The sequence below is a fragment of the Somniosus microcephalus genome, chromosome 6 (assembly GCF_052327205.1).
Source record: "Somniosus microcephalus isolate GS21.2 chromosome 6, FLI_Smic_1.0, whole genome shotgun sequence".
NCBI lineage: Eukaryota > Metazoa > Chordata > Chondrichthyes > Squaliformes > Somniosidae > Somniosus > Somniosus microcephalus.
The window spans coordinates 80,639,738-81,216,453 of record NC_140992.1 but is presented as its reverse complement, the minus strand read 5'-3'; the positions used below and the strand labels follow the sequence as shown (position 1 = coordinate 81,216,453).

Genomic DNA, 576,716 nt, shown 5'->3' with positions numbered 1-576,716 from the left:
CCTTAGAGAGGGTGCAGAAAAGATTTACGAGAATGATTCCAGAGATGAGGGACTTCAGTTACGTGGATAGACTAGAGGAGCTGGGGTTGTTTTCCTTTAGAGCAGAGAAGGTTGAGAGGAGATTTGATAGAGGTGTTCAAAATCATGAGGTGTCTAGACAGAGTAGATAGAGAGAAACTGTTCCTATTGGCGGAAGGGTTGAGAACCAGAGGACACAGATTTAAGGTGAGTGGCAGAAGATCCAAAGGCGACATGAGGAAAAACTACTTTATGCAGCGAGTGGTTATGATCTGGAATGCACTGCCTGAAAGGGTGGTGGAGGCAGACTCAATCATGGCTTTTAAAAGGGAATTGGATAAGTACCTGAAGGAAAAAAATTTGCAGGGCTACTGGGAAAGGGCAGGGAAGTGGGACTAGCTGAAGTGCTCTTGCAGAGAGCCGGCACGGGCTTGACTGGCTGAATGGCCTCCTTCTGTGCTGTAACCATTCTATGATTCTACCTCACAGTAATAGTTTAATTGATGGATTTATGAGATTTATTTCTCACAGAATATCTTAATACATTTTGAATCATTTCAAATTTACTGATCTGAGGTTTGTGAAGTTGTAGTTCTTTGAAGGGTAGCTCTAGTGGCAATTTGTATAAATTCATATTGCACTTTTAAGGTAACATTTAATAAAATATCACTTTTTTTGTAGATTAAGATGAAACACACCTGTACATTGTATATTTCTAATTCCAACATAAGCTTTTACTAATGGAGTTGATCTGCACATTTTTTGTTAGTGTCTCTGGCTTTGATCAGGGAGCACGTTTTGTTCACTAATTTGGAAATCCTGAAGCAGATCTCAGGCTTGTGATTCTATTCAAGTTGTAAAAGTAAAGGGGGAGAAATTGAGTCGCGCCCTCTTTGGGGCGCTAACTTCGCCAGGGCACTACTATTAGCGCCCCGGAAAAATTAGCGCCCCCATGGCCGAAATTGAGTGGTAGCACCCCAAGAGGGAAAGCGAGGTGCTACTGGAAGCAGCCCACCTCCCTCTTGGAGTGCTGCGGCACGTCGCGCCGCGATATTGCAGGCCTTCCTCCCCTTCTTAAAGGGGAGGGGCCTTGCGCAGCGCGACCCGGGGCCCAGCTGGGCCACAGGGGATCAGAGTGCCGGCAAAAGAGCCTGGCACTCAAGAGAAGTGCCGGGCTCATGGAGCGCAGCCGGCACTCCGTGGGAGGTGGGTCAGGAGGCCGGGGACAGGAGCAGAGGCAGGCGCTGGCAGGCGGCCAGCAACAAAAATGGCTGCCCAGCACCTCGCCTTTAAATAGCGCCACCCCGGCCGCAGGTAGGCCCTCCCTGACCCCATTGCACATAGCGTCTGGCAGTAAGTCAGGGGGCGCTACCGAAGATCGTGGGCGGGGCGCTGCGTACGGCGATGACGTCATCGACGGTGTCGCAGCGCCGCGGGGTGCCAACGGTTAGCGCCGCCGCTAACTTTCACAGGAGGTGTTGGTGGCGCCGCACCCAGGTGCTAGTTGCTTTGCGCCCCGTTAGCGGCAAGCAACCGAATTTTCCCCCCAAGTAGTCTGCAGATCACATGAGAAGTCTTTGTCCCAATATTGCTTTCTGGAAAATTGCACAGGTGTCTAGACTAATGTTTCAGCCAATCGCATTTATTTTGAGTAAAAATGCAATGAGGTGGAGCTTAAAATTTCCAATCCCAAAAGGAAGGTTACGGGACAAGTTAATGGTATACTAAGGTAAGAGCTACCTTTTATATAGCGCTTATTTTCTCTCCGATGACTCTTAGCGCCTCACAGACCATGAAGTACTTTGAAGTGCATTGACTGTTACGTGGGCAGACTCGGTTTTTCCAAAGGGAAAAAAAGGGTTAGACCCGAAACGTCGATTCTAATTTCTCTCCATGGATGTTGCCTGGCCTGCTGAGTTTTTCCAGCATTTTCTGTTGTTATTTTGGTTGTATTTAGGTAGTTCATGTATTGGAAAAAAAAGTTTCAAACTGTAATACTGACTGACAGTATAGTGTAGAATTTCCTGGGTCCTGATCTCCTACCATAACTTCGATGGAAGATTGTCGGAAACTGTAGACTGATTGTACAAACAGCTGTTTTTAACCATTTCCCTTATTTCCCTGGGGTTCAACTGATCTTCCATCGACGTTGTGGCAGGGTATCGGGAGAAGCCCCACAGAAATTCCAGGCATACCTGTTTATTTTTCTATGGATATATGTGAATACAATGCCTTGCTGAATCATGGATTATGGACATATTCTTTGTACTGTTCTGGCAGTTTTCATAATGTCAGTGTGTCATTTCATCTGTTTTGAAAATACCTGCTACCAAACAATATGGTAAATAAGACCCTTAGGATAAAATTATCTAATACTGCACTCCATTACAAATCAACACATGGTCGGGGACTAAAACTATCTTTGCTGGTGGATCAGTGAATTTGCGATAGCAGGAGCACATGTCCCTGTTTTATGAAGAATGGCTGGAGCTAGCTGTGAATGGTTTAATGTAGACTGTAATTATGTCTGAGATGTTCTATACTGCTCTGCATCATTACATTTTACACGTGATGTTAGGAAGGATAGGCACCAGTTTTATTCACAGCTTTAATTTACTAGTTTCCAAAATTACTCATTTTTTCCCAATTTTGAAGTAAGGTAACCTTCCATCAAGTTGTGTCTCTTTCCCCAATGGTTCCCCTTGTAGATTGAGGGGGAATTCTCTCAGCTTCCTCTTTTTCCTGAGGTGAGTATTACAGATGCCACTTTGAGTTAAAGGGACTGATGGGAGGTGGGTGGGGCATAAAGTGATGTTTTGTGTAGGTCATATTTGATAAGTCGGTTTTCAGGCCTCTTAATTGTTTGTGGATAATCTCCTGATCAATGTGGTCTTGTTATTTATTGGCTATCAGAACAAACTTGTAGGGTCCAGATTTGCCCAGCATACACGCTTTTAATTGTTCTTTCGCAATCCTTGAGCTGCAGTGTCACTGCTGCAGCAAGTTTACTTGGAAAATAAATTGCTGGCAGACTGTCCATGTTCGTAACTGGATATATGCATGTCTCTGCATGCCAGTGTAAAAGACTGTCATTTTGATACCAAAATTATTATGGTAAGTAATCTAGCTCTGTAGCAGCTTTGAAGTGCTGTTGACATTTTCATTACATTTTCACTTGCACAGTTTGCTTGGCTCATCAAAATCTGTCCTGCTTCAGATAAACTCCATTAAATAAGCCTGTCTTATCTGTTCTTTGCACATAGTATGCACTCATAGTCATCCTTTCATAGTATGCTGTTGGTTTTGATATTTTAGAGCATTAATAATTTTGTATAAATATGCATTTAACGTTTAGTCTTGTATATATGTCGAAAGATTGGTTAACACAAATGTGGTGTTCTTGTCAAATATTACTGTAAGTTAAGTTTAGAATGAAATTGTGGAAACTTATTTATATAAATAGGTTTTAAATTTGTGAAATGTTTAGTACAAGGTATGCATCTATTCAGTCGTGTGATGTTTTACTTACTAGTTAGAAAGGCAAATGTGAGGAATCTAAAAATGTTGAACCTGCCATTTCTCACCACTTGACATCCAGATCAGGCTGTGCTGAGACAGCTGCAATGTTAAAATCAAAATAAACTTTTTACCATTCAATAACATGTAAATGGGCCCACAATGGGAAAATAGCCGTTGGAGAGAGAAGTAAATCCTTCCAAGGTGAGATTTAGCCAAAGGGAACTGAAGTATTCAGAGGAGCATCCTTGACCTCAGCTGGGCTACCTGTCTTCCTGTCACAGCCTTTCAGCTGAAAGTGAGGATGTTTCTTAAGTGAGCTGGCCTTCTGGCTCTGGTAGACAATATGAAAGCAGGATATTCAGCTAATGTAAACTATGTTGAGAAAGGATACAAGGTAATTAATTCGGGAATGCAGAACACAAAGACCAGTTATTCATGTGCTGTGAAAAAACAAGAATTAAATATCTGCAAGGTACCTGGGCCAGATTAAACCCTGGATCACCAAGGAAGTGATAGCGGAAACAAATTATATTTTTATATTTTTAGGAGCTCCATCACCAGAGGAGCTGTACCTTAAACTGGAGGATGGAGGCCACAAGGAATTGCCGGCATGGATTCAGAAGCAATAAATTGTGCTTTACTAATGTGCTGGAATTTTCTGAGGATGAAACTAAATGACTGAACAAAAATGGTTAGGTTGATTATAAATCAGTTAGTTTTGCAGGATGGTCTTAATAAAATTTCATTTGTGATGACTCATGAAAAAAAATGGATTCAAAACTGACTTGGGAATAAGAAATGGAAATAAGTGAAAAAATGTTCTGTTGGAAAGCAGTGACTGATGAATTCAAAAGATTCTATTCTGCATCTCCTGTTGTTCACTTGTCAGAAATATTTTTTTTGCTGATGATATGAAGCTATATGGCCAGATGATAGCATAAAAGAGATTGCCAACATTCAAAGTGAATTGGAGCAATTAAGCAGTTGGGCTAAGGATTAGTAGATGGATTCTATGACTGATATAAATATAAGGTAATGCATATTAGAATACAAAATATATATGAAGTAAGGGCATCTTTTAGTAAACTTTGAGAAGGAAAAGGATTTTGATGGTGATTATTGATCATTTAGTGAAAATATTCAGTCAATATCCATTCAATAAGATCAGCCATGACCTTATTGAATGGCGGAGCAGGCTTGAGGGGCCAATGACCTACTCCTGCTCCTACGTCTTATGTTCTTACGAAAAAGGTTACAATTGCAGAAAGATCTTTACCCAACTTAAGAAAAATTCACGATACAAAAAACTAAAACCTTGCACCTTTACATACATACCATATAAAATAAATATTCCTAAATATTATGAATTGGAACTTTTCTACATTTCCAGGTGCTTCTCATTTATTCTAGACTCTAAAGTTGTAGGTCAAAGTTGACTTGGACACTTTGTACAGAATCTCGCATCTTCCCCAAAACTGACATTGTGAAGCTCTTTGTTCGCTTAATTGAAACACTTAATTTTCAGCTCAGTAATCCGGTTCTTCTGCAATTTATTGAAAGCCCTCTTCCATTCTGCATTGCTTCACTTCTAATACAATAGAATTCAGTGGTAAGCACGGGAAAGCATTGAGCTGCTTCTTATATCCAAGTTCACTGGAAATTTTGCAGTAAAATGGAAATGAGTTAAATTGTATTTTTGCTGGTCCAGTTTGGACTTGACTCTGATCAGCTATTGTGACAGGTTTATTTGCTGAACCAAAATGTAATGTGTTTCTTGACTCTGATCAGCTATTGTGGCAGGTTTGTTTGGTTCAGCAAGCTGTAATGTGTATGTCTCATCTTGGTAATGAATAGAGCAGCCTCTGCGAGATGAATCTTGGTGGAGTAAACACAATGCTACAGATCTCAATGAAACCATGTGCAAGCAGATACCCTTTAGAAGGTATTCTGCTTTTGTACAGCAACTTTCAGGGGTTAAAAAAACCCTCTGCTGCTGCCAGTTTTTATGGTGCTTTTCCTGATTAAATCCTATTTTAGTGCTGTCCCCAAACCACCATGATCTGGTGAAATTCCAGAGAGAATAATGGTCCGGTCAGATCCAATTTACTTGACTGCGTTCAGGAGTGGTGTTTGCCTTGTGGGGGCCCGTGCAAAAGTTTGGTTTGAGGCCTCTAAATTTTTTCAGATAACAGGGAAAGAGCGGGGAAGTGGGACTAATTGGATAGATTAATTGGATAGCTCTTCGAAAGAGCTGGCACAGACACAATTGGCCAAATGGCCTCCTTCAGGGCTGTAAGATTCTACGAATGATACTAAAAACTACCTACTTAATCAGGTGTCAAATCCAGACATGTATAATCGTGAAAAGGCAGATTTGCAATAGATAATTAAAAAAAAGTTGACAAAATGATAAACGATAAATAAAATGAGCAAATTGTATTAATTATAAAGGTCTTGAAACATCGATGTTATTTCAGTATATGAACCATATGACATCTTAGAAATTAGTTTTCATGCTTTAGCTGCAATGAAATCTTGTATAATAACTGAGTAGTCGAGTGGTACTGACAGTTCATAAGAACTGAATTACATCTTCTGCTTCACCCAACTTGGCTGTGACTGCGGGAGGGTGAGACGACGAATGCTGAGGTCCAATCCCGCTGTAGGCTGCTGTGTCCCCTGGCTTATGACTCTTATTATCACGGACTTGCACTCATTCTCCCATGCGAACTCGCACTCGTGCTCCCGTGGGATAGATTCAGAACAGATCTATCAGCTCAAAATTGGGCATCCATGAGGCGCTTTGGGCCATCAGCAGCAGCAGAATTGTATTCCACCACAATCTGTAACCTCATGATGCGGCAGATCACTCACTCTACCATTACCACCAAGCCAGGGGACCAACCCTGGTTCAATGAGGAGTGTAGATGCCAGGAGCAGCACCAGGTGTACCTAAAAATGAGGTGCCAATCTGGGGAAGCTGCAACACAGGACTACACGCGTGCTAAACAATGGAAGCAGCATGCTATAGACAGAGCTCAGCGATCCCACAACCAACGGATCAGATCAAAGCTCTGCAGTCCTGCCACATCCAGTCATGAATGGTGGTGGACCACTAAACAACTGATGGGGGGAGGAGGAGGCTTCATGAACTTCACTATCCTCAATGACGGTGGAGCCCAGCATGCGATTGCAAAAGACAAGACTGAAGCATTTGCAACCATCTGCAGCCAGAAGTGCCGAGTGGATGATCCATATCGGCCTAGTCCTGAGGTCCCCACCATCACAGAAGCCAGTCTTCTGCTAATTCGATTCACTCCACATGAGATCAAACGGCTGAGCGCACTGGATACAGCAAAGGCTATGGGCCCCGACAATATCCCGGCTATCGTGTTGAAGACTTGTGCTCCAGAACCAGCCTCACCTCTGGCCAAGCTGTTCCAATACAGCAACAACACTGGCATCTACCCGGCAATGTGGAAAACTGCCCAGGTATGTCCTGTCCACAAAAAAAAGGATAAATCCAATCCGACCAATTACTGCTCCATCAATCTACTCTCAATCGTCAGCAAAGTGATGGATGGTGTTGTCGACAGTGCTATCAAGCGGCACTTACTCACCGATAACCTGCTCACCGATGCTCAGCTTGGGTTCCGCCAGGACCACTCTGCTCCAGACCTCATTACAGCCTTAGTCCAAACATGGACAAATGAGCTGAATTCCGGAGGTGAGGTGAAGTGAAAGTGACTGCCCTTGATATGAAGGCAGCATTTGACTGAGTGTGGCATCAGGGAGCCCTAGTAAGATGGAGGTCAATGGGAATCTGGGTAAAGACCCTCCACTGGCTGGAATCATACCTAGCACAAAGGAAGATGGTTGTGGTTGTTGGAGGCCAATCATCTCAGCCCCAGGACATCGTTGCAGGTGTTCCACAGGGCAGTGTCCTAGGCCCAACCATCTTCAGCTGCTTCAACAATGACCTTCCCTCCATCATAAGGTCAGAAGTGGGGCTGTTCGCTGATGACTGCACAGTGTTCAATCCCATTTGCAACTCCTCAGATAATGAAGCAGTCTATGCCTGCATGCAGCAAGACCTGGACAACATTCAGGCTTGGGCTGATAAATGGCAGGTAACATTCATGCCACACAAGTGCCAAGCAATTACTATCTCCAACAAGAGAGCGTCTAACCACTGCCCCTTGACATTCAACGACATTACCATCGCCGAATCCCCCAACATCAACATCCTGGGGGTCACCATTGACCAGAAACTTAACTGGATCAGCCACATAAATACTATGGCTACAAGAGCAGGTCAGAGGCTGGGTATTCTGCAGCGAATGTCTCACCTCCTGACTCCCCAAAGTCTTGCCACCATTTGGGAGTGTGATGGAATACTCTCCACTTGCCTGGATGAGTGCAGCTCTAACAACACTCAAGAAGTTCGACACCATCCAAGACAAAGCAGCCCGCTTGATTGGCACCCCATCCACCACCTTAAACATTCACTCCATCCACCACCGACGTTCCGTAGCTGCAGTGTGTACCATCTACAAGATGCACTGCAGCAACTCGTCGAGGTTTCTTTGACAGCACCTTCCAAACCCATGACCTCTACCACCTAGAAGGAAAAGGGCAGTAGGCGCATGGGAACACCATCACCTCCAAGTTCCACTCCAAGTCACACACCATCCTGACTTGGAAATAAATCGCCGTTACTTCATCGTCGCTGGGTCAAAATCATGGAACTCCCTCCCTAACAGCGCTATGGGAGTACCATCACCACACGGACTGCAGCGGTTCAAGAAGGCAGCTCACCACCACTTTCTGAAGGGCAATTAGGGATGGGCAATAAATGCTGACCTTGCCAGTGACTCCCACATCCCAGGAACGAATAAAAAAAACTCTCCGACTCATTCTCCCGTGCACATGCACTGACTCGCACTCATTCTCCCGTGCTCACTCCCTCGTTCGCTCTCATTCTCCTGTGCTCACTCGCGTGCTCATTCTCCTGCCCTCACTCACTCAATCACACTTTCCCCCAGTTTTTCTCCCACCTAGTGTCTCTAACTCTCACTCAATGGTGCTCTCACTCACTCTCACTAATGCATTTGCTCTCACCATCTCTCTCAATAGGTCACCCCTTTTCCTCTCACATGCAATTACACTCTCACACTCATTTACTCATTCTCTTTGACTCACTCACGTTCTCTCACTCAGCAGCTCACCCCCTTTAGGTGAGGGGAGAGAGAACTATAGACTGATCCCAGGGTGAGAGGATTGTTTCTGAACCTCAAGGTGCAGCGGCATTTTACTCTTTTCCATTTTTTTCTCTCACTCTCTCGTGACACGTCCCCCCCTCTCTCAATCTATTTCCATAAGTATCTTGAATATCTCTGAGCATTTTCTCTCTCTCTCTCTCTCTCTCTCTCTCTGTGTAAGAATTCGCAATAATTTACAGTTCTGAAGATTCATTTTTTTGATTAAAGAATCCCTGGGCGATGTGCTTTTAAATTTCCAGGGATAAAAATGGCTGTCACCACATGGCCGAAGACAAAGGACAATGCTTTGTTTACAAAGCAATTGAATGCTATTAGCATTTGTTTGTATATCGAGTGGATACATCTAAACTGCAGAAGAGACTTTTGCACCTTGAATGGGAATCGTTCAAGATTTGAATGGGTTTTAAATCACCCAGCACTGGACAATAGAGCAGTTGTATCTCCCGTTTGTTTCAGCCCAGGAAGCTCCGGAAGACACATTAACCCAGTCTAACCACTTTGAGTTAGCCAATCACAGCTTTCTCTTGTGTATTGGACCCTTTTGGGTGGGGAATTTTGCACACAGCCCTTGCAAGGCAGAATGGCAGGACCTCACCAGGTATAAAATAGCAGCTGAGAAGCTAGCTCTCTCTCTTACTTCGCTGGACCAAAGGTGAGCAGGGTGTCCTGACTCCTCAACAAGGCAACTTAGCAGGAGTTAAGGGGTGGTGATTTAAGGGTATTGCTAAGATTGTTTAAATAACATTGTAGCCATTATATCCCTCGTTTTTGCCGTCTGCAACCCCCTGTTATATAGTTTTACTGTGTTTGTGTGGTATAGTTTCTTCTTTTGATTGTAGTTTATTTAGGTAATAAAACTTGATTTTTTTCTCTCATCCAAACCACTTGTTCCGTTTTAATATCATTAATTATAAGTTCCTCCACTCAGAACTAAAGGAGGGGTAGCGATTCGAAACCGCTGTTTGTAAATTGGTTTAGAGTGCAGCAGCAAAAAGACTGCTGGCCAGGTAGATTACCTTAAACCAGTTTAAAGAAGCCCCAAACCCTTACATCTGTGTTGTGTCTCCTTGTGTTCTTTTATTATAAATAATACAGACACTTTTAGCTCATTTTAGTTACTGCTTTTACGAGCTGTATTTCTGCTTTGTTTCTGTGCTGCCGCATGGTGCGGAGTGATACAAGATGTCCGACGCTGCACTGTGCACTGCCCGTGCACAGTGTGCCACATAACAATATAACTACACCATACCAAAGCAGTTCCATACCAAAGTAGTTCCATTTAACGATGTGATACTATAACAATGTAACATCCCTCTTTCTCAAAAAACTAAAACATGAAATTTAACAATTTAAATTAACAAATATTATATCTAAACTATTATTACAAAGAATCGTGAGTTTTTTTTTTATTCGCGATATCGCTCAGGTGGTTGGATGTTGTCCCTCCATCTTGTGGATTTGGTGGTGACCATTCCTCTCTGCAGTGTTTTGGTGTGTTCTGCTCTCGTTGTTGTTGTTGCTGTTGCCTTTGGAGTTGGAGTGTGCATGCTCGTGGTTGTTTGATTTGTAGCGCTTGTTTCTGGTGTTGTACTGCTTGTGGTAGCTGGTGTTGTCAATGTTGCTGATGTTGTCTGCTGCTTATGCAGTTCAGGTGAAGGTCTGATGTGGAGTCTGTTCCATCTGTATTGGTTACCAGGTTCAGTCTCTACGAAGTAGGATCTTGGAGTATCAGCTTTTCCAATGACCTTGGCTGGATTCCAGGTTTTCAACACCGGGTCTTGCACATGCACTGATTGTCCATTCAGCAATTCTGGTAGCGTCTTTGCATGTTTATCGTAATGTTTGCTTCCTACGATTTGTGCTTCTGCCAGCTTTTGTCTGAAGTCCTCCTGGTCCTGGGGAGGATGTATTTTTGCTGGTAGTGTAGTCTTAAACTTCCTCCCATTCAGCAATTCCGCAGGTGATTTCATGTCTGCTTTCAGTGGTGTTGATCTGAGTGATAGGAGGGCAAGGTCTTGGTCTTCCCCCAGCTCACTACTTTTGATGAGAGTTCTCTTGACAGTCTGGATCTGTCTTTCGATGAACCCGTGTCCCCTTGGGAAATGTGGGGATGAGGTTACTACTTTGAACCCATACTTTTCTGCCAGAGCTCTGAATTCACTCGATGTGAACTGGGTTCCGTTGTCACAGATTACCTTTTCCGGGATTCCTTGTTCAGCAAACAAGCTCTTTGCAATCCTGGTGGTAGTTGTGGCTCTCAAATCTTTCATCCTTCTCACAAAAGGAAACTTGGAATAGTAATCTGCCGCTATGAGATACCATTCTTGATTGCACATGAAGAGATCTGCCCCAACAGTGTGCCATGGTCTTGACGGTATTTCACTAGATATCATCTCCTCTTTCTGTTGTGCATTTCTGTATTTCTGGCATATGCCACATGCAGAGACCATCTGTTTGATATTTTTGTACATGCCTATCCAGTATACAGCTGATCTGGCTCTCAGCTTGCATTTCTCCATTCCCATGTGGCCGTCATGTATGAGATGGAGAAGGTGTGTCTGCATCGTCTTTGGCACGATGATCCTCGATCCAGCAAGGAGAATACCGTTTTCTACTGCAATATCGTCTTTAATCGTCCAGTATTGACGAATTGTCGCCTGTACCTGCTGGATTCTCTCCGGCCACCCCTGTATTACTTGTTGTGTGAGTAGTTGCAACTCCTCATCTTTGCTAGTCTCATCTCTGATTTGACTGAGCTTTGTAGGGGTAACATTCACTAGGTGGTGGATTTTTACTGTTAGGCTCTCCACCTCGTGTTTCTCATATGGTGACAATCGAGACAACGCATCTGCTAGCACCATTTCCTTTCCTGGCTTATATTTAAGCATGAAGTCATAGCTTTGGATCCTTAGAAGTAGTCTTTGCAGTCTTGCAGGTGCTTTGCACAGAGTCTTCTTATAGATCTGTTCTAGTGGACGATGGTCACTCTCTATTGTAAATCGCCTGCCATATAGGTATGTATGGAATTTCTCACATCCGTACACTACTGCTAATAGTTCTCTTTCTATGTTGGCGTATCTCGTCTCGGCTGACGTCAAGGCCTTTGATGCGAAAGCTATCGGCTTTCCTTCCTGCACCAGAGCTGCCCCTAGTCCTCTGGTAGAAGCGTCTACTTGCAGAGTGACTGGTTTTCTTCTGTCATAATATGACAGACTTGTTTCTTTGCACAACAGTTCTTTAAGTTGTTTGAAATTCCTTTCGTGTGATTCAGACCACTGGTATTCGGCATCTTCTTTCAATAGATCTCTGAGATTTGTTGTATGTTCCGACATGTGTGGGATGAAAGAACTCATGTATTGGACCAAGCCGAGGTAACTCCTCAGCTCTTTCTTGTCTTTGGGTGGTTTCATTTCAGCAATCGCCGCAATCTTCTCTGGATTTGGCTTGACTCCCTCTGGTGTATAAATCATACCGAAGAATTGGCATTCCTTGACTTTAACTATGCACTTATCTGCATTTAACTTGATGCCAGCCTTCCTGGTACTCTCCATGGCCTCATGTAGGTGCATGTCATGGTCTTTTTCATCTGCTCCATAAATCTGAATATCATCAGCTATTCCTATAGCTCCTTCACAGCCTCTGTATGTCTCGTCTATTTTCTGTTGAAAGATATCTTGACTGACCTTTAGCCTGAATGGTAGCCGTAGGAATTTGTAACGCCCAAATGGTGTGTTGAATGTTGTCAGTGTTGTTGATTCCTCATCCAACTTTACGTTCCAATATCCATTTCTGGCATCTAGTTTTGAGAAAACCTTGGCTCCTGCCAGTGATGGCGTAATCTCCTCTAGCGTTGGGGTGGGATAGTGGTCCCTCTTTATCACCTGGTTTAGATCTTTGGGGTCCAAACATATACTGAGACACCCGTTTGGCTTTTCTCGTACCACAATTGAGTTTACCCAGTCTGTGGGTTCAGTGACCTTTACGATCACTCCCTTTTCTTCCATCTCCTTTAGCTCTCTTTCAAGCTTTGTCTTCAGCTCGATGGGTACTTTTCGTGGAGCATGGATAACGGGCTTTACCTCTGGATCGATGGTGATGTGGTATTGGAAATCTCCGAAACATCCCACTGTATCATCGAAACATTCCGGATACATGTCTATCAAGTCTTTTTTTACTCTTGATTTGTGGGCGGTTCTCCAGTGGGGTGTTGCTGTCTATCTTCAGTGGCGTTTCCGTCAGCTCGTGATGCACTGAGATCAATCTCAACTTCTCGCAGCTGTTTAATCCCAGGATCGCTGGCCCCTCATTGTCGGTGACATAGAACATGCAGTTGATGTTCTTTCTTTTATGTGTCCCTTTGATAAAGGTTATTCCGAGTTGTTTAATCTCACTCCCCCCGTATGCTGTCAGCGTGACATTACTTGCCTTTAAACAACCATTTTTCGGGTAGCCATCTTCTCTCAGGTTTTCGGGAAAGATCTGCTGGTACAGTCTCAATGGGAGAATGTTGCTCTGAGCCCCTGTGTCCAGCTTCAACTTTAAGTTGATGGTTTTGGGCTGACCTTTGATCTTTTTTTTGATTTGGATGATGGTGTGCAATTCTCTCCTCGGAGTATTTTCCGTTCTGGACATCTCATGAAGCTGTATCTTTATGGTTTCGATGTTTAGTGCATTGTCATGATCATGATCATCATCCTGCTCATCCATGGCATGGATATTGTGTTTCTTTCACTGGTTCTGCTGTCCGCCTTTGTTTTTGATGTATGTTCCTTCTTTCTTCGTTCTACACCTCTTTTCCCAGTGGTTTAGTTTGCCACATGCATTGTAGCTTGTTCCATATGCTGGACATTTCCTCTTGTCTGTGTAATTGTGCGGTCTTCCACAATTTCTGCACATGTTTCCCCCATTGTCATGTGCATGTCTTTGTGTGTTGTACTTTTCTCTCACTGCATCCACTCTGTTGTCCGTCTCAGAAGCCGTTTGAGAAATCAACGTTTTGATTTGCTGCTTCATGAGCTCTCGCAGTATCTACAGTCTCTGTTATTCCGAGCTTTTCTTTTCCTATCAGGGCTTTTTGTACCTCTACATGCACTGACTCCCATATTAGCTGGTCCACAAGCTTTTCTTCCATTTCCTTAAATTTACACTTGCTGGCTTCATTTCTCAACCTTGTTAGGAAATTGTCAGCTGTTTCACTGGGTTCGTGTCTTAGACTCTGGAATTTGTATCTGTGTACACGGTGATTGGATTTAGGCTCTAGGTGGTTGCTGAATTTATCAAAAATTGTCGCAGGGTTTTCCTTTTCGCCTTCAGTCAAACTCCAGCTATTATACAAATCTAGACCTTTTTCTCCTGTCCACAACAGAATGTAACTAACCTTTTCCTCATTGGTAGTACCCTTCAGGAAGCTTTTGAATGTAAGCTCACATTTCTGTTTGAACTTGTGGAATGCTTCTACTATATCGTCGGCTTCCCAGTTCATGAGGGGTTGCATTTGCACAGTCGTCATTTTAGTTTCCCGTACGATTCACTCTCAAATCACCGCAGACATCGGCACTCACAATCACCTCATAAAATCACTTTTCGTCTTATTCGTAGTTCATATAGCACAATTTTTTACTCACTTATACCGCTGCCACCATGTTGTGTCTCCTTGTGTTCTTTTGCTATAAATAATAGACACTTTTAGCTCATTTTAGTTACTGCTTTTACTAGCTGTATTTCTGCTTTGTTTCTGTGCTGCCGCATGGTGCAGAGTGATACAAGATGTCCGACGCTGCACTGTGCACTGCCCGTGCACAGTGTGCCACATAGCAATATAACTACACCATACCAAAGTAGTTCCATACCAAAGTAGTTCCATTTAACGATGTGATGCTATAACAATGTAACACTGTGTCTGTCTGTCTGTCTATCCTGACCCTTCTCTCTGTCCTGACCCCTCTCACCAACTTGATTCCACTCCCTCTTGCCCTTTAGTTTAAGGGACCCCAGAGACAGATCCTTCACTAACTTGCACCTAAAGTGAAAGTCTGTTCCCAGAACCAGCTCCTAAAGTTCAGCAAGGACCCGAAGACCGGGACAGACTCCCACTGACTTCTGCCGCTGGGACTGAGTGCCTGTGATTTCCTTTCCTTTACCAGAGGCAAATAGTTTTTTTTTAACACTATAAAAGCAGGTTGCCTATGTCATATAATATGTTGAGGCACCAGCAGAAAATGGAATAACCCTCCTGATTGTGTTTGGTGCTATGTTGCATGTCAGCATGTGCCATGGAGCGCAGGTGTCCATTTACTGATCCGCGCAGGGCCGTGTGCAATTGCACAGGTTGCACGGCTCTACCCCGCCCGTGACTGCGTTATTACTGCACATTGTGTTGGTATTTTTTCTTTTGGTAATGGTGATGGACAAGTGGAGACCCTGGGGCTTTGTCCAAATGCATCTTTGGTGAGCTTTGGTGCCCCTTGTTGCAATTTGAGGTTTTTTTTTAAATTTCAAGGCTAAGATCCACTTTACCTACACAATTAACCTGAATTGCAGCATTTTATTGTGGGAAGGTGGAGTATTGTTTGACTGTTTGGTAGCTGTTATCATAGTTTTGTTTTTTTGTTGAACTGCAGGTTTGGGTATTTGTCAAAATGTAATTTTAATGATCATCTCATGAAAGATCTAAAGTTCATGTTTTCTTAATAGATGCATCAGTCTTTTGCCACTAATCTAGTAACTGCCTCTTTAGATTTCTCATGCGAGACAGCTATTACTTATGCCTGTGAATGGATTATATTGAGTCTTGCCATAGGGAATTGCTTTTTTCTAGTTGTCAGCTAAAACTAAGAGGCAGTTCTTGTAAATTAGATCAGTCACATTAATTCAAATTCATGCCATTCTTGAACTGGTTAAAGGAAATGTTTCAGGTTTATACATTTAGAATTCCAGGGTGCAACAAGCATTTCTGTGCTAATTGTAAAAAAAAAGTCAAAGAACAGAATGAAATGGTCACTTTTTGCTAAACTCTTAACATAAACTCTCTAACACTCTTTATTCTAGTTATTCTTTCACACACTAACATAGTATACTGTTACTTTAGAGAGTTGTTTTAATTCTTTATACTGTTCACTATTGGGAATTTGCAGAAAAACAAATTTGTTTTAGTTATGAGGTGTAAAGCATGTACAATGAGAGCAGCAAAGGGCACTCAATGAGTTGATTTGCAAGTGCTTGCTTTGTTAAGGATGAGACAGCTTCGGGCCTGTAATCCCATGCCGATTGAAATGTAGTCCCTCTTCTTCAATTAATTTTTGCTTTGCTGGCACCTTCTGTGTTGGGTATGCACAGACAGTTAATGGGGAATATCTAAAGGACTCCGTCACTAATCTCATTTTCTGTAACACTTGATTCACTGGGATTCAAGCACTGGCTTTATCCCTGTCTATCCTTTGTCACTGACATTGTCAATGCCTGTTGGCTACACTGGGGAAAATCTTATTTTCATAACTCAGATTAGATACTTCGCTACAGCGGTTAATCACAGCTCATCCGTCACAAGCTAATCTAAAGGCCCAATTCTGAAAATTGTCCTCTGAATCAGAAGTAGTTGCCTGTTATACACCTCCCAAGCAATTACAATGGCATGAGGGCAGAACTGGCTAAAGCGGACTGGAAAAATAAATTAAAGGGTAAGACAGTTGAAATGCAGTGGCAGATATTTAAGGAGATATTTCATAACTCTCAACAAAAATATATTCCAGTGAGAAAGAAAGATTTTAAGAGAAGGGAGCACCATCTGTGGCTAACTAAAGAAATAAAGGATAGTATCAAATTGAAAACAAAGGCATACAATGTTGCCAAGATTGGTGGGAGGCCAGAGGATTAGCAAATTTTTAAAAACCAGCAAAAGATGACTAAAAAAATAATAAAGAGAGAGAAGATGAATTTTGAAGAAATATTAAAACAGATAGTAAGAACTTCTACAGGTATATAAAAATGGTGTGGAGATGCCGGAGTTGGACTGGGGTGGACAAATGTAAGAAATCACACAACACCAGGTTATCGTCCAACAGCTTTATTTGAAATCACAAGCTTTCGGAGCGCTGCTCCTTCTTCAGGTGAAGTGGAGAAATGCATAAAGACACAGCTTATATAGTCAGAGAATCATGTCAGATGTTTACAGGTAACCTTTCCAACTGCCATTTATCACACCTCGGCAGAGAGATAATCACAGCAATCAAAGGTGTGAATGGTGTCCAAACAGGTCAGTCAGGGAAACATTACATTAAAGAACAATGAGGTGGGGTCACAAGGGGTCAAATATTGCAGATGCTGGGGTCTGTATGAAAAACAAAAAAACAGACAAAAAACATTTTTTTTGGCTGGAAATCACAGCAGGTCCAGCCGCATCTGTGTAGAGAGAACAAGCCAATGTCGACTCGAGTCTGGATGACCCTGCATCAGGTGGGGTTACATGTAGCGTGACATGAACCCAAGATCTCGGTTAAGGCCGTCCTCATGGGTGCGGAACTTGGCTATCAGTTTCTGCTCGACGATTTTGCGTTGTCGTGTGTCTCGAAGGCCACCTTGGAGAATGCTTACCCGAAGATCGGAGGCTGAATGTCCTTGACTGCTGAAGTGTTCCCCGACTGGGAGGGAACACTCCTGCTCCTCACCCGAGCACAACGCAACGCCATCCACGCTCTCAAGACCAACCGCAACATCGTCATCAAACCAGCAGACAAAGGAGGTGCCATCGTCATACAGAACAGAACGGACTATTGCAAAGAAGTATACCGACAACTGGACAACCAGGAACACTACAGACAGTTACCCGCAGATCCGACCAAAGAACACACCCGCCAACTCAACAGACTGATCAAAACCTTCGATCCAGACCTTCAAAGCATCCTACATGCTCTCATCCCACGTACTCCCCGCGTGGGTGACTTCTACTGCCTCCCAAAGATACACAAAGCCAACACACCTGGACGTCCTATCGCATCAGGCAACGGAACCCTGTGTGAGAACCTCTCTGGATATGTCGAGGGCATCCTGAAACCCATCGTACAGGGAACCCCCAGCTTCTGTCGCGACACTACAGACTTCTTACAGAAGCTCAGCACCCACGGACCAGTTGAACCAGGAACACTCCTCGCCACGATGGACGTCTCGGCACTCTACACCAGTATCCCCCACGATGACGGCATCGCTGCGACAGCCTCAGTACTCAACACCAACAACAGCCAATCTCCAGATGCCATCCTACAACTCATCCGCTTCATCCTTGACCACAATGTCTTCACCTTCGACAACCAGTTCTTTAACCAAACACACGGAACAGCCATGGGGACCAAATTCGCACCCCAATACGCAAACATCTTCATGCACAAGTTCGAGCAAGACTTCTTCGCTGCACAGGATCTCCAACCAACGCTATGCACCAGATACATCGACGACATTTTCTTCCTATGGACCCACGGCGAAGAATCACTGAAAAGACTACACGATAACATCAACAAGTTCCATCCCACCATCAAACTCACCATGGACTACTCCTCAGAATCAGTCTCATTCCTGGACACACGAATCTCCATCAAAGACGGACACCTCAGCACTTCACTCTACCGCAAGCCCACGGACAACCTCACGATGCTTCACTTCTCCAGCTTCCACCCTAACCACGTTAAAGAAGCCACCCCCTATGGACAAGCCCTGCGAATACACAGGATCTGCTCAGACGAGGAGGAATGCGATGGACACCTACAGACACTGAAAGACGCCCTTGTAAGAACGGGATATGACGCTCGACTCGTCGATCGACAGTTCCGACGGGCCACAGCGAAAAATCGCATAGACCTCCTCAGAAGACAAACACGGGACACAACCAACAGAGTACCCTTCGTCGTCCAGTACTTCCCCGGAGCGGAGAAACTACGCCATGTTCTTTGCAGCCTTCAACATGTCATCGATGACGACGAACACCTCGCTAAGGCCATCCCCATGCCTCCACTACTCGCTTTCAAACAGCCGCCTAACCTCAAACAGACCATCGTTCGCAGCAAATTACCCAGCTTCCAGGAGAACAGCGACCACGACACCACACAACCCTGCCACAGCAACCTCTGCAAGACATGCCAGATCATCAACACAGATACCATCATCACACGTGAGGACACCACCCACCAGGTACATGGTACATACTCATGTGACTCGGCCAACGTTGTCTACCTCATACGTTGCAGGAAAGGATGCCCCGGAGCATGGTACATCGGCGAGACCATGCAGACACTGCGACAACGGATGAACGGACACCGCGCAACAATCACCAGGCAGGAGTGTTCCCTCCCAGTCGGGGAACACTTCAGCAGTCAAGGACATTCAGCCTCCGATCTTCGGGTAAGCATTCTCCAAGGTGGCCTTCGAGACACACGACAACGCAAAATCGTCGAGCAGAAACTGATAGCCAAGTTCCGCACCCATGAGGACGGCCTTAACCGAGATCTTGGGTTCATGTCACGCTACATGTAACCCCACCTGATGCAGGGTCATCCAGACTCGAGTCGACATTGGCTTGTTCTCTCTACACAGATGCGGCTGGACCTGCTGTGATTTCCAGCCAAAAAGAATGTTTTTTGTCTGTTTTTTTGTTTTTCATACAGACCCCAGCATCTGCAATATTTGACCCCTTGTGACCCCACCTCATTGTTCTTTGATGTAATGTTTCCCTGACTGACCTGTTTGGACACCATTCACACCTTTGACTGCTGTGATTATCTCTCTGCCGAGGTGTGATAAATGGCAGTTGGAAAGGCTACCTGTAAACATCTGACATGATTCTCTGACTATATAAGCTGTGTCTTTATGCATTTCTCCACTTCACCTGAAGAAGGAGCAGCGCTCCGAAAGCTTGTGATTTCAAATAAAGCTGTTGGACTATAACCTGGTGTTGTGTGATTTCTTACATTGGTATATAAAAAGGAAGAGAATAGCTAAAGTAAACGTTGGTCCCTTAGAGGATGAGACTGGGGAATTAATAATGGGGAACGGGGAAATAGCAGAGACTCTGAACAAATATTTTGTATCTGTCTTCACGGTAGACGACACTAACAACATCCCAATAATGGATAATCAAGGGGCCACAGGGAGGGGGGAACTAAAGACAATCACTATCACTAAGGAAAAGTACTTGGTAAAATAATGGGACTAAAAAACGACAAGTCCCCTAACATCTGTCGTTGGGAAAATGCTGGAGTCCTTCATTAAGGAAGCAATAGCAGGGCATTTGGAAAATCATCATGCAGTCAAGCAGAGTCAGCATGGTTTTATGAAAGGGAAATCATGTTTAACAAATTTGCTGGAGTTCTTTGAGGATGTAACGAGCAGGGTGGACAAAGGTGAGCCAATGGATGTGGTGTATTTGGATTTCCAGAAGGCATTCGATAAGGTGCCACATAAAAGGTTACTGCATAAGATAAGAGCTCACAGAGCTGGGGGTAATATATTAGCATGGATAGAGAATTGGCTAACTAACAGAAAGCAGAGAGTTGGGATAAATGGGCCATTTTCTGGTTGGCAAATGGTAACTAATGGGGTGCCACAGGGATTGGTGCTAGGGCCTCAATTATTTACAATCTACATTAATGACTTGGATGAAGGGACCGAGTGTAATCTAGCCAAGTTTGTGGATGATACAAAGATGGGTGGGAAAGCAAGTTGTGGTGAGGATTCAAAGAATCTGCAAAGGGATATAGACAGGCTAAGTGAGTGGGCAAACATTTGGCAGATGGAGTATAATGTGGGAAGGTGCGAGGTTATCCACTTTGGCAGAAAAAATAAAAAAGCAAATTATTACTTAAATGGAGAGAGATTACAAAATGCTACAGTTCAGAGGGACCTGGGGGTCCTTGTGCATGAAACACATTGGCCCAGAAATTCGGGTTGGGGGCTTGCCGTGCGTGCACGCCCCCGATATGCACTTACCCGACGCGCCGGCCGTTGAGCTTCAGGGACGCCTGGAATTCCTTTTTGAAACAGAAGAATCCCGGGCAGCGTCTGACGTCACGCCGCCCAGGAGTGCAGCCAGCGCGAAGCCTGTAGCGTGCTGTGCAACTGAGACACGCCCCTTGAGGTCTCAGTTTAATAAGACACGCCCCCAATGTTTCTCACAAGCAGCTAAGCATTTTTACATGCAAAGCAGCATTTTAAATAGGTTTTTGGTATTTTTATGAAGCTTTTGGTAACTTTTATAAACTTTTAAAAACGTTTACATTATTTTGAAGAATCTGAAGTAGTTTTAAACAGAATTAAAGCAATTTAAAGACTTTTAAAAGCCCTAAAAGAATTTTTTTTATTCCATTTATTTATTTAGCAATGTCATCGTCATACGTGTCTTCAGACTGTTCCCTTTGGGGAGCTGTATGAAGTGGTGGAAGGATTTATGGCCATGATTAATGCTCATTCCGTGACCGTAACCATCTTTGAACCAGCCATTAGGGTGGTTAGTCCTATGGCGGGAGGGATTTACAGGCTCCCACAAGCTATACAAGGAGGGGGGCCACCCACACCCACGGACGCAAATATCCCACTGGATGTCAACCCAGAATTTAGAGCCGGAGCTCCGACTCCACTTGCCGGGACTGTCTGGAGCGGGGTTCGAAACCCTACCCCGTCTGGCCCAGCGGCGGGGATGCTACCGCTACGCCAAAGGCCCAATCCGATTAGCAACGTGAAATGGCTGGAATGAGCACAATTCACGGCATTAAAAGAACTCACAATTGAACTGATGATGACCTCAGCAATCTCCTCAACGAGGTGGAGGCGCAGCGCCTGCTCATCATTGGTAATGAGAAGTCAAAGGCGCCGCAAAAAGGACAGATGATAGCTTGGTCTTTCAAGTGGCAGCATAGGGCTCCAGTCACGGGGAGGGAAAAGGCGCAGGAAACGTATGGGTGTCACCTTTTGCGCGGAATGGGCCTTTTGCGTAGCGGTAAGCATCCCCGCCGCTGGGCCAGAAGGAGTAGGGTTTCGAACCCCGCTCCAGACAGTCCCGGCAAGTGGAGTCGGAGCTCCAACTATAAATTCTGGGTGGACATCCAGCGGGATACTTGCGTCCGCGGGTGTGGGTGGCCCCCCCCCCTCAGATGGGTTGTGGGAGCCCGTAAAACCCTCACGCCATAGGACTAACCACCCTAATGGCTGGTATGAAGATGGTTATGGTCACGGAAGGAGTGTTAACGTGGCCAGAAATCCTTCCACCACTTCATACAGTTCCCGAAAGGGAACAGTGTGAGGATACGTACGACGATGACCTCTTGCGCAATGCACCTCCTTGGACCCTCAGTCGCAGATGCGAGGGGGCAAATCGTGCAATTGTTAAATTTTTCATTTTATTGACATGTAAAATGTTGGCCCAGTAATTCCCTTCCAAACACGCGAGTACGGTCGGGGTACCTACGCATCTGGCTGGAGGAAATGCCGGTTTTCAGCATGCACAGCGCATGCGGGGAAAACCGGCATTTCCTGTCCTCTGAACGAGGGGGTTCAGAGGCAGAACGCGTGCGACTGTACAGGCAGCGCGTGCGCAGTATAAGTCGCCGCTTTCATTAATGCTTTCAGTGAGGTCAAGTCCTTACAACTTACACATGAAAAAAGCATGAGTACAGTTGCTCCAGAGGCTGCGGAGGAAGATATTTCTTATCGTGGAGCTTCTGAAAGGCAATATTTTTGTTTGGGAAAGGGAGGAAAGTTATTTTAAGAAATGCTGAGGTAAGTTTTAAAGTTTATTTTTGTTTTTTAAAACGGGTTTTTAGTACTGTAGGTAGAAGGATCAATTGTGGCTATGTGAATTGAATTTGCTGTGTTTATTAAATGTGAAAATGACTCCAACATTTTTAAGAAAGAAACTTTTCATCAGTAATATATTCTTTTAAGTAATTATGTATGTATGCCTGTATATATTCCTTTGCGTGTATGTATATATTCCTTTACTTATGTGTATGAATGTATGTATTTAATTATGACTTTCAGAGAAAGTAACTTATTGGAAAATCATAATTAAAAACATACATTCATACACATAAGTAAAGGAATATAAAACATACATACATATACATAAAGGAATATATGCGGACACACATACATAATTACTTATTACTGATGAAAAGTTTCTTTCTTAAAAGTGTTGGAAATGTTACATTACTCATTTTAGAACACTCATTCTCACATTCAATTCACACAGCTACAATTGCTCCTTCTACCTACCGTACTGAAAACCCGTTTAAAAAAAAAAATTTAAACTTTAAAACTTACCTCAGCATTTCTTAAAATAACTTTCCTCCCTTTCCCAAACAAAAATATTGCCTTTCAGAAGCTCCACGATAAAATATATCTTCCTCCGCAGCCTTGGACCAACTTTACACATGCTTTTTTCAAGTGTAACTTGTAAGGACTTACCCTCACTGAATCCATGAATGAAATCGACGAAGTTCACTGCGCACGCGCTGCCTGTGCAGTCGCACGCGCTGTGCCTCTGAACCCCTTCGTTCAGAGGACTGGAAATGACGGTTTTCCCCGCATGCGCTGTGCATGCTGAACACGGGCATTTCCTCCGGCCAGACGCGTGAGTACCCCGACCGTACTCACGCGTTCAGAGAGGAATTACTGGGCCAAAATGTTAGCATGCAGGTACAACAAGTAATCAAAAAGGTAAATGGAATGTTGGCCTTTATTTCAAGGGGGTTGGAGTATAAAAGCAGGGAAGTCCTGCTGCAACTGTACAGGGTATTGGTGAGACCACACCTCGAGTACTGAGTACAGTTTTGGTCTCCTTATTTAAGGAAGGATATACTTGCATTGGAGGCAGTTCAGAGACGATTCCCTAGGTTAATTCCAGAGATGAGGGGGTTGGCTTATAAAGAAAGGTTGAGCAGGTTGGGCCTATACTCATTGGAATTTAGAAGAATGAGAGGTGATCTTATTGAAGCATATAAGATACTGAGGGGGCTTGACAAGGTAGATGCAGAGAGGATGTTTCCCCTCGTGGGGGAATCTAGAACTCAGGGGCATAGTTTTAGAATAAAGGGTCGCCCTTTTAGAACTGAGATGAGGAGGAATTTCTTCTCTGAGGGTCGTAAATCTGTGGAATTCTCTGCCCCAGAGAGCCGTGGAGGCTGGGTCATTAAATACATTTAAGGTGGAGATAGACAGATTTTTGCAAGATACGGGAGTGAAGGGTTATGGGGAGTAGGCAGGGAAGTGGCTTTGAGCCCAATATCAGCCTTCTTCCTTCTTAGGCAGTCCCTCGGAACCGAGGATGACTTGCTTCCACATTAAAAATGAGTTTGCAGGTGACTGATGAGTCCAATGTGGAACCTACAGACTCTGTCACAGGTGGGGCAGACGGTGGTTGAAGGGGTGGGTGGGTGGGGTGCTTGGGTTGACGTGCACTCCTTGCGCTGCCTGCGCTTGGCTTCCGCTTGCTCCCGGCGAAGAGACTCGAGGTGTTCGGCGCCTTACCGGATGCTTTTCCTCCACTTTGTGCGGTCTTGGGCCAGGGATTCCCAGGTGTCGGTGGGGATGTTACACTTTTTCAAGGAGGCTTTGAGGGTGTCCTTGAAACGTTTCCTCTGCCCACCTGGGGCTCTCTTGCCGTGTCGGAGCTCCGAGTAGAGCGCTTGTTTTGGGAGCCTCATCAGCCATGATCTTATTGAATGGCGGAGCAGGCTCGAGGGGCCAAGTGGCCTATTCCTGCTCCTATTTCTTATCTTATCTTATCAAGCAAATACCACAAGAACATTGTAGTTTCAGCCTGGTACCTAACTTATCATACATGTCTTGAAATTATCCTCTTGGAATACTAGCATATGAATGCTTAACATATTTGTGTGAAATTTCGCTGTCTGCTATTTTTTAGCAGAGACATTAACCGATTTATTTGAAAGTTCAGGCATTAATTGTCAAAGTGCTTAGTCCAGCCAATTCAGTTCACTTTACGTGATATTAAGAAGTGGCTGAGGGCACTAGGTGCAGCAAAGGCTATTGGTTCTGACGACATCCTGGCTGCAGTGCTGAAGACCTGTGCACCAGAGCTAGCTGTTCCCCTAGCCAAGCTATTCCAGTACAGCATCTACACTAACAGCTATGTGATAATATGGAAGAATGCTCCGGTATGTCATATCCACAAAAAAACAGGTTAAATCTAACTTGGCCAATTACTGCCCTATCTGCCTCCTCTCAGTCAGTAACAAAGGGATGGAAGGAATCATGAATAATGCTATCAAGCGACACCTATTTACCAATAATCTGCTCAGAGATGCTTGGGTTAGTCTGCCATCAGTTACCTGACCCCTCTTCCTTGGGTTCCATTGACAGTGTCTGATGATGTCTGAAATCCCCATATAGGAAATCACATCAGTGTGGGGCGGAAGGAATTTGTTAGGCTGTATACAGATCTATATTTCCTCTGGCGGGGGAATTCCAGAACAAGGGGCCATAATCTAAATGGCCTAGCTTTAATTTTAAGAAGTGAAATCAGGAAGCACTTTTTCACACAAAGGATAGTAAAAATCTGGAACTCCTCATCCCCTCCCCCCAACCCATAAAAAGTTGTGGATGCTGAGTCAGTTAAAACTTTCAAGGCATTGATAGATTTTTGTTCGGTAAAAGTATGAAGGGATTTGGAGCACAGGTGGCTGAATGGAGTTGAGGTACAGATCAACCATGATCAAATTGAATGACGGAACTGAATTGCCTACTCCTGTTTCGATGTTCCAGTTATATATTCTGACAAAAACTGGAGGAGAAACCACCACTTGCTGACCTCCAGGAAACGCCTGCCAGTTTAAGTTGATGCAAGCTTTTAAATCCTCAAGTTGCCCTCCCCATCCCAGTGCTTTATTCCCATTTTACACACAGTTCCTGCCTACTATATGATAATTAACTGAGCTGATCTTGCTAATTATGACCAAGTTAATGGTGCAATTCACCAGCAGGCAGAAGTCCTGCCCTTCTGGTGTTAATGCAGCCTAAATGGCCCATTGGATTTTTGGGGCGCTTATCTTATGACACATAGAACAGTTGTTGTAGCTGCATCTTGCCACTCTCTCCGAGAAATTCTTAAGGGGTTCTCCCGATTGGCCGACGTAACTTTTGTGGAAGATTTACGGAAATCTATTTACATGTCTATCCGGGGCTTTTGCGAACTTGCGCCTAAATTACGTTGACCAAATCAAGAAAATCCCCAAGGAAATTCCTAATGTCTGTATTTAATTCCAAAATGTTGATATGGTATTTCAATAGTGAACCTATACATATTCGGCTTGTGCAGTTCGCTTCCAGACATAGCCATCACCTGATGCTCTACTGTATGCAGAAGTTTAAAGCAGAATTTCCATTGTGTTTTAACTAGGCTGCTGGTGGATGTATTGAGCCATTTGTGAAGCTATGGTTAATGTTTAATACCCTATTACAAATTCTTCAGGTCTTCTAGTTCCTTGTAACCACTAGGGTCAAGCTCATGAAAAATGTATTCTTGTTACAGTAATTGCCTCCAGCTACACTCTATGCTACTACATTTATTTATTTAAAATCAAAAACAAAATCCTTGGAAGTCAGTCATACTCACTGATGTGCTCTTTTTAAGATATGAAATTGATCAATATTCAGTAAACTGGATTGTCTGTTTATGACGTCTGACTAGAAATGAAATCTATTCCTGGTTTCAGTACTATTTCCTGTACCAATTATAAAAATTCTGATGACACAGACTGGGTATGAAGATTCAATAATATTCAGGCATTTTCATGGGCGTATGGGTATTCTGTTAGGACCTCCAGAGGCTAATTAGCGAGGCCAGGAACAATGTTTTTCCCAACCCCCAACTGTTGGGTCAAAAGGGCAGTTTTTTGTGTTTAAACTTCTCCTTGCTGAATTTTACAGTTTGTTAGCAGAAACCACAGCCAACCAAGTCAGGAATCGATTTTGAAAACTAAGCAATATTTCTGATTAGTTTATACAAAATAACTAGGCTGAAACTTGATGCTAGCCTGGGAAGGCATGTCACGAGGATTCCCCTGTCTGATGACAATGGATCAGCTTCACTTGACATTTATTTCAATCAGATGTCTGCTTTCTGGGTTGTGATTCCTTTTCACATTTTTTTTCATTTGCAGACGTTTATACTTCCAAGATAAAAACAGAAAATGCTGGAATTACTCAGCTGGTCAGGCAGCATCTGTAGAGAGAGAAACAGAGATAACGTTTCAGGTCGATGACCCTTCGTCAGAACGGGTCATCGACCTGAAACGTTAACTCTGTTTCTCTCTCTCCACAGATGCTGCCCGACCTGCTGAATATTTCCAGCATTTTCTGTTTTTATTTCAGATTTCCAGCATCCGCAGTATTTTGCTTTTGTATTTATACTTCCAAGGTTGGACAATGAGGGAGTAAATATTTTCCATTTAATGTATGCTATGTTAAGAATGTCATTTACACTGACATGGCCTTTAACAGTTAAAGTTTGGTTTACAGTAGGGTGACCATATTTTCTAAACCGAATCCAGGGGGACACAGATTGGGAGCACAGCAAAGTAGCCAGGACGGAAAATGTAGGTTGCGCAATGTAGTGAGGCAATTTTTTTTTGTTATTTTGATGCAAACTGAATCTGCAAAAAGCAGTGGCAAACCTTTCCACCTGAATAACGCGGCCGCTGTTCACAGCATCTGCCGACCACAATCACCAGCTCCTTTCCCTCCTCACAGCCCGACACTGATGCACAGCAACCAAGGCCACGGAGCGCACCCTGATCCGGCTCCCAGGGCATCCACATGTCCCGGCTCCAACTGCTGCTCAATAGTCCGGCTACCAGCGGCCTTTGTTACTCGGACATTTTGGCTCCGGGGCCGATTTCTCTTCAACTGAATTTCACAGGGCTATCGGGGGATTTGGTGGCTGTGGGGCAGGGCGGAGGATGCCCCACCCACTTTATTGACCAGCCGTAGGGCAGCTCGGGGTCACTTGGCTCCTGATTTAAACCCATGTGTATTCGGGGACGAGTTTCCTGAACTGGGGACTCTTCCGGGGATATTGTTTGCCCGGGGACATAATCCCTCATCCGGAGATTGTTCCCAGAAAACGGGGATGTATGGTTACCCTAGTCTACAGAATCAATTCAGTGAGAAGACATAGGCCTAGAAATTCAGTATAGCCACGTTTGGGGTGCTAAAGTCGGGCGGCCGCTAAAGTTTGCGCTCGGCGCAAAGTCGCGCCACCTTCGCCGATATTCAGTCGCATCGCCCCAAGAGGTTGCTGCTGCGCTAAAACAGGCGATGCACGACTATCTTTAGGCGCTAAGCCGGCGGTGCTGAGCGATACCCCGAGGCCGGGCGCAGCGCAGGTGCAGCGAGTTCTTGATTGACGGCAGACACTCTGGCGCCGGTCAGCTCTTAAAGGGGGAGGGTGGATTTGTTTGCCTGCCACGCCCTGCACACTGCAGCCCTCAACCTAGGCCTGACCACTTCTGCTTCATCTGCACAACGCCCAGGGCTATGGAGAAGGCCAGGGAGAGAGCGCAGCGCTTCAGCGACGGTGACCTGAGGGTGCTGGTTGGCGGAGTGGAGCGCAGGCGCCATGTTCTGTTCCCAGAAGGTGGCAGGAGGCCGCTGCCCAGCGCCTACCGGAAAGCCTGGAGGGAGGTCTCAAACAGGGTGACTTCCAACAGCGTGGTTGCCAGGACTCCTGTGCAATGCCGGAAAAAGTTCAACGACCTCACTCGGGTTGTCAGGGTGAGTACCCTTTCCAGTGTCCTCCTCATCCCTGCATGTGCACCTCAGTTTATGGGCAAAGGGACCTTAAAGCCCTAATGGCCAGCCCTCATCCAGCAGCTATGGGACTGTCATGAAAATCACTTGCACATTCAGCACTTTACATACTGTACAAGCTATTCCACCATGGGAGGCATTGCAGACAAGATCAGGGCTTCACACTGTACTTAGAGGCCGTCCTTTCTCTTGCAGGCCAAGGTGGCGCACAACCGGCGGAAACTAAGTGAGACCGGGGGAGGCCGTCCTGACGTCAAAGAGCTCTCCGACCTCAACCAGCGTGTGGAGCGCATTATGGCAGGCCGGCTGATTGGCCCCGTCGCCAGTGGAGATGCCGACCCTGTTCTGGGCACCAATGGTAAGGGCATCACCTTTTTGACCTCTCTCTTTCCACTTGCGCCTCAGATCAGCATCCTTTGCCACTGTCCGACCAATGCAGTGCATGGCAGCACTCATGCCTCCCTCGCTGCCGCCCTGTCCTCACTCTAAAGCTACTCTTGTGCCTTCCTGCTTTCAGATGGTGAATCGCCAGGTGAGGAGGCGGGCCCTCAAGCTGCCACTGTCAGCGATTCCGAATTCGAGGAGGAGGAAGAGGAAGCCGGCCCATCAGTGCCACCCTCAGCCGCGCCAGCCCATGGCGATGAAGGGGACACGTCTTCCCTGGAGGGGAGCCGGGGGGAAGGGTCGGAGGAGAGTGAAGGTCCGGGGCCCAGCGGGCTGCAGCAACGCGGGAGGGGTGGGGAAGCTCGGCGGACTTCTCCCCAGAGGGTGAGTGCGGCCTCCAGTCCTGCGACGGTGAGCGCAGAGGAGGTGCGGCTCCTGGAGGAAATGGCCATCCAGGCTGAGCGCAGGCACACTGAGCTCATGGCTGCAGTGGCAAGGATGCCTGACTCCATTGAGTCTTTGTCAAGGAGTGTGCAGCAATTTGGAGCAGCACAGGCCAGGAGTCTACAGGACTTCGCGGCAGCACAGGCGGCTTCGAGCCAAGTGCTCAGTCGTGCCGTCCATTCACTGGCTGTTGTCATGCGGACACAGACCAGGGCCACACGGGCACTAACTGCTGCCACCCTCACTGCATCAGCCAGGCATCGCCAGGGCACTCGCCGCGCAGCAGCAGCCCAGCAGTCTGTTCTTCAGCTGTTTGCTGCGCATGCTGCAGTGCTGGCCCGTGCGAGTGCCAATGTATCAGGTGACCAGGGAGCACCTGCGATCTGTCAGGTTGGCACCATTCCTGCAGCCGACACTGCCACTCCGCCATTGCAGCTGCCATGAGCCGCTGGACAGACTGCTGCCGCCCAAGCAGAGTTGGAGCAGTCAGCAGCCGGCCCCTCCAGGGCCAGAGCTGGTGCAGGCCGACCCCCAAGGGCATCTGCCGTCTCGCCATCTGACCCTCAGCAGCCTTCCCCCAGCCTTGCTGCAGCCACTGGGCTCCCATTGAGGAGGAGCTGCAGGGCGGGCAGGGTCAGGCAAGGATGCAAAAGGCATCGCCCTCGCAGGACAAAAAGTAGAAGGTCTGCACAAATGCTTTGTGGTTGTTGAAAGGCCGAGACTGGTGTAGTTGTGTTTTTGTAAGGCCGAGACTGGTGTCTTTGTTTGTTTTTGTAAGGCCGAGACTGTTAGTTTTGTGTTTTTGGAGGGGGCTTCTCAACATGAGGTTGTAATGTGGGAAGGGCAGAGGTTTGCAATAAATTAATGTTCTTAAATCGCACTGTGCATGGTTTTTTTGGCAAGTCCTGGTTGCCCTGCTCGGCTGAGGGCTTGTGGAGCGGCTACATTCATCTGCTGACATTGGCACAAGCCATTCCCTGAGAGGGGGCCTAGAACCGACGTTCAATAAGCCGCCGACGGGCGGCCCTTGCACTTTCTGCCTCCCTCCTGTGCTGGTCCTCCTCCTCCTCCTCCTCCTCCTCCTCCTCCTCAGGTGGTCCTCCAATCTCTGGTGGCAGTGGCTGAGTCCTGCGGATAGCCAGGTTGTGCAGCATGCAGCACACGACCACGAAATGGGAGACTCGCTCTGGCGAATATTGTAGGGCTCCACTGGAACGATCCAGACAGCAGAACCATTGCTTCAGGACGCCGATTGTTTGCTCAATGATGTTCCTGGTCGCTTGATGGCTGTCGTTGTATCCCTCTTCAGCAGGGGTGCTGGGCGCACGGAGCGGGGTCATCAGCCAGGTACACAAAGGATAGCCTTTGTCCCCGAGAAGCCATCCTCGTGGGTGAGGCTGGGCCTGGAACATGTCTGCCACAGAAGTCTGGCGCAGGATGAAGGCATCGTGGCTGCTGCCTGGAAAGCGGGCATTGACAGCTAGGATGAGCTGCCTGTGGTCACACACCAGCTGGACGTTGACCGAATGGTAGCCATTCCGGTTGCGGTAATCCTCGGAATTCTCCAGAGGTGCCCGCAAAGCCACATGCGTGCAGTCAATGGCGCCCTGCACCATGGGGAAGCCCGCGAATGCTGCAAAGCCCATTGCACGCTGTTGCTGCTTGGCAAGGGCCATGGAGAAGGAGATGAACTGACGTCTCCTTTTGAAAAGGGCATTGGTCACTTGGCAGATGCAGCAATGCACGGTGAACTGGGAGATGTTGGAAATGTCCCCAGTAGCGGATTGGAAGGAGCCGGTGGCATAGAAGTTGAGAGCCACCGTCACCTTCACTGCCACTGACAGAGACGTCCTGCTCCTCAGATGTGGCTGCAGATCACCGCCAAGCAGGTGGCAGATCTCTGTGACCACCTCCCTTCGGAATCGCAGCCTCCGAACACACTGCTCGTCAGACATGTTCAGATAGGAGAACTGCTGGCGGTATACCCTGGGTGGGTAAGGCCTCCGTTCCTGACGCCTGTTGCCCCCTCTCCGTCTAGCCAGGACTGCCACTCTCTCACGGCATCACAGAATCACAGACTCACAGAAACCCCACAGTGCAGATAGAGGCCATTTCAGCCCATCGAGCCTACACCGACACATATCCCACCCGATCCCCGTAACCCCTACACCAACACATATCCCACCCTATCCCTGTAACCCCACGTATTTAATCCCCCTAACACTAAGGGCCAATTTATCATAGCCAATCAACCTAACCTGCACATCTTTGGACTGTGGGAGGAAACCGGAGCATCCGGAGAAAACCCACGCAAACACGGGGAGAATGTGCAAACTCCACACAGACAGTCGCCCGAGGCATCTGTGAGCCCTTTGGATGCAATGGAGAAGGCCAGCGTTTGCACCCATTGCAGCCCCCATTATATGTTAGCAAACAATGATATGTCAATGAAGGCAAAGACAAGTGGAAAGCTGTGGCCTGAAGCCACAAGTACCTGTCCGAGTGTTGAGCCAAAGCAGAAAGCTCTCTACCTTGGTCTCTCTGCAAAGATCCGTCTCTCAAGAAGGAGTGCTGCGAAATGGCAGCCTTTTCTAGTGCAGGAGGAGTGCCCTTTAATTTGCGCCCCCCGCGCCCCGCATCGACTGAGCACCGTTCCACTCTACCAGTCACTAGGGGTGCCAGGCGCACAAGAGGGCGTCGCGACTGAATTTCCGGTTTGGGGCGCACAAAGGGCGTTGCACGAGGAAATGACGTCAGGATCTGCGCGCGCAGCTGAGCGCGCGCAAAGACTTTGCGCCGCCGCTAAATCGTGAGTGAAGTTGGGGAGAGGTGCAGATCGCGCTGCGCCCGGCTGCTAGCCGCCTAGCGCCCGACATCTACTCCTCCTAAGGCGCTACCGGCTGGCGCAACCAACTGAATTTCTAGGCCATAAGCTTCTATTCCTAACACTTTGTGATCACAATAATGGAGACCTTTGACCCACTGTGGGCTTAAGTAGGAGAAGGATGTTCTCTACAGAACAAATTTGTGAAGGTTTTACTATGTTTTTTTTCCCATTAATTGAATATAGGCCCACTACTCTTTGGGCAGTCTACATGCATGCAGTACTTCGAGCTCACTGTGATAAAAATGCAACATTTATGTCTTGAGATGAGTGCTTCCTGTGATGGCTTCTCTTTGCTAAGAGTGCCTGATCAGAGAATCAGCCCCTGTTATGTACATTCATAGTTTAGTACAGCAACCATGACTACCTGATATGTACTACTTACTCAAGAAATTACCTCATTTTAATAACTAATGTAAACTCTACAATAACAACAGAAAATGCTGGAAAAACTCAGCAGGCCAGGCAACATCCGTGGAGAGAAATTAGAGTCGATGTTTCGGGTCAAAACCCTTTTTCAAAACTGGAAAGGAAATAAAATAGATCGAAGGCAGGGCTGCCTTTGATCTATTTTATTTCCTTTCCAGTTTTGAAAAAGGGTTTTGACCCGAAACGTCACTCTAATTTCTCTCCACGGATGTTGCCTGGCCTGCTGAGTTTTTCCAGCATTTTCTGTTGTTATTTCAGATTTCCAGCATCTGCAGTATTTTGCTATTAAACTCTACAATGTTTTATTCACTTATTATTTTATTGTGTAATAAATGTGTTTGACAGTTAAAGCCTAAGTCACAGTCTAGTAGAGTTCTATTGTACTGCCTTCCAAAGTCAAGGAAGATCACCTGAAGGTATGTCATAAAATCAGTAAACTAGAATAAATGGAACAAAGTGGATGTGCTACAAATTTACCTAGATATCTGGGCAAATTAATTCACTCTTGGGTATAGGGAGTAAGGGCAGACCTACAGAAATAGTGTGATGCTGAACATTAAAAGAATAAAAGATCCCAAAGAAGATGCACTATAATGCAAGATCATCTGATTTGTTTGAAATCGCTGTGCTCCTGGTGTATAGTGCAAGACATGCTTGGGCCACATGGGGAAAAGGTATGGGTTACCTGGTGCCAGCAGCTCAGAAAGGGGTGCTTGTGGCTCTTGAATCTGTCCTGCTACTAAGAAGAGCTGCAGCAAAGCAATGAAGCAGAATTGCTGCATTCAGTGAATCAGCTTTGGGGGTCTTGTTTTAAGAAGAAAGTCTGTTTTGGAGTTGAGAAACATCCTCCAGTCAAGAGCAGGACTAAGGCAGGCTGGATGGGGGTGGCTGAAAGATTGAATGCTGCCGCACCTGTGAGCTGAACCTGACAACAGGTGAAGAGGAAATCAGCTGGTCTTCAAGGTTGGCAATGAAAGTACTGTTCAGATTTTGCCTCAGTTTACAAAGTTGCCTTAAATTGCATCTCAACAGCACTTCGCTGCAAGCTTGGTGAAGTATCACAGAGGGAGACTGCACAGCATTCTGGCAACTGTTCATGTATTTTCCAAATGCACAGCCAAATCCATGTTTTTTTACAGGGTAGTCTATATTGCTGCTATATTAATATATTTGCACCGTGGACAATTACATGTGCCAAGCAGCAAGCATCAAATATGATGTTAATACAAGGTACCTGCTTACTCATAGGCTGACAGACCCGGCTACCAAGAGAGGACAGGATATGCTCTCACTGCAGTCAGGGAGTGGTGGAGGCAGAGATGCACTTCCTCACAGCTTGTAGAAAATATCAGGGCATAAGGGAGAATTTCTACCCAAAATTCACAAAAATATGCCCGGAATTCAGAAATTTGAATGACGACCAAAAACTCCCATACCTACTAGGGGAAGAGAGAAATTGCGTAACACTAGCGGCACACTATGTTACAGCTTGCCATAAACAGAGGGACAACCACTAAATATAAGAAAAGAGTATATATAAATTATATGAAAGTATATTTATACACTCAGGGATATATCTGTTTATACACTGTATGGATAAATCTATATTTTTGTGAACAAACATGAATGTTTTCCGATGCTTTGGCAACATAAGATGTAACTTGTCATGCCAATAAAGCGATTTGAATTGAATTGAATTGAATTGATATAAGGTAACTGTTGGGCTGGGCATTTGGGTGACCTACATCTTCTTGTATAGTTCTCATACCAACATATGTCTCCTTTCTATCTGCTTGCAGGAGAAGAGCACACATAACAGGTGACAACTCATGCAGGCCAGAGTGGGTTCACCTCATCTTGGACTTTTAACTCCTTACAAAGGGAGTTTCTGGGCCTGAGGCAATAGAGGGAGTGGAGCAAGCTAGAGCCAGCCTGAACCAAACACCTTACAGCATCTTGCATTATCCACCTCCACAGTGGCAGGCACTCAGTACTGAAAAATACGCTCCTTAAGGTTAGTTAGAGTTTCAGGAGAAGACACTTGAAACACAGAGCACGAGTGAGGAGGCGCAAGCGCAGGTGGAAATGAAGTAGTGAGAACCTGCTGACTGGAGGCCTAGCTTGAGGGCTGCTTCAGCTGCTCTGCTGAGTGCAGAGGATCCTGTTTTTTTCCACAGTTTTGTGTGTGCAATGATTGTTCTGCATTGGATGGTTCAGGTACTTAAGTAAAAGTGTATTTTATTGCAGCCTGCCTTAAGACTCCTTCTGGTTGATTCAGCTGATATCTCTTGGCTCTTGGCTGAGGTCCTTTTCCGTTATGGGACGAAACTGTTTTTTTCTTTAACAACCCATAGCAGTAGCGCTTCATGCAATGAAATTGCATGTGGCGTATATAAACCACTGTAATCTGAGATCCCCTGATTGGATTGTACACACGACCCCCCCATGGGTTTAGGCAGCTGAACCTATGTTTAAGCACCATGACGGTTTGCTTCATCAACATCTTGATAGTTGTATGTGCTTAATTGTGTCTCTGTTCAAACCTAGGCCATGGGTGTTTCAAAGGAGTCATGAGCTAGGGCTCCAGTTGGTAGCCTTGGACTCCTACCAGCCATCATGGTAAAGGTAAGGCGATCCATAGCCTGGTCAAGAAATTAATTTGTCATCTGCATGATGCAGCTGTGCACTGCAGGTTTGGAAATTCATCACGTATTACATGACATTGCTAGGATTGACATACAGATTTCTGAAAGTGCTGGAGCTTATCCTCAAAGTAATTTCTACATCTGGTTGCTGGAGACTGAAAAATTCTGTCATGGCCTCGCTAGGAAATTGTAACCTTAACTTGCAAACCTGGCGGACAGGTGAAGGTACAAATGCCTTGGCCTGTATTCTTGGGCGGTGATGTATTGTGAGCTCTTCTCATATGTGACTATGGTTTAAACGCACCAGGTTTGAATGCCTGCAATGATCCTTCTCCGCAAATATAGAGGCATGTCCAGTGAGATATCCACATTTCAGTTTCTTTGGTAAACATCTGCAGATGGGAGAGGGGTCTCCAGCTTTAAGAAGGTGTGCATAGTTGCAATAGTGATTGGAAAATAGTGTGAATAAAGAGAAAAGTACAGCTGCTTGGTGCATCTACTAAGTAGACTCCCCTTTAAGAGAAAGATGGTTGACTTCAGCACCCACCACCCAGCACTTGTTTCATATGAATGCACAGCAAATGCATTATGGGCAATGATCATGATCAAAGAAACTATTATAGCACCGGAGAGGGATGATGTAGTTGAGAGGCCAAAGACAGAGGGGGAGAAATTGGGTGAGTAGCGCCACCTGTTAGCGCCTAAAGAGGCAGGCAGTGGCTGTAGCGCCACTGGCTGCGCCTCCCGCGATATTCAGGAGGGGTGCTAATGATGGCGTTAGCCTGTTGTGCTGCGCCACCACCGATGACGTCATCGGTGTGCGCAGCGCCCCATTCATGCCCCGTTCGCGATAATTGGTAGCGAACGGCGCAGTTGCGCCGTTCGCTACCCGCGCCCGGTTCACGGGGCCTTACTGTGCCGGCAGCGGCGCAAGTTAAGGTGGAGGTGCGGGGCGGCCGCTTTTTCGGTGGCTGCCTGCCAGCACCTCCGTCCCCGGCCTCCTAACGCCCCCCCCCCGGCGGCATTGCCGGCTGTTTCCCGAGAGCCCGGCACGTCTCCTTGGTGCCGGGCTCATTTGCCGGCACTTGCGAACGGGGATCGCTCTGTTGCAGGCACCTCTCCCTTAACAGTGGGAGGAAGGCCTGCAGTACCGCAGCGTGCCGTGCCGCAGCATGTGGCGCTGCGGCACGTTGCGCTGCGATAATCAGTTTCAGCGCCCTAAGAGGGACGCGGAGCGCCTCGAGCCTCACCCCGTGTCCCTCGAGCGGCACTGAAACTGAATTTCTGGCGATCGGTATTACTCCGATCGCTGCGCTAAATCCTGCGCTCAGGCGACTTTTGCGCCACTTTGGCGCCCCAACCCAATTTCTAGGCCAGAGTCTATTTGGTTAGAATTAAGGAACATAGAGAAGCTATTACGCTACTGGGTGTATACTATTGGCCACCAAATAGTGGGAAGGAGATAGAGGAGCAAATTTGCAGACAAATCACAGAAAGATGCAAGAACTACAGAGTAGTGATAATGGGGGACTTCAATATCCTAATATAGATTGGGATAGTTACAGTGCAAAGAAAAAAGAGGGGGAGAAATTCCTGAAATGTGTACAAGAGATCTTACTTGATCAGTGTAACAACAGAAAATGCTGGAAAAACTCAGCAGGCCAGGCAACATCCATGGAGAGAGAAATAGAGTCAACGTTTCAGGTCGAAACCCTTCGACAGGACTGAAAAAACACAGGAAATGAAACAGATTAAAAGGCCAGTTTGGGGGCTGGGAAATGGGGATGAAAGAACAAAAGAGAAGTGAAGAGACACTGGCCCAGAAATTCAGGTCGGGGGCTTCCCGCGGGTACAAGCCCCCGATCTGCACTTACCTTGCGCGCCGGCCGTTGAGCTGTGGGCCCCCGTGGAATTCCGATCCGGGGCCTGGTCCAGCTGCCGGCGTGCAGTGCTTGTGTATCCCAGGGGCGCAGTTAGTTCGATGCATCCCCTGGGATCACGTGGGCCATGGGGAGCCAATCGGAGCAGGGAATGTTCCATTCATAAGTCTGACAGGAAGTGCTGTCAAGACTTATAAATACTACGGCCCCAAAACAGCACTAAATCTTCAAATACATTTTTAAAAAGCATCACATTTTTTAAATAAACTATAAATTACATGAAATAACTATTTTAAACAATAATTTAAATTTTTGAAAAAAATAATTTTATTTTCCAATGGGGCTAAAAATAAACTTACCTTGCTTTAAAGTATTTAAAAATAATAAACCTGTGGAAAAAATGTTTTAATTTTAATTAATTCACCACTTACCTTGTAAAAAGCAGGTCTTATGCCTGTTTTTTTACATTTCTAACTTCTGGAGACTTACCCTCCCAGGAAAACCTGTAAAAAAAAATGAAGTTCGATGCGCACGCGAAGCCCCTCCTGCGCACGCATTCGACTTCTAAACCCCTTCGTTCAGAGGAACGGAAGTGCCGGTTTCCCGCGCATGCGCATTGCATGCAGGAAACCGGCACTTCCATTGGGCCTACGGGTGAGTACCCCGTGCGTACTCACCCGTGGAGACCCGAATTTCTGGGCCATTAAGAGGTATTCAAAACGAGACGAGATGGTGATAGGACTAGTAAAGAGGCAAAAGACAGCTGTAGATTAGGTCTGAAACGTGCTGGCAGAACGAGAGACAGCTGCCATGTGGGAGAGGAAAAAAAAGGGGGGAAGGGCACAAAACAAAGGTGTGGATAAAAAATATATATAAAAATGTAATAGGGGCCGAGGTTATGATTTGAAATTGCTGAACTTGATATTGAGTCCAGAAGGCTGTAAAGTGCCTAATCGGAAGATGAGGTGCTGTTCCTCGAGCTTACGCTGGGTTTCCGTGGAACAATGCAAGAGCTCGAGTACGGTGAGGTCTGAGTGGGAATGGGGCATTGAATTAAAATGACAGGCGACCGGAAGCTTGGGGTCACCCTTACGGACTGAATGGATTGTTTTGTGCTGTATTCTATGACCTTGTAAAAGTTTTTTTGAAGTCTCCATGAGCCTAGCACATGCCTGGTATGCAGGCCAAAAGCACCCCAATTGCAGCCCCACCACATTATCTGCACAATGTACAACAGGTACACTGCACGCTTCAGCACCCAGCAGCAGAGGCCACCTGGGCTTGATGCGTATTGCCACTATGGATGCTGAACATTGCACATTGGCTGACGTCCCTGGGATTTAATTTGCATTATAGACAACCAAAAAAGAATATCAGCATTGTGTTATAGGTCTGCAGATGACAGCTAGTTAAGAATAGATGGCTATTTCAGTCGCATTAGTTGGCTCATATGCACATTTCCTCTAGTTATCTTCAATCCATTGAGAAAAATTTGTGAGATTGCTCAAGAATACTGATCAAATCTAATTGTTACTTTGTCATCCTTAGGTGCAGACCTGCTGCTGTTATTTATGACTTTGCAGACAAAAAATCCTATTATCTAAACGTGGTAGGAAAATGCTTATTGATCCATTTAGTTTCCACTTGATGGTGTGGTGATTGAAGTCACGTAGTCTGAACAACAATAATGGGATAATAGGTATCTTTTAGCTTTTCATAAACCGTCCACAAATAACTCTGAATTCACCAATAATTGCAAATGCATTGCTTTGTTTCCCGGTGTGGGCGATGGCTAATTCTTCTAATAGTACTTATGGATTATTTTGATACATTTAAAAATATTTGTTCGGCTCTGATGAGCAAGATATTAGCACACAGACGATTGGCTATTTCAGTTTTCTGTGATATAACTGGAACGCTTTCTGTGAGCTTATTCCCAGTAGATTAAGGTTTCTCGTAGATGTTTTTAAAAATTCATTCTTGGGATTTAGGCGTCGCTGGCAAAGGCAGCATTTATTGCCCATCCCTAATTGCCCTTTAGAAGGTGGTGGTGAGCCGTCTTCTTGAATCGCTGCAGTCCTTGTGGTGAAGGTACTCCCACAGTGCTGTTCAGGAGTGAGTTCCAGGATTTGACCCAGCGACGATGAAGGAATGACAATATATTTCCAAGACAAGATGGTGTGTGACTTGGAGGGAAGCTTGGAGGTGGTGGTTTTCCCATGCAGCTGCTGCCCTTGTTCTTCTAGGTGGTAGAGGTCGCAGGTTTGGGAGTTGCTGTCAATGAAGCCTTGGCGTGTTGCTGCAGTGCATCTTGAAGATAGTACACACTGCAGCCAGGGTGCGCCAGTAGTGGAGGGAGTGAAAGTTTAAAGTGGCAGATGGGGTGCCAATCAAGCAGGCTGCTTTGTCCTGGATGGTGTCAAGCTTCTTGAGTGTTGTTGGACCAGCACTCATCCAAGCAAGTGGAGAGTATTCCATCACATTCCTGACTTGCGCCTCGTAGATGGTGGAAAAGCTTTGGGTAGTCAGGAGGTGAGACACTCATCGCAGAATACCCAGCCTCTGACCTGCTCTTGCAGCCGCAGTATTTATGTGGCTGGTCCAGTTAAGTTTCTCGAATTCCGCTCTTTTATCCATGTTCGGACCAAAGCTGTAATGAAGGCTGGAGCTGAGTGATCCTGGTGGAACCCAAACTGCACATTGGTGAGCAGGTTATTGTTGAGTAAGTGCCGCTTGATAGCACTGGCGATGACACCTTCCATCATTTTGATGATGATTAAGAATAGATTGATGGGGCAGTAGTTGGCCGGATTGGATTTGTCCTGCTTTTTGTAAACAGGACATACCTGGGCAATTTTCCACGTTGTTGGTTAGATGCCAATGTTGTAGCTCTACTGGAACAGCTTGGCTAGAGGCACGGCTAGTTCTAGAGTGCAAGTCTTGAACCCTACAGCTGGGATATTGTCAGGGCCCATAGCCTTTGTTGTATCCAGTGCACTCAGCTGTTTCTTGATATCACGTGGAGTGAATCAAAGTAGCTGAAGACTGGCTCTATGATGGTGGGGACCTCAGGAGGAGGCCAAAATGGATCGTCCACTCATCACTTCAGGCTCAAGATGGTTGCAAATGTTTTAGCCTTGTCTTTTGCACACACGTGCTGGGCTCTGCCGTCATGAGGATGGGGATATTCATGGAGCCTCCTCCTCCTGTTAGTTGTTTAATTGTCCACCACCATTCACAACTGGATATGGCAGGACTGCAGAGCTTTGATCTGATCTGCTGATTGTGGGATCACTTGGCTCTGTCTATAGCATGCTGCTTCCGCTAGTTAGCATGCATGTAGTCCTGTGTTGCAGCTTCACCAGGTTGGCACCTCATTTTTAGGTACGCCTGGAGCTGTTCATGGCATGCTCTTCTACACTCTTCATTGAACCAGGGTTGATCCCATGACTGAATGGTAATGGTAGAGTGAGGAATATGCTGGGCCTTGAGGTTACAGATTTTGGTGGAATACAATTCTGCTGCTGCTGATGGCCTACAATATCTCATCTGTTCTGAATCTATCCCATTTAGCACAGTGATAGTGCCACATAACACAATGGAGGGTATCATGGGGTTGAGGGTAATATATTAGCATGGATAGAGGATTGGTTAATGGACAGAAAACAGAGAGTAGGGATAAATGGGTCATTTTCTGATTGGCAGGCTGTAACTAGTGGGGTGCTGCAAGGATCAGTGCTTGGGCCTCAGCTATTTACAATCTATATTAATGACTTAGATGAAGGGACCGAATGCAATGTATCCAAGTTTGCTGATGATACAAAGCTAGGTAGGAAAGTAAGCTGTGAGGAGGACACAAAGAGCCTGCAAAGGGATATAGACAGGTTAAGTGAGTGGGCACTAAGGTGGCAGATCGAATATAATGTGGAAAAATTTGAGGTTATTCACTTTGGTAGGAAGAATAGAAAAACAGAACATTTTTTAAATGGTGAGAAACTATTAAATGTTAGTGTTCAGAGAGATTTAGAGTCCTAGTACAAGAAACACAGAGAGTTAGCAGGCAGGTACAGTAAGCAATTAGGAAGGCAAATGGCATGTTGGCCTTTATTACAAAGGGGTTGGAGTGCAATAGTAAGGAAGTCTTACTACAATTGTACAGGGCTTTGGTGAGACCACACTGGGAGTATTGTGCACAGTTTTGGTCTCCTTATCTGAGGAAGGACATACTTGCCTCGGAGGCGATGCAACAAAAGTTCACTAGATTGATCCCTGGGATGAGAGGGTTGTTCTATGAGGAGAGATTGAGTAGATTGGGCTTATACTCTCTGGAGTTTAGAGGAATGAGAGGTGACCTCATTGAAACATATAAGGTTCTGAAGGGGATTGACAGGGTAGATGCTGAGAGATTGTTTCCCCTGGCTGGAGAGTCTAGAACTAAGGGACATAGTCTCAGACGGTTGTAAATTCTCTACCCCAAAGGGCTGTGGATGCTGAGTCATTGAGTATATTCAAGGCTGAGATAGATAGATTTTTGGACTCTGGGGGAATCAAGGGATTGGGCGGGAAAGTGGAATTGAGGTCGAAGATCGGCCATGATCTTATTGAATGGTGGAGCAGGCTCGAAGGGACATATGGCTTACTCCTGATCCTAATTCTTATGTTCTTATATGTCCTCAGTGTGAAGACGGGACTTCATCTCCACAAGGACTGTACGGTAGTCACTCCTACCAATACTGTCATGGACAGATGCATTTGGGATATATGCGACAGGTATATTGGTGAGGGCGCGGTCAAGTAATTATTTTTCCTCATGTTGGTTCTGTCCCCACCTGCTGCAGGCCCAGTCTGGCAGCTATGTCCTTAAGGATTCGGCCAGCTCGGTCTGTTGTGGTGATGGACATTGAAGTCCATTCGGAGCCCTTGCTGCCCTCAGTGCTTCTTCCAAGTGGTGTTCCACATGGAGGAGGACTGGTTCATCAGCTGAGGGAGGTGGTCGGTGGTAATCAGCAGCAGGTTTCCTTGCCCATGTTTGACCTGGATTTCATGGCATCGAGCATCAACGTTGAGGACTTCCAGGGCTAATCATTGCCGACTGTATATCACTGTGCCGCCACCTCTGGTGGGTGTGTCCAGGAATGGAGGAGTCTGGGACGTTACCTGATAGGTATGATTCTGTGAGTATGACTATGTCAGGCTGTTGCTTGACTAGTCTGTGGGACAGCTCTCCCAATTCTGGCACAAATCCCCAGATGTTAGTGAGGAGGACTTTGCAGGGTCGACTGGGCCGGGTGTGCCTTTAGTGCCTAGGTCGTGCTGGGTGGTCCGTCCGGTTTTATTCTTATTGTCGTCTTTCATAGCAGTTTGATACAACTGAGTAGGCCATTTCAGAGGGGCAGTTAAGAGTCAACCACAGTCACATATAGGCCAGACCAGGTAAGGATGACAGATTTCCTTCCCTAAAGGACATTAGTGAACCAGATGGGTTTTTACGACAATCTGGTAATTTCATGGTCACCATTACTGATACAGGTACAAGCTTTTTATTCCAGGTTTATTTAATTAACTGAATTTAAATTCCACAGCTGCCATGGTGGGATTATGAACTCATGTCTCTGGATCATTAGTCTGGGCCTCTGGATTACTAGTCCAGTAACATAACCACTGCACCCTAAACTTTCTTGACACCTTAGGTTCCCCTATTAGAATTTAACTCAAACTTACATAAACTCCTATAACTGCACCACAAGTACAGTCCTTTTATAACCCTCCCTCTAAATCTGTGTATGAATGTGAGTTGGAAGGCTTCAACCCAGAAAACATCACTTTTACCAGTTATCGTGCCTGTATGTGGAACTAGTAAAATTAGAAGGAAAATTGTATTCCAGTTGGAATCTAGCCTGCTCTGCTTGAAGGCATTTTATTGAAATCTATGTATCGGCACACCCTCAGAAATGACAAAACATACATGCACAGATTTCCACCTCAAGACGTTCAATAGCCACACAGCATTTGTTAGTCAGATGAATGCTTTATAGTGAATGATGCTTCTGACCTTTTGTCTCTGGTAATGATGAACAAATATTTAATAGACAAAGTGCTGTGACTTATGCCACTAGCTGTTTTTGGATTTGTTCCTCAATTGATTTTCTATTTAATGCAATATCCTTCCAGCACCAGTCACTGAAAATGAGTATCATTCAAAGTCATTTCTCTTGCAGAGGAGAAATGATAGAAATTGATTTTTTTCCCCTTTGTTTGACTTAGCCACAGAACCTCTGATATCAGCTTTTTAGCATAGCATTGAATTTCCAAAACCAAGTACTTGTGTCATTACCATGCAAAAACACTACTGTGTCTGTTAATAACTATTTTCTATTTTTAACTTGGATGCACTGCTCGTAATGGAAGAATTTCTTGGCTGTCCTATCTATATTTGTGATTATTGAAGTTACCATAGTAGCAAAAACAAAATACTTTGTAAGTGGCTTCCTCGTATCAGATAGTGACTTAATTATTTTACAATTGGAATGTTATGTGCACTTCCATGCCCCCTGCATGTTGCGCCTTTTATTACTTAAAATCTCTTGTGTATATGATGAGTATGGCTATACAAGCCGTGCGACACCATGTTTAAAATCTCTTGTGTATATGATGAGTATGGCTATACAAGCCGTGAGACACCATGTTTTTTCCCACACATTCATTGCAAGGTGGACCAAATTGCTGCTACTGTGCATCACCTTTGGAAATTTGTAAAGGCAAAAAGAGACTAAAGCGCTAAAAATAAACACATGAAATTGTAATTAAAATTCTCTACTGCTCTTAGGCCTAGAAATTCAGTATAGCCACGTTCGGGGCACTAAAGTCGGGCGGCCGCTAAAGTTTGCGCCCAGCGCAAGTTCGCGCCACCTTCGCCGATATTCAGTCGCATCACCCCAAGAGGTTGCTGCTGCGCTAAAACAGGCGATGCACGACTATCATTAGGCGCTAAGCCGGTGGTCCTGAGCGATACCCCCGAGGCCGGGCGCAGCGCAGGTGCGGAGAGTTGTTGATTGACGGCAGACACTCTGGCGCTGGTCAGCTCTTAAAGGGGGAGGGTGGGTTTGTTTGCCTGCAATGCCCTTCACACTGCAGCCCTCAAGCTAGGCCTGACCACTTCTGCTTCATCTGCGCAACGCCCAGGGCTATGGAGAAGGCCAGGGAGAGAGCGCAGCGCTTCAGCGAGGGTGACCTGAGGGTGCTGGTTGGCGGAGTGGAGCGCCGGCGCCATGTTCTGTTCCCAGAAGGTGGCAGGAGGCCGCTGCCCAGCGCCTACCAGAAAGCCTGGAGGGAGGTCTCAAACAGGGTGACTTCCAACAGCGTGGTTGCCAGGACTCCTGTGCAATGCCGGAAAAAGTTCAACGACCTCACTCGGGTTGTCAGGGTGAGTACCCTTTCCAGTGTCCTCCTCATCCCTGCATGTGCACCTCAGTTTATGGGCAGAGGGACATGAAAGCCCTAAGGGCTAGCCCTCATCCAGCAGCTATGGGACCAGGCTGCCAAGAGAAGACAGGATATGCTCTCACTGCAGTCAGGGAGTAGTGGAGACAGAGATGCACTTCCTCACAGCCTGTGGAAAATATCAGAGCATCAGGGAGAATTTCTATCAAAAATTCTCACAAATATGCCCTGAATTCAGAAATCTGAATGACAACCAAAAACTCCCATTCCTACTGGGGGAGGAGAAAAGCTGTGCAACACTGGCGGCACACTATGTTACAGCTTGCCATGAACAGAGGGACAACCAGTAAACTAAGAAAAGAGTATATATAAACAAGGCGAATGTATATTTATACACTCAGGGATATACCTGTTTATACACTGTATGAATAGAACTGCGTTTATGTGTTCAACCATAAATGTATTTGCTGCTTTGGCAACATAAGATGTACCTTATCATGCCAATAAAGCGATTTGAATTTGAATTTGAATTTGACTGTCATGAAAACCACTTGCACATTCAGCACTTTACACACTGTACAAGCTATTCGACCATGGGAGGCAGTACAGCCAAGATCAGGGCTTCACACTGTCAGGGCCAGTCCACCATGGGAGGCAGTGCAGCCAAGATCAGGGCTTCACACTGTCAGGGCCAGTCCACCATGGGAGGCAGTGCAGCCAAGATCAGGGCTTCACACTGTCAGGGCCAGTCCACCATGGGAGGCAGTGCAGCCAAGATCAGGGCTTCACACTGTACTTAGAGGCCGTCCTTTCTCTTGCAGGCCAAGGTGGCGCACAACCGGAGGAAGCAACGTGAGACCGGGGGAGGCCGTCCTGACGTCAAAGAGCTCTCCGACCTCGACTAGTGTGTGGAGCGCATTATGGCAGGACGGCTGATTGGCCCTGTCGCCAGTGGAGATGCCGACCCTGTTCTGGGCACCAATGGTAAGGGCATCACCTTTTTGACCTCTCTCTTTCCACTTGCGCCTCAGATCAGCATCCTTTGCCACTGACCGACCAATGCAGTGCATGGCAGCACTCATGCCTCCCTCGCTGCCGCCCTGTCCTCACTCTAAAGCAACTCTTGTGCCTCCCTGCTTTCAGATGGTGAATCGCCAGGTGAGGAGGCGGGCCCTCAAGCTGCCACTGTCAGCGATTCCGAATTCGAGGAGGAGGAAGAGGAAGCCGGCCCATCAGTGCCACCCTCAGCCGCGCCAGCCCATGGCGATGAAGGGGACACGTCTTCCCTGGAGGGTAGCCAGGGGGAAGGGTCGGAGGAGAGTGAAGCTCCGGGGCCCAGCGGCCTGCAGCAACGTGGGAGGGGTGGGGAAGCTCGGTGGACTTCTCCCCAGAGGGTGAGTGCGGCCTCCAGTCCTGCGACGGTAAGCGCAGAGGAGGTGCGGCTCCTGGAGGAAATGGCCGTCCAGGCTGAGCGCAGGCACACTGAGCTCATGGCTGCAGTGGCAAGGATGCCTGACTCCATTGAGTCTCTGTCAAGGAGTGTGCAGGAATTCGGAGCAGCACAGGCCAGGAGTCTGGAACAATTCAGTGCAGCACAGGCCAGGAGTCTGCAGGACTTCGCGGCAGCACAGGCGGCTTCGAGCCAAGTGCTCAGTCGTGCCGTTCATTCACTGGCTGGTGTCATGCGGACACAGAACAGGGCCACACGGGCACTAACTGCTGCCACCCTCGCTGGATCGGCCAGGCATCGCCAGGGCACTCGCCACGCAGCAGCAGCCCAGCAGTCTGTTCTTCAGCTGTTTACTGTGCATGCTGCAGTGCTGGCCTGTTCGAGTGCCAATGTCTCAGGCGACCAGGGAGCACCTGCGATCTGTCAGGTTGGCACCATTCCTGCAGCCGACACTGCCACTCCGCCATTGCAGCTGCCACGAGCTGCTGAACAGACTGCTGCCGCCCAAGCAGAGTTGGAGCAGTCAGCAGCCGGAACCTCCAGGGCCAGAGCTGGTGCAGGCCGACCCCCAAGGGCATCTGGCGTCTCGCCATCTGCCCCTCAGCAGCCTTCCCCCAGCCTTGCTGCAGCCACTGGGGTCCCATTGAGGAGGAGCTGCAGGGCGGGCAGGGGCCAGTCACGGATGCGAAAGGCATCGCCCTCGCAGGGCAAAAAGTAGAAGGTCTGGGCAAATGCTTTGTGTTTGTTGAAAGGCCGAGACTGGTGTAGTTGTGGTTTTGTAAGGCCGAGACTGGTGTCTTTCTTTGTTTTGTAAGGCCGAGACTGGTGTCTTTCTTTGTTTTGTAAGGCCGAGACTGGTGTCTTTCTTTGTTTTGTAAGGCCGAGACTGTTCGTTTTGTGTTTTTGGAGGGGGCTTCTCTCCATGAGGTTGTAATGTGGGAAGGGCAGAGGTTTCCAAAAAATAAATGTTCTTAAATCACACTGTGCATGCTTTTTTTTGCAAGTCCTGGTTGCCCTGCTCGGCTGAGGGCTTGTGGAGCGGCTACATTTATCTGGTGACATTGGCACAAGCCATTCCCTGAGAGGGGGCCTAGAACCGACGTTCAATAAGCCGCCGACGGGCGGCCCTTGCACTTTCTGCCTCCCTCCTGTGCTGGTCCTCCTCCTCCTCCTCCTCCTCCTCCTCCTCCTCAGGTGGTCCTCCAATCTCTGGTGGCAGTGGCTGAGTCCTGCGGATAGCCAGGTTGTGCAGCATGCAGCACACGACCACGAAATGGGAGACTCGCTCCGGCGAATATTGTAGGGCTCCACCGGAACGATCCAGACAGCGGAACCGTTGCTTCAGGACGCCGATTGTTTGCTCAATGATGTTCCTGGTCGCTTGATGGCTGTCGTTGTATCCCTCTTCAGCAGGGGTGCTGGGCGCACGGAGCGGGGTCATCAGCCAGGTACACAAAGGAAAGCCTTTGTCCCCGAGAAGCCATCCTCGTGGGTGAGGCTGGGCCTGGAACATGTCTGCCACAGAAGTCTGGCGCAGGATGAAGGCATCGTGGCTGCTGCCTGGAAAGCGGGCATTGACAGCTAGGATGAGCTGCCTGTGGTCACACACCAGCTGGATGTTGAGTGAATGGTAGCCCTTCCGGTTGCGGTAATCCTCGGCATTCTCCAGAGGTACCCGCAAAGCCACATGCGTGCAGTCAATGGCGCCCTGCACCATGGGGAAGCCCGCGAATGCTGCAAAGCCCATTGCACGCTGTTGCTGCTTGACAAGGGCCATGGAGAAGGAGATGAACTGACGTCTCCTTTTGAAAAGGGCATTGGTCACCTGGCGGATGCAGCAATGCACGGTGAACTGGGAGATGTTGGAAATGTCCCCAGTAGCGGATTGGAAGCAGCCGGTGGCATAGAAGTTGAGAGCCACCGTCACCTTCACTGCCACCGACAGAGACGTCCTGCTCCTCAGATGTGGCTGCAGATCACCGCCAAGCAGGTTGCAGATCTCAGTGACCACCGCCCTTTGGAACCGCAGCCTCCGAACACACTGCTCGTCAGACATGTTCAGATTGGAGAACTGCTGGCGGTATACCCTGGGTGGGTAAGGCCTCCTTTCCCGACGCCTGTTGCCGCCTCTCCGTCTAGCCAGGACTGCCACTCTCTCACGGCATCTGTGATCCCTTTGGATGCAATGGAGAAGGCCAGCGTTTGCACCCATTGCAGCCCCCATTATATGTTTGCAAACAATGATATGACACTGAAGGCAAAGACAAGTGGAAAGCTGTGGCCTGAAGCCACAAGTACCTGTCCGAGTGTTGAGCCAAAGCAGAAAGCTCTCTACCTTTGTCTCTCTGCAAAGATCCATCTCTCAAAAAGAAGGAGTGTTGCGAAATGGCAGCCTTTTATAGTGCAGGAGGTGTGCCCTTTAATTTGCGCGCCCCGCATCGACTGAGAACCGTTCCCCTCTACCAGTCGCTAGGGGCGCCAGGCGCACAATAGGGCGTCGCGACTGAATTTCCGGTTTGGGGCGCACAAAGGGCGTTGCACGAGGAAATGACGTCAGGATCTGCGCGCGCAGCTGAGCGCGCGCAAAGACTTTGCGCCGCCGCTAAATCGTGAGTGAAGTTGGGGAGAGGCGCAGATCGCGCTGCGCCCGGCCGCTAGCCGCCTCGCGCCCAACATCTCCTCCTCCTAAGGCGCTACCGGCTGGCGCAAGCAATTGAATTTCTAGGCCTTAATGTTTTAATTATACCATTAGATCTGACTTTGTCGGTGTGAACAATTTGTCTGGGTCAACTTTCAGTTGTATTCATAATTTTAAAAACTTTGATTAGGCCACTTTTACATACATCTTCTCCACTTGCACAGCCACAGGAGAGAACTGGCTAACATTTAGGAGGAGCCATTTTCCCAGCTCCTTTTTAAGCCCTGCTCCCCATTATTTTTGAAAGTTCTGTTTCTTGTAAAAATTCTTTTCCTCATTTTCTTTGAAAATCCTGCTACCAGTTCTGTGTTGAAAGTCACTCTCCCAATTCTGTGCTGAAAGTACTGCTCCCCTACTTTTTAAAGCCCCAATCCCTAGATCCAGCTGTCCGTCTCCCTCAAGTTTCGCATGTTGCTCTCCGTGTGACAACGCCTATGCTGTAAGAAGTCGAGTGAAAAGAAAACTGTCGAAGAGTGAAAGATAAAAAGAGAGAAGCGAAAAATGAGGCAAAGGAGAACAATTCTGAGAGAGGAAAGAAACGAAAGTTGAGAAGAGCGAGGAAATCAGTGAAGGAAGAGATTGAGCCAGAGAAGAGGAGCAGTAAAGACACATTTTGTAGACTTACCACTACCAATATCCATAGCTAGAAGGATGTAAAAACTCTATTGGTGGGGTCCAGCCTGAAAACGTTTGTTCAATTTATTATTCCAAGAATGTTTATTGGCTTCAGCAAGACTTCAATAAAGGCATATGGGCAGTGTTAATGTTTTAGGTAGAGATCCTTCATCAGAAATGCTAAATGGTTTCCACCCAAAATATTAATCTGTCATTCAAACATGACCAACCTCTGTTTTCAGCATCTTTTGTTTTTAATCTGGATTTGTGGTTTTTCTTGCCTGTTTTCTGAGCATGAGGATTTCACTCAGCAGTACCTTCAGGACTCTGGCTATAAATGGAGCCATCCTCCCTCCTATCTGAACCATCACTGCATATAACAGTGTAGAAAGTGCAGAAGTTCCTTTTGAGGCACACCGGCAGCTATTTGTGCTGCTGTATCAGATATCCTAACACCCACACCCACCCTCCACATGCCAAGTGCTTATCTCAATCCGTGCCATTATTATTTATTTTTTAAATTAATTTTTATGGGATGTGGGTGTCACTGGCAAGGCCAGCATTTATTGCCCATCCCAAGGTGGTGGTGAGCCACCTTCTTGAACCACTGCAGTCTGTGTGGTGAAGGTACTCCCACAGTGCTATTAGGTGGGGAACTTCAGGATTTGACCCAGCACCGATGAATGATCAGCGATATACTTCTAATTCAGGATGGTGAGTGACTTGGAGGGAAACTTGGAGGTGGTGGTGTTCCCATGCGCCTGCTGCCCTTGTCCTTCTAGGTGGAAGAGGTCTCGAGTTTGGGAGGTGCTGCCGAGGAAGCCTTGGTGAGTTGCTGGGACATTGACTGAAAGCAGTGCATCTTGTAGGTGGTACACACTACAGACACGGTACGCCGGTGGTGGAGGGAGTGAATGATTAAGGTGGTGGATGGGATGCCAATCAAGCGGGCTGCTTTGTCCTGGATGGTGTCGAGCTTCTTGAGTGTTGTTGGAGCTGCACTCATCCAGGCAAGTGGAGAGTATTCCATCACACTCCTTACTTGTACCTTGTAGATGGTGGAAAGACTTTGGGGAGTCAGGAGGTGAGACACTCGCCACAGAATACCTAGCCTCCGACCTGCTCTTGTTGCCACAGTATTTATGTGGCTGGTCCAGTTAAGTTTCTGATCAATTGTGACCCCCAGGATGTTGATGGTGGAGGATTTGGCGATGTTAATGCCATTGAATGTCATGGGGAGGTGGTTAGATTCTTGCTTATTGGAGACAGTCATTGCCTGGCACTTGTGTGGCATGAATGTTACCTGCCACTTAGAAACCCAAGCCTGAATGTCATCCAGGTTTTGTTGCATGTGGGCATGGACTTCTTCATTATCTGAGGAGTTGTGAATGGAACTGAACACTGTGCAGTCATCAGCAAACATCCCCATTTCTGACCTTATGTTGGAAGGAAGGTCATTGATGAAGCAGCTGAAGCTGGTTGGGCCTAGCACACTGTCCTGAGGAACTCCTGCAACAATGTCCTGGAGCTGTGATGCTTAACTTTCAACCACCACAACGATCTTCCTTTGTGCTAGGTATGACTCCAGCCAGTGGAGCGATTTCCCCCTGATTCCCATTGACTTCAGTTTTACTAGGGCTCCTTGAAGCCACACTCAGTCAAATGCTGCCTTGATGTCAAGGGCAGTCACTCTCACCTCACCTCTGGAATTCAGCTCCTTTGTCCATGTTTGGACCAAAGCTGTAATGAGGTCGGGAGCCAAGTTGTTTTGGTGGAACCCAAACTGGGCATCAGTGAGCAGGTTAGTGGTGAGGAAGTGCCGCTTGATAGCACTGTCGATGACACATTCCATCATTTTGCTGATGATTGAGAGTAGATTGATGGGCCCGTACCCGATTCCCCCACCATACCCCACTCCCCCACCATACCCCCCTCCCCTCCCCCACCATCTCCCACTCCCATCCCCCACACCCCTCTCCCACCGTCCCCCACTCCCACTATACCCTTCCCCCACCATACCCCTCCCCCACCATCCCCCCCACCATACCCCTCCCCCACTTCTCCCACCATACCCCTCCCCCACTCCTCCCACCATACCCCTCCCCCACTCCTCCCACCATACCCCTCCCCCACTCCTCCCACCATACCCCTCCCCCACTCCTCCCACCATACCCCTCCCCCACTCCTCCCACCATACCCCTCCCCCACTCCTCCCACCATACCCCTCCCCCACTCCTCCCACCATACCCCTCCCCCACTTCTCCCACCATACCCCTCCCCCACCATCCCCCCACCATACCCCTCCCCCACTTCTCCCACCATACCCCTCCCCCACGATGATAATCCTCAAGCCGAGATTAATCCGTAAGTAGTTACAAGCAATACGATATTGAGTCCAGCCTTGAAAATTCACCAGTAGTGGTATTTTATAACCCATAACCACCTGCTTCACTATTATAAATGATTAAATACTACATCAATGTGGTCTGCCCTTTATAATGCGCTTGATCACTTCGTATTGTGTTATGCGTAGCAGTAATAATAGTTAATTATGCGAGCAGTGAAGATTGCCTTAATCATACTTCAATCCTTAGTTACAATAAAACAGAGTAAAACATCCCAAGGCACTTCACATGAGCAGTTTCAGGCGAAATTTGATACCAACTCACATAAGGAGATATTCGGACAGGTGACCAAATGCTTGGTCAAAGAAGTAGGTTTTAAGGAATGTCTTAAAGGAGGAGAGAGAGGTAGAGAGGTGGAGCTGTTTATGGAGGGAATTCCAGAGCTTCAGAACTAGACAGCCTGAAGGCAAATTCGCCAATGGTGGGGCAAAGGAAATTGGGACTACACAAGAGGCCAGAATTGGAGAAATGCAGAGTTCTCGGAGGGTTGTAGGTTTGAAGGAGGTTATGGAGGTAGGGAGTGATGTGGCCTTGGAGGGATTTGAACGTATAGATGAGAATTTTAAATTTGTGGCGTTGCTGGACCAGGAGCGAATGTAGGTCAGCGAGCACTGGGGTGATGGGTGAATGGGACTTGGTACGACTTAGGACACGGGCAACACAGTTTTGGATGACCTCAAGTTTGCGGAGGGTAGAATATGGGAGTTCAGCCAGGATTGCATTGAAATAGTCAAGTCTAGAGATAACAAAGGCATGGATGAAGGTTTCAGCAGCGGATGAGCTGAGGCAGGGTGGAGCGGGGCCTGTCCCTCCGGGCGGAGCAGGGAGTGGGGCCTGTCCCACTGGGCGGAGCAGGGAGTGGGGCCTGGCCCTCCGGGGGAGCAGGGTGTGGCGCCTGTCCCTCCGGGGGAGCAGGGAGTGCGGCCTGTCCCTCCGGGGGAGCAGGGATTGTGGCCTGTACCTCCGGGCGGAGCAGTCAGTGGGGCCTGTCCCTCTGGGGGAGCAGGGAGTGGGGTCTGTCCCTCCGGGGGAGCAGGGAGTGGGGCCTGTCCCTCTAGGGTAGCAGGGAGCGAGGCCGATCCCTTTGGGGGAGCAGGGAGTGGAGCCTGTCCCCCCGGGGGAGCAGGGAGTGGGGCCTGTCCCTCCGGGGGAGTAAGGAGTGGGGCCTGTCCCTCCGGGGGAAGCAGGGAGTGGGTTCCAGCTCTCCGGGGGAGCAGGGAGTGGGGCCTGTCCCTCCGGGGGAGCAGGGAGTGGGGCCTGTCCCTCCGGGGGAGCAGGGAGTGGGGCCTGTCCCTCCGGGGGAGCAGGGAATGGGGCCTGTCCCTCCGGGGGAGCAGGGAGTGGGGCCTGTCCCTCCGGGGGAGCAGGGAATGGGGCCTGTCCCTCCGGGGGAGCAGGGAGTGGGGCCTGTCCCTCCGGGGGAGCAGGGAATGGGGCCTGTCCCTCCGGGGGAGCAGGGAGTGGGGCCTGTCCCTCCGGGGGAGCAGGGAGTCGGGCCTGTCCCTCCAGGGGAGCAGGGACTGGGGCCTGTCCCTCTGGGCGAAGCGGGGATTGGGGCCTATGAATCTGGGCGGAGCAGGGAGCGGGGCCTCTCCCCTCGGGGGAGCAGGGAGCGGGGCCTATCCATTCGGGGGAGCAGGGAGCGGGGCCTGTCCCTCCTGGGGGAGCAGGGAGTGGAGCCTGTACCTCCGGGGGTGCAGGGAGTGGGGCCTGTCCCTCCGGGGGAGCGGGGTGCGGGGCCTGTCCCTCCGGGGGAGCAGGGTGCGGGGTCTGTCCCTCCGGGGGAGCAGGGAGTGGGGCCTGTCCCTCCGGGGGAAGCAGGGAGTGGGGCCTGTCCCTCCGGGGGAGCAGGGAGTGGGGCGTCTCCCTCCGGGGGAGCAGGGAGTGGGGCCTGTCCCTCCGGGGGAGCAGGGAGTGGGGCCTGTCCCTCCAGGGGAGCAGGGAATGGGGCCTGTCCCTCCGGGGGAGCAGGGAGTGGGGCCTCTCCCTCCGGGGGAGCAGGGAGTGGGGCCTGTCCCTCCAGGGGAGCAGGGAGTGGGGCCTGTCCCTCTGGGCGAAGGGGGGATTGGGGCCTATGAATCTGGGCGGAGCAGGGAGCGGGGCCTCTCCCCTCGGGGGAGCAGGGAGCGGGGCCTATCCATTCGGGGGAGCAGGGAGCGGGGCCTGTCCCTCCTGGGGGAGCAGGGAGTGGAGCCTGTACCTCCGGGGGTGCAGGGAGTGGGGCCTGTCCCTCCGGGGGAGCAGGGTGCGGGGTCTGTCCCTCCGGGGGAGCAGGGAGTGGGGCCTGTCCCTCCGGGGGAAGCAGGGAGTGGGGCCTGTCCCTCCGGGGGAGCAGGGAGTGGGGCGTCTCCCTCCGGGGGAGCAGGGAGTGGGGCCTGTCCCTCCGGGGGAGCAGGGAGTGGGGCCTGTCCCTCCAGGGGAGCAGGGAATGGGGCCTGTCCCTCCGGGGGAGCAGGGAGTGGGGCCTCTCCCTCCGGGGGAGCAGGGAGTGGGGCCTGTCCCTCCAGGGGAGCAGGGAGTGGGGCCTGTCCCTCTGGGCGAAGGGGGGATTGGGGCCTATGAATCTGGGCGGAGCAGGGAGCGGGGCCTGTCCCTTCGGGGGAGCAGGGAGCGGGGCCTGTCACTTCGGGGGAGCAGGGAGCGGGGCCTGTCCCTTCAGGGGAGCAGGGAGTGGGGCCTGTCCCTCCGGGGGAGCAGGGTGATGTGCCATCAATAACTCAAAGACAAGGAGTTTAAAGGATTCAACTGAAGGCTTTTAATCACTAAGAACATTGCAGGTCTTTCCACATCGGGTTCGTCTGATAGAATGACTCATACAGCTCTTGAGACCTTTATATGACAAAAGACAGGGGCGTAGCCAATACACACAATAGGAAAAAGGGGGCGGTACACACAATACAAAGCAGGTAAAACACATGGGCTGATGAAGGCATATACTTCATCACATTCACCCCTTCTACAGATTTAGTCTGTCCGGGGGTGTGATAGTCCTTCCTGAACGTCGCAACAGTACCTCGGGTTCCGACCGGGAGTCCGTGGTGCCCTCCTGGGCATACCCATGTGTTGGGGGTGTTGCAGGTACTTCTGGGGGTGGTGAGCCTGGAGATGGTGGAGGTTCTTCTGGGGGTGGTGGTGATGGGTCGTCGTCGCTTCCTGCCGAGGCGAGGTCCTTTATGGACACGGTGTCCTCACGCCCGTCGGCGTGCTTGACGTACGCGTACTGTGGGTTTGCGAGGAGTAGGTGTACTGCCTCCACGAGGGGATCCGTTTTGTGGCCCCTCACATGCTTCCGTAATAGGACCGCCCCTGGGGTGGAGAGCCACGAGGGTAGGGACACTTCTGAGGTTGATTTGCGGGGAAAAACAAACATCTTCTCGTGAGGAGTGGCGTTAGTAGCAGTACACAGTAGCGACCTTATCGAGTGGAGTACGTCTGGGAGGACCTCTTGCCAGCGGGAGGTGGGGAGGCCTTTAGACCTTAGTGCTAAGGTGACCGCCTTCCACACTGTCGCGTTCTCCCTCTCCACTTGCCCATTACCCCGGGGGTTATAACTAGTGGTCCGACTCGTGGCTATCCCCTTCGACAGCAGGTATTGGCGCAGTTCGTCGCTCATGAACGACGCCCACCTGTCAGTGTGGATGTAGTTAGGCATGCCGAACGTGCAAAACAGGTTGCCGAGGCACTTGATGACTGTGGCACTGGTCATGTCTGGGCAGGGGTAGGCGAATGGGAAGCGGGAGCACTCGTCCACAATGTTGAGAAAGTACACATTGCGGTCGGTGGAGGGGAGTGGTCCCTTGAAATCTAAGCTCAGGTGCTCGAATGGCCGTGTAGCTTTGATCAGGTGGGCTCGGTCGGGCCTGAAAAAACGGGGCTTGCTTTCCGCACAGGTGCGGCAGTCCCTGGTCATCGACCGGACCTCCTCGATGGAATAGGGGAGGTTACGGGATTTTATAAAGTGAAATAGCCGGGTGACCCCCGGGTGGCAGAGGCCATTGTGGAGGCCCTGTAGCCTGTCCCCCTGGATGCTGGCACACATCCCTCGTGATAGGGCGTCGGGGGATTCGTTGAGGGCCCCTGGCCTATATATTATGTCATACTCAAACGTGGAGAGTTCGATCCGCCACCTGAGAATTTTGTCGTTCTTGATCTTCCCCCTCTGTTTGTTGTTAAACATGAAGGCTACGGACCGCTGGTCGGTAAGCAGGGTGAAGCGTTTGCCGGTTAGGTAGTGCCTCCAGTGCCGCACTGCCTCCACTATGGCCTGGGCCTCCTTCTCTACCGAGGAGTGCCTGATCTCGGGCCCTTGGAGGGTTCTTGAGAAAAAGGCTACGGGCCGCCCATCCTGGTTGAGGGTGGCTGCTAAAGCGAAGTCGGACGCATCGCTTTCGACCTGGAAAGGGATGTTTTCGTCCACTGCCTGCAGCGCGGCCTTCTCAATGTCGTGTTTAATGCTGTTGAAGGCGGCGTGGGCCTCGGCCGTGAGCGGGAAGGACGTTGATTTCAGGAGGGGACGGGCCTTGTCGGAATAATTGGGGACCCATTGGGCGTAATAGGAGAAGAACCCCAGGCACCTTTTCAGGGCCTTGGGAGTGTTTGGTAGGGGTAGCTCCCATAGGGGGCGCAATCGGTCGGGGTCCGGACCGATTTCCCCGTTTTCCACCACGCAGCCCAGGATACAGAGGCGCGTGGTGCTAAAGCCACACTTATCCTCGTTGTAGGTGAGATTGAGTCTGAGGGCGGTTTTCAGGAATCTCGCGAGGTTCGAGTCATGGTCTTGCTGGTCGTGGCCGCAGATGCTTACGTTGTCTAGGTATGGGTAGGTGGCTGTTAACTGGTTCTCATCGACCATGCGGTCCATCTCCCGCTGGAAGACCGAGACCCCATTCGTTACCCCAAAGGGGACTCTGAGGAAGTGGTAGAGGCGTCCGTTCGCCTCGAAGGCGGTGTATGGACGGTCCTCCGGCCTAATGGGGAGCTGGTGGTATGCCGATTTTAGGTCGATGGTGGAAAACACCCGGTATTGCGCAATTTGGTTAACCATATCCGCTATGCGGGGCAGAGGGTAGGCGTCTAGCTGGGTGTATAGATTAACCGTCTGGCTATAATCTATCACCATCCGCTTCTTTTCGCTACCCTTAACTACTACTACCTGGGCGCGCCACGGGCTGGTACTGCATTCGATGATACCCTCCCGCTTGAGTCTTTCTACTTCCGACGCAATGAACCGTCTATCCTCCCAGCTGTACCGCCTACTCTTGGTCGCTATGGGTCGACAGTTGGGTGCGAGGTTGGCGAACAGAGAGGGCGGCTTGACCTTCAGGGTAGCCAGACCGCACACTGTGAGGGGCGGCTGGGACCCACCTTAGGTAAGCGTGATACTTTGGTGGTGGCACTGGAAGTCCAGACCCAAGATCACGCTCACACAGAGATCTGGCATTATCAATAGTTTAAAATCTCTGTAATCAGTGCCTTTTACCGACAACATAACCGTGTAGAAACCTGTAATTTTTGAGGTATGAGTCTTATCAGCCATAGCGATTTTGCCCTGTGTGGGGACTATCGTTAGTGAAAGTCGTTTTACCAGGCTAGGATGAATAAAGCTTTCGGTGCTTCCGCAGTCAATCAAGCATTTAACCTTGTTCCCGTTTACCTCTATGTCCATCATCGATTTAGACAACGGATGCGGCCTGGATTGATCCACTGTGATCGAGGCCACCAGTGGGTCCTGGAGGTCCGTGTAGTCGGGGCAAGATGGTGGACTCCATGAGGGTGGACAAGATGGCACCCAAGATGGCCACCCCAACGGCGCGCACGCGGCGGTGGTGGAGTTGGAGGCGGGGTTCCCTCTGCAGACTTTGCTGAAATGTCCTTTCTTCCCGCATTTAAATCAGGTGGTGCCCTTCACTGGGCACAGATGCCTGGAGTGTTTGTCCTGGCCGCAGAAGTAGCATTTCGGGCCCCGATGCATTGCGGCAGTAGTAGGGCTCCTGGGTGGGGGCTGGGGCTCCGATGGTGCTGGGCTGGCCTGAGACCTGGGAGGTGAAGATGGCTTCCAAGATGGCAGCCCCCACGGCGCGCACGAGGCAGAGTGGGCCGCGTGGCCTGAGGAACAGGATTCAGAGTTCCTCTGGGCCATATTCAGCGATCGCGCTATACCCATAGCCTGTTTTAAGTCCAGTCCCTCCTTTTCAAACAGTTTCTGCCGAATGTAATTTGAACTGAGGCCCGCAATAAAGGAGTCTCGGATCAGCTCCTCCGTGTACACGATGGCAGACACGGCCTTACAGTTACAGTCTCTGCCCAGTACTTTTAGGCTTAGCATGAAGTTCTCTAGTGACTCACCATGCCGCTGCGTGCGAATAGTCAGAAGATGCCTGGCGTACACTTCGTTTATTGGCCACACGTAGTGGGCCTTCAGAATGGTGCAGGCATCCCCGTAGCTGGTGGCATCTTGGATGAGAGGGGAGACCCGATGGCTCACCCAGTTTCGCAGGATTCCCAGTTTTACGTCTCCGGTGGCGGTTGCGGCTGCTATGGCGGTGGATGAGTTTGCGATGAAAAATTTGAAGCATTGGAACCAGTGTCCAAACTGTGTGGCTGCGTCTGAGGCATGGGGGTCCAGATCCAAGCGCTCTGGTTTCAGGAGTCGATCCATCTTGGTGTTTTAGTGATTAAAATTGATGTGCCATCAATAACTCAAAGACAAGGAGTTTAAAGGATTCAACTGAAGGCTTTTAATCACTAAGAACATTGCAGGTCTTTCCACATCGGGTTCGTCTGATAGAATGACTCATACAGCTCTTGAGACCTTTATATGACAAAAGACAGGGGCGAAGCCAATACACACAATAGGAAAAAGGGGGCGGTACACACAATACAAAGCAGCTAAAACACAGGGGCTGATGAAGGCATATATTTCATCACACAGGGAGTGGGGCCTGTCCCTCCGGGGGAAGCAGGGAGTGGGGCCTGTCCCTCCGGGGGAGAAGGGAGTGGGGCCTGTCCATTTGGGGGAGCAGGGAGTGGAGCCTGTCCCTCCGGGGGAGCAGGGAGTGGGCCTGTCCCTCCGGGGGAGACGGGAGTGCGGCCTGTCCCTCCGGGGGAGCACGGCGTGGGCCCTGTCCCTCCAGGGGAGCAGGGAGTGGTGCCTGTCCCTCCGAGGGAGCAGGGAGTGGAGCCTGACCCTCCGGGGGAGCAGGGAGTGGGGCCTGTCCCTCCTGGGGAGCAGGTAGTGGGGCCTGTCCCTCCAGGGGTTCAGGGAGTGGGGCCTGTCCCTCCGGGGGAGCAGTGAGTGGGGCCTGACCCTCTGGGCGGAGCGGGGATTGGGGCCTACGACTCTGGGCGGAGCAGGGAGCGGGGCCTCTCCCTTCAGGGGAGCAGGGAATGGGGCCTATCCATCCGGGGGAGCGGGGAGTGGGGCCTGTACCTCCGGGGGAAGCAGGGAGTGAGGCCTGTACCTCCGGGGAAGCAGGGAGTGGGGCCTTTCCCTTCAGGGGAGCACGGAGTGGAGCCTGTCCCTCCGGGGGAGCAGGGAGTGGGGCCTGTACCTCCGGGGGAGCAGGGTGCGGGGCTGGTCCCTCCGGGGGAGCAGGGATTGGGGCCTGTCCCTCCGGGGGAGCAGGGAGTGAGGCCTGTCCCTCCGGGGGAGCAGGGAGTGGGACCTGTCCCTCCGGGGGAGCGGGGATTGGGGCCTGTCCCTCCGGGGGAGCAGGGAGTGGGGCCTGTCCCTCCGGGGGAGCAGGGAGTGGGACCTGTCCCTCCGGGGGAGCGGGGATTGGGGCCTGTCCCTCCGGGGGAGCAGGGAGTGGGGCCTGTCCCTCCGGGGGAAGCAGGGAGTGAGGCCTGTACCTCCGGGGGAGCAGGGAGCGGGGCCTGTCCCTTCAGGGGAGCACGGAGTGGGGCCTGTCCCTCCGGGGGAGCGGGGAGTGGGGCCTGACCCTCCGGGGGAGCAGGGAGTGGGGCCTGTACCACCGGGGGAGCAGGGAGTGGGGCCTGTACATCCAAGGGGAGCAGGGAGTGGGGCCTGTGCCTCCGGGGGAGCAGGGTGTGAGGCCAGTACCTCCGGGGGAGCAGGGAGCGGGGCCTGGCCCTCCGGGGGAGCAGGGAGTGGGGCCTGTACATCCGAGGGAGCAGGGAGTGGGGCCTGTCCCTCCAGGGGAGCAGGGAGTGGGGCCTGTCCCTCTAGGGGAGCAGGGTGCGCGGCCTGTCCCTCCGGGGGAGCAGGGAGCGGGGCCTGTACCTCCGGGGGAGCAGGGTGCGGGGCCTGTCCCTCCGGGGGAGCGGGGAGTGGGGCCTGTACCTCCGGGGGAGCAGGGAATGGGGCCTGTCCCTCCGGGGGAGCAGGGAGTGGGGCCTGTCCCTCCGGGGGAGCAGGGAGTGGGGCCTGTCCCGCTGCGGGAGCAGGGTGCGGGGCCTCTCCCTCTGGGGGAGCGCGGAGTGGGGCCTGTCCCTCCGGGGGAGTAGGGTGCGGGGCCCGGCCCTCCGGGGGAGCAGGGAGTGAGGCCTGTCCCACTGGGCGGAGCGGGGATTGGGGCCCGTCCCTCCGGGGGAGCGGGGAGTGGGGCCTGTCCCTCCAGGGGAGCAGGGAGTGGGGCCTTTCCCTCCGGGGGAAGCAGGGAGTGAGGCCTGTACCTCCGGGGGAGCAGGGAGTGGGGCCTGTCCCTCCGGGGGAGCAGGGAGTAGGGCCTTTCCCTCCGGGGGAAGCAGGGAGTGAGGCCTGTACCTCCGGGGGAGCAGGGAGTGGGGCCTTTCCCTTCAGGGGAGCACAGAGTGGAGCCTGTCCCTCCGGGGGAGCAGGGAGTGGGGCCTGTACCTCCGGGGGAGCAGGGTGCGGGGCTGGTCCCTCCGAGGGAGCAGGGATTGGGGCCTGTCCCTCCGGGGGAGCAGGGATTGGGGCCTGTCCCTCCGGGGGAGCAGGGAGTGGGACCTGTCCCTCCGGGGGGGCGGGGATTGGGGCCTGTCCCTCCGGGGGAGCAGGGAGTGGGGTCTGTTCCTCCGGGGGAGCGGGGAGGGGGGCCCGGCCCTCCAGGGGAGCAGGGAGTGGGGCCTTTCCCTCCGGGGGAAGCAGGGAGCGAGGCCTGTACCTCCGGGGGAGCAGGGAGCGGGGCCTGTCCCTTCAGGGGAGCACGGAGTGGGGCCTGTCCCTCCGGGGGAGCGGGGAGTGGGGCCTGTCCCTCCGGGGGAGCAGGGAGCGGGGCCTGTCCCTCCGGGGGAGCGGGGTGTGGGGCCTGACCCTCCGGGGGAGCAGGGAATGGTGCCTGTCCCTCCGGGGGAGCAGAGAGTGGGGTCTGTACCTCCGCGGGAGCAGGGAATGGTGCCTGTCCCTCCGGGGCAGCTGGGAGTGGGGCCTGTCCCTCCGGGAGAGCAGGGTGCGGGGCCTGTCCCTCCGGGGGAGCAGGGAGTGGGGTCTGTACCTCCGGGGGAGCAGGGAATGGTGCCTGTCCCTCCGGGGCAGCAGGGAGTGGGGCCTGTCCCTCTGGGGGAGCGGGGAGTGGGGCCTGTCCCTCCGGGGGAGCAGGGAGCGGGGCCTGTCCCTCCGGGGGAGCGGGGTGTGGGGCCTGACCCTCCGGGGGAGCAGGGAATGGTGCCTGTCCCTCCGGGGCAGCAGGGAGTGGGGCCTGTCCCTCCTGGGGAGCAGTGAGTGGGGCCTGTCGCTCCGGGGGAAGCAGCGAGTGGGGCCTGTCCCTCCGGGGGGGGGGAAGCAGCGAGTGGGGCCTGTCCCTCCGGGGGAGCAGGGAGTGGGGCCTGTCCCTCCGGGGGAGCAGGGAGCGGGGCCTGTCCCTCCGGGGGAGCAGGATGCGGGGCCTGTCCCTCCGGGGGAGCAGGGAGTGGGGCCTGTCCCTCCGGGGGAAGCAGGGTGCGGGGCCTGTCCATCCGGGGGAAGCAGGGAGTGGGGCCTGTCCCTTCAGGGGAGCAGGGAGTGGGGCCTGCCCTCCTGGGGAGCAGTGAGTGGGGCCTGTCGCTCCGGGGGAAGCAGCGAGTGGGGCCTGTCCCTCCGGCGGGGGGGAAGCAGCGAGAGGGGCCTGTCCCTCCGGGGGAGCAGGGAGTGGGGCCTGTCCCTCCGGGGGAGCAGTGAGCGGGGCCTGTCCCTCCGGGGGAGCAGGATGCGGGGCCTGTCCCTCCGGGGGAGCAGGGAGTGGGGCCTGTCCCTCCGGGGGAAGCAGGGTGCGGGGCCTGACCCTCCGGGGGGGCGTGGAGTGGGGCTGGTCCCTCCGGGGGAGTGGGGTGCGGGGCCTGTTCCTCCGGGGGAGCAGGGAGCGGGGCCTGTCCCTTCGGGGGAGCGGGGCGTGTGGCTGGTCCCTCCGGAGGAGCGGGGTGCGGGGCCTGTCCCTCCGGGGAAGCAGGGTGTGATGAAATATTCCATTCATCACTGCCTGTGACTGTGGTTGGTTTCAGGTTCCCCCTTACCATTGCATTGCCTGTGACTGTGGTTGGTTTCAGGTTTCTCCTCACCATTGTATTGTGTATTGGAATGTATGGAATGTGTTGTGTGTAGGGCTTCGCCCATACCTGGCCTCCATGTAAGCCAGCTCAGTCTGGCCTCACAGCCAGTACTGCAGACCTCCAGGGAAGATATCTCTCTCCACTGCGTGTTATCTTCTAAGTTAATAAAAGCCTTGTTTTGTTTCGCTAACATCGAGTCTCGGGATTATTGAGGCACATCAATTTTATTAACTTATTTTCCAACACAATGGATCAACTCCTGAAACCCGAACGTTTGGATTTGGATCAGCATGCTCCGGACGCATCAGCACGCTTCGGACACTGGTTTATGTGTATGGAATTCTTCCTGGACAATTCCGCAGCCGTCAAAGACGCTACGGACGCTGCGAGTATGAAACTCGGAATTCTGCGGAATTGGGTAAGCCACCGGGTTTACCCCCTCATCCAAGACGCCGACACGTACCTGGCCGCCTGCGACATCTTAAAGGTGCATTACCAGCAGCCTACGAATGAGGTGTATGCTAGGCAGCACGGTGGCATAGTGGTTAGCACTGTTGCCTCACAGCGCCAGGGACCCGGGTTCGAATCTGGCCTCGGGCGACTGTCTGTGTGGAGTTTGCACATTCTCCCCGTGTTTGCGTGGGTTTACTCCGGGTGCTCCGGTTTCCTCCCACAGTCCAAAGATGTGCGGGTTAGGTTGATTGGCTATGATAAATTGACCCTTAGTGTTAGGGGGATTAAATACGTGGGGTTACGGGGATAGGGTGGGATATGTGTTGGTGTAGGGGTTACGGGGATCGGGTGGGATATGTGTCGGTGCAGGCTCGATGGGCCAAAATGGCCTCTATCTGCACTGTGTGGTTTCTGTGATTTCTGTGATCTGCTCGCCACTCGCGCACAGCGACCTGGGGAATCGGTGGAGGAGTTCCTAGGCACCCTGAAAATGCTTGGCAAAGACTGCAAGTGCCGAGATGTAAAAGCCGCAGTGCACACCGACGAGCTTGTTCGCGATGCCTTTATCACAGGCCTCAGCTCCACTTACATCCGGCAAAGACTGCTGGAAAAAACGGGATTGGACCTGAAACAGGCTGCGGACACCGCGCGATCCCTGGATGTGGCCCAGAGAAACTCGGATGCCTACTCTTCAGCCCGCGCCGTCCACGCCGCCACGTGTGCACCAAGGGCGCCGCCATCTTGGAAGGCATCTTCCCCGCCCGGCAGCCCGACACCGTCGGGGCCCCACTCTCCCCCCAGAAGCCCTACGACAGCCGCGACGCGTCGGGGACCCAACTGCTACTTCTGCGGGCAGCCAAAGCACACCAGAAACCTGTGCCCGGCGAAAGGCACCACCTGCTTTAAGTGCGGTAAGAAGGGGCACTTTGGGAAGGTGTGCAGAGGGAACCCCGCTGGAAAACCAAAACCCGCCACCGCCGCGTGTGCGCCGTGGGAGCGGCCATCTTGGACGCCATCTTGCCCGACCTCGTGGGGTCCGCCATCTTGTGAGCAGACAGCGCGGACGCCATCTTGTCTCGATCAGGGCCCTACAGTGGCATCGGTCACAGTGGACCAGACCAGGCCCCACCCGCTATCCAAATCAATGGTGGACATCGAGGTAAACGGGTGCGGGGTTAAATGTTTAATTGACAGTGGAAGCACGGAGAGTTTTATCCACCCGGAACTGGCACGACAACTCTCCCTAAAGGTGGTCCCTACTCGGGGTACCATCTCTATGGCTGTTAAAACCCAGACATCGACCATTCTGGGTTACTGCACAGTACAATTGTCCGTTAACGGGACTGTATACGATAATTTTAAAGTATTAATCATGAAGAATCTATGCGCGAGCATGATCTTGGGCCTGGATTTCCAGTGCAATCACCAAAGCATCACGCTCAAGCACGGTGGGTCCCAGCCGCCCCGCACAGTGTGCGGCCTGGCTTCCCTGAAGGTAAAGCCGCCTTCGCTATTCGCGAACCTTACCCCTAACTGCCGGCCAATAGCGACCAAAAGCAGGAGGTACAGCTGGGAGGACAGGCGGTTTATCGCAACCGAGGTAGACAGGCTCCTGAAAGAGCGCATTATTGAATGCAGCAATAGCCCGTGGCGCACCCAAGTGGTGGTGGTAAGGGGTAGCGAGAAGAAACGGATGGTGATCGACTATAGCCAAACGATCAACAGGTACACCCAACTAGACGCCTACCCGCTACCCCGCATATCAGAAATGGTGAACCAAATCGCCCAATACCGGGTGTTCTCCACCATCGACCTCAAGTCAGCGTACCACCAGCTCCCTATCAGACCAGAGGACCGCCCGTACACCACCTTCGAGGCGAACGGACGCCTCTACCAATTCCTCAGAGTCCCCTTTGGGGTGACGAATGGGGTCTCGGTCTTCCAGAGGGAGATGGATCGCATGGTCGATGACCACCACTTGCAGGCAACCTTCCCCTACCTCGACAACGTCACCATCTGCGGTCACAACCAGCAGGATCACGACTCGAACCTCGAGAGGTTCCTGAAAACCGCACAAAAACTCAACCTCACCTACAACGAGGACAAGTGCGTTTTCAACACCACGCGCCTCTGCATACTAGGCAGCGTGGTGGAGAATGGGGAAATCGGACCAGACCCCGACCGATTGCGCCCCCTACGGGAGCTGCCCCTGCCCAACACTCCCAAAGCCCTGAAAAGGTGCCTGGGGTTATTTTCTTATTATTCCCAATGGGTCCCCAACTACTCCGACAAAGCCCGCCCCCTCTTGAAAGCATCCTCTTTTCCGCTCTCTGCTGAGGCCCACGCCGCCTTCAAAAGCATTAAGCAGGATATTGAGCGGGCCACGCTACAGGCAGTGGACGAGAACACTCCATTTCAAGTGGAAAGTGATGCGTCTGACTTTGCCTTGGCGGCCACCCTCAACCAGGCGGGGCGGCCCGTAGCTTTCTTCTCGAGGACCCTCCAAGGGCCCGAGATCAGACACTCCTCCGTGGCAAAGGAGGCCCAAGCCATCGTGGAGGCAGTGCGCCACTGGCGCCACTACCTAGCCGGCAAACGCTTCACCCTACTTACCGACCAGCGGTCGGTAGCGTTTATGTTCAATAATAAACAGAGGGGGAAGATCAAAAATGATAAGATTCTTAGGTGGCGGATCGAGCTCTCCACCTTCGAGTATGACATCATTTACCGACCAGGGGCCCTTAACGAATCCCCAGATGCCCTCTCACGAGGGATGTGTGCCAGCGCCACCGGGGATCGGCTACAGACCCTCCACAACGACCTCTGCCACCCAGGGGTCAAGCGGCTGTTCCACTTCATAAAGTCCCGCAACTTACCCTACTCGATTGAGGAAGTTCGGTCTCTGACCAGGAACTGCCGCACTTGCGCTGAGTGCAAGCCTCGGTTCTACCACCCTGATAGAGCCCACTTAATCAAAGCTACACGGCCCTTTGAGCGGCTCAGCTTAGATTTCAAGGGCCCCCTCCCGTCCGTCGACTGCAATGTTTACTTCCTGAACATTGTGGACGAATACTCCCGGTTCCCATTCGCCTTCCCCTGCCCAGACATGACCAGCGCCACGGTCATTAAATGCCTCAACAGCCTGTTCTGCCTGTTCGGTATGCCGAGCTACATCCACACGGATAGGGGGGCGTCCTTCATGAGTGAAGAGCTACGCCAGTACATGCTGTCCAGGGGTATCGCCACAAGCCGTACCACCAGCTACAACCCCCGGGGTAACGGTCAAGTGGAGCGAGAGAACGGGACAGTATGGAAAGCAGTCACTCTAGCTCTAAGGACCAAGGACCTCCCTATCTCCCGCTGGCAGGAAGTCCTCTCAGATGTGCTCCATTCGATACGGTCGCTATTGTGTACTGCCACTAATGCCACGCCTCATGAACGAATGTTTAGCTTCCCCCGGAAATCCACCTCAGGAGTATCCATGCCATCATGGCTCTCCACCCCGGGTCCGGTATTCGTGCGAAGGCATGTGAGGGGCCATAAGACGGACCCTCTCGTGGAGCCAGTGCACCTACTCCACGCCAACCCCCAATACGCGTATGTCCGGAACGCCGACGGAATGGAGGACACCGTGTCAATAAAAGACGTCGCCCCAGCCGGTAACGACAACAACCACGGCAATAGCAGCAACAACGACCACAGCAACTCTTACCCACCCACTACTCTTTCATCACCCCCGGAAGAACATCGACCAATGGCACCCCCACCAACTACCCCTTCAACAACCCTGGCGGCACCCCCGGCAGAGACCCAGGAGGCCACCGGGGACACCCAGCCGACACCCGCGACACCACAACAGCCACGTCGGTCGCAGAGGACTACCAAACCCCCGAACAGACTAAATCTATAGAAGGGGTGAATGTGATGAAATATTCCATTCATCACTGCCTGTGACTGTGGTTGGTTTCAGGTTCCCCCTTACCATTGTATTGCCTGTGACTGTGGTTGGTTTCAGGTTTCTCCTCACCATTGTATTGTGTATTGGAATGTATGGAATGTGTTGTGTGTAGGGCTCCGCCCATACCTGGCCTCTATGTAAGCCAGCTCAGTCTGGCCTCACAGCCAGTACTGCAGACCTCCAGGGAAGATACCTCTCTCCACTGCGTGTTATCTTCTAAGGTAATAAAAGCCTTGTTTTGTTTCGCTAACATCGAGTCTCGGGATTATTGAGGCACATCACAGAGACTGGGGCCTGTCCCTCTGGGGAAGCAGGGACTGGGGCCTGTCCCTCCAGGGGAGCAGGGAGTGGGGCCTGTCCATCCGGGGGAGCAGGGTGCGGGGCCCAGCCCTCCGGGGGAGCAGGGAGTGGGGCCTGTCCCTCTGGGCGGGGCGAGGATTCGGGCCCGGCCCTCCGGGGGAGCGGGGAGTGGGGCCCGTCCCTCCGGGGGAGCAGGGAGTGGGGCCTGTCCCTCCGGGAGAGCAGGGAGAGGGTCTGTCCCACTGGGGGAAGCAGGGAGTGGGGCCTGTACCTCCGGGGGAGCGGGGTGCGGGGCCTGTCCCTCCGGGGAGCAGGGAGTTGGGCGTGTCCCTCCGGAGGAGCAGGGAGTGGGGCTTCTCAATCTGGGGGAGCAGGGAGTGGGGCCTGTCCCTCCAGGGGAGCAGGGTGCGGGGCCTGTACATCCAAGGGGAGCAGGAAGTGGGGCCTGTGCCTCCGGGGGAGCAGGGTGTGAGGCCAGTACCTCCGGGGGAGCAGGGAGCGGGGCCTGGCCCTCCGGGGGAGCAGGGAGTGGGGCCTGTACATCCGAGGGAGCAGGGAGTGGGGCCTGTCCCTCCGGGGGAGCAGGGAGTGGGGCCTGTCCCTCTAGGGGAGCAGGGTGCGCGGCCTGTCCCTCCGGGGGAGCAGGGAGCGGGGCCTGTACCTCCGGGGGAGCAGGGTGCGGGGCCTGTCCCTCCGGGGGAGCGGGGAGTGGGGCCTGTACCTCCGGGGGAGCAGGGAGTGGGGCCTGTCCCTCCGGGGGAGCAGGGAGTGGGGCCTGTCCCTCCGGGGGAGCAGGGAGTGGGGCCTGTCCCGCTGGGGGAGCAGGGTGCGGGGCCTCTCCCTCTGGGGGAGCGCGGAGTGGGGCCTGTCCCTCCGGGGGAGCAGGGTGCGGGGCCCGGCCCTCCGGGGGAGCAGGGAGTGAGGCCTGTCCCACTGGGCGGAGCGGGGATTGGGGCCCGTCCCTCCGGGGGAGCGGGGAGTGGGGCCTGTCCCTCCGGGGGAGCGGGCAGTAGGTCCTGTCCCTCCGGGGGAGCGGGGCGTAGGGCCTGTCCCTCCGGGGGAGCAGGGAGTGGGGCCTGACCCTCCGGGGGAGCAGGGAGTGGGGCCTGTACCTCCGGGGGAGCAGGGAGTGGGGCCTGTACCTCCGGGGGAGCAGGGAGCGGGGCCTGTCCCTCCGGGGGAGCGGGGTGTGGGGCCAGTCCCTCCGGGGGAAGCAGGGAGCGGGGCCTGTCCCTTCAGGGGAGCAGGGAGTGGGGCCTGTCCCTCCGGGGCAGCAGGGTGTGGGGCCTGGACCTCCGGGGGAGCAGGGTGCGGGGCCTGTCCCTCCGGGGGAGCGCGGAGTGGGGCCTGTCCCTCCGGGGGAGCAGGGTGCGGGGCCCGGCCCTCCGGGGGAGCAGGGAGTGAGGCCTGTCCCACTGGGCGGAGCGGGGATTGGGGACCGTCCCTCCGGGGGAGCGGGGAGTGGGGCCTGTCCCTCCGGTAGAGCGGGAAGTAGGGCCTGTCCCTCCGGGGGAGCGGGGAGTAGGGCCTGTCCCTCCGAGGGAGCAGGGAGTGGGGCCTGACCCTCCGGGGGAGCAGGGAGTGGGGCCTGTACCTCCGGGGGAGCAGGTAGTGGGGCCTGTACCTCCGGGGGAGCAGGGAGCGGGGCCTGTCCCTCCGGGGGTGCGGGGTGTGGGGCCTGTCCCTCCGGGGGAGCACGGAGTGGGGCCTGTCCCTCCGGGGGAGCAGGGAGTGGGGCTGGTCCCTCCGGGGAGCAGGGAGTGGGGCCTGTTGCTCCGGGGGTAGCAGGGTGTGGGGCCTGTCCCTCCGGGGGAGCACGGAGTGGGGCCTGTCCCTCCGGGGGAGCAGGGAGTGGGGCTGGTCCCTCCGGGGAGCAGGGAGTGGGTCCTGTTGCTCCGGGGGTAGCAGGGAGTGGGGCCTGTCCCTCCGGGGGAGCAGGGAGTGGGGCCTGTCCCTCCGGGGGAGCAGGGAGCGGGGCCTGTCCCTCCGGGGGAGCAGGATGTGGGGCCTGTCCCTCCGGGGGAGCAGGGAGTGGGGCCTGTTCCTCCGGGGGAAGCAGGGTGCGGGGCCTGACCCTCCGGGGGAGCGGGGAGTGGGGCTGGTACCTCTGGGGGAGCGGGGTGCGGGGCCTGACCCTCCGGGGAAGCAGGGACTGGGGCCTGTCCCTCCAGGGGAGCAGGGAGTGGGGCCTGTCCATCCGGGGGAGCAGGGTGCGGGGCCCGTCCCTCTGGGGGAGCAGGGAGTGGGGCCTGTCCCTCTGGGCGGAGCGAGGATTCGGGCCCGGCCCTCCGGGGGAGCGGGGAGTGGGGCCCGTCCCTCCGGGGGAGCAGGGAGTGGGGCCTGTCCCTCCGGGATAGCAGGGAGTGGGGCCTGTCCCTCCGGGGGAAGCAGGGAGTGGGGCCTGTACCTCCGGGGGAGCGGGGTGCGGGGCCTGACCCTCCGGGGAGCAGAGAGTGGGGCGTGTCCCTCCGGAGGGGCAGGGAGTGGGGCTTGTCCCTCCGGGGGAGCAGGGAGTGGGGCCTGTCCCTTCGGGGGAGCAGGGTGCGGGGCCTGTACATCCAGGGGGAGCAGGGAGTGGGGCCTGTGCCTCCGGGGGAGCAGGGAGTGGGGCCAGTACCTCCGGGGGAGCAGGGAGCGGGGCCTGTCCCTCCGGGGGAGCAGGGAGTGGGGCCTGTACATCCGAGGGAGCAGGGAGTGGGGCCTGTCCCTCCGGGGGAGCAGGGAGTGGGGCCCGGCCCTCCGGGGGAACAGGGTGCAGGGCCCGGCACTCCGGGGGAGCAGGGAGTGGGGCCTGTCCCTCCGGGGGAGCAGGGTGTGGGGCCTGTCCCTCTGGGGGAGCAGGGTGCGGGGCCCGACCCTTCGGGGGAGCAGGGAGTGGGGCCTGTCCCTCCGGGGGAGCAGGGTGCGGGGCTCGGCCCTCAGCAGGAGTCTCAGAACGGGCACCATGACTTTGAATTCATTGTCCTCCAGCTTTGTTGCTGAGGTGTCCCACAGCCACAGTTTCCAACATGGCGTAGCCTGTGCTCCTCCTCTGTACTCCATGCGATGAGGTCCATACGATTCCTGGAATTCGTTAGATTTTGTAAAATATGGTTGGAATGTAGGATGTGAATGAATCAGAAAATTGTTTTCTCCTTTCTCATTGAATCTGAGAGTAGAAAACCGCGGATACTTAGCCAATAAAGAATGAGAAAATTATAAACGCAAACACATTGGAGCTGAAATTCTGCAGGGGTCCCATCTGGTCTCCTGCCATAAACTCTGGCAGATCCCCCAGAGAAAAACTATTTATGCTGTTTCTTTGGGATTTTCACCCATCTCCTGCTGGACAGAGATTCAGTGAGATGGGTGTAAATCCTGCAGAATTTCAGCCTCCTTGTTTTAATTATATAAGATTAAATTTGGCAGGATTAAAGTAACCTAGTCCCAGAAATTGGGTTACTTACTGCCACCCGTTTGCACACAATCCTGGTGAAAAAATGGCGACTGTTGCTCTAACACCCACCACTGGCACGGGACTCGACGGCTGCCTTTTTGGTGAGGGCCTTCATGCTACTAGCCCTGGACATGCAAATATGGAGAGCATGACATCAGTTGGCGTGCTGCGAACTTGGACCTTAGCGCTGGCTACTTAGCTCGCTCTGAATGTGCAAACTCCACTGTGTGGAGTTTGCACATTCTCCCCGTGTTTGCGTGGGTTTCCTCCGGGTGCTCCGGTTTCCTCCCACAGTCCAAAGATGTGTGGGTTAGGTTGATTGGCTATGATAAATTGACCCTTAGTGTTTGGGGGATTAAATACGTGGGGTTACGGGGATAGGGTGGGATATGTGTTGGTGTAGGGGTTACAGGGATCGGGTGGGATATGTGTCGGTGCAGGCTCGATGGGCCGAAATGGCCTCTATCTGCACTGTGGGGTTTCTGTGATTCTGTTCTGTGATTCTGTGAAAAGCGAGCGTGCAGCATACTGACCAACGATGTCAGCACTTCTTAAAGGGACACATACATCTTTCAGGTAAGTTTGCATTTAAGGTTTTGGACTGGAATTTTCATAGTTTATTGAAGTAGTGGCTTGGTGCAATACATGTTTAAAAAAACTTTTAAGTATGCAGGGAGTGCTGCTGGACACTTGCAAGGCCTCAGATGGTAAAGGAAGGCCTCTGAGAAGACAGAAAATGCTGGAAATACTCAACAGGTCAGGCAGCATCCATGGAGAGAGAAACAGCATTCACGTCTCAGGACGAGATGCTGCCTGACCTGCTGAGTATTTCCAGCATTTTCTGCTTTTCTTTCAGATTTACAGCATCTGCTCACAGATGGAAGAGGGGGATGCAGAAGGAAAAATGCAACACAAACAGTCCCTTTCTGGCTGGGATATCCGGGATGGAATCATCCGCCTGCGGTACCAGTGACCACAACCCCAATTCCCCTTTCATACTTTGCCCAAACCTTACCTTCCTCTGTTACTGACCATCACAGCGTCCTCTTGGCCAAAATGCTGAAATAAAAGCCACCACAAAGCAAACTTTTCAATCCAACTTTATATATCTATTCATCCAATACGACAACAAGAAATCAATTCATCACCCTACAGTGGCTGCAGCATGGTTAGTGGAGAGCTGCTGACTTTCAGTGGGGGACACTGCAAATGGCCTTGCTGGTCGACCTTGAGGAGCTGGTGGCTGGGAGTGTGAAATTGAGTGATTCTTCTTCTTCTTCTTCCTCCACTTCTTCTTCTTCCTCCACTTCTTCTTCTTCTACGTGCGAGAAGGAGTATAACATATGAGGATACCAGCATGTTGCATCCTTTCAGCCCAGCCGCTGGCCAAGGGCTCAGCCATGCCCTTGCCAAGAATGGCCTGCACTGTCTCCTCCAAGAGGGTGAGGTGAGGCTAGGAATGGGAGACGTGCCTCGTGTTTGGTACAGATTGTTGGTAGGTGAGTGATTGGGGGGCGGCGTCATGCATTGAGAAGTGTATGAGGCCAGTGGTGCAGTTATAGGTGATGGATTTTGAAGATGCATTCACTGACCTTGACCACTGATCTGAGGTCATGAAGCTTCTTTGGGCACTGGAGTCAGGTCATGGGGGTGACACTGCTGGCAGTGATGGCCCACATCCTTCTTTCTGGGGGACCTTGTGGCCCCTGTGGGTAGAGGACCTCTCTTGCAGTGTTGACCCTCTGTACAAAGCTGGAGTGCTGTGTGCGAGACCCTGAGTGTCCCTTCCCTGGCTTGCTGAGCCATTTGTGTTGGTGCTGAAGCACTTTTCCTATTTTTTTTAGGGGCAGAAGGCAATTCAGCCTTAAGAGCTGAGGCCTGCCATTTGGGAATTCTTTTTGATGTTAATTTTTTTTCAGAAGGCAGTTGAGCTCTAAGGGCTAAAAACTGCCTATTTTTATTTTTATTTTTCTCATTTTAGAAGCAGTTCCCCTTTAAGCCCTTAAAGGGAAATGGCCTTCTAAAATGAAAAAAAGCACTGCTTTCTAAAATGACAACCTTGCTTTAAGAGAAGGCTGTTCTTGTTGCAATGACGCTGCGGCCGCACTACATTGGGCCTCTTGCCGGGACTACTGCCACGAAAACGACCTTGCACGGTAAGTTTCGTGCTGGCTAATGTTAATTAGCAACCAGCATCAATATCCCGGTCCTGCCAGCGCCATTAACTCCGTCCCACGTTGGCACCGGTAGGATTTTAGCGATGTCTAATTTTTAGCCCCTAGTCTTTTGGTTTTAAAATATTAAATACTTTACCAATATGATTGCATTAACTTTATAGGCTAATGTTCTTATTTTTTGAGAGTTGAATATTTTATAATCCAGTCATACCAGTTGTGCAATATTCTTACCTTGCCATGTATATTGTAACAACATTTAGAGCAGATCTTCACAGTTCACTGGGAGAGGCCACTTCCACTAATCAACAACTGATTTGCATTGACCGTTTAGTCTATTCAGCAGCTTTGAGATTCAATTAATTTTCAATGAACAGTTGTAAAAGTCTTAAATTAATAAACAGATCAATAATTCTTGTGTGCATACACACGCATAGATCTCTGTACAATTATATTCTTCTCTGGAGTTTACCATAATTGTTGTCTTTGATTCCAAAACTAATTTTCCTTTATGTATCTTTTTATTCCTGATTAAAGACAATATCCCGAAGGAAAAAAATCCTCTGGTATCATGCAGGAACATCATAAATGAATTAAAGAAAAGTCCTAGATTTTGTTGCACATAGCAATCCGTTCTCTCGCCCCCCCGCCCCCACCCGGTTACTTCACACTGCTTTGATTCAATAATCGGCCTTAGCCTTAAAATCCCTGGGGCTGGAAAGGGTGTAATATTGGCTGGAATTTGGCTCTACTAGGATTCTACCCCGATTAGACCAGTTCTTTAAATTGCAGTTGCAGGAACTGTGGGCAGATCTTCCCCCACTTCAAGGGAGCTTGTTGTGGAGGGGGGCAGTGGTTCCTGGGCTTCACTGAAAAATTCCTGCCTTTACACCCTTGAATGGCCTTAACAGAACTGCCTCTAGTTGAGAGCTGGGGGCTGAATTTCCTCAGTTCTCCCATTCCACTGCCGTAACGTTGGCAGAAGTTTGGCGAAAACACTACTTACGTGCTTACATACAACAGGTCTAGGTTGCTATCTGCTATCTCACCTAAGTAGTTATCCTTTGTGTGAGTCTAATCAATGTGAGTGTGAGAGGGAATCATGTGGGCTATCACAGCCTGGCCAGATCTTGCCATCAGTTTGTTATCTATGCATGTATAATTCCAGTAGGGATAGCTGGATAGTAATAAGGAGTGGAAATATTTTGCTGCTGGGCACTCCTTCAGTATTTACAGAGATCTGTGTGGGAGCAAACAGCTAGCTAGCAATGAAATAGCTGAAGCCCTGCATTATAACTTTCTCAGTCTGATTCTCCACTATGCTAATCCAGACTAGACAGTCTGCTCAAGATTAGAGTCTAAAGTTCATAGAGGCCCCACAAAAGCATTCACTGTGGAAGCAATGCCAGAGCTTAGGACTTCAGTCAGGCTCTTCTGCAGAGTTGGTGATGCTAGCTCTCAATATTTATGTCAGTAACACAGTGAGCCCGACAGAAACATAGACATGCCTGTGTATTTGGAAAGTAGGGGAATATTGCCAGAGTGCTGGACCTGTTTCTTCTGTAATGCCACACCAAGCTAACATTGAAGTGCTGTCAGCATGCATTGTAAGGAAATACTGTAAAAATCAGCAAAGTTGTGCCATATTTATCTTGGCAACCTTTTGAAATCCAACAAATTTCTTCCTCATCTGCTCCCAGGATCGGTTCGTATGTGATACTTTATTTAGCCTTTCAGGAACCTTTATCAAAGTTCCTCTGATGCTGCTCTTCTCCACTCCAAATAAGAACAGCTTTCTATGGAGGACCTCATGTAACAGCATAACCTCAAGACAGTTGCCTTCGAGTGACTGCAGCCATTTATTGGGTTAAAGAATAAGATATCTGACCCTGGTAGCCCTTTTAAAAGATGATTGTGCTGGATGTCCTACACTTGTACATTAGTGCACTCCCAGCACATCATCCAATATGTACTGAGTGCTGCAACATGAGTTAAATTAGCTACCCTCACTTTATAGTGAAACATCAGCTTCCAGTGTCATAGGCTCAAAATAGCAGTAACCTTGCTGCCATTGTGGCTGGACTGCATAATTCGCCCCATACGCAAATGTCCTTGAGACACATACCAATATTTGATTGGCCTTGTGTTAGAAATAGCCAAGTTATGGCTATCTCTGGTCGCTTTAAATAATCAGGTTTGAGTGCAAACCAATATGGTTGGTATATTGTGTTTAATCAGAGTTTAAAATGGAATATAACACATTAGTTATACAGCAAAAACATATGACCGTGACAAGAAGCTGACACTGATCCGATCGGACAGATGGTTGACACACATGAACAATTCTCTTCTTCCTTTCATCTAGAGCCTCCTCTCTCTCTCTCTCTCTTTTCCGTCTGTGAGTACAAGCTCTCTCTCTCTCTCTTTTCCGTCTGTGAGTACAAGCTCTCTCTCTCTCTCTCTCTCTCTTTCTCTTCCATCTGTGAGTACAAGCTTTTGGGAGGTCACTTTTATTCTACTTTTAGGGGTGGATCTGAACCGGGATATTGACGAGACCTTTTGACCTATAGAAGTTCCCCATAAACTTTCATATCCAATGCGACTTCTAGTTCTTTGTCTCAATTCTTGTGTCAAAGCCCGCCCTAAAGATGTCTTATGATTTTGGCCACATGTCTTTCTCTGTTATATTTTCCCAGGGTTTCCTTCCTGTGGAATTCGTGTCTTATCTCTTTTGTCCATATCGTTCTTTGATCTCATGAGGCCCAACCAGAAACCTGTTCGCTTCAGAGTGTTACCTCCTTTATGATGTAGCAAATGTTTACATTAACTTCCCCAAACTTCCTTCCGTTATCTTCAAAAGCAGTTCTGTTGAGCTAACTTCAAATCCTACCTTAGCATTATACATAAAATACATAAACAAGGCTCAATCTTAACTTAAAAACAACAGATAATCGCTTGGCAACAGGGAGATTGTATATTGTATATAGTACGATACCCTCTGTAGGAAACCAAAACATTAGCATTTCTAAGCATCTATCTGGTCAGAGGAGACTTTCTGTCTGCAATTCAAACATAACCATTTAAATACAGCATTTTTCACGTCACAGTTTTAATTGCATAACCATATACATTTTTAGGCATCGTTAGTTTCTAACACTTGTTGATAAAAACATCCCAATGATCAAAACTTTTAGTGAGTGATAACACCCAAATCCTTTCCACCGTTGCTCATGGATGCAAACCTCTGTAGCTAGAAGCACTCCTTGATGATTCAGACACTGTTGGCACTTTAACAGCATCCAATCCTCTTGCAGCAGCTCCCTTCTAATTTTTTTTTTCCAGTCTGCTTTTCAGTTCTAAGCTGATCTGTTAACTGACATGGTTGTCGGCTTCTGTTTTCAGCTTGTCCCTTGTGTTCTTCTGTTTAATTGACGGACCTACTCCTAAAAGTATTTGAAATTATCACATATATGAACTATATATGCTTACTAAAAATGGTTGATGAGTATTTAGTTGGGTTGGATTTTAATCTGGATGATGCAGTGCTTTCATCCTCCTTTAGTGATGAAAGCTATTCAGATTTTTATGTCAGTACAAGGTTGAATTGTTCAAATGTGTAGCTTTTTGCAGTGCTGTGTTTAATATTAATGAGTATTTATATCATCTTTTGATTTTGCTTGCAGTATTCAAAGAATGTGGTGCATCCTGCTACATAATAGACACACTCTGCAGATTAATTACAGGACAACACAACTGGTTTCATCCATCTTCATTTAGCAAACATCAAATCCCCACAGGCATCAATCAACCTTACAGCAATATGTCTTCTGTAAGTATTTTTCTTTTTCATTGATACTGAACGTAATTAAACTTGCTGATACAATGATACTTTTCCAACCAAAATAGACTGCAATTTAATTAACTTGCTATTTGAGACACTATTTGGATTCATTACCACCACAGTTTGAGGCACTGAGAAGATGCCAGGTAGTATTTGTGCTGTAGCCAGTGCTAGAGATGATTGTACAGTGGGCAATGAATGATTTTTGATGGGTCAGTGTACAAGATGAGATCAGTTTGTGAAGGAATAAGCCATATTCAGAAAAATACACCATTCTATGAAAGAAAAAGCCTTATTAAAACATGACAAACTGGGCTTGAATCTGGAAGCCTCAACAATGGAAAAGCTGTAAACAGCATACAGGATATTGAGATAAGATAAGTTGTTGACACTGAATCAATAGCCTTATTGAAGCAGAAGGTTAACATAGAAACATAGAAACATAGAAGATAGGAGCAGGAGTAGGCCATTCAGCACCTCGAGCCTGCTCTGCCATTCAGTGAGATCATGGCTGATCATCCAAACTCAGTACCCTGTCCCTGCCTTCTCCCCATATCCCTTGATCCCTTTAGCATTAAGAAATATATCTAAATCCTTCTTGAATATATTTAATGAATTGGCCTCAACTGCCTTCTGTGGTAGAGAATTCCACAGGTTCACCATTCTCTGGGTGAAGAAATTCCTCCTCATCTCTGTCCTAAATGGCTTACCCCTTATCTTTAGACTGTGACCCCTGGTTCTGGACTCCCCTGCCATCGGGAACATCCTTCCTGCATCTAGTCTGTCTAGTCCTGTTAGAATTTTATAAGTTTCAATGAGATCCCCTCTCATTCTTCTAAACTCCAGCGAGTATAAGCCCGATCGACCCAATCTCTCCTGATACGTCATTCCTGCCATCCCAGGTATCAGTCTGGTGAATCTTCGCTGCACTCCCTCCATGGCAAGAACATCCTTCCTCAGATAAGGCGACCAAAACTGTACACAATACTCAAGGTGTGGTCTCACCAAGGCTCTGTACAACTGCAGCAAGACATCCTTGTTCCTGTACTCGAACCCTCGCGCTACGAAGGCCAACATACCATTTGCCTTCTTAACTGATTGCTGCACCTGCATGCTTACCTTCAGCGACTGGTGCACAAGGACACCCAGGTCTCGTTGCACTTCCCCTTCTCCCAATCTATTGCCGTTCAGATAATAATCTGCCATCCTGTTTTTGCCACCAAAGTGGATAACCTCGCATTTATTCACATTATACTGTATCTGCCATGCATCTGCCCAATCACCCAACCTGTCCAAATCATACTGGAGTTTCCCAGCATCCTCCTCACAGCACACACGCCCACCCAGCTTTGTGTCATCTGCAAACTTAGAGATATTGGCCTAGAAATTCAGTATAGCCACGTTTGGGGCGCTACAGCCGGGCGGCCGCTAAAGTTTGCGCCCGGCGCAACTTCGCGCCACCTTCGCCGATATTCAGTGGCATCGCCCCAAGAGGTTGCTGCTGCGCTAAAACAGGCGATGCACGACTATCATTAGGCGCTAAGCCGGCGGCCCGGGACGATACCCCGGAGGGCGGGCGCAGCGCAGGTGCGACGAGTTGCTGATTGACGCAGACACTCTGGCGCCGGTGAGCTCTTAAAGGGGGAGGGTGGATTTGTTTGCCTGCCACGCCCTGCACACTGCAGCCCTGAAGCAAGGCCTGACCACTGCTGCTTGATCTGTACAACGCCCAGGACTATGGAGAAGGCCAACGTTTGTACCCATTGCGGCCCCCATTATATGTTTCCAATCAATGCTATGGCTCTGAAGTTAAAGACAAGTGCAAAGCTGTGGCCTGAAGCCACAAGTACCTGTGCGAGTGTTGAGCCAAACCAGAAAGCTCTCTACCTTTGTCTCTCTGCAAAGATCCGTCTCTCACAAAGAAGGAGTGTTGCAAAATGGCTGCCATTTCTACTGCAGGAGGAGTGCCCTTTAATTTGCGCCCCCCGCGCCCCGCAGCGACTGGGAACCGTTCCCCTCTACCAGTCGCTAGGGGCGCCAGGCGCACAATAGGCCGGCGCCACTGAATTTCCGGTTTGTGGCGCACAAAGGGCGTTGCACGATGAAATGACGTCAGGATCTGCGCGTGCAGCTGAGCGCGCGCAAAGGCTTTGCGCCGCCGCTAAATCTTTACTGAAGTTGGGGAGAGGCGCAGATCGCGCTGCGCCCGGCCGCTAGCCGCCTAGCGCCCCACATCTCCTCCTCCTAAGGCGCTAGCGGCTGGCGCAAACAGCTGAATTTCTAGGCCATTACATCTAGTTCCCTCGTCTAGATCATTTATATATATTGTGAATAGCTGGGACCGAGGACCGATCCCTGCGGTACCCCACTAGTCACTGCCTGCCACTCGGAAAAAGACCAGTTTATTCCAACTCTTTACTTCCTGTCTGCCAACCAGTTCTCTATCCAAGTCAGTGCCTTACCCCCAATCCCATGTGCCTTAACTTTACACGCTAATCTCTTATGCGGGACCTTATCGAAAGCCTTCTGAAAGTCCAAATACACCACATCCACTGGTTCTCCCTTATCTATTTTACCAGTTACATCCTCAAAAAATTCCAGTAGATTAGTCAAGCACGATTTACCTTTTGTAAATCCATGTTGACTTTGTCTGATCCTGTCACTGTTTTCCAAGTGCTCTGCTATTACATCCTTTATAATGGACTCTAGCATTTTCCCCACTACCGATGTCAGGCTTACCGGTCTATAATTCCCCGTTTTCTCTCTACCACCTTTTTTGAATAGTGGGGTAACATTAGCTACCCTCCAATCCATGGGAACTGTTCCAGAGTCTATAGAATTTTGGAAGATGACCAGCAATGCATCTACTATTTCTAGGGCCACTTCCTTAAGTACCCTAGGATGTAGATTATCAGGCCCGCGGGATTTATCGGCCTTCAATCCCGTCAATTTCTCTAACACCATTTCCCTACAAATACTGATTTCATTCATTTAGAGGTTCCAGAAAGTCTGAAGCCTTGGAAATAACACAAAGGTACACCCAGTTAAAGTGTCTTAAACCAACACTTCAGAAAGAAACACAGAAAGATTAAAGAAACATACGCCTTCTTAAAAATAACATCAAATGAAACATGGAGACACGAGTCAGTATTACAACCAGTTGAGGTAATTAAGACAATGGTGCAACCGGTTGAGGTGTTTTTAATTTACATGTTGTAAAATGATACAAACAGAAGACTTTGGTAAGAATGTCATCAAATAGATGCAACAGCCATCACATTGTTTTTGTGTTAAGCTTGAGACACCTACACAGGAGACATAGGGCTAGATTTTCAGTATAGACAGTTTTGGGGCGCTAACCTTAGCGCCCGCCCGAAGTTAGCGCCCGCCCCAAAGTAGCGCCCCGTTGCCGGAAATTCAGTGGCTTCGCCCTAAGAGATCGGTGGAGCGCTAAAAGAGGCGTTCCACTCCTATCTTTAGGCGCTAAGCCGGCGGTCCAGAGGGATAGCGCCCAGGCGGGGCGCAGCGCGGGTGCGGTCATTTTTGGACTGACAGCAGACCCCGTGGCGCCGACCAGCTCTTAAAGGGGGAAGGGACGAATTGGTCTGCTGCCACGCCCTGCACACTGCAGCTTTGCAAAGAGGCCTCAACACTGCTGCTCAGCCCCAGGGAGTCATGGCAACGCCAGAGAAGGCCCGTCAGCGTGCCCTGCGCTTCTCAGAGGGTGATCTGGACATAATGGTCACAGCTCTGGAGGTGAGGCGCAAGATCTTGTTCCCAGAGAGTGGGAGGAATCCAACCCACCACGACTACACCAAAGCCTGGAAGCAGATCGCCCAGAGGGTGACGTTCACCAGCGATGCCCCCAGGACCCACAAAGAATGTCGTAAAAAATACAACGATCTGACCAGGATTGTGAAGGTGAGTAGCCTTTCCAGTCTCCTCCTCATTCTTGCATGTACACCTGACATGATGGGCAAAGGGAGCTGAAAGTCCTATTGGCCAGCCCTCAGCCAGCAGCATTGGGACAGTCATGAGCATCACATGGCCATTCGGCACTCTACACTTTGTCCAAGCTATTCCACCATGGGAGGCAGTGCACACTACATCAGGGCTTCACTCTGTCCACGCTATTCCACCATGGGAGGCAGTGCACACTACATCAGGGCTTCACTCTGTCCACGCTATTCCACCATGGGAGGCAGTGCACACTACATCAGGGCTTCACTCTGTCCACGCTATTCCACCATGGGAGGCAGTGCACACTACATCAGGGCTTCACTCTGTCCACGCTATTCCACCATGGGAGGCAGTGCACACTACATCAGGGCTTCACTCTGTCCAAGCTATTCCACCATGGGAGGCAGTGCACACTACATCAGGGCTTCACTCTGTCCACGCTATTCCACCATGGGAGGCAGTGCACACTACATCAGGGCTTCACTCTGTCCAAGCTATTCCACCATGGGAGGCAGTGCACACTACATCAGGGCTTCACAGCGCACTTACAGCCCGTCCTTTCTCTTGCAGGCTAAAGTAGCGTTTAATCGCCAGGCGCGTGCCAGGGGTGGCCGCGCCAAGCTGCAGAAGCTCACTCGGCTGGAGGAGCGCGTGTGTGTGCTCATGGGAGCTCGTGTGATTGTCCCCACAGCGTGCGGAGTATCCGACCCTCCACTGCCCGGCAATGGTAAGGACCTCGCCTTTTGGCCCTCTCGCGTCGCACTGGCCCATCCGAGCTACCTCCTTTGCCACTGTCCCACCAATGCGCTGAATGCCACCAGTCCTAACTCCCTCGCTGACGCCGTCTCCTCACTCTGAAGCTACTCTTGTGCATTCCTGCTTTCAGCTGGTGACGACCAGGACCCTGAAGCTGCCAGTGACAGCACCTCCGACCAGGAGGAGGAGGAGGAGCAAGCCGGACCTTCGGGGGGACAGTCACGTCCTGCAGGAGAGGAGGAAATGCTTGACACCTCCTCACTGGACGAGTGCCTGGAGGAACTGTCGCAGGGCAATGCAGCTTCTGGGACCAGTGGCGTCCAGCCACCCAGGAGCCGTGCGCGTGGCCCGCGGCCTTCCCCCCAAAGGGGGGAAGGATCAGAGGGGAGTGCTGCTGATCGGCACACTCGCCGCCACCAACGCGGCAAGGGTCCCCTAGTTCGGCCCCCTCCTCCCCAGCGGGAGAGTCGCGACTCCAGTCCGGACACCTTCACCTCGGAGGAGGTGCGGAAGCTGGATAAGATGGCCGAGGATTCGGACCGGCGCCACACGGAGCTCATGAGCGTGGTGGGGCGCATGCCTGAGGCCATCGAGTCGCTGGCGACCAGTGTGCGCGAGTTCGGGGCAGCAACTGCCGCGAGTGGCCGCATGCTGACTGATGCCGTCAAGACCCTGGCGGCTGTGATGCGCGCGCACACCAGGACCACAGGGGCACTCACTGCTGCCACACGCGCTGTCTCAGGCAGGCATCGCCAGGGCAGCCGCCGCGCTGGACCATCCCAGCAAGCCGCCCCTCGGCTGATTGTTGCGGATCCTGCAGTGCGGGCCCAGCTGAGTGCCACCGCGCCACAGCACCAGCCAGCGCATCCCAGACGCCAGCTGGCCCACATTGCGCCATCCGTCGCCGCCATTCCCCCACTGGGGCGTCAAGGGCAAGCGGCTGCAGCTGATGGTGGCCAGGCTCAGGTGCGCCACTCAGCAGACGGCCCCTCGAGGCCCAAACGCCGTGTAGGCCGCCCCCCAGCGGCATCTGGCGGAAGGGCATCTGAGCCTCAGGCGCCTTCCCCCAGCCTCGCAGCAGCCACTGGGCAGAGCTTGCGAAGGAGCAGCAGGCCGGGCAGGGGAGGCAAAAGGCTGGGCAAGGTCTCGCCCTCGCGGGCCACTCAGTAGAGGGTGTGGGCAGCTTTCCTTTTATATGGCGGTGGCCATCTTTATTTTGCCCATGGTTGTGTTGTTGGAGGGCTTATTTTTTGCATTAGGCCGACGTTGAGGCCCGGTTTGAAGAAAGGTGGAGTGACTCCTCCCCAGTTTGTGGGAGTGAGTCGTTTGTTGGGCTTTTTGTGGGGCCCGTTTATTGTTTTTGGGGATTCATGTGGGAAGGGCTTTTCATTTTTGTGTAATAAAAAATTATCTTTATTCATGCAGTCTCCATGGTTGTTCTTCTTAGTGTTTGTTGGCTTCGCCGGCTGAGGGCTTGCGGAGCGGCTGCATTCATCTTCCCTCATGGCCCCTGGCCATTCCCTGACAGGGGGCTTAGAAGTACCGTGTAATAAGGTGGCGTCGTGCGGCCCTTGGCCCTGGTCGCTCCCTCCTGGGAACGTACTCCTGCTCCTCCTCCTCCTCCTCCTCATGCTCCTCCTGCTCCTCCTCCTGAGGTGCTGGTCCAACGTCAGGTGGCAGTGCCTGAGTCCTGCGGATAGCCAGGTTGTGTAGTATGCAGCAAACCACCACAAATTGGGAGACCCGGTCCGGCGAATACTGGAGAGCTCCTCCGGAGCGATCAAGGCAGCGGAACTGCTGCTTGAGGACCCCAATAGTTAGCTCGATGATGTTGCGGGTGGTTTGATGGCTCTCATTGTAGGCCTCTTCAGCAGCGGTCCTGGGCGCGCGGAGCGGGGTCATGAGCCAGGTGCACAAAGGATAGCCTTTGTCCCCGAGTAGCCATCCTCTTGGGGGAGGCTGTGCCTGGAACATGTCATGCACAGTACTCTGCCGCAGGATAAAGGCATCGTGGCTGCTGCCTGGGAAGCTGGCATTGACTGCCATGATGCGCTGCTTGTGGTCACAGACCAGCTGCACATTCAGAGAATGGTAGCCCTTCCTGTTGCGATACTGCTCACCATGCTCCAGAGGGGCCCGCAAAGCCACATGCGTACAGTCAATGGCGCCCTGCACCAAGGGGAATTCCCCGAGTCTGGAAAATCCCAATGCGCGCTGATGCTGGCTCTCCAGGGCCATGGGGAAGGAGATGAATTGGCTTCTCCTTCTGAACAGTGCTTCGGTCACCTGGCAGATGCAGCGATGTGCGCCGTACTGGGAGATGTTTGCTATGTCCCCAGCAGCGTATTGGAAGGAGCCGGTGGCATAGAAGTTCAATGCCACCGTCACCTTCACTTCCACTGACAGAGACGTCCTGCACCTGAGCTTTGGCCGCAGATCTCGGCGAAGCAGGTGGCAGATCTCTGCAATCACCTCCTTTCGGAATCGGAGCCTTTTAACACATCGCGCGGCACTCATGTTTAGGTAGGAGCGCTGCTGGCGGTATAGCCTGACTGGGTAAGGCCTACGTGGCCGACGCCTGTAGCCCCCTCTGCCTCTAGCCAGGGCTGCCCCTCTCACAATGCGTCTGCGAGCCCTACGGACATGGAGCTGCAGCTCCGCGTTGGCACCCCATGCAACCCCCATCAAATCCTGGCAAACACTCTAATTTCCAAAAGGCCACTTGCAGCGCTCTGGCCTGAGTCCAAAAATACCTGGCTCTTGCTGCTTGAAACCAGTTAGCTATCCTCCTTGTTGTGTCTCCAGAAATGCGTTGCACAAAAGTGTTTTCTGAAAAAAGGCTGGCCTTTATACTGGAGAGTACGTCCCCTTTAATTTGCGCCCCCCGGGGCCCGCGCTGGTTGTGTTGCGTTCCTTTTTCCAAACGCTCCAGCCGCCAGCCGCACAATGGGGCGGTCCGACTGAAGTTTGGAATCGGGGCGCACAAAGGGCGTTGCACGAGGATGTGACGTCATTTTCTGCGCGCGCATCTGTGCGGGCGCTAAACTTTGCGCCGGCGCTAACGGGCAACTTAATTTGGGGCGGGGCGCAAACTGCGCTGCGCCCGGGCGCTACACGCATAGCGCCCGAAAATCACTTCTCTTAAGGCGCTAACTGCTGGCGCAAGCGACTGAAAATCTAGCCCATAATTCTTAATGCTACAAGCTGATCTGACTGTAAAGATTGCAGAAGTCAACAGAAAAATGACTAGACATAGTTAGCTTACATCAGCAGAAAACATCAAAGGAAATACCACTGAGAAAGGGTATAAAAATTGGACTTTCAAATAGGAAGACAGATTCGCTGTGAAGGGGCAAAGCGATTCTTGGCTTCAGAGGCAAGCTCTATAAGTCTACAAATCTTTGAGTCTCGGGGATCAAAATGGTATTGTATTTGATTTTGGTGGATATCCTGGAATAAGACTAAGAAATGTAAAAATGTAATGAACTTAAGATTTGAGAATAAGGATCTCTGATAATAAGATTGTAAAAGCTTTTTGTATTTGGAACTGTTAATGTCGCGATTGAAACACCTACTGTAATTACATGTCGGTTCTTTAATAAATCTATACATTTTTAGAATTGTCTTCCATAGTACTTCTGTATCAAACTCGCAAACTCAATCTCTGTTCACTCTTTGGTGAGGTTTTGCAGAATTCTGGGGGAGTTTTCCGGACCCTCATAATATCCAGAAGGTTACAGTCTAGCTAAATTTATTAAAAGTGCTATCTGGAGGACGGTAACATCTTCAGGCTGCTCCTTTCCTTTAGGGAGAGATAGTCTGGACCTTCAGACCCAATTAAGCATCTTTAGGATTCGGCTACCTCTAACTTTAGTTGAAAGTGAATGGCTGGAGAATACACTTGATCTGGGGTAGCCCGAAAGGGGCTAGGACTAGTAATAATCCCTTCAAGTTAACAAGTCAAAATTGGTCTTGCACCTGTATCATTGAAGATTTATATAGTACTGAAATGTCAGAAAAGTTCTTTGGAAGTGTTTTGTGCTTGATGTAAGTATAGGTAATGATCACAATCTTATATTAGTACACAATGTATATTATCAAATGACTCTATTATCAAAAACTTTTCCAGTAAATGTGTCTCTGTGTTCACGAAGAATAATAATGAGACATAGCATTCCTTATAACCCAGCTCTGTGAAATGAGCAGGCAGATCCATTTGCTATATCTGTATTGTCCTATTTGTCTAGATCTGGTTATTGCTAGTTGGTCAATCACACGGCATTGAGTTGGCATTCGTGTGTAAAAAAAAAATTAATACCGTGCTTCAGAACAAAACTAATGACTAAGGGCTAGATTTTCATGGAGCCATCAGGCGGGGTTTCAGGCGTGTGGGGGGGGGGGAAATCCTGAATTTGGGGGTCCCGACACCATCCCGCCCAAAACTCCGCCCCACGTAAGTTTCAGGGGCAGCGGGTACCCGCCCCGCACTGAGACCCGCCGAAACCAGGCAGGAAGGGATTAGTGCCAATTAACTGCCTGTTAACAGGTAGATAACAGGCAGTTTTTAGTCTAATCCCTATTTTGAGGGGTTTCGTGTGGGTTTCCCAACGGCTCCAAACCACGCCAGGTTAGAGCAGGCGGGCTGTCGGGTTGAAGGAGTTGGAGGGGTCGCGATGTTGGCGCTCAGGTGAGTGATGGGTGCATGAGTGTAAAGGTAAGTGTGTTTGGTGTGTCTAAAGTGTGTAAAGAACTTTTACTTACCTGTACTTACCTTCACAGCCTTTCTTCCTGTAGCCGTCGGGAGCGCATCACTCAGCCGGAACTGAAAGCTGAACGGCTGCGATCTGTGAAACGTGACAGCCTTCAGCTTTGAGTGCCGCTAAGAGTTCTAACTGAGCCTGTGCAGAATGACTCATGGTAGAACTCAGACTGTCAGTGTTTCACAGCTTCAAACAGCTGTCAAATGCTGATATTTCATCTGTCAAGAACTCTTGACAGATGAAATTTCAGTCTGTGACGTCACCTGTTGCCGAGTGGCCCTTAATTGGCCTGCTGAGCCCGCTGGAAAATCGTGCGGATTGGCCGGACGTCGAAGTAGGTGGGTCAAAAACCCAAAAGGGGAAGTCCCGCCTTCTTCCCGACAGGTTCGGGAAAATCTACCCCTAAGTATTTGCTTTTTATTGAACTAAAATTACACAGGAGAAGATTCTAAAATCAAGAGTGGAATATTTCCTTGTTTAAAAGATCTGTGGCAAAATATAATGGGAGACTAATTGGATTAGGCTCGAAAACAGGCCCAGGGATCACGATGCACGATCTGCCTCTGCCCATTGAAGGTGGTGCAGGCAGCACACAAAATTCATTCTGCCTGCTCATTATAATGATTGGAGAGCTGAGCTCAGCATGCTGGTTGGCTCGGCACATACGGGACCCAATATCTGGTGCAGTCTGCTGTCCAATAAAACTTTGACTAGGCTCTCTGCACTTCTTAAAGAAAGAAAAGCAAGAAAGACTTGCATTTATATAACGTCTTTCACGACCACCGGAAGTCCCAAAGCATTTACAGCCAATTAATTACTTTTTTGAAGTTTAGTCACTGTTGTAATGTAAGAAACACGGCAGCCAATTTGCGCCAAGCTCCCACAAACAGCAATGTGATGATGACCAGATAATCTGTTTTAGTGATGTTGATTGAGGGATAAATATTGGTCAGGACACCAGAGATAACTCCTTTGCTCTTCTTCGAATGAGTGCCATAGGATCTTTTACCTGAGAGGGCAGATGAGGCCTCGGTTTAACGTCTCCTCCAAAAGATGGCACCTCCAACAATGCAGCACTCCCTCAGCACTGCACTGGAGTGTCAGCCTAGATTTTTGAACCCGCAACCTTCTGACTCAGAGGCGAGGGTGCTACCCACTGAGCCACAGCTGACACAGCCAAGGGGGAGGTGCTTTGTTGCAGAAGCACCTCATTGTCACAGTACAACAACAACAACAACTTGTATTTATATAGCACCTTTAACATAGTGAAACGTCCCAAGGCGCTTCACAGGAGTGTTATAAGAAAAAAATTGACAAAAAACTGTAGAAGCAGTAATGTCACAACAGGGTAGAGAAGGGTAACTTTGCTTCTCAGATGCAGCATTGGAGGCCTTGGTCCAGTGGGTATACAGAAGAAGACAGGTCCTCTACCTGCAGGGGGACAGGAGGCCTTCGAGACAGAACATCAGAAGGCAGTGGGAGGAGATGGGGCAAGCCGTCAGTGCCACCAGTATTGCCGCAAGAAGTTTTAGGAGTGGTCAAGGTGAGTGGATGCATCTTCAAATGCCATATCACACCAACTGCCCCAGTAGCCTTACACACTGCTCAGTGCATCACACCCCCATCACTCACCAACAATGTCTAGTGTCACGACTCGTACCTCACAATCATAGCTTCACCTAATCCTCACACTAAACACTGCTGCAAGCCTCACACCCACATCTCATACATTGCCCACAATGTCAGCTATTCAACCATGATGAGCACATCACCCAAACACATTGCACCACACTTCCCTTTCTCTTGCAGGCCAAGGTGGCTCACAACCAGCGTGAGCAGCAGTAGACAAGTGGGGGTGAAGCACGTCTGCACAACCTTTTAATTGGATAATTGGAGGAGCCGTCACTGAGGCCATGGCGAGCAGCGAGGTTGAAAGTATTGATGACGATATGCTCATACTTACTCCTCCTCACATCCCACTTTCCCCTCATCGTATAATCTGTTTCTCACTTACAAGCTGCTGATGGTTTAAGCATGCACATCGTGCTTTTGTCCCTCCCCTCACCACAACCCGACCCTTGTGCCTATCTCCTTTCAGATACCCAAGAACTGCCAACAGCCTAGCCAGCCCACGAACAACTAGAGGAGGAGAGTGATAGAGAAGAAGAGGCACCGCCATTCGATCTGACACTCCCAGGCACCAGCTCAGAAAATGGCACTGCACGAACTTTAGAGGGTAGTATAGAGGTGGGATCTGCACGTGGTGAGTCACCGGGCATGAGTGGGCTGCAGCCAGGCCAGGGGGAAATGGTAGTGCAGGTGCCACCTCCCCAGAGGGCGAGTTCACACACGAGTTCTGCTGCACAAGACTCAGATGAGGACTTTGATGGGGCGGCCTTCAGAAATGCTTGGGGGCAATGGCATGCCTGCCAGATAGCTTCTGTCAGTGTCAAGGAGCATGGAAGAGTCAGGCTCCAACAATGATTTCCAGGATGGAAGTGATGGGCAACTCCATTACAGTACTTGTGGACCCAACCATGATGCAGGGTGTGAGGGACGATGTCGCAGCTTCCATTGCAGCATAAGAGGAAGCAATCCAACGTCTAAGTGCTGCAGTGGAAGCTCAGGCTGCTGCCATCATGGCTGAGTATACAAGTGTGGCAAGAGGCTTGCAGGGTCTCACAGCAGTCCAGCAATCTGCCCTCTAACAGATGGCTAGGAATGCTGAGGCGTCACCCTGGGGGAGTGGCAGTGGTTCCATGGAGCAAGAACCTGCTGTCCTCTCTCAGGGTGACAGCATTTGTATTCCCACCACTGCCACTCTTCCAGTGCCTTTGCTGCTGACTGTCAGCTAGCCAGCCCAGACTGCTGCCGCCCATGCCAAGGTGGTGCAGTCTACATCTGTGCCTTCTAGGCCCAGAGCTGCTCAAGGTCATCCTGCAAGGCCATCTGCAGTGTCCCCCATGGAAAGTCAGCAGCCTTTCACCAGCCATGCTGCAGCCACTAGGGTAGCACTGCGTAGGAGCAAAGGAACTTGAAAGAATGCACAAGGGATATTCAAGTTTCAAATTAATCATTTATAAATTTTGTTTGGAATATTTGTTTTGGGGTGGCTTTCAATTCATGTTTGTGCCCAAGAGGATGCTGTGATGTTCCATGACAGAGGGATGGTAATTTGAGCACCAGGAACCTGGGATTTCATTCATTGGAGCCCGAGTCTGATGAGGCACTCAAGGACAGGCTGCCTGGAATGGAGATTTGCTGCCTGCCTCTTCTTCCTCCCTCTTCCTCCTCTTCCTTCTCTTCCTCCTCCTGAGATGGTTGTGGAATCCATGGTGAAGGGCTGTGCCCTCATGATGGCCATGTTGTAGAGGATGCAGCAGAGCACCACGAAATGGGACACCCGCTTCGGCGTGTACTGGAGGGCTCCTCCTGAGCGGTCAAGGCAATGGAACCGTTGTTTCAGCACCCTGATGGTCTGCTCTAATAAGAAGTAGGAGCAGGAGTAGGCCATACGGCCCCTTGGGCCTGCTCCGCCATTCAATAGGATCATGGCTGATCCGAACTTAGACTCACGTCCACTTCCCTGCCCTCTCCCCGTAACTCTATGAGGTTCCTCGTGACAGCATGACTGTCATTATATGACTGTTGGCCACAAGTAGTAGGGTTGCGTATGGGAGTCATCAGCCAGGTGTAGAGTAGATAGCTCTTGTCACCGAGCAGCCAGCCTCGGGTTTGACATGGTGGCTGGAAGATTGCTGGCACAGCGGACTTGCGCAGGATGAAGGCATCGTGACTGCTGCCAGGATACCGTGCATTCACCATCATGAGGTGCTGAGCGTGGTCGCACACGAACTGCAGATTAGGTGAGTGGTAGCCTTTGCGGTTGCGGCACATCTCAGGATTGATATATGGCACCTGCAAAGCCACATGTCTGCAGTCGATGGTGCCCTGCACCATGGGGAAGCCCGATATCCTGGCAAAGCCACATGCTTCTCTATGTTCAGAGAAAAGACAATGAAGTCCCTTCTGGAGTACAGAGCCTCTGTGACATCCCAGATGCAATGATGGATGGCGAACTGGGAGATGTCAGCTATGTCACCTGCTCCAGCCTGGAAGGATCCAGTGGTGAAAAATTCAGGGCCACAGTCACCTTGAGGGCCACTGGCAGCACTGTCATTGCCCTGCTCTGAGGCTGCAGATCTGGTTGCAGGAGATGGCAGAGTTCTGTGACCACCTCCTTGGTAAAGCGAAGCCTCCGAATACACTGCTCCTTGCTTAAGTGCAGGTAGGAGGAGTGCTCTCGGAAGACCCGAGGTGGGTATGGCCTTCTGTTAAGTGCCCTCCTGCCCCTCCTCCTCCATTTGCAAGCATTTTGTTTTCTTATAGCTGCCTCTGCTCCATCTCCCTGTCATGCTGCAGCACGAGGGGGACTGCAAGTCGAGCCCCCATGACTGGGAGCAAGTGATCTGACCAAAACTCTTGAATTCAGAAGCAAGACCTTCTCCACCACTTGCAGCACCACTCCATCACCTCATCAACTTTAAGTAACTTTAGAAAGCTCCAAACAGTTGCATAAATTTATGCAGAACCAGTTCAGCTGTGCTTGCATTGGAGAGGGCGTGCAGTCGAGTGGCGTCGTCCAAAATAGCAGCTCATGCATCAAATCAGCGATTCACGCTGATTGACGTCACGATCTGCCTGATGTGCCTTCAATAACTCAAAGACAAGGAGTTTAAAGGATTCAATAAAAGGCTTTTAATCACTAAGAACATTGCAGCATTGCAGGTCTTCCCACATCGGGTTCGTCTGGTAGGAATGACTCATACAGCTCTTGAGACCTTTATATGGCAAAAGACAGGGGCGTAGCCAATACACAATACAATACAATACAATACAAATCGCTTTATTGGCATGATAAGGTACATCTTATGTTGCCAAAGCATCAAAATACATTTATGGTTGAACACATAAACGCGGTTCCATTCATACAGTGTATAAACAGGTATATCCCTGAGTTTATAAATATATTTTCGCCTTGTTTATATATACTCTTGTCTTAGTTTACTGGTTGTCCCTCTGTTCATGGCAAGCTGTAACATAGTGTGCCGCCAGTGTTACACAGCTTCTCTCCTCCCCCAGTAGGAATGGGAGTTTTTGGTTGTCAGTCAGATTTCTGAATTCAGGGCATATTTGTGAGAATTTTTGATAGAAATTCTCTCTGATGCCCTGATATTTTCCACAGGCTGTGAGGAAGTGCATCTCTGTCTCAACTACTCCCTGACTGCAGTGAGAGCATATCCTGTCTTCTCTTGGCAGCCTGGTCTGCCTGTGTCTGCCTTTTTCGATCGCTAGGCTATGTTCGCTAAGTCTGTACCTTGTCAAGGTTCTTCTCAGTTTGTTATCCTTTACCATGGTCAGGTAATCAGCTATGTTGTATTGTCTGTTTAGGGCCAAGTAGCAATTGAGTTTGCTTTGGGTTTTTGTTGTTTCTGCCCAATATGACAGATATTTTTCCTTTTGCTTAGCGACGATTGTGTTGGGTCGAATTCTTTGTGTTACCCTGTCACTGTCCTGGGACTGGTTATTGTTAGTATTGTTATTAGTTACTTTATTGAGTCCCAGGACTAGTTGACTGAGGGTATTCTTCTTTATGGTCAGCTCTTGGCATTTCAGGGCGTCGTAGTGATCGCATTGGGGGTTGCTCATTTGTAGGTGATTCCAAAATTTGGTGGCTCTTTTTTGGATAGTGATTATTAATGGGTATTGGCCTAGTTCCGCCCTGCATGCGTTGTTTACTGTTTTCCTTTGAGTCCGGAGGATACTTTTACAGAATTCCGCATGTAGGATCTCAATTGGGTGTTTGTCCCATTTTGCAAAATCTTGTTGTGTTAGTGGTCCCCAGACCTCACTGCCATAGAGTGCAATTGGTTCAATTACTGATTTGAAAATTTTGAGCCAAATGCTAATTGGGATTTCTATTTGGATTGATTTTTTGATGGCATAGAAAGCCCTTCTTGCTTTCTCTTTCAGTTCATTCACAGCCAGTTTGAAGTTTCCCGTAGAACTGATTTTTAAGCCCAAGTATGTGTAGTGAGTGGTTTGTTCAATTTTGGTTGTTCCTACTGTGAAATTTATTGTGGGTCCATGTTGTTTGGATCTTTGCTGGAACACAAGGACTTTGGTTTTTTGGGGATTTATTGTCAGGGCCCAAGTCTGGCAGTACGACTCCAGCAGGTCCAGGTTCTGCTGTAGACCCTCCTTAGTTGGTGACAGCAGAACCAGGTCGTCGGCATAGAGGAGGAATTTAACCTTGGATTCATATAGGGTGAGGCCGGGTGCTGTAGATTGTTCAAGTAGTTTTGCCAATCCATTAATGTAAATATTAAAGAGTGTCGGTGAGATTGGCGAGCCCTGCGTCACCCCCTGCCCCTGTGGGAAGTATTTTGTTTGTTTGTCTCCAATTTTAACTGCACATTTATTGTTTGTATACATTGATTTAATTACATCATATGTTTTACCTCCTACCCCGCTTTCGATAAGTTTCAGGAATAAACCGTCATGCCAGATGGAGTCGAAGGCCTTCTGGAAATCTACAAAGCATGCGTAGATTTTGCTTTTGTTATGGTGAACGTGTTTGTCAATTAGGGTCTGTAGGGTGAAGATATGATCGGATGTTCTATAGTTTGGCAGGAATCCAATTTGGTTTTTACTCAAGACATTGTGCTCTTCAAGGAAGTTTATAAGTCTTTTGTTTATGATGCTGCAGAATACCTTCCCCAGGTTACTGTTTACACAGATGCCTCGATAGTTGTTTGGGTCGATTTTGTCCCCACTTTTGTATATGGGTGTTATGAGTCCTTTGTTCCAGATGTCAGGGAAATAACCGACACTCAGAACCAAGTTGAAGAGTTTTAGGATAGCCAGTTTCAGTTTGTCATCTGCGTGTTTAATCATCTCGTTTAGTATGCCGTCTGTCCCGCAAGCTTTTCCTGGTCGCAGGTCCTTGAGTTTTTCAAGAAGTTCTTTTTCTGTTATTATGGCGTCTAGCGGGTTTTGGTTATCTTTTATGGCCATTTCAAGCTTTTCCAGTTTTTTGCGTATTTGGTGTTGCTCTGGTCTTAGTGTGTTTTTCTGGTATAATTTTTCAAAGTGGTTTACCCATGTGTCCCCATTTTGAATGGACAAATCGTCGTGTTGTTTTTTGTGTAGTGTTTTCAAGTTGTCCCAGAAACAATTCGACTCAATGGATTCCTCCATGGAGCTGAGTGTATTCTTAATAAATTGCTCTTTTTTGGTCCTGAGTGTGTTTCTGTATTGTGTTAGCGTCTGACAATAAGTAAGGCGTAATTCCTCGTTTTCTGGATGTCTGTGTTTTTGGTTTGATAGTTTTCTAAGTTTTTTCCTCATGTTATGGCAATCATGGTCAAACCATTTTTCATAGTTTTTTGTTTTGGGTTTGTTCTTGCGAGCTTTCAAGTTTGCATTTGTTGCCAAATTATCAAAAATATTGTTTAGTTTACTAACTGCCCGGTTTACGCCTTCTTTATTGTGAGTGTATATGTTATCCAGAAAGGTGTCTAAGAGAGCTTGAGTTGATGCATTGCTAATTGTTTTCTGGTATTTTTCCGTGTCGTTTTTGGCCCATCTGTACGATTTTTTGGTGTTGTACAGTTTACTGGGTTGTGTTTCTATGTTGTTTGTTTCTGTCTTTTTGAGAAACATAGTAATTTGGCTGTGATCTGACAGTGTTGTTTGTGGTTTGACTGTGAATGCTCTGAAAGAGGATGGGTCCAAGTCTGTAATCATATAGTCTACTGTGCTGCAGCCAAGAGGTGAGCAGTAGGTCGATCTTCCTAGGAGGTCTCCTATGAACCTACCATTGACAATGTACAGACCCAGGTTTCGACAGAGCTGTAGTAGCTGTTTACCGTTGGTATTTGACTGCTTGTCGCAGTTATGCCTGTATGGAAGGGAAGGGATGTCAAAGTGGTTATTCCCGAATACGTAATTGTTTCCCTGATTATTGGTGAAGTCTGGTTCTTCGCCCGTTCTTGAATTGAGGTCCCCACAGATCAACACGTTCCCCTGGGCCTGGTATTGGATAATTTCCCCCTCCATGTTGGAGAAGGTGTCCTCTTTGTAGTACGGGGAATCGATTGGAGGGATATAAAGTGCGCAAATGTAAACATCTTGGGTGTTTGAGATAATCTCCCTCTCAAGTTTGAGCCACATATGGTTTTCGCCCTTTTTTATAAATTTGATGTAATTCTTAAGTTCTGTTTTAAACCAGATCAGTATGCCTCCGGAGTCTCTGCCTTGGGTTACACTTGGTAATTTATTGGAGGGGACCACCAGCTCAGTGTACCCTTGGGGACAGCCGGTGTGTCCTTTTCCTTTATACCAAGTTTCCTGTAAAATGATAATATCTAGATCTTTAGTTTCCTCTATGAACTCTGGGGTCCTACTCTTCACTTCTCGCACTGAAGAGCGTAGACCTTGGATATTCCAGGTCGAAATATATAAGGATTTCATGTTAAGTTTTATCTTTTTCTATGATAGGTTAAAGAGTGGTACGTGTTTGTCGTGTCTAAGTGTGGGGAAAAAAAAGATCACCCCAGTTGTCTACAAAAGTTAATACAATTTGGTTACAGTTCTTTCTATTAATTAGTCCTTGATCCATAAGGCGGAAGTAGATGCTGCTGCACATCTGCTTATTGTCACAATAGGAACAAAAGGGGGCGGTTCAATCATACAAGCAGGTAAAACACATGGGCTGATGAAGGCATATATTTCATCACATTCACCCCTTCTACAGATTTAGTCTGTCCGGGGGTGTGATAGTCCTTCCTGAACATCGCAACAGTACCTCGGGTTCCGACCGGGAGTCCGTGGTGCCCTCCTGGGCATACCCATGTGCTGGGGGTGTTGCAGGTACTTCTGGGGGTGGTGAGGATACCTCTGGGGATGGTGGAGGTTCTTCTGGGGGTGGTGGTAATGGGTCGTCGTCGTCGCTTCCTGCCGAGGCGAGGTCCTTTATGGACACGGTGTTTTCACGCCCGTCGGCGTGCTTGACGTACGCGTACTGTGGGTTTGCGTGGAGTAGGTGTACTGCCTCCACGAGGGGATCCGTTTTGTGGCCCCTCACATGCTTCCGTAACAGGACTGTCCCTGGGGTGGAGAGCCACGAGGGTAGGGATACTCCTGAGGTTGATTTGCGGGGAAAAACAAACATCTTCTCGTGAGGAGTGGCGTTAGTAGCAGTACACGGTAGCGACCTTATCGAGTGGAGTACGTCTGGGAGGACCTCCTGCCAGCGGGAGGTGGGGAGGCCTTTAGACCTTAGTGCTAAGGTGACCGCCTTCCACACTGTCGCGTTCTCCCTCTCCACTTGCCCATTACCCCGGGGGTTATAACTAGTGGTCCGACTCATGGCTATCCCCTTCGACAGCAGGTATTGGCGCAGTTCATCGCTCATGAATGACGCCCCCTTGTCAGTGTGGATGTAGTTAGGCATGCCGAACATGCAAAACAGGTTGCCGAGGCACTTGATGACCGTGGCACTGGTCATATCTGGGCAGGGGTAGGCGAATGGGAAGCGGGAGTACTCGTCCACAATGTTGAGAAAGTACACATTGCGGTCGGTGGAGGGGAGTGGTCCCTTGAAATCTAAGCTCAGGCGCTCGAATGGCCGTGTAGCTTTGATCAGGTGGGCTCGGTCGGGCCTGAAAAAACGGGGCTTGCATTCCGCACAGGTGCGGCAGTCCCTGGTCATAGGCCGGACCTCCTCGATGGAATAGGGCAGGTTATGGGATTTTATAAAGTGGAATAGCCGGGTGACCCCCGGGTGGCAGAGGCCATTGTGGAGGCCCTGTAACCTGTCCCCCTGGATGCTGGCACACATCCCTCGTGATAGGGCGTCGGGGGATTCGTTGAGGGCCCCCGGCCTATATATTATATCGTACTCAAACATGGAGAGTTCGATCCGCCACCTGAGAATTTTGTCGCTCTTGATCTTCCCCCTCTGTTTGTTGTTAAACATGAAGGCTACGGACCACTGGTCGGTAAGCAGGGTGAAGCGTTTGCCGGTTAGGTAGTGCCTCCAGTGCTGCACTGCCTCCACTATGGCCTGGGCCTCCTTCTCTACCGAGGAGTGCCTGATCTCGGGCCCTTGGAGGGTTCTTGAGAAAAAGGCTACGGGCCGCCCATCCTGGTTGAGGGTGGCTGCTAAAGCGAAGTCGGACACGTCGCTTTCGACCTGGAAAGGGATGTTTTCGTCCACTGCCTGCAGCGCGGCCTTCTCAATGTCGTGTTTAATGCTGTTGAAGGCGGCGTGAGCCTCGGCCGTGAGCGGGAAGGACGTTGATTTCAGGAGGGGACGGGCCTTGTCGGAATAATTGGGACCCATTGGGTGTAATAGGAGAAGAACCCCAGGCACCTTTTCAGGGCCTTGGGAGTGTTTGGTAGGGGTAGCTCCCGTAGGGGGCGCAATCGGTCGGGGTCCGGACCGATTTCCCCGTTTTCCACCACGCAGCCCAGGATACAGAGGCGCGTGGTGCTAAAGGCACACTTATCCTCGTTGTAGGTGAGATTGAGTCTGAGGGCGGTTTTCAGAAATCTCGCGAGGTTCGAGTCGTGGTCTTGCTGGTCGTGGCCGCAGATGGTGACGTTGTCTAGGTATGGGTAGGTGGCTGTTAACTGGTTCTCATCGACCATGCGGTCCATCTCCCGTTGGAAGACCGAGGCCCCGTTCGTTACCCCAAAGGGGACTCTGAGGAAGTGGTGGAGACGTCCGTTCGCCTCGAAGGCGGTGTATGGACGGTCCTCCGGCCTAATGGGGAGCTGGTGGTATGCCGATTTTAGGTCGATGGTGGAAAACACCCGGTATTGCGCAATTTGGTTAACCATATCCGCTATGCGGGGCAGAGGGTAGGCGTCTAGCTGGGTGTATAGATTAACCGTCTGGCTATAATCTATCACCATCCGCTTCTTTTCGCTACCCTTAACTACTACTACCTGGGCGCGCCACGGGCTGGTACTGCATTCGATGATACCCTCCCGCTTGAGTCTTTCTACTTCCGACTCAATGAACCGTCTATCCTCCCAGCTGTACCGCCTACTCTTGGTCGCTATGGGTCGACAGTTGGGTGCGAGGTTGGCGAACAGAGAGGGCGGCTTGACCTTCAGGGTAGCCAGACCACACACTGTGAGGGGCGGCTGGGACCCACCGTAGGTAAGCGTGATACTTTGGTGGTGGCACTGGAAGTCCAGACCCAAGATCACGCTCACACAGAGATCTGGCATTATCAATAGTTTAAAATTTCTGTAATCATTGCCTTTTACCAACAACATAACCGCGCAGAAACCTGTAATTTTTGAGGTATGAGTCTTATCGGCCATGGCGATTTTGCCCTGTGTGGGGACTATCGTTAGTGAAAGTCGTTTTACCAGGCTAGGATGAATAAAGCTTTCGGTGCTCCCGCAGTCAATCAAGCATTTAACCTTGTTCCCGTTTACCTCTATGTCCATCATCGATTTGGACAACGGATGTGGCCTGGATTGATCCACTGTGATCGAGGCCACCAGTGGGTCCTGGAGGTCCGTGTAGTCGGGGCAAGATGGTGGACTCCATGAGGGTGGACAAGATGGCGTCCAAGATGGCCGCCCCCACGGCGCGCACGCGGCGGTGGTGGAGTTGGAGGCGGGGTTCCCTCTGCAGACTTTGCTGAAATGTCCTTTCTTCCCGCATTTAAAACAGGTGGTGCCCTTCGCTGGGCACAGATGCCTGGAGTGTTTGTCCTGGCCGCAGAAGTAACATTTCGGGCCCCGATGCATCGCGGCAGTAGTGGGGCTCCTGGGTGGAGGCTGGGGCTCCGATGGTGCTGGGCTGGCCTGAGACCTGGGAGGTGAAGATGGCTTCCAAGATGGCGGCCCCCACGGCGCGCACGAGGCAGAGTGGGCCGCGTGGCCTGGGGAACAGGATTCAGAGTCCTTCTGGGCCATATCCAGCGATCGCGCTATATCAATAGCCTGTTTTAAGTCCAGTCCCTCCTTTTCAAACAGTTTCTGCCGAATGTAATTTGAACTGAGGCCCGCAATAATGGAGTCTCGAATCAGCTCCTCCGTGTACACGATGGCAGACACGACCTTACAGTTACAGTCTCTGCCCAGTACTTTTAGGCTTAGTATAAAGTCCTCTAGTGACTCACCATGCCGCTGCGTGCGAGTAATCAGAAGATGCCTGGCGTACACCTCGTTTATTGGCCGCATGTAGTGCGCCTTCAGGATGGAGCAGGCATCCCCGTAGCTGGTGGCATCTTGGATGAGAGGGGAGACCCGATGGCTCACCCAGTTTCGCAGGATTCCCAGTTTCATGTCTCCGGTAGCGGTTGCGGCTGCTATGGCGGTGGATGAGTTTGCAATGAAAAATTCGAAGCATCGGAACCAGTGTCCGAACTGTGTGGCTGCGTCTGAGGCATGGGGGTCCAGATCCAAGCGCTCTGGTTTCAGGAGTCGATCCATCTTGGTGTTTTAGTGATTAAAATTGATGTGCCTTCAATAACTCAAAGACAAGGGCCTAGAAATTCAGTTGCCTTAGCGCCGCTTTTGAGGCGATAGAGGGACTAGCGCCAGAGTTATGGCCAGTTTAAAAATTCCCTGGGGCCCTAAATCGGCGTTGCACCGGTAGCGCTGCGCCGGCACCGATGACGTCATCGGTGTGCGCAGCGTCCCGGTTGCCGTGGTAACCCGTCCGAACTCCGAAATTGAGTTGCGGCCGCCTCGCCCGTGGCAGCCGCAAGCAACGTTCTGTCAGAGGTGCCTTACTCCAGTTTGCGCCGGCGCATTAAAGGCCCCGCGGCGGCCGGCCACTTTCCTGCCGGCCACTTTCCTGCCGGCCGCCTGCCCGCAGCTCCCTCCCCGGACTTCTCCCCCCCCCCCCCCCCGGAACAGATGCAAGCCCGGCACTTGTCCGAGGTGCCGGGCTCCTTTTTCAGCTGATTTGCGCGGGCCGCGGCCGGGTGCAGGCAGCTCCTCCTTAACGGGAGGAGGAGGCCTGCACGTCCCCAGCCTGCCGCACCGCATCGGGTGCCGCAGCGCCGGAATTGCGGCGCGAAACGGCAGTTAGCGCCGATGTACCGCCGCAAAGACCCTTCAGCAGCGCCGGCAGCCGTTTGGGCGCGGCACTACTGAATTTTTGGCGCGCGCAGGGGGACTTAGCGCCGGCACTAACTTCCGGCGCTAAAGCCCTGCCTACGCCAGAACCCAATTTCTAGGCCAAGGAGTTTAAAGGATTCAACTGAAGGCTTTTAATCACTAAGAACATTGCAGCATTGCAGGTCTTCCCACATTGGGTTCGCCTGGTAGGAATGACTCATACAGCTCTTGAGACCTTTATATGGCAAAAGACAGGGGCGTAGCCAATACACACAATAGGAACAAAAGGGGGCGGTTCACACAATACAAGCAGGTAAAACACATGGGCTGATGAAGGCATATATTTCATCACACTGCCTCATTTGCATTCTTCTACCGAACGCAGGCAACGGCCGTGCTACTGACCTGCCCAAAATGGCAAGTGACGGGAAGCGAGGCGGCCGCCATTTTTCTGCCGAAACTGGCCTTAAATGCCAGCTCTAAGAAGGGGAATTTCGCAGTCAGTGTGTGTTATTTATGGCCACAGTGCAAAAACTATAGATACAATTTCTAAATTACGTATTTGAATAAAGGATACCATGTTGGAGTATGCACTGATAAATATTGTATCCCATTTTCTCAAGAGAAATCCAATGATTGGTTTAAGAAGTCTGCAGATTTGCCTTTAACTGAAAGAAGGGAACCATCATAGAATGGATTATAAATAATAGATTTAATTAACAAAAGACAACTTATACTATAATTTAGAAGCCTTCAATCAAATTCTGAAAAGCGAACTACGGCAGATGCCTGAAATCTGAAAACAATAACAGAAAAAGCTGGAAATACTCAGCAGGTCAGGCAGCATCTTTGGAGAACCAGGAGCCAGTCAGTCAATGTTTCAGATCTAAATACTCATCTTCAGGACTGTAAAGTACTTAACATTGCAATGTTGAACTGTTTCTTATGTGAGTCTTTGGGATCTGGATTCATGAGACATCTGTGCAGAATAAGAAAAATGAAAACCAAGAAGAAATCTTTCTTCTCAGTATCTTCCTTCTATCCAGTCATTTTTGCATGTAAAAGGATGAGCTGGCCCAAGCCATTTGTGTTTGGCATTGATTTAATCTTCCAGATAAAATAGACCGTGCATCAATTGTGTTCCTTTCCAATAAACAATATTATCCAGAGTCTTGTATTGGCTTCTGCACAATGCCCTCCCTTACCTTCTTATGTTTGATGGGTTGTAATGGATGAGCTGTCAGGTTTATTTCTTGGCCAGCCTTGGAGAGGCTGCCATGGCACAGGCTGGATCCATGAGGGGAATGGGGCTCCTGAGCTAGAAATGCAAATGTTATGCAGAGGTGCCAGAGATGTTAAAAATCTGCAATCCCTCAGTCCCTGTCAGCTGGTGTTGCAAAACTGAACCTCCAATATGCGAAGAGGCACAACTCACAAAATAAATCCAAACGTAAGCTCCAATATAATGCAACATTTTGTTTGTACTCTATAGCTTAAGCGCTGATATCATCTTACCCAGAATGCACTACAAAGAAGCAGTACTCTTCCATTATGGTTGAACAATTGCAGATTTCCAAGCTATTGTTTCACAGAACAAGGTAGTGTATTGGGGCAAATATTGCAATCGGCGGCGTACCTCCAGGGTACGCCGCCGACCTGTGAAAAGAATACGCACTTGCCTGATGGGGGCCCTCCTGTGTAAACTTGCGCTCTGACGCTGCGAGTAGGGGGGCAGTGTAATGGCCCACGGATCTCAGGGGTGCAGCCTGTGTGGAAGCGTACCTGGGATCATGTGGGCCTGGTCCTCCAATCAGAAACCAAGTTGTCTTTCATTCATTTAAATTACTACATTACTTCATTACTACAGCCTTTAAAATACATACAGATTTAGCTTTTATCGTGGGAATCCAATTCATTAATCATAAATTCCCACAAAGACTGTGCACTGTGCAGGAAGTTATGAAATGTAAACGTTATTTAAAAAAAATCTGTAACTTTAACATACGCTAGGATTGCTTCTCATTAAAGCTTTTAAGCCATTTAATTTTTTAAAAAGCATTTTCTTCATTTCGTGTATCCCCTCACGCTGTGGAAACAGGCCCTGTGCCTGCTTCCACCAGCCGTAACATTTCCGTATGTAATTGCTGGACAGTTGGTGGTCAAATAGCTCACCTCTGCGCCAGCAATTAGGTTTTCAGTGGCTGAGTGGATGATCTGTCAACACTTATGTTGACCGACCGCAAGTTTTGGATTTAGTGCAAATCTGAGAGTACACCGTCATACCCACGTCAAAAGCCGGATCATTATATTTTGAAGATATTTAACCATGAAAGTCCAATGTGATTACCTGTCTCAATTTGAATAGCTCTGGTGAAGTAAGGTGTTAGAAATTTTGTGCCTTGGGATTAGTTATGGTGTGACATGTTGAGAAAAGGTATTATAAAAACAAAACAGTTACTGAAATACAATACAAAATATTAATTATATTTGATCAGCTGCAGTAGCCAGGGTTTCTGTTTGTGTGCTAACCAGACCACCATTTTCCTCCTATTCAGTTTAATGGCTAAAAATGTCAGGTACAGAAATAGAAAATTACAGCCTATAACTGATTAATGTATTTTCATTGAATTTCAAACGATTTGTGGAGGGAATTTAATGCAAAAAAATCTACAGTTGGTATCTATAAACTATAGCTAATGTTTTAGATGTTTCTACATCTTGACAAGTAGGAGTTATGTAATTCTCTATAAATCTAATCATTTTCTTGAGGAAGACATTCTCATGTATATTAACAAAGAAAGAAATTAATTTCTTGCTGAATCAGTGGCTGTCTGGTTTGTTGAAAACATGTTAACTTTTTAATACAGTGTCAAAATTATTAATTTAAAAATAAAATACTAGGACCAAAATGTTTCTAGCCCAGATTTAACTATAAGCCGAAGTGAATTGGGGATGAGCAAAAAAAATCACAATAAAAGACTTGACTTTTAATTGTATATACAAATTGCATCACCCAGGGTGATGCATCATTACTGACTTATTAAAAGGGTGAAATTTGTGTGTTTTGATCATTCGTTGTTGAAACTCTTGCTGGCATGTGGTAGCTGTCAGGGTTCTCCAATCGATGGCGGCACAAGGCCATGAATACATTTCAAATGTCGACAGCTTCTCAAGCAAGAAGAGGTAAGCAGAGCATGTCAATAAATCCACTAAGTGAGAATGGGAATGTGAAACTCTCTGCAGCTCCCTCCCCCGCCCCCCACCCCCACATATCTTGCCTTTCATAGACTCCAGCACGATGCTACCTGCAATGCAGAAGACCACAATGGATTCACTTTGAAAACAGAAGAAGGCAAGATCAAACAGTTTTATGAACAAAACTGAAATGCAAGAAAAGCTGAAGATTCCAGAAAGAACAATGGCAGAACATGGGAAGAAAAACCAGGACCATTTGAACTTGGAACAAGTCAAGAAGCTCTAAACTGAAGGGACAGGATGTTGACAAACTTACAACAGAAGTGATCATGAATGGACTGAAGATTGGGTAGGCTGTCTGATGGACATGCATTCCTCCCCACTCAATTTTCCTGTATTTGCTGTGCCCTGGTGATCCAATAGTCCCCCAGTCTCAGGACCAGGAAAGTCTACCCCATTATGTCAAGAGACAATGCAGCTATCATATACATTTTAAATGAAAGAAAAGTGGACCCGGAGAAAATCTCATAGCAAAGCTACCAAAAAAGGGGGTGACCTATTGGACTGCAGCTGTTGTGGGGTAACTTTACTATTAACCCCAGAAAAAGTATTAAATATTATTATTATGCTGCTAAACCTTGTATAAATCCACAAAGAACAGACTGGGCTTGGAACTGGAAGATCACACAATGGTCATATCTATATACTCCCCAATATTGTAGAAAACCTATAAATAAACAATAGAGTCACGTTCACTGATTCCAGGTTCTCCGTGGGGAGCCAAGCTCGAAGGGCGCGCGGTTCAGAGAGCCAGTACTATCGTGTGATAGCTCTATTTCTGACGCATGCTCCCTCTGAACATGGCTCCCTTCTGGGGGCACAAGAACAGTTGAATTCATCTTAATATGTCGGTTACGATTTTGTGGATTCCTGATGTAGATCCTGAGTGATGGGGAGCAACAGCCCTGCTGGGAGAAGAAGCCTTGTGTCAGTACTTCACAATCCTGCTGGGAACCCCAGCTGTGCTCTCAATGCTTTTTTTTTGTAAAGATGGAAAAGTAAGAATACAAAAAGAAAATCAAATGGAAAAAGAAATGAAAGAGCAGAGATAGAATGGGGCAAAGGTGCAAGCAAGAGGCAGAAGGGAAAAATTATTTGACACCTCTACTTAGCTTTGAATAAATCAAGCTGATCACTTTTCTCACTTAATACAGACAATTAACATGGCAGATTGTGATGGATGACACTCAAGCAGGGCAGAGGCTCATTATGGTGCATCAATCAGCCTTTCAATATTTATAATTTCATGGGCTGTATTTTATAGGTTCTTCAACTTTTAATAGCAACTTGTTTCAGGGCAGTTTCTTTTTAACACCAGTGCATGGATAGCAGCATATATATCTGTAGCAAAATGTATCAAAATGTTGATGATGATTAAAATTTGACAATAAGCAGGTGACCCCAGATAAAAATGGAAATGAATTAGGAGCCAGGCAGTCCTCCAGAAAAGTGCACCACAAGTACCTCTCAAGTTCAACTGTGAAATTGAACTTCTGGTACTTGTGATGTGTTTTAGCCTGAAAATTCTCAAGTGTGCTGTTTTCAGTGTATTTGCAAGTGTGTTACATATCTCTTGTGGTTATTACTTATAGACAGATTATGCAAATTACATAGTGATGCTGTGATGTTGTCTGTGAAGTGAGCATTTGCAACTGTACAATTGGGTGACCACAGGAAACAGAGGGGATAGAGAGCGCGATGAAACAATGGGGTGATTTTAGCTCAGGTGCGGGCTGTTGTCGTGTTATCCAAATTTCGTGTTTCCCACACGAATCTAAATGGATGTGGGAGATTGATGCAATTTTAACTCAATTGGCCAATTGATTTCCAACGTGTGGGAAGCCTTTGCAAGGGGGTTTTTCATGACTGAAAGTCCCCTCCGATGACGCCATCATTGCTGCTGCATTTAAGGTCCACAGCAAGCCTTGCTTCTTCTGCAGGCTTCCAAGCTTCCTCCATTTGGTGTCAGAGGGACCTGCAGGAGAGATGACAAGCGGGAGGGCAAGAGCAGCTCCTCGCTTTGACAAGGCAGCACTTCAGGCATTGGTGGATGGGGCTAGGGCCAACAGGGAGGTCCTGTTCCCTTCATCAGGGAGGAAGAGGCCTTCTACTCAGACCAAGGCAGTGTGGATGCAGGTGGCTGAGGAGGTCAATTCCTCGGGAGTCACCCGCAGAACCTGGACACAGTGCAGGAAAAGATTTCATGACTTTCAGTGCACTGGAAAAGTGAGTATGAATTTCCCATCACCCTCAAGCTGATCCCCATTGCCTTTCCTCACCAGCACTCAACTTCAGCAATCTCTTTCTCCACATCTCACTTGACACTGACATCCATGCACCCTTACCCATTCCCTCTCTCTCTATGCTCACATTCATATAACTATTCCACCATGCAGCCCTCACACTCCCTCTCACTCTGATGCTTTGAACACAACTGACAACACACAGGGAGGGCCCTTGGTCTTGCAACCTCACTTCATCTTTGTCTCTTTCTAAGTATCTATGCTATGCAATCTCTACATTCACTCCTTCATTCTCACTCAAGCTCCACTTGTCTCCCTCATTGCAGGAAAAGAGATCTCACAACAAAAGAGAGCGAGCCAGGACAGGAGGAGGGCCACCCTCAATAGCCCACCTGACCCCCTGGGAGGAGGCCGTCCTGGAAATCATTGGTTTTGAGGATGATTCGCGCATAGGGGATGGACAGACGGGTGCAACACAGCAAGCTGGTGACAGAAAAGTTTCCCATCTCTCTGACATTGCATGAATCACTGATAATGATTGTCAAGCTGTGACAGATGGACTGCAAAAAGCTATGTGCATGTAGCCTTGGCATCACATAGTCATAGAGTCATAGAGTCATAGAGTTTTACAGCACAGAAAGAGGCCCTTCGGCCCATCGTGTCTGCGCCGCCCATCCCTCCCTGTCCAGTCTAATCCCATTTTCCAGCATTTGGTCCATAGCCTTGTATGCAATGGCATTTCAAGTGCTCATCCAAATGCTTCTTGAATGTTGTGAGGGTTCCTGCCTCTACCACCCTTTCAGGCAGTGAGTTCCAGCTTCCAACCACCCTCTGGGTGAAAAAGTTCCTCCTCAAATCCCCCCTAAATCTCCTGCCCCTTACCCTGAATCTGTGCCCCCTTGTTATTGACCCCCCTACTAAGGGGAAAAGTTCCTCTTTATCTACCCTATCTATGCCCCTCATCATTTTGTACACCTCAATCAGGTCCCCCCTCAGCCTCCTTTGCTCCAAGGAAAACAACCCCAGCCTGTTGAGTCTTTCTTCATAGCTGAGGCGCTCCATCCCAGGTAACATCCTGGTGAATCTTCTCTGCATCCTCTCCAAAGCAATCACATCCTTCCTATAGTGAGGCGACCAGAACTGCACACAGTACTCCAGCTGTGGCCTCACCAGCGTTTTGTACAGCTCCATCATAACCTCCCTGCTCTTATATTCTATGCCTCTGCTAATGAAGGCAAGTATCCCATAAGCCTTTTTAACCACCTTATCTACCTGTTCCGCTGCCTTCAGGGATCTATGTACATGTACACCAAGATCCCTCTGACCCTCTGTACTTCCTAGGGTCCTACCACTCATTGTGTATTCCCTTGCCTTATTTGTCCGTCCAAAATGCATCACCTCGCACTTTTCCGGGTTAAATTCCATTTGCCACTTTTCCGCCCATCTGACCAACCCGTTAATATCGTCCTGTAGCCTGAGGCTTTCCTCCTCGCAATTTACCACCCCACCAATTTTCGTGTCATCCGCGAACTTACTGATCATACCCTTTACATTCTCATCCAAATCATTAATGTAGATCACAAACAGCAAGGGACCCAGCACCGATCCCTGAGGTACCCCACTGGACACAGGCTTCCAGTCACAAAAGCAACCTTCGACCATCACCCTCTGCCTCCTGCCACTCAGCCAGTTTAGGATCCAACGCGCCAAGGCCCCCTGGATCCCATGGGCTCTTACCTTCTTGACCAGTCTCCTATGCGGGACCTTGTCAAAAGCTTTACTGAAGTCCATGTAAACCACATCCACAGCATTTCCCTCATCCACACACCTAGTCACCCCCTCGAAAAATTCAATCAGATTGGTCAGACATGATTTACCCTTGACAAAGCCATGCTGACTATTCCCGATTAATCCTTGCCTCTCCAAGTGGAGACTAATTTTGTCCCTCAGAATTTTTTCCAATAATTTCCCTACCACAGGTGTTAGGCTCACTGGCCTGTAATTCCCTGGTTTATCCCTGCTACCCTTCTTGAATAATGGTACTACGTTAGCTGTTCTCCAGTCCTCTGGTACATCCCCTGTGGCCAGAGAGGTTCTGAAAATTTGTGTCAGAGCCCCTGCAATCTCCTCCTTTGCCTCACACAACAGCCTGGGATACATCTCGTCCGGGCCTGGGGATTTATCCACTTTTTGGCCTGCTAAAACCGCTAGTACCTCCTCCCTCTCGATGCTAATATGTTCAAGTATGTCACAGTCCCCTTGCCCGACTTCTATGTCTACATCGTCTTTCTCCATAGTGAACACTGAGGCAAAAAATTCATTTAAAACCCCACCTACTTCATCTGGCTCTACACACAGCTTGCCACTTTGGTCCCTAATGGGCCCTACCCTTTCCCTGGTTATCCTCTTGCCCTTAATATACTTATAAAACATCTTAGGATTTTCCTTTATTTTGCTCGCCAGTGTTATTTCATGGCCCCTCCTCGCCCTCCTAATTTCCTTTTTAAGTATGCCCCTGCACCTCTTATACTCCTCTAGGGCTTCCACCGTCTTTTGTCTTTTGTAACTGCCAAAAGCCCCCCTTTTTTCCCTAATGCATTTTTGTATATCCTTTGTCATCCAAGGTTCCCTTTGCTTGTTGGTCCCACCCTTGACCTTTACAGGAACATGTTGGTGTTGTACTCTCTCTATTTCCCTTCTGAAAGCCTCCCACTGTTTTGATGTGGATTTTCCTATAAGTAGCTGCTCCCAGTCCACTTTTGCCAGATCCTGTCTTATCTTATTAAAATCGGCCTTCCCCCAATTTAGAACCCTGATTTCCGGGCCGTCTTTGTCTTTTTCCATGACCACCTTAAATCTCACCGAATTGTGGTCACTATCGCCAAAATGCTCTCCTACAGACACTTCCACCACCTGCCCGGCTACATTCCCTAGAATTAGGTCCAGTACCACCCCCTCTCTTGTAGGACTTTCTACATCTTTAATCTTTCCTGTACTCCCCCACAGGACCATCACAAGCATCCGTCCCCCCTAGCCAGGAAGAAGAGGCTGAGCAGCCAGACTCCTCAGAGGAAGCTGCAACCTCTGAGGGTGCAGTGTCAGCAGAATTTTGCGCACCCAGCACCAGCGCAGACACTCGCACCTCGGTGGGACCTTCGGGACATAGAGTAGTGTTGTCACCTGGTATATCACAGCTCACGAGTGAGCATCAGCAGATTGTGGAGACAGGGACAGCAGTGGAGAGTCCTAGTCGGAGGGCGCAGGACTCTGCCAGCTCGGCTCAGCAGCATGTCGACCCTCTGCCTCTGGGTTCATCCATGAGATCAGTGGTGATGGAACTCCAGACACAGATGCAGGAGTCTCTGGCAGATTTTGTCTCTAGGGTCCCTGCGAGTGTGGAGCGAATGGAGGAGTCCATAGCGAACATGAGCAGAGCCTTTGTGGAGTCATTGGCGCATGAAAGCATCACCAAGGAAAGGATGGCTACCTCCGTGTTAAGGCTGGCTACCGTGCAGGAGAGGATGGCTACGGTAGAGGAGAGGAGGGCTATGGTCATGGAGGAGCTTAGTCGCCAGGGTATTGAAAATATGTCATTGTTCAGAATAGAATGACATCTCTTGAGGAGCGATGGGCATCTATTGAACAGAGAAACCAGACCTTCATGGAAGTCCTTCTGAGTAGGACTGCCATTGCAGATACGGGTCCCCATGGCCCTCCTGATGTGCAGCAAGGTGCTCTCCAGCCACTTGCAGGCGCTGAGGGGGACCTGACCCATGATAGGGAGGTTGGTGGCAGACCTCCAGGAAGTGGGGGCTCCTCTCCAAGCGCTCACACTTCAATGCCACTGAAGAGCCCCACCAGAGTCCACACCCAAGTGAGATAGGCGTCTCAACCCCTGCACAGCTGCAGGAGTAGCAGACTGTTGACGAGCCCTCACAGGCTCGCAACCCCAGAGGACGCCCGCCAAAGGTGTCGAGACAGGAGCAGCAGGAAGGTGAGCAAGGGGCCTCCACATCTGCTGAAGCCACAGGGAAAGCACTACGTAGGAGCACGCGTAAGAGGAAAATTCTGCACAGGTAGTCACAAGAGTAGTCACTTGGGTGAAATGTGTTTATTGTAAAAATGCCATCAGTTGGTTCTTGTACATAAAAATTCTGATGGCAACTGTTGCAGTTGTGGCGTGTGTCATTTCGTGAATGGGACTTTCACATTGAGGGCTTAGGATTACTTGCAATTGTCAGTATGCTGGTCAAATAGCTAGGAATCCGCAGGGTCTTGGCCATTGTCGATGCTCAGGTAAGAAGCTGCGAAGCAAAAGTGTTTGATTGACTAGGCTAAGCAAATCTAGCCAGGATGAGTGCTTTCCTTGCATCCTGGGCAGCAATGTTCTCGCGTAATGCTACCGCTGGTTGATGGACCTCTGAAGGATCTTCGTTTTCACCCTCCTCCTCCTCCTCTGAGGGTATGTGAGGAGCCACTTGGTCCTCAGGAATCTGCAAGCCACGACACTGTGCCATGTTGTGAAGTACACAGCAAACCACGATGATTCTGGAGACCCTGGCTGCTGAGTACTGTAGGGCTCCACCTGATCTATCCAGGCATCTGAAGGGCATCTTCAGCAAACCGATGGTTGGCTCAATAATGGATCTGGTGGAAATGTGGCTGGAGTTGTAGCGCTCCTCAGCTTCATTGGCTGGCCTCCTCAACGGTGTCATTAGCCACGTCCTCAGGGGATAGCCCTTGTCTCCAAGTAGCCATACGTTAAGTTGGTCTGGCAGACTGAATAGTGGAGGCACACTAGACTGGTGCAGTATGAAGGAGTCATGGCAACTGCCAGGGTACATGGCACAAACATGCAAAATTTCCTTCTTGTGGTCGCACACCAGTTGAACGTTGAGGGAGTGGAAGCCCTTGCGGTTGACAAAAATACCTGGATTGCGATGGGGTGCCCTAAGGGCCACATGTATGCAGTCAACGACGCCCTGCACCCTTGGAAAGCCTGCCAGATGAGCTAATCCAACCGCTCGCACCGTGACACTTGCTCGATCCTTGGTGAAATGGATGTGATTGTGCACGAGGGCAAAGAGGGCATCGGTTACCTGCGTGATGCAAGTGTGTGCGGCAGCCTGGGAGATGCCGCTGATGTCTGCTGCTGATCCCTGGAATGAGCCTGAGGCAAAAAAGTTGAGTGCGGTGGTGACTTTGATGGCCACTGGTAATGCTTGTCCACCTGGTCCTCTGGGCAGCAGGTCTTGCTGTAGCATTGCGCAGATGTCAGTCACTACCTGTCGCGAAAGTCGGAGCTGCCTTTGGCACTGCTGCTCAGACATGTTGAGGTAGCTGACCCTGCGTCTGTAGACCCTGTTTGGGGGGTATCTCCTGCGCTGATGGGCTTCCAGGCGCTGGCCCCTTCTGGCCTGTGCAGCTTCAGGTGGGTGAGCAGCAGCCTGCTGCTGCTGCTGTTGCTGGTGCTGCTGTTGTTCCTGGTTCTGCTGCTGCCACGGCTGGTGCTCGAGCTCCTCTAATGCCCAGATGGGAAGAAAATAGATGGCTCCCATGCTTCTGGTATATGCCTCCGTTGAGGAAGCGCTGAGTGAAGGTGGCGAGAGGGATTTCCCAGGAGGTCACAATGGAGATGGGTGTGAGGCACCAACCTTCCACAGGATTGCCGGGAAAATGGCAGAATTTGGGGGTGGGTGCCAAACCCGCCCCTAACCCACCTCCATGCCATCTTCCCAGGAGGCAGGTAGACGTCCCACGCCGGGTCCCATCTCCTTGGAGGCAGGAAGGGATTAAAGCCTATTAACTGCCTGTTAACAGATAGTTAACAGGCAGAAAATAGGATTATCCCCTTTTTTGCCTTCACAAGTGCGGGCTTCCCGAAGGCTCCAAAACCCGCCAGCTCCGCTCAGCGAGTACTGGGTCTTGTATGCATGACCTCATCAAACTGTAGAGATTGTCAGTGTTTGACAGCTTCACAGAGCTGTCAAATGATGACAATTCATCTGTCAAAATTTTTTGACAGATGAAACGTCATATGTTGACGTGCTCTGCAACCGGCTTTCCCTTAATTGGCGGGCTAAGCCTGCTGGGCAGGCTTAACAAGGTCAAACAAGGGAAAATAGCATGGGTTGGCCACAAATCGATGAAGGCGGGACATCGACCCGACAAGCAGCAGTCCCACCTCCAACGCGCCCCCATTCACAAAATTGCCCCCAACATAGTAAGAACCAGAAAGCAACTGGAGGTCAGATTACATAGGCTTAGTGGGCATGCTTTGAGAGCCACTGGTACACTATGTAGAAAAGGACTGAAGCACTTGCTCCATTGGAGGGCCTCGCTACCATTTGCTTGGATAAAATGGAATGTATTTTGTTCTTTGTAATTTTGGGTGAAAGAGTAGAGGTGTGTAAAATCACAGTATAATTTTTTCCCAAAATAACGAGAGGAAACTATACCTGAATATTCCTATTGGTCTGCACCAGTTCTGTGGATTAATTATTACAAATTCTGTTTGACTCAATCATTGAAAGTAATGGCCATACTTCCATTGTGTTAATGTTTTAGGAAAGCTCTGTAATTGGGCAAGGGCTAGCAGAAAGCAGTAATGGCCAATTTGTCTAATTTACTACTACTCTCGAGTTGTGCTCCTATCCTGAAACGGATTCGCAGAAATCAGTTAAGCAAAAAAACCCCAACATTTTGCTCATTAATTCATGCACAATTATAGAGGTGGGGGAAGAAAATATATAAAGGTGAACATTAATCAGATCTGCCATTGGCCAGCTGAATGAATGAGAAGATATCAAAGTATTACTACAGACTAAGCAAGCAGTACATTGCTTGTAAATTTGAAACAGTTTCAACAGTGCCCTCTGCTCTACGCCTTTAGTCCATGAACTGTGCAGTTATATATCTATTGTGTTCTAACCTCAAAAAGTGAACTTTTGCAAATGAGCTATGCAATCTTACAGGGAGGGTTCCTGTAGGATCCTCGCTTCTATGGGCTATAACTTGTGTATGTATTGTGGTCTGTGTGGCAAGAGCAGCTACTTGCTCTGAAGGACTAATGCAGATTAAAACATTTGTGTTTTCACAAAGTCAAGTCTTGTAAAATTGTGAAACTGTCCAACATTGTTGATTTTAACTTTTCTAACCATTTGAATGCAGCAAGTATTAGACTATGCAGTGCCAATATATTCACGATAGCATGAAATGTGAAGCATAAAAACAATGATTTGCCTTCGAGGATCCCATTGTATGCAAATATGTATGTTCCCTTAATTTCAGATCAAGCTTTTCTATCCAGAAATTAACCAGTCATCTCTTATATGTCGACGAGAATTTGTACTACACGAAGGGTCTTTTAGGTAAATTGGGATTTTCTCCCTTTTCATTGAACCATCAGACATAGCAATTGTGCACTTGACAGCTGGATTACTAAACTTTTCATCATTTATACCAGGTTATTGGCTATTGAGCCACTTCAAATGCTAAAGGATGATTATTACAGGTGCATCACGTTTGGTTGCTTTGCTCTTCTCGCTGATTTCAGTGTTTCATGAAATCACCTACAGCAAAACCATGCACACCTAAAGTTTTGATTGTAGTTTTTAAAAATCTATGAATAGGCATTAGGGACGATTTCAACTCCGTCCACCCAGCAGAAACGGAGTGGAACAGTAGTGGAGTTAAAATGGCTGTGCACCACTTAGCTCCCTGTTACCACTCCGCTGCAATATGTACTGGGACCTCCCACTGGGCGGCCCATGCGGCCTCCTGAATCGTATGGGAACCTCATTACCATATGTAAATAAGGTCATGTGACATACATGGGACCCCGATGCAATTTAGAGTGACAACTGGGTGGAATGTGTGCCATGGGCACTCCACCCAGTTAAACTGGGTGGTGAAGAGGAAGAGGCCACAAAAAGTAAGTATTTATTTTTTGGAGTCAGGAGAATCGGGCGTGCAGCATTTTGGAATGAGGTCCAGCCCTTGTGCTGGGCTGGGCCTCTCGTCGGTAGCAACAGACGGGCATTGCACCCGCTGCCCACCTCTTCCATACCCGGAGTTAAAAACGACCTCATTAAATTCCATTTTATGGGGAAAAAAGAAAGGAAAATATGGCCCTGATAAATGTTTCTGGCTGCAGCAATTGCTTCCATTGCATCTGCTGTACTTATTCTGTTTCAAGAGCTTAAATAAGCTGAGCCTTGAAACCTGATTGAAAACTGTAGCAGGCTGACAAATCCAAACACTTATCACCTCTGGCCTTCAAATAGAGGTGCACCAACGTATTTTCTCCATGTACTTACTATTAAATGAAAATTATGAATAGTTCTGCAAAATTCAATGATGAATGTGTTTTTCTCATGTTTCGTGCAGTTGCTTTATCACGGCATTGGAAATGAAAGTATTAGGCTGCAGGGCACCTCAGTGCCTCTGTTTTTGATAAACGGGTTATGTGACAGCAACAGCAGAGAGCAACACTCTGAGCCTGGTGATGGCTACATTTCTCGCAAGCATTCCTGCACTAATGAGCTCCCTTGAGATGAAGATTTCTTTTTATTCTGGATGTAAGCAGGAACGGAGAGAACAGACTGTGCATATTTTCCCCAAAATGATACACTATTGAAGCGGAAGGTTTAGAGACTTCAAATGAAATGTCATCAACCATTACATTTTAATTCACTGTTTATTGGACTAAATTTTCTGCAGTACAGTGTCATTTTTATTTAAACTTGCGTAAAAGAGCAGTTAGACTAGCGAGCTCGTATCACACAATTGTAAATAGAATATTATACATCTTGAAAATGACTCTGCAGTTTATTATTCTGAGAATATGTATAAAGTGCTCATGATTTTTGAAAAATTGCACTGACTTCATAAGTGAAACTTGATATTGAATTGGGCTTTTAACCTTGAGCATGACTGAAATAGATTTCTGATAGTGGACTCTTTTTATACTAAATACAGAATAACTCAATTAATTTGTAAAATGTAAGTACTGACAATAATGAAGAGCAGCTGATGCTAGCTAGCCCAGACTCTGCTATCTTCTGACACATTGCCAAGCCCTCTGAGGGAGGAGGGAAACTTGCAAAGGGGGATTTTAACTTCCTCTGCCCGATGGGAGTCGAGCAGAGTGGGAGTTAAAATAGAACAGCTCTTTTTGTCGCTCCAATTCCGCCCCGCGGCGGTTTTATCGGCAGGCAATTGAGGCTTCCTCCTGAGTCAGGCAGCTGCCTCATTAATATGTGCTAATCCGGGTCCTATCACTTGAATAGGGCCCCCCAAGACAAACTTAATGGCCTACTGGACGAACCCATTTCCCTGTTGACCCCATCCAGTGAAATTGGCTGGACACCCAGTGATGCCCCAAAAAGTAAGTAAAAAAACTTTTCTTTCTGGGGGCAGGAGGAGCCAGAGTGCTCCTGTTGGCCCCACATGGAAAGTCTGGGCCTCTGCCGCCCTGGGCCCCTTCCCACCCATGGAATCCTGCTGCTCACCCCCCTCCACCCCTCCCAATCACACAAGTTACTTGAGTGCCAGTGGGTGGTGTCTGGGCCACCCAATCTTCACCTGCCAGCAGCCAGCCAGCTGGCTCTATGCGCCTGTTCCAACTGGCTGATGGGATGTTAATTTCTGCAACTTCGGAAGTCACTCTCATTACTTTGGAGGATTGTGCCTTTGATCTCCACTTTACCTGGCATCTATCAGATCAGCATAGGAGCCGCTTACGCTCTTTCACCTTGGACCTCAGATTCAGATCAAGATGAGCCACAGCACCAACAACACCAGCAGCAGCAGCCTTCTCCTCACCTACCTGCCACTCCACAGGAGAGAGGGGATGAGCACAGGGTGCACCTGGCAGGAGGCGATACCACCAACACAGGGTATACAGGCAGAGGATCAGCTTCCTGGACATGACTGAACAGCAATGACTTAGGCTATCGTGCAGGTCATCACAGGCATTTGTAGCTTGCTGGAAGAAGACCTGCTGCCAAGTAGATCTGGTAGACATGCCTTACCAGTGGCTGTCAAAGCCACCACTGCTCTCAACTTCTTCGCCTCAGGCTCCTTCCAGGGATCTGCAGGAGACATTTGCAGGATCTCGCAGTCGAATGCCCACAAATGCATTACTCAGGTGATCGATGCCATGTTTGACGAGTCAGGCACTTATGTACACTTTGCCACTGATGAAGCCAGTCAGACTGAGTGGGCGCTTGGCTTTGTGGCTCTGGCTGGCTTTCCACAGGTGCTGGGCGTCATCGACTGCACACATGTGCCCATCAAGACACTCCAGATCACCCAGGAGTGTTTGTAAACCTTGAGGGCTTCCACTCCCTCAATGTGCAGCTCGTCTGCAACCACAAAAAGATCATCATGCAGGTGTGTGCCAGATTCCCAGGGAGCAGTCATGGCTCATTCATCCTGCGCCAGTCCACCCTCCCTCAACTCTTTGCATCTCCGACCAGAGTTACTGGCTGACTGCTTGGAGACAAGGGTTATCCACTGAAGACGTGGCTGATGACATCCTTGAGGAGGCCAATCAATGAGGCCAAAGAATGCTACAATCATAGCCAGATGACGGCGAGATGTGTCATCAAGCAAGCAATCGGGATGCTGAAGATGTGCTTCAGATGCCTGGACAGATCTGGAGGAGCCATTCAATACGCACCAGCCAGGGTCTCCAGAATGATCATCGTCTGCTGCGCTCTGCACAACAGAGCGCAGCAGAGAGGATTGGAACTGTAGGAGGAGCAAGGCACAGAGCCTCTTCGGCGGAGGACGAAGAGGAGGAGGAGGAACATGATGAGGAGGAACCTGAAGTGGACATAGCATCAGCAATGGTGCATATTGTAGTCCAGGATGGCCTCATAATAGCAACATTTAGTTAAGTTGCACCAGGATATCCAGATGCTGAACCAACTCCCCACCACCCGCCCCCACCCCACCACCACTACAAAGCTGTCCTAAAATGACCACACCATTCCTGTCACAGACACCTATTGCTCAAAATAAGTAATGTCTTACCATTCACTCCAACTGACAAGGCCACTTCCCAGGTAGCAGGCAAAAATGGACAAGATGGGAAAGTGGTGCAAAGAAATACGTTTATGTGGCTCATAACTTCAACAGAAACTTAACCCTCTAACATTTTATAACTACCCACGTGCATCTCCTGTGGTTTCAGCAGAGGCAGAGGCAGGCTGCTTACTTCACTGCTCTGACTGCTTAGATACTTTTGGCAGATGTCCTCTGGGTTTTGGAGCCTGTGAGGGCCCTGCCAAAGACTGCTCCTCCTGAACTGTGCAGGGGCAGACTCAGCCACCAGGATCCGAGGCAGCATGTGAGGCTCTGACTGGGGGTGGGGGGAGGGCAATGGGGGAGCAGTGGGAGCGCTCTGTGCAGATCCCCCTCTCACCATCCTCTATCTCATGGCCCACCTGCAATTCCCTGCTAGTAAGGAGCTGGAGAGAACTTTGCTGCACATCAGTGGGGTGATGAATGGCCAACTCTAGGTTTCTATCTATCCTGGATATGGCTGCAATCAGAGTCTGCAAGCTGTTGTTCACAGCAGGCATGCACTCGTTTGACAGGCGCTGCTCCATGCAGGTGGCCATCCTTTCCATGGTAGAGCACATCGTCGCCATCGCCTGCGACATCATGCTGTTCGTTGGAGATGGACTCCTCCATTCTCCCTACAATTGAGCACATCGCGGCTGGAAAAGCTGCCAGAGCCTCCCGCATTTTTCACTGCTCCTCAAGAATTATCCTCATTGTTGACGGCCCCCGTGGTTCAGTATCCGCACCCAGCTGAGCAGAGCTTGGAGCATCCTGCGCCCTCCAACATGGACTCTCCACTGCTGTCCCTGACTCCACCATCTGCTCTTGCTCACGTGTGATGAGTGAGACACCAGGTGACAACTCGCTCGCTGGACCCACCGAGGTGTGCGTATCTGTGCTGGTGCTGGGTGTGCATGGGTCTGCTGACGTTTCACCCTCAGACCGCGGCCTCCTCTGAGGAGTCGTCTTCCTCCTCCTCCTGGACAGTGGGTGGTTGGGGGGGGGGGCACTTGATGGCCCTGTGGGAGAGTAAAGAGATGAATTCGAGCTGTTATGCTAAGAACATTTTAAGTTACTATTATGCACATGATAATATTTCACTGGCTGCTGACAGGAAGTCAACATGGGCGATTGTTGTATGCACACATAATCCTGACTTGGAAGTATATCGCCATTCCGTCATCATCACTGGGTCAAAAACCTTGAACTCCCTCCCTAACAGCACTGTGGGAGGATCTTCACCACACGGACAGCAGCGGTCCAAGAAAGCAGCTCACCACCACCTTCTCGAGAGCAACTAGGGATGGGCAATAAATGCTGGTCTTGCCAGTGACGCCCACATCCCATGAACGAATAAAAAAAAAAATCACCACTCACCTATAATTACCTGAATTTTGCCCCCATGGGTGGTAACCACTTGTTCTTTAGTGCCCTGTAGTCACTCCTGGTTACCCTCCTCTGTGTCACCATTTTTGTCCTCATCACTGGTAGCTAAATAGTTATACCTGGTAGCTCCACAGATGATCCCCTTTCTACCTTCGCCTGTTGCTTCCTGCCCTGTCTGCCGATAGTCACCCAGTCTCCCTTACCAGCTTCCCTACTCCCAGCAATGACCACCCTCTAGAACATCTGTTTCAGAAAACTTTCTCCCTCCCAAATATTGTGGTGTGTGTCCAGTCTGTCAAGCTGTGCAATTTTCTGCTCGAAGGGTGTAACCTTAGTACACTTTGTGCATGAGTATTCATCCTACATGGCACGTGAGTCCAGGCAGGTCCACATCATGCATGTTGCACACATCACTCCAGACTCTGATCCTGCCATACCTATTTATATATTTAGCCCAATAGAAATGCTTTTTAAATTGTTTATTGAATTATTTCTATTTACCTGCTCCAATTTAGATGGACTGCAACTAGTCCTGTGTTATCCGATGTTGCTAAGTTTCTCATGTCAGTTGAACAGCTCCTTTCTGGCTTTGAACCCTTCCACATGCTGCCAGTAAGGGGAGTGACATGAAGATTTATCTAACATGTAAGAAAAGTGGTTTGTTATTCCACCCCCCCTTCCCCCAAACCAAAAAAATCTTTTTGTGGAAGTATTTTTAAGAGTTTTCCCTTTAGCAGTGTCTCCCCAAGCAATTAGTTATGTAGCTGGTTAAAACTTTGACTTATTCTCAATGAAAAACTTTCTGACCACCTGAGTGTACAGAGTTGCCTTACGGAGTAGAGAGTGTTCCCCATTAGGGCATAATACCATGGTGTTTAACTGCATTCCATTTAAAGTATTTTTCTGCTGGGAATGTGCAATACATTTAAACTAGCTGTGTGACAACCTATCTAAATATTGTTACCATTTTGAAGAAAATGACATTGGTATTATCTTCCTATTATTCAGTGTCATAGAGTGACATTTAAACTAGCTCTGACAAATATTTCCAATATATTTTGGGTCACAAACTCTTTAGTTAATCATTTTCACTGGGTATTGTGGGAGTCTGTAATACATCATTACAGCTGCTGTGTTGTTGACACTTATTGTTCCTCCTGCAGTCTGTTTTCAAACCGCCGACTATTTTCTCCATTTACCAGCCCTCCACTGAAGGCAGGGAGTCATGATGTAGTAGAGTTCCACAGCTGTTGTACACCCTCTGACACCTTGTTCAAGTACCCTTTCTTCACGTTGACCTTGATAGTGGGTGATGGTTGCATATTTGATTGTGGGAGGCATCATATCCAAGCCCAATCCTGAGCTCACAAATGCATTTCAGCAAGGTCACTAGATAATGATGGGACCAGGAATGGTAGGTGATATTTTCTCCCCTCCCCAGACCAATTGTAATGCTCCAGCTGAGTTTATCTGTCAGTATAGACAAGTGGGCATTGATCATGAGACTTTCCTGGTCTGTGTGACTTAGCGCCACACTGGATAACACTGCATAGTGCAGTTACCCACTAGGCCATCTGGGAATCAGCTGCAAGTGGGTGTAGTAACAGAAAATAATACTTCTTTTACATTTACCCCAATCTGCATTTTGCATCAAAGATTCAATCGCAGTTCTTGATTACTGCTCCTGAATAAGTAACACCACTAAAACTACATTTAGGAGTGGAGTTGACCAGACAGTCTGCTATCTATTTTTGTAAACCTTATACTTAACCTGCACTGTAAGTCCAAGTGAACTAAACGTTATCAATAGGGTGCAGTCAGAGATCATTATAGGAAAGAAATAACTTGCATTTATATACCACCTTTCATGTTTGTAGACTGAGAGATTGAGGTTAAGGTGGTCCCAAATATCAAGGGCCTCTTGACCACAATAAATTCAATTATGTGCTTCCATAAGCCTTGTTTTGCCAGTGCTTTTTGGTGCAGAAGCCATTTTCAGGTTCATAACAGCTTTCGGTAACTGATGGGGGACCAAAGCCTCAATTCAGTCTTGTTCAATCCATGCTTAATTATTGGAATTAATTTACGATTAATTTTATCAGTAAGTTAACGTGCATTAGATTGTAAGATGAAATTTTTCAGTACAATGGGCTTATCACTCATGTACAGCCAAAAGTACCGAGCACCCATTTATTCAAAAATAGGCCTTAAAAGTACTGAAACCCAGCAGATATGTATTTGTGAGACAAATCAATCAAAAATGCGTAACAGAATTGTATGCAACTGTAGTTTTAGAAATTAAAAGCCATCTTATTTAATCATGATTTTAAAAACCCACTGCATATGCTTTAACCATTGGGTAGTTCTAATCATTTTTTGCTTTGCTGTTATTGGAATTCAACTCAGCAAAACCATTTGGGAGCTAGTTTCAGAATCCAGCATAATTGTAAAGCATCAGCTCATAGGCAATTTAACACATCAAAAATTTTAATAATTTATGACCGCCTCCAACTCATCACATTGACTTGCTTACAGATTGAATCAAGGTTCCTGAGAATGTGGATCATAACCGCGGAACTGGTTTGTTTCTTTGTTTCTTTGTAAACATTATGCACCTGATAGCAAATGTTCATATTTTGAAAGTTTGCCAGCATTGTAACACTCAAGGGGATTAATTCTCATTTCTTCCTTAATTACAAATCCTAGAACGGCTGTACCTGCTTGAAATTTTACTAGATTGTGCTTCTCCAGTAAAACCTGTTCATCAGAAAATATGATTACATTTTCAGAAGGAAATTACATTTCTGGTGTGAGAGAGGGCAACAGTGCGTGTGGGGCGGGAACCTTTAGAAATTACATTTTTATTAGGTTGAACCGCATATCGATCCAGTCAATTGTTAGGAAACATTGTTCATAGCACCTTGAACGCTGATGCTGTTTAAAAAAAAAATCTTTGCAGGGAAACTTAGGTGAAGAGCTAACACACATAACCAAGGACACCACCAAGGTTGAAAATTAAGAGGAGAGAGAGGCTGAGATAAATCAAGAAGTTGTGATTCCCAGGTTAGGGTATAAAACATTATAGGAGGATGGGTCAATTGTTACAAATAGAGGCAAAATATAATTAGATGTACATGGCCTCTTCTCCTAATTCTCAAAACTTCCATATTTTTAAATTAAGTTTACCACAATACAGCATTGAAAAATCTAAAATCCACAATACTTGAATAGGTGAATGAGCAAATGGGAACACCACCACCAGCAAGCTCCCCTCCATGTCACACATCATCCTGACTTGGAAGTATATCGCCGATCCTTCATCGTCGCTGGGTCAAAATTCTGGATCTCCCTCCCTAACTGCACTGTGGGAGTGCCTTCACCACACGGACTGCAGCGATTCAAGAAGGCGGTTCACCACCACCTTCTCAAGGGCAATTAGGGATGGACAATAAATGCTGGCCTTGCCAGCGACGCTCACATCCCATGAATGAATAAAAAATAGTGGGGAAAGCACTCTCTTGAAGATAGTTTTCATATAAGTAATATTTACTCTGGATTTCTCATTCTTGTACAAATTTCTCCAGCTGGATGGTTAATGCCTCTGACTATTCCTCACCTTCTGTCAATGGCATTCCATATTTGGTTCAAAGAAGGTGGATTTGTAATAGAGGGAGTAACCTGTGCCAGTTTTCCTTTTCCTGACAGGAAATATGCAACCATTAGTAACTGGGAACTAAAAGCATGTTCCCAAGCAATAGCAATTGATCTTGGCTGACTGGAGCTCAAATAATTACCTGATGAGAGAAAGATGCTCTACTCTATGTATTAATAGATGGCTACAGGTTCATATAGGATTACATAGGATATACAGCACAGAAACAGGCCATTTGGCCCAACCAGTTCATGTCGGCGTTTATGCTCCACTCGAGCCTCCTCCCGTCTTTCCTCATCTAACTCTATTAGCATAACCCTCTATTCCCTTCTCCCTCATATGCTTATCTAGCCTCCCCTTAAGTGCATCTATACTATTCACTTCAACCACTCCCTGTGGTAATGAGTTCCACATTCTCACCACTCTCTGGGTAAAGAAGTTTCTTCTGAATTGCCGATTTTGTTTTTTGGTGACTATCTTATATTGATGGTCTCTAGTTTTGCTCTTCCCCACAAGTGGAAACACTCTCTCTGTGTCTACTCTATCAAACCCTTTCATAATTTTAAAGACCTCTATTAGGTCACCCCTCAGCCTTCTCTTTTCAAAAGAAGAGACCCAGCCTGTTCATCCTTTCCTGATAACTATAACTTTGCATTTCTGGTATCATCTCTACTCATTGGAGTTCAGAAGAATGAGAGGCGATCTTATCAAAACATATAAGATTGTGAGGGGGCTTGATCGGGTGGATGCGGGGAGGATGTTTCCACTGATGGGGGAGACTAGAACTAGGGGGCATAATCTTAGAATAAGGGGCTGCCCTTTCAAAACTGAGATGAGGAGAAACTTCTTCACTCAGAGGGTAGTAAATCTATGCAATTTGCTACCCCAGAGAGCTGTGGAAGCTGCAACATTAAATAAATTTAAAACGGAGATAGACAGTTTCCTAGCAGATAAGGGAATTAGGGGTTACGGGGAGAGGGCAGGGAAGTGGACGTGAGTCTAGATTCAGATCAGCCATGATCCTATTGAATGGCGGAGCAGGCCCGAGGGGCCGTATGGCCTACTCCTGCTCCTACTTCTTATGTTCTTATCCTTGTAAATCTTTTTTTCACCTTCACCAGTGCCTCTAAATCCTTCTTATAATATGGCGACCAGAATTATACACAGTACTCCAAGTGTGGTCTAACCAAGGTTTGATACAAGTTTAGCATAACTTCTCTACTTTTCAATTCTATCCCTCTAGAAATAAACCCTAGTACTTGGTTTGGTTTCTTTATGGCCTTATTGACCTGTGTCGCTACTTTTACTGATTTGTGTATTTGTACTCTGAGATCCCTTTGCTCTTCTACCCCATTTAGATTCTTATTTTCCAAGTAATCATGGAATCATAGAAATTTACGGCACAGAAGGAGGCCATTCGACCATTGTGTCTGTGGCTGAAAAATTGAGCTATTCAGCCTAATCCCGCATTCCAGCTCTTGGTCTGTAGCCTTGTAGGTTACGGAACTTCAAGTGCATATCCAAGTACTTATTAAATGTGATGAGCGTTTCTGCCTCTATCACCCTTTCAGGCAGTGAGTTCCAGACACCCACCACCCTCTGGGAGAAAAAAGATCTCCTCAACTCCCTAATATGTGATCTCCTTATTTTTCTTATCAAAATGTAATACCTTACATTTATCTGTGTTGAAATTAATTTGCCAATTATTTGTCCATTCTTCAAGTTTATTAATGTCTTCTTGTAATTTGTTGCAGTCCTCCTCAGTACTGATTATTTCCCCCCAATTTGCTTTCTTCTGTAAATTTAGAAATTGTGTTTTTGATTCCAAAGTCTAAGGCCTAGAAATTTGGTTGAGGCGCCAAAGTGGTGCCAAGTTCGCCTGGGCGCTGATTTTTGTGCAGCGTTCGGAGTAATACCAATCGCCAGAAATTCAGTTTCAGTGCCCCTAGAGGGAGACGGGGCGAGGCTCGAGGTGCTCCGCATCCCTCTTAGGGTGTTGAAACTGAATATCGCAGCGCAACGTGCCGCAGCGCCACACGCTGCGGCACGGCGCGCTGCGGTACTGCAGGCCTTCCTCCCATTGTTAAGGGGGAGGGGCCTGCAACAGCGCGATCCCCGATCGCGAGTGCCGGCAAAAGAGCCCGGCACCGAGGAGAAGTGCCAGGCTCTCGGGAAACAGCCGGCAATTCCGTGGGGTGGGGATCAGGAGGCCAGGGACGGAGGTGCTGGCAGGCAGCCGCCGAAAAAAGCGGCCGCCCCGCACCTCCACCTTAACTTGCGCCACTGCTGGCACAGCAAGGCCCCGTGAACCGGGCACGTTCGCTACCAAATATCGCTATCGGGGCGCTAATGGGGCGCTGCGCACGCCAATGACGTCATCGGTGGCGGCGCAGCACAACAGGCTAACGCCACCATTAGCACCCCCGCTGAATATCGCGGGAGGCACGGCCAGTGGCGCTACAGCCACTGACTGCCCTCTTTAGGCGCTAACAGGTGGCGCTACATACCCAATTTCTCCCCCTAAATCTTTAATGCAAATTGTGAACAAGATTGGACCCAGCACTGAGCCTTGTGGGACCCCACTTTCCACTTTCTGCCACTCTGAATAGCTACCCCTTAACCCCTACTCTCTGCTTTCTGTCTTGAAGCCAGCTAGTTATCCATTCTGCTACTTGTCTCCTGACTCTGCATTCCCTGACCTTATTCATTAGTCTATTATGTGGTATCTTAGAAAGGCCTTTTGGAAATCTAGATAAATTACCTCGGCAAAGAATTCAATGAGTTTGGTCAAGCAAAATATTTCCTTTTGAAATCCATGCTGATTATTCATTATTTTTGGTTTCTAGATGTTCTATTTTTTTCCTTTAGTAGGGATTCCTTTATTTTTCCTACCACCGATTGGTCTATAGTTCCCTGGATATGTTCTATCTCCCTTTTTAAATATACGTATTACATTAGCTATCTGCCAGTCCTCTGGCACTACTCATTTTTCTACTAATTATTAAATATGTGTAATTGTGCCTCAAAGAGGAGGTTTGAGTTAAGTGGGAAGGTGAGTGGGAAATAAGATGGCAGATGGAGTACAATGTGAGGAAATGTGAGGTTATTCACTTTGGTCGGAAGAATAGTAAAACAGAATATGTTATAAATGGTGAGAAACTATTAAATGTTGGTGTTCAGAGAGATTTAGGTGTCCTTGTAAAGGAAACACAGATAGTTAGCGTGCAGGTACAGCAAGCAATTAGGAAGGCAAATGGCATGTTGGCCTTTGCACAGGGCTTTAGTGAGACCACACTTGGAGAACTGTGCACAGTTTTGGTCTCCTTACATGCCTTAGAGGCGGTGCAATGAAGGTTCACTAGATTGATCCCTGGGATGAGAGGGTTGTCCTATGAGGAGAGATTGAGTAGATTGGGCCTATAGTCTATGGAGTTTAGAGGAATGAGAGGTGATCTCATTGAAACATGTAAGATTCTGAGGAGGATTGACGAGGTAGATGCAGAGAGGTTGTTTCCCCTGGCTGGAGAGTGTAGAACTTGGGAGCATAGTCTCAGGATAAGGAGTCGGCCATTTAAGGCTGAGATGAGGAGGAATTTCTTCACTCAGAGGGTTGTGAATCTTTGGAATTCTCTACCCGAAAGGGCTGTGGATGCTGAGTCATTGAGTTTATTCAAGGCTGAGATAGATAGATTTTTGAACTTTAGGGGAATCAAGGGACATGGGGATCAATTGGGAAAGTAAAGTTTAGGTCGAATGTCAGCCATTCTTGGTGAATGACGGAGCAGGCTCAAAGGGCCATATGGCCTACTCCTGCTCCTAATTCTTATGTTCTTATGTTAGGATAAAACCCCTGGTCTGGACGGATTGCCTCCACGCATTTTAAAAGAATGTCCTTCTTAGAGAAGAGATAGCAGAGGCATTATTACACATATTTCATTAGAAAAAGGTGTAGTGCCAGAGGACTGGCAGATAGCTCATAACAACATAAGAACATAAGAAATAGGAGCTGGAGTAGGCCATTTGGCCCTTCGAGCCTGCTCCGCCATTTAACAAGATCATGGCTGATTTTCTACCTCAACTCCACCTTCCTGCACTATCCCCATATCCCTTAATTCCCTTAGTTCCCAAACATTTATCGATCTCTGTCTTGAATATACTCAGTGACTGAGCATCCACAGCTTTCTGGGGTAGAGAATTCCAAAGATTCACAACACTTTGAGTGAAGAAATTTCTCCTCATCTCAGTCCTAAAGTCCTAGGCCTAGAAATTTGGTTGGTTGCGCCAGCGATTAGTGCCTAAAGAGCTCGAGAATTGGGGCGTTACCCAATGTTCGGGCGGGCGCAATGAAGATAGCGCCACCTCCCATATTGAGTATCCTTTTAGCGCCTGCGCTAACTCTTTGCACGCGCCCGCATGCGCAGGCAGATCATGACGTCATTTCAGTGTGCAACGCCTTTTTGGCGCCCCGGACCGGACATTCAGTGGCGCCCACAACCTTTCCGCCTGGCGCTATTAGTGACAGTTGGATGGAACATTCCCAGGCCCTTCTCGGAGTCGGGGGGCGCTATTTAAAGGGGACAGCTCTAGTATAAAAGCTGCAGCCACTTGGCCTGTTCATTCTGATCGTTGCTGGAGAGAGTTGCTGACCTTCTGTTGCACAGTAATTTTCTGATTTAGCCTTCGGAGACTTGGGACCTGCAGCCCTGTCCGGAGCAGTTGGAGCGCTAGACTTAACTGTGTCTTGCCCGTCTGGCATAGCAATGGGAGCTGCTTTGGAGGGGAACGTCCTCATGGCCGGACATTTGGCAGGGGCACAGAGACGGCGGGAGAGAGGGCCGGTATTGGCCAGAAGGAGGAGGGGCAATGGAGGTCGCCTAACCCGACGGTACGCTGAGAGGGTTTTCAGGCAGCAGGTGTCATACGTTACCATGTCGGAGGAGCAGTGTCTGCGAAGGCTCAGATTCGGTAAGGAGGTTGTGACTGAGCTGTGCCACCTGCTTACTGAAGATCTGCAGCCGCGTCTACGGTGCAGGACCTCTCTGTCGGTGGCTGTCAAAGTGACTGTTGCCCTCAACCTTTACACCAGCGTATCCTTTCAGTCAGCCACTGGGGACATCGCGAATATATCACAATTTGCAGTGCATTGTTGCATCCGGCAAGTGACAGCTGCCCTCTATAGAAGGAGGCGTGAATTCATCACCTTCCCTGTGAACCTGGAGAAGCAGGGGGAGCGTGCGCAGGGCTTCGCTGCTATTGCGGACTTCCCCATGGTGCAGGGGGCCATTGATTGCACACACGTGGCTTTGCGGGCGCCATTACAGAATCCTGAGGAGTTCCGCAACCGCAAGGGGTTCCACTCCCTCAATGTCCAGCTGGTCTGTGACCACCGGCAGATGATCATGGCAGTCAACGCACAATTCCCTGGGAGCAGCCACGATGCGTTCATCCTGCGGCAGACCTCAGTTTCTGACCTTTTTGAGGGCCCAGCTCACCCACGAGGCTGGCTTCTTGGGGACAAGGGCTATCCTCCCTGCCCATGGCTCATGACCCCACTCCGTTTGCCCGCCACCCCGGCAGAAGAGCTTTACAACAGCAGCCATCAGGCGACCAGGAACATTGTGGAGCACACTATTGGTGTGCTCAAACAGCGTTTCCGCTGTCTAGACCATTCAGGGGGAGCCCTGTAGTACTCGCCGGAACAAGTGGGTCGCATCGTCGTCATCTGCTGCATGCTCCACAACTTGGCCATTCGACGAACCCAGCCAATGCCAGCCGACCCTCAAGGTCCAGCAGAGCAGGCGGACGAGGAGGAGGAGGAGGAAGAGCAGGCAGACGAGGAGGAGGAGGAGGAGCATGCGGACGAGGAGGAGGAGGAGGAGGAGGAGGAAGATGGGAGGGCTCCTGAAACTGGAAGGGCCGTCCGTCAGAGGCTCATAAGGACTCGGTTCTAGGCCCCTCTGACGGAATGATGGGTGTCATTCGTACCGCGCACTTCAGCTCGCACAAAGCCTATGAAGGCCACCATGATTGTAAATAGTTCGGAGTACCACTGTAAATAAAAAAAATTCTTTATTGTCAAAAAAGTGCTTTCTTCCAGCATTACAACGTCATGTCAACAGAAACCATAACGAACAAAATAACAGATAACTCTCTGGCAAAGCCGCAAAACTAAACAAGCCATCACAAACAATCACAACAGGTGAGGGCGTCCTTGAATTTGGAGAAAGATACGTCTCAGCACCTCCCTCTACTGCTGGCCCCTTGATGGAGACCGACTTCTCTTTCACGGTCGGCCCCTTCCCTCCCTGCAGCTCCTATGTAATTGAACCCCAGTGGCGGCGTCAAGGCTGGGGAACGTCTGCTGAGTGTCTGGAAGCGCAGAAGCCCCTGAAGGACGGCCTGGACGACCTCTGGGCTTGGAGGGTGCGGAGGTTGGCTGCTTGATCTGGGCATGGCTGGAAGCAGTGTGCACTGCAGGTGGTGGCAGCTGCACTGCAGACGTTCCAGCGGCGGCATAAGCAATGGTCACCTGCCGAGGGAGGACACCTGCACCATGGTTGGATGACACACTGGCTCTCTGAAGGGACCGGTTTGGATCATCCGCCACAATTGACTGCTCCACTGATTCATGGCCTCCTGTGGTACCGGAAGGGCCCGGGGTGATCCTGGCTGATGCAGATAGGGTGGCAGCAGTGAGAGTTCGCGTTGCCTCAATCTGGGTGTGGACGAGGCCAGCAAGTGACTGCGTGGCAGCAGTGAGGACCTGTGTGGCAGGTGCCAGTGCTTCGGAGAAGCCCTGGACAGTTCTTTCCATTGCTTCAGACAAGGCCGGAGCAGTCCGTTCCACTGCCTCGGACAAGCCCTGGACAGACCTTTCCAGGGATTGTCTGAAGTTCTGAACAGTCCTTTCCATAGTGGCCTCAAAGCCCTGGACAGTCCTCTCCATTGCTGCCCCGAAGCCCTGGACAGTCCTCTCCATTGCTGCCCCAAAGTCCAGCACACTCTTTGCCAGTGTGTCGATCGACTGAGGCATCCTCCCCACTGCAGCCATAAGCTCAGTGTGCCTGAGCCGGGCCTGGGTGCTCATTTCGGCAAGGCTACGTACCTCCTCTGCACTCTGTGCAGCAGTCATCGTGCCCTGCCTTGCCCTCCGGGGAGCCGGTCCCCGAACTTGCCTACCCCCCTCGCGTTGCTGCAGGCCGCTTGTTCCGGCAACTGGCTCCTCATCAGAGCCCCCCCCCCCGCTCCCCTCCAGGGAACTACTATCCCCAGTCTGCAGATGTGTCGGCTCCCTTGAGGCTGGAACAGATGGTCTGGCTTCCTCCTGATCCTCGCCTCCGGAGGCACTGGCACTGGCAGCTTCAGGGCCCGGCTCCTGAGCTGGTGATGCAGCATCTGAAAGCAGGGAGGTGGAAGAGTGGCTTTAGCAAAAGGACAGCTTGGCAGCAAGGGATGCCAGATTGCGGCAAGGCTATGACATGGGTCCACAGTGAGAAAGCATGCTGGCGGGGGGATCAAGTGGAAGGAGACAGTTGTAAAAGATGAGAACCTTACCATCGCTGTCGACAATGGGGTCGGCAGCTGCAGTGGTAACAGGACCACTCAGATGTCCTCCAAGAATCTGGTGCACTCTCTCCTCGAGATCTGTGAGAGTGACCACTTGTGGCGGTCCTCCACCGGTTCGAAGCTGGTCTTTGCGAATCTTCGCCAGCTTGGACTGCAGGGGAAAGGAGGGGAAGTTATGTTACATGATGCCCTGAGTGAGCATCTCATGCCCCCATGGTGCAAGAGCCCTTACATGATGCCCTGAGTCAAATGTGGATGTGTGTGCCCAGAAAGGGCCATCGGTGCTTGCTGGCAGATGGGCAATGGGGCACAGCCTACCCTGTAGCCATAAAGACAGGTGCAAATGAAGGGATGCAGAAGTTTGCAGAAACAACATTCACCCTGACGACCCGAGTGAGGTCGTTGAATTTCTTTCTGCATTGGACAGGGCTCCTGGTCACCATGTTGCTGGAGTTGACCCTCTGGCATACCTCCCTCCAAGCTCGTCGGTAGTCCTTATGATTCGGCCTCCTGCCATTGTCTGGGTACAGAACATCTCGATGGCGCTCCACTGCGGCCACCAATTGCTCCAGAGCCTCATTGCTGAAGCGCTCTGCTCTCTGTCTCACCTTCTCCATTTGGTCCAAGTTTTTAGCACCAGAGAAGGGCCTGCACCGATTCTGAGGCCTACAAGGCGCTGAGTGTGGAAGCTGAGGCTGACTGACCCACCCCTTTAAGAGTCGGCCGGTGCCTGGAAGTCTTGTGGTTATCGGTAATTGAGAGCACCTGCGCTGCGCCCGTCTGCACCGATATTAGGTTGCGCCGGAAGTTTAGTGCCTTAGGAGTTCCGTGCAATGCCTGAATTCGCACCTCAATCACCTTTGGGGGCGATGCAACCCAATATCTTGCCAGGCGGCGATAAGTTGCGTCTGGCTATAAACTTTGCGCAGCGCCAGTTCTAACGCCTCAAGTGGGGCTATACCCAATTTCTAGGCCCTAATGTTATACCTATATTTAAGAAGGGAGATAGAACATGTCCAGGGAACTATAGACCAGTCAGCTTAACATGGGTGGTAGGAAAAATAATGGAATCCTTACTAAAGGAGAAAATAGAAAAACATCTAGAAACCAAAAATAAATAGTCAGCATGGATTTCAAGAGGGAAAGTCTTGCTTGACCAACCTCATTGAATTCTTTGAAGATGTAACAGAGAGAGTAGATAAGGGTAATGCAGTAGATGTAATTGATCTAGATCTCCAAAAGCCTTCGAAAAGGTGCCACATAATTGACTAATGAATAAGGTCATAGCATGCAGAGTCAGGGGACAAGTAGCAGAATGGATAGCTAGCTGGTTCTGGTTGCAAGACAGAAAGCAGAGAGTAGGACTAAATGGTAGCTATTCAGAATAGCAGAAGGTGGAAAGTAGGGTCCCTCAAGGATCAGTGCTGGGATCACTGTTGTTCTAAATTTACAGTTGACACCAAATTGGGGGCCAAAGTCAATACTGAGGAGGACTATAAGTCAATACTGAGAAGGACTGCAACAAATTACAAGAAGATATTAATAAACTTGCAGAATGGGCATATAATTGGAAAATTAATTTTAACAGATAAATGTGAGGTATTACATTTTGGTAAGCAAAATAAGGAGGTCACATATTACTTCGAAAATATTAAATAAATGGGGCAGAGGTGCAAAGGGATCTGTGAGTACAAATATACAAATCACTAAAAGTAGCGACACTGATTAACAAGGCCATGAAAATCAAACTAAGTACTAGGGTTTATTTTTAGAGGGATAGAATTGAAAAGTAGAGAAGTTATGCTATATGTAGGAATTAAACAACGGGGTTGGGGTTATTTGTCTCTGGTCAGCTGCTCCAGGGACCCCCGTGCGGTTTCGAAGCGTTCCCCTATTCCTGGTTCTGACCGCCAGACTTATTCGGTAGCGATGTGGACAGAAAACGTGACTCGTGGTTTGGATGCAAAACAGACCAGTATTTATTGAAACAAAAAGAAAGAAACAACTTAAAAATAAGCGATACAGCACTTATGCCTGGTACAGCACTTTTGCTTAATGCAGTACACTCAGTGTCCACCAAAGCGCTCCTTGCTCAGTGCAACACTCCTTTACATACAGTACACTTTAAAAAAAACAGCTACATAATGTTCACCACAGCACTTCTCTGCTTGGTGCAACACCCCTTTTAATAGTTTCAATATAGAACTCAGTGTTCACTATAGCACTTCTCTGCTAGTGCAACACCCTTTTTAAATACAGTTTCAATACAGAACTCAGTGTTCACTATAGCACTTCTCTGCTAGTGCAACACTGTTTTACTTAAAATAGGGGAGGAGAAATGGACACAACGAAGGAAAATCGACTAAAATCACAGTTCTAACAAAATTCCCACTTAATTCCCACCCCTATACCTATTCTAAGTTTCCTTGTAAAAGGCCAGAAAAATATATGCTCACCAATGAAAATGCCTGCTCCGTGCCCTGCGATCTTTGATCTTCACTGCCCCGAAGTAAAAACACCCCAGTATTTTAAAAGTAAACTGCTGGTGTTTCACTCCTTTAGGCAGGCTCCCACGTTGTAGAGGCATGGAGGTGAGGCCACAGAGAGAGAGAGAGAGAAAAAGATGGCTTCTGAGAAGCTATCTTTTATACCCCATTTGGGGCCTGCCCAAATCCGGATGTATCTGGGCTAAACAAAAAGGGATCCAAACTGCCCCATTGTCTATAATGGGTTTGGATGAATTACCCATTCGTTTAAACTGTTTCCAGTTTAAATGTGTCCTCATTGTCTGTGATGGCTTTGAATAAAGTTGCAGTTTAAATGTGTCCATTGTCTGTGATGGCTTTGAATAAAGTTGCAGTGTAAATGTGTCCTTTGAATAAAGCTGCCGTGGTTTGAACTATTTCCTTGATTGATTGAGTAAACAGAGTCATTGTCCTTGTGGTCAGACTGAAACCGCAGTAAATCCTTTGTGTACACAAAGTAGCAGTTTCTGTAAACACATCGATTGTCTGCTGCAGGGAGGGGAACTCCTCTTTGATTGGCAGATTGACTGCCCCATTGAACCTTTTCACAGACACATTCAAGCTGCCTTTTCAAGTCCTTTATCTTCTGCCATGCGGTCTGACGGCCATTTTGGTCCCTGGATTTTTAAAGGTATATCACCCAGGTATTCTTTAATCAAAATTAATCTTCAGAACTGTAGGAAATCTTGAAATTATTGCAAAATCCCTACATATACTTGTATCGATCCTTGGTTCGACTACACTTGAAGTACTGTGTACAATTCTGGTCATCATATTATAAAAAGGATATAGAGGCACTGGAGAGGGTGCAAAAACAATTTGCAAGGATGATACCAGAAATGCAAGGTTATAGCTATCAGGAAAGATTGAACAGTCTGGGACTATTTTTTTTCTCTTGAAAAGAGAAGGCTGAGGGTTGACCTAATAGAGGTCTTTAAAATTATGAAAAGTTTTGATAGAGTAGACAGAGAGGGAATGTTTCCACTTATGGGGAAGAGCAAAAGTAGAGGCCATCAATATAAGATCGTCATTAAGAAATCAAATAGGGAATTCAGAAGAAACTTCTTTACCCCAAGAGTGGTAGGAATGTGGAACTCGCTACCACAGGGAGTGGTTGAAGTGAATAGTATAGATGCATTTAAGGGGAGGCTAGATAAGCATATGAGAAGGGAGCAGCGGGTTATGCTGATAGAGCTAGATGAGGAAAGATGGGAGGAGACTCGAGTGGAGCATAAAGGCTGGCATAGACTGGTTGGGCCGAATGGCCTGTTTCTGTGCTGTATATTCTATATAATTCCCTCCACCTGGATGTTTCTACAGATTGAATGTAACTGTAGCCTCACTCCAGAGTTTGGTCTCAATCTGGCACCAAAGTAAAATTGAGTTAGACCCCTTCCTCCAGGGAGTCTCACTGCATTTTGCTCTGGTATGAAGTATGATTTTTACTGTAACTGCAGTCTCAGTACAAAGCAAAATTGCTTCACACTAATACGACAGTTGTACCGTAAATGCTGCATAGATGTGTAGGAATACTGTTACACTTAATGTTATGCTTGATGAAACCGTTCAGTTCAAAGCTGGAGGTGGTGGGTGGGGGAACATGGAAGAGAAGTAGGAAGGGCAATATTTTAACTCTATTGCACACTTTTAAGGAAACTGTATCATTTTGCGCGACTAGAAATCCATGGGGCCAGGTCAGGATTCCAACAAGATTACGGCCACTGAATCTAATTCTAATTTTCATAGTAACCCTGATGATTTCCAAGATGCGATCCAGGTTTGTGTAGGAATTGTTCAAGAACATTCTTACCAAATTGATAAGCAACAGGTTAGATTTAATCTTGTCAAGGTTTTGTTTCACAAGAAGTTTTGGAACATTTTTGAATAGGTTTGAGTTTTTTTTTAATTAATATTTTATAAACCCTAGTTTTCATGGACTTGTTTGTGGTCATATATATGTAATAAAATAAATCCTGTGAAATACTAAGGGCATACAGATCTGCAAGGTTTACATATTAGTGTAGCTTTGTTGCAATAAAATCATAGAATCATACAGCACAGAAGGAGGCCATTCGGCCCATCACGTCATTGCCGATTAGAAGCCGTTTCTGCAAGATTTGTTTCTTTTGAACAAATTTGTTCCGGTTACAGGTTCTAAAGTAAAAAATTTTCAACTGTCACTTTCAATAACATTTCCCTTCATATGAAATCTAATAAGAATGAATAACTCCATGAATTATTTCAAATTGTAATATGATTTTACTTCTTTTGTAAGATTAAATCGTTGATTCATGTGTCATCTTGGCTCATTTGATAAAGTAGCTTCCCTTGGGTCAGCCTTGTGGGTTTAAGTTACATACCAAGATTTGAGCACATAATCTAGCCTGGCACTCCAGTGCAGTAAGGAGGGTTGCTGTATTGTTGGAAATGTTGCCCTTCAAATGAGATGCCAAACCCAGGTACTGACCTCATGGTTCCTACAACACTATTTGAAGAAGAGTGGGGAGAGTTAAGCCTGTGTGTTCTAGTTATTGTTAATAAGAATCACTGCACACAGACCACAAGAGTAAATTCAACAGGTCTTTACTAGTCGGAGGTCAGGCTGAACTGCCCAATAAATCATTACACAGCACTTATATACCGGTGTGGTCACCACCGGTATTACAGTATACAGCAGCCAAGATAAAGTAGTGCATCTCTTAAAATAGTTCTCTTAAAGGTGGAACGGTTACATACACCACAATCCTCCCTTTTTAGCTTAACAGTATATATTCCCCATTAAACATAACATAATAACATATATACACAACTTCATGTAAAAACAGTTCACAGATTCAGTCTCTGAGGAGGCCTCCTGATCCGAGACGGATAACGCCTTTCAGGGGTCTCTGGTTCTCGTTGCTGGGGTGACTCATCTAGTTGATCCCCTATGGATAGGGCATCATCATCAGGTATATTCACTTCTGAGGTAGATGCTTCAGGTTCACTAACTTCCTCCACGGTTGTCTCTGTCGTAACCATGGGCGCGACCCTTGTTCTCGATCCCACCAGTTGGTCAGCATGACGTCGCATTACAGTTTCACCAACATCTACCGTGTACATCAGGGGTCCTTGTCTGGCCCGAATTGTTCCAGATGGCCATTTCTTGTTTTTATAGTCCCTGGCTAACACCGGTTGTCCTATTTCAAAACTCCGAGTGGGCTTGTTATTGATATACTGGAACTGTTTGTTTTCGACTTCCCTCCGCACATTTGGTTTTAACAAGTCCAACCTGGACCGCAACCTCCTGTTATAGAACATCATGGCAGGACTTTGGTTTGTTGTTGCATGGGTGGCGTTTCGATATGCCAGTAGGAAATTGTCCACCTTGTGTTGCAGTGGAATCTGATCTTCACTCATGGCCTTTATTGCCTTTTTGAACGTCTGTACAAACCTCTCGGCCAGCCCATTCGTAGCTGGATGATATGGGGCAGAGGTATAATGTTTCACCCCATTCTTCTTCCTCAGGAATTTCTGGAATTCCTCTGACACGAACTGTGGTCCGTTGTCTGAACATATTTGCTCTGGCAATCCATTTCTTGCAAATATCGTTCTTAGCACCGCGATCGTCTTCTCCGAGGTAGTGGTAGTCATCTTAATCACTTCTGGCCATTTAGAATGTGCGTCCACCGCAATTAAAAACATGGAATCCATGAATGGACCAGCAAAGTCAATATGTACACATTGCCATGGGGTTGAAGGCCATTCCCATGGATGCAGCGGTGCAATTGGAGGTGCATTTTGGACTTTTTGGCACCCTGAGCAGCTTTTCGTCAGATCCTCTATCTGTTGGTCGATACCCGGCCACCACACATAAGCCCTAGCAAGGCTTTTCATCTTGACTCCCCCCAGATGACCTTCATGTAGTTCTTTTAGAACTCTCTCTCTTAACTTAGGAGGGATAATCACCCTTGTTCCATACATCAATGTTCCCTGACAGATGGACAGCTGTTCTCGTCTTGCTGAGAATGCCGGTAACAGTGGATCACCATGGGCTGGCCATCCCTTTACTGTCAATTCGTAGACCCGGGACAGTGTCGGGTCATTCCTAGTCTCCCTTTCAATATTTGCATTGGTGACAGGTAAACATTCGATGATGGTCGAGTGAAATAACTCCACCGGGTCAACCGTCGGTGCCTCCTCCTCAGTAGGTAGTGGCAGGCGCGACAGCCCATCAGCATTACCATGCTGCTTTGTACCTTTGAATTCTATCTGATATTGATGTGCCCCTAGGAAAAGGGACCATCTCTGGAGCCTCTGTGCTGTCATCATCGAAACACCCTTCTTAGGGTTAAAAATGGATACCAACGGCTGGTGGTCTGTCAGCAGTGTAAACTTCTGGCCCTGCAGGTAATGATTAAACTTCTTTACTCCCCACACAAGGCTGAGAGCCTCCCTATCTATCTGAGCATAGTTGCGCTCAGCGGAGGTCAATGATCTGGATGCAAATGCGACTGGCCTTTCCAAGCCATTTGGCAACTTGTGTGAGAGTACTGCTCCAATACCATAAGGAGAAGCATCACAAGCTAAACGAATAGGTAGCGTTGGGTTGAAGTGAGCCAACACTTCCTCTGAGGTGATCAATGCCTTGCTTTTGCGAAAGGCCTTCTTACAGTCCTCGCTCCACTTCCATGGTACTTCTTTCTGCAAAAGAGTGTTCAGCGGCTGCAGCGCCGTGGATAGATTTGGCAGAAACTTATGGTAATAGTTAATCAACCCTAGGAACGACCTCAACTGGGATACATTTTCCGGAGCGGGAGCCTTCACAACAGCTTCGATCTTGTCAGGTGACTTGTGCAGCCCCTCCTGGTCAATGACATGACCACAGTACGAGATCCGTTTCTGAAAGAACTCACATTTCTGGCGATTAACTCGAAGTCCATATTCCTTCAATCTGGTGAGCACCAGTTTCAAATTTGCAAGGTGTTCCTCATCGTCATCTCCTGTAATCAGGATATCGTCCAAGTAACATTGAGTGCTTGGAATTCCCTGTAATACCTGCTCCATGGCCCTCTGCCAAATTGCTGGAGCCGAAGCCACTCCAAAAACCAGTCTATTATATCGATACAAGCCTCTGTGCGTGTTGATTGTGAGATACTGGCGCGACTCTTCCTCAACTTCCATCTGTAAGTACGCTTGCGCCAGGTCTATCTTGGTGAAGTGTTTCCCGCCAGACAATGAAGCAAAGATATCCTCAATCCGCGGAAGCGGATATTGCACCGTGTGAAGCACCGGATTAACCGTGATCTTGAAGTCTCCACAGATGCGGACCTTCCCCGGTTCCCCTGGCTTGTTACTCGATGAACGCTTCATGACGGGAACAATGGGCGTGGCCCACTCACTCCATTCCACCTTAGACAGTACTCCTGAACGTTCTAGCCCTTCCAGCTCAGCTTCCACAGCAGGTCGTATCGCATAAGGTACCGGTCTGGCTTTGAAAAATTTTGGGTTTGCATGTTCTGCAATCTTGATTTTTGCCGTAATTCCTCTCAGTGTTCCCAGTCCCTGTTGGAACACCTCTTTAGCCTCATCCAATATTCTGGACAATCGTTCAGGTTTGACATCTTTTTTTCTGGAATCTACCATTATTGCTTTTAGGGAGTGCCAATCCATATTTATTTTCCTGATCCACTCCCATCCCAGAAGTGGTGGACCTCCCTCAGGTAGTACATATAAGTCCATTCCTTGGTGTTCTTTGCCCTTGTGTACCACCTTGACTTTTATCTTTCCGATGGGGTATACTCTTTGCCCCGTGTATGTCTGCAATACTATCTCCGTATCCCGTAGGGGAATATGTATGAATAACCTTTTGTAATCTTGCTTATTCATGACCGTCAACGCCGATCCGGTGTCCAATTCCATCTTCACTTGGACTCCTGCTATCTGAAGTGTGACCCAGATAGTTTGTAGGTCAGCTTCCTTACTCACATTGTGAATTCTCAGACTACCCAGTTCCTTGCTGTTGGAGTCTGAATCCGAATTCTGTTCATCCGAACTCTTCTCAGCCACCTTATGTACCTTTCTGCACTTTTCCTGCGGTGACTTTTTGTTGCTGGTCTTCTTTCCTGACCGGCATACTTTAGCTATGTGACCAAGCTTGCCACATTTTCTACATTCCTGATTTTTAAACCAGCATTGGTTCTGATCGTGTGTTGTCTTTCCACAACGATAACATTTCGCTGTACCCAAAGCCATTTGATCTACGCTGAGTACCGCTGCCTTCAGCTGCATTTCCGCAGTGCCTCTCGCTGCGGCTTCGTGCGATGCTGCAATAGTGACAGCCTTATCAAGTGTAAGATCATTCTCTTCAAGCAGCCGCTTTTGTGTTCCTTCTTTTGACAATCCACACACGAATTTGTCTCTCAGTGCCTCTGTCAGTCTTTCCCCAAACTGATAGTATTTCGCTAGCTTACGCAGTTCAATTAAATACTCCGCGTTGCTTTCCTCTTTCAGTTGCGTTCTCGCATAAAATTTAAATCGTTCCGCTAACATCGGCGGTGTGGGGTTCAAATGATTTCTCAGGACAGCAACAATATTAGCGAAAGCCTGATCCGTCGGTTTAGCTGGTGATAGAAGATGCTTCAATAGCCCGTATGTCTTCGCACCCATTGAGTTTAGTAAGGTTAGTGCTTTATCTTCATCTGATATTTTATTTGCCTTACAATAAATCTCTATGCGTTCTATATACGTGGCCCAATCTTCAACATCGGGATCGAAATCGTTGATGTTACCACGCTTAGGCATCCTCGCAGTCTTCTTGAGAAACAAAAAGAAATTTTTCTTTTATTTTTTTTTTCAAAATGGCGGTTTTCCGCGCTTGTCTTCTTCCCCCGCCTACGAAAATGGCGGCTTCCCGCGTTTGCCTTTCTCCCCTGCTGGCTGTAATGGCGATTGCCATATTGCTGCGTTCGCCCTCCCCAGCGGTTCTCAAATCGTGCCTTCCAGCCCCTCTTGCAGTCCGGTCCTTTCCCCCGGCTGCGGCTGAGTTCTCCGCGTTTTTTTATTTTTATTTTATCCCGCGCCTCGCGGCCTCGGTAGCTGCCTGGCCTTTTTCCCCGGTCGCGGTCGAGCTCTCTCTCGACGCTGTTGCGTCTCCCAGCCCGCTTGCAGCCAGCTTTACACCGGCTGCGTTTGCATTCACCGCGGCTCCCGTGCCTTACGCTGCCCCAGTCTCAGCGCCTCTGGCCCCGACTTCTGTCCGGCTCTTTTCCCCGGCCGTGGTCGAGTTCTCCGCCCTTATATCCTCCGTTTTTCCCTCCCCTACTTCACAGCCAACGTGGCCGACTTGCTGCTCGTCGCTGGTTGGCTTACCCACCACCGTGATAGAAGGGATGATCACTGCCTATTGCTGATGGAAGGCTTCGTGTCAGGATTCTTCCTTGCTCTTCAGACCCGAGTCTTTTCTCAGCAGGATGATGAGGGCGGATGCCTCTTCTCGACGCCCGTTAAACTGCCTTGGATATATCTCTGCCGCAGGGTAAGATCGTCATCGTCGCCACTGTTAAGTCTGTGTGTTCTAGTTATTGTTAATAAGAATCACTGCACACAGACCGCAAGAGTAAATTCAACAGGTCTTTACTAGTCGGAGGTCAGGCTGAACTGCCCAATAAATCATTACACAGCACTTATATACCGGTGTGGTCACCACCGGTATTACAGTATACAGCAGCCAAGATAAAGTAGTGCATCTCTTAAAATAGTTCTCTTAAAGGTGGAACGGTTACATACACCACAGGGAGTTTTCTTTGTGACCTGGCCAATATTTCTCTCTCAATTACCACATTTAAAAACAGATTGACTGAACATTCATCTCATACCATGTTGCTGTTGTTTTTTGTATAGAACATAAGAACGTTTAGAACATAAGAAATGAGAGGAGTAGGCCATACGGCCCCTCGAGCCTGCTCCGCCATTCAAAAAGATCATGGCTGATCTTTGACCTCAACTCCACTTTCCCGCCCGATCTCCATATCCCTTGATTCCCCTAGGGTCCAAAAATCTATCTATCTCAGCCTTGAATATACTCAAAGACTCAGCATTCACAGCCCTCTGGGGCAGAGAATTCCAAATATTCACAACCCTCTGAGTGAAGAAATTCTTCCTCATCTCAGTCTTAAATGGCCGACCCCTTATCCTGAGACTATGCCCTGTAGTTCTAGACACTCCAGCCAGGGGAAACAACCTCACAGCATCTACCCTGTCAATCCCCTTCAGAATCTCAAAGTTTCAATGAGATCACCTCTCATTCTTCTAAACTCCAGAGAGTATAGGCCCATTCTACACAATCTCTCATCATAGGACAGCCCTCTCATCCCAGGAATCAATCTAGTGAACCTTCATTGCACTGCCTCCAGGGCAAATATATCCTTCCTTAGCTAAGCAGACCAAAACTGTGCACAGTACTCCAGGTGTGGTCTCACCAAGGCCCTGTACAATTGTAGCAAGACTTCCTTACTCTTGTACTCCAACCCCCTTGCAATAAAGGCCAACATGCCATTTGCCTTCCTTATTGCTTGCTGTACCTGCATGCTAGCTTTCTGTGTTTCTTGCACAAAGACACCCAAATCTCTCTGAACACCAACATTTGAAAGTTTCTCACCATTTAAAAAATATTCTGTTTTTCTATTCTTCCTACCAAAGTGAATAACCTCACATTTCCCTACATTATACTCCATCTGCCACCTTACTGCCCACTCACTTAGTCTATCTATATCCCTTTGCAGACTCATTGGGGGAGAAATTCGGTATTGCCCCGTTTGGGGCGTAATTATAGACCGGGCGCAAAGTTTAGCGCCTGCCGCTAATTATCGCCTCCGACTGCAAACTTGGCTTCTTTCGCCCCTGGAGGTGATTGGAGCGCTAAATCAGGCGCTACACACCTCTCTTAAGGCGTTAATGCCGAGGAGCGAGGCGCTACCTCAGAGCGCTGGCGAAGCTCATGTGATGTCAATCAGCAATGGAACACAGACACACTGGCGCCGGCCAGTTCTTAAAGGGGAGGGTCGATCTTGCTCTCCATCCACACCCTGCTCATTGCAGCCTTGAATCTCAGCATGGAGAGACCTGTACATCAAATCTGCTGGAAAGAATAATGGTGAGGCCCAGGGCAAGAGTTCAGAGTGCAGCCCCCATAGTCTCTTCTAAATCGATGCAAGGAAGTTCAAATCAAAATGAACCTGCAAAGTGCTGCTCAGTACCCAAAACTCCTTCACACAGCGTTGAATCCAGATGTGTCTCTCTATCTCTCAGAATGCGTGGTGCAAAAATGTCGCCAACAAATAAAGGCAGGAAGCGGTTGTCTTTAAATAGCGCTCCCCCAGTCCCTTCCCGACTGCAAAATGCTCCCCTCAACCTGTCGTTGCTAGCGGCAAGCGGTAAGGCAGGGGGCGTCACTCAATATCTGGTCCGGGGTGCTACCAGGGCGTTGCACGCTCGACTAACGTCGTGATCTGCGGGCGCAGGAGATCGTGGCGATAGTGTTTAGCGCTGCCGCAAAATGTCTGGTCAATTTCGCAAGTAGCGTAAACATCGCCGCGCCCGGGCGCTAACGAAAGGCACAAAGCAACCAAATTTTTCCTCCTTTGTGTTCTCCTCACAGCTTACTGTCCCACCTAGCTTTGTATCATCAGCAAACTTGGATACATTACACTCAGTCCCTTCATCTAGGTCATTAATATAGATTGTAAATAGCTGAGGCCCCAACACTGATCCTTGCGGCACCCCATTAGTTACAGCCTGCCAACCTGAAAAAGATCAGTTTATCCCTACTCTCTGTTTTCTGTCCGTTAACCAATCCTCTATCCATGCTACTATATTACTCCCAACCCCATGAGCCCTAATCTTGTGTAATAACCTTCCTTTTATGTGGCACCTTATTGAATGCCTTTTGAAAATCCTATACTATATCCACTGGTTCCCCATTATCTACCCTGCTGGTTATATCCTCAAAAAACGCAAATAAATTTGTCAAACACGATTTCCCTTTCATAAAACTATGTTGACTCTGCCTAATCATGTTCTGATTTTCTAAGTGACTTGATACCACTTCCTTAACAATGGATTCCAGCATTTTCCTGACGACGGATGTCAGGCTAACTGGCCTGTAGTTCCCTGTTTTTTCTCTCCCTCCTTTCTTGAATAGCGGTGTTACGTTTGCGACCTACCAATCCACTGGGACCATTCCAGAACCTAGGGAATTTTGGAAGATCAAAACCAATGCATCCACTATCTCTTCAGCCACCTTTTTAGAACCTTAGGATAACAACAGCCTACGTTTGCAGACATGGTGCCAACCAGCAATCAATTCAATTCAATTTTTTATTTGTCATATATGCAGCAGACGTGTGTACTGCACAATGAAATGTTGATTTTTACGAGCCCTCCCAACATTGGAATAAATATGGCATAACAATGATAAAATACTAATAGAAATACAGTAATAATAAATAAAACAACAGTAATAAATAATAATAAATTATACGTTCATGAGTCTTATGGCCTGGGGGTAGAAGCTGTTTCGAAACCTGCTGGTACGAGACCGTATGCTTCGGTATCTCTTACCGGACGGGAGCAGGGCGAAGAGGTTGTGGCTGGGGTGGCTCGCGTCTTTAATGATTCTCAGGGCCTTCCCCCGGCACCTCTCGGGGTAGATATCCTGGACAGCAGATAGTTTAATTCCAATCAGGTTGCTACTTGGAGTTTATGGGCCAGGATCAACGTGAACTTCCATTTTAGACCATAAACTGTGGACACCGTTCTCTGATCAGCTGCTATGAGCCATTCAGAATAATGCCCTTTCCTTTCTCCATCCCTGTATATCAGCCCATCACAGCAAAGTGATTCATTTATTGTCACAGCCAAGAAAAGAACTGCCAATGTTATCTGATGCAGTGAACTCAAACGACTGGCAGTCCCAATACTCAAATCCACAACCATCTGGTTTGGAAATGCACATTTAACCATTTGTATTACTGAGCCAACAAGTGGACCAACAATAGGAAAAACACGAAGTCCTTTGAATTCAGTTCCCTATAATTGCTTTTAATCTCCTGCATGCAGAGAAGAGAAGGGACCAGCATCAGATTTAAATTTATTGGTCATATTTTCCTTTGCTCGTCTCAAGTGGCTGGGTATAATGTTAGCGGCTGTGTATTTTTGGCCCTGCCATAACACAGTGCTAACAATATTCCTTCTCTTTCTAGTTTCAGTGGTAGGCTACAAGGCAGGTTTTCTGTTGAAGCTGCTGAGGTTTTACAAAATATTCTGATGGTCCCTACAATAAGTGTGAAAAAAAGTACCTCTTGGGCATCCAACATGGTAGTAGAGGCACAAGAACATGCTTAATGCGTCTTCAGTGACAGCCATGTTGCTATTGCTATTTGCATAATCATAGCATATTCAAATTGTGTAGTGAGGTGACAGAAGGAGAATAGGAGCAGCCTTAACTCCGTTCTCACTGAATGCATACAGTATAAAAATTGGCTTGTATTTAATTATACAATATCTCTGAGGGGCCCAAGACAAAGTATGGACAATTGAAATGCCACTAATGGTACAATCTTTTTTGAACATTAAGGTATGTTGTCAGGGCAAACATGGAGAGGCAATCAATATAGCTAATCCATTCCACACCTGTCCTGTGAGCACTTAATACAATAACCGCACGCAGAGCAGAAAATTTATGCTGCATTTCCAAGGTGACTGAGTGTAATTCTAATAGTGTGACTTTTTTGCTGGTATTATTTCTCAAGGGTCCTGGTGTAAGATGCAAGTGCAGCATAAGACAATAGTAACCAGATTCAAGATAGCACCAAAACTGGTTTTTACAGCTTTAGATTTTTATTTATTAATATACTTGTGAGCATTAGCCTGATTTTTCTGCCTTTTTGATAGAATTCGTTACCCCAACTCACAGAAGAGGCAGTCTACTTGCTTACATCTGATGAAATGTCTTTTGCTTTCATCTTGGGCAAAATTTTAAATTCCTTGGAATTGATAGGTTCCCTATAGAATTCTGCTATTTTGGTCTCCTCTTCTTAGGCAGTCCCTCGGAACCGAGGATGACTTGCTTCCACACTAAAAATGAGTTCTCAGGTGACTGATGAGTCCAATGTGGGACCTACAGTCTCTGTCACAGGTGGGGCAGACGGTGGTTGAAGGGGCGGGTGGGTGGGGTGCTTGGGTTGACGTGCGCTCCTTGCGCTGCTTGGTCTACGATTTTGATGCCTATCTTCATTTAAATGTCTCCCTTGAAACTGTTGTTTGGGGCTTTCCCTAAAATGCAGGGGTAGGCTGAAAAATATTTTTCTCCCATGGGGATTCACCTCTTCGTGATTTATTTGTTGGAGGAGGAACAGCAGGCAACCATGTAAGCCACGCTCATTAGGCAGCATCGGAAGAAATCTAGACCCTCCTACAGTTTCCCAACCACCAGGATGTACAGCTCCAGATCAATCCTCAATATATCTGCGGAGTTGTGCGTCAGGAGGCCTCTGTGTTTTGCGGGATACGTGCAGCAATTCCTGCAGCTGCCACTCTCTCCAGAATACACTGCATTGTAGAGAAACCCTGTTTGATAGTGCCACAAAGGCTGGCATTGGATCCTTCTACCATCCCTGCCATCTGCTGCACATCTTCAGAGGGTCTTTGTGGTGCCTTCATGTGGATTTCATGGCAGGATCCCTCAGATCATCATCTATGGTCTGACCTCTCCTAACCCTCTGCTCAAATGCACCATGCTTCACCTTCATACCTCATCTTCAGGATGATTCGCAAGAAAGCCAATGTCAATTCCTTATCTAAACTGCCTTAAATTAACCTCTCCGGGCTGATGAGTACTAATGATAAGAGTTCATGATGGAATGGGCCAATTTTTGGATGTAGTGCCAGATGTTGAAGGTTCTCCTTCTCCTCCACTCTGTAGCATTTCTATTGCTTTGGCTTCTATAGAGATGAGAAAAATGTGAAATGTAATGAATTCCTGCCATCCGCTTCTTCCTTCATGTTAGGCTCATGCAAGGATCTGAGAGTATGAGCCTCAAAAAAGACTATTAGCATTTAATTAACTCATCAGCTGTGGGTGTAGGCCCCCTCACGTCTTCAGTCCCTACCGAGTTAACTGAGTGAGTTCCCAGGATTTGCATAGCCTACTCCTCTTGTATTATGTCCTTCTCGGGCACTGTGTACAATCTTTTCCTGCATGACAAAAGAATGCTTGTTATTGTCAGTCACAGACTGTTTATCATGGCAACTATCTGAGAATCTCATCAATTCTCTGTGGAATTCCCACAGAGATAATGAGGTTTCAACAAGTGTGCATGCATTGTGTTGGGTGAAAATAAATTCACATCTAATCTGTGGTAAAGTAAAAGGTGCAGTTTATTGAAAACAGAGCTCTGGGAGAAGCGTCTCAGACCCTGCGGTCTGTGCGAGCACCTTCTCCCCGATCAACAAAATTCACAAGCTTATATACATTACAAGACTGGGGCACACCGATAGCCGTTATTACATTACTTATTCCTTGGCTAATCCGGCCCAATTATATTCCTTCAAAAACAACCTAATTATAACTTTACATCGTTAGCTAAGCCCCTTCTTTCAGTTCTGTCTTTTATCTAAGTTTGTCCAGTTATCTGGATCGCAGGGTCCATTCTTGCTTCATCGTGGCTTCGGCCGATCACGAGTCAGTGACTCGTGATTGGACATGGCTCAAAGGTTAATCAAATATACCTTACATACATCTGTGTGACAGTTGTTACTTTGTAACCTGATTGTTCTGCAAATGTTAACCTTCTTATTGCAGCTTCTCATATCTCCACATGCTTAATCACTTTTGTAGTTCAGTTTCTGACCATCTGTTCCATTTGTGGTTTCAACTAGTTTCAACCGAAACTAGGTTGTCATGCTGTGTCGTTTGACTGCAACATTCAACTGGCTCAAATCCCAACCCTTCACATTGCAAGATGCTATAACCATTTAATTGAAGTCTTCTATGTGAAGATATCACTACAGTTAATTTTGTGCATCGGATGATGCCCTTAGATTTGTGAATGTACTTTTAAGTTAAATAAGAGTCTATACATTAACAGTAGCTTGCAGCCATGACACTTACCTTTACTGATCTTGTGGGATCATTAAACCTTTTCCTATATTGGAGAGGTGTCCTGGTAGTTAGGGAGTTACCTCTCAATACATGCGCCACTCCCTTCCATATGGTTCTAGCTACACCATTGGTAGGTCTGTTGCCACCCACTCCCACAATTGCATCCCCTTCCATGCCTAATTTCAGTAAAAATTATATTTAGAACATTCCCTGAGAACCTTGCTGCATGTTCCTGCTGGAGCCATATCTTCACATTCCTGCAAGCTAGTTCTACTTTAAGACCAATCCAGCTGTAAACGCAGCAACTGCAACCTCAGTGGTACTGGCATAGGTATATATCACCATCCCTTCATTGTTGCTGGGTCAAAATCATGGAATTCCTTACCTAACACATCATGGGAGAGGGCAAGGACCACAGAAATTCAAGGACAAGATTCATCACCACCTTCTCAGGGATTGGCACTAAGGCTGGAATTTTCTCAAGGGAGGCGTTTTGGGGGGCGGGGATCCTCCCAGGCAGGCGGAAAACCCGAGAGGCCGGGTTTCCTGCAGGCCCTGCTGACTTTAACAGCAGGGCCTGATTTGAATGTGAGGCCTGGATTCCCGCCCGCAGCCAGCCAGATTGAGAGTCTGGCTGGTTGCGAGCGGGTAGGCCTCAGAAACGAGGGGCCAGTCCGGGGGAGGGATCGCGGGAGTGGGTCGGCAATTGGTTGGGGACCGGAGGGGGGGTGGGGGGGGTGGGAGGATCAGCTGGGGGTGGGGGGAAGGGGGCCAGCAATCGGTCGGGGATGGGAGGGAGATAGGGAGGGGATCGTCAGAGGTTGGAGATCGGGTGGGGGGAGGGGGGGGACGGGGAGAGAGAGCATCGGCAGGTGTCCGGGATTGCAGAGGGGGTCGGCCGAGGGGAGAGAGGATCAGGGCTGGCCACTGGAGGATTGTGGCCGGCCTTATCATTGTTGGGTGGGGGGTGTTGAATCCGTGATTCTTAAAGTATGATGTTTTCCAATAACTAGACGGAGGCTGTAACTTAACAATCAACAGGTGTTTACTGGAGGAGGGTAGTCTAAAGACTGACAGGCCAGAGGCATGCTCAAGGCTTATATACAGGTGTGGTCACTGCCGGTACTACAGTGTACAGGAGCTGTAAAAGTAGTTCTCTCTTAAAGGTACATACACCACAATTCCTCCCCTTTTAGATTAACAGTACCCATAACATTCAAATAACAGTTAACACTTTAACATGCACATTAAACTGAAATAGTCCATTTATAGATTCAGCCTTTGTGGCGGCTTCCTGATCCTTTCTGGATAGCGCCTTTCCTGAGGTTCTTGTTCTTGGTGCGGAGGCGATTCTGGCCCCTTTTCGTCGGTTAGTTCATCAGTTTCCGCTGCTACTGTTTCTGGGGTAGATGCTACCTGTATGTCGGGTTCATTACCAGGTACGCGAGACATGGGGTTGACTCGTTCCTGTGACGCTAGGATCTGGTCGACATGGTGACTCACAATGTTCTCCCCGACATCCACTATGTACATTAATGGCCCCTGCCGTGTGCATATCGTTCCGGGTTGCCATTTCTCTGTTCGGTAGTCGCGAGCCAAGACTGGTTGTCCTACATTGAAGCTCCTTGTCGGCTTCTCATTGATGTGCTGGAATTGCTTATCCTCAACATTTCTTCGCACATTTGGTCTGAGCAAATCCAGACGAGATCTCAACCTTCGGTTAAAGAACATCATGGCCGGGGTCTGGTTGGTAACTGTATGTGTTGCATTTCTGTAGGCTAACAGGAAATTGTCCACCTTATGCTGTAGTGGAATTTCATCATCGCACATGGCCTTTATCGCCTCTTTAAAGGTTTGTACGAACCTCTCAGCCAATCCATTTGTGGCTGGATGATATGGGGTGGATGTGTAATGCCTTACCCCATTCCTTCTCAGAAATTTCCGAAACTCTTCGGACACAAACTGTGGTCCATTATCAGAGCAAATCTGCTCTGGCAAGCCGTTCCTGGCAAATATGGTCCGTAAGACTGCAATCGTTTTCTCTGTAGAGGTTGAGGACATTTTGATCACCTCAGGCCATTTCGAGTGCACATCCACTGCTATTAAGAACATTGAGTCCATGAATGGACCAGCAAAATCAATATGCACCCGTTGCCATGGAGAGGAGGGCCACTCCCATGGGTGTAGAGGGGCATGTGGTGGTGCATTTTGGAACTTCTGGCATCCTGAGCAGCTCTTTGTTAGGTCCTCGATTTGTTGATCGATCCCCGGCCACCACACATAAGCCCTAGAAAGGCTTTTCATTTTTACCCCTCCCAGATGACCTTCGTGAAGCTCATTGAGCACTCTCTCCCTTAGCTTGGGTGGAATTACCACTCGGGATCCACACATCACTGTCCCCTGGCATACTGACAGCTGTTCTCTTCTGGATGAGAATGCTGGCAACAGTGAGTCGCCATGTGTTGGCCATCCCCTCACCGTCAAATCATATACCCGAGACAGTGTTGGGTCATTGCGGGTCTCCTTCTCTATATCCGCGTTAGTTACTGGCAATCGTTCAATTATCGACGAATAAAATATTTCGATAGGGTCCACTGCTGGTGCTTCCTCCACAGTAGGCAGTGGCAGGCGTGATAGCCCATCAGCGTTTCCATGCTGTTTCGTGCCTTTATACTCTATTTCATATTGATTCGCCCCTAGAAAAAGGGACCATCTTTGTAGCCGTTGCGCAGTCATCACCGGAACGCCCTTCTTTGGATTAAAGATGGAGACAAGTGGTTGGTGGTCAGTCAGTAAGGTGAACTTCTACCCATGCAGATAGTGGTTGAATTTTTTTACTCCCCATACTAGGCTGAGGGCCTCCCTGTCGATCTGGGCGTAGTTGCGCTCGGCTGAGGTTAGTGACCGAGACGCAAAGGCTACTGGCCTCTCCAACCCATCTGGGAATTTGTGCGACAGCACCACTCCAATACCATAGGGTGATGCATCACATGCCAACCGAATTGGTAGTGCTGGGTTGAAATGGGCCAACACCTCCTTTGATGTGATCAATTATTTGCACTTCTGGAAAGCTCATTTACATTCGTCATTCCACTTCCATGGTACCCCCGTTTGCAGTAGGGTGTTCAGTGGATGTAATACTGTAGACAAATTTGCTAAGAACTTATGGTAGTAGTTCACCAGCCCGAGCAACGACCTCAGTTGTGACACATTTTCTGGTGCTGGAGCCTTGACTACTGCCTCAATCTTTTCAGGGGACTTATGTAACCCCTCTTCATCAATAACGTGGCCACAATACGAGATCTGCTTCTGGAAAAACTCGCACTTGTGGCGATTAGCTCGTAGCCCATATTCCTTTAATCTAGTGAGCACCTTCTCCAGGTTGGCGAGGTGATCACTGTCATTTTCGCCCGTGACCAGGATGTCGTCCAAATAACACTGGGTCCCTGGTATCACTTGCAGGACTTGATCCATTGCCCTTTGCCAAATAGCCGGAGCCGATGCTACCCCAAACACCTGCCGGTTGTATTGGTAGAGACCTTTATGAGTGTTGATCGTGAGGTATTGTTTCGAGGCTTCTTCTACCTCCATTTGCAAGTACGCCTGGGCCAGATCAATTTTGGTGAAGCGTTTACCTCCAGATAGCGAGGCGAAAATATCCTCAATCCGTGGAAGTGGATATTGTACCGTGTGAAGGACTGGGTTCACTGTCACCTTAAAATCCCCACAGATGCGGACCTTCTTTGGTTCCCCAGGCGTATTATTCAACGACCTCTTCATTACTGGAACGATGGGTGTAGCCCACTCACTCCAGTCTACTTTGAACAGTACTCCTGAATGTTCCAACCCTTCCAGCTCTGCTTCGACGGCTGGTCGGATCGCATAAGGCACCGGTCTGGCCTTAAAAAACTTTGGGCTTGCATTTTCCTCTATTTTAATCATTGCTGTTATGCCTTTTAGTGTTCCGAGTCCCTCCTGGAACACTTCTTGTGCGTCAGTTAGCATTTTTGACAGTCGTCCAGATGTGATGTCGTCATCCTTATGGCCTCAACCTTCAGTGCCTGTATGGAATGCCAACCTAATTGTATCTTCCGAATCCATTCATGTCCTAGTAGTGGTAGTCCTCCATCTGGCAATACATATAGGTCCATTTTAGGTATTTCCTGGCCTTTGTATATCACTTTCACCCTTATTTTTCCTTTGGGGTAGACTTTTTGCCCCGTGTATGTCTTCAAGACAATCTCAGTAACTTTCAAGGGTATATGTGAAAATAGCCGCTTGTATTCCCTTTGGTTTATGACTGTTAGGGCTGATCCTGTGTCCAATTCCATTTTCATTTGGACTCCGTCTATCTTGAGTGTGACCCAGATAGTCTGGTGATCCTCTATTTTGATTACCTTATGTAGTTTCAGACAACCCAGCTCCTTGCTTCCGGAGTCTGTATCACTTTTCTGTTCATCTGAACTACTGTCCATCACCTTATGTACCTTTTTGTACTTCTCCTGTGGAGATTTCTTGCTGCTGGTTTTCTTCCCTGACCTGCAGACTCTTGCTATGTGTCCTACTTTTCCACACTGTCTGCACACTTGGTCCTTGAACCAACAATCCTTCTGGTCGTGTGTTGTTCTGCCGCAGCGATAACACTTCCCTGCTCCATATGACATTTCATTGGTGCCATATTCTTGCGGTCTCCGTTGTATCTCTGCAGCGCCCCATGCGGCTGCTTCGTGTGATACTGCCATGCTGAAAGCCTTGTCCCGTGTAAGATCCTTTTCTGATAGAAGCCGTTTCTGGGTTCCTTCACTTTGAAGCCCACACACAAACTTGTCCCTTAACGTATCTGCTAGTCCCAATCCAAACTGGCAGTATTTCGATAGCTTGCGCAGTTCCGTTAAGTACTCAGAATTACTTTCGTCTTTATGCTGGTTCCTTTTGTGGAACTTAAATCTTTCTGCTATCAGCAGCGGTGTGGGGTTTAAGTGGTCCTGTAGGATTTCCATTATGCTTTCGAAATTCTTATCCACTGGCTTCTCTGGGGTTATTAGGTTTCGCAGTAACCCATAAGTTTTTGCACCCATGGAATTTAACAAAACCAGTGCTTTCCTAGCATCTGGCACTTTATTCGCCCTGCAGTACACCTCAATGCGTTCCACATATGTCGCCGAATCTTCGACTTCATTGTCGAACGCAGTGATACTGCCACTCTTCGGCATCCCTGGGTGTGATTAAACTGTCTAAAATGGCGTCTCCCGCGCTCTCCCTTCTTCTCCGCTGGCACAAAATGGCGTCTCCCGCGCTTTCCTTTCTTCCCGCGCTCGCCCTTCTTCTCCGCTGCGGCTTCTAAAATGGCGTCTCCCGCACTCTCCCTTCTTCTCCGCGGCTCAATGGCGTCTCCCGCGCTTCCTTTCTTTCCCCCGCGGACATTGTTCAGCCCTTGAGCCCTGGCTGTGCTCTGCGCGTTCTCCTGTGTGGCTCTCCCGTTGCCGCCGCTCGGTCCTGAACCCGGCTGCTGCTTTACCCTCTCTCTCTCTTTTTTGTTTTTCCTCGACGCCGCTCGGTTTTCAACCCCCGGCTGCGCCCTGTGTGCTTCACCCTCTCTCTTACCCCATCGACGCTGCTCGGCTTTTTCTGTGCCGTCGGTCGGCTCCAGCCGCCGCTGTCCGGGAAGGGTCTGCGCTGTACCTTTTGCCAGTCTGTTGCTGGATCTTCGTGGCTGGGGAACCAAGCCCGGCTCTCAACAGCCTCCCCTGCGATGTTCACTCTCTGCCAGATGACTGGGCGGTTGCTCGTGGTCGACGCCCGTGCTTCTGGCCTCGACTTTCTTCCAACGCCCTCCCGGAGCGAATCATTGAAAGGAAATGCAGAGTTGCAGGTAGATTCGAATCGACCTCGTCGCCACTGTTGAATCCGTGATTCTTAAAGTATGATGTTTTCCAATAACTAGACGGAGGCTGTAACTTAACAATCAACAGGTGTTTACTGGAGGAGGGTAGTCTAAAGACTGACAGTACAGAGGCATGCTCAAGGCTTATATACAGGTGTGGTCACTGCCGGTACTACAGTATACAGGAGCTGTAAAAATAGTTCTCTCTTAAAGGTACATACACCACAAGGGGAGTGGTGAGGCCTGAGGGGGTGACTGGAGGCCTAATGGTGGGGTCTCCGATCACGGGGGGTGGGTATGGTAGGGACCCTGGATTCTGGAGGTAGGTATAAAGCCATTTACCTCATGGATGCAGAGTCCCCGCCTCTTTTTAACTGCCGGGTTTCACAAATTGTGTGAAACCATCCACATCCAGTTAAAAAAACGGCTTCCAGCCTCATTATAATATTTAAATTGAGGTAATGTCCCTCTGGGAGCGTGTTGGTTACCCGCCCTCTGTCCCGCCTCCGGCAAAACCGGAAGTGGGTGGGATCAGGTCGGGAATCCCATTTTTAACACTTTAACTGCCCCCACACATTTCTTTTAGGGGAAAATTCCAGCATGTTCTCTTTTGTTCCTTATTTTGTCTTGTATATCTTAATATGTTAGCTTTAAATTTAGATTAAAGACCCTACTCTAATTTTTATTTCATTTTATATTTTTTTAAAGGTTAAGGATATTTCTTAGATATCTCCCATGCTGATTTTCATGAATTGAATCCAGCTCTGCAGCACTTAAGTTTAATGGAATCCCTGATTGGCTTAATAAAACACCAAAGTTCTCTTGTAAGTGGCACTCCAGGGGTTAAGAAAACAAAGGATCGGAACAATGCTCCAGTTTAAGGTGGACTTTAAAGTATTTCAAAAATTCCTTGCCCATAGACTGTTGGGTTTTGTTTCTCTTAAATTTAGGCTTCTTGGCTTCTCTCCCCTCTCTTTTTAATGAAAACTGGATAGTCTGCTGACAGTGCATGTAGAGCATGCCTGTGTCAGACTTGAATATTCAAACCCTGGCAGTCTCACTAGATGCACAGAAGGCTTTTGACAGAATTGAGTGGATCTATTTTTTTATATACCCTCAAGCAATTTTGGCTTTGAAACCAGAATTTGGAAGATAGATAGGATTTTTTTTCTGATCAGTTGTGTAATCTCTACTTTCGAGCTCTACCATTGCACTTTACAAACTGGCCTGCTTTCTCCCACTTCCTATTGAACCTTCAGCGGAAATAATTATTCAACTAAGTCAAAGGTATACAACTGGGAAGTAGACAGCATATGCACAAGATGATTTAAACTTATCCAGAAACCACCCTCACACATTGGAGATCATTAATATATTTGGCAGTATTTCTTACACTGCACTGGGACAAGTTAGAGACAGAGCCCTTGGACTGCTTTTTCTTCCCCTTCATTTTTCAGGATTTTAACAAGCTCTCCGCATTAAATGGACCCCTTGGGGTTTTAGTATTTTGGTATTTTAAATTGCAATCAAATTGAGCCTCTACTCAAATTTAAGAGGGCATTACAGCAAGAGCTAGAGATTTGAGAAGCACTGCATTTATCTTTTAATGGGTAGAGGAGCATCAATATAGATGAATGTACTTCCCTACATAAATTACCCACTTGTCATGTTCCTGATAAAGCCAAAGTGTTCTGCATTCAAATTGTGATATTGCCATAATAACAAGTCTCCAAGAACAGGTGCAAAATCCAACATTTGAAATTAATCATTCTAACTAAATATATTGGGCCAGAAATTCGGGTCGGAGGCTTCCCGCGGGTGCAAGCCCCCGACCTGCACTTACCTAGCACGCTGGCCGTTGTGCTGTGGCCCGCGTGGGATTCCGATCCTGAGCCTGCTTCAGCTGCCAGCACGCAGTGCTTGCGTATCCCAGGGGCGCAGTTAGTTCGAAGCGTCCCCTGGGATCATGTGGGCCAGGGAGAGCCAATCGTAGCAGGGAATCTCTATTCATAGATTTGACAGGAAGACCTGTCAAATCTATGAATAGAGATCGGCCCCAAAACATAACTAAAACTTCAAATAATTTTTTTTTTAAATCACATTTTTAAAATAACTATAAATTACATAAAATAACTATTTTAAACAATAATTTAAATTTTTGAAAAAATTAATTACAGTTTTTAACCGGGCAAAAAATAATCTTACCTTTTTTTAAAGTATTTAAAAATAATAAACCTGTGAAAAAAATGTTTTAATTTTACTTAATTCACCACTTACCTTGTTAAAAGCAGGCCTTGCAACTGCTTTTTAAAAGCGTAGCTGCTGGACACTTACCCTCCCGGAGAAACCTGTAAAAAAAACGGAAGTTCCAGGCGTACGCGTTGCCTCTCCGGCGCACGCGTTCAACCTGTGAACCCCTTCAAGGGAACGGAAGTTCCGGTTTCCAGCGCATGCACAGTGCATGCAGGTAACCGGCACTTTCATTGGCCCTACGCGTGAGTACCCAGCGCGTACTCACCCGTGGGGACCCAAATTTCTGGCCCATTAGTTGGAGGGGGATGCTTGTTAGGCCCCAAATTCAAATTGTATTTATCAGCATGAGTTCAAAACTTAAATATAATATGGTCTAGCTAATTAAAAGTAGCTCAGTTACATTGTTGATCCTTAAGCAGATCTGTCACCCTTAACTTTTGAAGTTCGATCATCTCTTTGTGTCAAATATTCTCACTGTCTGCCTCTTCATTATAAATCATCATGAACAATTCACTCCTCAGCAATCAGAAGTGGCTATATTTATTAAAATATATGTAAATAGGGGATATGTGTAGTACTTGCATATCATTAACTGAAAACTAGATGGTCCCTATAGATGGGAGTAAGTACACTGTAGCAATTACACTCCAAGGTCTCTCTTGTATTGCTTTTGTTATTCTTTGACAGTATATTTTAGAGGGTCTGAAAATCAAAGCAGCTAGTTATTACCACACCAATTTGAGTGTTTATTAAGACACAGCAATCGGAAATAGCATCTAATAAAAAGCATGCCTCCAGATATACGGACTGGATTTTCCTTTGAATGGTGAGTTAGCAGCACAGCAGAGCTTCCACGTGCCCTAGTGACTACACTGACTATCCATTTAAAGTTCCTGAAGTGGCCCTTGTTAGTCATGCAGGGAAAATGTAATTGCAGTAAATTGCTGGGAGGGAGGGAAATTCAGTGGTGCAGCAACATTTAAAATGCCACATTTGATTAAAAGGGAACATATTTTTTGGCAGGGTGCATCAGAGCAGTGCAGCAATGAATGAGGAAGGAACAGTCACAGCAGAGCGGGTGGGGGCTGGTGGAGGGGTGGGGTCAGTAAAGGCTCCCACATTTACTGATGCATCAGTTAATGCTCTATTTTCAGAAAAAAGTTCCTGAAGAGAAGGTCTCTTGGGTACTAAAGTATAGGAAGCCACATAAGTGTGTGGTTCAGACTTCATGGAAGGAGGGAGGTGGCAGTTAGTTCAACCTCCACCACCCAATGACTCTCCACACAGTGCAGGAAGAGATTTAACCATCTCACAAGGTAAGTGAAGACACTGTTCCCTATGCACACCCTGTCAGAATAAAAGAGGAGTGATCATCCCTTTACCTCTTATGCCTTCTCTGTGTAATTAAGGGTAGACAGGAAAGCTGACCTTTTCACAGGTGAGCTCTGAAAACAATAATACAATCCAAACCACTGTGTAAACACGCATTGCATGCCACAAAGGGTTGTGTTAGTCTTGAAGAGGTATTTAAAGGGAATCTGCATGTGAAGGCATTATAATTATAGGATTGATGCTGACAACTGGGTTAAGAGGAGTGTAATTGCCATTCCGATTCCTTCATCAGTGTGTTCTCTCCCTGCAAAAGAAAAGGTTACACTGTAGGGGGTGGTGTTTGGGGTCAGCTTCACCTCTGACTTATGAGCGGTTCAAATCGCTCCCACTCCCTTGGTTCTAGACCTTGGACTTATTTGGGGGTTGTGACAAAAGTGTAGCAGACAACTGGTTTTGGTGCAAGAAACTTTGATCTTTATTCAAGAGAGAAAATATAACACAACAATATTAACACTCTAATAAAATGGGGAACACTTCAATACACACAAGGGAATTACAGTAGAAAAATACCTCACCCCTCCCAATCCCACTTTACTAGCTAAGTTGGACTCTAAAGGACCAGGGATAATGCTCACCAAATGAATCCTTGACAGTTGGGCTGGTGCACGGTTTCGGGGTTCACTGGATATGTTGGTTGGGGCCTGCCATACCCCAGACGTGGTAGAGGACTTCGCCTACGCATCTGGTCAGTCTTCCCGAGTCCACTGATGCGGTAGGATGCGTATTGGATTTATCAGGTGAGTACCCAATTTTCTTCTGTTAGAAGTAGGGCTTAGAGTCTCTTTGAGTAAAATCTTACCCAGGGGTAAGTCAGGGATAGTTTGTAGAATGGAAAAACTTGCGAATCTTCGGTTTTCTTCCGAATTGGTTTTCTTTGGTCGCGGTGGCCCAATATTACCCGGTTGGCTGATGGTAATGTTCGGTTGGTTGTTTCATAAGGCCCTTGTTGCCGCGAGGTGTCCGATGGTCACTCAAACTGTTGCTCTGGTTTCTTTTTGTGTGTTACTTCTTCTTATTCTTCTTCTTCTTTGAGAGAGAGAGAACTTCTGCGAGACTCTTTCGAACTGCAGAGAGTACTGAACTGTCTTCTTCAGAAAACAGGCCTTTAATTATACTAATTGGGGCCTCCTAATCTACGCGCCAAATCAATCTCGGTTTTTATTAGATTTTGGCGGGCTCGTTAATATTAAGTTGTTTAAAATGGTTTCGGGATGGTTCCATGGGCTGTTGAAGTTTTTTAAGAATGTGTGAAGTGGTTTCGGGATGGTTTCCTGAGCTGTTGAACCCTTACTTGATTGTAGTGAATTGTCCTCAGGCTTTGAGTTTCCCGTGGGGCCTGAGATTCTTTGTAGGTTGGTGAAGTGATTTGTTTTATGCATGTTTTTGGATGGGTCCTGTGTTTTGGGTGGAGACTGCTCTTCCGTGGGTCTATTGTTATAATGTAAAATTGTCTGATAGGGGCTGAGTGACATTTACAGTTCCCCCAGACAGCTTGATTAACTCCAATACTCAAACTGTCTAACTGCAGAGGTTGATCCCATTTCTTTGTTGCAGCCTTTTTCTTCCATTGCAGGCCCAAACATGCCCCCTTTTAAAATGCCAAGTCTGTTTTTGACCTTGAATCTCCCTGTTAGGCCCAACATGCTTTTTACCCTCCTAAAGTTTTTAGCAAGGGTCCAAAGTCATTTTCTTTAAGGGTTTTCTTCCTGTTTTGGGGGATCTGTTAATTTTGAGAATCTTACACACACAACCAGAAATGAAGAAATTCAACTGAATGAGGAAAACCCACTTTTTGAAGTGTGAGTGAACATTATGAACAAGCTTTGAAAGGCACACTGGAGGGGCTGTAGGAGGTGGGCAAGTAGGAGAGGTGCCAAGAACAGGTTTGTGAAGGCAAGGCAATAGAGAGCACAGTTAATTTTAGCTTTCTGTGAAATATCAAAGTATTTAAATGGACCTTAAATCAGCCACATGATTGCTCATACAACTAAAGAACTTTTTGTGTTTTTAACATCCTAGCTTGCAGGAAAAGGTCAGATGAGCAGCTAGGCACTTTAAGTTGTGCAATTCCTGCTCCCTCCTCACTAACCCGATCATGTTCCAGGGCCAGCCAAGAGATACCCATTTAAGAGAAAGTAGTTAGCGAGTCAGAAGGATTTTCATAGGGTGAAGCACCGAGTGGTAATGAGCATGAGGACTTGGGAGTGGAAGAGCGAATTCTTCATAGTGACTGCCCTTGGCTGAGGAGCCTAGGGAACAAGATCTGTGGCCCAGTCTTCAAAATAACAATGATTAAGGAGCAGCAATCTCATCTGCAAGCAGTGGAGGTATTTCCATGCATTTGGTTGAGATAATGGATAAGCGGGAAGAGTCCACCATGTGGATCTGAAACACATTGCAGGATGTTTGACATGCCATGCAGAACACTTTGAGAGTGTGGCAGTCCTGGAGATATCTGCGGCAATAAGGCACCAGGAGCAGGAATTAAGAACATTGGTGGCTTCTGAAGTGGCGGCTACCATTGTCTTAATGGAAATGCCTCGAGGGTCAGTCTTTCAAAGGACTTCCCAAAACTTAATTAGGAATATTTGGTTGTTCTCACACTAACCTTTGTGCCTGTGCCCAATTATAGTAGATAACAAGGAGTGGTAACAGATGTTGCTGTCTCTTATGAGAATAACAATAAGCCAATTTGCTTAAAGCCCTGTCCAATGCAATAAGGGGGCATCTGACCTGGGTTCCAGCATGCATTGACACAGAGAGTACTGGAAGCAGGGCCCTCAGGGACAGCAGCTTCACTGAGACAAAACTTTCCTCAGTCTAGGAAAGCTCCAGCCGAACAGTCCCAGTCAACAACCTCTCAACTTCCTGTCACTTGAGGAGCACCACATTGAAGTAAGTTAATAAGGGCAAGGGGTAAACAAGGTGGTAAGAAGTAGTAACAGTTGGTGTTTGGAATGATTGCTTTAATTTGAAAAATATTGTGCTGGAAAGTAAAGATTGTTTGATGAAGGTTGTAATCTCTGGATTACTCCCGGTGCCACGTGCTAGTGAGTATAGGAATAGGAGGATAGAGCAGATGAATGGGTGGCTAAAGAGTTGGTGCAGGAGGGAGGGCTTTAGTTTCCTGGATCACTGGGTCTGCATCTGGGGAAGGTGGGACCTGTACAAGTCAGACGGGTTGCACCTGAACTGGAACGGGACCAACATCCTTGTGGGGAGGTTTGCTAGTGCTGTTGGGGGTTTTTTAAACTAACTTGGCAGGGGGATGGGATACGGAGTGGAGCTACAGTAGGGGATGATGCACAGCCAAATATAGAGGAAAAAACAAGTCAGCCTGGAAGGCAGAGCAAATATGTAATGGCACAAGGGAGTATGGCAAGGCTGGATGGCATTTATTTTAATGTAAGGAGTCTTGCGAATAAGGCAGATGAATTGAAGGTGTTGATGAACACATGGGAGTATGATATTGTTGCTATCACAGAGACATGGTTGAGGGAGGGGCAGGACTGGCAGCTCAATATTCTGGGGTATAGAATCTTCAGGCGAGGCAGAGGGGGGTGTAAAAGAGGAGGGGGCGTCACAATATTAATCAAGGAGTCAATTACTGCTGTAAGGAGGGATGATATCTTAGCAGGTTCCTCTAATGAGGCCATATGGGTAGAACTTAAAAACAAAATGGGGGCAAGCACTTTGCTGGGAGTGTACTATAGGCCCCCAAACAGTCAGGGGGAGATAGAGGAACAGATATGTAGACAAACCTCAGAGAAGTGTAGAAATAATAGGGTAATAATAGTAGGGGATTTCAACTTCCCCAATATTAACTGGGATAGTCAGAGTGTGAAAGGCTTAGAGGGTGCGGAATTCTTAAAGTGTATCCAGGAGAGCTTTTTGAGCCACCATGTAGAAAGTCCTACAAGAGAGCGGGTGGTACTGGACCTAATTCTAGGGAATGTAGCCGGGCAAGTGGTAGAAGTGTCAATAGGAGAGCATTTTGATGACAGTGAGATTTAAGGTAGTCATGAAAAAGGACAAATATGGACCGGAAATAAAGGTTCTAAATGGGGGGAAGGCCGATTTTAATATATGATAAAGCAGGATCTGGCCAAAGTGGACTGGGATCAGCTACTTGTAGGAAAATCCACATCAGAGCAGTGGGAGTCTTTCAGAAAGGAAATAGAGAGAGTACAACGCCAACATGTACCCATAAAGGTCAAGGGTGGGACCAACAAGCCCAGGGAACCCTGGATGTCAAGGGATATACAAGAATGGATTAGGAAAAAAAGGGAGGCTTTTGGCAGATACAAAGGACTAAAAACAGTGGAAGCCCTAGAGGAGTATAGAAAGTGCAGGGGGGTACTTAAAAAAGAAATTAGGAGAGCGAAGAGGGGGCATGAAAAAACACTGACAGGCAAAATAAAGGAAAATCCCAAGATGTTTTATAAGTATATTAAGGGCAAGAGGATAACCAGAGAAAGAGTAGGGCCCATTAGGGACCAAAGTGGAAATCTGTGTGTAGAGCCGGAAGATGTAGGTGAGGTTTTAAATGAATATTTTGCATCTGTGTTCACTATGGAGAAGGACGATGTAGGCATAGAAATCAGGCAGGGGGATTGTCATAAACTTGAACAAATTAGTATTGAGAGGGAGGAGGTATTAACGGTTTTAGCGGGCTTAAAAGTGGATAAATCCCCAGGCCCAGACGAGATGTAACCCAGGCTTCTGTGTGAGGCAAGGGAGGAGATTGCAGGGGCTCTGACACAAATTTTCAGAACCTCTCTGGCCACAGGGGAGGTGCCAGAGGACTGGAGAACAGCTAACGTAGTACCATTATTCAAGAAGGGTAGTAGGGATAAACCAGGGAATTACAGGCCAGTGAGCCTAATATCAGTGGTAGGGAAATTATTGGAAAAAATTCTGAGGGACAGAATTAGTCTCCACTTGGAGAGGCAAGGATTAATCGAGGATAGTCAGCATGGCTTTGTCAGGGGGAGATCATGTCTAACAAATTTGATTAAATTTTTCGAGGGGGTGACTAGGTGTGTGGATGAGGGTAGTGCAGTTGATGTAGTCTGCATGGACTTCAGTAAGGCTTTTGACAAAGTCCCACATGGGAGACTGGTCAAGAAGGTAAGAGTCCATGGGATCCAGGGCAATTTGGCACATTGGATCCAAAATTGGCTTAGTGGCAGGAGGCAGAGGGTGATGGTCGAAGGTTGTTTTTGTGACTGGAAGCCTGTGTCCAGTGGTGTACCGCAGGGATTAGTGCTGGGTCTTTTGCTGTTTGTAGTGTACATTAATGATTTAGATATGAATGTAGGAGGTATGATCAGTAAGTTCGCAGATGACACGAAAATTGGTGGAGTGATAAATAGCGAGGAGGGAAGCCTCAGGCTACAGGACGATATAGACGGGTTGGTCAGATGGGCAGAACAGTGGCAAATGGAATTTAACCCTGAAAAGTGTGAGGTGATGCATTTTGGGAGGACTAACAAGGCAAGGGAATACACAATGAATGGTAGGACCCTAGGGATGACAGAGGATCAGAGGGACCTTGGTGTGCATGTACATAAATCCCTGAAGGCAGCAGGACAGGTAGATAAGGTGGTTAAAAAGGCATATGGGATACTTGCCTTTATTAGCCGAGGCATAGAATATAAGAGCAGGGAGGTTATGATGGAGCTGTACAAAACGCTAGTTAGGCCACAGCTGGAATACTGTGTGCAGTTATGGTCGCCACGCCATAGGAAGGATGTGATTGCATTGGAGAGTGTGCAGAGGAGATTCACCAGGATGTCACCTGGGCTGAAGCGCTTCAGCTATGAAGAGAGACTGGACAGGCTGGGGTTGTTTTCCTTAGAGCAGAGAAGGCTGAGGGGGGACCTGATTGAGGTGTACAAAATTATGAGGGGCATAGATAGGGTAGACAGAAAGGAACTTTTCCCCTTAGTAGAGGGGTCAATAACCAGGGGGCATAGTTTCAAGGTAAGGGGCAGGAGGTTTAGAGGGGATTTGAGGAAAAGCTTTTTCACCCAGAGGGTGGTTGGAATCTGGAACTCACTGCCTGAAAGGGTGGTAGAGGCAGGAACCCTCACAACATTCAAGAAGCATTTAGATGAGCACTTGAAATGCCATAGCTTACAATGCTATGGACCAAGTGCTGGAAAATGGGATTAGAATAGACAGGGCTTGATGGATAGCGTGGACACAATGGGCCAAAGGACCTCTTTTTGTGCTGTATAACTCTATGAATCTATGGCTCTATGAAACATACTTTAAGCAAATTAGTGGACTCAGTAGCTGAAATGTAAGAACATGAGCTTTCTACCTGAGGTAAAGTACAGATGCTTTTGAGAATGCAGATCTTAATGAAACAGCCAGGGTTTGGAGGCGACCAGTCATAAATGAAAGATTTTTATTTCTCTGTGCAACTTTTTTTGAATTATTGAAGCATTCAATAAGATGCTGCCTCCTTTCTCTAGCTACATGCTGATGGGCCTCTAGCTCCGCCTCCTCTCCCTCTTGCACAACACCTTCCTTTAATGGGGATGGAGAGTTATCTCCCTCTTCATGGCGACCTTCTCTATCCTCAGGAAGAAGTAATCCTTTTTGCAGGGGAACATTAGTCAGGTTGCAGTAAGATACGATGGCGGGAGGTGTAGTTTAACCTAACTCACCAGGCGGGAGACCCACGGGATCGGTTTTACACCCCACCCAATATTAGTGAAATCAGGTGGAGTTTAAAACCAGCGTTGCACCCGATCCCATCAGTTCCCAAAGTGGGGGTTAGGTTAAAATTGCCCCTTATAATTCTGGACACTCCTGCTGGGCTGTACTGCAGGAAACCACCAGATACGTTCGGGCATCTAAAATGAGACTTCACATTTCCAGTTGTCTGCTCTATCACACTGCTTATAGTACCATAGAGTTTATTATATTTGTTCTTTCTCCTCTGTCTGTGAATGCTGTACTGGAGTCATTAGTCATAACTGCAGGCTATATCACTGATGACCAATAAACCATCCTGAAACATGGTTTTCAGTCACCAGGAATGTTAGGATGGAACTGTCACACAATAAAAATGTCATAACAGCCTCTTGGGTATTGGCATGCAGTATAAGGTGATGTCATCACACACTAGCTGGACAGATACAGAATCAGCTATCATAGCATGGGCCAGGGATCCTCCTGTTCAGTACTACACAACAGTGTATTTTTTTTTAAAGTTAAAAAAAATAGTCAATTTATGAACAGTAGCAAACATTTTACTAAATTTAACAACAACAACTTGTATTTATATAGCACCTTTAACGTATTAAAATGTCCCGAGGCACTTCACAGGATTATTATAAGACAAAAAATTTGACACCGAGCCACATAAGGAGAAATTAGAGCAGGTGACCAAAAGCTTGGTCAAAGAGGTAAGTTTTAAGGAGTGTCTTAAAGGAGGAAAGAGAGGTAGAGAGGCGGAGAGGTTGAGGCAGGGAATTCCAAAGCTTAGGTCCTAGGCAACAGAAGGCACGGCCACCAATGGTTGCGCAATTATAATCAGGGATGCTCAAGAGGGCAGAATTAGAGCAGCGCAGATATCTCGGGGGTGGGGGTTGTGGGGCTGAAGGAAATTACAGAGATAGGGAGGGGCGAGGCCATGAAGAGATTTGAAAACATGGATGAGAATTTTGAAATCGAAGCGTTGCTTAACCGGGAGCCAATGTAGGTCAGCGAGCACAGGGGTGATGGGTGAACAGGACTTGGTGCGAGTTAGGACACGGGCAGCACAGTTTTGGATCACCTCAAGTTTATGTAGGGTAGAATGTGGGAGGCCAGCCAGGAGTGTGTTGGAATAGTCAAGTTTGGAGGTAACAAAGGCATGGAGGAGGGTTTCAGGATGAGCAAGGGCGGAGATGGAGACATATCTAATCAGTTACTATTCCATTCAGTACAATAAAAATTTACATGGTGGAAGAAACATTACATAATTGCAGTCAAGAAAATAGCAGAAAAGCCAAAAAACTCATTTAATCTCAAAACTATGAGAAAAACGAGTAGCGTACAGGATCCTGCCTTTGATCAGGAGCTCCTCTTCAGATTCAGTTTCCTTAGAGTAGCAGCGTTCTTCCATACGGTCAGAACCCACCCATAGCAGCTGATGATCTTTGCCAACAGTCCCCTTCTGGGTCTATCATTTCTCCTTGCTTGCAAATTATATTTTGGATACTTGTATAAAAATATTGACCCAGAAATTCGGGTCTCCACGGGTGAGTACGCACGGAATACTCACCCGTAGGCCCAGTGGAAGTGTCGGTTTCCTGCATGCACTGCGCATGCGTGGGAAACCGGCACTTCTGTTCCCCTGAATGAAGGGGTTCAGAGATGGAACGCGTGCACAGGAGAGGCTGTGCGTGCGCATCGAACTTACGTTTTTTTTGCAGGTTTTCCTGGGAGGGTAAGTCTCCAGAAGTTACACATATAAAAAGCAGTCGCAACACCTGCTTTTTACAAGGTAAGTGGTGAATTAATTAAAATTAAAACATTTTTTCCACAGGTTTATTATTTTTAAATACTTTAAAGGTAAGTTTATTTTTAGCCCCGTTAGAAGATAAAATTATTTTTTTCAAAAATTTAAATTATTGTTTAAAATAGTTATTTAATGTAATTTATAGTTTATTAAAAACATGTGATTTAAAAAAAAATGTATTTGAAGATTTAGTGATGTTTTGGGGCTTATAGTATTTATAAGTTTGACAGCACTTCCTGTCAAACTTATGAATGAAGCATTCCCTGCTCCGATTGGCTCCCCATGGCCCACGTGATCCCAGGGGACGCATCGAACTAACTGCGCCCTGGGATATGCAAGCACTGCGCGCCGGCAGTTGGAGCAGGCCCAGGATCGAAATTCCACGGGGGCCCACAGCTCAACGGCTGGCGCGCAAGGTAAGTGCAGGTCGGGGGCTTGCACCTGCGGGAAGCCCCCGACCTGAATTTCTGGGCCATTAATTGTTGGATGCTTTTCATGTAGCAACTATTAATCTACCACTCCATTGAAAACCAACAAAGCTTATATATTTATGAATTAAGCCCACAGCGATTACTTAATAGCTATACACATCTGTAAAAGTGCTGCCATGTACAGGTCCTTGCTACTTCATATAGCAACACATTTCTCAAAGATTTTTCCATCCCATCTAACACGTCCTCATTTAATCCCTGTAGGTAAATTATTTCATCAGCGCCCATTCCAGTCATACAGGCAGATGGGGCAATGTAGTAGTAAGTCCTTGCAGGCTCATTAGAAAGGCAGCTAATACAGCTATAGTATGATTTAGTAATCTGGTTTTTGTTTGCCTTAGCAATAAGAGAGTGAAATGCAATGTGAAGTGTAAAACAAATCCTGCTGCAGTAAAATTATAGCTAATGTGTTTTTAGTAAGTTAAACACTCATGCTATTAATATTTAAAGTAAATGAACCTTTCTGAAGAGAAGTTTAAGCTCAATTCTTTTCAAAATGAAATGAGCTTAAGTTCTTATAGTCATAAACAGCAAAACCTGCACTACCATGTTTATGATCAGTGCTCGAAAGTTATTTATTCAGACTGTTCGCAACCATGGTGTCATATTTGACCCCAAAATGAGCTTCCGAGCACATATCTGCACCATCGCTAAGACCGCCTATTTCCACCTCTGGAACATCACCCGACTCAACCCCTGCCTCAGCTCATCTGCTGCTGAAACCCTCATCCATGCCTTTGTTACCTCCAAACTTGACTATTCCAGCACACTTCTGGCCGGCCTCCCATGTACTACCCTCCGTAAACTTGAGGTCATCCAAAACTCTGCTGCCCATGTCTTAACTCGCACCAAGTCCTGTTCACCTATCACCCCATTGCTCGCTGACCCACATTGGCTCCCGGTTAAGCAACGCCTCAATATTAAAACTCTCATCCTTGTTTTCAAATCCCTCCATGGCTTTGCCCCTCTGTAAACTTCTCCAGCGCCACAACCCTCCAACATATCTGCTTCTCTAATTCTGGCCTTTTGAGCCTCCCTGATTTTAATCACTCCACCATTGGCGGCCGTGCCTTCAGCTGCCAAGGCCCTAAGTTCTGGAATTCCCTGCCTAAACCTGTTCACCTCTCTACCTCTCTGTAAGTGCAGGGTTTTCAAAATTCTCACACTCCCCAAGTTATGGATCAAGGGACCCTGTTTTGGACAAGTTATTTAACACCAGGGTACCCAAAATGGCTTCTGCAAACCTCGTGACCAACATTGACAGGATTTTTAAAAGCAAGGCTCTGCCAGCAAGCAGGCCTGCAGACGAAACATTAAAATGCAGGAATCTGTGATCAGAGACTCTTTGGAGCCCAGCCAGACAAAGTAAACACAGAATACGCATTTATTTGACTCGAAACAAATCAAGCTAGATGGGCCTATAATTGTGGCCATTAGCTCTCTGCATGTTTAATCGATAACAGCTCACAGTAGCCATCAAGGTAGGATGAGGACAATCAGGTCTTCCATGACAAAGCAACCAGGGCATCGGGGCCATTAGACCCGGAGATGCCCACTCCTAAAGTAGTTAGAGTAAATGGTTGTAATCATTTAAAACAGCCCGCCAAAAGTGAAACAATGGACTGACCTGATTCGGCGTGCAGATAAGGAGTGGACGAAACAGGTATAATTGGAGGCCCATCAGTAGCAATCGCTCTCTTGACTCTGACCTCTTGTTTGGTCTTGGGCTGCTGCCGCTCGTACTCATGCCCTGGCCTTGTGGCTGGTTCTCTTCTCGCTCCCCGCACTGTGCAACAACCAAGGACATCCATACCAAACGCGGGAGGAGAACGAGACCCGAGTTCAAAGTCATACTGGACACACGGGCCACGAAAAGGGCAGACGAAACGAGACGAGACGAAGAAGAAGGTAAAACCAACAAGAGCAGAGAAGGGCAGCAAAAGATGCATTGGTAAAAACCAAACGCTAGTTATAAGCTGGCACTTGGGGAAGAAAGTATATGTATGGACAGTGAGAATTAGTTGGCGTTGAACACTGCGAATAGGCTGGCGTTAAATGATTGTGTCCACGCCGTAATGAATATGCTGGCGTTCAAAGGATGGGTAGTGAAATCGAATAAGCAGTAAAGACCGCCAAGCGCCCCACGACCGCAACGTTACCGCCGACGACCGCCCGAGGGAGAAGAAGAAGAGAACCCATCACGATGAGACGACGACGGTAGCTGAGGAGAGGGAAGGTGTGTCGCAGCAACAACTCCAGCGCCGCGCCTTGAGACCACGTGGTGACGGGGTACCCCAAAGGACAACAGAGCCAAACCTCAAAACTCACAACTGTTAAAGCAACAGGTTTTGGATTGGTGAGCATGAATTCCTGGCCCCTCATAGCTTAATCTAGTTAGGTATAGGGGGTGGGATAAGGATAAGGGGATTGTTAATGTAGTTGTTTTTCCTTCGATGTGCCGTGTGTTCCCCATTCCCATATAAGTATAATTATTGTATTTGCCTGTATTTCATACCAGTAATTCTCATAAGACTGTGTTTTATTTCTGTTTTAATAAAATCTTGGTTTTCTTATACCAAACCACTTGTCTACTCGATTTTCTGCATCGCCGCCTGTACCTAAGTCCAGTGTCTAGAACCCAGGGGTGTGGGAGCGATTCGAACCACTCAAGGGACAGTCAGAGGCGAAGCTGACTGGGCGCACGCGCCACCCCCTACAGAAAATGGCGACCACGGCAGGACTCCGGCAACAGGGGTGCGATGCAGTAGACAATGGTTCGGATGAGCAAACCATGACGGAGGAAAGGATTTCTGATTATGTGTTTAGCCAGGTGAATATCACAAAGAAGTGGATCATCACTCTGTTAAGGGCTGGGCATCCGGTAGATGCAGCAGCTAAGTGGACAGAGGGAAAGGAACACAAGAAGTCTTTAGAGAAGGCAGTCTGGCTGATGTGTTTCAAAATAGCAGGTCCAGCTTCTGGACAGGCTCGTTGCAGCACAGGCAGCCGAGTTAAAGGAGTCAGCCCTGGAGATCCAGGATAAGGCTCTAGCAGGGGAGAAGTTAATGGTAGCATTGCAGGCCCTGAATCAGGAGAGGTTGTATTTAATGGGAGAACACAAGGCCCAGTTGGAATACCTACAGTGCCAAGTCACCGAAGCTAAGGGAAATCAGTTAAGATTGCGGGAAAAGAATGCCCACTTGGCAAGGCAAGTTAGGGAACAGGAGGAGAAAGTGCAGGAGGTAAAGGCAGCCTATAGGTTAGCGAGCAAACAGGGGTTTGAAGATGCAGATCATGGCCCCTGCAGGGAGCGGATAGAAAATCTGAGCCTGGCCCTCAGAAAGGCAAAAGGCATGGTATGCTTTATAAGCCCAAAGGCAGGTCAGGCGGATTTTATGGGGAACGAGGGGAGGACAGTTCAAACATCACCGGTAGTGCCCAGGGACGACCCGGTTGAGGGACAGGAGGTCTCACGACCACCACCCGTAGCACCAGGTTTCAGCGAGGTCTGGCAGCAAGGGGGGGTGGAGCCAGAGGTGGGAGCAGAGCAACCCCCGCCAGAGAGGTCGGAGCTGGGACCGATGTGCCCAGCACGGCATCGGAGGTTCGGCCCACCCGTCAATGGCGACGATGAGGGACCCCTCCAAAACCAGTTTGTATTACCCTATAGCACCCAACAGCTTAGGGCTATGGTGAACCATATCCCAAAGCTCTCCGAAAAGGGGGACCTCTCGATCCACTTCAGGGAAGTAGAGCAGGCAGCCAGCGTCAACGACTGCGATGGCGCTGAGCAGGCCAAGATGCTGCTATTCTCCCTGGAGAGTAGGCTCCTCTAATCCCTCTCTGCCGAGTGTAAGAAGGGGCAGAGCGGGTATGAGGAGCTCAGGGATGAAGTTCTGGAGGCCATGGGGATGAATGAGGGAAGTCCTTTCTTCCGTGTGGAGAAGACGGTCCAGCTCACAAGGTAAACCCCGCAGGCTTTCACGGACTGGTTATGGCCGGTGTACCGGAGTGCCTATCCGGGGACACCTAACCGGGCATTCCTGAACGGGGATCCCCTGGCCCATTGGCTCCGTTGCCTGGTGGCGAACAGCTTGCCACAGGTCCGGGCCAAGGCGGAAGTCTGGTTCGACCCCAAGAATCCCCAGACCACTGAGCTTACGGTGATCAGACAGTTGGCCCTAGCCTATAAGAACGGTAGGGGAACCGATGTACACCCACCCAAGGGGAAGGTGCATGAGGTAAAACCCGGACCGGATAGGAAAGAGTGTCACCAGGAAGGGAATAACTCCCCCAACACAAAGATGAATTGTTACGGGTGTGGGAAGGACGGTCACTGACGGAAGGAGTGCAAAAACCCTTGGAAAGATAACAAAGGAAAGAATTCCATAGCCCCAGCCCAAAAGGCGGAGGCAGGAATCCGTCCCGCCGCAGTCGAGTCAGTGTTGGACGTCATGAGGTCCATATTGACTGGCCACAGGAGAGTAGCAGCCACTAAAGGTGCGCTGACCCCCTCAGCCCCGTCCAACCCACAGCCATGACTAGAACCAGCGCAGCCTGTCGACCTGTGTCCCCCTGAAAACGACGAGGGGAACAGGCCCTGTGTTAAGACACGGGTGGAGATGGTGCAGGGGAGATATTCGGTGGACACTGGAGCTTCCAGCACGGTGGTCCATTCGGAAGACCCAACCAATCCACGCAGGTCTAACAAGGTCCCATTTAGCCCGATGGGAGGCACAGGGAACGAGCAGGCTGGGGAAATGGCCAAACTTTTGGCCATAGTTTTAGGATCCCTCCCTACCTCATGGGAGGGTAACCAAAGGACCACCGAGGTGGCCGAGCAGAGGGCTAGGGAAGGAGAGTCTTGGGACCCCTATCGGACAGGTTCAGTAGCCGCAGTCCGGGACAAGGGAGGCACACAGGGGATAGCTTTGGCCCCGGATCTAAAGCAGGTCCAGGCAAGATCCCGTCTGTAAGGCCGTCCCGGTAAGGAAAGAGAATGGGGAGTCCCTAGAAGGCCCGTGCGGGGCAGTGGACGAGACTTTAAAACAGGCTGCTAGTTACATTAATCAGCGTAAACTGTTTAAACCCGAAAGGAGAAAATAGCCAGTTGGGGAAAGGTCTGAGGATAGAGATCCTCAGCCTGCAGCAGGAGCGAGTTCACAGACTGCACAGGCAGGCACTGTGGCTTGTTTAAGGGGAGGGGCCATCCCGCCCACCGATTGGGCCACTCCCCTGCTCTTCTGGGCTCCAGATGAGGAGGGACCCGAGGGTGAAGACCCCGCCCCTAACCCAGGTGTAGAGGAGGAGGGACCTGAAGTCAAAAACCCCGCCCCGGACCCAGTTTTGGGACCTGGGGGCGGAGACTCTCAGCCTGCAGCAACAGGCTGCAAAGAGTTACCTGCCCCTAGCCCAGGTTCAGGAGAGGTCAAGCCTGAGGGGGAAGATCCCCAGCCAGTGGCGGTGATAAGCCCACATGCCGCGCCGGAGGGAGCAGCGGTTCGGGTTAAAGGCCCACCAGCCAAGAAAACCCCACCCGCCAAAGCCCCTAGAAGGTCCCCATGGATGCCCCAGCCAAGGAAACCGTGGTCACCAGCTCCCCAGTTCAAAGGGACAGCCTCCTGAGTCAGGGGGAAGTCCAAGGACAGAGGTCCCCAGCCAGCAGCCACGGGCAGCAAGGGACCAACAATGCAGGACGGTGCGGCCACACCGGAGGGAGCGGTGTGCCGCAGCCCAACCAGGAATTAGCCTGGCCGCCCGGAGATGGGTGGCGGATGTATATAGTTTAGGTAATGTAAGTTTATAATTTAAGTTTAGGTATGTGGCTTAAGTTCGGGTGTTTAGCTTAAGTTAAGTAAGGTGATGGGTAATTTTAATTAAGTAGTAATCTGCTAAGAGTGTGTGTATTTGAGTCAAGGTCGCGAGACCCGACTATGCTTCACCCAAGCCAGAGAATCTCTTGGGGACCTGGCTGTATGTTTTGTATCTGTTGCAGAAAGACTTTCAGGATGAAGGGGAGCGTAATCCTACTTGCCCTGCTAGGGATGAGCGTTGGAAAGTGAGGCGACGTGGAGGACTCTCACATCTACGGGTGCTCGGGAGAAAAGGCTTCAGTGGTGACTGCCGGGAGCAGCGAACAAGGCGTGGAGGTACCTGCCATCTACGCCCACGAGGGAAGATGGCCCGGGTGGTTGGGATCCAACTCCACCCGGTACTCCAGCCAGACCGGATTCACCTACGGGGAGGCCTCCCTCCCCTGCCCCAGCATACAGGTTGTGGCCTCACGAATCGGGGTCACTGAAGGAAAATGCGTGTGCCTGACTTGCACAGGACAGATTCCCCTGGGAAGGTGGTGGTGGCTCAGAAAGCTGAGCACAGACATGGGGGATCGTACAGCTGACTGGGAACAGATGGGAAACGACACCCACCGAACGGTCACCGGGACCCAAGAAGGGACTAGTGTATGTTGGAACAAGTGGTGGGAGCCGGAACAGGGAATCTATGTCTGTATGTGGGGGTCGAGAAGGGCCTGCCCTACAGGCATATCTATCATCTTCTCCACATCATGGCAGGATAAGGGGAAGGGGGTGGAATGGGATTCCCACCTACACACATGCATAGTCCCACGGTACCCAGCCCCAGTTAAAGCCACTGAGCTAGTGGCGCGCGCCCAGAAGCCCTTGCCCACAACTCAGGCAGCAAGGACACACAGGGAGGGGTGCCCCACCACCACCAAAGGACCAGGGAATGGGCTGGTATTGGTACCTACCGATCAGATGCTGTACCAGGGGGTACACTACGCGGTAGCCTCCGTGATTTTAAATCTCACCGAGGTACACTTACCGGAGTGGTGTCCCAAAGAAACAGAGCAGCTATACCAAGCCCTATTAAAGGACATGTTCAAGAAGTTTTATGAGTTCGATTTCGCCAATGTTGACAAAACCGAACTGTACACCACACACCGCGAGTTTTTGGGTAATGCAGGGAGACAAAGAAGGGGTGCATGGAATTATGTTTTTACTGCGTTTAACACTGGGTCCTCTGTCATCAACCGTCTGTATGACATAGAGTTGCAGACCCAGATAAACGTTTAAAAACTCAGTTGAAGAAGATATTAATGGATGAGAACAAGGTAGTGGGCTCGGAGTTACATGAGGACCAGGCCATGACGGTCCATTTAAAGGAGATTATAGTGGAGTTGGAGAAGCATGCAAAGATGGTAAATGCCCTCATAAGAGAGGACAGAAACGCTTCTGCCAGGCTACGCAGAACGAGGTGTGCGTGCTGTATGGGGCGTGGTTGCTGGGCGAGGGCCGCAGTAATCTGGAGGATTTAAAACAGGGTTTAGTCCCCTCCTGGATCAGCAACAAACACCTCGCAGCCCTCCATCCGTTTGAGAATGCATTAAGCCCGTGCCAACTCCAGCTAGCTTCCGAGGCCTACCCAGTCCCAATGGATTGTGGACGGTCTAACCACACCATCATGGGAATAGTAGTGAGGATGCCGGTCATGGGTAGGACAGCCTGACCCACACTGGTATACAGGGTTGAGAACATTGGAGTCATTCAAGGGGGTGCACACATTCGTTTCACAGCGGCCCCACCTTATGTCATAAAGTGGGAGCACGCGATGACAGGTACTGACTCTCGGGGTGCCAGAGCCGGGGAGCACACATAATCCTGTGTCCCCAGCACTTGAACGCCTATTCAAAACCACAGTGCCGGTTTAAAGCTGTTGGCACAAAACTTATAAATTGTACAATGGAGGCAATGGCACAAGGCCATGTTCCCCCACAGGTAGCATATATAGGTGGGACATATTGGGCTAGATTTCGTGGAGCCGTCGGGTGGGGTTTCAGGCGTGTGGGGGGGGAGGAAATCCCGAATTTGGGGGTCCCAACACCATCCCGCCCAAAACCCTGCCCCACGTAAGTTTCAGGGGCGGCGGGTACCCGCCCCGCACTGGGACCCGCCCCCCACTGGGAAGGGATTAGTGCCAATTAACTGCCTGTTAACAGGTAGTTAACAGGCAGTTTTTAGCCTAATCCCTATTTTGAGGGGTTTCGTGTGGGTTTCCCGATGGCTCCAAACCACGCCAGGTTCGAGCAGGCGGGCTGTCAGGTTGAAGGAGTTGGAGGGGTCGCAATGTCGGTGCTCAGGTGAGTGATGGGTGCATGAGTGTAAAGGTAAGTGTGTTTGGTGTGTCTAAAGTGTGTAAAGAACTTTTACTTACCTGTACTTACCTTCACAGCCTTTCTTCCTGTAGCCGTCAGGAGCCCATCACTCACCCGGAACTTAAAGCTGAATGGCTGCGATCTGTCAAAAGTGACAGCCTTCAGCTTTGAGTGTTGGTAAGAGTTCTAACTGAGTCTGTGCAGAATGACTCATGGTAGAACTCAGACTGTCATTGTTTCACAGCTTCAAACAGCTGTGAAACACTGATATTTCATGTCAAAAACTCTTGATAGATGAAATTGCAGTCTGTGATGTCACCTGTTGCTGGGTGGCCCTTAATTGGCCTGCTGAGCCCGCTGGGCGGGCTCAACAAGGTCAATCAAGGGAAAATCGCGTGCATTGGCCGGACGTCGAAGTAGGCGGTCAAAAACCCGAAAGGGGAAGTCCTGCCTTCTTCCCGACAGGTTCGGGAAAATCTACCCCATTGAGTCACCACAGGTGCATCCCACTACCAGCATGGACAGCATAGCTGGTGTCCAGTAAGTGACAGCAGTTTCTGCTTTAAACCCGAGGCAGAAGTTCAAGTAGCCCAGGAACGAATTGTCCCCATTCCTGAACCCTCCACTGTTCGCCTCACTGTGAAGGAGAATTTTACCAATTTGCAGAAGTATGTAGCGCATTTCAGCTACGAAATTCCCCCTCTCCCAGAACATCTCACCAAAATACTCAAAGCCGTTACAGTTTCACAGAAACATTTTTACACTCTGGAGCAGAAAACAGTAGAGATAGGGGCTAAGATATTGAACATTGTGATTCCACCCTGGTGGGACATTTTCAATAATATAGAGGTCCCTTCATGGATTAGACTGGCCTCCCACATTTTTGTGGTTTGCCAGTTGGGGATAGTATTGTATCTAGTCTGCACTCAGTGCAAGGGAAAAGGTCAGATACTAAAATTCTGAAACCAGAGGATCTGGAAGGAACATTATGTGAAGGTGGAGGGAGATACACCTGTTTGAGTTTTTTTGTATTTCTGATTAAAGATTGGTTTCTTTGTGTTTGTTGTTTTTAATAAAGATTGTACAACGCGTTGTTAATAAAGATGTATGTGTACCAAGTGGTGCAGGGGTGTTGGACCCCTCCATGCTTGGATCTGTGTAAAAGACTGTAATTATTCTATGTATACTTACGTACACTACATTTTCGCGGAATGGGAAGTGCATGTGTCGTGGGTATATTAGGTAATTACAAGGGAAGGTTGACTATGGAGGGTTGGAAATTTTGCTCACCTCATCAGGATGATACTTAAAGCAAGTTTAGTATCAACAGGGGGGAGTGTAAGTGCAGGGTTCTCAAAATTCCCGCACTCCCCAAGTTATGGATCAAGGGACCCTGTTTTGGACAAGTTATTTAAAACCAGGGTACCCAAAATGGCTTCTGCAAACCTCGTGACCAACATTGACAGGATTTTTAAAAGCAAGGCTCTGCCAGCAAGCTGGCCTGCAGATGAAACATTAAAATGTAGGAATCTGTGATCAGAGACTCTTTGGAGCCCAGCCAGACAAAGTAAACACAGAATACGCATTTATTTGACTCGAATCGAATCAAGCTAGATGGGCCTATAATTGTGGCCATTAGCTCTCTGCATGTTTAATCGATAACAGCTCACAGTAGCCATCAAGGTAGGATGAGGACAATCAGGTCTTCCATGACAAAGCAACCAGGACATCGGGGCCATTTGACCCGGAGATACCCACTCCTAAAGTAGTTAGAGTAAATGGTTGTAATCATTTAAAACAGCCCGCCAAAAGTGAAACAATGGACTGACCTGATTTGGCGCGCAGATAAGGAGTGGAAGAAACGGGTATAATTGGAGGCCCATCAGTAGCAATCGCTCTCTTGACTCTGACTTCTTGTTTGGTCTTGGGCTGTTGCCGCTCATACTCATGCCCTGGCCTCGTGGTGGGTTCTCTTCTCGCTCCCCGCACCGCGCAACAACCAAGGACATCCATACCAAACGCGGGAGGAGAATGAGACCCGAGTTCAAATTCATACAGGACACACGGGCCACGAAAAGGGCAGACGAAACGAGATGAGATGAAGAAGGTAAAACCGACAAGAGCAAAGAAGGGCAGCAAAAGACACATTGGTAAAAACCAAACGCCTAGTTATAAGCTGGCGCTTGGGGAAGAAAGTATATGTACAGACAGTGAGAATTAGTTGGCGTTGAACACTGCGAATAGGCTGGCATTAAACGAGGGTGGCCACGCCGTAACGAATATGCTGGCATTCAAAGGATGGGTAGTAAAATCGAATAAGCAGTAAAGACCGCCAACCGCCCCACGACCGCAATGTTACCGCCGCCGACTGCCCGAGGGAGAAGAAGAGGAGAACCCATCGCGACGAGACGACGGTAGCTGAGGAGAGGGAAGGTGTGTTGCAGCAACAACTCCAGCGCCGCGCCTTGAGACCACGTGGTGACGGGGTACCCCAAAGGACAACAGAGCCAAACCTCAAAACTCGCAACTGTTAAAGCAACAGGTTTTGGATCGGTGCGCATGAATTCCTGGCCCCTCATAGCTTAATCTAGTTAGGTATAGGGGGTGGGATAAGAATAAGGGGATTGTTAATGTAGTTATTTTTCCCTCGAATTGCCGTGTGTTCCCCATTCCCATATAAGTATAATTATTATATCTGCCTGTATTTCATACCAGTAATTCTAATAAGACTATGTTTTATTTCTGTTTTAATAAAATCTTGGTTTTCTTATACCAAACCACTTGTCTACTCGATTTTCTGCATCGCCGCCTGTATCTAAGTCCAGAACCCAGGGGTGTGGGAGCGATTCGAACCGTTCAAGGGACAGTCAGAGGTGAAGCTGACTGGGCGCACGTGCCACATGCCACCCCCTACACTCTCTTTTCTCCTTTAAGACGCTCCTTAAAACCTACCTCTTTGACCAAGCTTTTGATTATCTGCCCCAATATGTCCTTATGTGGTTTGGTGTAAAATTTTGCTTAATAATGCTCCTGTAAAGCAACTTAGGATGTTTTACTACATTAAAGGTGCTATATAAATAAAAGTTTGTTGTTGTTGTTGTAATAAGAAAAATACAACATTGAAATGTTCTGTACTATTTTTGTGACGTCACAGCATTTAAGGCTTTTTTCTTTATTTGCTCATGGGATGTCGGCGTCGCTGGCAAGACTAGCATTTATTGCCCATCCCTAATTGCCTTTGAGAAGGTGGTGGTGAGTCACTTTCTTGAACCACTACAATCTGTATGGTGAAGGTATTCCCACAGTGCTGTTTGGCAGGGAGTTCCAGGATTTTGATCCACCGACGATGAAGGAAGGCAACATATTTCCAAGTCAGGGTGGTGTGTGACTTGGAGGGGAACTTGGAGATGGTGGTGTTCCCATGTGCCTGCTGCCTTTGTCTTTCTAGGTGGAAGAGGTCGCGGGTTTGGGAGTTGCTGTCAAAGAAGCCTTGGCGAGTTGCTGCAATGCATCTTGTAGATGGTACACACTGCAGCCATGGTGTGCTGGTAGTTGAGGGAGTGAATGTGAATGTTTAAGGTGATGGATGGGGTAACAATCAAGTGGGCTGCTTTGCCTGGATGTGTCGAGCTTCTTGAGTGTTGTTAGAGCTGCATTCATCCAGGCAAGTGGAGAGTATTCCATCACGCTCTTGACTTGCGCCTTGTAGATGGTGGAAAGGCTTTGGGGGGCAGGAGGTGAGATACTCTCTGCAGAATACCCACCCTCTGACCTAGTCATAGAGTCACAGAGTTATACATCACAGAAAGAGGCCCTTCGGCCCATCATGTCCGCACCAGCCATCAAGCCCTATCTATTCTATTCCCATTTCAATTCAATACAATTTCAATTAAATTTTATTTGTCATGTATGCAGCAGACGTGTGTACTGCACAATGAAATGTTGATTTTTACGAGTCCTCCCAACATTGGAATAAATATGGCATAACAATGATAAAATACTAATAGAAATACAGTAATAATAAATAAAACAACAGTAATAAATAATAATAAATTATACGTTCATGAGTCTTATGGCCTGGGGGTAGAAGCTGTTTCAAAACCTGCTGGTACGAGACCGTATGCTTCGGTATCTCTTACCGGATGGGAGCAGGGCGAAGAGGTTGTGGCTGGGGTGGCTCGCATCTTTAATGATTCTCAGGGCCTTCCCCTGGCACCTCTCGGGGTAGATATCCTGGACAGCAGGTAGTTTAATTTCTATAGTATGTTGTGCAGCTTTCACCACCATCTGTAGAGCCTTGCGGTCTGTGGCGGTGCAGTTGCCATACCAGGTAGTGATGCAGCCGGACAGGATACTCTTGATGGTGCACCGGTAGAAGTTGGTGAGAATCTGGGGGGCCATTCCAAATTTCTTCAGTCTCCTGAGGAAGAACAGGCATTGGCATGCCTTCTTCGTTACGATGTCGATGTGATGTTGTTAAATCCTTGAATTTTGAGGTATGGTGTCCTTCAATAAATCGACAGAGCCTGCAGAGGAACAATCAACAGGTGTTTACTGGATGAGGGTTACTCTAAACTAAAAGTACAGATCCCTACTCAGGGTTTATATACAGGTGTGGTCACTGCCGGTACTACAGTATACAGGAGCTGTAAAAAGTAGTTCTCCCCTTAAAGGTACATACACTACAATTCCTCCCCTTTTAGATTAACAGTACCATAACATTCATTTAACAGTTAACACTTTTAACATGCAACATTAACTGAAAATATTCCATTTATAAATTCAGTCTTTGGGGCGGCTTCCTGATCCTTTCTGGATAGCGCCTTTCCTGAGTGTCTTGCTCTTGGTGCGGAGGCGATTCTGCCCCCCTGTTGTCGGTTGGTTCATCAGCTTCTGATGCTACTGTTTCTGGGGTAGATGCTACCTGTATGTCGGGTTCATCACCAGGTACGCGAGACATGGGGTTGACTCGTTCCTGTGATGCTAGGATCTGGTTGACATGGCGTCTCACAATGTTCTCCCCAACATCCACTGTGTACATTAGTGGCCCCTGCCGTGTGCATATCGTTCCTGGTTGCCATTTCTCTGTTCGGTAGTCGTGGGCCAAGACTGGTTGCCCTACATTGAAGCTCCTTGTCGGCTTCTCATTGATGTGCTGGAATTGCTTATTCACAACATTTCTTCGTACATTTGGTTTGAGCAAATCCAGACGAGATCTCAACCTTCGGTTAAAGAACATCATGGCCGGGGTCTGGTTGGTAACTGCATGTGTCGCATTTCTGTAGGCTAACAGGAAATTGTCCACCTTATGCTGCAGTGGAATGTCGTCATCGCACATGGCCCTTACTGCCTTTTTAAAGGTTTGTACGAACCTCTCAGCCAATCCATTTGTGCCTGGATGATACGGGGCGGATGTGTAATGCCTTACCCCATTCCTTCTCATAAATTTCCGAAACTCTTCGGACACAAACTGTGGTCCGTTATCGGAGAAAATCTGCTCTGGCAAGCCAATCCTGGCAAATATGGTCCATAGGACTGCAATCGTTTTCTCTGTGGTGGTGGAGGACATTTTGATCACCTCAGGCCATTTCGAGTGCGCATCCACGGCTATTAAGAACATTGAGTCCATGAATGGACCAGCAAAATCAATATGCACCCATTGCCATGGAGAGGAGGGCCACTCCCATGGGTGTAGAGGGGCATGTGGTGGTGCATTTTGGACCTTCTGGCATCCTGAGCTGCTCTTTGTCAGGTCCTCAATTTGCTGATCGATCCCCGGCCGCCACACATAAGCCCTAGCAAGGCTTTTCATTTTCACCTCTCCCAGATGGCCTTCGTGAAGCTCATTGAGCACTCTCTCCCTTAACTTGGGTGGAATTACCACTCGGGATCCACACATCAAGGTCCCCTGGCACACTGACAGCTGTTCTCTTCTGGATGAGAATGCTGGCAACAGTGAGTCGCCATGTGTTGGCCATCCCTTCACCATCAAATCATATACCCGAGACAGTGTCGGGTCATTTCGGGTCTCCTTCTCTATATCCGCGTTAGTTACTGGCAAGCGTTCAATTATAGTCGAATAAAATATTTCGACAGGGTCCACTGCTGGTGCTTCCTCCGCAGTAGGCAGTGGCAGGCGTGATAGCCCATCAGCGTTTCCATGCTGTTTCGTGCCCTTATACTCTCTTTCATATTGGTTCGCCCCTAGAAAAAGGGACCATCTTTGTAGCTGTTGCGCAGTCATCACCGGAACGCCCTTCTTTGGATTAAAGATGGAGACAGGTGGTTGGTGGTCAGTCAGCAAGGTGAACTTCTGCCCGTGCAGATAGTGGTTGAACTTTTTTACTCCCCACACTAGGCTGAGGGCCTCCCTGTCAATCTGGGTGTAGTTACGCTCGGCTGAGGTTAGTGACCAAGACGCAAAGGCTACTGGCCTCTCCAAGCCGTCCGGGAATTTGTGCGACAGCACCGCACCAATACCATAGGGTGATGCATCACACGCCAACCGAATTGGTAGTGCTGGGTTGAAATGAGCCAACACCTCTTTTGATGTGATCAATTCTTTGCACTTCTGGAAAGCTCGTTTACATTCGTCATTCCACTTCCATGGTACCCCCGTTTGCAGTAGGGTGTTCAGTGGGTGTAGTACTGTAGACAAATTTGGCAAGAACTTATGGTAGTAGTTCACCAGCCCGAGGAACGACCTCAGTTGTGACACATTTTCCGGTGCTGGAGCCTTGACTACTGCCTCAATCTTTTCAGGGGACTTATGTAACCCCTCTTCATCAATAATGTGGCCATAATACGAGATCTGCTTCTGGAAAAACTCGCATTTGTGGCGATTAGCTCGGAGCCCATATTCCTTCAATCTAGTGAGCACCTGCTCCAGGTTGGTGAGGTGATCACTGTCATTTTCACCCGTGACCAGGATGTCGTCCAAATAACACTGGGTCCCTGGAATCCCTTGCAGGGCTTGATCCATTGCCCTTTGCCAAATAGCCGGAGCTGATGCTACCCCGAACACCAGCCGGTTGTATTGGTAGAGACCTTTGTGAGTGTTGATCGTGAGGTACTGTTTCGAGGATTCTTCTACCTCCATTTGCAGGTACGCCTGGGCCAGATCAATCTTAGTGAAGCGTTTTCCTCCAGATAGCGAGGCGAAAATACCTTCAATCCGCGGAAGCGGATATTGTACCGTGTGGAGGACTGGGTTCACTGTCACCTTAAAGTCCCCACAGATGCGAACCTTCTTTGGTTCCCCAGGCGTATTACTCAACAACCTCTTCATTACAGGAACGATGGGTGTAGCCCACTCGCTCCAGTCCACTTTGGACAGTACTCCAGAACGTTCCAACCCTTCCAGCTCTGCTTTGACGGCTGGGCGGATCGCATAAGGCACCGGTCTGGCCTTAATAAACATAAGAACATAAGAACATAAGAAATAGGAGCAGGAGTAGGCCAATCGGCCCCTCGAACCTGCTCCACCATTCAATAAGATCATGGCTGATCTGATCCTAACCTCAAATCTTCTATCATTCTGCATCCACCCGAACCCATGTGATCTCCCGGGAGAGGCGAAAAACCAGATAAAGACCCAATGGCCAATTTGGGAGAAAAAAATCTGGGAAATTCCTCTCCGACCCATCTAGGCGATCGAAATTCTTCCAGGAGATCACTCTGTCCCTATATTTTCTACAGTACTTACCTTCTGTAAAGGCGATCTCCACCCCAGCCAGGAACAGGAATAAAACCATCTCCTGAAATCTAACAGAATTAGAACACAGTAGGAGCAGAACAAGGCTACACGGCCCCTGGGCCCACTCCACTACCCACAGGGCCATGACCATTCCGAACCTAGACTCATGTCCAATTTCCTGCCCGCTCCCCGTAACCCTTAATTCCCTTTACTTCTAGGAAACTATCTATTTCTGTTTTAAATTTATTTAATGATGTAGCTTCCACAGCTTTCTGGGGCAGCAAATTCCACAAACCTACCACCCTCTGAGTGAAGAAGTTTCTCCTCATCTCAGTTTTGAATGAGCAGCCCCTTATTTTAAGATTATGCCCCCTAGTTCTAATTTCACCCATCATTGGGAACATCCTCACCGCATCCACCCGATCAAGCCCCTTCACAATCTTATATGTTTCAATAAGATCGCCTCTCATTCTTCTGAACTCCAATGAGTAGAGTCCCAATCTACTCAACCTCTCCTCATATGACCACCCCCTCATCCCCGGGATTAACCGAGTGAACCTTCTTTGTACTGACTCGAGAGCAAGTATGTCTTTTCTTAAGTATGGACACCAAAGCTGTATGCAGTATTCCAGGTGCGGTCTCACCAATACCTTGTACAACTGCAGCAATACCTCCCTGTTTTTATATTCCAACCCCCTAGCAATAAAAGCCAACATTCCATTGGCCTTCTTAATCACTTGCTGCACCTGCATACTAACTTTTTGAGTTTCGTGCACCAGGACCCCCAGATCCCTTTGTACTACAGTACTTTCCAGTTTCTTGCCATTAAGATAATAACTTGCTCTATGATTTTTCCTGCCAAAGTGCATAACCTCACACTTTCCAGTATTGTATTCCATCTGCCAAATCTCTGCCCACTTACTTAGCCTGTCTATGTCCCTTTGCAGGTTTTTTATGTCCTCCTCACTCACTACTTTCCGTCCCATCTTTGTATCATCTGCAAACTTTGATATGTTACACTCGGTCCCCTCCTCCAAATCGTTAATATAGATTGTAAAGAGTTGGGGACCCAGCACTGACCCCTGCGGAACACCACTAGTTACTGGTTGCCAATCTGAGAACGAACCATTTATCCCAACTCTCTGCTTTCTGTTAGAGAGCCAATCCTCCACCCACGCCAGAATATTACCCCCAATCCCGTGATTTTTTATCTTGAGCAATAATCTTTTGTGTGGCACCTTGTCAAATGCCTTTTGGAAGTCTAAATACACTACGTCCACTGGTTCCCCTTTATCCACCCTGTATGTTACTTCCTCAAAAAACTCAAGCAAATTTGTCAAACATGACTTCCCCTTCATGAAACCATGCTGAGTTTGTCCTATTAAATTATGTTTATCCAAATGTCCCGTTACTGTCTCCTTAATAATGGACTCTAACATTTTACCAACCACAGATGTTAGGCTAACAGGTCTATAGTTTCCAGCCTTCTGCCTACTACCCTTTTTAAATAAGGGTGTTACATTAGCAGTTTTCCAATCTGCCGGGACCTTTGCTGAGTCCAGTGAGTTTTGGAAAATTATTACCAATGCATCCACAATCCCTACCGCTACTTCCCTCAAGACCCTAGGATGCAAGCCATCAGGTCCAGGGGATTTATCCGCCTTGAGTCCCATTATTTTACCAAGTACCACTTCCTTAGTGATTTTAATCATATTTAGTTCCTCCCCCCCTAGAGCCCCCTGTTTGTCCAGTGTTGGGATATTCTTAGTGTCCTCTACTGTAAAGACTGATACAAAATAATTGTTCAGTGTTTTTGCCATCTCCATGTTTCCCACCATTAATTTCCCGGTCTCATCCTCTAAGGGACCAACATTTACTTTAGCCATCCTTTTTCTTTTTATATAACTATAGAAACTTTTACTGTCTGTTTTTATATTTTTTGCTAATTTACTTTCATAATCTACCTTCCCTTTCTTAATCAATCTTTTAGTTATTTTTTGCTGTCTTTTAAAGACTTCCCAATCTTCCATCCTCCCACTAGATTTGGCTACCTTATATGCCCTTGTTTTTAGTCGGATACTATCCTTAATTACTTTACTTAGCCACGGATGGCTATCTTTTCTTTTACACCCTTTTTTCCTCAGTGGAATATATATTTTTTGGAAGTTTTAAAATAACTCCTTAAATGTACACCACTGGTCATGTACCGTCTTACCCTTTAATCTATTTTCCCAGTCCACTCTAATTAATTCCGCTCTCATACCTTCATAGTCTCCTTTATTCAAGCTCAGCACGCTTGTTTGAGATCCAACCTTCTCACCCTCTAATTGAATATGGAGCTCAACCATGTTATGGTCACTCATTCCAAGGGGATCCTTTACTAGGACATTTTTAATTAATCCTGTCTCATTACACAGGACCAAATCTAAGGTTGCTTGCCCCCTGGTCGGTTCAGTTACATACTGCTCAAGAAACCCATCCCTAATACACTCAATGAACTCTTCCTCAAGGCTGCTCTGCCCAATTTGATTTGTCCAGTTAATATGATAATTAAAATCCCCCATAATTATAGCTGTTCCCTTATTACAAGCCTCAACTATTTCCTGATTAATACTCCGTCCAACAGAGTTGCAACTGTTCGGAGGCCTATAGACTACACCCACTAGTGTTTTTCTCCCCTTATTATTCCTTATCTCCACCCAAACTGTTTCACTATCCTGCTCCTTTGACCCAATATCATTTCTCTGTATTATAGTGATTCCTTCCTTTATTAACATAGCCACCCCACCTCCTCTCCCTTCCTGCCTGTCCTTCCTGATTGTTAAATAACCTGGTATGTTTAATTCCCAGTCATGGTTGTAAAGTCTGTGGGTTGTGCAGTTAATAAATACACAGACTTCAGAAGTAACAAACAAACAGGTCTTTACTATTCGAAGGTCCGGGCGAATCTGCCCCAGCAATCATGCCACAACACTTATATACTGGTGTGGTCACTATCGGTATTACAGTATACAGAAGCCAAACAAATAGTGCCACCCGAAAGTAGTTCTCTTAAAGGTGAACGGTTACATTCAATAGTTCCCTTAAAGGTAGACGGGTACATACACTACAATCCTCCCTTTTTAGCTTATTACTTACTAAGTCCATAGTGAACATACATTCTAACATATATACAGGTTTATGTAAGACAGTTCATAGATTCAGTCTTTCCGGGGGTTTCCGGATTCTGTCAGGATAACGCCGCAGCGGTGTCGTCATTTCAGGCGGGCTAGGAGGTGCTTCTGGCAAGGTCGATTCGGCTTGAAAAGCCGTGTCAGGTTCAGCTGACTCCAGTATCACTAGATCGGAAGTAGGTGTTCTGGGTATCTCAGTTTCAACATTACCCAGATAAGGTGGTGAAGTCGGTGGCCCATTTGTGGCGGACCCTATGATTTGGTCAACATGGCGCCTTATTATATTGTCTCCAATGTCCACGGTGTACATCAATGGCCCCAGCCTTTTCCCAATAGTTCCAGGCTGCCATTTCTCAGTACGGTAGTCCTGGGCCAAAACTCGTTGACCGATCTGGAAAGATCTAGTGACCCTGTCGTTCATGCCCTGGAATTGCCGGTTCTCTACGTCTCTTCTGGCGTTTGGTTTTAGTAAATCCAGCCGGCATCTTAGGCGTCTATTGCAGAACATCATTGCGGGAGTTTGATTTGTGACCGCATGTGTCGCATTTTGGTATGCCAACAAAAAGCTATCCACCTTATGTTGCAGGCTTATATTTTCATTACTCATGGCCTTTATGGCCTTCTTGAAGGTCTGGACAAACCTTTCAGCCAATCCATTGGAGGCGGGATGGTATGGGGCTGACGTGTAATGTTTAACCCCATTGCTCTTTAAGAATTTCTTGAATTCTTCGGACACAAATTGTGGTCCATTATCAGAACAGATCTGTTCTGGCAGGCCATTCCGAGCAAACATAGTCCTTAACACTGCGATGGTTTTTTCCGTCGTGGTGGTGGTCATCTTAATTACTTCCGGCCACTTGGAGTGGGCATCCACCGCTATTAGAAACATCGAGTCCATAAATGGACCAGCAAAGTCGATGTGTACTCTTTGCCAAGGCGATGAGGGCCACTCCCATGGATGCAGAGGAGCCTGGGGTGGCGCGTTCTGAACCCTCTGACATCCTAGGCAGTTCTTCGTGATCTCCTCTATGTCTCCATCAATGCCTAGCCACCACACAAACGCTCTTGCTAGATTTTTCATCTTTACTCCCCCCAGATGTCCTTCGTGCAGCTCCTTTAGCACCTTCTTTTGGAGTTTGGGTGGAATCACCACTCTAGATCCACACATCAGGGTTCCTCGACACACTGACAGTTGTTCTTTCCTCTGTGCAAATGCTTGCAGTGTTGGTTCGCTCTGTGCTGGCCATCCCTCCACCGTTACATCATAGACTCGTGAAAGAGTCGGGTCATTCCTTGTCTCATTCTCAATCATTGAGTTTGTTATCGGTAGACACTCCACTATGGATGAGTGGAACAACTCTACTGGGTCCACTATACTCGCTTCTTCTACCATCGGCAATGGCAAGCGTGACAACCCATCAGCATTTCCATGCTGCTTAGACCTTTTGTACTCAATTTCATATTGGTGTGCCCCAAGTAAAACGGACCACCTTTGTAACCTTTGTGCTGTCATGGTGGAAACGGCCTTATTTGGGTTGAATATGGACACCAACGGGTGGTGGTCTGTCAGCAATGTGAACTTTTTACATTGTAGGTAATGGTTGAATTTCTTCACGCCCCATACAAGACTGAGGGCCTCCCTATCTATTTGGGCGTAATTTCGCTCCGCGGGTGTCAATGATCGGGACGCGAAAGCCACTGGCCTTTCCGAGCCATTTGGTAGCCTGTGCGAGAGTACTGCCCCAATTCCGTACGGGGAAGCATCGCAAGCTAGACGAAGGGGTAATGCTGGGTTGAAATGAGCCAACACTTCTGCAGAGGTAATCAACTCCTTGCTTCTGCGAAAAGCCTTTTTGCATTCTTCACTCCATTTCCGTGGTGTTTCTTTCCGCAACAGGTCATTCAGCGGATGCAGTACCGTGGATAAATTTGTCAGAAACTTGTGATAGTAATTAATCAACCCCAAGAATGATCTTAACTGTGATACGTTTCCTGGAGCGGGGGCCTTCACAACCGCTTCTATCTTTTCGGGTGACTTATGCAGTCCCTCTCGGTCAATGACATGACTGCAGTATGAGATCCGTTTTTGGAAGAACTCACACTTCTTGCGATTAACCCGAAGGCCATACTCCTTCAACCTGGTGAGTACCAGTTTCAAATTCGTGAGGTGTTCTTCCTCATCTTTTCCCGTGATTAAAATGTCATCTAAGTAGCACTGCGTGCTTGGAATTCCTTGTAACACCTGTTCCATGGCCCTCTGCCAAATTGCTGGCGCCGAAGCCATCCCAAAGACCAGTCTATTGTAGCGATACAAGCCTCTGTGAGTGTTGATGGTGAGGTACTGGCGTGACTCTTCCTCGACCTCCATCTGTAGATATGCTTGAGCCAGATCTATTTTCGTGAAATGTTTCCCTCCAGCCAACGAAGCAAAGATATCTTCAATCCGCGGAAGCGGGTATTGCACCGTGTGAAGCACCGGATTCACAGTAATCTTGAAATCTCCGCAGATACGAACCTTCCCCGGTCCCCCTGGCTTATTACTCGGTGAGGACTTCATGACGGGAACAATGGGCGTGGCCCACTCACTCCAGTCCACTTTTGACAGAACCCCTGATCGTTCAAGTTCTTCCAGTTCTGCCTCCACAGCTGGTCGTATTGCGTAAGGTACTGATCTGGCCTTAAAAAACTTTGGGCTTGCATTTTCTGCAATCTTAACCTTTGCTTTAATACCTCGCAGTGTTCCCAGTCCTTGCTGGAATACCTCCTTAGCTTCGTCCAATATTCTGGACAACCGTTCAGGTTTGACATCCTCTTTTTCGGAATCCACCGTCATGGTGTTTAGTGACTGCCAGTCCAATTTTATTTTTCGGATCCACTCCCGTCCCAGAAGTGGTGGTCCTCCCTCAGGCAATACATACAGGTCCAACCGGTGATGATCTTTATCCTTGTATCTCACCTTGACTTCTATCATTCCGATGGGGAATACTTTGTGCCCCGTGTATGTCTGTAGTACTAGTTCCGTATCCCGTAGTGGAATATGCTTGAAAAATTTCTTATAGTCATGCTTATTCATGACCATCAACGCCGATCCGGTGTCCACTTCCATTTTTACTTGGACCTTTGCAATCTGTAGCATTATCCAGATAGTTTGTCGGTCAGCTTCATTGCTCACGTTGTGAATTCTCAGACTGTCCAGTCCTTTGCATTTGGAGTGTGAGACCGACTTCTGTTCCCTCAGACTCTTCTTAGTCACCTCTTGTACCTTTCTGTACCATTTTTGTGGTGACTTCTTATTGTTGTACGTTGCTCCTGACCGGCATACCTTAGCTATGTGCCCGATCTTGCCACATTTCCTGCATTCTTGGTTTTTACCCCAGCATTGATTCTGGTTGTGTGTTGTCTTCCCACAACGGTAGCATTTTGTTGTGCTCGAAGTAATTTGGTCCACCCCTAGTGCCGCCGCCTTTAGCTGCATTTCCGCCGTTCCTTTCGCTGCGGCTTCATGCGATGCAGCTATGAGGACAGCCCTGTCCAGTGTGAGGTCATTTTCTTCCAGTAGTCGCTTCTGCGTTCCTTCTTTGGACAATCCACATACGAACTTGTCACACAGTGCCTCTGTCAGATTCCCTCCAAACTGGCAGTATTTCGCTATCCTACGCAGTTCGACCAAGTATTCCGCATTGCTTTCGTCTTTCCTCTGCGTTCTTGCGTAGAATTTGAATCGTTCAGCCAGCATCAACGGTGTGGGGTTCAAGTGATCCTTCAGCACTGCTACAATATCATCGAAAGTCTGATCTGCCGGTTTAGCTGGTGAGAGAAGATTCTTCAACACCCCGAATGTTTTCGCACCCATCATGTTAAGTAAGGTTAAAGCTTTTTCCTCCTTAGCTATTTTGTTAGCCTTACAATGTATCTCAATACGTTCTACGTACGTGGCCCAGTCTTCTATCTCCGAATTGAACTCGTTGATGTCCGCCCGCTTAGGCATCTTTCTTTCCTTGGGTACAACACAAGTATTTCTTCAAGTATTCTTATTTATTTGTTTATTTCTAAGATGGCGGTTTTCCCGCAAAAATGGCGGTTTCCCGCTCTTTCCTTCTCGCCCCGCCCACTTCAATCGTCTTCCCCGCCTAATGGTGGCTTCCCGCGTTTCTTCCCTGGTGGAAGGGGTACGCTTTCCCCACAGCGGACAGGTTCAGCTGCTGGGCTGGCTTCCGCACAGCTCCCCTTACTCGGCTCTGTCTTTTCCTCCCGCCCGCACGGCTCTACCGGCGCTGGGTACACCCCATTAACGGAGGACAGTTCAGCCGCTGGGCTGGCTCTCGCGCAGTCTCTCACCCCGTTTTCGGCTGTGTCTCTCTCCCACTCCCGCACGTTCGGTTTTGCCGGCTCTGAGTACCCCGTTGGTGGAGAACAGCTCAGCCGCTGGACTGGCTCCTCGCAGTCTCTCTCTCCGCACCCGGCTCTCACCCGCACGGTTCCCGTTCGCCTCCCCAGCCCTCTCGCAGACCGGTGTTTCCCTCCCCGGCTGCGGCTGGGTTTCTCTTCCCGCGCCTACTCGCAGGCTCAGCGCTTCGTGGCTGCGGTCGCTGCCCGGACTTTTCCCGCCGATCGCGGTCCGGCTGTCACCCGACGCCGTTGGACCCGACTTTTGGCCGGCACAGCTCCCCCTCGACCGAGGTCGAGTGCTCTGCCCTTATCCTCCGGATACTTCTACACCTTCCCCTACTCACAGTCTCTCCGGCCGCCTTGTTTCTTGCTGGTCGGCTCACTCCGCACCGTGGCAGAAGGGTAGTCAGTGCCTGTTGCTGATACAGCTTTTGTTGTTAGTCTTCCTGCTTTCTGTTGTTGCAGCCTCGTGTTTTCTTTTGGTAGCACGACGAGGGCGGTTGTCTCTCTTCGACGCTCTTCGTTGCTTTTGGTAGTCTTGCCGCAGGGTACGATCGGACTTGTCGCCACTGTAAAGTCTGTGGGTTGTGCAGTTAATAAATACACAGACTTCAGAAGTAACAAACAAACAGGTCTTTACTATTCGAAGGTCCGGGCGAATCTGCCCCAGCAATCATGCCACAACACTTATATACTGGTGTGGTCACTATCGGTATTACAGTATACAGAAGCCAAACAAATAGTGCCACCCGAAAGTAGTCCTCTTAAAGGTGAACGGTTACATTCAATAGTTCCCTTAAAGGTAGACGGGTACATACACTACAATGGTCACCCTGCAGCCATGTTTCTGTAATGGCCACAAGATCATACCCATATGTCATTATTTGTGCCATTAACTCATTCATTTTGTTACGAATGCTATGTGCATTCAGATAAAGAACTTTCAAATATGTTTTGTAACACTTAGTTCCTGTTTTTTCCCTTTTTAGTACTTTACTTTTTACTCCATACCTTCTGTCCCTTCCTGACACATTCTGTTTTTTAATTCCCCCACTGCTACCTAAGTCTATGACCTTCTCTGTTGTCATTTCTATTATTTGCTCTCTAGAAACCTCCCCCCCACTAATTAGTTTAAAGCCCTCTCTACAGCCCTAGTTATATGATTCGCCAGGACTCTAGTCCCAGCACTGGCCAAGTGGAGTCCGTCCCAACAGAACAGCTCCCTCCTGTCCCAGTACTGGTGCCAGTGTCCCAAGAAGCAAAACCCATTTCTCCCACACCAGTCTTTGAGCCACGCATTTAACTCTTTAATTTTATTTATCCTAGCCAAATTCGCTCGTGGCTCAGGTAATAACCCAGAGATTATTACCCTTGAGGTTCTGTTTTTTAATTTGACCCCTAGCTGCTCATACTCCTTTAACAGAACCGTCTTCCTTGTCCTATCTACGTCGTTTGTACCAACATGGACCACGACAACTGGATCCTCCCCCTCCCACTCCAAGTTTCTTTCCAGCCCAGAAGAGATGTCCTTAACCCTGGCACCAGGCAGGCAACACAGCCTTCGGGACTCCCGCTCTTGACTGCAGAGAACCCTATCTATCCCCCTAATGATACTATCCCCTACCACTACAACATTTCTTTTTACTCCCTCCACTTGAATGGCCCCCTGTACCACGGTGCTGTGGCCAGGTTGCTCATCCTCCCTGCAGTCCCCGCTCCCGCCCTCACAGGGAGTAAGAACCTCGATCCTGCTGGACAAGAACAAGGGCTGCGTCTCCTTCAACACTACATCCTGGATCCCTGTACCTTCCTCACTCATAGTCACACCGTCCTGTCCCTGACCACGGACTACATCTGCAGTAATTAACTTCATAGGTGTGACCATCTCCTGAAACATAGAGTCCAGGAACTTCTCCCCCTCCCTGATGTGTCGCAGTGTCCGAAGCTCGGTCTCAAGCTCCATAACATGGAACTTGAGTTCCTCTAGCAGCAAACACTTGTCGCAGATGTAATCACCGTGAGCCTCAATGGGGTTCACCGGCTCCCACATCTCGCAACAGTAACACATCACCTGCTCCATTCTATATAATTAATTTAATTTCTTATTATTAGTTATGAAGACCCTGCCCGGATATATATGATAATATCACACCACTATTCAATAGGATTTACCAACTTAAAGGTATGAAAGAGAAGAGAAGGAAGAAAACCAACCAACCAGCTGATCACCAACCTCCTCCTTGAATACTGTCTGTGGAGCCTGTTTGGTTGACTCGTCTCGCTGCTCCACCTCCGCAGTGCTGTCTAAGCCTGGGAGTGGGGAACAAAACAGAGCAAAAAACACACCCTCACCTCCCACTTATCCGAACTCTCCCACTTAGCAAAACTCCAACAGCACTCAATGCACAAAGCACTCCGTGCACTGCACTAGCCCCTCCCCTTTTATACCCGGATTCTACTTCCTGTTTAAACTGCCCAAGAGTTTAAAAAACCCTTAAAAAATTAAACTTACTTCAAATAATTGACTTCTTAACACACTAAAATTCACAAAATACACTTAAATGATTTTTCTCCCACTTAGCAAAACTCCAACAGCACTCAATGCACAAGAGTCTGCAGGTCGGGAAAGAAAACTTTAGGCTTGCATTTTCCTCTATTTTGATCGTCGCTGTTATGCCTTTTAGTGTTCCGAGTCCCTCCTGGAACACTTCTTGTGCGTCAGTTAGCATTTTTGACAGTCGTCCAGGTGTGACGTCATCATCCTTTTTGGCATCTACCATCAGTGCTTGTATGGAATGCCAATCTAACTGTATCTTCCGGATCTATCCACGTCCTAGTAGTGGTGGTCCTCCATCTGGCAATACATATAGGTCCATTTTTGGTGTTTCCTTGCCGTTGTATATCACGTTCACCCTTATTTTTCCTCTGGGGTAGACTTTTTGCCCCGTGTACGTCTTCAAGACAATCTCTGTGTCTCTCAAGGGTATATGTGAGAATAGCCGCTTGTAGTCCCTTTGGTTTATGACTGTTAGGGCTGATCCTGTGTCCAATTCCATTTTCACTTGGACTCCGTCTATCTTGAGCGTGACCCAGATAGTTTGGTGATCCTCCATTTTGATTACATTATGTAGTTTCAGACAACCCAGCTCCTTGCTTCTGGAGTCTGTATCACTTTTCTGTTCGTCTGAACTACTCTCCGTCACTTTATGTACCTTTTTGTACTTCTCCTGTGGAGATTTCTTGCTGCTGGTTTTCTTTCCTGACCTGCAGACTCTTGCTATGTGTCCTACTTTTCCACACTGTCTGCACACTTGGTCCTTGAACCAACAATCCTTATGGTCGTGTGTTGTTCTGCCGCAGCAATAACACTACACTGCTCCATATGACATTTCATTTGTGCCATATTCTTGCGGTCTCCGTTGCATCTCTGCAGCGCCCCGTGCGGCTGCTTCCTGTGATACTGCCATGCTGAAAGCCTTGTCCAGCGTAAGATCCTTTTCTGATAGAAGCCGTTTCTGGGTTCCTTCACTTTGAAGCCCACACACAAACTTGTCCCTTAAAGTATCTGCTATTCCTGTTCCAAACTGGCAGCGTTTCGATAGCTTGCGCAGTTCCGTTAAATACTCAGCATTACTTTTGTCTTTATGCTGGTTCCTTTTGTGAAACTTAAATCTTTCTGCTATCAGCAGCGGTGTGGGGTTTAAGTGGTCCTGTAGGATTGCCACTATGCTTTCAAAATCCTTTTCCACTGGCTTCTCTGGGGTTCCTATGTTTTGCAGTAAGCCGTACGTTTTTGCACCCATGGAACTCAACATTACCAGTGCTTTCCTGGCATCTGGCACTTCATTCGCCTTGCAGTACACTTCTATGCGTTCTATATATGTCGCCCAATCTTCGACTTCATTGTCGAATGCTGTGACACTGCCACTCTTCGGCATCCCTGGGTGTGGTTAGACTGTCTAAAAATGGCGTCTCCCGCACTCTCCCTTCTTCTCCGCTGGCTCAAAATGTTGTCTCCCGCGCTTTCCTTTCTTCCCGCGCTCTCCCTTCTTCTCCACTGTGGCTCAAAATGGCATCTCCCGCGCTCTCCCTTCTCTGCTGCGGCCCAAATGGCGTCTCTCGCGCTTTCCTTTCTTCCCCCATGGACGCTGCTCTGCCCTTGAACACCGGCCGCGCTCTGTGCATTTTCCTGTGCGCCTCTCTCGTTGACGCCGCTCGGTCCAGAATCCCGGCTGCGCCCTATGCGCTTTACCCTCTCTCTCTTTTTTTTCCGTCGACGCCGCTCGGTCTTCAACCCTGGCTGCGCCCTGTGCGCTTTACCCTCTCTCGTTGATGCCGCTCGGTCTTCAACCCCGGCTGCACCCTGTGCGCTTTACCCTCTCTCTTACCCGTCGACGCTGCTCGGCCTTTTTCTGTGCCGTCGGTCGGCTCCCGCCGCCGCTGTCCGGGAATGGTCTGCGCCGTACCTGCTGCCAGCCCGCTGCGCTGGATCGTCGCGACTGGAGAACCAAGCCCAGCTCTCCAGAGCCTCCTCTGCGATGAGTTGCAGGTAGGTTTGAATCCACTCGTCGCCACTGTTAAATCCTTGAATTTTGAGGTATGGTGTCCTTCAATAAATCGACAGAGACTGCAGAGGAACAATCAACAGGTGTTTACTGGATGAGGGTTACTCTAAACTAAAAGTACAGATCGCTACTCAGGGTTTATATACAGATGTGGTCACTGCCGGTACTACAGTATACAGGAGCTGTAAAAAGTAGTTCTCCCCTTAAAGTTACATACACTACAGATGTGACCACATTAAGTCCTCCGTAATGAATACACCCAGGAATTTGAAGCTGCTGACCCTCTCCACCTCAGCCCCTTCGATGTAGATTGGGGTGTGTCCCTCCCCCTGCCGCTTCCTGTCGTCCACGATCATCTCCTTTGTTTTGCTGATGTTGAGGGAGAGGTTGTTGTACTTGCACCATTCTGCTAGAGCTCTTGCCTCCTCCCTGTAGCCTGTCTCGTCGCCATCTGTGATCAGGCCTACAACGGTAGTGTCATCAGCAAACTTGATGATGGAGTTGGAGTTGTGCGTGGCCACGCAATCGTGAGTAAACAGGGAGTACAGAAGGGGGCTGAGCACACAACCCTGGGGAGCTCCCGTGTTCAAGATCAGTGTTAAGGAGGTGTTACTGCCTATTTTCACCACCTGGGGTCTGCCCGTCAGGAAGTCCAGAATCCAGTTGCACAGGGAGGTGTTAAGTCCTAGCTCACTGAGCTTGTTGACAAGCTTGGAGGGGATAATGGTATTGAATGCTGAACTATAATCAATGAACAACATTCTCACATAGGTGTTCCTTCTATCCAGGTGTGATTTTCCAGCACTTGGTCCGTAGCCTTGTATGCTATAGCGTTTCAAGTGCTCATCTAAATGCTTCTTGAATGTTGTGAGGGTTCTTGCCTCTACCATCCTTTCAGGCAGTGAGTTCCAGACTCCAACCACCCTCTGGGTGAAAACGTTTTCCCTCAAATCCCCTCTAAACCTCCTGCCCCTTACCTTGAAACTATGCCCCCTGGTTATTGACCCCTCTACTAAGGGGAAAAGTTCCTTTCTATCTACCTTATCTATGCCCCTCATCACTTTTTAAAATTATTTTTTGACCTGCACTTGTAGCCACAGTATCTATGTGGCTGGTCCAGTTAAGAGTCAATGGAAGCCCCCAGGATGTTGATGGTGGGGGATTCGACGATGATAATGCCGTTGAATGTTAAAGGATGGTGAAACAGTGATTTACTTGTACTTCTTGAAATTTAGTATACTTGTATTCGCTGCTCATGATGCGGTCTCCTCTACATTGGGGAGATCAAATGCAGATTGGGTGACCGCTTTGCGGAACACCTCCGTTCAGTCCGTAAGTGTGACCCCGAGCTTCCAGCCGCCTGTCACTTTAATTCTCCACTCCACTCCTCCTCTGACCTCTTCTGTCCTCGGCCACTTACACTGTTCCAATGAAGCTCAACGTAAGCTCGAGGAACAGCACCTCATCTTTTGATTAGGTACTTTGCAGCCTTCTGGACTCAACATCGAGTTCAACAATTTCACACCATAACCTCTGTCCTTATTTTTTCACATGGCAGCTGTTGATGATTCTGCCATTCCCATTTACACCTCATCTAGGCTCATCTTTTGTTTCTTTACTTGTCCCATTACTATCTCCTTTTGCTTTGTACTATCATACCTTTTGTCGTTTAATCTCTCCTGCCTTCCATCCTATCACAGACCTTCGCTTTTGTTCTTTCTTCTCCTCCCCCCTTTCCCTGCCTCTGCACTTGCTTAAAATCTGTTACATCTCTAACTTTCTCCAGTTCTGATGAAAGGTCATCGATCTGAAACGTGGGGCTGGATTTTCATTCAGAAGTCGGGAAGGAGGCGGGACTACAACTTTCGGGTTGTAGTCCTGCCTCCATCGAGATGCGGCCAATCCACGCGATTTTAACTTAATTGACCTTGTTGAGCCTGCCCAGTGGGCTCAGCAGCCCAATTAAGGGCCACCCGGCAACAGGTGACGTCACAGACTGAAATTTCATCTGTCAAGACGTGTTGACAGATGAAATATCAGTGTTTCACAGCTGTTTGAAGCTGTCAAACACTGACAGTCTTACTTCTAACCTGAGTCCTTCTACACAGACTCAGTTAGAAATCTCGCCAGCCCTGAAAGCTGCAGGCTGTCACTTTTGACAGATCGCAGCCATTCTGCTTTCTGTGCCGGCTGAATGATGGACTCCCGAAGCCTCGCGGGAGGAAGGCTGTAAAGGTAAGTACAGGTAATTTAAACTTCTTTACACACTTTAGACACACCAAACACACTTACCTTTGCACTCATGCACCCATCACTCACCTGAACACCGACATCTCGACCCCTCCAAGTCCTTCAACCTGACGGCCCGACTCCTCTAACCTGGCGTGGTTTGGAGCCATCGGGAATCCCACACGACAACCTTCAAAATAGGGATTAGGCTAAAAACTGCCTGTTAACTACCTGTTAACAGGCAGTTAATTGGCACTAATCCCTTCCCGCCTCGGGTCAGCGGGTCCCAGTGCGGGGCGGGTACCTGCCTCCTTTGAAACTTACATGGAGGCGGGTTTTGGGCGGGATGGTGTTGGGACCCCCGAATTCGGGATTTTAGCCCCCCGCACGCCTGAAAGCCCGCCTCACGGCACACTGAAAATCAACCCCGTTAACTCTGTTTCTCTCTCTATAAATGCTGCTTGACCTGCTGAGTATTTCCAGCATTTTCTGTTTTTATTTCAGATTTCCAGCATCCACAGTATTTTGCTTTTGTATTTGTGGTTAGACTCTTGTTGGAGATAGTCATTGCCTGGCACTTGTGTGGTGCGAATGTTACTTGCCACTTCTCAACACAAGCCTGAATGTCATCCAACACTTCATTACCTGAGGAGTTCCAAATGGAACTGAACACTGCAATCATCAGCGAACATCCCCACTTCTGACCTTATGATGGAGGGAAAGTCATTGATGAAGCAGCTGAAAATGGTTATACCTTGGACACTGCTCTGAAGAACTTCTGCAGCGATGTCCTGGGGCTGAGATGATTGGCTTCCAACAACCACAACAATTTTCCTTTCTGCTAGGTATGACTCCAGCCTGTGGAGAATTTTCTCCTGATTCCCATTGATGCCACAGTCAGTCAAATTCTGTCTTGATGTCAAGGGCAGTCATTCTCACCTCACCTCTGGAATTCATCTCTTTTGTCCATGGTTGGACCAAGGTTGTAATAAGGTCTGGAGCTGAGTGGTCCTGGCAGAACCCAAAATGAACATCAGTGAGCAGATTATTGGTGAGTAATTGCAGCTTGTTAGTACTGTCAACAACCCCTTCCATCACAGCCATTATTCAGCCAATTCGATTCACTTCACATGATATCAAGAAACGGCTGAGCGCACTGGATACAGTAAAGGCTATGGGCCCTGACAACACCCCAGCTGCTGTGCTAAAGACTTGTGCTCTAGAAGTAGCCGCACCTCCAGCCAAGCTGTTCCAGTACATCTATAACACTGGTATCTATCTGACAATGTGGAAAATTGCCCAGGTATGTCCTATCCACAAAAAGCAGGACAAATCCATCTGGCCAATTACTGCCCCATCAGTCTACTCTCAATCATCAGCAAGTGATGGAAGGTGTCATCAACAGTGCTATCAAGCAGCACTTACTCAACAATAACCTACTTACTGATGTTCAGTTTGGGTTCCGCCAGGACCACTCGGCTCCAGACCTCATTTCAGCCTTGGTCCAAACATGAACAAAAGAGCTGAATTTCAGAGCTGAGGTGAGAGTGACTGCCATTGACATCTAGGCAGCATTTGACTGAGTCTGGCATCAAGGAGCCCTAGTAAAATTGAAGTCAATGGGAATCAGGGGAAAACTCTCCACTGGCTAAAGTCATACCAAGCACAAAGGAAGATGGTTGTGGTTGTTGGAGGTCAATCATCTCAGCTCCAGGACATCTCTGCAGGAGTTCCTGAGGGCAATGTCCTAGGCCCAACCATCTTCAGCTGCTTCATCAATGACCTTCCCTCCATCATAAGGTCAGGAGTGGGGATGTTTGCTGATGATTGCAGTGTTCAGTTCCATTCGCAGTTCCTCAAATAATGAAGCCAGACCTGGCTAACTTCCAGGCTTGGGCTGACAAATGCCAAGTAACATTCGTGCCACACAAGTGCCAGGCAATGACTGTCTCCAACAAGAGTCTAACCACCGCCCCTTGACATTCAATGGTATTACCATTGTCGAATCCCGACCATCAACATCCTGGGGTTTATCATTGACCAGAAACTTAACTGGACGAGCCACATAAATACTGTGGCTACAAGGTCAGAAGCTTGGGATTCTGTGGCGAGTGACTCACCTCCTGACTCCCCAAAGCCTTTCCACCATCTACAAGGCACAAGCCAGGAGTGTGATGGAATACTACTACTTGCCTGGATGAGTGCAGTTCCAACAACACTCAAAGGTCAACACCATCCAGGGCAAAGCAGCCCACTTGATTGGCACCCCATCCACCACCTTAAACATTCACTCCCTCCACCACCAGTGCACTGTGGCTGCATTGTGTACCATCTACAAGATGCACTGCAGCAACTCGCCAAGGCTTCTTAGAAAGCACCTCCCTAACCCATGACTTCTACCACCTAGAAGGACAAGGGCAGCAGGTGCATGGAAACTCTACCACCTCCAATTTCCCCTCCAAGTCACACACCATCTGGACTTGGAAATATATTGCTGTTCCTTCATCGTCACTGGGTCAAAATCTTGGAGCATTATCCCTAACAGCACTGTGGAAATACCTTCACCACAAGGACTGCAGTGGTTCAAGAAGGCGGCTCACCACCACATTCTGAAGGGCAACTAGGAATGGGTCATAACTGCCGGCCTTGCCAGCGATGCCCAAATCCCATGAATGAATTAAACAAAAAAGCTAATAAATGCTTTGTATTCAGCAAAGTTTGCAGAACAATATGTCTTAGTCTTAAGATGTGGCAATGTAAGCTAAATGAGAGTTGAAAAGAATTTCTCCTCTCATAAACTGATCTATCCAGTATTTAGAGTATTATTATACAAGAATCTTCTGACACGGCTTATTTCTGGTTTGCCTTTGCATTTTTGTAGCAAATATTTGATCATTTATGAACTAACATCTCTTGCATTAGTGCAGACATTATGGGGGAGAATTTCAGTATCGCCTCGTTTGGAAAGCTGGGAAACTTAGTGGTAGGCGCTAATGATTCTCAGCTTTAAAAAAATTGGGTTTTAGCACTCCAGGAAGGAAGTGGAGCGCTAAATCAAGTGCTCCACTTCCTTCCTGGAGCGCTAAAGGGTGCAGGCGGGGCGGTAGAGGTGCAGCGATGCACAATGTCCCATGCAGCACTGCCACGTTCCGAAGTTCCTTCCCTCCCTTAAAGGGAAGGGCCATCGCTGCAGGCTCTGCATTGGGATCAGCTAGCTGGTCACCGACAGCGGCCGCGATCCGGCTCGATCAGCCCCACGCACTCCGGCAGAGTGACGGGCTGATCGATCGCTGCCCGGGAGAAGTAAAAAAAATTGAACAAAAACATTTCAGAAATTTAGGTACTTACCTCAGCAATCTCCCCTTTACCTTTCGCCCCCAAAGCGCACGGCCTCCCGATCAACGCCTCCTGCAGCTGTCGGTGTCATCGGGGGCAGAACCGAAATTCGGGTCCGGGGCGCTATGCACAGCAATGACGTCAGGATCTCCGGGCGAAGGAGATTGTGGCGCAAAGTCTTACCGCCACCGCAAACTTCTCACCGAAGTTCGCAGGAGTCATTCATCTCGCCACGCCCGGGCGGTAAGTTGTTAGCACCCCTTTATCGCCTCCGGGGGCGCTAACAGGAGGCGCTAACCCACCGAATTTCTCCCCCTTAGACTGTATAAGGAAATGAATCACCTGGGTGGGTAAATGATCCTTATCATGCAATAATATAAAATATGATTATTTAATCTGCATCACCTGGATGTTTGATCATTAGAGTTTTCCTTGTGACATTATACCATGGAACATATGGTTTTTATGACTTCTTTGTTCTTCTAGTCATTTATGCAATGACATTTTCAAAGCTACAGCAGGAAGAATTCTTGTTTTATCTCTGTGGTGTGTTAGGAGAAGCGAACATCAAAGCAAATCTGGCAGGGATCAAGCTGTCAAAATGATGAGTAAGGACAGATTGAACAGTCAGGGAATATACAAAAAATGTTCTCTTGGGGAAAGTAAAACAAATATTTTCCCATGTCTCATACAAAAACAAATGAATTACTGCAATTACATTTTGATACCTGAAAAAGCATGGTGCAGTTTACCTTTCCAGGCGATCTATAATTTTTTGAATGAGCGTTTCAGAACTGAGTGCGATTCAATATTTCAGCCATCAAATTGTTTAATAGAAGCATTTTACAGTTGCTGTAAGAGGTCCCCCGAATTATATTTAGTAATAATGGATGGCAATGCTTAGGTTTAAAAGTCTACCTATAATTCTCAGTTTTGTTGTGAGTGTAAATAACATACATGGGGGAGATGTGTAGAGAAATGACTGGATAATGCTGAAACATTTCTTTTGGTTGGAATGGGGTGGGGGAGGGAGGAGAATGAGTCTTCCCATTAAAACAATGATTGAAGCATTTTGATTATTGTCCACTACTGTTTTTCAATTAGTATTTTTTCTCCCTATCACAGTCTTCATGGGTCGTTGAAGAATTGGAAATTTGTATGGCGTACTGTTTGCACTGGCTTACTGTCTCATGATGTTCTGCTAATGAATTAGATTCTCAAATGTGAGAATAAAACATTACATTGAAGACAGTTAATGAGCAATGGTGAAACATCAGGAAAAAGACGTAGGAAGTCATGAAAGTTCAGAGATTGTGAATAAAGAATAAGATCATATCTGTAGCTGGCAAAGAAAAGTGAACAGTTTAACAGGAAGGGAGAAATAGATAAGAAACGAATGTAGGGCTATATTTACCTTTGTTCACTAATTTTAGCAAAAAACTAGATTTTGCTAAAATTAATCTAATTACTAGAATTAGTAGCAGAATAAAGACTAATGATGTGTTTAGCATTGATCTGATAATTCCTGTCCAATAATAATCAATTAATGAACAAGCTAAATTTGAGTGCAACATTTGCTTTACTTATTTTAAAAATTTTCCAAAGCATACCGTTATTTCTTGTGTGGGTACACCGATGGTTTATGCAGTGCTGGAGGAAGCCATTGCGATTCATTGGGCTTGGGAGTTATTCCTTCATGGAATCCATTCCTGGATCTGTGATCCACCACCTTCAGGTGCCTCTGCTGACCTGTACCACTTGTGTTTCTCCTGTGGGCCTTAGCATTCCCGTTACAATTTCTCTTTCTCTTGACAGTGTAGCACATTTACTACTGGTCGACTTCTGCAGATGACATGCTTTAGCCCCACACTGACGGCTAAGAGTGGTTTTATTTATTCGTTCATGGGATGTGGGTGTCGCTGGCAAGGCCAGCATTTATTGCCCATCCCTAATTGACTTTGAGAAGGTGGTGGTGAGCCGCCTTCTTGAACCACTGCAGTGCGTGTTCCGAAGGTACTCGCACAGTACAGTTAGGGAGGGAGTTCCAGGATTTTGACCCAGCGACAATGAAGTGTGGGTCTTGTTCTGCCTCTTACCAGCCTTGTCAGGCCATTAATGAAAAATAATTGAGCAGCTTTCTTCAGCTGAACAGTCAAATTTAAGAGTAAATATTTAACTCCAAATCAGGCTTGGAGTTTAAAGTTTTCAAAATATCACCACTGCCGTGGTGGAAGGGTTGAGTGAATTTGAACGAAACCCCTAAATTTGGTGATGGTTATCTTAGTCTTTGCTCACTAGAGGCACAGCCTGTTTATATTTTTACATCATAATTTTATGGACAACCCCTCAGAATAACCAAATCTGCTAAAATATTGGTAACGAAGGAAGGCTCTGTGATTAAATAATTTCTCTGCCATGATGGACATCAGAAGAGTTACCATTAAAAATTAGCCAGATAAATGTTTGCAGTGGATTAAACAAATTCCCCGGACAATTGCAAAGTTTTTTCAATTATGTTTCTGCAGGATTCATTAATCACATCAATGATTTTATTTTTTTATTAGTTTGGGATATTGCTGCTGTGTTTATTCTCTTACAAGATATTTTAGCAATATGACAAGTTCAAACAATGACTGGAAATAGATCTCAATAACTTGTGTAGGAAATCAAATCTCAATGAAATAAACCAATGATGCAGGGAGGATGTTTCCCCTGGCTGGGGGGGTCTAGAACAAGAGGTCACAGTCTCAGGATACGGGGTAGGACATTTAGGACTGAGATGAGGAGAAATGTATTCACTCAGAGGGTGGTGAACCTGTGGAATTCTCTACCACAGAAGGCTGTGGAGGCCAAGTCACTGAATATATTTAAGAAGGAGATAGATAGATTTCTAGACACAAAAGGCATCAAGGGGTATGGGGAGAGAGCGGGATTATGGTATTGAGATAGAGGATCAGATCCTGTTGAATGGCGGAGCAGGCTCGAAGGGCCGAATGGCCTACTCCTGCTCCAATTTTTCTATGTTTCTATGATAACAGAGATGAGTAAATGGCCTGGATTTTGCTGTAATAATAATGACAAGGCTATCAGTGCTCACTGTTGTTGTGGGGTAAACCGGACAGCAATTTCTGGCATCCGCACATGCATAGTTAAACGCGGAAATCCGGAAGTTGCTATCGGAGATACCCTGCTCCTCCACAGAGTGCGTTGTTGCCGTCCTCGCCGATAGACTCGGCACTGAAATGACTACAATAGCGTGAACTTGGGTTACTTGCCCACTAGTTCCACACTAAAAATGGCTGAAAAAGTTAGAGTTTGTGCATTCAGATGTAAGTGAGTTTTTAATGGCGTGATAAGTGATAGTTACTGCTGAACAACCTCTCTGGCCCTGAAAAATTATTTTTACGTTGTGGGGTCTCATTCCCTCAGAACAAAGTTAGTTTTGGAGATTTAGAATTTTTAAAAAACTTTTTCTGTCTGTCTCTTTTATCTCTCTCCTTAATCCCATTTGTATTTCCCAATCTTTATTTCAATTTCTGTACATCATTTAAATCGAATTTATATTTCCTGCTTTATAATTCCTGGTTTGGACACTGCGGGGTCGATTTTCAGTGTGCCGTGAGGCGGGCTTATAGCCGTGCAGGGGGCAAAAATCCCGAATTTGTGGGTCCTGACATCATCCCGCCCAAAACCCGCCTCCACGTAAGTCTGTGACATCACCTGTTACCGGGTGGCCCTTAATTGGCCTGCTGAGCCCGCTGGGCGGGCTCAACAAGGTCAATCAAGGGAAAATCGCGTGGATTAGCCGGACGTCGATGTAGGTGGGACTAAAACCCAAAAGTTGTAGTCCCGCCTCCTTCCCGACTGCTGAATGAAAATCCAGCCCTGCGTGTCTCAGTGAGGATTCTGCCATCTGGTTGAAGAGCCTCGCTGTTGCTTGGTCTGCTCACAGATGCCACAGATCCCCTGTAGAGGGTGCTGCACTGGAAAAGACACCTGATTAGAGGAAATTTATGCTGAGAAGCCCGCAAAAACTCAGTGGGCAGCTGTCAGCGAGGTGAATGGCGAGTGCCATCCCTTCACTGCTGACAGCAAAATCCAGGCCAATATGTTTAAAATCATCACCTGATTGCATTGATAATTTATTTCTGACAAATTTGATTCCATGTGCCCCATAGCATCTACAATCTTATTCAGTGATGTACACATGGAGACATTGCTTTATGAGTGATTGAGCACACTGGCCTGGAATTTCCTTGGAGCTGTTCCCACTCTGCCACCATACGAACATACAGTTTGTCATGGAGTGCAGCTTGGAACAGAGTGGAAACCTATGAGTTTGGTGAGTAAGGGAGTGAATCTTAAAGGTTAATCTCTTTAAAAAAAAATTAAATCTAGTCTTGCGTGCTTGCAATTAGCAATAAAATGATGCTTTGACATCAGTACTCTTATCATAAACTACCACTGAAGCAAACTTTTCTACTAGTCTCCATTCTACTGACAAAATATTGCAGTCAAGTTTCCACAACCTTGCGTGATGATTGCGATACTATTTTATAATATTTTCTATGGTCAGACCACATTTTGACAAATACAGCAGTTCTTGTCAAGGTTTGAACCTCTCTATTAAATATAATGGAGCTACCATTAATGGAAGTTTTTATATATATATATAGCTAAAGGTTCTTAATAATGCAGTGTTACCTGCACAAAGCAAGTAATAAGGTTCGACTTTAGAATATGCTAATTGAAAAAAATCTACTCTTCAATATCTGTTCAAACAGATATAATTTTATATAAAGTGAAGCCTGGATATACTCATTTAAATAAGGTTGTTTCTTTGTCCCAAGTCTATTATGGGCCCACTAATGTGACTTTGAGGATGACTAGTTACAAATAAACATGAGCCTTGAAATTCCTCCATATTTGCTTCCAGAGACAGTCATAACCAGGGCACAAATCAATTACACTGCCTAAAAGATCACGGAATTTGGATCGAAAACCAGGCACCATAATTTTTCTGCCATTTTATTGCAGTTTTTGAGCATTTTTGTGGCATAAGTATAAGTCATATTAAAAATTGAAAAGCTTCCCCGACTGCAGGCTTTTAAACATATGTGCCTAATGTGTACGAATAATCGTTGAATGAGTTGAAATTTTAAATTTCATACTCAACGAAGAGAAAAATATGGTGAGAGTTTGGCACGTTCCTTGGGCCCTGATTGTTTCTGTTGATCTATGCCAATTTTATGTTCAGGCCTATTCTAATGAGATGGTCAGGAAATTTGAGTTTAACTTGACATCAGTAAAATGGGTGCAGGATTGGATGCACTTCCAGGTCTAATTGCCAGGTTGTGCCCATGGAGATAATTCCAGATCCACATCACCGTGAAGTAATTATTTAACTAGTAGACAGTTGGGCTTCAATAAAGAGCTGATTTGAATGGTTGGAAATCAGGGGCTGCAGGTTCGCAATTTCTCGGCCAGCAGTCCCTGTGAGCACTGTTCTTCGCAGGAGCAATCAACTGGGGAATCAGCTCAAGTCGTGAAATCATACTTAAGGAAATTAACTCTTTCTGTGGTGGTTCTGCTTTTGAATCAGGTTTGCAGCATTTAAAGGGGTAGATTTTCCCAAACCTGTTGGGAAGAAGGCGGGACTTCCCCTTTCGGGTTTTTGACCCGCCTACTTCGACGTCCGGCCAATCCGCGCGATTTTCCCTTGATTGACCTTGTTGAGCCCGCCAAGCAGGCTCAGCAGGCCAATTAAGGGCTACCCGGCAACAGGTGACGTCACAGACTGCAATGTCATCTGTCAAGAGTTCTTGACAGATGAAATATCAGTGTTTCACAGCTGTTTGAAGCTGTGAAACACTGACACTCTGAGTTCTAACATGAGTCCTTCTGCACAGACTCAGTTAGAACTCTCACTGGCACTTAAAGCTGAAGGCTGTCACTTTTCACAGATCGCAGCCATTCAGCTTTCAGTTCCGGCTGAGTGATGCGCTCCTGATGGCTACAGGAAGAAAGGCTGTTAAGGTAAGTACAGGTAAGTAAAAGTTCTTGACACACTTTAGACACACCAAACACACTTACCTTTACACTCATGCACCCATCACTCACCTGAGCACCGACATCGCGACCCCTCCAACTCCTTCAACCCGATGGCCTGCCTGCTCTAACCTGGCGTGGTTTGGAGCCGTCGGGAAACCCACATGAAACCCCTCAAAATAGGAATTAGGCTAAAAACTGCCTGTTAACTACCTGTTAACAGGCAGTTAATTGGCACTAATCCCTTCCCGCCTGGTTTTGGTGGGTCCCAGTGCGGGGCGGGTACCCGCCGCCCCTGAAACTTCTGTGGGGCGGGGTTTTGGGTGGGATGGTGTCGGGACCCCCAAATTCGGGATTTCCCCCCCCCCCACACGCCTGAAACCCCGCCTGACGGCTCCATGAAAATCTAGCCCAAAGTTTCTAGACTGATCTTTGCCACAGGGCTGTTATTGATTCTGTGCATGCATATTATTGTTATGAACATAACATTTACATAACAAATGTAATACTGGTTGTACAGCTACTGGACATCTATTTATTCCACAGCAAATCATTACTTTGGAATGTAGACTTTAAATGCAAAGTGGTTCAGAAGTCCCACCAGCACTGCAAAGGCTAGTTCTCACAATTCATTAAAATGTTTCTCAAAAAAAAACTTTAAAACGATTTTCCTTTTATTGGTTAGGATGTAATTCATAATATTTCCCATGATTGTGGAATCTCATGAGCTACTAATCCCGGAATTTGTGGTCAGTGGCAAAGCCAATGTGTTCGCTGCTGACCCTGAAGAAAGCTGCTCATAAAGATCTTGTGATCTCTGTGGTGAGAAGTTTGCGTTTCTCAACGCGTAAGTGAGATCAGTGTAATTTAATAGGGAATCCCTAGTGCGAGCTGCTGTGACAGCAACAAGCTGTCTAAGCAGCCAATCACAAAGCAGAATTCTCACAGACAGGGACCCAGGAAGTGAAGAAGTTGCTTTTATTCTGACTTTTTAAAAATGTTACAGACAAATGTTACAAAATAAAGATGGGGCTCTCACATGGGGAAAAGGGAAACCTGAAATAAATATGAACAAACTTTAAAAATATATAATTTTTTTTAAGTTTCTTAAAAATTGTAATTTTCATAATTTTGGAGACATTTGACGCTCCACTAAATTTTAAATCAGTTTTTCCGGGCCATAACCTTTGTTTAGCAGTCAATACATTGCTAAAACACCAGTTACACCTAATCCAACAAGGCCTAACTTCTAATGGGGTATTTAACAGCGATATTACTGCAGAACAGCCCAAATTTTTGTCAGTTTCACTGATTGCCGGCTATGGTGGTGGTGGTGGGGTGGGGACGCACAGTGCAGCCAGTGTCAGAGCAGTAAATGACTAACCGCAACTTCAGGATTTCCACATTCAGATGCGCATGTGCTACATCCTGAAGTTGCTGTCAGTTTCAAAGGGGTGATAACAGCCAACGTTGTTCATAGAGTCATACAGCACAGAAAGAGACCTTCGGCCCATCGTGTCCACACCGGCCATCAAGCCCTGTCTATTCCAATCCCATTTTCCAGCACTTGGTCCGTAGCTTTTTATGCTATGGCGTTTCAGGTGCTCATCCAAATGCTTCTTGACTGTTGTGAGGGTTCCTGCCTCTACCACCCTTTCAGGCAGTGAGTTCCAGATTCCAACCACCCTCTGGGTGAAAAAGTTTTCCCTCAAATCCCCTCTAAACCTCCTGCCCCTTATTTTGAAACTATACCACCTGGTTATTGACCCCTCTACTAAGTTCGTTCACTGTTATTACCCACTGCAAATTCCGGCCCATTAAGTAAATAGTTCAGCCATACAGACTGGGAAGATCCAAAATTCAATCTATGGAGTTAGCTTATCACTAGGTGGTAGAGTTGCTACAACTGGCTTGACTATCATTGGGTCAGGAAGAGGAAAGTTACTTAGGGTGATCGTTATTCAGTATCCTGTGATGGAAGAGTGCAGTGTGTGGATGTCAGATGAGGAGACAATATCGGACTGGGCTGTGATATCTCCTGCAGTCAGTATCCTGTCTTTCACTGCCAAGGTTTACCCATTAATATTGGCCACTTGGGCAAGGTTTCTAGCGTTGGTGGAACCACACTCCAGTAAGATAGAATGCTTTGAGGAGAGATGAGGAAACCCTAAATAATGATTAGACTTTGGTTTTAATTATACTAAATATACTCATTTTAGATTAAAGTCACTTGGGGGAGATTTCCATTGTTTGCTTTTTGTAATAAAATTGTAAACATGTATACTAAGAAAACATTTCGAAAGTTGTGACATTGAGCAGCAGAAATCTTCTCACAGGGTGCGATTTCTGGTGTGCGAAGCGCCAGGAATGACCAATTCTTAATATTCTATTCACAATATATTGGCTACTCCAGTGTAGCGATTAACTTCGATTTTAGCCTTCAAATTTTGACTAGATAGCGAAATTAGGACAATTGGATTGGGGGGGGGGGGTATCACATTTTATGCCATTGCATCCTCAAACGTACTTTCCTTTGCCTGTAAAACTTAAAACATGTCCTTCAAGCACAACAGAAGGCATCGACGTGTTGCTAAAATCCATTATATTGCCGATTAGCCACTTTATATAGAAACGGCTGGTATTGGATCTACATGTTGGATCTGCTGTCACTGTACTTCTAGAGCGAATACATTCGGCCACTGGGATACAGCGTTATGAATGTGCATGAATGCACTGGAAGACAGCGCGGTGAACACTTTTGAATGTTTAAAGTGTGTGATGGATGCAATGCGCACGTTTCCGTGCAGTTGCCGAAGCGTGACCAAACCCCTGCGCGAATCCAACCTTCCCTTCCCTTCCACCTACCAAATTGCAATGAGTTCATTGGTGTGTTTGGCTGGTCGTCCTGCTGTCTGTGGGGTGGGTGCTTTCCCTTTGACGGTGTCTTTCGGATGCCTAGGGTGTGCATAACTCCCGAGCTTCTCACTCCAAGATTGTGCACAGCATCGAGTTCACTGCGCACTACTCAGGTTGGAGACAGCCCGGGAACACCGCCGACCCATTTCACAAGACCTCCGCGTTCAGTTTCAGTGACCGGGAAACGCCAAGATGCGTCTGGTAATTGATTCTATTCTCCGGTGTTTATTACCTTTTTGTTTATCCCCGTGTCTTATTTGTTTTTGTTCTGATCTAGGTGCTTTGCCGGTGTGTTTGTAGTCCGGATTCTGCAGCACGGTGACCGCTTGTTTAACTGGGTGTCGGTCAGCGAGCGGGACCGCTCTGATATGCAGCTTCCCCGGCAGACCTGCCCCGTGTGCCCGGGCAGCGGCAATCAGCTCTGCACGGGTGGGTGTTGCCGATCTCTCGCACACAGCGCTGAGTTTTGCTTTGCCCTGTCCCTTCTTCAGATGCAGTCGGTGGCAACGTGACTGGTCTTGCTCAACAGCACGCATTTCCCTGGCTGCAGGTTCCAGGGAGAATTTGAATGATTTTTACTGACCTTTCAGTTTTATTTCAGGACGGAAGCTTTGCATGTATAATTGTAATACATTTTACACCGGGTTCCTCGCGTCCTAATTTATATCAAACATCCTAGGCATAGATCCAGGTGGTCCTCACTCTGTGTCTCTAAGATCAGTGAATATGCTTTATTCGGGTTAACATTTTCAGATTGAACGCAGTATATGTTGTATGAGAAAGATCGTTTCGTGGTTTCGCCGCAACATTTGTGAGCAGCAAGCGATCTTTTAATAACAGGCAATTTGACTACATGCCTGCTTCCACGGGGCAATCGTTAGCTGATGAGGAGAGCTCTGCAGCAATGCCGAAGTTAAACTTCAGCCAGCCTAGCGGAGACTGATTGGATGTTTTTTGTCAGCTGCAGAAACTCATCGCTGTTTTTCAGACCCCAAACCAAGCTCTTGGAAAATCCTCCCTAGTAGAGTTTCTGTTTACTTGATACGGAGAGCTCATTCTTTTCTCCTCTGCGATATCTCCTACCTACCCACGTCTAGAGGGCTTTGGAGTCGGAGGGCAAAACCAAGGCTCAGGGATTTCTGAGTGTGCACTAGGTTTAGCCAACTACCACTGCAAGCTTACCAGGACCTGGCACTGGGAAGTATCCCAGTACTTGTCCAGCCAAGAGCAACCTTCCCGTTAGGGAATTCACTTGTTCAACTATGTGGAGATGTTTGGAAAGAATCCTCGTCCCTAGTGAGAGCTCAACCCCTGAAGGTTTCATTAATAAGCCAGATCTGCTAATGATCAACAGTGTCCTGTCCTCGTTTGGACCTGCTTGGTTCACGTCTCAGAGTACAGTGTTTGCCACAGAGCGCTGACTTGTTTTTGAACTTGCACCAGTCGGCATGTCATCTTGAGGGCACCTTGACCCCAAAGAGATCCCACCCATTGCCCCCTGCTCAAGGAGAAGTCGTTAGTCATTGCACAAATGATTCCCATGAGTTTGAGTATTAGCTCGCCAGAAAACTTACTAGGAGCTCACCATGAGTGGTATGGCGAGTAGCACAACTCACCATAAAATATGTGAGTTCATTGTCACCATCATCCTGAGCACAGCATAGATGCACATTATAGTTCAGTCAGTTGTAGTGCAGAGTTTCTTCAGCATTTGCTTGGCACTTCGCAACCCAATTATGCTAGGTAGCAAACCGTGGATAGATGTAAGAAATCACACAACACCAGGTTATAGTCCAACAGCTTTATTTGAAATCACAAGCTTTCGGAGCGCTGCTCCTTCGTCAGGTGAAGTGGAGAGACGCATAAAAACACAGCTTATATAGTCAGAGAATAATGTCAGATGTTTATTCTCTGACTATATAAGCTGTGTTTTTATGCATCTCTCCACTTCACCTGACGAAGGAGCAGCGCTCCGAAAGCTTGTGATTTCAAATAAAGCTGTTGGACTATAACCTGGTGTTGTGTGATTTCTTACATTTGTCCACCCCAGTCCAACACCGGCATCTCCACACCATGGATAGATAGGTTTGAGGTCTAATAATTGGTCTCTAGCTAATGCTTTCCAGAAGTTGTCCTTAATTCTCAGAATGTCTTCTCAAGCTCTACAGTGGATATCTGCCTTCAGTATGGTGGTCAGTTAGTGTGCATGACACCTTGCAACTTGCTAGTCACTTTGATGTTTTAGACATCCGAAGTGCAATGCTGCATACTATGCTTAATTCTGCTCCTCCTGTGATGGACTTTAGCAAAGAGATATGTCTGGCCTGAGGCTTACTCTGCTCTAAAGTACTCGGTTACAAGGCAGAACCCTCCCCCTCTTCAACCACTTCCCCTTTTGTCACAAATCGACATCATTGCTTGGTCCAGAATCTTGCACATAGGCCTAAAACAACCTTTGCATGTCTTGGAGCTCTGAACCATGAAGGACAACTGTGCATGCCATGTGCCACAGTCTCAGCCTGCATTGGGACTTTGCTGTTACTAAAGAAAGATCAGAAAGAACTAAGTGCTGTTCCCATCTTCTCAGCATGGTCCTAAAGGACTGTGTCTGATGGAAGTGGGCATCCTCCAGGACTTCCTGGAATCAATAATTGGGATAGATGTTTGTTACTTTCAAGATCCCTTCTTGACCTGTACAAAGCCATAGTGCCACAGTTAGGGGCACACACATTCCATTGTTCCTATTGTTCTGGATGGCAATTAGAATGCACTAATCCCCAAGTTGGTCCACCAACAACATATGATCTGTAATGATAATTATTACATGGTTTGGCAAAGCTTAGCCTGTTGTAGGACTGGGTGGTGTGGTGGGCTAGTACTACATCAGTTCACTTCTGGGAACTAAATATAAAATTAATCCAGACCAGACTGATGGCTGCTGGTTTTTGGCTGTGTCCTACATGAATGTGTTTGAGTAATCCCAACTCTGTTCTGACCGGGTGGGTCCACAGCACAAACTGTTCACAATTTAGCCCAAACTGGCAATACCACTTGTGCCCTTAGTATATTAAAGCTTTGGGACTAGATTTACACTTATAGTGGCATAAACAAAGGGTGGCACTTCCACTAGTATCTACACTAGGGATTTGCTTCATGGTAGAGTAATGATCCGTTGTCTCTTCAGGCTGGTAAATGATGTGCTGGTAGGTAATTTATCAAGTGAGCTACCAGTATAATCTGGCTGCAAGCACTGAATTCTCTGGCTTTCTCAGAAACTGTACAGGTGTGTATATGTGTATATGTAGATACAGTGACTCTCCAGAAAACTGGAGCTCCAAATGCACACTGACAGTATAACTTGACCATTGCAACATAATTCAGTGCGTTTAGGTATTACCTGTATTAAAAAGTCCAGTAACATGGCTGGTGTAGGAATTGGAGTTTCCACTGCTACAGTCAGATGTGCTCTTCTAAGATTGGTTAAAGGCATTTTGTTCGGTACAGTAAAGTGTGTGTTTTTAATCTGGGCAGCGCTGTACACGAGCTGGAAGTGCTTAGTGCTGACACTGGAAGTCAAATTGGTAAAGGTTATCATTGCTAGCACCAGTATGCCAGTTGCATTGGCACAATGGGTTAATACACAATCCTTTCATCTGGATTTGAATTCCATCAGACTAATAGGATAAGTACAGCAAAAATCAGTTCCCCCAAATTAGTATTTTAATTTAATCAACATTTATGGCATATTGTAAGACAAAATAAATTGTTTGTCTTCTGATGTAGTTTAGTGTATCTGAGCAGAACCTCAGTTTATTATAACCTTGTGTAAAAATGCTGAAAAACCATCCTGGTTATAAAATAGTTTGTACTATTGCCTTCTGGGTGTTGCCATTTCGGCAATAAATTTGTGTGTGACACAACTTGAGCAAATAGTGCGGTATCTGGATACATGGAGACCGAATGTCGACAGCTTCATTTTACATGCTTTCTAATTGTGCCAAATGAGTCATATAATTTAACCTATTGCATCTTAGATTCTGCCATAATTGCAATGCTTCTGATTTGCCATTTATCAGTACTGTATCTCAATATTTGCCTATTTGAATAATATTCCTGTTTCTTATTTAAATGTCTTCTGAATTAAGTTTTTTTTGTCTGTTATATTCCAACTTTGGTGAAATTCACCTTGGCCCTAAAGGTTGCATTCCATATTTATTATATTTGGTCTTTACATCCATATAAAACAAATGATAAAAATCCTCCTCTCTCATTCAGCTGCCATCCAGGATTCCTGGATTAAGACGGAGATGTGTTTCCAGCTTTTTTTGTCAAGACTGCTCTTGACTAGGCAGCTGAGGGATATATCAAAATGGCCTGGGATAGTTCACAATATTCCTGTGTGGGGAAGCATATAGTCTCTGTTTTGTACCTACTCTGATAACACGGCAGAAATCAGTGCAGCAATTGTGGAAAAACCTGAATCCCAATAACCTGTGGCATAGTCCGTTGCAGCATCAACATGCTGTGCTATCATTCCCTGTTCATGTCTAGCACTGTTTGTTACATTTCACATTTTGAATGTCAAGAGCTTGATCATTATTTCAATTCTTTTTGTAGATTTTTGGAACTTTAATAACCATGATAGTCAGAAATATCTAACCTCTTGCAATCTTAAAATTATAATGTCTAGTTATAATAAAGATTGCTTCAAGAACTTTTTTTCTTCAAATTAGCTTCCCATATGCATGCAATAGAAGAATATTAATTGCAATTATTAGGATATAATTGGTAAGCCTTTCCACTGGGGTCACTTATGTACTGGACACTAGTTATCAGTACCAACCTTCAGCAGCTGTTTTATCAAACACCCAATTTACCATACCTTCTATTGATCTGAATTTAATTAGCGCTCAGTGTATACGTAGTATCTTATCTCTGAAGGAGGACATCCAATGAACAGTGTTAAATTACTACATGCTGTACAATCTACCTTTGTGTGGAAGGGCAGTGGGCCAGAAACCAACCAGGAGTTAAATTGGCCTGTTTACATGAGCCTGATATGAATCGTTTTGATTTGCATCTGATTTCAGAGCAGCCACACAAGGTTCATATCTTTGCTTCCCATTACAAGGGTAAACAACATTGCACTATTTACACATTGCTTTTAATTCAGAGCGGCTCCAAACCTGGCACACATCAAGCTAGCAACTGATAAATAAATGGGCAAGAGACCAAGCACTCTAAGAGATAACAACTGAAATGAATATTTTTGAGTCAGTCTTGTATGTGTTTATATGAGATAAACTGCATGCAAGATGTCTTTTTGTACATTGATGTATGAATGTATTTTCAAGTTTATATGTATGATAGTAGATACGTCTTCACAATTGGAAGGGTAGATACTGATGCTACATTGGAAAAAATAGCTTTTATGGTAATTCTCATTATAGAAGGTGAAGGTGTGATACTGAGTTGCATGCACTTTCAGCAGAGCAAACAATTTAGTTGTAGCAAGGATATAGGTCAATAGTAAATATTCTCAACTACGTGAGCTGCTAAAGATTTCAAACACTTAACAAGGAATGATAGTTCTTCACAGGCTTACATTGGTGCTAATACATTTTTAGGTTAATATTAAAGGTGTTAATTAAGTACATAGCACTAGGTATGTTCTGATAGTCACATGACCAAATACTTCCATTTGAGTTAATGTTTCAGTGTTGTGATTTGATATATTTATAATCACATCATGAACAGGTGAAGTTTATCATTACAGTATGCATGATATTTGTAATAAAGCTCAGTAGACATCCAGGTTCTTGAATTACAGTTTTTAAATCTGCATCCTCTATATACTCTTTTGCCCCAACAAATTTATGTATATTGAATAGTTAATTCTGTTGGTCCTCCTGCCTCTATTCTTTCCTCACTTAGCCATCTACCAATTGCTGCCAAGAAGATGGGTGCATGATTTGCCCTCAGACCTCCCTCCAATGTGGCTCTGAATGAGTCCCTCAGAGGTGCATGAGAGCATCCTGGTGATGACTCTCGTTATTCAGCATTCACCAATTGCACTTCAAAGGTGAAATTCCCAAGAGCAAAAGGCCATTGTGTTTCTAGAGTACATATATAAAACAGAGTGAAATGGAAAAGAACATTTAGCTCATTGAGTAAGTTCTTTCCAGAAACCATGTCCAGTCTGCTGTCTGATAGATTATATCCAACCTAGATAATTTCCTCAAGGAAAGTTCTGCAAACATCCCACTTGAAACGCACAAATAGTTGAGCAAAACTCCATAATGCCTCACCACACGTACAGCTTTGTTATTTAATTCTGCACAGTTCTTTTCCACAAATGAATACAGGACCCAGCAGCATTTGATCACTTCTTATGCATGTAAACTTCAATTCTATTACCAACCAGATATTAAATCCAACTCTTTTTGAAGTAATTAATTGAAATTGGATTCACTAAATAGTAAAATTAAAATGTAGCTGCTTTTCCTGTGCATATAGTCACCTTATAAAAGTGTTTCTGTTGCTGTAATTTAAAAAAAACTAAAATAATAAAGGCAAATATTAAAAATCTTGAGTCTTCATCAGATATTGTTCCATGTTCAGTGTCACCGTTCTCTTCCCCCAAGTGGATCCTGTGTCCTTACAATCCGATGTTTACCTTTACTGCCCAATATCTAGTTATATGATCATGTGTCCCGAGGGTTGTTGCATTGAAGCCCCTCATTGCATGATCTGGATAGTGTAGATGACTCCCCAAAGCCTTTCCACCATCTACAAGGCACAAGTCAGGAGTGTGATGGAATACTCTCCACTTGCCTGGATGAGTGCAGCTCCAACAACACTCAAGAAGCTCGACACCATTCAGGATAAAGCAGCCCACTTGATTGGCACTCCATCCACCACCTTCAACATTCACTCCCTCCACCACCGGCGCACTGTGGCTGCAGTGTGTACCATCTACAAGATGCACTGCAGCAACTTGCCAAAGCTCCTTCAACAGCACCTTCCAAACCCGCGACCTCTACCACTTAGAAGGACAAGGGCAGCAGACACATGGGAACATCACCACCTACAAGTTCCCCTCCAAGCCACACACCATCCTGACTTGGACCTGTATCGCCGTTCCTTCACTGTCGCTGGGCCAAAATCCTGGAACTCCCTTCCAAACAGCATTGTGGGTGTATCTACACCATATGGACTGCAGCGGTTCAAGAAGGTGGCTCACCACCATCTTCTCAAGGGCAATTAGGGATGGGCACTAAATGCAGGCCTAGCCAGCCAGCGACGCCCACATCCCATCAATGAATAAAAAAAAAGATGTGCACATGAGCCCGACTGTGTTTCTCCTATTTTCTGGAATGTGGACTAATGAACACTCTAGTGAAGCAAGGCCAACTATAACCTAACAAACTGGCTTAAGCTTTACATGTAATTTATGAACTAACAGAATAATGAATTTCAGTGTATTTCATAATGCTCCTCAAAACATATAAAATAGCAATGAACACCACATTATCCCTGTTAGTGAACTAAATTCACTTTACTGATTAGCAAATCTCTGAAGCTTGTTGGCACTATCATTACAGAGAAGATTCTCACCTGCCGTATCTGTCTGCCACACTAGATTTTGAATTAGACTGGAAGCCAAAGCTCTCAAGCTGCCACCACGCGCCTTCCCAGATGTCGGGTCTGTCAGCGCTGAACAGACCCGACACACAGGGGAGGCAATTCAGGTCATTATGACCTTGTTAATAGCCCATTAAGAAGTATTTTGAGCTCACCGTTCCATTTTACGAGGTCTCCCATGGGGTCCACGCTGCTCAGGGATCACGTCAGGTAAGCAGGTCGGGAGTTGTATGACCATGGAATCATCTCATTATTGACAGCTGCAAATGTGTTATAAAAGCTCTCATCTCACAGCTGTTCACTTTCCAAGCTCAGAAGCTGTTGCTTACTGCAGTTGGAAGACAGATTGAGCTTTATGCAGGTTGCAAGTGTTTGGAGTAAACTCTCTATCCAGTGTCACCTCATTGGAACAACCACTCTCACCATTGACAAATCACTTCTGTCATCTCGAGTTCACCTGCCATCTATTACATCAGCATTGGTGCCCTTGAAACTATCTCACTAGGTCTTCAGAATCCCACCATGATCATCCCCACAACCAGCAGCACCAGGCACACCAGCAGCACCAACAACAACGCCAACCTTCTCCGCAATCAACAGATGTTGCACAGGACAGAGGGCATCAGTACCCATTGACATTGCTGCCCAGGAGGCCAAGGATGGCCTCACCATGGTTAGATTTACTTCACTTGATGCTGTACATCCTGGCTGCCATGTGATGTGCCAGGTTGGCACCACCCAACACTATAAAGCATCCCTACAATGCCCAAGCCATTCCTTTCACACTCATCACTATTGCGGGGGGTACCGTTATGTCTCACCATTCACTGCAACTCACTAAGCCACTTCCAAAGGTGCACACAGATTTGTCCAAGAACGCAAGTGTTGAAAATACAGGTTTCCATGTTTGACACCACATTAACAGAAACTTTACATGAACATTGCATAAAACACACAAGTGCCTACTCTTGTGTGTTGTTAGTTGGTATGATTGCACTAGGATGAGGGTGAGTGTGAGGGGTGGCTCGTGAGATGGGTAAGTGATAATGTAGATAGAGAGGGATGGGTGGAGGTGCAAGGTAAGTTGGTGTGAGTAAGGATGTGCAGGAGCAGGGTAGGAAAGGCAGAATGATGGGGATGTGATGAGTGGCACAGCAGAATGAAGGGAATGGTAATATAATGGTAATGTCACTGGACTAGTAATCCAGAGGCCTGGATGAATGATCCAGAGACGTGAGTTCAAATCCCACGATGGCAGCCGGGGAATTTAAATTTAGTTAATTAAATAAATCTGGAATAAAAAAGCCTATATCAGTAATGGTAACCATGAAATTATTGGATTGTCGTAAAAACCCATCTGGTTCATTAATGTCCTTTAGGGAAGGAAATCTGCCGCCCTTACCTGGTCTGGCCTATATGTGACTCCAGTGAAGAGTTGACTCTTAACTGCCCTCTGAAATGGCCTAGCAAGTCACTCAGTTGTAACAAACTGCTACGAACCACAATAGTAAGAATGAAACTGGACGGACCACCTGACATTGACCTTGGCACCGGCTACGGATATGGCAACGGCACACCCAGCCCAGTCGACCCTGCAAAGTCCTCCTCACCAACATCTGGGGACTTGTGCCAAAATTGGGAGAGCTGTCCCACAGACTAGTCAAGCAACAGCCTGACATACTAATACTCACAGAATCATACCTTTCAGCCAATGTCCCAAACTACTCCATCACCATTCCTGGGTATGTCCTGTAACACTGCCAGGACAGACCCACCAGTGCTGGCGGCACAGTTGTATACAGTCGGGAAGGAGTGGCCCTGGGAGTCCTCAACATTGACTCCAGAACCCATGAAGTCTCATGGCTTCAGGTCAAGCATGGCAAGGAAACCTCCTGCTGATTACCACCTACCACCCTCCCTCAGCTGATGAATCCGTACTCCTCCATGTTGAACACCACTTGGAAGAAGCAGAGAGTAGCAAGGGCACAGAATGTACTCTGGGTGGGAGACTTCAATGTCCATCACCAAGAGTGGCTCGGTAGCACCACTTCTGACCCAGCTGGCCGAGTCCTGAAGGACGTAACTGCCAGACTGGGCCTGTGAGAGGTGGTGAGAGAACCAACACGGGGGAAAAACATACGTGACTTCGTCCTCACCAATCTACCTGTTGCAGATGCATCTGTCCATGACAGCATTGGTAGCAGTGACCACTGCACAGTCATGGAGATGAAGTCCCGTCTTCACATTGAGGACACCCGCCATCGTGTTGTATGGCACTACCACTGTGCTAAATGGGATAGATTCAGAACAGATCTAACAGCTCAAAACTGGGCATCCTTGAGGCGCTGTGGGCCATCAGCAGCAGCAGAATTGTATTCCATCACAATCTGTAACCTCATGGTCCAACATATCCCTCACTCTACCATTACCATCAAGCCAGGGGACCAACCCTGTTCCAGTACAGCTACAACACTGGCATCTATCCGACAATGTGGAAAACTGCCCAGGTATGTCCTGTCCACAAAAAGCAGGACAAATTCAACCCGGCGAATTACCGCCCCATCAGTCTACTCTCAATCATCAGCAAAGTGATGGATGGTGTCATCGACAGTGCTATCAAGCGGCACTTACTCACCAATAACCTGCTCACTGATGCCCAGTTTGGGTTCCACCAAGACCACTCGGCTCCCAACCTCATTACAGCCTTGGTTCAAACATGGACAAAGGAGCTGAATTCCAGAGGTGAGGTGAGAGTGACTGCCCTTGATATCTAGGCAGCATTTGACCAAGTCTGGCATCAAGGAGCCCTAGTAAAACTGAAGTCAATGGGAATCAGGGGGAAAATGCTCCACTGGCTAGAGTTATACCTAACACAAAGGAAGATGGTTGTGGTGGTTGAAGGTCAATCATCACAGCCCCAGGACATCGCTGCAGGAGTTCCTCAGGGCAGTGTCTTAGGCCCAACCATCTTCAGCTGCTTCATCATTGACCTTCCCTCCAACATAAGGTCAGAAATGGGGGTGTTTGCTGATGACTGCACAGTGTTCAGCGCCATTCGCAACTCCACAGATAATCAAGCAGTCCATGCCCGCATGCAACAAGACCTGGACGACGTTCAGGCTTGGGCTAATAAGTGGCAGGTAACATTTGCGCCACAGAAGTGCCAGCCAATGACTATCTCCAACAAGCAAGAGTCTAACCACCGCCCCTTGACATTCAATGGCATTACCATCACTGAATCCCCCACTATCAACATCCTGGGGGTCACCATTAACCAGAAACTTAACTGGACCAGCCACATAAATACTGTGGCAACAAGAGCAGGTCAGAGGCTACGTATTCTGCGGCGAGTGTCTCACCTCCTGACTGTCCAAAGCCTTTCCACCATCTACAAGGCACAAGTAAGGAGTGTGATGGAATATTCTCCACTTGCCTGGATGAGTGCAGCTCCAACAATACTCAAGAAGCGTGACACCATCCAGGACGAAGTAACCCGCTTGATTGGCACCCCATCCACCACCTTAAACATTCACTCCCTCCACCACCGGCACACTGTGTTTGTGAAAGTTTGTGCCACTGCAGCCTGGTCCTCCTGACGACATCCCTGCTTTTGTCCTCCTGTGCAATGTGCAACCAGGCCACGTTGGTGTCCTGAGGAGGTCTCTTCCGTCCATGGGAAGGGAGGAGAACCTCCCTGCGTGCTGTGATTCCCTCCATAAGCATATGTAGGGAGTCATGGGAGAGCCTGGGTGCAGCCGTGCACCGCTTGTCAGTGTTTGCAGCAGCTCAATCCTGTAGAACACTGACAGCACAAATGTTAAAGTAAATTTGCACATGGTCCCTTTAAGGAATCCAGCTGCTGATGCATCATCAAGTGACGTCATCAGACCTGCTTCCTTCAATTGGCCGGCAAACGAGCTGGGTGGGCTTAACAAGCCCAATCAACGTAAAATCATTTTGGACAGTGGGCTGGAGCCAGCAACAAGGCTGGGACCCACCGCCAACGTCTTTCGCCACGGTAGGGGAAATCGCGGCCAAGATTCAGATGACACTGAAAGTCTGCACATCTGTCATGTGTGCGGCATATAAAAAGCTTGATAAAATGCAAATGAAGGCTTAGCACCATAATGCATTCGGTAAGTCTGAATAATGCTACAGATGCTCAGTATTCCTTCCCTCGTGTTGCATCTTTGTTGTTAAAAGTGTGCTTTTGAGATTTTATTAGCAGCTGTTAGCAATTATTTTACTGCTTCTTTGCTGTATTGGTGTTTTGGGAGAAAAAGGAAGTTGCCGAGAATGTCTTAAAGCTGCACCCTATCTGCAATCTGTGCTAGTTCCCCAAGAAACTGTGCTGCTAATGTTGAATCCCTCTGGACACCTCGTCATATTTGCAGGTTCTGAAGGGAGAGAAGAATGATGAAAGGAGGCACATAGGACAGATGTGTTTGCATTTTAGGAGATCAAATAATGCCTGCTTTCATGGCGTCATCCATTTTTAAAGGGTCAGACGAAACCTGCTTGCGAAGACTCCGATTCCCCAAGGCACTTTACACATTCCTCTTTCTTTTGGGCATCTGGAGGAGTAGATGAATATATTTCAGAATGCTACCGCTAATGGCACCCTTTAAAACACAGATTTACCTGGCAAATAATTGGAGTGCATTGTGCTATAATGCTACAGTGAATCATGTTGGTTTTCAGCACAGAGAGAACTACTTCAGGGGAGGAGGGGAGAAAAATTACCAGAAAAAGTAAAAGAAAAAAGGACGTTGTCAAGTAAAACATTTGTAATTATTTTCTCAATCAGAAATTCAATTTTTGCTGTGGGATCAGAAGACTGCCCCACTCTTTGCTTAATAGGAATATATATTTCCATAAATTAATGTAAACTATATCCTAGCTCATCAGGAATAGGTGTCTAGCTTTAGTATTTCTCCTTCTTTCTCCTCTCCTCTCGAAGGCATTGGCTTCTTGATCTCTTATGATTTAACTGGCATTGGTCATTCTCTGGTAGCTCACTCAAATGACCATTATCCAAATACTGGATCCCTGGCTAAGTTTTCCCTCCTTAACATGGGGGCATGCAATAGATCAGCTAATTCAGCACAGAAGGTTGTCGAACCTGGAATCTTGTTCTATGTAGTTCAACGACTCATGAGATAATTTCCTGGGCCATTGGGTGAGCTCTAATTTAAATGCTATGGGAGCACTCTCATACCTCCCCATACCTTTAAAGAATGTATATCCTTGCTTTGAGATTTAAGTAAGCTTTCAGTAATGTGCCCTGGCTGATAATTGCTTTTAGCTGCTGCACATATCCTATGCCTCCATCAGATCTCCCGCCAGTCTTCAAAAGCAGTAGATTATCACATCAGACCTAATTATAAGTTTAAGAGAGCAAGTGAATTTATTTTACAAAGATAAACAAGCAAATAAGTAACAGTCATTTAATATTATATATTTACAGTAGACATCCTCCCACCTAATTCCTTTAGATTAATTTGGTTTCCATACAGATAAGGGAAGATTTGATTAGCAGTGGTATGAATGGCATAACAAGTTGGCATTCACACTAATGTAAAGGAATTTGAGAAAAAGGTTGGAGATTTGTCTGAAATTACAATTTGATCTTGCGTTTATTTAAAAAAGCTAATGTTTTCTCCTCTCCCCCTTCCAAGGCAAGTCGACAAGTATTTTCAGAGCCCTTCTGAGCAATAGCTTCCACAGTGCCATAGGTTAAGGACTATATACTGTGTACATTAAATACACCTGCAACATTCCCTGTGACAGGTTGAAGCTGTCATAAGGAATTTGTCTCAAAAAATGAGATTGTGAGGCCACAGAGAAACTGAAAATAGGATTTGTTGCATCTCCACGCAACTGGAAATACTTCAGATCCCTTGTGACTGTAGCACAGCAGCTAGAAAATAACTCTGTGCAAAGATGCCACCAGGCTAATTCCCTAAAAAAAAAGGTAAATCACAAATAGTCTTGCAACATCTTGATTCTTTTCTACATTCAACCTCTTCACACTTTGCCTTTATGGGCATATTTTTGGACTCTGAAATTGCGTGTTCTTAGATGACAGATAAAGTATATGTATTGAATAATACATGTTGAAGTGGATTAAGTCGTAGTGGGCAGGACTGTAAATTGGTTAGTAAATAATGCAATCATCTTTGCATTTTGACACTGGTGTATTGACTGCTGGATGCCAGTGTCAAAGAAGCTATTTAGAAAACTATTTTGTGAGCAGTAATAGATTTTACTTGATAACAGTCTCATGTACAGCTGAAGGGGTATAAAAATCAAAGCTCTCTTCCTTCTTGTGACATTTGAAGAATAGGGCTGCAATATTTTTGAGTGAATATTTGGCATTTCCATGAACTTGATTGTACAATAATTCATAATACCACCAAAATGGGTAAAATTATATTAATATATTGAGTATGAAGTGTATGGCTCTGTTATCTTTTTTCTCTCCAGCACTTCTGGCCCAGGGGACCTTCTGGCACCATGGCAGGTATTGGTTAAGGGGGTGATGAGGCAGCAGACATGCTGATATCCCAAGAGGGGCCAACATTTTTTTTTAAGTAAGTTGAAATTTCAAGGCAAACAAACAAACAAAGGAAACAGGGTGAGGGTGAAGGGACCTCTACTATCACAACACCCACCCTGGGGCGGGAGCAAGTGAGAGTGAGGGGGTAGCGGATGGAGCGTCGAGGGTGAAGTGAGTGACAGTAGAGTGAGGGAGGGAGGATGTGGAAGTGGAGTGGGTAATTCAAATGGAAAGAGATGAATAGTGATAGAAGTGAAATGGTAGGAAAGAGGGTAGTTGGAAGGTGAAGGGGTAGGGGATATGATGGATGCAGAGAGGTTGGGGAAGCATGAGTGATGGGAAGGAAAGTCTTGAGGTCAGCAGGCAACATTTACCCCGAAATCCCCGTCAGAAAATGGAGCCTGCAGCTCTCCTACCTCATCAACCAAAAGAAAAGAAAAAGACAGAAGCAGAAGAGGAGACAGAGTAAGAAATAGCTATATGAAGATAACAGAGACCATAGTCTTCGGCTTACCATGTGCAATGTTATGGGAGATTCACTTGTGTATATATAAAAGTTTTGAGATCCTTTTTATCTGTTTATGTGTCAAATTTTGTCATACATGCAAATTTCTATGCCACATTTAAAAATAAGTACGCACAAAGAGAAAGCAGGCCAATCATTTCCAATCTACATAGAAACTTCCCCAGCAGCAGAAAAGACTTTCTACTTGACCTCAGGCCTCCGGATGTCCCTATAAGCAATTAGCCTTAAATTGACCTCCGGATGTTGCAGTAATAGAACATATGTTCTTAAAGGGACAGGTCAGGTTAGACACAGCCATTCCACAGCACTTAAAGTGCAACGGAGGCTGAAAGCATTTTCAAAAAATATTCTGAGCAATTTCATTGGTTCCCCTTATGCTCCTTGTTACTTGTTTATGGGTAGCTGCTTGCTGAGTTTTCATTGTTGGTTTCCTACCTGTTCAGTGATATTTCAGGCAATAAGCTTTGTTCGGTTAATAGTGGTGTGTTGCTTTTTATGAATGCTTTTTATGAACATTTTCTGTTTTTATTTCAGATTTCCAGCATCCGCATTATTTTGCTTTTACATTATAGGACACTGACTGACATGCTAATTGCAAGACTTTTGATTATATATAGGTAGATGTATTCATGCTATGCAATGTTTTGTCAGCTTTCTATTTTTATTTCTACTTTATTGTAAAATGCTTTGTCTATATTTGATCCATTAAAGAATGTTTATTTGAGTCAGCTAAGTAATTTTATTTGAAAGTGTTCAATTCAAAACTTAGATTGTGACATTTCACAAGTCTCTGCTCAAAATTGTACAACTTCAATTATTGATGTTTAACCTTCTGGGATAAAACCTTTGCTCGGTTGAAACATTTACCATCTTTTCCCTTGGTACTTTTGAATATTTTGCTTTGTACTGTTAATTTGGATATATGATTTTAGAAAATAAATGGAAATCATTGTACACCATTTTGTGTAGTAATTGGCATATTTAATTTATAAGGCTCTTTATTTGTTACTGCTTTGAATTAAATCTACATTTTCTAACTGAGAATAATTTGTATCATCAGATGCCTGGAGAGGAAATTATTCATCAAAAGTCATTGTAAGATGTATACAAGAACATCACCTCTCGTTGCAGGGCTGTAGAGTAACAAAAGGGTTCTGATGCAATAAACTATGGTGGAGGTCAAAGGGTTTTATAAATGCTCTGTGAACTCCCAAGCTTAGAGTTATAGCTCTACTTCTTCCTTTGGTATATTGTATAAACTATATATAATATGGCAGTTTGGTTTGATTTTATACATTCTGGCCATACATGTGGGCAGATTAGTATACATAGCTGTGAATGTGTTGTTCCTTAGCACTTGCACAGTACTGAAGTTACTGTTGTATGTTTCAGGGAGTAAGTTGAAATGTTTCTTTGGCTGGTGGTTGTGAATATTGATTTGAATGTTTTGTATGTGTAAGTGTACAGATTGCCAAAGCTAGAACGGACTGTGCCATAGAGTACTGGGATGTTAAGTAAGTGTGTATTTAGTAATAGACTTATATTTGAATGTTTTCTCTTTTGAAGGTTCCCATTTTTTGATGATGGTGTTGAAGCAACTTTTATTAGTGGCATGATTGGGAGTAGATTCTTCTGATGTGGATAAGGGGTGTAAGATAGTCCTTATTTTGAGGATGAGATGATATATATATATATAAAAAATATATATAAATGTGTGTGTATATATTTTATATACATACATATGTGTATATATGCGTGTATATATTTTTATATATGTGTATATATAATTGTATGTATATACGTGTCTGTGTATGTATATATCCTACATACTGTGGTAATTCATGAGATTCTGAACACAATATGGTCTTAAGACCTCTTGCTATATCCCTTTTAAGAGGCAGCCTTCAAGGATGACTAATAATTGCTATGTTTTCTTGGAGGATGGGACAGTTGTTAAAGCTGTCAAGATTTGTTGCCTGGAACTTGAGCAGCATCAGTAGGGTTGTACGGTATATGACAGTCAACCAGCTCTTCTGCGCTGTTTCCTGTGGTTGATGTTGTGTTCGCCACCTGGAGACGAGCAGCTTGTTTCATTGCTTTCACCATGCTTCATAGTTTGATTTCTCCACTTTGTATAATTGTGTCCCTGCAGACTTGCCTTTTGGCTGAAAGCTATTTTTTTTAAAAAAGATGAGCAGACCTTCTGTAGTTTTGCTCACAGTACTGTAGAGGATCTGCTCTTTCGTTACATGAGTGCCATGCCATATAATGCACAATGTAAGGGCGTGTTTACCTCTTGCTAGCCTTTTACTAATTAGCATAAAGGAAAGATTTTTGCTGCTAACAACAACAATTTGGATTTATATAGTGCCTTTAACATAGTAAAATGTCCTAAGGTGCTTCACAGGAGCGTTATCAGACAATAATTGACACCCAGCCACATGAGATATTGGGACAGGTGACCAAAACGGAACAGATATGTTTAATTTGGCCTCTCCCTTTAAAGCCACAAAGTCCAACTGGAGCAGAGTGGAAACCTAAGGAGCAGTTTTACAAATTGCAATCCTGGCTTGCAAAATGAGTGGATAATTGTGGGAGCACACGCCTGAATTTGTGCTAGCCACTCCTTGCAGCCAAGAGCAGGATTTTGTAAAATTACCCCTTTGATGTCTTACTTGGAAAACGATTACTTATGGGCAAGTGCACTAAACAGGCAAATCCTGAGGTCTATGATCGGCTAATCGTTGTTCCTCAGAAATGTTAGTGTTTCCAGATTAAACCAAAAAAAACCTAATTTAAACTTTCTCCCCCTCTGATGGAATACTTTTGAACTTGGTGTCTAGGAACATGATTCTATTCTATGATTCTAACATCTAAAATGCCTCCACATGTAATAGCTCTTTCTTGGAGATGGCAAGAAGTTCAACTTTTTCACAGGGAAAAAGGTGAAAAAAGTTTTAGACAAATCATCTGAAGCATGGACATAGTCAAAAAACTTTCAAAAACGGAGTTGATATTCACCTGAAACAGAGAACACTAAAAGTTGGCTAAAATAAACACCAAGGAGGAGAAACATGACACATGATCTGCTTTTCTCTGCTCTTTTCTTACCAAAACAGTAACCTTCCTCCTTTAAGAATTCTGAAGATGGGGATATGTTGAACTACTAAGCTGCATTATTCTTGGCATTTCACATCATAATTTGGTATATTTTAAAGGTGAACAGCATCTGAAAGTTTGAAATACACGTGTGCTTCGCTGACATTTAACAAGTATTTAGACTTTCAGCTCTTGATTTTTACAACATATTGGTTTGGAATGCAGTAATTGCTTCCAAATAATCTACAGCACCAAGCTCCAAAATATTCATCCAAATATAGTTTAAGATGGTTAGTTCATGGAAGGCTCATATGGGGAGGCTGAATATGATTAAAAGTAATCATCCATGTTGCAATCAACACACCAAGTAAATTAATGGAGAAAATGACATTTTAGCTGGACATTGGCCATTTTTGAATTTAACCTATGATTGTGATCCATCTAATGAGTAGAGAAGTTTCCAATCATGTGCACCATACTGCTGTATTTTATGCTCCTGGATTGCACTGTTTTGAATTAAGTAATTTGCCTGTGTAAAGAACATTGGGGGAAAAATTCGGTATCGCCCCATTTGGGGCGCCGTTATCGGCCGTGCGCAAAGTTCAGCGCCTGGCGCTAATTATCGCCTCCGACAGCAAACTTGGCTTTTATTGCCCCTGGAGGTGATTGGAGCGCTAAATCAGGTGCTTCGCACCTGTCTTAAGGCGCAAACGCCAAGGAGTGAGATGCTACCTCAGAGTGCTGGCGAAGCAAGGAAGGGCAAATCAAAATAAACCTGCAAAGTGCTGCTCAGTACTCAAAACTCCTTCACACAGCGTTGAATTTCTCCAGAAGTCAGTCTCTCTCTCTCTCTCTCTCTCTGACTGCGTGGTGCAAAAATGTCACCGACAAAAATAGGCAGGAAGCGGTCGCCTTTAAATAGCGCTCCCCTAGTCCCTTTCTTACTGCATAACGCTCCCCTCAACCTGTCGTTGTTAGCGGCAGGTGGTAAGGTAGGGGGCGCCACTCAATATCCGGTCCGGGGCACTAACGGGGCATTGCGCACTCGACTGACATCACAATTTGCCGGCGCAGGAGATCGTGGCGGAAGTGGCGGAAGCGCCGCCGCAAACTGTCTAGTTAATTTCACAAGCGGCACAAGCATCACCGCGCCCAGCCTCTAGTTGCTTTGTGCCCCAATTGGCGCCCTCTTAAGGCACTAACGGGCGGCGCAAGCAACTGAATTTTTCCCCCATTGACTCCCGATTTTAACTCGACCCACCTGCAGGAACGGGGCGAGAGAACGGTTAAAATCATGAAAATCGACTTAATGCACGTTCCCACTGGGAATCCGCCAACCAGCATTTTAACTGCAGTACTGAAACGCATGAGAAAGTGGGTGGGCTGTCAATCCGACTTCTCCCTATAGCAATTTGCCAGCAGACTGGTCAGTAATACCAGCTGCCTCTCTCTTTCCCCCCACCCCGCCCTCCACAAGAGTTGGTTCTCAGCAGATACCCCATGCTGGGGTTAAATGAATAGGGCATCCCAATTATAACAGGAGTGGGTGTTTGTAGGGAAGTCTGAAATGAGATAATGAATTAACTATAGCTGCTAGATATTATATAGTCACATCATTCATGCCTGGCTCATTAACATATAAACTCCTCTTTGACTGAGTGGTTACAGCATAAGGAGAACTATGTGAACCTACTTTCTAATGCAAAACACACTCTTCCTTGCCTCATACCAAAACAATCACTTTTGTGGTGAAATCACTGATTTATGCACACCTTCAGATTCATTACTGGGCATTGAGTCCCGTTTTTAGTGCAGTGTAATCATTCTTGACAAAACGAAAAGCTGCCTTTAAATCATTTACTGGGAATATGTAAGACTTGTTTCAGCCCCATCTTTGTATTTAACATTGTCCCTTTTTCCTCATTCAATGGTAGTGTAGAATTGAAGATTAAAATGAAGAAAAAAAAGATTAAAACTCAACTGAAGAAGATATTTCCCTTGGTAGGAACTCTTACAAAATCACACTGCCATCTGTTCAGATTTCCCACATTGAGTACCATTTTAAAGGAGAAAGAAAGACCAGGTATGCATATTTTGTGAAAAATATTTTTTCCATTTGCATTGCCATGTTTCAAACTGAACAAGATATTTCCTATGGAGATCTGCGATTATAGTTATCTGTTTACCGCAGTGACTAAAACTACATTCCCTCAATTCAGTAGTATTCAGCCCTATATTCCCCACTCTCAAAACCTCCATTCCTCTGAAGTTGGTTGTTGTGCATCCCCTTCCCTTAGTCCCTCCATTGGCAACAGAACCTTCAGCCACCTGCACCTACACTTTGGAATTTCTCCCTAAACCTGTTCACCTCTCCTCCACCCTCTCCTCATTTTTGAAAACCTCCTTAAAGCTCATGGCCTAGAAATTCAGTATCGCCACGTTTGGGGCGCTACAGTCGAGCGTGCGCTAAATTTAGCGCCCGGCGCAACTTAGCGCCACCTTCAGCGAAATTGAGTTGCTTCGCCCCAAGAGGTTCTTGCTGCGCTAAGGCAGGCGCTGCACTACTATCCTAAGACTGTCCGAGGGCGGGCGCAGCGCAGGTGCGGCCAGTTAGCGATTGCAGGCAGACACGCTGGCGCCGGTCACCTCTTAAAGGGGGAGGGTCGATTTGGCTTGCAGCCACGCCCTGCACATTGGAGCCCTGATTCTCGGCCTGGACAAACCTGCTGCGACATCGTTACGCCTACGACCATGGAGAGGGCCAGGGAGCGAGCGCAGCGCTTCAGTGAGGGGGCCCTGAAGGTTCTGGTTGGCGCAGTGGAGCGCAGGCGACCTATCCTCTTTCCAGACAGTGGCAGGAGGCCGCTGCCCAATGAATATCGAAAAACTTGGAGGGAGGTGGCACACAGAGTGACCGCCAGCAGCATAGTACCTAGGACCCCAACGCAATGCAGGAAGAAGTTCAACGACCTCACTCGGGTTGTCAGGGTGAGTACCCTTTCCAGTATCCTCTTCATCCCTGCATGTGCACCTCACTTTATGGCCAAATGGTCCTGAAAGCCCCAATGTCCAGCCCTCATCCAACACCTATGGGCCTCTCATGAAAATCACATGCCCATTCACCACTTTACACACTGTAAGGGCTATTCGACCATGGGAGGCAGTGCAGCCAAGATCAGGGCTTGACACTGTAAGGGCTATTTGACCATGGGAGGCAGGGCAGCCAAGATCAGGGCTTGACACTGTAAGGGCTATTCTATCATGGGAGGCAGGGCAGCCAAGATCAGGGCTTCACACTGTACTCAGAGCCCGTCTTTTCTCTTGCAGTGCAAGCTGGCCCACAATAGGAGGCAGCAGCAACGGACCGGGGGAGGCAGTCCTGAACTTAAAGACCTCAGCGATCTGGAGCAGCGAGTGGAACGGATTATGGCAGGCCGGCTGATTGGCCCCGTCGCCACTGGAGATGCCGACCCCGTTCTGGGCAGCAATGGTAAGGTCATTACCTTTTTGACCTCTCTCTTTCCACTTGTGCCTCACACCAGCATCCTTTGCCACTATCGAACCAATGCAGTGCATTGCAGCACTCATGCCTCCCTCGCTGCCACCCTGTCCTCACGCTAAAGCAACTCTTGTACCTCCCTGCTTTCAGATGCTGATTCGCGAGGTAAGGAGGCGGGCCCTCAAGCTGCCACTGTGAGTGAATCGGAAGGCGAGGAGGAGGAAGAGGAAGCCGGAACATCAGTGCCACCCTCAGCTGAGGCAGCCCATGGCCATAATGGGGACACGTCTTCCCTGGAGGGGAGCAGGGGGGAAGGGTCTGAGGAGGGTGAAGCTCCGGGGCCCAGCGGGCTGCAGCAACGCGGGGGGGGGGGGGGTAGGGAAGCTCGGCGGCCTTCTCCCCGGAGGGAGAGTGTGGCCTCCAGTCCTGCTACAGTGAGTGCAGAGGAGGTGCAGCTCCTTGCTGAAATGGGCGCCTAGGCGGAGCGCAAGCACACTGAGCTCATGGCTGCAGTGGCAAGGATGCTTGACTCCATAGAGTCTCTGGCAAGGAGTGTACAGGAATTCGGGGCAGCACAGGCAAGGAGTCTGCAGGACTTCGGTGCAGCACAGACGGCTTCCAGCCAAGTGCTTAGTTGTGCAATGCAGTCACTGGCTGGTCTGATGCAGACACAGATCAGGGCCACACGAGCACTAACTGCTGCCACCCTTGCTGGATCGGGCAGAATTCGCCGGGGCCCTCGCCGTGCCGCAGCAGGCCAGCAGTCTGTGCTTCAGCAGATTGCTGCGCATGGTTCAGTGCTGCCCCGTGCGAGTGCCAGTGTCTCGTCCGACCAGGGAATGCCTGTGCTCTTGTCAGGTTGGCAGCATTCTTGCTGCCAACACTGTCACTCCTCCACTGCAGCTGCCACCGCCCATAGGAGAGACTGCTGTCGCCCAAGCAGAGTTGGAGCAGTCAGCAGCCGGGCCCTCCAGGCCCAGAGCTGGTCCAGGCCGTCCCCCAAGGGCATCTGCCGACTTATTATCTGACCCTCAGCAGCCTTCCCCCAGCCTTGCTGCAGCCACTGGGGTCCCATTGCGGAGGAGCTGCAGGGTGGGAAGGGGCCAATCTCGCAAGCGAGGCAGATCACCCTCGCAGGCCAAAAAGTAGGAGGTGTGGCAAAATCCTGTGTTTTTTTTTGTGAAGGCCGAGGATCATGGTCATTTTTGTTTAACTCTTTTGTTCATTGTCTCCAGGTTGTGAAAGCCAGTTATGTGTCTGACTGTTTTTTGGGGGGTTTCTCTGTATTTGATTGTCATGCGGGAAGGGCACAGAGTTTGTTAAATAAACAATTGTCTTTATTCAGATTGTGCATGTTTGCACTTTGAACTATTTGTTGCCTTGACCAGCTCAGGGTTTGCGGAGCGGGTCCATTCATGTTCATTCAATGGCACAAGCCATTCCCTGAGAGGGGGCCTTGAACCGACATGCAATAAGCCGCTGACGGACAGCCCTTGCACTTTGTGCCTCCCTCCCATCTTGGTGCTCCTCCTCCTCCTCCTCCTCCTCTGGTGGTCCTCCAATGTCTGCTGGCAGTGGCTGAGTCCTGAGGAGAGCCAGGTGGTGCAGCATGCAGCACACTACAACAAAATGGGAGACTCGCTCAGGCGAGTACTGAAGGGCTCCCCCAGAATGGTCCAGACAGCGGAACCGTTGCTTTAGCACGCCGATTGTGTGCTCAATGATGTTCCTGGTCGCTTGATGGCTGTCATTGTATCGCTCTTCAGCAGGGGTGCTGGGCGCACAGAGCGGGGAGCCCTTGTCCCCGAGAAGCCAGCCTTCTGGGTGAGCCGGGGCTTCGAAAAGGTCTGCCACAGAAGTCTGGCGCAGGATGAAGGCGTCATGGCTGCTGCCTGGAAAGCGGGCATTGAAATCTAGTATCAGCTGCCTGTGGTCACACACCAACTGCACGTTCAACGAATAGAACCCCTTCCGGTTGTGGTAATCCTTGGCATTCTCTAGAGGTGCCCGCAAAGCCACATGCGTGCAGTCAATGGCGCCCTGGACCATGGGGAAGCCCGCTATTCTTGCAAATCCCATTGCGCACTCCTGCTTCTTGTCCAAGGTCATGGGGTAGGAAATGTACTGATGTTTCCTTTTGAAGAGGGCATTCATGACTTGGCGGATGCAGCAATGCACTGCGAACTGGGAGACATTGGCAATGTCCCCAGTAGCGGATTGGAAGGAGCCGGTGGCATAGAAGTTGAGAGCAACTGTCACCTTCACTGCCATTAACAGAGACGTCCTGCTCCTCAGCTGAGGCTGCAGATCTCTCTGAAGCAGGTGACAGATCTCAGTGACCACCTCCCTTCTGAATCGAAGCCTCCGAATGCACTGCTCCTCAGACATGTTGAGGTAGGAGAACTGCTGGCGGTATACCCTGGGAGGGTAAGGCCTCCTGTGCCGATGCCTGTTGGCCCTCCTCCATCTGGCCATGATTGGCACTCTCTCTCGGCGTCTCTGAGCTCTCTCAATGCAATGGAGAAACCCAACGTTTCCACCCATTGCAGCCCCCATTATATGTGGCCACTCAAGGCTATGGCACTGAGAAATCAATCCAACTGCAATGCTTTGGGCTGAAGCCAGAAGTACCTGTGCGAGCGCTGAGTCAAAGCAGAAAGCTCTCTCCCTTTGTCTCTCTGCAAATCTCTCTCTCACACAGAAGGAGTGGTCCAAAATGGCTACCACTAAGAAGGCAGGAAGAGCCCCCTTTAAATAGCGCCCCCACAGCAACTGGGAACCGTTCCACTCAACCAGTCGCTGGGAGCACCAGGCAGAAAGGGGGGCACCACTGAAGTTCCGGTTCGGGGCGCACCAAGGGCGTTGCACCATGAAATGACGTCAGGATCTGTGCGCGCAGCTGAGCGGGCATTGCAGTTTTGTGCCGCTGCTAAATGTCCACTCAAGTTCGCGAGAGGCGCAGATCGCGCCGCGCCCGGGTGCTAGCCGCTTCGCGCCCCACTTATCGTCCTCTTAAGGCGCTAGCGGCTGGCGCTACCAACTGAATTTCTAGGCCCATATCTTTAACAAAGCCTTTGGTCACACATCCTAGCCCCTGCTTTCCTGGTTTGCTGTTCTTTTTGCCTATCTGCAAAGTATCTTAGTGCTATTTACATTAAAGTCACTATATAAATGTAGGTGGTGGTGGTTGCATGGAAGTTGGGACTTTGGACTGATGAGCTGGAAAAAGTAAGCACTGTCATGGTCAAAGATGCCTTGTGAACTCACTTATCCTCTTGCTGCATTTTCTCCCAGAAGGCTGTGCCTAGACACAAAGAACATCACGATTCTGATTAGTCTGCCAGCCTGAACTTCATTCGAGTAACCATTTCCATTACTACCTTTTCCAAAGTGTCTCACCATGGAGATGGGGAAAGAGGTTTATCTAAAACTAGATGAGCAACTTGACCTAAAACAACTATGATAAGAATTCATTTGACTTCCCACTGTGAACCATTATGATTGTGTAACTGCTCAACAAACTGTTAAATTTTATAGACAGTGAACCATGAACACTTTTCAATGACTAATCTCTATTGCATATGACTGTAAACAACCTTTTCCCCCAATGATTTTTAAACTTCTGAAATACTGCCTTTCTTACAGTTTTACCATCTGTCTAAACCAATGCAGCTATTTAAATTAAATTCATTTAAGTCTATTGTACTGGTCTCGCTAGACGTGCTCCTATCTAGTTATCCAGCCAGCTAAACACTCATTCAAATAATTCCTCGACAAGCGGGTTTGCTGTTTTGAAGCTTTACTTGAACAAATTTGTGAAACTGTAAACAAAGACAAAGTATGTTTTGTACATAGAACTGAGTACTATACATTAAATGTTACATAAGATATAAACATATTTATAACAATAGAATAAACTAATTGTATAACTAAATGGCACTTGAGCTAGACTTCTGTAGCTAACAACTAATAACTTCTTATAAACAAAGTATTGTCAAATACTACACTGACAAAGTTGCTATCATGTTAACAAACAAAGATACTCACAGACATTGCGTCCTGCCCAGCATATAAAATGAGATTACACAGGATTGAGAATCCCTCATGGAAGATTCTCCATTACTCAGTAGGTTCTTTCTGGAATACTACTTCCGGGGTCAAACAGGAAGAAAGGTCAAATGACCTATTGCAGTATACTAACACTGCTATACACTAACTACCACTAGAGGGTGCTATCTGCATGTAATAAGTCCAGAACACTCCCCGTCTGGGGTCGTTAGCGACTCCACATAATCCTAACTTTACATGTCACTGGAGTCCTCTGGCGACAAAAGAAGGACCACCTCAGAGACAGGCTGAGAGAAGAACTTTGCTGTTCCTTCTTTGACGACTCTCAAGTCCACCTTTCTCACTCTCCCGTCCTGGCTGGGATGGGACTTCTCAATGATAGCCATAGGCCATTCATTCCCTTTTGCCTGATTGTCCTTCATTAAGACAACATATCCTCCTTTGAGATCTGGCCTCTTGTCCTGCCACTTGCGTTGGCTCTGTAGTGTGTTGAGGTACTCCCATCGCCACCTGCCTCAAAACGTGTCTGCCAGACTCTGAACCCGTTTCCATTCTTCCTTGAAGAGTTCTCTTTCCCCAAACTCTCCTGGAGACAAGGGGGAACACCGGTCTTCTGGGTCAAAAGCATGGCCGGAGTGAGGATGAGGGGCGATTCCGGGTCTGAAGATACGGGAATGAGGGACCTTGCATTCATCACAGCGGTGACCTCAGCCATCAGTGTGGTCAAGACTTCATGTGTGAGACACGACGATCTATCTTGGAGAAGCATGCAGTTGAGGATGCGGCGGGCAATGCCGATCATGCGCTCCCATGCGCCACCCATGTGGGATGAGTGAGGTGGGTTGAATACCCAGGTACATTTCTGCTCTTGGAGATACTTCTCCACACTCTCTGAGCTGGAACTGGATCTATCCATCTTCAGCTCTCTGCAAGCGCCAACAAAGTTTGCGCCGCAATCCAAGCGTATCTGCTTTGCCGGGCCTCTGATTGAGAAAAACCTTCACAGAGCATTTATGAAGCTGGAGGCGCTCATTGTTTCTATAACTTCAATGTGTACAGCTCTTGTGAACATACATGAGAACATCACTGCCCACCTTTTGCTATTGGCGTGTCCTCCTCTGGTGCGGCGTGAGACCACGTCCCATGGTCTGAAGATGTCTACACCTACATAGGTGAAAGGTGGTGCTACTTGTAGCCGCTCAGCTGGCAGATCTGCCATCTGTTGGTGCTCTGTCTTCCCACGGAGTTTCTTGCAGATGACACATTTGAAAAGCATGCCGCTGATACATCTCTTAGCTCCAACCAACCAGAGGCTCTGATGGCACCTTCGGTGAAATGTCTGCCCTGGTGCTTCACAGCCTCATGATGATGACGCACAAGCAGAGTGGCTAGGTGATGACGACCTGGAATGAGGATGGGGTTGGTTGCATTTGTTCCTAGTTGAGACTGCGATATGCGTCCTCCAACTCTGAGAAGTCCGTCGGTGTCGACGATAGGATGCAGCTTCCGTAGACTGCTGTGAGGGGGTAGGTTGCGTTCTGCTGCTATGCACTTCAACTCTTCTGAGTAACACTCGTGTTGGACACTCTTCATCACAAGGATTTTGGCTCTCTTTAGCTCTTCTTCAGAGGGACTCTTACGACAGACGTGCCACCCACGGCAGCTACTCTCTTGTGTAGGCTGGGAGAAGGTATGAGCATGTGGGTTAGGCGTGCTACTGTCTTTGAGAGTGTTCCATTTGGAGAAACGCTCGAAGTGTTTGGTGCTCATCAGGTCCTTAGAGATTTGAGTAACGTTCGCTGTGACTTGTGGGCGTATCTCGGAGTCAGAAACAGGGTTGAGGAGGTCGAATGACTCATTGAGTTTGGAGGAGTGCAGGGACGGATCCCGAAGAAAAGCAGGTCCTGACAGCCAAGTCGTGCTGCTGAGAAGGGACGCTGTTACAGATCTAGACCCATGGTCAGCTGGGTTCAGGTCTGTGGGGACGTACCTCCACTGGTCGGGGGATGTGGACTATCGAATACGTTGGACCCTGTTGTTCACGTGTACGTAGAACCGTCTACTTTGGTTATGGATGTATCCTAGCATCACTTTGCTGTCTGTATAATATGTGATGCTGTCGAACTTCAGATCAATCTCCTCTACTATGAACTCTGCAATCTCAACTGCTAATACTGTTGCGCACAGTTCCAATCTGGGTATGGTGAGGTCTGGCTGGGGTGCCAACTTGGCCTTACCAAAGACGAAGCCGACTTTGCTTTGTCCATCTTGAGTGGTGACCTTCAGATAAGCCACACCTGCAATGGCCTTAGCAGATGCATCTGCAAAGACACAAAGCTCTTTGAATTGGGCATTTGAGGGAGAGAAGGACCTATAGGAGCGAGGTATTCGGATCTCCTGTAAGTTTTGAAGTGAGTCTCTCCATCTGTCCCACTCTGCTTCCATCTCTTCAAGGAGGGGTGAATCCCACTCTTCACGTGTGGAGAGTTCCCTGAGGAGCAGCCTGCCTTGTATGGTGACAGGGGCTAAGAAGCCGAGAGGGTCGTATAGGCTGTTGACTGTAGAGAGCACTCCTCTACGTGTGAAGGGTTTCTTGTCATCTAAGGCTTGGGACGTGAACATGTCTGTTGCTATGTTCCAAGACACTCCTAGGCTACGCTGTAGGGGGAGGTCATCAGTGAATAGGTCTAGATCCTTGATGTCCTTAGCACGATCTTCAGGGGGGAAAGCCTCCATCGCTGCTGGTCTGTTAGAGGCTATCTTATGCAGCCTGAGGTTGGATAGTGCAAGTAGTTCCTGGGCTCGTCCGAGGGTACTGATGGCCTCTGCTTCGGTTGGGAATGACTTCAATGCATCGTCGACGTAGAACTCTCGTTCGATGAACCCTCTCACATCGCTGCCAAAGTCATCTTCTTCTTCCTTGGCAGCCCTCCTTAGTCCGTATATGGCAACAGCAGGGGACGGGCTATTCCCGAAGACATGGATGCGCATTCTGTAGTCCACAATGTCTCTGTTGGGGTCGTTGTTGCGATACCACAGGAAGCGGAGGAAGTCTCTGTGGTCTTCTCTCACCACAAAGCAGTGAAACATGTGCTGGATATCGGCAGTGATGGCGACGGGCTCTTTCCTGAATCTCATGAGTACCCCCAAGAGGCTGTTGTTGAGATCGGGCCCTGTGAGGGGTACGTTGTTGAGAGAGACTCCCTGATATGGTGCACTGGAGTCAAACAACACGCGGATCTGTTCCGGCTTTTTGGGGTGATAGACTCCAAAGGAAGGGAGGTACCAACTGTCACGAGAGACCTCATTATCCATAATCTGGAGTAATCTCATGTCGTTGCTTAATGGAGCAAGTTTGTGATCATTGGCGGTGCGACAGAAGACTGACTGACCCGGGTTCTCTCCAGTGAGCATCATCTGTGTGCTGTCTGCGGAGATCAGCGCTGGGGGGTTCTGAGGCTGGGCCGTATGACCGAACTTCTCTGTCACTCGGATCTGACTACTGCATGGGGTAAGGTAGCTTGGACCACCATTCTCCAAGATGGAAGTCTTGAGTGTGCTCACCTGAGATGGCTTGTGAGCACCCTTGAGGCACACGTCTCCAACAATGACCCAGCCGAGGTCTAACCTTTGGGCGAAAGGGGCGTCATGTGGACCGTTGATCTGTTTCCTTATCTTATGTACCCTCAGGATGTCCCTTCCCAACAACAGAAGTATGTTTGCATCTGGATCAAGAGGTGGGATCTCGTCTGCAATGCGTCTCAGATGACGGTGGTGATGAGCTGCATTCGGAGTGGGAATCTCAGAACGGCTGTCGGGGACTTGATTACATTCGATCAGTGTATGAAGGGGGAGACTAATCTTCCCATCGGCTGACTCAACAACATAACCACAGGCCCTCCTGCCGGCTGTCTCTGAAAGTCCAGCACACGTCTTCAACGTGTAAGGCGACGGACTTCCTTTGACCTTGAAGATGTTGAAGAACTCGGATCTTGCTGGAGAACGATTGCTTTGTTCGTCGAGTATGGCATACATCTTTTCAGATTCCTGGCGATGTCCTACAGGGTACACATTAACGAGGCATATCTTGGAGCATGCTCTTGCGCTCACTCCTTCTCCACACACCTCGGTGCACTTGGATGTAATCTCTGGACCGGCAGCTCCCTCTCTCTCCCTGCCGTGCTCTGAGGCGAGGGGAGGCGACTCTGACTTCCAAGGAGCTGGGCCTGGGTGGAGTGCTGAAATGTGCCGATCACTTTCACATTCTGTGCATTTTGCATCTACCTTGCAGTTCTTGGCGAGACGGTTCGTGGAAGAGCAGCACTTGAAACATATAGAGTTCTCTTTGAGATACTGTTTCCGATCTTCCAGGGACATCTCTCTGAAGCCTCTGCACTTCTTTAATGGATGGGGCTTATTGTGGATGGGGCATTGTTTGCTCATATCCTCAGATTTCTTCTGATCCCTTGTGTTCTCAGTTGAAGCCACTTGCACTTTGTGGACAGATATTGCTGTCTTTCCATGTCTGTCAAACTTATCTCTTCTGGCAAGTGCTGTGTGGGAGGAGAAGAGGTTGAAGCTGGGGTCATTCCTGGCTTTGGCTTCTTTACGGATGAATTTGGCAAATGCAGAGAATGGTGGGAAGGTAACGTCGTGCTTCAGCTTGAACTCTGACCCGAACGATATCCACTTCTCCTGCAGATTGAATGGAAGCTTCTCAATGATGGGACTTACCCCTCTGGAAGTGTCTAAGTATGATAGGCCGGGTAGGTAGCCGTCCTGCTTTGTGGCTTCGAGTTCTGACAGCAGATCTCCAAGGTCGCGGAGCTTCTGGGGTTCCTTATTTGTCAACTTCGGAAAGTTCTCCAACCTGTCAAAGAGAGCCCTTTCAATGGCTTCAGGCGAGCTGTAGCTTTCTTCCAGCCTCGCCCAAGCCATCTTCAACCCCGCTGGCGGATGTCCCACATTGACCACTTTTATCCTGCGTGCCTATCCGGCGGACTCTGGGCCGAGCCATTTGATAAGGAGGCCGAGCTCTTCTCCTGCCGACAGGTCCATGCCCGATATGGCATCGTGGAAGGAGGACTTCCAAGCCCGATAATTCTCTGGCCTGTCATCAAACTTGGTTAACCCTGTAGTCACCAGCTGGCTGCGTGCAAGGTATTTGGCAAGGTCGTAGGTGCTGGGACCTGTGCCAGGGTTGCCTTGAGTAGGGGCTCTGATGGGGGTCTCAAGGAAACGAAAGGGGGTTTGCTGCTGACTTTCTCTCTTCAGCGTTCTATTCCTCTGCACCGTGTCTTTTGTTTGGCAGGGGAGAATCCTGCGACTTGAGGCACGCTGTCTATTTTGACCTTGGTTGGCGACTTGGGATATGTTATATGAAGTGATTGCGTCTGTAGAGATGTGCGGGTCTTCATCCCTCTCTCTTGTAAACTGTATGTCGGCATGGTCGCTCACGTAATCTCTGGTGCGCTGTCGTCGACTCTGCCGCGGAATGGGAATTAAAGGCTTGTTAGCTGTCTCTGGATCAGCTTCCTCTAAAATTGCCTCAAATACTTGTGCCTCAGCTAATACAGCATCTATCTCTTTTTGTTGCTGCAGAGCATCTAATGTGGCTTGGAGACGGGCCTGTTCAGCCTGGCGTCCAACCTGGTGATGGGCCTGGTCAGCTTGGAGTTCAGCTTGGAAACGGGCCTGGTCAGCTTGGAGACGGGCCTGATCAGCTTGGAGTTCAGCTTTGAGACGGGCCTGTTCTACTTTTATTTCTATTTCTCTGTCGGCATGCGCAGCTCTGGCTTGAGCTGCTTCTAGCTTAGCCCATGCTTTGGCGATGGCCATGCTTACCCTAGAACCACCTGATGACCATGAACCAGCTTGCAATCTAGAACCAGCCGATGACCGTGAACCAGCTTGCGATATGTAATAACCGGAGCTTATAGACCGATTGTCACATTCTACAGTTTTGTCTAACTGTTTAAAGTCTTCTACTCGCTGAGTAGCGTTTTCGGTATTATCTTGTGACATGTTGCTGTGAGGTAAGTGTGGTGTACGAGGTGAAGACTTAAGCTGACTCTGTCGTGATGGCCTACTCGGAGTTCCTGCTGCTCCACTCTTCACAGCTAGCTGTATTGCTGTCTTTTCACTGTACTGGTCTCACTAGACGTGCTCCTATCTAGTTATCCAGCCAGCTAAACACTCATTCAAATAATTCCTCGACAAGCGGGTTTGCTGTTTTGAAGCTTTACTTGAACAAATTTGTGAAAGTGTAAACAAAGACAAAGTATGTTTTGTACATAGAACTGAGTACTATACATTAAATGTTACATAAGATATAAACATATTTATAACAATAGAATAGACTAATTGTATAACTAAATGGCACTTGAGCTAGACTTCTGTAGCTAATAACTAATAACTTCTTATAAACAAAGTATTGTCAAATACTACACTGACAAAGTTGCTATCATGTTAACAAACAAAGATACTCACAGACATTGCGTCCTGCCCAGCATATAAGATGAGATTACACAGGATTGAGAATCCCTCATGGAAGATTCTCCATTACTCAGTAGGTTCTTTCTGGAATACTACTTCCGGGGTCAAACAGGAAGAAAGGTCAAATGACCTATTGCAGTATACTAACACTGCTATACACTAACTACTACTAGAGGGTGCATGTAATAAGTCCAGAACATCTATATTGACCTTTAGTTGAATAATGACCATTAGTTGCACCGACTCGGGGCAATGTTTAATGTGTCCTTTGTACACCTCTGTGCAATTTAAATGTAATTATTCTCAGCGAGTACTATGCAGTGATGTAATAGCCAGCCATCGCATTGATATGAATTGCACCATGATCTAATGAAATGTATAATGAATTGAATTCATGTGTCTGAAATACATAATTGGACTACAACTGTTCAATGTGCATATTGGGTTTTTTACTATTCAGAGGATAAGAAAGGCAGATTGATCTTGTGCATGATTTTTTATATAGCAATCTGCAGTCAGTTAGGCCGTTAAAACTGCATTTTTATCTCGAGGACTATCTTAGAAATTTTGACCGGAATTTTCCAGGGGGTCAGCGGGAGGGATCGGTGGCGGGTTGGGTGGGAAAGTGGTTTTTTTTGACAGCAGGTCGGGACCCCGCTGTCCACTTGCCTTTCCCAAAGTTGGGTCTGCCAGCACTGAGCAGACCCGAAGGCAGCGGCGGGGGACCCAATTAATCTCATTAACTTCTAGTTGACAGATCATTAACAGGCTTTTTTAACTTACTTTTTCACTTTAACTTCATGGCCATGGGAACCACGCTGTTTGGGGACCACGGCTGTCAAACTGAGGTGGGAGTTCAGTGGCCATTGTTCCAGCTGATTACTTGACAGCTTCAAATGTACCTTAAAAACTCCCACCTGACAGATCTTCACTTTCCTCAGCCACAAGCTGTTTCTCAGTACATTTCCAGCACAGATTCTGCAGGCTTTCCACTCTCCATCCTGTATCACCTCATTGGAAGAACTCTCTCACCACTGACAGAATGCTTCTGTCATCTCTACTTCACCTGCCATCTATTCCATCAACATGGGTGCCCTTTATATTGTCTCACCTTGGTCCTCAGAATCCAACCACGATCAACCCCAACACCAGCAGCACCAATACAACACCTACCTTCTCCGCAATCACCTGATGCTGCGCAGGACAGAGGGCATCAGCACCCGAGCACATTGCTGCCCGGGGGGTCAGGGATAGCCTCACCATGGCCAGATTTACTTCACTTGACGCTGTACACCCTGGCTGCCACATGATGCACCAGGTTAGCACCACTACACACCAAAACCATAAAGCATCCCTACAATATCTAAGCCAGTCCTTTCACACACACTACCATTGCGGGAGGGTACTGTTTTGTCTCACCATTCACTGCAACTCACTAAGCCACTTCCAAAGGTGTGCACAAATCTGTCCAAGAATGCAAAGTGTTGAAAATAAAGGTTTCAATGTTTGACACCACATTGACAGAAACTTTACATGAACATTGGATAAAACACCCAAGTGGCTACCCTTGTGTGTTATTAGTTGGTATGATTGCACTAGGATGAGGGTGAGTGTGAGGGGTGGCTAGTGAGATGGGGATGTGATAATGTAGATAGAGAGAGAGGGATGGCTGGACGTGCAAGGTAAGTTGGTGTGAATAAGAATGTGCAGGAGTAGGGTAGGGAAGGCAGAGTGATGGGGATGTGATGAAAGGCACAGCAGGATGAGGTTGAGTGTAGCTTTGTACTAACGTTTCGTGATCTACTGAGATAATTGAAACGTTTGTGACACTGCACCCAGGTCCTCCTAACGACATCCCTGCTTGTGACCTCCTGTGTAATGTGCAACCAGGTTGTCTTGGTGTCCTGGTGAGGTCTCCTCCACCCATCAGAAGGGAAGAGGTTCTCCCTGCGTGCACTGACTCCCTCCATAAGCATATGGAGGGAGTCACGGGAGAGCCTGGGTGTAGTCCTCTGCCTCTGTGCAGTGCTTGTCAGTGTTTGCAGCACTTCAATACACCGACAGCACAACTGTTAAAATAAAGTTGGCCAAGGTCCCTTTAAGGAAACCGGCTGATGACGCATCATGAAATGATGTTATCAGACCTGCTTCTTCTAATTGGACTCTAATTGGCTGGGTAGGCTTAACAAGCCCTATGAAGGGAAAATCGTTTTAGACAGCGGGATGGAGCCAGCAGCGGGGTTGGGTCCCGCCAGCGACATCACCCACCCTGGACCCGCTGAGGTGAGCAAAATCCCGGCCTTTATGCATCTTGACTGCATATATATTGTAGCAATCGGCTGTATATACAGTTAATTGTACTATCATTACAGCCTGCAGTAAATTTCCCAGCATATTTTATTTATATAATGTAGTAGAGCTGCTAAATAATCTAAGTTAGAACTGCTTGTTTTTTGTAACAATAGCCAGTCGAAGGCTAAGCTCACTCCACAGCTCATTTTTCACACTATGTGAATTTGAGTAGCATATTAATTTCAAACTGTGTAGTGCCAGAAGTACAGCATATTTGCTATTCTGGCAAGATTCGGGCATAATGTGTGCTTTTTATTGAACTGAACCACTACTGCATTATTCTCAAGGTGACTGAGGTAGATATGATACCACAGTGTCAGTATTTGCTTACTTAGAGAACTATTACAGCATTGCTGTATTTGGCATCCTGAAGTTAGAATGTGTCTATTGATGGTGATCTTGTTGTTTGTACTATCTTGGAGATATCTACATATCTGGCAATTTATAGACCTGCTCTTTAACTTCTTCCATCTTATTGGAATGATTCCAGTAATTTACCTCTTTGTTCCAAGACCAAGTTCAGCTATCCTAATTATATATTTTTTAAATTGTAGAGGGTGGGGAAATAAAATCTCAAAGAAAAACGGCACAATGGGGGAAGATTTCCTCAGTGATTTATGTGTAATTAATCGTAATCCATTTATAAGGAACATGTTTGTGATTTCACTACGTATAATGCATGGCGATCTTCCCCCAGTTTTCCTTCTCCCTAATTAAGCGTTGTGCACCATTTCCTGAGAGGGTAGAACGCCTTCTGCCAATGCAGGCATGAGAAAGTGACCAGAGTTGATTTTTTTCACCTCCTCCTGCTACACCATATGCTGATTTTTGATTTAACAAATATTATCTAGTATGATGCTATAGTTCGTGTGACAATTTTGTCTTGTAATATCTTAACTCGGGCAAGCACTTTCATGACAGTAAGTAGAAGTAAGTGTGCATGTCCATGCATACATTATATTCTCTACCCACACTAGGTGCTCTGGTTTGATCTGAAAGTCAGTGTGGGACTCCACACACATATAAAGGCATGTCTGTGATTTATGATGCTTATGGTCTGTGCTGCAGTACCCTTGCTAGCATGTGCACATTGCATGTCCCCTGGCCAGGCAGGTAAACTGCATTCATTCATTCTTCACCATTAAGGGTGACCAGGGCTGTTATGAATTAGAGTAATGTTGAATGAAAAATGAGCTTTCAGCACAAAAGAAAATGACAGCAAGGGAAACAATAGAGGTAAAATACTGAGCATTTTTCAGATGCACATTGTTCTGTGGGGTGGACAAAAAAATAATTTACACTCTTGCTTAAGGCGTGTTAATGTTGTGCTCATGTTCTTTGGTTCTGCAACCAACCTCAAAGTAAAAACAATCTGCTTATATCTACATTATTCACAACTCTCTCACCCTTTTAGAAACATGAATTACATTTCCTCTTCGATCTTTTCAGCCACAAAATCAATTTTAGTTTTCTCTTTGCCTTTCTCTCTCTTCATAACTTTGGAGCCTTAAGTCCCAGAATCATCCTTGTCGCTCCTCTTTGATCTCTTTCTAATATATCAATTTCCTTCCAAAGGTTCAATGCCCACAATTGCTCATACTATTTTAAATGAGTTATACATGGTTAAAATAACCTGTTTGGTTACAGAGGCAAAAGCCATTGAGATTTATTCGGTACTTGATCAACCACGCTGCTGTTGACAGCTTTGCACTTACAGGGTACATTCTGCGATTGCTCAGTAATTGTTCCCAAATCTTTACCCTTCTTTGGGCAACCATCCATTGTCATAGAGTTATAGGGGGTGATTTTGGAGGCGGGACTCCCACTTGTCGGGTTTCAGTCCCACCTCCAACAACTTCTGGCCAACCCACGCTATTTTCCCTTGATTGACCTTGTTAAGCCTGCCAATTAAGGGAAAGCCGGTTGCAGAGCACATCAATGTATGACGTTTCATTGACAATGAATTGTCACCGTTTGACAGCTCTGTGAAGCTGTCAAACAGTGACATTCTTTGTAGTTTGATGAGGTCTTGAATATAAGACCCCATCAAAGTTCTTTCTTTAACAGAATTGAAATGGTTGTTACATCTGTGAATGCAACAGCCACCTGTCATTCCCAACGCGGAGGTCCGAGACTCTCCGTATACAAACCGACTGAAGCCTGCAGGAAGAAACAAAGGTAAGTACACTTTTAATAACACTTTGCACTTACCTCAGATACTCACCTCTACACTCTTTCACCCATCACTTACCTTCACACAACACATTTGCACTCACCCGACCCCCGCAGACCCAGTACTCGCCTCGCTGGCGGGTTTCGGAGCCTTCGGGAAGCCCGCACGTGTGAAGGCATAAAGGGTATAATCCTATTTTCTGCCTGTTAACTACCTGTTAACAGGCAGTTAATAGGCTTTAATCCCTTCCCACCTCCAAGAAGACGGGACCCAGCGCGGAACGGCTACCCATCTCCTAGGAAGATGGCATGGAGGCGGGTTGGGCACCCACCCCCAAATTCTGCCATTTTCCCGGCAGACCCACATCCATACCCGCCTCCCCAGGGCTGGCAAAATCGCCCCCATAGAGTCAACGGCACAGAAGGAGGCCCATCGAGTCCGTGCTGGCTCTCTGTAGAGCAATCCAGTCAGTCACATTCCCCCGCTCTATCCCCATAGTCCTGCAAGTTTATTTCCCTTAAGTGCCTATCCAGTCTCCCGTTGAAAACATTGAGTGTCTCCGCTTCTACCACTTCCGTCGGCAGTGAATTCCAGGTCATCACCACTCGCTACATAAAAACGTTTTTCCTCACATCCCCCCTGTATCTCTTGCCCAAAACCTTAAATCTGTGTCCCCTAGTCCTTGTACCATCAACTTGTGGGAACAGCCTTTCCCCACCTAGCCTATCCAAACCCGTCATAATCTTGTACACTTCTATCAAATCACCCCTCAACCTCCTCTGCTCTAATGAAAACAAATCCAGCTTCTCCAACCTGTCCTTGTAGCTAAGATCCCCCATCCCTGGAACCATTCTGGTAATTCTCCTTTGCACCCTCTCAAGGGCCTTCACATCCTTCCTAAAGTGTGGTGACCAGAACCAGACGCAATACTCCAGTTGTGGCCTAACCTGCGCTTTATAAAGGTTCAGCATAACTTCTCCACTTTTGTACTCAATACCTCTATATTTATGCAGCCCAAGATCCCATATGCTTTGCTAACCACTCTCTCAATATGTCCTGCCACCTTTGGGGACCTATGCACATTAACTCCCAGGTCCCTCTGTCCCTGCACACTCTTTAAAACTATGCCATTAAGTGTATATTGCCTCTCCCTGTTCCTTCTGCCAAAATCCATCACCTCACACTTCTCTGTATTAAATTCCATCTGCCACTTGTCTGCCCATTTTGCTAGTCTTTCTATGTCCTGTTGCAGTCGATTGGTATCATCATCACTGTTTGCCACACCCCCAAGTTTGGCGTCGTCGGCAAATTTAGAAATTCTACTCTATGTGCATCTTTCCACCAATGTATGTTAATTTACATTAGAAAGCGCTGACTTTTATTTTTGTTCATTATATGAATAAAGCTTACTGTGAATTCAAATTCACGTTTAGCATGAAAGTAATTCTAATTATCTAGTCATTTGAATTAAGCAACTTAAATAAAAACAGCACAGGAATAGTTATGAGCTTACAAAGTTAATTAATTGATCATTCAAATTAAGGACTTCGAATTAAATGGAGTATTTATATGTAAATTGAATTCAACTTGGAAGCAAACCATGAGGAATTGAAAATTAAGCTATGTGCTATATTGTAAAAATAAAATCTATTCTCAGATTTGTCCAAATGTATTCTCAAGCCTGTCTTAAATGTGTAATCCCTGGGAACTAGCTAGATCACTGGTCTAATATTAGCAATATTTTTTAAATAGCATTGGGCAAACACAACAGACAGAGCATTTTTACGATAGCAAAATACTGCAGATGCTGGAAATCCGAAATAACAACAGAAAATGCTGGAAAAACTCAGCAGGCCAGGCAACATCCGTGGAGAGAAATTAGAGTCGACGTTTCGGGTCTAACCCTTTTTCAAAACTGGAAAGGAAATGAAATAGATCGAAAGGCAGGGCTGCGATAGAACAAAAGAAGTAAAGAGCCTTTGAGAGGTATCCAAAACCAGACGAGATGGTAATAGGACTAGTGGAGACAAAAGACGGCTCAGATTGGTGTGAAGTGTACTGGCAGAATGAGAGACAGCTGCCATGTAGGAGAGAGAAAAAAAAGGAAGGGGGGGAGGAGGGAAAACCCAAAACAAAGGGGTGGAAAAAAATGTAATAGGGGCCGAGGTTATGATCTGAAATTGTTGAACTCGATATTGAGTCCGGAAGGCTGTAAAGAATGAGGTGCTGTTCCTCGAATTTACGTTGAGCTTCCGTGGAACAATGCAAGAGGCCAAGGACGGTGAGGTCCGAGTGGGAATGGAGCGGTGAATTAAAATGACAGGCGACTGGAAGCTCGGGGTCACCCTTACGGACTGAACGGAGGTGTTCCGCAAAGCGGTCACCCAATCTGCGTTTGGTCTCCCCAATGTAGAGGAGACCACACCGTGAGCAGCGAATACAGTATACTAGACAGAGCATTTTGTTTGGTTCAGGTATTGTCCCTTTAGATGGAAAATTGCAAATGTAACTCCATTATTAAAGTAAGGTGAGAGAGAGAGAGAAACCAGGAAATTATAGACCTGTTAGTCTAACATCTGTTGTAGGGAAGTTATTGGAATCTATAATTAAGGACAGAGTGACTGAGCACTTAGAAAAATTTGAGCTGATTAGAGAGAGCCAAAACAGATTTGTAGAGGGTAGGTCATGTCTAACGAACCTTTTTGAATTTTCTGAGGAAGTAACTAAAGTAGCAGACGGGGGAATGTCTATGGATTTAGTTTATATGGACTTTCAGAAGGCATTCAATAAGGTTTCACATAAGAGACTGTTAGATAAAATTAAAACTCATGAAATTAATGGCAAATTATTGACCTGGTTAGGAGATTGGTTAGGTGGTAGAATATAGAGCATAGGGATAATGAGTATATACTTGAATTGGAAGGAAGTGATCAGTGGTATCCCACAAAGATTTGTGCTGCGGCCTCAACTATTCACTACATTTAGTATTGGCTTACATAACAGAATAGAGAGTCATATATCTAAGTTTGCCAATGACACAAAGATTGGTGGCATAGTAAGTAGTGTAGACGGGAGCATAAAATTGCAAGGAGACATTGATAGATTAGGTGAGTGGTCAAAACTGTGGCAGATGGATTTCAACGCAGGTAAGTGTGAGGTCATCAATTTTGGACCAAAAAAGGATAGATCTGAGTATTTTTTAAATGGTGAAAAGCTCGGAACAATGGAGGTCCAAAGAGATTTAGGGGTCCATGTATATCAATCACTAAAATGTAGTGGTTAAGGTGCAAAAAATAATCAATGGAATGTTAGCCTTTATATCTAGAGGGCTTGAATATAAGGGGGAGGAAAGTTTGCTACAGCTATACAAAGGCCTGGTTAGACCACATCTGAAATGCTGTGTGCAGTTCTGGGCACCACATCTTAGAAAGGATGCATTGTCCTTGGAAGGAGTGCAGTGCAGATTTGCCAGAATGGTACCAGGGCTCTAAGGGTTAAATTATGAGGAGAGGTTACATAAACTAGGCTTGTATTCACTGGAACTTAGAAGGTTAAGGGGTGATTTGATTGAGGTTTTTAGGATTTTGAGAGGAATTACTAGGAATAATATGTATAAATTTTTTCCACTGTTTGGGAAGTCTAGGACAAGGGGCTACAACCTTAAAATTAGAGCCACACCATTCAAGAGAGAAGTTAGGAAACATTTCTTCATGCAAAGGGTGGTAGAAGTGTGGAACACTCTCCCAGAAAAAGCAGTAGATGTTAGCTCAATTAATAATTTTAAATCTGAGATTGATAGATTTTTGTTAGCCAAAGGTATTAAGGGATATGGAGCCAAGACAGGTAAATGGAGTTAGGATAGAGAGCCATGATCTCAGTGAGTGGTGGAACAGGCTCGAGGGGCTGAATGGCCTACTTCTGTTCCTCTGTTCCTATTTTACTAGGACTCTACTTCCGTTAATTTTAATATACAAGTTTACTGCCATATATACTGCAATTAATTTTTTTCCAGTAGGGTTGATCAGCATAGCCATAATACTGTTTGTTTTTGAAATTTAGTTTTGAATGGTGAGAAATTCATGGGCCTTTGCCATTGTGTCAGAGTGGGACCTTAGCCGACTGACGCTTTAGGACATCGACAGCATCTCAGGTCATCGGGACATTGTCGTTTCCATAGTTGGGAGCAGGTGACCCTGTGCCTGTAGAGGTGCAACAGAGACACCCACCCTAATGAGAAGGCAGGAGGCAAAGGGACACCCAGCTGCTCAAATGGAGGCACCAAAGGGCCAAAGATAAAAAGGTCCATAATTTTTTTTCTGCTACTTCTAAGGGTGAGAATGACCATCGTTTGAAAGAGAATTGATCTCTTCTGGAATCAATTACCTTTCTTGCCAGAAATAACAACAGAAAATGCTGGAAAACTCAGCAGGCCAGGCAACATCCGTGGAGAGAAAATAGAGTCAACGTTTCAGGTGAACCCTTTGTCAAGATTATCGAGTCTTAACAAAGGGTTCACCTGAAACATTGACTCTATTTTCTCTCCACGGATGTTGCCTGGCCTGCTGAGCTTTTCCAGCATTTTCTATTGTTATTTCGGATTTCCAGCATCTGCAGTATTTTGCTACCTTTCTTGCCAGCTTTGGGCTTTTCTCAGAGGCGTCGATGCCACTGGTCCTATTGGGTGGCATAGCCCGAGAATGCCTCCAGAAGTACTCTCAGGACAGACACATGGGCAGTGGGTGGAAGGCTCACATGCCTGACCCTCCCATTGGGATTTAGGGAAGATGGGATATGGAGCAGAAAATCTGGTGGATCTGGGTTCCGTCCCAAATTCCTGGCCTGCTTTCGTGGGTCCATCCAAGATGCATCTACCCACCCTTTATGAATTTTGACCCCAATGTTTTTTTGTGTGTTATATTAACTAAGAAGCATACATAAGGACAAATTGGAAAAACATTTGCAGCTTTGTTTTGTACAAATGCAAATCTAATTAAATTATTTCAGCTGGGGAGATGAGAGTACACATAAATGTATTATCCAATTAAAAAAATGTTTTTATCTTCCAGATGCAGCTATTTTGACTTCTCTTTTTAAGTGAGTTTCTTAACAAAAAGCACTCTTCTTTATCCCGTTTATTTGTCTTGCCAAATCCAAAATGTAATTTATTTTGAAGGAGTGCAATGATGTAGCTCATGGATGTCTCCATATCCAGCTGAGGAAATAGGTGAGAAGCAGATCATAATTGTTTATTTGAGAAAGTATGCAAGAGGATTGTGAGTGTATTTGAAAGATACTGCAAGAGGATTATTTGTGTATGTATAACAGAGTATGCCAGCGGATTGTGTGAGTAAGCAAATGTGTGCAAGAGGATTGCAAGAGTGCACTTATGAAAAGATTGTGTGGATGTGAGCGAGAATGCAAGAGCACTGATTATGCACGCGAGACTATGGGAGGATTGTGAGTGTGCATGGGAGCATACGAGAGAAAATATTGAGTATAAGAGAAAACATTCAAGAGGATTGGGAATTTGAGAATATGTGATTATTGAGAGTGTGTGCAAGTAGATTACAGCCTTGGTCCAAACATGGACAAAGGAGCTGAATTCCAGAGGTCTCTCTCTTAGGCAGTCCCTCGGAACCGAGGATGACTTGCTTCCACATTAAAAATGAGTTCTCAGCTGACTGATGAGTGCAACGTGGGACCTACAGTCTCTGCCACAGGTGGGGCAGATGGTGGTTAAGGGGTGGGTGGGTGGGTGGGGTGCTTGGGTTGACGTGCACTCCTCCCGCTGTTTGCACTTGGCTTCCGCTTGCTCCCAGCAAAGAGACTCGAAGTGTTTGGCACCTTCCCGGATGCTTTTCCTCCACTTTGTGCGGTCTTGGGCCAGGGATTCCCAGGTGTCGGTGGGGATGTTGCACTTTTTAAAGGAGGTTTTGAGGGTGTTCTTGAAGCGTTTCCTCTGCCCACCTGGGGCTCTCTTGCCATGTCAGAGCTCCGAGTAGAGCGCTTGTTTTGGGAGTCTCGTATCGGGCATGCGGACGATGTGACCCGTCCATTGGAGCTGATCGAGCGTGGTCAAAGCTTCGATGCTGGGGATGTTGGCCTGAGCGAGAACACTGACGTTGGTGCGCCTATCCTGCCAATGGAATTGCAGGATCTTGCGGAGGCTGCGTTGGTGGTACCTCTCCAGTGCTTTGAGGTGCCTGCTGTACATGGTCCATGTCTCTGAGGCATACAGGAGGGTGGATATCACTACTGCTCTGTAGACCATGAGCTTGGTGCCAGGTTTGAGGTTATGGTCTTCAAACACTCTCTTCCTGAGGCGACCGAAGGCTGCACTGGCACAGTGAAGGCGGTGTTGGACTTTGTCATCGACGTCTGCCCTTGTTGACAGTAGGCTCCCGAGGTATAGAAAGTGGTCCACGTTGTCCAAGGCCTTGTCGTGGATTGCAGCCTTGGTCCAAACATGGACAAATGTGCTGAATTCCAGAGGTGAGGTGAGAGTGACTGCCCTTGACATTAAGGCACCATTTGACCGAGTGTGGCATCAAGGAGCCCTAGTAAAACTGAAGTCAATGGGAATCGGGGGGAAAACGCTCCACTGGCTGGAGTCATACCTAGCACAAAGGAAGATGGTTGTGGTGGTTGAAGGTCAACATTCACAGCCCCAGGACATCGCTGCAGGAGTTCCTCAGGACAGTGTCCTAGGCCCAACCATCTTCAGCTGCTTCATCAATGACTTTCCCTCCAACATAAGGTCAGAATGGGGATGTTCGCTGATGACTGCACAGTGTTCAGCACCATTCACAACTCCTCAGATAATGAAGCAGTCCATGTCCGCATGGAACAAGATCTGGATGACATTCAGGCTTGGCTGATAAGTGGCAGGTAACATTCGCACCACAGAAGTACCAGGCAATGACTATCTCCAACAAGTGAGAGACTAACCACCTCCCCTTGACATTCAACGGTTTTATCATCGCCGAATCCCCCACTATCAACATTCTGGGGGTCACCATTGACCAGAAACTTAACTGGACCAGCCACATAAATACTGTGGCAACAAGAGCAGGTCAGAGGCTAGGTATTCTGTGGCGAGTGTCTCACCTCCTGACTCCCCAAAGCCTTTCCACCATCTACAAGGCACAAGTAAGGAGTGTGATGGAATAATCTCCACTTGCCTGGATGAGTGCAGCTCCAACAACACTCAAGAAGCTCAACACCATCCAGGACAAAGCAGCCCACTTGATTGGCACCCCATCCACCACCTTAAACATTCACTCCCTCCACCACTGACGTACCGTAGCTGCAGTGTGTACCATCTACAAGATACACTGCAGCAACTCGCCAAGGCTTCTTCGGCAGCACCTCCCAAACCCACGACCTCTTCCACCTAGAAGGACAAGGGTAGCAGGCACATGGGAACACCACCACCTTCAAGTCACACACCATCCTGACCTAGAAGTATATCGCCAATCCTTCATCGTCTCTGGGTCAAAATCCTGGAACTCCCTCCCTAACAGCACTGTGGGAGTACCTTCACCACACGGAGTGCAGCAGTTCAAGAAGGCGGCTCACCACCACCTTCTCAAGGGCAATTAGGGATGGGCAATAAATGCTGGCCTTGCCAACGATGCCCACATCCCAAATACGAATAAAAAAAAGATTGTATATGTGGGAGAAAACGAGTGAGAGGACAGTGAAAATGCATGCGAAAAAATTGTGAGAAATTAGAAAATTGTGAGTGTGCAAGCACAGTTGCATATAGTTTTCATAAATATACCTGCAGATGCTCTTGATTGCATCATTTTTATATGGTCATTTCTGGGGGATGTAATCTAATGGGAGAATCTCAAAATTCTGAGCTTGCCCCGTTTAGGCAGATATTGAAGATAATTTCTGAATAATTCCCCTCCCTTTTGTTTGCACAAACTGAACATGTCGTTCTCTGAGATTTTCCAGATAACTTCAAACAGGTGTTGAAGGATTTCTGGGGGAGCAGAAGAATTGAAGAGGAACATTTTATATAATTGCAGATAGGAAAACAAATGAAAGGAAATGAGCTGCAAGAGAACAATATGTGGAAGAAAGTGGAATAAAAATTGTGAATAATGAAATAGAAAGAGAATGAAGTGGGAGGTGAGAAATGATAGGAAGAAAGAAGGAAATTTAGAAATGGAACTAGGTAATGAAGAAAAGAAATAGAATACTTGATACTAAATTGAACATTACAGTATAGATGAGAGTTTAGTTCTATTTCTTATTATTTTTGCCAGATGCCACATAAATTTTGCAAAATAAAAAACAAACTGGGAAGGAAAGAGGAGAGTAACTTTAAGAAAAATAAGTGACGGAAATATTGCAGGGAGGAAACTGAATACAAGAGTAAACAGCAAAAACAATATTGACAGCTTCGGTGATCAGTAGTGAATTCTATGTATAATTCTACATGTACATTTTTAATATCTACTTAGATTACATCACTTACCAGAATCTTGCAGTAATTGGAATATTAAAAGTTAGTTTCTGATGAAGTGATTTCTAATGGATGGTTATAATTTTTTCATGAAGGATAACAGCTAGATTCAGGAATGGAGATTTAAATTAATCTGGTCAGAGGGAAAAGCTCAAAAGAATCTATATTTTAGGAAGGTTATTAAATTGCGCTATGGCTGGAAGCGGCCAGTTGGTTATAACTCTCCCACACTATAACCGTGATTTTGCTCAGTGGACGGTATGGGTGGTGGGCCAGCTGTGAAATTTAAAATGATTGACGTAGGGCCGGGAACCCCCTGTCAAAATGCGCACACCTGCATTTCCCGAGGTCGGGTCTGCCAGCACTGAGCAGACCCGACAGGCAGCAGCGGGCGACCCAATTCAACTCATTACTGGGTTGTTTACAGCTACTTAACAATGCTTTTTCCCCAGCTTTTTGAATTTGACAGGTCGCCCACCGGTTTCCTGCTGTGCCTAGACCTCGTCTGTGAAGCTGAGGCAGGAGGTCACTGCCATTGATTCAGCTGATGGGCTGACAGCACCAAATGTCAAGTCAAAGCTCCCAGCTGATTGAGAAATGTTCTATTAACCACCAGCTTCTCTAAACTGCATTTCCACTACAGATTCAGAATACTGCAAGTCTATACACAAGTCTCCATCTGGTCTGACCTCATTACCTCTCCCACCATTGACAGATCATTTCTGTCATCTCGACTTCACCTGCCATCTATTCCATCAGCATAGGTGCACTTTATATTCTCTCACCTTGGTCCTCAGAATCCCACCACAAACAGCCGCAACACCAGCATCACTAAGCACACCAGCAGCACCAACAACAACACCAACCTTTTCCACAATCAACTGATGCTGCACAGGACACACAGCATCAGCACCCGAGCACATTGCTGCCCGGGACGCCAGGGATGGCCTCACCATGGCCAGATTTACTTCACTTGACGCTGCACACCCTGACTGCCACATGATGCACTAGGTTGGCACCACACCACACCACATCAGCAACGTAAAATATCCCTACAATGCCCAAGCCATTCCTTTCACACTCATCAGCATTGCGGGGGTACCATTATGTCTTACCATTCACTGCAACTCGCTAAGCCACTTCCAAAGGTGCACACAAATCTGCCCAAGAACACAGTGTTGAAAATAAAGATTTCAATGTTTGACAGCACATTAACAGAAACTTCACATGTATCGGGAAGGTCTCGCAGGAGAAAAGGGGGCGGAGAGAGTCCAGGGCCGGGGGGCCTTGATATTCCTTGCGGCACCAGAAGGAGCACTCCCGCTCCTCCAGACCCCACAAAGGAATGTTTCTGACTTACCTTTTGGGTTTCTTTTGTTCTCCCCGACAACAGCTGACCTACCTTCACTTGGCGGAAAAGTCGTGGTGGTTTCTCCCCGCTGAGGCCCAGGTTAAACTGCAATCGGGATTTGCATAAATCTGTGAGGCCCCTGCCTATTTTAGGTGGGCGCCTCAGCCGCCTGCAGAACCCCGCAGGTTAAGATCGCAAGCGGCGGGAAAGGGGCAAGTTCCGAGCGGGTAACTAACCTGCTCCTTTTTAACTGTCCACTTGCCCAGTTTCCACTGGCTGGGTTGGGTTAAAGTGGACTCCCACATCAACTTTTAAGAATAGGTTACATAGGTGGTTTATGGAAAGAGACATTGAAACATGTCAGGCACATGGAATTAGGACTACTGCTTGTGTGGAGGGTAAACACCAACATGGACTGGTTGGACCAAACTGCCTGTTTCCATATTGTGATTTTTATGAAATGAAGCACTTGCAGTAATTAAACTTCAACACTTCTGAAGCAGCTAATGAGCCACTTAACCAATATAAATTCCCAAACTTTGTTAACTTTGCTATTGAATGTACAATTGTTTCAGAGAAATGGGTCATGGGCAACTAAGAAAATAATATTTCAGAAATGATTTATTGAAAGCTTTTGCAAAAGCAATAATGGAGTGCCATTTTTTCTTTATACCTCAATGAAGTGTCTTAGAACATTTTTCTATCTTAAAGGCACTATATAATTAAAGTATTCCTCTAAAAGGAAATTGGAACAGGAGTAGACCATTCAGTCCTGCGAATTTATCCGCTAGTCAATCAACTCCATTTCCCCCCTTTGATCCATAGTCCATGATATCCTTACCTAACTAAAATCTATTAATCTCAGTCTTGAAAATTTCATTTGACCCAGTTATTTGGGTGAGAGTTCCAGATTTCCACTACTCTTTGTGTGAAGAAATGTTTCCTGATTGCACTCCTGAATGGCCAAGCTCTAAATTTAAGGTTATGCCCCCTTGTTCTAGATTCCTCGACTAGAGGAAACAGTTCCTTTGTATCTACTCTATCAAATCCCTTTATCATTTTAATCACCTCAATTAGATCACCCATCAACCTTCTAAACTCAAGGGAATACATGTCAAGTTTATGCAATCTGTTCTCGTAATTTAACCCTTTCAACCCTGTTATTATTCTGCTTAATCTGCACTGTGCCATCTCTAAGGCCAATATATTCTTCTTGTCCAAAACTGAACACAGTACTCCAAATGGGGTCTGACCGAGGCTCTGTACAGTTGAAGTTATAACTTCCTCCCCTTTGTATTCCAGCCTCCTTGAGATAAAGGCCAACATTCCATTAGCCTTTATGATTACTTTTTGTACCTGTGCACTTCTAGCTTTTAGTGATTAGTGTATCTGGTCTCCCAAATCCTCTTGCTCCTCAGTTGCTAGTCTCTCGCCATTATAACCATTGCCCTCATGATGTGGGTCAGAAATTCATCTGTGCTATACACTTCTGTAACTACTGTGTTGATACTTTTAGAAATCTTTTCTAATGTGAGGTCTAACCTGACAGACTCCTTTTTTTGGAAGAGTCATCAGTGCTATTTCATTATGCATGCATTTCTATGATTAGACTTTAAGAACATCTTACCAAGCACAAAATGTTATTGCTCCATACTTTTCATTAAGTTTTGTGAATCCATTTTTGGAAATGTCAGAGAAAGACTTAACATAAACGAATAGTCTGCTCGTGCTTTCTCCAAAAATAGCACCATTTTTTACTCATCTCCATTTTGCTAAATTTAGCAGAAGACAAAAATTTCTGCCCCAATGTTTCTTTATTACAAAATATTGACTTGTTGTCAATCTGTGGCACAAAATTACTTTGTTCGGGAAAATCGAGGATTTATCTTTGCAATATCAATGATTCTAGTGTTTGAAAGAAAATTCACTTATACTGTACTCCTTAGAGGAAAAGAAAGATTTGAAAGAGAGCTGGCTGAAAAAGTGATAAAACGCATGCGGCTACAAGCTGTTGTCAAGCCAGATGATGCACTTGAAAAACTGAAGATTTTAGTACCAAATTAAATAGTATACTCAATTATGAGTTGAGGTATATGACATAGAGCTGCAATAGCCTAGAGATTAAGGTGAAATAGATCCAGAACCCATGATTTATACAGCACATATACAGGAGCAGCAATTACTACATAGGTTTGAGGACATTAGGATCTTGTAGTAAGAGATTTTATGCTTCTGGAAAGATGAATCAATTCAAGGTATTGTTTTCAGAACTATGCCAGATAAGCTAACACAAAAATTAGATTTTTATTTGCTACAAAACGTTACCGTAGTGCAAAAAATTCAATCTGCAATCTCATTAATGCCGACTGGGAAGTCATTGGGGACGGATGGTCTAGCTGGTAAATTCTATTGCTCACTTTCTAATCAGTTGTCTCGGGTATTCTGAGAACTATATTTCACCATAATTTGGAAATCCATTCTCCTTTTTGTAAAGCAATGATGTTCCTAATATTACAAAAACAGGACTGTACTGGGTATCATCTTTTCTCTTTGCTCTTCTCCCAGAAGAAAAATCTAGAATTCTCAATTGGCCTGCTTTCGAAGGAGAAAGCTTCAAACCCCCCTCCCCACACCAACATTTTTTTTTCTGGCCCCTCATTTCCAGGGGTTGATAGTCTGACCTCTTCCTGGACACCTGTAAGGGCCCCATCTCTGTCCCTTTCAGCCAGGTATACCTGGTCAGACCAGGTGTGCCTGTGTCAATCATACACTGGGTCTTGACTGAGAGCTTAGGAGTGGGACATCTCGACTTGGGGAATCCCCAAACCTCCTTATGTCAATGGACTTATAGGGCCGGGCAGAGGCTCTGCCTCCACAAGGCCATACAGGAACCTTTGCTTTAAGGTCAGGACTTGATGTATCTTTGTCCTGGTTGAGTCTGCAACTGTTCCAGTGGACTGCAGCTCAATTTACACACAACAAATTTTTTGACTCGTTTTGAGGGCCTCTTTGTTCTTCCCACCAGCTGCCGACCTGCTTCAGCCAGGCGGGAAAGCTACAGTGGCTTCCTCAATCAAGCCCCATTTGAAACACCATTGGGGTCCTTTTGAAATAATTGGAACCCGATTTGTAAAAGTTCATGGGGGAGAAATTCGGTATCGCTCCGTTTGGGGCGCAATTATCGGCCGGGCGCAAAGTTTAGCGCCTGGTGCTAATTATCACCTCCGACTGCAAACTTGGCTTCTATTGCCCCTGGAGGTGATTGGAGTGCTAAATCAGGCACTGCACACCTCTCTTAAGGTGCTAACGCCGAGGAGCGAGGCACTACCTCAGAGCGCTGGCGAAGCCCATGTGATGTCAGTCAGCAATGGAACACACACACACTGGCGCCGGCCAGTTCTTAAAGGGAAGGGTCGATCTTGCTCTCCAACCACACCCTGCTCATTGCAGCCTTGAATCTGGCCTGGAGAGACCTGTACATCAAATCTGCTGGAAAGAATAATGGAGAGGCCCAGGGAAAGAGCTCAGAGTGCAGCCCCCATAGTCTCTTCTAAATCGATGCAAGGAAGGTCAAATCAAAATGAAGCTGCAAAGTGCTGCTCAGTACCCAAAACTCCTTAACACAGCTTTGAATCTCTCCAGAAGTCTCTCTCTCTCTCTCTCTCAGAAAGCGTGGTGCAACAATGTCACCAACAAAGAAAGGCAGGAAGCGGTCGCCTTTAAATAGCGCTCCCCCAGTCCCTTCCCGACTACAAAACGCTCCCCTCAACCTGTCATTGCTAGCGGCAGGCGGTAAGGCGGGGTGCCACTCAATATCTGGTCTGGGACACTACCGGGGCATTGCACGCTCGACTGACGTCACGATCTGCAGGCACAGGGGATCATGGCGGTAGTGTTTAGCGCCGCTGCAAAATGTCTGGTCAATTGCGCGAGCGGTGTAAACATCGCTGCGCCCAGGCGCTAGTTGTTTTGCGACCCATTAGCGTCCTCTTAGGGCGCTAACGGGAGGTGCAAAGCAACTGAATTTTTCCCCCCATGAGTCTCCTGCCTGCTTTAGGCGGGTACCTCATCAGCCTGCAGGCCCGGCCGTACAGGTCCATGTTCCAAGAGGGTAAGTAACCTGCTTCTTTTTAACTACCCGCCGGCCCGGTTCCTGCCAGTCAGGTAGAGTTAAAATTGATCCCCAAATTTCTGAATATAGTAGCAAATGCCCAAAGAGCATTATCTCCCTGTGCCAGGCTTTCTTGTGTTAGCTTTATTTCCTGCCAGTACTCTTTTGCAGGTGACCTGTGAATTGCCATGTTCATGGTATTCTTCTCTCCACTGCAAATGTGCTATGTAGCTTCAGTTAAATGAAGGAGTATTGCAAGAAGCTTCAATGCTTGATGCATACTTGGCCGTTTATTTCTCTCAGGGAGCAGATGAACATTTACATTGACTTCATGCCTTGTTTGAAAGAAGAAAATGCATGCTTATAATGGTGCCTACATTTATGTTGGCACACCTGTGATGCCACTGAACAATATCTGATATTTGCTGCCAGGTATGTTGGATCTGGGAGACCACATCCACTAGCTCAATGACATCTACCCATGCAGCCTACACCTGGGATTTTGCAGTGTGTGCCACTTGGTACCAAACAGGAGCACCTTCTTTCTCAGCATTTTTCTGCAATGACATCTCCAATGACGGGTTGAATGACCTCCTTCTGTGCTGTAAGTTTCTATGGACAAGCTCTTCCTGAAGACAGGAGTCTTTTGCATTATATTGCAAGCAACTCCTTTTTATGGGCGAGCAGCAATCCCTTAAGCGCTGCTGGCTCATCCAATTATTTGAATTGCAGCCAACCAACTTCCAGGCCTGACTCTTGGTGTATGTTTTCCATGCACTTTGTGCCTATTCAAATAAAAGAATAGGGAATGCTTCGCAAAATTCAGTGAGGCTAGATATCATCAGCAGTAGTGCCACAGCAAGAGCAGTCTCAATTTCACCACATTCACAGTCTGGAGTTTTAAAGTCAAGAGCTTCAAAATAGTCAAGATTCTTTGAATAACTATTTCATAAATAAAATGTAATGTACCATATTATGAACTGAATGTTAACCTTATTAATGCACAGATGGCTATAAGTCTATTAAATAGTACGTCTGCAGAAACAAAGTTAGCCCAGCAATGAAGCATAAATGATACCTCTTGCAAATTTTATATGATGAAATGTGTTGTAACAATTGGTTTTTAATCTGCAGTAGAAATGACTGCCACTCTATTTCAGGTTGTGTCAGTTTTGAAAGTACTAAGGTACTTTTTTGAATTTCATGCTGGGAGACAGTTGACCAGACTTGACCTAGCAAAGCTTGTTGCTGTTTCTGGATGTGAAGTGCAAAGTGTTACATTCTCTGGCAGTATAAATGGAATAGAAATGTCACCTAGTGCAGTGTGGGGCATCCTTCCAAAACTGGATATTAAATTGCTATGGCAGTGCTTTGGTGACTATTATTGCTGCTTATTTGAAATGTAAGTGTACTGGGTCTTTGAAAAGATTGTTCTGATCTTTACAACGGTTACCCCTTGTTCTACTAAAGCAAAATATAAATTGTTTGAAAATTGAGATTAAATATTCATTGACAAGGTTGCACCAGTACAGGACAAGACAGTCGTTTGATTAAAATCTATTGTATAAAATATACAAGCAAGGTAAACATGTAATTTTAGCAACTTCATGCTTTCAAGATAGCTACTGGAAACCTTTTGTAATGTTTTCTGATATAGCCCAGCAGCTGATGTAACCTGCATGGCAAATTAATTTCAATATAGATAAGTGTGAGGTGGTGCATTTTGGTAGGAGGAATAAGGAGCCCCCCTTGGAAAAAAAGAGTCTAAATGGAGTAGAGGTGCAAAGAAATCTAGGGGTACAGATTCACAAACCATTAAAAATAGCAACGCAGGTTAACAAAGCCATAAAAAGTGCATACAAAGCACTGGAGTTCATTTCTAAAGGAATAGAATTGAAAAGCAGAGAAGTTATTTTAAACTTGTATAGAACCTTGGTTAGACCACAGTTGGAGTACTGTGCACAGTTCTGGTCTCCATATTACAAAAAGGATATAGAGGCACTGGAGAAAGTGCAAAAAAGATTTACAAGCATGATATGAGAACTGAGCAGGTACAGGAAACTTTGGTTTATCCGGAGGTTAACTGTCCAGAATGCTCGAGCCACCAGCAAAAATCAGGAGCCGTTTCGTTAGGTTTTTTTTCTTTTCGTTGCTTTTTTTTCACTAGTCAGGCTCTGCAAGGTCTCGCTGAAGCTGTTGCTAAGCTACAGAGACGCGTGCAAGGTACGGCCGACTGTTTAGAAGCTGTTGCGGGTTTGTTGCCAGATACGGAGCTCAAAATCTCCATGTTTCAACATTAGCGCTGGTTTGTCTGGCAGTTTTGATGGGACGGCAACAGCTCGGTCCCGTCGGTGCCGGATAGCACAAAGTTTCCTGTACTGCTATCAGGAAAGACTGAATAGGCTGGGGCTCTTTTCTCTAGAAAAGAGAAGACTGAGAGGTGATCTGATAGATGTCTTCAAGATTATTAAAGGGTTTGATAGGGTAGATGTAACGAAGATGTTTCCACTGGTGGGGGAGTCTAAACTAGGGGCCATAAATATAAGATAGTCACTAATAAAGCCAAAAATGAATTCAAGAGTAATTTCTTTACTCAGAGAGTGGTGAAAATATAGAACTTGCTACCACATGGAGTGGTTGAGGTGACTCGCATAGATGCAGTTAAGGGAAGCTAGAGAAATACATTAGGGAGAAAGGGATAGAAAGATATGTTGATAGGGTGAGATGAAGTAAGGTGGCAGGAGGCTCATGTGGAACATAAACACAAGCATAAATAACAACAGAAAACGCTGGAAAAACTCAGCAGGCCAAGCAACATCTGTGGAGAGAGAAACAGAGTTAACGTTTCAGGTCGACGAAGGGTCTTCGACCTGAAACGTTAACTCTGTTTCTCTCTCCATGGATGTTGCCTGGCCTGCTGAGTTTTTCCAGCATTTTCTGTTGTTATTTCGGATTTCCAGCATCCGCAGTATTTTGCTATCATAATCATAAGCATGTTGGGCCAAATGGCCTGTTTCTGTGTTGTAATTCTATGCATTCCTTATGCTAGTGCACTAGTGGAGAGCAATTTAATTCAGAGCAACAATCCGCATTATTGCGGTCAGTGAATGTCTTCAGTTGGCGGCTGGCTAGTCAGCCTTTGCCAGCAAAGATCTGGGCAGGATTTAACTGCTTCTACTGCCCTAAGCTCTTTCCCTTTCTCCCACTGACTGGAATTTTGCCTACCCGGGCGGGTCTGGTGGGAGCGGTGTCCGTGGCAGATTACGACCCCGCTGCTAGCTCCATCCCGCTGTTGAAAATTAACTTACATTAATGGGGCCTATTAAACCCGGCCAGCACGTTACCGGCCCAATGAGATGGAGCAGGTCTGGTGATGTCACTCATGATGCGTTTTCAGCCGGGATCTTTAAAGGGACCATGGCCAAATTAGATTTGAAGTTTAATCTAAATAAGTGGGTATTAAATCTTTACTCTACAATAATATAATAGAAGTTATATATGAGTGACAAAGAAATATTTAAACAATAATATTGGTGGCATAGTGGTTAGCACTGTTGCCTCACAGTGCCAGAGACCCGGGTTCGAATCCGGCCTCGGGTGACTGTCTGTGTGGAGTTTGCACATTCTCCCCGTGTTTGCGTGGGTTTCCTCCGGGTGCTCCGGTTTCCTCCCACAGTCCAAAGATGTGCGGGTGAGGTTGATTGACTATGATAAATTGACCCTTAGTGTTAGGGGGATTAAATACGTGGGGTTACGGGGATAGGGTGGGATATGTGTTGATGGTAGGGGTTACGGGGTTCGGGTGGGATATGTGTCGGTGCAGGCTCGATGGGCCGAAATGGCCTCTATCTGCACTGTGGGGTTTCTGTGATTTCTGTGAATATTAAGTAATATGACGCCATCTACTAATACGATCAAGAACATAATTTTAAAAGTACATTAATTGGGAAGTTATTGGTGCTTTAATCACATCTATAGACTTTTGTATCAGTAACTGGTACAAATAAAAGATGTGTGTATGGGTGATATATAAAATTATGCAGATTTAAAATGTAATTTTAAAGGGGTGGATTTACAATCTTATGCAAGTTCAGCAGAACAGCTGCAGAATCCCTGACAAACTTTGTAAGTGGTGCTTACAATGTGTTTCTGGGATTTCTGCAGCTCTTCCATTGAAGTTAACAAAGGACAAGTGAGAGAACCTCTGCAGAAATTCACCCCCAATGTCTCAGACTGAAAAATTACATTAGTCATATTCAGGGACTGAAAGCAAATTGAACCAGTGGAATGAGTGATGAGAATGAAATTGTTACAGTTGATGACTTGATTTAATATGTAACTGAACAATCACAGTACACTGTGAGAAAAACCTGACCAGAAACAACATGAAAAATTATTGAAATGGTATATGTCATTTTTTATAGTGCAGATCAATTCACTGCAATTACTGTTGAATTGGAAGGCAACAGTTGAGAATGGCCAGTGAAAAAGGTACTTCCATCACCATCCAGGGTAGATGGGGAGCCTTCAGCACTCGCATCCCTTCAGGAATTTCTGAATTAACATTTACCAGTAGCTTTTCAAGTAGAACAGAATCTCCATCGTCTGTTAGCTGATGTGATCAACATGTTTTTATTTTGGTTTGTTTTCCATGCTGTCGAGTAATCAGGTAGAGCAATGGCCACGGAACTCCTGCCTTAGGTTGACAGATGTTGTTCCCTAGCTGCGTGAATCCCGTGGCCATGCAGGGAAATTTAAAAAGTAGGGGGGAAAAAGACTCTTAAATGCTGGTAAGCTACCTGATAATCATTTCAATTGGATCCCCTACCGCTGCCGGTCGGGTTGGCTCCACGATGACAGACGTGCCTGGGGAAAGGCGCGTGGGAGCGAGATGACAGCTGGTTCCCGACCCGCTGTCAAAAATAACAACTTTCCCACACTACCACCCCGGAAAATTCAACCTTTTGTTCTATGCTATCAAATTAAATGGCAGAATGGCCTACTCCTATCTTCCTATGATCTGACCAGTGGTTTTCATCAGTGCTGTCAGGGATTATGGGATAGGTATTACTGCAGTCCTAATGACTTGTAGTGAATTGTGGATTAATGCATAGGGTATGACATGGTGCTGGTATTTTACACTGCTGGGGGAATTTTCCACTGCAGAATTCATGAATGCATTATTTTTAAATTCTTGTAGTCCAGCAAAAAAATATTTATTGGGAAAGGATTGGTTAACCACAAGTGTAATGATACTAATTGCTTACTGTTTAATTGTTTATGTGCAGTCAAGCACATTATCAGTGAGTTTGATGTTTACAATGAAAACCTTAATCCCAGTTTTTAATTAATCTTTCACACCCTTGAAATCTTGTATCAAAACTCATATTTTTCTTATTAAAACAGATTCCATGGACTACTATTAACAGTAAAATATGCTTTTGCACAAAACTTGTCAGACATATGGACAGTTTTGCCCTTTTGCTTCATCAGTTTATAGATTTTGGGCTCTTTATGTTTTTAGATCAGGAGGAACACACAGTGCAGCTAGTAGGTGGCCAAGGCATACTGACCCACAGGGATACTAGGCAGAGTCCCAATGGATTCTCCAACTGACAAAAACAGAACTGGAGAACTAATTGGTGATAAATCGATGGTCTCCCTCGGAGATGCCACAATAATGGCTGATGTGGAAAGTAGAAAATGTCACTGCTTCAGTGGGCCTGCTCTTTTGAGAAGGTTGGTGTTAAAACACATTGTTGGGACAGATTTCAGGGAGCTTTATCCTGCATCTATGCTATATCTGATCTGAAGTGCTTGAGGTTAACTGGGTGCTTGAAATTTTCCAGTTCTCAACACTAGTAAATGAAAATGTTGATTATATTTGAGGACTAGTAACTGTAAGTGCCCCGCTATATATTCACAAATGATTGAATGTAATAGTTTTGAGGCAGTCATTTATTTAAATATCTTATTCATTTGTTTATGATTAACTCTTACATTTGTGAACTTTAGCTTAAAGCAATTTTGAGAGAACAGCCACATCTGTAAAAGGTGCTGTTAATGGTGACTTTGAAAAGAAGTCACCAAATATTAATCAAATAATACTAATGAACATATCTTCTCAGTACTTGTCTGTAGCAAGGTGCAGGTAGAACAGGAAACCTGCTGCCTGTGGAAAAATAACCAGTGAAAGTTATCACACAAACAAACTTTAATGATGAATGTTTGGATCCTGTTTTTAAATGCAATGAACATGAGTGCATTATCTTAATGAGGAATGTTTCAGAAGTTGTTTATCCCAGCTGCTGAAATTCCTGTCAAATTCTAATGAATCATTGTTTTGTGCTAAGGTATCAAGTAAAGCAGTATCAAGTAAAGCAGACCTTTTTAGTTGTGGTTACTTTTGTTGTGAATGGAGTAGAATGTTCACGGGGTAACAGTGAAACAAATGCAGTAGTACTGATGACAACAGAAGAAAAATATTGCTCAAAGGATGGCTCTGAGGTGTTATCTATCCAAATGAACAATGCAATCAAACTATAATGCAATTTAATGTTTGTTGTATTTTTAGTTGGGATGAAGTTGACTTGTAGACAGCATGGAATCAGCTTGGAGATCTCTCTCTCTCCCTCCCTCCCATTCTTCTCTTCTCTCTCTCTCTCCCTTTCCTCCTCTCTACCCTTCCTCTCCTCTCTCTCTCTCTCTCTCCTTCCTCCCCCTTCCATTTTTTCCATTTTGACTTTTATTACCCATCTCTATTAATGCCAACTTGCCTCCCTACTCTTTTAAAGTTTGAACATTTTTATTTAACTAGTTTCTTCTGCCTTCTAGATCCCACAAACTATTTGGGTGATGGGATATTCATTGTAAAACTCAGCCGCTAATCAGCTGAAACCTAATTTCTGAGGCTATTTCTGTCACCCAGATGAGGCCTGGGAAACTGAAGATTGATACAGACTAGTCATAGATATGGCTAGGTTCATTTCTGACATGATTTTCGAGTGTAATTTGAGCTTTGTTCCTGGATGAGTTATCACATCAGCAGCAATGCAGACCTGCACAGACAAAATAGCATGTCCATAGTGTACGATATAAATGCAAGTCTTTCTTTACTGGCATTTTAGTACACACATTAGTACTTCAGGGATTGCTGCACTGTCAGAGGTGCTATCTTTCAGATGAGACATTAAGCCCTGTCTGCCCTTTCAGGTGGACATAAAAGATCCTATGGCACTATTTGAAGAAAAGCAGGGGATTTCTCCCTGGTGACCTGGCCAATATTTATCCCTCAACCAACATCATGAAAACAGATTATCTGGTCATTATCACATTGCTGTTTGTGGGACCTTGCTGTGCGCAAATTAGCTGCTGCGTTTCCCTTATTGTCACAGTGACGACACTTCAAAAGTACATAATTAGCTGTAAAACACTTTGGGACGTACTGTTGTTGTGAAAGGCACTATATAAATGCAATTTTCTTTCTTTCTGTCTGTTCTTTCTATCCTTCTTACTTGCGTCCTTTCTTTCGTTCTTTTTTTTCTGTCCGTTCTCTTTCTTTCTGTCTTTCTGTCCTTTCTGTTTTGTTTGTTCTTTCTTCCCTTCTTTCTGTCTGTCTGTCTGTCTGTCTGTCCGTTCTTTCTATCTTTCTTTCTTTCTTTCTTCAGTCGAAACTAAACTGTTTTATATTCATTGATTGGATATTTGAAGTTTTTATTGTGACCAGTATTTATTTAGAGTTATTGGTAATCCTAGTTGGCATTAGACTGTTTTGCTCGAGTAGGAATTTTTATTTGACATATAAAAATATTAAGAAGATTTCCAATGACAAGACACAGCTTCAGAAACAGAATGACCCTGCAGCACCATAATGGCAAAATCAATCAGGTTAAATTGTGTGGCATAACAAATGCTTTATACAGAATGGAATAGACACATTAACACCACCGTTCCCTTTTGTGGACAGTACTGGAACTGAGAATCAGATTTTCTTTGAAGCCAAAAATCAAAGATACAGCACTTTGTCATGAAGAGTTCAAGTTAAAGTTTGAATAAGGTGTATATCTTGGGGGAAGTTATGTGATTCCAGCACCACAAATCTAACAGAAGAGATTTTTATTTCTTTGGTTTTTTTATGGCTACCCAAAAACATTAAAAAAAACACTGCTGATCTTTATAACAGAACTTTGACAGCTGTTTGTAATCATTGCATCTCAAGGATAAGTCTACCATCTGTGGAAGAAATAAATGTATCAGAAGGGGTGAAGGCTTATGGAGGCACTGTCAGTACACTGGTCCTTGGACATACTTTTAGATTGGTGCAGTATATTTGTAAAGGCCATTTATCATCATACATGTTTTGACAAGTGCCTTCCTAATACCTGCTCTAAGGATCTAATAAACAGTGGTTCCTCTTTTACGCTCCGGAAAAAGGTAAGTTTCAAGTTGTTCATCACATTCTGGATCAAATTGAAAGCTGTCGAGGATGAACCATAATATTGAAAACCTCTCTGTCTGTTGAATAAGTTGCCTAGTAAGCAAAATCACTAACATGGTCACATGATGTTGGCCCCAGTGTCACTGTTAATGGTTCCCAGATTATTGGTATGCATCCAACCACTGGATGTTGTCTCCATCACTTGCTTAGTTTTTACTGGAAAATGCAAGCCTTCAAATAAGTCAAATGTGCAACAGTGCCATAGCACTTGATAGGGCTCTTGGTAGCAACTGCTGGGGAAATCTGCATCACCCTTAAAGGTAAGCTGAAGTACTGTCAAGGTGGAGTACACATTTAAAGCACTGGTCAGAGTCCACATATCTGGTAAAATGTTCCAAATTCCTTTTTCCCTCTTCCAGAACAGGCATTAATATTTGCGTTAACAGCTCTGTGTCTGTTGGATAGAACATTGATGGACAATTTGCTCTTATACCTGAGCAAGTTTGCTACACATAGTGCAGAGAGAAAATCTTCCCTTAGTATGGTTAAATATACTCCAAGAGAAAATGTTGAAACTAGGTTGCAAAAAATCCTGGCAGTTAGTAAAAGCTTGCTTCCTGATGTATGAAGTAAATTTTTAGAATTAGGGCAGTGATCTCCCTAATTTAAAGAAAAACAATCTACAGCAGGGTGCAGAATGGGAGCTCTGCATTGATGGCTTTTGAAATGATTATTAATGAAAGTTTCTTCAATAGTGTTGGTGCAGAGCTAGAAGCAGGTAAGCATGTTCTCAATTAATCCAGTGACCTTGTTGGGGGAGGGTGGGGGCAGGCAATGAGGCTACCGGTTGTAATGTATATACCTTTAAGTGGGGAACTATCTTTTACAGCTCATGTATACTGTAGTACCGGCAGTGACCACACCTGTATATAGCCCTGAGTAGTAATCTGTACAGATCAGTTCCACTGTGAGCCACGTTGAGTAAACACCTGTTGTACCATTCTCCGCAGTCTGTGTGTTATTATACACGGACACAACATTGACGACGAGGCAAATTCGAACCTACCTGCAACTCTGCATCACCTCCCGGGGATTCGTTCCTGGAGATCAGTGGATTGGAGGTCAAGGCCAGAGACTTGGGCGTCGACCACGGGCAACCGCCCAGTCATCCAGCAGAGACTCGAGAATTGCGGGGGAGGCTGTCGAGAGCCAGGCTTGGCTTTCCAGTCGAGGTGGTCCAGCGAAACGGGCTGGCAACAGGTAGTGCGCAGACCCTTCCCGGACAGCGGCGGCTAGAGCCCAACCGAGCGGCACAGCAAAGGGCCGAGCAGCGTCGACGGGGGAGAGAGAGAGAGGGCAGAGCACACAGGGTGCAGCCGGTGTTCAGGGGCCGAGCAGCGTCGGAGAGAGGGAGAGAGACGCGCAGAAACCTACAGGGCGCCGCCATTGCCACGAGAACCGCCGGGAGCGGCGTTGGCAGCAGCGGGGGAGGAAGGAAAGCGTGGGAGACGCCATTTTAAGCCATTGGGAGACTCCATTTTAAACCACACCCAAAATGCCGAAGAGTGGCAGTATCACCGCATTTGACAATGAAGTCGAAGATTGGACTACATATGTCGAACGAATAGAGGTGTACTGCAAGGCAAATGAGGAGTCAGATGACAAGAAAGCGTCGGTATTGTTAAATTTAATGGGTGCAAAAACGTATGGTTTATTACGAAATCTAGTAACCCCAATGAAGCCAATGGAAAAGAGTTTTGAAGACATAGTAATGATACTAAAGGAACATTTAAACCCCACACCGCTGCTGATCACAGAAATCACACAGTGCAGATAGAGGCCATTTAGGCCCATCGAGCAGAAAGATTCAAGTTTCACAAACGGAACCAGCATAAGGATGAAAGCAATGCTGATTATTTAACAGAACTGCGCAAACTATCGAAACACTGCCAGTTTGGAGCGGGACTGGCAGATACCTTAAGGGACAAGTTTGTGTGTGGGCTTCAAAGTGAAGGAACCCAGAAACGGCTTTTATCTGAAGAGGACCTTACGCTGGAAAAGGCTTTCAGCATTGCGGTATCATATGAAGCAGCAGCACGGGGTGCTGCAGAGATACAACAGAGACCGCAAGAATATGGCACAAACGAAATGTCATATGGAACAGAGAAGTGCTATCGCTGCGGCAGAACAACACACAACCAGAATGATTGCTGGTTCAAAGACAAAGTGTGCAGACAGTGTGGAAAAGTAGGACACACAGCACGAGTCTGCAGGTCGGGAAAGAAAACCAGCAATAAGAAACCTACCAAAGAAAAGTACAAGAAGGTACATAAGATGATGGAGAATAGTTCAGACGAACAAAAGAGTGATAACGACTCCGAAAGCAGGGAACTGAGTTGTCTGAAACTACATAATGTGATCACAACGGAGGATCACCGAACCATTTGGGTCACTCTCAAGATAGCAGGAGTCCAGGTAAAGATGGAATTGGACACAGGATCAGCCCTAACAGGCATAAACCGACGGGACTACGAGTGGCTATTCTCACACATACCCTTGAGAGACACAAAAATTATTTTGAAGATGTACACGGGGCAAAAAGTCTACCCCAAAGGAAAAATAATGGTGACCGTTATATATAACGGTAAGGAAACACCAAAACTAGACCTGTATGTATTACAAGATGGAGGACCACCATTACTGGGACGTGAATGGATCCGGAAAATACAACTGGATTGGCATTCCATACAGGCACTGACTGTGGCTGACAAAAAGGATGACGACGTCACACCTGGGCGACTGTCAAAGATCCTAACTGACGCAAAAGAAGTGTTCCAGCAAGGACTCGGAACACTAAAAGGCATGACAGCGACGATTAAAATTGAAGAAAACGCAAGCCCAAAATTTTTTAAGGCCAGACCGGTATCTTATGCGATCCACCCAGCCGTCGAAGCAGAGCTGGAGAGTCTGGAATGTTCAGGTGTACTGTCCAAGGTAGACTGGAGCGAGTGGGCTACACCCATCGTCCCTGTGATGAAAAAGTCGTTGAGCAGCACGCCTGGGGAACCAAGGAAGGTTCGCATCTGTGGGGACTTTAAGGTAACAGTGAACCCGTTCCTTCACACTGGACAATATCCACTTCCGCAGATTGAAGATATTTTCGCCTCGCTATCTGGAGGGAAACGCTTCACTAAGATTGATCTGGCCCAGGCATATCTGCAAATGGAGGTAGAAGAAGCATCAAAAAAATACCTTACAATCAACACCCATAAAGGTCTCTATCAATACAACCAGCTGGTATTCGGGGTAGCATCAGCTCCGGCTATTTGGCAGAGGGCAATGGAACAAGTCCTGCAAGGGATCCCAGGGACCCAGTGTTATTTGGACGACATCCTGGTCACGGGCGAAAATGACAGTGATCACCTTGCCAACCTGGAGCAGGTGCTCACTAGATTGCAGGAATATGGGCTCCGAGCTAACCGCCCCAAATGCGAGTCTTTTAGAAAACAGATCTTGTATTGTGGCCACGTTATCAATAAAGAGGGGTTACATAAGTCCCCAGAGAAGATTGAGGCAGTAGTCAAGGCTCCAGCACCGGAAAATGTGTCACAACTGAGATCGTTCCTTGGGCTGGTAAACTACAGGTACACTATCCCTTATCCGAAAGCCTTGGGACCAGCTGAGTTTCGGTTTTCGGAATTTTTCGGATTTCAGAAGGTATTTTATAAGACTGGGGGGGGTCGGGGTCGGCGGGGGGGTCGGCAGGGGGTCGGGGGTGGGGGTCGGCGGGGGGGTTGGGGTCGGCGGGGGGTCGGGGTCAGGGTCGGGCGGGGGGTCGGTGGGGGGGGTCGAGGGTGGGGGTCGGCGGGGGGTCGGGGTGGGGGTCGGCGGGTGGGTCGGCGGAGGGGAGGTCGAGGGTGGGGGTCGGCGGGGGGTTCAGTGGGGGGGGTCGAGGGTGGGGGTTGGCGGGGGGTCGGGGGTGGGGGTCGGCGGGGGTGTCGGTGGTGGGGGGTGGCGGGGGGGGAGAAAAGAATATCGGACGGGCCGCGGGACGGGTCGGGGGTCGGGTGGGGGGGTGGAGAAAAGAATATCGGATGGGTCGGGTCGGGTGGGGAGGGGAGGGGAGAAAAGAATATCGGACGGGTCAGGGGTCGGGTCGGGTCGGGTGGGGGGTGGAGAAAAGAATATCGGACGGGCCGCTGTATTGTTGGGTTCACTCTCCTGGTACCTCCTTCACACTGCCCGCCTCGGCCTGCAATCTCCTACCCAGGAGGGAACTCTGTGACCCTCTGCCGTGCTCAGCGTAAGTTGTGCACCACTCTGGTCATGTCGTGCGCACGACTTACGCTGAACGAAAAAACTTTCGGTTTTTAGAGGTTTTCGGTTTTCGGAAGTTCGGATAAAGGATAGTCTACCTGAACTACCATAAGTTCTTGCCAAATTTGTCTACAATACTACACCCACTGAACACCCTGCTGCAAACTGGGGTGCCATGGAAGTGGAGTGACGAATGTAGACGAGCTTTCCAGAAGAGCAAAACACTAATCACATCGAAAGAGGTATTGGCCCATTACAACCCAGCATTACCAATTCGGTTGGCATGTGATGCATCACCCTACGGCATTGGAGCGGTGCTGTCGCACAAATTCTCGGATGGCTCAGAGAGGCCAATAGCCTTTGTGTCACGATCACTAACCTCAGCCGAGCGTAACTACGCCCAGATTGACAGGGAGGCCCTCAGCCTAGTGTGGGGAGTGAAAAAGTTCAATCACTATCTGCACGGGCAGAAATTCACCTTGCTGACGGATCACTAGCCTCTTGTCTCCATTTTTAATCCGAAGAAGGGCGTTCCGGTGATGACTGCGCAACGACTACAAAGATGGTCACTTTTTCTAGGGGCACACCACTATGAGATTGAATATAAGGGCACGAAACAGCATGGAAATGCTGATGGGCTATCACGCCTGCCACTGCCTACTGCGGAGGAAGCACCAGCAGTGGATCCTGTCGAAATATTCCATTCGACTATAGTTGAATACCTACCGGTAACTAACGCTTGTATCGAAAAGGAAACCCGAAATGACCCGACACTGTCTCGGGTATATGATTTGACGGTGAAGGGATGGCCAGCACATGGCGACTCACTGTTGCCAGCATTCTCGACCAGGAGAGAACAGCTGTCAGTGTGCCGGGGGACCTTGATGTGTGGATCCCGAGTGGTAATTCCACCCAAGTTAAGGGATAGAGTGCTCAATGAGCTTCATGAGGGTCATCTGGGAGGGGTAAAAATGAAAAGCCTAGCCAGGGCTTATGTGTGGTGGCTGGGAATCGATAAACAAATCGAGGACCTGACCAAGAGCAAGGCACTCAGGAAAGGCGCTATCCAGAAAGGATCAGGAAGCCTCCCCAAAGACTGAATATATAAATAGACTATTTTCAGCTAATGTTGCATGTTAAAAGTGTTAATTGTAATTAGTTTGATATTTAATTGTTAAATGAGTGTTATGGTACTGTTAATCTAAAAGGGGAGGAATTGTAATGTATATACCTTTAAGTGGGGAACTACCTTTTACAGCTCATGTATACTGTAGTACCGGCAGTGACCACACCTGTATATAGCCCTGAGTAGTAATCTGTACAGATCAGTTCCACTATGAGCCACGTTGAGTAAACACCTGTTGTACCGTTCTCCGCAGTCTGTGTGTTATTATACATGGACACAACACCGGTCATGTTGATGTGACGACTACTGTTTCAGGTCAGACCCATCTGTAGCCACTTCTGCAACCTTGAAGGAGTGACTCATTCCCACCTTCCTTTTACCAGTAAGTTTAACTTCAAAAAAGATTTGGTAGCACAATGGACTGGTGGGAAACCCAATTTATAATCACCAACCTTTTTGCTAACATTAGCAAACGTAGGAAATATTTTCACCATTGAGCCAGGATTTGAACTTACATTAGATTGATGTAGTAACATTTATCAGGGCACACTTCCTTCTCCTCCCTCCTCTCCCATGAAATACTAAAACCTACCCAGTCGGTTGGGGCTTCTCTGATTCCACCTGCATTTTCTCCTTACTTGAACTCAGTGCTTCACCCTTCTGCCACGTGAGATCTGTTTTGTGCCCCTTCTTCTGCTAACAGATAGAAAAAGTGACGTATTTTAGAATAAACAGTATAAAAGATGTGTGTGATCCAAGTGCTTCGACCAGCAGCAGCATTATGTGAGTGTATGTGTCAGAACATGCAGCACAGCACAGACCCAGCACAGTAACACATTCAGGCTTCTGTGAGCAGCGTTCTTGCTGTTTGTTGCTTGTCAAGTTTGATAAGGGCTGTGACACCAGCACTGCAGAGTACCGTGCTAAAACACGGCTTGCCAGTGTGTTTAGAAAGTAGATTGAACAGTGCCAGAATGCTGTGCATTCTTCCTCTGTGCTGCTGTACCAAGCTTATGGTGAAATGCTATTAAGAAACCTTGTAAGTCAATATTGTTAAATTATTCAAAGTGTGAGCACACTCACCATGGCCATCTTCTATAGCCCATCACATTTATTCCTTTCCTGCTCCCAGATTCAGAGCACTCGTGAGATAGTATTAACCTATTAAGTAACCTCTATCCATGCTGATCTGAGGGTACTCTTGGCTGGAGGATGCACCTGTGCTCCACACGACAATCCCCTCATCTCTCTAGCACTTCATGCGCTAGCACCTCCAAAACAGAATATAGGAATGGTGCTGTTCTGCTTCTGTGTCGAGGATCAGCAGTTCTGTTGCCTGTGAGCTGCGACCACATTATTGGCCCCTTAATGTGCTCGGGGGTCAGATTGTCAGCCTGACTCCTGAGTTACACTGCCACTGTATCAATGTGCACCTGCAATGGATTCACATTGATGTGAAAATGGCAATATAACTACCCCCAATATGACAAGGTTAGGTGTTTACATAATTGTGAGGTTACGAAACGAAATTGGAAATAATTGTGTTTCTTTTCAATATCTTAAATTGTTCATTTTGTCAATGAGTTAACTGAAAGTTATTTATAATGATTTGGGGTTTCAAAGAGAGGCACTCTATTTGCATGTCAGGCCTCATACAAATAATTCAAAGAAATAAAGGGAAGAATTTGCATTTATACAGCACCTTTCACTTCTGCAACTGGACCCTGGACTTCCTAACAAACAGACCCCAGTCTGTCAAATTAGGTAATAATAATTCAACTTTATTGTCATTGTACAATGCACAACGAAATGTGATCTTGCAAGCTCCCATGAGTCCAGTACAAATAACATTAACATTAAACGTAAATAGCACCATCGTGGGAGAAGCAAAGCCGCTGCGTCTGTGCGCGCCGCCATTCCATTTCCACCATTCCTCCTGTCCGACAATCTTCAGCCCAACGCCCGGGCCTGCTCACCAGCCGCCCCTCGCGGGGCTCCTTCCGTGACCTTCTCACCAACCGCCCCTCCTTGGGGCTCCTTCCGTGACCTTCTGCACCTGGTCTTCCCTCCAGGTACTAACCAGGCCTGGCTCTGCTTAGCTTCCAAGCCTTGCCAGTGACCCTGTCCCTAGTCCCAGGAACAGGGCTTACCACACCTCCCCCCCCCCCGACCCTGAACACGGGGGCCCCACAAGGATGTGTGCTGAGCCCCCTCCTCTACTCCCTCTTCACCCACGACTGTGTGGCTGTTAATGGTTCCAACACCATCATCAAGTTTGCGGATGACACCACGGTAGTAGGCCAGATCACCAACAACGATGAGTCAGCCTACAGGGAGGAGGTCCAGCATCTCGTGAAGTGGTGCGCCGATAACAACCTGGCCCTCAACACCAAGAAAACAAAAGAAATCATTGTGGACTTCAGGAAATCCAAAGGCGGAAGTCACACCCCCATCCACATCAATGGGGCTGTGGTGGAAAGGGTGGACAGCTTTAAGTTCCTCGGAGTCCACATCACGGAAGACCTCTCCTGGTCCCTCAACACCTCCTCTCTGGTGAAGAAGGCCCAGCAGCGCTTATATTTCCTAAGGAGGCTGAAGGGATGTAATCTGTCACCCCTGATCCTCTCTAACTTTTACCGCTGCACTATAGAGAGCATCCTGACAAACTGTATCACAGTATGGTATGGCAGCTGTAGCTACTATGACCGGAAAGCCCTGCAGCGGGTAGTCAAAACTGCCCAACGCATTACCGGCACCCGGCTACCGACCATAGTGCACATATACCAGAAACGCTGTCTACGGAGGTCACGGTCCATCATCAAAGACCCTACCCACCCCAGCCACAGTCTGTTCGCCCTCCTGCCATCTGGGAGACGCTACAGATGCATTCGCACCCGTACGACCAGATTTAGGAACAGCTTCTTTCCCAGGGCTGTCATCCTACTGAACTCCACAAATAAACTCTAAAGCCTGCACATCTGCCAATGCACTTTATATGGTTATATTTATGTTAATATACTACAAGCCAAATGTATGTTGAATGTTTAAATGTCTTAATCCAAATGTACACTCTTGGGAGCTGCAAGCCTACATTTCGTTGTACTGCACTTGTGCACTAACAATGACAATAAAAGTTGATTTGATTTGATTTGATTCAGGATGTCCCAAAGTGCTTCACAGCCAATGAAGTGCTTTTGATTTGTAGTCAAGCATGTCATGCACTTCATGGAAGACTGCAATGCAGACAGCAGTTCATCCACGTATCAAAGATCCAGGTACAGTAGTAGACTCCACTATATTCTTCTCCAAACTTGGCAATGTATTTTGCATAGATGCAAATGACTCATGTGAACCATTCTGCTCAGACAGAAATCTGTTTGCAAATGAGCCCTGTGAGGTCTGAATTCCTAAATGCTGCAACAGAGGCAGGAACTGTGCTGGACCCCTGGCCAGCAAGAGCAAGGCAACGAGCAGCTAACACCACTTGGCCCTCCTCTCCCTCTTCAATCTCACCATCTACATTCTCTGGGGAGTGTGAAGCTTTGCTTGTCCTTGGTAGGATGATATCAATGCAGCATACTGAGGTGTCGGCTTGCTCAGGAACATTTGGATGTGGCTGGAGTCTGTTCTTCCATTCCTAAGAAGAACATTATTGTGGCGGTCATTATTATCAACACTGTCTTGGCTACATGATCTCAACTAATTTTTGTGAAGTATGGGTTAGTGTGGAATAGTTCAGTTCAGGGTTTAGGAAAAAATATTGAAGGAACTAATTATTGCCTGAATTATTTATTTAATATTTTTTTTTATATATTATGTAATTTAGACATCTCTAGTTGCCTGGATGTTATTTAATAAACATTGCTAGTATCTTAATTTCCATGGCTTGCAATAGCATAAAGTAGCACAACATAATTATAGTTTAAATGTAAAATGAAAAATACCTTTATTAATATTGAATATTCAGCCATAGACAAACAATAGAAGATAAATTAGGTTCCCCTTAGAGATTGTTTACTTTATCATCCTACAAAATACATTTTGACCAGCTTATTAATGATTACCATGCCAAATAGCTTGCCTTCATCTCATCAGTTCCAGTACATTGCTGCACTGTGCTCCTCCTACACGTTTACAGTGCTTTATGGAAGGGAAAAAAGAACACACAATCTACATTAATTTACATTTGACCACTTGACAGTTTGAAGTGCTGCAGATTCCATAGCATTTAGGAAATGAGCAGCTGTGTAAAGTGAAAGGATACACTGGTTATTTTCAGTTATCTCTTGGGACGTGACCAGCCACTACTCTGCTTTTTCATGCATGAATTATGTGTCTACAGTAATTGCTCCTCCTGCTGATGTACTGTTCTGTCAGTAAAAACGGGGAGTGTAAATTGACTGTATGTCACCTGCCAGGTGCCCTGTCTTCTTCCCCAATATATTTGACCTTCTTGCAATAAGGTCTGAAGCAGTGTCTTGGAAGTGGTAGCTTGATCGATTTTTGTCCTGTTTCTATGGTTACTCTCTGCAGAGAGAAGCTTTGGGATAAAACAGAGACAAAAAACATTTAAGCTGTATACATACTGCAGGTGCCAAATAATTAATGGCTTTTATTTTTCTCGCAATTTTTTGTTCATGAGATGTATATACAACTAAACAATATTTTACTGGTGTTGATGCCTGATTTTTCTTTTGCCCCTTGAATTATTTTTAAAATGGTGCCTAACTAAGACCAGGTCAGATTAATAATTTTGTAATATCTGTTAGTCAATGTTGTTAAACATGTAACAATAAAACTATGTAATTTATGTAAGTTGGGTCACTAGTGGTATAAAATCATAAATTAGTGTAGTCCATAATATGCTCTTATTTAATCACAGCTTAAATATGCAGAGTATTTTTTAAAAAGAAGTAGGAATGTTACTGATTTGCGAAAAATCTCAAGTGGTAATTTTCACTTATTTTCCTGAGTGAAGCACATGGCATAATACTGGCTGCAGGTATAAGGAAACTTGTGCTGGCAGAGTACTTGGTGCTTGATATTTAACCCTTCTAATGGCTAACACTATAGTCCTATAATATGGCAACAATGCCCAGTGAAACAGAAGGAAATGAGCACTCCTGTACATTTACGAAGATCAACAATTGGCAAAGTTCCCTGCTCTGGTTCTCTGTGGTAGAGTTTGCATTGAGAATTAATAAAGATCCTTGGCAACACATCCTCTTAAGATGTTGTCACATTTTAGCGCTTACCTTGGGCCAAAAAATGTCTTCCTTCCCTGCTTCCAGGGTTTGGCCACAGCTCAGACCATGCATTGATGCACTCTCTCGCTTCTATTCATGCTGCTCTGCCTGTACTTTATTGCTGAGTGAACATCCACTGCAAGTGGAGTCACTCTTCCCTGCAGGGCTTCCTGCAGTAGAAGTTCCAGCTGCAGTAGAACCTCGAGCACCTGATCACATCAATGAGGCCATTCTGTGTCCTATCCATTTTTAGGTTAAATCTGAAGTAGAGCTTTAAGGGCAGCCAGCAGACCTTTAAGTGCTGCTGATACTAGAAATCCTGCACCCACCACCTCAGTACTTTCCCAGTGCATAATGTGCTACCATACTTGTCACAATATTGTACTATTGGGCAGGGTCAGCTCAGTGGGGTGTAGGTGCGTGGAGGGGCAAGAAATTACCATAGCACTGGCAGGGGTGGGGATGTGGTAGTAGACACCCCATTTGATTTTTATTCATTCTCTGCTGCTATACACCTGATTTTGGGTGGTATAGCAGAGAGAAATCCAGTTCAGGATTAATTATGCTCCAGGGTCACCTGTCGATGACTTTCTGAAAGTCTTGAGGAAGGAAACCAAACTAAGCCCCGATTTCATGAACAAAGAAAAATTATTTGCAGATATTTATAACTGTGCACAGGTACGCATGGGTAACTTTTGTTATATTTTGCAAAATTGTTTAATTGTTTGCGCTCCACCAATTCTGGCCTCTTGAGCACCCCGATTTTAATCACTTGCACCATTGGTGAATGTGGCTTCAGCTGCCGAGGCCCTAAGCTCTGGAATTCCTTTCCTAAACCTCTCCGCCTCTCTTTCCTCCTTTAAGACGCTCCTTAAAACCTCCCTCTTTGACCAAGCTTTTGGTCATCTGCCCTAATATCTCCTTATGTGGCTCGGCATCAAATTTTGTTTGATAACGCTTCTATGAAGTGCCTTGGGATCTTTTAATATGTTAAAGGTGCTATATAATGCAAGTTTTTGTTGTTCTTTACATGTTAAAAATGCCAATTTTAGTCATTATATATTGGTGTTTCTGCGCAACTAAGATGGCTGCTTAAAACCCTTGCAAAAGCAATTGCTTGATTAGTGTTATGGTAGCAGTGGTTTGTGAATGGTAGGCTTGAAAATAATTGAGCACTTTGGTTGGTTTTGTGATGGTTATTTGTTCTTGATTGGTAGCTTTTCTTACCTGTCTAGTCAGTGGTTTTTGACTGATTCACATTTTGCCAATGAGCTAAGTTTAACTGAACAGATGTTGGGTACCGCCAGGTAGAAAATAAGTCAATGGAAACAGGAATTGGGTGGTGTGTAAAATGGGCAGCTGATCCACTGCTGCCAGGCGATTAAAAATGAGAGTTCACCCCACTGATTATTTGAGCCAACCATTTTTTTTACTGGAAGGATGCATGGTGCATTTGAAACATAGGAACAGGAGTGGGCCATTTCGCCCCTCGAGCCTGTTTCACCATTCAATGAGATCATGGCTGATCTGTATCTTAACACCATCCACCCGTCTTTGCCCCATATTCCTTAATAGCTATAGTTAACAAAAATATACCAATCTCAGATTTAAAATTAACAATTGACCTAGCATCTATTGCTGTTTGCGGAAGAGAGTTCTAAACTTCTACCAGCCTTTGTGTGTGAAGTGTTTCCTAACTTCACTCCTGAAAGGCCTGGCTCTAATTTTTAGGCTATGTCCTCTAGTCAAGAACTTGTGGAGAGGAACAGAACCTTTTACTGTCAACTTCAACTCAATGGCTTAAATCTCTTCACATTTGGGATAGAACCCCTATTTATATTCCCTATTCTCTGGAGTTTAATATGTTCCAATTAATTTGAATGCTGAGATGTGACACTATGGATGTGTACTAGATACAGTGGCCTAGAAATTCACACTGTTTGCGCTGACCATTAAAGCCTGTTTGGGTAAAAAAATGGCGGCTGCCTCACTTCCGTCCGCGTCCGGTGCGAGACACGAAGGCTGCCATTTTGGTAAGGGCCATAGCGCTGCCGTTGGCAGTGCTGGGCCCTGAAATGTAAATGAGCAAAGCGTGACGTCACATGCTGACTTGACACCACGTCTGCATACTTTGACCTTTTCGCTGTGTTTACTGCCGGGCCCTATGCACGCTCAGAAAAGCGTGCGTGAAGCAACCCTACAGAGACGCTGTCGGCACTTCTTAAAGGAATACACATCTTTCAGGTAAGTTTGAATTTAAGCATTTGGACTGATTTTTAAAAATATTTTATTGAAGTAGTGGCTTGGTACAATAGATGTTAAAAGTTTTTTAAGTGTGCTGGATGCTTTCAAGGCTTTGGATGGTAAAGGAAGTCCTCTGAAAAGACAGAAAATGTTGGAAATACTCGGCAGGTCAGACAGCATCCGTGGAGAGAGAAACAGAGTTCATGGGGTCGATTTTAACTGAGCCGTGAGGCGGGCTTTGAGGCGTGCAGGGGGGGGGGGTTAAAATCGATAAAACGGGCGGGAACCCCCCCCCGGCCTGGTTCCCGAGCCATTTTAACCCAGGTATGTGATGGACCCGAATCCGTGTCACGGCGTGAGCGATTGGATTAGCTAATCTGGCAGGCTTTCCAAGTGTGCAGGGCATCGTTGACTGCACACATGTGGCCCTTAGGGCACCCCATCGTAATCCAGGTATTTTTGTCAACCGCAAGGGCTTCCACTCCCTTAACGTTCAGCTGGTGTGTGACCACAAGAAGGAGATTTTGCATGTTTGTGCCAAGTACCCTGGCAGTTGCCATGACTCCTTCATACTGCGCCAGTCTAGTGTACCTCTGCTATTCAGGCCGCCAGACCAACTTCACGGATGGCTACTTGGAGACAAGGGCTATCCCCTGAGGACTTGGCTAATGACGCCATTGAGGAGGCCAGCCAACGAAGCTGAGGAGCGCTACAACTCCAGCCACATTTCCACCAGATCCATAATCGAGCATACCATCAGCTTGCTGAAGATACACTTCAGATGCCTGGATAGATCAGGTGGAGCCCTAAAGTACTCAGCAGCCAGGGTCTCCAGAATCGTCGTGGTTTGCTGTGCACTCCATAACATGGCACAGCGTCGTGGCTTGCAGATTCCTGAGGACCAAGTGGCTCCTCACATACCCTCCTCAGATGATGAGGAGGAGGGCGAAAACGAGCATCCTGCAGGGGCCCATTAACCAGCGGCAGCATTACGCGAGAATATTGCTGCCCGGGATGCAAGGAGCGCACTCATCCTGGCCAGATTTCTTTAGCCTAGTAAATCAAACTCTTTTGCCTCGCAGCTTCTTACCTGAGCATCGACAATGGCCAAACCCTGCGGATTCCTAGCTATTTGACCAGCATACTGACAACTGCAAGTAATCCTAAGCCCTCAATGTGAAAGCCCCATTCGCGAAATGACACACGCCAGAACTGCAACAGTTGCCATCAGAATTTTTATGCACAAGAACCAACTGATGGCATTTTTATAATATACACGTTTCACCCAAGTGACTACCCTGGTGACTACTTGTGCTTTATTTTCCTCTTACGCGTGCTCCTACGTAATGGTTCCCCTGTGGCTTCAGCAGATGTGGAGGCCCCTTGCTCACTTTCCTGCTACTCCTGTCTCGACACCTTTGGCGGGCGTCCTCTGGGGTGGCGAGCCTGTGAGGGCTCATCAGCAGTCTGCTGCTCCTGCGGCTGTGCAGGGGTTGAGATGTCTATCTCACTTGGGTGTGGACTCCGGCGGGGCTCTGACCAAGGGCTCTGTAGTGGCATGGAAGTGTGAGCACTTGGAGAGGAACCCCCACTTCCTTGAGGCCTGCCACCAACCTGCCTCTCATGGGTCAGCTCCCCCTCCATGCCTGCAAGTGGCTTGAGAGCACCTTGCTGCACATCAGGGGGGCCATGGGGACCTGTATCTGCAATGGCAGTCCTACTCAGAAGGACTTCAATGAAGGTCTTGTTTCTCTGTTCAATAGATGCCCATCGCTCCTCAAGAGATGTCATTCTATTCTGAACACTCACCATGTTTTCCATACCCTGGCGACTAACCTCCTCCATGACCGTAGCCCTCCTCTCCTCTACCATAGCCAGCCTTACCATGGAGGCAGCAATCATTTCCACGTAGGTAACCATCCTTTCCATGTTGATGCGTTCATGCACCTGACTCCACAAAGGCTCTGCTCATGTTTGCTATGGACTCCTCCATTCGCTCCACACTCGCAGCGACCCTGGAGACAAAACCTGCCAGAGACTCCTGCATCTGTGCATGGAGTTCCATCACCTCTGATCTTATGGATGGACCCAGAGGCAGAGGGTCGACATGCAGCTGAGCCGAGCTGGCAGAGTCCTGCACCCTCCGACGAGGACTCTCCACTGCTGTCCCTGTCTCCACAATCTGCTGATGCTCACTTGTGAGCTGTGATACACCAGGTGACAACACTACTCTATGTCCCGAAGGTCCCCCCGAGGTGTGAGTGTCTGCGCTGGTGCTGGGTGCGCTTATTTCTGCTGACGCTGCGCCCTCAGCAGTTGCAGATTCCTCTGAGGAGTCTGGCTGCTCAGGCTCTTCCTCCTGCACCGTGGGGACAGGGGCTCTCAATGGTCCTGTGGGGGAGTCAAGGAAAAAGTTAGAGATGTGATGCCAAGGTTACATGCACATTGCATTTAACAGATGATCATAAGTCAATATCAGCGACTCATGCAATGTCAATGAGAGAGATGGAAAACTATTCTGTCACCAGCTTGCGGGGATGCACCTGCCTGTCCTTCCCCAACTTCTGCATCTGTATCAGCCCTGACAATCTCCAGGACGGCTTCCTCCCAGGGGGTGAGCTGGGTTAATGAGGGTGGCCCTCCTCCTGTCCTGGCTCGCGCTCTCCTGTTGTGAGCTCTCTTCTCCTGCAATGAGGGAGACATGTGGAGGTTGAGTGAGAATGAAGGAGTGAGTGTAGAGATTGCATAGCATAGATACTTAGAAGGAGACAAAGATGGAGTGAGGTTGCAAGACCAAGGGCCCTCCCTGTGTGTTGTCAGTTGTGTTCAAAGCATCAGAGTGAGAAGGAGTGTGAGGGCTGCATGGCCGAATAGTTAGGTGAATGTGAGCATAGAGAGAGAGGGGATGGCTAAGGGTGCATGGATGTGAGTGTCAAGTGGGATGTGGAGGAAGAGATTGCTAAAGCTGAGTGCTGGTGAGGAAAGGCAATGGAGATCAGATTGAGGGTGATGGAAACTTCATACTTACTTTTCCAGTGCGATGAAGGTCATGGAATCTTTTCCTGCACTGCATCCAGGTGCGCCGTGTGAGCCCCAAGGAGTTGACTTCCCCAGCCACCTGTAGCCACACAGCTTTGGTCTGACTGGGAGGCCTCTTCCTCTCTGAAGAAGGGAACAGGACCTCCCTGTGGGCCCTAGCCCCATCCAACAATGCCTGCAGTGATGCCTCATCAAATTTACGTGCAGCTCCTGCCTTCCCGCTGGCCATTGTTCCTGCAGGCTCCTGTGCCATCATAAGGGGAAAGCTTGGAAGCCTGCAGAGGAAGCAAGGCTTGCTGTGGACCTTAAATGCAGCAGCAATGATGATGTCATCGGAGGGGACTTGCAGCCATTAAAAACCCATTTGCAAAGGCTTCCCACACGTTGGAAATCAATTGGCCAATTGAGTTAAAATTGCATCAATCTCACACATCCATTTAGATTCGTGTGGGAATCACGAAATTTGGGGAACCCGACAATTGCCCGCACCTGAGTTAAAATCGACCCCCATGTCTCAGGTTGAGATGCTGCCTGACCTGCTTTTATTTCAGATTTCCAGCATCACTTGCAGAGTGAAGAGAAAGATGCAGAAGGAAGGATGCGACCCAGACAGCCCCATTCTGGCCGGGATATCTGAGGTGGAATCATCCGCCTGTGGTATAAATGACCACAACCTCAATTCCCCTTTCAACATTTGTCCCACACCTTAGCTTCCCTCTGTTACTGATCATCACAGCATCCTCTTGGCCACAATGTTGAAATAAAAGCCACCACAAAGTAAACTTTCCAATCCAAATTTATACATCTATCCATCCAATATGACATCAAGAAATCAACTAATCACCCTTGTGCATTTCCTTAGTGACTGTCTTGTGTGTGCCTTTGCCAATGCTACTGATGTTACGCAGTGCTACCCCAGTGGCTGCAGCATGGCAAGTGGAAGGCTGCCGACTTTCAGTGGGGGACACTGCAGATGGCCTTGCAGGACAACCTTGAGGGACTGGTCGTGAATCTTTGGAATTCTCTACCCCAGAGAGCTGTGGAGGCGGAGTCATTGAATATATTCAAGGCGGAGATTGATCGACATTTGAACTACAAGGGAGTCAAGGGGTATGGGGAGAGAGCGGGAAAGTGGTGTTGAGGCCAAGGTTGGATCAGCCATGATCTTCTTGAATGGCGGAGCAGGCTCGAGGAGCCGATTGGCCAGTCCTGCTCCTGGTTCTTATGTTCTTATGGTGGCTGGGAGTGTGAAATCGAGTGACGGTGTTTCTTCTTCACTCTCCTCTCTCTCTTCTTAGTCAATAACTGGCTGGGCAGGCTGCATTTCTTGGTTGTGTGAAATGAGTAAGAGACAAGGATAGAGTTGTGGTGAGGGAAGGGCGGGAAAGCAAGAGCTGCATGCTTACACCATGTGCATCTTGTAAATCAGAAGAGATTGTGGGATCTGGGGAAGTGGGATGTGAGAAGGAGGATAATGTATGAGGATACCAGCATCTTGTATCCTTTCAGCCCCACTACTGGCCAAGGACTCAGCCATGCCCCTGCAAGAATGGCCAGCACCGTCTCCTCCAAGGGGGTGAGGTGAGGCTAGGAATGGGAGATGTGCTTCGTGTTAGGTACAGATTGTTGGTAGGTGAGTGATGGTGGTGGTGGGGTGGGGGGGGGGGGTTGTGGTGGCATTTGTGCAATGAGCAGTGTGTGAGGCTAATGGTGCAGTTGGTAGGAGATGGCTTTTGAAGATGCATTCACTGACCTTGACCACTGGTGTGATGCCATGAAGCTTCTTTGGGCACTGGAGCCTGGTGGTGGGGGCGACACCGCTGGCAGTGATGGCCTTGGTAATGTACTCTCACATTGTTCTTTCCGAAGGGCCCCCTGGCCCCTGTAGGTAGCGGGCCAGTCTTGCAGTGTTGACCCCCTGCATGAAGCTGGAGTGCTGTGTGCCAGACCCTGGGTGCCCCTTCCCTGGCTTGTTGAGTCATTTGTGTTGGTGCTGAAGCACTTTTACCATTTTCTTTTAGGTGTGGAAGGCAGTTCAGCTTTAAGAGCTGAAGACTGCCATTTGGGAATTATTTTTCATGTTTTTTTCTTCAGAAGGCAGATGAGCTCCAAGGGCTAAAGGCTGCCTATTTTTAAATAATTTTTATTTTTTCATTTTAGAAGGCAGTTGCCCTTTAATGGGCTGACACTGCTTTCTAAAATGATAGCCTTGCTTCAGGACAACGCTGTTCTTACTTCAGGGACGTTATGGCCATGCTACATTGGGCCTCCTGCTGAGATTAGCACCGGAAAACCAGTCTTGCACGGTACGTTTAGCGCTGCGCTAATTTAAATTAGCACCAAAATACCAGTGGTGCCTGCGCTATGATTTTGGGTGGCTGTTAACTTTGGCCATGATGGCACCAGCAGGTTTCCGGCCTACTGCAACTTCTAGGCCAATATGTATATTGATATAGATGTTAATCAGTTCAGATAGCTAGTATGAAAAGTATACTCTGTTAAATGATATCTTAACCCTGTTGAACTTTATGTAGATGAATATATGTCTGTATGCGTGAGGCAAGCATTTGTGGAAAGTGGTTCCTATCTTCTACCAAATGGTTAATCCTCTACACCAAACTGGTGTTCATTGGATTTGTGACAGAGCCCAAGCTAGTTGATACCCAAAGAATGTTGCCAAAGTGAGTCCATTTCTGTTCTTATTTGATGACTTTGTAGGAACGGAGGTTCCTAGCTGAAGAATTGAGATCGACGCAGAGAATCAAAAACAATAAAATTTAATGAACAAACGAAGTTAAACAGTAAACTGCTGGATACAATGCAAATAGGTCTGGTCTGGTTGAAAGCCTCTCTAGAACTGTTCCGAGCACTGACGTCATGACATCATCACGTTCTTCCCGCCCTTGGGGGATCACGTGACGGGCGACATGACGTCATCACGCGGAGTAAAGGAAAGAAGCCATAGTACAGTTAACAGATACATTAAAGGTGCAGCCCCCGGTTGCACTACATTGCTGTTAAAGGAATTATAAACAGTTGTCCTGAATCCCCTGGTGGCTCCGCCACAACTTCTTTTGAAGGAATAGCTATTTTCCAACATCTGTGTTTACAAGGTCAGACATGTGGAGGGGAATAGAACCTTTTATTGTTGGCTTCCACTCAATGGCTTAAATCTCTGCACATATGGGATCGAATTCCTATTTATATTCCCTATTCCCTGGAGTTTAGTATTTGCCATTTAAATAGGCAAGATATAAAGTTTTGTGTTTCTTCTTTAACTGTTTTGCATAATATTTCAAAATCTTGAATGATTTATTGAATGAGTACCAGTGATAAAATAAATGCAACAAGATCTTGATTAAGGAGATTTACTTAAAGTAAATTGTCCAGATGGCCTTTGTAGAACTCCACATCTATCTTTTTAATAGAAAGGCACTTAAAAGCCAGTGATATGAGAAATCCTACGTGGTCCTAATAATTTTTGGCAAAATATTTGGTGAAAAATTAAAATAAGTATTTTGATACTTTAGGCTCAAGAGCAAATATGTGACAAATTATTCATTCATGACTTCAGCATAATAATGCCTCCTTGAATCCTTGCTGTTGTAGTGCAGAAGCTTGTAGATTAAACATACATTTTAGAATTTTTTGAAAATGTTTTTCATCAATCTCTATTCTATCGATGCTCTGACTCCCACTACCTTGATTTAATCACACTGATGCAAGATTTTTTGAAGCTTTGGATCTATACTTTGAATAATTCACATGATAAATGCCAAGGCACATGAACATACATTTAATTAGATTTACATGCCAGTGTTTTCACTATCATTGGCAATAACTTATTTCGTATTAGAAACTTGGACAAGTATTTTATCACTGAATACAAATTTATTTGAAGATCATATCTATCCACCCGTAATACACTCTCTATGCTGTACTGACACTTACTGAAGTAAAATTAGAATGATAAAACTACTTACTTTGGCCCCCACTTATTTCTCATCTACACGTTGCCCCTTGGCGAATTCACCTGAAATCACAGCGTCACTTTCTGCATGTATGCCCACGACACCCAGCTCTACCTCACCATCACCTCTCTCGACCCCGCCACTGTCTCTAAATGTCTGACATCCTGTACTGGATGAGCAGAAATTTCCTCCAACTAAATATTGAGAAGACCGAAGTCAATGGGGGAGAAATTCGGTATGGGGTGCTAACTTCTAAAAGTTGAAAGAAATAGCGCCTACCGCTAAGGTTTTTCAACTCGAAAAACATTTGAGGTTTGCGCTGCAGGAAGGAAGTGAAGCACTAAATCAAGCGCAGATCAATCGCTGCGAAGACAACTGGGGAAAAAAAAAGAGAAAGAGCATTTCAGAATTTTTTTCACTTACCTTGGCAACCTCGCCTTTAAGTATCACCCCTGAAGCGCCCGGCCTCCCAATGAAAGCCTCCTGCAGCTGCCGATGTTTTTGCCCGCCGATGCTGCAGGGGCGGAACTGAAGTTCGGGTCCAGAGCACTACCGGGGTGATGCGCATGGCGATGACATCATGGTCTCCGGGCAAAGGAGATCGGGGCACAATGCTATATCGCCGCCGCCGCAGACCTCCTGCTGAGTCGGGTTGGTAAGTGCCTAGCGCCCCATTATCGCCCCCTGGAGGCAATAATGGGAGGCACTAAGGAGGCCAATTTCTAAGTTACTATCTTTGGTCCCTGCAACAAACTCCGTTCCCTAGCCACCGACTCCATCCCTCTCCCTGTCAACTGTCTGAGGCTGAACCAGAGTGTTCGCAACCTTGGTGTCATATTTAACCCCAAAATGAGCTCCTCGTCACATAAAAGGGCTTCACTAAGACTGCCTAGTTCCACCACCGGAACATCGCCCGACTCCATCCCTGCCTCAGCTCATCTGCTGCTGAAACACACATCCTTGCCTTTGTTACCTCTAGACTTGACTATTCCAACACACTCCTGGCTGGCCTCCCACATTCTACACTCCATAAAGGAGGGTTTGCATTTTGATATTAAGTAAAGAGCCCATCGAAGTGGGCTATTGTGAGTGTGATGCTTAATTTTGTAACAGTACACAACAGAAGTTGATAATTGTGACAAGTGACTTTCATATATTCAGGTGTCCACTGGACATGATTTCAATGTTTTTTGTTTCTGGTCATTAAAACAGTTGATGCACAATTACTTTGAGATGCTTCGAATTGATGACTTGGACTGTTATGGTTTCTAATTCAATAGCTTGACCACAGTTCCTTTGAGCAGATCTTGTTCTCCGCTATTGTGAAGCTGCAGCTTTTTGCTATTTGAGCTGCATGGACCCTAGTACTAACATTTATCCCTCTAGTTATTGGTTCTTTATTATTGACCTTTCCAAACTTTGCGTAGTTTTGACTCTTAACCATCTTTATTCTAATGAAAAGAGTTTCAATTTCTGTAGTCTCTCCTCATAAAGCCATTCATCCCTGTATCATCATGTTAATAAATCTCTTCTGCACCCTGTCTATGACCTTCCTAAGGTACGACTCCCTTAATTGGACACAATGGCCCAGAAATTAGGTTCGGGGGCTTGCCGCGCGTGCAAGCCCCCGATGTGCACTTACCCGGCTCGCCGGCCGTTCTGCTCCCGGGATGCGTGGAATTCCTTTTTTCAGATGATGACTCCCAGGCAGCGTCTGACGTCACGCCGCCCAGGAGTGCAGCCAGCGCGAAGCGTCCAGTGCGGAGTGTAAGTGAGACACGCCCCGTGAGGTCTCATTACCATAGGACATGCCCCCAATCTTTCTCACAAGCTGCAAAGCATTTTTACATGCAGAGCAGCATTTTAAATAGGTTCTTTGTATTTTTATGAATCTTTTGGTAACTTTTATAAACTTTTAAATACTTTTACATTATTTTGAAGAATCTGAAGTAGTTTTAAACAGAATTAAAGCAATTTAAAGAGTTTTAAAAGCCCTGAAAGCATTTTTTTCATTCAATTTATTTAATTAGCAATGTGAAATGGCTGGAATGAGCACAATTCACGTCATTAAAAGAACTCACAATTGAACTGATGATGACCTCAGCAATCTCCTCAACGAGGTGGAGGCGCAGCGCCTGCGCATCATTGGGAATGAGAACTCCAAGGCGCCGCGAAAAGGACAGATGATAGCTTGGTCTTTCAAGTGGCAGCATAGGGCTCCAGTCACGGGGAGGGAAACGGTGCAGGAAACGTATGGGTGTCACCTTTTGCGCAGAGTGGGCGTTTGGCGTAGCGGTAAGCATCCCCGCCGCTGGGCCAGAAGGAGTAGGGTTTCGAACCCCGCTCCAGACAGTCCCGACAAGTGGAGTGGGAGCTCCGACTATAAATTCTGGGTGGACATCCAGCGGGATACTTGCGTCCGTGGGTGTGGGTGGCCCCATCCCCCTCGTATGGGTTGTGGGAGCCCGTAAAACCCTCCTGCCATAGGACTAACCACCCTAATGGCTGGTATGAAGATGGTTATGGTCACGGAAGGAGCGTTAACGTGGCCAGAAATCCTTCCACCACTTCATACAGTTCCCCAAAGGGAACAGTGTGAGGACACGTACGATGACGACCTCTTGCACAATGCACCTCCTTGGACCCTCAGTCGCAGATGCGAGGGGGCAAATTGTTCAATTGTTAAATTTTTCATTTTATTGACATGTAAAATGTTGTGTTTGCTGTTTTCATTGAAATGTTTATTTGTGACTGAAAGGATATGTAACCTTTTCCTTTAAACAGTGCAGCCTGTAGTCACTTTGAAAAAAATGTGCAACTTTTATTGGAGCCAAAGTATTTTTACAACAAATGTTTGAAAATTAGAACATAGCTAGTTTCCACCTTGAATGTCTTTATTGCAGTAAGAAAGCAGAAAAAGTCACTTTAAACTGTTAACACATTTTTTTCTGAACTATTCATGTTTACAAATGTTTGAAAAGTAGGAAATAGCTAGTTAACATTGAAAAGTTATAAACTATCTACATCAAAACTGACCCTGAAAACTGTTTCATGATGCAATAAAAGTTCACTGCTTCACTTTAAATTGTGTCTGCTCCTTTCTTTGCCTTGCGGGGGGAGGGTTAGGTACAAGGCGCCACTAGCTCGTGAAGGTGTTGGCTACTAGCAGTTCCCGAGCACCCTTACTTTCGGCAGCACTTGGCTCCTCCCCATGAGGCCTGGCCACATGCGCATTGGCATCGCTTATGTCCTCCATTTCAGCAGGGAGCTCTTCTGCAGTGTTAAGGGTCAGTCCTTCCTGCAGGGCAAAGTTATGCAAAGCACAACAGTCCATCACAATCCTTGTCACTTTCTGGTGAGAATACTGCAAGGTCCCCCCTGACCTATCCAGGCACCGGAAGCGTGATTTCAGAACTCCGATTGTCCTCTCCACTACTTGATGTGTGGACACGTGTGCCTGGTTGCATCTCTCCTGAGCCTCACTGACAAGGCAGTGCGGGTGTTCGAGTGTGGTTGAAGGTCCTCCTTTATCATGTCACATAGTCGGCCGATTGCCTCTTTACTGAAGTGCAGCCTCCTCACACACAAATCCTGCGACAGCATCTGAAATGATCGCCTCTCCCTGTACAGTCTCTGGGGTGGGTAGTAGTTCCTTCTGATCAGGAGACGGTTATGGTTCCTCAGTCTTTTATGTTGTTCCCTGCTGTTTCAAATTCTTTGAAGCAAAATCACACACAGCATCAGGGCAGCATTTCTAGAGGGCATTTTTCTCGCTCACAGTCCTCCTCCTTACACAGACGTCCTTGCAAGGAAGAAATGGAAAGAGTTGTTAAAGTAATTTTAATGAAGTGACTGGCTAGAAAATCACCCCGGCCTATGGCAGGAGAAACGTGTTATCGGCTTGGTAATACGTCATACCCGCCTGATCAATTTCACAGCCCGAGATGATTTTCCAATAAGTTACTTTCTCTGAAAGTCATAATTAAATGCATACATTCATACACATAAGTAAAGGAATATATACATACATACATATACATAAAGGAATATATACAGACATACATACATAATTACTTAAAAGAATATATTACTGATGAAAAGTTTCTTTCTTAAAAATGTTGGAAATGTTACATTATTCATTTTAAAACAGTCATTTTCACATTTAATAAGCACATCACATTCAATTAGGCCTTGCACACAGCCACAATTGCTCCTTATACCTACATTACTCAAAACCCGTTTTAAAAAAATAATTAAAGTTGAAAACTTACCTCAGACTTTCTTAAAATAACTTTTCTCCATTTCCCAACCAAAAATGTGCCGTTCAGAAGCTCCACTGATGAAAGAGTTCTTCCTCTGCAGCTTCTCGGTGGCTTTACTCATCCTTTTTTTATGTGTAAATTGTGGGGACTTACCCTCATTCAAACCATTCATGAAAATGCCGAATTTTAATGCGCACACGCTGCCTGCAACGTCGTACGCGATACGCCTCTTAACCCCTTGCTTCAGAGGACAGGAAATGCCGGTTTTCAGCGCATGCGCTGTGCATCCTGAAAACCGGCACTTCGATCGGGCCCACACGTGAGTACCCCGTCCGTACTCACGCGTTGGGACCCGAATTACTGGGCCAATATTCGAACTGCAGCTATACTAATGATTTGTATCTGTAGGGGGTGGCGTGCGCCCAGTCAGCTTCACCTCTGACTGTCTCTGAGCGGTTTGAATCGCTCCCACGCCCCTGGGTTCCAGACACCGGACTTAGGTACAGGCGGCGATACAGAAAATCGAGTAGACAAATGGTTTGGTGCAAGAAAACCAACATTTTATTAAAACAGAATAAAACACAATCTTATGAGAATTACCGGTATGAATACAGGCATAAACAATTACACTTATATGGGAATGGGGAACACACGGCACATCAAGGGAAAATAACTACATTAACAACCCCCTTATCCTTATCCCACCCCCTATACCTAACTAGATTAAGCTATGAGGGGCCAGGAATTCATGCTCACTAATCCGAAACCTGTTGCTTTAACTGGGTTGGTTTTGAGGTCAGCTCTTTCTGTCCTTTGGGGTATCACGTGGTCTCAGGGCGCGGTGCTGAAGTTGTTGATGCGAAGCACCCTCCTTTTCCTCAGCTACCGTCATCATCGAGTCGCGATGGGTCTTCTTCTTCTTCTTCCTCGGGCGGTCGTCGGCGGTAATGTTACGGTTGGGGGTCGGTTGGCGGTCTTTACCGTCTAAATGATTTTTCTACCCATGCTTCGAACGCCAGTTTATTTGTCATGGACGCTGCTACCCATTCTTTGAACGCCAGCTTATTCTTCACCTGGGCTGTGACTCTGGGGTTTTATTGTCCATGCATGTAAATGCCAACTTATTCACCAAACACCAGCTTATAACTGGGCGTTTGTCCCCAAATGCATCTTTCCACTGCCCTTCTCTGCCTTTACCGGTTTACCTTCTTCTTCGTCTCGTCTGCCCGTTTGTGGCCTGTGTGTCCTGTGTGGTTTTGAACTCGGGTCTCGCTCTCCTCCCGCATTTGGCCCTGGTGTAATGGGTGTCCTTGGTCGTTGAGCGGCGCGGGGAGCGAGAAGAGAGCCCGCCACGAGGCCAGGGCACGAGAACGAGAGGCAGCAGGCCAAGGCCAAAGATGGGGGCAGGAGCAAGAGTCAAGAGCCAAAAGAGTCAAGAGAGCGATTGCCACTGATGGGCCTACAATTATACCCGTTCTTCAATCATTATCTGCGCGCCAAATCAGGTCAGTCCTTTGTCTAACTTTTGGCGGGCTCGTTTAAATGATTACAGCCATTTATTTTAACAACTTGTGGAGTGGTTGCCTCCGGGTCTAATGGCCCCGATGTCCTGGTTGTTTGTCATGGATGAAACTTAATTGTCCCCATTCTGACTTGAAGGCTACTGTGAGCTATTACCGATTAAATATGCAGAAACCTAATGGCCTCGATTTTAGGCCCATTCTAGCTTGATCTGTTTCAAGTTGAATGAATGCATATTCTGTGTTTACTTTGGCTGTCTGTCTCCACAGAGTCCTTTTCACAGATTCCTGCTTTTAAGTTTCGTCTCCGGGCCTGCCTGTCTTGCTTTAAAATCCTGTTGGTTTTGGTCACGAGGTTACAGAAGCCATTTTGGGAACCCTGTTTTTAATAACTTGTCCAAACAGGGTCCCTTGATCCATAATCCTGCACTTACATATCGGTTTAGTATGAATCTCTGCTTTTGTACTCTATGGGCTCGATTTTGTCAATGGGGAGCTTTTGGAGGCGGGACGCCCACTTTTTGGGTTGTAGTCCCGCCTCCATCAACTTGTGGCCAACCCACGCTATTTTCCCTTGATTGACCTTGTTAAGCCTGCCCAGCGGGCTCAGCAGGCCAATTAAGGGACACCTGGTTACTGGTGACGTGAGCGATTGACATTTCATCTGTCACGAGCTTTTGACAGATGAAAAATCAGCGTTTGACAGCTCTGTGAAGCTGTCAAACACGGACAATCTGTCTTCTAACTTGAGTCCTTCTACTCAGACTCAGTTAGAGAGCTCTCCAGACCAGAAAGCAGAGGCTGCAGCTTTTGACAGTTCAGCAGCCATTCTGCTTTCTGTGCCGGTGAGCTGAGGGACTCCCGAGAACTGAAGGGAGGAAGCCTGCAGGAGAAAGTAAAGGTAAGTAAAACTTATTAAAACACTTTACACTTACCTCACACACTTACCTCTGCACACATGCACTCATCACTCACCTGCACAATGGACATCTCGACCCCTTCAACCCCTGCAGACCGATGGTCTGCCTCGCTAACTTGGCGTGGTTCGGAGCCGTCGGACAGCCCACTTCAGGGCTAAAAATAGGGATTAGGCAAAAAACTGCCTGTTAACTACCTGTTAATAGGCTGTTAATTGGCACTAATCCCCTTCCCGCCTCGGGGAGGCGGCTCCCAGCACAGGTCGGGTACCCGCCTCCTGGGACATTGGCACGGAGGCGGGTTGGGGGCGGGATGGGTTCCTGACCCCCGATTCTGCAATTTTCCCCACCACTCCCACCTCCAAACCCACCTCCTCGGGGCTTGGAAAATCGAGCCCTATGCCTCTATTTGAAAAACCATCTGATTTTTTACAGCCTTACCAACTTGTCATTTGCTTTTAAAGATCTCTGCATCTAAACCCTTATGTCTCTCTGCTCCTCTACTTGTTTTCTGGTTTTACCATTTAGTGTCCATGTTGTCTCCTTATTCTTTCTCCCAAAATGTATCTGCTCAAATTTCTTCACATTAACTTTTATCTGACATCTGTCAGATCGGTTTAATTACTTGACAATATCCTCCTGAAGATGTTTACAGTCCTCTTCAGAGTTAGACTTGCTGCTTACATTTGTGTCATTTGTAAATCTTAATATGGTGACCCCCCCCCGCCAAACACCCCCCCGGCCCCCTCACCACCCACAACCAAGTCCAGATCATTTATACTTAAGGAGAAAAGCAATGGTCCCACCACTAACCCTAGGGATACTACATCCCTCCACGCTGAAGAAAAAAAATCTATATATTGCTTTAAGTTTGCATAGCATTCTGTCATGTGGGACTTGGCGAAGGTTTATTTAAGTCTAAATAAACCACAGAATCATAGGATAGCACAGCACAGGAGGCCCATCGAGTCCACGCCGGCTCTTTCGAAGAGCAATCCAATTAGTCCCATTCCCCTGCTCTTTCCCCATATCCCTACAATTCTTTCTCCTTCAAGTATTTATCCAATTCCCTTTTGAAGGCTACTATTGAATCTATATCCACCATCCTTATCAGGCAGTGCATTCCAAATCCTAACCACTCGTTGCATAAAAAGCTTTTCCTCATATCGCCTCTGGTTCTTTTGCCAATCACCTTAAATCTGTTCCCTCTGTTTATTGACCCTTCAGCCATTGGAAACATGGCTGCATCTAAACCCTTCATGATTTAAAACATCTCTATCAAATCTCCCTTAGTCTTCTCTGTTCTAAGGCGAACAACTCCAGTTTCTCTAGTCTATCCATATAACTGTAATCCTTCATCCCTGGAACCATTCTACTAAATCTCTTCTGTACCCTCTCCAAAGCCTTCACGTCCTTCCTAAAGCGTGGGGCCCAGAATTAGTCACAATACTGCAGCTGGGGTCGAACTAATATTTTATATAGATTTAGCATAATTTCCTGGCTTTTGTACTCTATGCCTCTATTTATAAAGCCCAGGTGCTTCATGAACTGTTTTGTTAACCTGTCCTGCCACCTTCAAAGATTCGTGCACAAACACCCCCAGGTCTCTCTGTTCTTGCACCATCTTTAAACTTGTACCATTTAGCTTGTATTGTCACTCCTCATTCTTCCTACCAAAGTGTATCGCCTCACACTTCTCTGCATTGAATTTCATCTGCCATGTGTCCGCCCATTCCACCAACTTGTTTATGTCTTCTTGAAGTCTATTACTACCTTCCTCACTATTTGCTATACTTCCAAGTTTCATACCATCTGCAAATTTTGAAATTGTGTCCTGTACCCCCAAGTCCAAGTCATTAATGTAAATCAAAAACAGCAGTGGTCCTAGAATTGAACCGTGGGGAACGCCACTGTATGCCTCATTCCAGTCTGAACAACAGCCATTCACCACAACTTTGTTTTCTATCCCTTAGCCAATTTTGTATCCATGCTGCTACTGCCCCTTTTATCCCATGGACTTCAATTTTGCCAACAAGCCTAATTTGTGGTACTTTATCAAACGCCTTTTGAAAGTCCATTTACACAACATCAACTGCACTGCCCTCATCCTCTCTGTTTAAAACCCTATCAAGTTAGTCAAACATGATTTGCCCTTAACAAATCTGTGCTGGCTCTCATTTATTAGTCCATGTTTGACCAAGTGGCTGTTAATTTTCTCCCGGATTATTATTTCTAAAAGCTTCCCCACCACCGATGTCAAACTGACTGACCTGTAATTGCCAGGCTTATCCTTCTCCACTTATTTGAACAAGGGTGTACCATTTGCAATCCTCCAGTCCTCTGGCACCACCCCTGTATCTAAGGAGGATTGGAAGATTGTGGGCATCGTCTCGCAATTTCTACCCTTACTTCCCTCCGCAAGCTAGGGTGCATCCCATTCGAACCGGGTGACTTATCCACTTTAAGTACTACCAGCCTTTCTGGTACCTGCTCTTTATCTATTTTTATCTGATCCAGTATCCTGACAACCTCCTCATTTACCGTAGCTTTGTCAAAGTCCTCTTCCTTGGTAAACATCGATGCAAAGTACTCATTTAGTACCTCAGCCATGCCTTCTGCCTCCACCAATAGATCTCTAATTTGGTCCCTAATAGGCCCCACCGCTCCTCTGACAACCCTTTTACTGTTAATATGCCTACAAAAGACCTTTGGATTCCCTTTTATGTTCACCGCCAATCTATTCTCATACTGTCTCTTTGCCCCTCTTATTTCGTTTTTCACTTCTCCTCTCTACTTATTAAACATAAAGATAAACATAAACATAAAAGATAGGAGCAGGAGTAGGCCATTCGGCCCTTCGAGCCTGCTCCGCCATTCAATGAGATCATGGCTGATCATCCAAATTCAGTACCCTGTCCCTGCCTTCTCCCCATATCCCTTGATCCCTTTAGCCTTAAGAAATATATCCAACTCTTTCTTGAATATATTTAATGAACTGGCCTCCACCACCCTCTGTGGCAGAGAATTCCACAGGTTCACCACTCTCTGGGTGAAGAAATTCCTCCTCATTTCAGTCCTAAATGGCTTACCCCTTATCCTTAGACTATGACCACTGGTTCTGGACTCCCCGGCCATCAGAAACATCCTTCCTGCATCTAGTCTGTCCAGGCCTGACAGAATTTTATAGGTTTCGATGAGATCCCCTCTCAATCTTCTAAACTCCAGTGAGTATAAGCCCAATCGACACAATCTCTCCTCATACGTCATTCCTGCCATCCCAGGTATCAGCCTGGTGAATCTTCGCTGCACTCCTTCCATGGCAAGAACGTCCTTCCTCAGGTAAGGCGACCAAAACTGCACACAATACTCAAGGTGTGGTCTCACCAAGGCCCTGTACAACTGTAGCAAGACATCCTTGTTCCTGTACTCGAACCCTCTTGCTACAAAGGCCAACATACCATTTGCCTTCTTAACCACCTGCTGCACCTGCATGCTTACCTTCAGTGACTGGTGCACAAGAACACCCAGGTCTCTTTGCACTTCCCCTTCTCCCAATCTATTGCCATTCAAATAATAATCTGCCTTCCTGTTTTTGCCACCAAAGTGGATAACCTCACATTTATCCACATTATAGTGCATTTGCCATGTTTCTGCCCAATCACCCAACCTGTCCAAATCGTACTGGAGTTTCACGACATCCTCCTCACAGCTTACCCTCCCACCCAGCTTTGTGTCGTCTGCAAATTTGGAGATATTACATCCAATTCCCTCATCCAGATCATTAATATATATTGTGAACAGCTGGGGTCCTAGGACCGATCCTTGCGGTACCCCACTAGTCACTGCCTGTCACTTGGAAAACGACCCGTTTATTCCAACTCTTTGCTTTCTGTCCGCCAACCAGTTCTCTATCCAAGTCAATACCTTGCCCCCAATCCCATGTGCCTTAATTTTGCACGCTAATCTCTTATGTGGGACCTTATCGAAAGCCTTCTGAAAGTCCAAATACACCACATCCACTGGTTCTCCCTTATCTATTTTACCAGTTACATCCTCAAAAAATTCCAGTAGATTAGTCAAGCATGATTTACCTTTTGTAAATCCATGTTGACTTTGTCCGATCCTGTCACTGCTTTCCAAGTGCTCTGCTATTACATCTTTTATAATAGACTCTAGCATTTTCCCCACTACCGATGTCAGGCTTACCGATCTATAATTCCCCGCTTTTTCTCTACCACCTTTTTTGAATAGTGGGGTAACATTAGCTACTCTCCAATCCATGGGTACTGTTCCAGAGTCTATCGAGTTCTGGAAGATGACCAGCAATGCATCTAGTATTTCTAGGGCCACTTCCTTAAGTACCCTGGGATGTAGATTATCAGGCCCTGGGGATTTATCGGCCTTCAGTCCCATCAATTTTCCTAACACCATTTCCCTACAAATACTGATTTCTTTCAGTTCCACCCTTTCATCAGACCCTATGTTCCCCGGCATCTCTAGAAGGTTATTTGTGTCCTCCTTTGTGAAGACAGAACCAAAGTATGTATTTAGTTGGTCTGCCATTTCTTTGTTTCCCATTATAAATTCCCCCAATTCTGACTGCAAGGGACCTACGCTTGACTTCACCAACCTTTTTCTCTTCACATATCTATAAAATCTTTTAAGTCCGTTTTTATGTTCCCTGCTATCTTACTCTCATATTCTATTTTCCCTTTCTTAATTAATCCCTTTGTCCTCCTTTGTTGAATCCTAAACTGCTCCCAATCCTCAGGATTATTGCTTTTTCTGGCCAATTTATATGTCCTCTCGTTGGATCTTATGCTATCCCTAATTTCCCTTGTTAGCCACGGTTGAGTCACCTTTTTTGTTTTACTTTTATATTCTGCCGGATTCTCTCTTGTGTTATCAAGCTGACATCTGGCATAGGCCCCCCTTTTTCTGCTTCATTCTACTCTCTAACTCACGGTGGACAATCATTTGGGCTGGAGGGCCACTTAACAAGTTTTGGTGAGCTGTTGAGGGCTGCACACCAATGTTCCCCCTAAGCTGTGCGGCCGCGCACCAATCATGAGGTCCCATGCAGGCCACTCACCAGCTCCTGCCGCTGGAAGAGATGGTGCGCATGAAGTATTGTTAAGTGGCCCTCCAGCCCAAACAATTGGCCACCCCTGAGTAAGAGCTTTTGAAACCAACCAGCTACATTTGCACTGTCTTTGATAACATACAGGGGTTAAATGTTTGACTGTGCAGCTGGCTGTTTGCCATGTTATTTCCAGTACCCCATGCAGGTATCCATTGTTCCTTGTTTTGCTATCTGATTTCAAGGCTACCTCTGTACGAGGCTATTCTCGAAATGATTCAGTGCGCAAAACTCTTTACCAGCCCCAGCACAGGTCAGACTCAACAGAAGTTCCAATTAGCATGAACACTGACCCAGCGAGCAGAAATAAACCCACATCATGGTCCCCCAGCTGCAACAAGGTTGAAATGATGACAAGAACAATACTGACCACAAAAATGATGGCAGACTAAACACGCTGCTCAATAAGCAGTATCTATAATTGCATGCCATTACCTGAGTCCTTGTGCTCCGGGATCCATTCCATCTGGGTACAAGGTGAGGAGAGACGCAGGGGCGGTCTCTTCCATAAAAGAGTCATGGAGATGAGCAGCCATGGGTAGGGCATAGTCATAGATGCAGTGCATTCTGGGTACAGACGTCCGCCATTGGGGCACAGAATCGCGGAACAGATCCTTTTAAGATCGGGCCGGGGAGAATCGCTTTTGCGAATTGATAAATTGAATTAATTACTGTGTGTTCCCTGGCTGCAGTTCGGGTCCATCTCTGACCCACGAGAACTGAAAGTGACTGATGTGCAGCTCGAGCTCCGGCTCATGCTCTAAGAACATAAGAACATAAGAACATAAGAAATAGGAGCAGGAGTAGGCCAATCGGCCCCTCGAGCCTGCTCCACCATTCAATAAGATCATGGCTGATCTGATCCTAACCTCAAATCTTCTATCACTCTGCATCCACCCGAACCCATGTGATCTCCCGGGAGAGGCGAAAAACCAGATAAAGACCCAATGGCCAATTTGGGAGAAAAAAATCTGGGAAATTCCTCTCCGACCCATCTAGGCGATCGAAATTCTTCCAGGAGATCACTCTGTCCCTATATTTTCTACAGTACTTACCTTCTGTAAAGGCGATCTCCACCCCAGCCAGGAACAGGAATAAAACCATCTCCTGAAATCTAACAGAATTAGAACACAGTAGGAGCAGAACAAGGCTACACGGCCCCTGGGCCCGCTCCACTACCCACAGGGCCATGACCATTCCGAACCCAGACTCATGTCCAATTTCCTGCCCGCTCCCCGTAACCCTTTATTCCCTTTACTTCTAGGAAACTATCTATTTCTGTTTTAAATTTATTTAATGATGTAGCTTCCACAGCTTTCTGGGGCAGCAAATTCCACAAACCTACCACCCTCTGAGTGAAGAAGTTTCTCCTCATCTCAGTTTTGAATGAGCAGCCCCTTATTTTAAGATTATGCCCCCTAGTTCTAGTTTCACCCATCATTGGGAACATCCTCACCGCATCCACCCGATCAAGCCCCTTCACAATCTTATATGTTTCAATAAGATCGCCTCTCATTCTTCTGAACTCCAATGAGTAGAGTCCCAATCTACTCAACCTCTCCACATATGACCACCCCCTCATCCCCGGGATTAACCGAGTGAACCTTCTTTGTACTGACTCGAGAGCAAGTATGTCTTTTCTTAAGTATGGACACCAAAACTGTATGCAGTATTCCAGGTGCGGCCTCACCAATACCTTGTACAACTGCAGCAATACCTCCCTGTTTTTATATTCCAACCCCCTAGCAATAAAAGCCAACATTCCATTGGCCTTCTTAATCACTTGCTGCACCTGCATACTAACTTTTTGAGTTTCGTGCACCAGGACCCCCAGATCCCTTTGTACTACAGTACTTTCCAGTTTCTTGCCATTAAGATAATAACTTGCTCTATGATTTTTCCTGCCAAAGTGCATAACCTCACACTTTCCAGTATTGTATTCCATCTGCCAAATCTCTGCCCACTTACTTAGCCTGTCTATGTCCCTTTGCAGGTTTTTTATGTCCTCCTCACTCACTACTTTCCCTCCCATCTTTGTATCATCTGCAAACTTTGATATGTTACACTCGGTCCCCTCCTCCAAATCGTTAATATAGATTGTAAAGAGTTGGGGACCCAGCACTGACCCCTGCGGAACACCACTAGTTACTGGTTGCCAATCTGAGAACGAACCATTTATCCCAACTCTCTGCTTTCTGTTAGAGAGCCAATCCTCCACACACGCCAGAATATTACCCCCAATCCCGTGATTTTTTATCTTGAGCAATAATCTTTTGTGTGGCACCTTGTCAAATGCCTTTTGGAAGTCTAAATACACTACGTCCACTGGTTCCCCTTTATCCACCCTGTATGTTACTTCCTCAAAAAACTCAAGCAAATTTGTTAAACATGACTTCCCCTTCATGAAACCATGCTGAGTTTGCCCTATTAAATTATGTTTATCCAAATGTCCCGTTACTGTCTCCTTAATAATGGACTCTAACATTTTACCAACCACAGATGTTAGGCTAACAGGTCTATAGTTTCCAGCCTTCTGCCTACTACCCTTTTTAAATAAGGGTGTTACATTAGCAGTTTTCCAATCTGCTGGGACCTTTGCTGAGTCCAGTGAGTTTTGGAAAATTATTACCAATGCATTCACAATCCCTACCGCTACTTCCCTCAAGACCCTGGGATGCAAGCCATCAGGTCCAGGGGATTTATCCGCCTTGAGTCCCATTATTTTACCAAGTACCACTTCCTTAGTGATTTTAATCGTATTTAGTTCCTCCCCCCCTAGAGCCCCCTGTTTGTCCAGTGTTGGGATATTCTTAGTGTCCTCTACTGTAAAGACTGATACAAAATAATTGTTCAGTGTTTTTGCCATCTCCATGTTTCCCACCATTAATTTCCCAGTCTCATCCTCTAAGGGACCAACATTTACTTTAGCCACCCTTTTTCTTTTTATATAACTATAGAAACTTTTACTATCTGTTTTTATATTTTTTGCTAATTTACTTTCATAATCTATCTTCCCTTTCTTAATCAATCTTTTTGTTATTTTTTGCTGTCTTTTAAAGACTTCCCAATCTTCCATCCTCCCACTAGATTTGGCTACCTTATATGCCCTTGTTTTTAGTCGGATACTATCCTTAATTACTTTACTTAGCCACGGATGGCTATCTTTTCTTTTACACCCTTTTTTCCTCAGTGGAATATATTTTTTTTGGAAGTTGTGAAATAACTCCTTAAATGTACACCACTGGTCATGTACCGTCTTACCCTTTAATCTATTTTCCCAGTCCACTCTAATTAATTCCGCTCTCATACCTTCATAGTCTCCTTTATTCAATCTCAGCACGCTTGTTTGAGATCCAACCTTCTCACCCTCTAATTGAATATGGAACTCAACCATGTTATGGTCACTCATTCCAAGGGGATCCTTTACTAGGACATTTTTAATTAATCCTGTCTCATTACACAGGACCAAATCTAAGGTTGCTTGCCCCCTGGTCGGTTCAGTTACATACTGCTCAAGAAACCCATCCCTAATACACTCAATGAACTCTTCCTCAAGGCTGCTCTGCCCAATTTGATTTGTCCAGTTAATATGATAATTAAAATCCCCCATAATTATAGCTGTTCCCTTATTACAAGCCTCAACTATTTCCTGATTAATACTCCGTCCAACAGAGTTGCAACTGTTCGGAGGCCTATAGACTACACCCACTAGTGTTTTTTTCCCCTTATTATTCCTTACCTCCACCCAAACTGTTTCACTATCCTGCTCCTTTGACCCAATATCATTTCTCTGTATTATAGTGATTCCTTCCTTTATTAACATAGCCACCCCACCTCCTCTCCCTTCCTGCCTGTCCTTCCTGATTGTTAAATAACCTGGTATGTTTAATTCCCAGTCATGGTCACCCTGCAGCCATGTTTCTGTAATGGCCACAAGATCATACCCATATGTCATTATTTGTGCCGTTGACTCATTCATTTTGTTACGAATGCTACGTGCATTCAGATAAAGAACTTTCAAATATGTTTTGTAACACTTAGTTCCTCTATTTCTATCCTGTCCAGTGGGCTGGATAGAATGACTTGGTGGGCCGAATACGGCCCACGGGCCGTATATTGCCAACCACTGCTCTAACTCCTTTGCCATCCAGGGAGCTCTGGCTTTAGTTATCCTCCCTGTCCCCCTTGTGGGAATGTACCTAGATGGCACTTGAACCATCTCCTCTTTAAAGGTTGCCCATTGCTCCATTACGTTTTTGCCATGTTGGAAGATATTCCACAGCCCACTTGGGAAGTCAGTTCTTCAGAATTATCAAGGAGTTTGGTGAAGCAGGATCTTCACCCTCTGAATCCATGTTGACTAATACTAGATTATCATCATGTAGGTAATCCTCATGGTTAACCTTGATTCTATTATTTTACCCAGTACTGATGAGAGAATGAAAGATCTTTAGTTGCCTAGGTCTGTTTTCATAGAATTATAGAATGATACCGCACAGAAGGAGGCTCTTCGGCCCAGCATGCTTGTGCCGGCACTTTGGTAGAGCTATCCAATTAATCCCTTTCCCCTGCTCTTTCCCCATAGCCCTACATTTTTTATCTCTTCTAGTATTTATCCAATTCTCTTTTGAATGTTACTGTTGAATCTGCTTCCACTCTTTCGGGCAGTGCATTTCAGATCACAACAACTTGCTGTGTAAAATAACCTCATTTATTAGTCCTCCACCACTACTCTCTGATTTCTGTTCCTTAGCCAAGTTTGTATCCATGCTGCCACTGTCTATTTAGTCTCATGGACTTTAATTTTACTAACAAGCCTCGTATGTGGTACTTTTTCAAATTGCTTTTGAAGGTGCATATACACATCAACCGCACAACCCTCATCAACCCTCTCCGTTACTTCATCAAAGATCTTGATCAAATTAGTCAAACATGATTTGCCCATGCTGACTTTCATTAATTAGCCCATACTTTTTCAAATGCCAATTAATTTTGTCCCGGATTATTGTCTCTAAAATTCTCCCCAGCACAGACTTTAGGCTGACTGGCCTGTAGTTGCTGGGTTTATCCCTCTCCCCTTTTTTAAACGGCGGTGTAACATTTACAGTTCTCCAGTCCTCTGGCACCACCCCCATATTCAAGGAGGATTGGCAGATTGTGGCCAGAGCCCCCGCAATTTCCACCCTTACTCTTATGTTTATTAATAAATAGACATTCTTATTATGAACACAGCTAGCTTTTGCTAGTTACTTTATTGAGCACATGTGGACTGGTACAGTATCTGTAGAGGCTTCCATCTTGACTGTTGCCTTGTGGGTAGCCTAGTGCCTCATGGGTAATGTAGTCTTAATATATATACAGCTGGGTAGTGTAGTCTTATACATACAGCTATATCCAGCTCTACACAGCTCTACGGCTCCACCTAGTGTCCACTATAGAAAGACATGTTATTTATCGTTACATCCCCCTTTGAGGTTTAACAAAATCAATATCAATCAACTTTCAAGAAAACAATAAAGATAATATCAGTAACGCTTTTGTTAGTGCTCTATAAACATAAACATTTTCAAAACAGTCAACACATTTTCAAAGCTTTACATTGTACTCAAAGATTAAGTCTATCAGGCTTTTTTACTTCACGTGTGGATCTTCTCAACATGGGTAAGTCTGATGTGTCTTCATGAGATTGTTCTGGCGGTGAATGACAAGATGCAGTTGCGGCATTGTCATCGATCTGCTCTTGTATAGATCGAGGTCTCCTTGTGATCTTTGCTTGGAGAGGGTTTCAGTGTTTCCTTCACTCTTCATGCCATAACTCTCAATGTAGTCAATGCACTCTCGAAAAACTGCTGGCAGCTGGATCCCATCATACAGCATAGTCCTCTCAGCAGCCTCGGCTAATGCAGCACCAAAGATTGACCTGAGAGAAGAAGGAGTATCCACCGGAACTGCTTCCTGCTCTGGTGCAGGCTTCTTCTTTTTCTTTTTCTCTTTCCACTGCTTAACAACATCTGCTGCGGTTATATCTTTGGACTTTTTCTCCTTGTGTTTTTCCTCTTTGTGCTTTTCTTCCTTTGGCTTCTCTTTGACCTTAAAGTCTTTTTCTTTCTTCTTGGAGAAACTAGGCTTTTTGAAGACATGGATACCCTTTGGCCTTTTCATCCTTGATGGGCTCTCTGCTTCATCACCTGAGTCATCTGGTCTGCTTATGGCACAGTTTATGCGGTAGACTCTCTTGACCAGTTCTAAGTCTTCACAAGATTTGTCACCTAGTATCGAATCAAGTCTTTCAGCCACAACAGAAAACATGAGATGATGCACTTTGTCTTTGACTGTCACTTTAAGTCTGCATACACCTAAGCTATCTATTTTCTGTCCATTATAGTCCTTCAGTAGTACTGACTTTTTCTGTATTTTGGGCTTTTTCATATTGTTAATGTCACTCATACTGATTAAGTTTGCTTTTGCCCCAGTGTCTAGTTTCAAGGTAACTAATGCTCCATTTACCTGCAGTGGGATCATCCATTTGTCCTCTTTTACTGCATTAACTTTATGTTCAGCATTGTCCATTTCTGAGGGCTGCACATTTTCTGTATCTTTTTTGATATCGTCACATGACACCATTCCTACAAAAAATGTCTCATTTAAATCAGTGTCCTCAATTACATTAACTCGTTGCCCTTTCTTAGTTTGTACTTTTGAAAAGCATTGTTTGGCAAAGTGATTCTTTCCATTACACTTTGTGCACATTTTTCCAAATGCTGGGCATTGTCTTAACTGGTGTTTGTAACCACAGCGTTTACAATTAAAAATTTCATCCTCCGATTGCTTTTCATTTCTGTTCTGCCCATGTTTCTTCCCCTTATAGGACACAGCACCGACAGCAGCATTATCACTCGTTACAGTCGCATCATTATTGATTTTACTGAAAGTCTTCGCGTGCTTTCGAGCTAGCTCGCTGGCTTGGCATATTTTCACCGCATTTTCCAAATTTAGTTCGGTTTCTCTCAACAGACGTTCCCTGACTTTTTTATCATGAATACCAAACACAATCTGGTCACGAATCATGGATGCTTTGAGCTCAGAGAAATTACATGTCTGTGCTTTCAGTTTCAGATCAGTTATAAAGCTATCAAAAGTCTCATTTTGCTGCTGTGTCCGAGAACAGAAGATGTATCTTTCATAGGTCTCATTCTTTTTGGGAGAGCAATGTGCATCAAATTTTTTTTAGCACACCTTCTAATTTTTCTCTGTTCTCCACTGGATTAAATACAAATGTATTAATTACCTCTATCGCCTGTGGGCCTGCAACTGTAAGCAGCAACGCTATCTTCCTTGCGTCTGGCTTCGTACCGAATCCGATGGCTGCAATGTAGAGTTCGAATTGTTGTTTAAAAATCTGCCAATTGTAGTCGATTTTTTCCTCGAGATTCAAACGCTCTGATGGCTTCAAATTCTCCATGTCACTTTTCACAATTTTCAGCAGATCTTCACCACCGTGGTACCATCTTATGTTCATTAATAACTAGACATTCTTATTATGAACACAGCTAGCTTTTGCTAGTTACTTTATTGAGCACATGTGGACTGGTACAGTATCTGTAGAGGCTTCCATCTTGACTGTTGCCTTGTGGGTAGCCTAGTGCCTCATGGGTAATGTAGTCTTAATATATATACAGCTGGGTAGTGTAGTCATATACATACAGCTATATCCAGCTCTACACAGCTCTACGGCTCCACCTAGTGTCCACTATAGAATGACATGTTATTGATCGTTGCACTTACTTCCCTCAATAACCTAGGTCAATGTTCCACTAACTTTGTTTGACCTTGCGCGGCCCATTCAAAATACAGCGCATGCGTGGTTCTAGTATTGGCCAGTCGGCAAGCTGGCTGCATGGGTTCCCTGGAGGGCTGCGTGGATGAGCAGCTTACAGGGAACATTGCCTCAGATGCATCCCTTCCGGACCGGAGTGACTTTTCTACTGCCAACCTTTTAAGTACCTCTGCGTTATCTCTCTTTATTGGCAGCATCCTCTTCTCTAGTGAAGACATTAGTAATGTATTCATTTATAACCTCAGCCATGCTCTTTGCTTCCACAACACGATCTACTCTTTGGTCCCTAATCGGCACCACCTTTCCTTTGTCTACCCTTTTACTATTTATGTGTTTATAAAATACTTTTGTTTAATGTTAACTGCTAATCTAATCTCATACTCTCTCTTTGCCCCTCTTATTCCCTTTTTTGGATCTCCTCTGTACTTTCTATATTCAGCTTGGTTCTCTACTGCATTATGGACCTTTTGTCCCCTTTTTTAAAATAGGTACCGTATTAGCTCGTTTCCAATCTAACAGGACCTCCTCATTGTTCATTGACTTCCTCATGATGACCATCAGCATCCCACAAATCTCATCCTTGTCATTTTTAGTACCATAGGATAAATACAATCCATTAAAGGAGATTTGTTTGCTTTGAATTCTTTTTGCTGGTCTAAGACTTACATCGGATTGGATGATGAAATTCATCTCCATTCTGTTGCCTGCTGAAGACTGCTACTCCGCTTCAATTAACACTTTGAATATCAAACCTAAAAAGAAATAATTGTAGCATATTCTCAGCTTTACTGTTTGTTCAGCTAATCGCTTTTAGTGGTCTAAGGTAATATCTCTGTCAAGCAGCATGACCCTTTCTGTTGAAGTCAACGAGCTTTTAAATTAAAAAAAGTGCCCAAACCAAATTTTTGCATCTTTTATTAAATATGTTATCAGATGTTATTGAAATTGCTAATTAATGTCCTCATATAACATGACTAGAAACTGTAGATTAAAGTTGTTATGCAAACTGATTATGCTTTCCCTGGGTATAAAGCAAATCTGCAATTTAATTAAGTGAAACCTGCATGAGACTGCTTATATGAATTTTAGAATTTGACAATATCAAAATAAAATCTTTGTGCACGGGGTGAGTTCATTATTGGAATGCAAGGCTCGAATTAAAATCAACCCAAGAATGCTTACTGTTTCTCCCTGAATTCTGACAGTATTAGTCCATGCTTCATTGGATGCAGGTTTATCATTTACCACTTTTACATCTGCAGGATCTTACTTAAAGATTTAGAAATTCCAACTCTTTCTCTTGCAATTTCGAACAAGCAACAATCCCAAGGTTACCTGGCATTCAGACTATTCAACATCATATCTAACCCAAAAGGAATAGTTTTTAGTTTTAAGAAATAAAACCTGCTTTCAAGGCTGCAGATCAACAAATGCAAAATGCATGATTGCTTCTTGTACAAATGAAACACATGGGTTACCTTTCAACAGTACCATGCTCAGATTAGAGAAGACATGCTGGGAAGTAACAGGACCACACTTTTTGCTGTTCACTGATGCATATAATCAAGCATCACTAATAACTGATGAATGCTTTAATCCTACAAAACCAATCAAATATATCCAGGTGATGTCTGCCACAGGTGCAACTAGAGTAAATCTGCTTGTAGCTTGATTGCTATCTTTAATACTGTAAATATTATCTCATAAAGTAATACAGGACCCAAGTTGACCACATTAAAAGATTTGGGGGGTGATAATTGGTCTTGGGTGGTAGCACAAAACATCAATGGAGAAGATAATTGGGCAGAGTGCAGAAAGTGCTGCTGCATCACTTCTGATGTTTTTATTCGTTCATGGGCTGTGGGCGTTGCTGGCAAGGCTGGCATTTATTGCCCATCCCTGATTGCCCTTGAGAAGGTGGTGGTGAGCCACCGCCTTGAACCGCTGCAATCCGTGCACTGAAGGTATGCCCACAGTGCTGTTAGGGAGGGAGTTCCAGGATTTTGACCCAGAGACAATGAAGGAACGGCGATATACTTCCAAGTCAGGATGGTGTGTGACTTGGAGGGGAACTTGCAGGGGGTGGTGTTCCATGCGCCTGCTGCCCTTGTCCTTCTAGGTGGTAAAGGTCAGGGGTTTGGGAGTTGCTGCCGAAGGAGCCTTGGCGAGTTGCTGCAGTGCATCTTCTAGATGGTACACACCGCAAACACAGAGTGCCGGTGGTGGAGGGAGTAAATGTTTAATGTGGTGGATGGGGTGCCAATCAAGCGGGCTGCTTTGTCCTGGATGGTGTCGAGCTTCTTGAGTATTGTTGGAGCTGCACTCATCCAGGCAAGTGGAGAGTATTCCATCACACTCCTTACTTGTGCCTTGTAGATGGTGGAAAGACTTTGGGGAGTCAGGAGGTGAGACACTCACTGCAGAATTTCTGGTTAATGGTGACCCCCAAGATGTTGATGGGGGAATCGGCGATGGTAATGTTGTTGAATGTCAAGGAACGGTGGTTAGACTCTTGCTTGTTGGAGATAGTAATTGCCTGGCACTTGTGTGGCGCGAATGTTACCTGCCACTTATCAGCCCAAGCCTGAACGTCGTCCAGGTCCTGTTATCTGCTTCATTATCTGAGGAGTTGCGAATGGCACTGAAAACTGTGCAGTCATCTGCGAACATCCCCATTTTTGACCTTATGGCGGAGGGAAGGTCACTGACGAAGCAGCTGAAGATGTTGGACCTAGGACACTGCCCTGAGGAACTCCTGCAGCGATGTCCTAGGGCTGTGATGATTGACCAGCAACCACCACAACCATCTTCCTTTGCGCTAGGTATGTCTCCAGCCAGTTGAGTCATTCCCATTGACTTCAGTTTTACTAGGGCTCCTTGATACCACACTCGGTCAAATGCTGCCTTGATGTCAAGGGCAGTCACTCTCACCTCACCTCTGGAATTCAGCTCCTTTGTCTGTGTTTGGACCAAGGCTGTAATGCGGTCCGGAACCCAAACTGGGCATCAGTGAGCAGGTTATTGGTATGTAAGTGCCGCATGATAGCACTGTTGATGACACCTTCCATCACTTTGCTGATGATTGAGAGTAGACTGATGGGGTGGTAATTGGCCGGGTTGGATTTGTCCTGTTTTTTGTGGACAGGACATACCTGGGAAGTTTTCCACATTGTCGGACAGATGATGCCATTGTTCTAGCTGTACTGGAACAGCTTGGCTAGAGGCACAGCTATTTCTGGAGCACAAGTCTTCAGCATGACAGCCGGGATGTTGTCGGGGTCCATAGCTTTGCTGTATCCAGTGCGCTCAGCCATTACTTGATATCACATGGAGTGAATCGAATTGGCTGAAGACTGGCTTCTGTGATGGTGGGGACCTCAGGAGGAGGCCGATATGGAACATCCACTCGGCACTTCTGGCTGAAGATGGTTGCAAATGCTTCAGCCTTGTCTTTTGCACTCATGTGCTGGGCTCCACCATCATTGAGGATGGGGATATTCATGGAGCCTCCTCCTTCTGTAGTGTATGTACTTTGAAGAAGGAACTATATTCTGCAGCCCCTGTATACTGCAGTACCAGTAGTGACCACCCCTGTATATAAGCCTGTGTAGTAACTTTGTATAGTAGTTCCAGTTTTGTCTCCATTCAGTAAACATCTGTTATAACCAACTTCTGCAGTCGGTGTCTCAATTACACACGGACATTACATTGGCGACGAACAGATCCGAACTTACCTACAGTTCTGCACCACCTCATGGGGATCCATCCCTGAAGCGAAGTTATTAGAGGTCGAAGCCAGAAGGAAGAAAGCGAAAAAAAACAAATAGAAGAAACGGGCGTCGACCGTGGGCAACTGCCCTCTGATTCATCGAATTCGAAGATTTGCAGGAGAGGCTGTCGAGAGCTGGGCTTGGTTCTCCAGTCTATGGTGTTCCAGCTAATCGGGCTGGTGGCAGGTAGTACACTGATCCTTCCTGGGCTGCGGCGGGCTAGAGCTTGATCGGGTGGCTTTTCAACAGGGCCGAGCAGCGTTGTCGGGAAGAGGAGAGAGAGAGAGAGGGTGGAGCACACAGGGCGCAGCCGGTGCTGCGAAGCCGGGCAGCGTACAGACCCGAGAAGAGGGAGGAAAGTGTCCCATAGGGTCTGCTCTGATGACAGGAACAGTAATTAAAAGAAAAGAAAAAGAAATTAGAAGCGCAGAAAGCCGCGAGGAGCTGCAGTTTGCCACGGGGACCGCGGAGAGCGGCGTTGGCAGCAACGCGGGGGGAAGCGCGCGAAGACCATAGGGCGTCGCCATCAAGGCATAAAAATGCCAGCAACAGCGTTGGCAGCAGCGGAAAAGACAGAAAGCGCGGGAGGCGCCATCTTAATCCAGCGGGGAAGAAGGAAAAGCGCGGGAGGCGCCATTTTGTTCAATCGGGGAAGAAGGCAAAGCGCGGGAGGTGCCATTTTGTTCAATCGGGGAAGAAGGCAAAGCGCGGGAGGCGCCATCTTAGATCTCCAAGATGCCGAAGACTGGCAATATCACTGCCTTCGATAATGAAATAGAAGACTGGACCACGTATGTGGAAAGAGTCGAAGTATATTGCAAGGCAAATGAAGTAGCCAATGAGAAAAAGGCATCGGTGCTACTAAACTTAATGGGCGTAAGAACGTACGGCCTATTGCGGAACCTGATCACTCCAGTCAAACCGATGGAGAAGAGTTTTAATGAAATTGTTGATATCCTACAGGAACACCTAAATCCTACACCGCTGCTGATAGCAGAAAGATTTAAATTCCACAAGAGAAATCAGCATAAAGATGAGAGCAATGCTGATTACCTTACGGAACTATGCAAGCTATCAAAGCACTGCCAGTTCGGAGCAGGACTGGCAGATACCCTACGGGACAAATTTGTCTGTGGACTCCTGAGTGAAGGAACCCAGAAGAGGTTACTCTCAGAGAAAGAGCTGACGCTAGATAAGGCTTTCAGCGTGGCAATATCGTACGAAGCAGCAGCAAGGGGAGCTGCGGAAATACAGCAAAAGCCACAGGAATACGGCACCCATGAAATGACACGGGGATTTGAAAAATGTTATCGCTGCGGCAGAACAACCCATGACCAGAAGGACTGCTGGTTCAAGGACAAAACATGCAGGCAATGCGGAAAGATGGGACACATTGCATGAGTTTGCAGGTCCGGGAAGAAGACTAACGACAACAAAAAGACTACTAAGGAAAAGTACAGGAAAGTACAAAAGATGACGGACAGTAGTTCCGAAGACCAGAAGAGCGATAGTGAATCCGGGAACAAGAGACTAAGCTGTCTCAAACTACACAACGTAATCGCAAAAGAGGATCACCGAACCATTTGGGTCACCCTCACGATAGCAGGGTCCCAAGTCAAAATGGAATTGGATACAGGATCAGCCCTGACCGCCATGAATCGACGAGACTACGAGCGGCTATTCTCACACATACCCTTGAAAGACACATCCATTGTCTTGAAGACATATACGGGGCAGAAAGTATACCCCAGAGGGAAAATAAGGGTGCCTGTCAAATACAACGGCAAGGAAATACAGAAATTGTATCTGTACATACTGCAAGATGGTGGACCACCGTTATTGGGACGTGAATGGATCAGAAAGATAAGTTTAGACTGGCACTCCATTCAGGCACTGACTGTGGCTGGTAAAAAGGATGACGACGTCACACCTGGAGGATTGTCAAAAATCTTAGCTAATGCTAAAGAGGTATTTCAACAAGGACTGGGAACTCTTAAAGGTGTAACTGCCTCGATAAAAATAGAAGAGAATGCAATTCCCAAGTTTTTCAAAGCAAGACCGGTACCGTATGCAATTCGCCCAGCCGTCGAGGCAGAGCTGGAGAATCTGGAGAATGCAGGCGTGTTATCTAAGGTAGACTGGAGCGAGTGGGCGACACCCATCGTTCCTGTCATGAAGAAAACGTTAAACAATAAGTCTGAGGAGCCAAGGAAGGTTCGCATCTGTGGGGACTTCAAGGTAACTGTGAACCCAGTCCTTCACACAGTACAGAAGATATTTTCGCCTCACTATCTGGAGGGAAACGTTTTACAAAAATTGACCTAGCGCAAGCATATTTGCAGATGGAGGTTGAAGAATCCTCTAGGAAATATCTCACGATAAACACTCACAAATGTCTTTACCAGTATAATCGACTGGTATTCGGAGTAGCATCAGCTCCGGCTATATGGTAAAGAGCGATGGAACAAGTCCTGCAAGGGATTCCGGGGACTCAGTGTTACTTGGACGACATCCTAGTGACAGGTGAAAATGACAGTGCTCACTAGACTAAGAGAACATGGGCTACGAGCCAATCGCCCCAAGTGCGAGTGTTTTAAGAAACAAATATTGTATTGTGGCCACGTGATTGATGAAGAGGGGTTATATAAGTCCCCTGACAAAATTGAAGCGGTAGTTAAGGCTCCAGCGCCTGAAAATGTGTCGCAACTGAGGTCATTCCTCGGATTGGTGAATTACTACCATAAGTTTTTGCCGAATTTGTGCACAATTCTGCACCCACTGAACGCCCTGCTACAAACTGGAGTAGCATGGAAATGGAGCGATGAATGTAAGTGGGCCTTTCAGAAGTGTAAAGGCCTGATCACATCAAGAGAAGTATTGGCTCACTACAACCCATCACTACCGATAAGACTGGCGTGTGATGCGTCTCCCTATGGCGTTGGAGCGGTACTGTCACATAAATTCCTTGATGGTTCAGAGAGGCCGATAGCTTTTGCATCACGCTCGTTAACTTCAGCCGAGCGTAACTACGCCCAGATTGACAGAGAGGCCCTCAGCCTGGTGTGGGGGGTGAAGAAGTTCAATCACTACCTGCACGGGCAGAAATTTACTCTACTAACTGATCATCAACCTCTTGTCTCCATTTTCAACCCTAAGAAGGGCGTCCCGATAATGACAGCACAACGGCTACAGAGGTGGTCCCTTTTCCTAGGGGCACACCAATATGACAGAGTACAAAGGAACTAAACAGCATGGGAATGCTGATGGATTGTCGTGCCTACCGTTGCCGACGGTGGAAGAAGCACCTGCAGTGGATCCTGTGGAGATATTCCACTCGACCATAGTCGAATGTCTACCTGTGACGAATGCAAACATAGAAAAGGAAACACGAAATGACCCAACACTCTCCAGGGTCTATAATTTAACAGTGAAGGGATGGCTAGCACATGGCGAACCACTGTTGCCAGCATTCTCGCCGAGAAGATAACAGCTGTCAGTGTGCCGAGGAACCTTGATGTGTGGATCCAGAGTAGTAATTCCACCCAAATTGAAGGATAGAGTGCTCAATGAGCTTCATGAGGGTCATCTGGGAGGGGTAAAAATGAAGAGCTTAGCCAGAGCGATTGTGTGGTGGCCGGGAATCAATAGAGAAATCGAAGAGATGACCAAGAGCTGTACAGGATGCCAGAAGGTCCAAAACGCCCCACCACAAGCCCCTCTACATCCATGGGAGTGGCCCTCATCTCCATGGCAAAGGGTACACATTGATTTTGCTGGTCCATTTATGGACTCGATGTTTTTAATTGCGGTGGATGCACATTCAAAGTGGCCAGAGGTAATAAAAATGTCCTCAACCACCACAGAAAAAACTATCACAGTCTTACGAACCACAGTAGTAGGCCAGATCACCAACAATGATGAGTCAGCCTACAGGGAGGAGGTCCAGCATCTCGTGAAGTGGTGCGCCGACAACAACCTGGCCCTTAACACCAAGAAAACAAAGGAAATAATCGTGGACTTCAGGAAGTCCAAAGGCGGAAGTCACACCCCCATCCACATCAATGGGGCGGAGGTGGAAAGGGTGGCCAGCTTTAAGTTCCTCGGAGTCCACATCACGGAAGACCTCTCCTGGTCCCTCAACACCTCCTCTCTGGTGAAGAAGGCCCAGCAGCGCCTATATTTCTTGAGGAGGCTGAAGGGATGTAATCTGTCACCCCCGATCCTCTCTAACTTCTACCGCTGCACTATAGAGAGCATCCTGACAAACTGTATCACGGTATGGTACGGCGGCTGTAGCTCCCATGACCGGAAAGCCCTGCAGCGGGTAGTCAAAACTGCCCAACGCATTACCGGCACCCGGCTACCGACCATAGAACATATATATCGGAAACGCTGCCTACGGAGGGCACGGACCATCATCAAAGACCCTACCCACCCCAGCCACAGTCTGTTCGCCCTCCTACCATCTGGAAGACGCTACAGATGCATTCGCACCCGTACGACCAGATTTAGGAACAGCTTCTTTCCCAGGGCTGTCATCCTACTGAACTCCACAAATAAACACTAAAGCCTGCACATCTGCCGATGCACTTTATTCACTTTATTATGGTCATATTTATGCTAATATATATGTACAAATGTATGTTGAAATGTTTAAGTGTCCTAATCCAAATTGTACACTCTCGGGAGCCGCAAGCCTACATTTCGTTGTACTGCACTTGTGCACTAACAATGACAATAAAAGTTGATTTGATTTGATTTTGATTTGATTTGATTTGATATTCGCCAGAAATGGGCTGCCTGAACAGATTTGCTCTGACAATGGACCACAGTTTGTGTCTGAAGAGTTCCGGAGGTTCTTAAAGAACAATGGTGTTAAGCATTACACATCCGCCCCATATCATCCAGCCACCAATGGATTGGCTGAGAGGTTCGCTCAAACATTCAAGAAGGCTATCAAGGCAATGTGTAATGAAGACATACCCCTACAACACAAGGTGGATAACTCCTTGTTTGCCTACCGGAATGCGACACATGCGGTTACCAACCAAACTCCAGCCATGATGTTCTTCAATCGAAGACTAAGATGCCGCTTGGATTTGGTTAAGCCAAACATCAGAAGAGATGTGGAGAACAGGCAGTTTCAGAATATGAATGAAAGGCCAACCAGGAGTTTCAAGATAGGTCAACCAGTTTTGGCCCGGGACTACTGCACAGAGAAATGGCAGCCAGGAACGATCTGCACACGGCAAGGACCTCTAATGTATATCGTGGACGTTGGAGAGAGCATTGTAAGACGCCATGCTGACCAGTTTCTAGAGTCACTGGAAAACGTCAAATCTACACCACGATCCTGTACACCTGGCGATGAAACCGAAGTACCAATTGCATCTACCTCAGAATCGGTGATATTGGAAGCAGACGAACCAAACAATGACGTTGATCCCGAATCAACTTTGCCAGAAGAACCTGATACCCCAAAGAGGCGTTATCCGGACAGAATCAGGAAGCCTCCTCAAAGACTGAATTTATAATTGATTAACTTCAGCTAATGTATATAGCAACTGTAATTGTAAATATGTTATTTAATTATTAATCTAATGTTATGTACTGTTTAGCTAAAAGGGGAGGAATTGTAGTGTATGTACCTTGAAGAAGGAACTATATTCTGCAGCCCCTGTATACTGCAGTACCAGTAGTGACCACCCCTGTATATAAGCCTGTGTAGTAACTTTGTATAGTAGTTCCAGTTTTGTCTCCATTCAGTAAACACCTGTTATAACCAACTTCTGCAGTCCGTGTCTCAATTACACACGGACATTACACCTTCATTAGTTGTTTAATGGTCCACCACCATTCACGGCTGGATGTGACAGGACTGCAGAGCTTTGATCTGATCAATTAAATATTGGGAAAACCGAAGCCATTGTTTTCGGTCCCCGCCACAAACTCTGTTCCCTAGCCACTGACTCCATCCCTCTCCCTTTCATCTGTCTGAGGCTGAGCCACTGTTCGCAACCTTGGTGTCGTATTTGACCCTGAAATTAGTTTCCGACTACATATCCGCTGCATAACAAAGACCGTCTACTTCCACCTCCGTAACATCGCCCGTCTCCACCCTTGCCTCAGCTCATCCGCTGCTGAAATCCTCATGCATGCTTTTGTTACCTCTAGACTTGACTATTCCAACGCACTGGCTGGCCTCCCACATTCCACCCTACGTAAACTTGAGGTCATCCAAAACTCGGCTGCCCCTGTCCTAACTCGCACCAAGTCCCATTCACTCATCACCCCTGTTCTCACTGAACTACATTGGCTCCCGGTTAAGCAGCACCTCGATTTCAAAATTCTCATCCTTGTTTTCAAATCCTCCCATGGCCTCGCCCCTTCCTATCTCTGTAATCTCCTTCAGCCCCACAACCCCCCTGAGATATCTGCGCTCCTCTAATTCTGCCCTGTTGAGGATCCCTGATTATAATCGCTCAACCTTTGGTGGCTGTGCCTTCTGTTGCCTAGGCCCTAAGCTCTGGAATTCCCTGCCTAAACCTGTCCGCCTCGCTACCTCTCTTTCCTCCTTTAAGATGCTCCTTAAATCCTAACTTTTTGACCAAGCTTTTGGTCACCTGCCCTAATTTATCCTTATGTGGATTGGTGTCAAATTTTTTGTCTTAAAATATTCCTGTGAAGCGCCTTGTGACGTTTTACTACGTTAAAGGCGCTTTATAAATACAAGTTGTTGTTGTTCCATTGATTGTGGGATCGCTTAGCCCTGTCTATAGCATGCTGCTTCTGCTTTTTAGCATGAATGTAGTCCTGTGTTGCAGCTTCCCCAGGTTGGCAATTCATTTTTAGGTACGCCTGGTGTTGCTCCTGGCATGCTCTTCTACACTCCTTATTGAACCAGGGTTGGTCACCTGGCTTGATGGTAATGGGAGAGTGAGGGATATGCCAGGCCATGAGGTTACAGATTGTGGTGGAATACAATTCTGCTGCTGCTGATGGCCCACAGCGCCTCATGGATGCCCAGTTTTGAGCTGTTAGATCTGTTCTGAATCTATCCCATTTAGCTCGGTGGTATTGCCACACAACACGATGGAGGGTGTCCTCAGTGTGAAGATGGGAATTTGTTTCCACAAGGACTGTGCAGTGGTCACTAATACCAATGATGTCATGGACCGATGCATCTGCGACAGGTAGATTGGTGAGGATGAGGTCAAGCAGGTTTTTCCCTCGTGTTGGTTCGCTCACCACCTGTCGCAGGCCCAGACTGATAGCTATCTCCTTCAGGACTCGGCCAGCTCGGTGAATAGTGGTACTACCAAGCCACTCTTGGTGATGGACATTGAAGTCCCCCACCCAGAGTACCCTTGCTACTCTCAGTGCATCTTCCAAGTGGTGTTCAACATGGAGGACTACTGATTGATCAGCTGAGGGAGGGCGGTAGGTGATAATCAGCAGGAGTTTTCCTTGCCCATGCCTTACCTGAAGCCATGAGACTTCAAGGGGTCCAGAGTCAATGTTGAGGACTCCCAGGGCCACTCCCTCTCGACTGTATACCACTGTGTCACCCCTGGTGGGTCTGTCCTGCCGGTGGGACAAGACATACCATGGGATGTTGATGGAGGACTTTGGGACATTGGCTGAAAGGTATGATTCTGTGAGTATAACTATGTCAGGCTGTTGCTTGACAAATCTGTGGGACAGCTCTCCCAATTTTGGCACAAGTCCCCAGATGTTGGTGAGGAGAACTTTGCAGGGTCGACTGGGCTGGGTGTGCCGCTGTGTCCATAGTCGGTACTGATGCTGGGTGGTCCATCCAGTTTCATTCTTATTATGTTTCATAGCGGTTAGTTACAACTGAGTGGCTTGCTAGGCCATTTCAGAGTCAACCACATTGCTGTGGGTCTGGTGTCACATATAGGCCAGACCAGGTAAAGGCGGCAGATTTCCTTCCCTAAAGGACATTAGTGAACCAGATGGGTTTTTACAACAATCCGATAGTTTCATGGTCACCATTACTGATACTAGCTTTTTATTCCAGATTTATTTAACTAACTGAATTTAAATTCCCCATCTGCTGTGGCGGAATTTGAACGCACGTTCATTCGTACAGGCCTCTGGATTATTAGCCCAGTAACATTACCATGATGCTACCGTTCCTGTAAAACTATCTAAACCATTAAAATCTCAGGGATATGCATGTGTAAGATGCCTCAAATAACCACTTGTTTATTAAGCTACCAATTAAATATGACTAATTGGGTAAGAATCATAAGTAATTAAAAATACCAATAATGAATGAATAACCATTAGCTGTAACCAGTAATTATAACTAGCATGATTGTCACTGTTTGATATTCATCTCTGGCACCAGTTATTAACACTGATACTGGTGCCTCTATGTATTTTTTTAATACTTTCTACAATTAGAAATATGCAGTAAGACTTTTCACAGATGCTTGTGGAATTCATTAGTCTTCTATTTTCTAGTAAAACATATAAATTATTAATAATCTAGTCATTTTTCTAAATGCATTTTAATTACAAAATCTGAGTGTCGTCTTCTATTTATAATTCATATTTTTTCTCATTAGTGTCACTTTGTAGATAAAACAACCCCAAAGAAAACTGGGGGTCTTTTTCCAAAATTACAGTCACAATTTAATAAAGAGAACTGATGACCAGAGAATAATTTTCTTGGCTGTCTCTGAATTATTAAATTGGTGAGCTAAATAGCACTTGTAGAAGTTAAATGGGGAATGTACCTCTCATATTCTTTTGTCTTCTAGGTCTTTTTGTTTGCATTCCAGATTCTTAGATGTACATCTACTCAAGGTCATTGCCTACAACCAAAAGAGTCTAATAGCCATGCATTAAACATTTAATAATGTATTCTGCTTGATGTGCACTTCATAAGCTTTTCCGTACAAGGGAACATATTAAATGTCAAGAGCTGTCAATTAGAAAAAGGCCAACAAAATTATTTGACTATGTAGACTCTAAAAGAACGGGGTGGTGGGGGGGTGGAATTGGCTTGCACCCCCTTTGGGGCGCTAACTTCACTGGGGCACTACTTATAGCTCCACGAAAAAGTTAGTACCCCCGCACCCGAAATTCAATGGTAGTGCCCCAAGCAGGAGGCAGGGCGCTACTGGAAGCGCTGCCCCTCCCTATTGAGGCGCTCCAGCTCAATATCCCGGCGCTACGTGGCACTGTGGCACGTCGCACCATGGTACTGCAGGCCTTCCTCCCCTTATTAAACTGAAGAGGAGTGCCGGGCTGACGGATCAAGGAAGACAGAGGGGTCAGGTGCTGGCAGGTGGCCAGCAAAAAAAATGGCCGCCCGGCACTTCCCCTATAAATATCGCCGCCCCGGCCGCACGTACGCCCCCCTGACCCTGTCGGACATAGCGTCCGGAGGTACATCTGGAGGCATGAGCCAAGTTTGTGGCTGGGGCGCGAGTGGGGCGCTGCGCACAGCGATGACTTCATCGCCAGAGGCGCCGCGGGGCGCAACTGGCTACCGTCCCCGCTAATCTCCCACTGAATTTCGCGGGAGGCGTTAGCGGCGCCGCGCCAAGGCGCTAGTTGCTTTGTGCCCATTAGCACTCCCTTGGGGCGCTAATGGGAGGTGCAAAGCTACCGAATTTTGCCCCGCAGGAATTAGTTTGGAAATGACTTAATGAAGCTTCGTCACACCATTTACTTTCAACGTGGCAAAACTTATAATTGTGACATACGAACAATTATTCAGTAAATAAAGAACTAAGACATGCTTTTTTTTTAATCAGGTAGATTTTAAGGTATCACTACTCAAATTAAAAGCACTGCTGCAAATTCTATCCCAAATCTTACCTGCGTGCTCCCCAAACCCAGCCTCCCCTGTACTCAAAAAGAACACTTCCCCCAGTACTTGTGGACCCTGGCACCTAGACTGCCCTGATGGCTCAGATATCTACCCTCCATCCTCCCTTTGCTCCCCATCTCAACTGTTTCCAGGGCTCATCACCCCAAGTGATGCTAAGATCCAAATCCCAGACTCCAACCTTTACAAGTACTCCTAGGCCACCGCATTGCTCAAAATTCTCTTGGGTCACAGGCCCTTATACTCAGTTCTTCCCATGTACAAAATCTAGATCCACCCCAACATCCTCATGATGACAGCCTCTCCACTCTCTCCCAGCCTGAGCCCTAACCTTGTACACCCTCTACAGCCCCGCACTTTCTCTCATGCATCCATTTTGCAGCAGCTCCTGGTCAGTGTCTCCCACCTGATCCTGATCTCTGGACTAAAATATGTAAAAGAAAGTGAGTGCACTGGTAAAGGAATATGTGTGATAGTTGCTTAGAGAGATTGTGCGACAAACAGGAGAGAGAGCAGACATGGGGAAATGAGGACTTGGAAGAAAATGTTTCAGAGACAAAGAATTAAATACCACAATGAGACAAATATGTGGAAAGCATAGAGAAAGAGAGAGAAAAATGCATGAAAGACCAATACAGATGCCGCGATTTCCCCTACCTCGGCGGGTCCAATGTGGCTGGGGTCGGTGGTGGGTCCTGACCTCGCTGCTGGCTCCAGCCCGCTGTCCAAAGTGATCTTACATTGATTGGGCTTGTTAAGCCCACCCAGCGCGTTTGCCGGCCAATTGAAGGAAGTGAGTCTGATGACGTCACATGATGACGCTTCATCTGCCCGTTTCCTTAAAGCGACCATGCACAAATTTACTTTGACATTTGTGCTGCCAGTGTTCTACAGCATTGAGGTGCTGCAAACACTGACAAGCACTGCACAAAGGTGCACGGCTGCACCCAGGCTCTCCCATGACTCCCTCTATATGCTTATGGAGGGAATCACAACACGCAGGGACCAACGCAGCCTGTTTGCACATTGCACAGGAGGACACAAGCAGGGATGTCGTCAGGAGGACCAGGCTGCAATGGCACAAACCTTTCAATGATCTCAATAGATCATGAAACATTAGTATAAAGCCACACTCAACCGCATCCTGCTGTGCCACCTCATCACATCCCCATCACTCTGCCTTCCCTACCCTACTCCTGCACATCCTTACTCACACCAACTTACCTTGCACCTCCACCCATCCCTCTCTATCTACATTATCACATCCCCATCTCACTAGCCACCCCTCACACTCACCCTCATCCTGGTACAAGCATAGCAACTAACAACACACAAGTGTAGGCACTTGGTGGCGGGTTGACAGTGGGTTCCTGACCCACTTGACTCTCCACCAAAAGCGCTCGCTGACCCCCCAAAAAATTCCCCCCAGAGAGTCACAAAAAGAATATGAAAGAGTGAGAGACTTGTCACAGAGAAAATAATTTATTTTATTTTTAGTTATGAGCAGTGCCCTTGATAATACATTATGTGTTATACAATATAACACTCCTGTCATTCAAAAACAGTATTCACCACAACAAAATTATGGGACATCTGCTAGTAACCTTTCTGATACCAGAAGTTCAAGATGCTAAGCAACAACATTTCTTCAAAGTTTAAGCAGATCAGGAGTCCATTTGTTAAATAACATTATGCAGCAGTAGCTTTGGGGTGATTGACTTGGCTTTACTTCCCTTTTAGTCTTCATTTTTGTTTTGTTCTTGTTTAATGCAGAGATGTTTAAATGGCCCAGCAGCAACTAACTCATATTATAGGAGTTCCATCATCAGTATAAAAAGTCAATTAAGCACAATCATCACATCTGTGAATCATAGAATGGTTTCAGCACAGAAGGAGGCCATTCGGCCCTTCGAGCCTGTGTCGGCTCTCTGCAAGAGCACTTCAGCTCGTCCCACTCCCCCGCCCTTTCCCCGTAGCCCTGCAAATTTTTTTCCTTCAGGCATTAATCCAATTTCCTTTTGAAAGCCACAGTTGAATCTGCCTCCACCACCCTTTCAGGCAGTGAATTCCAGATCCTAACCACTCGCTGCGTAAAAAAGTTTTTCCTCATGTTGCCTTTGGTTCTTCTGCCAATCACTTTAAATCTGTGTCCTCTGGTTCTTGACCCTTCTGCCAATAGGAACAGTTTCTCTCTACTCTGTCTAGACGCCTCATGATTTTGAACACCTCTATCAAATCTCCTCTCAACCTTCTCTGCTCCAAGGAGAACAACCCCAACTTCTCCAGTCTATCCATGTTACTGAAGTCCCTCATCCCTGGAATCATTCTTGTAAATATTTTCTGCACCCTCTCTAAGGCCTTCCCATCCTTCCTAAAGTTCGGTGCCCAGAATTGGACACAATCCTCCAGTTGAGGCCAAACCAGTGTTTTATAAATGTTCATCATAACTTACTTGCTTTTGTACTCTATGCCCCTATTTATGAAGCCCAGGATCCCGTATGCTTTTTTAACTGCTTTCGCAACCTGCCCTACCAGGTCTCTCTGTTCATGCACCCCCTTTAGAATTGTACTCCTTAGTTTATATTGCCTCTCCTCGTTCTTCCTACCAAAATGTATCACTTCGCACTTTTCTGCATTAAATTTCATCTGCTATGTGTCTGCACATTCCACCAGCCTGTCTATGTCTTCTTGAAGTCTATCACTATCCTCCTCACTGTTCACTATACTTCCAAGCTTTGTGTCATCTGCAAATTTTCAAATTGTGCCCTGTACACCCAAGTCTAAGTCATTCATCTATATCTAAGAAAAGCAGTGGCCCTAGTAACGACCCCTGGGGAACACCACTGTATACCTTCCTCCAGTCCGAAAAACAACCATTTACCACTACTCTCTGTTTCCTATCACTTAGCCAATTTCGTATCCATGCTGCCACAGTCCCTTTTATGCCATGGGCTTCAACTTTGCTGGCAAACCTATTATGTGGCACTTTATCAAACGCCTTTTGGAAGTCCATATACACTACATCAACTGCATTGCCCTCATCAACCCTCTCTGTTACCTCATCAAAAAACTCAATCAATTTAGTTAAACACGATTTGCCTTTAACAAATCTGTGCTGGTTTTCCTTAATTAATCCATACTTGTCCAAGTGACTGTTAATTTTGTCCCAGATTATTGTTTCTAAAAGCTTCCCCACTACTGACGTTAAACTGACTGGCCTGTAGTTGCTGGGTTTATGCTTACACCCTTTTTTGAACAAGGGAAATATTTGCAACATTTGCAGTTCTCCAGTCCTCTGGCACCAGCCCCATATCCATGGAGGATTGGAAGATTATGGCCAGTACCTCTGCAATTTCCACCTTTACTTCCCTTAGCATCCTAGGATGCATCCCATCCGGTCCTGGTGACTTATCTACTTTAAGTACAGCCAGCCTTTCTAGTACCTCCTCCTTATCAATTTTTATCCCATCCAGTATCTCAACTACCTCCTCTTTCACTATGACTTTGGCAGCCTTATATATGCAAAGCACTACCAAAACAAATGCCCCAAATTTAATGGGGCCTTACACCCCTTACAAGGCAACTAACAGTAAGGGGGCAGAGCCTGAGATGGGGGCTCACTACACCGGAATGTCCATCTCCTCAGGCTCAGTTGGGACCTGGCTCATCAGTGAAGGCAGGTATGCTGAGGGAGGGGAGGGGAGGTGAGGTGCATGACGAGTGCAGATGTAGGTAAATGGCTAGAGACGCCAGCTGCCTTGGGTAGATGGATGCCGGAGATGTTTCCAAAATAGTGCTTGTGCTTGCCTAATGAGGTTTCTTCTCATTAACCTTGCAAAACTCCAATAGATTCAGCACTTGAGGGCACCAGGACTGTAACCCACAAATTTTCAGCCCCAAAATGTCTAATTTACTGATATTCACTCTGTCTAGGCACATACATGAAAAATTGCCGCTTGGGTGAGGGGTTGGGATTGTACTCCAGCAAGAATCAGCATATGTTTCGACAGGCCAAATAACTTTTTCCTGTTCCATTACTTCCTGTGTGTGATTATGTCAATTTTTTGTGACTGAAATCACGGTAACAATGCACCAAATCACCTCCTCAGAATTCATTTCTGTTAAGTGTTTTCATGCTTGTCAATTCTTGAGCGAAAATGTTCTCACTTTCACCTAGAGTTAAACAACAGTGCTATTTCTTCATAAAAGCAGTGACAATTTCATAGTATTTTGTGACAGCAGGGAGATTGAATTTCTACAAATAGTTATCCTCCTGTTGGAAGGTGAACCAAACTGATACCATTTTAAAGTAAATCCAGAGATTGTTTTAAGTTCAAAATTCATCAGATGCTTCAGTCGGTGCGATGTCATATTGTGATATTGTTGCAACTTTGAATGATTATTGAGTGAAGGTTGCAGAATCTCATGGGAGATGGAGGCTGTGAAAGAAAAAAAAGCCGAGCAATGCATTGTAGCAGTTTTATCTCTAAAATAGAAATGGAGCATAAACTTCTTTTCACGCGCAACGACAAGATGTGGAAGCCAGACATCTCCAGCTACCAAACCTTCACCAGACGGGGGAGAGGTTGAAGCTCAGGTTCCAGGGTTGCTGCAAGGACTGGTCAGGTAGATGATAAAAACATCAAACAAATTTCTTGACAATCCCAGACCACAGGGTAAATCTGTGAAAGGGAGTTATTCACTGCAATATACTATGATAAGTGTTTCTAATATAGTTTGTCCACAACCCCAATATGTCTGGTGATCTTGATCTTCATATTACTAAGATGAGAATGTCATAAAATCTGATTTGAATCACAAATGGCCTTGCAACAGTACGAATTCTTTGAAGGTCCCTGTAACATTTGCTGGAACTTTAAACTTTGGCAGAGGCATAAAACAGGTGATATTGGATTGGTCGCCCTTCCTTTCCATTGCCTCAGTAGTCTGCTTTGGAAAGAGTGGGTAAAAGGAAGCATGATGTGAGAACCTGTACACACACAGACTTGTTCCAATGAAGCAGTGTTGGTCAAGAGTTGTTCTGATATTGGTGTGTTCTGAATGTGGAGGAAAAGGGAAAAAAAGTGTGGGTGTGAAGAATGATGACGTGGCAATAGGAGGAGGATGCTGGTTTGACTATAAGGCGTCTCTTTTTAGTCAAGATGGGCTGGAGCACTTGTAGAGTTGGGGGAGGGAGGACTTTTGCTCTTTAGTAAAGGAATAACAACAACAACTTATATTTATATATTATGTTTTATCATAATAAAACATTCCAAGGCGCTTTACAGTAGTGTTATCCAAATAAAACAAAATTTGACACTGAGCCATATAAGGAGATTTTAGAGCAGATGGCCAAAAGCTTGATCGAAGAGGTAGGTTTTAAGGAGCGTCTTAAAGGAGGAAAGAGAAGTGGAGAAGCAGAGAGATTTAGGGAGGGAATTCCAGAGCTTAGGACCCAGGCAGCTGAAGGCATGGCCGCCAATAGTGGAGCATTTAAAACTGGGGATGTTCAAAAAGCCAGAATAGGCGGAGCGCAGAGGTCTAGGGGGATTATAGGGTTGGAGGAGATTACAGAGATGAGGAGGGGCGAGGTCATGGAGGGATTTGAAAATGAGGATGAGAATTTTAAGGTCGAGGCATTGCTCAACTGGGAGCCAATGTCGGTCAGCAAGTACATAGGACTTGATGTGAGTTAACACACAGGTGATAGAGTTTTGGATGACCTCAAGTTTATGGAGGGTAGAACTAGGGAGGCTGGCCAGGAGTGCATTGGCATAGTCAAGTCTAGAGGTGATTAAGGCATGGATGAATGTTTCAGCAGCAGATAAGTTGAGGTAAGGGCAGAGTCGGGTAATATTACAAAGGTGGAAATGGGCAGTCTTAGTGAAAAAATGGATATGAAGTAGGAAGCTCAATTCATGATCAACTATGACACCAAGGTTGTGAACAGACTTGGTCAGCCTTAGACAGTTGCCAGGGGGGAGAGAAATCAAATCAGTGGAAAGGGAATGGAGTTTGTGGTGTGAACCGAAGACAATGGCTTCGGTCTTCCAGATATTTAACTGGAAGAAATTCCTACTCATCCAGTGCTGGATGTCGCAGAAGCAATCTGATAGTATAAAGATGGTGGAGGGTTCGAGAGAGGTGAAGGAGAGGTAGAGCTGGATATCATCAGCATATATGTGAAAACTCAAGTTGTGTTGCAGGATGCTGTCACCAAGGGGCAGCATGTAGATGAGAACTAGGAGGGAGGCCAAGGATAGATCCTTGGGGGACATCAGAGGTGACAGTCCATTATAGGGAAGAGAAGCCATTGCAGGTGATTCTATGGTTACGGCTGGAAAGATAGGAATGAAACCAGACGAGTGCAGTCCCATCCAGCTGGATGACGGTGGAGAGGCATTGGAGCAGAATTTTATGGTCAACCATGCCAAAGGCGGCAGACAGATCCAGAAGGACGAGAATGGATAGATTACCTTTGTCGCAGTCAATTAGGATGTTATTTGTGACCTTGGTAAGAGCAGTTTCTGTACTGTGGCAGGGGCAGAAGCCTGATTGGAGGGATTCAAACAGGGAGTTCTGGGAAAGATGGGCACGGATTTGGGAGGCAACAACACGTTCAAGAACTTTGGAGAGGAAAGAGAGGTTGGAGATGGGTCGATAGTTTGCAAGGACAGAGGGGTGTGAAGGGTTGGTTTTGTGTGGAGAAGTGTGATGACAGCAGATTTGAAGGAAATGCGACAATACCGGAGAAGAGAGAACCATTAACAATATCTGCTAACATGGGAGCCAGGAAGAAAAGTTGGGTTGTCAGCAATTTAGTAGGAATAGGGTCGAGAGAGCAGGATGTCAGTCTCATTGGCAAGATGAGCTTTGAAAGGGCAAGAGGAGAGAAATTAGAAAAACTGCAAATTTAGGGTTAGGACAGGGGGAAAATGGAGAGGAAGTAAGGTCCGGTGAGCTAGGGGAAGGGAGGGAATTGAAAGCGGAATCAGTTTAACAAGAAGTCCACAAGCTCATCATCACATTTATTGTTGGAGGTGAGGGAGAAGGAGGCAGGGGGGGTGGTGGTTTGCGAAGATGTTTAGTGGTGGAGAAGAGAAGCCTGGGGTTATTTTTGCCATCCTGGATGATCTTAGAATGGTGGGCAGGACCCGGTAGTGCTTTATATGATTAACCAAATCTGGTGATAGATGATTAGACGAATTGTCCACCTAAGATGTTCAAGTCTTTGTCCCTTGGACTTAAGAGAGCGGAAATGAGGGGTATACCAGGAGGGATGACTAGGATGAGAGAGCGTAATGATTTTAGTGGGGACAAGGACATCAAAGGTGGTGGATAGGGTGTAATTTAGTAAGTCAGTAGCTTTCGAAACAGGTTTTAGTGGGTCGGGGAGGGCCAGGTGGACTTCAGCAGCTGTTGTTGAGGAGTGGGGTTGTTTCTCCATTTTTTTTCTTTATTCATTCATGGGATCTGGGTGTCGTTGGCAGGGCCAGTATTTATTGCCCATCCCAAATTGCCGTCGAAGTTGGTGGTGAGCCGTCTTCATGAACTGCTGCAGTCTGTGTGCTGGTTTTATTCTTATTTTACTTTTCTGCCTCTAAGTGAGCCATAGCTGCTGAAACACACATCCATTCTTTTGTTTCCTCTAGACTTGACTATTCCAACACACTCCTGGCCGGCCTCCCACATTATACCCTCTGCAAACGTGAGGCCGTCCAAAACTCAGCTGCCCATGTCCTAACTAGCGCCAAGCCCCAATCATCCATAACCCCTATGCTCGCTGACCTACATTGGCTTCCGGTTAAGAAACATCTCCATTTTAAAATTCTCACCCTTGTTTTGAAATCACTCCATGGCCTCACCCCTCCCTATCTCTGTAATCTCCTCCAGCCTTACAACCCTCCGAAATATCTGTGCTCCTCCAATTCTGACCTCTTGAGCATCCCCGATTTTAATCACTCCACCATTGGCAGCCGTGCCTTCAGCTGCCAAGGCACTAAGCTTTGGAATTCTCTCCCTAAACTTCTTTGTCTCCCTACCCGTCTTTCTTCCTTTAAGATGCTCCATAAAACCTACCTCTTCAACCAAGCTTTTGGTCATCGGCCTTAATATCTCATTATGTGGCTCAGTGTCAAATTTTGTTAGATAATTCTCCTGCGAAGCAACTTGGGGCGTTTTACTACGATAAAGGAGCGATATAAGTACAAGTTGTTGTTATTGTAGTGCAAAACGGGAGGTCTGACCGAGTACTCAACATAGCCTCTGTCACTTATGTAGTGTCCGTGTATCAATAACACACGGACTGCAGGAGAACGGTAATAAGAGGTGTTTACTGAACAGAAGGTATGCTGGAACTGAAAGTACAGAAGCCTGCTACGCCTTTATATACAGGTGTGGTCACTGCCGGTACTACAGTATAAAAGCAGTTCTCTCTTAAAGGTACATACACAACAATTCCTCCCCTTTTAGATAAACAGTACATAACATTCATTTAACAATTGAATAATAACTAATTACAATTACAATTTTCTTTGTACTATATACATCAGCTGAAAGTAATCATTTATAAATTCAGTCTTTGAGGAGGCTTCCTGATCCTGTCTGGATAGCGCCTTTCTCGAGTATCCTGTTCTTGCGGCGGAGTCGATTCTGGCTCATTGTCATTGGTTGGTTCGTCAGCTTCCAATACCACTGATTCTGAGGTAGACGCAATCTGTACTTCGGGTTCATCACCAGGTGCACATGCTCGTGGTATGGGTTTGACTTGTTCCTGTGACTCTAGAATCTGGTCAGCATGGCGTCTCACGATGCTCTCTCCAATGTCCACTGTGTACATTAGTGGTCCCTGCCATGTGCATATCGTTCCTGGCTGCCATTTTTCTGTTCGGTAGTCGCGGGCCAAGACTGGTTGCCCTATCTTGAAGCTCCTGGTTGGCTTTTCATTGATGTGCTGGAATTGCTTATTCTCAACATCTCGTCTTATGTTTGGTTTGAGCAAGTCCAGGCGACATCTTAAGCCGCTGTTAAAGAACATCATGGCTGGAGCTTGGTTGGTGACTGCATGTGTCGCATTTCGGTAAGCAAACAAGAAATTATCCACCTTGTGTTGCAGTGGTATGTTGTTGTTATACATCGCCTTTATTGCTTTTTTAAAGGTTTGAGCAAACCTCTCAGCCAATCCATTTGTGGCTGGATGATATGGGGCGGATGTACCCCATTATTCCTCAAAAACCTCCAGAAATCCTCGGGCACAAACTGTGGTCCATTGTCGGAGCAAATATCTGTTCTGGCAAGCCATTCCTGGCGAAGATGGTCCATAGGACTGCAATAGTTTTCTCCGTGGTGGTGGAGGACATTTTGATGACCTCTGGCCATTTTGAATGTGCATCCACGGCGATTAAAAACATTAAGTCCATAAATGGACCAGCAAAATCAATGTGTACCCGTTGCCATGGAGATGAGGGCCACCCCCATGGGTGTAGCGGGGCCTGTGGTGGAGCGTTTTGGACTTTCTGGCATCCTGTGCACCTCTTGGTCATTTCCTCGATTTCTTTATCGATTCCTGGCCACCACACAAACGCCCTGGCTAGGCTCTTCATTTTTACCCCTCCCAGATGACCCTCATGAAGCTCATTGAGCACTCTATCTCTCAACTTGGGTGGAATTACCACTCGGGATCCACACATCAAGGTCCCCCGGCACACTGACAGCTGTTCTCTCCTTGGCGAGAATGCTGGCAACAGTGAGTCGCCATGTGCTGGCCATCCCTTCACTGTCAAATCATAGACCCGAGAGAGTGTTGGGTCATTTCGGGTTTCCTTCTCTATACTTGAGTTTGTAACAGGTAGACATTCGACTATGGTTGAATGGAATATCTCAACAGGGTCCACTGCAGGTGCTTCCCCCACCGTAGGCAGCAGCAGGCGCGACAGCCCATCAGCGTTTCCATGTTGTTTCATGCCCTTATACTCTATGTCGTATTGATGTGCCCCTAGAAAAAGGGACCATCTTTGCAGCCATTGCGCCGTCATCACCGGAACGCCCTTCTTTGGGTTAAAAATGGAGACAAGAGGCTGGTGATCAGTCAGTAAGGTGAATTTCTGCCCGTGCAGATAGTGATTGAACTTCTTCACCCCCCACACCAGGCTGAGGGCCTCCCTGTCAATCTGGGCATAGTTACGCTCGGCTGAGGTTAACAAGCGTGACGCAAAGGCTATTGGCCTCTCTGAACCGTCAAGGAATTTGTGCGACAGCACCGCTCCAATGCCGTAGGGAGACGCATCACATGCTAACCGAATCGGTAGTGATGGATTGTAGTGGGCCAATACTTCTTTTGAAGTGATTAGGCATTTACATTTCTGAAAGGCACGCTTACACTCATCACTCCATTTCCATGCTACTCCAGTTTGCAGCAGGGCATTCAGCAGGTGCAGAATTGTAGACAAATTTGGCAAGAACTTATGGTAGTAGTTCACCAACCCGAGGAACGACCTCAGTTGTGACACATTTTCCGGCGCTGGAGCCTTGACTACTGCCTCAATCTTGTCTGGGAACTTATGTAAACCCTCTTCATCAATCACGTGGCCGCAATACGAGATTTGTTTCCTGAAAAACTCGCATTTGGGACGGTTGGCTCATAGCCCATATTCTTGTAATCTAGTGAGCACCTGCTCCAGGTTGGCAAGGTGTTCACTGTCATTTTTGCCCGTAACCAGGATGTCGTCCAAATAACACTGGGTCCCCGGGATCCCTTGCAGGACTTGTTCCATCGCCCTCTGCCAAATAGCCGGAGCTGATGCTACTCCGAATACCAGTCGGTTGTACTGGTAAAGACCTTTGTGAGTGTTTATCGTGAGGTATTTTCTAGATGATTCATCTACCTCCATTTGTAGATATGCTTGGGCCAGATCAATCTTCGTAAAGCGTTTCCCTCCAGATAGTGAGGCGAAAATATCTTCTATCCGTGGAAGTGGATATTGTACTGTGTGAAGGACTGGGTTCACAGTTACCTTAAAGTCCCCACAGATGCGAACCTTCTTCGGTTCCCCAGGCGTGCTGCTCAATGATTTCTTCATTACAGGAACGATGGGTGTGGCCCGCTCGCTCCAGTCCACCTTGGACAGCACACCCGAACGCTCCAGACTCTCCAGCTCTGCTTCGATGGCTGGGCGGATCGCATACGGTACCAGTCTGGCCGTAAAAATTTTTGGGTTTGCATTATCTTCAATTTTTATCGTTGCCGTTATGCCTTTTAGAGTCCCAAGTCCTTGCTGGAACACCTCTTTTGCATCAGTTAGAATTTTTGACAGTCGTCCAGGTGTGGCGTCGTCATCTTTTTTGTCAGCCACAGTTAGCGCCTGAATGGAATGCCAATCCAATTGTATTTTTTGGATCCATTCACGTCCCAATAATGGTGGTCCTTCATCTTGTAGTATACATAGATACAGTTCCTGTGTTTCCTTGCCGTTGTATTTAACGGGCACCCTTATTTTTCCTCTGGGGTAGACTTTTTGCCCTGTATATGTCTTCAAGACAATGGACGTATCCTTCAAGGGAATGTGTGAGAATAGCCGCTCGTAGTCTCGTCGATTCATGACTGTTAGGGCTGATCCTGTGTCCAATTCCATCTTTACTTGGGACCCTGCTATCATGAGGGTGACCCAAATGGTTCGGTGATCCTCCTTTGCGATCACGTTGTGTAATTTTAGACAACTTAGTCTCCTGCTCCCGGAGTCATTATCACTCTTCTGGTCTTCTGAACTACTGTCCGTCATCTTTTGTACTTTCTTGTACTTTTCCTTAGTAGTTCTTTTAGTGTTGGTTTTCTTTCCCGACCTGCAGACTCGTGCTATGTGTCCCATTTTTCCACATTGCCTGCATACTTTGTCCTTAGCCCAGCAATCCTTCTAGTCATGGGTTGTTCTGCCGCAGCGATAGCACTTTTCTGCTCCATATGCCATTTCATTGGTGCTATATTCTTGCGGTTTCTGTTGTATTTCCGCAGCTCCCCGTGCTGCTGCTTCGTAGGATACTGCAACGCTGAAAGCCTTCTCTAACGTAAGGTCCTTTTCCGAAAGTAGTCGTTTCTGGGTTCCTTCACTCTGGAGCCTGCAGACAAACTTTTCCCTTAAGGTATCTGCCAGTCCTGCTCCGAACTGGCAGTGTTTCGATAACTTGCGTAGTTCCGTAAGATAGTCAGCATTACTCTCGTCTTTGTTGGTTTCATTTATGGAACTTGAATCTTTCTGCTATCAGCAGTGGTGTAGGGTTTAGATGTTCCTGTAAGATATTGACAATCTCTTCAAAACGTTTCTCCATTGGTTTAGCTGGGGTAATTAAATTTCGCAATAGGCCGTACGTTCTCGCGCCCATCAAATTTAATAATACCGACGCCTTCTTTTCAGCAGCCACCTCATTTGCCTTGCAGTACACTTCAATTCTTTCCACATACGTGGTCCAGTCTTCTATTTCGTTATCGAAAACAGTGATGCTGCCACTCTTTGGCATCTTGGGTGGTTTAAAATGGCGCCTCCCACGCTTTTCCTTCTTCCCCAATGGATTAAAATGGTGCCTCCCATGCTTTTCCTTCTTCCCCCTGCTGCCAATGCTGCTCCTCGTGTTCTAACAGGTAATGGCGGCGCCCCGTGGCTTTCTGCGCGTCTCTTTTCCTTCCCCCTTTTTTTTTCCCCAACGCTGCCCGACTCTTGAGCACCGGCCACGCCCTGTGTGCTCCACCCTCTCTCTCTCTTTTTCTTCCCGACGACGCTGCTTGGCCCCCTTACAGAGCCGCTCGATCGAGCTTTAGCCCGCCGCAGTCCGGGAAGTGTCAGCGCACTACCTGCTACCAGCCCGATTTGCTGGGACACCTTGACTGGAGAACCAGGCCCAGCTCTCCACAGCTTCCCCTGCGATTCTCTGAACTCTGATGGATCACTGGGCGGTTGCCCACGGTCGACACCCGTTGCTCTGGCTTCGACCTCCAAGAAGCTTTGTGAGTGTTTATCGTGTAGTGTCCGCGTAGCAATAACACACGGACTGCAGGAGAACGGTAATAAGAGGTGTTTACTGAACAGAGGGTATGCTGGAACTGAAAGTACAGAAGCCTGCTACGGCTTTATATACAGGTGCGGTCACTGCCGGTACTACAGTATAAAAGCAGTTCTCTCTTAAAGGTACATACACAACAACTTAATGCAAGAGACTAGCAATATTTAGTAACAAGTTCTGAATCAGCAAAGGCCCTTTTTTGACAATATCAAATGGTAATTTCAGGACTGAAATCACCTAAATGACAGCTCAGGAAGCATCAGGTTTTAATGGTAATCTGCCCCTGATATGCACCTCGTGCTATTGGAGGAAATTTGTGTGCAGAGCCATTTGATATCGATGTCATTTACATTGCTGAGCCCTCTTCAGACTTTCCAGAAAAGGCATAGACGAATCTTGGGAGAAGTTCTATTCAGGCACAGAATGGAAAGAAAGAATTAGTCATATTTTCCACTGTATTACACCCATTATTTGGGAGCAGGGAAAATCTACCCGTATAAATCTACAGAACTTATGGTAAGGTGTTAAAATGGTTTAATCAGACCACAAGAGTTTCATTTTCAATCTTGGTTACAATGTCACAGAAAAGAATACTTGCATTAGAAAAGTTGCAGAAAAGAGCAACAAGACTGATCTCGGATGTAAAGGGGATGAGCTATGAGGAACTAGGAGAGAAGTTTATACTTGAGGAAGAAATTGGTTAAGGGAAACCCCACTGAGGTGTATATATAAAATATGAAATCATTTCGATAAGGTAGAGTTCAAGTACACCAAGAGAATAGGAATAGAAGACACAAATAGAAATTAGTGAAAAGCAAATTTCATCCAGAAATTAATTTCAAAATGCCAAATGGCCTTTTTATGCATTCTTGTGTAAAACTTTACCTTTTGAATCTCAAGATCAGGATACTCATTAGGTGTATAATCAATTGGTACTCTGTTTTGCAACTTTGACTTCTGAGTGTAGTGATTCATTGTAGATTAGAAATAGTATACTGATTTCAAAGATAATGGAAACAAAGAATTAATTTGTGTGATTCCAGTACCTGGTGGGGAGACACACTCTGAAAACATGGGGTGGAGGTAGAGCTACAACACTATGGTGTCAATTCTTTGACCCACGCTCCCTTTGAGCAAGGCTCCATGCTGGAAGTGCGTAAAAGTTGCGTTTATCCTCTTGTCGGTTTTACACTGTTATTGACAAAAGTTATTCTAGGATATGTTTTACAAGAATAGGAACATTTATTTTGAAATAACCAAGGATAGATTTTCATTGTTGCTGGAATGGTGACAGATCTTCAGCTGGATGGGACTTCTGCTCACCTCATACCTCTAACCCGAGATGATTTCCCAGCGTCAATCAGAGTATCCTAATTTGGGTGGGTGGCAGGGCCATTTGCATCAGCAGTGAATCACCCAACTGAGGGAAGCTGTTGCAGTACTTTGCAGTACTTTGCTATAGCGTAAGTACCACTGATGATTGGACTTTTCATTTTAATTTTAAATTTCTCAAATTCTCACTTTGACCGGTGCAATCGATCAGAGAGAAAAGCATCATTCAAAATTGTTGCTTTGTTAATGAGCGGAGCTTTGGAGATATGATGCCTCTAAGGCAACACTTTCAGTTGTGATGCCTTTGAAAGATGTGGTGCTATGGATGGTGCTGAATGCCAAGATGTTTAATTACACAGAGATCAAAGGTAGTTAAGATAGTGGAGATAGGAAGATAGACCTGTGCTGTGGGGTTGCTTTTAACTGGAGAGTGGACCAGTGGGCAGTTAAAAACGAATGGGTTACTTACCCGCTCAGAACCCAACTGTTTCCTGACATTAATCTGCAGGATAGATGTGGCATCTGCCTAACTCAGGCACGGGTTTCATGAATTTGAGAACCAGGGTCTTATTACATTAATAGGAGTTCAGTGGCATTTAACCAGGGTCTCAGTGCGGATGGGAAGTCACCGCGGCTTTTGCATCAGTTTGAAGCAGGTTGGCAGCTGGTGGAATGGAAGCAGAGGGCCTCCAGATAAGTGAAAACCTTTCCTCTGTGGGGCCAGAAGGAGCATGATAGCTCCTGGGGCTCCACAACGAAGTCACGGCCTCCCCTGCCCCGGACTCCCCTCCTGCAAAACCTTTACCTGTAAGCCGGTGGGTGGCAAAGGGCCACTCGAACTTTCCCTGCTGGCAGCTGCTCTGTGCTCTCTTCTCACCTGGAACAAGCTGAAAGTGGACCAGTGGCATGTAAATGTTTAAAATTGTCGTGTCTTCCTGCCGCCTCTGGGGGTTGGGAAATTGATACGCTTATCAATTACTTCATAAAAGGTGATGAGTCGAAGAAGAGATGATGAGTCGAAAGAAGAGATGAATAAGGCTTTTATTAGCTAAGAAGAGACCATGCTTCTTCGTGAGTGACTGAACAAGTCTGAACGAAACCCACACAGTGGTGGGTGGAGTCAGCTGAGGCATGCCTCCATACACAGCGCCACCCAGAGGTGGCAATATACAATACAGTGGTTTACCTCATTCACCCCTTGTTTAATGTGAAGTCCGGCGGGGTGAAGGGTACTACAAGTTAAGTCTATCAGGAGGCCTTGTCTGACGTCCTGATCGTCGTGGTGGCGGCGGTGGTGTTGCAGCATCCGACGTCGGGTCTGGTGTCTGGGTGGTTGGCGAAGATTCCTGGGGCTTTGGCATGCCGTCTGCAGGGGTTGGGTTGGGAGGGGTGGTGGGGGATAACAGTGGTAAGGGGGATAACGGTGGTAAGGGGGATAACGGTGGTAATTCAGGGGTACCCGAGGGTGCGAGATCTCGTATGGAGACCGTGTCCTCCTGCCCGTCTGGGTATGTCACCCAGGCATACTGGGGGTTGGCGTGTAGGAGGTGCACCCGCTCGACCAGGGGGTCCGTTTTATGCGTCCTCACGTGCCTCCGCAGTAGGACGGGCCCAGGAGAAGTCAACCATGCCGGTAGCGAGGTTCCCGATGTAGACTTCCGGGGGAAAACGAACATTTTCTCATGAGGGGTCGCATTAGTGGCAGTACAAAGCAGTGACCGAATGGAGTGAAGCGCTGCAGGGAGGACCTCCTGCCAGCGGGAGGTCGGAAGGCCCTTAGATTTTAGTGCTAAGAGGACTGCCTTCCAAACCGTCGCGTTCTCCCTTTCCACCTGGCCGTTCCCCCGGGGGTTGTAACTGGTGGTCCTGCTCGTGGCGATACCTCTTGTTAGCAGGTACTGCCGAAGTTCGTCGCTCATGAACGATGAGCCCCTGTCGCTATGTATATAGCTGGGGAACCCGAACAGAGCGAAGATGTCATTCAGACACTTGATGACCGTGGTACTGGTCATGTCTGGGCAAGGGATGGCAAAGGGGAAACGGGAGTACTCATCAACTATGTTGAGGAAGTACACATTGCGGTCAGCGGAGGGGAGGGGCCCTTTAAAATCGACGCTCAGGCGTTCGAAGGGGCGGGTGGCCTTGATCAGGCTTGCTCTGTCCGGCCTATAGAAGTGCGGTTTGCACTCGGCGCAGATTTGGCAGCTCTTGGTCATGGTCCTGACCTCCTCGATGGAGTAGGGCAGGTTACGGGATTTGATAAAATGGAAAAACCTGGTGACCCCCGGGTGGCAGAGGTCATTGTGGAGGGACTGCAGCCTATCACTCTGCGCGTTGGCGCATGTACCACGTGATAGGGCATCTGGGGGCTCATTGAGTTTCCCTGGCCGATACAAGATATCATAATTGTAGGTGGAGAGTTCGATTCTCCACCTCAAGATCTTGTCGTTCTTGATTTTACCCCTCTGCTTATTATTAAACATAAAAGCTACTGAACGCTGGTCAGTGAGCAGGGTAAATCGTTTCCCGGCCAGGTAATGCCTCCAGTGACGCACCGCTTCTACAATAGCCTGGGCCTCCTTTTCGACGGAGGAGTGTCTCGTCTCGGGGCCCTGGAGGGTCCTTCAGAAAAAGGCCACGGGTCTGCCCGCCTGGTTAAGGGTCGCGGCTAGGGCGAAGTCGGAGGCATCGCTCTCCACTTGGAAGGGGATGGACTCATCCACCGCGTGCATTGCGGCCTTCGCGATATCGTTCTTGATAAGAGTGAAGGCTGCACACGCCTCTGGTGTCAGGGGGAAGGAGGTGGCTTTGATGAGGGGCCTGGCTTTGTCTGCATAGAGGGGCACCCACTGGGCGTAGTAGGAGAAAAACCCCAGGCATCTCTTCAGTGCTTTTTGGCAGTGGGGAAGGGGTAGCTCCATTAGGGGGCGCATTCTGTCGGGGTCGGGCCCGATGACTCCGTTCTCCACCACGCAGCCGAGGATGGCCAGGCGCTTGGTGTGAAACATACATTTTTCCTTATTGTACGTTAGGTTCAGCCGTTGGGCCGTACGGAGGAAATTTGCTAGATTAACGTTGTGGTCCTGCTGGTCGTGGCCGCAGATGGTGACGTTATCCAAATAGGGGAAGGTTGCCCGCAGCGCGTTCTGGTCAACCATTCGGTCCATCTCCCTTTGGAAGACCGAAACCCCGTTGGTGACGCCGAAGGGGACCCTAAGGAAGTGGTAGAGGCGGCCGTTTGCCTCGAAGGCAGTATACTGGCGGTCCTCATGGCGGATGGGCAGCTGGTGGTACGCTGACTTAAGGTCGATGGTGGAGAATACTTTGTATTGCGCAATCTGATTGACCATATCAGATATGCGAGGGAGGGGGTACGCGTCCAGCTGGGTGTACCGGTTTATGGTTTGGCTGTAGTCGATTACCATGCGGCGTTTTGCAGTGGTTTTAACGACTACAACCTGGGCTCGCCAGGGGCTAGTGCTACCTTCGATAATGCCCTCCTTCAAGAGCCGCTCCACCTCAGAGCTGATAAAAGCTCTGTCCCCGGCACTGTACCGCCTGCTTTTGGTAGCGATGGGTTTACAGTCGCGGGTGAGGTTAGCGAACAGGGGAGGGGGGGGGACTTTTAATGTGGAAAGGCTGCAGGTGGTTTGCAGCGGGCGATTTAAAAGTTGTTGGTTGCAGACTGTGAGTGGGGGGAGGGGTCCACCGTATGCTAGTGTGACACTCTTAAGGTGGCACTGAAAATCCAACCCTAGCAGGACGGCAGCGCAAAGACGGGGCAGGACTAGCAGTTTAAATTTTTGATATTCAGTGCCCCCTACTGACAGGGTCACCACACAGTAGCCGCTGATGTCCATTGACTGGGACTTGGACGCCATAGAAATGCGATGGTGCGTTGGCAGAATCGTGAGGGAGTGGCTACGTACCGTGTCGGGGTGGACGAAACTCTCTGTGCTCCCGCTGTCGATCAGGCAACTGGTGGCGCGGCCGTTTACCGCGATATCCATCATGGAGCTGGATAGATGGTGAGGGTGGCCTTGATCCAGCGTCACGGAGGCCAGTATGTGGCTTAGTGAGTCACTATAGTCATCCGCCGAGACGGTGGTCGGTTCCGGTGACGAAATGGCGGTTGAGTGCGTTGGATACGATGGCGGCGGATGCCATGCGGCCGGGGGTACACAAAATGGCGGATAAGATGGCTGCTCCCACGGCCCGCACGCTGCGCTGCTGGCTGGCTTCCCCTTGCAGGCGTTAGCGTAATGGCCTTTCTTCCCGCAGCCCGAGCAGGTAGCTGTCTTAGCTGGGCAGTGCGCTCTGGGATGTTTTAACTGGCCACAGAAATAGCATTTTTGGGCCTGGTTACTGGGCATCGAAGCAGTTCTTACCGGAGGCTGCTGTCTCGGTTGGGTCGCTGCAGCGGTTGGTGCCGGGGGCGGCGGTCCCGTGTCCCACGGTTTCGATTGCCATGTCTCGGCGCCGTTACGGGGGTATGCCTTGAGGTTTCGGTGGGCCTCCTCTAACGAGAGCGCAAGGGCAATGGCCGTCTTCAGGTCGGGTTCCTTGCTTTCTAGCAGTCTCTGCCGGGTGTGGTCTGACTGGAGGCCCCTGACGAAGGCATCACAGGCGAGTCCCTGCGCGTGCTCCACAGCCGTTACCGCTTTACAATCGCAGTCTCTGCAGAGTGCCAGTAGCGCCCGTGCAAATGCCCCTACCGATTCTCCCGGTTGCTGCCTGCGGGATCCCAAGAGGTGTCGGGCGTAAATTGTGTTCACTGGGCGCGTATATTGCCCTTTTAGTAGCTCGAGGGCCGCCACGTACGTATTAGAGTCCCGGATTAGCATATATACTTGATGGCTCACCTGGGCGGTCAAAATTTTCAGTTTGTGATCCTCCTCTGTAACCTGTGAGATTGCGAGGAAGGATTCAAAGCAGCTCAGCCAGTGTTCAAACTTGGCTGATGCACCCACATCTTGAGGGTCGAGGTCCAGGCGTGGTGGTCTGAGGGCTCTCAGCAATGTCTGCTGTATCCGTTGCTGTTGTTGCTCCTCAGGTGTCGCCATTTAACTTTTAGCTAATAAAATTGATACGCTTATCAATTACTTCATAAAAGGTGATGAGTCGAAGAAGAGATGATGAGTCGAAAGAAGAGATGAATAAGGCTTTTATTAGCTAAGAAGAGACCATGCTTCTTCGTGAGTGACTGAACAAGTCTGAACGAAACCCACACAGTGGTGGGTGGAGTCAGCTGAGGCATGCCTCCATACACAGCGCCACCCAGAGGTGGCAATATACAATACAGTGGTTTACCACAGAAATAAACTGGCTTCCCATCGGAAACCCGCTCCAAGTTAAAATCCAGATCTGTGTGTTTCTAAACAATCCTCATCTTAGTATAAGTTATATGAAGTTGTCAATCCCGAGAGAATAGTGAAGGAGATGCAGAATGACGATGATTAGCAGTGTAAGAAACTTCCATTTCTATTGATCTTCAGCAACAATGTAATCTGGTAGTTAGTTTCCTTAAGAACAGTCCTGTTCTAGTTAACAAATCTATATATAGAAGTCTTGTGTCTAGTGTGCGACTGTCACACCTCAGACCAAGCACTTCTGGCATCACACTTCAATTATCACATTTCAAAATGCCAAAGTATATAAAGAGGGAAAAAAACATTTCATGCTGGTTTTTCTGACCTTGATAACCTTGCCCGTCTCCAAAGGTAGCAGCTGGGGATTGGCAAGCAGCTCCTAATCTACATAAACTTTCTTCAGCAATTAGCCTCTGATTAACCTCAGGTTTTGCCTATTTACATTACTTTTCCACAGGGTATACATGAGCATTGAACTCATGAACCAAGTTTAATAGAGCTCCACCTTGGCAGTTAAACACCATGGGAGATCAATATGCTAATATAAAGTATTAGGTTCAATCCCTACAAACTTGTTGATTCCTAACTGTACCCAGAGCTAATTGTATTGCAAGGGTATTGAGAACTACAATTGAGTTGAACCTATCTACTATCTCTTCTAGCTCGCAAAGAGGAGGTTAAAGTTTGAAATAAGTTTTTAGAATGCAAAATAAATTGAATTTAAAAGGCTATAAAGTATTTATAGCCTCCCCCCTTCCTGGTCTGTCTCCATCGTTTTTTTGTGGCTTGCGTTGTTGCAATCTTCTGCAAAGCAACACAGATTTATCCTGATAATAAATAAGATGCATTTCACAGGCAAGTTTTTAAGCTTTCCTGAAATTCCAAAATTAATTAAAGAACAATATTATTTCAAAGCTGCATCCATAGGATTACATAGGATATATGGCACAGAAACAGGCCATTCGGCCCAACTAGTCCATGCCGGCATTTATGCTCCACTCGAGCCTCCTCCTGTCTTTCCTCATCTAAATCTATCAGCATAACCCTCTATTCCCTTCTCCCTCATATGCTTGTCTAGCCTCCCGTTAAATGCATCTATACTATTCGCTTCAACCACTCCCTGTGGTAACGAGTTCCACATTCTCACCACTCTTTGGGTAAAGAAGTTTCTTCTGAATTCCCTATTGGAATTCTTGGTGACTATCTTATATTGATGGCCTCTAGTTATGCTCTTCCCCACAAGTGGAAACATTCACTCTGTATCCACTCTATCAAAACCTTTCATAATTTTAAAGACCTCCATTAGGTCACCCTTCAGCCTTCTTTTTTCAAGAGAAAAGAAACCCAGCCTTTCCTGATATGTATACCCTTGCATTTCTGGTATCATCCTTATAAATCTTCTCTGCACCTTCTCCAGTGCCTCTATATCTTTTTTTATATTATGGTGACTAGAAATGTACGCAGTACTCCCAAGTGTGGTCTAACCAAGGTTCGATACAGGTTTAGCATAACTTCTCTACTTTTCAATTCTATCCCTCTAAAATTAAACCCTAGTGCTTGGTTTGCTTTTTTTATGGCCTTGCTAACCTGTGTTGCAACTTTTAGTGATTTGTGTATTTGTACTCCGAGATCCCTTTGTTCCTCTACCCCAACTAGACTCGCACCCTCCAAGTAATAAGTGACCTCCCTATTCTTCCTACCAAAATGTAATACCTCACATGTATCTGTGTTGAACTTCGTTTGTCAATTATATGCCCATTCTGCAAGTTTACTAATGTCCTCCTGTAATTTGTTGCAGTCCTCCTCAGTATTGGCTATCGTCCCCAGTTTGGTGTCATCCGCAAATTTAGAAATTGTGTTTTTGATTCCAAAGTCTAAATCGTTAATATAAATTGTGAACAACAGTGGTCCCAGCACTGATCCTTGTGGAACACCACTACCCATCTTCTGCCACTATCTTTTACCCATACTCTCTACTTTCTGTCTTGACACCAGCTAGCTACTCATTCTGCTACTTGTTCCTTGACTCTGCATTCTCTGACCTTGTTCATCAGTCTATTATGGGATACCTTATCGAAGGCCTTTTGAAAATCTAGATAAATTACATCTACTTCATTACCATTGTCTACTCTCTCTGTTACCTCTTCAAAACATTCAATACGTTGGTCAAGCAAGACTTTCCCTTTTGAAATCCATGCTGACTATTCATTACTATATTTTTGGTTTCTAGATGTTCTTCTATTTTCTCCTTTAGTATTTTTCCTACCACCGATGTTAAGCTGACTGGTCTATAATTCCCTGGACATGTTCTATCTCCCTTCTTAAATATAGGCATTATGTTAGCGATCTGCCAGTTTTCTGGCACTACACCTTTTTCTAATGAATTATTAAATATGTGTAGTAATACCTCTGTTATCGCTTCCCAAAATTCTTTTAAAATTCGTGGATGCAATATATCCGGACCAGGGGTTTTATCCTCTTTGAGTTAGTTTATTTAATATATCCCTTGTTTTTTATTTTAAATGCACTTATCTCATTACTAATCTCATCATCCAATGTCATGTCCACCTGTTCTATTTCCCTGGTATATACTGAAGCAAAATAATTATTTAATATTTCTGCCATCTCTCTATCGTTACCTGTGGTATTATTCTGTCTATACCTTAATGGCCTTATTCCCATCCCAACCTTCCTTTTTATTGATGTGCCTGTAAAATATTTTACTATTTTGTTTTACGTTCCTTGATAAATTTAATTTCACAGTTCCTCTTTGCCTTCCTAATTGTTTTTTTTGACTTCTCTTCTAATCTCTTCATATTTTCCATTATCATGCACTCCTCTGCTGTCTATGTACTTAATGTATGCCTCTTTCCTTACCCTCAATTGATCCCTAATGGCTTTATTCATCCATGGAGTCTCATTAATGTTTAGTTTGTTCTTTCCTTTTTAGTAGAATATATTGTTCCTGCACTCTGTTGAACACCATTTTAAATGTTTCTCTTTGCTGTTCTACATTGTTGTTTGCCAATATTGTTGCCCATTTTATTTTCCCACATTCTATTCTCAGCCCCTCAAAATCAGCTTTTCTCCAATCTATTACCCTGGTTTTCATCATACTTATGTCCTTCTCAATTATCATCTTATAGCATATTATATTATGGTCACTATTGCCGAGATGTTCCCCTACTTTTACTTCTCTTATCTGCTCTGGTTCATTCCCCATTATTAGATCCAATGGTGAATCCTCCCTTGTTGGGCTTTTTACATATTGGGTTAGAAAGGAGTCCTGTACACATTGGAGGAACTTCATTCCCTTATCCCCTTTACCTACCTCTTCTGTCCAATTAATATCTGGGTAGTTGAAATCCCCCATGATTATTATTCAATGTTTTTTACTCACTTCCCTAATCTGTCTGCATATTTTTCCCTCCAGCTCCCTTCCTCTATTAGGTGGTCTGTAGACTACACCTATTAGTGTGATTGATCCTTTAATGGCCCAGAAATTTGGGTCGGGGGCTTCCCGCGGGTGCAAGCCCCCGATCTGCACTTACCTTGCACGCCGGCCGTTGAGCTCTGGGCCCCCGTGGAATTCCGATCTGGGGCCTGGTCCAGCTGCCGGCGCGTAGTGCTTGTGTACTGGCCACGCTAGACGTGCTCCTATCTAGTTATCCAGCAAGTTAAACACTTATTCAAAATAATTCTTTGTGAAGCCGTTTGCTGTTTGAAGCCTTTACTTGAACAAATTTGTGAAACTGTAAACAAAGATAAAGTATGTTTTGTACATAAACTGAGTACTATACATTCGATATTACATAAGATATAACGGCCTAGAAATTCAGTTGCGTTCGCCAGCCGTTAACGCCATAAGAGGGGTAGATTTCCAGCGCTAGGCACTTAGCGCCCGGGCGCAGGCTGGTCTGCGCCAACGCCCAACTTCAGTTGACATTTAGCGCCGGCGCAAAGTGTTTGCGCCCGCACAGCTGCGCGCGCAGCTTATGATGTCATTTCGTCGTGCAACGCTGTTTGTGCGCACCAAACCGGAAATTCAGTGGCGCCCACCCAATGTGGGCGTGGCGCTGTTAAGAACTGTGAAGTGGAACGCAGCAGAGGCCCTGCGGGCCTCGGGGAGCACTAATTAAAGGGCACTTACACTGAACTATAAAGGCCAGCCATTTTGCTGCAATGACTTTAGTGCTTTGGATTTCTGGACGGAGACCAAGGAACAGACCTTTCTGATTTGGGACAACATAGGAGAGGTATTTTTGCTTCTGGCCAGAGCTTGGAAATTTGACTCTTTGTGATTTCACTGTTTGCAAGTTTATTATGGGGGCTGCATGGGGTTCCAACCCTCAGTTCCAGCATTATGTGCGAAGGGCTCGCAGACGCTGTGTGAGAGGGCCAGCCATGCCTAGACGCAGAGGGGCCATCAGGCATCGGCAACGTAGGCCTTACCCACTCAGGGAATACCGGCAGCAGGTGTCCTATCTCACCATGACTGCCGCGCATTGTGTTAAGAGGCTGCGCTTCAGAAGGGAGGTGGTTGCAGAGATCTGCCAGCTGCTTCACAGAGATCTGCGTCCACAGCTGATGTGCAGGACGTCTCTGTCGGTGGAAGTGAAGGTCACGGTGGCTCTGAACTTTTATGCAAGCGGCTCCTTCCAAGCCGCTGCTGGGGACATAGCGAACATCTCCCAGTTCGCCGTGCATCGCTGCATCCGGCAGGTCACCGATGCCCTTTTCGCAAGGAGACACCAATTCATCTCCTTCCCCATGACCCTAGAGAGGCAGGAGCAGCGTGCAGTCGGATTTGCCAGGATCGCCGACTTCCCCATGGTGCAGGGCGCCATTGACTGCACGCATGTGGCTATGCGGGCACCTATCAACAATGCCGAGGATTACTGCAACCGGAAGGGCTACCATTCCCTCAATGTACAGCTGGTGTGTGACCACAGGCAGCGCATCCTAGCTGTCAATGCCCGCTTTCCAGGAAGCAGCCACGATGCATTTATCCTGCGCCAGACTACTGTGGCTGACATGTTCGAGGCACAGCCTCCACCAAGGGGATGGCTTATTGGGGACAAGGGCTACCCTTTGTGCACATGGCTCATGACCCCGCTCCGCGCGCCCAGGACCCCTGCGGAGGAGGCATACAACGAAAGCCATCAAGCCACAAGGAACATCATAGAGCAAACGATTGGCGTCCTGAAGCAACGGTTCCACTGCCTGGATCGATCCGGCGGATCTCTACAGTATTCGCCGGATAGAGTCTCCCAGTTCGTCGTCATTTGCTGCATGCTGCACAACCTGGCTATCCGCAGGACTCAGGCACTGCCACCTCACGTTGGGCCACCACCTCAGGAGGACGAGCAGGAGGACCATGAGCAGGAGGAGGAGGAGGAGGAGGAGTACCAGCCCAGAAGGGAGCCACAAGGTCCAAGGGCCGTCCGCCGGCGGCTTATTGAACGACACTTCTAGGCCCCCTGTCAGGGAATGGCTTGTGGCAATGAACGCACCTGAATGCAGCCGCTCCGCAAGCCCTCAGCCGGTTAATGCAACAACCACTTGAAACATGACACCTGGACAAGCTGAATAAATAAAAAGCTTTATTTAACAAACTCAGGGCCCTTCCCACATGAAACAGAAAAACAGACAAGACCCCCAAAAAACAGTGAAAAACATATCTCACTCCCACAACCTGGGGAGGAATAACAAAACTTGTCAATAACATTTGCCTTCATCTTCGGCCTTTCCAAAATAAGCCCCCCCCCTCCAGAACACAAACACCCCCATATAAAAAAAACAGTTGCGGACACCCTCTACTTGGTGTGCTGAGAGGGCGAGTCCTTGTGCAGGCTTCTCCGGCCCCTGCCCGACCTGTTGCTCAGCCTCAACCTGGGCCCTGTGGGTGTTGGAAGGCTGGGGAAAGGCTCCTGAGGGCCGCAATGCGTAACGGCAGATGCCCTTGGGGGTCGGCCGAGCCGAGGTCCGGCCCTGGAGGGTCCGGCTGCTGACTGCTGCAGCTGTGGCTGGGCAGCATCAGTCTCTGCAGCAGCTCGTCGCACCTTGGCTGGGGGAGTGGCAGTGGCGGCTGCAGCAATGGGGGCAAGCTGGCTGATGCCAGGCGCTCGCTGGTCGCCAGAGACATTGGCACTCGGCTGGGCTGGCACTGCAGCAAGCGCAGCAATCTGGTGGAGGCCAGACCGCTGTGCTGCAGCAGGGCGGCGGGTGCCCTGTTGATGCTTCCGTGACACAGCGAGTGTGGCAGAAGTGAGTGCCCGAACTGCCCTGTTCTGTGCCCGTATCAGATCAGCCAGTGTCTGCACGGCACCACTCATGAACTTGCGACTCGCGTCCTGTGCTGCCGCGAGTTGGTCGACACCCCTGGCCTGTGCTGCCGCGAGTTGCTCGACACCCCTGGCCTGTGAGTCCCCGAAAGCGGCCACACTATGAGCCAGGGACTCAATGGCCTGAGGCAACCATCCCACAACCCCCATGAACTCGTTGTGGCGCCGCTCGGAGGCCGCGGACATTTCATGAAGGAGGCGCACCTCCTGGGCGAGGACCGTCTCCGGACTGGAGGGCGGACTCTCCATCTGGGGAGAAGGCCGCCGAGCTGCCCGACCCTTCCCGCATGCCTGGACGCCACTGGGCCCAGCAACTGCCCTTCCCTGCAACACTTCCCCGCTCTGGGGAGAAGGCAGCCGTGCTGCCCGACCCTTCCCGCCTGCCTGGACGCCACTGGGCCCAGGAGCTGCAACCCCCTGCAACACTTCCCCCTGGCTCTCCTCCAGGCAAGACGTGTCCCCTCCATTGCCATCCCCTGGCGCGGATGAGGGTTCCCCCGATGTGCCGCCTTCCTCTTGGTCCTCGTCGTCCTCCTCTTCCGAGGGACTGGCACTCTCAGCTTCATGGACCTCCTCCTCACCAGCTGAAAGCAGGAAGGCACAAGAGTAGCTTTAGAGTGAGGACAGGGCGTCAGCGAGGGAGGCATGAGTGGTGGCATTATGCGCATTGGTCGGACAGTGGCAAAGGATGTAGATCTGAAGCGCAAGGGGAACGAGAGAGGTCCAAACGGTCATGTCCTTACCATTGGGGCCCAGCACAGGGTCGGCATCTCCAATAGCAACGGGGCCAACCACCCGGCCACGCATGAGTCGAGCCGCGCGCTCCTCCAGGTCACTGAGCTCCTGGAACTGGCCACGGCCTCCCCCGGTGACATTCCGGCTCTTCATATTCTTGGCCAGCTTGGCCTGCAAGAGAAAGGACGGCCTCTAAGTACAGTGTGTTGCCCTGTTGTTGTGTGCACTGCCTCCCATGGTCGATTAGCATGGCCAGTGTGGTGCCCTGTTGTTGTGTGCACTGCCTCCCATGGTCGAATAGCTTGGCCAGTGTGTAAAGTGCAGAAAGTGCTATTGATGATCGTGCCAGTGCCATAGCTGCGGGAGGAGGGATGGCCATTAAGCCTTTGAGGTCCCTTTGCCCATAATGTGAGGTGCACATGCAAGGATGAGGAGGACACTGGAAAGGGTACTCACCCTGACCATCCGAGTGAGGTCGTTGTACTTCTTGCGGCATTGGTCCGCACTCCTGGGGACATCGCTGGTGGATGACACCCTGTGCGCGAATTCCCTCCAGGCTCTCCTGTACTGCCTCCTGGGAGCCTTCTTGCCACTGTCCGGGCACAAGATCTCTCTTCTCTTTTCAAAAGCCTTAAGCAGCACCCTCAAAGCATGCTCTGAGAAGCGCTGCGCTCGTTCACGGGCCTTCTGCCTGGCTTCAGGCGCTATTTGGGTCCACCAGCAGTGTTCAGGCCTAGCTGCAGGGCTCCACTATCCAGGGCGTGGCAGCAGACAAAGTCGACCCTTCCCCCTTTAAGAGCTGGCCGGCGTCAGGGTGTCTGCTGTCAATCAAAACATGACCGCACCTGCGCTGCGCCCGGCCTCGGCGTTATCAGTCCGCACCGCCGGCTTAGCGCCTAAAGATAGGAGTGCAACGCCAGTTTCAGCGCTCGCCCAAACTCCTTGGCCAAATCTACTGAATTTCGGCGAAGTGGCCTACACTTTCCGGCGGGCGCTAACTTTAGCGCCCGCCCGACTTTAGCGCCCCAGAAGTGGCGCGACTGAATTTCTAGGCCAACATATTTACAACAGTAGAATAGATTAATTGTATAACTAACTAACATTTGGACTCACTTCTGTAACTATCAAATATTAACCTTTTATAAACATATTATTGTCAAAATACTACTCTGACAACGTTGCTATTATGCTAACAAACAAAGATACTCACAGATATTGTGCTTGGCCTAACATATGAAATCAGATTACATTGGATTGTGAAACCCTTATGGCATCCTCCATTACTGCCAGGTTCTTCCTGGAATTCTACTTCCTTGGATTCTACTTCCTGGGTTACACAGGAAGAAAGGTATGAAGGTCAAGTGACCTCTCACAGGAAGAAAGGAACAAAGGTCAAATTACCTCACACAGGAAGAAAGGAACAAAGGTCAAATTACCTCACACAGGAAGAAAGGAACAAAGGTCAAATTACCTCACACAGGAAGAAAGGAACAAAGGTCAAATTACCTCTGTTTCATACAAACACACTGCTAACACATAACCACCACCAGAGGGTGCTATCTGCACATAAATTAGTCCATCGGTCCAGAACAGCTTGCGTATCCCAGGGGCACAATTAGTTCGATGTGTTCCCTGGGATCACGTGGGCCATGGGGAGCCAATTGGAGCAGGGAATACTTCATTCATAAGTCTGACAGGAAGTGCTGTCAAGACTTATGAATACTACGGCCCCAAAGCAGCACTAAATCTTCAAATAATTTTTTTTTTTAAATCACATTTTTTAAATAAACTATAAATTACATGAAATAACTATTTTAAACAATAACTTAAATTTTTGAAAAAAATAATTTTATTTTCTAACAGGGCTAAAAATAAACTTACGTTGCTTTAAAGTATTTAAAAATAATAAACCTGTGGGAAAAATGTTTTAGTTTTAATTAATTCACCACTTACCTTGTAAAAAGCAGGCCTTATGCCTGCTTTTTACATTTCTAACTTCTGCAGGCTTACTCTCCCGGGAAAACCTGAAAAAAAAACGAAGCTCGATGCGCACGCGCAGCCTCTACTGCAAACGCGTTCGACCTCTTAACCCCTCCTTTCAGGGGAACGGAAGTGCCGGTTTCCCGCGCATGTGCAGTGCATGCAGGAAACCGGCACTTCTATTGGGCCTACGGGTGAGTACCCCGTGCGTACTCACCCATGGAGACCCGAATTTCTGGGCCATTATCTTTTATCTCTATCCATATGGATTCTATTTTTGTCTTGCTGATAGCTGCGTCACTTTTTTCTACTGCCATTATGTTATCCCTAATAAGTACAGCTACTCTATATCCCATTTTTCCTTCTCTTATCATTTCTGAATATTTAATTTCCAGTCCTGATTTTTCTGTAGCTGTGTCTCAGTAATCCCTACTACGTCTGGTTCCTCGCAAGGCATGATTGCCTCCAGTTCCCCTGTTTTATTACGGACACTGTGTGCATTGCTGTACAGACAGTTTAACTCATTTTTAATAGGATTTCCTCTCACTTTATGTTTAACCATCTTTTTAGACTCCTGTTCTATAACTCTGTTTATTCCCTTGCCATTAATGCCCTCCCTTTATTCTTTCCTGTGCTCTCCTTTCCTGTTTTGTTTAAAATTAGGCTGGTTATGTTTCTTGTAGATCCCTCCTCCCATCTTACTAGATTAAAGCCTTTGCCACCTACCTATTTACCTTTTCCACTAGGACATGGGTCCCATCCCGGTTTAGGTGGAGCCCGTCCCATCAGTACAGTTCCTTCCTGTCCCAGAACTGGTGCCAGTGTCCCATGAAAAGGAATCCCTCTTTCCCACACCAGCCCTTTAGCCACGTGTTAATTCTCCTGATCTGTCTGCTGCTGTGCCAATTTGCACATGGCTCGGGCAATAATCCAGAGATTATTACCCTCGAGGTTCTGCTTTTTAATTTACAGCCTAACTCCTGATACTCTTTCAGCAGGACCTCCTCCCTGTTCCTATCTATGCCGTTTGTTCCAACATGGACCACGACAACTGGATTTACTCCCTCCCTTTCCAAGTTCCTCTCCAGCTGCCGTGAGCTATCTCTTACCCTGGCACTGGGTAGGCAACACACCCTTCAGGATTCTCATTCTTGGCTGCAGAGGATTCTATCTATCCCTCTAATTATAGTGTCCCCTATCACTACCACATTTCTATTCTGCTCTTCCCCCTCCTTGGACAGCCTTCTGAGTCACGGTGCCTTGGTCTGCATTGTGGCTGTTCTCCCTGCAGTCTTTCTCCTTGTCCTCACAGGTAGTGAGTACTTTGTACCTGTTGGACAGGACCAGTGTCTGTGGGACCTCCTTCTCAGCCTCCTAAATCCCTGCTACCCGGCTCCCTAGCAGGCACATCCTCCCCTTCCTGAACCTGTGCTTTCCTCTGGGGTATGACTGCATTCTGGATAAAACAGAATTTCTAAGATTCTGTGTAAAGGGTGAATAACTTCTGCACCCAATTTCGAGTCAATGGTTTAATTTGTACATCCTCTATATAATTGCTAATGAATTTTTCCTGTCAGTTTTGTTTAATTCACACCATCACTAGCTTGATTGAAATGATAGAATTGGGCCAATCAGCACAGCAGTTACATCTAGAAATATATTAAACAATTGAGCTTACCTATAATGCATACATTTTGGGGTTAAAACATCTGGGAGGGAGTTGAAAGCTCCAACTAATTGTTAGAATCTTTCACAATGTTGCAGGCTTGTAACTACCAGCACCTACCTGTTCTAGACATCAACAACAACTTACACTTAAAATACAGAAGCACCTCAGAGTCAAGGAACCGCATTGAATGAGAGGAGAATGAGGAGGGGTACGATGTCACTATTCCATAGGATATCATTGGTGATTTTGGCCAGGGTAGTTTTGGCACTGTGGGCTGGAAGAAAGTCCGATTGAAGTGATTCAAACAAGGACAGGTGTGTGTAGAGTTGAGTGATTATGACATGTTCAAAGATTTTAGAGAGGAACGGGAAGTTAGAAATGGAGTGGTAGGTGGAGAGGATAGGGGAGGTTGGAAATGAGGATGGACTGTTTAAGATGGTGGTTAATAATAGCAATTGTGAAGGCAGAAGAACCGTGCCTGAGGAAAGAGAGCAGTTGATGATACCCCGAAGCATTGGGCTGAGGAGATATAATTGAATGCTCGGGAGCTGAGATGGGAGGGGGTTACACACCACCCTGGCCATCTGGTCTACACACCACCCCTGGACATCTGGACTACACACCACCCCTGGCCATCTGGTCTACACCCCCCCCCCACTGTATATCTAGTCTACACCTGAGATTTGAGGTTGACAGCAAACTTTTTGATACATGGACTCATATAGCACAGAATAATACCATTCAGCCCATCATGCCTGTGCCGGCTCTTTGAAAGAGCTATTTAATTAGTCCCACTCCCTGCTCTTTCCCCATAGCCCAGCAATTGTTTCCTTTTCAAGTATTCAATTCCTTCTTGAAAATAATTATTGAATCTGCTTCCACTACCCTTTCAGGCAGCGCATTCCAGATCATCACAACTCGCTGCGTAAAAAAAAACGTTTTCCTCATGTCGCCTCTGGTTCTTTTTCCAATCACCTTAAATCTGTATCCTCTGGTTACCGATCCTTCTGCCACTGGAAACAGATTCTCCTTATTTACTCTATCAAAACTGTAGTGTATGCACCTTTAAGAGGAGAACTACTTTTACAGCTCCTGTATACTGTAGTACCGGCAGTGACCACACCTGTATATAAACCCTGAGTAGGGATCTGTACTGTTAGTTTTTAGAATACCCTCATCCAGTAAACACCTGTTGATTGTTCATCTGCAGTCTCCGTCTATTTATTGAAGAACACCATACCTTAAGATTCACGGATTTAACAGTGGCGACGAGGCCGATTCGAACCTACCTGCAACTCTGCATTTCCTCCCAGGGATTCGCTCCTGGAGGACAGTGGAAGAAAGCCGAGGCCAAAAGCACGGGCGTCGACCACGAGCAACCGCCCAGTCATCCGGCAGAGAGTGAGCATCGCAGGGGAGGCTGTTGAGAGCTGGGCTTGGTTCTCCAGCCACGACGATCCAGCAACGGGCTGGCAACAGGTACGGCGCAGACCCTTCCCGGACAGCGGCGGCTGGAGCAGACCGACGGCACAGAAAAGGCCGAGCAGCGTCGATGGGGTAAGAGAGAGGGTAAAGCGCACAGGGCGCAGCCGGGGGTTGAAGACCGAGCGGCGTCCACGGAAAACAAAAAGAGAGAGAGGGTAAAGCACAGCCGGGGTTCAGGACCGAGCGGCGGCAACGAGAGAGGCGAGCAGGAAAACACGCAGAGCGCAGCCAGTGCTCAAGGGCTGAGCAGCGTCCACGGGGGAAGAAAGGAAGCGCGGGAGATGCCATTTGAGCCGTGGAGAAGAAGGGAGAGCGCGGGAGACGCCATTTTAGAAGCTGCAGCGGAGAAGAAGGGAGAGCGCGGGAGACGCCATTTTAGCCAGTCTAACCACACCCAGGGATGCCGAAGAGTGGCAGTGTCACAGCGTTCGACAATGAAGTCGAAGATTGGGCGACATATGTGGAACACATTGAAGTGTAATGCAAGGCGAATGAAGTGCCAGATGCCAGGAAAGCACTGGTATTGTTGAATTCCATGGGTGCAAAAACATATGGCTTACTGCAAAACCTAGTAACCCCAGAGAAGCCAGTGGATAAGGATTTCGAAAGCATAGTGGCAATCCTACAGGACCACTTAAACCCCACACCGCTGCTGATAGCAGAATGTTTTAAGTTCCACAAAAGGAACCAGCATAAAGACGAAAGTAATGCTGAGTATTTAACGGAACTGTGCAAGCTATCGAAACACTGCCAGTTTGGAATGGGACTAGCAGATACGTTAAGGGACAAGTTTGTGTGTGGGCTTCAAAGTGAAGGAACCCAGAAACGGCTTCTATCAGAAAAGGATCTTACGCTGGACAAGGCTTTCAGCATGGCAGTATCACACGAAGCAGCCGCACGGGGCGCTGCAGAGGTACAACAGAGACCGCAAGAATATGGCACCAATGAAATGTCATATGGAGCAGTGAAGTGTTATCGCTGCGGCAGAACAACACACGACCAGAAGGATTGTTGGTTCAAGGACCAAGTGTGCAGACAGTGTGGAAAAGCAGGACACATAGCAAGAGTCTGCAGGTCAGGAAAGAAAACCAGCAGCATGAAATCTCCACAGGAGAAGCACAAAAAGGTACATAAGGTGACGGAGAGTAGTTCAGACGAACAGAAAAGTGATACAGACTCCGGAAGCAAGGAGCTGGGTTGTCTGAAACTACATAATGTAATCAAAATGGAGGATCACCAAACTATCTGGGTCACACTCAAGATAGACGGAGTCCAAGTGAAAATGGAATTGGACACAGGATCAGCCCTAACAGTCATAAACCGAAGGGACTACAAGCGGCTATTCGCACATATACCCTTGAGAGATACAGAGATTGTCTTGAAGACATACACGGGGCAAAAAGTCTACCCCAAAGGAAAATTAAGGGTGAACGTGATATACAACGGCAAGGAAACACCAAAAATGGACCTATATGTATTGCCAGATGGAGGACCACCACTACTAGGACGTGAATGGATCCGGAAGATACAGTTAGATTGGCATTCCATACAGGCACTGACGGTAGAGGCCAAAAAGGATGACGATGTCACACCTGGACGACTGTCAAAAATGCTAACTGACGCACAAGAAGTGTTCCAGGAGGGACTCGGAACACTAAAAGGCATAACAGCGACGATCAAAATAGAGGAAAATGCAAGCCCAAAGTTTTTTAAGGCCAGACCGGTGCCTTATGCGATCCGCCCAGCCGTCGAAGCAGAGCTGAAAGGTTTGGAACATTCAGGAGTACTGTCCAAAGTGGACTGGAGCGAGTGGGCTACACCCATCGTTCCTGTAATGAAGAGGTCGTTGAGTAATACGCCTGGTGAACCAAAGAAGGTTCGCATCTGTGGGGACTTTAAGGTGACAGTGAACCCAGTCCTTCACATGGTACAATATCCGCTTCCGCGGATTGAAGATATTTTCGCCTCGCTATCTGGAGGAAAACGCTTCACCAAGATGGATCTGGCCCAGGCATACCTGCAAATGGAGGTAGAAGAAGCCTCGAAACAATACCTCACGATCAACACTCACAAAGCTCTCTACCAATACAACCAGCTGGTGTTCGGGGTAGCATCAGCTCCGGCTATTTGGCAAAGGGCAATGGATCAAGTCCTGCAAGGGATTCCAGGGACCCAGTATTATTTGGACGACATCCTGGTCGTGGGCAAAAATGACAGTGATCACCTCGCCAACCTGGAGCAGGTGCTCACTAGATTGAAGAAATATGGGCTACGAGCTAATCACCACAAATGCGAGTTTTTCCCCGAAGCAGATCTCGTATTGAGGCCACGTTATTGATGAAGAGGGGTTACATAAGTCCCCTGAAAAGATTGAGGCAGTAGTCAAGGCTCCAGCACCGGAAAATGTGTCACAACTGAGGTCATTCCTCGGGCTGGTGAACTACTACCATAAGTTCTTACCAAATTTGTCTACAGTATTACACCCACTGAACACCCTACTGCAAACGAGGGTACCATGGAAGTGGAATGACGAATGTAAACGAGCTTTCCAGAAGTGCAAAGAATTGATCACATCAAAAGAGGTGTTGGCTCATTTCAACCCAGCACTACCAATTCGGTTGGCGTCTGATGCATCACCCTATGGTATTGGAGCGGTGCTGTCGCACAAATTCCCAGACGGGTTGGAGAGGCCAGAAGCCTTTGCGTCTCGGTCACTAACCTCAGCCGAGCGCAACTACGCCCAGATTGACAGGGAGGCCCTCAGCCTAGTATGGGGAGTGAAAAAGTTCAACCACTATCTGCACGGGCAGAAGTTCACCTTGCTGACTGACCACCAACCACTTGTCTCCATCTTTAATCCAAAGAAGGGCGTACCGGTGATGACTGCACAACAGCTACAAAGATGGTCCCTTTTTCTAGGGGCGAACCAATATGAAATAGAGTATAAAGGCACGAAACAGCATGGAAACGCTGATGGGCTATCACGCCTGCCACTGCCTACTGCGGAGGAAGCACCAGCAGTGGATCCTGTCGAAATATTTTATTCAACTATAATTGAACGCTTGCCAGTAACTAACGTGGATATAGAGAAGGAGACCCGAAATGACCCGACACTGTCTCGGGTATATGATTTGACGGTGAAGGGATGGCCAACACATGGCGACTCACTGTTGCCAGCATTCTCATCCAGAAGAGAACAGCTGTCAGTATGCCAGGGGACATTGATGTGTGGATCCCGAGTGGTAATTCCACCCAAGTTAAGGGAGAGAGTGCTAAATGAGCTTCACGAAGGCCATCTGGGAGGGGTGAAAATGAAAAGCCTTGCTAGGGCTTATGTGTGGTGGCCGGGGATCGATCAACAAATCGAGGACCTAACAAAGAGCTGCTCAGGATGCCAGAAGGTCCAAAATGCACCACCACATGCCCCTCTACACCCATGGGAGTGGCCCTCCTCTCCATGCCAACTTGTGCATATTGATTTTGCTGGTCCATTCATGGACTCAATGTTCTTAATAGCAGTGGATGCGCACTCGAAATGGCCTGAGGTGATCAAAATGTCCTCTACCACTGCGGAGAAAATGATTGCAGTCCTACGGACCATATTTTCCAGGAACGGCTTGCCAGAACAAATTTGCTCTGATAACGGACCACAGTTTGAGTCCGAAGAGTTTCGGAAATTTATGAGAAGGAATGGGTTAAGGCATTGCACATCCGCCCCGTATCATCCAGCCACAAATGGATTGGCTGAGAGGTTCGTACAAACCTTTAAAAAGGCAGTAAGGGCCATATGCGATGACGACATTCCACTGCAGCATAAGGTGGACAATTTCCTGTTAGCCTACAGAAATGCGACACATGCAGTTATCAACCAGACCCCGGCCATGATGTTCTTTAACCGAAGGTTGAAATCTCGTCTGGATTTGCTCAGACCAAATGTACGAAGAAATGTTGAGAATAAGCAATTCCAGCACATCAATGAGAAGCCGACAAGGAGCATCAATGTAGGACAACCAGTCTTGGCCCGCGACTACCGAACAGAGAATTGGCAACCAGGAACGATATGCACACGGCAGGGGCCACTAATGTACACAGTGGATGTTGGGGAGAACATTGTGAGATGCCATGTCGGCCAGATCCTAGCGTCACAAGAACGAGTCAACCCCATGTCTCGTGTACCTGGTGATGAACCCGACATTCCGGTAGCATCTACCCCAGAAACAATAGCATCGGAAGCTGATGAACTACCCGACGACAGGGGGCCAGAATCGCCTCCGCACCAAGAGCAAGACACTCAGGAAAGGCGCTATCCAGAAAGGATCAGGAAGCTGCCCCAAAGACTGAATCTATAAATGGACTATTTCAGTTAATGTGCATGTTAAAAGTGTTAATTGTTAATTGAATGTTATGGTACTGTTAATCTAAAAGGGGAGGAATTGTAGTGTATGTACCGTTAAGAGGAGAAGTACTTTTACAGCTCCTGTATACTGTAGTACCGGCAGTGACCACACCTGTATATAAACCCTGAGTAGGGATCTGTTAGTTTTTAGAATACCCTCATCCAGTAAACACCTGTTGATTGTTCATCTGTAGTCTCCGTCTATTTATTGAAGAACACCATACCTTAAGATTCACGGATTTAACAAAAACCATTCAAGATTTTGAACACCTATCGAATCTCCCCTTAACTTTTTCTGCTCTAAGGAGAACAACCCCTGTTTTTCTAGACTCTCCACGTAACTGAAGTCTTTCATCCCTGGTACCGTTCGAGTAAATTTCCTCTCCACTCTCTTTTAGGCCTTGACATCCTTCCTAAAGTGTGGTGCCCAGAATTGCCCACAATAGGCCAGCTGGGGCCTACCCAATATTTTTTTAATGGATTGGCACAACTTCCTTGCTTTTGCACTCTATACCTCTTTTTTTCATTCATGGGATGTGGGCGTTGCTGGAAAGGCCAGCATTTATTGCCCATCCCTAAATTTTTATTTTTAGTTATAAATCAAGGATCCGAATGCCTTACACATGCTGCTTCCCGTGTGTTCCCTGCCCGTTCTTTATTGAGAGGAGGAAATTCCATATTTTTAGGGCTGAGAAAGCAGTGTATTGGAGATTAATCCTGTGGGCTGCCCAGACTAGGAAAGATTATGTTACGTAACGTAACAAGTACGTCTTCAGTTACCTCTGATTAAGATCAGCATTCTCCCTGCGGCTGTAACAAAGGAAAAGGTTCCATGCTGGGGTTTGATGTGCCTTATTCTGGACTTTTTAATCACATTGGGTACTGAATTGGTGTCCAGGCCCATGAAGTTTGTTGATCTCTGGAAAATGAGATGCAGCCTTTGCAGATATTAAGCCAGTGTATCTGTTCTGGGAGACCCACTGCGGCAGATTTCCTGCTGGCTGCTTTTTCACTTTGAAGATTAGAATTTGTTCACTCAAGTTAGAGAATTTTTCTGAAAAACTTATTCACCTGGATTAAACGTGCTTCTTCTGTCTCTCCCCTAAGTATTGTTTGCCTTAAATGAACTCCAGATTTTTTGTAATTTAATTGCAACAAACTCTAACTCCAAATAAACACCTAATCCAAGCCAAGAATTCAGATGGACTGAGCCACTTCACGTGCACTCCGAATGTACAGAATCCCTAATTCGCTTGAACCCTTAATATGCTTATAAAACATTCACCAACCAACTGTAAATGATCAGTGTACTTACACACAACCACTCCATGACCAAATTTTACCTGCTTATCACCAGTCAGTGCTGAAATCTAATCCATTTTCGTGTAAACTGATTTTGTTAAATGACGTCTTGACAATTTTATTACAATTGAATTGGTGATTGAATGATTAAGTGGTCGGCAAACCAGTTATTTTTACACAATTGGTAGAAATTCTAACTCTCGACAAAGCAGTTGCCCATTTGTCAGGCTTCACTTAATTCTACAAAATAGAGATTTAAATTTAATCAATTGAGATCTAAAATGAATTATGTTGATGCAAGGTAATGCCAGGGTATGCAGGCCAGTAATGGAACACAGATTATCGGGTTTTTAACAGGCAACTGAAATCAAATTCATGATCAATAGAGGTTGAACTTTCAGATTAGATTTGTAACATATTACACAGATCAGAGTTATATGTGAAATAAGGCATGACGCTTGGAATGAACTGTGCAAATGGGTAGTTAGTTTGAAGCGTAACGTTCATTGTTTGTGATGGATTATATAGAATGGGTTTGTGGAACCAAAGACTGGAAATACTAGAAATCTGAAATAAATACTGAAAATGGTGAAACGCACATTGGGCCCATCAGCGTTGAAAAGAAAAAAAAGTGAGGTCAGCATTTTACAATATTCCTCTTTAATATTTGAAAAAAAATAAAAGATGTCATGCTGTGTGATATTAGCAATGAAGCCATTAATATATTTATATGAAATTCCTCTGCCCACTACTTAAACTAAATAGATTAACATCTTCCTCAAGATTGTGGACAGAGGATTTTCATATGAAAATATTAACGTAAATGTGCTCAGTACTGATGTAGTACCAGAGGATTTTGAGCCCCAAGAATTTGAACTATGTTAAGTTGTTTGCTGAATACTTAACAAATAAAGGAGGGAGGTCGCAGTATTGATTAAAGAAACAATTACAGCTGTGAAGAGGGATGATATCTTAGAAGGATCATCCAATGAGGCCATATGGGTTGAACTGAAGAATAAAAAAGGGGCAAACACACTGCTGGGAGTGTATTACAGACCTCCAAACAGTCAGAGGGAGATAGAAAAGCAAATATGTAGGCAAATTTCTGAGAAGTGCAAAAACTATAGGGCAGTAATAGTAGGGGATTTCAACTACCCTTATATTAACTGGGATAAAATTAGTGTGTAGGGTATAGTGGGTGCGGAATTCCTAAAATGCATTCAGGCGAACTTTTTTAGCCAGTCCGTGGCAAGCCCAACAAGGGAGGGAGCAGTTCTGGACTTAATTTTAGGAAATGAAGCTGGGCAGGTGGAAGCTGTATCAGTGGGAGAGCATTTTGGGGATAGTGATCATAATCCAGTTAGATTTAGGGTAGTTATGGAAAAGGACAAAGATAGACCAGGAATAAAAGTTCTTAATTGGGGAAAGGCCAATTTTACTGAGCTGAGATGTGATTTAGCCAAAGTGGACTGGAAACAGCTACTTGAAGGTAAATCAGTGTCAGAGCAGTGGGAGGCATTCAAGGAGAAGATAGTGAGGGCTCAGCGCAAGTATGTTCTTTTAAAGAAAAAGGGTGGGACTAACAACTCTAGAGCCCCCTGGATGTCAAGGGGCATACAGGGTAGGATAAAGAAAAAAGGGGAGGCTTATGACAGCTACTGAGTGCTCAATACCACAGAAATCCTAGAGGAGTATAGAAAGTGCAGGGGTGAAATTAAAAAGGAAATTGGGAAAGCAAAGAGAGAGCATGAAACAATGTTGGCAGGTAAAAATCAAGGAAAACCTAAAGATGTTTTATAAATACATTAGGAGCAAGAGGATAACTAAAGAAAGAGTAGGGTCTATTAGAGACCATGAAGGTAATCTATGCGTGGAGGCGGAAGATGTGGGTATGGTCCTTAATCAATACTTTGCGTCTGTTTTCACAGAAGAGAGAGACGATGCAGACATTGCAATCAGGGAGGAGTGTGAAATATTAGATGAAATAAACATAGTGAGAGAGGAAGTATTAAAGGGTTTAGCATCTTTGAAAGTGGATAAATCCCCAGGCCCGGATGAAATGTATCCCAGGCTATTAAGAGAAGCGAGAGGAAATAGCAGAGGCTCTGACTATCATTTTCCAATCCTCTCTGGCTACAGGTGTGGTACTGGAGGACTGCTAATGTCGTACCATTGTTTAAAAAGGAGAAAGGGATAGATCGAGTAATTAGAGGCTAGTCAGCCTAACCTCAGTGGTGGGAAAATTATTGGAAAAAATTCAGTCAGTATGGATTTGTTAAGGGGAGGTTGTGTCTGACTAACTTGATTGAATTTTTTGAGGAAGTAACAAAGAGGGTCGATGAGGCTTATGCGTTTGATGTAGTCTATCTGGATTTTAGCAATGGTTTTGATAAGGTCCCACATGACAGACTGGTCACGAAAGTAAAAGCATATGGGATCCAAGGCAAAGTGGCAAGTTGGATCCAAAATTGGCTCAGAAGTAAGAAGCAAAGGGTTATGGTCGATGGGTGTTTTTGTGACTGGATGGCTGTTTCCAGTGGGGTTCCGCAGGGCTTAGTACTAGGCCCCTTGCTTTTTGTGATATATATCAATGATTTAGACTTGAATGTAGGGGGTATGATTAAGAAGTTAGCAGACGATACAAAAATTGGCCATGTAGTGGATAATGAAGAAGAAAGCTGCAGTCTGCAGGAAGATATCAGTGGACTGGTCAGGTAGGCAGAACAGTGGTAAATGGAATTCAATCCGGACAAGTGCGAGGTAATGCATTTGGGGAGGGCTAACAAGGCAAGGGAATACACAATAAATGGTAGGACACTGATAAGTGCAAAGGAACAGAGGGACCTTGGAGTGCATGTCCACAGATCCCCGAAGGTAGCAGAACAGGTAGCTAAGGTGGTTAAGAAGGCATACGGGATACTTGCCTTTATTAGCCAAGGCATAGAATATAAGAGCTGGGAGGTTATGCTTGAACTGTATAAAACACAAGTTAGGCCTCAGCTAGAGTACTGCGTGCAGTTCTGGTCACCACATTACAGGAAAGATGCGATTGTGCTAGAAAGGGTACAGAGGAGATTTACGAGAATGTTGCCTGGATTAGAGAATTTTAGCTATGAGGAAAGATTGGATAGGCTGGGGTTGTTTTCTTTGGAACAGAGGAGGCTGAGGGGAGACCTAATTGAGGTGTATAAAATGATGAGGGGCCTAGATAGAATGGATAGGAAGGAACTGTTTCCCTTGGCAGAGGGGTCAACAACCAGGGGGCATAGATTTAAAGTAAATGGTAGGAGATTTAGAGGGGATTTGAGGGGAAACTTTTTTGCCCAGAGGGTGTTGGGGGTCTGGAACTCACTGTCTGAAAGGGTGGTAGAGGCAGAAACTCTCACCACATTCAAAAAGAACTTGGATGTGCACTTGAGGTGCCGTGGCCTACAAGGCTACGGACCAAGAGCTGGCAGGTGGGATTAAGCTGGATTGCTTTTTTTCGACTGGCACAGATACGATGGACCAAATGGCCTCCTTCTGTGCTGTAAATTTCTATGATTCTATGAAATAACAAAAGCTGAACTGGTTGAAATGAAGTTTGCTGAATTGCAAAATGAACTGAATAATGCTTGAAACAACTATGCTGTTATGGGAAAAAAGTTAAAGTTTCAGGTGGAATCCTTTCTCAAAGAATGAAGGGTTACTCCTGAAACATCAGCCCAGAATTTGCAGTTGTAATTACGGCAAAACTGTCAGCGCTCGGTGGCATTACTGTGTACAACTGACAGCAACTTCCACACATGCGCAGTTAAACGTGGAAATCCGGAAGTTGCTGTCAGTGATGCCCTGCTCCTCCACAGGGTGCGCGGTAACAATCTTCGCAGATGTAATCAGCACAGAATTAGTGATTTGACATGAACTTCAACTTTTTACACACTATTCTCATTGCAAAAACCATTGAAAAAGTTAAGCCTTGTTGAATGAGGAGTAATTGTGTTTTTACTGGCGTACTGAGTCATAATTACTTCTGAACAACCTTGCTGGTCTTGAAATACTAATTTTACATATGTGGAGTGTTATTCCCTCCATTCCATGATAAAAATTCCATAGATTTTTAAAGTAATAAAAAATAATCTTAGTTTATTCTTTTTAAAGTTTGTTTATAATATTTCAGCTTTTATCTTAATCCCATGTCTATGTTCCAATCTTTATTCCACTTTGTGTAAAATGATTAAGAGAATGATAATTCAGTGCTTTTTACTTCCTGTCTGAGAATTCTTCACTTTGATTGGCTACTCAGCCTGCTTGATGACTTCACTGTTCCTGGACACCACAGATCTCCTATAGATGCCGTCAGTTGAAACTGACATCAGAATAGGGGAAATCAACGCCACAGAGCCCATTAAATCTTTGTTGGGCAACTTTCTTCGAGTCAGCAGCGAGTGCTGCCCCTTCGTCGCTGACCGCAAAATCTGGGCTGATAAGTGTTAATTACTGCCAGACGTCTCTCGTGCAATGAAAATTGCCTATTACAAATGTGGAGTGTCATTCCTTCAGTTTTTAATTGGAGATTATAAAAATGTAAAACTTGTAAGTTTTCAGTTTTTTTGTTACTTTTCCTTTCTGTCTCTCTTCTCTCTTTCTTAATCCAATCTTTCTTTACCTCTCTTTATTTCTCTTTCTGTACCTGATTTGACATTGAATTCACCCACTCTAATTTACGCTTCCTTTTCAGTCCTTGCGGTTTATTTCACAATCCTTCAATCTGACTGGTTAAGGAGATACAGAGTTGCTTGACCTGTTCACTCAGGCCCGGTTTCCTTCGCTGCGCCGTTATCAGCTCGCACTTTCAGCAACTTGCCACGCAACACATTTAAAAACCTTAATATGCAAGGGCAAATCCAACCAATGGCAGATGCGGCCCTGCTGCAGCAAATTATGGGCCGTTGACTTTTTTCATTTCTCCGCCTGCCTTTTCCTGCCTCACCCGCTGAGTGTTTCCAGCGTTTGCTGTTTTTATTTCAGCTTTCCAGAATCTGCAGTACTTTGCTTTTTGCGGTGTTGCGGGAACGGGTATGACAGATCTCGTCAGTCTTTGGGCTCGATTTTGCCATTGGTGTGGGCTGGGGGCGTGTCAGGTGTTTTTCGAGTCCTGAAACCGACTCCAGTTTGGTGTGGGAAAAAAATTGCGATTTCCCCCTAATTGGGCAATTGATTTCCAGTGTGTGGGGACCCCTGGCCCAATTAGTCTTTCCATCCTGAAAGTCGCCTCCGATGACGTCATCAATGCTGCTGGATTTAAGGCCTGCAAGCAGCCTTGCTTCCTCTGGAGACTGCAAACTTTATGCCCATTACTTCATTCAGCAACTATGTCCAGCAGTAGGCCAAAGTGTGCTCCACGGTTCGATGACGCCGCCGTACAAGCTCTGGTGGAGGGAGCAAGAGCAAATAAGGTGTTCTTCCCTTCCTCAGGGAGGAAGAAGCCTCCCCAGCAGACTAAAGCTGTGTGGATGCAAGTAGCCCAGGAGGTCAACTCTGTCTATGTGCTGCAAAACCTGGCTGCAGTGCAGGAAGAGGTTTCATGACCTTCTGCGCACAGGAAAAGTGAGTATGACTTTCCCATCCTTCTTCTTAGGCAGTCCCTCGGAACCGAGGATGACTTGCTTCCACATTAAAAATGAGCTCGCATGTGACTGATTAGTCCAATGTGGGACCTACAGTCTCTGTCACAGGTGGGGCAGACGGTGGTTGAAGGGGTGGGTGGGTGGGGTGCTTGGGTTGACGTGCGCTCCTTGCGCTGCCTGCGCTTGGCTTCCGCTTGCTCCCGGCGAAGAGACGCGAGGTGCTCGACGCCTTCCCGGATGCTTCTCCTCCACTTTTGTGCAGTCTTGGGCCAGGGATTCCCAGGTGTTGGTGGGGGTGTTACACTTTTTCAAGGAGGCTATGAGGGTGTCCTTAAAGCGTTTCCTCTGCCCACCTGGGGCTCTCTTGCCATGCCGGAGCTCCAAGTAGAGCACTTGTTTTGGGAGTCTCGTATCGGGCATGCGGACAATGTGACCTGTCCATCAGAGCTGATTGAGCGTGGTCAGAGCGTCGATGCTGGGGATGTTGGCCTGAGCGAGAAGACTTTCCCATCACCCTCAATCTGATCCCCATCGCCTCTCCTCACCAGCACTCTGCTTTGCCAACCTCTTCCTCCACATCCCACTTGAGACTTACATCCTTGCACCCTTACCCATTCCCTCTCTCTCTATGGTCACATTCACTTAACTATTCCACCATGCAGCCCTCACACTCTCTATTACTGTGATGCAATGAAAACTTACAACACACAGGGAGGGCCCTTTGTCTCCTTCTAAGCATCTATGCTATGGAATCTCTACACTCACTCCTTCATTCTCACTCAAACTCCACTTGTCTCCCTCATTGCAGGAAAAGAGAGCCCACAATAAGAGGGAAAGAGCAAGGACAGGAGGAGGGCCACCCTCAGTAGCCCAGCTCACCACCTCGGAGGTGGTGGCCCTGGAAATTGCCGGGATCGTGGAGGATTCCCAAGTGGGGGACGGACAGGCAGGCGCATCAGAGCAAGCTGGTGACAGAATAGTTTGGCCTCTCTCTCATTGACATTGCATGAGTCACTACTAATGAATCTGATGCTCTAACAGATTGACTTATGATTATCTGCACTATTCAATGTGCATGTAACCTTGACCTCACATCTCTAAATCTTTCCATTTCTCCCCCACAGGACCATCGACAGCCCCCGTCCCCACTGTCCAGGAGGAAGAGCCTGAGCTTCCAGACTCCTCAGAGGAAGCTGCAACCTCTGACGGCGCTGCGTCAGCAGAATTAAGTGCACACATCACCAGCGCAGACACTTACACCTCGGTGGGACCTTCGCAAGATAGAGTAGTGTTGTCACCTGGTGTATCACAGCTCACAAGTGAGCATCAGCAGATGGTGGAGACAGGGACAGCAGTGGAGAGTCCTTGTCGGAGGGCGCAGGACACTCCCAGTTCGGCTCCGCTGTATGTCGACCCTGTGCCTCCAGGTCCATCCAGAAGGAGAGCGGTCTGGAACTCCAGGAACAGGTGCAGGAGTCTCTGGCAGGTTTTGTCTCCAGGGTCGCTGCGAGTGTGGAGCGAATGGAGGAATCCATCGTTAACATGAGCAGAGCCTTTGTGGAGGCGTTGGCGCATGAACACATCACCACAGAAAGGATGGCAACCTCCGTGGAAAGAATGGCTACCTCCATGGTAAGGCTGGCTACCGTAGAGGAGAGGACGGCTACGTCCATGGAGGAGCTTAGTCGCTAGGGTATGGAAAACATGGTAATTGTTCAAAATAGACTGACATCTCTTGAGGAGCGATGGTCAGCTATTGAGCAAACAAACCAGACCTTCATGCAAGTCCTCGGGAGTAGTACTTCCAGTACAGAAACGGGTCCTCATGGCCCCCCTGAAGTGCAGCAAGGTGCTGTCAAGCAACTTGCTAGCTCTGAAGTGGGGCTGACCCATGAGGGGGATGTTAGTGGCAGGCAACAAGTAAGTGGGGGCTCCTCTCCAAGCGCTCACACGACCATGCCACTGCAAAGCCCTCGGTCAGAGGCCCACCAGAGTCCCCACCCAACTGAGATCGGCGTCTCAACCCCTGCACAGCTGCAGGAGCAGCAGACTGTTGCTGAGCCCTCACAGGTTTGCAACCCCAGAGGACGCCCGCCAAAGGTGTCGAGACAGGAGCAGCAAGAAAGTGAGCAAGGGGCCTCCACGCCTCCACATCTGCTGAAGCCACAGGGGAAGCACCACATAGGAGCACGCGTAAGAGGAAGATACTGCACAAGTAGTCACAAGGGTAGTCACTTGGGTGTAATGTTATGTTTAATTTTGAAAAGCCATCAGTTGGTTATTGTCATTAAAAATTCTGATGGCAAACTGTTGCAGTTCTGGCGTGTGTCATTTCGCTAATGGGACTTCCACATTGAGGGCTTAGGATGACTTTCAATTGTCAGTATGGTGGTCAGAGTGATAGGAATCCGCAGGTTCTTGGCCATTGTCGATGGTCTGATAAGAAGGTGTGAGGCAAAAGTGTTTGATTGTGCATTCTAAGCAAATCTGGCCAAGATGAGTGCGTGCCTTGCGTCCCGGGTAGCAATGTGCTTGCATGCTGCTGCCGCTGGTTAATGCGCCTCTGCAAGCTGTTTGTTGTTGCTCTGCTCCTCCTCCTCATCTGAGGAGGCTATGTGATGAGCCACTTGTTTGTCAGACATCTGCAAGCCACGACACTGTGCCATGTTGTGAAGTGCACAGCAAACCACGACCATTCTGGAGACCCTGGCTGCTGAGTACTGCAGGGCTCCACTTGATCTATCCAGGCATCTGAAGTGCATCTTCAGCAAGCTGATGGTTTGCTCGATTATGGATCTGGTGGAAATGTGGCTGGAGTTGTAGCGCTCCTCAGCTTCGGTGGATGGGCTCCTCAACGGTGTTATTAGCCACGTCTTCAGGGCATAGTCCTTGTCTCCAAGTAGCCATCCAAAATGTTGGTCTGGCGGACTGAAGAGCGGAGGCACACTAGACTGGCGCAGGATGAAGGAGTCATGGCAACTGCTAGGGTGCTTGGCACAAACATGCAAAATTTCCTTCTTGTGGTCACACACCAGCTGTACGTTGAGGGAGTGGAGGCCCTTGCTGTTGACAAAAATACCTGGATTGTGATGGGGTGCCTTAAAGGCCACGTGTGCAGTCAACAATGCCCTGCACCCTTGGAAAGCCTGCCAGATTGTCAAACCCAACCGCACGCGCAGATCCTTGGAGAAACTGATGTAATTGTGCGCGATGGCAAAGAGGGCATCGGTTACCTGCATGATGCAAGTGTGTGCGGCTGCCTGGGAGACGCAGCTGATGTCTGCTGCTGATCCCTGGATTGAGCCTGAAGCAAAAAAGTTGAGTGCGTTGGTGACTTTGACGGCCACTGCTAATGGGTGTCCACCTGCTCCTCTGGGCTCCAGGTCTTGCTGCAGCATTGCGCAGATGTCACCCACTACCTCTTGCGAAAGTCTGAGCCTCCTTTGACACTGCTGCTCACTCATGTTGAGATAGCTGATCCTCTGTCTGTAGACCCTGTTTTGGGGGTATCTCCTGCGCCAACGTGCTTCCATGCGCTGGCACCTTCTGGCCTGTGCAGCTTCAGGTGGGTGAGCAGCAGCTTGGAGCTCCTGCTCTTGCTCCTGCAGTTGGTGCTGCTGTTGATCAGGGTTCTGCTGCTGCTGCGGCTGGTCTTCGTCCGAGCCTGATGTCCAGGAGGAAAGGAAATAAATAGTTCCCATTCTTCTGGTATATACCTCAGTTGAGGAAGTGCTCATTCAAGGTGGATGGAGGGGTTTCCCAGGAGGGAACACTGGAGATGGGTGTCCGGCTCCAAACTTCCACAACAATGAGTATGCCTGCTAAAAGTTCCCCCAGACCTGAGACAACAAAGTTCTGCCACCTGCAAATGATGATTGGTGACTACTCCTTTTTAATGGTGGCGCCGCAGCTGTTAGTAAGCAATCCACTTGTGATGCCGCCAGGATTCACTGGCGTGTTCCAGAGGAGGCGCGCAGCACGTGGGAAAATCAGAAAGGTCTCTCAAAATGGGATTAGAGAGGCAATTAAGTGGTTGTTAAGGGCCTTAAGTGCCTATTCCGCCTCTTGGAGGCGGGATGGAAATGGGGTCAGAAAACTGGCATGTGGGAAAATTGCTCGGAAGCAGGATCGGGCCCACACGCCATTTTTTGCGATTTTACCACCTCACACGCCTCCAATCCCGCCTCCTCAGGCCTGGCAAAATCGAGCCCTTTGGCTCAGAAATCTTTGTCCCGTTCAGCTGCTCATTTTGAGCCAGTGAAAAATAGAACATTTTAAAAGCCCCCAAAACCTTTTTTACTTCTTGCTGAAATTTGGGAATTAAACTGACATTTAAAAAGGCAGAAGCAGATTGTTTGAAGTTGCATTTGGATTTTTCCCTCAGCACAGTAAACTTTAGAATGTGTCCAAACACTTAAAGATTAAAACATGCCGAGCAGCTTCCCGCACAGCTACTTCAGGGCCTTTGAGTTTTCTGTATTTGTTTCCAAAATGTCAGATTCAAATTTTAAAAGGTCATTGCTCAGTTGTGCATGTCACTGAATTAAGTAGTACATTTATTTTTAGTACAATATCCATTCTACAGTGATGTCTGTGTGAGTTGTACGGAAGTGGAGGGTCGTTTTCTTTGTTTTCCAATGATAAATAATGCATACTGAGCTCCTCCAGTGGCTCAATTGGTGCACACACTGCCCAGTGTGTTACTGAACCATGTGGGCCAAAAGCATTGCACCTTTGGCGCCCTATTTGACCCGGAGCTGACCTTTTGACCCCATATCTTCTCCATCACAAAAATCCGCCTAATTCCACTTCTGTAATATCGCCCATCTCCGCTCCTGCCTCAGTCCATCTGCTGCTGATACCCTCATCCTTGCTTTTGTTACCACCAGACTCAACTATTCCAGTGCTTGCTTGGCCAGCCTCCCATCTTTTACCCTCCATAAACACATTCAAAACTCTGCTGCCCGTAGCCTAACTCGCACCAAGTCCCATTCACCCATCACTCCTGTGCTCACTGACCTACATTGGCTCCCAGCCCGCCAATGCCTCCATTTTAAAATTCTCATCATCGTGTTCAAATCCCTTCATGGCCTCACCCCATCTTATTTCAGGGGTATGGTAGCATAGTGGTTATGTTACTGGACGAGTAATCCAGAAGCCTGGACTAATGATCCAGAGATATGAATTCAAATCCCACCATGGAAACTGGGGAATTTAAATTCAGTTAGTTAAATAAATCTGGAATTAAAAAAAAGCCAGTATCTGTAATGGTGACCATGAAACTACTGTATTGTCGTAAACACCCATCTGGTTCACTAATGTCCTTTAGGAAAGGAACTCTGCCATCCTTACATTCTTATATGTGACTCCAGACCCACAGCAATATGGTTGAGTCTTAACTGCCCTCTGAAATGCTGGCTTACCACCGTCTCAAGGGCAATTAGGGACAGGCAATAAATGCTGGCCTTGCCAGTGACACCCATGAAAGAATAAATAAAAAAAATATTTCTGTAACCTCCTCCAGCCCTACAACCCTTCGGGAACTCTACAATCATTCAACTTTGGCCTCTTGTGCATTCCCCGCTTCCTTCGCCCCACCACTGGCAACTGTGCCTTCTGCCATGTAGGCCTTAAGCTCTGGAATTCCCTCCCCAAATCTCTTCACCTCTCCACTGTAGAGTGAAGGTTTGCAGCACAAGTAAGTGTCACGGTATTCTTCCCTCTCAGTACTACCAGCTACCAACTAAATTGAGCTTCGCTCAAAGATATCTGCACATTGGTAAAGGGTGAGGGAAAATGACAACATGTCTGTTTTTCATACCATCCAGATGATAAATGGTTTCATTGCAGTAAAGAACGAGAAGCTGAAATGAAACACTTAAAAGCTGATCAGGGTTTTGTCAAAGGCAAGGCAGTATTCTCATCTGCACATTTCATGGGATCTGCATTGCTGAAATGCTCGATTGCTGGAACACAGCTTTACCTCTTCTCCAATATCTTTTTTTTGCTGTGGGAGATGAACCACATACCCAGATTACAACATAAGTATGCAATTGATTGTGGAGTAAACATGAGTTATGTAATACCATACGTGAGTGAATCATCAGGTTTTGTCTCTATATGCTGTAACTTTTAAAGAAAGGACATCATTACTGTGGAAAATCACTAGATCTGTAAAAACGAGATGTTCAACAAAATAATTGATGATGTAGCATGGTCTGGCTGAAATTACATCAACCTTGCAGAATTCTTTGCTGAAATAACAGACAGGATAAATAAAAGACATGCAGTGGGTATGGTTTATATGGATCTTCAAAAAGTATTTGATAAGGCAGCACATTAGAGATTATGGCAAAGATAATGGCATATGGAATTGAGGCGATGTGGACACAAGGATAGAAATGATTGGAGGGCTTAAAACAAAGTATACGGATAAGTGAGAATGTCTCACGTGGAGTGCGGGAATGCGTTGGGAACACAGCACGGAGCCCCCTTATTATCTAATCCCCACCTGCACCGTTCCTGGATTAAAATACTCCCTGCAGGGTAGATTCACTTGCATGTTACAAGGGATGAGGAATTATAGTTATGAAGAGAAATTTGAGAAGTTAGATCTTTTTTTATGAGAGCTGAGAAAGTTTTCAGCTTAGTCTTCAAGATTATGAAGGATTACGATAAAGTAAGTGGATGATAGATTGTGTCCACTGGCCAATGAGACAATAAAGAAAGGATCTCAAAAAGTTGGAAGGGAAGTTAGAAAAAATTAGTTTACACAGAAAATAGCAGGAATGTGGAATTCCCTGCCACAAACCATTGCTAATCACAGTCCATACATATTTTATAAGGCAATTCGATAGTGGCCTCCAAAGGAAGAATATTAAAGTTTATGGGGAAAGAGCTGGAGAGTGGGATAGTTGGCTCATATGGGAAAAAAACACTGGCCTAGACTTGATATTTGGAATGTGTTGTTTCTGTGCTGGGACATTTTATGATTTTATGATGATGGCATTGTGCTACTGATTGTGCGTATGCTGAAAAAATGTCAATTCAAAGCTTCCTGTCTAAATCTTATTTTAATGGTTTGAAGTGCAGCAGATACAGTGGGGTAGATTTTCAACTTGCCTGCCGGGAAATGAAACTTGCGAGCTTTCTATAACGGGCAGCCAATCTGCAACAGTTTTATGCCCAGGCAGCAACTTGAAAATCTATCACAGCACCTGTTGTAATTTCAACATATGACAGCGGAGGAAACGTAGGGCTAGATTTTCAGTATAGACAGTTTTGGGGCGCTAACCTTAGCGCCCGCCCGAAGTTAGCGCCCGCCCCAAAGTAGCGCCCCGTTGCCGGAAATTCAGTGGCTTCGCCCTAAGAGGTTGGTGGAGCGCTAAAAGAGGCGTTCCACTACTATCTTTAGGCGCTAAGCCAGCGGTGCAGAGCGCAGCGCCCGAGCTCGGGCGCAGCGCACGGCAGACACTCTGGTGCCAGTGAGCTCTTAAAGGGGAAGGGTGCATGTGTTTTTTGAGGAGGAGGAGGAGGAGGAGGAGATAAATACACCGTTCACAACAACACACTGGATCCTTCCACACAACACATGCAGACTGCCGTTTATAGTGCAGGAGGAGTGCCCTTTAATTTGCGCTCCCCAGGGTGTGTTGCGTTCCATTTTACAAACGCTCTGGACGCCAGCCGCAGAATGGGGCGGTCCGACTGAAGTTTGGATTCGGGGCGGCCAAAGGGCGTTGCACGAGGATGTGACGTCATTTTCTGCGCGCGCATCCGGGCGGCCGCTAAACTTTGCGCCGGCGCTAACGGGCAACTTAATTTGGGGCGGGGCGCAAACTGCGCTGCGCCCGGGCGCTACACGAATAGCGCCCGAAAATCACTTCTCTTAAGGCGCTAACTGCTGGCGCAAGCAACTGAAAATCTAGCCCGTAGTGTTTAGCTGAGTTAAGTTGTGAGGAGGATGTAAGGAGGCTTCAAGGGGATATAGACAGGATAAGTGAGTGGGCAAGAACATGGCAAATAGAATATAATGTGGAGAAATGTGAAAAGTTATCCACTTTGGTAGGAAAAATAGAAAAGCAGAGTATTTTTTAAATGGTGAGAGATTGGGAAATGTTGGTGTTCAGAGGGACCTGGGTGCCCTTGTACACAAATCACTGAAAGCTAACATGCCGGTACAGCAAGCAATTAGGAAAGCAAATGGTATGTTGGCCTTTATTACAAGATTATTTGAGTATAAGAGTAGAGACGTCTTACTGCAATTATATAAGGCCCTGGTGAGACCACACCTGGAGTATTGTGTACAGTTTTGGTCTCCTTACCTAAGGAAGGATATACTTGTCATAGAGGGAGCGCAACAAAGGTTCACCAGACTGGTTCCTGCGATGGGGGGGATTGTCCTATGAGGAGAGATTGAGTAGACTCGGCCTATATAGTTTAGAAAAATGAGAGGTGATCTCATTGAAACATACAAAATTCTTACAGGGCTTGACAGGGTAGATGCAGGGAGGATGTTTCCCCTGGCTGGGGAGTCTAGAACCAGGGGTCACAGTCTCAGAATAAGGGGTCGGCCATTTAGGACTGAGATGAGGAGAAATTTCTTCACTCAGAGGGTGGTGAATCTTTGGAATTCTCTACCCAAGAGGGCTGTGGAGGCTCAGTCGTTGAGTATATTCAAGATAGAGATCGATAGATTTTTGAATATTAAGGGAATCAAGGGATATGGGGATAGTGCAGGAAAGTGGAGATGAGGTAGAAGATCAGCCATGATCTTATTGAATCCCAGATCAGGCTCGAGGGGCCAAATGGCCGACTCCTGCTCCTATTTCTTATGTTCTTATGTTCAGAGTCTCAAGAAAAGAGCCTGTGCACAAATTCCCTGTAACCTTACAAGATTGATCTTCACTTACACCCCTCCTGTGTAAACTTGAAATGTTTCATCAGTTCTGTGCCTGGAGTAGAGTGTTTCTTGTTGTTGCACAGTAAGAATAACTTCTACAGTCATTATCTGCAACTTCAGAACTGGTGTTAAATTCAGTTTGTAGCCACAATTTTAAGTGTTTTTTTCCCCACAACATCTCCTCAACATGTCAGTAACCATCTATTTCTCCACACAGGTGTTGTCTTGCTTTCTTTATTAGAAATGGTTTAGTTGGATTGAAGGCTGCTCTGTAGAATATTCACAGTTTGTATGTCATATCATTGGGCAATTTCAACATAAAAACAATGGGGGAAAAATCCGGTTGGTTAGCACCTCCTGTTACCGCCTCCGGCAGGTGATAACGGGGCGCTAACGACTTACCGCCTGGGTACGGTAATGTTAACACCGTCCGTGAAATTCACCTGGCAGTTTGCGGCGTCGGTAACCCTTAGCACCACACTCTCCTTCACCCGGAGATCATGACGTCATCTGGCTGTGTAGCGCCCTGGACCCGAAATTCGGTTCTGCCCCCTGCAGCATCGCTGGGCGCTAACACCGACAGCTGCAGGAGGCGCTGTTCAGGAGGCCGGGCGCTTCGGGAGCGCTAATTAAAGGTAAGGCCGCTGGTCTTCAGTGGAAATGTGTTTCCTTCCTTTAGGGTGCATTTTGAAAATTTTTAAATGGTGCGATTGATCAGCCCTGCACTCTGTTAGAGTGCTTGGGGCTGATTGTCGAGGATCCTGGCTGCTGTTGCCGATGATGGAGATCGTTCAAATGCAGAGCCTGCTGTAATGGCCCTTCCCTTTAAGGGAGGGAAGGAGCCTCTAATCCCGGCAGCGCTGCAGTGGTCATTGTGCAGCGCTGCACCTCTACTGCACCCCTACTGCACCCCGAGTGGTTTAGCGCTCCAGAAGGGAAGTGGTAGCGCTCGATTTAGCACTCCACTTCCTTCCTGGAGTGCTAACACTGAATTTACCGAAAGCTGACAATGATTAGCGCCTGGCGCTAATTTTACCAGCTTTCAAAATTTAGCGCCCCAATTGGGGCGATACCAAATTTCTACCCAATATTTTTAGTGACATTTTTCATCAAGGCACATTTTCAAAAGTGCAAAGCATATTTTATTTCAACAAGGGCAGAATGATCACCTAAAGTGTTAGAAAGTTATCCTTGAACAAGGGATGGCTTTGCCCCGTGCATCTGCTAATATTAGAAATGATATTTCAGAGTTGGATCTACAGTTCAACGTCAAGATGGGCACGCACTGTAGATTAGGGGTATATTTGTATTTACAACAACAACTTGTATTTATATAGCGCATTTAATGTAGGAAAACATCCCAAGGTGCTTCATAGGAGCGTTATGAAACAAAATTTGACACCGAGCCACATAAGGAGATATTAGGGCAGATGACCAAAAGCTTGATCAAAGAGGTAGGTTTTAAGAAGCGTCTTAAGGGAGGAAAGAGAGGTAGAGGTAGAGGGCTTTGGCAGCTGAAAGCACAGGCGCCAATGATGGAGCGATTAAAGGATGCAGGCTTGATTCTTGACACAAGCCCCTACTGAAACAATTTCTGCGTCACTCTTTATGAACAGGAATAATATCAGAGACTCTTCTACAACCCAGCATGCCTTACTTAAATTTTTCAGTAATAAATTCGGATAAATATTCTGAGATAACCTGATAATGAGATAATCTTTCCATTATAGATTTTGCTTTATTACAAGTCATTTAAGTCCTTGGAATTATTGCTTACATATTTTGTGTCTTTGGGAGTCTCCTTTAGGGGGTAAAAACCTGAAAGGCAGCTGTATGAAAATGAAAATGAAATGGAGAAAGAGTGAGGCCGACAGGAAGAAGGAAGATGCAGCATCATTTAAAATCAGGGTAAAAGAGAAGGAACTGCAGGGTATGTGAATCTGACATCCTCCTTACATGCTTCCCAGATTAGATTGACTAAATCTTAGGTTTATTATTTTTCTTTCTAATCTAGTGCACTGAAAATTCAAAGATTATTTCAATTGTTTTATTTAATTTTGTGTATTAACGCTGCTGTAGTTCTGAGAGGTAAAAGGATTTCCTTTTAGATAGCTGTCAAGGATGTCACTGAACGGCTGCAGAGCATTCTGAAGGGGGAGGGCGAACAGTCAGAGGTCGTGGTTCACATTGGTACCAACGACATGGGTAGAAAGAGGGATGAGGTCCTGCAACAAGACTTTAGGGAGCTAGGTAGCAGATTAAAAAGCGAGACCTCAAAGGTTGTAATCTTTGGATTACTCCTGGTGCCATGTGCTAGTGAGTATAGGAATAGGAGGATAGAGCAGATGAATGGGTGGCTAAAGAGTTGGTGCAGGAGGGAGGGCTTTAGTTTCCTGGATCACTGGGTCTGCTCCTGGGGAAGGTGGGACCTGTACAAGTCAGACGGGTTGCACCTGAACCGGAACGGGACCAACATCCTTGTGGGGAGGTTTGCTAGTACTGTTGGGGGGGGTGGTTTTAAATTAACTTGGCAGGAGGATGGGATACGGAGTGGAGCTATAGTAAGGGGTGATGCACAGTCAAATATAGAGGAAAAAACAAGTCAGCCTGGAAGGCAGAGCAAATATGTAATGGCACAAGGGAGTATGGCAAGGCTGGATGGCATTTATTTTAATGCAAGGAGTCTTGCGAGTAAGGCAGATGAATTGAAGGTGTTGATGAACACATGGGAGTATGATATTGTTGCTATCACAGAGACATGGTTGAGGGAGGGACAGGACTGGCAGCTCAATATTCCGGGGTATAGAATCTTCAGGCGAGACAGAGGGGGGTGTAAAAGAGGAGGGGTGTTGCAATATTAATCAAGGAGTCAATTACTGCTGTAAAGAAGGATGATATCTTAGCAGGTTGCTCTAATGAGGCCATATGGGTAGAACTTAAAAACAAAAAGGGGGCAAGCACTTTGCTGGGAGTGTACTATAGGCCCCCAAACAGTCAGGGGGAGATAGAGGAACAGATATGTAGGCAAATCTCAGAGAAGTGTAGAAATAATAGGGTAATAATAGTAGGGGATTTCAACTTCCCCAATATTAACTGGGATAGTCAGAGTGTGAAAGGCTTGGAGGGTGTGGAATTCTTAAAGTGCATCCAGGAGAGCTTTTTGAGCCAGCATGTAGAAAGTCCTACAAGAGAGGGGGCGGTACTGGACCTAATTCTAGGGAATGTAGCCGGGCAAGTGGTAGAAGTGTCAGTAGGAGAGCATTTTGGTGACAGTGACCATAATTCGGTGAGATTTAAGGTAGTCATGGAAAAGGACAAAGATGGACCGGAAATAAAGGTTCTAAATTGGGGGAAGGCCGATTTTAATATGATAAGGCATGATCTGGCCAAAGTGGACTGGGATCAGCTACTTGTAGGAAAATCCACATCAGAGCAGTGGGAGTCTTTCAGAAAGGAAATAGAGAGAGTACAATGCCAACATGTTCCTATAGTGTATGTAACCTGTACCACCTTAAGAGGATACCTTAAGGTGATGGACTACTTTTTGATGGCTCCTGTACATTGTAGTACCGGTGGTGACCACACCGGTATATAAACCCTGCAGAGCAAAGTGTATCCCAGTTCAGCCCTGACCCTCAATCACTAAAGACCTGTTTAATTAGTTCTGTAGTCTGTGTCCTGTTATTCAGCATAACTACATTTGAAAACACAGACTCAACAGTGGCGACGAGTCTGATCTTACCTAGCGGCAGTTGCATCAAAGGAAGCTTCGTCCTCTGAAACGGGCGTCGAACAAGGACATCCACCCTCAACATCCTGCTGGGCACTGCATCGCACGGGAGGCCATCGGGAACCCGGGTTGGTTTCTGGCCACGAAGTCAAACATCACTGAACATCCCTTCGACGACAGCGGCGGGTAAGCCCGATCGAGCGGCACGGGGGGGAAGTCGGCCGAGTTGTCAGTAAGAGAAGGGGAGGGAAACGACGAAAAGGGCGGAGAACACGACCGCAGCCGGTGTCAGGGGCCGGACTGCAATCGGGGCAGAGACGCGCAGCAGCCAGAAAAGCGTTTATGACCACAAGGACCGCGGGAGCGGCGGGGAACAAGAGCAGCAGCATAGGGGAAAATAAAGGACCGCTGGGAGGCGTGAACAGCAACAGCGCGGGAATCGCCATTTTGAGTCGGCCATTTTGAAAAAAAATAATAATAATAATAATAATCATATCCGAAGGAAAGGAAACTCAACAAGGATGCCAAAAACAGGTAACATCACTGCTTTTGATAACGATGTGGAAGATTGGGCCACTTATGTGGAACGCATCGAAATTTACTGTACAACGAATGAGGTATCGGAGGATAAGAAAGCACTAACCCTATTAAACTCGATGGGTGCAAAGATGTACGGGTTATTAAGGAACCTTGTAACACCAGATAAACCGGTAGGGAAGAGTTTCGCGGATATTGTTACTATCCTGCAAGAGCATTTAAACCCCACGCTGCTGCTGATAGCGGAACGATTTAAATTCTACAAAAGAATTCAACTTAAAGAAGAAAGCAACGCTGAATTCCTAACCGAACTGCGCAAGTTATCAAAGTACTGTCAGTTCAGTACAGGACTAGCAGACGCACTGAGAGATAAGTTTGTGTGTGGGCTCCTAAGGGAAGGAACCCAGAAGCGACTGCTAGAGGAAAAGGACCTTACGCTGGACAAAGCTTTCAGCATTGCAGCATCGCACGAGGCAGCAGCACGAGGCGCAGCAGAGATACAGCAAAGGCCATTGGAATTCAGCACCAATGAAATGGCATTGGGCACAGTAAAGTGCTATCGTTGTGGAAGGACAACGCATGACCAGAACCAGTGCTGGTTCAAAGATAAAGAATGCAGGCAATGTGGCAAACTTGGTCACATAGCGAGAGTATGCCGGTCAGGAAAGAAGACCAGCAGCAAAAAGTCACTGCAGGAGAAGTACAAAAAGGTACACAAGGTGACAGAGAACAGTTCGGATGAACAGAAGACGGATTCAGACTCCAGCAGTAAGCAACTGGGTTGTCTGAAAATACATAATGTGGGTAACACAGCAGACCACCAAACTATCTGGGTCACGCTTCGGATAGCAGGAGTCCAAGTGAAGATGGAATTGGACACTGGGTCGGCATTAACGGTCATGAATAAGCAAGATTACAAAAGGTTATTCTCGCACATTCCCCTGAGGGATACGGAGATTGTATTGAAAACATACACGGGGCAAATAGTATACCCCAAAGGAAAGATAAAAGTAAACGTGGTCTACAATGGTAAAGAATTTCAGAAAATGGACTTGTATGTGTTACCTGATGGAGGTCCGCCACTACTGGGATGGGAATGGATCCAGAGAATAAATGTGGACTGGCATTCTATACAAGCACTGACTGTAGATGCCTGTAAGGAGGACGACGTCAAACCTAAACGACTGTCCAAAATCTTAGACGATGCTAAGGAGGTGTTCCAACAAGGACTTGGAACACTGAAAGGAATTACGGCAACCATCAAGGTTGAAGAACATGCAAACCCAAAATTTTTCAAAGCCAGACCGGTGCCTTATGCGATATGACCTGCTGTGGAAGCAGAGCTGGAAGGGCTAGAACGTTCAGGGGTACTGTCCAAGGTGGACTGGAGCGAATGGGCTACACCCATTGTTCCTGTCATGAAGCGTTCGTTGAGCAACAAGCCGGGGGGAACCTGGGAAGGTTCGCATCTGTGGCGATTTCAAGATCACTGTTAATCCGGTTCTTCACACGGTGCAATATCCACTTCCGGGGATTGAAGATATCTTCGCTTCGCTGTCTGGCGGGAAACACTTCACTAAGATAGACCTGGCGCAGGCGTACCTACAGATGGAAGTTGATGAAGCGTCACATCAGTATCTCACGATCAACACGCATAAGGGCTTATATCGGTATAATAGACTGGTTTTTGGAGTGGCATCGGCTCCAGCGATTTGGCAAAGGGCCATGGAGCAGGTATTGCAGGGAATTCCAGGCACACAATGCTACCTGGATGACATCCTGATTACAGGAGATAACGATAACGATCACCTCGCGAATTTGGAGCAGGTGCTCATCAGATTGAAAGAATATGGGCTCAGAGTTAATCGCCAGAAATGCGAGTTCTTTCAAAAGCGAATCTCGTACTGCGGCCACGTCATTGACCGGGAGGGGCTCCATAAGTCACCTGACAAGATCGAAGCTGTTGTAAAAGCTCCTGCACCGGAGAATGTATCCCAGTTGAGGTCGTTCCTCGGGTTGGTTAACTATTACCATAAGTTTCTTCCAAATTTATCCATGGTGTTACACCCGCTGAACACTCTTTTGCAAATGGGAATACCATGGAAGTGGAGCGATGATTGTAAGCGGGCGTTTCAAAAGAGCAAAGCACTGATCACCTCTAAGGAAGTGTTGGCTCACTTTAACCCAACGCTGCCTATTCGCTTAGCTTGTGATGCTTCTCCATATGGTATCGGGGCAGTGCTCTCACATAAGTTTCCAGATGGCTCGGAAAGGCCAGTCGCTTTCGCATCCAGATCATTGACCTCCGCTGAGCGCAACTATGCTCAGATAGATAGGGAGGCTCTCAGCCTTGTGTGGGGAGTTAAGAAATTTAACCATTACCTGCAAGGCCAAAAGTTTACGCTACTGACAGATCACCAGCTGTTGGTTTCCATTTTCAACCCTAAGAAGGGTGTTCCGGTAATGACGGCGCAGAGGCTTCAGAGATGGTCCCTTTTCCTAGGGGCACATCAATATGATATTGAATTCAAAGGTACAAAACAACATGGTAATGCTGATGGGCTGTCGCGCCTGCCACTACCTACAGTGGAAGAGGCACCGGCAGTTGACCCTGTAGAGATATTTCACTCGACCATCATCGAATGCTTACCAGTCACCAATGTGGGTATTGAGAGAGAGACCCGAAATGACCCGACACTGTCTCGGGTCTACGACTTGACAGTGAAGGGATGGCCAGCACATGGCGAACCACTGTTACCAGCATTCTCAGCCAGACGAGAACAGCTGTCCGTATGTCAAGGAACATTGATGTATGGTACAAGGGTAATTATTCCTCCAAAATTAAGAGAGAGAGTTCTGAAAGAATTGCACGAAGGTCATCTGGGGGGAGTCAAGATGAAAAGCCTTGCTAGGGCTTATGTGTGGTGGCCAGGTATCGACAAACAAATAGAGGATCTGACTAAAAGCTGCTCAGGGTGCCAAAAAGTTCAAAATGCACCTCCAATTGCACCGCTGCATCCGTGGGAATGGCCTTCAGCCCCATGGCAACGTGTGCATATCGACTTTGCAGGTCCATTCATGGATTCCATGTTTTTGATAGCAGTAGACGCACATTCTAAATGGCCAGAAGTGATTAAGATGTCGACCACTACCTCGGAGAAGACGACCGCAGTTCTAAGAACCATATTTGCAAGGAATGGGTTGCCGGAGCAAATATGTTCAGACAACGGACCACAGTTCGTGTCAGAAGAATTCCAGAAATTCATGAAGAAGAATGGGGTGAAACACTATACATCTGCCCCATATCATCCGGCTACAAATGGGTTGGCCGAGAGATTTGTTCAAACGTTCAAAAAGGCGATAAAGGCCATGAGTGAAGACCATATTCCACTACAACACAAGGTGGACAATTTCCTGATGGCGTATCGAAACGCCACGCATTCAGTGACAAGTCAAAGCCCTGCCATAATGTTCTATAACAGAAGGTTGCGGTCCCGGTTGGATTTGTTAAAACCCAATGTGTGAAGGGAAGTCGAAAACAAGCAATTCCAGCATGTAAATAACAAGGCCACTCGTAGTTTCGAAATAGGACAACCAGTGTTGGCCAGGGACTATAGGGATGATAAATGGCAACCTGGAACAATTCGTGCACGACAAGGACCCTTGATGTACATGGTAGACGTTGGAGAGAACGTAATACGACGTCATGCTGACCAACTTGTGGAATTGAGAACAAGGGTCGACCCCATGTCTATGGCAGAGACACCAGTTGAAGAACTTATTGAGCCTGTAGCATCTACCTCAGACTCAAACGTACCTGATGATGTTCAATCCATAGGAGATCAAGTGGATGAGTCACCCCAGCAACGAGAACCAGAGACCCCTGAAAGGCGTTATCCGGGCCGGATCAGGAGGCCTCCGCAGAGACTGAATCTTTGAACAGTTGTGTGTAAATTGTATATATGTTATCCATGTAATGTTTAATTTGGGGTGTACAGTGTTAAGCTAAAAGGGGAGGAATTGTAGTGTATGTAACCTGTACCACCTTAAGAGGATACCTTAAGGTGATGGACTACTTTTTGATGGCTCCTGTACATTGTAGTACCGGTGGTGACCACACCGGTATATAAACCCTGCAGAGCAAAGTGTATCCCAGTTCAGCCCTGACCCTCAATCACTAAAGACCTGTTTAATTAGTTCTGTAGTCTGTGTCCTGTTATTCAGCATAACTACATTTGAAAACACAGACTCAACAGTTCCCGTAAAGGTCAAGGGTGGGACCAACAAGCCCAGGGAACCCTGGATGTGAAGGGATATACAAGAATGGATTTGAAAAAAAAGGGAGGCTTTTGGCTGATACAAAAGGACTAAAAACAGTGGAAGCCCTAGAGGAGTATAGAAAGTGCAGGGGGTACTTAAAAAAGAAATTAGGAGAGCGAAGAGGGGGCATGAAAAAACACTGGCGGGCAAAATAAAGGAAAATCCCAAGGTGTTTTATAAGTATATTAAGGGCAAGAGGATAACCAGGGAAAGAGTAGGGCCCATTAGGGACCAAAGTGGAAATCTGTGTGTAGAGCCGGAAGATGTAGGTGAGGTTTTAAATGAATATTTTGCATCTGTGTTCACTATGGAGAAGGACGATGTAGGCATAGAAATCAGACAGGGGAATTGTCATATACTTGAACAAATTAGTATTGAGTGGGAGGAGGTATTAACAGTTTTAGCGGGTTTAAAAGAGCCTAATATCAGTGGTAGGGAAATTATTGGAAAAAATTCTGAGGGACAGAATTAGTTTCCACTTGGAGAGGCAAGGATTAATCAAGGATAGTCAGCATGGCTTTGTCAGGGGGAGATCATGTCTAACCAATTTGATTGAATTTTTCGAGGGGGTGACTAGGTGTGTGGATGAGGGTAGTGCAGTTGATGTAGTCTACATGGACTTCAATAAGGCTTTTGACAAAGTCCCGCATGGGAGACTGGTCAAGAAGGTAAGAGCCTATGGGATCCAGGGCAATTTGGCACATTGGATCCAAAATTGGCTTAGTGGCAGGAGGCAGAGGGTAATGGTCGAAGGTTGTTTTTGTGACTGGAAGCCTGTGTCCAGTGGTGTACCGCAGGGATCGGTGCTGGGTCCTTTGCTGTTTATAGTGTACATTAATGATTTAGATATGAATGTAGGAGGTATGATCAGTAAGTTCACAGATGACATGAAAATTGGTGGAGTGATAAATAGCGAGGAGGGAAGCCTCAGGCTACAGGACGATATAGACGGGTTGGTCAGATGGGCAGAACAGTGGCAAATGGAATTTAACCCTGAAAAGTGTGAGGTGATGCATTTTGGGAGGACTAACAAGGCAAGGGAATACACAATGAATGGTAGGATCCTAGGAAGGACAGAGGATCAGAGGGACCTTGGTGTGCATGTACATAGATCCCTGAAGGCAGCAGGACAGGTTGATAAGGTGGTTAAAAACGCATATGGGATACTTGCCTTCATTAGCCGAGGCATAGAATATAAGAGCAGGGAGGTTATGATGGAGCTGTACAAAACGCTAGTTAGGCCACAGCTGGAATACTGTGTGCAGTTCTGGTCGCCACACTATAGGAAGGATGTGATTGCGTTGGAGAGGGTGCAGAGGAGATTCACCAGGATGTTACCTGGGCTGGAGCGCTTCAGCTATGAACAGGGACTGGACAGGCTGGGGTTGTTTTCCTTAGAGCAGAGAAGGCTGAGGGGAGACCTGATTGAGGTGTACAAAATTATGAGGGGCATAGATAGGATAGATAGAAAGGAACTTTTCCCCTTAGTAGAGGGGTCAATAACCAGGGGGCATAGTTTCAAGGTAAGGGGCAGGAGGTTGCGAGGGGATTTGAGGAAACACTTTTTCACCCAGAGGGTGGTTGGAATCTGGAACTTACTGCCTGAAAGGGTGGTAGAGGCAGGAACCCTCACAACATTCAAGAAGCATTTAGATGAGCACTTGAACCGCCATAGCATACAAGGCTATGGACCAAGTGCTGGAAAATGGGATTAGAATAAACAGGGCTTGATGGCCGGCGCAGACACAATGGGCCGAAGGACCTCTTTCTGTGCTGTATAAATCTATGACTCTATGACTATGAGCTGTCCTGGGATTATACAATTATTATCCACTTCACATGTTCAATCATATTCAGAACTGTCTGGTGTGATGAACTGTTACTGTCAGAGCTTCTATTCATTATAAAATAACTGTTTCTTTCACAACTGTTTCCTCTGAAGTAGCCAGAAACTTTTCTGAAGAAAAATGAAAAATTGTAGACTGTGACTTCAAAAACTGGCCACTCAGCTGGTTGCAAAGAGATTGATGCAAGAAGTGGTGATTAAACTATTTTTCAAGGGTAGTTGACCAATCTATTTATTTGAAATCTTGCAATCCAGAACAGTGCAACACGTTCCAAATATATGAAAACGTTGGAGAGGAAAATTCCTGCTGATCCATCAAGGCTGCTGCATACTGTCATGGTGCAAGTTTTGCACATCATAACCATCTGCCCCTCCCACCAACCAGCCTCCTGCAAGAAGCAGAAAAAAAACCCCAAGGCCAATATAGGGGGAAAAGATATTCTGGGGAATTCCTCTCCGACCCCTGAAATAACTTCTTGGAAACCACAGTGACTGGGAGAGACGTCATCTAATACTCCAAGTATTTGTTGTAGAATATTTGGTTGTTTTTATTTGTTTGGTTTTGTTTTGAGTGATGAAAACAATTCATTTTAATTAGACATAGATAAAGTAGTAGATTGTGTCACCACTTCAATTGCATTAAACCCTTGTCAGCTTGCTCATTTCACTAGGTTTGCCATAGGACCTCTGTGGCTTCATGTGGTAATGAAGCTGTCTCAGTGGATACATTAAATTACAGACAAAAAAAATCATTCAGTGACTTGAACCTTAAGCATAAATGAACAAGAAGAAACTATTGAGTTTAAAACTGTAAGATATTTTTAAATTCTAAAAGTATGTTTTTACAACTTGAACCTTAATGTTGGCTCTCAGTTTTGCTGGAAGGTTTACCATCTGTTCCTGTGAATTATATACAGTGGTCAAGTTCAGATATTTCCCAGACATTTTAAATTTTTTGTATCTCATTAATGCCAGTTTTAACAATGCAATTAGCAGATACCGTGCTTAACCTAACTCACTGATGTCGTGGCTGTTTCAGATTACGAGACCTTTGAATCGATTGATTCTTATCTCCTGAGAGGGAAACTTTTAACTCTTTGGCAGTGTAGGAAACAGTTCATAGACAATTATTTTTATGTATTTTATTCTGGATTTAATTTCATTTATATATGTAAGCTCTCATATACATCATTTAGAAAAAAATGTGACTTTCATCTGTTTTCAGGTATTTTTATTAATGTTACATTATTAATGTTCCATCCTATTTCAGTATTGTTAAAACAAAATCTAACGGTAAGTATTACACTCAAAGCCAACCATATTTATTAGGATATTATAGAAACAGCTATGCTCGAGGGCAGATGTGTGGGATACTACACAAAAAATGTTTGATTGAAAATAAATTAAGTGACTGATACTAATTTAAATGTCTGGATTATAAATGGTACAACAACTTGGTATGCCACGCGGCCTCATGAAGAGGTGGGACATGTATTTTCCCCTGTGTTTCCCACCTACCATGTTCCTGATCTCTGTCAGAGCATCAAAGGTGAGAGGTTGAGTGGAGGCCTCGCGTTTTTCCATAGGGTGGGAGGGGAAAAATAACCTGACAGCAAATGACTGCAGGCTGCTTCAGTAATGATAATGGAAAGGTGGGAAACATGGATGTAAACATGGAGTAGTGTCAGAAAAAGTTCAATGACCTGACCAGAACAGGAAAGGTAAGACAGTAAGCACCCCTGGGATGAAGGAAACTGCAGTGGTAACCTTGACAATGACCTTGTGGATGGTAAGTTGGTCTGGGGTCCTTAAAATGTTAACCCCTGAGATCTCCAGCACTCTGGTCAAGTTCCTGCAGCTCTATGACTGAGAGTGGCCAACAAAATCGCACAGAGACCGACTTTAGGCTGCAGCAGAAACGTCTGGAAAGTTCTGGTTCCCTTCCAGGGGTGGAGTTGCTCAGTTCACACCCAGATCAGGTGTGCCTTAATTTTTGGGTGTATATTTACACCCATTCAAAGCAAGCATAAATGTAGGAACCTCACATTCTCTCGTCTTCTCAATGGGGGAGCAGGATATGTTAATGAGCGGAAGAGGGTTTTGGCGAAGGCAGCACTGAATCTGGTGCAAGATGGTGAGAACATTTGGGCATATCATGAAAACACGCCTAAGATAATTACACCCATCAATCAGGCTGGCACTGGGCGGGGAATTGGTTTGAAAGAAATGCGCACACCACGGATAACTCTTCTCCCCACCCCCCCCCCGCACCACCACCACCCCGCTCCAAAACCCTGCCCCAGTAAATATTGGGGCCACTGAAGTTTCTTCAGAACAAATGGGAAAAGAAAAATTCAATCGGTTTCACTATTACTATTTTAAATCAAAAATGCAGCTCCCCAGGCAACCACCCCCTATGTATTACATTGTTTGAGTCGATAGGTTTGCACAAAGGTCCTAACCAATCATTTGTGGGCAACACAATAGAGGGTAATATCTGACACTTTCTTTCTCATTTTAACCATGATTGGTTTAGTCATTACTCGATCAAGTAAGAGTCTCTGATTTGTAACTAAACTAGAATAAAAACGAATTGGTATCATCTTAAAGATGCTTTTACCTTCCAGTCAATGAGCATTTATCAGGACCCCACATACCTAGTTATTTTGATGAATTATGATTAAAACATGCTAATTAATTTCTTCTTACATTTTTGAAATTTACGTATGTAAGTGAATCTGTGACACATCAAAGTGGTGTGAGACAGTTCCCCTGAGTGGGTCAGATTGAGACTTGACCAAAGAATTATACTGTCATCTCTGCATTGCTGTGAAACAAAAACCAGTTTATAGTGACACAAAAGTGGCAGTATAACTGCACCCTTAGATTATGCTGTAGTGATCTGAAGATGACTGAGTGCTACACACGTTACATTCAATAGTTTTACAGTATTTCAGCAAGACCTCTTAAAAGTGATCACCTGCATTTGTTGTATATAAGTCAAGATTCCAAAATAATACCCAATGATATCGCAAACATATCTCGTACATCAATAGATGTTTGTACAAAATTTATTTTGTCATTATTGGATTTTCTGATGGGTTACTAGGTGACCCAACATGTAAAAATAACACACAAACAGAAATTAAAGTGCCATATAAGAAATGTATAAGAGTTGGCCAAACTGTACACTGCAGCACTGGATGGAGCATCACTGCTGGTTCGTATTGGCTGTATGTGCAACGCTAACTCTAGATTAACTGTTTCCATGACTTACCTTCAAACAAGTGTCACCCTTGGATCTCACTGCATGATAGATTGTTTTCTTCTTGCACTGCCAGTCCCTGGGCCTTAGACCTAGAACAAAAACAAACCATCCCGAATGCGTAAACTTATTCAGGCTCCATTAAGTTCAGTAACTCTTTCAAAGGAACCTGCATGATTGCTGGTGGCAGAGAGACTACCATGCCTGAAGCAATCAAAATCAATATTCCACATGACCCCTCATCAAAGGAGCCTACCAGAACTGCCAAACATGTCAGGTTATATTGATCACGCCATCACATAAATTAAGAGTTTTTTCTTTGAAGTAAGCAAATACTGCAGTAAAAGCAAAATCATTGTCCAGGGGGTTTGTGAAATAGTTATCCCTTGGCCTAGTGTGCATTACGTCCTTTCCATCTTTTTCATTAAAGAGGTTTGTATTCTGCTTAATCTACATCATTTGTAAATCAGTTAGGAAGGAACATAGGAACAGGAGTAGACCATTCAGCCCTCGAGTCTGTTCTGCCATTCAATTTGATCGTAGATGATCTGTATCTTAATTCCATTTACCTGCCCTGGTTCCATATCCCTTAATACCCTTGCCTAACAAAAAAATCAATCAATCTCAGTTTTGAAATTTTTAATTGACCTAGCCTCAACAGCTTTTTGATGGAGAGAGTTCTATATTTTCACTACCCTTTGTGTGACAAAATGCTTCCCGCCATCATCCTGAACGCCCTGGCTCTAATTTTAAGGTTCTGCCCTATTGTTCTGTACTACTAGTGAATCGACTGTGAACATTGTTTCATTTACCTTGGGTTTCCTTTCCTTTCATTTTTGTTTGTCACTTCTGCACCTTCTCTCCCTTCAGCATGAAAATGGCTGTCAATCTGAACCTTTCGTAAGGCTATAACGGTTTTCATCAAACGATTGTCCGCAACTTTTTAAATGTTACCTACATGCAATTTCCTTTGCCACTAATGTGCTCCCTGCACCTATCCAAATCTGTACCTAAAGTTATGCGTGATTAAAAAAATGAGCTGACTACAGAAAATTAGGTGCAAACATCAATTTCAAACACTGCAGTGTAAGCTGCACTCGTACTAGAAAATCTAGGCTTATAGTTCCTCATGTATTACTTTCAATCGCTATATCATTCATCACAGCACCTCAGCCTTTCAGGCATTTCCTCAATGGATGCATCTTACAGTGGTAGGATATACACACACACTTAGGAATGAGGTCAAATGCCATAATTCAGTCCTGGAGTTTAATACAATTGCAACATATCTGAATTTCATTGCATTGATTTGCTGTATCAGTGACCAATCTCAATTAGATTCTAGGCTTGAATTTCAGTCCTAGTTATCTATTCAATTCAATTCAATTTTATTTGTCATATATGCAGCAGACGTGTGTACTGCACAATGAAATGTTGATTTTTACGAGTCCTCCTCTACCTATTTAAATTATTATATATTGTGTAATCAAGACTTTTAGGCACCAGAGGATTACGGACAATTGTATGCAATTCCTTTTACAGCAATGTAGTACAGCTGGGGGCTGCACCTTTAATGTATCTGTTAACTGTACTAGGGCTTCTTTCCTGTACTCCGCGTGATGACGTCATGCTGTCCGTCACGTGATCTCTCAACGGCAGGAAGAACGTGATGACGTGATGACGTCAGAGCTCAGAACCTTCTAGCAGTAGAGCTCGGAACCTTCTAGCAGTTGAGCTTGGAACCTGCTAGCAGTTGAGCTCGGAACCTTCCAGCAGTTTCCAGAGAGGCTTTCAAGCAGACCAGACCTATTTGCATTGTATCCTACAGTTTCCTGTACAGCTTCGTTTGTTCATTAAATTTTATTGTTTTTGATTTTCTGAGTCGATCTCAATTCTTCGGCTAGGAACCCCAATTCCTACACCTAGTTATCTACCTATTTAAGTTATTATATATTGTGTAATCAAGACTTTTAGGAACAGTTGTTGGCTCCTTTCCCAATCCTCTTGTTGGCCTTCCTGAGGTCCATGTATCATTTTCAGAATAGATGATATCACTTTAGTCAGAATTTTGTAAAATACACATAATATATATGAAAAGAATATGGACAATAAAAAGTGTAAAGTAACATCAAAGCAGTTCCAGATGTGTAATTATTTATGTGATAAGGTGTTCATTGATATCTTTGGTAACAAAATCCTATTAATTTTGAAATGGACAATTGACATCTTACTAACTTTGAGTTCAATGTATTTCCAAAGTTATTATAACATGAATAAAACCCATCCATGTTTTGGAGTTTAATGGAGAAATATTAGTTTGAGATGCACCTATGAATGATTAAAATGGATTTAAATCTCTCATCAGTACTTCTTGCAGTGAAATTGAAAGAATTGTGCTTGGAAAAGGGAGCAAACAGAAATAAATTTTAGTAGTTGATTCATTGACCTATTTATGACCTGAAATCACCTTTTAAAAATTAACTCTACGAATATTGAATTAGATATATTGATTTTGAATTCTTGCGGGAGTTGAACACTGCATAATGTGACAGCAGGAAACAAAGTTTATTACAGCGGTTAGTTTGTACAGGGAAAGTCTATTTTATCAGTCTATTGGCAGAGTATTTTAACTAATGGCCCTGAATTTGCGGTCGGAGGCTTCCCACGGGCGGATGCCTCCGACCAGCAAAAAATCTATGAACTTACCTGATGGTCCTGGAGGTTCGGACACTTGCGCTCCTGGGCCTCTATGCGTAGACATGTGCAGACGCCCACGTATCCCAGGAGCGCATGCGGTTCGCGAGCTCCCCTGGGATCACGTGGGCCGGCTCAACCAATGAAAGAAGGGGAATCCCCATTCATACTTAGGGGAGTTCCGTACATATGGAACCTCCATAAGTATGAATGGGAATACCCCCCAAAATACATGTACACTTCAAATTAAAAAATACCATCACATATTTAAAATTAATCAAAATAGCGTTTAATTAAATATTTAAAACTAAAATTTAATGTTTTGAAAAATAAATTTACATATTTTAAAGGGGCTAAAAATAAACTTACCTTACTACACAGGTTTTTAAATGTGTAAATTATTGAAAAACATTTATTTTTCTGTTCTTTAAAAGTCTTACGCTGGTAAAAGCAGGCCTTACACCTGCTTGTACCAGGCATAAGAATTTCACAGGCATAAGTTGGGCAAATAGCCCAACTCTCCACCCGCGGATGCCTTTTTCCCGGGGAGACGGAGGATTCTTGACCGATTGCAAGTTCCGGGCTTTAGCGCATGTGCTTTGCATGCCTAAACCCGGAACTTGCACCTCGTACACTCCTGTAGGGGCCGCAAATGATCAATCTTGTTTGTTTTTTACCTGTTAATTTTAGTCTCGGCATCAAATATAAATTGCTGATGACAGCACTATGATGTGATTAAATACTCATCATTTTAACACCTCCAAATGTGTTTGAGGACTTATTAAGTACTTGGCTTGAGCATAAATTTCCGTGTGGTTGCAGGAGCCTTAATGAATAAACCTATACATTTGTTTAATGCATTAAAGCAGCGTAGTACATTTCAGAATAAATCAGTGAAATACCCTGAGCTAAAAGTGGTATATTTTATAACTAATGATTCTTAACCTTGATGGGAAAGATATTTTCACAAGCTTCTTGTCAGTTTAATAACCATTGTTCCAGGTGGTAACACACGTTCAGACAGAACGAAAGATACTGGCCCAGAAATTCGGGTCTCCACGGGTGAGTACGCATGGGGTACTAACCCGTAAGCCCAATGGAAGTGCCGGTTTCCTGCATGCACTGCGCATGCGCGGGAAACCGGCACTTCCGTTCCCCTGAAAGAAGGGGTTCAGAGTTCGATCGCATGCGCAGGAGAGGCTGCGCGTGCGCATCGAACTTAGTTTTTTTTTGCAGGTTTTCCCGCGAGGGTAAGTCTCCAGAAGTTAGACATGTAAAAAGCAGGTGTAAGGCCTGCTTTTTACAAGGTAAGTGGTGAATTAATTAAAATTAAAACATTTTTTCCACAGGTTTATTATTTTTAAATACTTTAAAGCAAGGTAAGTTTATTTTTAGCCCCGTTAGAAAATAAAATTATTTTTTTCAAAAATTTAAATTATTGTTTAAAATAGTTATTTCATGTAATTTATAGTTTATTTAAAAAATGTGATTTAAAAAAAAATGTATTTGACGATTTAGTGCTGTTTTGGGGCCGTAGTATTTATAAGTTTTGACAGCTCTTCCTGTCAATCTTATGAATGGAGCATTCCTTGCTCCGATTGGCTCCCCATGGCCCACGTGATCCCAGGGGATGCTTCTAAGTAACTGCGCCCCTGAGATACGCAAGCACTGTGCGCCGGCAGCTGGACCAGGCCCCGGATCGGAATTCCACGGGGGCCCACAGCTCAATGGCTGGCGCGCAAGGTAAGTGCAGGTCGGGGGCTTGAACCCGCGGGATTTCTGGGCCAATGCTACTTCTGCACAAGCTATACAACTATAGAGCCATGCTTGATCTCGTCTCCTCCTGCTGGGGCGTGAGATTCAGCTGTTCTTGTTTGATGGAGCAATTCATGCTTGGATATGAGTACTGGGGAGGAAAGAAGGAAATTGGCATGGTTGGTTTTCCTTTCTTAAGCCTCTTTCGGCTGTTGAATGGAATTGAAATTGATTGTAGAGATAGAATGGACAACAGTATGTATCAATCTCACTGGAAGAGACTACATGAGGATGAACAGTTTCTCAGCTGCGCTACTTGTTGATTTGTTCTCATTTGATACCAGAAACTAAAAAGTAATGGGGTAGTTATGCCTGAAATTACACTCAGTTGAGGGCCCATTTTGCCAATGTCAATTTATGCCTAAATTTTCTGCCAATGCCATTAGCGTATGCTGGAATGTAAAAATCAGCGTAAACAAGCAGAAATTTGTGCAAATAATCGAGAAAAGTGCGAAAATCACTTTCCTTCTTTAAGTATGGAAATTGAAGTTTCAAGCCATCTAACCACCATTAGGCACAGCATGAAGAACGTGCAATTATGGAAGCTTTTCAATTTTTAATGTGACTCATATTGTTGAATAAAATTGCATTCCAAGAAACATAAAATGCACAGGTCTCAGTGAGGATATATAAAACTGCTTAAAAAATGGTACCAAAACACCTGCTGCACCTAAAATTCTGGCCGTAATTTTCCGCCTGTTTTGAACCAGTGTAATTGCAGGAAACATGAACGTATGAGCAATGACAGACGGGTAAAGACCCACTGGTCCCACACAGCTGCGATGCCTTGTGTGTCACAATAGATACACTCCCCACCCATATAAAGCCATATAATCTCCTAAATTTGCACATACGGCTCTTTAGCCTGGAGGCCGAGCCACTATAATGAACAGAGATGCGTTCAGGAGCAAGAATTGAAAGATGGGCGCAAAAGATCGAGGAAACTCAGGCGTAGCATAATTACATGTGGAATATGCTTGCTCCTGAGTTTCCTTGATTTTTTACCCAGGAATTTGCTTTAAGCCCTGATTACACGTGATCTGAGTGTAAGTATATAAGAATTTCAATCCCAATGTACTTTACCAACAATTTTATATGTGAGCAAGTAAAATATAAAGCTACTGAAAAAGGTGAGCCCGGGTGTGGGTAGGTCTCAGAGCAGCAGCGGCGGGAACTCGAGCGGTGGTGAGTATAAAAGGTGAGCCCGAGCGCGGGCAGGCCTCAGAGCGGCAGCGGCGGGAACTCCAGCGGTGGTGAGTATAAAAGGTGAGCCCGAGCGTGGGTAGGTTTAGCAATCTCCAATCTCAGAGGGAGAGAAGTAAAAAGTAATCGAGGTGTGACGTCACCACAAAGCAGGTAAGTGATTGGTTGGGAGTATTTCTTTTTTAAAAACTTTAACTCTGTGGTTTATAGTTTTTAAGGTCTCTGTGGTGTAGCGGGACAGTTTGTAAACCAGGGCCCTTAAATATATCATTTCAAAATAATAATAAATTTAATTAATTACATAGAATGGCAGAGCAGGTGATGTGTTACTGCTGCAATATGTGGGAGCTGGTGGACACCATTGATGTTCACAGTGATTACATTTGCAGTAAGTGTTGGCTGCTCGAGGAACTCTGGCTCCGTGTTGATGAGCTGGAGCCCGAGCTTCAAACACTGCGACACATCAGGGAGAGGGAGAGATACCTCGACTCTGTGTTCCAGGAAGTAGTCACACCAATTCGATTAACTAATTCAGATGTAGTCCGTGGTCAGGGACAGGAGGGTGTGACTATGAGTGAGGCAGGTACGGGGATCCAGGAGGTAGTGTTGGAGGAGCCGCAGCCCTTGCTCTTGTCCAACAGGTTTGAGGCTCTTACTCCCTGTGGGGATGGGAACGGGGACTGCAGGGAGGATGAGCAACCTGGCCACAGCACCGTGGAATGGGGGGCCATTCTAGTGGGGGGAGTAAAAAGAAATGTTGTAGTGGTAGGGGATAGTATCATTAGGGGGATAGATAGGCTTCTTTGCAGCCAAGAGCGAGAGTCCTGAAGGCTGTGTTGCCTGCCTGGTGCCAGGGTTAAGGACATCTCCTCTGGGCTGGAGAGAAATTTGGAGTGGGAGGGGGAGGATCCAGTTGTCGTGGTCCATGTTGGTACCAACGACATAGATAGGACAAGGAAAGAGGTTCTGTGGAGGGAGTATGAGCAGCTAGGGGCCATATTAAAAAACAGAACCACTAGGGTAATAATCTCTGGATTATTACCTGAGCCACGAGCAAATTTGGCTAGGGTAAATAAAATCAGAGTGTTAAATGTGTGGCTCAAAGACTGGTGTGGGAGAAATGGGTTTTGCTTCTTGGGACACTGGCACCAGTACTGGGACAGGAGAGAGCTGTTCCGTCGGGATGGGCTTCACTTGGCCAGTGCTGGGACTAGAATCCTGGTGAATCGAATAACTAGGGCTGTAGAGAGGGCTTTAAACTAATTAGTGGGGGGGAGGTTTCAAGAGAGCAAAAAATAAAAATGTCAGCAGAGAAGGCAATAGAGCAAGGTAGCAGTGGGGGAATTAAAAACCAGAGCGTGTCAGGAAGGGACAGAATGTATAAAGATAAAGGTAAAGTAGTAAAGGGGATAAAAGCAGGAATAAATTGTCACAAAACATATTTAAAAGTTCTTTATCTGAATGCACGCAGCATTCGTAACAAAATAGACGAGTTGACGGTACAAATAATTACACATGGGTATAATCTGGTGGTCATTACAGAAACATGGCTGCAAGGTGACCATGACTGGGAACTAAACATCCAGGGGTATTTGACAATTAGGAAGGACAGACAGAAAGGAAAGGGAGGTGGGGTGGCTATGTTAATAAAGGATGGAATCACTGCAATAGTCAGAAATGATATTGGGTCAAAGGATCAGGATAGTGAAACAGTTTGGGTGGAGATAAGGAATAATAAGGGGAAAAAGTCACTAGTGGGCATAGTCTATAGGCCTCCTAACAGTTGCAACTCTGTTGGTCGGTGTATAAATCAGGAAATAGTTGGGGCTTGTAATAAGGGAACAGCTATAATCATGGGGGATTTTAACTTTCATATTGACTGGGCAAATCAAATTGGGCAGGGCAGCCTTGAGGAAGAGTTCATATAGTGCATTAGGGATGGGTTCCTTGAGCAGTATGTTACTGAACCAACCAGGGGGCAGGCAATCTTAGCTCTGGTCCTGTGTAATGAGACAGGATTAATAAAAAATGTCCTAGTAAAGGATCCCCTTGGAATGAGTGACCATAACATGGTTGAATTCCAAATTCAGTTTGAGGGTGAGAGAGTTGGATCTCAAACCAGCATACTAAGCTTAAATAAAGGAGACTATGAAGGTATGAGAGCAGAGTTGACCAAAGTGGACTGGGAAAATAGATTAAAGTGTAAGATGGTACATGAGCAGTGGTGTACATTCAAAGAGATATTTCACAACTTTCAAGAAAAATATATTCCACTGAGGAAAAAGGGGCGTAAAAGAAAAGACAGCCATCCGTGGCTAAGTAAAGTAATAAAGGATAGTATCCGACTGAAAACAAGGGCATATAAAGTAGCCAAATCTAGTGGGAGGATAGAAGATTGGGAAGCATTTAAAAGCCAGCAAAGAATAACTAAAAGATTAATTAAGAAAGGGAAGATAGATTATGAAAGTAAACTAGCAAAAAATATATAAACAGATAGCAAGAGTTTCTACAGTTATATAAAAAGAAAAAGGGTGGCTAAAGTGAATGTTGGTCCCTTAGAGGACGAGACCGGGAAATTAGTCGTGGGGAACATGGAGATGGCAAAAACACTGAACAAATATTTTGTATCAGTCTTTACAGTAGAGGACACTAAAGATATCCCAACACTGGACAAACAGGGGGCCATGGGGGGGAGGAGTTAAACACGATTAAAATCACTAAGGAGGTGGTACTCGGTAAGATAATGGGACTAAAGGCGGATAAATCCCCTGGACCTGATGGCTTACATCCTAGGGTCTTGAGAGAAGTAGCGGCAGGGATTGTGGATGCATTAGTGGTAATTTTCCAAAACTCCCTGGATTCAGGAAAGGTCCCAGCAGATTGGAAAACTGCTTATGTAACACCCTTATTTAAAAAGGGAAGTAGACAAAAGGCTGGAAACTATAGACCAGTTAGCCTAACATCTGTGGTTGGTAAAATGTTGGAGTCCATTATTAAGGAAGCAGTAACAGGACATTTGGATAAGCATAATTTAATCGGGCAGAGTCAGCATGGTTTTATGAAGGAGAAGTCATGTTTGACAAATTTGCTCGAATTCTTTGAGGACGCAACAAACAGGGTGGATAAAGGGGAACCAGTGGATGTGGTGTATTTGGACTTCCAAAAGGCATTTGACAAGGTGCCACACAAAAGATTACTGCACAAGATAAAAAATCACGGGATTGGGGGTAATATACTGGCATGGGTGGAAGATTGGCTATCTAATTTTATTCGCCTTTAGTCCCATTATCTTACCGAGTACCACCTCCTTAGTGATTTTAATCGTGTTTAACTCCTCCCCCCCTATAGCCCCCTGTTTGTCCAGTGTTGGGATATCTTTAGTGTCCTCTATAACAGAAAGCAGAGAGTTGGGATAAATGGTTCATTCTCGGGTTGGCAATCAGTGACTAGTGGTGTTCCGCAGGGGTCAGTGCTGGGACCCCAACTCTTTACAATCTATATTAATGATTTGGAGGAAGGGACCGAGTGCAACGTATCCAAGTTTGCCAATGATACAAAGATGGGAGGGAAAGCAGTGAGTGAGGAGGACATAAAAAACCTGAAAAAGGACATAGACAGGCTAAGTGAGTGGACAGAAATTTGGCAGATGGAATATAATGTTGGAAAGTGTGAGGTTATGCACTTTGGCAGAAAAAATCAAAGAGCAAGTTATTATCTAAATGGAAAGAAACTGCAAAGTGCTACAGTACAAAGGGATCTGGGGGCCCTGGTGCATGAAACACAGAAGGTTAGTATGCAGGTGCAGCAGGTGATCAGGAAGGCCAATGGAATCTTGGCTTTTATTGCAATGGGGTTGGAGTATAAAAGCAGGGAAGTCTTGCTGCAGTTATACAGGGTACTGGTGAGGCCACACCTGGAATACTGCGTACAGTTTTGGTTTCCATATTTAAGAAAGGATATACTTGCTTTCGAGGCAGTTCAGAAGAGGTTCACTCGGTTGATTCCGGAGATGAGGGGGTTGACTTATGAGGAAAGGTTGAGTAGGTTGGGCCTCTACTCATTGGAATCCAGAAGAATGAGAGGCGATCTTATCGAAACATATAAGATTGTGAGGGGGCTTGATCGGGTGGATGCGGTGAGGATGTTTCCACTGATGGGTGAGACTAGAACTAGGGGGCATAATCTTAGAATAAGGGGCTGCCCTTTCAAAACTGAGATGAGGAGAAACTTCTTCACTCAGAGGGTAGTACAGGTAGACTACCCTTTATCCGAACTTCCGAAAACCGAAACCCTCTAAAAACCGAAGGTTTTTTCGGTCAGCGTAAGTCGTGCGCACGACATGACCAGAGTGGCGCACGACTTACGCTGAGCAGAGGGTCAGCGTAAGTCGTGCGCACGACCCCCGCGGACCCCCCCGCGGACCCCCGCCGACCCCCCCGCGGACCCCCGCCGACTTACGCTGAGCAGAGGGTCAGCGTAAGTCGTGCGCACGACCCCCCGCGGACCCCCGCCGACCCCCCCGTGGACCCCCGCCGACCCCGACCCCCGCCGACCCCCCCGCGGACCCCCGCCGACCCCGACTCCCGCCGACCCCCCCGCGGGCCCCCGCTGACCCCGACTCCCGCCGACCCCCCCGCGGGCCCCCGCCGACCCCGACCCCCGCCGACTTACGCTGAGCAGACCTGTTGGTGGAAATGCGGAACTTCATTGCATTCCAGGCTAGCAGCGACGGACAAGCCACGACTGCGGAACCCCCCGCGGACCCCCGCCGACGCCGACGCCCCCGCGGACCCCCGCCGACCCAGACCCCTGCCGACCCCCCCGCGGACCCCCGCTGATCCCGACCCCCCCGCGGACCCCCGCCGACCCACCTTCCGAAATCCGAAATTTTCCGAAAACCGAAACACGGCTGGTCCCGAGGTTTTCGGATAAAGGATAGTCTACCTGTAAATCTATGGAATTTGCTACCTCAGAGAGCTGTGGAAGCTGCGACATTAAATAAATTTAAAACGGAGATAGACAGTTTCCTAGCTGATAAGGGAATTAAGGGTTACGGGGAGGGAAGTGGGCGTGAGTTTAAGTTCGGATTAGCCATGATCCTATTGAATGGCGGAGCAGGCCCGAGGGGCTGTATGGCCTACTCCTGCTCCTACTTCTTATGTTCTTATGTTCATGCTTGTAATGAAATTCTTCAGACTTCTATGTGTTTGACAATGTTCAGCCTGCTCGGGGAGCTATATTTTTCCACTTTTAGTTAACAGGCACCAATCAAATGAGGCTGGCCGTAATATTGGACTGTTGTAAGCTAGAGGGTAATTTTATTAGTTCTGTGACCTTTCTGTTTGCTCCCAGTGTAATCACTGTGTTAATGTATAAAGTCGTTTGCTGATGGCACCATTGTATTAATGGTTTATTGACCCCTGCAGTGATTTGGGAGTGTAGCTCTACTGCCACTGTGCTTTAAATCTTAATGTACAATGTCAAGTCAAGGCTGTAATTAATATATCCAAGAAAATAAAATGCAGTCAATAGGTGTCTGGAGCACTAAACCAGGGGTGCTCGCTTGCGGGTTCTCACATGCTGAGTGTTCTGGTCTTGACCGTGTCACCTCGATTCATTACAAAATGCCACTATATCGAAAATATTCTTGGAATATGTTACTGAATATCCAAGTTTGAATTGATTTTTTTTAACGTGGTGGAAAGGAGCATTTTATTTATTTTGTGGAAAATGAACCCCTGTAACAATGTAAAAATAATAATTATGTCTGTTACAAATAATTAAATTGAGGAAAGCATTGGCCCAGATTTTTGCGGTCAGCGGTGAAGTGATGGTGCTCGCCATTGACCTCGAAGAAAGCTTTCCACAAAGATCTAGCGATGTCTGTGGCATGATTTCATCTCTTCTGACTTTAATTTGAATCACCAATGTGCAGCAACAGTGATGTCATTAAGCTGGCTAAGCAGCCAATCACATTGAAGAACTCTCACAGATAGCAAACCAGGAAGTAAATAGCAGGTTTTATCCTTTACTTTAAAATCATTTTACAGAGAGCGAAATAAATACTGGGACATACACATGGGATTAAGGTAGAAGCTGAAATATTATAAACAACTCAAAAATTTCAGTTTGTTATAACTTTTTTTTATCATAATGGAAAAATTTGACTTTCCACAAATATAAAATTAGTTTTTCAGGGCCAGAACAGTTGTTCAGCAGTCAGTATGCTGTTAAAAACCCAGTTATACCTCTTTCAACAAACCTTAACTTTTTCAGGTGTTTTTAACAGCGATATTCCAGTGTAAAAGGGAAAGTTTTTGTCAGTTCAGTGTAATTTGAATTGATGCAGACTCTGGGGAGTTGAACAGCGCAGCCTATGGAGAAGCAGGGAATGACTGACAGCAACTGCTGGATTTCCGCATTTATCTGCACCTGTGCGGACTCCAGAAGTTGCTGTTAGTTTCAGAGGAGTAATGACGGCGACCACTGACAGTTTTGCCATCATTACTACTGCAAAATCCGGGCCAATGTCTTTTCCATTTAAGTGAGAATATGTAGGTAAATTCACTGCTCCATGCTGTTGGAGGGGAGCTGCACGCAGAAGGGTTGGGGAATTGGTACCGCAGTTGTTGGAGCTTTATCTCCAGCTCATGCTTCTTTTGAGTGCTGCTCCCTGCTGGAAGCAGATGATTGGTGAATTTAACCCATATTTTAAACAAATCTAAATGAAGCTAAAGGAATTGGGCTTTTACATCTGAAGGTTGATGATCCCTAAATATAGTGCAATAAGATAGATGTTAATAGCCATTTTATTTCACTGTATTTAAATTCCTCTCCTCACTCACCAGTGATGGCACCATCTGTTGGATAGTTAAGATTTAATTGCTCACTCATAGGTACCTGATTTAAGTGTGCCATGTAGAAGTTCTGCTTTACATGTTCTGTAGAACAATTTTTGCTGTAAAGTACACCATAAGAAAGGGATGTTGTCGTTTTCTGATCTATCAGTTTGTTCATTTAAGTCTTAATGCTATTTGCTATTCCTCAGCCTGCTATCAAAACCTCCAAAACTTGAGTCATTGGTGATATCATCACTCTCCCTGCGTGCACGCAATTCCATGCCATTCTCCCTGATTTTTACCTTTCTCCCTTGTAAAGTACTCTGAGGCATCCACCTTTGTGAGAAACACTAAAAGAATTCTACAGCATTATTAGGAAAACTTAACTTAAAGTTATTAATCAGCATCTTGCATATACAGGAAACTTTGTGCTATCCGGAGGTGAACCATCCGGCAAGCTGGAGGCACCGGCAAAAATCAGGAGCCGTTTTTTATTCTTTGTTTGTTTTCTTTGCTTTTTTTCCCCACAGTCAAGCACTGCAAGGTCTGTAGCTATAGCAACAGCTTTAGCTACAGACGCACGCTTGCAGCCACACCCGAAGCTGTTGCTAAGCAACAGTGTTTGTTGTCAGATACGGAGATAAGAATCTCCGTATCTTTCAACATTAACTCTGGAGTGTCCGGCAGTTTTGAGGGAATGGCAGCTGCTCGGTCCCATCGGTGCCGGATAGCACAAAGTTTCCTGTAGCGCATTTAATGTAGTAAAATGTCCAATTGCTAAATTCCAACTTCAGGCGTATATTGCTTTCTATAAACAATCTTTGATGAAAGATCACTGACCTGAAATGTGGGCCAGAATTTTCCGGGGGGGTCAGTGGGCGGGATCGGTGGTGGGTCGGGTGGGAAATTTGATTTCCCTGCTGCAACGTGCCTTTCCCAATGGCGTGTGTGTGATCTCCGATCCGACCCGACCCGCAGAGTCAGGCGTCCCAATTAAACCAATTATTGGGATGATGGCAGACACTTAATAATGCTTTTAACCTTACCTTTTAACTTCAACTACTCGCCCATGGGGTCCACACTGCTTGGGGACCACGTCTGTGAACCTGAGGTGGGAGTTGAATGGCCTGATTAGTTGACAGCTTGAAATGTGCTATAAAAGCTCCCACCTCACAGCTGTTCACTTTCCAAGCGCAGAAGCTGTTGCTTACTCCATTTGGAACACAGATTGAGCTTTATGCAGGCTGCAGGTATTTGGAGCAAACTCCCCATCCAGTGTCACCTCATTGGAACAACCTCTCCCGCCATTGACAGATGCCATCTATTCCGTCAACATGGGTGCCCTTTATACTGTCTCACCTTGGTCCTCAGAATCCCACCATAATCAGCCCCAATACCAGCAGCACCAGGCACACCAGCAGCACCAACAACAACCTTCTCCGCAATTATCTGATGCTGCACAGGACACAGGGCATCAGCACCTGAGCGCATTGCAGCCTGGGAGGCCAGGGATGGCCTCATCATGGCCACATTTATTTAACTTGATGCTGTACACCCATATGGCTGCCACATGATGCGCCAGGTTGGCATCACCCCACATCAACAACATAAAGGGGGCGATTTTCTGACGTCGGAGGAGGCGGGTTTGGAGGCGGGAAAGGCAGGAAAATTAGATTCAAAGAGGTCGGGTTCAGAACCCGCCTCCATGGGATTTTGCCGGTGCCGGTTTTGGAGCTCAGGAAATGCTCCCGCCTCCAGCTGGTCATTGCACTAATTAACTTCCTTAAATGCTTGTTAAGGGCCTCTCTAAGCCTATTTTGAGAGGCCCTCGTGATTTTTCCAGCTTTTCGGTGTGATCCATGCACCTCCTAAATCACGCCAGGTAAACCTGGTGGGTTGACTCGTGGGTGCCCTCCTCACTGCTGCAGTTCTAACAAGACATCGTTTATTGCAGCAAGGCTTACTTGCACATGCCAGACCTTGGCTTTAAAAGGTCTCTGAGCACTTTTAGATGGCCTTACGAAGTCGGAGGTGCTGCAGCTTGACTCCATCAACTGTGGGACCTCCTTGGAAGACCCTCGCCCCACTTGCAATGAGCGCTTCCCCAAAAGAGGCATCTACAAGCAGCATGGGAACCATTCATTTTTTTTCTGCATGGACCTCAGATGAGGAGGAGGAGCATCTGGAGGAGGAGGAGGAGGTCAGAGCCTGGGATGCAAGGGATGAACTTATCATGGCCAGATTTGCATAGGTTGCCCAAGTTGGCACATGTCCTTGGCTCCATCCTAGGACATCATTGACAATGGACTCTCTGCCCTCCTTTCACTCAGGCCACCAACCTGATAACGCAAGTGTGGTGGTGCCCGCAATGTGGAGCTGCCTAAGGTGAAAGAACTGATGGCATAACGCCAACATTTTGGCTTCAAATCATTTTAATGCTTTCCAATAGGGATGGCATTTCATCAATATACAGAAACGGTCTCCCAATATGCATACAGATCTGGAGGTTATAGCCCTTGCCAGCTGTACCCTCACAGCCTTGGTTTCTTTGGCAGGCCTCTTCCTCCGAGATGAGTGGAAGAGCACCTCCATGCTAGCTCTCACCCCCTTAAACAACATTTGCAGTGCCTCATCCGAGAGCCTCGGGTAGGCCCTTGCCTTGGAATTGGACATAGGTTTCTCAAAAGATATTGGAGGTGGTGCAGGAGACACAGAAATGCTGTGGAGTGAGCCAAGGGACCAAGAAGCCATAAAATCAGACTGGAAAAGTGCTGTCAACAGAGGCGAGTTTCAGTCCCAAAACAATAATTGAGCAAGGGCATCCCACACCTCTGAAAGCAAGTGGACAATCATGGGAAAATCACAAATTTTTGAAACCTATCAGTGGATACGAGTTTCCTAACCCACCCAAACTGAAACCTGCCTCCATCTCGCCTGCAGTGGGAAAATTGCCCCCAAAGCATCCCTACAATGTCCAAGCCATTCCTTTCACACTCACCACCATTGCGGGGGTTATCGTTATGTCGCACCATTCACTGCAACTCACTAAGCCACTTCCAAAGATGCACACAGATCTGTCTGTTACCTCGTTATATTATCACATCATTAAATGGAACTACTTGTTACATTGTTATATGGAACTACTTTGGTTAGTGCATTTATATTGCTATGTGGCACACTGTGTCAGGCAGTGCACAGTGCAAGGTCGGACATCTTGTATCACTCCGCACCATGCGGCAGCAACATCATGAAAGCACTGAGTAAAAGCTGTAAACTAAAATGAGTTAAGAGTGTCTGTATTACATAGTAATAAGAACACAAGGGGACACAACATGGTGGCAGCGGTATAAGTGAGTACAACTTGTGCCATACGAACTATGAATAAGACGAAAAGTGAATATATGAGCTGATCGTGAGTGCCGGTGTCTGCGTGATTGAGCGTGAATCATACGTGCAACTAAGATGGCGGCTGCCGCGGCACTGACTGCGCAAATGCAACCCCTCATGAACCGGGAAGCCAACGATATAGTAGAGGCATTCCGCAAGTTCAAACAGAAATGTGACCTTACACTCAAAAGTTTCCTGAAGGGTACTGCCGATGAGGAAAAGGTTAGTTACATTCTGTTGTGGGCAGGAGAAAAAGGTCTAGATTTGTATAATAGCTGGAGTTTGACTGAAGAGGAAAAGGAAAACCCTGCGACAATCTTAAAGAAATTCAGCAACCATCTAGAGCCTAAATCCAATCACCGTATACAAAGATACAAATTCCAGAGTCTAAGACAGGAACTCGGTGAAACAGTTGACAATTTCTTAACAAAGCTGAGAAATGAAGCCAGCAAGTGTGCATTTAAGGAAATGGAGGAAAGGCTTGTGGACTAGCTGATATGGGGGTCAGTGCATGTAGAGGTACAAAAAGCCCTGATAGGGAAAGAAAAGCTTGAAATAACAGAGGCTATAGATACTGTGAGAGCTCATGAAGCCATGAAGCAGCAAATGAGAATGCTGATTTCTCAAATGGCTGACATGCGGACGGCTTCTGAGATGGACAACAGAGTGGATACAGTGAGAGAAAAGTACAACACACAAAGATATGCACATGACAACGGGAGAAACATGTGCAGAAACTGTGGAAGACCGCACGATTATACAGACAGGAGGAAATGTCCAGCATATGGAACAAGCTGCAATGCATGTGGCAAACTAAACCACTGGGAAAAGAGGTGTAGAACGAAGAAAGAAGGAACATACATCAAAAACAAAGGCAGACAGCAGAACCAGAGAAAGAAACACAATATCCATGCCATGGATGAGCAGGATGATGATGATTATGGTCATGACAATACACTAAACATCGAAACCATAAAGGTACAGCTTCACAAGATGTCCAGAGCGGAAAATACTCCGAGGAGAGAATTGCACACCATCATCCAAATTGAAAAGAGGATTGAAGGTCAGCCCACAACCATCAATTTAAAGTTGAAGCTGGACACGGGCTCAGAGCAACATTCTCCCATTGAGACTGTACCAGCAGATCTTTCCCGAAAACTTGAGAGAAGATGGCTACCCGAAAAACGGTTGTTTAAAGGCAAGTAATGTCACGCTGACAGCATACGGTGGGAGTGAGATTAAACAACTCAGAATAACCTTTGTCAAAGGGACACATAAAAGAAAGAACATCAACTGCATGTTCTATGTCACCGACACTGAGGGGCCAGCGATCCTGGGATTAAACAGCTGTGAGAAGTTGAGATTGATCTCAGTGAATCACAAGCTGATGAAAACATCACTGAGGATAGACAGCAACACCCTGCTGGAAAATCGCCCACAAATCAAGAGTAAAAAAGACTTGGTAGACATGTATCCGGAATGCTTCGATGATACAGTGGGCTGTTTTGGAGATTTCCAATACTACATCACCATCGATCCAGAGGTAAAGCCCGTTATCCATGCTCCACGAAAAGTACCTATCGAGCTGAAGACAAAGCTTGAAAGAGAGCTAAAGGAGATGGAAGAAAAGGGAGTGATCGTAAAGGTCACTGAACCCACAGACTGGGTAAACTCAATTGTGGTACGAGAAAAGCCAAACGGGCGTCTCAGAATATGTTTGGACCCCAAAGATCTAAACCAGGTGATAAAGAGGGACCACTATCCCACCCCAATGCTAGAGGAGATTACGCCATCACTGGCAGGAGCCAAGGTTTTCTCAAAACTAGATGCCAGAAATGGATATTGGAACGTGAAGCTGGGTGAGGAATCAACAACACTGACAACATTCAACACACCATTTGGGCGTTACAAATTCCTGCAGCTACCATTCGGGTTAAAGGTCAGTCAAGATATCTTTCAACAGAAAGTAGCCGAGACATATAGCGGCTGTGGAGGAGCTATAGGAATAGCTGATGATATTCAGATCTATGGAGCAGATGAAAGAGACCATGATATGCACCTACATGAGGCCATGGAGCGTACCAGGAAGGCTGGCATCAAGTTAAATGCTGATAAGTGCATAGTTAAAGACAAGGAATGCCAATTCTTCGGTATGATTTGCACACCAGAGGGAGTCAAGCCAAATCCTGAGAAGGTTGCGGCGATTGCTCAAATGAAATCACCCAAAGATAAGAAAGAGCTGAGGAGTTACCTCGGCTTGATCCAATACATGAGTTCTTTTATCCCAAACATGTCGGAACATACAACAAATCTCAGCGAGCTAATGAAAGAAGATGCCGAATACCAGTGGTCTGAATCACACAAAAGGAATTTCAAATAGCTTAAAGAACTGTTGTGCAAAGAACCAAGTCTGTCGTATTATGACAGAAGAAAACCAGTCACTCTGCAAGTAGATGCTTCTACCAGAGGACTAGGGGCAGCTCTTGTGCAGGAAGGAAAGCCAATAGCTTTTGCATCAAAGGCCTTGACGTCAGCCGAGACGAGATACACCAACATAGAAAGAGAACTATTAGCAGTAGTGTATGGATGCGAGAAATTCCATACATGCCTGTATGGAAGGCAGTTTACAATAGAGAGTGACCATCGTCCACTAGAACAGATCTATAAGAAGAATCTGTGCAAAGCACCTGCAAGACTGCAAAGACTACTTCTAAGGCTCCAAAGCTATGACTTCACACTTAAATATAAGCCAGGAAAGGAAATGGTGCTAGCAGATGCGTTGCCTCAATTGTCACCATATGAGAAACACGAGGTGGAGGGTGTAACAGTAAAAATCCACCACCTAGTGAGTGTTACCCCTACAAAGCTCAGTCAAATCAGAGATGAGACTAGCAAAGATGAGGAATTGCAACTACTCACACAACAAGTGATACAGGGGTGGCCGGAGAGAATCCAGCAGGTACAGGCGACAATTCGTCAATACTGGATGATTAGAGACGATATTGCAGTAGAAGACGGTATTCTCCTTGCTGGATCGAGGATCATCATGCCAAAGACGATGCAGACACAACTTCTCCATCTAATACATGAAGGCTACATGGGAATGGAGAAATGCAAGCTGAGACCCAGATCAGCTGTATACTGGATAGGCATGTACAAAAATATCGAACAGATGGTTTCTGCATGTGGTATATGCCAGAAATACAGAAATGCACAACAGAAAGAGGAGATGATACCTAGTGAAATACTGTCAAGACCATGGCACACTGTTGGGGCAGATCTCTTCATGTGCAATCAAGAATGGTATCTCATAGTGGCAGATTACTATTCCAAGTTTCCTTTTGTGAGAAGGATGAAAGACTTGAGAGCCACAACTACCACCAGGATTGCAAAGACTTGTTTGCTGAACAAGGAATCCCGGAAAAGGTAATCTGTGACAATGGAACCCAGTTCACATCGAGTGAATTCAGAGCTCTGGCAGAAAAGTATGGGTTCAAAATAGTAACCTCATCCCCACATTTCCCAAGGGGACACGGGTTCATCGAAAGACAGATCCAGACTGTCAAGAGAACTCTCATCAAAAGTAGTGAGATGGGGGAAGACCAAGACCTTGCCCTCCTATCACACAGATCAACACCACTGAAAGCAGACATGAAATCACCTGCGGAATTGCTGAATGGGAGGAAGTTTAAGACTACCCTCCCAGCAAAAATACATCCTCCCCAGGACCAGGAGGATTTCAGACAGAAGCTGGCAGAAGCACAAGTCGTAGGGAGCGAATATTACGACAAACATGCAAAGATGCTACCAGAATTGCTGAATGGGCAATCAGTGCATGTGCAAGACCTGGTGTTGAAAACCTGGAATCTAGCCAAGGTCATTGGAAAAGCTGATACTCCAAGATCCTACTTCGTAGAGACCGAACCTGATAACCAATACAGACGGAACAGACTCCACATCAGACCTTCACCTGAACTGGTTAGGCAGCAGACAACATCAGCAACATTGACAACACCAGCTACTACAAGCAGTACAATGCCAGAAACAAGCGCCACAAATCAAACAACCACGAGCATGCACATTCCAACTCCAAGTGCGACAGCAACAACAACAAGAGCAGAACACACGAAAACACCGCAGAGAGGAGTGGTCACCACCAAATCCACAAGATGGAGGGACAACATCCAACCACCTGAGCGATCTCGCGAATAAGAAAAGAAAACTCACGATTCTTTGTATTTGATAATAATAGTTTAGATATAATATTTTTTTTAATTGAATTAAATTTCATGTTTTAGTGTTTTGAGAAAGAGGGATGTTACATTGTTATATTATCACATCGTTAAATGGAACTACTTGTTACATTGTTATATGGAACTACTTTGGTTAGTGCATTTATACTGCTATGTGGCACACTGTGTCAGGCAGTGCACAGTGCAAGGTCGGACATCTTGTATCACTCCGCACCATGCAGCGGCAACATCATGAAAGCACTGAGTAAAAGCTGTAAACTAAAATGAGTTAAAAGTGTCTGTATTACATAGTAATAAGAACACAAGGGGACACAACACTGTCCAAGAACAGAAAGTGTTGAAAATAAAGGTTTCAATGTTTGGCAGCACATTAACAGAAACTTTACATACACATTGGATAAAACACCAAAGTGGCTACCCTTGTGTGTGATTAGTTGGTATGATTGTACTAGGATGAGGGTGAGTGTGAGGAGTGGCTAGTGAGATGGGGATGTGATAAAGTAGATAGCGAGAGAGGGATGGGTGGAGGTGCAAAGTAAATTGGTGTGAGTAAGGGTGTGCAGGACTAGGGTCGGGAAGGCAGAGTGATGGGGATGTGATGAGAGGTGCAGCAGGATGAGGTTGAGTGTGGCTTGGCAGTAACGTTTCGTGATCTACTGAGGTCATTGAAATGTTTGCGGCACTGCATCCAGGTCCTCATGACCACATCCCTGCTCGTGTCCTCCTCTGCAATGTGCAACCAGGCTGTGTTGATCTCCTAGGGAGGTCATCTTCACCCATGGGAAGGGAAGAGGACCTCCCTATATGCTGTTACTCCCTCCATAAGCATGTGGAGGGAGTCATGGGGGAACCTGGGTGCAGCCGTGCACCTCTGTGCAGTGATTGTCAGTGTTTGCAGCTCTTCAATGCTGTAGAACACTGACAGCACAAATGTCAAAAGTAAGATGGCCATGGTCCCTTTAAGGAAACTGCTGATGATGCGCCATGAATGACGTCATCAGACCTGCTTTCTCTAATTGGGCCGGGAAACGCGCTGGGTGGGCTTAACAAGCTCTATCAACGTAAATTCATTTTAGGCAGCGGGATGGAGCCAGCAGCGGGGCCATGACCCACCATCGACATCGTCTACCCCGGACCTGCCGAGGTAAGCAAAATCCCGGCTGTTCACTTTGTTTCTCTCTCCACAGATGCTGCCGGACCGGTTTCCTGCATCTGCAGTATTTTGCTTTTGAATCTATTGGCTGGATTTTGTCAGCCCCGAGGAGGCGGGTATGGAGGCAGGACTGCCGGTAAAGTTGCAGAATTTGGGGGCGGGTGGCAAATCCACCCCAAACCTGCCTCCGTGTCCTCTTACCAGGAGGCAGGAAGCCATCCTGCCCCGGGTCCCGTCTCCTTGAGGCGGGAAAGGAATTAAATCCTATTACCTGCCTGTTAACAGGTAGTTAACAGACAGAAAATAGGATTATCCCCATTTTTCCTTCTGAAGTGCAGGCTTCCCAGCCTCGGGGAACCCTGCCAGGGTGTAGGAGATGAGTAGGAGGTCTGTGGGGGTCGGAGGGGTCTGATAGTGCGATGTAGAGGTGAGTGATGGGTGCAAGTGTGGAGTGGTAAGTATGTAAGGTGAGTGTAAAGTCCTAAAAAATGTTCACTTACCTTTGTTTCTGCCTAAAGCCTTCAGCCGCTGTGGAGCAACAGCCAGGTGATTTCTGCAAAGTTGAAAGGTTTGATGAGTCCTGAACACAGGGACTCATCAAACTACACAGAATGTCAGTGTTTGACAGCTTCACAGAGCTGTCAAACGATGACATTTCTTCTTTCAAAATTCCTTGACAGATGGCACGTCATACGTTGACATGCTCTGTCAGTGACTACCCCCTAATTGGCTTGCTGAGCCCACTGGGCGGGCTTAACAATGTCAATTGGGAAAATCCCGCTGGTTGGCCAGAAGCTGATGGAGATGGGATTGAAAGCCGGCAAGCAGCAGTCCCGCCTCCAAAAGCTTCCCATTGAGAAAATCCAGCCCAATATGTTTTGATTGTTGAGGTCAGTTTGAAGATTAGCTTGCAAAATGGCACCAATTATTTTTTTGTTTCATCCAGAGTAGTAAGACAATACGCAGTATTAAAAAGATATGAAATTGGTGTAAACACAGTTTTTGCAGAAACTATAGAGAAATTATTAAACAATGCTTCCTTATAGCTCGGATGTTCCAGTGGTTGCTGAAAAGTTTATATGAACCTTTCCTTTTCCAGTAAAATAATTTGGTGACTGAATGCTGGGATCACTCTACATCTTCTGCTTCTGAAATTCAAATTTAGGAAGAAAAATGTAAAGTTTGGTTTTTTTATTACTTGAAGACTGTCTGATATAAATTATTCAATTGCAAATAGAACTGCTGGGGGCCCTTCAGGATTTCTTGTCTTGTGAAAGAAACCTGGGATGACTGAGCGTGTGTTAATTTTTCCCTTTGCGTGCACACGCACAGAGTTGGGTACAGAATGACATTCTAATCCACAACAATCATTGATGGTACCATAAAGTGAATTTTATCATCACAGCAGTGTGTAAAATGTACATAGACATCACTTTTTAAATGCAGCCATGGAATCAAATGAAATCACATACTACTGTGCAAGACTGATTTAAGTGTCTATTTATAAATGCCCGTCACACTACATTGCAGTAAAGATTCACACAAAAAACATACCATAAAGAAGGAAATCACAGAGGAGCTAGAGATTCAACTTTAAGAGGTCACCTGGGATTAACATTCAGACCCTGTCAGAGGAAGCAATGCACCACAATGCATCCAATGATAATGGTCATGATAAGATGCATAGATTAAGATAAAGACTTTGGGGGTGATTTTGCCAGCCCTGGGGAGGTGGGTATGGAGGCGGGACGGCCGGGAAAATGGCAGAATCTGGGGGCGGGTACCCATCCTGCCCCCAACCTGCCTCCGTGCCATCTTCCCAGGAGGCGGGTACCCGACCCACGCTCGGAGCCGCCTCCTCGAGGCGGGAAGGGGATTAGTACCAATTAACTGCCTGTTAACAGGCAGTTTTTTGCATAATCTCTATTGTGAGCCCTAAAGTGCGGGCTTCCCAATGGCTCCGAACCTCGCCAGGGTCAGCGAGGCAGACCCTGGGTCTGCGGGGGTCGGAGGGGCCGAGATGTCTGGTGTGCAGGTGAGTGATAGGTGCAGAGGTAAGTGTGTGAGTTGAGTCTTAAATGTTTTAAAAGCTTTACTTACCTTTGCTTCTTCCACCAGGCTTCATCTCTTCAGGTCTCGGGAATCTCTCATCTCACCAGCAGAGAAAACAGAATGGCCGCTGCATTCTCAAATGCATCAGCCTTCTGCTTTCTGCTCAGGAGAGATCTCTAAGTAAGCCTGTGTCCCAGGTTTCAGCTTAGAAGACAGATCGTCAGTGTTTGACAGATTCACAGAGCTGTCAAACGATGACAATTCACCTGTCAAAAGCTCTTGACAGATGAAACGTCACTCGCTGACATCACCAGTAACAGGCTTTCCCATAATTAGCCTGCTAAGCCCGTTGGGCGTGCTTAACAAGGTCAATCAAGGGAAAATAGCGTGGGTTGGCCGGACGTCGATGGAGGCGGGACTAAAACCCGACAAGCAGCAGTCCCGCCTCCATCACTTCCCCATTGGCAAAATCACCCCATAGACACTGTTGATACAATCAGTCAGTAGCCTTGTCATGTGATAAACCATGGGCCAACATTTGCGATCGGATGCCTCCGACCTGCAAAATCTCTACGAAAGTACCTGGTGGCTCGGGAAGATTGGCGGCTTGCGCTCCTGGGCCTCTCCGGGTCCACGCGGGCAGAGCCCCACGTATCCCAGGGGCGCATGCGGTTCGTAGGTGCTCCTGGGATCATGTGGGCCAGCCCAACCAATAAAAGAAGAGAATCCCCATTCATACTTTTGACAGGTCCGTATGTACGGAACTGTCGAAAGTATAAATGGGGATCACTTTAAAAAGTACCCCAACACATGTAATACATTTTTTTTTAATTACATATTTAAAATTAATTAAAATTCCATTTAATTCAATATTTTAAACAAAAATGTAATTGTTTGAAAAAAAAGTTAAATGTTTTTACAGGGCTAAAAATAAACTTACTTTTTTGAAGAATATTTTTAATTTATAAATGAGTGATAAAATTTTATTTTTCTATTTTTTAAAACTCTTATGCTGGTAAAAGCAGGCCTTACACCTGCTTTTACCAGGCGTAAGAATTTGACAGGCTTTCAGCGGGAACTCTCCACCCGCAGAGGCACTTTTCTTGGGCATGCGGACGATCTGTCGAGAGAATTCTTGACAGATTGCAAGTGCCGGATTTCAGCGCACGCGATTCGCATGCCTAAATCCAGACAATGCACGGCACCTACAGGCGCGTACACACCTCATACACACACATAGGGGTCGCAAAATATGGCCTCATGTGTTCAGCTTCAAGGTCAGCTATATCTAATCCAGGTGTTATGGACACTGCAGGTTTGGTGGACGTAGACTGGGAAATTGGGGACATGTTCTGGGCTTCATAATAATAGTAGATTACATTATTCTAGACAACACAGTAGTGAAGCTGAGACACGTAGAATAACATGGTCCAAGTAGCTACTAAATTGTTAACTGCCATGATATCCTTGACCCTACTCTAAACCCAGATGGGAATTAACAGTGGAGGCATCCATGACAACAGATGTGAACTGTTTTCTACCTTTAAGTAAATGTTGTTTTGCTTTGCACTAACACCTGTGTCATCCAATGTAACTTTGGTGAAAAAGGTTTGATGGTACACGTGCAAAGAGATTAACAACTCATTTACAAAGCCCCTGATTTTGACAAGTGCTGCTTCCTCCCATTCATTACTAACACTTAGTCACACATAAACCATGAGTTGAATAACAGCCACACTTGATTATACAATCACATTTTCTTTACTCCTTTAATTTTCTCTCTGGTTGCCACAATCAGTTGCTAACTCTACACAGCTTTACGTGATTACCAATTGTTATACATGCAAAGCAGTTATCATGATGTTGCCATTACTTAAATCACAATAACCCTGAGCCCCCTTAGAACTATTTACAGTTATATAATGGTAGATGGCAAAGATATTGATAGGACTTTATTGTCTGTCACTGGCATAGTTACTGTTGGGGAGAAATTCGGTACCTTAGCGCCTCCTGTCAGCGCTTCCGGGGGGTGATAACGGGGCGTTAACCACTTACCGACCGGGCACGGCGAAATGAACGACTCCCACTAAATTGGCTGAGAGGTTTGCGGCGGCGGTAATATTTGCACCATGATTTCCTGCGCCCAGAGATAGTACCGTTATTGTCGTGCGCATCGCCCTGGTAGCGCCCTGGACCCGAACTTCGGTTCTGCCCCCTGCAGCATCGCCGGGCGACAACACCGACAGCTGCAGGGGGTGTTGTTTGGGAGGCCGGGAGCTTCGGAGGCGCAAATAAAATGGGATGTTGGCGCGGGTAGGAGAAAAATTTTAACAACGCTTCAAGTGATTTTTTTCGATTGCTCCTGGGCCGCGATCGAACAGCCCGGCACTCTGCTGGAGTGCATGGGGCTAATCGGGCCAGATCACAGCTGCTGTTGGGGACCAGCTAACTGAGCCTTTAAGGGAGGGAAGAAGCCTCGGATCTTGGCAGTGATGCACGGGGCATTGGGCAGCGCTGCACCACTACCGCCCTGCCTGCATTTGATTTAGCGCTCCACTTCCATCCTGGAGTGCTAACAGTCAATTTAGGGGAAGCTCAGAATCATTAGTGGCTGGCGCTAATTTTTCAGGATTTCAATAATTAGCGTCCCAAATGAGGTGATACCGAATTTCTCCCCCTGTGTTTCTATGTGATTGCTTGCAATTCTCTTTTGACTTGCATCATCATTCCAATCTAGTTGAGAGCAGTTGTCAGTTCCTTCTCTTGCTCCCCAACCCTGCCCATGGCCACTTTGTCAGCCTCTTTGCAGAAGTTTTTATAGTTTAGTGTTTCTTTATGTGGGTCTCTCTTTGCTGCCACTTTCCAAGTATCCTTAAATCACCCCTTCTCCTTTTGCCAGATTGTTTTCATTCCTTAGTATTTATTAATCTGATTCTGAATCAGTATCAATATTTTCCTGAAGGACAGTAATGAATTTTCCTTTACCCAACGTTACTTTCCTGTGTACACATGAGTGAGAGTGCACCCAACATAGAAAACCGTTAAATGTATTGATTTTTTTGACCCAATGTAATATGGGGGAAAACACAGTATTTGAAAAACAGAATTTAAAAATGTAATTTTTAGAAAATGTATTTAGACTTAGTAGATTTAGTTCTCTGTGGTGTTTCTGTATGGAGAGAAGTTGAGACATAGTAAAGGGTAAAACTAAGACTGAGAAAATTTGCAACTTAGCCTGACTTGGAGAAGCTCTTATCATTTTATAAGTCTGCAGCTCCTCTAACTCAAACATTTTCTATTTGACCATTTTGAAAACCAGGAAGAAATATGGCAACCCGTAAAAAAAAAAAAAAAATCCACAGAGTATCCTGTAGTGAGTGAAGTTCTTGTGAAATACATCAATTCCTAAAGAAAAGGGAATGCTGTTCTAATTCCATATCTATTATTCATTGTGTGCCTCCTTCACTATCCTTTTTCTTGTTCACTTGGATTTGCTTTGAACATTTATTTTAAATGGCAAGAATGGCTACCACATGTAACGCTATCTTTCCTGATATTTCTACTGGTGGATATCAATTTCAAAAAGGTGGAATAGGTCAATGAGGAGTGTGGTGAACTAATTAGCATGTTGTCTCCCAGTTCTCTAGTTTCCTAAGGGTAGTTACAAGTTGGTTTTTGATTTGCTCCTCTTTGGACAAGGCTGAGTCCAATCTTCAGTGAGGCAGAATTCCAGTTGTGACTTCAAAGAATATTCTTTTGGATGGTAAGAGTATTTACTCCATTAAGAGGCTTCACTTGTTACCGACCTGACTCTTCCATTCAAGTAGAGTTTCCAAACTCTCCTTTCTGCCACAGGTAGACAAGTTCTCTCAATATTGACAAGTGATCAGAGTATTTATGTATTCTAATCTGCCAATTATCAGCAAAGGGAGACACATTTAATGCATAACTGTGCCTAACATCCCCACTCTGTTTTCCAGCATATTTCTCTACCCAGTAAATACAGCCTTTCAGCTGGGCACTTAGCACCTTTCTCATATTCTGTGCCATTTTGTCCTTCCCTTAAATTATCTTCCTTGCATAAGCCCCTGATTCATGCATCGGTATGGTATTCAGTTTGTCATCCAACTGGTCGTCCGTCGTGTGCGAGACTGGACAGTGAGTGCTGGCAGGTCTGTTGAATTTCAGGGGGCATCACAGGCCAAGTCTGATTCAGTATTCAACCAATATCCACACACGTGCACTTTTCAGCAGGGTTTTCTAGATATTGATCAGGAGCGGGAGTTGTGGCTGTTTCTTGTCCCCACCACCACGGGAACTAAGTGCAGTTGTAGCATCTCTACTGTTGGAGACATCAGCTAACTCAGCACACACTGGGGAATGAAGCTGCAACTCTGCGCAGTGCAAATACCAACTGAGCTATTGGGGAGAACTTAGTATGCCTTCTTCATTCACATGCTATTTTCCACTTTTTTACTTGGGCATCTATTCATTCTCCTCCACTCTCCTAGTTTATTTTAGATTTTTGGACACTGATCCTGATTGCGATATCCATTACTACAAAGTGACCCTTGAGTAAAAAGAAAAACTTGCATTTATATAGCACCTTTCACAACCTCAGAACGTCATAAAGCGTTTACAGCAAATGAAGTACTTTTGAAGTGTAATCACTGTTGTAATGTAGGAAACACAGCAATCAATTTGCGCACATCACAGTCCCACAACAGCAATGTGATAATAACGTGATAATCTATGATGCTGGTTGGTGGATAAATATTGGCCAGGACACCAGGGAGAACTCCACTGCTCTTCTTCGAGTATGCTAACGCTCATAGGCAGTGATGCTTCTCAATGAGGTACATTCTGGTCTATATGTCTACAATCTGCAACCAATCATATTTTAAAGCACTCTGGAAAAAGAATTTTTTTCCTTTTACATATGACGGGAGAATCTAGATTAGTAATTTTTGCAGATGGCTGTAAATTTATAGGGCTGAACACTAAAATTGATTGCTTCTAACCGGCACAACATTTCCTAACAAATGAATGCTTAAGAATTGAAAAATGCTGATAATGTATCTTTCAAGGCAAGACTGAGGTAGCAATTTACTGAATAATTACTGGAAACAGTGGAAAAAATGTGATGTGAATAAAGTCCCATTCTTGTTTAGTGTGTCTGAAAAATCTTTTCTCCTTAGAGGACGAGAAGGAAATCTTACCCTGGAAATGTAAATGCAAATCAGCTGAAATCTATTGCACGTATTACAGTCCAGAGAAATTTGTTTGCCAGAAAAATAATCTGGCACTAAATAACATTAGTAAGTACATTTCTTGTTGAAGTACTTTCTCTTTGTAATAGAATTTGGGACATATTTCCCTCTAAGGAAAGTTACAGGAAAATTCTTTTATTAAATGTCATTGATTTATCATGACAATTTTATGAAATGATTTTTCTTCAACGTTACACACAGTGAATGGTTTGCCAATTTACTTTAATCATCTCGAATTCTCTGCATTCAGGGATGCTGTGTTCAACAGTGCTCTCTCCAATAGAACTGACAATCTAGGACATTTACAGAATAACATGCTTTGTCATTGATGTTATCACATTAAATCAATTGATTTTTTATTTTGCTTGCAACCACACAATGGATTGTTTGGGAACCTTGTACAGTGTATGGAAACAACTTATAGATGGAATACAGTCACATACATGCCAGACTGTAAACTAGATTTTCTAACAAAGAAATAACTACACCTTTTGGCCTCGACCCCTAATAATAGACAGTCAGCTTATAGACAAGGGGATGCCTAAGTGGTTCAGAAAGGCTTGGATAAATCCAAAGGAGAATAGAGAAGGTGAAAGGAAAGATTAGCTTGTGAAGCAAGACTTCTAAGCTGAGGGTGTGTTAAGGGTAAAACCTCAAGCTAAGAAGTCCATCCAATGACAGGCAAATCTTTGTGCGTAATAAAAACAGAAAAGGCTGGAAATACTCAGCAGTTCAGGCAGCATCTGTGTAGAGGGAAACAGAGTTAATGGGAGGAAATTTGTGAAGGGACCCCACTGTCATCCTGCCGCCAGGCGTGTTTATCAAATGTTGGGTCTCGGCACTGAGCAGACCCGGCACGCAGCGACGGGGGAGGCAATTAAAATAATTTGTGGCTTTTTTACAGCCACTTAACAATGCTTTTTGAAATTGACAGGTCGCCCACTGGTTTCCTACTGTGCCTAGACCTCGTCTGTGAAGCTGAGGTGGGAGATCACTCGCCATTGTTTCAGCTGATCAATTGACAGCTTTAAATGTCAAGTCAAAGCTCCCAGCTGATTGAGAAATGTTGCCTTAGCCACTAGCTTCTCTAAACTGCATTTTCACTACAGATTCAGAATGCTGCAAGTCTATGTACAAGTCTCCATCCAGTCTGACCTCATTATCTCTCCCACCATTGACAGATCACTTCTGTCATCTCTGCTTCACCTGCCATCTATTCCATCAGCATTGGTGCACTTTATACTCTCTCACCTTGGTCCTCCGAATCACACCACAAACAGCCACAACACCAGCATCACTAGGCGTACCAGCAGCACCAACAACAACACCAGCCTTCTCCGCAATCAACTTATGCTACACAGGGCATCAGCACCCAACCAGCTGCTCGGGAGGCCAGGGATGGCCTCACGATGGCCAGATTTACTTCACTTGATGCTGTACACGCTGGCTGCCACATGATGCACCAGGTTGGCACCACCACCCCACACCAACAACATAAAGCATCCCTACAATGCCCAAGCCATTCCTTTCACACTCATCACCATTATGGGGGGTACCGTTATGTCTCACCATTCACTGCAACTCATTACGCCACTTCCAAAGCTGCACACAAATATGTCCAAGAACGCAAAGTTTTGAAAATAAAGGTTTCAATGTTTGACAGCTCATTCACAGAAACTTTACATGAACATTGCAAAAAACACCCAAGTGCCGACCCTTATGTGTTAGTTGGTATGATTGCATTAGGATGAGGGTGTGTGTGAGGAGTGGCTAGTGAGATGGGGATGTGATAATGTAGATAGAGAGGGATGGGTGCAGGTGCAAGGTAAGTTGGTGTGAGTAAGGGTGTGCAGGAGTAGGGTCGGGAAGGCAGAGTGATGGGGATGTGATGAGAGGTACAGAAGGATGATGTTAAATCTCAAGAGTTTAATAACCTTGCTTGTATAACAATTAAAAAAGTACGCAGGAGACAGAGTTCAGTTAACAGCCATCTTTTTAAGAGAATCTTCTCAACCCAATGCACTCTATTTCCCATAGTGCATTGCACATCACAACTATGGTAAGCTATGTGGGATAATTCAAATACAACATTCAAAATACACAACATCTCCTCCCCTCTTACATTAGATGCCCCAATAGAACCACACAATTTTTAAAACACAATAACCTGGGAGTGAGGGTAGACTTCCTCCAACCATGGCTATACCCATGGGGATTATTCTGCCCCAGATAAAGGGTAAACCTCTGAACTATAAGTTCAAACGTATAGGGGCCCGCCGCTCTCTGGTAGGATACCGGCGGTCAACCTGGCTCTCCAGTTCATTGTCTCTCACAGGTGACATCAACACAGGTGTAGGCGGCTGAGGTGCCTGTATACAGGTCTCCCTTGCTGATGAGATAGGGGCTGAAGCGGCTGCTACCTCAGAAGGTGAGCCTCTCGGTGTAGAAGGCGGATGACCCACAGCGTCACCCATGGCAGATACACTGCTGTTGGTGGTTCAGTGGGTGTTGCTGCACTTCGTAGAAGCTGATCGGTGTGTCTCTTCCAGACAATGCCCTCGGGTGTCTGTACGGTGTAGGGTACTGGACCAGTCTGTGCAATGACAGTAGCAGGAACCCACTTAGGTCCACCATTGTAGTCCCGTGCCAACACATGTTCACCTGGACTGAAGACTCTGTCTTTGGAGCGTTGTTCACGTCGCTTGATCTGCTTGTCCTGCTGATACTGTACCACGTCTTTCACCTTTGGCGGTTTCAGCAGGTCAAAGTTGGTTTGTAGCTCTCTTTTGAGCAGTAGAGTGGCAGGTGATGCTTCTGTGGTCGCATGTGGTGTGTTCCTGTAACTCAACAGGAAACTATTCAGGCACTGATGAAGCGTTCCCTGGCCTTGCGATGCCTTTAGAGAGTGTTTCATGGTCTGAACAAACCTCTCAGCTAGACCATTGGTCACAGGGTGGTATGGTGCAGCCCTGATATGTTGTACGCCATTCACCTGCAGGAAGGTAGCCATTTCTTGTGACACCCACTGTGGACCGTTGTCTGAGACAAGTTGCATCGGAGATCCAAATCGGCTGAACATCTCACCTAACTTCTCAATGGTCTTCTCAGTGGTGGTGGACCTCATTATAACAACCTCTGGCCACTTACTGTGCGCGCCAACAGCCACCAGGAACATTCCTCGAATGGACCTGCAAAGTCTACATGAATGCGGTGTCATGCTTCCTCCGAAAAATCCCAGGGGTGAAGAGGTGCAAGCTGTGGCACATTACGAACTCTCTGACATGAGGAACAGGTTTTAGCTTTGTCCTCAATCTGTCCATCCATTCCCGGCCACCAGAAGTAGCTCCTCACTATTTCTTTCATACGAACCATTCCGCAATGTCCGGAGTGTAATTGCTGTAACACTGGTTTCCGTAACGATGGTGGAATAACCACTCTCCTCCCCCACAGCAAACATCCAGACTGCACCATTTTTCCTTAAGAGATATGGTTTCAGGTTTGGGTCATCGCTGTCAAGCCTGCCCCTGACGATAATGTCCAGCACTGCAGACAACACTGGGTCGTTTCTGGTGTTTCGTCGGACCTGTGTCGAAGTAACAGGCGCGTTCTCCACCTGCCTAAAATAGCAGATGTCCATGCTACGCGTCATAGGCTTGGTGACAGGCAGCGGCAACCTGGAAAGACCGTCGGCGTTGCCGTGCAGGTCAGACTTGCGATATCTAATGTCAAATGTGTGTGCAGACAACAGCAGTGCCCACCTTTGCATTCTGCTCACAGCAAGTGATGGAATCCCTGTATGTGGCCTGAAGATGGTCGTGAGAGGACGGTGATCTGTTAGTAGGGTGAACTGTCTCCCATACAAATATTGGTGAAACTTGCGAATGCCAAAAACGATGCTCAGTGCTTCTCATTCTATTTGGGCGTAGTTAGTTTCAGCTCTGTTCAAAGTCCTAGGTGCGAATGCTATCGGCTTCTCTTCCCCGTTTGGCATGATATGAGAAACGACCGCTCCCACACCATATGACGATGCATCACAGGCTAACTGTACTGGTAATGAAGGGTTAAAATGTGTCAAAGCCTCTGACTTCAGGAGCGTGTCCTTTGCTGTCATGAACGCCTCCTGGCACTTGTTAGTCCATTCCCACTTCTTGTCTTTACATAGCAACCAATGCAGCGGCCTCAGCATCGAGGCTAGGTTCGGTATGAACCGTCCATAGTAGTTCAGTAACCCTAGAAAAGAATGCAGCTGGCTGATATTTTCAGGCGCTGGGGCATCCACGATTGCCTTGGTCTTGGACGGTGCCTTGTGAAGGCCTGTGGCATCGATCACATGACCAAGGTACTCAACTGATGCCTGAAAAAAATCGCATTTATCCCTGCGAACTCTGAGTCCATAATCCCTCAGTCTCTGTAGCGTTGCATCCAAGTTACGCAGATGGTTTTGGTCATCACACCCAGTAACTAAGATATCATCTAAGTAGCACTGAACTCCAGCCAATCCACTAAGGATCTGGTCCATAGCACGTTGGAAAAGCGCTGGAGCTGATGTAATTCTGAAAGGAAGTCGACGATATCTAAATAGGCCCTTATGCGTCACAATAGTCAGCATTTCTCGTGACTGTTCATCCACATGCATTTGCAGGTAGGCTTGACAGAGGTCGATTGTGCTAAACTTCTGGCCCCCAGCAAGTCCCGCAAACAAATCATCAATATGGGGAAGCTGATATTGCTCCACTGACAATACAGGGTTAACAGTTACTTTAAAATCTCCACATATCCTAACTCCACCCCCTTTCCTAAGCACTGGTATGATGGACGTTGCCCATTCACTCACGTTGACTGGTTCTAGTACTCCGCTTTCAACTAGGGCTTCTAAGTCAGCCTCGACTTTTGGTCTGATGGCATAAGGTACGGGTCGTGCCTTCATGAACTTGGGTTTGCTATCCTGCTTAACACGAAGCTTCACAGTAATATCTTTCATGCTACCCAGTTCTCCATTAAAGACTTCTGCATGTTTCTTTAAGATGGCGGGTAAGCCTGGATCATTGTGTGACATCATGTAGACTGATGACCAGTCTAATTTTATTCCCTCCATCCACGAATGTCCCAGCAGGGAGGGGTAGTCTCCTTTAACTACGTAGAGTGGTAACTTCCTAGTTTGTCCATTCAACTGAACTGTGACCTCAGTGATACCTCTCACGGTTACTCTTTCACCGGTATATGTCTTTAACGCTATGTTAGCTGGTTGAAGTGGAAGGTGCTTTAATGTCTTTTTGTAGACTGTCTCTGACATAAGAGATACTGCTGCCCTGGTATCGATCTGCATTCGCACAGGCTGCCCCTCTCGCAAGGGTGAGACCCAGTAGCCATGCGAATCCCCAGCTACAGTCAGCACGTTTAGTGATAGTTCCTCCTCTGAAGTGTCACTTGCCTCTGTTTTGTCCTGTTCTACAGAGCGGACATGCTTCTTTGCCTTTTGTCTGAATGTTTTTTTTTCTTCCTTCCATCTTTGACGTTTTCTCTGTATCCTTGTTATTTCTGCATGCACGCTGAATATGTCCCTTTTTACCACAGCTGTGGCAATCCATGTCCACACACTAACATGCAGATGCAAGATGCCCCGTTTTGCCACAACGGAAGCATGGCCCTTGACTCTCTGTTCTTACTTCGTGCACTTTTTTTGTTGCACCCAACTGTTGAGCTTCCTTAGCTGCCAATTCCATGGAAATACTGATTTCAATGGCTTTTTGTAGAGTCAGATTACTCTCCGCTAATAGTCTCTTCTGTACGGCTTCAGTTCTCATACCACACACTAGCCTGTCTCTTATAGTATCATTTAGCACATCATTAAACTCACAGTGCTCCGATAGTCTTTTTAGTGCAGCTTGGTCACTTCCTGGTTATGCCTGTGGAACCTAAACCTCTCAGCTATGACTAGGGGTTTGGGTGAAAAATGCCCTTTTAGTATCTCCACAATTTTGCTATATTGTTTAGTCCCTGGTTTATCTGGATGCACGAAAGTACGCAAAAGATTGAAAGTCTTTGGTCCCATCACACTTAACAATGTAGGTACTACTTTGTTCCCTCCAATGTCATTTGCTTGTGTGAAGTATTCAAATCGTTCTGTGTATGAGCTCCATTGTTCGACATTCTCAAACGGTCCAATGTTACCGATAATTCCAGCCATTTTCCTTCTCTCAGGCTCCTAATTATCATTCACTAAGGATCCTTCCAATGTTGAACTCAACTAAAATCACTATCAGTTATTTAGTGCTTCAATTCACAATCGTTTCACAGTTGAATAAATGTCCTTCCCGATTTACTCACTGCTTTTCCTCCCCTTCCTTAAGTCGTTAGTACCTTATATGCCGTCTCATCTTCCCGCCATTGCAAGCTCCTTTATCCTCGAGCCAGCCTCACTTTAATTAACTGTCCATGACAAAAATAACAGTTTTAAACACGTAAAACCCGACTATCTTCCGCACAGCAGAGCCACGTATGTTCAGACGTCCTCGTCGCCACTTTTGTTAAATCTCAAGAGTTTAATAACCTTGCTTGTATAACAATTAAAAAAGTACACAGGAGACAGAGTTCAGTTAACAGCCATCTTTTTAAGAGAATCTTCTCAACCCAATGCACTCTATTTCCCATAGTGTATTGCACATCACAACTATGGTAAGCTATGTGGGATAATTCAAATACAACATTCAAAATACACAACAGATGAGGTTCAGTGTGGCTTGGCAGTAACGTTTCGTGATCTACTGAGGTCATTGAAACGTTTGCGGCACTGCACCCAGGTCCTCATGACCACATCCCTGCTCATGTCCTCCTCTGCAATGTGCAACCAGGCTGTGTTGATCTCCTAGGGAGGTCATCTCCACCCATGGGAAGGGAAGAGGACCTCCCTATGTGCTGTTACTCCCTCCATATGCTTATGGAGGGAGTCATAGGAGAACCTGGGTGCAGCCGTGCACCTCTGTGCAGTGCTTGTCAGTGTTTGCAGCACCTCAGAACCAAAGTATGTATTTAATTGGTCTGCCATTTCTTTGTTTCCCATTATAAATTCCCCTGATTCTGACTGTAAGGAACCTACGCTTGACTTCACCAATCTTTTTCTCTTCATATCTATAGAAGCTTTTACAGTCAGTTTTTATGTTCCCTGCAAGCTTACTCATATATTCTATTTTCCCCCTCTTAATTAATCCCTTTGTCCTCCTTTGCTGAATCCTAAACTGCTCCCAATCCTCAGGTTTGCTGCTTTTTCTGGCCAATTTATATGTCCTCTCCTTGGATCTTAAGCTATCCCTAATTTCCCTTGTTGGCCACGGTTGAGTCACCTTTTTTGTTTTATTTTTATGCCAAACAGGGATGAACAAATTCTGTAGTTCATCCATGCGATCTTTAAATGTTTGCCATTGCCTATTCACCGTCAACCCTTTAAGTAACGTTCCTCAACCCATCCTAGCCAACTCGCGCCTCATACCATCGTAGTTTCCTTTATTTAAATTCAGGGCCCTAGTCTCTGAGTCAACTACTTCACTCTCCATCTTAATGAAGAATTCGATCATATTATGATCGCTCCTCCCCAAGGGGCCTCGCACAACAACATTGCTAATTAATCCTTTCTCATTACATAATACCCAGTCTAAGATGGCCTGCTCTCTAGTTGGTTCCTCGACATATTGGTCCAGGAAACCATCCCGTATACACTCTAGGAATTCCTCCTCCACAGTATTGTTACTAATTTGGTTAGCCCAATCTATATGTAGATTAAAGTCACCCATGATAACTGCTGTGCCCTTATTGCACGTGTCTCTAATTTCCCATTTAATGCCATCCCCAACCTCGGCATTACTGTTTGGGGGTCTGTATACAACAGAGAGCTGTGGAGGCTGGGTCATTGAATATATTTAAGGTGGAGATAGACAGGTTTTTGAACGATAAAGGTGTCGAGGGTTATGGGGAGCGGGCAGGGAAGTGGAGTTAAGGCCAAGATCAGATCAGCCATGATCTTATTGAATGGCGGAGCAGGCTCGAGGGGCCAAATGGCCTACTCCTGCTACTATTTCTTATGTTCTTAGAACACTGACAGCACAAATGTCAAAATAAAGTTGGCCATGGTCCCTTTAAGGAAACCGGCTGATGACACGTCATCAAATGATGTCATCAGACCCGCTTCCTTCAATTGGTCGGGAAGCATGCTGGGCGGGCTTAGCAAGCCTAATCATGGTAAATTCTTTCACACAGTGGGCTGGAGCCGGCAGTGGCGTTGGGACCTGCCACCGATTTTGCCCCCCACGAACCCGCCGAAGTTGGTAAAATCCAGCATAACTTTTCAGGTCGATGACCTTTTGTCAGAACTGGAAGAAGTTGGAGATGTAACCGTTTTTAAGCAAGTGCAGAGGCAGGGAATTGTGGGGGTGTGGTGGAGAAGGAAGAGGGGAGGAATGAACATAAGGGAAAGTTCTGTGATGGCATGGAGGGCAGGAGTGATTAAATGACAAAAGGGATATGGTGCAAGGCAAAAGGGGGTGGTAATGGGACAAGTAAAGAAACAAACGACAGGTCAAGAGGAGCTGTAAATGGCAACAGCAGAACCATTACCAGCACATGCTTTCTGAAAAAAATAGGAGCAGTTTTTATGATCTCAAGTTATGGAAATCAATGTTGAGTCCGGAAAGTTGTAAAGTACCTGATGAGGTGCTATTCCTCGAGCTTCCATTGTGCTTCATTGGAACAATGTAGGAGGCTAAGGACAGAGAGGTCAGAGTGGGAGTGGGATGGAGAATTAAAATTGTAAGCAACCGGAAGCTCAGGGTCAAGCTTGTAGACTGAACAAAGGTGTTCAGCAAAGCGATCACCCAATCTGTGTTTAGTCACCCAATGTAGAGGAGACTGCATTGTTGGCAGCAAATGCAGTATACTAAATTGAAACAAGTACAAGTAAATCGCGGTTTCATCTGGAAAGGATGTTTGGGGACCTGGACGGTGGGAGGGGAGGGGGTGAAAGAACAGTTGTTGCATCTCCTCCTCTGCATGGGAAGGTGCCGTGGGAAGGGGAGTGGGTGTTGGAGGTGATGGAAGAGTGGACCAGGGATCGGTCCCTCCAGAATGCTGAGGGGGGGAGGCATCGCGCTGGAGGTGGCGGAAATGGCGGAGGATGATCCATTGAATGTGGATGCTGGTTGGGTGGAAGGTGATATTCGTATGTGTCGCTTGTAATAAGAGTTAAAATTCCTTGAGAATAAGAAACAGAAAATTGAGCTCCCTATAATCTAGGAGAGACAGACAACCCAGGTGGGAATGGATTTATGGATGGAGATTCACCATGCCGACATCCCAATCTGAGAGAGCAGAGACAGCAAATTCTACCACACCAATTCAGAAGGAACAGATTGTACTAAATCACAAATCATTTTGTTAAAGCTAAAAGCTTTTCAGCAGTTGTCAAAAATTCAACCTGCAAAACAATCTCCCTCTACTCAGGAAGCATTCCATTTTGAATACTTCAATGGTGTGAATTAAGTATCTGTTCCTTTTGTAATGCTGTACTTTTTTATGCTTGAAACATATGTTTTGTATCCATGCTACAAGCATCTACTTATTGGAATGGAATAAAAAGGCTGTGTTACATGAAGAGTAAAACTGGAGGGGAGGAAATGATTGGCGCAAAAAGCATATTGCACGATAGAGGAATATTAACTAGTAGTAGAAACTAACAGGTCATTTTGTTATTTAAGCTGCTGTTGGCCAGGTATGTATGTATGTGATTTACTTGAAACACATTAAGAATTAAATCCATATTCATATCTCCATCAACACGGCTGATATAACTCAAAGTTTTCCTTTCTCCATTGATTCATTTAAAGTGTACTTCTTCCAAAGGAAATTGATGGCTGTTCACTAAGTTTTGCTTGGCTAGATGACCTTTTCTACTTTTCCCAGTTTGAAACCAAGGGGGCGATTTTCTGACGTTGGAGGAGGCGGGGTTGGAAGGCGGGAAAGGTGGGAAAATCAGATTCAAAGAGGTCGGGTTCAGAACCTGCCTCCAACCCGCCTCCATGGGATTTTGCCGGGGCCGGTTTTGGAGGTCGGGAAATGCTCCCGCCTCCAGCTGGCTATTGCGCTATTTAACATCCTTAAATGCTCATTAAGGGCCTCTCTAAGCCTATTTTGAGAGGCCCTCGTGATTTTTCCAACTTTTTGGTGTGATCCACGCACCTCCTACACCACGGCAGGTAAACCTGGCGGGTTACTTAGAAATATAGAAACATGGAAGATAGGAGCAGGAGTAGGCAATCCGGCCGCTTGAGCCCGCTCCACCATTTAATGAGATCATGGCTGATCATCCAAATTCAGTACCCTGTCCCTGCTTTCTCCCCATATCCCTTGATCCCTTTAGCCTCAAGAAATATATCCAACTCCTTCTTGAATATATTTAATGAATTGGCCTCAACTGCCCTGTGTGGCAGAGAATTCAACAGGTTCACCACTCTCTGGGTGAAGAAATTCCTCCTCCTCAGTCCTAAATGGCGTACCGCTTATCCTTAGACTGTGACCCCTGGTTCTGGACTCCACCGCCATCAGGAACATCCTTCCTGCATCTAGTCTGTCTAGTCCTGTTAGAATTTTATAAGTTTCAATGAGATCCCCTCTCATTCTTCTAAACTCTAACGAATATAAGCCTAATCGACCCAATCTCTCCTCATACGTCATTCCTGCCATCCCAGGTATGAATCTTTGCTGTACTCTCTCCATGACAAGAACATCCTTCCTCAGATAAGGTGACCAAAACTGCACACAATACTCAAGGTGTGGTCTCACCAAGGCCCTGTACAACTGCAGCAAGACATCCTTGCTCCTGTACTTGAATCATCTCACTATGAAGGCCAACATACCATTTGCCTTCTTAACCGCCTGCTGCACCTGCATGCTTACCTTCAGCAACTGGTGCACAAGGACACCCAGGTCTCGTTGCACTTCCCTTTTTACCAATCTATTGCCGTTCAGATAATAATCTGTCTTCCTGTTTTTACCACCAAAGTGGATAACCTCGCATTTATTCACATTATACTGCATTTGCCATGCATCTGCCCAATCATCCAACCTGTCCAAATCATACTGGAGTTTCTTTGCATCCTCCTCACAGCACACACGCCCACCCAACTTTGTGTCATCTGCAAACTTGGAGATATTACATCTAGTTCCCTCGTCTAGATCATTTATATATATTGTGAATAGCTGGGGTCCTAGCACCGATCCCTGCGGTACCCCACTAGTCACTTCCTGCCACTCGGAAAAAGACCCATTTATTCCAACTCTTTGCTTTCTGTCAGCCAACCAGTTCTCTATCCAAGACAGTACCTTACCCCCAATCCCATGGGCTTTAACTTTGTACGCTAATCTCTTATGCAGGACCTTATCAAAAGACTTCTGAAAGTCCAAATACACCACATCCACTGGTTCTCCCTTAACTATTCTACCAGTTACATCCTCAAAAAATTCCAGTAGATTAGTCAAGTCCGATTTACCTTTTGTAAATCCATGTTGACTTTGTCCGATCCTGTCATTGTTTTCCAAGTGCTCTGCTATTACATCTTTTATAATGGACTCTAGCATTTTCCCCACTACCGATGTCAGGCTTACCGGTCTATAATTCCCTGTTTTCTCTCTACCACCCTTTTTAAATAGTGGGGTTACATTAGTTATCCTCCAATCCATGGGAACTGTTCCAGAGTCTGTAGAATTTTGGAAGATGACCAGCAATGCATCTACTATTTCTAGGGCCACTTTCTTAAGTATCCTAGGATGTAGATCATCAGGCCCTGGGGATTTATCGGCCTTCAATCCCGTCAATTTCCCTAACACCATTTCCCTACATATACTGATTTCATTCAATTCCTCCCTCTCATTAGACCCTATGTTCCCCGACATCTCTGGGAGGCTATTTGTTTCCTCCTTTGTGAAGACAGAACCAATGTATTTAATTGGTCTGCCACTTCTTTGTTCCCCATTATAAATTCCTCAGATTCTGACTGCAAGGGACCTACGTTTGACTTCACCAATCTTTTTCTCTTCACATATCTATAGTAGCTTTTACAGTCAGTTTTTATGTTCCCTGAAAGCTTACTCTCATAATCTATTTTCCCCCTCTTAATTAATCCCTTTGCTGAATCCTAAACTGCTCCCAATCCTCAGGTTTGCTGCTTTATCTGGCCAAATTATATGTCCTCTCCTTGAATCTTATGCTATCCCTAATTTCTGTTGTTAGCCATGGTTGAGTCACCATTTTAGTTTTATTTTTATGCCTGAAATAAAGAATAGATTTGCCTTCCAAAGTTAGGCTTTATTAACTTTAAAATCGGCAGCATATCTTTCTACATCCAGTCCCAACTAAAGCTAGAAAAGGACTGAATTTAAGGTAGCCACAACACATCATGTAATCATCAACTACCAATGAGATTACAACACATATCCCAAGGCAGTTAACAAACAACGAATCACAATACTTTTACTAATCAAGGAATAATCACCACATTCACCCCTCCTTTAAAATATACTCTAACCTAATAACTTTTACAATTTACAATTAATTATTTGCAACTAAACTATGCACGAGAATAAAACTATTTACATAACACAATACTAAATGAACAGCAACAAATAATAACATTACGCATAAGTATTAAGTATCTCTCAACTAAAACAATATACTATAATATTTCAACAATTTTTAAAACATTACTATCAATTTAAAAGTCCATTTTCAATCGGTCAACCGGATATCTTGTTCGTGTTGACCTTCTTAACCTTGGTGAAATTCCTTGCCCTCCCACGCCAGAAGGCACAGAAGTATCTTCAACAGGAAGGCTATCCATATCCCGATTCTCAACGGTTTCCGGATTAGAAATCCCATCAGAAGATGCACTGGGACGGTCATAAACATCTATCAAAATCTGACTAATAGAAGTATGATTATCTGCAATCGGATTGGAAATATTCGTAGTATCTAACAGCATCCACATTATCTGAATCATGACCATTATTATTATCCTCAGAAGAGGGCTGGCCCCCACAAGGAGCCAAGTCTTTAATTGAAACAGTACTTTCTTTCCCATCTTGGAATCGAATATGAGCATATTGGGAATTTGTCTCCAACAGCTCCACCTCCTCCACCAAGGGGTCATATTTTGACAATCTAACATGGCGTCGAAGCAACACAAGTCCCTGCATAGTAAGCCATGAAGGTACCGAATATCCCGTAGTAGATCTCCGCAGATAGTTAAAGAGCCTTTCATGGGGGGTCACATTAGTAGCCGTTGAAAGCAATGATCTAATGGAATGCAGGGCATCAGGCAGTACCATTTCCCACTGTGTATTCTTAAGGTTCCGGGATGTCAACGCCAACATAACTGCCTTCCAGATCACCCCATTGTATCATTCGCACTGTCCATTACCCTGGGGATTATACGGGGTAGTTCGACTAGTAGAAATTCCCCGACTCTGAAGGTATTCCTTCAACTGGGAAGACATAAAAGAACTTCCCTGATCCGAATGGATATACGCAGGCATCCCAAAGATGACAAAAAGTTGAGTCAAACATTTAATAACTGTAGCAGCTGATACATCTGCACAAGGAAAAGCAAAAGGGAACCTTGAAAACTCATCCACAACAGTAAATATATATCGGTTTTGAGTAGTTGAAGGAAGAGGTCCCTTAAAATCAACACTCAAACGTTCAAAAGGAGAAGTAGCCTTTATAAGATGAGCTCGTTGAGGCTTAAAGAAATTCGGTTTACACCGAGCACAGATAGAACATGATGAAGTCATCCGCTTGACGTCTTCAACTGAAAAAGGCAAGTTCTTACTGCGTACAAAGTGTATCATCCTCGTAACCCCAGGATGACATAAGGCATTGTGAAGATTAATAAGCGTATCTCCATGAATCACCAAACAATAAGCCCTCGACAGTGCATCAGCAGCAACATTATCCTTCCCCGGACGATAAACTATGTCAAAATGGTAACATGCCAACTCAATCCTCCATCTCATTATTTTATCATTTTTAATCTTTCCAAAATGTTTAACATCAAACATAAAGGACACAGATTTTTGGTCAGTTACCAACGTGAAATGTCGCCCCGATAAATAATGTCTCCATTTACGCAATGCTTCTACTATTGCGTATGCCTCTTTTTCTATTGAGGAATGTCTTTTTTCACTATTATTCAAAGTACGTGAGAAAAAGGCCACAGGTCTTCCATTTTGGTCCAAAGTAGCCCCAATTGCAAAATCCGAAGCATCCGTCTCAATCACAAAGGGAACCTGCTCATCAATGGAATGCACAACTGCTCCTAAAATATCCTTTTTAAAATTCTCAAAACATGTCCTGGCCTCCCATGATAGAGGATATGTCGTAACCTGAATAAGAGGCCGGATCTTCCGTGAGAAATTTGCAATCCAATTAGAATAATAAGAAAACAGTCCAACAACTCGTTGCAAAGCCTTAGAATTAGTAGGACAAGGTTAATCGATCAATGGTCGCAGACGTTCTGGATCTGGTTTAATCTTATTTCCCGAAATAATATACCCCAATAGATTTACCTCAGTAGTCGAAAAGACACATTTCTCTTTGTTAAAAGTTAAACCAACTTTTTCCGCAGCTTGAAGGAATCTTTTTAAATTAGAATCATGCTCCACCCTTGATTTGCCACACACTGTGATGTCATCTAAGTGTGAAAAGGTGTCAGAGAGGGAGTTATCACTTATAAAAGCATCCATTGCCCGTTGAAAACAAGCAACACCATTAGTAACACCAAATGGTATTCGGCAAAACTGATACAGCTTTCCACCAGCCTCAAAGGCCGTATATGGTTGATCCTTCTTAACAAAAGGAATCTGATGATAAGCACTCTTTAAGTCAATAGTGCTAAAAACTTTATACTGAGATACTTTATTGATAAGCTCATCAATCTTAGGCAAAGGGTACGCATCTAATTGAGTATACCTATTAATAGTTTGGGAATAGTCTATCACCATTCGTTTCTTGTGTCTCTCGCTAGTCGTGACAACTACCTGTGCTCGCCAAGGCGAACAACTAGGTTCAATGATTCCTTCCAATAAGAGACGTTGAACTTCAGAATTAATAAATTCTCTATCCTGACTACTATATCTTCTTGACTTGGTAGCAATTGGCTTACAATCCGACATCAAATTGGAAAAAAGTGACAATGGAGGAATAGATAAAGAGGTTAATTCACAAATAGATAAAGGTGGCTTAGTCCCTCCAAATGAAAGACTAAGAGACTCGTGTAACTGAAGCACATCATGTCCAATCAAAATATCCGCACAGAGATTAGGCAAAACAGATAGGCGTATATCAGTATACGTATTACCTAGAAGAACCATTTTCACAAAGCAACAACCAGCTATTTGTGAAGTAAGGGTCGTCTGAGCCATACACACCTGATACGTAACAGGCAAAATTTTCAAATGCTTCTCCTTCGCAAACTGAAGACTTATAAAACTCTCAGTACTGCCCGTATCTATAAGGGCCTTCACTTCCAACCCATTAACTTGAGCCGTAACTATAGCTTTGTTTAGGCCATGAGCAAATGCAGCAGAAATTGATGCAATAAATGCCCTATCTAAAGGCTGAATAGTCACAGAAGAGGTAGTGGAGGAAGACCCTCCCACACCAGGAGAAGGGAAGGTAATTGAACCTGATGATTTGCACACACGTGCATAATGACCTCTCTTGCCGCATTTACTACACACAGCCTCCCGAGCAGGACACTTCAGACGAGGGTGCCGGATATTCCCACAAAAATAACACTTCTGAATCCTAGAGGCAATGGCCGCCGAAGTAGAAACTGTTTCAAAATCTAGTAAACCACTCCCATTAAGTCCACATAATTCCTTTTCATCCGAAACTGCCGAAACCATAGTCGCAGGCCGATTAAAAAGAGCATAAGAATCCGAACTTCTCTGAGCCATATCCAATGTAGAAGCTTGCTCAAAAGCACTTTTAAGATCCAGAGTCTTATTTTCTAACAACCGCTGACGAATTGATCTAGGCAGTAATCCATTAATAAAAGCATCCCGTACCGATTCGTCCTTATATTCTTCAGCCATCACAGCCTTATAATTACAGTCAACACTAAGGCACCGAAGTGCTTGTAAATAAGTATCCAAAGATTCTCCCACCTGCTGCCAACAGGCAGATAGAAGAGGACGTGCAAATACCTCATTCTTTGGTTTAACAAAAATCTTTTCCAATGTAGAAGTAGCCTCTTCATAAGTTTTACAGTGCAAAATATATTTATATACATCCGGGTCAATGTAGTTGATCAGCATATTCAGCTTATTTAGAGCCTCTTGATCCAACACGCCCAAAAAGTTTTTAAATGTACAATACCAATGTTTCCATTTATCATCCACTCCAGCAGAATTGGGGTCAGCCTTGAATCATTCTGGTTGAAGATATCGCTCCATTCTAACATAAAGTTAATAAATTGAAATAAAGAATAGGTTTGCCTTCCAAAGTTAGGCTTTATTAACTTTAAAATCGGCAGCATATCTTTCTACATCCAGTCCCAACTAAAGCTAGAAAAGGACTGAATTTAAGGTAGCCACAACACATCATGTAATCATCAACTACCAATGAGATTACAACACATATCCCAAGGCAGTTAACAAACAACGAATCACAATACTTTTACTAATCAAGGAATAATCACCACAATGCCAAACAGGGATGAACAAATTCTGTAGTTCATCCATGCGGTCTTTAAATGTTTGCCATTGCCTATCCACCGTCAACCCTTTAAGTAACATTCCCCAATCCATCCTAGCCAACTCATGCCTCATACCATCGTAGTTTCCTTTATTTAAATTCAGGACCCTAGTCTCTGAGTCAACTACTTCACTCTCCATTTTAATGAAGAATTCTATCATATAATGATCGCTCCTCCCCAAGGGGTCTCGCACAACAAGATTGCTAATTAATCCTTTCTCATTACATAATACCCAGTCTAAGATGGCCTGATCTCTAGTTGGTTCCTCGACATATTTGTCCAGGAAACCATCCCGTATACACTCTAGGAATTCCTCCTCCACAGTATTACTAATTTGGTTAGCCCAATCTATGGCCTAGAATTTCAGTGGCGCCCCATTTGGGGCACCAGTCTCGCCAGGGCGCTGGAAGTACTGCCCTGGAAGGAGTCGCGAACGCCCGCCGGAAATTCAGTTTCAGCGCCCCAGACGGAAGTGCAGCGCTACTCGAGGCACCCCGCATCCATCTTGGGGTGCTGCAACTGAAGTTCACAGTGCAACATGCCACAGCACCACACTTCTTAAAGGGGAGGTGCCTGCTGCAGCACGATCTGAGATCGCGAGTGCCGGCAAAAGAGCCCGGCACCGAGGAGAAGTGCCGGGCTCTTGGGAGACAGCTGGCACAACACGGTGGGGGGGGCTCAGGAGACCGGGGATGGCTGCGCGAAGAGGTGCTGGCAGGCGGCCAGCAAAAAAAATGGCCGCTCCGCACCTCAGCGCCTCTACCGCTGCAGGTAGGCCCCCCTGAACCGGTCGCAAATTGCGACTGGCGTTACAGCGGGGGGCGCTACCAAATTTCGCGATCGGGGCAGTAGCGGGGTGCTGCGCACACCGTTGACGTCATCGGTGGCGGCGCAGCGCTACCGGCTAACGCCGCCATTAGCACCCCGCTAAATTTTGCGGGAGGCGTGGCCAGTGGCTCTAAACCCACTAAGTGCCCTCTTTGGGCGCTAACTGGTGGCGCAGCACACTGAATTTCTAGGCCTATATGTAGATTAAAGTCACCCATGATAACTGCTGTGCCCTTATTGCACGCGTCTCTATTTTCCCATTTACTGCCATCCCCAACCTCAGCATTACTGTTTCGGGGTCTGTATACAATTCCCACTAATGTTTTCTGCCCCTTGGCATTTCTCAGCTCTGCCCACACAGATTCCACATCATCAGAACTAATATCCTTCCTTACTATTGTTAATCTCTTTAACCAGCAATGCTACCCCACCTCCTTTTCCTTTATTCCTGTCCTTCTTGAATATTGAATACCCTTGGATGTTGACTTCCCAGTCTTGGTTACCCTGGAGCCATGTCTCCGTAATCCCAATTATATCATAACCGTTTACATCTATTTGCGCAGCTAATTCATCCATCTTATTATGAATGCTCCTCGCATTAAGACACAAAGCCTTCAGGCTTGATTTTTTAATACTCTTAGTCCTTTTAGAATTATTATTTACTGTGGCTCTGTTTGATTTACACCCTTGATTTCTCTGCCTTCCACTTTTGCTTTTCTCCCTCCTGTCTTTTGCTTCTATCCTTGCTTCCCTTTCCTCTGTCTCCCTGCACAGGTTCCCAACCCCCTGCCATTTTAGTTTAAACCCTCCCCAACAGTACTAGCAAACACTCCCCCTAGGACATCGGTTCTGGTCCCGTGGTTGGCCTCTTCACTGCTGCAGGTCTAACAAGACATCGTTTATTGCAGCAAGGATTACTTGCAGATGCCAGACCTTGGCTTTTAAAAGGTCTCTGAGCACTTTTAGAAGGCCTTACGAAGTCAGAGGTGCTGCAGCATCAACTGTGGGGCCACCTTGGAAGACCCTCTCTCTGCTTGCAATGAGCGCCTCCCCAAAGGAGGCATCTACAAGCAGCATGGGAACCATTCGATTTCTTTCTGCATGGACCTCAGATGAGGATGAGGAGGAGGATCTGGAGGAGGAGGAGGAGGTCAGAGCCTGGGATGCAAGAAATGAACTTATGAATGACACAAGGCTGGGTGGGCGTGTGTGCTGTGAGGAGGATGCAGAGAAACTCCAGTATGATTTGGACAGGTTGGGTGATTGGGCAGATGCATGGCAGATGCAGTATAATGTGGATAAATGCGAGGTTATCCACTTTGGTGGCAAAAACAGGAAGGCAGGTTACTATCTGAATGGCAATAGATTGAGAAAAGGGGAAGTGCAATGAGACCTGGGTGTCCTTGTGCATCAGTTGCTGAAGGTAAGCATGCAGGTGCAGCAGGCGGTTAAGAAGGCAAATGGCATGTTGGCCTTCGTAGCGAGAGGGTTTGAGTACAGGAGCAAGGATGTCTTGCTGCAGTTGTACAGGGCCTTGGTGAGACCACATCTTGAGTATTGTGTGCAGTTTTGGTCGCCTTATCTGAGGAAGGATGTTCTTGCCATGGAGGGAGTGCAGCGAAGAATCACCAGACTGATATCTGCAATGGCAAGAATGACGTATGAGGAGAGATTGGGCTTATATTCGCTGGAGTTTAGAAGAATGAGAGGGGATTTCATTGAAACTTATAACATTCTAACAGGACTAGACAGACTAGATGCAGGAAGGATGTTCCCGATGGTGGGGGAGTCCAGAACCAGGGGTCACAGTCTAAGGATAAGGGGTAAGCCATTTAGGACAGAGATGAGGAGGAATTTCTTCACCCAGAGAGTGGTGAACCTGTGGAATTCTCTACCACAGAAGGCAGTTGAGGCCAATTCATTAAATATATTCAAGAAGGAGTTAGATATATTTCTTGAGGCTAAAGGGATCAAGGGTTATGGGGAGAAAGCAGGGACAGGGTACTGAATTTGGATGATCAGCCATGATCTCATTAAATGGTGGAGCAGGCTCGAGGGGCCGAATGGCCTACTCCTGCTCCTATCTTCTATGTTTCTATGTTTCTATCATGGCCAGATTTGCATAGGTTGCCCAAGTTGGCACATGTCCTTTGCTTCATCCTAGGACATAATTGACAATGGTCCCTCTGGCCTCCTTTCACTCAGGCCACCAACCTGACAACGCAAGTGTGGTGGTGCCCGCAATGTGGAGCTGCCTAAGGCGAAAGAACAGATGTCATAATGCCATTTTGGCTTCAAATCATTTTAATGCTTTCCAACAGGGATGGCATTTCATCAATACACAGAAACAGTCTCCCAATCTGCACACAGGTCTGGAGGTTATATCCCTTGCCAGCTGTACCCACACAGCCTTGGTTTCTTTGGCAGGCCTCTTCCTCTGAGATGAGTGGAAGAGCACCTCCATGCTAGCTGTCACCCCCTCCAACAACATTTGCAGCGCCTCATCTGAGAGCCTCGGGTAGGCCCTTACCTTGGAATTGGATATAGTGGTTTCTCAAAAGATGTTAGAGGTGGTGCAGGAGATGCAGAAATGCTGTGGAACGATCCAAGGGAGCAAGAAGCCATAAAATCAGACTGGAAAAGTGCTGTCAAGAGAGGCGAGTTTCAGTCCCAAAACAATAATTGAGCAAGGCATCCCACACCTCTGAAATCAAGTGGCCAATCATGGGAAAATCACAAATTTTTGAAACCTATCAGTGGAGGCGAGTTTCCTAACCCACCCAAACTGAAACCTGCCTCCATCTTGCCTCCAGTGGGAAAATCGCCCCCCAACTGTTTATTTGATCAGTCTCTCCTAAAATTGATGTTCCATCTCTCTGGTGCAAAATACCTTGTAATTGCATGACTTGTCCTCCACTTGAATAGATTTCTGGAGTGGTGCGAAAGAATTGATTTGCGTTCTCTCAAGGTTTTAGTCAAATGTCATAAATGACTGCAGAAATAAGCTGCACTGTTTATTGCAAGCAGTCTGCTTTCGAAAGGCATAATGCTGAAATAACAATTTCTGACCCATTTAAAGATTTAAAAACATTATTTCCTAACAATGTCAGTGCTTCAAGTTGAGTAATTGAATTGTTTGCAAAAATCTAGTCCAAAACTGTTAACAAATTCCTTTCCATCTCCCTAAGCTTAAATTAGAGCGCTATAAATTCTTACAGTACTCAGTAACTTTCAGCAAGCAGCGCAGTGTAAATCAACAGGCAATAAGCTTGTTTTGAAAGGACCAGGCAGTAATGATTGACTGATAATAGAAAATGTGACAGGAACAGGAGATTTTCCTGGGAAATAATATAATTCCCTTTTCCTGGGAACATTATTATGGAGTATGTATAGCAAACTGTGAATTGTAGATAAATATGAAATAATGGGGCCCCGATTTTCATCTCCCTTCTGCCCCATTTTTCAGTGTGATCGAGCAGTACTGGGATAAAAATAACAAGTAAAGCGCTGACTTACTGCCCAAACCCTGTCTGATGCAATTTTTGAGCCGGCTTGATTTAGATGGCCATCGTTTCTGCTGGAAACAGGCGGGAGCCTTGTGCTATTCACATCGGGTCCTATGGCATATTTAGGACCCAAACATCATTTTTAGAATGAGACAGCACTGTTGACGGATTCTTAAAGCCACACACTGTTCAGTGCTACTTGAAGTGGCCCACAACTGCTACAATGTAGATGGCTGAAGATTTGGTAGATGTCTTGCTTGTATTTCCCTGTAGTACTTGATTGCAGAATCACTGTTTTTCTAAATTTAGTTGCTGCCCAACCTTCAGGAACTGGCTAAATCAAAAGATAAAAAATCCCTTTGGCCACTCCATTCTGGTTAGAGGAAGAGAAGCAGCAACAACAAGTGGAAGGACCACATGGAGCTGCAGCTGGAGCTGTAGGGAGTCCACAGAGGAAGAGGGGAGTTAAAGGCATCCTTACCCTCACAATAGGGTGTATGGGCCCAGAATCATCGACCTGCAGTTTACTGAGGAGGAGTGTTGAGATACCGCGGCAAACGTGGGAGTCGAGACCAGAGTTAGTGAAACACAACTGCTTTAATCAACCTCATGGCAAAGAGAAACTGGAAAAGCCCGCGCAACCACTTAAATACTCCCCAGACAGGAAGTGCTCCCGGCAGCCTGTCCCTGTGGGAAACAAGTTGCTGGAGGAAAGGGCCCCCGGCTGGGGGCGTCTGCTTAAACTGTCCGTGCCGCCGTGAGCGGATTATGTCCAGTGGTGGCGTGTCGCCACAGGAGCATATAAGGAGGCTGTCACAGACCTGTGTCAATTCTTACAAGACCCAGAACTCATTGCCTGTTGCGGACAAAATAACCGCAGTCCTCAACTTTTTTGTCTCTGGCTGCTTCCAGACTGCAACAGGGGATATCAGTAATATCAGACAGTCTGCAGTTCATGCTTCAATTAAGCACGTGACTATGTTTGGTAGAGCAAACGTGTTCATCACATTACAAGAGCAAAATACTGCGGATGCTGGAAATCTGAAATAAAAACAGAAAATGCTGGAAACACTCAGCAGGTCAGGCAGCGTCTGTAGAAAGAGAAACAGAGTTAACTTTTCAGGTCCATGACCTTTCGTCAGGTTCTTTGACCTGAAACGTTAACTCTGTTTCTCTCTCCACAGATGCTGCCTAACCTGCTGAGTATTTCCAGCATTTTCTAAGTTCATCACATTCCCTCGTGGACAAATGGAAGCAGCAGGATAGGGCTCTGGGATTCCCGCACATTGCAGGCTTCCCGCAAGTCCAGGGGATCGTTGACTGCCCACACACCACCCTGAGGGCTGCCTTACTGAACCGTAAAGGCTTCCATTCCTTAATGTGCATCTGGTGTGTAATAATCCCCAGCGCATCATGTGGTCTGTATTTGTTTTCCTAGCAGCTGTCATGGTGCCTTTATAATGTGCCAGTCCTCCATTTTGATTGGATTTGCTCCCTTTTTGCTTCACCCCCTGCTGCAGTGTCCATTTTCTCAGCCAGTGGGAAAATAAATTGTTCTTGGGTCTTTTTGCTGCTTTTGAGCCTATTGTTAGGTGTGTAAGTCAAGTGCAGTTTGATTCACTCTTTGACTGTCCCCTCTTCCTGTGGGGAAACTCCTTACTTCTCATAGGGTGCCTCTTCCAGTTAACCTGACTTGAGATCAGGAACTTGCTCTGCAGGATATTCCAAAGGAGAACCTGTATCCTGAATGTAACATTGTATTGTGCCTTTGGTCCCCCTCACAGTAAATGTTACACACACCCTATATTATTCCCAGGAGGATCATTATATTGTTTCCTTGGAAAATCTCCTTTTCCTGTCACATGTTCTATAATGGGTGTATTTTCATTCATAGCTCCTTCCATAAGTGATATCCTGGCACTTGCCTTACAGAAACTGTTCAGTGATGCAGTTAATTGTAGTTTGAACATGCCCAAGTTGCAGCCAGGCTTCTCCCAGATAAAGTACAAAAACAGGGATGATTATACAAAGCATTTGCTGAATAAAATAAATCCTGACTGGCGTAGTGTCCTGAGTGTAATACTCTTGAGGATTTGACCTCATCAGAATTCATTGAATGTGTTGTAGCCTCATAGTACACATCCACTCATATTTTATTGTACATAAAAAGATAAACTTTCCATCTCAAACTACATAGAAACTGTTGCAGTGTTTGAGGACATAGATACCTATAATCCAGTGCTTGGAATGAGCGGTTGATCCTTGGGGAAAAGAAACTAAATCATTCATTTTACAGGGTCATTCGGTTGTTTGATTCTTAATAGAAATCCGGTGTGATTTGTGGCTTTGGTAGTGTTTGGAATATTTCTTTTAAGCCCTTACATTTTCAAATTGCTGTGGCAGCATTTTCATCAACTGAACTTAATGCATTTCTACAGCCTGTCGTGATTGATTGCACAAGACAATTCAAGCATTTTCTTTCCTTCAAGTTTTGCTTTAAACTTCAACAACATGGCTGATCATTTAAAACAAAATTACAAAAAATGATTGTAACCTAACTGTATTGGTACCAATATCAACTCATCAAACATTGTAGTGGTTTAGTTATTGGGATGATGTTGGGTTCTACTCCCCGCTTCTTACCAAAGCTTCAATTCTCACTATTGATGAAAAGAAAGAATGAAAGACTTTCAGTCGTATAGCACCTTATGATGTCCCTCGGGAACATCTCCAATCGCTTCACAGTATGGATTACTGCTTGGTCAGAACACTGGCGGAGCTCCCTGCCCTTCTTCATATGGGATCTTTAACCAAAGCACGCAGACGGGCTTAGCTTCAAAATGTCATCCAAAGGACGCCTTCAGCAACAATTCTGCATTCTCTCAGTATTGTACAGAAGTGCCAGCCTAAATTATGTGCTCAAGTTGTAGATGAGGTTTGAACCCTGAATCAGAGCAAAGCTGTCTAAGGTCACGCACGAAGAATGATTACTTGAGTAATAATGCTGTTAGCATCCCTGAAGGACACAACTGCCAGACTGGGCCTGCAGCAGGTGGTGAGAGAACTAACATGAAGGAAAAGCCTACTTGACCCCATCCTCAACAAGCAACCTGTCGCAGATGCATCTGCCCATGACATGTCCATGTCCATGAATCTCTGCACTAGTCAATACCTTCAGGCTAGAGGAGAGAAAAGAGATGAAAGAAAAGAGATGAAAATTGGAAAAATAAAACATTTTCATATAAGAGAAAGCAAATATTGTGAATCTGAAACAAAAACAGATGATGTTGGAAACACACAACAGGCCAGTCAGTACCTATGGAGAGAAAAAACAAGTAAATGTTTCAGGCTACAACCCTTCATTAAACTAGGGGTGCTGTGGGCTGAGAGGTTCATTTATTCTCTCCGCAGAGATGGAAACACCTGCTGTGTGTTTTCAGCATTGTCTGTTTTCCCCCAAATATATTATTTTGATTTTTACTTATTCATAGAAATGTGTCTAAACTGTGGACTTTGATATTTTAATTTTGATACTTAAATATTACTGATGTAAATACTTCATAATTTAGGAACAGCTTCCCTCCACCCCCCTCCCCCCAACGTTATTTGATGGGGGCAAAACACAGAGCTTTGAAATAACTATTACCCTAATTATTGAGTATAACCTGTTGTCTTTTTTTTTAGAAATGTATTCACCCTAAATTACATGCGGAGAGACTGAAGAGATTTTAAATTATGTAAGCAATCAAAAAGGAGCTCGACCATACTACATACTGCTTAGATTAATCAAATCATTAAATCAAAGCATAGATTTCTACATTACAACAGACTCCAGTGTTGTAAATAAATACTTGCTTGGCCCAATTCCAGTTTAATTTCCTCAATTTATGATTTTATTCCAGTAGTTTATTTGTGTTACAGGCTTCAATGTATTTCTGAAAGCTCTGAACATGGGGCAACTGCCCTCTTCTGTCGGGAATGGCATTTACAAAATTTATTTACTTTTTTCCCATGCACAAGTTCTGGAGTCAGACAATCAAAAATGGTTTATGTGTGCAAAATGTGCTGCAATAATGAATTTAGAAGCAAATAGCTAAGTGTCGTTGTATTGATTTCTTTGTGGGTTCAATGACAAGACATTTATGAAAGAGAATGTCTTTTAATCTAAAGTATGTTCAACTCTTTCTAACAGCATTTACAGGAGACACCATGCTAGTGATGGATCTAGAACGAAACTGAAACTAAACTCAAACTGCTTGTCTCTGTCACATGATCTCTGCTGGTCAGGCATAAGTAATCAATACATGCAAACATGCTGGTAAGACATGATAATCAAACAGGCAAATAACATCACTATTTGCTGATATCATTACATCTCCCTTTCTTAAAACAAAAGTATTTTACTTTTAACTAACCACATGTTTTCTTTGTATTAATCTGCATTTTAACTGTAACACTTAATGAACTTATATTATCATTATCATTATCAAGGTTTTTTAACCTTGCTTTGTGTGTTCACATGAAATATGTAAATACACTAGAACTCGAAGAAAGAATAAGATAACATTACTTCCTTCTATAACAATAGTCCTTAAATTTGCTCAATGAGTCTCTCAGGAGGCTTCACGTGTCTTGAGGATTTTCTGATTGATTGTCCTTGAATCTGAGTTGTTGCCTCAGATGATTGGTTCTCAGCTGTGTGATCAGGTTGTTCAACAGTATCAGTCTCTTGACCTGCTGTGGCTGGTCCCATGAGAAGATCTCGATGATTTCTTCTCAGAACAGCACCCTCATCTGTCTGAATGGTGTATGATCTTGGTTGAACTTCACTTGGGACAGTTCCCTTCTGAGTCCATGTGTTTGTTTTGTCTTTCAACCTTACTTGGTCACCAGTGTGGAGTTCAGGTAGGTTTTGTGTTCCTCTGTCATAGTAGTACTTTTGCTTTTCTTTCTGTTGTTCTTTGAACTTCCTCACTTTCTCCCCCTCTTTTGTTTTCAGGAGGTTCTCCGGGATGGGTAGGTTTGACCTTAGCATACGTCCCATAAGGAGTTGGGCTGGTGACATACCACACTCGAGCGGCGTTGTGCGGTATACAAGCATGCTCTGGTAGAAGTCAGTTCCACTGTCTTTTGCCTTGTACATCAGTCTTTTCACTGTGTTTGCGGGCTCTCCTGGGTCAACAGCTCTGGACAATGTGTCTGCTGTATACATCAGCTTACCCGGTGTGTACGCAACATTCAGTTCATCATAGACTGTCTCTCCTTCACTTTCCACAACGAGGACTCTCTTTACCAGGTTCAGTCTCTCACAGGCTTTTAAACCTAGTATGGCTTGCACATCCTTTGGCACCACGATTAATGCTAGCGTGTGCTCTCTGTCCTTGTGTGTCACTTTGACAATGCATCTTCCTTTCACTGGTATATCAGTACCTGAGTATCCTGTCACTTTCACTTTTATTCCATGTATCTTTGGTCTGGGTCTAATTTTCTTAAAATCAGTCTCTGATATCACATTAACTTGTGCTCCAGTATCCAATTTAAATGGAATGTGTATGTCATTCACTTTTAGTGTCAACATCCAGTCTCTTTCTTCTTTCTTGTTTTCAGACACAACATCTACATAGAACTCCTCTATCTCGCGTTCATCTACTGTATGGACCTTGCTTTGTTGCGCTTGGTTCTTACAGCAACGGGCATAATGGTTTTTCTTGTTGCAACTATTGCATGTTTTACCATATGCTGGACACTTTCTTGGTGGATGCTGTGTACCGCATCGACTACATGACTTTCGATTGTCCCTTTCATTTTCGTTCGCTGGCCACGCCTCTTTTTTCACATTGGCGCTCGTTTTGTTAAACGGTTTGTATCCGTTCTTTCTCACTGCATCCACGTTGCAGCTATTGTCACTGAACAGCTCCTTTGCCTGCAACTTCACAGTCTCTGTAGCCCTACACAGTGCTATGGCTTTTCCCAGGTCTAGATCTTGCTCTCTTAGCAGTCTTTCCCTTAGACTATTATCTGGAATACCACACACCAGTCTGTCTTTTATCAGCGAGTCTGTCAGTCCCCCAAATTCACACGATTTGCTTCTGTTTCTCAGTTCAGTCACATACTGATCAATAGTCTCACCCGTTTTCTGTACACATGTGAAAAATCTGTGCCTCTCAAATGTCACATTACGTTTAGGTATGCAGTAGGCCTCAAACTGTTCCATTATTTTATCTAGCTTCATTTTGTCTCCATCAACAGCAAATGTGAAGTTATTATACACCTCCAGCGCTTCATCACCCACGACATGTAAGAACAGTGACGATTTCCTTTTATTACTTTTCTCGTCAGCTCCGATTGCCGCTAAATACAACCCCACACGTTGTTTGAACCTCCTCCAATTTTCAGCCACATTACTGTTAACTGAAGCTTCGCCGGTGGGTGTAATCCTTCCATTTTTTCACTTCGTTAGCTATTCTCCAAGGTAAGTAACGATTTTCTCTTTTGGCTTGCTAATATGTGGAGAGCTGATTTAACTTCAGATTTTTCCTCTTCATCTCTTTCAATCCCACTTCTGACACCATGTATTGATTTCTTTGTGGGTTCAGTGACGAGACATTTATGAAAGAGAATGTCTTTTAATCTAAAGTATGTTCAACTCTTTCTAACAGCATTTACAGGAGACACCATGCTAGTGATGCATCTAGAACGAAACTGAAACTAAACTCAAACTGCTTGTCTCTGTCACATGACCTCTGCTGGTCAGGCATAAGTAATCAATACATGCAAACATGCTGGTAAGACATGATAATCAAACAGGCAAATAACATCACTATTTGCTGATATCATTACAGTCGTTACTCAGAAGTGGAATTAGTATAGATTTTCTGCTTTGTAAGCTATGTAGAAGTCCATAAAACTTAAAACACCCACACTATATAGGAGGAAGACAAGCAAACATTTCTAAAAGCCTTTTTGGTTGCATCAATCACATTTGAATAACTTAAAAGAACTAATGCCATTCTGCAGGTGGAACAGTTTCACATTAAATTTGGACTGTGTTTAAGCATACCTAAGTATTAACAAACTTCTTACGCACCATTTTCTGTACTTTACATGGGCAATCCTAAAAAGCAAGTCTCATCAATGAAATGCATGATATTTTTACTTCTTTTCGCTGTTAAGCTGCTTTAATAGAATCATAGGGCTGGATTTTATGGGGGTCAGCGGGCGCAATTGGTGGTGGGTCAGGTGGGAAAGTGTTTTTTTCCCCAGCGGGTCGGGACCCCGCTGTGAACCCGCCGCCACGCACCATTCCCCGATGTCAGGTCTGTCAGCGCTGAGCAGACCCGACACGCAGTGATGGCTTCAAAGCGGGGGACCCAATTCAGGTCATTAGTGGCTTGTTTAGAGACACTTAAGAATAAATTTGAGCTCACCACCTGCATTTGACAGCTCACCCACGGGGTCCACGATGGTCATGGACCACATCTCTCAAGATCAGGCAGAGGTTCAGTGGCCATTGAATCAGCTGTTGAGTTGACAGCTTCAAATATACAGTAAAAGTTCCCACCTTACAGAGATATCTTCACTCAGCCACAAACTACTCCTCACTGCGGGCTGGATTTTACCAACCTCGGAGGGTCCATGGCAGGCAATGTCGGTGGCGGGTCCTGACCTTGCTGCTGGCTTCAGCCCACTCTGTAGAATGATTTTCCCCTGATTGGGCTTGTTAAGCCCGCCCAGCGTGTTTACCGGCCAATTGAAGGAAGCGGGTCTGATGACGTCATTTGATGACGCATCATCAGCCGATTTCCTTAAAAGGACCATGCGCAAATTGATTTTGATATTTGTGCTGTCAGTGTTCTACAGCATTGAGGTGCTGCAAACACTGACAAGCACTGCACAAAGGTGCAGGGCTGCACCCAGGCTCTCCCATGATGGGAGGGAGTCACAGCACACAGGGAGGTTCTCTTCCCTTTCAGTGGGCAGAAGAGACCTCCCCAGTTGCACATTGCACAGGAAGACACAAGCAGGGATGTCGTTAGGAGGACCAGGCTGCAGTGGCGCAAACCTTTCAATGATCTCAGTGGATCACGAAACGTTACTGCAAAGCCACACTCAACCTCATCCTGCTGTGCCACTCATCACATCCCCATCACCCTGCCTTCCCTACCCTACTCCTGCACATCCTTACACCAACTTAACTTGCACCTCCACCCATCCCTCTCTATCTGCATTATCACTTCGTCATCTCACTTATCACCTCTCACACTCACCCTCATCTTAGTGCAATCATATCAATGAGCAACACACAAGGGTAGGCACTTGGGTGCTTTATGCAGTGTTCATGTAAAGTTTCTGTGACTGTGGTGTCAAACATTGAAACCTTTATTTTCAACACTTTGTGTTCTTGGACAGATTTGTGTGCACCTTTGGAAGTGGCTTAGTGGGTTGCAGTGAATGGTGAGACATAATGATGCGATCCCCCCGCAATGGTGATGAGTGTGAAAGGAATGGCTTGGGCATTGTAGGGATGCTTTATGGTGATGGTGTGGGGTGGTGCCAACCTGGCGTATCATGTGGCAGCTAGGGTGCTAGGGTGTACAGTGTCAAGTGAAGTAAATCTGGCCATGGTGAGGCCATCCCTGGCCTCACAGGCAGCAACGTGGCCAGGTGCTGATGCCCTGTGTCCTGTGCAGCATCAGTTGATTGTGGAGAAGGTTGGTGTTATTGTTGGTGATGCTGGTGTGCCTGGTGCTGCTGGTGTTGGGACTGATCATGGTGGGAATCTGAGGATCAATGTGAAAGAGTTTCAAGGGTACCCATGCTGATGGAATAGATGGCAGGTGAAGTAGAGATGACAGAAGTGATCTGTCAATGGTGGGAGAGGTAATGAGGTCACATTGGATGGAGACTTGTGTAAAGAATTGCAGCATCCTGAATCTGTTGTGGAAATGCAAGTGGGAATTTTCTGGGGGTTTAGCGGACACGATCGGTGGTGGGTCGGGTGGGAAAGTGGTTTATTTTGACAGCGGGTCGGGACCTCGCTGTCAACATGCCACCATGTGCCTTTACCAAATGTCGGGTCTGCCACCCCACATCAACACCATAAAGCATCCCTACAATGCCCAAGTCATTCCTTTCATCCTCATGACCACTGCGGGGGGTACCGTTATGTTTCACCATTCACTGCAACTCACTAAGCCACTTTCAAAGGTGCACACAGATCTTTCCAAGAACGCAAAGTGTTGAAAATAAAAGTTTCAATGTTTGACACCACATTAATAGAAACTTTGCATGAACATTGCATAAAACACCGAAGTGCCTACCCTTGTGTGTTGTTAGTTGATATGATTGCACTTGGATGAGGGTGAGTGTGAGGGGTGGCTAGTGAGATGGGGATGTGATTATGTATATAGAGAGGGATGGGTGGAGGCACAAGGTAAGTTGGTGTGAGTAAGGATGTGCAGGAGTAGGGTGTCGGAAAGGCAGAATGATGGGGATGTGATGAGAGGCACAGCAGGATGAAGTTGAGTGTGGCTTTATACTAATGTTTCGTGATCTACTGAGATCATTGAAAGATTTGCGCCACTGCAGCCTGGTCCTCCTGACGACATCCCTGCTTGTGCCCCCCTCTGCAATGTGCAACCAGATTGTGTTGATCTCCTCGGGAGGTCTCTTCCGCCCATTGTAAGTGAAGAGGACCTTCCTGCATGCTGTGACTCCCTCCATAAGCCTATGTGAGAGCCTGGGTGCAGCCCTGTGCCTCTGTGCAGTGATTGTCCGTGTTTGCAGCACCTCAATGCTGTAGAACACTGACAGCACAAATGTCAAAATAAAGTTGGCCATGGTCCCTTTAAAGAAACCGGCTGATGACGCGCCATCAAATTACATCATCAGACCCGCTTCCTCTAATTGGCCGGGTAACGCGCAAGCCCAATCAGGGGAAATTAATTTCAGAGGTCGCGATGAAGACAGCAGCGGGGCCGGGACTGCCACTGACATCGCCTGCCGTGGATCCGCCAAGGTTTGTAAAATCACAGAACAGAAGGAGGCCGTTCAGCCCATCGTACCTTTGCCGGCTCTTGAAAGAGTTTTCCAATTTAGTCCCACACCCCAACTTTTTCCTCATAACCCTGCAAAATAGCACCATGTATGCACCCGTGGGGGTTTGAAAATCTGGCCCAATATTCCAAGCTGAGGCCTAACCAATGACTTGTTTTTGTATTCAATGCCCCAATTTACAAAGCAAAGTATCCCATAAGCTTTCTTAACACCTTATCAATTTTCCCTGGCACCTTCAAAGATTTGTGAATATGCAACCCCAGGTCCTTCTGCTCTTGCACTCCCCTCAAAATAGTACCATTTAGATAATACTGCCCCCCCCCATGTTGTTCCTCTCAAAATGCATCACTTCACACTTAACCGCATTAAATTGCATTTGCCATGTGTCTGCCCATTTCACCAGTTTGTCTATATCATCCTGAAGTCTGCTATCCTTCTCACTATTACCAAGTTGCCAAGTTTTGTATCATCCGCAAACTTGGAAATTGTAATCCGTATACCCAAGTGTAGGTCATTTATATATAACAAGAAAAGCAATGGTCCTACTATCAATCTGAAACTCTGAACTCGAACAGTTGGCGGCTCCTCCTGCATATGTCGTTTTCCAGGACACACAACGTGTTCAGGAGTTCCCACATGTGCAGGCGACAGGCCCCAGACAAACTAATGTAGCACTAGCAAAAATTCAGCTTTAGACTGTTAGAAATCCATAATAAAAGCAGAAAATGCTGCAAGTCCTTAAGCTTCGTCAAAGAGTCTCCACCCAAAATGTTATTTTGTCTTTTCCCTTTTATATACCGATTGACCTGTTGTGTACTTCCAGTTATTTTTTGTTTTATTTCCAACATTTACAGTTATTTTTCTTTATTGGAATGGATCTGAATAAGCTCAATATGATATTTGAATTTGCTCTGTTTGTGACTTCAAAATAGACTTCATGGAGCATGATTTTTTACATACTATCTTAGATGGAAAATGCTGCTGGCGAAAGTGGTGTCTGCCAGTGTTGTATATGTCCAGCCTGCCATTCAGCTGCTTGTCCACAGACAGGCTGAGCTGTCAGCCTGACTACATGGGCTAGTAATTGGCTTTTAGCATTGCTGGCTTGTCACAGAACATCTGCTGATGTTTGTGATAATCTCAGACAGTCTGGCAAAGTTACAATTGCAATTTTGCTGTAATTATTCATGTGAGATTTGTGCATATGCAGCGGTGTCAAAATTATGTTTACGTCTTTGGGGAAAATGCACAAAACTCATCCATGTGGAATTCTCAGCTGCTGCTAAATCTGCCTATCGATATACATGGGCCACATTTAGCACCACAGAAACTGGTACAATTCTGAGCTGCTTCTATTGGAAGGGACGGAGTAGTATATAAAGGGTTAATAGCTCCTGACCTACGAGTGTTATTGGCATAGACCTAGGGCTAGGTCGTCAATCTGAATTGTCAATTGGGCAATGGTGCATTATGTAAGGATCATAAAGATTGTAGAAAATGGTGGGAAAAAGTTAGAATTTGCTCAATATCAGCTCAAATGGTATGATTATCTGGCTTTATGTTGATGCTTGTCTTTTTTTAATCTCAGGAGGAATTGAATAGACTGGAAAACACTTTGGATCAAGTGCATGATGCAAAATATGTCGTTCAAAAGTGAGTACCTTAGTCAGTGATTGACGCTACATCTTCTAATAAATACAAAATGTGCAAAAACATAAAGAATGCAAGAAAAATTATTTACTGGAAATTATTAAAATCACAAAAGAAAGGATGCCTTTTCAATGCTCAGTGAGTGTGCAGCAGAGATAGTGTGGCACTAAGTCACATTGACTGGGAAGGCTTCAAGTTCAGTTTGATGGCAGGTATGCTCGAAACCTGAGAGAAGTCAGACAGAAGATAGCAAATGCTCTGATTGTAGCGCAGTTTGGTTGGCAGGTGTGAGTTTCTGAGAAGTGCCAAGTGCCAGGTGTACAGAGGATAGCCCCGGTTCCCAAACAGTTTGGCTTGCAGCATGGAAAGACTGGGAGAGACATTGAACAGGACTATTAATGTGGGGGCAGGGAGAGCAGGGATTGTTCAGCTGCTGTTCAGTTGAGTGCAGATGGTTTGGTGATGGGACACTATAATTGAGGGGATAAACAAGACTAGGAAGCAGAGGGGAAAGCAGATGGAGCAAAGAGTGTGGGAAAAATAAAATAAAAACAGGTAAGTAATAAAGAACACTGTTTTTATTTTATTTTTCCCACACTCTTTCTTTTGTGATTTTAATCATTTCCAGTAAATAATTTGGGGCTTTTAAAAAGAGTTAGATTGCCAAATAGACACAACAGGTTTAAATTGTATGTACATAAATGTTCAAGTATTCTGAATAAAATTGGTGAACTAGAGGCAGATAATGCTATGGGGAAGAATAATAAAATAACTAACACGTCTATGGCAGGACTGGGAGTGAAACATTGCTGATCACAAAATGTTCAGGAGCAATAGAATAGGAAGAAAAGGAGTCAGGGTGGCAGTGTTAATCAAAGAGTCTGTTATATTACTAGATCATAGGGTTCATACAGGTGATGGTGCAAACGCTGAATCTATTTGGTGAGAGTTAAAGAAATAAAAAGGAATTATTACTCTTCTGGGAGTTATTTGTAGACAGTCAAAGCATGACAATAAGATCGAGGAAGAGACATAGGAACAACTTTGAGAAATATGCAGAAATAACAAGAGCTGTAAAAGTGGATGAATTTAATTATCCAAAGATACACTGGTGTAAAAGTAATGTAACTGACAGCAATGGACAGGGGTTTCTACACTGTATCAAGAACTCCTTTCCAGATCAGCATATTTTAATCAAGCAAGGAGGGAGACAGTGCTGGATAGCAAATGAAATGGTGTGAGCAGGTAATGTAAGGGTTGGGGAATAGCAAACATAACATAATTAGATTCAATATAAAAACTGAAAAGTGAGGGAACAACCACATACAATGGTACGATAGCAAAATACTGCAGATGCTGGAAATCTGAAATAACAGCAGAAAATGCTGGAAAAACTCAGCAGGTCAGGCAACATCCATGGAGAGAAATTTGAGTTGACGTTTCGGGTCGAAACCCTTCTTCAAAACTGGACAAAAAATAAAATAGATCGAAGGCCTTCGATCTATTTTCTTTTCTTTCCAGTTTTGAAGAAGGGTTTCGACCTGAAACGTCAACTCAAATTTCTCTCCACGATGTTGCCTGACCTGCTGAGTTTTTCCAGCATTTTCTGTTGTTATTTCACATACAATGGTACTTGACTGAACAAACAAAATAGATTTCAATAAAATTAAACCAGGAACTAACCCAAATACAGGAAAATTGGCAGTTAAGACAGTGGACAAACAATGGGAAACTTTCAAATAGAAGATAATTAGAACAAATTAGACATATTCCGATAAGAAGCAAAAGCTGGAGTACCTTGGATAAATGAAGAAATTCAAATAAAAATCAATTAACAAGAGACATTTGATAACTCTCAGGCTAATGATACAGAAAGAAATCAAGTGGAATATAGAAAATATGGAGGGTAAGCTAAAAATAGGTATGAAGAAACACTAGCAGATAACAAAAGAAAATAGTAAAAGAACTTATAAGCACATAAAATATAAAAGAATCATTTAAACAAAAGGTAGGACCAATCAGAGACCAAAAAGGAAAGCTTCTCCTGTAGGGTGAAAGAATGGCGAAGATACTAAATGAATACTTTGCTTCAGTTTTCACAGAAGAATGTGATGGTGGGAATGAAAGGACATAAGATGGAGTAATTAGATAGCATAACTATAGATGAGGAAGTACTACTGAAAATGTAGGTGGAACTCTTAAGTATAAAAAGCGTGGGACCCTGATGGCAGGTGTGCTAGAAACCTCTGAGAAGTCAGACAGAAGATAGCAAAGGCTCCGATTGTAGTGCAGTTTGGTTGGCAGGTGTGAGTTTCTGAGAAGTGCCAAGTGCCAGGTGTACAGAGGATAGCCCCGGTTCCCAAACAGTTAGGGGGAAAAATTCAGTTGGTTTGCCACTCATGAAATTAACGACATTTTGCGGCGGCGCTAACCACTACTGCCATGATCTCCTGCGCTGGCAGATAGTGACTTGAGTCGAGTGTACAACGCCCCGGTAGCGCCATTGACCGGATATTGAGTGGCGCCCCCTGTCTTACCGCCTGCCGCTAGCAACGACAGGTTGAGGGGAGCGTTTTGCAGTCGGTAAGGGACATGGGGAGCGCTATTTAAAGGTGACCGCTTCCTGCCTTTTTTTGTCAGCGAAATGTTTGCACCACGCATTCTGAGTGAGAGAGAGAGACTGCAGGAGATATTCAAAGCTGTGTTGAGGAGTTTTGGGTACTGAGCAGCACTTTGCAGGTTCTTTCTGATTTGATCTTCCTTGCATCGATTTAAAAGAGAATATGGGGGCTGCATTCTGAGCTCTTTCCCTGGGCCTCTCTGTTTTTTTCCAACAGATTTGATGTACAGGTCTCTCCAGGCCAAGATTCAAGGCTGCAATGAGCAGGGTGTGGATGGAGAGCAAGATCGACCCAATCCCCTTTAAGAACTGGCCGGCGACAGTGTGCCTGTGTTCCATCGCTGACTGACATTACATGAGCTTCGCCAGCGCTCTGAGTTAGCGCCTTGCTCCTCGGCCTTTGCGCCTTAAGAGAGTTGTGCAGCGCCTGATTTAGCGCTCCAATCACCTCCAGGGGCGATAAAAGCCAAGTTTGCAGTTGGAGGCGATAATTAGCGCCAGGCGCTAAACTTTGTGCCTAGCCGATAATCGTGCCCCAAATGAGGCGATACTGAATTTTTCCCCCTTAGTCTCTGGCTTGCAGAGTGGAAAGACTAGGAGAGACATTGAACATGACTATTAATGTGAGGGGAGGGAGAACAGGGATTGTTCAGCTGCTGTTAAGTGAGCTGCTGCCAAAGAGCTCTGCCTGAAGGCTGGTGTTGGGGCCTTCTCAATGTCATCTGTGTCATCTTAGTAATCCGGTTGAAGGTCTTGATCCAGTGGTGGTAGGGTGAACCAATGGGAGGATGAAGGATTGGCACATTAAAGTGGACACAGACCTACATGAAGTGCTGGTGGTGATTGCACACCAGCTGTACATTAATAGAATGGAAGCCCTCGCACTTCATGAAGGCAGTGGAATAGTTTGCAGAAACCCTTGGGCGATGTGTGTGCAGTCAATGATCCCCTGGATTTGGAGGAAGCCTGCAATGTGCGTGAACCCTGATGTTTCCAGTTGTCCATGGGGCAATGTGATGAAATTGTTTGTTTTAGCAAAAATGGCATCAGTCACTTGGTTAATGGAAGCATGGACTGCAGATTGACTGACGTTGCTGATATACCTTATTGCAGACTGGTAAGAGCCGAGGACAAGAAAGTTGAGGACTGCAGTTTTTTGTGACCGCAACAGAAACGTAAGACCATAAGAACATAAGAAATATGAGCAGGAGCAGGCCATTCTGCCCCTTGAGCCTGCTCCGCCATTCAATAAGATCATGGCTGATCTGATCTTGGCTTCAACTCTACTTTTCTGCCTGTTCCCCATAACCCTTGGCTCCCCTGTAGTTCAAAAATCTGCCTATCTCAGCCATGAATATATTCAATGACTCAGCCTCCACAGCCCTCTGGGGTAGAGAATTCCAAAGATTCACAACCCTCTGAGAGAAGAAATTCCTCCCCATCTCCGTCTTAAATGGGCGACCCCTTATTCAGAAATTATGACCCCTAGTTCTAGGTTCCCCCACGAGGGGAAACATCCTCTCAGCCCCCTGTCAAGCCCCCTCAGAATCTTATATGTTTCAATAAGATCACCTCTCATTCTTCTAAACGCCAATGAGTATAGGCCCCAACCTGCTGAACATTTCCTCATAAGACAACCCCTTCATCCCAGGAATCAACCTAGTACACCTTCTCTGAACTGCCTCCAATGCAAGTAAATCCCTCCTTAAATAAGGAGACCAAAACTGTACGCAGTACACCAGGTGCGGTCTCACCAGCGCCCTGTAAAGTTGCATCAAAACTTCCCTACTTTTATACTCCATACCCCTTGCAATAAAGGCCAACATTCCATTAGCCTTCCTAATTACTTGCTGTACCTGCATGTTAACTTTTTGTGTTTCATGTACGAGGACACCCAGATCCCTCTGTACTGCAGCATTCTGTAGTCTCTCTCCATTTAAATAATATTTTGCTTTTCTATTCTTCCTACAAAAGTGGATAACCTCACATTTTCCCACATTATACTCCATCTGCCAATTTTTTGCCCACTCACTTAACCTATCTATATCCCTTTGCAGAGTCTTTGGCCTCGATTTTCATTGAGCCGTGGAGGCGGGCTTGGAGGCGTGCGGGGGGGTTAAAATCGCAAAAACTGGCGTGCGGGACACCCCCCTGCCTGGTTCCCGACTCCGAGCAATTTTAACACAGTCGTGTCTGATGGTCCCGACTCTGTCCCACATCCAACAGGCGGGACTGGTCGTTAAGGCCCTTAACAACCATGAAATGGCCTCTATAATCCTACTTTGAAAGGCCTTTGCAAATTTAACCCTTTTCCCACATGAAACAAGCCTGATGGGAAACACGAATGTGAAACCTGGCGGGAGCACTATTGGATTGCTGACTATCAACTGCAGGTCAACCATTAAAGAGTAGATTTGATCAGCCATGATTTGCAGGTGGCAGGACTTAGTGGTCTCAGGTCTGGGGCAACTTTTAGAAGGCTTAACCACACCTGTGGAAGGTTGGTGCCTCACACCCATCTCCAGTGTGACTTCCTGGGAAACCCCTCTCGCCACCTTCACTCAGCACTTCCTCACCGGAGGCATATACCAGAAGCATGGGAGCCATTTATTTCCATCCCATCTGGGCATTAGAGGAGCTTGAGCACCAGCAACAGCAGCAGCAGCAGCAGCAGCAGCAGGAGCACCAGGCTGCTGCTCACCCACCTGAAGCTGCACAGGCCAGAAGGTGCCAGCGCCTGGAAACCTGTCGGCGCAGGAGATACCCCCCAAACAGGGTCTACAGACGCAGGGTCAGCTACCTCAACATGTCTGAGCAGCAGTGCCAAAGGCGGCTCCGACTTTCGCGAGAGGTAGTGACTGGCATCTGCGCAACGCTACAGCAAGACCTGCTGCCCAGATGACGAGGTGGACAAGCATTACCAGTGGCCATCAAAGTCACCACCGCAATCAACTTTTTTGCCTCAGGCTCATTCCAGGGATCAGCAGCAGACATCAGCGGCATCTCCCAGGCGGCCGCACACACTTGCAGCACGCAGGTAACCGATGCCATCTTTGCCCTCGCGCACAATCACATCCATTTCACCAAGGATCGAGCAACTGTCACAGCGCGAGCGGTTGGATTAGCTCATCTGGCAGACTTTCCAAGGGTGCAGGGCATCGTTGACTGCACACATGTGGCCCTTAGGGCACCCCATCGCAATCCAGGTATTTTTGTCAACTGCAAGAGCTTCCACTCCCTCAACGTTCAGCTGGTGTGTGACCACAAGAAGGAAATTTTGCATGTTTGTGCCATGTACCCTGGCAGTTGCCATGACTCCTTCATACTGCGCCAGCCTAGTGTGCCTCCGCTATTCAGTCCGCCAGACCAACTTACCGGATGGCTACTTGGAGACAAGGGCTATCCCCTGAGGACGTGGCTAATGACGCCGTTGAGGAGGCCAGCCAACGAAGCTGAGGAGCGCTACAACTCCAGCCACATTTCCACCAGATCCATTATCGAGCAAACCATCAGTTTGCTGAAGATGCACTTCAGATGCCTGGATAGATCAGGGGGAGCCCTACAGTACTCAGCAGCCAGGGTCTCCAGAATCGTCGTGGTTTGCTGTGCACTTCACAACATGGCACAGCGTCGTGGCTTGTAGATTCCTGATGACCAAGTGGCTCATCACATATCCTCCTCAGATGAGGAGGAGGAGGAGGTGCGAAAACGAACACCCTGCAGAGGGCCATCAACCAGCGGCAGCATTACGCAAGAACATTGCTGCCCGGAATGCAAGGAACGCACTCATCCTTGCCAGATTTGCTTAGCCTAGTCAATGAAACATTTTTGCCTTGCTGCTTCTTACCAGAGCATTGACAATGGCCAAGAACCAGAGGATTCCTAGCACTCTGACCACCATACTGACAGTTGCAAGTATTCCTAAGGCCTCAATGTGGAAGTCCCAATAGCGAAATAACAGACGCCACAACTGCAACATTTGCCATCAGAATTTTTATGTTCAATGACGACGTGATGGCATTTTTACAATATACACAAAATTGCATGCAGGTCTGGCAGTTTGTGACTATTTGTGCAGAATTTTCCTCTTACGCGTGCTCCTACGTGGTGCCTCCCCTGTGGTTTCAGCAGCTGTGGAGGCCCCTTGCTCACTTTCCTGCTGCTCCTGTCTTGACACCTTTGGTGGGCGTCCTCTGGGGTTGTGAGCCTGTGAGGGCTCATCAACAGTCTGCTGCTCCTGCGGCTGTGCAGGGGTTGAGACGTCTATCTCACTTGGGTGTGGACTCCGGTGGGGCTCTGACCGAGGGCTCTGCAGTGACATGGAAGTGTGAGCGCTTGGAGAGGAGCCCCCACTTTCTGGAGGTCTGCAACCAACCTCCCTCTCATGGGTCAGGTCCCCCTCAGCGTCTGCAAGTGGCTGGAGAGCACCTTGCTGCAATGGCAGTCCTACTCAGAAGGACTTCCATGAAGGTCTGGTTTCTCTGTTCAATAGATGCCCATCGTTCCTCAAGAGATGTCATTCTATCCTGAACAATGACCATGTTTTCCATACCCTGGCAACTAAGCTCCTCCATGGCCGTAGCCATCCTCTCCTCTACAGCAGCCAGCCTTACCACGGAGGTAGCAATCCTTTCCGTGGTGATGCGTTCATGCGCCAATGACTCCGCAAAGGCTCTGCTCATGTTCGCTATGGACTCCTCCATTCGCTCCACACTCGCAGCGACCCTAGAGACAAAACCTGCCAGAGACTCCTGCATCTGTGCCTGGAGTTCCATCACCTCTGACCTTACGAATGGACCCAGAGGCAGAGGGTCGACATGCTGCTGAGCCGAGCTGGCAGAGTCCTGCGCCCTCCGACTAGGACTCTCCACTGCTGTCCCTGTCTCCACAATCTGCTGATGCTCACTTGTGAGCTGTGATACACCAGGCGACAACACTACTCTATGTCCCAAAAGTCCCACCGAGGTATGAGTGTCTGCGCTGGTGCTGGGTGCGCTGAATTCTGCTGACGCTGCGCCCTCAGAGGTTGCAGCTTCCTCTGAGGAGTCTGGCTGCTCAGCCTCTTCTTCCTGGCTAGGGGGGACGGATGCTTGTGATGGTCCTGTGGGGGAGTAAAGGAAAGAGTCAGAGATGTGATGCAAAGGCTACATGCACATAGCTTTTTGCAGATGCTCATAAGTCCATCTGTTACAGCTTCACAATCATTATCAGCGACTCATGCAATGTCAAAGAGAGAGATGGGAAACTTTTCTGTCACCAGCTTGCTGTGTTACACCCGTCTGTCCATCCCCCATGCGCGAATCATCCTCTATTCCCATAATTTCCAGGACGGCCTCCTCCCAGGGGGTCAGGTGGGCTTTTGAGGCTGTCCCTCCTCCTGTCCTGGCTTGCTCTCTTTTGTTGTGAGCTCTCTTTTCCTGCAATGAGGGAGACAAGTGGAGGTTGAGTGAGAATGAAGGCGAGAGTGTAGAGATTGCATAGCATAGATACTTTGAACGAGACAAAGATGGAGTGAGGTTGCAAGACCAAGGGCCTTCCCTGTGTGTTGTCAGTTGTGTTCAAAGCATCAGAGTGATAGGGAGTGTGAGGGCTGCATGGTCGAATAGTTATGTGAATATTAGCATAGAGAGAGAGGGAATGGGTAAGGGTGCATAGATGTCAGTGTCAAGTGGGATGTGGAGGAAGAGATTGCTAAAGCTGAGTGCTGATGAGGAAAGGCAATGGGGATCAGATTGAGGGTGATGGGAAATTCCTACTCACTTTTCCAGTGCGCTGAAGGTCATGAAATCTCTTGCGGCACTGTATCCAGGTTCTGCGGGTGACTCCCAAGGAGTTGACCTCCTCAGCCAGCTGTATCCACACAGCTTTGGTCTGAGTGGGAGGCCTCTTCCTCCCTGATGAAGGGAACAGCACCTCCCTGTTGGCCCTAGCCCCATCGACTAATGCCTGCCACCTTGTCAAAGCGAGGAGCTGCTCTTGCCCTCCCGCTTGACATTTTTGCTGCAGCTCCCTCACACTGCACAGTCAAGAAGCTTGGCAGTCTGCAGAAGAAGCAAAGCTTGCTGTGGACCTTAAATGCAGCAGCAATGATGACGTAATCGGAGGGGACTTTCAGTCATGAAAAACCCATTTGCAAAGGCTTCCCACACATTGGAAATCAATTGGTCAATTAAGTTAAAATTGCATCAATTTCCCACATCCATTTAGATTCGTGTGGGAAACACGAAATTCGGATAACGTGACACCATCTCGCACCTGAGTTAAAATCCCCCCCTTTGTGTCCTCCTCACAACTTGCTTTCCCACCTATCTTTGATTTGTCAGCAAATGTGGCTAAAGTACACTCGGTCCCTTCATCTAAGTCATTAATATAGATTGTAAATAGTTGAGGCCCCAACACTGATCCCTGTGGCACCCCACTAGTTACAGTTTGCCAACCTGAAAATGATCCAATTATCCCGACTCTCTGTCCATGCTAATATATTACCCCCAACACCATGAGCTCTTAACCTGTGCAGTAATCTTTTATGTGGCAACTTACCGAATGCCTTTTGGAAATCCAAATACACTACATCTACTGGTTCCCCTTTATCCACCCTGCTCGTTACATCCTCAAAGAACTCTAATAAATTTGTCAAACACGATTTCCCTTTCATCAAACCATGTTGATTCTGCTTGATTGTATTATGATTTTCTAAATGTCCTGCTCCTACTTCCTTAATAATGGATTCCAGTATTTTCCCAATGACAGATATTAGGCTAACTGGCCTATAGTTTCCTGCTTTCTGTCTCCCTCCTTTCTTAAATTTGCAGTTTTCCAATCTGCTGGGACCTTTCCAGAATCTAGGGAATTTTCGAAGATTATAACCAATGCATCCACTATCTCTGCAGCCACTTCTTTTAAAACCCAAGGATGCAAGCCATCAGGTCCAGGGGACTTGTCAGCCTTTAGTCCCATTTGTTTACCTAGTACTTTTTCTCCAGTAATAGTGACTGTTTTAAGTTCCTCCCTCCCTTTTGCCCCTTAATTTTCCACTATTATTGGGATGCTTTTAGTGGCTTCTGAAGTGAAGACAGATACAAAATATTTGTTCAAAGTCTCTGCCATTTCCTTGTTTGGATACCAATTTGGATACTGTTGAGGGGGATGACTCACCAGAGGAAGGCAGCAGCAGCCAACTTCCTGGCACCGGGGGTGTTGCTGCTGCTCAGGAAGGGAGGAAAAAAAGTGGGAGAGCAATAGTGGTAGGGGATTCTATCGTAAGGGGAACAGATAGACGGTTCTGTGGCCGTAGACGTGACTCCAGGATGGTTTGTTGCCTCCCTGGTGCCAGGGTCAAGGATGTCACTGAACGGCTGCAGGGCATTCTGAAGGGGGAGGGTGAACAGGCAGAGGTCGTGGTTCACATTGGGACCAACGACATAGGTAGGAAGAGGGATGAGGTCCTGCAACAAGAATTTAGGGAGCTAGGTAGCAGATTAAAGAGCAGGACCTCAAAGGTTGTAACCTCTGGATTACTCCCGGTGCCACGTGCTAGAGAGTATAGGAATAGGAGGATAGAGCAGATGAATGCGTGGCTAAAGAGTTGGTGCAGGAGGGAGGGCTTTAGTTGCCTGGATCACTGGGCCTGCTTCTGGGAAAGGTGGGACTTGTACAAGTCGGACGGGTTGCACCTGAACCAGAGCGGGACAAATATCCTTGCGGGGAGGTTTGCTAGCACTGTTCGGGGGGGTTTAAACTAAAATGACAGGGGGTTGGGAACCTGAGCAGGGAGACAGAGGAAAGGAAAACAGGGATAAAAGCAAAAGATAGGAAGGAGAAAAACAAAAGTGGCAGTCAGAGAAATCAACGGTTTAAATCAAACGTGGCCACAGTAAATAATAATTCTAATAGGTCTAAGAGCGTTAAAAAAACAAGCCTGAAGGCTTTGTGTCTTAATGTGAGGAGCATTTGTAATAAGGTGGATGAATTGGCTGCGCAAATAGAGGTAAACGAATATGATTTGGTTGGGATTACAGAAACGTGGCTCAAGGATGGCCAAGACTGGGAACTCAACATCCAGGGGTATTCGATATTCAGGAAAGATAGGCAAAAAGGAAAGGGAGGTGGGGTAGCATTACTGGTTAAAGAAGGGATTAATACAATTGTAATGAAGGATATTAGCTCTGATGATGTGGAATCTGTATGGGTAGAACTGAGAAATACTAAGGGGAAAAAAAGATTAGTGGGAGTGGTATATAGACCTCCAAACAGTAAGGTGGAGGTTGGGGATGGCATTTAAAGGGAAATTAAAGAAGCGTGCAATAAGGGCACAGCAGTCATCATGGGTGACTTTAATCTACATATAGATTGGGCCAACCAAATTAGTAACAATACTGTGGAGGAGGAATTCCTGGAGTGTTTACGGGATGGTTTCCTGGACCAATATGTCGAGGAACCAACCAGAGATCAGGCCATCTTAGACTGGGTATTATGTAACGAGAAAGGATTAATTAGCAATCTTGTTGTATGAGGCCCCTTGGGTCGGAGCGATCATAATATGATCGAATTCTTCATTAAGATGGAGAATGAAGTAGTTGACTCAGAGACAAGGGTCCTCAATTTAAATAAAGGAAACTACGATGGTCTGAGGAGCGAGTTGGGTAGGATTGAGTGGGGAATGGCGCTCAAAGGGTTGACGGTGGATAGGCAATGGCAAACATTCAAAGACCGAATGGATGAGCTACAGAATTTGTTCATCCCAGTTTGGCATAAAAATAAAACAAAAAAGGTGACTCAACCGTGGCTAACAAGGGAAATTAGGGATAGCATAAGATCCAAGGAGAGGACATATAAATTGGCTAGAAAAAGCAATAATCCTGAGGATTGGGAGCAGTTTGGGAGTCAACAAGGGAGGACAAAGGGATTAATTAAGAAAGGGAAAATAGAATATGAGAGTAAGCTTTCAGGGAACATAAAAACTGACTGTAAAAGCTTTTATAGATATGTGAAGAGAAAAAGATTAGTGAAGTCAAGCGTAGGTCCCTTACAGTCAGAATCAGGGGAATTTATAATGGGAAACAAGGAAATGGCAGACCAACTAAATACATACTTTGGTCCTGTCTTCACAAAGGAGGACACAAATAACCTCCCAGAGATGCCGGGGAACATAGGGTCTGATGAAAGAGAGGAACTGAAAGAAATCAGTATTTGTAGGAAAATGGTGTTAGGAAAATTGATGGGACTGAAGGCCGATAAATCCCCAGGGCCTGATGGTCGACATCCCAGGGTACTTAAGGAAGTGGCCCTAGAGATAGTAGATGCATTACTGGTCATCTTCCAGAACTCGATATACTCTGGAACGGTACCCATGGATTGGAGGGTAGCTAATGTTACCCCACTATTCAAAAAAGGTGGTAGAGAAAAAGCGGGGAATTATAGACCGGTAAGCCTGACATCGGTCGTGGGGAAAATGCTAGAGTCTATTATAAAAGATGTAATAGCAGAGCACTTGGAAAGCAGTGACAGGATCGGACAAAGTCAACATGGATTTACAAAAGGTAAATCATGCTTGACTAATCTACTGGAATTTTTTGAGGATGTAACTGGTAAAATAGATAAGGGAGAACCAGTGGATGTGGTGTATTTGGACTTTCAGAAGCCTTTCGATAAGGTCCCACACAAGAGATTAACGTGCAAAATTAAGGCACATGGGATTGGGGGCAAGGTATTGACTTGGATAGAGAACTGGTTGGCGGACAGAAAGAAAAGAGCTGGAATAAATGGGTCGTTTTCCGAGTGGCAGGCAGTGACTAGTGGGGTACCGCAAGGATCGGTCCTAGGACCCCAGCTGTTCACAATGTATATTAATGATCTGGACGAGGGAATTGGATGTAATATCTCCAAATTTGCAGACGACACAAAGCTGGGCGGGAGGGTAAGCTGCGAGGAGGATGTCGGGAAACTCCAGTACGATTTGGACAGGTTGGGTGATTGGGCAGAAACATGGCAAATGCACTATAATGTGGATAAATGTGAGGTGGCACTTTGGTGGCAAAAACAGGAAGGCAGATTATTATTTGAATGGCAATAGATTGGGAGAAGGGGAAGTGCAAAGAGACCTGGGTGTCCTTGTGCACCAGTCGCTGAAGGTAAGCATGCAGGTGCAGCAGGTGGTTAAGAAGGCAAATGGTATGTTGGCCTTCGTAGCAAGAGGGTTCGAGTACAGGAACAAGGATGTCTTGCTACAGTTGTACAGGGCCTTGGTGAGACCGCACCTTGAGTATTGTGTGCAGTTTTGGTCACCTTACCTGAGGAAGGACATTCTTGCCATGGAGGGAGTGCAGCGAAGATTCACCAGGCTGATACCTGGGATGGCAGGAATGACGTATGAGGAGAGATTGTGTCAATTGGGCTTATACTCACTGGAGTTTAGAAGATTGAGAGGGGATCTCATCGAAACCTATAAAATTCTGTCAGGTCTGGACAGACTAGATGCAGGAAGGATGTTTCTGGTGGCCGGGGAGTCCAGAACCAGGGGTCATAGTCTAAGGATAAGGGGTAAGCCATTTAGGACTGAAATGAGGAGGAATTTCTTCACCCAGAGAGTGGTGAACCTGTGGAATTCTCTGCCACAGAGGGCGGTGGAGGCCAGTTCATTAAATATATTCAAGAAAGAGTTGGATATATTTCTTGAGGCTAAAGGGATCAAGGGATATGGGGAAAAGGCAGGGACAGGGTACTGAATTTGGATGATCAGCCATGATCACATTGAATGGCGGAGCAGGCTCGAAGGGCCGAATGGCCTACTCCTGCTCCTATCTTCTATGTTTCTATGTTTCCCATTATTAATTCTCCAGTCTCATCCTCTAAGGGACCAATGTTTACTTTAGCTACTCTCTTCCTTTTTCTATACTTGTAGAAGCTCTTACTGTCCGTTTTTATATTTCTTGCTAGTTTACTCTCATAATCTATTTTAGTCATCCTTTGCAAGTTTCTAAAAATTTCCCAATCTTCTGGCCTACCACTAATCTTCGCAACATTGTATGCCTTTTCTTTCAATTTGATACTTCCTTAGTTAGCCACAGATGTTTCATCCTTCTCGTAGAGTCTTTCACACTGGAATATATCTTTGTTGAGAGTTATGAAATATCTCCTTAAAATTCTGCCACTGCTTATCTACCATCTTACCTTTTAATCTATTTTCCCAGCCCACTTTAGCCAACTCTGTCTTTGTTTATGTTTAAGACACTAGTTTCAGACCCAAGTTTCTCCCCCTCAAACTGAATGTGAAATTCTATCAGGTGATGATCACTCTTCCCTAGAGGATCCTTTACTATGAGATCATTAATTAATCCTGTCTCATTACACATTACCAGATCTAAAATAGCCTGTTCCCTGGTTGGTTCCTCAACATATTGTTCTAAGAAACTGTCCTGAATATACTCTATGAACTCATCCTCAAGGCTACCTTTGTCAATTTGATTTGTCCAATCTATATGAAGATTAAAATCGTCCATGATTTATTGGAATATACTCAAAATGGGCTCCTCCCTGTGGGAATACTGACTATCTAAATCAAAGCCCACTCAAAAATCAGGACAGGGTTTGAACTGTAAAGCAGTATATATTTTGCTATTTTTGTCCCACTACCGTCCATTCACACTGAAAAACGGGATGAGTCGGTGGTGATAATTGGGGCCTATGTGTTGATAGTCTATGGAAAGGCAATAGCTCCCTAGGTTCCCACAAGTAATTGTTGTCTATTGACTATAGCTAGAAAGTGCTTGGATTGAATCTCAGGTAAGAACACGATTGAGGTTAGCTGCGATGCCTCTCATGATCAAGTCACCTGCTGACAGTATCTAGGCTCATGGAGAATGAGCATTTGGATGAAGTGCTGGAGGACTGCTTGCATCCTTGGATCCATACTGCAATATAAATCATCACAGGAGAATTAGCTTTTAAAAAACCACAAATCATTAAGTGCTGAGATTATCGTAAGTTTCACTGTTAGAAATAAATATGTAATTTGTTTTTTTTAGCAGCCCTCAACTTCCAATCGACTTTGGAAACAATATTGAAAGATGTCAAATCAGCAGAGGGGTGCCAGAATCCAAAGTGAAAATGTAAGTACTGTAACAGGATTGGGTAGAATTATCATGATTTGTTTCAGTGTTGTGCTACAAATTTATAATATTAATCAATCTAAGTCTTTTTAATAGAAAGATCTGTTGGAGCAAAAAATATTCTTTATTCACTCATTGCCATTAAGCCAAATTCATTAAAGAAATATGCATATTGCTTCTAGTTCGCAATAACAGCTCTGTGGGAGCCAAAACTGAAAGTAATTAGCTTAATTTCCAACAGCATGTTTACATTAGATAAAAATAACCAAAAGTTACCCATAACTGACTCTTTTAGTGTGGTGTCGATAAGAAGTTATGTCAAGCTTATTTGAACTATTGTGTCAAGAAGGCATCAGGCCCAGAATAAATTTTATGCCCTAAATCTAACACCTTTGATTTCAGTTCATAGAAAATTAATTAATACCTAAATAAATCTTCCTTTTGAAAAATTTCCCATTGGGAAGATGTTCATTATCTATAATAGTGACCCTTTTTAATTTCAAATTGGGCGAGAAAGGTAAGGAGAACGTGTGCAGGGAAATGCTTTTTATCTAAAGTATTTTCCATCCTCTAATCAAAAATCTTCATTCTCACCATCAAGTACTTGCATGGCCTTGCCCACTCTTTCTTTGCAAATTCCTTCGGCCTTGTATCTTCTCTCTCAATCTCTGGGCCTCCGATTCTGGACTTTTATACATTTTGGCACTTCTCTCACCTCTCTGGTGAAAGATGGTTCCAATGTCTCTGCCCAATCTTCTCCTTCTTAGGCAGTCCCTCGGAACTGAGGATGACTTGCTTCCACATTAAAAATGAGCTTGCAGGTGGCTGATTAGTCCAATGCGGGACCTACAGCCTCTGTCACAGGTGGGCAAACGGTGGTTGAAGGGGCGGGTGGGTGGGGTGCTTGGGTTGACGTGCGCTCCTTGCGCTGCTTGTGCTTGGCTTCCGCTTGCTCCCGGCGAAGAGACTCGAGGTGTTCGGCGCCTTCCCAGATACTTCTCCTCCACTTTGTGCGGTCTTGGGCCAGGGATTCCCAGGTGTCGGTGGGGATGTTGCACTTTTTCAAGGAGGCTTTGAGGGTGTCCATGAAGCGTTTCCTCTGCCCACCTGGGGCTCTCTTGCCGTGCCAGAGCTCCGAGTAGAGCACTTGTTTTGGGAGTCTTGTATCGGGCATGCGGACAATGTGACCCGTCCATCGGAGCTGATTGAGCGTGGTCAGAGCTTCGATGCTGGGGATGTTGGCCTGAGCAAGAACACTGACGTTGGTGCGCCTATCCTGCCAATGGATTTGCAGGATCTTGCGGAGGCAGCATTGGTGGTACCCCTCCAGTGCTTTGAGGTGCCTGCTGTACATGGTCCATGTCTCTGAGGCATACAGCAGGGCAGGTATCACTGCTGCCCTGTAGGCCATGAGCTTAGTGCCGGGTTTGAGGTCCTGGTCTTCAAATACTCTCTTCCTCAGGCGACCGAAGGCTGCACTGGCACACTGAAGGCGGTGTTGGACTTCGTCGTCGACGTCTGCCCTTGTTGACAGTAGGCTCCCGAGATATGGAAAGTGGTCCATGTTGTCCAAGGCCTTGTCGTGGATTTTGATAATTGGGGGCAGCACTGTGTGGCGGGGGCAGGTTGGTAGAGGACCTTTGTCTTATGGATGTTTAGTGTAAGGCCCATGCTCTCGTATGTTTCGGTGAAGGTGTTTACGATGGTTTGGAGTTCGACCTCTGAGTGAGCGCAGGCGCAAGCATCGTCTGCATACTGTAATTCGACGACAGAGGATGGGATGACCTTGGATCTGGACTGGAGGCGACGGGGGTTGAACAGTTTCCCGTTTGTTTTGTAAATTAGCTCCACTCCAGTGGGGAGCTTACTGAGGGTGAGATGGAGCATTGCAGCAAGGAAGATTGAGAAGAGCGTTGGTGCGATGACACAGCCTTGCTTGACCCCGGTTCGTATTTGAATTGGGTCTGTGGTGGAACCGTTGGTCAGGATCACGGCTTGCATGTCGTCGTGAAGCAGGCGGAGGATAGTGACAAACTTTTGAGGGCAGCCGAATTTGAGGAGGACACTCCATAATCCCTCACGGTTGACAGTGTCGAAGGCCTTTGTGAGATCAAAGAAGGCCATGCACAGTGGTTGGTGCTGTTCCCTGCATTTCTCTTGTAATTGACGTGCGGTGAAGATCATGTCCATTGTGCCCCTTAGTGGGCGGAATCTGCTATTGCGACTCTGGGAGGAGCTCTTCGGCCACTGGGAGAAGGCAATTGAGGAGGATTCTTGCGATGACTTTCCCTGTGACAGATAGCAGGTAAACTCCTGTGTAATTACCGCAATCGGGCTTGTCACCTTTCTTGAAGATGGTCACAATTACGGCATCTCTGAGATCCCCTGGCATGCTCTCCTCCTTCCAGATAAGAGAAATGAGTTCATGAATTCGCGCCAGCAGTGCTTCTCCGCCATGCTTTAGTGCCTCGGCGGGGATTCCATCTGCTCCTGAGGCCTTGTTGTTCTGCAGTTGTCGGATGGCCTTTTCAACCTCATGCCGGGCTGGGGTTGTGCTGAGATGGTGGTGGGTAGCATGCTGTGGGATGGAGTTAAGGACACTCGTGTCGAAGACAGAATCGTGGTTAAGGAGATCTTCAAAGTGCTCCTTCCAGCAGGCACTGACTGCTTCCCTGTCCTTGATGAGTACCTCTCCGTTCTTGGCTCGCAGTGAGGAAGGGCCTTGGGTGCTTGGGCCGTAGATGGTCTTGACTGCGCTAAAGAATCCACGCACGTCGTGGTTGTCGGCTAGCTGCTGGATCTCCTGCGCTTCCTCCACCCACCATCTGTTCTTTAGGTCGCGAGTTTTTTGTTGGACCGCGGCCTTCAGGCTTTTGTAGAGCTGCTTTCTTGCTCTCGAGTTCTGTTGCTGTTTCCAGATCAGAAATGACTTGCGCTTGCGGCTTATTAGCTCTTGGATCTCCTGGTCATTCTCGTCAAACCAGTCTTGGTGTTTCCTAGTTGAGTGACCGAGCGTCTCTTCACAGGTGCTGATTATGGAGGCCTTGAGTGCAGACCAGACGCTGTGGGCACTCTGTGTCTCTGCATCACTGGGAGTCGTCAGGTTGTTTGTGAGGCGCAGGCTGAATAGGGCTTTCTTAGCGGGGTCTTTGAGTGCTCCAGCGTTAATTTTCCTGCGGCATTGTTTCTGTTGCCGCCGCTGTTTTGGGGCTACATTGATGGAGATGATAGAGCGGATTAGGCAGTGGTCTGTCCAGCAGTCATCAGCTCCTGTCATGGCGCGGGTGATGCGGACGTCCTTGCGGTCCCTTGCTCAGACGATGACATAGTCCAGCAGATGCCAGTGCTTGGAACGAGGGTGCTGCCATAAAGTCTTGTCCTTGCCTCCCTGACGGAACAAGGTGTTGGTTATGACGAGGCCATGTTCTAAGCATTTCGACAGGAGGAGGGTACCGTTGGAGTTGGCTTTCCCTACCCCCTCTCTGCCGATCACACCTCTCCAGAGGTCTGTGTCCTTTCCAACTCTGGCGTTGAAGTCGCCAAGGAGGATCAGCTTGTCGCCCGTTGGGACTCGGGACAGGGATTGTTCGAGGCTGGAGTAGAATTCCTCTTTGGTCTCGTCTGTGGCTTCCAGTGTTGGGGCGTACGCACTGATGACCGTTGCTCAATGGTTTCGGGCTAGGGTGAGTCGAAGAGTCATGAGGTGCTCGTTTATACCACTAGGGGAGTCTCTGAGATGCCCGACCAGTTCATTTTTTATGGCGAAGCCTACCCCATGGAGGCGGCATTCTTCTTCGGGTTTGCCTTTCCAGAAGAAGGTGTAACCACCGCCTTGCTCCTTGAGCTGGCCTTCCCCTGCCCGCCGGGTCTCACTTAGGGCGGCGATGTCAATGTCGAAGCGTCTGAGCTCCCGGGCAACAATAGCAGTATGGCGTTCCGGTCTGTCACTGTTGGGGTTGCCCATGAGGGTCCTGACATTCCAGGTCCCAAACTTCATTTTAAAGGGTGGAAGATGCCTGTGTGTGAATTCCTTTAACGTGGGGTGGCCGTTGCACACCAGCTACCACATGGGCTTGACAAAGCAAGGTCTTGGTCCAATGGCAAGGGGATCCAAGACGATTGGAGACCAGGCTCTGCTACAATGGCCTAGCTGCCCAATACTTTGGAATTCTCTCCCTAAACAGCTTTGCCTTTCTACTTCTCATTAAAAGCCCTTTAAAAACACATCATTTTGGTCAGCTCTCCTAACTGTCTAGCTGTGGTTTGGTGTTCATTATTTGCATTTTTTTCCCTTTGTAATGCATATTGAGGCATTTTTCTGTGTTAAAGACATTGGCTCGGATGTTGCGGTCAACGGCAAACTTCATTGCACTTAGACTTGCCCATTTCCTATGGGATTTTGCACTGGAACTTGCAGTGATTAGAAAGCCGAAACAGCATGGTGCCCTCGACAGAGGATCTGGGACCTGTGTGAACAGGACAAGCAACTATGTATCTCCTTAACCAATCAGATTGAAGAATCATTACCGAGACATGCAGGGAGGAATGTTAACCCCAAAAAACAGGTGGGTTGGGGTCTGGTGGGAGATTAAAGTGTTAAAAAACTGAATCCTGACCACAACCTGCTTCCAACCTGCCCATTTCCAATTTTAACGGGGAGGCAATGTCCCAGGCTCCTCCATCACCATCCCTGGGTATGTCCTGTCCCACCGGCAGGACAGACCCACCAGGGGTGGCGGCACAGTGATATACAGTCAGGAGGGAGTGGCCCTGGGGATCCTCACAATTGACTCTGGACCCCATGAAGTCTCATGGCTTCAGGTCAAGCATGGGCAAGGAAACCTCCTGCTGATTACCACCTACCACTCTCCTTCAGCTGATCAATCAGTACTCCTCCATGTTGAACACCACTTGCAAGAAGCACTGAGGGTAGCAAGGGCACAGAATGTACTCTGGGTGGGGGACTTCAATGTCCATCACCAAGAGAGGGTCGGTAGCACCACTACTGACCGAGCTGGCCGAGTCCTGAAGGACATAACTGCCACTCTGGGCCTGCGGCAGGTGGTGAGAGAACCAACACGAGGGAGAAAGCTACTTGACCTTGTCCTCACCGATCTACCTGTCGCAGATGCATCTGTCCAGGACAGTATTGGTAGCAGTGACCACCGCACAGTCATTGTGGAGACAAAGTCCCATCTTCACACTGAACACCCTCCATCGTGTTGTGTGGCACTACCACCGTGCTAAATGGGATAAATTTAGAACAGATCTAGCAGCTCAAAACTGGGCATCCGTGAGGCATTGTGGGCCATTAGCAGCAGCGGAATTGTATTCCACCACAATTTGTAACCTCATGGTCAGGCATATCCCTCACTCTACCGTTGCCATCAAGCCAGGGGACCAACCCAGGTTCAATGAAGTCTGTAGAAGAACATGCCAGGAGCAGCACCAGGCATACCTAAAACTTGGGGAAGCTGCAACACAGGTAAACAGCGAAAGCAGCATGTTATAGACAGAGCTAAGTGATTCCACAATCAACAGATCAGATCAAAGCTCTGCAGTCTTGCCATGTCCAGTCATGAATGGTGGTAGACAATTAAACAACTAACGGGAGGAGGAGGCACCATGAATATCCCAAACCTCAATGATGGCGGAGCACAGACGCAAGTGCAAAAGACAAGGCTGAAGCCGAGTGGATGATCCATATCGGCCTCCTCCTGACATCTCCACCATCACAGAAGCCAATCTTCAGCCAATTCGATTCACTCCATGTGATATCAAGAAACGGTTGAGCACACTGGATACAGCAAAGGCTATGGGCCCTGACAACATCCCGGCTGTCGTGCTGAAGGCTTGTGCTCCAGAACTAGCTGCATCTCCTGCCCAGGTATGTCCCGTCCACAAAAAGCAGGACAAATCCAAACTGGCCAATTACCGTCCCATCAGTCTAATCTCAATCAGCAGCAAAGTGATGGAAGGTGTCATCGACAGTGCTATCAAATGGCACTTACTCACCAATAACCTGCTCACCGATGCTCAGTTTGGGTTCTGCCAGGACCACTCAGCTCTAGACCTCATTACAGCCTTGTTCCAAACATGGACAAAAGAGCTGAATTCCAGAGGTGAGGTGAAAGTGACTGCCCTTGACATCAAGGCAGCATTTGACCGAGTGTGGCATCAAGGAGCCCCAGTAAAATTGAATTCAGTGGGAATCAGGGAGAAAACTCTCCACTGGCTGGAGTCATACCCAGCACAAAGGAAGATGGATGTGGTTGTTGGACGTCAATCATCTAAGCCCCAGGACATCACTGCAGGAGTTCCTCAGGGCAGTGTCCTTGGCCCAACCACCTTCAGCTGCTTCATCAATGACCTTCCCTCCATTATAAGGTCAGAAGTAGAGATGTTTGCTGATGATTGCACAGTGTTCAGTTCCAATCACAACTCCCCAGATAATGAAGCCTTCTATGCCTGTATGCAGCAAGAACTGGACAACATTCAGGCTTGGGCTGATAAGTGGCAAGTAACATTTATGCCACACAAGTGCCAGGCAATGACTATCTCCAAGAAGAGAGAGTCTAACCACCACCCCTTGACATTCAACAGCATTACCATTGCCGAATCCCCCACCATCAACATCCTGGGGTCACCATTGACCAGAAACTTAACTGGACCAGCCACAAGAGCAGTTCAGAGGCAGGATACCCTGCAGCGAGTGTCTCACCTCCTTCCCCCCACAAAGCCTTTCCACCATCTACAAGGCATAAGTCAGGAGTGTGATGGAATACTCTCCACTTGCCTGGATGAGTGCAGCTCCAATAACATTCAAGAAGCTCGATACCATCCAGGACAAAGCAGCCTGCTTGATTGGCACCCCATCCACCACCTTAAACATTCATTCCCTCCACCACTGGCGCACCATGGCTGCAGTGCGTACCATCTACAAGATACACTGCAGCAACTCGCCAAGGCTTCTTCGATAGCACCTCCCAAACCGGTGACCTCTTCCACCTAGAAGGACAAGGGCAACAGGCGCCTGGAAACACCACCACCTCCCAGGTTCCCCTCCAAGTTACACACTATCCTGACTTGGAAATATATCACCGTTCCTTCATCGTCGCTGGGTCAAAATCCTGGAACTCCCTCCCTAACTTCACTGTGGGAGTACCTTCACCACACGGACTGCAGTAGTTCAGGAAGGCGGCTCACCAGCACCTTCTCAAGGGCAGTTAGGCATGGCAATAAATGCAGGCCTTGCCAGCAACACTCACATCCCAGGAACGAATAAAAAAAGGAGGCGGGTCATCCATTTAAATATTATAATGAGACAGGCGTGCCTCAGATTTAACCAGCATTACAAATTTAACTATGGCTGGTCATGTTTCGCAGGCCTCGGGGAACCCGCCAGCTAAATCAGGCAAGGATTGCTGGATCCAGGAGGTAAGTGCCTTTACACTTAGCTCCTGGATCCAGTGTCCCAGCCTCACCCAGCCGGCACAATCAGAGACTCCCCCACCAGGCCTCTGATGCCCCCCCAGGCCACTTATCCTTCCCCCAGGCCTTCAATCCCCATCCATGAGGCCCCAGTCACCTTCCCGGACTGTGCTCTCCCCCCCCACCGATGATTTTCAGGCTGGCCCTGATCATCTCTTTCCCCTCCCGCCACCCAATGCTCGAGTCTGGCCCTGATGTTCCCTCCCTCCCCCACCACCCCCCCCACCCTGATCCTCCTCCGGCCCACGACCACCCTCCACCCTACACCCGATCCCTCCCTCCCTCCTCTCTGTAGCCTAGTGCCACAGGCCTACCTGCCCGCAGCCAGACAGCCTCTCCATCTGGCTGGCTGTGGGTGGGAAACAGAGCTATTAATGTAAATCGTGCCCTGCCGTTAAATTCGGCACAGCCTGCCTCTTCCTCGTCTCCCCAGCCACCCGCTCCCAACCCGCCTCCCGATAAAAATTCTGGCCCTTGAATCTGAACCAGGAAGTGTAAGTTCGAATAGTTATTTCAATGCCAAATCATGACCAGAAAACAAAATAAAGTGAAAGAAAGATGGTATTAAGAGAGAGAGAGAGTGTTAAGAGACAGAAAGAAAAAGTTCTAAAAAAATTAACATTTTTAAATTTTTTAAATCTCCAACAATAATTAAAATCTGAAGGAATGAGATTCCACACTTGTAAAAGTTAATTTTCAGTGCCAGAGAGGTTGTTTGGCAGTAATCAAGACTTCTCATGCCTTTAAAAATTCACTTACACTTGAATGGACAAGCCCTAACTTTTTCTGGTGAGTTTAGTGGGTATCTATCACGTAAGTACCCCAACTTCATGCCGTTCTATGTATTTCAATGCCAAGTCTCTCGTGGAGATACCATTATAGTGAAGCTTAAGAAGGAGCAGGGTAACTCAGACAGCAACTTCCTGATTTCCATGTTTAACTGCGCATGTGCAATTGCCAAAAGTTGCTCTCCGATTTAGTGTTTAGTGACAGTGAGCACTGATTGCCTCATTGTTATTTGTACCACAAAACACCAGTTATTGAATAGGTTGAGGGGTGGGTGGGAGCTATATACTGTAAATGAAAAGTGAGATCAGCTCTGGGACTACTGCTTTTAACAAAAGATGTAGAAATATCGCCACAGCACCATCAAAGGTTATTCTGCTTTTATCATAAATAATAAGCAATGAATGGAATGAAGTGCTGCCACAGGTACTTTGAAATAATTAATACAGAAGTCTGATTTTCATCAACAGTCTTTCAAAAAGAAATACACAGAAATGTTGGAAGCAGACATTTGTATGAGAACGTAAATCTTTTACTGATAGGTCGGGTCGTAACAGTGACAGCCAGCCCTTGTGATGGTTGAGAGAAAGTCTTAAAGAAAAACAAGATTTTTAATTTACTGAGTTTTAACAGAAAGCTAATCTGCATAAAATAAATTCTAGAAGTAAAAAATATTCATGCATCTATGTCAGTTGCAAATGTCAAATGTTATAATCATTATCATGGAAAGGGCACAGTTGCAGAAGTCTTCTCCATTCTCTAACTTCCAATTTATTTGCTGCATTTAATATTGATGTACTCTTCAAAATCTTGAAAAATGGTATTGCTGCATTTGGTATGTAATTTAATATACCTCCAGTTTATTTTACCAAGATATTTAGTAATAATTTTGAATACTTATTTTTCAAAATGGCAAAAAGCATGAGATCATTAATATTCAATGAAGAAAGAGATACGGTTTATCTTTGTGAAAGAATTCATGTAAATTGAATAAAAATTCTGTAAAAATGCTCCAGAGTCATTTTAGAAAGGTGAGAGCTGTAAATCTTTATATAAATTATGTACATTTTTAGTATTCTTCTTGAAAGAAATAGCAACTGAATTTTTAAGCGAAATCCTAGATGTATAGGAATGAGAGTTCACCAAAAGTACACTGTAAAGAGAAGTTATATTTATCTTAGTGGGAAAGCTTTTAATAGAATATTTAATTTCCCCCCTATATTTGGCTATTAATTCCTAATATATTTCTAAAAGCAAAGTGATTTTTCACCATGTTAGAAATTCTGTCACATTTATGTTATTTTCATCTTGAATTTTAAAAGAAAATTTAATACAGAACAAACTATTTACATGTTTGTTTGGAAAGGGTGGGATAAATTTTCCAACTTTGTTCTCCATTCAGGCAATATTTGGGTGATTATTGGCACTCGGCTGACGGGTATGCTGACCTTGTTTGATTTTGTGGGGTCAGCTTCATTTACATAATGTGGATGAGTTGCTGATGGGAGGTGATGGGTAAATTTAAAGGAATGTACCACTGAAAGGTAAATGGTCATGTATGGCAATAAACATATTGGTAGCCTTTCCAAAGGCTGCTCATATTTTTTATATATCATTCAGCCTTTGTAAAAAATGTTTGGCACAACCCAGTGCTGGCATAATAAATATGGCAGCAGGAAACCGAGTTTGTGACCAAGCAATGGAGTGGTGCAACACTTCAACCATTTTCTGATGTCTAGAAAAGTGGAGGTGGTGCAGAATGAGGTGATAGAGAGGATAGTGGTCCTACTTGCTACTCCGTGGAAGCCAACCCATCCCAGTGTTGTAATATAGGGTTAGGTGGGATGTGGGCTGTGAGGAGAGCACAGAGAGTCTGCAAAGGGATATAGATAGACTTAAGTGAGTGGGCAGTAAGGTGGCAGATGGAGTATAATGTAGGGAAATGTGAGGTTGTTCACTTTGGTCGGAAGAATGGAAAAACAGAATATTTTTTGAATGGTGAGAAACTTTCAAATGTTGGTTTCAGAGAGATTTGGGTGCAAGAAACACAGAAAGCTAGCATGCAGATACAGCAAACAATAAGGAAGGCAAATGGCATGTTGGCCTTTATTGCAAGGGGGTTGGAGTATACGAGTAAGGAAGTCTTGCTACAATTGTACAGGGCCTTGGTGAGACCACACCTGGAGTATTGTGCACAGTTTTGGTCTTCTTATCTGTGGAAGGATATACTTGCCTTGGAGGCGGTGCAACAAAGGTTCACTAGATTGATTGTTGGGATGAGAGGGCTGTCCTATGATGAGAGATTGTGTAGAATGGGCCTCTACTCTCTGGAGTTTAGAAGAATGCGAGGTGATCTCATTGAACCATACAAGATTCTGAAGGGGATTGACAGGGTAGATGCTGAGAGGTTGTTTCCCCTGGCTGGAGTGTCTAGAACTAGAGGGCATAGTCTCAGGATAGGGGGTAGGCCATTTAAGACTGAGATGAGGAGGAATTTCTTCACTGAGAGGGTTATGAATCTTTGGAATTCTCTGCCCCAGAGGGCTGTGAATGCTGAGTCTTTGAGTATATTCAAGGCTGAGATAGATAGATTTTTGGACTCTAGGGAAATCAAGGGGTATGGAGAATGGGCGGGAAAGTGGAGTTGAGGTCGATGATCAGCCATGATCTTATTGAATGGCGGCGCAGGCTTGAGGGGCCGTATGGCCTACTCCTGCTCCTATTTCTTATGTTGTTAAGTATGCCTAGAAGGAGGCGAAGGAAGAAGACTTGACGGCACAGCTATCCGTTACAGCCATGAGCAGCATCAACTTTGTGGTGCATGTTAGCTGTAAGTCTCCTGGTAACAAATGGCACAGCTCTGCATTTGGCTGTCTGCTGACCCAGACCATGTGTAGTGGTTCCACATAGCCATTGCCAGGCCTTCCTGTATATGTGGGTGGGAGTTTACCGGTAGGTAAGTGTAGTCTGCCTCTGGTAGACATTCCTTCTTTGCGTCTGCTCTTTTTCTTCCAAAAAACCTAAGTAAAGAGAGATTTGCATCAGGAAACCTATTGCTTCAACATCATGGATGTATCAAAAAATGGCAATGCTGGAATGTTTGGCACAAAGCCTCCTGATCAATTAACACAAAAGAAACAGAGAAAAAAGTTATAAAATATTCAGAAATAGCCTCAAAATGCTATTACAAATCTTACTTCAGGGCTCTATAAGTGCCCTCCATTAACAGAACCCAAAGCAGCCTTGGGCATTTATTTTATATGGGCAGGCAGATGACTGAGAGCTATACTAGAGTGAACACCAGGAAGTTGAATAAATGTTAAATGATACTGTATTGAAATCCATATTGGTACTGAAAAGAAGTGAATGGGTAAGTAACTTTTGTAATTACAAAACCTGTGCTTTCATTTATAACAAACTGCACGCGCACAATAAATTGTGTGTGCTTTGTTCTATAATAATTGCATATACCTTGGTCTCCAGCTCCTATACTTATCTTCAGGCACACACTACTATCACGTTGTTAAACTGAAAATGTATTTTTGATGAACCGAGTCTTTTATATAAAAATCAATAAATCCAAAAACAGAGGGGCCTTGCATATCAGGTCTCTGCACTGGGCAGAGGACCGCTGAGCTGATGTCACCAGTGAAACCCCTCAATGATTGAATCCACTGGGAGAGACAGCTCCAGGCAATTCGGAGGTCTCTGAGCTAAGGAACTACAGCACTGGCCAAAACCGAGAGAGAGACTTGGAGTTATGTGCTTCTGTAGGGAATGGGGGAACTATACATGCTTACAGTTTCAAATTTTGGAAGTACTTAAAGTATTTGCCAATCAATTTACTTTAACCTATTAAATTTAAGGAATAAATCGTCCTGCCGGCACTGAGTGCCACTAGCGTGGGTTAGAGAATTGGGACTATAGAGTTATAGCCTTAAGGGTTAGAGAATTGGGACTATAGAGTATAGCCCTAAGTACAACTCTCATCTGATGAGGCTCTGCATTATCATTGGAACCTTGCAATTTTTCCCCTATAAATAGGGATAATAGTTTAACCAAAGTAATCAGCCTTCTCAAAGCCACGTACATCCTACAATTGCATGGAGAATCAGTCATCTAGACAAGTAATTTCATGATCCAGCTATCTGCTGCAGGAATTACAGCCTCACTTGTTTCAGAAGTAGAGTGCTACTTTACTAAGGAAAGCAGACTTTTTATATATTTCCGTACGGGTGAACTGTCTCCAGACCCAAGCGCTCCCAGCACCAGCGCAGATATCCACACCTTGGTGGGTTCTGTGCGAGATAGAGTAGTGTTGTCACCTGGTATCTCACACATTACAAGTGAGCAAAAGCAGATGGTGGAGACAGGGACAGCAGTGGAGACTCCTCGCTGGCGGGTGCAGGACGCTCCAAGCTCTGCTGAGCTGCATGCAGATGCTGAACCTCAGGGGCTGTCGACAAAGAGGGTGATCTTGAAGGGGCAGCAACAATTGCATGAGGCTCTGGCAGCTTTTCCAGCTGCGATGTGTGCAAATGTACTGAGAATGGAGGAACCCATCTCCAACATGAGCACCACCATCTTGCAGGCGATGGCGACGATGTGCTGTTCCATGGAAAGGATGGCCACCTGCATGGAGCAGCAAATGCGCCCGTCCAATAAGAACATGCTTGCTGTGAACAACAGATTGCAGACACTCATTGACCTCATCTCGAGGAGCAATATTAATGTAGACTTGGGTGTTCATCATCCCACTGCTGTGCAGCAAGGTGCTCTCCAGCTCCTTGCTAGCAGGGAGGTGCGGGTGGCCCATGAGAGGGGTGATGCTGAGAGGGGACATAGAAGTGGGGGCTCTTCTCAGAGTGCTCCCACTTCTCCCCTGTTGCCTCCCCCTCAGTCAGAGCCCCACATGCTGCCTCCAATCCTGATTGCCGAGTCTGCCCCTGCACAGTCGCAGGAGGAGCAGACTTTGGTGGAGCCATCAGAGGTTCCACAACCCAGAGGATGTCTGCCAAAAGTGTCTAAGCAGCTGTAGCAGGGAAGTGAGCAGCCTGCCTCTACCTCTGCTGAAGCCAAAAGGGTTGCACCTCGCCGAAGCATACATAAACAAAAAAACACACCATTCTAGATGCACATGGGTGTACGAAAATTTTTTACTGTTAAGTTACAGTTATATTTATGACGCACAGAAATTTATTTCTTTGTACAACTTTTATGTTTTGTCCATTTTTGCCTGCTACCTGGGAAGTGGCTTTGTTACTTGGAGTGAATGGTGAGTCGTTAATTAACCTCGAGCAATGGGGGTTTGGGTGACCAGAATGGTTTGGCCATTGTAGGACTGTGGTGTTGTTGGGGGCGGTGGTGGAAGTTGGTACAGCAGTTGGAACCATATGAGTGCGCTGGTGCAAGTTAAGTAAATCTGGACATTATGGGGCCTCCCGGGCAGCAATGTGCACTGCTGCTGGTTCCTCGTCCTCGTCCTCCTGCTCCTCCTCCTCATCCTTCTCCTCCTCCTCCTCATCAATCCTCACTGCCGCACTATGTTGTGCAGTGCGCAGCAGACGACGATGATTTTGGTGACCCTGGCTGGTGTGTACTGAAGGGCTCCTCCAGATCTGTCAAGGCATCTGAAGCGCATTTTCATCATGCTGATTGCTTGCTCTAGGTCACATGGTGGACATGTGGCTCTCATTATAATGCTCCTCAGCCTCATTGCTTGGCCTCCTCAAGGGTGTTATTAGCCACGTCTTCAGTGGATAGCCCTTGTCTCCAAGCAGCCAGCCAGTAAGTCTGTTTGGAGGTGCAAAGAGCTAAGGGAAGGTAAACTGGCGCAGCACAAAAGAGTCACGACAGCTGCTGCCAGGGAATCTGGCTCACACATGCATGGTGATCTTTTTATGGTTGCAGACGAGCTGCTCATTGAAGGAGTGGAAGCCCTTGTGGTTCACAATCACTCCAGGGTGATCTGGAGGTGCCTTGATGGCCATGTTTGCAGTTGATGACGCCCTGCATTTGTGGGAAGCCAGCCAGAGCTGCAAAGCCGAATGCCCGCTCAGTAACACTGGGTTCATCAGTGGCAAAATTCACATAAGTGCTGACTTGTGAAACATGGCATTGGCCACCTAGGTGATGCATTTGTGCATGGCCGACTGCAAGACCCTGCAAATACCTGCTGCAGATCCCTGGAAGGAGCCTGAGGTGAAGAAGTTGAGGGCGGTGGTGACTTTGACAGCCACTGGTAAGGCATGTCCACCAGGTCCTCTGGGCAGCAGGTCCTGTTCCAGCAAGCTACAAATGTCTGCAATGACCTGGCGTGATAGCCTGAGCCTCCTGGAGCACTGCTGCTCAGTCATGTTCAGGAAGCTCATCCTCTGCCTGTGTACCCTGTGTTGGGGGTTTCGCCTCTGGCACAGTGTACCCTTGTGCTGACCTCCCCTCTTCTGTGGAGCATCATGTTGTTGAGGAGAAGGCTGCTGTTGTGGTTACTGCTGATGTAAGCCCCCAAAGTGCGGACCAAGTGAAATACAAGGTCGACGTCACCGGCTTGTTGAAAGAAAGACAGACCCAATAATTGAAGTTAAAACAGTTTATTCAGGCCTGGGGAGTACTTCTTGTGTCCCTACACAAGACCCAAACTCCAACGAGCCTCTCAAAATCCACACAGTTATACACATTTTGCAAGCCATACCTCCTCAGAGATCCAATCGATTAAAAAGTTTATACATTAATCACTATCTGGGTGTGTCTTATTCATACAGAATAACCTATAGGATAAGTTTCATTTTCCCTATAAATGAGTCATGCTGGTCTGCTGATTTCTTGGAAATGAGTCATACCCCTTCGGGCCCCTACTAGGTTTCATTTCTTCAGCAACGAGCCATGCTCCTGCTGCCTCTGTAAGGTTCAGTTTCCTGGAAATGAGTCATACCAGTGTCTCCTTTTGTAAGTTTCATCTCTCTAAACTGGTAGAGTCATTTCTGCAATTAAACATACAAGTAATTAGTACACTTCATCTTTAAACATTCTGTGGCTGCAATTGAATCCTATTAAAAATGCCCTGTTATGCCCAATTTTAATATCCTACTTCACTGCTGTGGCTGGTGTTGTTGGTGCTGGGGCTCACCTTGGTCCGATTCTGAGGTCCAAGCTGAGATAGCATAAGCGCACCCATGCTGATCTAATAGATGGCAGGTAAAGTGGTAATCAGAGGCCCAATCCCTCAATGTTCTGACAGTGACTAGCAATGTGGTGAGAGTGGGTTCCGAGGTTGCAGAAATGACCTGCAAACTCCTGACAGCCAAATCTCTGCACAAAATGGAGCCTTTCCCTTCGGCAAGGAAGCAGGTGTAATGTGTGAGTATTTATGTATTTTATCCAGCTGTCACTTAATGGACTTGTACAATGGCCACTGAGCTTCAGCCTTCACTTCACAGGTGAGCTTCCTGAGGTGCATGAATCTCGTGCGCAACAAGTTAAAGCCAAAACCTGATGTTTAAAAAGGCAGTTAAGGATCTTTCAACAAGCAATTAATGACTTCAATGAGGTCACCCGCCTTTCCTGAGTGGGTCTGTGGCACGCCTTGAAACACCCGAGTTAAATGCGGAAGTCAGCGGGATGATGGCAGGTTCCCAACACGCTGTCAATTTCCGTCGATGTAACTGCCAACCCACCCCCAAAACAGCACGCTCTGCACCGGGAAAATTCCGGCCATTGTGTTCGGTTCATGCCCTAAACTCCGTTCCCTTGCCACCGATTCCATCCCTCTCCCTGGCAACTGTGTGAGACTGACGAAGTCTGTTCACAACCTTGGTGTCATATTTGATCACAGGTTGAGCTTCCTACCTCATATCCGTTCCATCACTAAAACCGCCCATTTCCACCTCTGTAACATCGCCCGTCTCTGCCTCTGCCTCAGCTTATCTGCTGCCGAAACTCTCATCCATGCCTTTGTTACCTCTAGGCTTGACTATTCCAATGCACTGCTGGCCAGACTCCCTAGTTCTACCCTCCACAAACTTGAGGTCATCCAAAACTCTGCCACCTGTGTCCTAACTCACACCAAGTCCTGTTCATCCAGCTCGCCTGTGCTCGCTGACCTACATTGGCTCCCAGTTAAGCAACGCCTCGATTTTAAAATTCTCATCCTTGTTTTCAAATCCCTCCAAGGCCTCACCCCTCCCTATCTCTGTAATCTCCTCCAGTCCTATAATCCCCTGAGAACTCTGTGCGCCGCCAATTCTGGCGTCCTGAATGTCCCCGATTTTAATTGCTCCACCATTGGCGGCCGTGCCTTCAGCTACCTAAGCTCTGGAATTACCACCCTAAATCTCTCCGGCTCGCTACTTTTCTTTCCTCCTTTAAGACGCTCCTTCAAATCTATCTCTTTGACCAAGCTTTTGGTCATCTGCCCGAACACCTCTTTATATGTCTCGGTGTCAAATTTTTGTTTTTTGATAACGCTCCTGTGAAGAGCCTTGGGATGTTTTATTAAGTTAAAGGTGCTATATAAATGTAGGTTTTGTTGTTGTTGATAGAATCAAAGAAATTACAACATAGAAAGACGCTGTTCAGCCCATCATGCTTGTGCTGGCTCTCTGGAAGAGCTATCCACTTAGTCCTATTGCCTTGCCCTATCCCCATATACCCTTTAAAATGTTCCTTTTTCAAATATTCATCAACTTCATCTTCTTCATTAAGATGGAGAATGAAGTAGTCGACTCAGAGACTAGGGTCCTAAATTTAAATAAAGGAAACTACAATGGTCTGAGGCGTGAGTTGGGTAGGATTGATTGGGGAATGTCACTCAAAGTGTTGACAGTGGATAGGCAATGGCAAACATTTAAAGACCGCATGGATGAACTACAGAATTTGTTCATCCCAGTTTGGCATAAAAATAAAACAAAAATGGTGACTCAACCATGGCTAACAAGAAAAATTAGGGATAGCATAAGATCCAAGGAGATGACAAATAATTTGGCCAGAAAAAGCAGCAAACCTGAGGATTGGGAGCAGTTTAGGGTTCAGCAAAGGGATTAATTAAGAGGGGGAAAATAGATTATGAGAGTAAGCTTGCACGGAACATAAAAACTGACTGTGAAAGCTTTTATAGATATGTGAAGAGACAAAGATTGGTGAAGTCAAGCGTAGGTCCCTTGCAGTCAGAATCAGGGGAATTTATAATGGGGAACAAAGAAATGGCATCCAATTAAATACATATTTTAGTTCTGTCTTCACAAAGAAGGACACAAATAACCTCCCAGAGATGTTGGGGAACATAGGGTCTGATGAAAGGGAGGAACTGAAAGAAATCAGTATTTGTAGGGAAATGGTGTTAGGGAAATTGATGGGATTGAAGGCCGATAAATCCCCATGGCCTGATAATCTACACCCTAGGGTACTTAAGGAAGTGGCCCCAGAAATAGAAGATGCATTGCTGGTCATCTTCCAACATTCGATTGAATCTGGAACAGTACCCATGGATTGGAGGGTAGCTAATGTTACCCCACTATTCAAAAAAGGTGGTAGAGAGAAAACGGGGAATTACAGCCCGACATCGGTAGTGGGGAAAATGCTAGAGTCCATTGTAAAAGATGTAATAGCAGAGCACTTGGAAAACAGTGACAGGATCGGACAAAGTCAGCATGGATTTACAAAAGGTAAATCGTGCTTGACTAATCTACTGGAATTTTTTGAGGATGTAACTGGTAAAATAGATAAGGGAGAACCAGTGGATGTGGTGTATTTGGACTTTCAGAAGGCTTTCGATAAGGTCCCGCATAAGAGATTAGCATGTAAAGTTAAGGCACATGGGATTGGGGGCAAGGCATTTGTTAAATCCGTGAATTTTGATGTATGGTGTCCTTCAATAAATCGACAGAGACTGCAGAGGAACAATCAACAGGTATTTACTGGATGAAGGTTACTCTAAAACGAAAGTAAAGATCCCTGCTCAGGGTTTATATACAGGTGTGGTCACTGCCGGTACTACAGTATACAGGAGCTGTAAAAAGTAGTTCTCCCCTTAAAGGTACATACACTACAATTCCTCCCCTTTTAGATTAACAGTACCATAACATTCATTTAACAATTAACACTTTTAACATGCAACATCAACTGCAAATAGTCCATTTATAAATTCAGTCTTTGGGGCGGCTTCCTGATCCTTTCTGGATAGCGCCTTTCCTGAGTGTCTTGCTCTTGGTGCGGAGGCGATTCTGGCCCCCTGTCGTCGGTTGGTTCATCAGCTTCCGATGCTACTGTTTCTGGGGTAGATGCTACCTGTATGTCGGGTTCATCACCAGGTACGCGAGACCTGGGGTTGACTCGTTCCTGTGACTCTAGGATCTGGTCGACATGGCGTCTCACAATGTTCTCCCCAACATCCACTGTGTACATTAGTGGCCCCTGCCGTGTGCATATCGTTCCTGGTTGCCATTTCTCTGTTCGGTAGTCGCGGGCCAAGACTGGTTGCCCTACATTGAAGCTCCTTGTCGGCTTCTCATTGATGTGCTGGAATTGCTTATTCTCAATATCTCTTCGTACATTTGGTCTGAGCAAATCCAGACGAGATCTCAACCTTCGGTTAAAGAACATCATGGCCGGGGTCTGGTTGGTGACTGCATGTGTCGCATTTCTGTAGGCTAACAGGAAATTGTCCATCTTATGCTGCAGTGGAATGTCATCATCGCACATGGCCCATACTGCTTTTTTAAAGGTTTGTACGAACCTCTCAGCCAAGCCAATCCATTTGTGGTTGGATGATACGGGGCGGATGCGTAATGCCTTACCCCATTCCTTTTCAAACTGTGGTCCGTTATCAGAGCAAATCTGCTCTGGCAAGCCGTTCCTGGCAAATATGGTCCGTAGGACTGCAATAGTTTTCTCCGTGGTGGTGGAGGACATTTTGATCACCTCAGGCCATTTCGAGTGCGCATCCACGGCTATTAAAAACATTGAGTCCATGAATGGACCAGCAAAATCAATATGCACCCGTTGCCATGGAGATGAGGGCCACTCCCATGGGTGTAGAGGGGCATGTGGTGGTGCATTTTTGACATTCTGGCATCCTGAGCAGCTCTTTGTCAGGTCCTCGATTTGTTGATCGATCCCCGGCCACCACACATAAGCCCTAGCAAGGCTTTTCATTTTCACCCCTCCCAGATGGCCTTCGTGAAGCTCATTGAGCACTCTCTCCCTTAACTTGGGTGGAATTACCACTCGGGGTCCACACATCAAGGTCCCCTGGCATACTGACAGCTGCTCTCTTCTGGATGAGAATGCTGGCAACAGTGAGTCGCCATGTGCTGGCCATCCCTTCACCGTCAAATCATATACTCGAGACAGTGTCGGGTCATTTCGGGTCTCCTTCTCTATACCAGCGTTAGTTACTGGCAAGCATTCAATTATAGTCGAATGAAATATTTCGACACGATCCACTGCTGGTGCTTCCTCCGCAGTAGGCAGTGGCAGGCGTGGTAGCCCATCAGCGTATCCATGCTGTTTCGTGCCCTTATACTCGATATCATATTGGTGCGCCCCTAGAAAAAGGGACCATCTTTGTAGCCGTTGCGCAGTCATCACCGGAACGCCCTTCTTTGGATTAAAGATGGAGACAAGTGGTTGGTGGTCAGTCAGCAAGGTGAACTTCTGCCCGTGCAGATAGTGGTTGAACTTTTTCACTCCCCACACTAGGCTGAGGGCCTCCCTGTCAATCTGGGCGTAGTTACGCTCGGCTGAGGTTAGTGACCGAGACGCAAAGGCTACTGGCCTCTCCAAGCCATCTGGGAATTGTGCGACAGCACCGCTCCAATGCCATAGGGTGATGCATCACACGCCAACTGAATTGGTAGTGCTGGGTTGAAATGAGCCAACACCTCTTTTGATGTGATCAATTCTTTGCACTTCTGGAAAGCTCGTTTACATTCGTCATTCCACTGCCATGGTACCCCCATTTGCAGTAGGGTGTTCAGTGGGTGTAGTACTGTAGACAGATTCGGCAAGAACTTATGGTAGTAGCTCACCAACCCGAGGAACGACCTCAGTTGTGACACATTTTCCGCTGCTGGAGCCTTGACTACTGCCTCAATCTTTTCAGGGGACTTATGTAACCCCTCTTCATCAATAACGTGGCCACAATACGAGATCTGCTTCTGGAAAAACTCGCATTTGTGGTGATTAGCTCGGAGCCCATAATCCTTCAATCTAGTGAGCACCTGCTCCAGGTTGGCAAGGTGATCACTGTCATTTTCGTTCGTGACCAGGATGTCGTCCAAATAACACTGGGTCCCTGGAATCCCTTGCAGGACTTGATCCATTGCCCTTTGCCAAATAGCCGGAGCTGATGCTACCCCGAACACCAGCCGGTTGTATTGGTAGAGACCTTTATGAGTGTTGATCGTGAGGTACTGTTTCGAGGCTTCTTCTACCTCCATTTGCAGGTACGCCTGGGCCAGATCAATCTTAGTGTAGCGTTTCCCTCCAGATAGCGAGGCGAAAATATCTTCAATCCGCGGAAGCGGATATTGTACAGTGTGAAAGACTTGGTTCACTGTCACCTTAAAGTCCCCACAGATGCGAACCTTCTTTGGTTCCCCAGGTGTATTACTCAACGACCTCTTCGTTACAGGAACGATGGGTGTAGCCCACTTGCTCCAGTCCACTTTGGATAGTGCTCCTGAACGTTCCAAACCTTCCAGCTCTGCTTCGACGGCTGGGCGGATCGCATAAGGTACTGGTCTGGCCTTAAAAAACTTTGGGCTTGCATTTTCCTCTATTTTGATCGTCACTGTTATGCCTTTTAGTGTTCCGAGTCCCTCCTGGAACACTTCTTGTGCGTCAGTTAGCATTTTTGACAGTCGTCCAGGTGTGACGTCGTCATCCTTTTTGGCATCTACATCTGGTGCTTGTATGGAATGCCAATCTAGCTGTATCTTCCGGATCCATTCATGCCCTAGTAGTGGTGGTCCTCCATCTGGCAATACATATAGGTCCATTTTTGGTGTTTCCTTGCCGTTGTATATCATGTTCACCCTTATTTTTCATTTGGGGTAGACTTTTTGCCCCGTGTACGTCTTCAAGACAATCTCTGTATCTCTCAAGGGTATATGTGAGAATAGCCGCTTGTAGTCCCTTCGGTTTATGACTGTTAGGGCTGATCCTGTGTCCAATTCCATTTTCACTTGGACTCAGTCTATCTTGAGCGTGACCCAGATAGTTTGGTGATCCTCCATTTTGATTACATCATGTAGTTTCAGACAACCCAGCTCCTTGCTTCCGGAGTCTGTATCACTTTTCTGTTCATCTGAACTACTCTCCGTCACCTTATGTACCTTTTTGTACTTCTCCTGTGGAGATTTCTTGCTGCTGGTTTTCTTTCCCGACCTGCAGACACTTGCTATGTGTCCTACTTTTCCACACTGTCTGCACACTTGGTCCTTGAACCAACAATCCTTATGGTTGTGTGTTGTTCTGCCACAGCAATAACACTTCACTGCTCCATATGACATTTCATTTGTGCCATAGTCTTGCGGTCTCCGTTGTATCTCTGCAGCGCCCCGTGCGGCTGCTTCGTGTGATACTGCCATGCTGAAAGCCTTGTCCAGCGTAAGATCCTTTTCTGATAGAAGCCGTTTCTGGGCTTTGAAGCCCACACACAAACTTGTCCCTTAAAGTATCTGCTAGTCCCGTTCCAAACTGGCAGTGTCTCGATAGTTTGCGCAGTTCCGTTAAATACTCAGCATTACTTTTGTCTTTATGCTGAAACTTAAATCTTTCTGCTATCAGCAGCAGTGTGGGGTTTAAGTGGTCCTGTAGGATTGCCACTATGCTTTCAAAATCCTTTTCCACTGGCTTCTCTGGGGTTACTAGGTTTCGCAGTAAGCTGTACATTTTTGCACCCATGGAATTCAACAATACCAGTGCTTTCCTGGCCTCTGGCACTTAATTCGCCTTGCAGTACACTTCTATTTGTTCTATATATGTTGCCCAATCTTCGACTTCATTGTCGAACGCTGTGACACTGCCACTCTTCGGCATCCCTGGGTGAGGTTAGACTGGCTAAAAATGGCGTCTCCCGCGCTCTCCCTTCTTCTCCGCTGGCTCAAAATGGCGTCTCCCGCGCTTCCTTTCTTCCCCCGCGGACGCTGCTCAGCCCTTGAAACCCCGGCCGCACTCTGCGCGTTTTCCCCTCTCTCGTCGACGCCGCTCGGTCTTCAACCTCAGCTGCGCCCTGTGCACTTTACCCTCTCTCTTACCCCGTCGACTCTGCTCGGCCTTTTTCTGTGCCGTCGGTCGGCTCCAGCCGCCGCCGTCCGGGAAGGGTCTGTGCCGTACCTGCTGCCAGCCCACTGCGCTGGATCATCGCGACTGGGGAACCAAGCCCAGCTCTCCACAGCCTCCTCTGTGATGTTCAAGTCCTCTCTGGATGGTCGACGCCCGCACTGGTGGAATCGGCCTTCTTCTATAGAGTTGCAGGTAGGTTCGAATCGACTCGTCGCCAATGTTAAATCCGTGAATTTTGATGTATGGTGTCCTTCAATAAATCGACAGAGACTGCAGAGGAACAATCAACAGGTGTTTACTGGATGAAGGTTACTCTAAAACTAAAATACAGATCCCTACTCAGGGTTTATATACAGGTGTGGTCACTGCCAGTACTACAGTATACAGGAGCTGTAAAAAGTCGTTCTCCCCTTAAAAGTACAGTATTGGCTTGGACAGAGAACTGGTTGGCAGACAGAAAGCAAAGAGTTGGAATAAATGGGTCTTTTTCTGAGTGGCAGGTAGTGACTAGTGGGGTACCGCAGGGCTCGGTCCTTGGATCCCAGCTATTCACAATATATATTAATGATGATCTAGACAAGGGAACTAGATGTAATATCTCCAAATTTGCAGATGACACAAAGCTGGGTGGGCGTGTGTGCTGTGAGGAGGATGCCGAGAAACTCCAGGATGATTTGGACAGGTTGGGTGATTGGGCAAAAGCATAGCAGATGCAATATAACATGGATAAATGTGAGGTTATCCACTTTGGTGGCAAAAACAGGAAGGCAGATTATTATCTGAATGGCAATAGATTGGGAGAAGGGGCAGTGCAACGAGACCTGGGTGTCCTTGTGCACCAGTCGCTGAAGGTAAGCATGCAGGTGCAGCAGGCGGTTAAGAAGGCAAATGGTATGTTGGCCTTCATAGCGAGAGGGTTTGAGTACAGTGACAAGGATGTCTTGCTGCAGTTATACAGGGCCTTGGTGAGACCACATCTTGAGTATTGTGTGCAGTTTTGGTCGCCTTATCTGAGGAAGGATGTTCTTGCCATAGAAGGAGTTCAGTGAAGATTCACCAGGCTGATACCTGGGATGGCAGGAATGACGTATGAGGAGAGATTGGGTCGATTGGGCTTGTACTCGCTGGAGTTTAGAAGAATGAGAGGGGATCTCATTGAAACTTATAAAATCCTGACAGGACTGGACAGACTAGATGCAGGAAGGATGTTCCCGATGGTCGGGGAGTCCAGAACCAGGGGTCACAGTCTAAGAATAAGGGGTAGGCCATTTAGAACAGAAATGAGGAGGAATTTCTTCACCCAGAGATTGGTGAACCTGTGGAATTCTCTACCACAGAAGGCAGTGGAGGCCAATACATTAAATATATTCAAGAAGGAGTTGGATATATTTCTTAAGGCTAAAGGGATCAAGGGGTATGGGGAGAAAGCAGGGACCGGGTACTGAATTTGGATGATCAGTCATGATTGCATTGAATGGCGGAGCAGGCTCGAGGGGCCGAATGGCCTACTCCTGCTCCTATCTTCTATGTTTCTATGTTTACTTCCCTTTTAAAAACTATTATAAATTCTGCTTCCACCACTGCTTCAGGTAGGCATTCCATGATGATTACTTAATTTTAAGTCCTCTTAGTTACTGAGTCACTAGCCAATGGAAATAATCTCTCCCTATTTGGTTTACCAAAATCTTTCAGAATTCTGAACACTTCTATCAGCTATCTTCTTTACTTTCTCTGTTTTAATAAAAGAACACAGGTTTCTCTGGAACAAAAAGCAAAAAAAGTGCAAATTCAGCAAATCTGATACAAAAATGGAAAATGCTGTGAATACTCAGATCAGGTAGCATCTGGACAAAGGGTCCACACCTATCATGTTAAATAGTATGTTCTCTCCACGGATATTGACTCTCCTGAGTGTTTCCAGCATTTTCTGTTTTTACCCAGGTTTCTCTCAACTTTGTTCATAATTAAAACATTTTCATCCTTGGTATCATCTTCTGCACCCTGTCCAATGGCCTTGACATGCTTCCAAAGTAGGGCACCTAAAACTAAGCACAATATCATAACTGCAGCCTACATATGCTCTGCGTAGGTTTAGCATTATCTCAAAATGTAATTATTTTTATGCCTCAGGGGTTTTAACCCACCTGTTGGAATGCAGGGCTGGGTTTCAGTGAAGGCTACTGATGGGTGCTTGGTCTTTATATATGCAAGCTCATAAAGTAAACTTAAATATAACAGCAGTTCTCAAGCTTAAAGTTCTGGTGTAGGATGAAAATGTTGCTTTGAATAGACTTGTGTATCATCCCTCCATACCTGTTCCTCTGTTATCAATCAAAAATATATTTGAACAAATTGCTCAAGATACTTGTATTTGAGTTGAAAAGCTTCTCCTTCAGGCAAGTGACAAAAGAAGTAATTGTTGTAAAAATACATCAAGTTAAGCTGGGACTCATATTTTCTGCGAGTAAAGCTGGTTTTGAAACCTTCATGTACCATGACAATGAAAGAAGTCAATGCCATGTTTAATCTTAGACACAAATGCTTCAAATTTATCTCAGTGATGACTACTTGGTCTATCTTCAAGCATGTGCATGACGGAATAGTGGCCATACGGTGTATTCCTTTCACTTTCACTGAACATTTTTAACTGGATTTGTGGTAATGTTTACTCTGGATCCTGATCAGATTGCTACTTGGAAACAGTTGTTCACTGCAAATAAAAACTGGTGAATTAGGAAAGAACATCATACTTGTTAATAATGAGTCCAATATCAGAATCATTATTTTTAAATGTTGGTCACTTTATTTAAAGCAATGCGACTACCATTACCATCTAACACATACTGCTGTTCAACAGATGCAATTTAAAGGTAATTTTTTTGTATACCATTTTGTCATCTGATTGTTGACTGAGATTTTCTGAGCACTTTAATGCATTTACTTTCTTACCACAGTGCAGCAGATTGGAAGCAAGAGTGTATTTGACATGCTGTTCACTAAAATGAAATGTTTGAGGTCATCCATCAATCGCTCAACCTATGAAGCTGCTATTGTTACTCATCTCATCTGTGAGTCCCACCATGCAACTCCTGCTCATTCAACTCTCTTACCTAGACCCAGGATAGCTGGCATCGTCATTAGCTCCTTTTCAAGCACCATCTTCCACCCCTTCAAAACCGCTATCATCACCCCTTTCTTAAAAGAAAAACTCTATTGACTCATCTGTCCTCTATAATAAGCATCCCATCTCCAACCTTTCTTCAAGGTCTTTGAATGCATTGTCGCATTCAATCTGGCTTCCAGAACATTCACACCACTGTAATGGCCATTGCCGAAGATTTGAATGATATCCTCTGAATTCTGATTGTGGTTCTTTATCCCCTTTTGTCCTCCTCTCGGCAATATTTTACATAGTTGTTGATTCTACCCTTCTCTAATATTTCTTCTCTGTCATCCAAACTCTCATTTCCAGCAATGGCTTCTATTCATTCCCCAGCATTGTCACCTCTGAAATCCCCTAAGGATTTATCTTCAGCCCCCTCCTCTTCTTGATCTATATGTTGCCCAACATCAGCAGGCAGTGGGTTAGTTTCAAAATGTTTGCTGATGACACTGACTCTTTCTGTCCAGCATGTCCCTTAACCTTTCATCTGCCTCTATGCTGCCAGATTGCTTATTTGACATTAAACCTTGGATGAGGCACAACTAATCCAGCTAAACATCCTGAATACTTAAAGCATTGTCTTTGGGCCCACCACAGATTCTGCTGCTTCGCCACTGATTTCATCCCCTTTCCTGGCTATTCTCTCAGGCTGAACCATACCATTTTTAATCTGGGTATAATATTCAATACAAAATTCAGCTTTAAACGCCACACCTTATCCAGAACCATGTAACTTACTTCCACCATCACAACATTTCCCGTCTCCGCTTCTACCGCAGACCTTCCACCTCTGAACCCTTATACCTTTTGTCACTTTCAGACTTGACTATTCCAATGGCCTCTGCACTGATTTCCCATGATCCTCCCTCCATAAACCTCAAATTGTCCAAAGCTCTGCCGTTTGTGTCCTGTCCTGCAGTAAGTCTCATTCGTCCATCACCCGTATCCTCGCTGACCTTGGCTAGCTTCCCATTCTGAAAGTATTACATTGAAAATCCTTATCAGTGTTTATGATTCCCTTCAAAGCCTTGCACTCCTCCACCTCTGCAAACTGTTCCACTCGTATAACTCATGCCGAATCCTCTGGACTTTTATTCATCTTCCTGTCCTCCCTTTATCCCACCATTGGTGGTAGAAGCTTCAGTTGCAGTGATATAGGTTAAAAGCGGGATGGGGCCCTAAAAGCGGAATATAGGGAGTTAGGAGGTAAATTAAAAAACAGGACCTCAAAGGTAGTAATCTCAGGATGGCTACCGGTGCCACGTGCTAGTCAGAGTAGAAATAGAAGGATACTTCAGATGAATATGTGGCTAGAGGAATGGTGCCAGGGGGAGGGATTCAAGTTCCTGGGACATTGGAACCGGTTCTGGGGGAGGTGGGACCAGTTCAAACCAGACGGTCTGCACCTGGGCAGGGCTGGAACCGATGTCCTAGGGGGAGTGTTTGCTAGTGCTGTGGGGGAGGGTTTAAACTAAAATGGAAGGGGGTTGGGAACCTGAGCAGGGAGACAGAGGAAAGGGAAACAAGGATAAAAGCAAAAGATAGGAAGGAGAAAAACAAAAGTGGTAGTCAGAGAAATCATCGGTTTAAATCAATCGTGGCCACAGTAAATAATAATTCTAATAGGTCTAAGAGCATTAAAAAAACAAGCCTGAAGGCTTTGTATCTTAATGCGAGGAGCATTTGTAATAAGGTGGATGAATTGGCTGTGCAAATAGAGGTAAACAAATATGATTTGGTTGGGATTACGGAAACGTGGCTCAAGGATGGCCAAGACTGGGAACTCAACATCCAGGGGTATTCGATATTCAGGAAAGATAGGCAAAAAGGAAAGGGAGGAGGGGTAGCATTACTGGTTAAAGAAGGGATTAACACAATTGTAATGAAGGATATTAGCTCTGCTGATGTGGAATCTGTATGGGTAGAATTGAGAAATACTAAGGGGAAAAAAACATTAGTGGGAGTGGTATATAGACCTCCAAACAGTAAGGCGGAGGTTGGGGATGGCATTAAAAGGGAAATTAAAGAAGCGTGCAATAAGGGCACAGCAGTCATCATGGGTGACTTTAATCTGCATATAGATTGGGCTAACCAAATTAGTAACAATACTGTGGAGGAGGAATTCCTGGAGTGTTTACGGGATGGTTTCCTGGACCAATATGTCGAGGAACCAACCAGAGATCAGGCCATCTTAGACTGGGTATTATGTAACGAGAAAGGATTAATTAGCAATCTTGTTGTACGAGGCCCCTTGGGTCGGAGCGATCATAATATGATTGAATTCTTCATTAAGATGGAGAATGAAGTAGTTGACTTAGAAACTAGGGTCCTCAATTTAAATAAAGGAAACTACGATGGTCTGAGGAGCGAGTTGGGTAGGATTGATTGGGGAATGGCACTCAAAGGGTTGACGGTGGATAGGCAATGGCAAACATTCAAAGACCGAATGGATGAACTACAGAAGTTGTTCATCCCAGTTTGGCATAAAAATAAAACAAAAAAGGTGACTCAACCATGGCTAACAAGGGAAATTAGGGATAGCATAAGATCCAAGGAGAGGACGTACAAATTGGCCAGAAAAAGCAATAATCCTGAGGATTGGGAGCAGTTTAGGATTCAACAAAGGAGGACAAAGGGATTAATTAAGAAAGGGAAAATAGAATATGAGTGTAAGCTTTCAGGGAACATAAAAACTGACTGTAAAAGCTTTTATAGATATGTAAAGAGAAAAAGATTGGTGAAGTCAAGCGTAGGTCCCTTGCAGTCAGAATTGGGGGAATTTATAATGGGGAACAAAGAAAAGGCAGACCAACTAAATACATATTTTGGTTCTGTCTTCACAAAGGAGGACACAAATAACCTCCCAGAAATACCACGGAACATAGGGTCTGATGAAAGGGTGGAACTGAAAGAAATCAGTATTTGTAGGGAAATGGTGTTAGGAAAATTGATGGGACTGAAGGCCGATAAATCCCCAGGGCCTGATAATCTACATCCCAGGGTACTTAAGGAAGTGGCCCTAGAAATAGTAGATGCATTGCTGGTCATCTTCCAGAACTCAATAGACTCTGGAGGGTAGCGAATGTTACCCCACTATTCAAAAAAGGTGGCAGAGAAAAAGCGGGGAATTATAGACCAGTAAGCCTGACATCGGTAGTGGGGAAAATGCTAGAGTCCATTATAAAAGATGTAATAGCAGAGCACTTGGAAAGCAGTGACAGGATCGGACAAAGTCAACATGGATTTACAAAAGGTAAATCATGCTTGACTAATCTACTGGAATTTTTTGAGGATGTAACTGGTAAAACAGATAAGAGAGAACCAGTGGATGTGGTGTATTTGGACTTTCAGAAGGTTTTCAATAAGGTCCCGCATAAGAGGTTAGCGTGCAAAATTAAGGCACATGGGATTGGGGGCAAGGTATTGACTTGGATAGAGAACTGGTTGGCGGACAGAAAGCAAAGAGTTGGAATAAACGGGTTGTTTTCCGAGTGGCAGGCAGTGACTAGTGGGGTACTGCAAGGATCGGTCCTAGGACCCCAGCTGTTCACAATGTATATTAATGATCTGAACGAGGGAATTGGATGTAATATCTCCAAATTTGCGGACAACACAAAGCTGGGTGGGAGGGTATGCTGTGAGGAGGATGTCATGAAACTCCAGTACGATTTGGACAGGTTGGGTGATTGGGCAGAAACATGGCAAATGCACTATAATGTGGATAAATGTGAGGTTATCCACTTTGGTGGCAAAAACAGGAAGGCAGATTATTATTTGAATGGCAATAGATTGGGAGAAGGGGAAGTGCAAAGAGACCTGGGTGTTCTTGTACACCAGTCGCTGAAGGTAAGCATGCAGGTGCAGCAGGCGGTTAAGAAGGCAAATGGTATGTTGGCCTTCGTAGCAAGAGGGTTCGAGTACAAGAACAAGGATGTCTTGCTGCAATTGTACAGGGCCTTGGTGAGACCGCACCTTGAGTATTGTGTGCAGTTTTGGTCACCTTACCTGAGGAAGGATGTTCTTGCCATGGAGGGAGTGCAGCGAAGATTCACCAGGCTGATACCTGGGATGGCAGGAATGACGTACGAGGAGAGATTGTGTCAATTGGGCTTATACTCACTGGAGTTTAGAAGATTGAGTGGGGATCTCATCGAAACCTATAAAATTCTGTCAAGTCTGGACAGACTAGATGCAGAAAGGATGTTTCTGATGGCCAGGGAGTCCAGAACCAGGGGTCATAGTCAAAGGATAAGGGGTAAGCCATTTAGGACTGAAATGAGGAGGAATTTCTTCACCCAGAGTGGTGAACCTATGGAATTCTCTGCCACAGAGGGCGGTGGAGGCCAGTTCATTAAATATATTCAAGAAAGAGTTGGATATATTTCTTGAGGCTAAAGGGATCAAGGGATATGGGGAGCAGGCAGGGACAGGGTATTGAATTTGGATGATCAGCCATGATCTCATTGAATGGCGGAGCAGGCTCGAAGGGCCGAATGGCCTACTCCTGCTCCTATCTTCTATGTTTCTATGTTTCTATCCTGTTCTCTGGAACTCTCTCCCAAGATCTTCAACTCTTCACTTCTCTCTTCACCATTAAAATCTTCTCAGAACTATTTCTTCAGTCTCATCTCCTAATCTCTCTCTTCTGGATTCACCGTCCATTCCTGATGTCCATCTTTAATGTGTCTTGGGAAGCGTTCTACATTAAAGGTATACAAAATACAAATTCAAATTGTTATTTCTATTATAGTCCTTGACAAAAATCCATTTTAGACTATTTTTGTCTGATTCATAATAGTATACATTTTCTATGGCAAATATGAAATCTGCAACATTTGCTATGGAGTTCTGGATAGCAACTCCATAGCAGTTGGAAAGGTGAATATAGCTGACACAAACTTGGCTGAGGAAATACTGGCACGGTATGTACAGACATTCTCAAATCCAGATCCATTACTTGTTATGCATTAATTTATCTGCATGAAATATTAACATATGTTAATAAAAATGTCATTCACATGACTCCCTCAGAACAAGCTTACGTTTCAGAAGCTAAAGGATAAAGGTGTGATAAACATGAATAAATTGTAACTAATCTGTGGTAATAAGCTTTAAATTGCAAAGTGTAGATTTCTCACAGCTTAAATCTAATAAACTGGATCTGGATCATATTTGTGGTTGTTGAGCCCTCTTTTACAATACATTTGGTTCTTTACACAAAGACTTACTTATAGGATGAAAGTTTTTAGAGAAGCTGGTTAAAGTGACCTGGTTATATACTGATGCCTGTGTCTTTAAACTTTGAACTCAGTCTTTGAATTGATTCTACAATTTGAGATTTGAGGTTGATAGCAAACTTTTTGATACATAGACTCATTGAATCATACAGCACTGAATAATGCCATTCAGCCCATCGTGCCTGTGCCGGCTCTTAGTCCCACTGCCCTGCTCTTTTCCCATAGCACTACAAATTTCTTCTTTTGAAGTATATAACCAATTCCCTTTTGAAAGTTACTATTGAATCTGCTTCCACCACCCTTTCAGGTAATGTATCCCAGATCGCAACAACATGCTGTGTAAAAAAAAAAAAATTATCCTCATTTCCCCCTGGACTTTTTGCCAATTAGTTTAAATCTGTCCTCTGGTCACTGACCCACCTGCCAGGGGAAACAATTTTTCCTTGTCTACTCTATCAAAACCGCTCATAATTTTGAACACCTCTATTAAATCTCCCCTTAACCTTTTCTGTTCTAAGGAGAACTTCTCTAGTCTCAGTACCATTCTGGTTAACCTCCTTTGCATCCTCTACAAAGCATTGACATCCTTCCTAAAGTTGGGTGCCCAGAATTGGATACAATACCTTAGCTGAGGCCTAACCAGTGATTAGAAAGGTTTACCATAACTTCCTTGCTTTTGTACTCTATGCCACTATTTATAAAGCCAAGAATCCTATATGCTTTTTTAACAGCCTTATCAACTTGTCGTGCCACCTTAAAAGATTTGTGTATGTGAACCCCCAGGTCTCGCTGTTCCTACACCCTCTTTAAAATTGTACCATTTAATTTATGTCACCTCTTAATTTTTCCTTCCAAAATGCATCATTTCACATTTCTCTGTATTAAATTTCATCTGCCATGTGTCTGTCTGTGTGCTCATGGGGCCCGATTTTCTGGATTGTGCAGGAAATTTTCGGGTTCCCCGAATATGGGGTTCCGACCCGAAAAAAAATGGGTCAGCCAGCTGCACGCAATTTTCCCTCAAGTGTAAGGAATTAGTATACGCTAGCGGGGCTGGGGTTATTTGTCTCTGGCCAGTCAGAAGCCTCTGAGCTGCTCCAGGGACCCCCTTGCGGTTTTGAAGCGCTCCCCTATTCCTGAGTTCTGACCCCCGGACTTATTCGGTGGCGATGTGGACAGAAAACAACGTGACTCCTGGTTTGGGTGCAAAATAGAGCAGTATTTATTGAAAACAAAAGAAAGAAACAACTTAAAATAACGCTTTTGCTTAAACGCAGTATACTTAGTGTCCACTAGAGGGTTCCCTGCTCAGTGCAACACTGCTTTCACTTTAAATCCAGTACTTTTTACTTAAAAAGACCCTTTACTCGCTGCAGCACCTCAGCTTAGTGGCTTTTACTTAAAAACACTGCACTTTAATACAGTTACTTTAAAACAGCTAACAGCATTCACCACAGCACTCAGCTTGATGCAACGCTCCTTTTAATACAGTTTTAAATACAGTACTTTAAAACAGCCACTCCTTTTAATACAGTTTTAAATACAGTACTTTGAAACAGCTACTCCCTTTTAATACTTAAATAGGGGAGGAAAAACGGACACAATGAGGGAAATCAACTAAAATACACAATTCTAACAAAATTCCTACTTTACTCCCCCCCCTATGCCTATCCTAAGTTGCCTTGTGGAAGGCCAGAAAAATATATGCTCACCACTGTAATGCCAGCTCCGTGCCCTGCGAACTTAGATCTTCACTGCCCCGAAGTGAAAAACACCCCAGTGTTTTAAAAGTAAACTGCTGGTGTTTCGCTTCCACAGGCAGACTCCCACGCTGTAGAGGCACATGGAGGCAAGGCCAGAGAGAGAGAGCTTCTGGGAAGCTATCTTTTATACCCCCTTTTGGGGCCCGCCCAGCTCCGGATGTTTCTGGGCTAAAACAAAAGGGATCCAAACTGCCCCATTGTCTAGGGTGGGTTTAAATAAAGTTGCAGTTTAAATGTGTCCATTGTCTGTGATGGCTATCGAATAAAGCTGCAGTGGTTTGAATGTGTCTTCATTGTCTGTGATGGGCCATCGAATAAAGCTATTTCCTTGATTGCTTGAGTAAATAGCCTTGAAGGTATTGTAAACAGAAAGTCATTGTTCTGTGGTCAACAGAAAAACCAACAATTAATTAAAATAATCAATACACAGAGGGGTCCAATACCCCTGCACCACTTATATTCACAGTAAGTCAAGCATGGAGGGGGGCCTACGCCCCTGCACTGCGTGTAACATAATTTTAACATCTTTAAAGGGATGGTCATCCAGCCAACATGTCTGCTAAAACGATGGAAGACAAACGAGCTTCCTTTAACCGCAAACAAGCAGTGAAATAATTAACCAGTTCCATAAATTTTTAAATTGTATTTCCAGCAGCAGGTTTTAAATGTTGTGGGCATCTGTTTCCTGCCGTCCCCTTTTCTTTGCGGACTGGGACTGCTTTCTTCCTCGGGTCTCACGATATGCAGGTCCTTGGTGCCTTCCGGAACTCTGAAAAAGACAAAGAAAACATCTCGCCAGGTCCCCTGACTCGGGGAAGTGTAATCAGGTCCCGTGACCTTGATCCATAATACAACCCTGGAACCATACCACACTCAAAACTTATGCACTAATATATCACTGAAATTAAAATGAACACGTTCTACCTTAACACACGTTCTACCTTAACAACATGTTCTGCCTTAATAGCATGCTCCACCTTGATACACATTCTACCTTAACAAAGCTATATACAAGCGCCGCCCGTCTCCGGGCGGCCAGCTCAGGCCCTGATTGGGCTGCCACAGGCTGCTCCCTGTGGCATGGCTGGACTGATTGCAGCTTCTGGTCCCTCGCAGCTTATGGCTGCTGACTGGGGACCTCTGTTCTTTGGCCTCTCCCTGGTTCGGGAGTCCGCCCTACTCCACTGTAAAGTGGGTGACCATACTTTCTTGGGCTGGGGCACCTGAAGAGATCTCCTAGGGAGTGTTGCCGGGGGGGCTACCCTGGCGAGCAGACCCTTAGCTCGGGTCACACTCCCTGCTGGCTGGGGACCTCCTCCTTCGGGTCCCTCCCTTCCCAAACCTGGGCTGGGGATAGGCAATCCCTTGCCACCGGCTGCCGGTGGCTGAGAGCCTTCCTCTTCAGGTCTAAAACCTGGTTCAGGCTCCTCCCCAGAGTCCCACAAGAGAGGGGGAATCACACGGGCCAAGTGCTGGAGAGCCCCTGTAATCCCAGCTGCTTGTTCCCCTGCCCCCTGCTTAAATAAACTGCACTGTTTGATATAACTGGCTGCCTGCCAGTAATCCTGTTCAAAATCCTGAATAGCTCCTCCCCTAACACAAGTCACAGCACCTGCCTGTGAATTTGGACCTGCTGGGGGCTGGGGATTTCTATTCTCAGGTTCACTCCCAGCTGCCTGTTTCTTTGGCTCCGGCTTAAACAACTTGCACTGATTCGCATGGAACCATTTTGTGCGCCGGGGCAATTTTATCGCATAGACCATGGGGCTGGCTCTATCGACTATACTATAGGGTCCCATGCACAGTGGCTCTAGACTCCCCACCCAGGCGTAGTTCCTAACCATGACCTGGTCCCCTATCTCCCACTGATGGCTCTTGTTGGGCTCGAGCAGCAACCGGTTATTCTGATGCTGCTTCCCCATACTACCTGCTGCCTGCCCATAAATTTGTTTTAGATGCTCGAGGAGTTCTCGGGCGAACTTATCCCGATCTATTTCTCGCAGCTGCCCTTCCATAAGGACTGGGGCCATGACATGGGTGGGGGTCCTCATAACCCTACCGGTCATGAGCTTGTGCGGGGAATACCCTGTACTCTTGGACTGGCTGGCCCGGATCCCCATGAGGACTAGAGGCAGGGCTTCTGCCCATTTCTGGGGTGACCCCACTGTCTCTTTCCTCAGCCTTTCCTTAATGGTATGGTTCATGCGCTCCACAATCCCTGAGGACTGGGGATTGTGAGCTACATGCCACTTCCCCTGAATACCAAGCAGCCTGAGGGTGTCCTGCATGACCTGGCCGGTGAAGTGGCTTCCCTGGTCGGACTCCACAAACTGGGGAAGTCCCCACTGCGAGAACACCTCCCGTACCAAGATCTTTGCAGTCCCCAGTGCTGTGGCTGTTTTACAGGGGAAGGCTTCCACCCATTTGGAAAACACGTCAACCAGGACAAGGCAGTATTTGTAGCCTCCCTGGGCGGCGGGCAGGGGCCTGATGTAGTCGATCTGGATCGACTGCCATGGTCCCTCTACCCTCCTAAAGTGTCCCATGGGCACCTTCCTTCTGTGGGGATCCGAGTTATTTGCAGCGCACACGAGACAGCTAGTACAGAGCTCGCGGACATCTTCCCGGAGTCCTGGCCACCATCCTGCCTGTTCCACCCGTTGCCAGGTGGTCTCAGGCCCGGGGTGTCCCGCTCCTGGCCCCTCATGGGCCAGCTGAAGGAACTCCCTCCGGTGTTGCTGGGGTACTACCCACTGTTCCCCCCTGAACAGCATGCCTTCCCTTATGGAGAGGGGGGCTGCGCCGTAAAGGCCTTCTAACTTCCTGCCCTCCATCACTGCACTCATGACAACTTTCAGGACTGGGTCCTGGGCTTGGACTGTCTTGAGGTCTGGGGCTAACACTGACCCTAAGCTCCCTTGGGTCCCATCCCTGCCTCTAACTGCTGCCACGGGCCCAGACTCATACGGGTCCCAGAAAGTGCCAGTGTGTGCACCCTCCTTGGCCAGCATGTCGGCTTGCTGGTTACCCTGGCTGCAGGGCTCTGTGGAGGAATGGGCCTTCACTTTGTGGATGAAGACCTCACCTTCCTCCCCCACAGCTGCCAGGATTTTCTCCAGCAGGGGCTTTACTGTTAAGGGCCTCCCGTCGGCGGAGGTATATCCGCGACGGGACCAGATGGCCAGGTATTCCGTACACGAGTTGCAAGTGAACATGCTGTCAGAGCAAATCGTGTACGGGGTAGGGAAGATTTCGGGGTGGGTAACCACGTATATCACCGCGGACAGTTCAGCCTGTTGGGCGCTCATGGTTTTGGGGAGCTTGATTGCCAAGGCAATGTTTGCTGTTGGGTCATAGACTCCACAACCCGTGAGTCATTTGCCAGCAGATACCATGCTGGAACCGTCTACATAGATCTCACAGCCTGAGGGATGTATCCCGGCCCGTAAACCTATGTTCACCTCCCATACCCCTTCTGTGGAACACCGATGGGCTGTTCCAGGATATACCATATTGGCCGCGAGCTTTGGCTCGCAAAGGCCCCTTACCCTCAGATCCATCTGCGAGAGGAGGAGGGTCCAGCATGCAATGCGGCACTGCTCACTGTCCCATCTTTAATCTTCCCATCCAAAAGCATCTGGGTGGGTGTGTGGTGTGTGAGGAGGGTGATGGGAGAGGTGCCTGTGAAAATTAAACATCTTTTCACAGCCCAATGTGTGGCCAAAAGGTGCCGTTCACAGTTGGAGTAGCTCCTCTCCACATTCGTGAGGACTCTGGAGGAGTAGACCACGGGCCTTAGCCTGCCGTGCCGCTCCTGGAGCAGCACAGCACTGAGAATATCCCCGCTGGCTGCTACCTCCAAGAAGAACTCTTTCCCCCCATCTATGGCCCCTAGAGCTGGTGCAGTTTGCAAGTCTCCCTTGAGTTTAACAAATGCTGCCTGGCAACCCTCATCCCAAAGCCACTCCACTCCTTTATGTAGGAGTCGGAGCAGAGGGGCTGCTGTGGCTGCATAGTCCTCAATGAAGTCTCTGCAGTACCCCATCAGCCCTAGAAATGACCTCACACCCCTGACTGTGTTGGGGACCGGTAACTCTTGTACTGCTTCCCTCCTAGCCTTATCTATGGCCCTTTCTCCAGCGCGGACGGTGTGACCCAGGAATTTGACCTCCTGCTGGCCGATCTGCGCTTTCTTTGGGTTTACCTTGAAACCCCTTTTCTTAAGCAGCTCCAGCAGTTCAGCTAATAGTGGGCCATGCTCCTCTCCTGAATCAGTGAACAGGAGCAGGTCATCCACGTATTGAACCAACTGTGTGAGCTGGCTGAAATCTTTTAAACTATCTGCCATACACTGGTGGAAGATGCTGGGGCTGTTATGAAAACCTTGTGGCAAGCAGTTCCACGTGTCCTAGTGCGAGCAAGCACTGAGTGTGAGTCATCAAAGAGTGCTCTGAGTTTGGTTAAGTGTGAGAGTTCTTTAATTGTTATTTCTCTTTAAATCATTCTTGATAAGATTACTTAAGCAGTTTAAGTAAAGGGGAAAAGTTAAATATTTGGGATTCTGTTGGTTTAAGAAGAGTAAAACAAGGTTACACTGCAGTAGGAGTAAATTGGCACAGCAGGCAGTGGAAACCAGTTTTCTAACCAATCAGCAGGGGTGACTCATTTGGCTGTAAACAAACAAACAGTATAAAAAGACCAGTCCTAGTGCAAGTCATCAAAGAGTGCTGTGAGTTTGGGTAAGTGTGAGTTAGGGTAAGTGGGGTGTTAGGTGCCCTTTTCAAACTTTAACTCTGTGGATTGTAGTTAATAAGGCCTTTCTGGTGCAGAGTGACTGTTGGTAAACCATTTAACTGGTGTAACTAGAGGGATTGATTTAATTTAAATCCAATTAATTAAAGGGGATACTAGCATCTAAAATCGGGCAGAGGGTGTCCATAACTAACAATAAAAAATTTAATTAATTACATAGAATGGAGCAGGTGATGTGTTACTGTTGCGAGATGTGGGAGCCGGTGAACCCCATTGAGGCTCACGGTGATTACGTCTGTGACAAGTGTCTGCTGCTACAGGAACTCCAGCTCCGTGTTGATGAGCTGGAGTCTGAGCTTCAGACACTGCGACACATCAGGGAGGGGGAGAAGTACCTGGACTCTGTGTATCAGGAGGTGGTCACACCTATGAAGTTAATTAATTCAGATGTAGCCCATGGTCAGGGACAGGACGGTGTGACTACGAGTGAGGCAGGTACGGGGATCCAGGAGGTAGAGCTGGAGGAGCCGCAGCCCTTGCTCTTGTCCAACAGGTTCGAGGTTTTTACTCCCTGTGGGGACAGGAGCAGGGACTGCAGGGAGGATGAGCAACCTGGCCACAGCACCGTGGAACAGGGGGCCATTCAAGAGGGGGGAGTAAATAGAAATGTTGTAGTGGTAGGGGATAGTATTATTAGGGGGATAGATAGAGTTCTCTGCAGCCGAGAGCGAGAGTCCCGAAGGCTGTGTTGCCTACCCGGTGCCAGGGTTAAGGACATCTCCTCTGGGCTGGAAAGAAACTTGCAGTGGGAGGGGGTGGATCCAGTTGTCGTGGTCCATGTTGGTACAAATGACGTAGATAGGACTAGGAAGCCGGTTCTGTTAAAGGAGTATGAGCAGCTAGGGGTCAAATTAAAAAACAGAACCTCAAGGGTAATAATCTCTGGATTATTACCTGAGCCACGAGCGAATTTGGCTAGGACAAATAAAATTAGAGAGTTAAATGCGTGGCTCAAAGACTGGTGTGGGAGAAATGGGTTTTGCTTCCTGGGACACTGGCACCAGTACTGGGGCAGGAGGGAGCTGTTCCGTTGGGACAGGCTTCACTTGGCCAGTGCTGGGACTAGAGTCCTGGTGGATCATATAACTAGGGCTGTAGAGAGGGCTTTAAACTAACTAGTGGGGGGGAGGTTCCTAGAGAGCAAATAATAAAAATGACAACAGAGAAGGTCATAGACTTAGGTAGCAGTGGGGAAATTAAAAACCAGAGCATGTCAGGAAGGGGCAGAAGGTATAGAGTAAAAGGTAACATAATAAAAAGGGCAAAAGTAGGAACTAAGTGTCACAAAACATATTTGAAAGTTCTCTATCTGAATGCACGTAGCATTCGTAACAAAATAGACGAGTTAATGGCACAAATAACTACATATGGGTATGATCTTGTGGCCATTACAGAAACATGGCTGCAGGGTGACTGCCTGGGAATTAAACATACCAGGTTATTTAACAATCAGGAAGGACAGGCAGGAAGGAAGGGGAGGTGGGGTGGCTATGTTAATAAAGGAAGGAATCACTGTAATACAGAGAAATGATATTGGGTCAAAAAATCAGGATAATGAAACAGTTTGGGTGGAGGTAAGGAATAATAAGGGGAAAAAAACACTAGTGGGCGTAGTCTATAGGCCTCCGAACAGTTGCAACTCTGTTGGACGGAGTATCAATCAGGAAATAGTTGAGGCTTGTAAGAAGGGAACATCTATAATTATGGGGGATTTTAACTATCATATTAATTGGACAAATCAAATTGGGCAGGGCTGCCTTGAGGATGAGTTCATTGAGTGTATTAGGGATGGGTTTCTTGAGCAGTATGTAACTGAACCGACCAGGGGGCAAGCAATCTTAGATCTGGTCCTGTGTAACGAGACAGGATTAATTAAAAATGTCCTAGTAAAGGATCCCCTTGGAATGAGTGACCATAACATGGTTGAATTCCATATTCAATTAGAGGGTGAGAAGGTTGGATCTCAAACAAGCGTGCTAAGCTTGAATAAAGGAGACTATGAAGGAATGAGAGCGGAATTGAGTAGAGTGGATTGGGAAAATAGATTAAAGGGTAAGACGATACATGATCAGTGGTGTACATTTAAGGAGTTATTTTACAACTTCCAAAAAATATATATTCCACTGAGAAGAAAAGGGTGTAAAAGAAAAGACAGCCATCCGTGGCTAAGTAAAGAAATTAAGGATAGTATTCGACTAAAAACAAGGGCATATAAGGTAGCCAAATCTAGTGGGAGGATAGAGGATTGGGAAAACTTTAAAAGACAGCAAAAAATAACAAAAAGATTGATTAAGAAAGGGAAGATAGATTATGAAAGTAAATTAGCAAAAAATATAAAAACAGATAGTAAGAGTTTTTATAGTTATATAAAAAGAAAAAGGGTGGCTAAAGTAAATGTTTGTCCCTTAGAGGATGAGACCGGGAAATTAATGGTGGGAAATATGGAGATGGCAAAAACACTGAATGAATATTTTGTGTCAGTCTTTACAGTAGAGGACACTAAGAATATCCCAACACTGGACAAACAGGGGGCTATAGGGGGGGAGGAGCTAAACACGATCAAAATCACTAAGGAAGTGGTACTCGGTAAAATAATGGGACTCAAGGCGGATAAATCACCTGGACCTGATGGCTTACATCCTAGGGTCTTGAGGGAAGTGGCGGTAGGGATTGTGGATGCATTGGTAATAATTTTCCAAAACTCCCTGGACTCAGCAAAGGTCCCGGCAGACTGGAAAACTGCTAATGTAACACCCTTATTTAAAAAGGGCAGTAGACAGAAGGCTGGAAACTATAGACCGGTTAGCCTAACATCTGTGGTAGGTAAAATTTTGGAGTCCATTATTAAGGAGACAGTAACAGGACATTTGGATAATCATAATTTAATAGGACAAAGTCAGCATGGTTTTATGAAGGGGAAGTCATGTTTGACAAATTTGCTGGAGTTCTTTGAGGAAGTAACATATAGGGTGGATAAAGGGGAACCAGTGGACGTAGTGTATTTAGACTTCCAAAAGGCATTTGACAAGGTGCCACACAAAAGATTATTGCTTAAGATAAAAAAATCACAGGATTGGTGGTAATATTCTGGCATGGATAGAGGATTGGCTATCTAACAGAAGGCAGAGAGTTGGGATAAATGGTTCATTCTCAGACTGGCAATCAGTAACTAGTGGTGTTCCGCAGGGGTCAGTGCTGGGTCCCCAACTCTTTACAATCTATATTAACGATTTGGAGGAGGGGACCGAGTGTAACATATCAAAGTTTGCAGATGATACTAAGATGGGAGGGAAAGTAGTGAGTGAGGAGGACATAAAAAACCTTCAAGGGGACATAGACAGGCTAAGTAAGTGGGCAGAGATTTGGCAGATGGAATACAATACTGGAAAGTGTGAGGTTATGCACTTTGGCAGGAAAAATCGTAGAGCAAGTTATTATCTTAATGGCAAGAAACTGGAAAGTACTGAAGTACAAAGGGATCTGGGGGTCCTGGTGCACGAAACTCAAAAGGTTAGTATGCAGGTGCAGCAAGTGATTAAGAAGGCCAATGGAATGTTGGCTTTCATTGCTAGGGGGATAGAATATAAAAATAGGGAGGTATTGCTTCAGTTGTACAAGGTATTGGTGAGACCGCACCTGGAATACTGCATACAGTTTTGGTGTCCATACTTAAGAAAAGACATACTTGCTCTCGAGTCAGTACAAAGAAGGTTCACTCGGTTAATCCCGGGGATGAGGGGATGGACATATGAGGAGAGGTTGAGTAGATTGGGACTCTACTCATTGGAGATCAGAAGAATGAGAGGCGATCTTATTGAAACATATAAGATTGTGAAGAGGTTGGATCGGGTGGATGCGGGGAGGATGTTCCCGATGATGGGTGAAACTAGAACTAGGGGGCATAGTCTTAGAATAAGGGGCTGCTCTTTCAAAACTGAGATGAGGAGGAACTACTTCACTCAGAGGGTGGTAGGTCCATGGAATATGCTGCCCCAAAAAGCTGTAGAAGCTACATCATTACATAAATTTAAAACAGAAATAGACAGTTTCCTAGAAGTAAAGGGAATTAAGGGTTACGGGGAGCGGGCAGGAATTTGGACATGAGTCTAGGTTCGGATCAGACATGGCCCTGTGGGTAGCGGAGCGGGCCCAGGGGCCGTGTAGCCTGATCCTGCTCCTATTTCGTGTGTCTAATTCTGTTAGATTCAGGAGATGGTTCTGTGATAGTAGATTGGCGGTTAGGATCAGATCAGCCATGATCTTATTGAATGGCGGAGCAGGCTCGAGGGGCCGATTGGCGTACTCCTGCTCCTATTTCTTATGTTCTTATGTTCTTATGTTGCCCCTTAAAGGTAAAAGCAAACTTGTACTGATCCTCCCTCCTTAAAGGGATGGACCAAAACCCATTAGAAATATCCAGCACCGTGAAAGTGGTTGCGGATGCTGGAATACTTCCTATCAGGTCGGCAACTGCTGCCACCGTGGGTGCACAGGCTGGGATATTATTGTTAAGCACCCGATAGTCCACCGTGGCTCTCCACGTATTGTCCGGTTTTCTGACCGGCCAAAGCGGAGAGTTAACATGGGTGGCTATGGGCCTCAACACTCCCTGCTGCACGAAAGAGGACATGGCTGCCTCCATGTCGGGTTCTGCCTCCTTGGGGAAATTATGCCATGGGGTCCCCATCCACTCTAACCTCAAACCCTGTGACCCTCCCGCAGTCGTGTTTATGCGTGGCAAACGCAGCTAGATTAGCCTGCACGACTACCTGGCATTCCCCCGGGACACCCTCGACCATGAGCCCGAGGTTGTAACCTTCTTTAGGCTTCACAGTGCACAGGGTCCCCTTCCCTTCCTTGCTAGGGATGATTACTACACCTCCCTCTCCACCCGTGTTGGCTCCCCACAGGCAATGATTGCGGAGATCCACGAGGATCCCGTGGCCCACCAGGAAGTCGGCTCCTAGGATCCCCTTTCCTCCCTCTGCCTCCCACCTTGCCAGGATACACGTCCATTTGGTCCTGATCGTGCCCAGGCGGATTGAGAGTGGCTTGGAGAATACTCCCGCCTGTTCCTTACCAGTGAACCCCAATAAGGCGTATGGAACCCCACTAGACAGAGGTGAGGTGGTAGGACTATCCGCGTGGATCACGGTACATGATGCTCCTGTATCCAGTAGATAGGTCCCTTTAACCCTCTCCACCTCCATCTGTACAAGCGGTCTCTTCCATCCGTCATACCGGAGGTCACACAGGTAGACAGGCTGTGTGGGCTCCAGTCATAGTGGGGCGGCAGAGGGGGCCGGGGGAACTGCAGCACCAGTGGTAGCTGCTATTTTTCCCTGGTTGGTCAGAAGAGACCGCACTGCCTCCAGTAGTGACTCGACTGAGGCGGGGGAAATTCCTGTCTCTACCCTTTGGACTGGGGCTGTGGGATTCTTTTCCTTGCTATCCACCCAGGGATTCTTACAGTCTTTTCTCCAGTGACCGTCTTTCCCACACCCATAGCAATTTAACCTAGCCTGGGAGGGACGGTTCCCCTCCTGGTGCCACTCTTTCTTACTCTGGCTCCCAGGTTTAACCTCATGGACTTTTCCCTTGGGTTGGGGCGTCTCGATACCCCTCCTGTTTCTCGGAGCTGTGGGTGGCGGTCATGGGACCTCTGATTCCCTGACCAAACTTTCCTTGGGTGTTGCCTGTGGGATGGTTTTACTTGGGCTGCCAGTAAAATCCGGCTGAACTGCCTTCGGGCTGATCAGACAAATCATCCCCTTTGCTCTTTTTAATGCCATCTTCAGGCTTTCTATCTCTGCCCTACAGGGGCCATGATTTGCTTCCTCAAAACCTTGCTCGCAGGCCAGCTTATATGCTGCCTTTACTTCTCTAACCTTCTCCTCCTGCTATTTTAATTCTTGTATGAGGCGAGCGTTCTCCTCCCGCACCCTCATCTCATTGTTCTTTGCCTCTGCAACTAGGCAGTTCAGGTATTCTGACTCGTGCCTCGTGTGGCTTTTGCCCTCACTAAACTGAACTACCAGGCACTCTACCTTGGCCTGGTATTCTTCAACCTCCCTTTCCCTATCCCAACTCTCTGCCCTGGCTTCCCCAAGCCTGCGGGTAACCTCCCAAAGCCTGCAGGAACCCAACCACAAACAAACTAGTGGGATAAAAAGAAACCCAATAACTGCTGCTCTTTCCAGACACAAACCACTGTCTGCCACATCGCACACTGTTGCCGAGGGTCCTGCCGTGGTCGCCATTTTTGTAAGGAAGTGACCTGGTTATATACTGATGCCTGTGTCTTTGAACTTTGAACTCAGTCTTTGAATTGATTCTACAATTTGAGATTTGAGGTTGATAGCAAACTTTTTGATACATAGACTCATTGAATCATACAGCACTGAATAATGCCATTCAGCCCATCGTGTCTGTGCCGGCTCTTAGTCCCACTGCCCTGCTCTTTTCCCATAGCACTACAAATTTCTTCTTTTGAAGTATATAACCAATTCCCTTTTGAAAGTTACTATTGAATCTGCTTCCACCACCCTTTCAGGTAATGTAACCCAGATCGCAACAACATGCTGTGTAAAAAAAAAAAAATTATCCTCATTTCCCCTGGACTTTTTGCCAATTAGTTTAAATCTGTCCTCTGGTCACTGACCCACCTGCCAGGGGAAACAATTTTTCCTTATCTACTCTATCAAAACCCCTCATAATTTTGAACACCTCTATTAAATCTCCCCTTAACCTTTTCTGTTCTAAGGAGAACTTCTCTAGTCTCGGTACCATTCTGGTTAACCTCCTTTGCATCCTCTACAAAGCATTGACGTCCTTCCTAAAGTTGGGTGCCCAGAATTGGATACAATACCTTAGCTGAGGCCTAACCAGTGATTAGAAAGGTTTACCATAACTTCCTTGCTTTTGTACTCTATGCCACTATTTATAAAGCCAAGAATCCTATATGCTTTTTTAACAGCCTTATCAACTTGTCGTGCCACCTTAAAAGATTTGTGTATGTGAACCCCCAGGTCTCGCTGTTCCTACACCCTCTTTAAAATTGTACCATTTAATTTATGTCACCTCTTAATTTTTCCTTCCAAAATGCATCATTTCACATTTCTCTGTATTAAATTTCATCTGCCATGTGTCTGTGTACTCATGGGGCCCGATTTTCTGGATTGTGTGGGAAATTTTCGGGTTCCCTGAATATGGGGTTCTGACCTGAAAAAAAATGGGTCAGCCAGCTGCACGCAATTTTCCCTCAAGTGTAAGGAATTAGTATACGCTAGCGGGGCTGGGGTTATTTGTCTCTGGCCAGTCAGAAGCCTCTGAGCTGCTCCAGGGACCCCCTTGCGGTTTTGAAGTGCTTCCCTATTCCTGAGTTCTGACCCCCGGACTTATTCGGTGGCGATGTGGACAGAAAACAATGTGACTCCTGGTTTGGGTGCAAAATAGAGCAGTATTTATTGAAAACAAAAGAAAGAAACAACTTAAAATAACACTTCTGCTTAAATGCAGTACACTTAGTGTCCACTAGAGGGCTCCCTACTCAGTGCAATTCTCCTTTGATTAATACACGCAGTACACTCAGTGTCCACTAGAGGGTTCCCTGCTCAGTGCAACACTGCTTTCACTTTAAATCCAGTAGACCCTTTACTCACTGCAGCACCTCAGCTTAGTGGCTTTTACTTAAAAACACTGCACTTTAATACAGTTACTTTAAAACAGCTAACAGCATTCACCACAGCACTCAGCTTGATGCAACACTCCTTTTAATACAGTTTTAAATACAGTACTTTAAAACAGCTACTCCTTTTAATACAGTTTTAAATATAGTACTTTGAAACAGCTACTCCCTTTTAATACAGTTTTAAATACCGAATCCAGTGTTCACTATAGCACTTCTCTGCTAGGTGCAACACTGTCCTACTTAAATAGGGGAGGAAAAACGGACACAATGAGGGAAATCGACTAAAATACACAATTCTAACAAAATTCCCACTTTACTCCCACCCCTATGCCTATCCTAAGTTGCCTTGTGCAAAGCCAGAAATATATATGCTCACCACTGTAATGCCAGCTCTGTGCCCTGCGAACTTAGATCTTCACTGCCCCGAAGTGAAAAACACCCCAGTGTTTTAAAAGTAAACTGCTGGTGTTTCGCTTCCACAGGCAGACTCCCACGCTGTAGAGGCACACGGAGGCAAGGCCAGAGAGAGAGAGCTTCTGGGAAGCTATCTTTTATACCCCCTTTTGGGGCCCGCCCAGCTCCGGATGTTTCTGGGCTAAAACAAAAGGGATCCAAACTGCCCCATTGTCTAGGGTGGGTTTGAATAAAGTTGCAGTTTAAATGTGTCCATTGTCTGTGATGGCTATCAAATAAAGCTGCAGTGTTTTGAATGTGTCTTCATTGTCTGTGATGGGCCATCGAATAAAGCTATTTCCTTGATTGCTTGAGTAAATAGCCTTGAAGGTATTGTAAACAGAAAGTCATTGTTCTGTTGTCAACTGAAACTGCAGTCTCAAGTGGTTACTCCCTTGTGTACACAAAGTAGCAGTTTCTGTAAGCACATCGATTGTCTCTGCAGGGAGGGGGGGGGGAAACTCCCCTTTGATTGGCAGTTTTGACTGCTCCATTGTCCTCTTTTCACAGGCACAAGCTGCCCTTTCCAAGTCCTTTTTTTTTGTCTTCGGCCATGCGGTCCGACGGCCATTTTTACCCTGGAAATTTAAAGGCACATCACCCAGGGATTCTTTAATCAAAAATAATTAATCTTCAGAACTGTAAAATTATTGCAAATTCTTACACAAGTGGCCAATTAAGTTCCAGTGTGTGGGCAGCCTTGCTAATTGTCCATTTCCAGTCAGAAAACCCCACAGTATGATGCCATCATTCGTGGTGCTTTTAAAGTGTCCAGCAAGCTTCTCCACCTCTGCCGGCTTCTCAACCACTCTTGCACAATGGCAGAGGAGGTGGCACCAGCTGCTGCCAGCGGCAGAGGCCGAGCTGCCGCCAAATTCAACGAGACGTCACTGCAGACCTTGGTGGATGGGGTAAGGACCCACCGGGAGGTCCTCTACCCTCGCTCAGGGAGGAAGAGGCCTCCCAAAGAGTCCAGGGCTGCCTGGATGGAGGTGGCTGCAGAGGTAAACTCACTGGGAGTCACCCGTCGCACCTGGATGCAGTGCAGGAAGCGCTTCCACGACCTTCACTGCACAGGGAACGTAAGTACGAAGTTTCCATCACCCTCAACCTGATCCCCATTGCCTTTCCCCAACAGCACTCAGCTTCAGCAATCTCTTCCTCCACATCCCACTTCACAGTCACATCCATGCACCCTTACCCATTCCGTATCTCTCTATGCTCACATTCACATAACTATTCCACCATCCAGGCTCACACTGCCTCTCACTCTGATGCTTGGAACACAACTGACAACACACAGGGAGGGCCCTTGGTCTTGCAGCCTCACAACATCTTTGTCTCCTTCTAAGCATCTATGCTATGCAATCTCTACACTCACTCCTGCACTCTCACTCAAACTCCACTTGTCACTCTCATTGCAGGAAAAGAGAGCTCACAATAGACGAGAGCGAGCGAGGACTGGAGGAGGACCACCCTCAGTCGCCCACCTGAGCCGCTGGGAGGAAGCAGCAATCGAGATTGCTCGGGCTGACGTGCCTGTGGATGCTGGGGCAGGAGAGACAGGAGCAAGCCCGCAAGCTGGTGACAGAATAGTTCCCCATCTCTCTCATTGACATAGCATGAGTTGCTGATATGATTCTGAAGCCACATCATTTGGACTTATGAGCATATGCCAAATCCAATGTGCAAGTAGCCTTGCCATCACATCTCTAACTCTTTCCTTTACTCCTCCACAGGACCATCCGGTGCCCCCATCGCCACTGCCGAGGAGGAAGAGGATTTGCAGCCAGACTCCTCAGAGGAAGCTCCAGCCTCTGAGGGCGCAGCGTCAGCAGAAGTAAGCGCACCCAGCACCAGCGCAGACACTCACACCTCGGTGGGACCTTCGGGACATAGAGTAGAGTTGTCACCTGGTGTATCACAGCTCACAAGTGAGCATCAGCAGATTGTAGAGACAGGGACAGCAGTGGAGAGTCCTCGTCGGAAGGCGCAGGGCTCTGCAAGCTCAGCTCAGCTGCATGTCGACCCTATGCCTCTGGGTCCATCCGCAAGAGAGGAGGTGATTGATCTCCATGCACAGATGCAGGAGTCTCTGGGAGGTTTTGTCTCCAGGGTCGCTGCAAGTGTGGAGCGAATGGAGGAGTCCATGGTGAGCATGAGCAAAGCCTTATTGGAGTCATTGGTGCATCAAAGCATCACCACGGAAAGGATGGCTACCTCCGTGGCAATGCTGGCTGCAGCCGAAGAGAGGAGGGCTGCAGCAGAGGAGAGGAGGGCTGCAGCCGAGGAGAGGAGGGCTGCGGCCATGGAGGAGCTTAGTCGCCAGGGTGTCGAAAACATGGTGAGTGCTCTGAATAGAATGGCATCTCTTGAGGAGCGATGGGCATCTATTGAGCACCGAAACCAAACCTTCATGGAAGTCCCTCTGAGCAGGACTTCCAGTACAGAGACAGGTCCCCATGGCCCCCCTGATGTGCAGCAAGGTGCTCTCCAGCCACTTGCAGGCGCTGAGGGGGAGCTGACCCATGAGAGGGAAGTTGTTGGCATACCTCAAGGAAGTGGGGGCTCCGCTCCACGCGCTCACACTTCCATGCCACTTCAGAGCCCTCGGTCAGAGGCCCGCCAGAGTCCACACCCCAGTGAGATAGGCGTCTCAAGCCCTGCACAACCGCAGGAGCAGCAGACTGCTGGCGAGCCCTCACAGGCTCACCACCCCAGAGGACGCCCGCCAAAGGTGTCGAGACAGGCGCAGCAGGAAAGTGAGCAAGGGGCCTCCACATCTGCTGAAGCCACAGGGGTAGCACTACGTAGGAGCATGCGTAAGAGAAAAATAAAGCACCACTAATCACAAGGGTAGAAACTTAGGTGAAAAGTCTTGTAAATAGTTTTAATGCCATCATTTTCCTGTACATAAAAAAATCTGGTGGCAGCTGCTGCAGTTATGGCGTCTGTCATTTGGCGAATGGGGATATCACATAGTGGCCTAGGATAACTTGCAGATGTCAGCAAGCTGGTCAAATAGGTAGGAATGTGTAGGCATGGGCCACTGTCCATGGTCAGTTAAGAAGCAGTGAGGCTGCAGTGTTTGACGTACCAGGCTACACAAATCTGCCCAGATGAGTGCGTTCCTTGCATTCCGCCCAGCAATGTTCTCGCGCACTGGTGCCGCTGGTTGGCGGGCCTCTTCAGGATGCTCGTTTCCGTCCTCCTCCTCCTCCTCCTCCTCAGCATCATCCTCATCTGAGGCAGCTCTGTGAGGAGCCTCTTGGTCCTGCGGAATCAGCAAGCCACGACACTGTGCCATGTTGTGAAGCACACAGCATACCATGACGATTTTGGAGACCCTGGCTGATGAGTACTGTAGGGCTCCACCTGATCTATCGAGGCATCTGAAGCGCAACTTCAGCAATCCGATGGCTTGCTCGATAATGCATCTGGTGGTAATGTGGCTGAAGTTGTAGCGCTCCTCAGCTTCGCTGACTGGTCTCCTCAACAGCGTCATTAGCCAAGAGCACAGGGGATATCCCTTGTCTCCAAGTAGCCATCCTTGAAGTTCGCTTGGCGGACTGAATAGCGGAGGCACAGTAGACTGGCGCAGTATGAAGGAGTCATGGCAGCTGCCAGGGTACCTGGCACAAACATGCAAAATCACCCTCTTGTGGTCACACACCAGCTGAACGTTAAGGGAGTGGAAGGACTTGCGGTTGACAAAAACTCCTGGATTGCAGTGGGGTGCCCTAAGGGCCACATGTGTGCAGTCAATAACGCCCTGCACCCTTGGAAAGTCTGCCAGCTGAGCTAACCCAAGCGCTCGCGCCCTCACACTTGCGCGATCCCTGGTGAAATGGATGTGATTGTGCGCGAGAGCAAAGAGGGCATCGGTTACCTGCGTGATGCAAGTGCGTGCGGCCGCCTGGGAGATGCCGCTGATGTCTGCTGCTGATCCCTGGAAGGAGCCTGAGGCATAAAAGTTGAGTGCGGTGGTGACTTTGATGGCCACTGGTAAGTAGTGTGCGCCTGGTGCTCTGGGCTCCAGGTCTTGCTGCAGCATTGCGCAGATGTCAGTCACTACCTCTCGCGTAAATCGGAGCCGCCTCTGGCACTGCTGCTCAGTCATGTTGAGGTAGCAGACCCTGTGTCTGTAGACCCTGTTTGGGGGGTATCTCCTGCGCCAACGGCCTTCCATGTGCTGGCCCCTTCTGGCCTGTGCTGCCCCAGGTCGCTGAGCCGCAGCCTGTCGCTCCTGCTGGTGCTGCTGTTGTTGCTGGTGATGCTGTTGCTAGAGTTGCTCCAGCCTCCTCTGCTGTTGGAGATCCTCTAATGCCAGGAAGGGAAGGAACAAAAGGCCTCCCATGCTTCTGGCAGATGCCTCTGTTGAGGAGGCGCTGAGTTAGGGTGGTGAGAGGGGCTTCCCAGGAGCTCACACTGGAGAAGTGTGTGAGGCTCCAACCTTCCACAGCTGTTCCTAAGCCTTCAACAAGTTGCCCCAAGCCTTCAGCAACAAGGTCCTGCAGCCTGCAAATGCTGTCTGATTAAATCTCTTCAGTCCTGATTGACCTGCAGCTGAAAGCAAGCAAGCCAACTCTGTTCACGCCAGGTTTCATCAGCAGTGTTCCCACCAGGCGTGTTTTACGTGGGGAAAGGCATAAAATTGCAAGGGCCCTTGAAAATAGGATTAAACATACCAATAATTGATCATTAGGCTCCCGCCGACCATTCCCGCCTGTGGCGGGTGGGACTGATTCGGGTCGCGCTGAAACACGGGGGTGAAAGTCGGGCAGGGCGGGGAATCGGGCGGGGGGGTCGCAACCCCCTATTTCTGCGATTTTTGGCCCCTGCCCGCTTGAAAACCCGCCCGACGGCTCAGAGAAAATCAGGGCCATGAAGTCAGCTACAATCCTCCTTATGGTTTACTACACTTCCAAGTTTTGTGTCATCTGCAAACTTTGAAATTATCCCCTCTATGCCCAAGTCCAGGTCATTAATATACATCAAAAAGAACAGTGGTCTTAATAGCAATCCCTGGGGTCACCACTGAATACATCCCTCCAGTCTGAAAAACAACGTTCACCACTACTCTCTGCTTTTTGTCTCTTAGCCAATTTCATATCCACACTGCCACCGTCCCTTTAATCCCATGGGCTTCAATTTTATGGCACTTTATCAAACGCCTTCTGAAAGTCCATATACACAACATCAACTGCACTATTTTCATCAACCCTCTCCATTATTTTATTGAAGAACTCAATACATAAGTATCTGGAAAAAAAATTGTACTTAACCCTGTGATTTTAGCTAGTCTAAAATATCAGCTGGAAGATTAGGCACCCAGCAAAAGAGTCCTTGCCAGATTTTCTGACCCTCACCTGTATATTCTACGCTGGCAAGACACATTCTGCGAACCAATAAATTTTGCATCTGAAATCAAATCTTGCACCCCTCCTGTTACCGTAGCTGAGATGACCTAATTTAGTAAAGACTGGTGGAGGTGGGGGTGGGGGTGCGGGGACGGTGGAGCCTGGGACTTTCCTGCTCTCTGTGGTTCTGTACCATACCAAAATGTGCATTTATACACTGAGCAATTGGAGGAGCTTAAATGCAGAGCTAAGCTGCTGAACTAGGATTGCTGGAGCATGCTGTAGGAAGTCTGTCAGGTGCCTATTGTTACCTCAGAAAAGTCTTTCCATGCACTCCTCAAGCACCATGGTTGCCACTACATCTCTGTAGCTTTTGGCCCATCCTGCTTTTACTCCTCCCTACTCTGTCCGCAACATGTATCACTTCGCTTCATACCACAAACATCTCAGGATGGTAATGAATGCCACGAATTTACCAATACTTCTTCCCTCAACTTCCTGGACCTATCTGAGTGTGCCATTTATACGAGTCTCTCATGCACTTGGACAAAAACATTTGCATGTAGTTGCCAGGTCACTTACCAATGTTAATGCTAATGATTTTAAGAATTCATTTTCCTTGTTCTCGTGAGAGCAAGCTGGCATGGTTGAAATGACTTGGCTGTTTAAGCCATAGTGCAAGCGTGGTATAGTGACCTGTCTGGTCACAGATTAGCAACATTATGAAAAGCTTTACATTAGTATTTATTGTGTGTAGGGGCAAAGATTATTAATTTTCTATTACAATAGTGGTCATGATTTCACATAACATTTCAGTCACAAAAAATATGGAAAGTATGTATTAATTGTTCTACCAATTTATCTTTTTTGCCCTAATATTTAAGTGTGATAAGATGCTGCCACCCACTGGTATGTGCCTTAATATACAGTTGACCACTAAGCATTGAAGCTTCGGTTGGATTCTCCCCTTCAGGGTAACGTTCTGGTATGGCGGAACTTCCACTCACCCTTCCGAATTTGCCCTGATCCAGACTCGTTTCCCTGGTTTGGGGTTATTCATTATGGATGGTGGCCTTCCAGTGGGAATCCGCTACCAGGATGGAGTGTGCTCGTGCCCAATCGCAAAATTCCTGTGGTGCTGCAGGGGACAATTGGAGAAATTACAGCTGTTAAATTTCCATTGCTATCGTATGCAATGAATATGAAGCTGGTTTGGTTAACCTGATTGGACTGAATACCTCTAAACCATTCAGGGAAATGCAAATATAGGTTATTATGGATACTCGAAGTTGAAAATATGACTAACGCAATCATTGTGAGAAAGGCTTTGAATTTGATTTGACTTTTCAATTCATTTCCATTATTTATATGCTGTACATGGTGTCTAAACCACCAAAAAGTTAACTAACCCTGGGGTCTCCAAACACCTGTATCTCCCACTTGTGGGAAGTCTAAATTAGCAGTTTTACTTACCATGATAGTGATATTCTACAAACCAAACTGTACAGCTTAATGGACACAACATCTGCAGATATGTCAAACTTAGTGATACTCACCAAGGCAAAATCTCAGATATAGTTTCTTAATTACCTGGACCTGGAGTATCCCATGTAAAAATGCCACAAAATAGCTTGAACACATAGAGAGATGCTCATCATCACCTTTGGAACTGTACTCCAGTACAAGACTGGAGAAGAGGAGTAAGGAAAAAATAATTGGAGGGAATAAATCCTTGACTTTAAACACAATTAGGGTAATTCTGGTGAAATACTCAATATAAACCATACCCATTTAAATCACACATACATTAAGAAGAATAAGATGGCCATAGATTATGGATTCATCAGCAGTAGTGTTTCCCAATATTCCCCATTTATTATTTGATCAATTTATGCCTTGGTGTATGCTATTTCCTAATCTGAGTAAACTCATTCATTAAAGCTAGCCCATTAGACTGTTTGACCACCTGCAACTGAACAGAATTAAATGGTGCTATATTCCAAATAAACTAAGGTGCTTGACAACAAGACCATCTAACTATTCACAGATTGCAGTACATTATCTGAATGCTAATAACGTATTGCTTTGGTCAATAAATTAAACTCTGCACCTGGGAACTGTTTAACAGGAGGTGTTTACAGAAAGCTGTAATCAGTGTTCATTATTTCTAATAATACACAAACGAATTAAAAAGACAATTATTGCAGCATCCTGAGTGGAGTTGAGAGCAGGGATGTGGAGGATAAAGGGAAGGCAAGGATTATATAATGTTAAAACATCAGTGAAAAGGAATTAGAATAAGTTGAACACATTGGGACTAATTTTCTAGTTCTTCATTTGCCCCCTCTGTAAGTCTTCTGTGTATCTGACTTCATCCTGCTGAATCCTGCTATTTTTCTGGCAGTTTGGCCATTTTAAATATCTGCCCATATTTTGAGTGTGTGTGGAACCTGAGACAGTAGTCCTTACTGGCACCCATGGGAATTTTGCACCCCTGACAGTTTCCCACCGCCGCCAAATTAACACAGTGCAGCCATACTACAACAAACAGTTTTAAAATCGGTGGCCCATTTATTTTAATTAAAAAATTTTATTTGTTTATGGGATGTGAGCGTCGCTGGCAAGGCCAGCTTTTATTGCCCATCCCTAGTTGCCCTTGAGAAGGTGGTGGTGAGCCGCCTTCTTGAACCACTGCAGTCTGTGTGGTGAAGGTACTTCCACAGTGCTGTTAGGGAGCGAGTTCCAGGATTTTGACCCAGCGACAATGAAGGATCAGCGATATACTTCTAAGTCAGGATGGTGTGTGACTTGGAGGGGAACTTGGAGGTGGTGGTGTTCCCATGCGCCTGCTGCCCTTGTCCTTCTAGGTGGAAGAGGTCATGGGTTTGGGAGGTGCTGCCAAAGAAGCCTTGGCGAGTTGCTGCAGTGCATCTTGTAGATGGTACACACTGCAGCCACGGTACGCTGGTAGTGGAGGGAGTGAATATTTAAGGCGGTGGATGGGGTGCCAATCAAATGGGCTGCATTGTCCTGGATGGTGTCAAGCTTCCTGAATGTTGTTGGAGCTGCACTCATCCAGGCAAGTGGAGAGTATTCCATCACACTCTTTACTTGTGCCTTGTAGATGGTGGAAAGGCTTTGGGGAGTCAGGAGATGAGACACTCACCGCAGAATACCTAGCCTCTGACCTACTCTTGTTGCCACAGTATTTATGTGGCTGGTCCAGTTAAGTTTCTGGTCAATGATGACCCCCAAGATGTTGATGATGGGGGATTCGGTGATGGTAATGCCGTTGAATGTCAAGGGGCGATGGTTAGACTCTCGCTTGTTAAAGATATTTATTGCCTGGCACTTGTGTGACACAAATGTTCCCTGCCACTTATCAACCCAAGCTTGAACGTCGTCCAGGTCTTGTTGCATGCGGGCATGGACTGCTTCATTATCTGAGGAGTTGTGAATGGCACTGAACACAGATGAATACGTGGCTAGAAGAATGGTGCAAGGGGGAGGGATTCAAAATTCCTGGGACATTGGAACCGGTTCTGGGGGAGGTGGGACCAGTACAAATTGGATGGTTTGTACCTGGGCAGGACCAGGACCGATGTCCTAGGGGGAGTGTTTGCTAGTGCTGTTGCGGCGGGGGGGGGGGGGTTAAACTAAAATGGCAGGGGGTTGGGAACCTGTGCAGGGAGATAGAGGAAAGGGAAGCAAAGATAGAAGCAAAAGACACGAAGGAGAAAAGCAAAAGTGGAAGTCAGAGAAATCAAGGGTGTAAATCAAACATGGCTGCAGTAAACAATAATTCTAAAAGGTCTAAGAGTGTTAAAAAAACAAGCCTGAAGGCTTTGTGTCTTAATGCGAGGAGTATTCGTAATAAGGTGGATGAATTAGCTGCGCAAATAGATGTAAATGGATATGATATAATTGGGATTATGGAGACATGGCTCCAGGGTGACCAAGGCTGGGAATTCAACATCCAGGGGTATTCAATATTCAGGAAGGACAGGCAAAAAGGAAAAAGCGGTGGGGTAGAATTGCTGGTTAAAGAGGCGATTAACACAATAGTAAGGAAGGATATTAGCTCTGATGATGTGGAATCTGTATGGGTAGAGCTGAGAAATAACAAGGGGCAGAAAATGTTAGTGGGAGTTGTATACAGACCCCCAAACAGTAATGCTGAGGTTGGGGATGGCATTAAATGGGAAATTAGAGATGCGTGCAATAAGGGAACAGCAGTTATCATGGGTGACTTTAATCTACATATAGATTGGTCTAACCAAATTAGTAACAATACCGTGGAAGAGGAATTCCTAGAGTGTTTACCGGATGCTTTCCTGGACCAATATGTCGAGGAGCCAACTAGAGATCAGTCCATCTTAGACTGGGTATTATGTAATGAGAAAGGATTAATTAGCACTCTTGTTGTGCGAGGCCCCTTGGGGAGGAGCGATCATAATATTATAGAATTCTTCATTAAGATGGAGAGAGAAGTAGTTGATTCAGAGACTAGGGTACTGAATTTAAATAAAGGAAACTATGATGGTATGAGGCATGAGTTGGCTAGGATGGATTGGGGAATGTTACTTAAAGGGTTGATGGTGAATAGGCAATGGCAAACATTTAAAGATCGCATGGATGAACTACAGAATTTGTTCATCCCTGTTTGGCATAAAAATAAAACAAAAAAGGTGACTCAACATTGGCTAACAAGGGAAATTAGGGATAGCATAAGATCCAAGGAGAAGACATATAAATTGGCCAGAAAAAGCAGCAAACCTGAGGATTGGGAGCAGTTTAGGATTCAGCAAAGGAGGACAAAGGGATTAATTAAGAGGGGGAAAATAGAGTATGAGAGTAAGCTTTCAGAGAACATAAAAACTGACTGTAAAAGCTTCTATAGATATGTGAAGAGAAAAACATTGGTAAAGTGAAGTGTAGGTCCCTTGCAGTCAGAATCAGGGGAATTTATAATGGGGAACAAAGACATGGCAGACCAATTAAATACATATTTTGGTTCTGTCTTCACAAAGGAGGACACAAATAAACTCCCAGAGATGTCGGTGAACATAGGGTCTAATGAGAGGGAGGAACTGAATGAAATCATTATTTGTAGGGAAATGGTGTTAGGGAAATTGACGGAATTGAAGGCCGATTAATTCCCAGGGCCTGACAATCTACATCCTAGGGTACTTAAGGAAGTGGCCCTAGAAATAGTAGATGCATTGCTGGTCATCTTCCAAAATTCGATAGACTCTGGAACAGTTCCCATGGATTGGAGGGTAGCTAATGTAACCCCACTATTTAAAAAAGGTGGTGGAGAAAAAACAGGGAATTATAGACCGGTAAACCTGACATCGGTAGTGGGGGAAATGCTCGAGTCCATTATAAAAGATGTAACAGCAGAGCACTTGGAAAACAGTGACAGGATCGGACAAAGTCAACATGGATTTACAAAAGGTAAATCATGCTTGACTAATCTACTGGAATGTTTTGAGGATGTAACTGGTAGAATAGATAAGGGAGAACCAGTGGTTGTGGTGTATTTGGACTTTCAGAAGGCTTTCGATAAGGTCCCACATAAGAGACTAGCGTGCAAAGTTAAAGCACATGGGATTGGGGGTAAGGTACTGACTTGGAAGAAAACTGGTTGGCAGACAGGAAGCAAAGAGTTGGAATAAATGGGTCTTTTCCGAGTGGAAGGCAGTGACTAGTAGGGTACCGCAGGGATCGGTGCTAGGACCCCAGTTATTCACAATATATATTAATGATCTAGACCAATTAAATGCATACTTTGGTTCTGTCTTCACAAAGGAGGACACAAATAAACTCCCAGAGATGTCAGGGAACATAGGGTCTAATGAGAGGGAGGAACTGAATGAAATCAGTATTTGTAGGGAAATGGTGTTAGGGAAATTGACGGGATTGAAGGCCGATAAATCCCCAGGGCCTGATAATCTACATCCTAGGGTACTTAAGGAAGTGGCCCTGGAAATAGTAGATGCATTGCTGGTCAACTTCCAAAATTCTATAGACTCTGGAACAGCTCCCATGGATTGGAGGGTAGCTAATGTAACCCCACTATTTAAAAAAGGTGGTAGAGAAAAAACAGGGAATTTAGACCGGTAAGCCTGACATCGGTAGTGGGGAAAATGCTAGAGTCCATTATAAAAGATGTAATAGCAGAGCACTTGGAAAACAGTGACAGGATCGGATAAAGTCAACATGGATTTACAAAAGGTCAATCATGCTTGACTAATCTACTGGCATTTTTTGAGGATGTAACTGGTAGAATAGATTAAGGAGAACCAGTGGATGTGGTATATTTGGACTTTCAGAAGGCTTTCGATAAGGTCCCGCATAAGAGACTAGCGTGCAAAGTTAAAGCACATGGGATTGGGGGTAAGGTACTGACTTGGATAGAAAACTGGTTGGCAGACAGGAAGCAAAGAGTTGGAATAAATGGGTCTTTTTCCTAGATGTAATATCTCCAAGTTTGCAGAGGACACAAAGCTGGGTGGGCGTGTGTGCTGTGAGGAGGATGCAGAGAAACTCCAGTACGATTTGGACAGGTTGGGCGATTGGGCAGATGCATAGCAGATGCAGTATAATGTGGATAAATGCGAGGTTATGCACTTTGGTGGCAAAAACAGGAAGGCAAATTATTATCTGAACGGCAATAGATTGGGAAAAGGGGAAGTGCAACGAGACCTGGGTGTCCTTGTGCACCAGTCGCTGAAGGTAAGCATGCAGGTGCAGCAGGCGGTTAAGAAGGCAAATGGTATGCTGACCTTCATAGCGAGATGTTTCGAATACAGGGGCAAGGATGTCTTGCTGCAGTTGTACAGGGCCTTGGTGAGACCACACCTTGAGTATTGTGTGCAGTTTTGTTCGCCTTATCTGAGGAAGGATGTTCTTGCCATGGAGGGAGTGCAGCGAAGATTCACCAGACAGATACCTGGGATGGCAGGAATGACGTATGAAGAGAGATTGGGTCGATTAGGCTTATATTCGCTAGAGTTTAAAAGAGTAAGAGGGGATCTCATTGAAACTTATAAAATTCTAACAGGACTAGACAGACTAGATGCAGGAAGGATGTTCCCGATGGCGAGGGAGCCCAGAACCAGGGGTCACAGTCTAAAGATAAGGGGTAAGCCATTTAGGACTGAGATGAGGAGGAATTTCTTCACCCAGAGAGTGGTGAACCTGTGGAATTCTCTACCACAGAAGACAGTTGAGGCCAATTCATTAAATATATTCAAGAAGGAGTTAGATATATTTCTTAAGGTTAAGGGGATCAAGGGATATGGGGAGAAAGTAGGGACAGGGTACTGAATTTGGATGATCAGGCATGATCCCAATGAATGGCGGAGCAGGCTCGAGGGGCTGAATGGCCTACTCCTGCTCCGATCTTCTATGTTTCTATGAACACTGTGCAGTCATCAGCGAACATCCCCACTTCTGACCTTATGATGGAGTGAAGGTCATTGATGAAGCAGCTGAAGATGGTTGGGCCTAGGACACTGCCCTGAGAAAGTCTGCAGTGATGTCCTGGGGCTGTGATGATTGATCTTCAACCACCACAACCATCTTCCTTTGTGCTAGGTATGACTCCAGGAGGTGGGATTCCCCTCCCCCCTCCCCGATTCCCATTGACTTCAGTTTTACTAGGGCTCCTTGATGCCACACTCAGTTAAATGCTGCCTTGATGTCAAGGGCAGTCACTCTCACCTCACCTCTGGAATTCAGCTCTTTTGTCCATGTTTGGACCAAGGCTGTAATGAGGTCGGGAGCCAAGTGGTCTTGGCGGAACCAAACTGGGCATCAGTGAGCAGGTTATTGGTGAGTAGGTGTCGCTTGATAGCACTGTTGATGGCACCTTCCATCACTTTGCTGATGATCGAGAGTAGACTGATGGGGCGGTAATTGGCTGGATTGGATTTGTCCTGTTTTAAAGCTCCTCCAATCTCCAGGTGTAACCTACTGCCCAGTTTTTATGGGCATCTTTCAAAACAGGCATCCGCCCAACATTAGGTCCAAGAAATGACGTGGAAAGTGTTGTGACTGCATCATTAAAGTGTCTTTTAAATGGTCTCACCTGTTTCAGTTTGGAACCTCCTGGCCCTACCCATTTACCATAGAAAAATGCACCATGAGCAACAAGGTTTGGCATAACACAATAAGTAGATTTCACCATTGCAGTGTTAACCATTGATTTCAATGAACCTCGTGATATTACAATGTTTGCAACTAAAAGATGCTGTGTAATATCTGCTATGCCTAGAGGTGATGAGTATTTACAGTTAAATAACCTAATGGATAGTGGCCGAAAGAAGGTACCAGTGGTAGGTTTTGAGAAGTTTTTTGAAGGAGAGAAGCGAGAAATCCAGCTAAAAGGCCTTAAGGAGCGAGTGTGTGACCAAACTGGTTGACGGCTCTGCAGCTCAAAGTATAGATGAGAAGCAAAGGAGGCCAGAATAGTAGATACACACAGGAGCATAGGACTGAATATGGTTGCAGAGGTAGAAAGGGATGAGCGACGGAGAGATTTGTAGAAGAGGAAAAGGATATGGAGCCAGTGAAGATGGGTAAGTATGGGGTCAGAGGGAAACAGGACTCGATGGATGTAGGTAATAGGCAGCAGTTGCAATTTGTGAAGGGCAGAATCTGAGAGGCAGAAAAGGAGCTTGCTGCAGATTTTAAAGGTCTTGCCGGAGGAGCAAAGAGGCACAGAGTGGGCCAAAGCAGGAGGGGAGGCCATAAACAAGAAAAATGATGGGAAATTCATTTTCAGGGCAGCAGCAATAATGTGCATGCAATGGACGCAGGGAAATGGCTTTAGGTTGCATCTGTAAATGGAGTGATTCATGCGCAACCTTGTGTCTGTGATTCAGTGCATCGCACAGGTCCAAGGGGGGTGGGGGATTTATAATGCTGTGACTGGCATCAGAGTTCCTTTTCTATTACTGTGGATCTAATGAGAAATAATGCTTTGTTTTAGTTTGCGTAGGAATTTTTAAACAAATTGTCCCCTCCTGCTTTGACCCACACTATGTCTCCTCACTCCTCCTTTAAGACCCTCCTTAAAAACCATTTCTTTGACTAAGCTTCTGGGCACCCCTCCTAATCTCTCTTTATAATGGCTTTCGATCCAGTTCCTGCGGTGACATTCTTACTTCTATTTTATAAATACAGTATTCAGCGAGCATGGCGTGAGTACTTGCAGCGCCACGAGCCTCTCCGGCATAGCTGCATGGAGAAGCGGAGTCCATCACCACCCTCTCTCTCATCGGGAAAGATGAGCACCTCTATTAGCATGAATACGCTTTCTGATGGCAGCACTCCTGTAAGTAACAAGCCTTTCCTTTCTTTTACTCTGCCACCTGCTGGAAATGGTTGGCAAATAGCTGGGAACCAGAAAACTGAACAGAAGGTGTTCAGGTTATTGCAGTAATTACCTGTTTTATGAGTTACCTTTTTAGATTTGCTTGATTTATTCTTTTCTGTATGACCAAAGCTCATGCTGTTTTGCTACCTGTAACGTCTGTAGGATGCAAACCACTAAAGGCTGTTTGGAAACGAATGTTGGTAATTTATTAACCCCCAGAAATTTTCAGAATTTTTTCAGTTCTACAGTTCAATGTTGAAAATGATTATGAATTCAATTCAGCAAATGTCATTCACTGTCATAAGAACCTGCTAAGCGTTGTAAAGTATAGCTTGATGTTGATATCAAAGGCAAAGCAGAATCAAAACCGTGTCTTCCTGTGAGAAATATAATTCTACTGGTACAAAATGTGATTAGAGATCAGTCTTTCTGGAATTGCATAAGGAATCTGCATGTAAATTAAAAAGGATGCAATTGTACATATTTCTAATTATATCTAAACTTAATTAGATAGATTTTCAACTTGCCGCACAGGCGTAAAACTGGCATTATAGAAATTGACTGATTTTCAAAAAAATTTCCATTGCTTTCAATGGGAAAAGACTGATGAACATAAAAATTGATCTAGTTGGGGGATTAAATGCAAAAAAGAGATAAAGGCACAGGCAGCTTAATGGACTGAGATGAATCTAAAATCCAGTAAAGGATGTTAAGAAACTGGTCAGCAGAGCTAAACTAGAAAGTGAGTTAGGATAGCAGAGATAATTAAAAGAAATGTGAAATGTGTCCATTAATATTTCTCTATCATGCAAGTAAAAATGGAAAAGGTAGGAGCTGTTGAATGATACCTGAGGGGGCATATCATTATATGATGATTCCTGCCTGCCATATTGGGGCATTAGTAGTCAAGTAGCACCTGAAAACAGGTGACGTGCAAACCAATTTCTAGGCCTTTAAGTCTCTAAACTTGGGGATAGAAATTGAATCTCCATGCCCCCATTTTGGGGATTGACATCCTGTGCCTGAAAGATGCCAGAAATGCATCTGACCTGATATTGGGTCAAGCTATTTTTCAGGCATCCCAGATGACTGCTTAAAATAGGCACTAGGCCTCATAACGCCTGTTTTAGGCTCCCTCTGTGAAATAGAATTCCAATGATCGGAGCAAGCTTCTGGCCTTCTCGGCTCAAGATTCTTCAGCGGAGCGACTGTCACCAAAACGTAGGTTTTTTAAAAAAAAAGTTAATTCGTTTGGAGCCAGGAGGAGCAGGAGTTCTTCTCTCTTCCCCCCCCCCACCCTGCATTCCACAGTACTCACAATGCACCCACCCCCCCATTGCCACTCCACTCCCCCTCTTGGGACTTAGCTTGGGGTCGCTGTCAGAGAGGCAAGCGGCCTGAGTCTCATCTAGTTAAAATGGTCAAGCTGCCTATGGAGACGCAACATGTTTATTTAGATGAGGCCAGAGTCCCGTTTTCAGGCCCACCTCGGGCTTTCTGGTTTGCCGGTGTGTTGCAGCCACATTTCTGCCTTCATGCCTGAAACCGGGTGCCGACGAATTTCTACCTCAGGGTCTACTGAAGATACTTTCTTGAGTTTGGTGACATAAGTTGCTCCCATATTCAATCTGAGCATCTTGCTTTTTAGGATTTGACTTATTCTGCTGTATATCTACTTATACAATCGTCTTATAGGGAGGCGCAGCAATAGTCGCACCCCTTTTGATCTGAACCAGATATTTGTGTTTTTCGCAAGTGTCCTCACATTCCTGTCCAATCTTTCCAAAGGCAGACCGAGCAAACAATTGGTGAGATGAGGCCAACTACGAATCAATAAGCTGCTTAATTTCACAGAACAAGTGTTCTGATTGAATTCACTTAATTCCAACAATACAACTTATTTTTGTGTAAAAATATAAATAAAGAACGTATGATACTTGCCCACTTAAACAAGATAACTTCTAAACATCTCCAATATTTCTAACTTCTTAGTCTCAGCTTTTGCTGGGCCTGACTGCGTGGCAGCTTTCAATTTCGAAACCCGGACTGACTGACGGCCTGTGCTCCTATCTCTGTGTCTCTCTCCCTCTGTTCACGACCAAAAAGGGATGAAGAACTTGCCAACACAATAGTTGTGAAGTGTTTTTCAATTGCTGAGACAGTCTAACAAATTGGTTATTATTTGCAGTTAATTGGGAAACTCTGCCTTCATTCACGTCTTAACTACCTGTTGGCTCAGAACTCTTCAACTTGTGTCAACACACTCTGATTTTTTTTTTAAAAACCTCACATTTAATTATTTTTCCAAATTCATTCTGCGGATAATTGGGGGGAAAACAATCCTGAAATGTGACAGGTCCTCAGTGGTAGTCTCAATCCCATTTTTGATGGGCATGGACTTAAAAGGACAAACACTGCCACATATTTGACATTAATGGACAGGCCAAGGGCTGGTTGTTGTGGGGAATGAAAAAAAATGTCACCCTGGTGCAACAGGTATAGGTTCTTCTTTGAGGTTGGGGCTGAAGCATGTTAGGGCAGGGCAGGGAGAACTGTGCCTTGCATCTGGCTGAGCTATAACTGAGAGGGGTTAATACTGACCGAGTGCTTGAAATAGAATGGGTTCCATTCCCAGCAGTAATGCCATAACAAAGAAGTTAACACAGAAGTGAACACAAATAAATCCTCTATAGGGAGATATATTTATGTGATTTTGTATGTTAGTCGAGTACCAGAATATTACTCTCTGGGCCTATTTCAATTTGGGATTTTATGTTGTAAAATCCCAGATGGTGTATTTATATGATTCAATTGCAGTATTCTTTTGCTGGTAGCTGTCTGTTTATTTGAAAATCTAGTTTCGGGAGTTTCACATTTAGATTTCGTCTCCTGGGGCTAGAAATTGGGTACCTTAGCACCTCCCGGGGTGCAAACAACTTACTGCCTGGGCGCGGTGATGTTAGCGCCGCTGGCGAAATTCACATGGCAGTTTGCGGAGGCGCTAACCACGTCCGCCTGCAGCTGGAGATTGTGATGTCACCAGCCACGCATCGCCTTGGTAGCACCCCGGACTGGAGATTCATTTTCGCCCCCTGCCTCAGCACCTGCCGTTCGGAACGACAGGTAGAGGAGGTGGTTTGCAGTCAGTAGAGAGCTGGAGAAGCGCTATTTAAAGGTGTGAACTTCTGGGTTTTTCTTTTAGTCGGCAAACAATGCTGCCTTGTCAGTTTGACAGAAGCAGACAGGCATTTTGACCCATTTGAGGTTTTCCTACTTGAAGAAGTTTTGCGGCTGAGAAAAATTATCAGGTTCATTTGTGTTACATTTGATAGTGCAACATTTCCAACACTTATGGGGGCTGTACTGGCACGGGACCGTGCCCTCCAGCATCACCGTCGGAGGCAGCGGAGGCAGAGAGAAAAATTGGAAAATGTGGCCAGAGGGAGGAGGGCCAACAGGGCTCTCAACAGGAGACCTTATCCTCCCAGGGTATTTCGGCAGCAGTTATCCTACTTTCATCTATCAGAGGAGCAGTGCCTTAGAAGGCTCCGCTTCAGCAAGGAGGTGGTCACAGAGCTTTGCCACCTCCTGCAGCCAGAGATCCAGCCGCAGCTCAGGACCAGGACGTCTCTCTCAGTGGCAGTGAAGGTCACAGTCGCTCTCAATTTCCAAGCCAGCGGATCCTTCCAGGCTTCAACAGGGGATATTGCAAACATTTTGCAGTTTGCCGTCCATTGCTGCATCTGGAAGGTGACAGATGGTCTGTAGAGAAGGAGAGGGGAGTACATCTCATTCCCCATGACCCGGGACAAACAGGTTGAACGCTCATGTTCATTGCAAGGATAGCGGGCTTCCCCATGGTTAAGGGCGCCATTGACTGCACCCACGTGGCATTGCGGGCACCTCATCACAATGCAGAGGTCTTCCGTAACCGCAAAGACTACCACTCTCTGAATGTTCAGTTGGTGTGCGACCACAGACAGCTCATCCTCGCCGTCAATGCCCGCTATCCTGGCAGCAGCCACAATGCATTTATCCTGCGTCCCAGCACTGTTCCAACCACCACACAAAGCTCACGGCTGGCTGCTCGGAGACAAGGGTGATTCACTCACCACCTGGCTGATGACACCCCTCCATAACCACAACACTCCAGCTCAGCACGCAATGAGAGCCATAGCGCCACCAGGAACCTGATCGAAGACTATTGGGGTGCTAAAGCAATGGTTCCGCTGCCTGGACGAGCCCTGGAGTACTCCCCTGATTGAGTCTCCCTTTTCATTGTTGTGTGCTACATGCTGCACAACCTGGCCATTCTGAGGGCCCAGCCATTACCACCATGGATTGCAGGTCCACCTCAAGAGGAGGAAGAGGGACAGGAGGAGGAGGAGGCGGAGGAGGAGGATGAAGAGGAGGAGGAGCAGCAGCAATGTAGAAGGGAGGCACTCAATCTTGCTTCTGCAAGGGCCGTTCGTGATTGCCTCATTCGACAGCGCTTCCAATAAATGAGATAGCACATGGCATTTGCGCAGCACAACCACATCATTACATCCAGCACACAGCCCCTATCACTGGGCAAAGGCCAAGTGAGAAACATCATAAAATGTGCAATGTCAAATTAACTATTTATTATTCTGCATAACTCTCTTATGAAACACAACCAACAATAGACAAACACAACAATTTATCAACGAAACTCTTTCTTAGCAAGCTCTACTATTTGTTACCAAACTCAACAATATATTTACAAACACATCAAATTATTTACACACACTCCCCCCATTTGTTAATAACGTATTATTTACTCGCCCTTCCTCAATGATTTCCCGCCCCTTTGGAATTCCCCCTCCCAACTCTACTGCTCCTCCGTAATGTGGCCCCAGTGGCTGCAGCCAGGCTGGTGGAAGGCTGCTGAGTCTGGGAGCCAGAGACTGTAGGTGGCCTTGCACGATGCCCTCGACCAGCTCTGGGCCTGCAAGGCCCGGCTGCAGACTGCAACCCCTCAGCATGTGCGGCCGCAGTCTGGGATGGCTGGGTTACAGGCTGCGGCAAGTGCAGTGGCGGAGTGGCAGTGGTGGGAGCAGGAATGGTGTCACCGTGAGAGAGGACAGCACCTTCCTGCTCAACCGACACACTGTCACTCCCCCGGAGCAGAACCTCAGCATCCGGAGCAATCTGCTCGAGTACATAGTGTTGGCCTGCTGCGGCACTGTGAGATCCCCGGTGGACTGTGGGCAACTGCATCAGAGTAGTCTGAGATTGGATGCCAGCAACCATTGACTCCACTACAGCACTAAGCTGTTGTGTTACTTCGACCTGTGCTGCAATAGCTGTTGCCACCTCGCCCATGACACACGGCATGAGGTCTGGGTCCCCACGGCCAAGGATGGGCTCGATAGTTTGCGCGGAGATGAGTGCAAAGCTGGAGGCGGACTCCTCCACGCTCCTAGCCAGTGCATCCATGCTCTCGGGCACCCTTGCCATTGCACCCATGAACTCAGTGTGCATGCTCATCGCCTGTGTGGTCAACGCCTCCACATCGAGGTCCTCTTCTGAGTCCTGTGCAGCAGAACTCATGAGCGCACTCACCCTCCGGGGAGATGGCCCCTGAGCTTCCCTTTCCCCATGGCGTTGCTGCAGCCCGCTGGGTCCCGGAGCTTCACCTACATCAGACCCATTTCCTCTGCTCCCCTCCAGCGACTGCGGGGCCCCATTGTCGGACCTCTCGCCCTCAGGAGACACAGGCAGTGAGGCTCTGGCTTATTGTTTCTTCTCCTCTCCCACGTTGCTGCCACTTGGAGGCTGAGGGACAGGCTGGTCAGATGGTGGCTGATTATCTGAAAGCATAAAGGCACAAGAGTGGGTTTAACGTCAGGGGAGGGGGATAGGAAGGGAGCAAGGAATAGAGACAGTATACTTAGATGGAAAGTGGGAATGACCTGTGGTGTGAGGGGGAAGTGGTATGAGAGAAGAGGGAGTGGTGATGAACATACCGTTGTTGTCCCCAAGGGGGTCGACATCTCTGACTGCCTCAGTGCCCACGACCTGGGCCGCGATGATGCTACACACTCGCTCCGCCAGATCTGTAAGGGGGTGCAGCTCCTCCCGTGCATTGCTGCTCCCTCCTGTTATGAGCAAGCTTGGCCTGCAAGAAAAAGGACAGCGTGTGAGTGAGTGTGCAGCCATATGTTTGGCAGATGTTAAATAGCTGTTAATATATGCAAGGCATGAGATGTGGATGTCATTTTAGTAGATGGGCATAGTTGTTGGGTGAGTGTTGGGGATTTGGTGGTTTATACAGTGTGTGCACAGAGTGAGGTTGAGATGGTGGGATGTAGAGGTTTTTGAAGCATGTACTCACCCTGACCACCCGAGTGAGGTCGTTGAACTTCTTGCGGCACTGGGTGTGAATCCTTTGGACCACACTTCTGACTGAGACATACTGTGCCACCTCCCTCCACATAGAAACATAGAAACATAGAAGATAGGAGCAGGAGTAGGCCATTCGGCCCTTCGAGCCTGCTCTGCCATTCAATGAGATCATGGCTGATCATCCAAATTCAGTACCCTGTCCCTGCCTTCTCCCCATATCCCTTGATCCCTTTAGCCTTAAGAAATATATCCAACTCTTTTTTGAATATATTTAATGAACTGGCCTCCACCGCCCTCTGTGGCAGAGAATTCCACCGGTTCACCACTCTCTGGGTGAAGAAATTCCTCCTCATTTCAGTCCTAAATGGCTTACCCCTTATCCTTAGACTATGACCCCTGGTTCTGGACTCCCCGGCTGTAGTAACCTGGGAGGTTATGAGTAACCTGATCCACCAGGTGGTGCTGTGGCAATTGCTCTCCTGAGTTAAGTCTGATCTGTACTGGTTGTACTCTTTGTTTTTGCTGCCTCATGGCAGAAGCTTTTATGTGCAAGTGTTGATTAAACCATGTTAAGGAGTTAACCGGTGTCCGTCTCCATCTATGGCCACCTCAAGATACCACATATGGCGACGAGGATGGGATGAGGGGTTGGCCATTATATTTGGAGTAAAGAAATTCCATAAGTACATATATGGGAGGAAGTTTGTAATCAGTACTGACCACAAGCCTCTTATTAGCTTACTGAATGAGATGAAAGCAGTGCCTCAAATGGCATCACGGAGAATAATGAGATGGGCAGTAATACTAAGAGCCTATGAATATGTGATCACGTACAGAGCCGGCAAGGAAAACGGGAACGCGGATGCTCTCAGCCGCCTGCCCCTCTCAAAATCTCCTCGCAGTACTTCCCCTGAGGAGCACGTCCTGATGTTGGATCAGGAGATCAGTCCCCTGATGACTTCAGTGCAAATCCAGGGCTGGACAGCCAAGGACCCCGTTCTGTCAAGGGTCCGTGAGTATGTGTTGAAAGGCTGGCCAGATCACCGTGAGGGACCGGAGTTCGCGCTGTACAGACAGAGACAGCACGAGCTCAGTGTCCAAGATGGATGTGTGCTATGGGGAGCACGCATCATAGTCCCAGAGCGGGGACGCTCTACTTTGATGGAACAGTTGCATCAATCGCACCCAGGAATGACTAGAATGAAAGGACTGGCTAGGAGCTACCTGTGGTGGCCTAACTTGGATGCTGAAATTGAGCCAAACGTAAAGTCATGCACTATATGTCAGGAACAGAGGAAAGCACCTGCAGGGGCACCACTCCATCCCTGGGAGTGGCCCAGCAAACCCTGGAGGAGAATTCACATAGACTATGCGGGACCTTTTATGGGCAAAATGTTTTTGGTGCTGGTTGACGCTCACTCAAAGTGGATCGACGTTTATCCAGTGAGCTCTGCAACGACTGATGCCACACTGAATTGTCTCAGGAACAGCTTCAGCACACATGGTATTCCAGAAATGATTGTATCCGACAGTGCACAGTGTTTTGTTAGTGAAGGGAGCAAAGAATTCATGGTAAGGAATGGAATCACACATGTCACCTCGGCTCCATATCACCCAGCCTCAAATGGGTTAGCCGAGCGAGCCGTGCAGACTTTTAAGGTGCTCATGAGGAAGAGCTCAGGTGACACCCTGGAGACCAAGCTCAATAGAGCCTTGTTTAGTTATCGTATAACACCCCAAGCTACCACAGGGCTTTCTCTGGCTGAGTTGATGATGGGGAGAAAGTTGCGGTACACGTTAGACCTGATACACCCAGATCTCAAAAGCAAAGTTGAGACAAAACAAACAAACCAAAAAGCGTACCATGACAAACATACTAAAGCTCGCCATTTCGCCATAGGGGACTCTGTGTACACCCGGAACTTCGGTTATGGACCGAAATGGATACCAGGACTAATCCAGGACATTACAGGACCTGTGTCGTACTCCGTGTTACTAGGGGATGGTCGAGGGGTTTGTCGGCATGTGGATCAGCTTTTCAGCCGGCAGCAGGGGGAACTGCCTCAGATGGAACAAAGGGCAGTAGAGGAGGCTGTTCCAGGACCCAGCACGGCTTATAAGGTGCCAGTGGACACTGGTACTGCCAGGCCACAGCGGGACAGAGTAAAACCAACATCAGAGACTACTCCAATCTCAAGTGCGAATGAATCTGAGAATCCACCACAAGTGGAATTAAGATGTTCACAAAGGATTCGCAAGCAACCAGAAAGACTTATACAAACCTGTTAAATTAGTCAGGGGTTAACCATGGTTAGAGCATACTGGTTAATTAAAACGTAGTACCTAGTAAGGGTTATTGTTTAAGAATTGCATACGGCAATCTTAAGGGGGGAGGAGTGTAGTAACCTGGGAGGTTATGAGTAACCTGATCCACCAGGTGGTGCTGTGGCAATTGCTCTCCTGAGTTAAGTCTGATCTGTACTGGTTGTACTCTTTGTTTTTGCTGCCTCATGGCAGAAGCTTTTATGTGCAAGTGTTGATTAAACCATGTTAAGGAGTTAACCGGTGTCCGTCTCCATCTATGGCCACCTCAAGATACCACACCGGCCATCATAAACATCCTTCCTGCATCTAGTCTGTCCAGGCCTGACAGAATTTTATAGGTTTCGATGAGATCCCCTCTCAATCTTCTAAACTCCAGTGAGTATAATCCCAATCGACACAATCTCTCCTCATACGTCATTCCTGCCATCCCAGGTATCAGCCTGGTGAATCTTCGCTGCACTCCTTTCATGGCAAGAACGTCCTTCCTCAGGTAAGGCAACCAAAACTGCACACAATACTCAAGGTACGGTCGCACCAAGGCCCTGTACAACTGTAGCAAGACATCCTCCTGAACTCCTGCGGCAATGGCCTCCTGCCAGTGTCTGGGAACAGCACTGCCTGTCGACGTTCCACGGCCGCGACCAGAGCCTCCAATGACTGGTCACTGAACCGGCGCGCTCTCTCTCTGGACCCTGATCAGCCTTGAGATTTGTGGTTGATGGTTTGCAGCTCCTTGCAGGCCCAGTTCACAAGCAGCAATGATCAGAGTGAGGCTGTGCAGCGTGATTGAACCTCCCCTTTAAGAACTGGAAGGCGCCAGTTTGTCTGAGTACTGCTCTGCGGTAGCACCCCGCTTCCTGATGTTAGTGGCCTAAGAGGAGTGTGTAGCGCTTGATTTAGCGCTCCACTTCCCTCTTGAGGCGCTAAAACTGAATTTTGCGGTTGCCGGCGCTGATTAGCACCCAGCCGATGTTAGCGTCCCAAAATGGTCGATACCGAATTTTTCCCCTCTGAATCCCTAAGGCGTTGAAGTGAAAACAGTAAAGTGCTTCCATCTTATATTAATATTAAAATTAAATTAATGCTTTCTACCTAATGCCAGTTCAGGCAAAAATAAGAATCTCTTAACTGTGGGCTTTGATAGATGTAGTCAGCAGATTTTGTAATTGTTGTTTAGGAACAAAGATTTTTTTCTAATTCTTTGAGCATCAATCTCCTATACCCTTAACTATTTTCTGACATATTATCCACATATTTGTAAATAAGTACCAAGTTGTAATTTACTTGTCTTGTATTTTGGGGAACTTAAAAATATATATATTCTAAATTCTTCCATTAAAATAAGCCACTTGCCCCCAGGTGGAATAATTCATTATTGGGGTGAAATACTGGTAATAATAGGGCCTCTGTGTTTCCTTGTGATTGTGCAACAACTTAGGCCTATATACACAATTATAATTACCCTACTCTGTATTGAATAAGAAGGTCCATGTATCTTCATTTCAGTTGAGAGTTTAAAAAAATGATTGGGGGAGAATCCTTTACAGGGAGACTCCTTTCCAGGAAGACTAACCTGTCTGACAGTATCCACGTGTACAAACTAATTAAGAAAAAACAGGTACGTTTTCCTTCAGTCATTGATGTGAATGAAAACAGCGTTGAGTATATAAAGTAGGTACTCACACTGACTTCCTGACTCCCATTAGTGACTGGAGGGAAATATAACCCTGTGTGAATGTTTGATGGGAAAATGAAGAGACCTGAGAGTACAACCTTCCATTTACCTCCTCACTGATCAGCAGGCGGTGATTCAAAGTAGCAGGTGAGGCACAAGAGGAGCGCTCATTTTTATTCCATACCCTGAAGAAACATCTTAAACAGATTAAAAGGTGACTTATTTTTGCATATCATCATGCAAGACCTAAATATGAGTGGCAGCATGATTGCCAATCATTGTCTCCAATCACAGGTGGACGATCAGCAGGAGTTATTCGGCTGCATCTATTGGCAGTCAGCCTTCTATTGCATGTCAAATATTGCATGTCAAAAAGAAATATCAGCACATTTGTGGCAGTACCAAGATAACTATTCCACATTTTAAATAGGATAATATAAAGTTGATTTCAATTGATCTCTTAGTTTCCTCTTATGTCCTTAATTTTTCACAGAACAAAAAATAAGTTTTTATCCTATACACTTGATTCTGCTCTCTGCAATTTTAGGGTAAATATTTAAGCTGCAATAGATATGTGTAATGAAGCCTATTGTCTAATTATGTTTCATAATGGGCAGAGAGACCCACCTGATTATGCCCCACTGGCAAATATGATTGATATTGTGGAGTGAACCCTCCACTTATCTATTAGTAATTGAATCATTTCTCAGAGAATATAAATGATTATACAATGAAACTTTCATGTGTGAGAATATATAAAGATTTTTTTAGTCAAGTTTTAGAAACGCTGGTTGTAATTTAACCTTCATACTTTATTAACAAACCTCTTATAAACTTTGTTAATTTATTCACTATGATAAGAACATAAGAACATAAGAAGTAGGAGCAGGAGTAGGCCATACGGCCCCTCGGGCCTGCTCCGCCATTGAATAGGATCATGGCTGATCTGAATCTAGACTCACGTCCACTTCCCTGCCCTCTCCCCGTAACCCCTAATTCCCTTATCTGCTAGGAAAATGTCTATCTCCATTTTAAATGTATTTAATGTTGCAGCTTCCACAGCTCTCTGGAGTAGCAAATTCCATAGATTTACTACCCTCTGAGTGAAGAAGTTTCTCCTCATCTCAGTTTTGAAAGGGCAGCCCCTTATTCTAAGATTATGCCCCCTAGTTCTAGTCTAACCCATCAGTGGAAACATCCTCACTGCATCCACCTGATCAAGCCCCCTCACAATCTTATATGTTTCGATAAGATCGCCTCTCATTCTTCTGAACTCCAATGAGTAGAGTCCTAACCTACTCAACCTTTCCTCATACGTCAACCCCCTCACCTCTGGAATCAACCGACTGAACCTTCTTTGAACCGCCTCGAAAGCAAGTATATCTTTTATTAAATATGGAAACCAAAACTGCACGCAGTATTCCAGGTGTGGCCTCACCAATACCTTGTATAACTGCAGCAAGACATCCCTGTTTTTATACTCCATCCCCCTTGCAATAAAAGCCAAGATTCCATTGGCCTTCCTGATCACCTGCTGCACCTGCATACTAACTTTTTGTGTTTCATGCACCAGGACCCCCAGATCCCTTTGTACTGTAGCACTTTGCAGTTTCTCTCCATTTAGATAATAACTTGCTCTTTGATTTTTTCTGCCAAAGTGCATGACCTCACACTTTCCAACATTATATTGCATCTGCCAAATCTCTGCCCACTCACTTAGCTTGTCTATGTCCTTTTGCAGGTTTTTTATGTCCTCCTCACTCACTGCTTTCCCTCCCATCTTTGTATCGTCAGCAAACTTGGATATGTTGCACTCGGTCCCTTCCTCCAAATCGTTAATATAGATTGTAAAGAGTTGGGGTCCCAGCACTGACCCCTGCGGAACACCACTAGTTACTGATTGCCAGCCCGAGAACGAACCATTTATCCCAACTCTTTGTTTTCTGTTAGATAGCCAATCTTCCACCCATGCCAGTATATTACCCCCAATCCCGTGATTTTTTATCTTGATCAGTAATCTTTTGTGTGGAACCTTGTCATATGCCTTTTGGAAGTCCAAATACACTACATCCACTGGTTCCCCTTTATCCACCCTGTATGTTACATTCTCAAATAATTCGAGCAAATTTGTCAAACATGACTTCCCCTTCGTAAAATCATGCTGACTCTGTCCTATTAAATTATGTTTATCCAAATGCTCTGTTACTGTTTCCTTAATAATGGACTCCAACATTTTGCCAACCACAGATGTTAGGCTAACTGGTCTATAGTTTCCAGCTTTTTGTCTACTTCCCTTCTTAAATAAGGGTGTTACATTAGCAGTTTTCCAATCTGCCGGGACCTTTCCTGAGTCCAGGGAGTTCTGGAAAATGATCACCCATGCATCCACAATCCCTACCGCCACTTCTCTCAAGACCCTAGGATGTAGGCCATCAGGTCCGGGGGATTTATCTGCCTTAAGTCCCATTATTTTACTGAGTACCATCTCCTTAGTGATTTTAATCGTGTTTAGCTCCTCCCCCCCCCCCATTGCCCCCTGTTTGTCCAGTGTTGGGATATTTTTATTGTCCTCTACTGCAAAGACTGATACAAAATATTTGTTCAGCGTCTTTGCCATCTCCATGTTCCCCACCACTAGTTTCCCGGTCCCATCCTCTAAGGGACCAACGTTCACTTTAGCCACCCTTTTTCTTTTTATATAGCTGTAGAAACTCTTGCTATCTGTTTTTATATATTTTGCTAGTTTACTTTCAAAATCTATCTTCCCTTTCTTAATTAATCTTTTAGTTATTGTTTGCTGGCTTTTAAATGCTTCCCAATCTTCTATCCTCCCACTAGATTTGGCTACTTTATATGCCCTTGTTTTCAGTCGAATACTATCCTTTATTACTTTACTAAGCCACGGATGGCTGTCTTTTCTTTTACTCCCCTTTTTCCTCAGTGGAATATATTTATCTTGAAAGATGTGAAATATCTCCTTGAATGTAGACCACTGCTCTTGTACAGTCTTACACTATAATCTGTTTTCCCAGTCCACTTTAGTCAATTCTACTCTCATACCTTCATAGTCTCCTTTATTTAAGCTTAGTACGCTGGTTTGAGATCCAACTCTCTCACCCTCAAACTGAATTTGGAATTCAACCATATTATGGTCACTCATTCCAAGGGGATCCTTTACTAGGACATTTTTTATTAATCCTGTCTCATTACACAGGACCAGATCTAAGATTGCCTGCCCCCTGGTTGGTTCAGTTACATACTGCTCAAGGAACCCGTCCCTAATACACTCTATGCTGCTCTGCCCAATTTGATTAGTCCAGTCAATATGATAGTTAAAATCCCCCATGATTATAGCTGTTCCCTTATTACAAGCCCCAACTATTTCCTGATTTATACTCCGACCAACAGAGTTGCAACTGTTAGGAGGCCTATAGACTACGCCCACCAGTGACTTTTTCCCCTTATTATTCCTTATCTCCACCCAAACTGTTTCACTATCCTGATCCTTTGACCCAATATCATTTCTGACTATTGCAGTGATTCCATCCTTGATTAACATAGCAACCCCACCTCCCTTTCCTTCCTGTCTGTCCTTCCTAATTGTCAAATACCCTTGTATGTTTAGTTCCCAGTCATGATTATCTTGCAGCCATGTTTCCGTAATGGCCACGAGATCATACCCATGTGTAGTTATTTGTACCGTCAACTCGTCAATTTTGTTACGAATGCTGTGTGCATTCAGATAAAGAACTTTCAAATATGTTTTCTGACAAGTTAATCCTGCTTTTACCCCTTTTACTACTTTACCTTTATCATTATACATTCTGTCCCTTCCTGACACGCTCTGGTTTTTAATTCCCCTACTGCTACCTTGCTCTATTGCCTTCTCCGCTGTCATTTTTATTTTTCGCTCTCTTAAAACCTCCCCCCCACTAATTAGTTTAAAGCCCTCTCTACAGCCCTAGTTATTCGATTCACCAGGATTCTAGTCCCAGCACTGGCCAAGTGAGGTCCATCCCAACGGAACAGCTCTCTCCTGTCCCAGTACTGATGCCAGTGTCCCAGGAAGCAAAACCCATTTCTCCCACACCAGTCTTTGAGCCACGCATTTAACTCTCTAATTTTATTTACCCTAGCCAAATTTGCATGTGGCTCAGGTAGTAATCCAGAGATTATTACCCTTGTGGTTCTGCTTTTTAATTTGGCCCCTAGCTGCTCAAACTCCCTCAGCAGAACGTCCTTCCTTGTCCTATCTATGTCGTTGGTACCAACATGGACCACGACAACTGGATCCTCCCCCTCCCACTCCAAGTTTCTCTCCAGCCCAGAGGAGATGTCCTTAACCCTGGCACCGGGCAGGCAACACAGCCTTCGGGACTCTCGCTCTCAGCTGCAAAGAACTCTATCTATCCCCCTAACAATACTATCCCCTACCACTACAACATTTCTTTTAACTCCCTCCACTTGAATGGCCCCCCGCTCCACGGTGCTGTGGCCAGGTTACTCATCCTCCCCGCAGTCCCTGTTCCCATCCTCACAGGGAGTAAGAGCCTCAAACCTGTTGGACAAGAGCAAGGGCTGCGGCTCCTCCAACACTACCTCCTGGATCCCCGTACCTGCCTCACTTCTAGTCACACCATCCTGACCCTGGCCACGGACTACATCTGAATTAATTAATCTAATTGGTGTGACTACCTCCTGATACACAGAGTCCAGGTAACTCTCCCCCTGCCTGATGTGTCTCAGTGTTTGAAGCTCGGACTCCAGCTCTTCAACACGGAGCCGGAATTCCTCGAGCAGCCAACACTTACTGCAAATGTGATCACCGTGAGCATCAATGGTATCCACCAGCTCCCACATATTGCAGCAGCAACACATCACCTGATCTCCCATTCTATGTAATTAATTAAATTTATTAATATTATTTTTAAATACCCTCTGCTCCGATTCTAGATGATGAATATCGCACCTTAGAAACTATAAACCACAGAGTTTAAGCTTAAAAAAGAGAGAAATACTTACCAACCAATCACTTACCTGCTTTCTGGTGGTGTCACACTTGGATTACTTTTTACCTCTCTCCTTCCCCCCGAGTTCCGAGTTCGGAGACTGATAAACCTACCTGGTCTCTGGGGCCTTTTATAGCCCGCTCTGCCGCTCGAGATTCCCGCCAACGCTGTGAGGCCTTACCTGGTCTCTGGGGCCTTTTATAACCCCGCTCTGCCGCTCGAGATTCCCGCCGACGCTGTGAGGCCTTACCTGGTCTCTGGGGCCTTTTATAGCCCCACTCTGCCGCTCGAGATTCCCGATGTGAATGACTACTTTCCTAATTTACTTGGCATCTCTTCAGGACCAGGGCCTACTCCTGTAGTTAGATTAATTTACTTGTGTTTTTCTGCCCAAGACTTGCCTCTTGAGCAGGTGTTCATTTTTGAGAATCTAACCTACGGAGGCAGTTTGAGACAAATGAAGGAATATATAAAAGAAACCTAGTGAAAGCCCCTTCATAGAGGAAGATACGGCAACTGAGTGTGGAATTCAGACAATATTCTATTTCCATGGTGACCAGTCCACAAAGTAACTTGACCATGGCTTGTGTTGTGCTGCAATTGCACGGTGATGGATTATTTTCTAGTTCCAAGGTTATGTATCACATTCTGTATATCCCATGATAATGTTGAGAAACTGGAACACTGCATTTTTTGCTTGTTTTGCTAAGGTGTCTATTATAGAGCTGATTTGCAGTCCAGGCTTTTCTGCCTAACTGTTGAAGCAAAGCTAATCATCAGTGCAGTGAGCAGACTGACTGGGATTAGTTCCTTTGAATAATTATTCATAGTTTCCTGTGTAATTTTGGCCATATACAGGGAGATGGCATAATGGAGGATGTGCACAGAATCTGGTCAGCAGGTCAAATTTAAAGGGATGTGTACACTTAAATATAAGTGGCTACAAATGAGGACAAGCATTGTTTAAGCCTTTAGAAGATTTCAAAATGAATTTAAAGGGCTGGATTTTCTCAGTGGAGACGAGTTGGAGGCGGGACTGCTGCTTGTCATGTCAATGTCCCGCCTCCATCCTCGTCTGACCAACCAGAGGGATTTTCCCCTGATTGACCTTGTTAAGCCCGCCCTGCGGGCTCAGCAGGCCAATTAGGGAGGAAGTCACTGACGGAGCATGTCAACGTCAGACGTGCTATTTGTCATGACTTCTTGGAAGAAGAAATGTCAGCGATTGACAGCTCTGTGAAGCTGTCAAACACTGCCATTCTCTGTAGTTTGATGAGGTCTTGTGTTCAGGACTCATCAAACCTTTCAACTTTGTCGATTTCAGATGGCTGTTGGTTCAGAGGATCCAACAGCCAGTCTGTGAAATCGACAACGAGGATGTCGGGTCTCCTGATCCAGAGAGGATGAAGGCTGTAGGAAGAAAACAAGGTAAGTGAACATTTCTTTACACTTATCACTCACCTTACATACTTACCACTCCACACTTGCACCCATCACTCACCTCTACATCTTACTTCCAGGTGCCTCCGACCACTGCAGACGTCCTTCACGTCTCCTCCAACCCGGCGGGAAGCCTTCACCTGTGAAGATAAAATGGCACTAATCCTTTTTTCTGCCTGTTAACTACGTGTTAACAGGCAATTAAAAGTCTTTAATGCCTTTCCTGCCTCCAGGAAACAGGACCCGAAGCAACACATCTTCCCGCCTCCTTACAAAAGGGCATGGAGGTGGGATGGGGACGGGTTTGCCATCTGCCCCCACTTTCTGCTACTTTACCAGCAGTCCCGCCTCCTCGGGGCTTGGAAAATCCAGCCCAGAGTATTTGTCAGCCTTTGCCAAGGCTGGGTGAAGTGGGGTGGGGTGCAGAGGGTCGGGGGGTAGGGAGGGGGTGGGGGTGAGTTGGGCAATTGGTTGGGGTGGGGGGAAGTGAACAGAAACCCAATGTGAAGGCATGGAACAGATTCTGTGGGCAAGTGACAGACAGGTAAACATAGAAACATAGAAGATAGGAGCAGGAGTAGGCCATTCGGCCCCTCGAGCCTGCTCCACCATTTAATGAGATCATGGCTGATCATCCAAATTCAGTACCCTGTCCCTGCTTTCTCCCCATACCCCTTGATCCTTTTAGCCTTAAGAAATATATCTAACTCCTTCTTGAATATATTTAATGAATTGGCCTCAACTGCCTTTTGTGGTAGAGAATTCCACAGGTTCACCACTCTCTGGGTGAAGAAATTCCTCTTCATCCCTGTCCTAAATGGCTCACCCCTTATCTTTAGTCTGTGACCCCTGGTTCTGGACTCTCCCGCCATCGGGAACATCCTTCCTGCATCTAGTCTGTCTAGCCCTGTTAGAATTTTATAAGTTAAAGCATCCGAACCCATGTTTCATGGATGGCAAAATGGACGTGCTGCTGCATGAGGTAGGTATGTGGAGGCTTGCCCTGTTTGGCACTTCAGGGCGCTCTCACCAGAAGATAGCAGTGCACTATTCCTGGCAGTGGGCATCAACCAGGCTTAATGCAGGGAACGCTACCTGCAGGACCTGGGAGCAGATGCGGAAGATAGCATCTTCTAAGCAATCTAGCAAGGTAAGACTGCCTAACAGTACCATGCATCAAAGAGCTCAAGATTGTATGCCTCAAAGTGTCTCCTGCTGATTACCACCTACCGTCCTCCCTCAGCTGATGAATCAGTACTCCTCCATGTTGAAGACCACTTGGAAGAAGCAAGAAGCACTGAGGGTAGCAATGGCACAGAATGTACTCTGGGTGGGGGACTTCAATGTTCATCACCAAGAGTGGCTTGGTAGCACCACTACTGACCCAGCTGGCCGAGTTCTGAAGGACATAGCTGCCAGACTGCGCCTGCAGCAGGTGGTGAGAGAACCAACATGAGGGAAAAACCTACTTGACCTCATCTTCACCGATCTACCCGTCGCAGATGCATCTGTCCATGACAGCATTGGTAGCAGTGACCACCGTACAGCCCTTGTGGAAATGAAGTCCCGTCTTCACACTGAAGACACCTTCCATCATGCTAAATGGGATAGATTCAGAACAGATCTTGCAGCTCAACACTGGGCATCCTTGAGGTGCTGTGGGCCATCAGCAGCAGCAGAATTGTATTCCACTACAATCTGTAACCTCATGGCTTGGCATATCCCTCACTCTACCATTACCATCAAGCCAGGGAAGCAACCCTGGTTCAATGAGGAGGGTAGAAGAGCATGCCAGTCGCAGCACCAGGCATACCTAAAAATGAAGTGCCAACCTGGGAAGCTGCAAAATAGGACTACATGCATGCTAATCAACGGAAGCAGCATGCTATAGACAGAGCTAAGCGATCCCACAATCAATGGATCAGAACAAAGCTCTGCAATCCTGCCACATCCAGTCATGAATGGTGGTGGACAATTAAACAACTAATGGGAGGAGGAGGCTCCATGAATATCCCCATCCTCAATGATGGTGGAGCCCAGCACGTGAGTGAAAAAGACAAGGCTGAAGCGTTAGCAACCATCTTCAGCCAGCAGTACCAAGTGGATGATCCATATTGGCCTCCTCCTGAGGTCCCCATCACCACAGAAGCCAGTCTTCAGCCAATTCGATTCACTCCACGTGATATCAAGAAATCGGTGAGTGCACTGGATACAGCAAAGGCTATGGGCCCCGACAACATCCCGGCTGTCGTGCTGAAGGCCTGTGCTCCAGAAATAGCCGTGCCTCTAGCCAAACTGTTCCAGTACAGCTACAACATTGGCATCTACCCGACAATGTGGAAAACTGCCCAGGTATGTCCTGTCCACAAAAAGCAGGACAAATCCAATCCAGCCAATTACCGCCCCATTAGTCTACTCTCAATCATCAGCAAAGTGATGGAAGGTGTTGTCGACAGTGCTATCAAGCGGCACTTACTCACCAATAACCTCAAGGGGTGGTGGTTAGACTCTCTCTTGTTGGAGATAGTCATTGCCTGGCACTTGTGTGGCACGAATGTTACTTGCCACTTATCAGCCCAAGCCTGAATGTCATCCAGGTCTTGCTGTTTGCTAGTACGGACTGCTTCATTATCTGGGGAGTTGCGAATGGAACTGAACAGTCTGCAATCATCAGCGAACATACCATTTCTGACCTTATGATGGAGGGATGGTCACTGATGAAGCAGCTGAAGATGGTTGGGCCTAGGACACTTAAGCACTTCTACTCTCTGCTGTGTGTGTGTTTCCCTCCCCTTTTCTTTGTTTTTAATGCCTTTCACTTTTACTGTCTTCCAGTTCTGACCGAGTCCATCCCTGAAACTTATCTGTTCCCTCCACAACTGCTAATTGGCCCGCTGAGTGTTTCTGCATTTTCTGTTTCTTCAATTAATTCTGTGTCCTGGCCTCAAATATTCTTCCCGATAACCCGTCGCTGCTGTTGATCAACTTCTATTGTAAAGAAAAATTTCCTGACATCTGTTCAAATTTGCACTTCACCACTCTGACCTTTTCTGGCTGCTGTTTGGAGTTTACTTTCTTTATCCCATTAACTATCCTGTCTTCACACTTCAATGGAACAAACCCAACATGGTGCTAAACCCAAGTCGTGTGAGAAGGCCAGCTTATGGGGGTCTTGCACAACTTTCTTTTAGTGCATTTAAGAGTCTGAACAGGCCCGGAATCCAGAGTTATGATGCTACTTTGATGTCAGTGTGCACCCAAACTACATTGCACAGATGCAAAAGCAGCAATACAGCTACCGACCATAAATTAATATATGTAAGCGGAATTTGTACATATCAGAAATATTACTGAAGGAGAATACAAAATAAAAAGAAATTTAATTTTTGAAGAAGATCTGAGTATTAGTGTTTTAGTCCTTAACGTTTTGGCTGTAACATTTAAAAATCTTAATAGACACCCTTAGGGGTTTGTTGATGTCGTCTCTAAAAATGCTTTTATATGTTCAAGGTACATCTGTATCTGATCAATCAGGTTCCATTGCAAATAGCTTTTTTTGTAGGCATAACATCTATTATAATGGTGGAGTTTTTGGTCCATTTCAATGCCTGCTCAGTTTCATCATTCTTAGCTTGTAATACTTAAATGGAAGCAGCAGATGGCACCCTTGTTTCTTCGTAAGTGGACTTGCACAGTACCAAGCTAATTCAATCATCGGAGTAGAAGCATTTTCATTATCTGTGCTGGCTGTTTACCATTATAATCACACAGCTTGAACAACCAAGGCAGTGCTAGTCAGTCCTTTTTCACAGGCTAATGCCAATACTGTTCTCTTTTATTCTTTTTAAAAAACACCCTGCTACTTTACTGGAAGAAGCTAACTCTTCATCAAGCTCACAATCTGTAGCCCTACCACATCCAGTCAAGAATGGTGGTGGACAGTTAAATGGGCAACTAAATGGGAGGAGGCGGCTCAATAAGCATCCCCATCCTTAAACCATGGCAGAGTCCAGCACACGAGTGCAAGGGGCGAGGCTGGTGTTTGCAAGCATCTTCAGCCAAATGCCGAGTGGATGATGCTCCTCCATCTCCTCCTGAGGTCCCTGTTATGTTCATAAATAAATAGACGTTTTCATTATGAACAGCTAGCTTGAGCTAGTCATTTATTCAGCCATGTGGACTAGTGTACAGGCATCCATCTTGACTACTGCCTTGTGGGTAGCCCACTACGAAACATACAGCTCCACCTAGTGTACCATTCTAGAATGACATGTTACTTAGAGGTTAAACAAAATCAATATCAATCAATCATAACGACATAAACATCTTCACAACAGTCAACACATTTTCAAAGCTTTACTTTATGAACTCTAAGCTTTTCATTCTTTTATTATAGTTTTCTTTGTACTCAAAGATTAAGTCTATCAGGCTTTTTTACTTCACGTGTGGATCTTCTCAGCACAGGTAGGCCTGATGTGTTTTCATGAGAGCCTGTATGTGTGTTTGTGTTAGATTGTTCTGGTGGTGACTGACAAGATTCAGTTGCGGCATTGTCATCGATTTGCTCTTGGATAGTTTCTTGTGTTTTCAGGAGGGAACGGCGGTTCCTCCTGAGAATCTGTCCTTCCTCAATTCTAACAGTGAATGACCTTGGTCCTACTTCCTCAAGAACTGTAGCTTTCCTGTTCCATGCATCTGGATCCTCAATCCTGACAACATCATCCCTTGTCAATGGTTTCAGAGTTTTGGATGACTTGTCATAGTGTGATTTCTGTTTCAGCTTTAACAGTTGAAGTCTCTGTCTCAGTTCCTTACTCTGCTTTTCTTTTGCACAGCAGGGTAGCGTGGTGCGCAACTTGCGACCAATTAGGAGTTCAGCAGGTGAAGAACCACAGTCTAAAGGGGAGGCTCAGTAGCTCAGCAGGGCGAGATAAGGATCAGATTTGCTTTCTGTTGCTTTCTTCAGTAGCTGTTTGAGAACTTGAACACCTTTCTCTGCTTTACCATTCGACTGAGCATACAGAGGACTGGATGTGATGTGTTGAAAGTCATAATGTGCTGCAAACTGTTGCCACTCCTTACAGTTGAAGCACGGACCATTGTCGCTAACGGCAATCCTGGGAATTCCATGTCTGGCGAAGATGGATTTAATATGCATTATGACACTGCTTGCTGATGTGCTTGAGAGCAGCGCCATCTCAAGATAGTTAGAATAGTAGTCAATCACTATTAGATAGTCTTTACCATTCAAATGAAAGAGGTCCATACCAACCTTTTGCCATGGTGCTGTTGGTAAGTCAGCTACTATCATTGGTTCCTTTGCTTGTTTGTTTTGGTGTTTCTGACATGTCTCACATATGCCTATCATGTTCTCAATGTCCTTATTTATGCCAGGCCAATAAACAGTGTCTCTTGCTCTCCTTTTGCATTTTTCAATTCCGAGGTGTCCCTCATGAATCCTTTTGAGCATGTCTTGACGTAGAGCCTGTGGAATGACTATTCTGTTCTGTTTTAGTAATAGTCCACTTGCGACACTTAACTCTGACCTGATGTGATAGTACTTTGGACAGGAACCTTTTGGCCAACCATGATGAATGTTCTCTATTACTGTTTGTAACACTGTATCTTTTACTGTTTCTTCTGCTATTTGCTTTGATTTGGTGTCTGACATGGGCAGCGCAGCAGTGACTATACTCACATGAACATCCACGTCTTCCTCAGTAGAGCTCACATGACTCATTGTGGGTGCTCGGGATAGTGCATCTGCTAACAGCATGTGTTTGCCTGGTGTGTAGATCAGTTCAAAGTCATATCTTTGCAGCTTTATCATGAGTCATTGAATCCTTGGAGACATCTCATTCAGATTTTTTTTTATGATGGCAACCAGTGGGCAGTGGTCTGTCTCAACTGTGAAGGTGGGAAGTCCATATATGTAGCCATGGAACTTTTCTAGTCCAACTACCAAGCCTAGACATTCCTTTTCAATCTGGGCGTATCGACACTCAGAGTCAGTCATAGACCTGGAGGCATAGGCAACAGGCTTCCAATCTTCACCCTCTGCTTGTAGCAAGACCGCGCCGAGGCCATCTTTTGATGCATCCGTTGACACTTTGATTCTCTTTGTTGGGTCAAAGAAGGTGAGTACAGGTGTAGTTGTCAGCACTGTTTTGAGGTTCATCCACTCTTGTTCATGTCTTTCTGTCCATGCGAACTCATTTGTTTTATGTAGCAGGTCTCGCAGACAGGCTGTCTTGGCTGACAAGTTAGGAATGAACTTTCCAATGAAGTTTATCATCCCCATGATGCGTAGCACTCCTTTTTTGTCAGTGGGTCAGGGCATGTTGAGTATGGCGTTTACTTTTTCCATATCTGGCTCTATTCCTTTACCAGATAGATTATCTCCTAGGAAAGTGACTTCCTGGACGCCAAACTGACACTTGGCTTTGTTGAGTTTCAGTCCATTCGGCGTATGCTTTGTAGCACTTTAGTCTGTCTCTCATTGTGTTCTTTCAGTGTGGAGCCCCAGATGATGATGTCATCAACATAGACCCGAACTCCTTCCAGACCTTCAATTGTGTGTTCCATCACTCTATGAAAGATTTCAGATGCAGATATTATCCCGAAAGGCATTCTGAGGAAACAATACCTGCCAAATGGTGTGTTGAAGGTACAGTATTTGGTGCTCTCTTCATCCAGTTTTAGTTGCCAAAATCCTTGTGAGGCATCGAGCTTTGTGAAGTATCTGGCACCTGACATTTCACTGGTGATTTCTTCTCGCTTGGGAATCTGGTAGTGTTCACGTTTTATGTTTGCATTTAAGTCCTTTGGATCCATGCATACTCTTAGATCATTGTTCTTTTTCTTTACACATACCATGGAGTTAACCCAGTCTGTTGGCTCTTCAACCTTCCTGATGACTCCTAGTGTGGTCATTCTGTCCAGTTCTTTCTTGAGCCAGTCACGCAGGGGTGCTGGAACTCTCCGTGGAGCATGTACCACTGGCTGAGCATCCTCCTTTAGCTGGATCTTGTAAGTGAATGGTAGAACTCCAAATCCTTTGAACACATCCTGGAAATTACTCACTAGAGAATCCACCGATGCATCTGGTCTGCTTATGGCACAGTTTATACGGTAGACTCTCTTGACCAGTTCTAAGTCCTCACAAGCTTTGTCACCTAGTAGTGAATCAAGTCCTTCAGCCACAACAGAAAACATGAGATGATGCACTTTGTCTTTGACTGTCACTTTAAGTCTGCATACACCTAAGCTATCTATTTTCTGTCCATTATAGTTCTTCAGTAGTACTGACTTTTTCTGTATTTTGGGCTTTTCTTTCATATTTTTAATGTCACTCATACTGATTAAGTTTGCTTTTGCCCCAGTGTCTAGTTTCAATGTAACTAATGCTCCATTTACCTGCAGTGGCATTATCCATTTGTCCTCTTTTACTGCATTAACTTTATGTTCAGCATTGTCCATTCCTGAGGGCTGCACATTTTCTGTATCCTTTTCGATATTGTCACATGACACCATTCCTACAAAAAATGTCTCACTTAAATCAGTGTCCTCAATCACATTGACTTGTTGCCCTTTCTCTGTTTTTACTTTTGAAAAGCATTGTTGGCAAAGTGATTCTTTCCATTACATTTTGTGCACATTTTTCCAAATGCTGGGCATTGTCTTGACTGGTGCTGATAACCACAGCGTTTACAATTAAAAATTCCATCCTCTGATTGCTTTGCATTTCTGTTCTGCCCATGTTTCTTCCCTTTGTAGGACACAGCACTGACAGCAGCACAGTCACTCATTACAGTCGCATCATTATTAATTTCACTGAAAGCCTTTGCGTGCTGTTGAGCTAGCTCACTGGCATGGCATATTTTCACAGCATTCTCCAATGTTAGTTCGGTTTCTCTCAACAAACGTTCCCTGGCCTTTTTATCATGAATACCAAACACAATCTGGTCACGAAGCATGGATGATTTCAGTTCAGAGAAATTACATGTCTGTGCTTTCAGTTTCAGATCGGTCACAAAGCTATCAAAAGTCTCATTTTGCTGCTGTGTCCGTGAACGGAACACGTACCTCTCATAGGTCTCATTCTTTTTTGGAGAACAATGTGTATCAAACTTCTTTTGCACATCGTCCATTTTTTCTCTGTCCTCCTCTTGATCAAAGACAAACGTATTAAATACCTCTATTGCCTGCGGGTCTGCAACCGTGAGCAGTAATGCTATTTTCCTTGCGTCTGGCTTCGTACCAAACCCGATGGCAGCAATATAGAGTTCGAATTGTTGTTTGAAAGTCCGCCAATTGCAGTCGACATTCCCCGTAAGTTTCAAACCCTCCGGTGGCTTCAAATTCTCCATGTCGCGTTTCACAATATTCAGCAGACTACCAATCCTGGTACCATGTTACGTTCATATATAAATAGACGTTTTCATTATGAACAGCTAGCTTGAGCTAGTCATTTATTCAGCCATTTGGACTAGTGTACAGCCTTGTGGGTAGCCCACTACTAAACATACTAAACATACAGCTCCACCTAGTGTACCATTCTAGAATGACATGTTACTGATCATTACAGTCCCCACCCTGTCATAGATGTCAGTGTCTGGCAATACTGTTCACTCCACATGGCATTAAGAAGTAGCGGAGAGCACTGGACACAACAAAGGTTATGGTCCCTGATAACATCTCAGTAGTAAGTGCTAAAGAACTGTGCACCAGTAGTAGTGCACTCTGCACTCGGGCTGTTCTAGTACAGCAAGAACACTGGCATCTGTGCAACAATGTGGAAGATTTCCCAGTTCCATCCTATTCAAACAAAATGGTTTAAATCTAACCTGGCCATTTACTGCCCTATCAGCCTCCTCCCAATCATCAGCAAAGTGATGGGGGGAGCCTCAATAGTGCGATCAAGTGACACTTAGGCCTCAATTTTCATTGAGCCATGTAGGCGGGCTTGGAGGCGTGCGGGTGGTTAAAATCGCAAAAATTGGCGGGCGGGACCCCCCCCGCCCCGCCTGGTTCCCAACTCCAAGCAATTTTAACTCAGTCGTGTCTGATGGTCCCGACCACGTCCCGCATCCAACAGGCAGGACTGGTTGTTAAGGCCCTTAACAACCATGAAATGGCCTCTATAATCCTATTTTGAAAGGCCCTTGCGAATTTAACCCTTTTCCCACATGAAACACGCCTGGTGGGAAACACGAATGTGAAACCTGGCAGGAGCACTATTGGATTGCTGACTATCAACTGCAGGTCAACCATTAAAGAGGAGATTTGATCAGCCATGATTTGCAGGTGGCAGGACTTAGTGGTTTCCGGTCTGGGGCAACTTTTAGAAGGCTTAACCACACCTGTGGAAGGTTGGAGCCTCACACCCATCTCCAGTGTGACCTCCTGGGAAACCCCTCTCGCCACCTTCACTCAGCGCTTCCTCAACGGAGACATATACCAGAAGCATGGGAGCCATTTATTTCCTTCCCATCTGGGCATTAGAGGAGCTTGAGCACCAGCCGCGGCAGCAGCAGAACCAGGAACAACAGCAGCAGCAGCAGGAGCGCCAGGCTGCTGCTCAACCACCTGAAGCTGCACAGGCCAGAAGGGGCCAGCGCCTGGAAGCCCGTCAGCGCAGGGGATACCCCCCCAAACAGGGTCTACAGACGCAGGGTCAGCTACCTCAACATGTCTGAGCAGCAGTGCCAAAGGCGGCTCCAACTTTCGCGAGAGGTAGCAACTGACATCTGCGCAATGCTACAGCAAGACCTGCTGCCCAGAGGACCAGGTGGACAAGCATTACCAGTGGCCATCAAAGTCACCGGCGCACTCAACTTTATTGCCTCAGGCTCATTCCAGGGATCAGCAGCAGACATCAGCGGCATCTCCCAGGCGGCCACACACACTTGCATTAAGCAGGTCACCGATGCCCTCCTTGCCCTCGTGCACAATCACATCCATTTCACCAAGGATCGAGCAAGTGTCACGGTGCGAGCGATTGGATTAGCTAATCTGGCAGGCTTTCCAAGTGTGCAGGGCATCATTGACTGCACACATGTGGCCATTAGGGCACCCCATCGCAATCCAGGTATTTTTGTCAACTGCAAGAGCTTCCACTTCCTCAACATTCAGCTGGTGTGTGACCACAAGAAGGACATTTTGCATGTTTGTGCCATGTAACCTGGCAGTTGCCATGACTCCTTCATACTGCGCCAGTCTAGTGTGCCTCTGCTATTCAGTCCGCCAGACCAACTTAATGGATGGCTACTTGGAGACAAGGGCTATCCCCTGAGGACGTGGCTAATGACGCCATTGAGAAGGCCAGCCAATGAAGCTGAGGAGCGCTACAACTCCAGCCACATTTCCACCAGATCCATTATCGAGCAAACCATCGCTTTGCTGAAGATGTGCTTCAGATGCCTGGATAGATCAGGTGGAGCCCTACAGTACTCAGCAGCCAGGGTCTCCAGAATCATCGTATTTTGCTGTACACTTAACAACATGGCACAGCGTCATGGCTTGCAGATTCCTGATGACCAAGTGGCTCCTCACATTTCCTCCTCAGATGAGGAGGAGGAGGAGTGCGAAAACGAACATCCTGCAGAGACCCATCAACCAGCGGCAGCATTACGCAAGAACATTGCAGCCCGGGATGCAAGGAACGCATTCATCCTGGCTAGATTTGCTTAGCCTAGTCAATCAAACACTTTTGCCTCGCTGCTTCTTACCAGAGCTTTGACAATGGCCAAGAACCAGAGGATTCCTAGCATTCTGACCACCATTCTGACAGTTGCAAGTATTCCTAAGGCCTCAATATGGAAGCCCCAATAGCGAAATGACAGATGCCACAACTGCAACATTTGCCATCAGGATTTTTATGTTCAATACGACATGATGGCATTTTTACAATAAACACAAAATTGCACCCAAGTGACTACCCTTGCGACTATTTGTGCAGAATTTTCCTCTTACGCGTGCTCCTACGTGGTGCCTCCCCTGTGGCTTCAGCAGATGTGGAGGCCCCTTGCTCACTTTCCTGCTGCTCCTGTCTCGACACCTTTGGCGGGCATCCTCTGAGGTTGCGAGCCTGTGAGGGCTTGTCAACAGTCTGCTGCTCCTGTGGCTGTGCAGGGGTTGAGACGTCTATCTCACTTGGGTGTGGACTCCGGTGGTGCTCTGACCGAGGGCTCTGCAGTGGCATGGAAGTGTGAGCGCTTGGAGAGGAGCCCCCACTTCCTGGAGGTCTGCCATCAACCTCCCTCTCATGGATCAGGTCCCCCTCAGCGCCTGCAAGTGGCTGGAGAGCACCTTGCTGCACATCAGGGGGGCCACGGGGACCCGTATCTGCAATGGCAGTCCTACTCAGAAGGACTTCCATGAAGGTCTGGTTTCTCTGTTCAATAGATGCCCATTGCTCCTCAAGAGATGTCATTCTATTCTGAACAATGACCATGTTTCCCATACCCTGGCAACTAAGCTCCTCCATGGCCGTAGCCATCCTCTCCTCTACCATAGCCATTCTCTCCTCTACGGTAGCCAGCCTTACCATGGAGGTAGCAATCCTTTCCACGGAGGTAGCCATCCTTTCCTTGGTGATGCTTTCATGCGCCAATGACTCCACAAAGGCTCTGCTCATGTTCGCTATGGACTCCTCCATTCACTCCACACTCGCAGCGACCCCAGAGACAAAACTTGCCAGAGACTCCTGCAGCTGTGCCTGGAGTTCCATCACCTCTGATCTTACGGATGGACCCAGAGGCAGAGGGTCGACATGCTGCTGAGCCGAGCTGGCAGAGTCCTGCGCCCTCCGACTAGGACTCTCCACTGCTGTCCCTGTCTCAACAATCTGCTGATGCTCACTTGTGAGCTGTGATACACCAGGTGACAACACTACTCTATGTCCCAAATGTCCCACCGAGGTGTGAGTGTCTGCGCTGGTGCTGGATGCGCTGAATTCTGCTGACGCTGCGCCCTCAGAGGTTGCAGCTCCCTCTGAGGAGTCTGGCTGCTCAGCCTCTTCTTCCTGGCTAGGGGGGACGGATGCTTGTGATGGTCCTGTGGGGGAGTAAAGGAAAGAGTCAGAGATGTGATGCAAAGTCTACATGCACATAGCTTTTTGCAGATGCTCATAAGTCCATCTGTTACAGCTTCACAATTATTATCAGCGACTCATGCAATGTCAAAGAGAGAGATGGGAAACTTTTCTGTCACCAGCTTGCTGTGTTACAATCATCTGTCCGTCCCCCACGTGCGAATCATCCTCTATTCCCATAATTTCCAGGACGGCCTCCTCCCAGGGGGGTCAGGTGGGCTATTGAGGCTGTCCCTCCTCCTGTCCTGGCTCGCTCTCTTTTGTTGTGAGCTTTCTTTTCCTGCAATGAGGGAGACAAGTGGAGGTTGAGTGAGAATGAAGGCATGAGTGTAGAAATTGCATAGCATAGATACTTAGAAGGAGACAAAGGTGGAGTGAGGTTGCAAGACCAAGGGCCCTCCCTGTGTGTTGTCAGTTGTGTTCAAAGCATCAGAGTGATAGGGAGCGTGAGGGCTGCATGGTCGAATAGTTATGTGAATATTAGCATAGAGAGAGAGGGAATGGGTAAGGGTGCATAGATGTCAGTGTCAAGTGGGATGTGGAGGAAGAGATTGCTAAAGCTGAGTGCTGGTGAGGAAAGGCAATGGGGATCAGATTGAGGGTGATGCGAAATTCAAACACACTTTTCCAGTGTGCTGAAGGTCATGAAATATTTTCCTGCACTGTATCCAGGTTCTGCGGGTGACTCCCAAGGAGTTGACCTCCTTAGCCAGCTGTATCCACACAGCCTTGGTCTGAGTGGGAGGCCTCTTCCTCCCTGATGAAGGGAAGAGCACCTCCCTGTTGGTCCTAGCCCCATCCACTGATGCCTGCAGTGCCACCTCGTCAAAGCAGGGAGCTGATCTGGCCCTCCCGCTTGTCATATTTGCTGCAGCTCCCTCACACTGCACAGTCAAGAAGCTTGGCAGTCTGCAGAAGAAGCAAGACTTGCTGTGGACCTTAAATGCAGCAGCAGTGATGATGTCATCAGAGGGGACTTTCAGTCATGAAAAACCCATTTGCAAAGGCTTCCCACACGTTGGAAATGAATTGGCCAATTCAGTTAAAATTGCATCAATCTCCCACATCCATTTAGATTCGTGTGGGAAACACGAAATTCGGATTACACGACACCATCCCGCACCTGAGATAAAATCCCTCCCTTATTCACCAATAAGCTGCTCACTGGCACTCAGTTCAGGCTCTGCCAACTTCTGACCTCATCACAATGTTGATCCAGACATACACATAAGAGCTAAATGCCAGAGGAGAGGTGAGTGTAACTGCCTTCGATATCAAAGCAGCATTTCATGAAGCATGGCACCAAGGAGCCCCAGCAACACTGAGGTCAGTGGGAAATCCCTCCAGCGGCTGGAGTCATACCTGACACACAGGGAGATGGTTGTGGCTGTTGCAGGCCTATCTTCACAGCCACAGCACATCACTTCAGGAGTTCCTCGGGGTAGAATCCTTGGCCCAACCATCTTTCGTTACTTCATCACGACAGAAGGGCAAATAAGCAGCCCATGCCAGCCTACAGCAGGACCTGGATAACAAACATCCAGGCTTGGGCTGGCAATTGACAAGTAACAGTCGCACCACATGACTGTCTGACAATGATCATCTCCAACAAGAAAAAGCCCAGTTATCTCCTCCTGACCTTCAACTGCACTACCACTGACGAGTCCCCAACTATCAACAACTTGGAGATCATCTTTGACCAGAACCTTATCAACACTGTGATTAAAAAGCAGTGTAGAGGCTGCGTATGGTGTGATGAGTGGCTCACCTTCTGACCCCTCAAAGCCTCTCTACCATTTACCAGGCTCAAGTCAGCAGTGTGATGGAATACTTACCACTGACCTGATTGGGTGAGTTGCCACAGCACTCAATAAGCTCAACACCATCCAGGAAAAAGAACAGTTGGCTTAATCGGTGCTCCTGCCACTGGACTCAATATTGACCTCTGTCACCATCGGCGCACTGTGGTGGCAGTATTTACGACCTATAGCATCCACTACAGCAACTCACCAAGCTTACTTCAACAGCATCTCCCAGCCTTGCAACCTCTATTACCAAGAAAGACGAAAGCAGCAATGTCAAGGGAACACCATCAACTCCCTCCACCTCCAAGTCACACATCATCCTGACTTGGACGTATATTGCTGTTCCTTTATCATTGCTGGGTTAATATCCTGGAATTCCTGACCTAACACCACCTTGGGAGCACAGTCATCACCACAATGACTGCAGCGAGTCAAGGAGAAGGCCCACCACCATCTTCTCAGGGCAATGGAGATGAATAATAAATGTGACCTTGCAAGCGTCACCCACATCCCAAGAAAAAATATTAGCCCTGTCATCTAGTTGAGCCCAGTGTCCTGAACTCAACCATTCTACTTAGTGAGCTATTCCAGCTGGTGATCACATTCTGTGCAAAGAAATACTTCCGAACATCCCTCTTAAATTTGTTTTTCACAATCTTAAGCCTGTACTTTCTTGTCCTGCTGTGCTGGTGTATCTGAGAATATTGTTTTGGGTATATTTTCTTCGTTGTGAAGTGTTAAGAAAAATCATTTTTGGCAGTTAACAAAATGTGCAAATTCCAAAAGACATTCAGTACTCAAAAAGGGTTAATCTGCGCCGTTTTATTTCAGTGATGTGTTCCAGTGGCAAAACATTTGCTTTGGGAGGTTTTTTTTTATTGCAGTTCACTGCTGTTGCTGTAAGGTCACATCTGAGATTTCTTTTGGTGAATTCAGAGCTTAAGCTTATCATGTTGTTCCTTATAGCACTTCCCCGTGACATTGGACGTCATCGTTGTTCCCGGCACTGTTTTTTGGATAACCCTTATGTTGTGATGGCCTGAAGTGTAAGCAGCAGTCTAAGTGCAGGCTGATTAAAGCACTCTACAGCTTCAGCAGAATCGCTGGGGATTTGAATGGAACCACTTTGTCAGTTAAACCCAGAATTCTATTTGCTTCATTTCTTACCATCTCACCATTTAGATACGGTGAGCAATGAGTCAACTAACACCCCTTAGATCACTTTCAACTTCCCCCTTTGCAAGTTCTGTGGCAACCATGGAGAACATGTGCCTCCAATTTTTAGTTCCAATGTATGCAGTACCTTGAATTTTTTGATATTGAATTCACTTGCTTCTAATTAGCCCAGGTGCAATCCCTGTCAAACACGTTTTGTAAGACCCTGGCTGAGTCTGTGGGGGTGACATTTGTACTGGGCAGCAGCGCAAAACGGGCGATGGCGAATCCGCCGCCTGTTTTACACTCCGCCAGATTTTTCTTTTCCACAATTCGCCCAAGACTAATTTCACCCCCTGTATCGTACACCAGCTTTCAAACTTATCTACCATACATTGAGCCTGCGATTCTGGGCCATTTAAGTTAATCAGGAACAAGGGTCCCAGCTCAGTTTGTTTCTACTGGTGCTGCAAACACTTTCCTTATTTCCTCTTACCTCCCCACTCACCATGTTGAACAGCACTTGTAGTGCCTGTGTGGTGTAAATAGATCATATTATACTGACTGGTGTCGCAATTTTATTCAATGAATGATTGCACAGTACAATATTGTGCTTTTTACTTAAGATAATTTGGTGCATACTATACATAATATACAAATCCGTACAAGCAGATTAAAATGTTTTAATTGAATTTAGGTCTTAAAAATATCAGTGAAATGTAATGAATATTCCACTTCTATTTTAATACAAATATGTTTACTTTGTAAGCCAACATCAAGCTGAATTTTACACAGCATTGCTTGCACTGCATGCCAAGGCAAGCAATGGTTTACTGATATTATAATGCTCTCATTATATGTAATCTGGTGGTGTGAGTAAGACACAATGGCCCAGAAATTCGAGTCGGGGGCTTCCCGCGGGTGCAAGCCCCCGACCTGCACTTACCTAGCACGCCGGCCGTTGAGCTGTGGGCCCGCGTGGGATTCCGATCCTGGGCCTCCTTCAACTGCCGGCGCGCAGTGCTTGCATATCCCAGGGGCGCAGTTAGTTCGATGCGTCCCCTGGGATCACGTGGGCCATGGAGAGCCAATGGTAGCAGGGAATGCTTCATTCATAAGTTTGACAGGAAGAGCTGTCAAACCTATAAATATTATAAGCCCCAAAACATCACTAAAACTTCAAATAATTTTTTTTTTAAATCACATTTTTAAAATGAACTATAAATTACATGAAATAACTATTTTAAACAATAATTTAAATTTTTGAAAAAATTAATTACATTTTCTAACAGGGCTAAAAATAAACTTACCTTTCTTTAAAGTATTTAAAAATAATAAACCTGTGGAAAAAATGTTTTAATTTTAATTAATTCACCACTTACCTTGTTAAAAGCAGGCCTTGCGACCGCTTTTTAAAAGTGTAACTGCTGGAGACTTACCCTCCCGGAGAACCCTGCAAAAAAAACATAAGTTCGATGCGCACGCGCTGCCTCTCCAGCGCACGCGTTCCACCTCTGAACTCCTTCTTTCAGGGGAACGGAAGTGCCAGTTACCCGCGCATGCGCAGTGCATGCACGAAACCGACACTTTTGTTGGGCCTACGCGTGAGTACCCCGTGCGTACTCACATATTGGGACCCGAATTTCTGGGCCATTGAATAATATCAGCCAATTTACAGTGCACACAGTTGAGTATTCTGGCCTCCTACTCAGCACCATTGCCAGTGCTTGTGCATGCACATACTGCTTCAAGCATCACTTGTATGTGCGTAGAGATACCTTTAGTTTTTGAGGAAAGTATCAAGCTGTATGCTGCGTGCTCTGATCACATTTAAATGATACCTACCGAGTAGCACATCGTCAACCAAACTGAACTTGAACTCATGCCAGCAGTGGGTATGGGCACTCCGTGTATTGACATTGTGACATTTAACCACAAGATGAATTGTGCAGCATTTTGCCAGCTCCAATGATTACATAATGGCCCTGAATTTATGACCCCCACGGGTGTGTACGAGGTGTGTATGCGCCCATAGCGGCCGCGCAAGTGCTGGGTTTAGGCATGCGAAGCGCATGCGCTGAACTGGCACTAGCGATCTGTCGAGAATTCTCTTGACAGATCCAACACATGCTCAAGGAAAGTGCCTCTGTAGGTGGAGAGTTGCTCTATTTGCTCAACTTCCGCCCGCTGAAAGGCCATAGAATTCTTACGCCTTACGCAAGTGTAAGGCCTAGTTTTACCAGCATAAGAGTTTAAAAAAATAGAAAAATAAGGTTTTATCACTCACATAAATTAAAAACCCTGTCCAATAAGGTAAGGTTATATTAAACCCTGTTAAAACATATTTTAAAAAAAATTCAATAAATTAAATTTTTGTTTAACATTTAATTAAATGCCATTTTAATTAATTTTATATATGTAATGGTTTTTATTTATTTATTTCAGTGTGATGGTGCATTTTTGTAGTCATCCCCATTCATACTTTTGACAGTTCTGTGCATACGGAACTGTCAAAAGTATGAAGGGGAATTCCCTTCTTCCATTGGTTGGGCTGGCCCATGTGATCCCAGGGGCGCTTGCAAACCGCATGCGCCCCGGGATACGTGGGCCTCTGTGCATTTCCAAGAGGAGAGGCCCAGGAGTGGAAGCCTCGCTGTCTATGCAACCAGCAGGTAGGTTCGTAGAATTTTTTCTGATCAGAGACATCCGCCCGCAGGAAGCCTCCGATCGGAAATTCAGGGTCAATGTTATCCTATTGCTGGACCACCATCTTGGGTGGATCTTAGTGTAGGTGACACAATGGAATGGATTGAAGTTCGGCAGCTCTACACTGTGACTTCTGACACATTTATACCAGTGTAAATTCAGTCTGAAAGTGATGGTATGCGAAGGGTACAAGACAAATTACCCATAGAATTAAATGTACTTACTGTGCTGAATATTTAAATAGAGTTCACATTTCCTGATAAGACATTAGTTTAATGTTCTTAAGGGAATTTGTGTACTATTGCTTTAACTGGTGCTTGATCTAAATGATTTTGAGTGCTGTTTAAATTAGTCGATGTTTAATAAATATGTTAATGGCTAATTTACATTGTTCAACAAACAGTTTATTAATTTGTACTGAATGTTAGCCCAGGGGGATAGGACTGTTTCAGTTCATTGGTGTTTTTCAAACTTTTCTGTAGTGGAGGCTTCCTCCAGATATCTCGTACTCTGAGGACCCCCATCTTAACTTCTGAAAGCTACCAAAAGGATACGGGCGCCATCATTGTAGAAAAGTCTTTTTTTAGCGTACGAAAGAATGAATGTGTTAGTAAGTCGATAAGTACAGAGAACTGGTAACTCTCTGGAATCTCCTTGCAGACCCTCTGAGGTGGAAAACCTACGCTTCAAATGCCTCAAAATGATAGATTACTCTTTAAGAAACATGAGTGATTTTCAACTGTAATGCAAATCAGGCAGGTGGTGGCTGGGGTGCCACTTACGCTCACCCCATGGCACCACCAGGAGACATGAGCCATATTCATGGCCGGGTCTTATCTGCACAATATTGGCGAGCTGCCAGTACTCACAGGACAGCTCGCCAATTGAGGGGAGGCAGGAAATTTGGAAGCTCCTCCGTGGACCCAGCCCGGGACCATGGTTTAATTATTTTAATAAGGCCCCCAGCTCCGGACGAGAACGCTGGCCGTCCATTCGAGGTCCGCCCAAAAGTTGAGTCGGGCAGGGCTCAAGCAGCCATTGGGCAGTTTTAATTTTTGTCTAGCCTGCTGCATCATTTTTCAGTGTCAATGGGAGTGGGGGGTGGGAGGGGGTGGGTAGGCAGACGGAAATCACCCCCATAGAATTTTACAATGCAGAAAGAGCCGAGTTGGCCATTGCACTTTCCAATTCACAACTCAGATGGGGTTAGACTGGGGTGGGTAGAGTGTAGGATTACGGTTTCACTTCTGAAGTCTCCGTTTCAGCTGGTGATGATTTTCTGAACAGTTACAAACATGTATATATCCTTCACATCATGAGACACAGAAAGGAGTGGAATAACTGGACGTTTTATAAACCGTCTTGGTGCCTGTTGCATGTGTAACAAATTCCTGGGCAGAAGCCCTCGTGTTAATCTATACATTTGGATGATCCAGTAATCTACATTGATTTGAATGTTTTTTGTGAATCAGGCTAAAACCATATTTTGATCAATTCAAGCTCTGATAAATTTGGACTTTTTTAAAATTAATGTTGCAGAATGGTCCATTAGTAAATGGAAAGGATCTTCACATGACCATTACTAATCTCCCTCCTGATCTCAATTACATTGACTTCGGGATTTCTGTGCCATGCTCAGTGTTGTGTGGGTTTTGCTTTTGCACTGGTATATAAAGTTAACTCCGCAGCAGATTCAGATCCTTTACTGATATCTTTGGTAATCATATTGCTGCATTTAATCAGCTCTAGTCAGAGTTATCTACACCAAGGAATGAATATGTTGGCCCAGAATTGGCTGCGACCGCGATATGGGCTGTAAGTTAAACTGTTGTTTAGGTCAAAATTTGCTGGAAAACTGATTAGAATATGGCGCAGTGCTCATAGCAGATAATCATGAGCAGCCAAAGTATAAGCCCATTGTGATGTGATGCTACTCAGACCTGGAAGTGTTTAAAATAGATGTTCAAAGCTTGAACTGCTGAGCAGAAACGAGCACAAAGGCAAATTGTAGAGCGCTGAATCGCCTTGGGGACAGTTTTTATATCTGTCTGGTTAGTTCATCAGATGGAACAGTGATAACCTCTCCCCCTCAATGCCCCCCCACCATCCCCCCACCCCTTCCCATTGAGGTTGTACAAAAAATATGGAAACCAGAGGCTTTTAGTCCTCAGTTGCTCAAGCATTTCTAATTTATTACTTGGTTTGTAATAAGGTGTAAATTGTCACATTGCGATCACTGACCATTACGTTTACAATGCACAAGATTAACAATCTGAATTACGTAGAAACAGAAGTCAGTTCGGATGATATTTTAAGGTTAGGGATTTGCAAACTGATCCCCCCACCAAATATATTCAATTTCTTTTGCATTGCACTGTGTACCAGTAATCCGAGACACCCAATGTGGGCGACACAATTATTTCTTCATTTAAACAGGAAACTACGATTCCTGTGATTCCGCCAAACACGCTGAGCCCACCAGCGCCATTCTGCACCCATCTAAGTGGCCGCGGTGCTCATGGTGGCATTAATTCACCAAATGTGATTTTGCCATTGATTTTAATTGGGCTGGAGCTATGATAATTAGCTGCTCAACTGCTCCAGCGAGGGAAGTGGCAGAGCAGTCCAAAAGTCTCAGGAAATTATGGAGTAGCGTAAGTAATGGCTAAAGCTATTTACACCATAATTTCCTGGGACTTTGCACCGTAAATCGTTCCTTGTGATTATAGATACACCATTACAATGGAGCAAAACTGCAGGAAATTCTAGACCAATGAAGCCGATGTCAACCTCTCCAGCAATTACTCCAAAACAAAATGAGTGAATGTCTGTTATGAAAATAATACACCCATGATTCTATTAATTTACACATTGACACCCAGTACAATTGAGAAACAAACAGAACCACTGTTTATGCTTAGCATATTAATCAGCCTCTTAATGTAAATGAGGTTTGCTTTTACATATTTGTATTATGACTAACTATATATGTAGGATAACATCTTGATATTTTTAAGATAAGTGGATCCTTTTATACAACTGTAGAATTAGAATTATGTGATTTATCAAAATAATTTTATGATACTGTTTCAGGAAGCAGTTGTGTATAATTGCTGTAATTAAGTTTGCAATTTGCAGTGTTTGTACAGTCTGTCTGCTGTGTCCTGCCCTAGGGCAAGTCCCAACTCAAGTCTCACGTGAGATTCTTGAGCCACTTATTAGGGTAGGGAAGAGTAGCTGAGGTGGTTTTTCATTGCCTTCCTCACAGTTTTTATCTTCAGTGTACCTTCTCCTAGGTGGGCTGCAACCAAGACTAAAGAGCCCCACCAAACCCTCTATGATGGGGGTGGCACATGACTCCACGCCCATCAGACGCAAGTACCCCTGCTGGACGTCAACCTCGTATCAGAGCCAGTGCTCCAGTCTCTGCTCACGGGGCTGTCTGGAGTGGTGCCCAAACACAACCCTTCTGACTCGGAGGCAGGAGTACTACCACTGAGCCAGTGGTCACTCTGTCCAGACATGTGTACCCCGTTGGATGTCAATCCAGTATTTGGAGAGTATATTGTAGCCACCACTTCCTGGAGTGGGCCTCAAACCCTTCACCTTCTGACTCGAGAGGAGCGAATACTACCACTATGCCAAAGACTTAATTACTGTTTGCACAGCAACAAGCAGTAAATAAATGCTCACATCCCAAAATCTGTGTTTTTGTGATAATAGAACATTTTAGTTTTGAGGTAAAATATAATATATGAATAAAATTCAGATTATTGCACCTCCTATAACACAAATTGTCCTACAGAAATACAAACAAGGAAAATGCAGTATTGCTCAATAATTAGTCCATTCAACTACAAACAGTACTGTAGTACCAAATAAGTGCTTATAATGTATTTTCCTTATCAATATGATTATCCAGGGTATGAATTTAATACTATTTGACCAGAAGTGCTTTATTTTTTTCCATTTTGTGACTTAACATTGCAATTATTAATAGAGCAAAAGCTACCTCCTGGAGAAACCATTTATTGGACCAAATCAATTCAGTAGATTTAAATTCTGTGGGCTAGATTTTCAGTCGCTTGCGCCAGCAGTTAGCGCCTTAAGAGAAGTGATTTCCGGGCGCTATGCGTGTAGCGCCCGGGCGCAGCGCAGTTTGCGCCCCGCCCCAAATTAAGTTGCCCGTTAGCGCCGGCGCAAAGTTTAGCGCCCGCCCGGATGCGCGCGCAGAAAATGACGTCACATCCTCGTGCAACGCCCTTTGGCCGCCCCGATTCCAAACTTCAGTCGGACCGCCCCATTGTGCGGCGGGCGGCCGGAGCGTTTGGAAAAAGGAACGCAACACAACCAGCGCGGGCCCCGGGGGGCGCTAATTAAAGGGAACGTCCTCTCCAGTATAAAGGCCAGCCTTTTTTCAGAAAACAGTCTTGTGCAACGCATTTCTGGAGACACAACAAGGAGGATAGCTAACTGGTTTCAAGCAGCAAGAGCCAGGTATTTTTGGACTCAGGCCATAGCGCTGCAAGTGGCCATTTGGAAATTAGACTGTTTGCCAGGATTTGATGGGGCCTGCATGGGGTGCCAACGCGGAGCTGCAGCGCCATGTCCGTAGGGCTCACAGACGCATTGTGAGAGGGGCAGCCCTGGCTAGAGGCAGAGGGGGCTACAGGCGTCGGCCACGTAGGCCTTACCCAGTCAGGCTATACCGCCAGCAGCGCTCCTACCTAAACATGAGTGCCGCGCGATGTGTTGAAAGGCTCCGATTCCGAAAGGAGGTGATTGCAGAGATCTGCCACCTGCTTCGCCGAGATCTGCGGCCAAAGCTCAGGTGCAGGACGTCTCTGTCGGTGGAAGTGAAGGTGACGGTGGCATTGAACTTCTATGCCACCGGCTCCTTCCAATACGCTGCTGGGGACATAGCAAACATCTCCCAGTATGGCGCGCATCGCTGCATCCGCCAGGTGACCGAAGCACTGTTCAGAAGGAGAAGCCAATTCATCTCCTTCCCCGTGGCCCTCGAGAGCCAGCATCAGCGCGCATTGGGATTTGCCAGACTCGGGGAATTCCCCTTGGTGCAGGGCGCCATTGACTGTACGCATGTGGCTTTGCGGGCCCCTCTGGAGCATGGCGAGTAGTATCGCAACAGGAAGGGCTACCATTCTCTGAATGTGCAGCTGGTATGTGACCACAAGCAGCGCATCATGGCAGTCAATGCCAGCTTCCCAGGCAGCAGCCACGATGCCTTTATCCTGCGGCAGAGTACTGTGCATGACATGTTCCAGGCACAGCCTCCCCCAAGAGGATGGCTCATCGGGGACAAAGGCTATCCTTTGTGCACCTGGCTCATGACCCCGCTCCGCGCACCCAGGGCCGCTGCTGAAGAGGCCTACAACGAGAGCCATCAAACCACCCGCAACATCATCGAACTAACTATTGGGGTCCTCAAGCAGCGGTTCCGCTGCCTTGATCGCTCCGGAGGAGCTCTCCAGTATTCGCCGGACCGGGTCTCCCAATTTGTGGTGGTTTGCTGCATGCTACATAACCTGGCTATCCGCAGGACTCAGGCACTGCCACCTGACGTTGGACCTGCACCTCAGGAGGAGGAGCAGGAGGAGCATGAGGAGGAGGAGGAGGAGGAGGAGGAGGAGCAGGATTACGTTCCCAGGAGGGAGCGACCAGGGCCAAGGGCCGCACGACGCCACCTTATTACACGGTACTTCTAAGCCCCCTGTCAGGGAATGGCCAGGGGCCATGAGGGAAGATGAATGCAGCCGCTCCGCAAGCCCTCAGCCGGCGAAGCCAACAAACACTAAGAAGAACAACCATGGAGACTGCATGAATAAAGATAATTTTTTATTGCACAAAAATGAAAAGCCCTTCCCACATGAATCCCCAAAAACAATAAACGGGCCCCACAAAAAGCCCAACAAACGACTCACTCCCACAAACTGGGGAGGAGTCACTCCACCTTTCTTCAAACCGGGCCTCAACGTCGGCCTAACGCAAAAAATAAGCCCTCCAACAACACAACCATGGGCAAAATAAAGATGGCCACCGCCATATTAAAGGAAAGCTGCCCACACCCTCTACTGAGTGGCCCGCGAGGGCGAGACCTTGGCCAGCCTTTTGCCTCCCCTGCCCGGCCTGCTGCTCCTTCGCAAGTTCTGCCCAGTGGCTGCTGCGAGGCTGGGGGAAGGCGCCTGAGGCTCAGATGCCCTTCCGCCAGATGCCACTGGGGGGCGGCCTACACGGCGTTTGGGCCTCGAGGGGCCGTCTGCAGAGTGGCGCACCTGAGCCTGGCCACCATCAGCTGCAGCCGCTTGCCCTTGACGCCCCAGTGGGGGAATGGCGGTGACGGATGGCGCAATGTGGGCCAGCTGGCGTCTGGGATGCGCTGGCTGGTGCTGTGGCGCGGTGGCACTCGGCCGGGCCCGCACTGCAGGATCCGCAGCAATCAGCCGAGGGGCGGCTTGCTGGGATGGTCCAGCGCGGCGGCTGCCCTGGCGATGCCTGCCTGAGACAGCGCGTGTGGCAGCAGTGAATGCCCCTGTGGTCCTGGTGTGCGCGCGCATCACAGCCGCCAGGGTCTTGACGGCATCAGTCAGCATGCGGCCACTCGCGGCAGTTGCTGCCCCGAACTCGCGCACACTGGTCGCCTGCGACTCGATGGCCTCAGGCATGCGTCCCACCACGCTCATGAGCTCCGTGTGGCGCCGGTCCGAGTCCTCGGCCATCTTATCCAGCTTCCGCACCTCCTCCGAAGTGAAGGTGTCCGGACTGGAGTCGCGACTCTCCCGCTGGGGAGGAGGGGGCCGAACTAGGGGACCCTTGCCGCGTTGGTGGCGGCGAGTGTGCCGAGCAGCAGCACTCCCCTCTGATCCTTCCCCCCTTAGGGGGAAGGCCGCGGGCCACGCGCACGGCTGCTGGGTGGCTGGACGCCACTGGTCCCAGAAGCTGCATTGCCCTGCGACAGTTCCTCCAGGCACTCGTCCAGTGAGGAGGTGTCAAGCATTTCCTCCTCTCCTGCGGGACGTGACTGTTCCCCCGAAGGTCCGGCTTGCTCCTCCTCCTCCTCCTGGTCGGAGGTGCTGTCACTGGCAGCTTCAGGGTCCTGGTCGTCACCAGCTGAAAGCAGGAATGCACAAGAGTAGCTTCAGAGTGAGGAGACGGCGTCAGCGAGGGAGTTAGGACTGGTGGCATTCAGCGCATTGGTGGGACAGTGGCAAAGGAGGTAGCTCGGATGGGCCAGTGCGACGCGAGAGGGCCAAAAGGCGAGGTCCTTACCATTGCCGGGCAGTGGAGGGTCGGATACACCGCACGCTGTGGGGACAATCACACGGGCTCCCATGAGCACACACATGCGCTCCTCCAGCCGAGTGAGCTTCTGCAGCTTGGCGCGGCCACCCCTGGCACGGGCCTGGCGATTAAACGCTACTTTAGCCTGCAAGAGAAAGGACGGGCTGTAAGTGCGCAGTGAAGCCCTGATGTAGTGTGCACTGCCTCCCATGGTGGAATAGCTTGGACAGAGTGAAGCCCTGATATAGAGTGCACTGCCTCCCATGGTGGAATAGCTTGGACAGAGTGAAGCCCTGATGTAGAGTGCACTGCCTCCCATGGTGGAATAGCTTGGACAGAGTGAAGCCCTGATGTAGTGTGCACTGCCTCCCATGGTGGAATAGCTTGGCCAAAGTGTAGAGTGCCGAATGGCCATTTGATGCTCATGACTGTCCCAATGCTGCTGGCTGAGGGCTGGCCAATAGGACTTTCAGCTCCCTTTGCCCATCATGTCAGGTGTACATGCAAGAATGAGGAGGAGACTGGAAAGGCTACTCACCTTCACAATCCTGGTCAGGTCGTTGTATTTTTTACGACATTGTTTGTGGGTCCTGGGGGCATCGCCGGTGAACGTCACCCTCTGGGCAATCTGCTTCCAGGCTTTGGTGTAGTCATGGTGGGTTGGATTCCTCCCACTCTCTGGAAACAAGATCTTGCGCCTCACCTCCAGAGCTGTGACCATTATGTCCAGATCACCCTCTGAGAAGCGCAGGGCACGCTGACGGGCCTTCTCTGGCGTTGCCATGACTCCCTGGGGCTGAGCAGCAGTGTTGAGGCCTCTTTGCAAGGCTGCAGTGTGCAGGGCGTGGCAGCAGACCAATTCGTCCCTTCCCCCTTTAACAGCTGGTCGGCACCACGGGGTCTGCTGTCAGTGCAAAAATGACCGCACCCGCGCTGCGCCCCGCCTGGGCGCTATCCCTCTGGACCGCCGGCTTAGCGCCTAAAGGTAGGAGTGCAACGCCTCTTTTAGCGCTCCACCAGTCTCTTAGGGCGAAGCCACTGAATTTCCGGCAACGGGGCGCTACTTTGGGGCGGGCGCTTACTTCGGGCGGGCGTTAAGGTTAGCGCCCCAAAACTGTCTATACTGAAAATCTAGCCCAATATCATCAAAACTTGAAGGTGTGTTCAACAATAAGATTGTTTCTGGAATTGATGTGACATAACCCCAGTTCTCCGGCATAAAAATACAGCGTGAATCCAGCAACCCCATTTTCATGACGCTGCTGCAGAGGACGTTCCTAATAACAACTGCATCCCAATAGAGATTTGCATCCCACCAGTTACTCCTGTTCTTGTTTATATTACTTTTTAAAATCTTTAATTTTTATCTTTCCTTTTTTCAATTTAATTTAATGTTCTCTTTTTTTATGCTTTCCTTTTTCTGGCCCTCTTGTACTGCAAACACTGGCTTGACATCAGTACTTGCTTTAAAGGGGGTAGCCTGGAGTTGTACTGCTGGCTTCACGCCACTCCGTGATCAGGCAAAGCACAGCTCTGCACATGGGTACTTAATAGCAAAACTCATTGCTAACATTAAGAAGTTTTAAAAGCTCCTCGGCAGTCTGTTGGACTGTGGCTGGTACCAAGCTGAAATGATATGAGACTACCTTTGCACGGTTCTCTCACACTAGTTCTGTTTTGACAAACCGGGCAGAGATTACTGGGTTATGTCTAGCCCACTATATTCTGAGTGTTATTTTGTTTTCAGTTTGTGAGTTTTTGTCACTGGTGTTTTTAAATAGTCTTGCATTCATATCTTTTTTTCTTTCTCTGTTTCGTTAACTCAGTTTGCTTTAGAAACTCTCTCAGGCATGAATATTTGATTGGGTGCTCCCAGTGTTGAGTGACACTTGTAGGAAATCATGGGCCTGCAGCCTCTGACTTAACATTATTTTATTTGAATGAATGGAATATCAAAGCCTGTCTATCTACAACTCTCACAAAATGTTTTCTTTTGTGAATCTGCACTCTCGATAAAATAAAAAGCAATGTGATTATATATGTACCGGTGCCTCTTGCAAAAGTTTTTTTTACATAAAACAGCAATATGGGCCCAAAGATTGCGGTCCGCAGCGTAGCTCCGGAGTACACCACAGACCTGCAATAAGAATACGCACCTACCTGTTGGGGGCCCTCCTTCATGAACTTGCTCTCTGACGCTGCGTGATGGCCCACGGGTCCCAGGGTCGGAGTCTGTGTGGAAACATACCTGGGATCACGTGGGCCTGGTCCTCCAATCAGGAAACAGAATTAGATTTTACATCATTGCAGAAGGGAATCCCGTAATCAGATTTAATTACAATTACTTTACAGGATTGGAATTTAATTCCTAATTAGCTTCATTCCACCAACTTCACTACATCTTAGTTCTATTCGTAAAAAATTAATTTTGCTGATAATTGTCGACATCATTAAAACTCCAATCTTTGCAGAAACAAGAAAAACTCATTTGGTACAATTAAACAATCTGATTTCCAAGATGAAAATGGTTAAAACATGCCTGAGATATCCCCTTACACTGATACAACCTGGCCCTGCGCCTGTTTGCATCAACCATAATGGCCGAAATTTTGCCGGCACTCAGCGGACGGGATGGGTGCCAGGTCAGCTGTTAAATTGAAAATGATTGACAGCGGGTCAGCGACCCGCTGTCAAAACGCACACACTGGACTTTCCCAATGTTGGGTCTGCCAGCGTTGAGCAGACCCGACAGGCAACAGCGGGAGAGGCAGTTAAAATCATTAGTGGCTTGTTTACAGCCACTTAACAAAGCTTTTTTCGCAGCTTTTTGAATTTGACAGGTCACCCACCAGTTTCCCACTGTGCCTAGACATCGTCTGTGAAGCTGAGGCGGGAGGTCAGTGGCCATTGAATCAGCTGATGGGTTGATAGCTTCAAATGTCAAATCAAAGCTCCCAACTGATTGAAAAATGTTCCCTTAGCCATTAGTTTCTCTAAACTGCATTTCCACTACAGGTTCAGAATGCTGCAAGTCTTTACACAAGTCTTCATCCAGTCTGATCTCATTACCTCTCCCACCATTGACAGATCGCTTCTGTCATCTCTACTTCACCTGCCATCTATTCCATCAGCATCGGGATACTTTATACTCTCGCACCTTGGTCCTCAGAATCACACCACGACCAGTAGCACCAGACACACCAGTAGCACCAACAACAACACCAACCTTCTCCACAATCAACTGATGCTGCACAGGACAAAGGGCATCAGCACCCGACTACATTGCTGCCTCGGACACCAGGGATGGCCTCACCATGGCTAGATTTACTTTACTTGATGCTGTACACCCTGGCGGCCACATGATATGCCAGGTTGGCACCACCCCACACCAACACCATAAAGCATCCCTACAATGCCCAAGCCATTCCTTTCACACTCATCCCCATTGTGGGGGGTATCGTTATGTCTCACCATTCACTGCAACTCACTAAGCCACTTCCAAAGGTGCACACAAATCTGTCCAAAAACGCAAAGTGTTGAAAATAAAGATTTCAATGTTTGACAGCACATTAACAGAAACTTCACATGAACATTGGCTAAAACACACAAGTGCCTACCCTTGTGTGTTGTTAGTTGGTATGATTGGACTAGGATGAGGTTGAGTGTGAGGGGTGGCTAGTGAGATGGAGAAGTGATAATGTAGATAGAGAGGGATGGGTGGAGGTGCAAGGTAAGTTGGTGTGAGTAAGGATGTGCAGGAGTAGGGTAGGGAAGGCAGAGTGATGGGGATGTGATGAGTGGCACAGCAGGATGAGGTTGAGTGTGGCTTTGCAGTAATGTTCCATGATCTACTGAGATCATTGAAAGGTTTGCGCCACTGCACCCAGGTCCTCCTCACGACATTCCTGCTTGTGTCCTCCTGTGCAATGTGCAACCAGGCTGCATTGGTCTCCTGGGGAGATCTCTTCCACCCATTGGAAGGGAAGAGGACCTCCCTGTGTGCTCTGACTCCCTCCATATGGAGGGAGTCATGGGAGAGCCTGGGTGCAGCCGTGCACCTCTGTGCAGTGCTTGTCAGTGTTTGCAGCACCTCAATACTGTAGAACACTGAAAGCACAACTGTCAAAGTAAATTTGCGCATGGTCCCTTTAAGGAAACCGGCTGATGACATGTCCTCAAATGACGTCATCAGACCCGCTTCCTTCAATCAGCCGGGAAACTCGCTGGGTGGGCTTAACAAGCCCAATCAGGGGAAAGTCATTTCGGAGGGCGATATGAAGCCAGGAGCAGGGCCGGGACCTGCCACCAATGTTGCCCGCCCAAACCTGCTCGCAAAGTAGCATTTTTATTGTAATTGAAGCTTATTGTGCAATATATCAGTGTGTAAACTGGAAATCCTGCTAAGTGTGGAAACTCATGCTGTGACAACCCACTTGTCCTGTCCTTGGAATCTCTTTCAAAAGCAGTTTTATGCACAAAGTCTGGTTCCATTTGTTGGGTTGGAATATGAAATGCTTGTTTATATTTGGGAGGGGGAGTGGGGAAGAGAAGGGAAAGAGGACACAAGAAGAGACCAGTAATTGGAACTCATGGAGGTCACTGGGGAATAGTGACTGACCCAGGAGAAGCCAAAAATGTTGCGTATTAAAAATAGATTGACATGGATCATTAGCAATTTGTTCGGCAATGCAGACAAAGTGGTGTGAAATGTTTTGTTTGGAATTTGACTTCCCTGGAGGCAGTATGTCATTATGACACAAGTAAGGGGGCAGCATGAACATTGTGTCTTATAGCTTGGGGATTTTTGTATAATTAGGAAATGGTTATGAAGTTATGTGAACATACCAGTCTGAAATTCAGAACCAATGACAGCAACCTCAATAATTGCCACTCCAGTTGGTCAGTTACCTAACCGTCATTAATATTTACCATTCTGTCATCTTGTCTATTTCATTTGTGCACCAATCTTTAAAGGCACCCACTGCATGAACACTTCCTGAGGGCATTTCTCCTGGAGTCCTTGTTCTCCCTATTTTAATAATACAGTTTCAGTGCAAGGTGACTTGCATACTACAGAACTAGTTAGAATGTTGCACTGTTTGATCCTCTGGTATATCATTATATTTGATTTGGTGGCAAAATAGCATCAAATCTGCAACTGCTATTTCAGACTTCTAAAAGCAGAATGTTGTTCCTTTGCTGAATGGGGGAGTAGGTTTTTGTGGAGCACTTTACTAATGCCCTGATAATAATGCACATTTATTAAGATGTTCCATGTACTTTTCCATCATACTGATGTCAAGTAGACATTTCAACGCTGAAAATTTTGCAGAAATAGGATGTTTGGCATTAGTAAGAAAACCCATTAGAGATGCTAGTCTAACACCACCAGTGCTACTTAACCCACAGTTAGCTTGCAACCTTCTCTTTGAACTTTGTTTTTTAAACTTTAAAAAACCCAGGGCAACTGCTCCAACATGAACCTTTTCACTCATTAGAAATCTCACTGGCAACAACATCAATAATGTGCATGATTATAGTGCTTTTAACTTAATAGAGCTCCCCACAGCAGTCACAGTATGGTTGCTGCCAATCCAATTTTAGACCGGACAGTCTGGTTTATGAATGGACTGTCTGGCTATTAATGTATTTTCAGGTTAGTTGCACCATATAAATTGGTGCAATCAGTGTATAAATGACCAGAGGAATGGGCAGAGATCAGTTCCACTCGAGTTTTATTTGAAAATCTTAATTAGATGGACTTGGATAGAATTTCCCAACTATTATGCCCAAAGTGCATTCAATGTTAATTTCATTCATATAGATTTGGTGTTCATGGTTGCTAGGTTATACCTTTGAAAACAAACTGATCTAAAGAGACAGCCTGCTAATTTATTCCATCATTTCCAGCTGATCTTTTCAAGTGTTTTAGGTTCTTATCCTTCTGGGACAGACTCTGAGCTCAATTTTCCGCTGCCTGTCTTTTTCAGCAAGAACCGACGGGGTGGGAGGCAGATAGAAAAAGCTACTGCTCACCATCCAACTCAATTTCGAACAGGTCTCAAAATAGGCAGCCAACTCTGCCGCCCAAACAGGCAGGAGTCTCATTGAAATATTGAAGTTATGGTCCTACGCCGTATTAGGATCCCATTGCAATTTTTGTCTTGAAACTGAGCATTGATAGGTAGGAAAGTAAATTGTGAAGAGGACATAAGGAGGCTACAAAGAGATATAGATAGCTTAAGTGAGTGGGCAAAGATCTGGCAAATGGAGTATAATGTGGGAAAATGTGAAGTTGTCCATTTTGGCAGGAAGAATAAAAAAGAAGCATATTATCTAAATGGTGAGAGATTGCAGAGCTCTGAGATGCAGAGGGATCTGGGTGTCCTAGTGCATGAATCGCAAAAGGTTAGTGTGCAGGTACAGCAAGTAATTAGGAAAGCTAATAGAATGTTATTGTTTATTGCGAGGGGAATTGAATACAAAAGTAGGGAGGTTATGCTTCAGTTATACAGGGCATTGGTGAGACCACATCTGGAGTACTGTGTACAGTATTGGTCTCCTTATTTAAGGTAGGATGTAAATGCGTTGGAAGCAGTTCAGAGAAGGTTTACTAGACTAATACCTGGAATGGGCAGGTTGTCTTATGAGGAAAGGATGGACAGGCTAGGCTTGTATCTGCTGGAGTTTAGAAGAGTAAGAGGTGACTTGATTGAAACATAAAAGATCCTGAGGGGTCTGGACAGGGTGGATGTGGAGAGGATGTTTCCTCGTGTGGGAGAATCTAGAACTAGGGGTCACTGTTTAAAAATAAGGGGTCGCCCATTTAAGACAGAGATGAGGAGAAGTTTTTTCTCACAGAGGGACGTGAGTCTTTGGAACTCTCTTCCTCAGAGGGCGGTGGAAGCAGAGTCTTTGAATATTTTTAAGGCAGAGGTAGATAGATTCTTGGTAAGCAAGGGGGTGAAAAGTTATCGGGGGTAAGCAGGAATGTGGAGTAATCAGATCAGCCATGATCTTATTGAATGGCAGAGCAGGCTCGAAGGGCCGAGTGGCCTACTCCTGCTCCTAATTCATATGTTTGTATGTTGAGCAGCCAAACCAGTGGTGCCAAATATATATAATATGAGTGAGAGAGATAGTGGGATTTTTGTTACATCCAATGTATCCTTTCCCATATTGATCCTTTCCTGATGAACATCTTGAATAAGTCTTCCTCACACTCTGCAGCAGCAATGTCTATGAGATTAAATCTTGGTAATTTCCTGGGGTTCAGTGTGCATCAGTATTGTTTCATTGCCTTCTGCATCCAGGTGGTCTCATAAAGTAGTGGAGGATAAAACCATTATCGTTCCATGCAAGGAAAGGAGTCTACTGTATTTTTTGTGGGACAGATCATTAATTGTCCTGTCATCCTCAAAACATTATCTCTGTGAAAATCATAATTTCTAGTTCCATTTTAAAAGCACAGTTGCATCCAGAATTTGATAAGGCACACTTGTGTTCTCAATAAAATTAAATCAGAGGAGCGTACCTCTAGTGGAGCATATTTCAAAATCCATTATTAAATTCCTGCAGTTGGTAGCACAGTGCTGCTATATTCTCTTGAAAGCCAGATACTGATTTTTAAAAGCATTTATTTTCATTCAGAAAGAAGAATGCGCACATATATTTTGTGAAGGCACTGTACAATTTTGTTACATATTGCGATAGAGGGCACAATACAGCTATGAACACAATGAGACCAACGTCATTTTCGTGGTTGAGATATTTGGTAATGTGCCCATGTAAGTTCGGGAGATCTTGAATGCCCTGCTTACATACATAGTTCATGGTCTTATAGAGTTGGCTAATTGCCCTTTGTGTGGCTGATTAGAGGGGCCTTTTATTAGCTTGTCCCTTTATTCTGAGTTGGTCCATTCTTAAGAATCTAGGAGGGAGAAATTCGTTATCGCCCCATTTGGAACGCTAACTTTTTAAAAGTTGAAAAAATTAGCACCAGGCGCTAATGTTTTTCAACTTTAAAAAAATTTGGTTTTGTGCTCCCGGAAGGAAGTGGAGCACTAAATCAAGCGCTCCACTTCCTTCCTGGAACGCAACAGGCAGCAGGTAGGTTGGTAGGTGTGCAGCACTGCACAATGGGCCGTGCAGCACTGCCGCGTTGGAAGGCTCCTTCCCTCCCTTAAAGGGAAGGGCCATTGCTGCAGGCTCTGCAAGGACAAAACTTCCCTGGTCCCTGACGGCAGCCGCGATCTGGCCCGAGCAGCTCGATGCCGTGCAGCAGAGTGCCGGGCTCATTGATCGCTGGCAAAGAAAAATGAAAAAAAAAACAGAAACAGCATTTCACAATATTTTTCAATTACCTTGGCAACCTCGCCTTTAAGTATCGCCCCCGAAGCATCCAGCCTCCTGATGAATGCTTCCTGCACCTGCCGGTGTTTTTGCCGGGTGATACTACAGGGGGCGAAACCGAAGTTCAGGTCCGGGAAGCTACTGAGGTGATGCGCACGGCAATGACGTCATGAACTCTGGGTGAAGGAGATCGGGGCACAATGTCATACTGCCATCGCAAACCTCCCGCCGAATATAACGGGAGTCGATCTTCTCGCCGCGCCCAGTTGGTAAGTGCTTCGCGCCCCATTATCGCCCTCTGGATGTGATAATGGGAGGCGCTAAGGTGCCCAATTTCTAGCCCCTAGGAGTGTGTGAGGAGTGTCTGGGGTGATATGGCCTCTAGGAAAGACCTATAGACAGATTTGGTATCTCCAGAGCTCTATTCAGAATTTGTGTATTGCCTCTTTCACTCTCCATATAACTTACAGATTCCACCCCCACCCCCACATTTGTAGTAGGAAGGGTTTCATTTTGGCACTTGAGGGGGGAGGGGAAGAGAGGAATCTTCTAGGAATTAGTAGTGACAATTACACTAACCTATGTGATTATACTGTATAAATTTTCATTGAGAATTATTAGAATTTAAGAAAATTTGACACTGATTTTGCCGAGGGGCAACATGTAGATGAGAAATACGAGGGGCGAATGATAGATTCTTGGGGCGCTCCAGAGGTAACAGTGTGGTGGTGGGAAGAGAAGCCATTGCAGGTGATTCTCTGGCTACAACTGGATAGGTTAGAGTGGAAGCAGGCGAGGGCAGTCCCACTCAGCTGGACAACAGAGGAGAGGCGCTGGAGGAGGATGGTGTGATCAACCATGTCAAAGGCTGTGGACAGGTCGAGAACGATGAGGAGGGATCGTGCATCACAGTTACAAAGGATGCCATTTGTTCACACAAGACAAACTTCGGATACCTGGCCATTTATTGTCTTCTAACACCGTGTATTGGGAGTGAAATTTATTTTAATGAAGTACAGAGAAAGTCTGTTTTTCTCCATAATTAACAGCCGAGTAAAGAAATTTCATTTTCAGAAATCGTATATTACAAACCTATGGGTTACTGTGATTTTATTAGAAGCCACTAATTCTGGAGCAAAAGAGCCAATCTCCAATATTTCATTAAAAAGCAATTTCACTCCTTGGTGCATGCGTAAATGACAAAGATTGGAATTAATAGAAAAAATTAATCAATTTTACGCTTTAATTTTCTAAGGATAGGCTCTTTGGTGGTACAGAGCCTGCCAACAACAATTTTTGGGTTTATTAAGCTTTAGAAGCAACTCTAAGGGGGGGAAATTCAGTTGGTTGTGCCACCCGTTAGCGCCTTAAGAGGGCGATAAGTGGGGCACGAGCCATCTAGCGCCCGGGTGCGGTGAGACCTGCGCCTCTCGCAAAATTGAGCAGACATTTAGCGGCGGCGCTAAACTGCAACGCCCGCTCAACTGCGCACGCAGATCCTGACGTCATTTCAGAGTGCAACGCCCTTGGGGCACCCCGAACTGGAAATTCAGTGGCGCCCCCCTCCTTTCCGCCTGTCGCTCCCAACGACTGGTTGACTGGAATGGTTCCCAGTCACTGTGGGGCTGGGGGGGCGCTATTTAAAGGGGGCTCTTCCTGGCTTCTTTGTGGTAGCCATTTTTGGACCACTCCTTCTGAGAGAGAGAGAGAGATTTGCAGAGAGACAAAGGGAGAGAGCTTTCTGCATTGAGTCAGCGCTCGCTGAGGTACTTTTGGCTTCTGACCAGAACTTTGTAGTTGGTTTGCTTTTTCGCCGGCATAACCTTGAGTGGCCACATACTATGGGGGCTGCAATGGGTGGGAACGTTGGGCTTCTTCATTACATTGAGAGGGCACAGAGACGCAGAGAGAGAATGCCAATCATGGACAGACGGAGGAGGGCCAACAGGCATCGGCACACAAGACCTTACCGTCCCAGGGTTTTCCGCCAACAGTTCTCATACCTCAATATGTCTGAGGAGCAGTGTTTTCAGAGGCTGTGATTCAGCAAGGAGGTGGTCACTGAGCTCTGCCACCTGCTTCAGCCACATCTGCAGCCTCAACTGAGGAGCAGGACGTCTCTGTCGGTGGCAGTGAAGGTCACAGTGGCTCTCAACTTCTATGCCACCTGTTAGATCCGTGATTCTGAGAGTATGATGTTTTTCAATAACCACACGGATGCTGTAACTTAACAATAAACAGGTATTTACTGGAGGAGGGCAGTCTCAAGACAGGGGGTACAGAGGCATGCGCAAGGCTTATATACAGGTGTGGTCACTGTCGGTACTACAGTGTACAGGAGTTGTAAAAGTAGTTCTGTCTTAAAGGTACATACACTACAATTCCTCCCCTTTTAGATTAGTAGTACCCCTAATATTCAAATAACAATTAACACTTTAACATGTACATTAAACAACAATAGTCCATTTATAGATTCAGTCTTTGGGGCGGCTTCCTGACTCTTTCGGGATAGCGCCTTTCCTGAGGTTCTTGTTCTTGTTGCAGAGGCGATTCTGGCCCCTTTTCATCGGGTAGTTCATCGGGTTCCACTGCTACTGGTTCTGAGGTAGATGTTACCGGTATGTCGGGTTCATCCCCAGGTACTCGAGACATGGGGTTGACTCGTTCCTGTGATGCTAAGATCTGATTGACGTGGCGTTTCACAATGTTCTCCCCGACATCCACTGTGTACATTAATGGCCCCTGCCTTGTGCATATCGTTCCGGGTTGCCATTTCTCTGTTCGGTAGTCACGGGCCAAGACTGGTTGTCCTACATTGAAGCTCCTTGTCGGCTTCTCATTGATGTGCTGGAATTGTTTGTCCTCAACATTTCTTCACACATTTGGTCTGAGCAAGTCCAGACAAGATCTCAACCTTCGGTTAAAGAACATCATGGCCGGGGTCTGGTTGGTAACTGCATGTGTCGCATTTCGGTAGGCTAATAAGAAATTGTCCACCTTATGCTGTAGTGGAATTTCATCGTCGCACATGGCCTTTATCGCCTTCTTAAAGGTTTGTACGAACCTCTCAGCCAATCCATTTGTGGCTGGATGATACGGGGTGGATGTGTAATGCCTTACCCCATTCCTTCTCATAAATTTTTGAAACTCTTCGGACACAAGCTGTGGTCCATTATCAGAGCAAATCTGCTCTGGCAAACCGTTTCTGGCAAATATGGTCCGTAGGACTGCAATCGTTTTCTCTGTAGTGGTTGAGGACATTTTTATCACCTCAGGCCACTTCGAATGAGCATCCACTGCTATTAAGAACATTGAGTCCATGAATGGACCAGCGAAATCAATATGCACCCGTTGCCATGGAAAGGAGGGCCACTCCCATGGGTGTAGAGGGGCATGTGGTGGTGCATTTTGGACCTTCTGGCATCCTGAGCAGCTCTTAGTTAGGTCTTCGATTTGTTGATCGATTCCTGGCCACCACACATAAGCCCTAGCAAGGCTTTTCATTTTCACTCCCCCCAGATGACCTTAATGTAGCTCATTTAGCACTCTCTCCCTTAACTTGGGTGGAATCACCACTCTGGATCCACACATCACTGTCCCCTGGCATACTGATAGCTGTTCTCTTCTGAATGAGAATGCTGGCAACAGTGAGTCGCCATGTGTTGGCCATCCCCTCACCATCAAATCATATACCCGAGACAGCGTCGAATCATTGCAGGTCTCCTTCTCTATATCCGCGTTCGTTACTGGCAATCGTTCAATTATTGACGAATAAAATATCGCGATAGGGTCCACTGCTGGTGCTTCCTCCACAGTAGGCAGTGGCAGGCGCGATAGCCCATCAGCGTTCCCATGCTGTTTCGTGCCTTTATATTCTATATCATATTGATTCGCCCCTAGAAACAGGGACCATCTTTGTAACCGTTGTGCAGTCATCACTGGAACGCCCTTCTTAGGATTAAAGATGGAGACAAGTGGTTGGTGGTCAGTCAGCAAGGTGAACTTCTGCCCATGCAGATAGTGGTTGAATTTTTTTACTCCCCATACTAGGCTGAGGGCCTCCCTGTCAATCTGGGCGTAGTTGCACTCGGCTGAGGTTAGTGACCGAGACACAAAGGCTACTGGCCTCTCCAACCCGTCTGGGAATTTGTGCGACAGCACCGCTCCAATACCATAGGGTGATGCATCACATGCCAAATGAATTGGTAGTGCTGGGTTGAAATGGGCCAACACCTCTTTTGATGTGATCAATTCTTTACACTTCTGGAAAGCTCGTCTACGTTCGTCATTCCACTTCCATGGTACCCCTGTTTGCAGTAGGGTGTTCAGTGGGTGTAATACCGTGGACAAATTTGGTAAGAACTTGTGGTAGTAGTTTACCAGCCCGAGGAACGACCTCAGTTGTGACACATTTTCCGGTGCTGGAGCCTTGACTACTGCCTCAATCTTTTCAGGGGACTTATGTAACCCCTCTTCATCGATGACGTGGCCACAATACGAGATCTGTTTCAGGAAAAACTCGCACTTGTGGCGATTAGCTCGTAGCCCATACTCCTTTAATCTGGTGAGCACCTTCTCCAAGTTGGCGAGGTGATCACTGTCATTTTTGCCCGTGACCAGGATGTCCTCCAAATAACACTGGGTCCCTGGAATCCCTTGCAGGACTTGATCCATTGCCCTTTGCCAGATAGCCGGAGCCGAGGCTACCCCGAACACCAGCCGGTTGTATTGATAGTGACCTTTATGAGTGTTAATCGTAAGGTATTGTTTTGAAGCTTCTTCTACCTCCATTTGCAAGTACGCCTGGGCTAGATCAATTTTGGTGAAGCGTTTACCTCCAGATAGCAAGGTGAAAATATCCTCAATTCGTGGAAGCGGATATTGTACCGTGTGAAGGACTGGGTTCACTGTCACCTTAAAATCCCCACAGATGCAGACCTTCTTTGGTTCCCCAGGCGTATTACTCAACGACCTCTTCATTACAGGAATGATGGGTGTAGCCCACTCGCTCCAGTCCACTTTGGACAGTACTCCTGAACGTTCCAACCCTTCCAGCTCTGCTTCGACAGCTGGTCTGATCGCATAAGGCACTGGTCTGGCCTTAAGAAACTTTGGGCTTGCATTTTCCTCTATTTTAATCGTTGCTCTTATGCCTTTTAGTGTTCCGAGTCCCTCCTGGAACACTTCTTTTGCGTCAGTTAGCATTTTTGATAGTCGTCCAGGTGTGACGTCGTCATCCTTTTTGGCCTCAACCTTCAGTGCCTGTATGGAATGCCAATCTAATTGTATCTTCCGGATCCATTCACATCCTAGCAGTGGTGGTCCTCCATCTGGCAATACATATATATCCATTTTAGGTATTTCCTGGCCTTTATATATCACTTTCACCCTTATTTTCCCTTTGGGGTAGACTTTTTGCCCCGTATACGTCTTCAAGGCAATCTCTGTAGCTTTCAAGGGTATATGTGAAAATAGCCGCTTGTAGTCCCTTTGGTTTATGACTGTTAGGGCTGATCCTGTGTCCAATTCCACTTTCACTTGGACTCCGTCTATCTTGAGTGTAACCCAGATAGTCTGGTGATCCTCCATTTTGGTTACCTTATGTAGTTTCAGACAACCCAGCTCCTTGCTTCCGGAGTCTGTGTCACTTTTCTGTTCGTCTGAACCACTGTCCATCACCTGGTGTACCTTTTTGTACTTCTCCTGTGGAGATTTCTTACTGTTGGTTTTCTTCCCAGACCTGCAGACTCTTGCTATGTGTCCTGCTTTTCCACACTGTCTGCACACTTGGTCCTTGAACCAACAATCCTTCTGGTCATGTGTTGTTCTGCCGCAGCGATAGCACTTCCCTGTTCCATAGGACATTTCATTGGTGC

At 46.4% G+C, this 576,716-nt stretch overlaps 1 protein-coding gene across 1 annotated transcript; it reads left to right on the top strand.

Moving 5' to 3' along the window:
• The first annotated feature begins 205,999 nt into the window (after window positions 1–205,999).
• LOC147115831 (IQ domain-containing protein J-like) lies at window positions 206,000–520,839 on the top strand. The gene is made up of 4 exons (XM_085989452.1): window positions 206,000–206,242; window positions 445,400–445,464; window positions 460,105–460,188; window positions 520,419–520,839. Exons 1-4 carry the CDS (start codon window positions 206,234–206,236, stop codon window positions 520,675–520,677), a joined length of 417 nt encoding a protein of 138 aa, XP_085845578.1. The 5' UTR covers window positions 206,000–206,233; the 3' UTR covers window positions 520,678–520,839.
• The last annotated feature ends 55,877 nt before the right edge of the window (window positions 520,840–576,716 follow it).

What these genes read in the sequence shown, in the direction of transcription:
- LOC147115831 (XM_085989452.1), top strand. An exon ending in GCAAAATATGTCGTTCAAAA is followed by an intron (nt 445,465 to 460,104) that starts GTGAGTACCTTA and finishes TGTTTTTTTTAG; the next exon opens with CAGCCCTCAACTTCCAATCG. An exon ending in CCAGAATCCAAAGTGAAAAT is followed by an intron (nt 460,189 to 520,418) that starts GTAAGTACTGTA and finishes TTATAAATACAG; the next exon opens with TATTCAGCGAGCATGGCGTG.